Below are 576,716 nucleotides of genomic sequence, written 5' to 3'. Positions count from 1 at the left end.
AAATGGTGTCCGGGTGCCAGGGGTCTGTAGACAAGGGTTCCTCGAAGTGTGGCTTTTGGGGAGGTCTGGATCCTATGTGAATTTAGAGCTTTTCTGTTTGTATCTTTTATGTAACTCATGTACTCCTAAGTCTTTATGTAATGTAACTGGTCCTTTTGTAAAGCGCTCTGACACCTTCGGGTAAAGTTTGCGCTCTATAAAATCGCATTAAATAAATAAATACTCAGGTCTGATAGATCCGGAATAAATCCTGAGGGGGGGGCTCCTCTGTGCATCTTGCAGGGGGGCCCCTTCAACTTTCGTTACGCCACGTTCCAGTCGGGCTTTATTCAAAACTGCAGCACTGAAACAACCCTGCTGCAAGTGATGGATGATGCGCTGCATATTCTCGATTTGGGGGAATCGTGCCTTCTGATTCTTCTTGACTGCTCTGCAGCTTTTGACACTGTTAATCAGAACACCCTCCTTAACATTCTTCAACAGAGAATGGGCGTGGAAGGCACAGTACTCAAATGGTTTGCCTCTTTCCTCTCGGACAGATCAGAAATGATCAAGATTGCAAACAGTCTCTCGTTTCCACTGATGGTTGGTCAAGGCGTACCTCAAGGTAATATCCTTGCTCCCACTCGTTTCAATCTCTATCTGGAACCATTAGGGAACCTTCTGATCAAATCTGGAATCCTCTACCATCTCTCTGCGGAGGACACCCAAATCTACCTCAAGGTGTCTTCCCCTCATGATCTCTCACTACTCAGCTCTACTCTCAACGCTATTCACAACTGGATGTTAGTTCACCAACTCATTCTCAATCCCTCCAAAACGGAATTCCTCCTCTTATCTAGCCATCTCTCTCCGCCTCCTGTTCAGTTCTGGATGGATCAATCGAATGTCCTCAACAGTAAACCCATCATTGTGGACTGCGCTAAATCCTTAGGTGTCATACTTGACAAAAGACTCAACCTAACCTCACACATTAATTCCACGGCCAAGAGCGCACGTTATCAGCTGCACCTTTTATTGGGGATTCGTCGGTTCTTCCCGGAGAATGACCTAAAAACCTTGGTCCAATCGCTAGTTCTCTCTAGACTAGATTATTGTAATTCTCTTCTGACTGGCCTTCCCAAATCTCACCTCTCCCCCCTCAAATCCGTCCTTCATTCAGCAGCTCGCTTCATTTCAGGGTCCAAACGAAGTGATCACATCACTCCTATCCTGCCCTCTCTCTGATGGCGTCCCATCGAGGCTAGAGCTATTTACAAAACAGCGTGCATCACCCACAAAGCTTTGCACTCTTCCTCCCCTCGCTATCTGGCGAATAAACTGAAATTGTCTGGAGGCTCAAGACCTTCTCGGAATGCGGAAAAGTTCCTTCTTGAACCCCCCTCCTTCAAAAGGGAAAAATTGTTGGCACAATCGTTCTCAGGTAATGCGGTGAGAATATGGAACTCGCTTCCTCCTTCGCTCCGTGCCATCACCTCCATCCAGATCTTCAAGGCGGACCTCAAATCTCTTTTATTCCAAAGACACTTTCAGAACTAATTCCCTCCTTCTCAGACTCGGCCAGGAAGTTCTTTAGTCATTGTATATTTGTCACATATATTGTTTTGATTTTATGGCCTGTTTTTTTTCGCCAGGAAGTTCTTTAGTCATTGTAAAATGTGTCATATTTATTCTTATTTTTGCTTGTACAGTCTGTTCATGCTGTGCTTGAGATTGTGTGCTATTTTTGTTTGTTCCATTCCTGCAAAGGTTCTCTCATGTAACGTAACTGGTTCTATTGTACAGTGCTCTGACACCTTCGGGTAAAGTCCGCGCTTTATAAAAATGTATTAAATAAAATAAATAAATAAATAAATAAAAACTGCACAGTGGAAACGCCCGTCGCCCACTCCAGCCAATCCAGCCCTGCATGAAAGACCTGAAATTGTATCATAAATCGAAAGCTGTTCCGAACTGGGGCCCAAAAATACGTTTGGCCCGTGGCTCCCCAAATGTTTAAGATGGCCCTGTGGGCCGTACTATGAGTACCCCTGCCCTGTGGCAACGAAAACGGCGAGAGGCATCTTCTGACTTCTAGAACAGTTTGTGTAATTAATTTTCACGTCGTCCTCTAGATGTCGCTGTTTCCTTTCGCATTGGCCATTTGTGGCACCGAAGGCTATTCTTCAATCTCCTTTTGACTAGATTGTCTGTTCTGCTGCATCAGCTTGTCCAAGGCATTGGAGCATGGACTTTAAATCTGGAACACTTAAGCAGGGAAAGTCGCTTTGATATTGAGATAAGGACGAACAAATACGAGAGTAACTGCAGATAGGGCAGGGCAGGGCAGAAGCTCACTCCCCATCCAAAGAGGAGAGCGGGCAAAGTGGAATAAGTTCCTGAAGTGAAGAGAGATAGCCGTATCTCAGTGGGTGAGATCAGTCGAGTGACCAGTTCCCGAGCAAAAGAGATGTTCACAAAAGGTATTAAATACATGATTTACAAGAGCAGGCGGGAGGAACTTTGACATCTGCGTTCCTGCTTAATATTGCAAGATCAAGCCTCCAAAATGACCAGTGCCTCAGTAATTTCAAAATGGGCGAGGACTGTCTCAGGTCAGGAAAATCTGCCTTCGCCGCCACTTTTCTAACACCTATCTTCTTGGCTATCCAGTGGCGTCGTGAACCCCCCACTTTCACAGTTTAAGGGGGTTATGTTGAGAATTATAGTTATTTATGACCCTGTCTGGCTGTAGCTCTGCAGATAAAAGCTATTAAAAAATCAAAAGTAAAGGAAACTGATAAACAACACAGTGATGAGAAGTTAACCACAGCTGAAAAAATGAAGAGAAAACGAGAAGGAATGAAAGACAGAGTGGAAGAGAGGTTTGGAAGGAAGAGCAAAAGGGAGAACATAAAAAATAAGGAAGGATCTGTGGATGAAAGGATGAATGGAAGGATACAAGGATTGATGGATGGAAGAGGAAAGCAAGATTTACATGGTTGGGGGAAGAACGTGTCTGTAGTGATGAAAGGCTGGATGAATGAGTGGATAGATGAATAGACGGCTGGATGGAAGGGTGAAAGGATGCAATGGTGGATTGATAAAAGGAGGGTGAATTGATGGGTGGATGAATATGAGATGGATGGATGAACTGGTAAAAGTATGGAGAATGGTTGGAAACGTGAGTAGAAGGATGGATGGATTCAAGACTGTAATGATGAGAGGGTAGATGGATGGAATGGTGAAAGAATGGATGTATGAGTGGAAACATGAAATGATGGATAGATGGATGGATGCATGACAGGCTTAAAGCGTAGAGAAATAGATGGACAGAAGGCTGGATTAAGGGACCTCATCTAGGGTGGGTAGAGTTTACTCGCTTTGCTCACCTGATGACGTTCGAGGGATGGGTGGACTTCAATTTTCTGGCTACTCCCTTGTGGCTATGCCATCTCTTGTTCATCAAAATGGCGGAGGCAGGAGGGCAATAATCGTCAAAGGAATATATATATATATCTTTTTTTAAACTGTGGTATCCACTGGCAGCCCTCCGGGGCAGCACTTGCAGTACATGCGTCACCTTTTCGAAGGCAGGCCTTACCACAATGGTGCTGCATACGTTCCAGCTAAATCAAGCCAACGTTAGGTTGATGATGGGCTCAGGAAGGGGGGTGTCAGCACATTGTTTTAACTTTTTGAGTGTCTCTTAAGACACATTTGCATGCTACTCACGTTTGTTTTGGGTAAGTATTGTCTTTTTAAAATGCCGGTTTTTTTCCCACAGTGAATCAATCTCTGTGCTCACACTCTCTGGGCTGTTTACCCTTTAATTGCCTACAGGAAACAAGGCTGAAAGTCAGGACCTAAATGTTATTCTTCATTTCACAAGTCAGCCAAGTGGCACTATACACCATCAGCGATTCCTGGCTTTTTGGCCAACATCATGTTGCATTTTGGGGCTAATAGTTTAGCTTTTTGCACTACCATTATGGATTCAAAACCCCAGCATACACAGATCTGTTGACTTTAATGCCAGCATTGCTGTAGACGACATGGAGCTGCTTGCCAGCTGTATTTTCAAATGTTTACACATTTGTCAAGCCTACTTCAAAAAGTGCTTGTTTCAAACATTAAACCAAAAGTTAGGTGCGCACATATTTTGTAAGGGTTCATCCTTTTAATCATACTGTACATTAAAATAAGCATGAGCAATGCATATTGTTTTGTTGTTTGTGTAGTGAAAAGTTTTGTACTGAACTTCTCCACACAACAAAGATACAACATGGATAGCAGCAGTGCAACTATGCATAACTTAAAGAATAGTAAAGGAAAAGAGGCAGTAACCGGAGGATACCACATGATTCTGGTACATATACATGACATATACGACACAGGTAGATAACACATTAAACATGGAACAAGAGGAGTTGAGAGACTATTGTACACTCTCTGTAAATAGGCATAAATATATCAAAAGTGCAGGACTCCTGGAAGAAACAGCCAAACCTCTTAATCCCTTGAACGCTCATGACGAGCTGATCTTGTCATGAGCCACGATGCTCGTGTGCTCATGACGAGCTGAGCTCGTCATGACCGTTGGAACCCTCGCATGCTGGGCTAATTCCCCTGCTGTGCGAACGTTCTACACAAACGGGTGTGGTCATGACGAGCTCAGCTCGTCATGAGCACACGAGCACCGTGGCTCATGACGAGCTCAGCTCGTCATGAGCACCGGGGTGCTGTGCGCGTCCCCCCTCCCCCCAGCACAGGGGGGGAATGAGCCCCGCATGCAAGGGGTTAAAGAAGTACCATACACTCATGTACTCATGCAGGATGATAAACACGTTCCTACCTTGTTTGGTGTGCTTCTGCTGGAGCGGGAGTCAATATAAACAAAAAGATTTATCATCTCTGTCTCATACCAAACAGGGTTGATCCCCACTCTCCTTTCTGTGGGTTTCCTCTCACTTCTCTATGGCAGACCTTTGCCGTCGTGTATGAGATGATCAGGAGCTGCGCATCCCAAATATCAATATTCACCGTACTATTTCTACGTTCAGTCAATAATGAGAGTCTCAAGTAGAGGTTTAGTAAGATCGCTTTTTATTTATTCGATGAATTCAAAATGCATCAATCAGATTACAGAATTGATTGTAAAAAAAAATATTGGTTATAGTAAGTAATCAAATAAACAATACAGCACGTTCCATAAAGAAAAGAATCCCTGTTCTAAAGAAAGTGACAAAATGGGTGTTAGCAGCTTAGCATAAAGAATTCAAGGTAAAAATCAATCAGCATCAGCTGAACTTCCCATAAAGAAAGGTTCACAAAACTTCAAAAATAACAATGCAGCAGCAACGACTGCCATCAGCAATCAGGTCAGGGTAGGAGGGCAAATCAACATTCAGCCTTCAGCATAAAGCTGTTCGCATTCAGCTTCAGTGCAGACAAGTGGCAAGAGTGTAGGAAAGAACCAGGAAATGTGGGATTAGAAACGAAGCATGTGTCTGTAGTGGGGCTGGAAAAAGTGGGTAACCTTCTCTAGGAACTCGCCCTAATATAAACAGTTGAAAGAAAATGTTACTTTTTTTCTGTATCTTTTCCTTCCTCTCATCCAATAGGCTTTTGACTCTTCTTGAGAACAGTCTTGCCTCGTCCTTTCCCACGTTCTTTCACAATAGGCTTACAAAGAATTACGTTGAAGTAATAAAACCTTATTAAAACTATTTCTACATAGGAGGCCTTTCGACTCTTAGACATCCTTTCCCATGGGTATTAGCACATTCTAACCTTCTAATGACATACATTTTATGTTAGGGTAAACAATAAACATGTGAAATAGAAACAACTGAAACGAAAATTATTCAGCACTGCATTTCTTCATTATAAGTTAGAAAAGAAATAGGTTAAACTATTAACATTCTCTATTCATGCATTGTATTTAGTGTGTGAATCAATATGAAGGCATTCTATTCAATGATAAAATGTTTGGAACAAAACATTTCAAAAAAGTAATTCTTTAATGCAATGTGGTGTGAGGCTTTAAAAAAAAGTTAGGGTAGGTCAACTTTCAAGCATTTCATGCACATCTTGGCACATTTAACTTTTGCTGCAGTAATAATGAAGCTTGCTTTAACATTTCAAAACCTATTACTAATAGAAATGGTTATGTACTACAATTTGCACATTTTAAAATTGTGTTCGTTCATAATAAACTGCAAGTTAACATTGCAAAAGTGTCTTCAACTATACTAATTTTACATTTTAATAACACTTTTTATCACTTCATCAGTGTGATCCACATCTAGCACTGCGAAGAACAGAAGATTTTTACAGTTCTCTGGCTGCACAGTCTGTGTTTCCTTTTTTTGGGTGGGGCTATATTGTTACTTATGTCAACATTAATATTTTCTCTTTGTCAAACTGTCACTTGGTGGATGAGCTAAAATCGTTTGTTTTGGTGTCTCCCTACCACAAGATTAAAAACAGGAGGGTTAAGCAACAGGCCATATTCTTTTTTTTTGTGGAAATGTTTAGGAGCTCCATTATTGCTCCTACAGGGTTAAACGCCTTCTTTGAGACTATAAATATTGCAAATCAAATTTTATGGAGAAGTGCCTTGTTAATAGGGCATGTTATGTAAGTGCATTCAATATATCCTTTTTTCATACGACCTGCATTGGAAACACTCCTTCTTCATAGAACAGGTACACTGTGGACCAAAGTACTGCATGCTTCAATCTTTCAGAGGATGGGTTTCGCTGGGGCAGAAGCTTTGAAAGTTTCCCGCTCACAGAACATATGCAACGTAGGTAGCAGCAGTGTAAGCGTTACTTCCTCACAGAACATACAGCTTATGACAATAGCAAAGCAAGCTTCCATCCCTGATAGAAGGCAGTAAGTACAATATTCCATTCCCAGCAGAACAGATCCAACATGGCAGACTAGTGCAAGCTTTCATTGCTAAAAGACCATGGATAGTTAAGGTATGAGTGGCATGTATGTTACAGACAGATCTCTGCAGTGGATTCTTAAGTCACAGAAGTAAATGTCCCAGTCGATAACTGATTTCTCACACCATTTTCATTTAATAATAATAATAATCCACATTTGTAAAGCGCACAATACTTAGGTGATATTCCATGTCCGCGTTCTGAAAGTACCGCTCCTGTCACTTGGAGATCTGCTGTTTGTGCTGATTCTACGGTGTTCCACATATATGAGAGTCCACATGCAGGTTGGGCAGCTATGCTCTAGATAGATACACAGGTACCAACCTCTTCTGAATGTAAGCACACCAGGCGTTGTGTAATCTCAGTCCCAGGGCTACACCTGTTCGAAATGTAGATGGTCACCACTGCTTAATCCAATTGTGGTAGGAAATATTGAATCCCAAAAATCGAAGGCAGAGAATATTGGTACAACATTATCAAGAGACAAGATTATCGAAAGGTAAGTGCACAGAGGGGGGTAAGGATTTACTGTTCTTTACTCCACTTCTAATTACCTTGAAGCTATAGATATATATATATATATATCTATCTATCTATATATATATATATATATATATATATATATATATTATATATATATATATATATATATATATATATATATATATATATATATATATATATATATATATATCCATCAAAAGTGCAGGTACCCATTTGGAAGCAACAACATACACGGGCTCAGTGTCGAACTTAATTTATTTCACGCACTTGCCAGCAGGCTTTCAAAAGTAAGTCTCTTCATGCAATTCGAGTGCCAAATGCATTTCGAGAGCGAAGGCTCTCTTCCTCAGTGGCAAATTTCATCCAGGTGCTGGAGCGCTCCCATAAGTATACGTGACCCCGCCCTCTGAGCTTTGTAAAGAACAGCAGCGTTTCTGGGATTAGTAGTCCTTGGTAAGGAGGGGAGCTCATCAGCAAAATTGGTGCAAAATAAAATCCCAAGTGGGTTTGAAGGCACATTACCATTGTCTGCCTGCCCCGCTTTTCAGTCCGTGATTAAGTGTTCAAGGGGCACCCCTGCTGCGCCCAAAGACGTCCGTGTGTCCAAGCTCCTCTTTGCTCCTGAAGAGCTATCTCTGCACTGCAGCATGTTGCTCCCACGACCGGGCGGCCGTCATAAATCCATCAAAAGTGCAGGTACCCATTTGGAAGCAACAACATACACGGGCTCAGTGTCGAACTTAATTTATTTCACGCACTTGCCAGCAGGCTTTCAAAAGTAAGTCTCTTCATGCAATTCGAGTGCCAAATGCATTTCGAGAGCGAAGGCTCTCTTCCTCAGTGGCAAATTTCATCCAGGTGCTGGAGCGCTCCCATAAGTATACGTGACCCCGCCCTCTGAGCTTTGTAAAGAACAGCAGCGTTTCTGGGATTAGTAGTCCTTGGTAAGGAGGGGAGCTCATCAGCAAAATTGGTGCAAAATAAAATCCCAAGTGGGTTTGAAGGCACATTACCATTGTCTGCCTGCCCCGCTTTTCAGTCCGTGATTAAGTGTTCAAGGGGCACCCCTGCTGCGCCCAAAGACGTCCGTGTGTCCAAGCTCCTCTTTGCTCCTGAAGAGCTATCTCTGCACTGCAGCATGTTGCTCCCACGACCGGGCGGCCGTCATAAATCCATCAAAAGTGCAGGTACCCATTTGGAAGCAACAACATACACGGGCTCAGTGTCGAACTTAATTTATTTCACGCACTTGCCAGCAGGCTTTCAAAAGTAAGTCTCTTCATGCAATTCGAGTGCCAAATGCATTTCGAGAGCGAAGGCTCTCTTCCTCAGTGGCAAATTTCATCCAGGTGCTGGAGCGCTCCCATAAGTATACGTGACCCCGCCCTCTGAGCTTTGTAAAGAACAGCAGCGTTTCTGGGATTAGTAGTCCTTGGTAAGGAGGGGAGCTCATCAGCAAAATTGGTGCAAAATAAAATCCCAAGTGGGTTTGAAGGCACATTACCATTGTCTGCCTGCCCCGCTTTTCAGTCCGTGATTAAGTGTTCAAGGGGCACCCCTGCTGCGCCCAAAGACGTCCGTGTGTCCAAGCTCCTCTTTGCTCCTGAAGAGCTATCTCTGCACTGCAGCATGTTGCTCCCACGACCGGGCGGCCGTCATAAATCCATCAAAAGTGCAGGTACCCATTTGGAAGCAACAACATACACGGGCTCAGTGTCGAACTTAATTTATTTCACGCACTTGCCAGCAGGCTTTCAAAAGTAAGTCTCTTCATGCAATTCGAGTGCCAAATGCATTTCGAGAGCGAAGGCTCTCTTCGTCAGTGGCAAATTTCATCCAGGTGCTGGAGCGCTCCCATAAGTATACGTGACCCCGCCCTCTGAGCTTTGTAAAGAACAGCAGCGTTTCTGGGATTAGTAGTCCTTGGTAAGGAGGGGAGCTCATCAGCAAAATTGGTGCAAAATAAAATCCCAAGTGGGTTTGAAGGCACATTACCATTGTCTGCCTGCCCCGCTTTTCAGTCCGTGATTAAATGTTCAAGGGGCACCCCTGCTGCGCCCAAAGACGTCCGTGTGTCCAAGCTCCTCTTTGCTCCTGAAGAGCTATCTCTGCACTGCAGCATGTTGCTCCCACGACCGGGCGGCCGTCATAAATCCATCAAAAGTGCAGGTACCCATTTGGAAGCAACAACATACACGGGCTCAGTGTCGAACTTAATTTATTTCACGCACTTGCCAGCAGGCTTTCAAAAGTAAGTCTCTTCATGCAATTCGAGTGCCAAATGCATTTCGAGAGCGAAGGCTCTCTTCCTCAGTGGCAAATTTCATCCAGGTGCTGGAGCGCTCCCATAAGTATACGTGACCCCGCCCTCTGAGCTTTGTAAAGAACAGCAGCGTTTCTGGGATTAGTAGTCCTTGGTAAGGAGGGGAGCTCATCAGCAAAATTGGTGCAAAATAAAATCCCAAGTGGGTTTGAAGGCACATTACCATTGTCTGCCTGCCCCGCTTTTCAGTCCGTGATTAAGTGTTCAAGGGGCACCCCTGCTGCGCCCAAAGACGTCCGTGTGTCCAAGCTCCTCTTTGCTCCTGAAGAGCTATCTCTGCACTGCAGCATGTTGCTCCCACGACCGGGCGGCCGTCATAAATCCATCAAAAGTGCAGGTACCCATTTGGAAGCAACAACATACACGGGCTCAGTGTCGAACTTAATTTATTTCACGCACTTGCCAGCAGGCTTTCAAAAGTAAGTCTCTTCATGCAATTCGAGTGCCAAATGCATTTCGAGAGCGAAGGCTCTCTTCCTCAGTGGCAAATTTCATCCAGGTGCTGGAGCGCTCCCATAAGTATACGTGACCCCGCCCTCTGAGCTTTGTAAAGAACAGCAGCGTTTCTGGGATTAGTAGTCCTTGGTAAGGAGGGGAGCTCATCAGCAAAATTGGTGCAAAATAAAATCCCAAGTGGGTTTGAAGGCACATTACCATTGTCTGCCTGCCCCGCTTTTCAGTCCGTGATTAAGTGTTCAAGGGGCACCCCTGCTGCGCCCAAAGACGTCCGTGTGTCCAAGCTCCTCTTTGCTCCTGAAGAGCTATCTCTGCACTGCAGCATGTTGCTCCCACGACCGGGCGGCCGTCATAAATCCATCAAAAGTGCAGGTACCCATTTGGAAGCAACAACATACACGGGCTCAGTGTCGAACTTAATTTATTTCACGCACTTGCCAGCAGGCTTTCAAAAGTAAGTCTCTTCATGCAATTCGAGTGCCAAATGCATTTCGAGAGCGAAGGCTCTCTTCCTCAGTGGCAAATTTCATCCAGGTGCTGGAGCGCTCCCATAAGTATACGTGACCCCGCCCTCTGAGCTTTGTAAAGAACAGCAGCGTTTCTGGGATTAGTAGTCCTTGGTAAGGAGGGGAGCTCATCAGCAAAATTGGTGCAAAATAAAATCCCAAGTGGGTTTGAAGGCACATTACCATTGTCTGCCTGCCCCGCTTTTCAGTCCGTGATTAAGTGTTCAAGGGGCACCCCTGCTGCGCCCAAAGACGTCCGTGTGTCCAAGCTCCTCTTTGCTCCTGAAGAGCTATCTCTGCACTGCAGCATGTTGCTCCCACGACCGGGCGGCCGTCATAAATCCATCAAAAGTGCAGGTACCCATTTGGAAGCAACAACATACACGGGCTCAGTGTCGAACTTAATTTATTTCACGCACTTGCCAGCAGGCTTTCAAAAGTAAGTCTCTTCATGCAATTCGAGTGCCAAATGCATTTCGAGAGCGAAGGCTCTCTTCCTCAGTGGCAAATTTCATCCAGGTGCTGGAGCGCTCCCATAAGTATACGTGACCCCGCCCTCTGAGCTTTGTAAAGAACAGCAGCGTTTCTGGGATTAGTAGTCCTTGGTAAGGAGGGGAGCTCATCAGCAAAATTGGTGCAAAATAAAATCCCAAGTGGGTTTGAAGGCACATTACCATTGTCTGCCTGCCCCGCTTTTCAGTCCGTGATTAAGTGTTCAAGGGGCACCCCTGCTGCGGCCAAAGACGTCCGTGTGTCCAAGCTCCTCTTTGCTCCTGAAGAGCTATCTCTCCACTGCAGCATGTTGCTCCCACGACCGGGCGGCCGTCATAAATCCATCAAAAGTGCAGGTACCCATTTGGAAGCAACAACATACACGGGCTCAGTGTCGAACTTAATTTATTTCACGCACTTGCCAGCAGGCTTTCAAAAGTAAGTCTCTTCATGCAATTCGAGTGCCAAATGCATTTCGAGAGCGAAGGCTCTCTTCCTCAGTGGCAAATTTCATCCAGGTGCTGGAGCGCTCCCATAAGTATACGTGACCCCGCCCTCTGAGCTTTGTAAAGAACAGCAGCGTTTCTGGGATTAGTAGTCCTTGGTAAGGAGGGGAGCTCATCAGCAAAATTGGTGCAAAATAAAATCCCAAGTGGGTTTGAAGGCACATTACCATTGTCTGCCTGCCCCGCTTTTCAGTCCGTGATTAAGTGTTCAAGGGGCACCCCTGCTGCGCCCAAAGACGTCCGTGTGTCCAAGCTCCTCTTTGCTCCTGAAGAGCTATCTCTGCACTGCAGCATGTTGCTCCCACGACCGGGCGGCCGTCATAAATCCATCAAAAGTGCAGGTACCCATTTGGAAGCAACAACATACACGGGCTCAGTGTCGAACTTAATTTATTTCACGCACTTGCCAGCAGGCTTTCAAAAGTAAGTCTCTTCATGCAATTCGAGTGCCAAATGCATTTCGAGAGCGAAGGCTCTCTTCCTCAGTGGCAAATTTCATCCAGGTGCTGGAGCGCTCCCATAAGTATACGTGACCCCGCCCTCTGAGCTTTGTAAAGAACAGCAGCGTTTCTGGGATTAGTAGTCCTTGGTAAGGAGGGGAGCTCATCAGCAAAATTGGTGCAAAATAAAATCCCAAGTGGGTTTGAAGGCACATTACCATTGTCTGCCTGCCCCGCTTTTCAGTCCGTGATTAAGTGTTCAAGGGGCACCCCTGCTGCGCCCAAAGACGTCCGTGTGTCCAAGCTCCTCTTTGCTCCTGAAGAGCTATCTCTGCACTGCAGCATGTTGCTCCCACGACCGGGCGGCCGTCATAAATCCATCAAAAGTGCAGGTACCCATTTGGAAGCAACAACATACACGGGCTCAGTGTCGAACTTAATTTATTTCACGCACTTGCCAGCAGGCTTTCAAAAGTAAGTCTCTTCATGCAATTCGAGTGCCAAATGCATTTCGAGAGCGAAGGCTCTCTTCCTCAGTGGCAAATTTCATCCAGGTGCTGGAGCGCTCCCATAAGTATACGTGACCCCGCCCTCTGAGCTTTGTAAAGAACAGCAGCGTTTCTGGGATTAGTAGTCCTTGGTAAGGAGGGGAGCTCATCAGCAAAATTGGTGCAAAATAAAATCCCAAGTGGGTTTGAAGGCACATTACCATTGTCTGCCTGCCCCGCTTTTCAGTCCGTGATTAAGTGTTCAAGGGGCACCCCTGCTGCGCCCAAAGACGTCCGTGTGTCCAAGCTCCTCTTTGCTCCTGAAGAGCTATCTCTGCACTGCAGCATGTTGCTCCCACGACCGGGCGGCCGTCATAAATCCATCAAAAGTGCAGGTACCCATTTGGAAGCAACAACATACACGGGCTCAGTGTCGAACTTAATTTATTTCACGCACTTGCCAGCAGGCTTTCAAAAGTAAGTCTCTTCATGCAATTCGAGTGCCAAATGCATTTCGAGAGCGAAGGCTCTCTTCCTCAGTGGCAAATTTCATCCAGGTGCTGGAGCGCTCCCACAAGTATACGTGACCCCGCCCTCTGAGCTTTGTAAAGAACAGCAGCGTTTCTGGGATTAGTAGTCCTTGGTAAGGAGGGGAGCTCATCAGCAAAATTGGTGCAAAATAAAATCCCAAGTGGGTTTGAAGGCACATTACCATTGTCTGCCTGCCCCGCTTTTCAGTCCGTGATTAAGTGTTCAAGGGGCACCCCTGCTGCGCCCAAAGACGTCCGTGTGTCCAAGCTCCTCTTTGCTCCTGAAGAGCTATCTCTGCACTGCAGCATGTTGCTCCCACGACCGGGCGGCCGTCATAAATCCATCAAAAGTGCAGGTACCCATTTGGAAGCAACAACATACACGGGCTCAGTGTCGAACTTAATTTATTTCACGCACTTGCCAGCAGGCTTTCAAAAGTAAGTCTCTTCATGCAATTCGAGTGCCAAATGCATTTCGAGAGCGAAGGCTCTCTTCCTCAGTGGCAAATTTCATCCAGGTGCTGGAGCGCTCCCATAAGTATACGTGACCCCGCCCTCTGAGCTTTGTAAAGAACAGCAGCGTTTCTGGGATTAGTAGTCCTTGGTAAGGAGGGGAGCTCATCAGCAAAATTGGTGCAAAATAAAATCCCAAGTGGGTTTGAAGGCACATTACCATTGTCTGCCTGCCCCGCTTTTCAGTCCGTGATTAAGTGTTCAAGGGGCACCCCTGCTGCGCCCAAAGACGTCCGTGTGTCCAAGCTCCTCTTTGCTCCTGAAGAGCTATCTCTGCACTGCAGCATGTTGCTCCCACGACCGGGCGGCCGTCATAAATCCATCAAAAGTGCAGGTACCCATTTGGAAGCAACAACATACACGGGCTCAGTGTCGAACTTAATTTATTTCACGCACTTGCCAGCAGGCTTTCAAAAGTAAGTCTCTTCATGCAATTCGAGTGCCAAATGCATTTCGAGAGCGAAGGCTCTCTTCCTCAGTGGCAAATTTCATCCAGGTGCTGGAGCGCTCCCATAAGTATACGTGACCCCGCCCTCTGAGCTTTGTAAAGAACAGCAGCGTTTCTGGGATTAGTAGTCCTTGGTAAGGAGGGGAGCTCATCAGCAAAATTGGTGCAAAATAAAATCCCAAGTGGGTTTGAAGGCACATTACCATTGTCTGCCTGCCCCGCTTTTCAGTCCGTGATTAAGTGTTCAAGGGGCACCCCTGCTGCGCCCAAAGACGTCCGTGTGTCCAAGCTCCTCTTTGCTCCTGAAGAGCTATCTCTGCACTGCAGCATGTTGCTCCCACGACCGGGCGGCCGTCATAAATCCATCAAAAGTGCAGGTACCCATTTGGAAGCAACAACATACACGGGCTCAGTGTCGAACTTAATTTATTTCACGCACTTGCCAGCAGGCTTTCAAAAGTAAGTCTCTTCATGCAATTCGAGTGCCAAATGCATTTCGAGAGCGAAGGCTCTCTTCCTCAGTGGCAAATTTCATCCAGGTGCTGGAGCGCTCCCATAAGTATACGTGACCCCGCCCTCTGAGCTTTGTAAAGAACAGCAGCGTTTCTGGGATTAGTAGTCCTTGGTAAGGAGGGGAGCTCATCAGCAAAATTGGTGCAAAATAAAATCCCAAGTGGGTTTGAAGGCACATTACCATTGTCTGCCTGCCCCGCTTTTCAGTCCGTGATTAAGTGTTCAAGGGGCACCCCTGCTGCGCCCAAAGACGTCCGTGTGTCCAAGCTCCTCTTTGCTCCTGAAGAGCTATCTCTGCACTGCAGCATGTTGCTCCCACGACCGGGCGGCCGTCATAAATCCATCAAAAGTGCAGGTACCCATTTGGAAGCAACAACATACACGGGCTCAGTGTCGAACTTAATTTATTTCACGCACTTGCCAGCAGGCTTTCAAAAGTAAGTCTCTTCATGCAATTCGAGTGCCAAATGCATTTCGAGAGCGAAGGCTCTCTTCCTCAGTGGCAAATTTCATCCAGGTGCTGGAGCGCTCCCATAAGTATACGTGACCCCGCCCTCTGAGCTTTGTAAAGAACAGCAGCGTTTCTGGGATTAGTAGTCCTTGGTAAGGAGGGGAGCTCATCAGCAAAATTGGTGCAAAATAAAATCCCAAGTGGGTTTGAAGGCACATTACCATTGTCTGCCTGCCCCGCTTTTCAGTCCGTGATTAAGTGTTCAAGGGGCACCCCTGCTGCGCCCAAAGACGTCCGTGTGTCCAAGCTCCTCTTTGCTCCTGAAGAGCTATCTCTGCACTGCAGCATGTTGCTCCCACGACCGGGCGGCCGTCATAAATCCATCAAAAGTGCAGGTACCCATTTGGAAGCAACAACATACACGGGCTCAGTGTCGAACTTAATTTATTTCACGCACTTGCCAGCAGGCTTTCAAAAGTAAGTCTCTTCATGCAATTCGAGTGCCAAATGCATTTCGAGAGCGAAGGCTCTCTTCCTCAGTGGCAAATTTCATCCAGGTGCTGGAGCGCTCCCATAAGTATACGTGACCCCGCCCTCTGAGCTTTGTAAAGAACAGCAGCGTTTCTGGGATTAGTAGTCCTTGGTAAGGAGGGGAGCTCATCAGCAAAATTGGTGCAAAATAAAATCCCAAGTGGGTTTGAAGGCACATTACCATTGTCTGCCTGCCCCGCTTTTCAGTCCGTGATTAAGTGTTCAAGGGGCACCCCTGCTGCGCCCAAAGACGTCCGTGTGTCCAAGCTCCTCTTTGCTCCTGAAGAGCTATCTCTGCACTGCAGCATGTTGCTCCCACGACCGGGCGGCCGTCATAAATCCATCAAAAGTGCAGGTACCCATTTGGAAGCAACAACATACACGGGCTCAGTGTCGAACTTAATTTATTTCACGCACTTGCCAGCAGGCTTTCAAAAGTAAGTCTCTTCATGCAATTCGAGTGCCAAATGCATTTCGAGAGCGAAGGCTCTCTTCCTCAGTGGCAAATTTCATCCAGGTGCTGGAGCGCTCCCATAAGTATACGTGACCCCGCCCTCTGAGCTTTGTAAAGAACAGCAGCGTTTCTGGGATTAGTAGTCCTTGGTAAGGAGGGGAGCTCATCAGCAAAATTGGTGCAAAATAAAATCCCAAGTGGGTTTGAAGGCACATTACCATTGTCTGCCTGCCCCGCTTTTCAGTCCGTGATTAAGTGTTCAAGGGGCACCCCTGCTGCGCCCAAAGACGTCCGTGTGTCCAAGCTCCTCTTTGCTCCTGAAGAGCTATCTCTGCACTGCAGCATGTTGCTCCCACGACCGGGCGGCCGTCATAAATCCATCAAAAGTGCAGGTACCCATTTGGAAGCAACAACATACACGGGCTCAGTGTCGAACTTAATTTATTTCACGCACTTGCCAGCAGGCTTTCAAAAGTAAGTCTCTTCATGCAATTCGAGTGCCAAATGCATTTCGAGAGCGAAGGCTCTCTTCCTCAGTGGCAAATTTCATCCAGGTGCTGGAGCGCTCCCATAAGTATACGTGACCCCGCCCTCTGAGCTTTGTAAAGAACAGCAGCGTTTCTGGGATTAGTAGTCCTTGGTAAGGAGGGGAGCTCATCAGCAAAATTGGTGCAAAATAAAATCCCAAGTGGGTTTGAAGGCACATTACCATTGTCTGCCTGCCCCGCTTTTCAGTCCGTGATTAAGTGTTCAAGGGGCACCCCTGCTGCGCCCAAAGACGTCCGTGTGTCCAAGCTCCTCTTTGCTCCTGAAGAGCTATCTCTGCACTGCAGCATGTTGCTCCCACGACCGGGCGGCCGTCATAAATCCATCAAAAGTGCAGGTACCCATTTGGAAGCAACAACATACACGGGCTCAGTGTCGAACTTAATTTATTTCACGCACTTGCCAGCAGGCTTTCAAAAGTAAGTCTCTTCATGCAATTCGAGTGCCAAATGCATTTCGAGAGCGAAGGCTCTCTTCCTCAGTGGAAAATTTCATCCAGGTGCTGGAGCGCTCCCATAAGTATACGTGACCCCGCCCTCTGAGCTTTGTAAAGAACAGCAGCGTTTCTGGGATTAGTAGTCCTTGGTAAGGAGGGGAGCTCATCAGCAAAATTGGTGCAAAATAAAATCCCAAGTGGGTTTGAAGGCACATTACCATTGTCTGCCTGCCCCGCTTTTCAGTCCGTGATTAAGTGTTCAAGGGGCACCCCTGCTGCGCCCAAAGACGTCCGTGTGTCCAAGCTCCTCTTTGCTCCTGAAGAGCTATCTCTGCACTGCAGCATGTTGCTCCCACGACCGGGCGGCCGTCATAAATCCATCAAAAGTGCAGGTACCCATTTGGAAGCAACAACATACACGGGCTCAGTGTCGAACTTAATTTATTTCACGCACTTGCCAGCAGGCTTTCAAAAGTAAGTCTCTTCATGCAATTCGAGTGCCAAATGCATTTCGAGAGCGAAGGCTCTCTTCCTCAGTGGCAAATTTCATCCAGGTGCTGGAGCGCTCCCACAAGTATACGTGACCCCGCCCTCTGAGCTTTGTAAAGAACAGCAGCGTTTCTGGGATTAGTAGTCCTTGGTAAGGAGGGGAGCTCATCAGCAAAATTGGTGCAAAATAAAATCCCAAGTGGGTTTGAAGGCACATTACCATTGTCTGCCTGCCCCGCTTTTCAGTCCGTGATTAAGTGTTCAAGGGGCACCCCTGCTGCGCCCAAAGACGTCCGTGTGTCCAAGCTCCTCTTTGCTCCTGAAGAGCTATCTCTGCACTGCAGCATGTTGCTCCCACGACCGGGCGGCCGTCATAAATCCATCAAAAGTGCAGGTACCCATTTGGAAGCAACAACATACACGGGCTCAGTGTCGAACTTAATTTATTTCACGCACTTGCCAGCAGGCTTTCAAAAGTAAGTCTCTTCATGCAATTCGAGTGCCAAATGCATTTCGAGAGCGAAGGCTCTCTTCCTCAGTGGCAAATTTCATCCAGGTGCTGGAGCGCTCCCATAAGTATACGTGACCCCGCCCTCTGAGCTTTGTAAAGAACAGCAGCGTTTCTGGGATTAGTAGTCCTTGGTAAGGAGGGGAGCTCATCAGCAAAATTGGTGCAAAATAAAATCCCAAGTGGGTTTGAAGGCACATTACCATTGTCTGCCTGCCCCGCTTTTCAGTCCGTGATTAAGTGTTCAAGGGGCACCCCTGCTGCGCCCAAAGACGTCCGTGTGTCCAAGCTCCTCTTTGCTCCTGAAGAGCTATCTCTGCACTGCAGCATGTTGCTCCCACGACCGGGCGGCCGTCATAAATCCATCAAAAGTGCAGGTACCCATTTGGAAGCAACAACATACACGGGCTCAGTGTCGAACTTAATTTATTTCACGCACTTGCCAGCAGGCTTTCAAAAGTAAGTCTCTTCATGCAATTCGAGTGCCAAATGCATTTCGAGAGCGAAGGCTCTCTTCCTCAGTGGCAAATTTCATCCAGGTGCTGGAGCGCTCCCATAAGTATACGTGACCCCGCCCTCTGAGCTTTGTAAAGAACAGCAGCGTTTCTGGGATTAGTAGTCCTTGGTAAGGAGGGGAGCTCATCAGCAAAATTGGTGCAAAATAAAATCCCAAGTGGGTTTGAAGGCACATTACCATTGTCTGCCTGCCCCGCTTTTCAGTCCGTGATTAAGTGTTCAAGGGGCACCCCTGCTGCGCCCAAAGACGTCCGTGTGTCCAAGCTCCTCTTTGCTCCTGAAGAGCTATCTCTGCACTGCAGCATGTTGCTCCCACGACCGGGCGGCCGTCATAAATCCATCAAAAGTGCAGGTACCCATTTGGAAGCAACAACATACACGGGCTCAGTGTCGAACTTAATTTATTTCACGCACTTGCCAGCAGGCTTTCAAAAGTAAGTCTCTTCATGCAATTCGAGTGCCAAATGCATTTCGAGAGCGAAGGCTCTCTTCCTCAGTGGCAAATTTCATCCAGGTGCTGGAGCGCTCCCATAAGTATACGTGACCCCGCCCTCTGAGCTTTGTAAAGAACAGCAGCGTTTCTGGGATTAGTAGTCCTTGGTAAGGAGGGGAGCTCATCAGCAAAATTGGTGCAAAATAAAATCCCAAGTGGGTTTGAAGGCACATTACCATTGTCTGCCTGCCCCGCTTTTCAGTCCGTGATTAAGTGTTCAAGGGGCACCCCTGCTGCGCCCAAAGACGTCCGTGTGTCCAAGCTCCTCTTTGCTCCTGAAGAGCTATCTCTGCACTGCAGCATGTTGCTCCCACGACCGGGCGGCCGTCATAAATCCATCAAAAGTGCAGGTACCCATTTGGAAGCAACAACATACACGGGCTCAGTGTCGAACTTAATTTATTTCACGCACTTGCCACTGACGAAGAGAGCAGTGCCTCTCGAAATGCATTTGGCAGCTGATTATTGGAAGAGCGTCACCTTTGTAACCCTGCTGGCAGGCTGTTGAAATAAAGGAGTTCTAAATGGAGTTCGTGTGTGGCTGCATCCAAATGGGTCTCTGCAGTTTGTTGGATATATATATCTATATATATATATATAGATATATATATATTCACTGAAAAAACCATAGGTTTCACACCAGTTATAGTTATCATGTCATCAGTGATGTCATGAGTGATGTCACTGACCATGTCATGAGTGATGTAATATGTGACGTCATCAGCAGTGCATTGCACGCGCAAGTTATAGTGAGTCCAACTAACTATAACGTGGGAATTTCAATGGTTTTATGCGAGTACAAGACAATCAGTCTAACAGTCACGCTTCAAATCCAGCCTACAGATACACAGTAGGCAGGATTTAACACGCACGTGAGTTTCACGAGCGTTTTGGAAGCGAGAGATCCTGTAAAAATAGGCACGCTTCCATATGCAGTGACTTATATATTCCCCTTTGTTGTGCACAGCAAGCATTAAAATGCATGAAGCAATGCAACAGTGAAATCTTCTTAACTACAAAGACCAGCATGCCCCAGCAAACCAATGGTGTATGTAATGTTATAAATAAAAGTGAAAAGGGACTAATCACAATCACTACCGTGACCAGGAACTACGGTTCGAAACGCGTAGGTGTTATGCCACGTTTGAATAAATAACTGCACTCATCCAAGAAGTGTGCCGCGAGATTCTTTTTGTATTAAATCAACCAGAGACACTGCCCTGGTCTCTTCGCGGGCACCCATCGCAACAGAGCTCCCGTTGCGACAGGACAATTTGTTGTTTGTATACGCACACAACGGGGAGCCCGGCGAGCTACAGTTCGAAACCTCGTTACTCTTCTGAGCCCTGAAGCGACGCAAGAAGCCGCTGGGATTTCGAGGCAGAACCGAAGAAGCAACGTTGGAGCTATCAAACAACGTGGAGTGTCCAGCCCTGGTTGAGCGCCGGCGCGCGAAGTCGGAGGACCTAGCGCGCATACAGGAGTCTCCCAGGTAAGAGACACGCCGACTTGCTTCTATTTAAACTAAGCAGCCGCTGTGAAGTTACACTCCGTGTCAAACGCGAACAAAGCGCTTTAAACATACAGACTTTCTACTAAAATTGCACGGAGTATATGTAAACTTTTCTTGGCAGCAGTTCTCGACGTGCTCAGGGGTCATCAATAAATAACCCCTCCTCCTAACAAAGAACCATTAGTGAAAGTGAAATAAACGTCCACCACATTGTTGAATCACTCACGAACACCCTTGCTTTATATTCGGTGTCACGAAACGGCAACTGGTTCAACAGTAATGGAGGAAAGGAGAGCTAAACGACTAACCAAGGCAGAGAGCATTTTTGAACGCAATCCTACTATTGAAAATAGGGATGAAGTAATGGTGGTACCACAAGAGACAGCAACCACTACTAAGACATTATTTATCCAATTGGAAAAATTTATGCGCAAAGAAATTTCCAAAGAATGGGAGATTCTAACTTTGGAGAAATACGTTGAGTGCAAAATGGTACCGAGAGGACTTCGAATATTTACTTTACCAAATCACCCTGACACCAAGCCCGAAATGTTAGAAGAATGGGGCCAAAACAACATGGTCTGCTCGAACAACATGATGTTAATAATTATCAAATTTGCTAAAATAGAAGTGGACGAACTCCATGATAAAATTGCAGCAATAGAAACCAAGATATCTGCTACGAATGAGGAAATGAGTGTCCTCAAGAAACTAAGAACTGAAATGGAGAAAAATCTTGACAGACATGAGGAGGAGGTCCAAAATCGGAAGCAAAGAAAATTCTGCAGAGACCAAGATGATTACAAATATGGCACCATCCTAACCTTCGCTAGAAAATATGACATCCATAAACAACAGTGGGGAGCAAACACTCTAACCCCGGGCGATCAAACAAGTGGCTCTGAATCAGACCTCAGCGAGGGAGAACAAAGTAGACCAGGACTACGACGGTTCTCTTTTTTAGACGAGATGAAGTTGCTCTATCAGGAGCAACAAACACCGCGAGGCAACACAAGAGGCAGAGGACAAAACAGACGCAGACCAAGGGGAAGGGGCTATGCTCCCCAAACAAACCAAAGCGCAAAACAAGGCACAGCAAACGAAGAAGGGAACAGATACAACCTGAGGGCACGCACGGTGACAAAGAAATAACTGATAGGGGAACCCCTAATTTAGTGATAAACCTGTCTAGACACAACCTAACATTCAACGAACAGAGTTTATTAAACAAGGGACTCTCGTTTTGCCCTGAAACTCACCATGATCTAACTGATACAAAAATCGACATTTACAAATACACAAGAAAACTTAAATTGAAGAAATTCTTTGCTAAAAAAATTAAGAACGCAGACAGAACTCAAGTGGAACCAACACCAGCAGATCAAACGTTTGGGTACTCAACATCAGAAATTCCACATCTACGCATCGCCTATGAGTTGGCCAATGAGATTGAAGATACGCAAATACCAGACACCCAGGTGCTAGATGAAATGGGTATTATAACAGACGAATATTGCCATACAAACTTCAGACCTAAATCAAAATTTTGCCCAACCTTGTATCCGGGCAATACAATTGATACATTCCATGAACTGGTAATTAGTGACATTGAAGGTATACACAAAACTCACAACAAAAATAAAAAAGAGAATTTAACAAAAGCAGAACGGACGGCAATACAAAGTCTGAGGAACAACCATAAAATAGAGATCAAACCCGCTGACAAAGGCGGCAACATTGTTGTAATGGAAAAGGAGCATTATGTGAAGGAAGCAATCAGACAATTGAGTAACACCAACAACTACAAAGTACTAGCGAAGAATCCAATTGACAAGATGAAACAAGAACTTGAAATCAAACTAACCACTTGGCAATCGAATGGTCTACTAACGGAGAATGAAAAGAAATTTTTAATGGTCGAGAATCCAATTATCCCGACCATATATTTCCTGCCAAAAGTGCATAAGACTCTTAACAAACCTCCGGGACGCCCTATAATTTCGAGCTGCGGCAGTCTCTATGAAAATGTCTCCAGCTATGTGGATCATTTTATGGCTCCTATTGTGCCCACATTAAGTTCCTATATTAAGGACACAGGTGACTTGCGTACACTCATGGATATGGAATGGCAACCGAACTATCTGCTGGTAACGATCGATGTGATATCACTATATACATCCATCAACCATGACATTGGGCTAAAGGCAATCAGTTACTTTCTGGATCAACTACCTATCACGCGAAGGGAACATTCGAAAATGATCAAGGAAATGATCTCCATGTGTTTGCATAACAATGTGTTTCTGTTCAATAAAACTCTTTGTGAACAATGCTGCGGAACAGCGATGGGAGTGTCCTTCTCTCCAAGCTACGCGAATCTCGTGATGGGATGGTGGGAGAGGAGCGTGGCTTGGAGAGAGGAAAATGACCACCACATGGCCAAAGTGGCACTTTGGCTACGATTCATCGACGATCTCTTTCTCTTGTGGAAGGGAACTGAATCAGAATTCCTCATCTTCTTTGAAGTCTTAAACAACAACAACGTGGGATTAAAATTCACATACACAGTAAGCGCCAAAGAGATTGAATTTTTGGACACAAAAGTGTACATTTCCAACAACAAAATACAAACAACTGTTCACAGAAAGAAAACTGCAACAAACAGTCTCTTACATGGCTTGAGCTTCCATCCACATCAATTAAAAAAGAGCATTCCGTATGGAGAATTTTTAAGGATGAAAAGGAACTGCTCGGAAGACCACGAAATGGAAAAGAAATTCAAAGAAACCAAGGAACGATTCCTACAAAGAGGATATAAAAAACAGATCTAGAAATATGTGAAACAAGAGCACGTACCAAAACCAGAGCAGACACCCTCGTAAATAAAGATCAACAAAGCAACCAACCGACAAACATTGATTCACAGAATGCAGCACAAAAGGAGGATCAGCCGCGGCTGATAATAACATACAGCAAGGAGAGCTACAAAATACAAAAGATAATGATGAAATATTGGCATGTTTTGCGCAAAGATCCTGACATTGGTATGACCATTGGAGACCATCCATTGATAGCATACAAAAGAGCTCCCAACCTTGCTGATCAATTAACACAAAGTCACTTTGCAATGAACAAACCAGAATCCTGGTTGGACCAAAGGAAAAAAGGATTTACCAAATGTCCAACTTGCAAGACCTGTAAAATAGGAAAAAACACTAAGAACCTAAGAGATCCAGAAGGAAAAACCTTTATCATCAGGACCAGCATCACCTGCGAGTCGTCATTTGTTGTGTATATGCTACAATGTTTCTGTGGTAAAGCATATATAGGTAGCACGACATGTCCACTGAAAACTAGAATACTGCAACACATTTGTGCTATTCAAAACAGAGACTTTTCCTATGCAATAGCAAAACACATGGCCAGCCACGAATCAAAAACTTGGCTTGATGTGAAATTCTTTGGACTGGCAAGCGTTCCACAACATGAAAGAGGTGGGAACCGCAAGCAAACACTGAGACGTCTCGAATCAAAGTTAATAATCAGGTTCAAAACGAAACAGCCGGCTGGTCTCAATGGCGATGAAGAACTTTATGTCCACTTATAAAAATCAGACTCTCTATATTTTTGAACATTAGCAATCAGTTAATGGCAGTGACAGACCGAATATTCTGTATATTTTTGGTAATTCACTATTAGAATTCAATTTGTGATGCTTGACACAGGACAACAACGGGGACGTAGGGCACTCAGCCCTGTATTGTACAAGACAATCAGTCTAACAGTCATGCTTCAAATCCAGCCTACAGATACACAGTAGGCAGGATTTAACACGCACGTGAGTTTCACGAGCGTTTTGGAAGCGAGAGATCCTGTAAAAATAGGCACGCTTCCATATGCAGTGACTTATATATTCCCCTTTGTTGTGCACAGCAAGCATTAAAATGCATGAAGCAATGCAACAGTGAAATCTTCTTAACTACAAAGACCAGCATGCCCCAGCAAACCAATGGTGTATGTAATGTTATAAATAAAAGTGAAAAGGGACTAATCACAATCACTACCGTGACCAGGAACTACGGTTCGAAACGCGTAGGTGTTGTGCCACGTTTGAATAAATAACTGCATTCATCCAAGAAGTGTGCCGCGAGATTCTTTTTGTATTAAATATATATATATATATTCACTGAAAAAACCATAGGTTTCACACCAGTTATAGTTATCATGTCATCAGTGATGTCATGAGTGATGTCACTGACCATGTCATGAGTGATGTAATATGTGACGTCATCAGCAGTGCATTGCACGTGCAAGTTATAGTGAGTCCAACTAACTATAACGTGGGAATTTCTTTTTTTTTTTTTTTTTTTTTTTTTTTATTATTTGGCAAATTCAGACAAATAACATAGATAAATCAGAGCAAACAATGCAGGATACTTTTTAAATACCGATCATATGTTACAGTATATATAATATCTCGGATATAATCTTTCACCAATTATAGGTATTATAATTGAGTTAGAGTAGAGACAATCAAAAAAAAGAAGAAAAAAAAAATTATATACATTTCATCCAAGTCAATTTGGAGCATTATTTGAACCAGCAAAGCATAAAATCGTATAATCCGTAAAGGGGAAATGTATAGCGAAAGGAGGCACATTAAAACAAAACAGATCATACATTCAGATCGAGATTTACACTTTCAGCGACATACCATTTATTAATGGGCTCCCACAGCTGTTTGCCTATTGCCTTCATTTTCCTACCCCTTGTGGCATAGATTGCAATTTCCTGTTTATAAATAGCCATAAATCGACTAAGCCACATTTGAAAGGTAGGGGGCTCTACATCTTTCCATCTAGCTGCCAATATTATCCGAAGTACAGCATACCCGAGGAAGAGTACTGCCTGTTCTTCCCTATTGTGACCCAGGGATTCATCATGGCCTAATAAATGTAACGTTGTAGAGTCTCTTACCTGGTGCCCAAAAATTTGGGCCCAGTATTCTAATATCATAGTTTTAATTATTACCAATGACGGACATTCGGAAAACATATGCAAGAGATTTGCAAGCGGTTTTTTACATCTAGGACAGTTGTCGTTAATTCTTAGCCCCCAAGCGAATAGTTTTGCTGGTGTATAGTATAAATTGTATATGGTTTTATAATATTGGGCCTTTAAGTTAGAGGCTATGAAAAACTTTGCTGATAGAGCTAGTGAGAGATCAATATCTACATTAGGGTTTGCTAGTTTCGAGGCCCAGGATTGTTCCGTACGTTCGAGGTCGTCTGCAGTATTGGTCAAAAACATCTGATATAAGACCCCAATTCTTGTAGAATGTTTCCCTATATTATCCAATAAGGGTATATTATCTAGTAAGATTTTTGGGGTAGTATTGCAGATGGTGGATGATATTTGATAAAATTTCAAAAAATCGCAGACTGGAATATTGTATCTTTCTTGAAAGGAGTCAAAAGATGATGGAATGCTATGACCAAAAAAGTCACCTATTGTATTAATTCCAAGACGTTCCCACCTCTTGGATCTTGTGTCATTAAAAATGGGGGGAATAATCTTGCAGTGCCATAGTGGCGTATACTTCGTGAAAGTGGGAATTTCCATATGTTTACAAATAGATTTCCATACTGCTCGCGCATCCAATACTGTCTTTAGTTTAATTTTTTTGTAATATGATGGTTCCACCTGACTTAAAAATAGCCCTTTATATTTCTCCCCCAAACTAAGCTCATATATCGATGGAATATATAGAGCTAGAGTGGTTACCGGCCCGGATTTCGCGGTCAATAGTGGGTCCATATATTGCACTAATGTTGCCCAAAAATATAATCTTAAATTTGGTATAGCAAGACCGCCCCTGTCTTTAGGTAGCGCCAGCAGAGGGAGAGCCCGCCTTATTTTCCCATAGCTCCAAATAAACTTCGATATAAGGGAATTAATACTCTTAATAAAGTGTTCTCCCGGTAGTACCGGGATTGCTCTAAAAAAATATAGTACCCGTGGAAATAAGTTCATTTTAACATAGTTGGTCCTACCAATTATTGACAGATGTAGGTTATCTATCCTTCTAAGATCTAATTTAATTCTATCAATAAGAGGGGAGTAATTTAAATCGCTAATCTTGCTTACTTCCGTAGAGAGGCATACTCCTAGGTATGTAGCTTGTTTTACCCTGAGTACACTTTCGTAATGTGTATTATTAGTGGCTAGTACCATCGTTTTGTCTTTGTTCAAAGAGTACCCTGAATAAAGCCCAAATGCCTGAGTAATTGCCTCGATTTCGGGAATTGCCTCAGAGGGATTTGTAGTAATAACAGCGACATCATCAGCATATGCCATAATTTTCGTAGAAAAAGACCCGGTAATGACTGGTTGGATTGCAGGTGACATTAATAGCTTCTGAATAAGGGGATCGATATACAGGGCAAATAGAGCCGGGGAGCATGGGCACCCTTGCCTCGTACCTCTTTGGACCTTAATAAACTCCGACTCATTGCTACCTATGGTGATTTTGGCTATGGGGTTGGAGTATATAGCTTTAATGGCATTAATAAAGTTGTTACCAAAGTTCTTACTTTTCAGAATGTTCCAGAGGTACTGCCATGATACCCGATCAAATGCCTTCTCGGCGTCGAGGAGAATCATCGACATCTGCCCCCCCGTGGCACCCATAATGTCAAATAGGGTTATGGCTCTCCGCGTATGGTCTGTGGTGTCTTTGCCAGGGATAAAGCCGTGTTGCCAGGGGGACACAAGGTGCTCGATAACCCTACTCAGCCGATTTGCGAGTATTTTGGCATAGAGCTTTGAGTCGGAGTTGATCAAGGATATAGGCCTATATGAAGATGGTGATTGAGGTGGTTTGCCCTTTTTGTGAAAGATTATTATATTTGTTTGCTTCCATGACTCTGGAGTAATTGTATGATATTGCACTCCAAGAAAGAGATCAAGTAGAAGGGGGGTTATTTGATCCCCAAGAATTTTATATAGTTCCAGTGGGATTTTATCTGGTCCAGCCGCTTTGCCGTTAGCCAGCTCAGTTAAAGCGATCTCAACTTCAGTAAGCGTGATTTCTCTATCCAGATTGGACTTAGTCGCATCGTCAATAGTTTTATATGTTCCCTGATCTGGGAGCCAATTATTTAGAAAAGTTGTTATGTCACTGTTAGAGTGTGAAATATCGCTATCATAAAGCTTTTGGTAATATTTCTGAAAAACTCCTACAATCTCTTTAGGGGTTGTATGTTGATTACCCTCATATTCTATCATTTTAATATTGCCCAGTGATTGTTTTTGTCGGGTACGTAACGCTAACTGCTTTCCCACATTTTCTCCTGTTTCGTACAGCTTAGTCTTATTGGCCTGATAGGTTTCAGCAGCTTTTTGAATGAGCATACTATTAATCTCGTTTTTAAGTATCATTATTTTGTTTAAAGTTTTTCCAGGCTCTAAGGTAGAGTCTGCTTGACCTCTTTGAGCCTGATTTATTTGGGAGGCGTGATAAGTCTCGAGAATTGAGAGTTCTTTCATACGTTGTGTATTGATTTGTTTTTCATTCTTTCGTTTATTTGCCGTAAATGAAATGGTTTCTCCCCTCAATGCTGCTTTAAAACAATCCCATACAATTAAGCGGGACGTGCTAAACCGATTACAGTCGAAAAAAGATTGGGCCCATGATTTTATATGCGTTACATATTCCTGGTTGACCAGTAATTTCCTGTCAAAGGTCCATTGACTCTGTGGTTTGGCCATACTAGTAATATCTAAAGTAATGGTTAGCGCGTTGTGATCTGATATTGTTTTCGGGGATTTGGTTATTTCGATAATATCCGCCTTCTCTATAGATGTCATGATATAATCGATTCTAACGTATTTATTATGGGGAAAGGAGAAGTACGTAAAACCATCTATGTTTGGTCCCTGAAACAGCCCCCAGATATCAACTAAGTTATGGCTTTTCATCGTCTGCCTTAGTGCTCTGTATACCTTCGGTTTACGCCCTTTATACTTTACAGACGGGTCGTTTTCTGCGGGCAGCCCCATATCAATATTAAAGTCCCTGCAAAAAATCAAAGGCCCGACCCAGGAAGCCAGTTCGACTTCAAGTTCCTGAAAAATATCTGGGTCATCTAAGTTGGAACCATAGATTACGCAAATAGTAATACCGAGCTGCAGCTGAACTATGACCCATCTTCCATATTTATCGGCCAGTTTGCGAATTGGAGAGCCTATTATAGGTCTAGCTAGGATGGCTACCCCTCTGATTTTTGATGTCTGGGATGTAGTAGCCATAAGGTTATAGCCGGGTATTTTAAGTAGGTCTCTGTCTGCGTATGATATGTGTGTTTCTTGTAAACATATTATGTCGACTGGGTTCTGACGTGTCAATTGATATAGTTGGATCCTTTTATTTTTATTATTAAGGCCTGCAATATTCCATGTGCATAGACTTATTCTCCCCATTTGTCGTCATACCAGTCTGGCCCAGATTTAGAATATAGGAACCTAGCAGTACTAATATTCTCAAGCTGCTTAGTACAGTTCTGCTTATTACTTTGGTTTTGCTGGTTGTGGTGGTTATGTTGATTATACTGGATTACATTTACATTGAACAGCAGATTTAGTGCACATCTCGACTTGTGTCCATGTTTGCCAAATTTTTTTTTGCATTTTTTCACCCCCTGCACCCCCTTCCCCCCCACGATCACCACCCTGATCGTCCCCCCATCCCCCCATCCCCAACCCCCACCCCCAGACCACCACCCTTTGAGGCATATAGACTCTAGCTAGAGTCTGTAGTGATGGAGAGACATCTCTCGCGCTGTGCCATATTATAACTTCTTGTGTTTATCTGTTAGCACATATATGGGCTAGTGGAGAAATACTAGAAGAGGTTAAATACAGTAAAGGTTTACACTTCTGAGTCCTTATCATGCCCACTGAAGTAATATACAAGGCCCATAAGTGCCAACCAATAGATTACTAAAAGGGCCCTTATATTCCTGCCCTGGGTGATTAGTAAAAAAAAAAAACAACATTTTGTATATAAATAAATCTTATATGCGCCAATATTAGAGCCGGGAAGCCTCTATAACAATGCTATAACAATGCTTTCACTTTCTATGTAATAGGTCATAGCATTAGATCATACCCAGCCGGGAAATTAAGGGGGAAAAAAAAAAAAAAAGGGCCCATAGTAATCACTAATCACTAATCACTAATCACTAGTCATTAATCCTAAATCTTAATCATTATCTCATATTTTCTCATATTTCTCATATCTCCCATGTTAGGTCAGACTGTCTAAGAAGACTTTCGCTTTGATGAACGTGGGAATTTCAATGGTTTTATGCGAGTAAAATTTCCACCTAACTATAACTGGTGTGAAACCTATGGTTTTTTTCAGTGAATTTAATAGGTTTTTTAAATGCTAATTCCTAACTATAACTGGTGTGAAACCTATGGTTTTTTCAGTGAATATATATAAAATTTCTATGGCAAAATGAAACCCCTCATTGTGTTCCTTTTCAAATTAAATGTATTAAGTGTTAACACTTTATTCCAATCAAGATGACTTCAGGTGTGCCATACTTTTGTCATAAGTAAGAATGTTAGCGCTCTAGTTGTTCTTTAGAACACTCTGGGACATTCTGTCATTGGGCTATAGTTGGGCTACATCTGCCTGATATTTGGGCTACATTTGTTTTTTTTTGTCTCTGGTGGCCATCTTTGGGCTACATTGGGCTACATTGGGCTACATTTGGGCTCTAACATATATATAGCCCAATGTAGTCCAATATGTATTTTTTCAAAGTTAATTTTCGTAAAAACCAATGGAGCATATATCTTGAGACATAGCAAAGGCACATCGGGGTACCAGTTCCCTACAACTTTGCCAAGTTTGGTGGAAATCCATTCAGCCGTTCGGGCTAAAAGTGAGTCCAACTGCCCTATGGAAATGAACATGGGGAAAACACGTTTTGGGACCCCCATTTTATCTCGGCCCCTGCTTGACGGATCCCCCCGAAAATTTCAGGGAAGGAGCAGAGCGCAGCGAGGCAAAGTTAAGGAAAATTACAGGCAGATCCCTCATTCGGCGCCAAAGTTATTACCAATAGAATGTTGCGGATTTCCTATGGAAAACAATCCTAACTATAACTACCTACTGGCGACCGCCAGTAGGTAATATATATATATATATCAGCATGGTACTTATATGTGGAATTAGGTATATAAAATATACCTTTCAATATTTTGTCCCTCAATATTGTTGTAACAGTATTCTGTCCTGTCAAGATTTGGGGCTCGATATATCCATTCTACACAATTTATAACCACAAATTGAACCTCCCCTTTACCCAAAACTGAGAACCTGCTCTGTTCCTCTAGATAACCCACCTAGATGATAGAGCTGTAATCAATAAAACTATTTACCAAATTTGGCTATTGTTGACATGGATCGACCCTACTCTTCTGTCTCCTAAGGGTCATTCCGCAGTGGACCTGCCTAAAGATCAAATAGGTGCAGTCTCAGAGCTACTACTCCCTGCAAGGTCAGTGAAGGTGGGACTTACGACTTGAATACATCTATGGAGGGGAGAGGTGTGGCGCCGCGGCCAGGGCGACTGACGCTGGAATCTGGGGACCACGGTTCGATCCCCGGCTCCGGCGGCAGGTTAGCCCAGAACCATGTGACTCTGGGCAATAGCTCGCTTAATCTTCCCGACGGCCCCCAGCGCCTAGAGACCCTTACGGGTGATTGTGCGCTTTACAAATGTGGACTTTACTTTACTTTATTGTAATTTGTAATGTAAATATTGATGCTTGATTGAAAAGATTCTGTATGTATAGATCAATTTATATATTGCATACATTTAACTGCATCAATTGATAATTGCCCCAACAAAAATGAGGCACAAAATCTTTGATCTTGTTAATGAATGTATAAATCTCTTTCCCCTTTTTCTCAAATATTAATATTTATATTAATTGAATAAAAATGAATTTTGAATTATATAAATCTGTGGGTGTTTACATATTTATTTGTGTAACTAGACAGTCCACAATTTATTGTGTTTCCTATATGTTTCTTTCATATATACTTACGACTTGAATTACTGGGACCTTGGTCCCCGACAACTGGTGTTTGAATATAACTAGCTAAAAAGGTGCAGTACTGTTGTCCCATTGGGAAAATATCCTCAAATTAAGTGACTTGGAACATATACAGGGCCTGGTTTGCTCCCTCTTGCAGGCAATTACTCCCTTATTGAGTGCAACATGGAGTAATATTAAAACATTTATTTTAAATTGGGCAGGAGCAATTTGAGAATGCCTGTATGGTCAGCAATTAGACTGATAGACTGAAAGGGGCAGAATCAATGAGGAAAGATTTTAGAACTAATGCAGTGGTGATACATGTGATAAATGAGAGCCCCAGTAGACAAGTGGAGTGTCACATATCTAGGGTAGAGGTACCATGAAGAATATATTCAAGATGGAGCACATGGGTGTTAAGCATATTACAGGAAGTAGATTATCAGGTTATTAAATCTTGTGACCACAAAGTTTCCTAACAGTGTTAACAGTGAAAGATGAGGTGTAACCAATGACATAAGTTTAAATTGGAGGCGTATCTTGAGCATCCTGTCCAAATCTAAAACCTTATCTCAGTACTGTCTCAGTTCTGGTGACCTCGCCTCAGGTACTGTGCCCAGTTCTGGACGCTTCAACTCCAGCACTGTGCAGAGTTCCGGAGTCCACACTGGAAGTATTGACTCCTCCCACAGCAGCTTTGTGAATGCAGATTCTAAGACCACACCCCTTATGTCATGACTTGCTTCAGAGGACACTTCTGTTGCCCTGTGTCTGGTTGTAGAGGTCAGATCTGAGGTACGATGTCCAGTTCTAGAGGCCACTTATTAAAACAATAATAATAAATATAATAATATTTTGTCTTACATGGTGCTTCACGCTGTACGTCTGCCATTTCTTACCTCTATAAATAAAAGATGTCACTATGACTATATTTATGGTACGCAAATTACTGTTCCTCAGAAGATGGAAAGTTGAGTCTGCTTTGCTGGGACATAAACGTGTGACATGCAGATAACTGCAATTGAAAGCAAAAGTGTTCAGCTCACTGAGCCACCTCGCTGGCTCTCAGCTACTGTATCCAGGCTTACATGCTCTACTTACCGTATTGTTCCAAATACATGAGGCTACATTTTTCAAAATGATAGATAGTTTGGCAGCTCTGATGGTGTAATGTGTGCAGCGGATAGCCTATGAGATTTTACATCTTAAGGGCCTTATTTATGAAGGCCTTGCGCCGCCGGTGCGTCATTTTTAACATGGGAAAAAGTGACGGACCGGTGGCGCAAGGCTTTCATAAATGAGGCCCTAAATCTTTACAGTAGGGGCTAAATGAGGGTAAAGACAGAAACATGAATTACATTGAATTTGATTTATGTAGAACTTCATACCACCGAGGAGGCCCTGAAGCACATTTGCAAACATGTAGCAGCTACTACATGGAACTGATTGCAGTGTTTCTGCCATGTGGCTAATAGGAGTAGTGTTATGATGTCACGCATGAGGACCAGAACTGCACCCTTACCAGACGTGTTGCTGCCTCTATGCATACTGCCTTACGGGTATCAATCATAACCTCTATATATGTGACATCCAACTGACTCTGCTCCAGCCCTACTGACAATTCAGATGTTCTGTCCTAAACTATGTAACCTGATTTCCCTACAGGCCAGGCCGCATAGAGTTAAACGGGCCTCTCTATCTGCCTCCTTGTGACCTGAGCTGCAGAAGGGAAACGGTTTATCACTAATGGCTGCAAATAGCAGGCAATTTCCAGTTACCCTCAAATCTGGAAACGCTGGTAATTACAGCCTTGAATCTGACAAAGTCTCTCGACATGAAATCTATTCCTGGAGTAAAGGCCCTGTTGATTAAAGTGCGGCTTCGGAAACAGAAGCGGCGCTGGGGTAGGGAACTGAGTATACGTTCCCCAGTGCTGCTGTTAGATGCTGGGAGATGAACCTTTCAGTTGAGGAATAAATAAAGGTATTCGCTACTGTTCAATTTATGCTTTTAAAATGTATGCAACAAAAATGCTAAAAACATATGAAAAAAACAATATTTGAAAATTGATTAAAAATTTAAATCTCTACAATTAAATGAACGAAAGGCTTTGGGGACTAGGCACGTAACTGACAGCACAGAAAACCGAACAAAAAGCTAGCGGTCACAGTAATCCTTTTCACACTGTTCCTCAAATGGATCATTTTTCGTATCTAGTTGTACTTTTCCTACAAAGTTTATTCACCCCCTAAAATTTCATTGGGCATTCAGCAGACTAAATTTACACCCCACTAGATTATGCTTGTTCATAGGGTTAAACTCTTGGGATGTGCACTCTGAATATTGAAGCCACAATATTGAGGCCAAAATATTGAAAGAAAAATAGGCATATATTTTCTGGGGCTTATTTACAAGCCCCTTGCGCCGTCTGTGTGCCACGTTTTGTGACGCACTGGCAGCACACCCTGCTGCCCCTTATTTTCAAGAACATGTCAAGCCACCCTGCGTGGCTTTTCGTGTCCTTGTAAACATGGTCCTTTTACACGCCTCACTTTGCATGAAAGGGGCGTGCCATGGGTGTTGCTGTGGGTGTTCCCACGCAACGCCCATGGCTTCTGCAGCATTTCCAAATTTACAAGAAATTGTGAACCTGAAAATGCATCAGAATGTTACACCTTCCCAGGGGAGGCATAGGGAGGCGCAGCGAGAAGAAATGTTTTAATTTCTCCTCGTTTTTAGGTCTCGCCTGTCGATGCGCATGCGCATCGAGCAAGCGAGACTATGGGGGCTTATCCACTCTTTGTCCAACTTGCAAGGAATCGTGGCGATTCCTTGCAGTGCCCGTGACTTTTAAGCTCAATGCGCATGCGCATTGAGCTTAAAAGCGCGTGCACATGCCCCCAGCCGCCTGCCTTGCCTACTCTCCCGCCCCCTCACTTCTTGATTGCACGGCCGCTAGGCCGTGCCTCCCCTACTCTCCTCCTCCTACTCTCCTCCCCTCGCCGTCTGTTCCCGCACTCCTCCCACAGCCCCGCTCCGCCCCCTCCCCTGCCTGGTCGCGTCGCATTTCTCCTCCCCCCAGCCGCCTGCCTTGTTTATATTTGTATTTAGTCATTTGCATCCTCAGTTTCTTGAAGAGTAACAACTTGCTAGTATGTAAAAAAACAAAAAAACGCTGCATACAATATTACAAGCGAAAACATAAGTATTATTTTTGACCCAGGATCTGTGACTGCGTTATCTTGCTGACGGGACTGCAAAACATGCAGTCTCTTGCGTCACTTCTTAGCCTCCATATGTCCAGGTCTTCTTGAGGAATATCGTCCTATAAGCACACCAACTGCGAAACGTACTAAACATTAGGTTCGACAGTCCCACTTGTGAACAAGTGCTTCGAAAACCAGTCAAAGGAGCAGCTCGTCCCCACCAGTGCAAAGACTGGTAACCGGCGCAGGTCCACCCAAATGCACACAATATAGCCAGTCAGGGCTCCGAGTGCCACTGCCTTACCCACTACAAATTAACATGGAAGCCAAGCCGTTCCAAACGAACGCATACAAAAGCAGTATTTTCTTTCTGCCGCTCGCCAGTCAGACTGCAGGAGTACAGACCAGCCCCCTCCACCAAAGGCCACCCGAGAGGTATACATCTCATTAAGCGCCCGCAATCACTTTGGCGGCAACACTTTGATGACCTCAGTGAGCCTCTTGGTGTAAACATCCAGCCCTTCCATGAGCCCTCACAGAGTCCAGGTCTGCCCGCACATGCCTTTGAAATGTCTCTCAAGGACAGACAACTGCCTACTGGGGTGAGCTAACCCTTTCAATGCCTCTTTGATAAACACCTTTACCTCATCCTGCAGGGGCTCCTCGAGACCCCCTGACATTTCCGCCACTCTTTTAAAGGCAGCTACACAGACTGTTTGGCTTCTGTGTCTGCCTGCTCACTTCCTCTCCTCTTTCCCACATTGCTTTCAACCCCAAATTAAACACAGCAAATTAAGCTTTCAACATCGCCATGCAGACCCAGCCCACAAACATGGTTTATTCTGATCTTTTTTTAATCACACACGTAGGCCCCCGCTCCGCCCCCTCCCCTGCCCCGCCGTGTCGCATTTCTCCTCCCCCCTCCCCTTATCTGCCTTCCCTCCGTCTGTTCCCTCTCCCCGCTCCGCCCCCTCCCCTGCCCGCCGTGTCGCATTTCTTCTCCCCCCTCCCCTTATCTGCCTTCGCTCCGTCTGTTCCCTCTCCCCGCTCCGCCCCCTCCCCTGCCCACTCTCCCTTTCTATTCTCCTTTACCACTCCACTCTGGACTCCTTCATTTTGTGCTGTTTGACATATTTCTTCTCTCATCCAACTCTTCTGCGGGCTCCCCTCCTTCCCACTGTAGTTTGCAACAAATCCATCCTCCTTAAACCGTGTACACCATTTGCCTTTCACCCCTCCATTCCCTCTCCTGTCGCTCCCTTTAAATTCCCCCTCCTTCCTTTTACTACCACTTTCCCTCTTTGTCACAAAAAAACCCTTTTATTCACTCGCTTTTCGTCTCTTTCTCCCCTCCTCTCCTCCTATTCTTTTCCCTTACCCTGTCTTTTCTCCCCCTTTTGTCTTTCGAATCCCACTCTCTCTCCCTCCCCTCACCCCCTCTCATTCCCCAACCCATTTCAGAGCTCAGTTCCGGAAGTGCCTCTTGGCAGCCGTGAGCTGCTGGGTAATTGCGCGTTTTGTAGCATTCCCAAAATGCATCTTTGACAGCTTGTCCAATGCTTCAATCTCTCCCCCAAACCTAGTGGGGCAAGTGCTTCGCTGCGCGCCGCAGCGGCACTCCAGCGCGCCGGTAATGTTTCCAACCCACTGATATATCATAAGCGCCATGTGCTGTTTTGTGGCTGAATTTTTTTTTAAAAAGGGGAGCGGATATTAAACATCATACGGTATGTTAATGTCAAGTACGCCTGGATAAACATTGAAGACTTTGCTCTGACTCCAGCGTGTGGGCTACGAGATAATTAACCTTTTCCAACCATCCCTGTATTTTTTCTGGATGTCCACTTCTACAATGTTAACGGCGGTGCACTGTTCCGTTTGTTGATTCGACTCTGCTGAGATAACACAGCCCCCTCCCCTGCCCGCCGTGTCGCATTTCTCCTCCCCCTTCCCCTTCTCTCTCTTCTCTGACATGCAGTGTGCGGCCCTAACTGAAGTAGTGTAAACCCCGGCGCACAATAGCCAACACCCTCACTCACCCTCAACCCCTCACCCTCACTCACCCTCAACCCCTCACCCTCACTCACCCTCAACCCCTCACCCTCACCCTCACTCACCCTCACCCTCACTCACCCTCAACCCCTCACCCTCAATCCCTCACCCTCACTCACCCTCACTCACCCTCACCCTCACTCACCCTCACTCACCCTCACTCACCCACCCTCACTCACCCTCACTCACCCTCACCCACCCTCACTCACCCTCACTCACCCTCACTCACCCTCACTCACCCTCACCCTCACTCACCCTCAACCCCTCACCCTCAACCCCTCACCCTCACTCACCCTCAACCCCTCACCCTCACTCACCCTCAACCCCTCACCCTCAACCCCTCACTCACCCTCACTCACCCTCAACCCCTCAGCCTCACCCTCACTCTCACTCACCCTCACTCACCCTCAACCCCTCAGCCTCACCCTCACTCTCACTCACCCTCACTCACCCTCAACCCCTCAGCCTCACCCTCACTCACCCTCACTCACCCTCACCCTCACTCACCCTCAACCCCTCACCCTCACTCACCCTCACTCACCCTCAACCCCTCACCCTCCCTCACCCTCACCCACCCTCAACCCCTCACCCTCACCCTCACTCACCCTCAACCCCTCACCCTCACTCACCCTCAACACCTCACCCTCACTCACCCTCACCCTCACTCACCCTCAACACCTCACCCTCACTCACCCTCAACCCCTCACCCTCACCCTCACTCACCCTCAACACCTCACCCTCACTCACCCTCAACCCCTCACCCTCACCCTCACTCACCCTCAACCCCTCACCCCCTCACCCTCACTCACCCTCAACCCCTCACCCCCTCACCCTCACTCACTCACCCTCACCCACTCACCCTCACTCACTCACCCTCACTCACCCTCACTCACCCTCACTCACCCTCACTCACCCTCACTCACCCTCACTCACCCTCAACCCCTCAACCCCTCACTCACCCTCAACCCCTCACTCACCCTCACCCTCACTCACCCTCACCCTCACTCACCCTCACTCAGCGCAACCACAGCATCTTCACTAAATATATTTAATAAACTTTAAGCTATTGGCAATATAAAATAAAATCCATTTTATTTACGTATTAATTATTAATTGTTTTTTAAAGCCATTGATTTTTTTTATATCAATACATATAAGTCACATATAAGTCCCGTTAATACAAAACATGTTGCTTTACAAATGCTAGAGGTGTCACATTTACAAAAATTATAACTATTGGCTTTGGAAAGAAGAAAGCTATTAATTTAGCTATTTAGAAAAAACAACACATAAATAAAAAACAAAAAAATAAATAACACCTATAGCTCAAACTTTCCTACTGCGAGACCTATTGCATTTCCAATGCTTGTTTGTTTTCCTTTTTCTATGTGTGCTGCGTTGTGCAGCACACTAGGAAGACAAAATCACCTCCTGTGATTGCTTTTGTGCAGGAAGGTATCCCTTTCTGCACAAAAACAATCATCCCTGTGACGCAGGCACCCTTGTACCATAGTGCAAGGGTTCCTGCGTTGGCGCATGGCAGCTAATTGTGTGGCAGCGCTGAAGAGAGCAAAGGGATCCGTCATATCATTGTAGATATGACGCATCCACCTAAATGTGGAGTTAGAAATAGTAGATCTATACTTCCTCTATATGCACTTACCTCCTCGATATTTTGGTCTTTGATATATTGTCCACTATATTTTTGTGCCACTGTTTCATAACCTCGATATTTAGTTGTACAATCAGCTCTCTGGATTGCACAAAGGGGGTTATTTCATGTGAAGGCTGCCATGAGGAGTGTACCAACTTTTTATATGCCATTCTTCACCTTAAAATTGAAGCTGTTCAAAATTAGTCACCCTCTGGCCACATTACTCTCAAAGTACAAGATCCAGTGTGGACGAGTGGGTAAATCGATGGTGCTCCAACCATGCCAAACACAGGATTACCTGCTCCATTTAGGGGTGGGGAAAAGTAGTGTTTCTGATAGTTGGGTCTCAGCTGGCTTTTCTTTTAGAAACCTCTGACCTAATGGCCCATTCAGCATAGGGGAATAAGAGAGAACATCACTAGATATCAGTATCAGTGGCGGATGCTGCCACTAGAACTTGGTGAGCCAGCATGGGTGGGGAATAATAAAAAATAAAAGAACTTAACTTCCAATGCTGCTGCTGGATGCAGCTTCGGTGCTCCTCATTTCCCCTCCCTACCTAATCCAGACGCTGATCTCATGCTATTACTCAGCATGAGAGAAGTGCTGGGATTGGTCTGAGCAGTCTGGAATGACGCTCAGTTAGGGACAGGGAGCCTAAGCCTCTTCTCCCACCCGGCTGTGCATTACGGCTCGGTTGGAATGATGTAAGTGCGCATGTCTGTTATGCTGTCCTAAGATGACTGGCCAAACCAACAAGCACACTTACAGTGCACCTACCACTCATCCACCCCGGCTGCTGCTGATGCAGAGGATAGCCACGCCCCTCTCTAGACTCAGCAGACTCGGCTGAGCAAGTGAAAACTAAAATGATAATAAAATAGTTTTATTATCATTTTATTTTTCGTTTGCTACCTTTCAGCAGTGGGGCAACGCTCCTCCGCCATAATGTAGGATCTGCCACTGATCAATACCTGTGACTCCATGGAAAGAATGGTAGCCTTGAAAAAAGCTTTCACAATGACCCATGCATGCAAGGAGAAACCTCCCTGTATGTCAGAGCCATTGTTTTTTTGTTTTCTGAAAACAAACTCTTGTTTTGGCAGTATGTTTTCAGAAAACAGAAAACTTTGGTGGTGCATCAAGCAATATACCCGATAGGCAAAGTTTAGTGCCTTCAGTTAAGCTACATCTCTGATGCCTCTGCTGAAGAGACGCAAGCTCCTCCCACCTGCTGGGCATCTCAAAATTTGGCAGGTGGTCCTCCATCAAGGAAGAGGAGACCACAGCTTCTGCTGACCAAGTGGGCAGTGGGCTGCTTATCATGGTCGATATGTCTTTGCCAGTATTTAATATTCATAGCAGAGTAGGATGAATTTTCCATATTAGACATTTGAAAACATTTAGGTATTTCCTCAATTGAAAGTCTATAAAACTGACTGAAGACCTTCTCTTTATAATCCCTTCATCCGTCTTTGGGTAACTGTGTAAAAGGATTTGCAATAATTACAGAATAATTACATAGATTGTTAAAAAGGGGTTTTCATTGTCAATGACGGCAGCAGAATTTTAGAAAAAGTGAAACAAGGCAGACAATTTGGAGCTTCCAACAGGGTGCAGAAAGTATAATAGTTGGGATATCTACAAAGGGGGCAAAGATATATTGTAAAATGTTGAGGATTTTCTCAGTTGTTGCAGGGACAGTGCTAGAGAAGAGGAAGAGGTCGGGTATTACCCTATATCTGAAAACATCCACATTGTGTTGCCTGAAACGAGCTACCTCCTTGCTGCAGCATCAGGTTACATTACGGAGTGCATTGAGACCATACTGTTCTGCGAGCATACTGAGTATGTTCCTTGGCTGCATGATTAGCACTTTGAACATTGTACCCCCATGTACCATCACATGCATGTACATGGGCATCTAAGTTGATGCCGGCAAAATGGCAGCCAAGTGAGGTATGGAACCATGATTTCACTAGACAGGTTGCCTGAATTCTGTATCCTCATCCAGTTTTAAATGTACCCACTGATATTCAGATTCTCGTTAATTTGAGGGAAACCGGGCCTTGGTAGTTGACTTTGAAAATTGAACATCCTCTTTTTAGTTCTACCAGCTGAGCTGTTGGGTGCTACTTGTCACCCATGAGGGTATCCAGGCGCAGGCAGGGTTCATTGTCTTTGCTGCTAGGTAGGAGAGGAGTGATCTTCCCATCTGCTATGTCGGAAGTGTGCGGTGAGGCTTAGAGAAAGGGACATGGAGCAAGGTGTCTGATGGACTGATGGAAGTTCATGCTATGGTTAAAGTAGGAGGGTCTGTAGTTGTGTAGAGCCTTGTATGCATGGGTCAGGAGCTTGAATTGGCCTCTTTTCTGTATCTGGAGCCAGTGGAGTTCCCTTAATTAGGAGGTGACATGGGTTTGTCCAGAGAGATCCAGTACGAGTTTGGCTGTGGAGTTCTGTATGGTCTGTAGTTGTCGGAGGTGATGAACTGCGATCCCTGTGTAGACAGTGTTGCCGTAGTCCAGACGGCTGGAGAGTTGAGCTTGGGTGATGGTGCATCTTGAGTTTTGTGGAAGAAGCAGGAGGAGGAGACAGAGTCGACCCAAGTTGTCATGGTTGGTTACCTTGTTGTCCGGAATGATGCCTAGGTTTCTAGCATGGTCAGTGGGGATAGGAGTGCTGCGGGCCCCCAGGGTGCTTTCCATGGGGAGATTGGTGTTGGTGGTGTCTTCGGAGAGGAAGAGGATGAGTTGTGTGTCATCGGCATAAGATAGGATGTTGAGTCCATGGGTTTTAGCTATGCTGGCCAGACATGTCATATAAGTGTTGAAGAGGGTGGTACTGAGTGAGGATCCTTGGGGTACTCCACAGATGATTTCCTTTTGTGAAGGAGGTGAAGCAGGAAATGCAGATTTTCTGCATTCTTCTTGTATGGAAAGAGGCGATCCATCTGAGAGCAGCTCCTTGGATGCATATGCTGTTCAGGCTTGTGATGAGTGCGTGGCGGAAGACCGTACAGAAGGCTTCCGAGCTGCAGTCTCTCCTTGGTCAAGTTGGGCTCTGATGTCATTGGCAGCCACGATGACGGCTGTCTCGGTGCTGTGGTTGCTGTAGAATCCAGATCGGGAGGAGTTGAGTAGGAGGTTCTGTTTCAGATATGAGGAGAGTTGTTGGTTGATGACTTTTTCTAATAGTCTAATACTTTGTTAGGGAACTGCAGCAGGGAGATCGGTCGATAGTTGTTGAGTTTGCTGGGGTCTGCCAATGGTATCTTTAGTAAGACGTTGACTTCTGCATGTTTCCAGTTCTCGGGGAAGGTGGCTGTGGTAATTGAGGTGTTGAACAAGATGATGAGATTATGGCTGGTTCTGGTTTCAAATAGGATTGAGATGTGGTGCGTGAATGAGTCAGTTGGGGCCCCTAAATGGACCAAATTCATGATGGAGGCATTGTCCTATAAGGCAAACTGGCTCCATGTGTTATTCGTTTGTCTTTGGTGGTAGTAGGGTCCTTGTGTTGCTTGGAAAAGTCAGTGGCTTTAGGCTGGGGTTTGAAGTTTCTGTAGATGTAACGTGATCTTGTTGTAGAAGAAGTCTGCTAGGTTGGCACTAAGTTCCTTTGAAGGGGTAATGCTGTTTGTTGCAGCTGAGAGATTGGTGAATTTGCTTGGCAAAGGTGCACCTCATTAGAAACCACCTCAACGGATACTGATCTGCAATCAGCAACTGAAAGGCTACAATTTAAACTTTGCAAAGGTATGCAATATATTGAATTCCATATGGCAATGTTTTTGTAACTTGATTTGTATCACCTAGAAACATTTTATGGTGAAATATCTACATTGTGGCGCGGGTAGTGGGCTGTTTGACAAGTCCATAATCATGCAGAAAACTCTGCAGCTAAAGAAATGCATTATTCCGGTGGCCCTGGAAATGATTGAGAATTGAAACACAAATGAGCTAAGTCCATTGTTTTTAATTATGCACTTACTGTGGGAAATAAAAGGAGAACCACTTCCTTTTCCAGAGGAAGGTTCTATCCAAATTTGTTGTTTCTTCATTGAATTGTATAAAACATACTGTAGCATATCCGTGAATCTAACAGTATTTAGAGACACATTTGCACCTGAAAAATAAAAGGTAATCTTGAATATTTGGCATGTACATACTTAAAGACTAAAACAGTTATCACGTGGATATGTGTGGCTCACTGGTTAGAGGAGGCAGACCCTGAAGCAGAGGTCAGACCCGGGACCAGGGTTCAATCCCCGACGCGGCAGGGTCTTGAGCCCAAATGTCCACGGACTCGATAATTCTTGCTTCGGTGCCTACTCGAATCATGGGTTCACAGTCTGCAACTCTGGGCAATAGCTTGCTTAATCTCCACTACGCCCCCCCCCCCGCGCCGGGATGCCTGGCTTTCACCTTGGGGATGCCCAGTACGGGTTATCTCACAGGGGAAAAGCCAGGACGGGTTCCCAAAGCAAGCACCTTGAGACCTTGCGGTGATAAGAACATTTTACATGTTTATTTACTAGATCATACAGTAATAAACTGTATTTCTTAATGGTATTTGGAATGGTCTCCATTATATAAATAAGTGTCTTTATGTGTGAATAAAACATCTATAATCATATTTCAGTCTCTATTTGCCAATTATACTGGTGCTATGATGTCAATATATTGCTTCTTTCAAAATGATCAACCACTGATTTAAATTGTTACTTTGAATGTGAAACACAAATGAATTTCTGGTATCTACTAGTCTACAAGAACTAGTAAAAGGCATTAAGCTAATATTTTACAGACACATGTGTCTCAGCCAGTTTACCACTAAGGGCCTGATTACAATGCGGGTTGGAACGGCTCCAAATATCGGTCGGAGCCCTCCAGCCCGCTTCGTAATCGGTTGGTCGGATTCTTTTCCGACCGACCCATTTCTACGCAGTCGATCGAAAGGGAATCCAAATTGATTTTCTGAATGGCTTCTGACAGGCTAGGAGAGCCCGTCCGCCATTTGGAAAACCTGAGGTATTCCATCGGCTGGCTCTTTCCGGCCGAGGGATTACGATGGCAGCTTCCCACTGCCTTTCTGTGCCGGACTTTCCAACACAGAAAGACACTGGGAATCTGTCTTTCGGAGCCCCCAGTAGAGCCCCCATGTATACAAGGCCACCGAATTGCTGCCTATGGGGCACCTCTGGTGCCCCCCTGTTGATCCCTGCACCCGGTGGAAGGCACCTTGAGGTGCCTGCCACCGGGTGAAGGGATGAACCTCACCTCTGCTCTTTACCATGAGAGCATGCATTCCGCTTGGAATGCATGCTCCCATTGCAAAAAATAGGATGGCGACTGAACAGGGTTTGGTCGCATCCTAATTCCTGGGCTGGAACCGATGCCAGGAGGTCATTCAGTTCCAGTTCCAAACCGATGTAGTATGGACTATGCTCCATCTGATATCGGAATCGTGGCCTAAATATTCAAACTTGCAAAACCTGATAAGGAATATCCCATTACATGTGTTATGTAATTAAGAGCTAATGGATTCCAAAGAAGCACATTTACTGAAGATGTATTTAAAGTTAACAGACTTTGCTGAAATAGATCTGGATTCAGAAATTAGAGTGGTGACTAAAAGAGTAAAAGGAGACCCTTAACACCAGGAAAATAACTAAAACTTGATAGAGAAACTAATCTATTGAGATTTAGAACAGGATGTTCAGAACTACCACAAAAGGTACATTCAATTATCAGAAGAAATTAAGTAAAAGTTGAGTGCAAAACACCCCAAATTATTTTACTAAGCAATCAGTTTAATTAAAATGCTTAGCCAAAATATGAAGCAGAGTCTTGGTTGAAGTTTCTACATGGTTCCAATGTTACCCCTGAAGGTTCTGACACGTTAAAAAAAATGCAAATAAATTGCATTTCACGTAAACATGTAAATGTAAAACCTAAACACAGTTCACAGTGGTATGTGAGTGGAACCATGAAATAGCTATTTTTCTTAATAATTCTATTTATTTATGATGATTAATGTGATAACATATCACATTGAGTTTTAAATTCATATATTTAGGCCTTTGGATTTCCAGAGCAAATGGAAATAAGGGCACATTTATTAGAATTATCTATCAGATATTAAGGCTGATCACTAACATCTCCCCATCCATAGCCATGATACAAAGTAGCTACTATATACTGATACATGAAAAGGATAACTGTTCACAAAACATGATATAGGGAAACCATTAAAAGGCATTTACACGTTTAAATGAAAACCAATGAATTTTGTTTATGGGTTCAATTCTTCTGAAACATTTACTATACTTGCAGAATGCACATTGCCATATATTTGTGCAACCTTTGTAGGGAGCTAAAAGTCTTAAGGGGACATAAATTGTGTGCTTTACAAGAATATCAATTGCATAGCAAATGTTACAATTATGAAACTATTTTGCAAACAACTCGTATTTAGAATTTTGTATAAAGAAATAACAATGTTATTGCTTTAACTTTTAAAAAGGCATCTGCAATAAAGGTGTGTAAAATAAAAAAAAATAAAAAAACAATGTGCAAGACCTGGCAACGTAGACCACTAAACAGCTGTACAAACTCCACAGGGTGCGGTGTCCCTTGACTGGGGGACGGGGGCGCTCCCCATACATCCTAGAAGGTGGAAACTGGAGTCCGCATGATCCCAACTATGCAGCTTAAATATGAATTGAATGGAGAACGTGCTACTTCACCCCGAACTAACTTTATATGTGGCGGAAGACAAGTGCAGGAGACTGCTTGCCCACAAACTACAGAGCAAACGCTAGGAGGACAGAATTGAGGTCCCCTCATACTCCTAGCACTGCGGAAGCCAGCAATGACAAAGGCATAGCATCAGCCTTCAAGGACTTTTACACGTCCCTCTATGAAGCACAGAACTGACTTGCACAAACACCTACAGGGCTCTCCCACACCTTGGCTGACCCCACAACAAGCCTAGCCCCAAGACAAACCTATGCAAATTAAAGAGCTGATCTCCAATATATCATGCCTGAGAAATCCTCAGGGCCGGACTGGTTCTCCGCCCTTTTCTATAAAAGCTTTTGTCAGATGCTCAAGCAAGTCCTTACCTTAATTTCTTTGCATATATGGGATTGTCCCCATGCTGGACACCTTGATCTACGGGATTCCCAAACCCTGCCAAGATAAACCCAACTGAGTCTCCTCCCACCCCATCTCCTTGATAAACATAGATGCCAATTCTACACTAGTATACTGGAGGGCGAGACTTAATCCTCTTATGCCCGGGCTGGTAGATCCAGATCACTTCATGTTTATCCCCCTTCATCAATACAGAGGTAGCACAAAGAGAATCCTACACCTGGTAGACACAGTCAAGCGCTCTCGAGAGGTGATGCTGCTGGCAATAGATGCCAAAAAGGTGTTTGATAGAGTACATTGGCCCTACCTGGAAACTGCCCTGACGCACTTCGGTAATGGCCCAAGTTCCACAAATGGATATTCAGCCGCTATAGCTACGTTAACAGAAACCCTACAGCCCAATAAACTGTGGTTCTTAACTACTGCACCCTACTTAGACAGATCAGAGCAGATCTTGCCCAGTGGAAGCACTATCACCTCTCCTGGCTGGGACACATGGTGGCACTTAAAATGGAGATGCTCCCTAGAGCCCTATTCATATTTCAGGCCTTTCCACTGACTCCACCAGCAGGTGTGCTTAAATCACTGCAGATGGAATTTAACCAAGGCATGGGAGTCCCTAACCTTACGCTATACTGTCAAGAGGCTCAACTCCAATTTTTGGTGGAATGGAGCCCCCAGAAGACCAAACAATAATGGTGCTTTATGGACCGGCCAACAGCAGGAGAACACCGTTGGAAAATTCCACAGCTGCATCGGAAGCATGGAACTTGGGGTCTGTACTCCTCACCAGTCACCAGAGCTACCTTCGCAGTTTGGGACAGAGTGGGTGTTCGAAAGGGGTTACCCACCTTCCCCTTGCTGCTAAGGCCCTTAATAGGAAACCCGGAATTCGTGCAAGGCCTACAACACACAGCTTTGCCGAGTGGCAAACCAACATATGCATATCTGTTGGGCACCATTTTGTTGCAGGCGGACCCATCCCTTCTGAGCATTTCAAGGCCAATTACAGACTTCCTGACCCTGAACACCTCCATTATCTACAGCTTAGACACTGGGTCACTCACCCCAAAGTGCGAAAGGTATCTTGCTCCGTTCGAAAAATGGCTCCATTCCTAAGAAGGGGATAAATGTATTATCACTGAATAATACGCCTTCTTGCTCCAACCGAGATTCTAGGAGAAGTCAACAGAACAAAGCCAATGAAATTAGGAACTGGGAAAGTCCCTAGCACATAAAGAATGGGAAGATATTTATTACAGAACACAGTACACAGCATGTAACATCAAGTGTAGAAACAGTCACTAAATTAGTTACCTACTAATACCTCACCCTAGTCACACTACACAGAGGCAACTCCATAGTAGTGAGAACTGTTGGAGAGCCTGTGGAGCCCTAGGGACACTCTTACATTTTTTGTGGGACTGTCTGAAGCTGTTGCACTGAGACAAAGTTCTGACAGATACTGGGACACCCACTCTAGCTCTTTCCAGCCTACATTCTCATCAGACGCTCTAACTCACTGTCCTTTCCCCTGAAATCCAAACACTATAGGCATATAGGCCTAGCTCTCAACACAACACTCCAGACTATACTCTCTTACTGGTGCTCGGACAACATTCCTTACCATACAGTCTGGTTGCATAGATTATGGTGCATTCTGGGTATGGAACAGAAGACCATGATGACAATTCACAAACCTGAGACTTACCCAAAATTATGGGCTCCATACATTGCTCTGCTCTCTCCAGAATTCCACGAACTGACATGCCCTAGGTATGTTTGCTTACTTTGCCTGACCGCAGCGCCAAATGACACACATCCGGCAGCCAATGGCCAACTGGCTGGTGCCAAAGTCTAACGTAACTCAGGACACCTGAATGCAATACAGAAGAATGAGCAAGGGGAGGGGGAGTTTGGGAAAGAGGATACTAAGGGCCTCATTTATGAGGCTGTGCGTCACTTTTACGCCGCCAGTGCGTCACTTTTTGTGACGCACCAGTGGCGTAAAAAATGCACCTTGTTGCGCCAAATTTACAAAGTGGGGCATCTAGGTAGATGCGTCACTTTGTAAACCCCTGCGCCACATTATACCTGCGCCAGGAATATTGTATGCAAGGGGGGCATATTGACGCAAGAAAGGGTCGTAGAAGTGACGCAGTGAAATCTATAAGATTTCACTGCGCCACTTCTAGGATGCAAATGCATCAATATCTTACGCCTGCCTCACAGCATGCGTAAGACTGACGCAGGACCTTTCACATGGGGCTTACCCCATGTGAAAGAACGCATTGCTGGAGTTGCGTCACTTTTGTGACACACTCCAGCAATGCGTCACTTTTGCGCCATACAGATACGTCAGAAATACTGACGTATCTGTAACTCCTTGCGCAATGATGCGTCATACTGTAAATATGACGCATCATTGGTGTCGCAAGGAGGGCGCAATGAAAAGTGACGCATCACTGTTTTCACGCAGCGATGCGTCACTTTTCATAAATGAGGCCCTAAGTATTATGGGGCATATTTACTAGAAAGTAACGCAGCGCAGCAAGTCACCTTGTGTTGAATGACAGGGAAAGGGCAAGAATGTGTCGTATTTAAAAGAAGACAGCAAATTCTTGCATTTGTCTGTGTGCTGGTGCGATTTTGGCTTCCTAGCGCCTATGCAGGTACCCGTGCACCATGGTGCAAGGGTGCCTGTGTTGTAAGGAGGATTGTTTTTGTGCAGGAAGGGGCCCCCATGCAAAGCGCAGGGAATACCTTCCACGGGCAGAGTAACGCAACGCAGTGATTTACACTGCATTGATTTCCTCCTGAATTAAGAAGCCACTCAGGGCACGCAAGGTAGCCTTGCGTGGCTTCATAAATCACAATTTGGACTTGCTTTGCTCTTACACCACGTTGTGTGGTGCAAGAGCGATGCAATTCCTCTCATATATATGCCCCTTCGTGTTTGACTGTGTGCACTGGTGACCCTCAATGCTTGTCATTTCCGGGTGGGCCCTTGGACGCAGCATTTAACCACAGTACATTCTTACTACTTTTGTGGTTTTGTAAGCTCAATAAAACAGATTTGAACCCAAAAAAAATTTTTTTTAAATACTTTAAAAAGATAGTCTGACCGGTTTAAAGAGCTATCGCTTGATTTCCACATAACGAGTACAACGTTCCAGTTTAAGAATGCAAATTCGCGTTCAAGAGTGTTGCACAATGCTAGCTATTTTAATATGTACCAATTATCTCATTTCTGCTATGTAGCAATTTAAATTACCTTTGTACGGTATGCATCAGAGTAATTGGGTGCACACCTTTGACATGACCTGTTTACACTCACCAGTAAAACTATACTTCCCATTCCCTGTCTAACAATCTATCTGGTTTGGACTGGGAGTGCCTGTTGCAGACAATGACAGTGCGCTCTATTACATAATAACCAAAACAATTGCTGATCTCAGCGCAGGAGCCAAAGTGACAGGGTAAAAATGGAGAGCCTGATAGGGACCCATCTCGACACCTGTTTTTCGAAACTGCCGGTGCTGAGCACCGGCAGTACCCGGCCCACTTAAAGCCCTGGTGACAGCACAACATGTACTGGTGGAGTGCCGGTTTGAAGTGCGGCAGGACTGGCCGCACGCTGAGGGGTATGAAGGGCCCTGGATACCCCCATAGATGGGTGGAGTATGTGACTACACCCCCAACAGGGGCTACAGAGGGAGGGAGAGCCCTCAGCGCCTGGTACGCATATATCACCACCAGCCGCGGCCCGTGGAGGGAGTTGCGGTGGGGCAGAGAGGCGGGCAGGGGAGGGGCTGTATGGGGGTGCTAAAAACGTGCATATGGATAATTGGAGGTAAGTAAACAATTTAATTAATAAAATGAATTTCGTAGCGTGCCCTGCATCGCAAAATGCAATGCAGCGCGCACTACAAAATTCGTTTTATTAATTAAATTGTTTACTTACCTCCAATTATCCATATACCAGTTTTTAGCACCCCCCACCCTACCCTCCTCCGCCCCGCCTCTCTGCCCCACCACAACTCCCTCCACGGGCCGCGGCAGATCACCACCATCTGTAAAACTGCCCTTGAAATTCATCAATTCCCCCATCTCCTAATTCTGATGTGTAACGGTGAGAATTAGCGGACATGTAAGTAAAACAAGCATTTACAATGCAACGGTTTCGCCTTTGGAAAAGTTAGAGCTATTGGCAATGTAAATGACAATGCCATTTATTTATCTGTTTTCAAAACCAACACATAAATACAAATTTTGTCATTTACAATGCCAATAGCTCAAACTTTTCCAAAGGCGAAACCGTTGCATTGTAAACATCTCGAGATCTGAGTGTCACCGACCTCCCTCTCTAGAGATGTGAGTGTCACCGGATCAGCATGCTCTAAAATATTTTCTTTTAAAAACTATTTTTAAACATGTTTTAGAGTGGATTACCATTCAGTTTTTCGCTTTGGGCATACTGAATATGGATTATTAGGGAAAAATAGCACACAATATGTAGATTCCAAGGGTAATAAGATCCGCATTTTCGATGTTGTTATAGTCTGAATTACGCCTGAAGCTGAGTACACTGATGTATTGTACGCACTGTATTAGAACTGCACACTTGTCCCCACTGTATGTGGCATGTTGGTCAGGATTCGTCTCTGTCTCAAACATCCCTCCGCGCTCCTGCAGTTTCCAAGGGAAGAATCGCGATTATTGTGGCGGGGGTTTGAATCTAGACTATTACTGCTATCTGCGTTTCTTGTATCTAATCCCCCGTGAGACTCCTGTCACTGTGAGCCGTGGGGATGTGTTTCCTCCTTTCTATTAATGATTGGAGGCTTTGTTTGTATTTTTTGTATTTTGTATTTTTTGTGACACTCTCTGGAGTTCCCACTCATAGTAAACAGTGGCTTGTGTTAAAGGGTCCACGCTCCAGGGCACTGTGGGGTGAGTGGGGCTTTCTTCAGATTTGAGGGAAGGGGGCGCTAAAGATTGCTTTTGAGGCAACATTTTAACAGCCGAACTGACAAAGAATGTGAGGCATTTAACGTCCAAATATCGGCTTTCTGTAACTAACACATCATGTAAATGCCCGTATCAAGGGCATGTTACATTTGTTTCATCAAAATGATATCAGGGCTTGAAACTTAAAGTCAGAGCTACGGCGAGAGGCTGGCAGGGCTGCGAGAGACTGGCAGGGCTGCGAGAGGTTGGCAGGGCTGTGAGAGGCTGGCAGGGCTGGGGCAGAGTCATTATGAGTCATTATGGTCACACAGAGCAGGGTTTGTAATACACGACTCGGACAGAAGACCCGTTTAAAGGCACCGCCTAGCATGAAAGCCCCACATGTCCCCTGGCCTCTCCGGGTCTGTAGTGCTGAATTTTCAAATAAAACAATAAATAGATGAATAAGTTCCAAGGGTCAGAGTCAGGGCCCACTGCAGCTTGCGCCACACATGGCCCCTGCAGCGCTGCCAGTGACAGCACCAGTACAACACCCAACCGTGATGGCCGCTGCGAGGGGGAAAGGACGTCTTTCTAAACTGTTATCGGGATTAAACTGCGGGGTGCATCATGAACATATAGACATGCGTTTTACAAGGAAACCTCATCCTTAATCAGCCCAGTGATCGTGTTCGAATTAGGCGAAGTTGAAGCGAAAAAGCATGTGCCATCGGATAGATCGTGGTCTGTCCGTGATGGAGCAGAGTTAAATCGTCGACCGTGTAGTGCTCAAACAGAATCTCGCCGGGTATTATAGAGCGGGTTCGGGCTAGTGAAAAACCCGTTGTTGGTGTCCTGGGAATCGCAGATGTAACGGCGGACGCGACGCATGCGTGTTAAATCAAAGGGTAATAGAAACAAACGATGGGCAAATGTCCCTGGCAACCATCTTGGGCGTGTGTTGGGTGAAATGAGTTCACAAAAATGATGTGAACAAAAGGAATGGAAACCCGTGAATTAAAGCCAAATGTAACTACAAAAATCGCATGTGCATAAAATAGTAACCTAAGTGTTTTGCAGAGTAATGTGATATACATGAAATGTTGTTAAGGCAATTCAACACATTCATTAACTATGTACGATACAGTAAATGATAATATAAACCAACAAGCCTGGCCAACGACAAATCCTCCTGTTGTTGTTTTTTCCCCTCTCGGAACGCAGATAAGCTCCAGACGGCAACAAGTCAGGTCCCGGGCCGGCCAGCCAATCACAGGGCGGCCCGGGGAATGACATCACGGGGGTGTCCCGGGCCGGCAGCCAATGGCAGCGCGGCCCGGGACAAAGGGGCGGGGCTTAAAAAAAGCACCAGAAACGCCCCCGAATCGCGTTTTCGAGAGAAAACGCGATTGACAGCCTCTGCATCCCAATGGCTAGCCTCCATTTATGGAGCTAGCCAATTGGAAACAGAGGCTGTCCTAACCTCACTATTAGAAACAACAGATTTCGATCTGGGAGTGGCTTCGCCCCTCGCCAGGTTACGAAACCTAAAAACTGTCAAAGAGACAGCCATGAACAAGAAAGACACATGGAGAGAAGGAGGCGACACCTGATGGACAGAGAGGTGTCAGAGGGTTTTGTAGGGTAAAGTACCATCTTGCATTGGTTAGCATGAGGTCCTTGGGTTGTAGAGTGTCACTTTGAGCAGTGCTGGGAGAGAGTCGGATGCGGTCTCAGGGTGGACCCTTCTGCTGCAGTTGAGCTCCATCCAGTGTCCGGGCCGTGTACATCAACCCATCTGTGCCCACCGCAGTGAGCTGGATACAGGGCCACGACACGGTGCCACCACCAAGTCCCCGTGTGCTTCACTATACTAAGCATCAGCCCTCAACAGGACACAAAGGCCAATAACTCACTTAATGGACAATTCATTCCATTTGTCTGAGTCATGTCTGGGCTTGGAGCATCTGGAGGTCATCCCAAGCCCAGGTGGACCCTACCACCCTGTGCACGCGGTAAAGCAAGGTACACTCAGCATGTCACTTCACAAGATACTAAGGGGCACATTCACAAGAATATATCGGAGCCCGGAGCTGCGCCCAATTTGGCAGCCCAGCGTTCCGACATTTTCAAAACATAGGGATGCGCCATATTCACAAGTATATGGGGCACTCCTGTGTTTCCCCTAGCGCAGCCGCAAAAAACAGCCTAACGCCAGCGCAGGCACCCTTGCGCCATGTTGCAAGGGTGCCTGCGCTGCAGGGACAATTGTTTATGAGCAGGAAGGGGCACCTTCCTGCACATAAACAATTACTAATGGCAATTTGCACCTTCTATGTGTGCGCTGTTGAATGCAGCACACATGGAAAGAGCAAAAAACGAGGAGAAATTAATAATTTCTCCACGTTGGGCAATTCTAATGCCTGGGTTTCTATAGCGTTTGTTTTTAGCGCTGCCTCAGCCTTGCAAACCTGGGGCAGCTTCAAAAAGCAATGGGTGTTGCGATGGAACGCCAACAGCAGCACCCTTTGCCGCAGAGGACTGCAGCGGAATATGGGCAAATTTACAAGGTAGCGTGAAGTCACGCAAAGAGGCTTAGCCTACCTTGTAAATATGGAAATGGCACTGCGTCACCAGAGCATGAAAGAAAGTGACGCCCCGGTGGCGCTGGAGGCTTGTAAATGTGCCCCCAAGAGATAAACTGAAAACTTGAATATTTGATTTGAATTCCTCAAGCTCAGTACGTACATGCATTGCATAGGTCTCTGCAGTCTCTATGAGAATCTCAGGCATATCTGTTCAAGCATGTATGACCATTATCTTTTTTAATAGTGCTTTAATATTTTTTGTAATACAAAAGAAGGATATAGCAGGCATAAAGTGTTTGTCGTCAGATTTGTTACACATAGGCACCAAAATAAAACCCTGTTGTTGTACCACTTCAGAAGGCAAGCAAGGGCTAAAAGTTACAACGAACATATCAACTGCGAGACACCACATGTATACAGAGCTCCCATGTAGGAACACTCATAATAATTATGTAACACTCAACACAAACTGTAGATCTTAGCACTTCCCAACAAGTCCTTATTAGTCTCCAAGAGAAAATGTGTATCAACCATATAATTAGAAAGATTGAGTTACACCCAACAAGGTTTTCAAAATTAATTCTTGCAGGCGGCACTAAGATGCTTGACATAGCTGCATTAATCATTCAGACACTTTTCCAGGATTCGAACTTGTGACAGGCAGGTAACACAAGGATCATTAGCCCACTGAGCTATGTTACATAAAACAGAAATGTGTGAACTACAGACAATGTGCTCTGGTGTAGGGACATAAACCATCTGTGCTATTTGATGACATGCTCAACGATGACACACATATCTCCAGGGCCAAAAGGACCAATAGCAGGAGGATCAGTACCAGTCCTCTAAGGGCCTAGAGGAACACGTGACCAGGGATGTCAAGATCATGGCACCTGCACCAGGTGGGCTGGACTAAGAGAACCAAGCGGAGCAGAAATAGGACCAGACACAGGAGCCATGAGAACTGAGCCAGGACCTGGAGAATCAGGACTAGGAAGGCCATGATCAAGGGAGCAAAAATGTTCAGAAGAACCAGGACAGGAGGCCAAAGACCAGTGGGAGCCAAACATGAAAGTCTAAAAGGACCATGGGCAAGAGGATGGGGGGTGGGCTGATAACAGAGGACCAGGACGACCACAGCCAGGAAGACTAAGACCGGGTTGGCTGGTTCGGCACGCCCAGGAGCAGGAATAGAATTACTAGGAAAAGATCTTAGATACAGAGGAAAAACATGGTTCAATGGGGACCAGGACAAGCATAGTCAAGAAGGACAGGACCAAGAAGACCAAAATGAACAGAACCAGGAGGACTAGTTCAAGATTAGAAAGAAGAATAGGAGGCTGAGGACCAGAAAGAGAAGGACAAGGAATATGGACCAAAATGAGGATGAGTACCAGAGGTAAGGCCGTCAGATTGAGGAGGCACTGAGGAGGCCCTGGACCAGGAGAAGAAGGATCATGAGGAGGAGCATAAAGCGGAGGAGGACCAGAAGGACTAATAGGACCAGAATGGCCAGAACTATGAGACTGAGAATCAGCACCAGAAGGAATAGGGCCCAGAGCAGGGCCAGGGGTGTGAGTTGGGCCAGAAGGACTAGGACAAGGTGTACCAGAACAGGGTCAGGACCCAAAAGATGACTAGGAGGAGCAGCAGGAGAAAAACTAACAGAAGGGTGTGGAGTCGGAAGAGAACCAGGAGGAAGGAAGCAGGGGCTAGAAAAAGATGGGGAGGACCGGATGAAAAGAAGACGGACTAGGATGCTGAAGATGAGAAGAACCAGGAAGTGTAGGAGGAAGAGCAGGTCAGTGTGATCCTTGGCCACCTGTATAAGCACGTGCCCTTAGCTACAGAGTCCACATCTCTTATAAAGGATTCTTAGTTACTCTTTTTAGCCCGCAGCCAATAAAGTGAACTCCATCTTTTTATCCTTACGTAAATCACTGCTGAACACCCCCCCCCCCTATATATATTAAAATAATGTCTGTGTGTGGCTAATTAAATAAATCAGAACAAGTTTACTATTAAATTTCCTATATTACCAATTTCTGTGGGGGCAGATGTTGTCAAAAATAATGCACATGCTGAACGTCGTTTAATTTACTCCTTATGACGACACCCCTATTACTGCACCTCTCAGCACTACATCCTTTTTCAACCACACCAAAAGTGCTGGCTCTCTGAGTAAACATTTACACTTTTCAACGCTGGCTTTAAGGGTACAGAAGCATAAGGTGCCATATCATAGAAAGTTTGCACTAGTGCATAGAAAATAGAGTAGATCAAGTTGCACAATTTGTTAGGATTGTATAATACAGACTAGACCAAAGCATTTTGCACTGAATTTCTACTACCTATGTATAACTTCTTGTACAGGTCAATGTTGACCTGGGTACCAGACTAGAGTGCATGGTTCTTTCTGAATACGAAGTTTAACGTATATTTCTTATGCTGTTTACACGTGAAATATTGGTCTGTGCTTCATTCAAGCTCGGTCTATTGTTTTTTTCTGACACAAGTAGAAAAATAGTGCATTCTCTGTTGCTTTTATTTAAAAGCATTATTATTTACAGAATATGATTTCTTTGTAAAAATTCACATGACTCAGTTATACTAATGTGTAAGCACTACGTCTTTTACATATGATTTCACAATCACTTTCTGAATATTTATCCTGTTGTCAAAATCTTTCCGCCATTTAGACTGAAGAAAACATTGTTTGCCCTATTCAATATTACACACGAGGGGCAAAAATGGAACAAATGATTGTGCCCTCTTTTTGAAGCATTGCAAAGTTTCCCTGATATGGTGCATCCAGTAACTATGGAGAGCATGTGAGTACCAAAACAGAGTACACAGCTCATAAACAGTAGAAGAGTATCTTAAAGACACATACAGAACAGTAGAGGAAAGTATGTAGTTTGGGTTGCTGCAGGTGCAGAACACATAATTGTTAACACTATAGGCAGAGTATATTGATACACATGACATTGGCCTTTCCCGGCTACACAAACAAAATATATGTTTCCTAAACATGATTGCATTCAAATGATGACTTTTGGGTGAGACTTTATGAGGCTTTATAGCAAAGAATTGACAGAATTATTTGCAGGGACATTCTCCCTTGAGCATGCTCGAAGAAATGTGAAGTCTTATAAATGACAACACATTTTGGCCAAAATGAGATTTCTTCACCCAATCAATCAACAATGATCCGGAGAGGATTGGGACCAACACTGCCACACTTGAAATTGTAGGCAACATGCACTGCATACTAGATGAAGGATCTGTATTATTTCTTATTATTTTGGGTCTACCAGCAGCCTTCAACATTGTCGACCATCCAGAAGTGTAAGAAATTCTTAAGGGGTCCGCCCGCAAAGAATTGTGAGAAAGGCCCTACAGTGCCAATACCCTCGCAGTCACCAACCACCCTGTAGACGTACTTCACCTTTGCCGCCTGCATCCCCCACATCCGTAGGAGCTTCCATGATATGTTTAGCATCTAAGAGAAGAAAGGCATCCTTAAAATGGAGTCTTGTTATCATTATATTTATGAACATGTGAACTTCAGGGGCTAAATATATGTTCCCCTCACTGATGATTGAATAATGGAGGTCATTTGTAAGAGATGTGCTGATGCACATCAAATCTAGCCACCACAAGGTGAAGATTACGCGAATATTTTACATTTTGCACAGCAATTAATCTACCATAAATTTGTAGAGGTCCTAATCTATGATTCTGGCAGTTCCCCTTTCCATTTAACGCCTTATTTTGAGTGGCCAGGTGTAACACCTGGTAATTCCATATCCTGAATTTATTAATACAAGTCTTACCAGCAACTCTGGACGGCGGAGTCAGTGGGTGCATAAAAGTGAGCCCTAGTCTGCCTGCAATCTATCATAGGTGGTGCTCTAGCAACCACAGCATCCCCATCACCAGTACATCAGAGAGGTCTGCCCTATTTTAGGTGACTTTCCCTATGCAGATCCCTGTCATGGTTTGGCATACTAGGCACAGAAAATCAATACCGTCCTCTGATTACAGGGAAAAACTCCCTTTATGTAGAGGCCATTGTGCTTTCTGTTTTTTAGAAACAAGTGAACATCTATTCTGGTCATTGGCTGGGGTGGACTCGGCCAACACTGATGACATACCCATTCTGTACTCAGTGGACAAGGGCGGGGTTAAGGTTAAGGGATTGTTTATGGCTGATCTGGAGCTGGCAAGCTCCTCCTCCTTGGCAAAGAGACAGGAGCAACAGACCACACATCTTGTAGCTGGTGTCGGGGGCAAGATTTAAACCCCATCATTTAATCTATAAAAAAAAAATCTGTTTTTACATCATTATTCAATTATTTTTTAAATCAAGAAAAGAAGCAAAAATGTGTTCTGAGTAAATATCACTGGCACAACAAAGCTATTCTTACTATCTTCAGTAGGAATATGTAAATAGATGTTTCCATTGTTTCCATTCCTAAGCCAGGGAAGGACAAGAAACAATGCAGCTGGTACCATCAGAAATCCTTCTTAACGTGGATATTAAACTATTCACTAGCATCTTGGCATTATGGTTCGTCCTCCTTATGCGGGGTCTTATAGACCCAGAAAAGGCCGGATTTGTCCCCCACCTGCAATGTAGCAATAACACAAAGCAGATCCTTCATCTCATCGACAAGGCTAAACACTATCGAAGGGAGAAAATAATCTTGCTCATAGACACCGAGAAGACTTTTGACTGGGTGAATTGTCCCCATCTGCCATCATCTCTCGACCACTTTGGTTTTGGAACATGACTCAGCAACTATGGGATGCCTTGCGCGATGGTCCCTGTCAATGGACAGACCTTGGCACCTTTCCCTGTCCGCTGAAGCACTCGGCAGGGGTGCCCCGTCCATCACCGGGGTTTGCTTAGCAGAGAGAAACACACCGTCAGCCTTGCCAGCCTTCCTAGAACAGATAGAGGAGTTTGGAAGAGCTGTTGGGTTCCGTATTCATGTACAGAAGTCTCAGGCCCTCAACCTGTCCATACCCCCAGAAACTGAGACATTACTGATGTGTCAGTATAAGATCCAATGGGTTTCAACTAGCCTCAACAGTAAAGGTGACTGCATCTCTCAAATGAATGGTAAATGGGAGGAGCACTCGAGAATTTTCAAAAAGTATATATTTAAACTTATTTTTCGGATTATTATTCTTTTTCCTCCAAGCGTGCTGCCGGGGTGGCACGTTTGTCCTGTCCGTGCCTGAACTAGAGCACCTATCTTAAGTGCCTGTGACACTTAACCTCAGCGCACTGTGGCTATGCGCGGTTGTCTATGCGACACTCCGCTTAAAATTATTAACACATATAATACTCAACTTAGGACTTTCAAGATTCAAGTTTTATCAAATGGTAAACAAAAAATCATTCAAAACATTATACAGATTTGCTCTGAAACAGTATTATTCATTCAATACATTATTTTTCAAAATTCACAAATTTAAACATTCAAAATTCAAAATTCTTGTTGCATAGATGACTTTTCTTTAGTGCCCAATGCATTTCAAGCTCTTGGAGCTCTTCCTCAGGGGCCTGTGAACTGAATCGTAATTTTAAATTACTACCAACAGTATTTATGGAAACAGAAGACCAAAACATCATTATGTACAGGGTATATTTACAACATGTCACTCAAAAAACATGTTTGAGTAGTAAAACCACGAATAACCCACACCACTGTGAAGTGCAACATAATCACCAAAAATTGCGGAAAAACTAACTCACTGATGTCGCTGTCACCAAAGTATTCAATCTACACCGGAAATAAGCAGAAAACATATCGTTTGCACCTCACAACTATATTCAACTCGTTGTGCCTGAATGAAGCTGAACCCTCACAATGTTCTCCCTTACCTTACTGCAAAACTCTCAGGGCAAAAAGCGGAATGTTCTACTCATATGAGGCTCTTGTTGGTTCTGAAAAAATAATGATAAACAGCTCTCTCACTACCGGGTTCACAACCCTCCAAACCATGATTATTCTATCAAGCAGTTCTGTCTATCAGCCTCTTACCTTAACTCGGTACGCTGAACTTCCAAATTACAAACTCTGTCATCCGTCTCTGCTCTCTAGCTGCCACTCGGAACTCCGACCAGCTACACTAAACCGCCATTAATCACGCTCCATACTTAGCATGGCAACTTCGAATAGACACTAAAAAAGGACTCCAACAAGTGACTGTTGGTCCCGAAACTGCGGGCGCCATTTTAAAGGGGTAAAAAACGGCTCACTAAACAACACAAAACAACCTCAAAGTGAAATGTAAACACCCAAAAATCTTGTTTAAAAGGAGAATAACGGAAAAGAAAAATAGTGGAAAAGAAAAATAGTAAAAAAGAAAAATAGTGATGTGGTTTGTAACTGCTCCTACTCATACATTTTCAAGATGTTTCAAATATTCAAAACGTTGTTTATAGATGCAAGCATCTTGCTGATGCAGACTCAGCGGGCAAAAAGCCTTATATAAAACACGATAAATCTACCTTCTCGTTTAACCCTTTGGGTTCTTGTGTTGACAAAAGCCTGATCCAATGTATCTCTCTTTGGAGGAGGGATCTGGTGAGATCAACCCCCTCGTATGTCTTTACAACTTCCAATATGGAGTACCTGATTTGAGCTATGCTATGATTATTGTCATTCCAATGTTTTGCCAAATTGCTTTTTACATTTTTATTCCTAATTGTGCTCTTGTGTTCTGTTATTCTTTTTTTTATTTTTCTCTCTGTTTTCCCTACGTAAATTTTGCCGCAGGGACACTTGATGTAATAGATTAGATATTTTGAATTGCAATCTCCATTGTAATGAAGTTCAATTACTTTGCCAGTTTGTGGATGATGCAACTTGTTACCTACAATCACATTTGAACAATGCACACAATTCTGGCATTTCTTCATTCCTCTGTTGGACACTTCTGTCTCTCTTGTCGGGGTCATCAACAGTTCTTTTAGGTTCTTTGACCTAGTGTACGCAAATATTGGTTTATTGTCAAAAATTCCATTGAAATCGTCTTCATTCTTTAAAAGATCCCAATGTTTATTGATGATTGATTTCATTCTTTGTGAAGAAGTAGAAAATTTTGACACAAACACATGCCTATCCATAGTTTTTTTAGGCTTCTGAGTTAGTAAGTTGTCCCTGCTATATGTCTCAATCCTGTTTTTAGCTATGGATAGAATGTCATCAGGGTAACCTCGTTCTTTGTATCGTTGATGTTGAACTGTGAGATTCTCTTTTAGATCTTCCTCATGAGAACAAATCCTTTTAATTCGCATATATTGTGACACCGGTAGGTTATTTTTCAGGTTCTGGGGATGGAAACTTTGGAATAACAAAGAATTATTCACATCTGTATCTTTTCTGAAAACTTTCGTTTTAATCTGGGTATCTTCAATGTTAATCAAAACATCTAGAAATGGCAATTCCTTATCACTGATGACGTGAGTGAACTCAATGTTCTCTTCACAATGATTCAATCTGTCAATTTCGTATTCTAGACTTTCTTTTGTTCCAGACCATAATACAAATATATCGTCTATAAATCTGCGATATAAGATTGCATGTTCATTCCAAGAGTCATTCGTGTATATATGGTCAGCTTCAAATTTTGCCATAAAGGTGTTAGCATATGCCGGGGCCCCAGCAAATCCCATAGACGTTCCGTTCTGTTGGAGATAAAACTTTGATGCCCATTGAAAATAACTGTGATATAAACAGAAATGTAACAATTCCAAAATGAAAACTTTTTCAGCCTTTACAGAAGGTTGTTGTAGCAGAGCCCACTCCACAGCCTCCATACCAGATTGGTGGGGAATAGAGGTGTACAAAGACTTTACGTCGATAGTGCACACCAAAGTTGTGCATGTTAATTGGATCTCTTTTAATGTAAGTAGAAAATCATTAGTGTCTTTGATATAAGACGGCCATTTCTGGACGAATTGTTGGAGAAATTTGTCAATATATTGACCTAGTGGTTCAAACACTGTCCCACATCCAGTCACAATGGGACGCATGGGTGGATCGTGTAGATTTTTATGCACCTTGGGGAGCATATAGAGACGTGGTCTTCTGGGAAATTGCACGGTCAGATATTGTTTGGTCTTAGCAGAAATATACCCTAATTCAAGGGCATTGGTCAAGATGTCATTAAGAGTAATTTGTAGATCTTCAATAGGATCTTTATCCAACTCAAAGTAAATAGAGGTATCAGCCACATGTTCTTCCACCTTTTGATTGTACATTGTTCTGTCCATCACTATTATGGCTCCTCCTTTGTCTGCTTTCTGTATAAGAATGCTCTGATTTTCTTGAAGCCCTTTTAAAATAGTTCTATCATATACAGAAAGATTCTTTCTTTTGGATTTCCTCAAATTCAAACTTTCCAAATCCTTGATTACTGATTTTTCGAAAGCTTCCAGGATTTTGTGTGAAGATGGTGCTTGAAATTTTGATTTGGGTTTGAATTCCAAAAATTCAGGTTCTTCTTTGTCAGTTTGAGATGGCATTATGTTGGTAAAGAAATGTCTTAGTTTCAGAACACGCATGAATTTATAAAAAGCTACTTCAATTTCAAGCTTATTGGTGTCATACGTAGGTACAAACCCTAATCCTTTGTTGAGTACCCTCAGTTCATCTTTAGTAAGTTTAGTTTTGGAAATGTTTAAGACCAGATTTATCTCATGCTCCTTGTGCGAGCTCCTTCGCCCTCCTCTCCTTGTTTTTGAACTGATTGCTTTTTGGGTGGTTGTTTCCCTGGTGGTTGGCTGGAGTCTCCTCCCTGGGCTAAAAAAGACTTACTGGTACCTGCTGTTTTTGATGGATCAGTGGTGATCGTTGATGCTTGTGGATCCAATATTTGAGTTTGTGCTGTTGGTCTATTTGTATTTAGATCACTGTCAGAAACTAGGCTTTCTTCAGATGTTGGACTACTTTTTTCTTTTGATATGTTCTTCGTTGAGCATACACTTCAGCCCATGTATACACCTCGTTCAACTTGTAGTCCAAAGTATCTCGTTTGAACTTTCGTAGTTTGCCTTCCTGCAACTCTTTTGAATATTTCTCTAGTTTAGAAGTGATGTCTTCCAGTGATTTATCCCAGTCTGCCTTATCCATCCGTGACTCCAAGTTTTGTTTGATTTCTTCAATCTCATGGGCTAATTCATGAATAGCCTTTGCCAATTCCTCAACCAGTAACAGAATCAAGTCCAGAGAGCATTTATTTAGGATAGAATACCACCTCTCCATAAACTCCTTGTTAAGGTGAAATCTATTCAACATAGGTTTGATTGACATTCTTAGTCCTCGTGGAATTCTTTTTACCCTGTGATACTGTACCAGGGTCGATGCGTGCAATTTTTGGTTTATTTCGCGTTTTGCAAGAAATTCCAATTGTTTAAGTTGTTGCATGATGGTATTACCCTGTACATTAGAAGATTTGACATCCTGTATAAGTGCGTAAATGTCATCCGCTTGTTCAGGTGTATAAGCTAAAGTTTTAGCTCTGATGTCTGTGATACTCGAAATTTGCTCAAAGGCCATTGTTGGTGCTCTAACTCCTTGTGGACAAAGTCTCAAAATGAATGGTAAATGGGAGGAGCACTCGAGAATTTTCAAAAAGTATATATTTAAACTTATTTTTCGGATTATTATTCTTTTTCCTCCAAGCGTGCTGCCGGGGTGGCACGTTTGTCCTGTCCGTGCCTGAACTAGAGAACCTATCTTAAGTGCCTGTGACACTTAACCTCAGCGCACTGTGGCTATGCGCGGTTGTCTATGCGACACTCCGCTTAAAATTATTAACACATATAATACTCAACTTAGGACTTTCAAGATTCAAGTTTTATCAAATGGTAAACAAAAAATCAATCAAAACATTATACAGATTTGCTCTGAAACAGTATTATTCATTCAATACATTATTTTTCAAAATTCACAAATTTAAACATTCAAAATTCAAAATTCTTGTTGCATAGATTACTTTTCTTTAGTGCCCAATGCATTTCAAGCTCTTGTTTGTTGTTTAGTGAGCCGTTTTTTACCCCTTTAAAATGGCGCCCGCAGTTTCGGGACCAACAGTCACTTGTTGGAGTCCTTTTTTAGTGTCTATTCGAAGTTGCCATGCTAAGTATGGAGCGTGATTAATGGCGGTTTAGTGTAGCTGGTCGGAGTTCCGAGTGGCAGCTAGAGAGCAGAGACGGATGACAGAGTTTGGAATTTGGAAGTTCAGCGTACCGAGTTAAGGTAAGAGGCTGATAGACAGAACTGCTTGATAGAATAATCATGGTTTGGAGGGTTGTGAACCCGGTAGTGAGAGAGCTGTTTATCATTATTTTTTCAGAACCAACAAGAGCCTCATATGAGTAGAACATTCCGCTTTTTGCCCTGAGAGTTTTGCAGTAAGGTAAGGGAGAACATTGTGAGGGTTCAGCTTCATTCAGGCACAACGAGTTGAATATAGTTGTGAGGTGCAAACGATATGTTTTCTGCTTATTTCCGGTGTAGATTGAATACTTTGGTGACAGCGACATCAGTGAGTTAGTTTTTCCGCAATTTTTGGTGATTATGTTGCACTTCACAGTGGTGTGGGTTATTCGTGGTTTTACTACTCAAACATGTTTTTTGAGTGACATGTTGTAAATATACCCTGTACATAATGATGTTTTGGTCTTCTGTTTCCATAAATACTGTTGGTAGTAATTTAAAATTACGATTCAGTTCACAGGCCCCTGAGGAAGAGCTCCAAGAGCTTGAAATGCATTGGGCACTAAAGAAAAGTCATCTATGCAACAAGAATTTTGAATTTTGAATGTTTAAATTTGTGAATTTTGAAAAATAATGTATTGAATGAATAATACTGTTTCAGAGCAAATCTGTATAATGTTTTGAATGATTTTTTGTTTACCATTTGATAAAACTTGAATCTTGAAAGTCCTAAGTTGAGTATTATATGTGTTAATAATTTTAAGCGGAGTGTCGCATAGACAACCGCGCATAGCCACAGTGCGCTGAGGTTAAGTGTCACAGGCACTTAAGATAGGTTCTCTAGTTCAGGCACGGACAGGACAAACGTGCCACCCCGGCAGCACGCTTGGAGGAAAAAGAATAATAATCCGAAAAATAAGTTTAAATATATACTTTTTGAAAATTCTCGAGTGCTCCTCCCATTTACCATTCATTTTGAGACTTTGTCCACAAGGAGTTAGAGCACCAACAATGGCCTTTGAGCAAATTTCGAGTATCACAGACATCAGTGCTAAAACTTTAGCTTATACACCTGAACAAGCGGATTACATTTACGCACTTATACAGGATGTCAAATCTTCTAATGTACAGGGTAATACCATCATGCAACAACTTAAACAATTGGAATTTCTTGCAAAACGCGAAATAAACCAAAAATTGCACGCATCGACCCTGGTACAGTATCACAGGGTAAAAAGAATTCCACGAGGACTAAGAATGTCAATCAAACCTATGTTGAATAGATTTCACCTTAACAAGGAGTTTATGGAGAGGTGGTATTCTATCCTAAATAAATGCTCTCTGGACTTGATTCTGTTACTGGTTGAGGAATTGGCAAAGGCTATTCATGAATTAGCCCATGAGATTGAAGAAATCAAACAAAACTTGGAGTCACGGATGGATAAGGCAGACTGGGATAAATCACTGGAAGACATCACTTCTAAACTAGAGAAATATTCAAAAGAGTTGCAGGAAGGCAAACTACGAAAGTTCAAACGAGATACTTTGGACTACAAGTTGAACGAGGTGTATACATGGGCTGAAGTGTATGCTCAACAAAGAACATATCAAAAGAAAAAAGTAGTCACAACATCTGAAGAAAGCCTAGTTTCTGACAGTGATCTAAATACAAATAGACCAACAGCACAAACTCAAATATTGGATCCACAAGCATCAACGATCACCACTGATCCATCAAAAACAGCAGGTACCAGTAAGTCTTTTTTAGCCCAGGGAGGAGACTCCAGCCAACCACCAGGGAAACAACCACCCAAAAAGCAATCAGTTCAAAAACAAGGAGAGGAGGGCGAAGGAGCTCGCACAAGGAGCATGAGATAAATCTGGTCTTAAACATTTCCAAAACTAAACTTACTAAAGATGAACTGAGGGTACTCAACAAAGTATTAGGGTTTGTACCTACGTATGACACCAATAAGCTTGAAATTGAAGTAGCTTTTTATAAATTCATGCGTGTTCTGAAACTAAGACATTTCTTTACCAACATAATGCCATCTCAAACTGACAAAGAAGAACCTGAATTTTTGGAATTCAAACCCAAATCAAAATTTCAAGCACCATCTTCACACAAAATCCTGGAAGCTTTCGAAAAATCAGTAATCAACGATTTGGAAAGTTTGAATTTGAGGAAATCCAAAAGAAAGAATCTTTCTGTATATGATAGAACTATTTTAAAAGGGCTTCAAGAAAATCAGAGCATTCTTATACAGAAAGCAGACAAAGGAGGAGCCATAATAGTGATGGACAGAACAATGTACAATCAAAAGGTGGAAGAACATGTGGCTGATACCTCTATTTACTTTGAGTTGGATAAAGATCCTATTGAAGATCTACAAATTACTCTTAATGACATCTTGACCAATGCCCTTGAATTAGGGTATATTTCTGCTAAGACCAAACAATATCTGACCGTGCAATTTCCCAGAAGACCACGTCTCTATATGCTCCCCAAGGTGCATAAAAATCTACACGATCCACCCATGCGTCCCATTGTGACTGGATGTGGGACAGTGTTTGAACCACTAGGTCAATATATTGACAAATTTCTCCAACAATTCGTCCAGAAATGGCCGTCTTATATCAAAGACACTAATGATTTTCTACTTACATTAAAAGAGATCCAATTAACATGCTCAACTTTGGTGTGCACTATCGACGTAAAGTCTTTGTACACCTCTATTCCCCACCAATCTGGTATGGAGGCTGTGGAGTGGGCTCTGCTACAACAACCTTCTGTAAAGGCTGAAAAAGTTTTCATTTTGGAATTGTTACATTTCTGTTTATATCACAGTTATTTTCAATGGGCATCAAAGTTTTATCTCCAACAGAACGGAACGTCTATGGGATTTGCTGGGGCCCCGGCATATGCTAACACCTTTATGGCAAAATTTGAAGCTGACCATATATACACGAATGACTCTTGGAATGAACATGCAATCTTATATCGCAGATTTATAGACGATATATTTGTATTATGGTCTGGAACAAAAGAAAGTCTAGAATACGAAATTGACAGATTGAATCATTGTGAAGAGAACATTGAGTTCACTCACGTCATCAGTGATAAGGAATTGCCATTTCTAGATGTTTTGATTAACATTGAAGATACCCAGATTAAAACGAAAGTTTTCAGAAAAGATACAGATGTGAATAATTCTTTGTTATTCCAAAGTTTCCATCCCCAGAACCTGAAAAATAACCTACCGGTGTCACAATATATGCGAATTAAAAGGATTTGTTCTCATGAGGAAGATCTAAAAGAGAATCTCACAGTTCAACATCAACGATACAAAGAACGAGGTTACCCTGATGACATTCTATCCATAGCTAAAAACAGGATTGAGACATATAGCAGGGACAACTTACTAACTCAGAAGCCTAAAAAAACTATGGATAGGCATGTGTTTGTGTCAAAATTTTCTACTTCTTCACAAAGAATGAAATCAATCATCAATAAACATTGGGATCTTTTAAAGAATGAAGACGATTTCAATGGAATTTTTGACAATAAACCAATATTTGCGTACACTAGGTCAAAGAACCTAAAAGAACTGTTGATGACCCCGACAAGAGAGACAGAAGTGTCCAACAGAGGAATGAAGAAATGCCAGAATTGTGTGCATTGTTCAAATGTGATTGTAGGTAACAAGTTGCATCATCCACAAACTGGCAAAGTAATTGAACTTCATTACAATGGAGATTGCAATTCAAAAAATCTAATCTATTACATCAAGTGTCCCTGCGGCAAAATTTACGTAGGGAAAACAGAGAGAAAAATAAAAAAAAGAATAACAGAACACAAGAGCACAATTAGGAATAAAAATGTAAAAAGCAATTTGGCAAAACATTGGAATGACAATAATCATAGCATAGCTCAAATCAGGTACTCCATATTGGAAGTTGTAAAGACATACGAGGGGGTTGATCTCACCAGATCCCTCCTCCAAAGAGAGATACATTGGATCAGGCTTTTGTCAACACAAGAACCCAAAGGGTTAAACGAGAAGGTAGATTTATCGTGTTTTATATAAGGCTTTTTGCCCGCTGAGTCTGCATCAGCAAGATGCTTGCATCTATAAACAACGTTTTGAATATTTGAAACATCTTGAAAATGTATGAGTAGGAGCAGTTACAAACCACATCACTATTTTTCTTTTCTACTATTTTTCTTTTCCACTATTTTTCTTTTCCGTTATTCTCCTTTTAAACAAGATTTTTGGGTGTTTACATTTCACTTTGAGGTTGTTTTGTGTTGTTTAGTGAGCCGTTTTTTACCCCTTTAAAATGGCGCCCGCAGTTTCGGGACCAACAGTCACTTGTTGGAGTCCTTTTTTAGTGTCTATTCGAAGTTGCCATGCTAAGTATGGAGCGTGATTAATGGCGGTTTAGTGTAGCTGGTCGGAGTTCCGAGTGGCAGCTAGAGAGCAGAGACGGATGACAGAGTTTGGAATTTGGAAGTTCAGCGTACCGAGTTAAGGTAAGAGGCTGATAGACAGAACTGCTTGATAGAATAATCATGGTTTGGAGGGTTGTGAACCCGGTAGTGAGAGAGCTGTTTATCATTATTTTTTCAGAACCAACAAGAGCCTCATATGAGTAGAACATTCCGCTTTTTGCCCTGAGAGTTTTGCAGTAAGGTAAGGGAGAACATTGTGAGGGTTCAGCTTCATTCAGGCACAACGAGTTGAATATAGTTGTGAGGTGCAAACGATATGTTTTCTGCTTATTTCCGGTGTAGATTGAATACTTTGGTGACAGCGACATCAGTGAGTTAGTTTTTCCGCAATTTTTGGTGATTATGTTGCACTTCACAGTGGTGTGGGTTATTCGTGGTTTTACTACTCAAACATGTTTTTTGAGTGACATGTTGTAAATATACCCTGTACATAATGATGTTTTGGTCTTCTGTTTCCATAAATACTGTTGGTAGTAATTTAAAATTACGATTCAGTTCACAGGCCCCTGAGGAAGAGCTCCAAGAGCTTGAAATGCATTGGGCACTAAAGAAAAGTCATCTATGCAACAAGAATTTTGAATTTTGAATGTTTAAATTTGTGAATTTTGAAAAATAATGTATTGAATGAATAATACTGTTTCAGAGCAAATCTGTATAATGTTTTGAATGATTTTTTGTTTACCATTTGATAAAACTTGAATCTTGAAAGTCCTAAGTTGAGTATTATATGTGTTAATAATTTTAAGCGGAGTGTCGCATAGACAACCGCGCATAGCCACAGTGCGCTGAGGTTAAGTGTCACAGGCACTTAAGATAGGTTCTCTAGTTCAGGCACGGACAGGACAAACGTGCCACCCCGGCAGCACGCTTGGAGGAAAAAGAATAATAATCCGAAAAATAAGTTTAAATATATACTTTTTGAAAATTCTCGAGTGCTCCTCCCATTTACCATTCATTTTGAGACTTTGTCCACAAGGAGTTAGAGCACCAACAATGGCCTTTGAGCAAATTTCGAGTATCACAGACATCAGTGCTAAAACTTTAGCTTATACACCTGAACAAGCGGATTACATTTACGCACTTATACAGGATGTCAAATCTTCTAATGTACAGGGTAATACCATCATGCAACAACTTAAACAATTGGAATTTCTTGCAAAACGCGAAATAAACCAAAAATTGCACGCATCGACCCTGGTACAGTATCACAGGGTAAAAAGAATTCCACGAGGACTAAGAATGTCAATCAAACCTATGTTGAATAGATTTCACCTTAACAAGGAGTTTATGGAGAGGTGGTATTCTATCCTAAATAAATGCTCTCTGGACTTGATTCTGTTACTGGTTGAGGAATTGGCAAAGGCTATTCATGAATTAGCCCATGAGATTGAAGAAATCAAACAAAACTTGGAGTCACGGATGGATAAGGCAGACTGGGATAAATCACTGGAAGACATCACTTCTAAACTAGAGAAATATTCAAAAGAGTTGCAGGAAGGCAAACTACGAAAGTTCAAACGAGATACTTTGGACTACAAGTTGAACGAGGTGTATACATGGGCTGAAGTGTATGCTCAACAAAGAACATATCAAAAGAAAAAAGTAGTCACAACATCTGAAGAAAGCCTAGTTTCTGACAGTGATCTAAATACAAATAGACCAACAGCACAAACTCAAATATTGGATCCACAAGCATCAACGATCACCACTGATCCATCAAAAACAGCAGGTACCAGTAAGTCTTTTTTAGCCCAGGGAGGAGACTCCAGCCAACCACCAGGGAAACAACCACCCAAAAAGCAATCAGTTCAAAAACAAGGAGAGGAGGGCGAAGGAGCTCGCACAAGGAGCATGAGATAAATCTGGTCTTAAACATTTCCAAAACTAAACTTACTAAAGATGAACTGAGGGTACTCAACAAAGTATTAGGGTTTGTACCTACGTATGACACCAATAAGCTTGAAATTGAAGTAGCTTTTTATAAATTCATGCGTGTTCTGAAACTAAGACATTTCTTTACCAACATAATGCCATCTCAAACTGACAAAGAAGAACCTGAATTTTTGGAATTCAAACCCAAATCAAAATTTCAAGCACCATCTTCACACAAAATCCTGGAAGCTTTCGAAAAATCAGTAATCAACGATTTGGAAAGTTTGAATTTGAGGAAATCCAAAAGAAAGAATCTTTCTGTATATGATAGAACTATTTTAAAAGGGCTTCAAGAAAATCAGAGCATTCTTATACAGAAAGCAGACAAAGGAGGAGCCATAATAGTGATGGACAGAACAATGTACAATCAAAAGGTGGAAGAACATGTGGCTGATACCTCTATTTACTTTGAGTTGGATAAAGATCCTATTGAAGATCTACAAATTACTCTTAATGACATCTTGACCAATGCCCTTGAATTAGGGTATATTTCTGCTAAGACCAAACAATATCTGACCGTGCAATTTCCCAGAAGACCACGTCTCTATATGCTCCCCAAGGTGCATAAAAATCTACACGATCCACCCATGCGTCCCATTGTGACTGGATGTGGGACAGTGTTTGAACCACTAGGTCAATATATTGACAAATTTCTCCAACAATTCGTCCAGAAATGGCCGTCTTATATCAAAGACACTAATGATTTTCTACTTACATTAAAAGAGATCCAATTAACATGCTCAACTTTGGTGTGCACTATCGACGTAAAGTCTTTGTACACCTCTATTCCCCACCAATCTGGTATGGAGGCTGTGGAGTGGGCTCTGCTACAACAACCTTCTGTAAAGGCTGAAAAAGTTTTCATTTTGGAATTGTTACATTTCTGTTTATATCACAGTTATTTTCAATGGGCATCAAAGTTTTATCTCCAACAGAACGGAACGTCTATGGGATTTGCTGGGGCCCCGGCATATGCTAACACCTTTATGGCAAAATTTGAAGCTGACCATATATACACGAATGACTCTTGGAATGAACATGCAATCTTATATCGCAGATTTATAGACGATATATTTGTATTATGGTCTGGAACAAAAGAAAGTCTAGAATACGAAATTGACAGATTGAATCATTGTGAAGAGAACATTGAGTATACAGATTTGCTCTGAAACAGTATTATTCATTCAATACATTATTTTTCAAAATTCACAAATTTAAACATTCAAAATTCAAAATTCTTGTTGCATAGATTACTTTTCTTTAGTGCCCAATGCATTTCAAGCTCTTGTTTGTTGTTTAGTGAGCCGTTTTTTACCCCTTTAAAATGGCGCCCGCAGTTTCGGGACCAACAGTCACTTGTTGGAGTCCTTTTTTAGTGTCTATTCGAAGTTGCCATGCTAAGTATGGAGCGTGATTAATGGCGGTTTAGTGTAGCTGGTCGGAGTTCCGAGTGGCAGCTAGAGAGCAGAGACGGATGACAGAGTTTGGAATTTGGAAGTTCAGCGTACCGAGTTAAGGTAAGAGGCTGATAGACAGAACTGCTTGATAGAATAATCATGGTTTGGAGGGTTGTGAACCCGGTAGTGAGAGAGCTGTTTATCATTATTTTTTCAGAACCAACAAGAGCCTCATATGAGTAGAACATTCCGCTTTTTGCCCTGAGAGTTTTGCAGTAAGGTAAGGGAGAACATTGTGAGGGTTCAGCTTCATTCAGGCACAACGAGTTGAATATAGTTGTGAGGTGCAAACGATATGTTTTCTGCTTATTTCCGGTGTAGATTGAATACTTTGGTGACAGCGACATCAGTGAGTTAGTTTTTCCGCAATTTTTGGTGATTATGTTGCACTTCACAGTGGTGTGGGTTATTCGTGGTTTTACTACTCAAACATGTTTTTTGAGTGACATGTTGTAAATATACCCTGTACATAATGATGTTTTGGTCTTCTGTTTCCATAAATACTGTTGGTAGTAATTTAAAATTACGATTCAGTTCACAGGCCCCTGAGGAAGAGCTCCAAGAGCTTGAAATGCATTGGGCACTAAAGAAAAGTCATCTATGCAACAAGAATTTTGAATTTTGAATGTTTAAATTTGTGAATTTTGAAAAATAATGTATTGAATGAATAATACTGTTTCAGAGCAAATCTGTATAATGTTTTGAATGATTTTTTGTTTACCATTTGATAAAACTTGAATCTTGAAAGTCCTAAGTTGAGTATTATATGTGTTAATAATTTTAAGCGGAGTGTCGCATAGACAACCGCGCATAGCCACAGTGCGCTGAGGTTAAGTGTCACAGGCACTTAAGATTGCATCTCTCAAATACCACGCCCTGCTGTGGCAGCTCGGGAAAGACTTAGCACAATGGAAAGATTACTGCCTGTCCTGGCTCTGCCAAGTTGTGGCATTGAAGATGATCATCCTCCCAAAGATCCTGTTCTTGTTCCAGCCCCCCTGATTGAGCCCCAAGTGGGCATGATTCACCCCCTGCAAGGGAGATGTGTTGCTTTACCCGGGTGACGCCAAATGAGCCGGAAACAAGGGGGCCCATTAGGATGGCAGGCGGATCGCCCCCGCCAGGCCGGCGTGACCACCGCCGAGCTGGCGAGGGCAATCTGCCCGCCATCCGTCACGGAATGACCCCCCGCCATATTAGTATGGCTGGGGGGTCCGCGGCGGACGCAAAGACCATCCGCCGCTTTTCCGCCCCAGTTGCCTTGCGACCGGGGCGGAAAAGGGTTTCTATGGTGGCGGTGTCTATCAGATACCGCCAGCCATATTAGGATGGGCTTTCTTAAATGTCTTTCCGTGATGGCAATGCCGCCACGGAAAGGCATGCGGATTCTGCATTGGGGGCCCAAAGCGGGCCCCCATGGACTCCGGGGGGGTGGGTGGTGCACATGGGGGGTACCTATGGTACTCCCCAGCAGTTTCATGCACAACATGGCAGGCACCGCGTGGTGCCTGCCATGCTGTGCATGGAAGTGCACTGCAAGCCTTCCTGCGATTGTGCACCGCCCGCCACAATGGTAGGAATGCAGGATGCCCCCGCCACTGTGGCGGGCGCATCCTAAAGCCAGGCACGGGACCCCTGCCCTTATGGCGGGCGGTCCCTGGTACCGTGAGGATGACAGGCGGGCAAAGTCCGCCCGTCATCCTAATGGGGGACAAGGTTTCCAATCCCCGAATGAGAAAGCCTGGGGATTCCTAACCTTTTGCATTACTATCAAGCAGTACAACTCTACTACATGGTGGAAGGGACCCGGGAGGAGTCCGAGGAGCACTGGTTGTTTATGGACAGAGCGGTAGCTGGGTTCCACCTGTGGCGAGTTCTAATGTTGCAGCACGCATAGAGGGCATGGGACTTTTATTCTTCTACGGTCAACAGGACCACCTTTGAGTTATGGGACAGAGTGGTGATGTGCAAAACATTGTCATCATTCCCCTCTTGACAATCTAATCGTACGCAACGCATACTTTGCATCGGGCTTCACCCTGTTGCATTACGGTCATGGTAAACTGCAGGCTGTCGCTCTATAGGCCATCTTTTTTGATGAGGAAGGCCTTCACTCCTTTGAGCAACTGTGTATATCCTATGCCCTCCAAGAATCGGAGAGAGTATATTACCTGCAAGTTAGTCACTTTCTTACTCAACTTGAGGTGCAGGCTGGGGCCCACCACCCACTCACTCCCTTTGAAAAAATGGCTAGTGACCAAGTCTTCTGACAGTTGCATGATTATAGAACTCCAAGCAATCCTCCAGATTGCTATTCCAGTGACCAAGACTGCGGGGCAAAAATGGTTGGAGCCCGAACTTGAGAAGACGCTGATGCTCAAAGAATGGGAAGACATTTTCTATAGGGCATGACACCCAGTGCATAACACTGGTAACATAGAGATTGCTACTAAGGCAATTACTTATTGGTACCTCACCCCAGTGCGCTTGCTCATGGGTAACCCAGCACATAGTGTGGACTTCTGGTGGGTATGTGAATCTCGTGGTACGCTGCTTCATTTGCTGCGGGGTTTCCTAAAGCTCACAAGATACTGCGACACAATATTGAATGACATTGACACCCCCTTTGACACACAGCTGCCCTACTTCCCAGCCCAGCCTACACTATCCTGGGGCTTCTAAATACACAGACCTTCCCGCCTAAATCCTGTAGGGGATGACACATTGGCCTTGACATAGTGGAAGTCTTTGTAGAACGTCCTCTTTCAATGAGGTACTGACAATGCACCAACGCACCTTGGATGGCTGCATTGATTGTGGCACGGGATGGAGAAGCTAACCCTTACTCTAATGAACCAGAGTACTTCTCATAGAGACCTATGGAAGCCTTTACTAGCTCTCTTATCCTCAGAAATTCGAGTGCTGATATGCCCTAAATACCTGCCCTTACCACACCTGACTAACGTGGCCACATTAGTGAGATCAGACGAGGTGTCCGGTGACAGAGCCACCAACAATGATTAAGATGTAACTAATGTAACTAATTAACTAATTAGATGTGAGTACTCCGAAAGGTGGGTATGGGTGGGTTTGGAGGTTTTGTGGGACAATATTTCTGCATTCATTGATTTTACTTTGGAGCACCGTCCCACTTGCTGTTTATTGGTTGTACCATTTTTGAAATGCAATGAAAACGATTTGAACCATAGCGTGCTGGTAAGGCAGAGGTGGAATATGTTATATAAAGGAAGCAACTAGTATCAGTAAAAAAAGGGTGGGTGGGGAACAAGAAGCTGGATATAGGTCCAGGGGCTTGTGCTCCTGAATGTAAAGCTGTCACTATAGAGAGACACAGTTCCTCAGAAAGAAGTAAGACTAGAGAGAAACAGGGAAGGATTGGTCATTCCTGTGGGAAGGTTGGAGGGTAATAGGTAATTAATGTTTAATAAATAATATTTATTGGTATTTATATTTAGTTAATTATTAAATATGTTGTAATTGTTAATTCATTTTAATTGATTTTTAATTGGTAATAATAATTAATTTATTCTTATTTAAATATTAAATAATTACTTTCCCTACTGTTGCACTCTCTGGAGTGGGAATAGTAATTTTTACCCCGACGCTATCCAACGCTTTCCATACTGTTGCACTCTCTGGAGTGGAAATATTAATTTTTACCCTCCCGCTATCCAACGCTTTCCCTACTGTTGCACTCTCTGGAGTGGGAATAGTAATTTTTACCCTGACGCTATCCAACGCTATCCCTACTATTGCACTCTCTGGAGTGGGAATAGTAATTTTTACCCCAACGCTATCCAACGCTTTCCCTACTGTTGCACTCACTGGAGTGGGAATAGTAATTTTTACCCCTACGCTATCCAACGCTTTCCCTACTGTTGCACTCATTGGAGTGGGAATAGTAATTTTTACCCTCCCGCTATCCAACGCTTTCCCTACTGTTGCACTCACTGGAGTGGCAATAGTAATTTTTACCCACCCGCAATCCAACGCTTTCCCTACTGTTGCACTTACTAGAGTGGGAATAGTAATGTTTCCCCTCCCACTATCCAACAAATTCTCTACTTTTGCAATTGTTGAAGTATGAATACTAATGTTATTCCCTTAGCTATGTAATGTTTTTAATTTTGTTATATTTATTGTATTGTAAATTATTAAATAACATAAAAAGTATTACTTTAATTATTTAAATTATTATATATTATTTATTTTTATATTTAGATAATAGGTTTATTTTTATATATTTGCAATAAAGTTTTAAATATTTTATAATTAAGATTAATAATTATTTTATAATATTATTAAGCAAATCTGTATGTTAAAAAATATTTTTTTACATTGCATTTATTATTTTTAAATTTTAAGCTGTTTGACATTATTTTAACTATGTTTTATTTAATTGTGTTTATTATTTAATTACTTTTATATTCTTTTTATTACATTTAAAAAAATCGATATTTAAGTTAACTATATTTTAACTATCGATATTTTGTACTCAATATTTTAGTACTTACCTGTTTGTAGATAGGGATTTTATATTCTGTCCCTCGATATTTTTTGAGTCGATATTCTGGGTAGTCGATATTCTGTCCCTCGATATTTAGTTACTGAACCCGTCGTACCAGCAAGCACTCCGGTTGAGAAACTCTTTGTCCTGAGGATCAGTAGAACATTGTAGACATCCGAGCCTCCCTGAAGGTTGGGACTACAGTTCACAGAAGACACCTGCCAAAGGACTTTGCGTGACCATGCTAGAGGGATCGAGGAACAAGACCTCAAGGTTGTGGACTTAGCGGTTTGTGCCTGCTGATTGCAGGGGACCAGTTCCTCTAGTCCAAAGGAGTTCTTGTGATGTCTGAAGTTTGCATAGGGGTTCAACTTCCTTTTGGCACTGGTCTCTTGCCGTGGTCGACTCAAAATCCAGCAGGTGCAGGGTGGCTGCAACAGGTTCAGAGCTTACTGCCTCTCTTCGTGGAGTCCTGCCTTGTCGTGGAAAACGGTGTCTTCTTGGTATCACATTGAATCTAAGGTTCTGATGTCTGGGGTTCCCCTTGTTTCCTAGATTTATGGGTTGTTAGTGGGTGTGAGAACTGGTAGCCAATGGGTGAGGTTCTGTAATTCTCGAGTCTGACTCCATTTTGTTCTCTGCCACCATTTTGTGTTGCCCTCACGTAGGCCTGTGAAAGTAGCCTGGCGAACAAAGAGGCCTGGCCTTCTTAGTCCATGTAAACATTAACTAGGTTTCTTTCTGACTCTGGAATGAACTGTAAGAAACTGACCTCTTAACCTGAAACTGACCTCGCAAAGCCAATTTCCCTGATCGATCTTTGTCTGAGATTGTCAATCAATGTTCAGGACATCGTTAACTTTTAGTTTCCTTGCACATGCCTTATCTTGTTCAATATCTGTTACTGTTTCTTTTTTATGTTTCTTCATTACATGGGTTATGCTTTCAATTATAGGTTTGTCCGGCTTTTGGAGATTGAATTTGGGACATTCCTAAGGATTAACTTTTGGGTTGGGATACTGTACATGTAATCATGCCATAACCTGCAGTGCCATCTAAATCAGATTAACCTTTGTGAATTATTTAATTATAATGTTTTGCCCATATCCTGCTAAAACCCCAAAGGCTACTCATCTGCTGACCCTCCAGATTTTCCATTTGTTTAGGAATGTAATTGGTACAACTCCCTTATATGCCTGGGGCAGGATAAAGAGTATATAAGACGTGAAGTAAGACCATTCTAGCAGACTGCCTCATTCCGTTGCTAAGGCTTCTGTGTGACGTAGTCTCACTCATTTGAGGTTAATAAAGGTTGTGGAAGAGGTGTGGCGCCGCGGCCAGGGCGACTGACGCTGGAATCTGGGGATCAGGGTTCGATCCCCGGCTCCGGCGGCAGGTTAGCCCAGCACCATGTGACTCTGGGCAATAGCTTGCTTAATCTTCCAGATGGCCCCCAGCGCCTAGAGACCCTTACGGGTGATTGTGCGCTTTACAAATGTGGATTATTATTATTAATAAAAATGTACTTTTATATTCCAGCTTCTGTGTCAAGTTCTTCTTTGTGAGTTTAAAAGGACTAAGTATTAGTGGAACCCCTGAGAAGTGGATTTTTGATTTCTACAAATGGCGCGGCCAACGCGGGCCTCATCAGAAAAGTGGCTATCTGAGGGAGTGATCTTGTCAGAAGACAGAAATCTACTGAGGAGGACAGGACAGGACTCTACTAAGGAGGTACTCTGTGCACGGAGGTTCTGGGGATTCTTTGTCTCTGCAGCCCAGTATATTTCTGATCTTCCTGATTTTGATTCGCCACATGATGTCACTCCTGACTGAGAACCTTTTTGGCGTGAGTATTTTAAAAAAAGACCGTTAGGTCATTTAGAACTTGGCAGTTAGAATTTGGACAACCATTTGTTTGGTATAGCTTTGGAATTTTGGAATTTGTGTTGGCCAAATTTGGATTTGTATAGGTTTGTATATGCGAATTGCAATTTGTGTAGGCAGGTAATGGGGAGACTTTTCTCTACTTTGTATAAAATTTGAACGGTGCACGTACGAAGAGTACTTTAAGCACTACTTGGGGATTAATATTGTATATTCTGCAATATTTTTGGCATGCCTGTTTCAAGCTCACATCAAAGAATGTGTTGCTTGTTTGGAAGGTACCATAGTGAGATGTGAATTAAATTAGCCGGCTCCCTTAGAGGAAATACCTAAATAGGTTTAGGTATAAAAACATATTTCTTCCTTGGTGATTTTGTATCCCCAGGGAATTAAAATATGGACATAATACAAACAAGGATCCTTTGTTCTGCGCAATTTTATGAATGGAGATATGCAGGGCGATTTTTGGTGTTCTGACAGCCTAAGCTAGTGAATTGAGTGTATTTTGGCTTCTTGGACATACAGCAGTCTGTTGGACTGTTTTTGCAGTCTTTCAGAACACTATTGAGAAGCGTTTCTTGCAAATATGACTTACAACTAGTATTTACAAATGGTTTGGTTTCAGTACAGTCTGTGGGCTGTCCTTTGTTTCAGTCCTAAGTATTGATCTGTGGGTTAAATGTGTGTTTTAAATGTCTATGTGGTTTTCCCATTAGTGCAACTTCTGTACGTGAATAGCGATGGCGCTATTTATGAAATGTTGTTGTTAAGTGCGCTGTATTGTACGTCCTGAGTGTTTTCACCCCTTTCTGTATATGTCTGATAATGTGCTCAATATGTGTTTGTGGTCTTTCTTGTTGTCTTTAGTCTGTTATGCAAAATGTTAGTTAATTAATATTAATCAGAAATGAAATAAAAATCCAGAAATAAACCATGTGATATGCTAAAATAGCTATATGTTGATATTTAATTTATAGAGTAAGCAATTATGCACATGTACAATGCTTTAAAGATAAAATTAAAATTCACATTCACTAGGAATAAAAAAGCCCTCAAAAACGAAATTGTGTGTTTTGCAAAAAATAAACTTACAGCATTTTCCTTAGATACATTGTATTAGATATTAACAGGCTAACACATCATCTGAATACATTGGATTTTGCTGTATTGCACACGCATTTTGAAACTTGAAATGTCTTAGTTTTAGGTTTAAATAGACTGCCACCGTGCCCACGTTTTCAACACTAAGAAACAGCTGTTGCTGCCGCTAAGTAAGAAACATGAAGCAATAACGCATAGACAGGAATGTTTACTCAGTAAGGACTTTCCCAGTTAAACCTGGGTGAACCTTTGCATTTCAGAATGCTGTTTTGAAAAAGGTTACAAAAATAAGGTTCATTATTTTGTATCACAGGAAGACATTTCAATTGCGGTTTTCTTCTCTTTAAGCATTTTCTGTAAGCATATCCTCGGTTTTAATGTTAAAATAATTGTCCTTTTAAAAAAAAAAGTGGCTCAAAAATGTGTCATGTTTCAAGTTAGGCTTATATGCTTAGGCTTATAAATGAATGCGTCTAAAATGATAGGCAAGGGATGCAGCTTGCTTTTCATGTGGAATTATCAAAAATGATTGGTTTTATTGAAGAAGAGGAATTATTATTAATTATGAAAAAAATATTTTAAAAATAATAATAATAAGTGCTTCTAAAATCGTTTTTTAATATTCATGAAGCTTACTACTCATACTATGACCTCCTAGCATTAAAATTTAATTTAAGTTGTGTTGAACAGCAAAAATGAGAACATTTGCACATAGAATTTCACTTGGCACAGGCGTAAAAAACTCATTTTTCTAAGGATTCATATGAGAGATGTCCAATGTCCAATCTCTACAATGTGTAAAGAACATTCTGAGGATGATTAATATGTAACACAATTATAGGATATTAATTTTTAACTGCCCCAAATACCAAAGTCGAAAATGGGTAAAATAGACTATTTAATTAGTATTCTTGCCATTTTTAGTAGCTTTTAAGGTGCCTTAAGCTTCAGTAAATGCATACATTTAGGTATAATACAAGTTTCCAGGTTGTTCTTATTTGGGGTTGCTTTTAATGACTCAGTGAGCCAATATGCCCGGTGCGGAGGTTTGAGTTTGATATCAGGGTTGAAGGTTCTAACTCTAGCTGGACCTACTGAGACGTTTATCCATTTAAGGTTGAGGAAATGAGTACCATTGCATGGGGTGGTAACAAGCATTTATTCTAAAGCTGGTATGTTGTGTTGTTGTGCTCTGCAAATTCTTCACAGTAAATGTTTTAATAATCTAAGAATAAATAAATTGTGGCCCCTAAAAGGAGTAATATATATAACATGTGTTTTTAAATAGGGTTGATTACTGCAGGTTGGAAAGAGTTAGGAAGGCTTTTTGTCTTTGTCAACTTTAGAGTGAGGAAGAGAGAGGGGGGTTGAGGAGCGTGGAGCTCGCAAGGCAGATTTTTACCTTAAGGTCTGTACGGTGGGGGTTTAGGAGTACGTGAAAACAGATGTTCTGCTGAGGTGTTATTCCTAGCTCTTGGAAGACTGTGCTAGGCTTTCATGTATGTCGACATCTGCAGCCTATTAAATCAGGGCCTTGTCTCCGAGAAGTGCATTCCTCAGCGGCCTCGCTCAAAGCAGGGCCTAAAAGAGGGTGATACATTTGTATTTCTGTTTTTGAAAAATTATGTCCATGTAAGTTGCTTTCATTTAACAGAACAAGAAATGTTGCATTCGTTTTAGAAGATAGTTGGTTACAGTTGATATTTTGTGTGTTATGTGAAGTGTCAGCAGTATGTTGAAAACAGATGTGTTTTTATTATGACTTCTTTTAAAAGAAACGTTTGTGCGTTTCTCATGTTTTTGCATTTTATCCTTTATAAATAGTTCCTGCTGGTCCTGTGTGTCAGAAGCGACACAGTAAGTTGTATTTGACAGCCGATCTCCACTAACTGGTGATCTGCTGTCAAAAGGAGGGAAAGTAAAAGAAAGTGTAATTTTGGTGTAATTTTGATTTTAAGCCTGACAAATTAAGCAGGCCCAAATATTGGGTTTTGGGCTGCAGGTTCACAGTGCATTAAGTGCGTGCGTCACCGCTCATTTACATGTGCTATTGCAATTTGTCTATGCTTTTGTGCTTGGTATACAGCACGTATATCTGATGGCTTGACATGCGTGTTTTTTATTTTATGATGTTTTTGTTTTATGTTGCTGCTTTTGATACTATTACAAGTTTTCCTGTGTTGTGAAGGGTTCTACATGACGATGTATATCGCTGCACAACAGTTGGGTGAATTTGCTCTGACACTAAATTTCACAGATATGATATTTTCATGCTGTGAACAAGACAGACAACACTAAACCAGTGTATGTCAAATTTGGCTATAATAGTATTGAAGAAAAATAAAAGAGATATACAGGATCAAAGTGTGTCACCTGCAGTTAGTCACGTTACTCCCCCTTCCCTCAAGGAACAGGCAGCCCTAGATTTATGTTTCCTTGATTGGACCTAAGCATGAAATTATAGATCTGTGACTTTTGTACAAGGTGACCTAATTTCTATATTGCATTAGTCTGCGTCCTAAGTAGTGTATGGCTTTGTTCCTCAAAGGAAACCAGGTTTCATTTTTCCCTGAAGAAGGAACTGGAACATTAGCTGAGATTACCGTTTATGGTGTAGCGGCCAGCGGTAGAGTTAAAATTTGTGTACTATTTTGACTTTTATGTATCACCCATACTCTTGGTGTTGTGTCACAAACTTGACTATCACCTGAGTAATTTCTTGTTCTTCCTATAGATTTTTCTTTTCCCGCTTCTCCCCTTGATCGATGTCGCATTGTGCCTAGTTATTGGGGATTTTAGCTGTGTCCTAGTCCCATTTCCCTTTTCCGAATTCCTTTCACCAGTCAGCCCATTTATTATTATTGGTGTATTGTTCAGGTTCACACTTCCAGACTGCAGTAATGTACCAGGGACCCCCATATTATGTATAATTCCCTTTTGTATGACCAGACTGGTTTTCAAGAATTTTCTTTAAGCCTACTTCGATGTTTTCCAGTCTGACTGTCAGGGTAGTGATAGACTGGTTAACTGACTCAATACTATAGTAAGACAAGTTTTCCACCTCAATAGGAGACACCTTACGTTTTTTTTTAATATGACAGATTCAATGCCTATTCTAATTCGTTTTTTAGTTTCTTCAGATAGAATTCCCATGTAGCTATCTACCCTTAGATGGTAGAGGATATGCTCTCACATGGAAAGGCTGGACAGCGATCGCCATGGTGCCATCAGTGGTATCTTCAAAGTATTGTGCTTGCTTCATCAGAAGGCGTTGAACATCAGAAAAGAAGGAGGAGCTGATTTTGCAACAGAACCAGAGTTTCAGTGCAAAAGAGCGAAAGAATTGAGGCTTGAGTCTTCTACCTGTCATGTGCTGGTAACCTCTGGCAGTGTGCGGTCCTTTGAGCCCCTTGGCCTGAGTTTTTGGCTACCACCTCTTTTTCTTTGCTCCAACGGAAGGGCAGTGCACCGGAGGATCTACGGCACTACATTATGGTGTCCATGAAAGAGCAGCTTGAGCGTCCTCTGACACTGAATAATGAGTGTTGGAGCCTGAAAGGGATGCTGAGCTTGAAAGTCTGTTGCTCTTTTCAAATTGATAGTACTTGGGTCTGCACGAGATGATCTGTGCCCATGATCAATGAAGAGCACACTATCTGTAGTGCCTGCCACAGAGGAGAGATATTGGTGCACTGCTTTGAGACATTGAGACTTTCGAGTGAGCTGAGAGTGTTTGCCAAGAGGGCACTCCAACTAAGCAGTTCTATTTTCATGAAGAGGCCTGAATCGAGAGGCCCAATGCGGAAGAAAACAATGGAAGCAGATTTTATGGACGATAGAAGCCTGCCAGAGAGGCTTTGAACGGACTTTGGGCACAGTTGCACAAGCGATTCCAGTGCAATTGTATAAAGTAAATGTTAATTAAGTTCTCATTTGACTGAATTGCCATGGAAGAGGAAGTGGCTCCGCCTCTAGCATCCAAAAACGGTCCACCAGAAGTGAGTCTTTGTGCTACTATGTGTGTTCGGAGACCTGTCCCGAGAGAAGTAGCGAATAATAGGATGATGCTACAGCAACACTTAGATGACCTAATGAAGATTGATATGGACCTAGATTCAGATTAACATGAGTCCTAGGTTATTGCCTTCGTAATGGCAAAAGGAGGGTCTGAGGTTCTGTAATTCTCGAGTCTGACTCCATTTTGTTCTGTGCCACCATTTTGTGTTGCCCTCACATAGGCCTGTGAAGGTAGCCTGGCGAACAAAGAGGCCTGGCCTTCTTAGTCCATGTATACATTAACTAGGTTTCTTTCTGACTCTGGAATGAACTGTAAGAAACTGACCTCTTCACCTGAAACTGACCTCGCAAAGCCAATTTCCCTGTTCAGGACATCGTTAACTTTTAGTTTCCTTGCACGTGCCTTATCTTGTTCATTATCTGTTACTGTTTCTTTTTTATGTTTCTTCATTACATGGGTTATGCTTTCAATTATAGGTTTGTCCGGCTTTTGGAGATTGAATTTGGGACATTCCTAATGATTAACTTTTGGGTTGGGATACTGTACATGTAATCATGCCATAACCTGCAGTGCCATCTAAATCAGATTAACCTTTGTGAATTATGTAATTATAATGTTTTGCCCATATCCTGCTAAAACCCCAAAGGCTACTCACCTGCTGACCCTCCAGATTTTCCATTTGTTTAGGAATGTAATTGGTACAACTCCCTTATATGCCTGGGGCAGGATAAAGAGTATATAAGACGTGAAGTAAGACCATTCTAGCAGACTGCCTCATTCAGTTGCTAAGGCTTCTGTGTGACGTAGTCTCACTCATTTGAGGTTAATAAAAATGTACTTTTATATTCCAGCTTCTGTGTCAAGTTCTTCTTTGTGAGTTTAAAAGGACTAAGTATCAGTGGAACCCCTGAGAAGTGGATTTTTGATTTCTACATGGGCCTGTTTTATTCTGATTGATGGCTGCTCTGCCAGCTGCCAACCTGAACTTTGGGATCCAGATGTGTCAGCAGGTATGTATTTAGCACCAGGATTTTTGCCGTCCACCTGCTTCCAACTGAACTTTCCCATAAGCTGTAATGTTGTTGATCCTAGCATCCCCAAACACAACCAACACCCTCTCTCACAAGACAGGATAAGACCACCATAGGACACATATAGCCAAGGGCCCAGGAATGGAAAGTACAGTATTTGAATCACAAGCCTATAATATCCAAATAAGACACATATTAAAGCCCAGTAAACAAAAATCAAAATTGAGGGACAACACACCAACGCAAAATTGTACAGAGCTCCTTCCTTACCAAAAACATTAGTCATCTTGAAGAGAGTAGAACCAAGAGCCTTGATTATTGATCATTGCTTGCTTACTATTGTTAAAAATGTAATAAAGAATTGAAATTAAAACAAATTGTGCAGATAATTGATTTTTGATCACTGCTTGCTTACTATTGTTAGAAATGTAATAAAGAATTGAAATTAAACAAATTGTGCAGATAATTGTTTATTGATCATTGTTTGCTTACTATTGTTAAAAATGAAATAAAGAGGGGGCGTGGCTTACGTGCCGACGGGTGATGGCGTTCCCTCGGTGAGCTCCGCGATGCTGCGAGCCTTCAATGCTGTTTCCGGTCCTCAGACAACGTCATAGAGGTTCCCGTTTGCAGTTTCAGATGTCGGAAGGTCCCGGGAGAAGAATGCTTTCCATGCCGGTTGCCTGCCGATCCTCAATAACATATGTTCACTGCCGGTAATTTTTTTCCGATTTCGGACGCGGGCGGCCGCCATTTTGTGCCGCTGAGCCCGCGTCCTCTCTACAACCCACAAACTTTAATTGCTGGCTTCATAACTGTCATTACATTTATTAAATCGCGTGCTAACTCTCTTTTTGGCTACTGCTGTCTGGTGTGAAGCGCAACCTATGCTTTTGGGCAACTTTCTCCTCAACCGCCTCTACTTCTATACCTGAGGTAATGCTGCCGCCATTTTGTGTTCTGGCGTGGATGCTCGTTTTTTAATATTTGGTGACCCCTGCATCGTCGCTCAATGAAAAGCTTCAGAGTACATTATGATGGATAACTGTTCCTGGCTTATTTAATTTCTAGAGCATTTCACTTATCACGTGTCCACCTTTCCTCCATTGCTGTAGTGTGGTTTAAACCGTGATGTTCACAAGCTCTGCTTACTGGTGCAAATGCTTACTTCTGCTATTTTGTGTGCCTCCTGTTATTCTGTTCACCTTGCAAACGCCTTGGTGTATAATATGATTGGTGCTTACTTTGGGTTTTTACTCCACCTCGTTCTGGAAGTTCTGCCTCTCCTGTGACTGATCTATGCTTTTTTTTTCTTTTTGCTAGGCATTCAGTTATATGCTGCATGGTCTCTCAGTATTTCTGTATGCCTCTTGCTTTCTTTCTTGACGAGCATATATTTGCGCATCCTTACTCATTCTACATCGTTTTGAACGAGACTGTTTGTGCCTATTTTTTTTCGCACTTGAAATTTTAAATATGTCTCATGAGTCTGGCAATTCGAAGCATTCTCTCACTGGAACTAAGGTAAAGAGACCAAAGAATGACCCTCCATCTCCTACGTCATCGCCAAATCCTGTTCTGGATTCTATTTTAGAAGAGGTTCGCAGTCTTCAACCATTTATGACCGCTACCAATGTCAAACTCAATCAAATCTAAGCAGAACTGGCTGTTATGGATGGTAAAGTTCTAGATCTGGAACAACGTATCAGCGATATTCAAGATGTCTCCACCAAGGTCCCTCTATTAGAATAAGAGATTCACAAATTGAAACTTCACACTGAGGACCTTGAAAATCGTAATTGGAGGAACAACCTACGCCTTTACGGTCTTCCTGAAAATGTTGAGGGATCTGATATGGTGTCTTTTCTTCAGAAATTTCTGATGGATCTTCTAGAACTCCAAACTACAGCGCAACCTCTTAATATCCAGAGAGACCATTGTTTAGGTCGTCTTCAGCCTAATGCCTCTAAACCTCGTGGTATTATTATGCTTTTTCTCGAATTTACTGAGTTAATGACTGTGTTGAAGGCTGCTAAGCTCAAAAGGCGTCTTATTTGGTCTGGTCATAATATTTTTATTTCTCAAGACCTTTCTAATGCAACGAATGCTCGACGCAAATAATTTTTGAATCTTCGACCTCAGATGAGACAATTGAATATCCAGTATGGCATCCTTCATCCATGTTTTTGTAAAGTTACACATAATGGTCGTACTCGCTCATTTGATGATCCGCAGAAACTCCAGTCTTTTTTGCAGAACATTTCTCTTTCTGGCATGGATACTAATGATTGATTTTTCTTTTTCCTTTATGTCACCTTTCCGGTCTGAATTGCTCAGAGTTTTTTTCTTCGTTGTATTTTATATTTATCCTCTACAATTCTTTCTCCCTTTGTTGTTTCTGTAGTCCTGAGGTTTTTGTCTCCCTTTTATCATCTGTGTTGCTCGCTGGGGGTTTGTCTCCTCTTCGGCGTCTCTATGCTCCTGCTATCTCGGTTTCTCTTCTCCCCTCAGACCTGGCTCTCTTGCTTTGGTCTGTTTACTTCTTTCTATCTGTCCCTCTTTACCTGCCTGCTTTTTCCTCCTTTCTCTCTCTCTTTCCTCTTTTCCTCTCTTCCTGCTCATATTTTTATTATCTGGGCTTCTTCTCAATTGGCGTGTATCTCTACTGGTTGGTTTCTTCCTAAGTGTATTTTTTCTTGTTTTGCAATGTTATTCTTTTTTATATACATCGTGCAATTTTTGGATGTTCTGGGGCCTCATTTATGAAAAGTGACGCATCGCTGCGTGAAAACAGCGATGCGTCACTTTTCACTGCGCACTCCTTGCGACAATCCTGATGCGTCATATTTTAAAGTATGACGCATCATGTCGCAAGGAGTTACAGATACGTCAGTATTTCTGACGTATCTGTAAGTGCAAAAGTGACGCATTGCTGGAGTGTGTCACAAAAGTGACGCAACTCCAGCAATGCCTCCTTTCACATGGGGCAAGCCCCATGTCAAAGGGCCTGCATCAGTCTTACGCCTGCTGTGAGGCAGGTGCAAGATTTTGACGCAACGGCGTCCTAAAAGTGACGCAGTGAAATCTCATAGATTTCACTGCGTCACTTCTACGACCCTTCCTTGCGTCAATACGCCCCCCTTGCATACATTATACCTGGCGTAGGTATAATGTAGCGCAAGGGTTTACAAAGTGACGCATCACTTTGTAGATATGGTGCAACAAGGCACATTTTTTACGCTGCTGGTGCGTCACAAAAAGTGACGCACCGGCGGCGTAAAAGGCACGCACGGCCTCATAAATGAGGCCCCCGGTATTCTGTGTAAGATTATATGTTTATTTATTTTTTATGTGGTCTGTTTTTTCTTTCAGATGTTTCCCTGCAATGTTTCTCATCCCTTCGTGTACTACCTTCCTTACCCTTCATTATGTGTAAACTGGTTACGTGGAATGTCCGTGGTATCGGAAACCCGGTTAAGCGTCAAAAAGTACTGTCTCATCTATCCAAACTTAATTCTCACATTGCTTTTCTTCAAGAAACTCACTGTACTAAAGCTGAATCGCTTAAGGTAAAGAGACAATGGGTTGGTCAGGTTGTTCACTTCTCTACCTCCAACAAAAGAGATGGTGTTGCCATATTGTTTCATAAATCTCTTTCTGCACAAATTTTATCCACTCAAACTGATGAAGGTGGTCGTTGGGTGATGGCAAAGATTGTGGTCCACAATAAAACTTTTATTGAATGTTTATGGCCCGGTTAAACCTGACCCTCAATTTTGGAATAATATTAAAATTTGACTTTCCTCATTTGATTGTCCCAATGTGATTGTTGCTGGTGATTTTAATCATTGGTTGGACCCCTTTTCTGACAGATTATCGAAATCAAAATGTAACCCAGATAAAACGCACAAAGCTTTTCAATCTGCCATCACTTCTCGTCCTATGTATGATGTTTGGAAGACTTGTAACCCTGATTTGCTTGAATACACCTTTTTCTGTAATGTACATCAAACAAGATTTAGGATTGATTATATTCTTGTTAGTAAATCCCTGCTGCCATCTATTCAAGCCTCTGATATAGGCTCTATTTTTATTTCTGACCATTCTCCTGTACATGCCACATTAGATTTTTCCCTTACTTCCTCTCACTTTAGTCGATGGAAATTAAATACTTCTTTATTATCTGACCCTGTTTTTGTTAAAGAGGCTACTGCTTTTACTAATGAATTGTTTACTTTTAACAATCGAATAGATACTACCATTCCTAATAACTAGGATGCCTTCAAGGCCTCTTTCCATGCTTTTACCATCTCATATGTTTCTAGCAAGAAGAAGGTGTCACGGAAAAAATACGAGGATCAGCTAAGTCGAATTAAAGAGTTGGAACATACTTATTTCACCTCTAAAGCGGCATCTGCACTTCATCAGTTGATCAAAGCTAAGTCGGATCTTAATAAATTAGCTACGACTGAGGCTTGTAACATTCTCCTTAAAATAAAATCAAAATACCATGGGGGTCAAAATAAAGTCGGACGTATGTTAGCCAATTATCTAAAGATCAAGTCTGAACGTAAAACAATCGGTCCTATCCTAAATGAATCCTCTAATAAAAAGGTTTCATCGGATGAAGAAATTGCTGATGTTTTTCATTCGTATTATCAATCTCTTTATTCTGTTGATACCTTCCCCTCTTCTCAAAATTTACATACTTTTTTTCTGGCCTTCCTTCTCCACCTCCCCTACCTGACCAATGTAATGCTTTAGAACAAGATATCTCCTCTCAAGAGATAATTAATGCAATAAAATCACTGAAAAAGTCCAAGGCTCCGGGTCCTGATGGCCTTACCACTGAATTTTATACTACGTTTTCTTCCATTTTTGTCCCAAAGCTCTTTGCGCTTTTTAATTTTTTCATTTCCAATGCAAAAGCCTCTGGATCCTTCATGGATGCTTTGATTATTATCATTCCTAAACCGGATAAAGACCACTCCTACTGTAAGAATTACCGGCCCATTCCCCTCATAAATAATGATTGTAAAATGTTAGCAAAAATCCTTGCCTCCCGTCTTGAGAATGTGATTCCCTTATTAATTAAAACAGATCAGGTTGGATTTGTCAAAGGCAGATTGGCATCTGATAACGCACGAATGTTCGCTAATGTTATTTCTTATGCCAAAAAATGCAAATCTCCCCTCGCCGCCCTCTCTTTAGATGCAGAGAAGGCTTTTGACCATATTAATTGGCAATTCATGTTTGCAACTCTCCAATGGTTTGGTTTTGGGCCCTGCTTTATCTCTTTTGTTAAACTATTATACTCATGTCCCAGAGCTAGTATTTTTGTTAATAATCGCTTTTCCAAATCCTTCCCTCTATCAAGGGGTACCAGACAAGGTTGTCCTCTCTTCCCTTTACTTTTTATCCTTTGCCTTGAACCCTTTTTAGAACGTATCCGTGTTAATGCACAAATTCAAGGCTTTCAGCATAATTCCCTTGAAACGAAAATTTCTGCCTATGCTGATGATATATTAATTTATATGTCCAATCCCACTGACTCCCTGTCTCCTTTTTTGAATGAAGTACGATTATATTCTAGTATCCCTGGTTATAAATTGAATCTTTCCAAAACAGAGGTTCTACCCTTGAACTCATCCTGTTACCAGTTTATGTTTGATAATACGGAGGTTGCATGGTGTCCTTCCAAAATTAAATATCTTGGAATCTGGTTCGCCCCTTCCTTACATGATTCTCTTAAATTCACATTCAATGCCCTAATATCCAAACTCAAGTCACTTTTACTTACTTGGTCTCCCTTATTTTTATCTTGGTGGGGTAGGTTAGACATCATAAAAATGATGATTGCCCCGCATGTTTTATACACACTCTCTATGCTCCCTGTTAAAATTCCCCTTTCTTATTTTTCTCAACTCAATTCTATATGTTCAAAATTCCTGTGGAATAACAAACACCCACGTATTGCCATTGCCAAGCTTATTCGTCCTAAGGGAGAAGGTGGGGTTCGTTTTCCAAATTTCAAAATGTATCACTCTGCTTTTTTACTCAAACAATCTTTTGCTTTAGCTTATGCCTTTGGTGATACTCCTCTTCCAAACTGGATTCTTTATGAGCGCTCCCTCCTCAAGGATTTTCCCTTTTCGGATGTCATCTTCATGTCCAACAGTACTTTTTTATCTACAAACCCTATCCTAAAATTCTCCAGATACCTGTTATTTACTACCTTTTCTGTTGGTTTTACACCACTCCAATATTTCCTTTATTCCTCTTTATGGTTCAATACATTTCTTAAGTATAAGGCTAAATCTTTCTATTTCAAATATTGGAAAGAAAAGGGTTTCCTCTACGTACATCAACTGGTACGTCTTGGTTCTGTTCTCCCTTTTCTTACCCCACAGGCTACATTTCATTTACCAGACTCCTCCCTTGCTCAATATACCATTATTTCCACTGCTATACAATCACATCTAGCCACTTTTGTTATACCTGATGATACACCCTCTCTTACTCCTTCTTCTCCTTTATTCTCGCTTTTCCCCACTCATAGACCTAAAGCTGCCCTTGTTTATAAGTTACTGTTATCTAGTGTTGATGAAAGACCTAAATCCCATATTGAACTTGCTTGGGAAACTGACATATCGGTTTCGTTTTCTATTGCCACTTAGGATAAGTTATGGTCTAATTTGTTCAAAGTTTCTCCTGCTGCTCGTATTACGCAGTCCCTGTATTTCATTTATAAAAGAGCAGTTATTACTCCTGTTTGCATTTCTAAATTTTCTCCATCCTCTTCTCAGATGTGTTGGTCATGTCCTACTGTTAAGGGTACACTAATGCATCAATTATTTGAATGCTCTTTCAATTTACAGGCTTGTGTTCGATTATTACTATTTAGTTTATATTTGTCTTCCAGGTTCAGTTAGCTATTAGAGGTCATAAGGGTGTTAACAACTATGGCGAATACCCTAAATACCTCTATCTTACTGACTTCCGTGGGGGACGCTGAAACTGCGGTGATGGGGCCTCTAGATTCGTATTTTAAGCGTCTGCCCCAAGATATTGACAGGGAAATTGCCTTGGCGGAAAGACGCGCTGGTCGAAGGTTATCGATCGAATTGATGAAAAACCCCCTTGAAAAACATATAGGACAAAGTTTCCCTGCATTAGTCACCCCGTTATCGTCTACAGTATTGCCATTGACACAAGAAACACTGTATGATATATCTGTATGTAATGAGCTGTTGGGTGCCTCTCCTATAGACACAGTGGTTACTGCCCCTTCTTCAGAGCATTTAAAGGGTACTAATATTGCGTGTATAGGACAAAATGTGACACCTAAAGCAATTGTTCAAGTACACGCTGTTAAGCCCAAAGTATGCACAAAGAGGAAGAGGGTTACTACTCTAAAAAAATCTATAGTCCCTAATCCAGCAAGGAAGGTCAGGAAACTGGCAATTAAAGCGCCCTTAACCGATGTCCGAGTTGAACAACTGAGTGGGGTAATAAGGGGGGAGGAATCGGCTATTGTAATAGACTTAGAAAATCTTAAGATTCCGGCATCACCTACAACAGAAATAATCCCCCCTACCACAGCATCCCCAGGGCAAATGAGGATTTATCCGGATCAGTTATCGGATCTGGAAAAACTTATACGTTCCCTCTTAAGTCCGCTTAAGACTAAACTGGAGAAGTTAGCAAAACAACTTGACCACTTAGAACAAACCAGTTTGGATAACTTTTTCTCTGTAAAATCATTAATCAAGGCTCAGAATAAATCGGTTGAGAATGGGCGACATAATAATCCAGTTGAGCAAAGTTTGGGTGCCACAGGGGCCGAGTTGTCTTCCACTAAAGTAAGTGGGGTTTCTACTCAGCAGAAACAGGGTCTGAATAATAATAATAAAAAAAATCTTCCAGTACCCCGACCACCGGCAAAAAATAGTGGCCCTGAGTGCTCTAATACCAACTGTACTAGCATAATGGCAAATAGTATCAAGGATAGTATGAAAAACTGTGCCCCTGTGGTTCAGAAAAAGAGCTCACCCTTACCCCCTGCTATGGCCTGCGTCCAGGGGACACTGATAGACATAGATAAAAACCCCGCTATAATTGTTGATGGTTTAAAAGGGCCGCCTGCCCCCCAAGTAGCAAATAAGGGTGGTTATGTAGGAAATGGTAATCATAAAATCGGTGGAAATAACGCTAGTATGGCTATGGGAAATAGTGCTCCTGTGAGTGTTGTTGCGCCAGATCATTGCCCACCAAAACCTTATGCTAATAGACTTCCAACCCGGACTCCCCCAGTTCAACTTACCCCCGATTCTTATCCATATGTGGCCATTCTTACCAATGTTCCTCCCCTACCAGATGGCCAAAGGGAGACCTACGATATGTTAAAAAACAAAGCCATGCATTGGCTGCGGGTAAATAGACCCCTGCCAGGAGACGTGGATGGATTGATCATTGGGGTTAGAAGGGTCAATTGGATTGGGAACACTTTTAAAAAGCAGGGGGGTGAGTGTATTATAATTAATTTCCAAGATCCAAGGGTAGTAGGGATAATTACAAAACCTGGATGGAATATTAGCTTTGGTGGGATTGGCGTGGTGGACTTGACCTTTTTTTACCCAAGAACTCAGTCATATTACCAAGGGGGGATTGAGCCACTGAGATCTATTTTGCCTCCACGGGTGGAGGTTAGCTCTTTCCCTGTTCCATTTTTGCGTCCACATGATGGTTATAATCAGGTTTATGATCCTAATGGTGGCGCAGGGTACTTGAGACGGGGATATCCTCAAAATTTACCAACGCACTATAACTCAGGCCCTATTATGGATTTGGTTAACCGTTTTAATCCTTTATGTGATCTGAACACTAACGGTTGACTACCCATTCTCCTAACGGCACCTACAATAGCTATACCAGAGATGGTAAACTCTCTATCATGTTTATTTATGACCTGGAACGTTGCAGGAATAAGAGCTAAAAGGTCGGACCCTACCTGGATACAATATATTTCAAAACATAAGGTCATAGCTCTGCAAGAAACATGGGACACTTCACCTTCTTTTCCCTTAGATGGCTTCCTAAGTTTCACAGTACCCGCTAGCACTAGTAACGCGGGGAGAGCAAAAGGGGGGCTTATCACACTTTTTTCTTTAGATTTAGTAGGAACTTTTAATTTATTAAATTCAGGTTCCCCAAACATTTTAGCGATAGAATGGTTAGTCTCACCTAGCTGCATTATACTAGTAATTAATTTTTACAATGCCTGGGGTGGACCAAATGAATTGGAACATGTACATTGCTTGGAGAACCTGATAAATAAATACAGTCAAAATTCAAATACTCCTTTCGAAAAATTTTTAATGGGCGATTTTAATAGCCACAAATGTGATTTGCTTTGCCAATCACTAGATGCAGATACCCCGGCTGGAGCCTGCATCCCCCACTTTGAACACACCAAAGTGGGGGAGTTTCTTGATTTATTGTGTGCTAATTTTAATATATACGAACCATACAAAACTGTTTCTAATGAGAAGGTCCCCACTTTTAAAGGTACGACCAAGGGGACGATTATTGATTACATATTTATGTCTATAGGCTTAATCTCTAAGACAAGTGAATATAAGGTTACTGTCTCACCCCATAGTGATCACAACCCTCTGTCAACTGTAGTTCACTGGAGTGACTTATGGCGCAGACAGGTGGATCAGCCCCGGGTTTGTGCCTTGGCGGTGCCCAGTGATCAGGGCAGATGGCTTAGATGGGGTATGGCTATGGAGGAACGGTTTATGGAAACCTTACTCCCCAAAATTGAGCAACCGATAGAAACTTGTCTTGATCAGACTGCCTCGAATCTTCAGGTTATCACAGCTTTTAATAGTATCTGTGCACAAACCGTCAAGGATCTTTTAAAACCCAAATCAAAGTACCCTACAATGCCCCACAAATGGTTTGATAGCAAATGCTCAAGGTCATACAGAGAATTGAAATTGGCTCTTAAGGCTAAAGAAAGGGATAAAGAGCTAATCTCTCATCTGAGACGGGCTTATAAAGCCAACGTGAGGGCAAGGAAAGATGAGATTAAGAATAATGCTTGGAATGATTTACTCAATGTTGATGTCCTAAAAGACAGTAAACATTTCTGGGAAATTATTAACCACCCCTTTTTTATAGGGGAGAACAATCTGAATACAGACTGTGTAATTCCCGATGAGAGATGGGTACAGCATTTTAGCAATATTTATGGGGGTGAACCATCAGTTTGCCCAACTGCTACTGAAGCTGCCCATGGTGCAATCACAGTGGCATTTACGGAAGAGCGTGTCCTAAAAGCCATTATGGATACCACAAAAAATAAGGCTCCTGGCCCCGACGGTGTCCCGGCAGACTTTTTTAAATTCTGCCCAGTAATCTGGAGTAAAGTACTGTCCAGAGTGTTTAGAGCAGCAGCCGAAGGATTCCTACCTCAAACATGGGCAACATCCATAATAGTTCCCATCTTTAAGAAGGGAAATCGGGAGGACCCCGGGTGTTATCGCCCAATTTCCCTTATTGACTCTACTTTTAAAATCTTAGGTAGAGTCCTATTGGTTCAATTAAGGGAAAATTTAGAACTGAACGGGGGACTCTCGAATATTCAATACGGCTTTCGCGAGAATAGAGGGACATTGGAACAATGCTCCAATCTTCACCTTCTAGTCTCCAGGTATACGGTGGCCGGGGAGGGGTCAGTTTACCTGGCATTTATGGACCTTTCCTCGGCCTTCGACCTGGTGAATAGGAGTAAGTTATGGACTATTCTTTTGGAGCTAGGCATAGAGGAGTCCTTGGTGGCATTTATGGCAAGGTTACACCAAGATCTTGAGGCAAAAATAAGAGTCACCAGGGATGGAAGGTGCACGGAAAGTTTTAAATCTGAAAAAGGGGTGCGCCAGGGTTGTATCTTGGCCCCCCTTCTTTTTACTATTTATATAAATGGCCTGGGGAAACACTTAGAAACAGGATTGGCTGATGTCCCCCGTGTAGGAGGAGTGCAGATCCCAGCCCTCCTATACGCGGACGATGCCGTCCTGATAGCCCGCACAGGGATTAGTTTACAGATCCTTCTGGACCGTTTTGGTTCTTTTATGGAGAATCTAGACTTGAAAATTAATGTCTCCAAGTCCCATACTATGATTATTGGTCGCAAAGTGAATATGTGCCAGAAAAAATCTTTTATTTGCAAAGGGGAGATTCTTTCTAGGGTTCCAGTCTTTCCTTATCTGGGAGTCCTTTTTGACCAAAGAGGGTCCTGGGCCCCCCAGATTAAAGCAAAAAGTCTTAGTCTAGCACGATCCTCATCAGCCTTGTTGGCTTTTGCAAAAAGATTGGGAGCCAAACCAATGGAGGCGCTTATTAAAATATACAACAGTAAGTGCGTCCCAATTGCTATGTATGGATCTGTTATTTGGGGCTATGTAGAGACGGCAAAGTTACAGAGGATAGAAAATGGCATCATTAGGAATATTTTATCTGTCCCTGATTCCACACCCACTTTCTCTATTCATGAGGAAATAGGTTTACCATATATCTCTGACAAATTAAAATTAGCCCCCCTCCTTTTTTGGGTCAAAACATGGCTGAACCCCGAGCTAACGCTAAACCATGCCATCCTTAAGGACGTCATCGCAAGGGATAACGCCATGAGAATCCCCTGGCTAAAATATATTAAATCTACATTATTAATGCTGGGGAGGCCGGAACTTTTTAATGACCCAACTAGTATCAGGAGGGAGGATGTCAGTTTGATTAAGCAGATGTTTCTGGAGAGGGCTTGTATGGATAGAGAAGAATTGGAATTGAGGAAACCCATGGTGAGGGCACATATTGCTCTAACGACTTCGCCCACCATGGAACCCTATTTAAAAATTGTGACTAATCCTCTCCATAGACTTCTCTTAACTAAATTTAGGATGAACTTAATCCAGTACTCTCTAGGAAACTTTCCGGTGTGGTCAAAACCTGATGATGGTCCACCATGTGGATGTGACCAATTTTCAGTTCAAGACACCCTTCATTTTATATTCTTTTGTGACTTTTATAGTAGCGAAAGGAAAAAATATCTATTCCCTGTGCTGAAAGCGGCGGGCTTCTCTCAAGCTAGGCCAGCCTTAATCTTTCTCCAAATGCTAGCTGATACTTACACCATGTTTAGTGTTGCTTGTTTTTTAACTGCTGCATTTAGATCTAGGAAAAAAAGATTACCCCGGATAGACCTTTCTTAAACTTAAATTTGTTCTTAAAGAAAATTTTTTATCATTTGTAAATATATTTGTATTTTGGAGAAACAACCTGAGGAAATGTAATCACTAAGCAGAAAAATTTTTGTAATGAGATCGAGTAATGTTATAAAGAAATTGTATTTGTGTTTGTTTTATGTCTTTTATGATTTTAACAAAAATCGAATAAAGAGTATTTTGACTGACTGGCATCAATTATTTGAATGCTCTCATGTTTCCTCGTTCTGGAAATCAGTTTGGGATATATCTATGCAAATTTTTCAATGTGCTTTTCCAATGACTTTTCAAAATGTTTTTTTTAGGCTCTCTATCTTCTGATATTAATACCACATCCCCTATTTCATTGTTATTTGACCATTTTATTGCTCTTGCTTTTAAAGTTAATTTATCCTCTTAGAAAGATACTTCGAAAATTTCTTTAGTAACCTGGTGGAATTTTGTTTGTGATGAACATAGGATTTCTATTGTCTCTTCTATTTCCCTCTCTCGCAAAATTAAGTCTGACCTTCTCTGGTTACCTTTCACTGCGTATCTTTCTACATCTGCCCCTATGTTCTAGCTTCCTTTGTTCTCTTCAAGTTTCCCCCTCTTTTTTCCTTCCTTTTTGGGTTTCGCCTGCCGAAGGCTGCGCTCTGCGCAGCTTTTCGGCGCAGGCGAAATCCTTTGTGTACAATAAGGACTTCGGGACCGTCCCCCGGCTCCCATTGGTTAGCTCCATAAATGGAGGCTAGCCATTGGGTGCCGGATCTGTCCGTCAAGGCCGGACCAGATTCGGGGGCGTTCCCGAGATTTTTTCCCTGGGCGTTCCCTCTGTGTAGTCATCGGGCGGTGGGCGGAGTTTCGTTTTCTTTTTGGGGGATGAAGTCCAGGTGAGTGCGTTCCTTTCCCGCCCCCCCCTCCCGCTGTCCGTTTCGTTCCCGCCCCCCACCCCCCTGCTGTCCATGCGCCGTTCCCCTCCCGCTGTCCGTACCCGCCCCCCTCCTGTTTTTTCCGTTCCCTCCCCTTTCACTTAAAGTGATTTGTTTCTGGAGCTATTCCCGCCCCCTCCGTGTGGCTCCCCGCCCCCCTCCCGCTGTCCGTGTGCTTTCCCGCCCCCAGAGCCACGGAGACCAAACCGAAGGGGCAGCTAGCTTATTGGTGGCTGGCACGCAGGAGCCGTGCTCTGATAGGCTGCTGGCACGCGGGAGCCGCGCACCGATTGGTCAAGGAGCTCTGACGTCATCGGGGGGCTACATAAACAGGAGAGTGAGAAAACACTTGCAGGGGTAAACATCATATTTAGGTCCAAAAGCAACAAATGTAGGTTTAATTGTTGTTAGATGCAAAATTCATGTATAGGGGAGAAAATGTAGTAGACATATGTCACATTAGGTTTAAAAAATAGGTATAAAAAAACACTTTTAGATACATAATCACCCATTGTGCAAAGTCAGTAGCATAGTTGTATCATATTGAGGAGCAACATCACATTCCTATCACAGACATCTAATTAGTGAAATTAAATATGACTGCTAGTATTCATAATGTGTGGTCCTTACAGCATTCTCTCCATATATTCATTTGCTTTTCATCATTATTTGAACCTATAACCATGGTCACAGGTGATGTTTCCAGGCATGTAGACCTTTGTAAAGCCTGAATATACTTTGCAAAATGCATTCTTGCCGGTGGTCCAGAGCAACTCCGGGACCGGGTGCTGTCCTATCGGCTGGTGCGGTCTGCCCGGGTGTTGCTGACTGCGGTGGCTGGATTGGACGCTGTCCTGGCGGTGTGTAAGGTCTGTAAGAGGGGGTGTGCAGGGTGTCGTCCAAGCGCTGTGCGGGGTTTTCTGAGCTGTAGGCGGGGTGCGTATGGTGATGTGCCATCAGTAGCCGATTCATTCAGTGTGCAGTACCGGTGGTGGGGCGGGCCTGCAGGGTGCTGTGTGGTCTTCTGAGGGTGTAGGCGGGGTGCGTGTGGTGCTGCGCCACCGGTCGCCTAGTCTTTCAGTGTTGTAGCCGCGGTGGGACGGGCGTGCGGGGTCTGCTAGGGCCTTTGTAATCTGTTAATGTGTAATGTTTCTCATTATGTTTCATTTCTGTTCCTATTGTGAAGCGCTCTGACGCCTTCGGGTAAAGTCCGCGCTGTATAAAAATGCACAAATAAGAGGTGGGGTGCGTGTGGTGCTGCGCCACCGGTCGCCTAGTCTTTCAGTGTTTTAGCCACGGTGGGACCGGTGTGCGGGTTGCTGTGCGAGTCTTCTGGGGCTTTGGGAGGGGGTGCGTGGGGTGGGACCGGTGTGCGGGTCTCCAGGGTGCCCTCGCCCTGAGCCGCGCGTGCCGGGTGCCGCTCCGCGGTGGGTGTGGCGGTGGGCGGGCCCGGGAGGCCGCGGCCTGGGGGATCCTTCTCCCGGAGGGGGCGGCGCTCCTCAGTGTGCAGAGTCTGAGGGCAGCGGCGGGCGCGTCGGGTCGGTGCCGGGACGGGGTTTTGTGGAGAGAGACACCATGGAGCTCCCGCTGCTGCTGCTGGCCATCTGCGGGCTCCGCCTGCTGCCGCCCGCTCGGGCCGACTTCGACGGCAGGTGAGGGGCGCGGGGGTGCCGGGGGCTCTGCCGGGGTTGGTACTGCCAGGGGTGCACTCCCTCCTGGTGGTGGGTGGAGGGATGGTTGGCGCTGCTCGCCGGCAGGGGTGTCCACCCTGGCTCTGTGGGGCTGGGCGCGCTGCCTCGCGGCAGGTGTCTGGGGCCAGAGGCGCGAGGCACCTGCGCCCCGGGCGCGAGACCGGCGCGTGAGCGCTCCCAGCAGGTGTTTCTAAGGGTGGGCTCGGCACGAGACCAGAACAGGTGCTGCTAAGGGTGGGCTCGCGCTCGCTGCGGAGCGGGCTTTCTGTCATTACTGTCGGTACTTTTTTAGCAAAGATGCCCTGGGTGGAGGTGTCTACCGGGAGGGGCCCAGAGGTTCGCACCAAAGACCTCCCTCCAGCGCGCACCTGCTCCGAGCCCTCCTCCTCAGAGGTACCCCGCAGCCACCGACTAGTGGGTTACACACTTGCCTCGTCCCCTTCCCGAGGGCTCCAGTCTACCCCCGTGTGCCCCAGCGCTTCCCCTGCCCACCTCTAGCTCCTGGACATCACCTCCCCTGCCCACGGGTCCTCCCTGCCCCCCTCGTTCCCTCATGGCTCTTGAGTGACGAGTGACACTTTCCGTTACTTTTCTGACCCCCTTCTCCCACCTTTCACCTACCACTGCCGACTTGTTTTCTACGGACCGAGTTACTATTTTATTCACTCGCAAATCCCCCCCCCTTCACGCACCCCGATTTCTAAAACAATAAATACCTCTCTGCCAATGCGTTTTGTGCAGAGGTCAAATGATGTGCATCTCGCCTCACGCCTCGCCTGATGTGCGCGCTTCTTTGCGCCTTGACTCGACCTTGTGAGTCAGACCGTGAGAGAGTCAGTCACCTGCCTTTGATACCTACTTTTGCATCACCTTCCACCCCCTACAAGAGGCACGCAGCGCCCCTCTGCCAAGCGTCGCAACCCGATCTCGCTTCCGGGGACCCGGGCCGCAGATGCCACCGTTAGAGGGAGGGACTCCCCGATCCCTGCACCCCGGGCTGCTCTCATGTTTCGGGTCCCGCAGTTGTTCTCTGCACCACTCCATGTTACACAATCAACTGAACGCGCCACAGATCAGTAATCGGGATTAGCAACTAATGTGAATTTTTCGTCTCTGTCTTCCCTGATCTTGCTGTTGTTTTCTGAGGTCTACGAATCATTTAAGCGCTGCGGATATTGAGCACGCGGTACTAAGCGCTGTACAAGTGCATTTAGCATAACCATTCCCTACTCGCTCTCCAGGGCACCCGGGTGATCCCGGCTGCCAGCAATCCTAGGCGTTCTGCTTGTGTGGTGTTGAGGTGTGCGATAGTGAGGTAAACTCTTTTCCAAGATATGAGGCGGGGAGGACGTGCCCTCGTTCCATAGGACACCCCTGTGGGTGCAGCTTCCCCTGCCCCCCTCTCTTCTTGTTTCATTTGAGCTTTGCCATAATCTTGTGTTTTTATATATCTCCGCTGCCGGTTCTGCGGTTTGTTGTGTGCTAGTTTAGTGTCAGTGTGTACAAGACGCAGAGTGGCAGATAACCAATGCCTGGGGTGGGTCCAGAGTGATAAGGTTGTCTCGGTGGCCTCTAATTTTAATGACTGCTAGCTTCTTATACACTCGGCGCAGAGCTTTTAAATGCATGTGGAGAGATATGGCTGTGTTTGCTGGATTGTTGTGGAACATACGCCTTGTTGTGTGTGTCTGGCTCTGTGTGTGTGTGTCTGGCTCTGTGTGTGTGTGTCTGGCTCTGTGTGTGTGTGTCTGGCTCTGTGTGTGTGTGTCTGGCTCTGTGTGTGTGTGTCTGGCTCTGTGTGTGTGTGTGTCTGGCTCTGTGTGTGTGTGTCTGGCTCTGTGTGTGTGTGTGTCCGGCTCTGTGTGTGTGTGTCCGGCTCTGTGTGTGTGTGTGTGTGTATTTGTGTGTGGGGCTCTGTGTGTGAGCAATGCCAATAGCTCTAACTTTTCCAAAGGCGAAACCATTGCATTGTAAATGCTTGTTCTTTTTTCCTTTCTTCTTCCTTCTCTCTCTTTCCCTCTCTCTTCTCTTTTGAAATGTTTCTTTTTCTTTCATTTGATCATTATAGTACTCATTTTGTCCTATTTTGTACTTCCTTGATCTCTAAATATATTTTGTATCTTACGCCTACATCTAGTATTTGTATTTCAATGTACTGTATCTTGTAAAACTTTAATAAAAATCTCCTAAACAAAAAAAATGAAATAAAGAGTTGAAATTAAAACACATTGTGCAGATAATTGATTCTTGATCATTGTTTGCTTACTATTCTTAAAAATGTAATGAAGAATTGATATTAAAACAAATTGTGCAGATAATTGATTATTGATCATTGTTTGCTTACTATTGTTAAAAATGTATTAAAGATTTGAAATTAGAAACAAGAGACTGTTGCATCTTAATCATGTTTAACCCATTAAACATTCTCCTGCATCATTAAAAATTATCTAGAATCTAAATGAATCTTTGCAACATTAGTTACCAGGCTACAGTTCACCTGCGCTACAATCTATCAGCGGCACTAACACTTTATGATAACTCCAAGTTTCTGGTAGCCTCATGAAGTACCTCGTCGATTTCTGCAACATCGGATCAATCTTGACAGCCATCTTGAAGGCATGCAGCCTCCATGTGAAACATATGATCCCTCATTTGACCCATTCATTCTCTACCAAGTATAAACAAGGCATCACCCACTTTTAAGTAAAATATTTATTTTCCTTCACATATCTAGGTGTTGAATACACAAAAATGATCTATCAATTATTATCAATTGAACAAGGTAGCAGTAAGGTCAGTCCTTTAGATATTCAGCATTTCAGATACCTCAAATTTCTACACCTATGGACAAGACAAGTCTGTTTAAAACAACAAACTTGGCCATCCTCGACCTCTGGGAGGCATCAAATTAGTGCCATGCCTAAATAAGACCATGACAAGGTATGCAAATTAAAAGCAACCACACCCCGCACAAAACCACATAAATATGCATTAACCTAAAATACACCATGATAAATGTGAGGCATGCCCATGCACATGCTTGCATCATAAATAACCTCACCACTTCATTAACAAAATCTGCCTCTCTCACACCTCACCCACAACCTTTGACAACCTTCTACCTTATAGTTATTCCATGCTCCACAAAGACATTTCTACATAATAGAAGCATTATAATCATTTAAATAAAAAATAAAAAAATGAAACTGTGCTATTGCGGAATCACCATAATTCAACTCCTATTAACGTTGTATAGCCCAAACAAAGGTTCTGCAGCATCTACCTACTTCCAGGACACAATAAGACCTTCACAGAGCACTGAAATGAACTCATCACCTCAATGAAGATACTCTAATATACTACCATTTTATAAAGGGATTCCATTTCCAATGTAATCTACAGGAGTATAGCTTCCTCTAGTGAAACAGGTACAGTAGCATGCCTCTGAGAACTTAAAGTGGCCCACTGCGTCTCAGTTATGGCTGCTCCAAATCCCCCACCCCTAAATGAGTAATGTGGTAGCCCACCGTCCTGGTTTGCATCAGGTCACATTAAATTGTTGATGTTTCACCGATACTCTACAACACTGATAAAAAAAAATACCAAGCAGACTAAACTGTTAAAAATCATTGAGACAGATTTCTCTATCCAACGTATGTCCTACTTTTCTAACAACAAGCTGCTTGTTGTCTTTCAATATGTGTTCCAACTCAACCGTAGCCCAAAAATATCAACATTTCTTGTACCACATGACATTCTTCCAAACCCTCGATGAAGGAAAGGCTTATCTTCTTGTGTGCGAATTTAAACACAATTGATCACTGTATCCTGCTGAACACCCCTTCATCCAAACATACACAAAAGATAAGCAAAAGCAGCGTAGGCCCTACTGTTGCACAAGTGTATTGTACAAAATATTATCAGTGATCCCACGCTCAACTTTTCATGGCCCCACTGCCTAGAAGCCACAACTATTCAATTTACACCATAACAATTAGAGCGTCCACTATATTGTTTTGTTTCCGGCCCAAATTCAGGCAATCGAATGTTAACAAATATAACATTTATGAACAACAAATGAGATTCAGTTGTCAGGAGTCTTAAGAATACATCCAGTATCCAACTTTTATTGATTTTTCAATACATGAAGTTTTCAGTCACCAAGCCAATGCGTTTCGTCCTCTATGGACATAATTATGGTTGTGCTTTCCAAACATGTGTGACTTTTAAATAGCAAGAAGTATAGCCTCCTGTTTCAGTGTCTTCATGGGTAATAAATCCTTTTTCGGGTGGTGTAGTACACCCTAAATCATCTTCCTCCTTCGTGTGTCAGGGCACGAGTGCCCCTGAAAAATGCCTCTAGAGTAAAGGCATTTTTCTGCGACACTCGAGCTCTGACGCACGAAGGAGGAAGATGATTTAAGGGGTACCACACCACCCGAAAAGGGATTTATTACCCATGAAGACACTGAAACAGGAGGATATACTTCTTGCTATTTAAAAGCCACTCAAGTTTGGAAAGCACAACCTTGATGATCCCACCCTTCGTCCAAGATGAGATTTAAAGACAAAACCTTAAAATGATTCTGCTCCTTCCTAAAGTCAAGATCAGAAGTTGTAAAAATGGGTCCCAACTGATTAGAGCATCTATATCTCTCATCTGTGTGATATCATGGAGTCCAACTCTCTTGCCTCATCTATTCAATCTCTGCATCAACCACTGAGCAATATACCAGGGGTTAATGAACTCAGCATTCATAAATACACCGACAATACACAATCATACTCAAAAGAGTTATAACTATCTAATATGGTAATCCTAAAAAGAAAAGCTCCCAAAAAAATGTATTGGATGAGTTTTATCTTCCTATAACTGAAAGCAGCTAAGGCACAATTCCTTCCCATTTACTTAACACTTTTTTGACTGAAATACGAAGCCATCAGGAATACCGGTTCAGCTTGGTATCTCTCCCTCTCTGGTCCCCGACGCCAAATCACCATGATTCCTCATAGAGCAGAATTTAACTATGATTCCACATTGTTTGAAACTCATGAAAAGCACAACCTTCCAAATGCATGCTCAGCAGTAACTCAGGGAATCCATCCTTCCGTCAAACTTCAGAGCAACCGTACAAGCATTGGTGCTTTGACATCAAGACAACAGTAATGCAATGCTAGCCAGACTTTCCAAATCTGAGCTGGTTTCGCTCACACAAATCTGAATATCAGTAACTCGACTTGTCACAAGAACAATGAAATTGAACAACATCACCTGCCCGTTTCAGTTGGATTTAATGTGCTTATCCCTGAAGCAAGGAGTACCTTTAAAATTGCATGGATTGTACCCAAAATCTGCACATGTATCACCCATTCACCTGAAGAAGAGGCCCTGAACTCCTGGAAAGGAAAGCCACACAGTAGACAAATCCTTCTTCTGAACAAAATAACCAAAAAAAGCAAAACTGAAAATCTTACCTAAGCATGCTCCGTATAGTTCCAAGACACTGAAGCCAACTTTCTAGAAACAAAAATTAAATTGTAACCGTAACCTCTTCTAGAAAGGTTTATAACCTCACCTCTTCAGAATTCACATTATTTATTCTTCCTCTACACTGCTTCCTCTCTGGCTTTCTCATTTGAATTGTAAGGACTGTTCTTGAATATAAAAAGGTCCATTTTCAAAGATGGCAAGTCCAAGTTGTATAAATACACTTCTTAAATAAAGACATTAAAAAGTGGTATTTTAATTGTGGAGTTATCAGTGATGTCATCAATTATGTCATTTGTGATGTCATATCGGATGTAATTTGTGATGATTTAAACAATGCCATTGCGAAGTAAGATGGGATGGCATAAGTGATGCTACATCAAGTTATGAGCAGTGCACCGGGTGAATCAAAGATGCATGTCTTCCTTTAAGCTGACCTGTAAATTGATCGATATAGATCCAGGTCCCTGTACTGGGCTGAATGTTTGACATTGTTCAGCATTCTGTCCATCATTTCTTCTTTTTGCATTTGTCACTGTGAGTGGGATGGGAATATGCCAAGAAATGCGCCCGTGCTCTCCATGCCACTGGCGTCAAGCTAGCCTGGCTGATGAGGGGTGAAACCCCAAAACCGGTCCCAGGATTCTTGTTCTCAGTCGAGGGAGGACCTAGCATTACAGTTCCGGCTGGACTGTTCCCATGGGGAGCAGGGTCAAGACTGATTTGCATATGGTTGGGTAGGTTTATACTGGAATGGCATGGGGAGCAAGAAAACGATGGATTTAGCCCCTGATCTCTGTACTGGGGTGAATGTTTGACATTATTCAACATTCAGTAAATCAATTTTTTTTGCCTTTGAAATGGATTAAGTACTATGAAAAAAAAAACTAACATAGAATGGCACATAAACACACATTGTGAGTGGGTCCGTGTTTTCCGACCCCCTGCATAAATCTGTTTGCGATGGGATCGGAATTACCACTTGGATTGCATACGGCGATGACCAGGTGTGTTAAAGTATCTTTCTTACCCTTTGTTAAATTCCAGCAGATTAAACCTGCTAGAATTTAGCAGGGGGAAGAGTGTGGTATTTACGGTACCACTCGGATTTTGGCGCAGGAATCATTGAAATCTGCATGTAGCACCCGGAAACTCTTCACAGCTGCTACTTATCACACTTGAAAATTAACATACCCCTGAGTACCATTGTTCATCGAGTGTGATAAAAAAGCACCTGGATTCCGCCCAACTCGGAATCACAGACAGATAAATATTCTCCCACGCATGGGACGATAAAACAATAGGAGCGGAGCGTCGGTGATGCTGAACTCTTCCAGCAGGTGGCAGCAGCCAATGTCCTCTCTGCTCTTCTTCCCAGCACCAGAGTTAAGCCAATCGCGCTCTCCGTCACCAGGCGCTTCCCACCGTCATCTCCATATTCCTATTAAACCTCCTCACTGCCTGGCACCCTGAATGGTTGGGTGCAGGCGGCGCTCAGTCAAACAAGGTGTCTGAGGAGAGAAATAACAGGCACATAAAGCTGGGCGGAGGAGTATCGAGGCAGAGCCGGTGCTCCCTCTGGTGCAGGCCACTATCCCACATCATCCCAGCCCCTCCCATAGTGCACACCCCTGTCGCTCCCGCCCCTTCCCCGTGGCCACGCCCCCCTGTCAGAGGCCTGCCGGCGGCACAGCACCCTGTCAGATCCTGCCTAGCGCCTCCGGTGCACACCGCTCTTAGCACAGTGGAGGAGCAGGTGGCCGCCGCAGCGCATTGTGGGCCGTCGCTGGGGCACCAGGCATCGTTCACTACCACTCTCTGGTCACCAGCACTCTCGTGCTCCTGCGGATCTGCGCCTCTTCGGATATTTATCCCGGTCTTCTTGCCCCTCGCAGACTCCGCGCTGTCCTGGGTACCACAGCCATTGGTGGCATGTAGCGGCTAGAAGCCCCTGCGATGAATAGCGCTGCCTCCAAACGTGCTGGTGATCTCACGACTCACTTTTGAATAAGGTTCGATTCTTGAAGTGGAAATAGAACAAAACCCGCTGTGCACCTCTGGGGGATGAGCCGGGATTGGACGGAGACCGCGGGGGACAGTCGGTTCTGACGGCGGAGCAGCGGATCCAGGGCAGGACCGGCGCTCGGGGGACAGGAGGACGCCGCGGTCCCGGCGTGGATGTGAGGGCTTCTTGGCGCCTCCAATATGAGCACAAGCAGTAAGTGCGCTTCCCTGCGGGCGCTGTCAGGTGGGAGAAGGTGGTGGGGGGAGGGTCGGCATCCCTGCACACGAGTAAGGTCGACGCCGGGAATTTTTGCTGAATAATTGGTTGTGGGAAGCCGGCTGGGTCTATGAAGAATTTAGGTTTGGGGAAGGAGAGTGTTTTTCTGGGTGGGCGTGTATGAGTGGCTAGATATACATTTGTAAGTGATGTGTTTTTGGAAGTGTACTGGCAGGTGGTTGTATGGGTTTGGTGGGTTGCGTGTGTGCTGGAAGTAATATGTATTTACGGATGGGTTATTGTATATCTGTGGGTGTACATGTCCGTGTTTTTATGCATCGGTGGGTGTTTGTGGTTGGTTACATGGGTGCAGAGAATGGGTGTGTATTACCGGATCAATATGTATTTGTAGGTTGTGAGAGTTAGTTGTGGTGTATTTGTAAGTGGCTGCTTATTTGTGTTAGGTGCATATTTGTGTAGCTGTGGGTGAATATCCATGCATTTTTTAATGAGTGTATTCAAGAAGGTGCTTAGATAACTTATTGTATGACTGTATACGAGTATATATGTACCGGTAAGTGGGAGTGAGTTATTAGTTGAATGTTCCTTTGTGGGTGGGTGAGTGTATTTGGGAGTGGCTGACTGAGTAAGTGTGTTCTTAATTGTGGACATGTGATTGTGACTGTTGGTGTTAAGGGTACAATTTTGAGATGAGTTCATATTATTTAATGGACGAGTGATGTCTTTACAGTGGCAAACGGGCATGGGGCAGAGTAAGCGTGCTTCTGTGGGCGTGTTGTATTTGTGTATATGTTTGTGGGTGAGGAATGGATGTTTGGAGGTTGGTTGGCCAGTGTTCCAAGAATGGTATAAGTGTGGCCGTGCGTGGGTACTTACAGTGGGTTGGTTCCCTGCAGGGTTTGCGTGATGATAGGAGGGGGAGGGGGTGGCTGTGAGTGGATTTATGATAGGTTGATACTTTTATTCGGGTGCATGTTTTCGGCACAATAGTCCAGGACGCCGGCCCTCCCCTGTCTGCATCCCCCCCCCTGTTGTTTATTTTCATGTGATGTGATTGGTGCGCTCGCGCTCTCTGGCAGAGCACACACTTCTCACGCTGGCTCCAGAGAGGCCAGGCCGGCGGCGGGGCATTGTGTCCGAGCTCCTCTCTCGCTCTATCTCTCTCTGGCATGGCATGCTATAGATCATGTCTGTCTGCATTCCTCGCATGTCACTCATCTCTCTCGTATGTTTCCATTCGCCTGTCTCCTCTCACCTCTCTGTAAACACGGACGGACGTTTCCGCCCCCCTCTCATCTCTCGGCCTCTCCCCCCTCCCTGATACACCTTCTCTCATCACCATCCCGTCCCGTCTTTGTCTTTTATCGCCCCCGTTGGATTTTCCACCCGCTGCTGCGACGGCCCCCATTGTATAAACCCTTTCTTCCATTCTCCACCCTATCTCCCTATCTCTCTCCTCGAGCCTGCCACCGAGGCGCGGGGTTCTGTGTTAAAACAGGGAGACGCCCAGGGTCTGCCACCGACCCCCACCGGGCGCCGCTGCAGCCGGGAGCCCTCGCATTAAACCGGCTCTGTATTGGGGCGCTGTACCGGTGAGCCAAGCCTCACCCTTTTCCTAAACTGTCACTGTGGACACCTGGGATACTATACAATAAACACAATATCTGGGATACTTAGCTCCAAGCACCGACAGTGTGCTTTATTCACAGCCATGTCAATGAAATACTTCATTTAAATCGTATCTATGTACTCCAGTCAGGGTGATACACTCCTGTGTGGCCCACTGTGAGTGTCTGAATGAGAGCCACGTCCGAGGATTTCATTCAGAGCTCTCTCTGCGTACTTCATTCAGCTCCGTCTGTATATTACCATCAATGCTCCCCTGTATGCTTATCTGGGTGCGTCTGTCAGGAAGTCCTCTGTCTCTATAAGCCAATCACAGCAGAGTCTGTGTATTCCGCCCTGTCCCTGTCTGAATATTCCAGAGCCCGCCCTATCTTTATGGTGTAATCCTAGGTCCTTGCAGTACACCTCAGTCATAGGCCGGACTCATATCCCTCAATCCCTTTGTGGTGTGTATCATTCATAGCCCTGTCTGAAAGACTGCAATCGTGCCCTGTCTGGTACGTATCAATCTTCCCCTGTCTAATATACATGAACACCACCCTGTCTGATACACTTCAATCACTGGTACATATAACATGACATGTGTATTTGTAAAGCGCACATATCACCCAAGGGTCTCAAGGTGCTGCATAACAGATGTAAATTGTTACCCAACTCAATGGTACTCATTTTATCGACCTCAGATGGATGAAAGGCTGGGTGGACCCGCCGGGATTAGAAGCTGTGACCATGAGGTCGAACACAGGCCCCTGCAGTGGACGCATTAGTCCACTGAGCCACCAGACACAGCTATCATCATCCTCTGATTCATTTCGATCAGAGCCCTGTCTGATACATCAATCCAAGCCTTGTCTTTGGGCTCCAAACGCAGCCATGTCAAGCAACATCACTTGAGGCCATCCGTGCACTCTTCACTCAATGCCCTATTCATCAATCATGGTGCAGTCTAGGCGCTTGAATTAGAATAGTTCAGCGAGAGTATTGTCTGCATACCGGAGCTCCCCCGGTGGGATGTATGACATTACAACGCATACTTTTACAACGCATACCTTTACAATGCATTTTTTACAACGCAACATCCTTTACAACGCATTCCACTACAACGCATGCCCTTACAACAAATTTTCTGAAAACTACCTTTACAACGCATTCCATTACAACGCATACTACCTTTACAACGCATACCATTACAACGCATACCATTACATTGCATGTATGGTAAGTATTGGATAGTGTAGGGGTAAAAATTACTATTCTAACTCCATAGGGTGCAACAGTAGGGTAAGTGTTGCATAGTGTAGGGGTAAAAATTACTATTCTAACTCCAGGGGGTGCAACAGTAGGGTAAGTGTTGGATAGTGTTGCGGTAAAAATTACTATTCTAACTCCAGAGGGTGCAACAATAGGGTAAGTGTTGAATAGTGTAAGGGTACTATGCGTTGTAATGGTATGCGTTGTAATGACTGCGTTGTAATGACATGAGTTGTAATTGTATGCGTTGTAGTGTCATGCGTGGTAATGGTTGCGTTGTAATGGCATGCGTTGTAAGGGATGTTGCATTGTAATGACTGCGTTGTAATGGTAGTGCGTTGTAAAAGTTGTTCCCCCACCCCGGGGTGCCTAAAGGATAAGTTATTCTGTGTAACTCAACCATGACCTCTCTACTCCAATGCCTTTAAAGTATGTGTGTTAAAGCACTGCTCTGTGTACATATTTCATCACAGCCACCTCTTCATATAGGAAGAAGCCATCCTTCAATATTGGCCCAGTCCAATACACTTTAGTCATAGAGCTGTCCTGCTTCCGTCATAGCCCTGGCCATATTCCAATCATAGGCCTGTCCGATGCTGTGATAACAGCTGTGTCAGCTGAGCTATGCCTCTGTCGTCGTCCATTCTCTCTAGAATGCATTTTAAGCCCTTTCCTGTATGTCATGCATCTCCCTGCCTATAATGGTCCGCTTCTGTCATGGACTTTTCTATGTGTTCAATCATACTCTGGCTGGCAAGGTTCAGTCCTAGCCCTGTCTGGTATATTCCAATCTAAGCCATGGCTGTCATCTTTCTTTTATAGCTCTTTCTATATCATGGGTGCTCACAAGCATTTTCCCAGCGGCCAAAAAGTTTGGTGGATGTGATGTGCCCGACAGCCGCATTGATGCCAGCAGAGCAGTGATCGGGCAAGGGGGTTGGGGGTAGTAAGGTTGGTGTAGGCAAAGCGAAGACCATACATCGAGTGGGTGAATTGAACAATGTCAAATTTGAAAACCTGTGATTAATCCCGGCCTCCCAACTTTACCAAATTGTGTGATCCTAGACAATTGTTTAAGTTCACTTTCTCTCCTTTTTTCATGATCACATATAGGAGGACAACGAAATACATGATTTAACAGTGTGGGCTATACAAAATGTTCTCTTGTGTTTGATTAATAAACTATAATGTTGATCATGTGTAATGGAAACCCAGGCTACCCAAAGAGTGCATATAACAACTAACGTGCCTCTTTAGTTCACTATTCACTTGTTGTCAGGGTAGGGGGAAGGATGAATGTTTCTAAATTCATATTTGAAAACTATCACTTTTAAATTAATACTTCTCAATGCATGGATATAATCAAATGTACTAAGGTGAAAAGGTTCTGCATATTAATTAAATACACTTTTTGAATTTTAAAGAGACTGTCATGTTTTTACACTTTTGCTGCAGGATGTGTTTGAAAATGAAGGTTTTCCTAAAGTAAAGTGGTGTAGGACTCCCTAGTTACACCCTTTCTTCAACACCATGTAACCTTGAAATAAGTGCCTGCCTCTCTATTTAACATCTTTTTAATGTTAGTGCTTAGTTAAGTAAACAGCAGCACAGTGCTGCTGTTGGTCAGGGGGCAGCATGTAAAGATCAAGGGGGCTGCATGCGCCCCCAGGCCGTACTTTGAGTATCAATGTTCTATATCATGGGATGTTTGGTCTTTTGTGTTACCGAGAGCCGCACTGATGCCAACAGGGAGTTTGTGGGTGTAAAGTGGGTGTAGGGGAAGCGAAGCATGTATATCTACTCGCTGAACTCAATTGTTCAATGTGAAACCAGAAAACTTGGGATGAATCCCGGCTTGTCCACTTGACCAAATTGTGTGACCCTGGGTAATTGTTTTATTACAATTTCCCTCCTTTTTCTTCATTATCACATAAAATGACCTCAAAATACATGACATCAGAATGTGTGCTGTGCAAAACTATCTCCTGTGCTTGGATGTAATCACTAATGGCATTGTTGTCAGGGTGGGGGTGGTTAAGCATGAACGTTTCTAAATTCATGTTTGAAAACCATGACTTTAAAAAGATACTTCTGAATGCACTGCTATAAATTTGATTTAGTAAGGTGAAATGGTTCTACAGGTCAATGAAATACACTTTCTGAATTTTGAAAAGACTATCGTATTTTTACATGTTTGCTGTCTTTAAAAATGAAGGTGTTCCTAATAATAATAATAATCCACATTTGTATAGCGCACAATCACCCGTTAGGGTCTCTAGGCGCTGGGGGCCGTCGGGAAGATTAAGCGAGCTATTGCCCAGAGTCACATGGTGCTGGGCTAACCTGCCGCCGGAGCCGGGGATCGAACCCTGATCCCCAGATTCCAGCGTCAGTCGCCCTGGCCGCGGCGCCACACCTCTCTAAAGTTAAGGACCTAGTTACTTCCTTTTGTTTAACTGCAATTAACCTTTAAATAAGTGCTTGCTGTATATTTAACATTTGTTTTATGCTAGTGTTGTGTCGAGTAAACAGCAGCTCAGTGCTGCTGCTGCCATGGGGCTGCATGTAAAGGTCAGGAGGGCCACATGCGGCCCTCGGACAGTACTTTGAGTATCAATGTTCTATATGAACTGCAAACATAGCTGTCTAGTGTGCTTCAGTTATAGCCCTGTTTGTATATTGCGGACACAGATTGCCTGGTACCCTTAATGGTGCGATTCAATCTGTGCCCTCTCCGATTAGTTATACTTCAGTCATAGCTACCCTGTCTACATATAACAAGTATACACTGTCAGGCATAGCCCTGCACCCTTTGTTATACTTCCAGCATGCCCCATTCTCTATACACTGAACCACAGCCCTGTCTAAGACTCTTCAGTCATAGCCTTTTCTGTATATTGTCGTCAGAACTCTGCCTGACAAGCTCCAATCACAGCCCTCTCTGGTGTACTTCAGTCTCTTCCCTTTCGGTATATTAAAATCATAGCCTTGACTGGTATACATACCACAATACACAGGCCTGTCTGTGTATTGTGCTCATAGCCTATCGCGGCTATTGCCACTATGGAGTGGCAGGGCGGCAGGGTGGCAGGAGTGGGGGCTCTAATAAGCAAAAAAAGTACCTACGGTCGCCATCCACTTTGGTGCACCACCATTCTGCTGCTCCTGGTAGTCCGTGGGGCAACAGACTTCCCATCCAATCCAGATGCTTCTTTCATACTATGAGAGCAGCATGGGGGTTTGCCTGAGAGGGTTGGTTTTACGCTACGCTCAGGCACAAGGAGTCTGTTGAATACCGCCGGGTTAGAGAAACCTAAGTGCGCATGTCTGTTTGGCTGGTCTAAGACGGCCGGCGAAACAGAGATGCGTACTTAGAAGTGCACAACATTCTTCCTCCCCCTCCGAGGGCCTGGCTCAGCCCCTCCCTACACATGCAGGAGGAGTTGCCGCTGGTCATAGCGATGTCTTGTAAACTTCCATCATAGCCATTTCTGTGTGTTGTGGTTCTTGATATGGTTCAATCATAGCTCTGTCTGCGTGTCGTGCTCACAGTGCTGCCTGGTAAAGTTCAATCATAGCCTTGTCTGTGTGTCGTGGTCGCAGCGCTACCTGGTAAAGTTGAATCATCGTGCTCTCTGGTTGTCGCGGTCACAGCGCGGCCTGGTAGTCGCGGTCACAGCGCTGCCTGGTAAAGTTGAATCAAAGCGCTGTCTGTGTGTCTTGGTCACAGCGCTACCTGGTAAAGTTCAATCATCGCTCTGTCTGTGTGTTGTGTTCATAGTCCTGTCTGTGTGTCATGGTCATAGCGCTGTCTGGAAAAGTTCAACCACCGCGCTGTCTCTGTGCGTTGCAGTCACAGCTCTCTTCAGTATCTTGCAATCATTGTCCTCCCTGATCAGGAGCACTTCAATCATAACCCTGTCTGCTCATTGTGGACGTGCCCTTGGATGGCAGGTGTGAATCGTAACCATATTTACATGTATCAATCATACCTTGTATGCAGGCGCGGCCAGTGCAGGTAAGAGCAGTGGGGTGGGCGGGGGAGGGGCAGAGCGGGAAGTCAACGAGGCGACAGAATAGGGAAAAATAAATAAATAAAACCACTTACATTGCGCTCACTGCATCACCGAGTCGGCAAAGGAGGGAGCGCAAGGTAAGTGGTTTTAATTAATTTTATTCCCCCACCCTATTCCGTCGTCTGTGGACTTCACTCGCTGCCCCACTGCTCTTACCTGTACCAGCCGCGCCTGCTCATATAGTATTGTTCGATCAGAGCTCTCTCCACCTTCTTAGACTTCTACCATACACCAGTCTCTATACATATATACATCGCAATCACAGGCTCGTCTAATGTACTTCAGCGGTATCCCTTTCTTAAAATAGCAGCCATGGCACTGTCTGGTATATTTCAGTCACTGCCCCCTCTGACTAGGAATACTTCAATAACATCCCTGTTTCATATTGTGCTCATAGCCCTTTCTAGTAAATGTCGCTCATAGCCTTGTCTGCTGCACTTTCATAATATATAGACCTTTGAGTTGTGACATCTCGAGACACCTGTAATAAGAAAATTATGCAGCTGCTCAACTGTAATGATTTACTGCAGTTGAGTTGTCACGTCGTAATGCCTGCTGCCAGAGCCAGCTGCCAAGGTGAAAGCAGGTCACAGAGCATTATTACAGATGTAGTTTAAACAACAAAAATGAGAACTGGCATGTTGTTGCTTTTGATATTCGTTTCTAAAATGAACAGTGCTCTGCAGAAGGGGAGATTTATTGCAAGTTTATTTTTGCGCAAGATACTTCCAGGGAAGAAAGAATCTATCTGCATGTCAGTATTCATTGTAAGCTACAACTTATATTTTAATCAGACGTACATTAAACTAATTCTAATATGTTTTTGTAACAAATTACCAACTGATTTTGGAATGTTTAATTCCACACTAAGGGATGTTTTTAATTCCTTATCTCTGCAACTACAATGTCTCTTTTATATGAATCAGCCAGACACCAAGGATTTAATAAGTTTGCAGAAAAGGGTGATTGTGTGATCATGTATTATAAATAATAAAATGCACTCTGCCATATGTTAAAATATTACGAGTCACCTCTGAATTTCATGACATTCTAAAGAAGCTCAACGTTTTTTCCTTGTTGCTCTGTATGATCATGGAACCCCTCAGTGACTTGCACTATGATTATAAGGACAGAGAGTACTTTATCTCATATATCATAGCACTGTGTGTATATTGTGGTCATAGTCTTGTTTGGTAAATGTCAGTCGTAGACCTGCCTCTGTATATTGCAATCAATGCCCTCTCACCTCAGTCACAGCCCAGTCTGTTTATTTTGGTCTTAGCCTTACCTGTTACCTTCAGTTGTAGCCTCCTCTACATGTTACAGCCATACCCTGTCTGACACTGTTAGACCTCAGCTCTGTCTGCCTCGTTATACTTCTATTATAATATCGTGTCTATAAATTACAATCACGGTCTTTTCTAATGTACTTCAGTCATAGGCTCATCTGTATATTGCACTCATGCCCATCTTGGTGAACTTCAGTTATAACCCTGTCTGTGTATTACAACCAGACCCCTGCCTCGTGAACTTCAATCATGGCCATGTATGTATGTGTATTACAATCAGAGCCCTGCCTGGTGAACTTCAGTCCTAGCCCTGTCTGTGTATTACAGTCAGAGCCTTGCCTGGTGAACTTCAGTCCTAGCCCTGTCTGTGTATTACAATCAGAGCCCTGCCTGGTGAACTTCAGTCCTAGCCCTGTCTGTGTATTACAGTCAGAGCCTTGCCTGGTGAACTTCAGTCCTAGCCCTGTCTGTGTATTACAGTCAGAGCCTTGCCTGGTGAACTTCAGTCCTAGCCCTGTCTGTGTATTACAATCAGAGCCCTGCCTGGTGAACTTCAGTCCTAGCCCTGTCTGTGTATTACAATCAGAGCCCTGCCTGGTGAACTTCAGTCCTATCCCTGTCTGTGTATTACAGTCAGAGCCCTGACTGGTGAACTTCAGTCATAGTTCTGTCCAGAGGCGCAACTAGAGCCAAATTTCGGGGAGGAGGTGGGGGATACACATTTCGGGGGGCTAAGGCTTCCAGCAATAGGCGGAGTGGAGCTGCAGGGCCTCTAAGAGGGGGTGAAAACACAACAAAGCCTCTTTAACAAGTAAATGGTCTTTTAACCCATTTGCTGTTTCGAACGTTCAGTGCCAGTGCTGAACGTTAGAAGAAACGGGTGCGGCCGCGTCGGCCGTTGGACGTTCGCAGCACCAGGGAGGTAGCTTACGTGACGTCCAACGGCCGACGGCAGCAGCGAAGGGGTTAAAGGCCTGTGAAGTACTCGGGTTCAGCTGCAATAAGACGGTCGCCAGCCCGGGAAGATGTCTCAGCCCGGGCTGACCCACACAATTGGGGGGGGGGGCTGAAGCCCTTTGAGCCCAATGGGCGTTGCACGCCTGGCTCTGTCTTTATATTAAAATCAGAGCCCTGACTGGTGAGTTTCAGTCAACGCCCTGTCTGTATATTAGAACCAGAGCGCTGCTTGGCGAACTTGAATCATAGCCTTATCTATATGGTACAATCAGAGCCCTGCCTGGTGAACTTAAATAATAGCCCCGTCTGTATATTACGATTAGGGCTCCCACTTTTCCGTTTTTACAGATTTTTACAGATAAATACAGACAGAAAACAATGTGCTTACTGACTGTTTATATTTTAAAAAACAGAAAAATATATACAGTTCTTGTTATGTGAGAGACTCTTAATGCCGTTCTTTATGAATTCCAGTTCGACCGCTGAGCAGATAGACAGCATGGGGAGTTAAAAAGCAGGACGAGATTTCCTTAAATGTTGGCATTTGTTAATGCATATTATGCAAATATTTATCTGTGGGTGTCGTGTTTTGTTATATTTGTTGTTTAATTATCTAAAACCCAACAGACATCATAGTTTAAGTGCATTCTTATCAGCTAAATAAATATGGAAATATACCATTTCACAACTCCATTACTTCTGAAAACAGTAAATAAATATGGATAGCGGCAAATAAGATGGCCAAAAAAGAAATATTGCTAAATACAGACGGAAATGTTAAAAAAATACACACTATAAAACCGGGAGCCCTAATAACAATCGCAGACCCGTCTGCATATTACAATCAGAGCCCTGCTTGGTGAATTTCAATCATAGACGTTTGCCATATTTCAGCCAATGGCTTCTCCGCTTTACAAGTGCAATGTGTTGGCCTCATGTGGTCTGACACTAGGCTGATGGGACAGTGCAATGTGTGCACTGTCACATTGCCTCACTCCGAGCTTCCCTGAATGGACACTGTGCAGCGTCAGCAAGTCCTACGTCGGTTTTTACTGATGGCTCAGTTCAATGTGTTTTGCCAGGCGGTCTCACACCTGCTTCACACATTAATGCATCTGTGTTCTGTTTCTATTTAAAGATATTACCGTATTTCTTCAAGGACCCGTGACAACCCCGATCTAATGTGGGCCTAGAAAAGGTGAGATATTGATTTGGCCAAAGTCACACTGGGTGTCAAATGACGTGAACGGAAGTGATCTTCTGACCCAGTTGCTTGTGCGGTGAACACAGGAGCATACCCTTTCACCACACTGTGGGTTTGTGAAAAAATCCCGATTTGGAAATGCTGCTGGCAGCAGATAATAAACGGCATAATTTATCATTTTGGTTGCAATGATTCAGTTGTGACATAGGGTTGTATGACAGAACAACGCAGGGAAACACTCTGCATGCCTTTACCACGCATTTTTTACCCCACAGTTTTTTTTTGATTTTTAGATCGCATATGCGTTTACAACATATGCCTTTAAAACGCATTGTATGTGTTATATATAACGCAGAGTATGCACCACCCCGTTAACGTGGGGGTCACGGCAGTGAAGTAGCAGCCGTACATGGGATCGAGGACGGGCCCACTCGTGGAGTCCATACAGGACTTGATTGTGTGCTTTCCGTACTACACTTCGCAGAAGTCTCATTGGAGCCTCCCATTGGCGGGTGAGTTATATGAAATTGAAGAAGTGTAGCGGGTGCGCACACCGCTTCCGTTAAAGCCCCTGAAGAGAAGCAGATGGAGCTTCGAAACGCGTCGGGCAGATCCATTACGGAGCGGCGTCTACGAGCGGATCCCCGTCCTCACCTACACATAAATAAAGCTGCTGCTCGCGTGCTACTCACAAGGTGGACAACCTGGAGCGTGAATCTATATGCGGCAGTCCAGCCGCAGAGTATGCACCACCCCGTTAACGTGGCGGTCACGGCAGTGAAGTAGCAGCCGTACATGGGATCGAGGACGGGCCCACTCGTGGAGTCCATACAGGACTTGATTGTGTGCTTTCCGTACTACACTTCCCAGAAGTCTCATTGGAGCCTCCCATTGGCGGGTGAGTTATATGAAATTGAAGAAGTGTAGCGGGTGCGCACACCGCTTCCGTTAAAGCCCCTGAAGAGAAGCAGATGGAGCTTCGAAACGCGTCGGGCAGATCCATTACGGAGCGGCGTCTACGAGCGGATCCCCGTCCTCACCTACACATAAATAAAGCTGCTGCTCGCGTGCTACTCACAAGGTGGACAACCTGGAGCGTGAATCTATATGCGGCAGTCCAGCCGCAGAGTATGCACCACCCCGTTAACGTGGGGGTCACGGCAGTGAAGTAGCAGCCGTACATGGGATCGAGGACGGGCCCACTCGTGGAGTCCATACAGGACTTGATTGTGTGCTTTCCGTACTACACTTCCCAGAAGTCTCATTGGAGCCTCCCATTGGCGGGTGAGTTATATGAAATTGAAGAAGTGTAGCGGGTGCGCACACCGCTTCCGTTAAAGCCCCTGAAGAGAAGCAGATGGAGCTTCGAAACGCGTCGGGCAGATCCATTACGGAGCGGCGTCTACGAGCGGATCCCCGTCCTCACCTACACATAAATAAAGCTGCTGCTCGCGTGCTACTCACAAGGTGGACAACCTGGAGCGTGAATCTATATGCGGCAGTCCAGCCGCAGAGTATGCACCACCCCGTTAACGTGGGGGTCACGGCAGTGAAGTAGCAGCCGTACATGGGATCGAGGACGGGCCCACTCGTGGAGTCCATACAGGACTTGATTGTGTGCTTTCCGTACTACACTTCCCAGAAGTCTCATTGGAGCCTCCCATTGGCGGGTGAGTTATATGAAATTGAAGAAGTGTAGCGGGTGCGCACACCGCTTCCGTTAAAGCCCCTGAAGAGAAGCAGATGGAGCTTCGAAACGCGTCGGGCAGATCCATTACGGAGCGGCGTCTACGAGCGGATCCCCGTCCTCACCTACACATAAATAAAGCTGCTGCTCGCGTGCTACTCACAAGGTGGACAACCTGGAGCGTGAATATATATATATATATATATATATATATATATATATATATATATATATATATATATATATATATATATATATTTTGGTTAAGCTGTTGCTGTAATGGCATCAAAATAAACATGCATAAGAATTATATTCCTGGTGGTGTGCGAGTAATTTTTTGGTGAGAAATTGAAAAGCAGGGAAAGCCCGTCCCTGGAACTCGCACCGGCTGTTAAATGGTGTGCCTTTGGTAACAGAGCAACTCGGTGATTAATTAAAAAAAAAAAAAAAAATATATATATATATATATATATATATATATATATTACCTACTGGCGATAGCCAGTAGGTATATATAGATAGGATTGTTTTCCATAGGGAAATCGCAACATTCTATTGGGAATAACTTTGGCGCCGGTTGAGGAATCTTCCTGAAAGTTTCCTTAACTTTGCCTCGCGGCGCTCCGGTCCTTCCCTGAAAGTTTGGGGGGGATTCGGACTCACTTTTAGCCCGAACGGCTGAATGATTTTCCACCAAACTTGGCAAAATTGTAGGGACTGGTAGCCCGATGTGCCTTTGCTATGTCTCAAGATATGTGCTCCAGTGGTTTTTACGAAAATTAACTTCGAAAAAATATATATTGGGCTACATTGGGCTATATATATGTTAGAGCCCAAATGTAGCCCAATGTAGCCCAAAGATGGCCACCAGAGAAAAAAAAAACAAATGTAGCCCAAATATCAGCCAGATGTAGCCCAACTATAGCCCAATGACAGAATGTCCCAGAGTGTTCTAAAGAACAACTAGAGCGCTGACAGTCTTACTTATGACAAAAGTATGGCACACCTGAAGTCATCTTGATTGGAATAAAGTGTTAATACTTAAAACATTTAATTTGAAAAGGAACAAAATGAGGGGGCTCATTTTGCCATAGAAATTATGATTAGTGCTGAAGAAAGAAAAATTAGGGCACATTTTGAGTGACTTCTCAAATCCTCTTATATTTCATTAAAACAATTCTGATATGCAGTCTCCCAAGATGGCCACCAGAGACAAAAGAGCCTGTGCTTAAAAACTCTGTTAGCAAAGCAGGCATTTGAGATTTAAAAAACGTTTTAATATATAAAAACGTTATCCGCTAATAGAATTAGCATTTAAAAAACCTTGCGAATTCACTGAAAAAACATAGGTTTCAGGCCATATATAGTTAGGAATTAGCATTTAAAAAACCTTTGAAATTCACTGAAAAAACCATAGGTTTCGGGCCTTATATAGTTAGGAATTAGCATTTTAAAAAACACTGCAAATTCACTGAAAAAACCATAGGTTTCAGGCCTTATATAGTTAGGAATTAGCATTTAAAAAACCTTTGAAATTCACATGACCATGTCATGAATGATCTAATATGGGACATCATCAGCAGTGGATTGCGGGTGCGCGAAATATAGTTAGTACAACTAACTATATAGGAGCAATTTCAATGGTTTTGTATGAGTAAAATGTCCAGCTAACTATAACACCACTAAAACTTATAGTTTTTTGAGTCAATTTCAAAGGTTTTTTAAAAGCTAATTCCTAACTATATAACTCCTGAAACCTATGGTTTTTTCAGTGAATATATATATATATATATATATATATATATATATATATATATATATATATATATATATATATATACACACACACACACACATTGTATTTGTGGGGGGATGGGGGGAGACCCCGCACCCCAGAACTTACTTAAAATGCATAGTAAAGGCATACATTGTAAAAGCATATGCATTGTAAAAATATTTGATATAAAAAATGTGTGGTAAAAGTACAATGTGGTAAAAACCACTTTGTAAAGGCTGTTTCCCGTGACATAGCCTGAATCCACCCACTGTCTCACACATCCCTTTATATAAGCAAGCAGCCAAGTTTGATCAAAGGTTTCCTTGGTGATACACAACACCTCTACAAGTGAAGTGTGAAGTGTTTCCGGGTCCAGGAAGGCAAGGCTGTCTTCCAGTTTAGAGTTACATTTCTGTTGGTCCATTAAAATGCGGATATCTTGCAAGATGGTCACCCTTTATGCTCATGGTTAGTGGCTCCACATTCAGAGGGAATCATCCTAAATTCTGAAGGGAGCGGGCAGCAGTTTGACCCACTGGGACAATGGTATTGAAGCCCACAGCACCAAGGGCTCACTATGGCTTACTCAAGTCCTCCTTGATCAGGCAAAACTTCTTTCATGTTCTGATGTTGCCTATCATTACTGCAAAACCAATGGGCTCCATATTGCGATTATTTCATACAAAAAAAGCGTAAAGGAAAAAGGGTCCATATTCGCCTCAGCCCACTACACTATATTTAGAAAGAGAGGCCATTAGTCATCAAACTTGGGTGCAGCTGTTGTACCACAAATGTCTAAAAATGCTGCCACCGGCAAGGAGCTGCACCTAGTTGGGTCAGGTCAACTGTCCACTCCACACTACCTGATGGACTGGCCAGTGGAGGGCTTTTGCAGTTGAGGGCACCCCAAGGGTGTTACTGAGGAGTAGCAAATTTGACTTTTGAAGGGGCCTCTCAGGGTCAATAGACCCACAAACTTACTCCAAAAGAGAGGGTTGCTTAGAAGGAAAAATAAATTGACTTGGATGGTACAGTTCTGTCACCCTTACAGCCCTCTATCAGCCTTCCTCCCAGTAGATATATTTACATGCATGCCCCAACTCAAATAAAAAGATGGACGGAGAACACGGGGTTACCACATACCCTTAGATGTTTGGGCTTCTGGCTGGACTGGACCCGTCAACCTGAGGAGCAGCCCTTAAACTATACCTACCACTTGCGTAGTCCAGGGTGTCCAAGAGTGGATTTTCACCTCACGAGATCTCTGTCTAGAATACCTTTCTGAGAGCCAAGAAGCAAAACTTTTCCTTTGGGCTGTAGCTTGCGCTTCTGATGCACTTGTTGCACAAAAGGGTAAAGGTTATTTAAGATTGTCCGTTTAGCTCAGGGGTTTTCAGGGATTGGCAAGTAGGTAAAATAGCACGACCCAAAGCATATATCTAGCAGTCTGCTGCCACAATAGAAAGAGCTTTTAGCTTGCCAGCACAACACAATAAAACATGAAATACGTATATGGCATCACTACTCAAACAAGCCTTTAGGAAGTAGGCACCTGAAGTGGTGCATAAATGTCTATTTCATGCACTGCCCTTCACGACTGAGAAATATGTGCTTTGTATTTCTTCTACTCTGTGGTGATATACTGTTAATGCCCCACATGCCTGGCCTGTACCCCCACCCCAACACAGATTTATTTACACCTCTGCTCATTCAGACCCTCAAACTGGAGAGCTTACAATATATCTATGTAGCGTCCTCCCCAGCCGGGTAGCATGCAAATGGCTACACCACACATGCCCTTATTCTTCAGAGTGCAGCGGTTAGCTGTACACACTACGTCACAAACTTTATTAACGGCACCCAGACACACCCAAACAATAGCGTCATTCTCCTAAAGAGCCCACCAGGGACCAGAAGGGTCTTGCTGTTCATATCTACACGACACTATATTTCCCCTCTGTTAAATAAAAAAAGTACAAATATTACATATATAGATCATAGTTCCTCAATGGGTCATCAAAGTGCTAGGACCACTCTTCCAGACCTAGTAGTGTGAGGTTCATGGAGTCGAGGAGCGGGGCCTGCCTCAGGCACCAGGTATGCAGAGATAGGGGTAGGAGGTGAGCTCTCCAGACTTTCTGGTGGCCAGGTCTCACTTCTGACAGCTGGAGCTGACAAAAATCGAGGTAGGTGCTTGAAGTGTGACGAATCCCTTGTGATGGACTTTCCGAGACGTTGAGCAGTCACCATATGTTTTTTTGCTCGTCATAAACTTCAGGGATTCAGCTTTAGATGCGGCATCAGATGTGCCTTTCTGTTTTTCTTAACCGTGTCCCTGTCTACTTCCTTGAAAATTGTATCTCAGGCCCATTGTTGTTTATCAGCATAGGTCTTCATTCTAGACTTGTGCAAGGAATCCGTTGTACAGTTCTTGTCCATTGCAGCAATTTGGTTCTGATGGTTCTCCCAAACATCAAAGTCGGAGGGCTTTCACCTGTAGTGGAACAGGGAATTGATCCGTAAGCATCAAAAGATGAACATAGAGCCGATTTGAGATCACATCCTTCTGGCACAGCACGCTGAATTATTCTCTTTAGGGTGGCCATGAAGCGTTCGGAAACACCATTGGCCTGTGGCCAGAGAGTGGTACTTTCTGATGTTTAACATTCATGTTGGTGAGAAAATCTTTAGACTATTGGCTGTTGAACGGTGAGCCATTGTCGGACTTGAGAATGGATGGGGCACCCCATGTTGCAAAAATGTAATTTAATGTCCCAATGAATTTATTTTGTGTTGTAGACGACAGGTCTTCCACAGGGGGAAATCATGAGTTCTCATCAACAATTTCCATTTAGTGATGTCCTTTGTTAAGGGGTCCAAAGAAATCGACTGCAAAACTCTCCCGCACCTGCTTCGGAAGGTCAGACACCACTAATGAATGCTGTGTTGTTTTGGGAGGCAAGCAGTTGCACACATGCCAGGCCTTTAATTATCTTTGAACTCTTTCATCAATGCGAGGAAACCACATTCGGTTTCGGAGATCTCTCTTGGTGGCGACAATGCCACGATGACCTCCAGGGGCTAGTTCAATGACTTCAATGATAATTCTAGTACCTCTTAGTATAAAGCCTTCTTGAGTGACAGGGAGTGCTTCACTCACACTTTTTGAATTTTTGGTATTTAAAGTCATCCATAAGAAGTTGAGTGTGTTTCTTCCAGGATTGCTGGGGAACAATGTCTTTGAGAACATACAGATCTCAATCTGTATTTGTAACAGCAAGAATTTGTTCCACCAAAAGAGCTGCAGATATGCTTAACTAGACTCTAAAGTTAACATATGCCTCAGCTGCTTTAGACATTGTACTATGATACTGCACTGACACTCATTAAAAGTAGTCAGCGGGATTATGATCTTTCCCTGGCCTATGCACAATAGTGTAATCATACTCTTCAACTCCCACCTCTCGATATGAGGGGGCATCTTGGCTTATGGATTCCCAAAAATGGTGACTAGTGCCTGGTGGTCAGTAACAAGGGTGAAGTGATTTCCATAGAAAAATATATAGAAATGTTCACAAGCCCAAACTACAGCTAGACTTTCTTTCTCAGGTTGGGAATAAGAACGTTCGGTCTGTGACAGACTCCTGCTTGCATAAGCCGCAATGTGCCTTTGTGTGTTGTTGTGTCCACTGTGCTTGGCAAGGATCCCACCCAAATCCACTGGGTTGGCATCTACTACAATCTCAGTATGAAGTTTTAGAACAAAATAGGCCTTTTCAGTTGCATTCTCAATTACATGTTTAATTTTCTTAAATCTTATTTCATATTCAGGTGACCACTTGAACACAGCGTTCTTTTTTGTCAAGTCTCTCAAAGGGGCACTAACTTTGGCAAAAATCATGACTGTACCTGGAACAGTAACTGACCATGCCAAGGAAGTATCGTAGCATGGTCACATCTTGTGGTGGAGTAGTGGACGATAAGACTTGTACTTGAGCCGGATCTTTTGACATCCCTTTTTCAGAGAAAATATGCCCAAAGCATTGGGCTTTTATTTTGTTAAACTTACACTTTTCCACATTTAAAGTGAGACCAGCGTCAGCCAGCAAGTGGCATACTCGTGTAAGGACTTTGTCATTCTCCTTTCGAGTGGCCCCAAATTGAATTAGATTATCACTATAATTAAAAGTATGTGTGACACCCTGTATTATGTGGCAAATGATGTCCTGAAAAAGTTCTGCTTCTGACGACACCTCAAAACGTAGTCTTTTATATCTGAACAAACCAACGTGGGTTAAAAAAGTGTTCATGTGGCACCATCCAGCTGTGCAATCCTGTCTGCAATGTGCGGACATGGATGTCGTTCTCTGCCAATTTTCCTGTTAGCTTGGCACATGTCGACACAGATGGGCACCGCACCTCAACTTTCCTTTCTGGGCACTACTACTATGGGTGAAACTCATGGTGTCGGACCAGTAGAGCATTCAATTATGTCATGCATTAACAGCGTGTCCAGTTCTTTCTCAACTGCTTCCTGCAAGTGAAAAGCAATTTGACTATGTCGTTGAGCTACAGGCCGATTGTCCTCATTGATATGAAGTTGCACTTTCATGTTCTTAAGCTTTCCTAGTCCATGAGACAGTGATGGAAACTGACTTACTATGTCTGCATGTGCATTCATGTTGTACTTGATGAAAATCAGACGCATGTCAGCAGCTGTACTGAAACTGAGTAAACATGCACCTGATGAAGTACCTTTAAAGAACATGGATCGGTGTTTCTACTTTCGTCATCCTGTGTCACATGGTTGCCACAAATGATTCTTGAACTTGCAATGGTATGGAGGCAGCCCATATGTATACCTTTGTCTTTAAAGGGGTGAGACAGGGCACCGGCGATAGTTCATTGTACTTCTTTGATGGCATGATTTTTATTGATGATAAAAGGTATGGAGCAACCATTCTTCTTTAGAGTGATTTTGGTACAATGTCCAAAGGAACATGGTTGTTTCACATGACAATCCTGCTTTGACTTTTACTCTTCTCTGCATGAAACCAAACCCATGTTCTCACATTGTTCACCAGTCGACATCATCATTGCACATCCATCTTCTTTACTGTCGCTCGACCAGGAAGTGAAAGAACCTTTGGTAGGTGAATTCAATGACGATTGACCTTGTTCAGTTTCCAAGCGCTTTGTCTGATGGGCATGGCTAGAGGAGTTCATGAACTTTGTGGTGTCCATTTTCTCTTCTCGACGTGACATAATCAGTTTCTCTTTTGCATTGCAGACCATTACAAAATGGTATTCTTTCCCGCAACCTTTACATGTTTGTCCAGTGCTGGGACATTTGCCTTGTGCGGAAAGGAGAATCCGCACAGAAACACTATATGTTTCTCCTTGGAGACATCACTTTATGGCCCCCTGACCTTGTGTCTCTGCTTACTATTCATGCTTAAAGCAATTCATTCTGAGCTGCTCCATTTTTCACATCAGCAGCTTGTTGATGTGTACGTTCTTCTGCTCTTGCAGGCATGAGCACTCTCTCCAGACTAAGTGTCTCACGCAGCATACGTCGTTTGAATGAGTCGAAAAGGCAACCATTGATGACTCGGAGACAGATGGCTTCCTCATCATTGAATTCATTAAACTTGCAATGCTTGATGAGGGCCTCAAGTCTTTCAACAAACTCATCCATTGTTCCACCAGCTTGCGGTCTGGCGTGGTTGAAGATGTACCCTTTATAGTCGACATTCGGCTTTGGATTGAAATGATTCCTAATGCTGCCGTAATCTGATGGTAAGATATTTAATCAACTTGGGGTATTTTCTTTATGGCTTCCTTCAGTCTGTTACCTGCAAGGTGCTTTAGGTATTTGATGATCTTTTTGTCATCTGTTTTATCTAGTGCAGCAATGAAATCATGGAATGTTTCAATCCAGGCAGTACATCTGGCACTAATATTGTGCTTTCTGGCAGTATCAAATGGAAGAAGCAGTTCCAGCAAAACTACAGCATCATAGCCAGTTGTGGACCTCACTGACATTTTAGAATAGGGCCCTCTAGAGTGCTGTCTGCTCTGCTGCCCTCTAGGACCTGCTCCATTCCTACCATCTCTAAGCCCCTGCTGCATGCATCAGTGTTGTTGCGGCTGATCTGATGTTGTATGGCCCCTTTTCCATCATTGGTGGTGAGTGACTGCTTTTTCTCATGTGCATGGTCAGCACCGATCTCAATTTCCTGCATTGTACCTGGTTGTCACTGCCTTTAACATTTCTTAGGACCTGGAAGCTTCTGATTTTAGCACACATTTCCACTTGGCTATTGCAGCCATCTGTGCTTCTCCATACCTGGTTGTTCCTGCTTTTAGCGATATCGTACTGTATGTTTGCTGGCTCTGTGTTATGTTGCGATGCTGTACCTCTTCTTTCAGTCTTACCAGCAGGTTCCAGGCCGATTGTGCCTGAACTTTCCACAATGCCTTTGACTAGGTCGAAAGTCTTGAAGTGGCTGAAGTAGCACTTTGACTCCACATATGCCAATTGTTGACTGTTTCACTTTGACTTAAGCAAATGTGGCATGCACGAGCAGTCTGCTGGACATCAGAAAACTCTCAGGGAGAGCACTCTCATTATTTTGGGCTATACATCCCCCTAAAACTCTGCCATTTGTAGCATCCTCCCCAGCCTGGCAGCATCCAAATGACTCTGCTGCACACAGAGTTCTGTAGTGCACGTCTTTATTCTTCAGAGTGCAACCTTTACCTTAACCTCTGCATCATGAACTTTATTAACCACACCCAGACACACCCAAACGATGACATCATTCTCCTTGGCAGTTCATCAAGGACCACTAGGGTCCAACTATTCATATCTAGAAGACACTACAGTCATGTGGTACCTCTAGGCTTGGTCAAAAGAAGCAGGTCTCTGGGGAAAGGAATCAATATCAGCCCTCATTGGAGCCTTTTCCAGGCAGAGAGGGCACAGTTCAGTGCAAGTAGAACTGGCAGTGAAATTATGTGATTCTGTGGCCACTGCTTTTTTCACATAATTATGGATTTTCCCCATAATCTATGGTGTGCTGCATAATCTGCAGATTTTAACCAAAAAATTGTTTCTAGCTCAAATAGATCAAGAGTTACTAAAAAAATGCAACATGTCTTCACACGCAGGGGGTGGCCCTTCTCAAAGGTTAACTTTTCATCTTTCAGTTCCTTATTTCTGTATGTAGTTGTTAAACTGGTAATAATGAGGTGAAATCTTTTCTCAGACAGTATATTTATGTGTAAAAAAATTCGAAATAATGTAGTACCACTGTAAAAAAAAGTGCCGCATTATGCTACATAATTTACCTTTTCTTGCTGGCATAATTTAGTCCACCCTGCCCCATAATTCGATGTTCCCCTACCGCTTAATTCCAGTGGCCCTGTTTTAGGGTAACCAGATTTTGAGAAGGGAAACGGGAAACAGGCCAAACATAAAAGTGTGACTAAAGCCTTTAGCCTTACTTTTATGTCTGGCCTGTCCCAATTTTGTGTAGCCGTGTAAATGTGTATACACACACACACATGCACGCACCCTCCCCCCCATCAGGTATGCCAAATCCTCTACCCTGCTGGGAGGTCCTGCTCGGATTCGATCAGCTTGGTAACAGAAAGCCCTCTACCGAGACCTGTCACTCTACTCTATCATAGTGTGTTGTTCCTATCTGCACTTGGTGCATACCCAGCCTCTCTGTTTCCCTCACTTTCATTCCTCTAATGGTACTTGCCTTAGAATGTCGATATCTGGCAGCAGTCGCGGTTGGCATGGTTCGCGGGTGGGGGTGCGGATCGCACTGGGGTTCGCGGGGGGTTAATTTAAAAGCTAAATAAAAATAAACTTACCGTCCCGTGCCATCTCAGCTCCTGCCGGGTCCCCCGTTTTGCTGAACAGGAAGCAGGCAGCATTGTGATTGGCTGTGACACCGACCCCACAGGCATCTATGGGGAGGCCATTTTCTCCATGTAGGCTGAATGCAGCCTACATGGATAAAATGCAGAGTGCGTATGACTGGTTTGGTCGCCCCTAGGGCTGACCAAACAGTCAGTGCACTCAGACTGCAAGCCACTCCTCCCCTGAAGACCCACCCACCCACCCGCCCCCAACCAGGCATACCCTTCTGCTTTGTCGCAGTGCGAGAAGCAGAAACATAAAATGGTAATTTTACCATTTTATGTTTCTGCTATTCGCACTGCGAGAAAGCAATGGGACGATGCTCCTCCGTCCTAATGGAGGAGCTGCCCCTGTCTGGCAGTTGTGAGGGATTGAAAAGCTATGGTGACATTGACTGGACTAAAGCACGTACTTTAACTCGACAGTTGTGGAGAATGATTTAATTCCAACACGCTCCTTGTGAAGTTAGGTTTTTTGGTAGATGCTTTGCTTTCACAGCCGCTTGCCTCGCTTTAATGGGTGTTTTGCTTTTATGGGTGTATTTCATTTATGAGTGTCCCGTTTATATGAGTACCTGGCTGTAAGGCACACATAAGTAACACTTTGAGTGTGCTATGGTTTTCTACATAAATAACGCCGGCGGAGTACGACGATGTGAAATGTTACCTTGAGTTGCTGGACAGACGTTTATGGAAGGACCTTTACGTTTTACTGGTAACGATTCGGTATTTGTTCAGTCGTTAGAGGAAGTGATTTATTACCTCGAGATCGCCATACTAAAAGCATCAGCAAAACAGGATGTTGCATTTTCCCAGCAGCAAGGGACCAGATGAAGTGTCTTATGGGATAAAAGGTCTGCCAACAGAGGAGTAAAGTCTACAGTGAGTCCACCACAGCAGGAGCACGAGAAGGGGCCTTGGAAGAGACGGGGTCGGCAAAAAGGGCAGGACCACTGGAATTAGGCAAGAGGAAAGGACTGAATTATGCGGCAAAGTTGACTAAATAATGCAGCAAGAATTGACAAATCTGCTGTGGAGTATGGCACATTTCGTGATAGTCTTACTTCATTATTTTCTCATTTTAACACATTGAAACTGTGCAAATGTTACTACTCCTTAGCATCAGTGTAACACTCAAATACTGCAAAAAGCAACGGAAAGGTGATCGATCTGTCTTTGCAGAGAGCCTTCCTCTTCGTGGCATCAAATCTAGGGCTAGAGGTACAAAAGTTAGCAATAGCGATTTTCTAATTGCAATTTTTTGTGAATCAGTTAGGAAATCACTATTCCCAATGTATGAAACTCTTTTAAGTGTCATTAGCGATTGCAGGGGATCAAAAATAGACCTACCTTATGAATAATAATGATGTGGTTTGCAATTTTTGATCCACCACGATTTGCTGCTATCAAGGGGAAGGTACCCTGCTGGGGTCAGCAGACCACCATGTCAGTGATGACTTTTAAATAAAGCAATCTTTTTTGTAAATGCAGCCTTTTTTTCATACATACCATTCCAATTCGGTATTAGACTCCCTCAACACGCCCCTACCAAATACTGAATTGAAAAACCCAAATTGTGATTTGGTAACAAGTTACTGAATCACAAATTGGGCTTTGTACATCACAAAAAGCATTTTTGTGGTCGCAAACGTTCAGATTCGCAGAATTGGGCCATTTTCAAACACAAAAATGCTTCCTACATGTAAACCATAGTTGAGATTTTAATAAGTTTTGATCCGTTGAGCTAGAAACGTATTTTTTGTTAAAATCTGCAAAATATGAAGCCGATGAAGGATAACCTAGGAAGTGCAGCAGATCCACAGATATGCGGTAAATGCCAGAGTAGCAGAATCAGACGATTCTATAGTGGCCCTGAAAAAGGGGCAGGGCTTTGGTGCATTCAGTTACATGAGTGGTAGAGTCACATCTATCCTCCCCAAAATCACAAAAGCGCTTTCGAAGGCTGCCTCCCATGCCCAAGAGAAGTGAACAACCCCATATGGACTCAACTTGAACCACACACAAGCAGGACGCCCACTCTTTGCAACAGTTTTCAGCTGTTGTTAAAGTTCCACTGGGATGGCGATTCTTCACTGTGTGGCTGTTTGATTAGTGCTGGTACCGTGCAAAACATGGGAGTACCATTTGAGTTGGTAGGTCTGGGAGAAGTTTATACTAGATTGGAGGAGTTCTGGAAGATTGAGGAAGGGGATAATAACAACTAGTTTTTCCTCTAGTGCTTCATGCGGAAATTCTCCTGTTTCCGAGCTATTTAATTTGCTGATGTTGCTTTAACTCGATTTATGTTAACCCCTTCGACGCTCATGACGAGCTGGGCTCGTCATGGCGTAGCCTCCTCGCACGCTCATGACGAGCCCAGCTCGTCACGTAACATGCGGTTTTTAAAAACCCAGCGTACGGGCGGAATTCCGCCCGCACGCATGCGGTTAATCAGTTTACCGACCCTGGAAGAGTGGAAGGGTGAGTCTGCCTGGCCGCGATTCAGACTGGTCAATTTAAGAACATTGCATTTGTCAGAAGCCAATATTCCGTTCACTGAAGTCTGCCTGAAAGAAGTAGAAGGAGGGTGACAAGGTGTCCCGGATTTGCCCGGACAGTCCTGGTTTTTCACCAGCTGTCCCGGCAGATTTTGGCAATTTTGGATCTTTCCTGGTTTCTAGAGGGGGTCAACTGAAAGCAGTGAGAGGCACTTTTTTGGGTATTCGAAAGCTTAGCTAGTTAGCAGCTGTTATAAGTAAGCAATTTTATTAATAGGTATGATGTTGGTTGGAGAAATTACATTTTATTTATTTTCTTAATGCCTCTTTTGTTATCCTATGTTGATGAGAGCTGTCAATCTGCGCCATTCCATGGATGACAAATTGTAGTCCTTCTATTTTTCCGAACTGTCCCAGTTTTTGGTTCTCAAGATCTGGTCACCCTAAGTGGAAGGGGAAATTAAATGCCTTTCATAGAGCATCTCTGAGCCTTTCTTAGAGCATCTCCAAGCCTTTCATAGAGCATCTCTGAGCCTTTCTTAGAGCATTTCTGAGCCTTTCTTAGTGCATCTCTGAGCCTTTCTTAGTGCATCTCTGAGCCTTTCTTCGAGAATCTCTGAGCCTTTCTTAGAGAATCTCTGAGCCTTTCATAGAGCATCTCTGAGCCTTTCACAGAGCATCTCTGAGCCTTTCTTAGTGCATCTCTGAGCCTTTCTTAGAGCATCTCTGAGCCTTTCTTAAAGCATCTCTGAGCCTTTCTGAGAGCATCTCTAAGCCTTTCTTAGAGCATCTCCGAGCCTTTCTTAAAGCATCTCTGAGCCATTCTTAGAGCATCTCCGAGCCTTTCTTAGAGCATCTCCGAGCCTTTCTTAGAGCATCTCCGAGCCTTTCTTAGAGCATCTCCGAGCCTTTCTTAGAGCATCTCCGAGCCTTTCTTAGAGGATCGTACGAGTCTGAGAGAGTCGCTGCTTCTCCTTTCTCTAGGTACACACATAGCATAACATCCCCGCGTGTTTTCCTCGCTATGCTGTGTCTACTAAACCAGCTGGTGCCCGTCTGGCACTACTCTGCTTCGAGTGCCACTATGTGCATTAGCGATGCAGGCTCTTTTACTCTCTCGCCTGGTTACAAGGCCGCTAATTGGACTCTGCTTGGATTCCGAGCTATAAATAGCCAGCCCCCTGCTGCTCGGGCATTGATACCAAGCACCGATCCCTCCTGTAAACCGTGCCTGGGAAAGGATGTGCTGTGCCATGCCTTGTCTGAACAATCGTATGCCCTCCGGAGCACACCCCCCTGGAGCCTGTCACCCAAAACAGGCCCTTTCCATACAGTGTCTTTATCACATATCAACGAAACACCATCACAATGTTATTAATTACAGTACATTAGGAAAGTGCAAATGATGCATTTAAATCTGAGTAGTTAAATCGCAGTAAGAAAACGAAAGAGGAAATAATAAAATGTGAATCCGAGAGGAGACAGAATCCATCAAGTATTTATTTCTCCATTATTCGAAGGGGAAACGTTAACCTGTAATTTGAAAACAGTGCTTGGCTTTTCCATGAAAGAGGCGAAAAATGTAATTGAATCTACTTTCTACTTTCCCTGCGTCATCAAAATTGTGCGATCTGGGACATATCAGTCTTTCTGCATCGCCTCAATATCTTCCCTATTTTTGTATTCGTACAGTTCAGAATAAAAAAAGTAAAAAACTCTGTCAGGAGAAAAATCTTAGAAACACAGCATATGAATTGTGCTAAACAACTTAGTAATGCATTACCATATTGTTTACTCCTAAATGACTCAGCCTTTTCAGTCTAAGGTTCTCCCTATATAATGACAAAGCCCTGCCTCCTAAATATGCACAGAAAATGCAACGAATGATAGGTACCAAATGCTGATGGAACCTAGATGAGTGAAAAATGGTGGAGCGGTCAGTTTGAGCTACGACAAATGTTTTTGATGATTGCACTTGATAAAAGAGGAAAACGGAAACACATTTTTAAGTCTCGTCTGTGGCAGTGCATGTGCTAGCACATGTGCTCTCACTTCCGAGGGAGATTGTGTTCAACCGTTGCTTGGAGCCCGCTCATTGCTTACAATTTATAGGCTTCACTGCAACTCTCGTTCGCTACCTTCTAATTGAGCAGCGCAAGCAGGCTTCACTTCCTCTTCTTTCGGATGGAGCATGGACCAAGTACTGATTGCTTCATATGGATTAGGGTCATTCTGCTGCTGGCTCTGTGACTGAGGTACTATTTTTTCTTTTGTTTTCTTTGTTCTTCCCCTGCCGTCCTTGTCCGTCTTACTCCTTCCCACCCATCCGTCCATGTTGCTTCTTTCCTCTCCCAGCCCCTTTGGCTGTGTTGATCATTACCCCACCTCACTCTGTGTTGCTTCTTCCCTTCACATTCACCTGAATGTTGTGGATTCCCCTCCCACCACCCTGTCTATCTTGCTTTTTCCCCTCCCACCCCTGTCCATGTGGCTTATTCTCCTCCCATCCTCAGTCCATGCTCCTTCTTCCCTGCCCACCCATTTCCATGTTGCGTATTTTCCTCCCACCCCAGTCTTTGTTTTTAATCCCCACCCAGCCCAGTCATTGTTGCTTATTTCCCCATCCATGTTATCCATTCCCCCGCAAGCCATGTTGCTTTTTCCCTTCCCATACCCTTGTTGTCCTTGTTGCTTATTCCTCTGTCCCCCAACTACTGTAAGAAGCGAAATGAAGCCCCCAACCCTGCACGCTTCATAGTGCCTTTTTTTACCATCCCGTTCCCTATTGTCCTTCACTGCCTTATTGGCAAAGCCACTAGCTCTACCATAGGTTGGACCTATTGGTTTTGCCAATGCTGATTGGTTTTAGTAGCCCAAATTTGTCAACATCGAATTGTATACTCTTTGCAAACCTCTACAAGGAATTCAACAGTGGTGTCCATTCTTGTAGTAGCCCGCAGCTTCTTCGCATTCCATTGGTATTCTCAAAGTCCTGCTTCCCAATCCTCAGATGACTCCGAGAGAGCAAGCAATTAAATTCTTTTGGCAGGGTCTTGGTGATGTCTCCCATAAATGTCCCTTTATTTTGGGTAGCTCGTCGAGGCAAGACTAATTCGCATTTGACCAGAACCCAGGGTACGTACAAACATCAAAGCGGTGAGATCTTCACCTATCGGATAATGAACAGTGGGTTGAAAGTGACAGTTCCATAAGGGAATAAATACCACAGCAACTTCTACATCTATGCTCTCAAAATAGTGCCCGCAGCACAGTGGCTTCCTCGGAGTGATCACACAATATCGCTGCCCCAGGAGTCTTCGTCTGCGGATCCCTGTATAGCAGAACATGCTACCTGTGCGGGCAACTGCTTCAGCGCCTCATATAGTGGTACTAAATAAATATTTCAGTACTGATCGTCAGCCCAGGTCAGATCATGGGTGAGATCTTGCTTGACAGTGTCCAGATAGAATTGAGGAAGAAGGTCCTGGCAGGCAGGCAGACTCTTTCAGTCAGAAGCATGCCTACCACAGAGGTGGCTTATTCCATCCCATGGGCGTTTAAGTAAACGCCTCCTCAGTCATTCTTTAGAACAGTTTTGTGAGTGATATTTGTATTTCTTCATTAGCACGGGAAATAATCTTTAGATCCATTGTAGGCTCTAAAAGACACCTGCTCCAGGTAAAAAAAGAGAGCTGGAATCTATAAACAAGGCCCTGTCTTAAATAGGGCAATTTGTTTTCAAAGTTGGATGTAATCCTCGTGTCCGTTTCTGGCTTTCAAGCCAATCACAGCTCTCCGAAGTGCTGCTCAGCGTATTGGTCGTTATTGAGTGCATGGGCCGCACTTAGCAAACCAAAGAAATGTGCACCACGGCGGATAGTGAGGCTCTATATTTTTTGCCCTTCACTGGATGATTAAACACCAACAGACTATCATAGAAAAGTGCACACTTGCCAAACACAGTCCATAATGTTTTTCTTGGGAAATCAGGGAAAGATGTACCACATGCATGTCGTATGTGAAACAAGCATTGGCAAAGCCAGTATGTCTCGCCTATGAGCGCTAATGGCTTTGTCAATGTTTTTTAGCTATGTTATATATATTTTTGAGCTTGTAAAGCACACTGCTACCCGTCCATAGGTTTCCTGGCACTGTATAACTCTGGGGAACCCGTCCTGGCTTTCCCTGTGGGATGGTCCCTTGCTGGGAGTCCCCAAGGTGGAGCCAGGCATCCCTGGAATTGGTGGGGCCGTTGTGGAGATTAGGCAAGCTAATGCCCAGAGTTGCCGAGTGGAACCCCTTATTAGAGTAAGCACCGAAGCGAGAATTATCGAGTCCGCTGACCAAGGTCCACGACTCTGCCGCGTCGGGAATTGAACCCTGGTCCCGGGCCGACTTCTGCTCTCGGGCCTGCTGCCTCTAACCAGTGAGCCACACTACTCCACAGTACAGCATCACGGCTGCTGCGCGGCATGGATGAAAGAAAAAAGCCATATGACGTGGCCAGCGCTGGCCACATCATAGCTCCTTTGTTTTATTACTGGCGGGAAGGAGAGCGGAGTAGAATGTAACAACTAGGGAGGGAGGGAATGTGGGGGGGGGCAACATGTACAACAGTGGTTCTGTGAAAAAATCTCTATACACAATCCACCCCACACCAATCCAATCTACTCCACTACAACCCAATACAATCCACCTCCCACCATTTTAATCCACCACACTCCCTCCCCAATCCACCCCACTCCAATCCATTCCATCACAATCCACCACACTCCAATCTGCCCCACTCCAACCTACCCCACACCAATCCAAAACAATGTGCCCAACTCAATCCAAAACAATCTGACCCACTCCAATCCAAAACAATCCGCCCCACTCCAATCCAAAACAATCTGCCCCACTCCAATCCAAAACAATCAGCCCCACTCCAATCCAAAACAACCCGCCCCACTCCAATCCAAAACAATCCACCCTACTCCAATCCATCCCACTTCAATCTTCCTCACTCCAATCCAAAACAATCTGCCCCACTCCAATCCGCCCACTCCTATTTGCCCCACTCCAACTCAATCCACCTCACTACAATCCACCAACTCCAACCCAATTGACCCCACTCCAATCCAACACAATCTACCCCCTCCAATTCAACCCACCCCACGCCAATCCAATATACTCCACTTCAATCCAAAAAATCCACCTCACGCCATTTTAATCCACCACACTCCCTCCACAATCTGCCCCCCTCCAATCTATTCCATCACAATCCACCCCACTCCATTCTGCCCCACACCAATCTAAAACAATGTACCCAACTAAATCCAAAACAATCTGACCCACTCCAATCCAAAACAATCTGCCCTACTCCATTCCAAAACAATCCACCGCACTCCAATCTGCCCCACTCCAATCCAAAACAATCTGCCCCACTTCAATCCAAAACAATCTGCCCCACTCCAATTTGCTCCACTCTAATCCAAACAAGCTGCCCCTTCTCCGTTCTGTGCCACTCCAATCTAAAGCAATGTGCCCCTCTCAATTCTGCCCTGCTTCAATCCAAAACAATCGTCCCCTCTCCAATTTGCTCCACTCCAATCCAAAACAATCCGACCCACTCCAACCAGCCCCACTCCAATCCACCTGACTCTAATCCACTGACTCCAATCCAATCCACCTCACCCTAATCCAATCTACTGCACCCCAGTATAATCCACCCCGCTCAATTGCAATCCATCCCACACCACTTCAATTCAATCCACCTCAATCCATCCAAAACCAATGTACCCCACTCCAATCCACCCCACCCAATTCAATCAGCATCAATGAAATCCTTATCCAATCCACCTCAATCCAATCCACTCCAGTCCACCCCACCCCACTCAATTCAACTCACTCCAATCCAATCTACCCCACTGCAATCCAGTCTACTCCATTCCAATCTACCCCTCCTCATGCCACTCCAATCCAACCCATTCCAATTCACCCAACTCAATTCCACCGCACTCCATTCCACCTCACTCCAGTCCACCCCACTCCAGTCCACCCTACTCTTATCTACCCCCACTTCACTCCACCCCATCCAATCCACCCGACTCCAGCCCCCCCACTACAATCCAATTCACCTACCTCATTTCAATCTACTCCAATCTAATCCACCCCATCTAGTGCACCCCATTCCAATCCACCTCCCTCTACTCAAATCCACCCAACTCTTCCCCAATCCAGACCACATCACTGAAGTTTGGTCCATCCCACTCAATCCAATCCATCCAGCCCACAACAATCCAACCCACCCCAGTCCAATGCAATCCACCCCCTTCCAATCAAATCCACCCCACTCCAATCAAATCCACCTCCCTCCAGACTACCCCCTCCACTCCTCTAATTCACCCCACTCGAAACATCCTACTGTAATCCAATCCACCCTACCCCAAACAAATCTACTCCACCCCAATCTAATCCACCTCATTTTAATCCACCCATCCAGTCCACCCACTCCAATCCACCCCACCCCACTCAATCCAAACCACTCTATCCCGATCCAACCCAATACAACCCACCCCAATCTACTCTTATCCAATCCACCCCACTACCTGAATCCACTCCAACTCACTCCTCCCTATTCCACCCCACTCCATTCTACACCGCTGCATTAACCAGAGGGTGTCAAGGCTCGACTCCCCGTACTCGACTCTACTACACTCTACTCCAACAAATATAGTCTACGACACTCTAGTCCCCCCACTCCACTCTAGGACACTGCACACCACTAACTTTTAACCATGCTGCACAGCAGCCACAGTGGTGTACAACGTGGCAAAAACACATTGCCAAAGCCAATAGCTCTTGTATAGGTGAAACCTATCTGCCTTGCCAATGCTGGTTTTGTATTGCAGGGCTGAAGGCAACAGTATTGTAAAGCTTGAAGGGGTAATGGATCCTTTGTTCTGTACACAATTATCTTCATGTTTAATGTACTATATATCGGTTATGCTCTGTACATATAATTTCCTATTTGGTTTTTGGTAACATTAACCGGGCAGCCGTGAGGCAGCCCCAGGCTTATGGGCCGATATTGGGTGAAACATGTGTTGGCTATGTCACAATCAATTTGTTTCTGTCTCACTTTGTTTTGAATTTCTCTGATAGATAAAGAGTCTCCTTTCAAATAAATACTGGATTCAATACAAGGATTTTTCCTTATGATTACGAATATTCTTACTTGTCCTGGTACACCTCTCTGAAGGCAAAAGTAGGAGGGGGTGGGAGTCAACACCTACGCTGGGAGGGAGGCAACACAAAGGTGAGGATTAGAGGACAGGGGCAGCATGGAGAGATGGCGGAAGGCAGAGAGGCATGGGCGGCAGGAGACAACAAGGATCGGGGAGAAGTACACGAGGGAGACAGCTGAAAAACATGCACTCTTTAAAAGTGCATGACCACAAATAGAACAGTAGCTGGTTGAGGCAAGCAACAACAGGGCAGAAGGGAACAAACAACCACATGGACAATATGTAGGAGTCACAACACTAACAGGGGGTGGGGACAAGCAGAAAAACTGACAGTGGGTAGTGGCAAGCAACAACATGGACAGCTGTTGGGTTTAAGCAATAGCACAAACAACGGGAGGGGGCAGGAAGCAACACCGAACCTCACGACTGTGGGAGATGCAAGGAACAACATGGATAGGGTGGGGGAGAAAAAAGTTCATGAAGGAGCCAGCTCCCAATCACGTGCACTCTCACAAAGTTAGGGTGACCAGAATTTTAAAGCAAAAAATTGGGACATTTCACAAAAATAGAAGAAAGACTATAATTTTATGTCAAGCTAGAGCACAGAATGACAGCGCTCCTCAGCAGAGAATTACAAAAAAGGCAGTAAGAACATACATAAAATGCAATTTTAAACCCAGTAGCTTGCCTGTGAATTAAATTGCTTTCTTAGCACAACTGCTAACTATCCCCGCTTTGTAAAACATAAAAAACACACCTCCCCCGTTTTTAGTCGACCCTCTCCAAAAACCGGGACATTAGCTACATTTCTCGAAATATGCCCAGACAGCTTGTGAAAAAACGGGGATCGTCCTGGCAAATCCGGGATGCCTGGTCACCCTACACAAAGTGCTTCAACAAAAAGAAAAAACTAGGTCTCAAAATGTGAGCATTGGACACAAGTACTTTAGCAATGCTTCTGGGGAGGGTCAAACACAAGAAGAGGATGTGAAAGCTGCATGCAGTAACAAATGAGAAACAAGCAATTTAGAGTAATGATGAAGCCAAGCAATGATAATCACAGGGCGGCTCTAAGCCCACTGTAAGCTAGCAAACTGTCTCTCAAGTGACAACATAATGCATTGTCTCAGGCAAGATGTAAGAAAAGGTAGTATGAATCAAAACTTTGACTCTGTTCATTAGAGAAAACGAATAGTAAAATAAAAGACTGCTATCTGGCACAATTTGTATACCAGGCCCTAATTCTCAGTAGTGGTCGCAGGCATCTTGTTTATCCAGTCCTAGGACTTCATCGTAATTGAAGTGTTTTCCTGCCATAAGAGTAAATACACTGAATATTTGTAAATAAACCAAATTTTTTATATAATCCAAACAGATTTATATGCTCAATTGATGTATTCAAGCCTAGGAACCTGATTACAACTGTTACAGAATATTGCAATCCCTGCCCAAGCACCGTCCACTAAATCTCAGAATGTGAAGCTTGCAGGAATGTATCAGAGGGGAAAATGCCCGTTACTTAACGTGCAGTAACCACCGAAATGTGCATTTTATTCAACGAAAAGAATGCGGGCTATGTATCACACCTGCTGAATTTCAAATCCAGGGGTGTGGGACTTTACCAGGTGCGATAAATGCCAGCTGTGGGTGTGTGAGGCAAATCCATCCAACAAAATGGATGCCCTAGGGTGTTACACTTACACCTTTGGTCACGCCAGTTAATTCTTCCCTTAGTCACGCATAGGAACAGTCCAGCAACCCTTCCTTGTTGTAATAAATGCCAGCTACCCTTCAGGGAGACTCGCAGTCAAGCCTTAACAAGTTCCTACCATGTTATACTACATTCCTATGCTGCAAATCAGGTGTCATGCGTGAATAGAGTTAATTTCACACCTCACAGTTTCTGCACCACCGGAGTCTGCAAATAAAGTGCACTTGCACGTGCCTTTTTAATTTTACCTTTGGTTAATAGTGGAAAAATCCCTAATTGCAATATCTACAATTTCAGTGACTCAGTATTCGCAAGTTCTTCAAGGAATAGATGCATGCTTCATTGGGTAATTAAGAACGTATAAGAATTCCAACTACCATACTGTGCAAAACGAATATATTGTGCATAACTAATGCAAGTTAAAATTGTGCATAAGCATAACCAGTCCAGCGCCCATTACCAGCGCCCAGTGGTTGCATCGCGATCGCCCTCACAACCCGCGCTGCTGCTGATAATGGGATTCCTCGTCGCGCGCGCGGCTCGCCGGCGGGGAACATTCCTCGACAGACGGCATTTACCGCCGCACTTGCGGTCGGATTAGAGCATAAAAGCGCCGTTATCCATTTCAGTAAATGGCCGCGGATTCCACCCGTCCACGCACAAAGAGTGAGGGCTGCTCTCTGCCCGATCGAACACATTCCGCTTCCAAGAGGTTTACTGCTGCCGGCATGTCGCTGGCGTTCACGCGGCGCGGTCCCGCGCGCAGCCCTTTCCTCACAATGTCTGCTGTTTTCCCGCCTTTTGTACACAACTCAACTGATTAGAGCGTTTCCGCTCGATGCTTACTCCCGTCAGGCACCGCGCCGGTAAGTGTGCCAGCCTGGCCTTATCACCTCAATCGATAACAAATGTCAGCCATGTTGTGAGCATTGCCTTGATATTTTTTTCTGGAAGGGCACTGATATGACTATGAGGGCTAATGATGCATCTGAGCTGCATTATGTCTGTAGCTAGCCATGTCCCATTGCTTCTTCAGTCTAGAATTGTAAACCTACAGTTGGCTGGAATTCACTTGGTCAGAATGTAGGAGAACCGTCAACAGGTTGGTGGTTTTCCCGAAAGGCCAGTAGTCTGCTTGGAGTAATAATATATATTTTTCTTGTTGATGAATTTGGGCTTTGCAGAAACATTTGGAATCTGGTCATTTTATCAAAAATGTAGACGATGTATACTCACATGGGACAGCAGTAATGCTCTCTGGGTATCCTAATTAGGTGTTGACTGGCGGATAGAGAAAAAGGAAGCAAAAAGTATTTATTTATGTTTTTTCAAACACAAGAAGTGTATAGATAATAAAGTGTAAATGTGCCTTTGTCAAAAGATGGAGCGGGGAAAAAATGAACCATTCCAAGAAAGAAAATAAAAGGAAACCTGAAAGGAAAGATGTTATTGGTCTACCAAGCCTGACAATGAAGTGGACTACTTTTTAGGGAGATGTGTCCATGTACAAGAGCCAAATGCTGTTACAGTGAGGGGAGCCAATGGTTGAAATGAGCTGACTGAAAGCCCCATGGGGTGTGTGGTAGTGGACAGAAGAAAAGTTTAGATGACACTTCAACAGACCATGGATTGAAGAGAGCTGACCAGAAGCCTCTATGCATGTAAATAGATGGCTAACGTATATAGAAGGTTAAAGGGTGGCACGAGAGGAATCAACAATGGGTGCCATTGAAATAAGTTAGGGAGAGTGTGTTGAAGAGTAGTAAGTGCATGATTAAGAAGTAGAATAGAAGAGCTACTGTTCAAGACTTAACTGGACCAGCCAGAGAGAGCCAATGGGGGTCTGAAACGTTTCCCTTTCCAACCATGACTATGAATTCTGTCATAGTACACAGCATTCCCTTAACGCATTAACCGCAACGGTTTTTCCGCCGCGGTGCGGGCGTTCTAAAGGATGGGCGTGGCTGCGTCGGCCGATGGTCGTGCGCAGCACCAGCGAGGTAGCGCGTGCGACGTCCAACGGCCGACGGCAGCAGAGAAGGGGTTAAGAGATCCATGCACCCTTGCACCTGCGCTTGCGTTGGGGGGGAGGTGGGTGCACACTCATTTCAATAAAAGCTCCAATTTCTAGCAAGACTGAGTCCTCGGCGGCACAGCAGGAGCCCTCCACTGGGTGCTGAAGGCTTGGTGCTAGCACTCACCTAACCTAGTGTGCAATAGGCTAGGGTGCCACCGTTCCAGGACTTCACTATAGTTTCCATGTTTTTATTTATGAGCCCACATTAATAGTACCAGACTGGTCCTCCTAGTGATGATATGAAAATCTAATTGAGCCAAATACTTTTGAATGGAAGGCCCAGTTTGCTATGGGGACTGGATCCCAGCATGTTTGATGTGTTTCACAGTGAGTGCCCATTTGGACCTATGTTGTCTTTGAGCCTGGAGAATTCTTAGTTCTGGCTAACGGAAGCTTCCTCCTGGGAGTCTATTGTGTCATGGTGTGGGGGACTATATGTCATGTAGCTTTGAGTAGGTCTGCCCCTGGTATTGCCATGCAGCACGTTGTCATTTCGTGGAGGTGCATGTGTGCTTCCTGTTAGTGTGATGACACAGTTTCCTGAGGACAGGGGTAAGGCTGTGTAGACTCCCTCGGCCAAAGAGTGTGACCCAGTGTCCTTTCACTCCGTGCCCGTGTTTGTTAGCGACAATGCTTACCAGTGTTTTTCAACACATCTCCTTTTGCTGGTCTTTCTATACACATGCCCACCCATGTCTCTGACTTCCTGTGCAGGCCCAGGCATCTGTACAGGTGTAGATCTATATAGTGTTCTTGTGCAGGAAGTGGCGCACATGCTTGTGGAAGTGCGGAGGTCGAGCAGACTGGGTGGAGCCAAAGGTAAAGGTATGGGTACAGGTACTGCTCATTTTGGTATTTTTGTGCAGGTGGTTGGTGCAGTTCCTGGTGTACAGGCTGGCATATGTGTGATTGTGAGCACTGGTGATTTAATTGTTGCAACTACAAGGAATGCTGTAGCAGTTGGTGCTAAACGGGTACCCTTATTTTGACACCCAGACATATAGTAGAGACAACCCTCTTCTGCCCACAAGCCCTCAACTCCTAAAGATGAGTCTTCCCTCCAAAAGCCTACTCCTCAAGACGAGTCCTTCTTCTCTCCAAAAGTCCTGAGCTCCTAAAGATGTCTTTCTTCTCTCCAAAAGCCCTCAACTCTAAAGATGAATACTTCTTCCCTCCAAAAGCCCTCAACTCCTAAAGATGAGTCCTTCTTCCCTCCAAAAGCCCTCAGCTCCTAAAGATGAGTCCTTCTTCCCTCCAAAAGCCCTCAACTCCTAAAGATGAGTCCTTCTTCCCTCCAGAAGCCCTGAGCTCCTAAAGATGTCTTTCTTCTCTCCAAAAGCCCTCAGCTCTAAAGATGAGTCATTCTTCCATCCAAAATCCCTCAGCTCTTAAAGAGGAGTCTTTCTTCCATCCAAAAGCCCTCAACTCTTAAAGATGAGTCTTCCCTCCAAAAGCCTACTCCTCAAGACGAGTCCTTCTTCTCTCCAAAAGCCCTGAGCTCCTAAAGATGTCTTTCTTCTCTCCAAAAGCCCTCAACTCTAAAGATGAGTCCTTCTTCCCTCCAAAAGCCCTCAACTCCTAAAGATGAGTCCTTCTTCCCTCCAAAAGCCCTCAGCTCCTAAAGATGAGTCCTTCTTCTCTCCAAAAGCCCTCAACTCTAAAGACGAGTCCTTCTTCTCTCCAAAAGCCCTGAGCTCCTAAAGATGTCTTTCTTCTCTCCAAAAGCCTTCAACTCTAAAGATGAGTCCTTCTTCCCTCCAAAAGCCCTCAACTCCTAAAGATGAGTCCTTCTTCCCTCCAAAAGCCCTCAGCTCCTAAAGATCAGTCCTTCTTCCCTCCAAAAGCCCTCAACTCCTAAAGATGAGTCCTTTCTTCCCTCCAAAAGCCCTCAGCTCCTAAAGATGAGTCCTTCTTCTATCCAAAATCCCTCAGCTCTGAAAGAGGAGTCTTTCTTCCATCCAAAAGCCCTCAACTCTTAAAGAGGAGTCTTTCTTCCATCCAAAAGCCCTCAGCTCCTATAGATGAGTCCTTCTTCCCTCCAAAAGCCCCAACCCAACTCCTAAAGATGAGTCCTAGTTCCCTCCTAAAGCCCTGAGCGCCTAAAGATGAGTCTTCCCTCCAAAAGCCAACTCTTAAAGATGAGTCCTTCTTCCCTCCAAAAGCCCTCAGCTCCTAAAGACGAGTCCTTCTTCCCTCCAAAAGCCCTCAGCTCCTAAAGAGGAGTCCTTCTTCCCTCCAAAAGCCCTCAGCTCCTAAAGACGAGTCCTTCTTCCCTCCAAAAGCCCTCAGCTCCTAAAGAGGAGTCCTTCTTCCCTCCAAAAGCCCTCAGCTCCTAAAGACGAATCCTTCTTCCCTCCAAAAGCCCTCAGCTCCTAAAGACGAGTCCTTCTTCCCTCCAAAAGCCCTCAACTCCTAAAGAGGAGTCCTTCTTCCCTCCAAAAGCCCTCAGCTCCTAAAGACGAGTCCTTCTTCCCTCCAAAAGCCCTCAGCTCCTAAAGAGGAGTCCTTCTTCCCTCCAAAAGCCCTCCAAAAGCCCTCAGCTCCTAAAGAGGAGTCCTTCTTCCCTCCAAAAGCCCTCAGCTCCTAAAGACGAATCCTTCTTCCCTCCAAAAGCCCTCAGCTCCTAAAGACGAGTCCTTCTTCCCTCCAAAAGCCCTCAACTCCTAAAGACGAGCCCTTCTTCCTTCCAAAAGCCCTCAATACCTAAATATGAGTTCTTCTTCCATCCAAAAGCCTTGAGCTCCTAAAGAGGAGACCCTCTTCTGCACATCCTGACTTCTCAGCGAGAGAGTCCCTTCTTCGCGTGCTACTACAGGTCATGGCCACCCACTCTTATCCAGAAACGCAGCCCCAGCTCCATATCCACCCTTTTCAATGGGTAAACAAGGCACTCAAAGTCAAAAGGAGCAGCAAAATGATTGTAAACACCCGCCTCGCTGCCACAGAATAAATAGCAATTTCACTAATAACACAGCCAGGACCGATTTAGGCAGATAATTACATTTCTTAAGGCAGCTCTGGGGCCTAATGACACTGCCTGCTCATCACAGGCAGCTCCGGCCTATCACCGAGGCAACAGATCTGAGGGATGCTAAGGGTCGCGGGATAAAGCTCCTGGGGGATGTCCAGCTTGCCATGTGTTACCATGGCTGACTTGCTATGTCTTCTCATTGTGACAGCAGGGTTGGGACAGAGTCATTCATACGTCACATATCACTGTATGCATTTTCCATTTTCAGGGAGGCGGTATTAGGGTAAAAGCAAGGATGTGTGTGTAGCAGTTGCCTTCCCGTATTTTTATTTTCTTTGCATTTATTTCTTTGCTTTTTTGCCTAAAGGATTCTTGTTTGTTTTTTAAGCCTGTTTTGTGTTTTGGAGTGACAGCTATCGTCAGCATAGCTCCAGGTTCTGGAAAGTGGGGTACCCATAATACAAACCGATTTATTCACACAGCTTGGTGATGGTCAGCTGCCTGGTTGGTGGATGGGAGTTTATCATGTATGGAAGTTATTGTATTGTGTGGTAACATTTATATGACACAACTACCCATATTTGAGGTGCTGAAGCACTTACCTACATTGGTAGCCACACCATGTAGTCTGTGAGATTGGAAGGATGTCGCCTCTGTTTTGATCCTATATGGGAAGTGTTTCCATGTTGTGCGTAGTGACCATTAACCCCTTGTGTGTGCATGACGGCCAGGGAGCCGTCACGCGTCACAGTAGGCGTGTCCGGGAACCCTGCCCACTCATTAGTTCCCCAGCACCGCTGCGGAATTTGCGCCGCGGTCAAGGGGTTAAAGGTACAGCTTTTTGGTATTTCCAAGGGGTGATGACTATTGACCCCACACCTCCCTGTTTACAATCCATGTAGTCTCGCCTAACGTTAGTCAGTAGTAATATTACAATGGTGATCCTTCCTTGAAGGATGCACAACCAAATTCTGACCGCTCCTCAATGGAGAGTCAGCTACATGGAGCTTTTTTCGCTCTGTCCAACAGCAGGCTGACATAGGCAAACCTTCGCTCCAAAACTGCCCCTCACAAATTGGTCTGGGAAAGAGCCTGTGGACATTCTCTCTTCCCTCTTAAAGGTACAATACAACTAATGGCCCTATGCGAAATTGACCTGCTATGCAATATTTTGTTGTGTGTGACTTCGTTTTACCTCCTACTATGCAAACCTCAACTTCTGACTCCTTTTATAATATTCTTCTTTGAAGTTTCAGCTTACTTCTTCTGTTATGGTCTGCTGAGTAGAGTGGCCCTAATCCCAGCTTCCATTTTATTGTAGGCCAATATGATGCTTCATTATGAGATTTAAGTTTAGACCAACTAGGTGAAACACAAAGTCCCTTATTTCAAATACACCCACGAACAAAAATCCAGACCATTAGGCTTTGACAGTGCTTGTTTTCTAGCACTTCCAGTTAAGCTAAATAAAAATAATGGGCTCATCAGTGGCATCAACAACACTTGCCTTCCAGTGGCTTTGACCATCACTTCCAGTCAGGTTAAACTCCCAGAGTCCAGTCACTTCAGAAAAATCCTATGTCAATCTCAACAAATCCTAAAAACCTTGAAAGGAAGTATCTTTCCCCCAGCGGGAACAGCGTTTACAATGCAACTTTTACCACGCAGTGCCTTTACGACGCAACTTTTACAACGCAAACCATTACAACGCATTGTGCTGGGGGGCGCTCTAGGATAGGGAATAGGTTTAATTTACTATCCAACACCTTCCCTACTATCCACAGGGACTGGAGTTGGAATAGTAAATTAAACAATTCACTATCCAGCGCCCCAAAGCACTATGCGTTGTAAATGCTTGCGTTGTAAAAACCGCGTTGTAAAGGCATGCGTGGTAAAAGCATGCGTTGTAATGTTATACATCCTTCACCCAGTGCTGTTTTTAAGGGAACTTTGTACTACATCAGAAGTAACTTTATACAAATCCATTGAGTCACTGAGCGAACACATGCCCACTGATCTGCAAGTTCCCTAGGCTAGGGCGTCCCGAAGATTGTACATCAAAGATGTCTAGGGGAGCATGTAACCAGCCAATATTTTGACACTTACCCTTTAGTTTCCGTAGAGAGTAGACCTGGTGTCACACTTATTTGTGTTCATAAGCAAATTATGGATGTAAAGTTGCACCATTTACAACTTTCCACATGCATTATTCAGAATATCCTATGACATTTTGTGTTATTCCAATGTAGAGTTATGTGCATACAATTCCACACTGGGAAAAGGCAGCCTAATGTGTAAATGCATTTTTTTTCTTTTTCCATTGGGAAAACTTTTTTTTGACAATGAAGAAAGTCTCCCCACATCTATATATCTATGCATTTTGAGAGTGTTCCATTAACGTTCTGGGCTTGGATGGGAAGAGCACCCATCCGGTGGCGGCACGAGTTTTGGGGTAAGAGGTCTCCCCCCTCTTACCTGAGTCCTTTCGCGTGGAACAAAGGCAGGAATCACCAGCATCCCCCTGCTCATACAATTGACAAAATCAGGGGCTGTCATTGTCGGCATAAGGCCTATCTACGCCACTGCACCCATCTCTGTGCAGGGGTCAATCTCTGACCATTTCAGACATGGGACTGGGTTGGAAAGGAATTTGTAAACTCCACTGAACTCTCAAGTCTGTGGTCATTCACAAACTCTCAAGGGAAATCGCCCATTGAACCTTACTTTTCCCACCCCTTGGGTGCAGTTTACTACTATGTAATTGGAAGCAGTCATGACATCCAATTAGACTGCATTAAAAGTAAGGGAGTACAAAATGTGTTATTTGTTCTCATGACATTATGTAACATTTCTGCAAAAATTACACGAAAACGCAAATCCATCATTTAGTGCTATATTTTAGTGTGAAATGAGTCCTCACATAAATTTTTGAGGCAAAGATGTATCTTGCAATAAAGAAAAGTTCAGACAACGAAAAGCACCGCAAACAACAGCCGCTCGTGTTCTGCTGTTCTACTTTGTTCGAGGTATATTATTACTACAAATGGCACATAATTACGCCACATGGTATAATGGAGTCATTTTTGGAATTATGTGTAACAAGCCTAAAATGAAATTTACAAAGTTATGTTAATTACACTGGCATAATTTAAATGTCACTCAGGTCTAATTAAAATAATTTACATCCAACAAGAATACTTTTGTGGATAGCTGTCTGGCATTTATGGAGAAATTTTGAAACATAACTTAGATTTATGACGGTAAATGGCATTGTAAATTTGGCTCCTAGTTTTTTTTTTTAAAAACAACAATTGTTAAAACGGGAATGTTGCCTGCATGGCAAACTGATTTGTACCCCTACCCTCAGTGCCAGATTGCTTGTGAAACAGTGGAGTAACATAGGTCCCCGCAACCCCCACAGGGCCGGGGGAGGGCTGAGGTCCACGGTGGGGCCCCTCAGCACAGTACCCTGGCCTAAGATCTCCTGAGAGTCCAGAGGGGGGCCACTCCAAGTACTTTGCAGGGGGACCCCCTCAAGTTTCGTTACATCACTGTTGTGAAACTAGCACCTTGAATTTTACTTTGGCCCCGGCATCGCGCTATTTAGAGTTTTGTGATGGAAGGTCCAGAATGTGTTCTGTGACCTGGAGAGGCACATCAAGTGTGTCCAAATATTGGACACAAGTCAACTCTCCATGCCCTCAGTAAGTCACAGAAATGGATGGTGGCAGCATATACGTTTTATGGAAGAATTGTGTGATCAAAACTTTTTCAAAGAGAGACTGTTCTGCTGACATCGGCGGAATTGGAATCAGGAACCAACTCGAGAGTGACAGGGTTCCTGATTCCAATTCCGCTGATTTATTGGGCACACTTGGGGGCGTAACTAGATGCCACTTATTTGATTTGTATTTCCTGGAGACACCCGAGGGGACAATTGAGAGGTCTCAAAATTATATATTGGATTGCAGCTAGCAATCACCCTATCTAAGCTTAGATTTCTCGCCTAATTGCCAGTCCATTCATGATTGACTTGCCTTAGACTAAGCAATTGTACGCTCAAGTAACCTTCTGGTCCTGATGATGACCGCACAATAACCTAGCGGTTGAAACGCCGTCGACGCCTTCTGTGGCCTCAAATTTATGAAGGACACATTATTTTGTTTTTGTTGTTACTTTTGTATATATAATGTATGTTTGTTAGCCACTTGTTTGGCCTGTGAATTGTCTGTTCTTGTCTTTGCCAACGTTTCCCTTGAGCGTTACTGTTCCTTTGTGGAATTTTTTAAGAAATCACAACTTTAATAAATTATAATTGTGTTTTTTTGAAAACTGTTTCTGTGCATGTATAGGCTTCTTTTCCCAATTCTCTTTTCATTCTATGTATGTAGTTGATTTTTATGTCTTCACCTGAACCGTTTGTTAGGTGTCATAAATGAAAGAGAACCCAAGCAGACCCTCAAATCTTTGATGGTGTATCTATATGCACCGTTTGGAAAATGTGTATGAAATAGGGTGACCAACCGCCCGTAAATTTCACGGACAGTCCGTAAATTGGACCTCACGTCCGTTGTCCGTGAGGATCCTTTTAACGGACGCCGTTTGTCCGTAATTTTGGCCATCACAGGGAGCAGCACTGCTCCCTGTGAGAAGCCTCGAGCCCCTTGATGCTGACGCCTCACACTCCTCCTCGGAGCACTAGAGCAGCCCCAACAGCCCATTGTCATTCTGTATGGGGCTGATGATTGCCACATACAGAATGACAATGGGCGAGTCTGAAGTGTTACCACATGTGGTGGGCCTCCTCCTGCCTCGGTCTAGGGCAGAGCATTTTGTTGGATGGAAGGAATGTGCAAACACGCACAGGCTGCAGAATCCAGATCATTGAAAGAAGCTGGTAAAAAAAGTTGAAAAGAAGGGGCCGGGCTAGAGTTCTTTCAGTCTCATCATTTTAGCAAAGTGCAGTTTCAATATTATATTGAACAAAGCCATGATTGCTGCATTTTTATTTTATGCATCTAACAACCACTGACAAAGCCAATACTTCTGGCTTGTTGTAGGTGTAACGTTACTTGTGTTATATATCTGGATACAATGACAGAAGAGGCAAAATACCAGTCCGGTGGCACACTATGCTAAACACAGATTTTTAGCTTAGTTGTTTTAAGCCACCAGCCCTTAATTACATCAAAACCCCCTTTAGAGAGACGCCCCCCCCTTTTTTCATCCCGCTTAAAGACCTGGAAACAACACCATATCACAGTCGCCTCAAGTCCTAGCACTGCATCATGCATGACTCATGCCTTCCACTTTTTCAGGTTGCCTATGTGCAGGGGCATAGTGAACGCTCCGCCACCCCACCCCTTGCTTTAGGAACTACAGCACGGGTGACATTTTTGATGGGCCTCTTCTGTCTGGAACTCTGCAGATGAAGGCTCAGCTCATAATTAATATGAAATGGTTGGCGAGTAATTGAAGGGATGGATGGATTGGTGAATGGATGATTGAAAAGGTGAATAGATGGATAATGGGCCAAAGGATGGATGGATGAGTGAAAGGGTGGATGATCGGTGAGTGAATGGGTGGATGGATGAGTGAAACGATGGATGAGTGATAGGGTCAATGGATGGATTCACGAGTGGATGAGTAGATGGATAAGTGGATGGATGGATGGAAGGAAGGATGGCTAAGTGAAAGGGTCGAAGGAGAGAGAAAGGGAGGATGGATTGATGACTGAAAAGGTGAATGGGTGAAAGGATGAGTGACTGGATGGATGAGTAAGTGAAAGGATAGCTGGACAGGTGAAAGGGTAAATGGCTGGATGGAAGAGTGAATGGATTAGTGTACGGATGGATAGGGTGAAAAGGTGGAGGGATGGATGAGTGAAATGATGGCTGAAAGGATACACAATGGATAGGTTTGCAAATGGATGAATATGTTTGGATATAAATGGGATTACTTATATACTATTGCGCGACCTCCTTTGATGTGTCTGTAAAACCTACCTTTTGTCCCGAAGATTTGTCCTGAATTTTGACCCCCTGTCCTGAATTTTTGTCCTGAATTTTGACCCTTTGTCCTGAATTTTTACACTCACCGTCCTGAATTTGCACCCATGACAGTTGGTCACCCTAGTATGAAAGTGGAAGCAAAACCACTTCACTTCACTTTGTTCCAGTTCTGAGTTATTCGTAACAAAGGCTGGTCTGCATGACAATAAGTCTCCTAGAGGTGAGGAGAAATCCCCTGAAGGCTGCACTTTCTGCTGGAGCATGGAAGCCTGTCTATGGAGGGTGCCTCATCCTGCAGGAGGAGAGACAGACTGCCAAGGAGCAGAAGCCGGACATGTGCCAGGCATGGGGAATATCCAGAGAGAGCGAGCGACTACAAGGGGAATGAAGCCAAGAGCGGCCCATATGTGGAATAGGTACCCTGGTCTCCCTTAATGGTTCTTTTCATGAACTACATTAAGACATCTACAAGTACCAAGCATCATGTATGATCAGTAGTTTGCCATGGCTGAGAGACCAGTGATGCCGTTGCCGATGTTGGGGTTGATGTAAGTGAACTGCATCTTTGCAAAATCATTGCCTAGTACAAACTTACATGCCAGGGATTATAAATGCAAGGGATCTCTGTAAGCAGGTGGAGGGTGATGAAGTGCGCAACATCCCAAGAAAGATCGCAAACAAGAGCTTTGTCCTTTGTCCGAGTCTCCTACTTGCACTGTGTGAGATTACGGTATGCATCTTGATTAAAGAACTGTCTTATTTCAAAAGATAAGCACGGGGCTGGACAATATGTTAATGTGTATGTTTGGTTGCCTCTTAGGTTATGAGTTGTTGCCACCCATACTACCTCTTCTACCACCTGCCTTCACTACCCTGAGAGTTAAATGTGGAAAAGGTCACCTTGGCACAGTTTGCAGAGCCATAGTAAGATGGTCCCCAGTGGCCAATGACTGCATCGTCCATGGTTGGGGTCCAGTAGCTCCCGACTGCCCCTGAATATGGCTTCACGCCTGTTATATTAAATCTGGTACCAAACTGCCCCCAAACTATCATGGGTAAAGCCTTAGGAACTCTGCCACAGCTGCCAACAGTGAGTATAGTAAGCTTCTGAGTCCTCTCTGAAGACTTGATGCCCACAATACTACAACTGAAATGACTAGATGCTATGAACAGCCAATAATATAGGAAGCAAAGACATGGTGGCTCCTTGAAAGAACTGCATATCAGGAGTAGCCATATACTATTTTTTTAGGTCTGGCGCCAAGGGACAACTTTAGTTTTGCAGAAACCTCATTGATCAAAATAATTAATAAATAAAAAATACATGTATATAGCCATAAATGGAGTGGAACTGGTTCAGCCTTTTTCATGCATTGGTCTGTTCATGTGTCATTCACATTTTATTTTACCCAACACAGTGTGCAGTATGTGGCAGGGGGTCTTTCCCTGTCAGCGGTTTCCTCTCTTGCACTTTGAATGTTGTAATTTTGTCTAATCGCATGTGCATATCTGCCTAAAAAAAGTGCACTTCAGTGTCAGGACTTGTAGGTTTATACTTTACTTTGTCAATACCTTTTTCTGTCCCTCGCACCTACTTGCCAAGGCCAGACCTATAGGCTTTGACAAAGCTTGTTTTGTTAAAGGTAGAAAACCACTTCGGTGGAAAGGTCATTTCCAATGTATCCAATATATGATAGAGTTGTTAAACTTCATTGTAACAGCGCACCCTTTGCCAGTCTGACTTGAGGGAATACCTTGATGTTGTCTAGTTGTATTTCCAGTATTTTTGCTCATATTGCAAAACTGTGTGATGACGTCTGTGGACTTAGTGAGTTGAGGATGGAATTTCAACTTTTGATTTCAGTATCAATCTAACTGTTAGAGTTCCCTCTTCCCCTCCAGTGCCAAATTCTGTCCCCATGTGATAAGGTAGCAGGAATTTAATCATTAATGGAACAAAGTGAAAAATTAGCCAAAAGGTCCAGAGTAGTGTTTTTTTTTACAGAGTTTTATATAGATCTAACTTGACTCGAAGGTATTGGGCATCAGAGTGCATTACATGAGGACACATTCATTTTTGTTAGGCACGGCAAGGCTTACTTTGTAAGCTACCGTTAAAATGCACAAGTTGCCATGCCTATATGTTTATAAATCATTTCATTTTTGGAAGTTTAAGTAGTTTCCTGTTAGAGGTGGGTGACCAAAACAAATTAACAGGGAGAGCCGAGCAAGAGCCACAGCCAAAGGTCGACTCCGAAAACTGAAAATATTTGTCATTTAAATCAAGCAACAAATATTAAGTTAAAGATAAGGTGTCTTCAAAATACAACTAAGTGTATTTCTTACACACGTTGAAAGTGTTTCATCTTTGTACAACAGGTTATTTGAAAATGATTTATTAAAAGTCTGAGGGCCAGATGTATCAAAGGTTTTCCCCCATTCTGTGTCTATGGGAAAATCTGTTCATACATATGGCCCTGAGTTTTTAAACATTAACTGAGAAACATTCCTGCCTATAATGCTATTAGAGACCTAAAAGGAAAGTCAGTTGCCATGTATATCTTAAATGTTGCTTACATTCTTATTATAGATGGAACTACTTATTAGGCTAATAAATAAAACACAGCATACGTTTTTTGTACAGCTCATATCCCGAGGTCACATATTTAAAGGTGTTCTTATATGTGACAATGAAAAAAAATGTGGCTCTGTGAAATATGGTATTTCCCTAGGATTCCACAGTTTGGTCAAACTGAAAAGCCCGGATCCCATATGTTCTGCTTTCACATTGTGCAATTGAGCCAACAGACAGGTATCTCTGACATCAAAGGTTAATGCTTTGTTCTTAATTCTTGGAGGATGAGATTAGAATGTTGGTAAGTGGCAGAAGCCACATTTTATTTTTGTCAGCTCACATAGTGCGAATCTTGCCCATGAGATAACAGCTCTTCAAAAAAAGACACACAATGTCACACTTTTTGGGGAAGATTTGGTGGGATTCATGGGATGATGAGCAGAGGTGGTAATTCAGCCCGAATGATACAAGGTTGTCAGGTGTAGCGATCAGGCACACTGCCTCCACTAAAAGCTCGGCTCGTTTAGGACCAGAGGTTCCCAGAGGATCTCGAGCTGAGCGAGAGCCAGGCCTTTGGCTCGAGCCTCGCTTGAACTTTAGTGGCTCTCTTTCCTCCATTCCCTGTTACGTCATCAAAGGTTTCAAGTTCAAAAATGGCTTGAGGAACACTTTGTTGTTCTTTTGTCAGAACAAATGGAAGAAAGTAAGTGTAACTAATACGATTTGCAAGACTCCATACCTAACCATAATGAATAGAGGGGCTCAGGAAGTAATAAAATGCACATATGTGGCTCAAAAGCTGGAAGTCAGATTTTAAACCTTATGCAGTTTTTGGAATTTTCTGACTGCGTGGCCGAAATGTATGGCCTATCCGAAGTATGTGCCTTAAGGTTTTTTTTTTAATTTCAAAGTATTTTATTAAATTTTACAGACAGGTAAGCTCGCTTTACCGTAAGCATGTATCAACTGAAGGATACCAGTGCGAGAGGAAGCACTGAGGATGGCTGTGCTGTTGTCTCATTCACAATTATCCTCTGCTCAGTTCAGCACACAGCATGAGACAGTGGGACAGCTCACTTATACCACTGGTTAACTTCATTTTGAGTAACTGCAATTTGCCCTCTCACAATGAGAACATCTGCACACAAGGTAGTTCCAGTCAGTGCTAGTGTTTTTGTTTTTACTTTATAATTACTTTAGTTTTGCATGTGTCTTTAGTACCTGGTGTGATAGCAGGGTGCTTTTGATGTACAGGGAACATTCCAGCGGTATCAGTTACAGTCTCCTGCCAATATTGTTGTAAATTCCTTTTGAAGTGACCTTTGTTTGTCTAACTGCTGCTATTTCGATTGTCTAAAACATTTGTGGTGAATAAAGTCTTCTGAAAGACAACAGGTATACAAAAAGCAGCTCACACAGACTCTTAATATAAGCCAATGGGTGTGTTCCAGCTGTGTAACTCTTTATTTCTTTCCTTCCTTCATTTTATCTTTCTTTCTTTCTTCCTTCCTTCTCTTTCCTTGTTTTCTTCCTTCTTTATTTCCTTGTTTCCTTTTGTTCTTTCCTTCTCTTTTCTTTCTTTCTTTCTTTCTTTCTTTCGTTCTTTCTTTCTTTCTTTCTTTCTTTCTTTCTTTCTTTCTTTTCTTCCTTCCTTGCTTCCTTTCTTCCTTCCTCCCATCCTTCATTCTTCTTCAAAGGCAAAAGGCTGGCAGTCAATGCCAGACCCGTGGAATTTTTTAGGTGTGTGTTAACCAAGCCTATATGACTTTACTAAAACTATGTGTATAACATAATAATAAATTGGAGGGGATGAAGGCGAGATGGGGAGGGAGGGGGGCAGCCAGACTGTCTTCATTAGTCTGAGGTTGTGTAATTAAAAAAACAAATTTCAACCACTCAAGCATGCACCAAGGGGCAATGTATCAGACCACTTCAGCTATTAGCTGACTTGACTATGAGTTACGTCATGCTGACATTTCACAAGGAACACATCCACACACAAAGTAGTTCCCTTTTTTGAGAAAAATGATGGGGGCCAAAGCCAGACCTATTGGCTTTGCCAATGATTGTGTCATACTGTAGATTGTCTCTTTAATCCTTATTTGTTTGTTTTTCTATGTAAGTTTAGTTCATGATGTTTGCAGTTCCTCGTGACTGTTGTCATGTGTTTTCTCATTTTTTGGCTAATCAAAAATGTTACAACTGATAATTGGAAATAGATCTGCAATTTTCCATTGGATTTACTCTGCCTGTCACCCAGAAAATACTTGCAGGACTTTAGCGCAACAAAATATACAATGGAGGAGATCCCATTGGAGCTGATTCGCCGAAGACAGGTATTGGAGCAACTCTCTCTGGAAATAGAAGTTTTTTCTTCTTTTCACAGACCAAAAGGACAAATCTGCAAAAAAAAGATTGGAATCCAGAGTACTATGTGAGTTTAGTTTCATGACAAAATGCAAGATATCCTATTTATGTGCTGCCATAATTTATATAAATCTCACTACTGCAAATGGTTTAATATATCATAGACTTGACAGTCCTGGAACAGCCATAGAAAGAAATCATATTAGACACCCATTGTCAATACCAGAGCCTTTGACCACTTACATGCTGCCAACATGTCACACAATATCAGCTCCCCTCATGCGATCCCATAATAAAGGGCCGCTATCACACAGTGTGCACACAGTGGGACGGACACCCTTACAAAGCAGGTTTCCAGCTCATTCTGCTGAGGTTCTGCTCAGTCAACATCAACCAAGGGGTGTACACTCTCCTCAGGATGTCAGCGATAGTCTCTGAAGCCTTTAAAATTTGTCTTTGGGAGAGAGCCAGTCATTACTGGTCTCTAAGCCCTCCTCCCCCCCCCCCGAACGCCTCAACCCCCTGTGACCCACACCCACTCCATGGTTGTTCAGGTAGAGCCGGGCTCAAAGCCCCTCCCCACTCCAGACTACCCCAAGGGCCGTTCTAGGAACCCAAAGCAGCCCTGGCAATTTTGTTGGATTGGCCCACACCCCGGGGGAGAGGGGGGGACTAGTGTGAAGCACTGCAGCATAACGACACTGGCCCCAGCATTGCTGCTTTTGTAACTGGGGACCGATATTGCAGCACCGGTGCAAAACCGCCCCCAATGCTCCAAAACCGTCCCCCACCCAGCCTACCGGGTAAAAGCCTGATGCCCGCTACGGCCAGTCCGGTACTGACTCCACCCCTTCCTCTCACACAGTAAAACTAATTTTAAAATTGCAGGTATGAAACCTTTAGCACCATGTTTAAATGTAGGTTTGACAGTTCAGTGCTGTTCTTTCTGCAGTGTTTTAATACCTAAAATGTCTTCCTTCCTCTATATTGGAACTGATGGCATAGGAGAGTTCAAAACCGCTTTATTGTCTGTAGTCTGTACCCTTCCTGCACACAGGATGCTTGGCTGCTTCCCGCCTGGCTCTCTTCTCCAGACAAGATGGGTCCTGTAGGGAAAGGCTGTCTCCACCCAGGCTTGTACTCCTTGAGACAAAGTGCGCCTTTGAGGATTTGGCGCCCCCACGCTGACCCCTGCGAGTCTTCCATGTCCACATACTACATACGCACTGCTGACTCCGAAGCCGTCCTCTGGGGTTTGCTTGTGCTTAGAAAACAAAGCTCATTATGAAAATGCACTCTTATGAAGCAGGGCCTAGCTTCCCTGTGCTTTCTTTTTTCACAATGTGCAGTGATATTCTCCAGTAATCGCACTGGCCAGTGCACAGCATAATTATGGGTAGCAAGGCATTAAGACTCGCCTTCCTAACTCTCAGAGTGAAATGTGTGCAAAATGTAAAAGGCCTGGCTGCGAATTGCATGGGACTGGTGGGGTGCAAACTCTAGTTTGCACACAAAATGAACATTGCCATGCGGTAACACCGTACCAGCAGTGTCGGATTGGTAACGCAGGCATTCGGGCAATGCCCAACGGGCCGGGGTCCGAGTGCTGCTGTGGGGCCTCTTTTTTTAGCAGTCTGGGGGGCTAATTGGATGCTGTCTCTACTGTTCGAATACAGCCTGCGGCCAAGTGGGTGTCTGAGTGGCCTTTCTAGAGGCAGATGGGCGCTCATTACCTACGTTTAGCAAGAGGTGTCACTCCCTTTGTCTCGCGGGCCGGCCCATTAATGTGTGCACATACTGAGTGGTGGCAGGGGGCCTGAGTAGAAGTGACCTAACTTGTTTCACCACTGTGAACTAACACATGCATTTTTTTTAACCCCTCCTAAACTTTTTTTTATTTATAAGATTACTCCAAAGCAGTGATTTGCGGAGTGATTAAGCAAATGTGGGCCGATTTTTTTTTTGCATGCCCGGGCCGATTTTCAATCCCAATCCAACCCTGCGTACCAGTACCCTGCAAGTACAAATTAATCTCACTTGAATGGGAAATAACATGCAGACGCAGTTTTACCAAGGAGTAAATCAGCACGGTTGCCTGCTTCCGAGATGATTATCACCCACATTTACCACTTGCTCTGAGCAGTGGGAAATATGAACGGGTAGGATAGACGTCACTGCGACCCCTAGCTTCTCCCCATGACCCCTGACACTGCTTTTGTGACCCAAGGTCTCAATTGTTAATTTCTGCCGCTGTTTACTTTAAGGGATCAGGACTATGTGTTTCTTCCACTGGCCTTTTGTTGCCTGGCCTTTAAGAAGACCGCATATATTGCAGTAACTATCATCACTATAACTTTCGGCAGGGGCGGCTCTAGGCTCATGGCGGCCCTGGGCAGGGAGTGTAGGTAGGGGGGCCCAGAAGAGGGGGTCTGGGTGGGGCGGAGCACGGAGGCCAGTGAAGAGGGGGGGTCAGGGTGTTTGGAAGTGGAACAGAGCCGGAGGCCGCCAAATCCCTGCCAGGGGCCACAACGCAAATATGTATCCATCCTCCGAGGATTATTATATTAAGGATATATATTGGCGTGGTGGCCCCTGGGGTTTGGCGGCCCTGTGCAGGTGCACAGCTTGCACATGCCTAAGGCCGCCCCTGCTTTCGGAGATGCAAAATGACCTCAGCGCAAAGTGCAAAAGCGTTACTCAGCTTCTGCCGTGCAGGTCCGCCCTTACATGCCCACCTGCCACACATTTGCTTATTCAGCTAAGGCGGGCAATGCACAGCCACTGGTGTGTTCGGAAGTCTGGCTGTCACTGCTTGACCAGAGCTGCCACCTCCCCACGGTCTCTTCTCAAGAGTGATTTCTAGTCGCCTGTTGAATTTCTCAGGTGCCTGAACCAAATGCCCACCATTAGTCCCCCTGCTACCGCGTGCTTTCCAAGTCTGGAAAAATTAAGAAACAGCCTTGCAGAACAGTATTTTACATTACAAATTTATAATGTTAGTGCCACTGGATTCAAGCTAGCCAGCTGATGAGGGGTGTTACCCCAAAACCGGTCCCAGGATGCTTTTTCCATCCCAGGGAGACCTGGCTTGGCAGTTCGGGCTGGACTGTTCCCATTAGGAACAAGCTCAAGACTGATTTGCATATGGCTGGGTCCAAACTGGGGTGGCATGGTGAGCAAAAGAACGGTGATGGATTCAACCCAGATCTGTTACTTGGGGTGAGTGTCGGAAAGTTTCAGAACTCCGTCCATCATCTCCTTGTGTTTGCTTTGCCTTCTTAGGTGCCCATGCCCCATGTTTTAGTCACACACTCCTGAGCCTAGGAGTCCCACAGTTTCTGCCTCTGTAGTACTTTTTCGTAAAAATAGCTGGTGAAATGGATCCCTCAGCCGAGGGCCACAGCTTGCACGGAGTTCTGAAATTCTGTGTTTGTATGTGTAGGTATGTTTACATGTAGGTGGTTAAGCTGTCTGGAACAGAAGGCATTGTAGTTCACATAGATCTTGAAGGACACCCTTTGTTCTGTGGCAAGTCAGTGTAAGAACTGGATGGTTGGTGTGAGATTCCTGTTTGCTTTGGACTATCGCAGGTCTGACAGTTCAGTCTTAGAATAGTTGCTGTAGTTTTTTAGCTTTTTGGGGATGCTGATTTATTTGCTGGCGCAGTAGCATGAATTTGACAGCAGCAGCAAACAATCACAGTCAAGATGCTCCTTGTGTTGGAGTGTCTACAGAGGGAAAATGTATTTGGGTTGAGTTAGAAGTTGGAGCTCTTCATCATGACATTCATATTTGGGAGGAACTACATTGAAAAGAACCACAACAAATCCAGTCGGTGGAGGATAACAACATTGTGGTCAAAATATCGCCCGTCAACTATATTGAATCTACAATATCCACTGCCTTGAAATCAACAAAAGGTGCTGTCCTGGATTTATGAATGGTGGATCTATACTATCTTATATACACGTACTCTGACGGTATAGCAGTAGTCAATGCTCTGGGGTTGATACTGTAGGAGGCCGATATTGCTGACCTCGATATTTTGAAGGGGATGTCTGGGGGGGCCATGAGACCCATTTTCCCCCTACAGAGGGCTGCCATCAGGGGGTGCACTGACAGTGTGCCTCCTGAGAGCTTCTTTGCCTCTGCACCCACATCTGTAATACGGCACAGGCGCAAAGGGAAAGGGATTCCCTAATTTGCTTTGGGCACGCTCCCATGCAAATGAGGAAACGCCCCCTGAAGATAACGCTGGCGCTTTATGAAATGCCAAAGTGCCCCAGGGGCATGCAAAGCAGGTGCAAATGCCTGTTGCGCCCTCAAGGCACTTATGTAATATGGCCCCAGGTTAGCAGTTGTGACGGTCTCACATGCAGATGGATACAATTTCCAAAAGACAGCCAGCAGTGGTGTTTCTGGACGGCGCCGGTCAAATATCTCAATCTTATAGTTCTCTTATGGCCTCTCCTGGAGCTCTGACTGCCCACAAAACTCAATCCTGGGTCAATATGTTCACAATATTAGGAGGGCAACCTAATTTCCATGTTCACATTGAGCTCGTTCAATGTGAGCGTGGAAATTAGGTTGCCCTCCTGTGATAGATACAAAATGATGAAGTGCATGGGGGATACAGCCTCTACTCTTCAGGGCAGCCAGGAATATGATAGCTGCCTTCTGGCCCATCTTCAAGGCTTGGAGGCAGATCTTGGCAGGTCCATGAAGAGCTGATTAGAGTAGACAAGACGAGAGGTAAAGGTGACTTAGGTAGGAGTTTGGAAGTAATTTGAGCATGTAATTTTTTTTAGAAATTTAGCTCAGCCTGTCACCCTTGTCCCTACTTCAACCCCAAACTTTTGCATAGTGAACAAAGAGAATGTAGACCCTGAAAAGTTGTTATTTCGCACTTCTGTACACACAAAATCGGCTTGATGTCTCGCCACTGTCAGTAGTCTAGAGATGACTTTCCATTGGGCCAGCAATCCCGATTTGAGCTCAATGGTAAATTGCTTGAGATTCTACCCAAAGGCACATGTACTTTACTGCCAAAGTTGGTAGGTAAATAAAATCTTTTTATTTGCAAATGTTGTTTTTCATTCCATTTATTTCACTTTTAAAAATACATTCTAGTCTACATGTGAGTTTAAACTTTGTCTTCGGGCTGCAGTATTTCAAAGCTAAAAGTACATTTTCTTCATACAAACACACATTAGACTTCCCTCTAAAATGTGCATTAAAACTAAGAAGTGTTTCTGGTGTAGATATATGTTCCTGCTTGAAAGCATTCACTCTTCTATTTAATTATATGCAATGATATGTTGCTCTTAAATGTAACAATTTTATTGTATGCATAAGGCCGCCACGCATAGACAGCATCATGTTTTCTTTTTTTCCCCTTTTTTGTGGTATATGCTTTTTATGTGTATATTTTTTTGTTTTAAGTATCACACTAGCTTGACGAGGCCAGACGCATTGACTAGCTTGGCAAGGCCAGACGCACTGACTAGCTTGGCAAGGCCAGACGTATTGACTTTGCCAGTGGTTGATTCCCGTTGAAATTCTTGTCGTGACTTATTGCAACTGCCCCTAGTGTTTATTAAAACTATCCCTTCACCATTTCTCTTTGCAGTTCTTGTATATGTTGAAATAAGAACATTTCTTAACCTGAAGTGTTTTCCCTCCTCCTTCAGTTGGTTACGTCAGAATTGCTTGTTGTGGCGCAGTTTGTTTTCTTTTCCGGTACAGCTTCTTTGAGCCTCGCCGACTCTGTGCCCTGTGCCTTATTGGGGACCTCAGAGCAGTTGGCTGTTTATTTTTACTTTGTTCTTTTTGGTAACCATTAAACTATTTTGAAAGGCGTTATTCTGTGGCGGAGGTAGGGTGGACAGCTGGAAAAGGTGCAGCCCCTCGACGCCATACCCCCTCCAGCAGCAGCACCTGTGTGGACATGTCAGGCTAACGGCTGCAATGTGACGTCTCACAGCAGCTGATACAAGAAGCGTGTCATTACAACGTCTCACGGGAGGAAGGGGTTAATTACAGAGGGTAACAGGAGCAGAACAAAGGTGGGTGAGAGAGAGGAGACCCATGTCCAGTCACCAACTTGTTCAAAGTTTTTCCCACGACATTATGAGAGAGGCCTCAGTGACAGACCCGCCACACTTAACCTTTTGCCTCCGGGTCAAAGGTCTTAGAAGACCACTGTAGAGAGGGTTTGTGAAGGCAAACATCAATCAAGTGTTACAGGATCCAGGCATCTGACCCTCAAAGGAAGCAAAGCTTTCCTCTTGACTTCCATTGGCGGGCTATAGGCATGGCCACTGGAGCTATGCGAAAGAGGAGCACCAAATTATGTGGCAAGGTTTACTACATTGTACCGGAAGAAAGGCAAGTTATGCAGCATAATGCAGCATCATTTGTGAAATGTTTGACCTCATCATTTGAACATTTTAACACACATTTGGCCAATGTTTTCACCTCATTAGTTCCAGCTTGACAACCAAATAAGGCAACAAGCATAAAAAAAATGGCAAGTCAACCTTTGCAAAGGACCTTTCACTGTGCAGCAACCCATGTTACCACGTTTTTGGTAACTTTTGTTCCGTTTGAGCTAGAAACAATTAAAACAATTCTGCAGATTATGCAGGAGATGAACTGTGTGGCAAATGCAGCAAATCCCTAACTATGTGGAAAATGCCACAGCGGCAACATCATTAATTCCAGTGGCCCCAACTATATATAGGGGAAATGGAGAGGCTTTATGTTCAGCCTGCATCGACTCTTACCTTGTGGAAAGCCGCCTGGATTCATAAAACGACGATGTCGCCATGTTACCGTTTTCATGTTGGAATTATTGAATGTAATCCAGTGGGGAGCTGCCCCTTCGACATTCAGCTCACTCCCTTCGGTTCGTTAATAACTCCTCCATTAAGGAGTGAAGCAGATATTATGGACGTTATCAGACGAATATAATGAACTCATGCAGAGTTGTATTGAAGCCTCAAAAACAAGGGTGATAGTCAGCTAAATAAACTGGAAAAATGCCAACAACCTTGACGCGACAAGAGGAGTTATGAAACACACACAACAGGTGAAAAGAAACAGAACAGGAGTGGCACGCAAACATGTACTGACACTCAAAAACAGACTCAGACCAATTCAAACCACAAGAAGCATGCAACAAGCATGGTACATCGTACATACTTGACATATGAGAAGGTGATCAAGATTTAGAAACAAGGCAAATATTGATGCAAAAAGCACGACAGCTGTAGAGTATGAGAAGGGGATGCTTCGTTGGACAAGATTACCAAGCATGGCTGTTGAATGTGTAGACGCACCCGGGGCACAGTAGTCTTAGCACAAGATGACAGCAAGCCCCCACAAATGGCTTCTCGCCCCATTGGCTGTGAATGGACTGTCAACCACTTGACTTAAGTAATTTGGTTGCTAGTTGGGAAAAGGTGGTTCATCATCTAATTAACTTAAGGTGGTTGATCATCAAACTGACTGTGTTTGGTGGGTTTTCCATTTGACTATAAGGTTGATCACCTATTTGACTTTAGGTGGTTGCTCAACCAGGGAACAACAACTGTTTGTTGTAACTTTTGGCCTGAATGGTTTGTCATGCTTGATTGCTGGTGGCTCCTCGGTCACCCAAATGCGCAGCAGAGGTTGATCCCAAAGTTCCCTAGAGGTGGTTATTCACCCAGTTGTCTGAGGTTGACTGATCACCCAGTTGACTATAGATAGTTGGTCACCAAATTTACCAAATGTGTTTAATCACTCTGTTGACTGTGGGGTTGAGTACTCACTTCACTGTAGTTGGTCTTTTTTCTGGTTGATAGGAGACATGTTCACCAGCTGAAATCACAAGGGTCTAATAGTGCTGGTACTTCACTTTAGATAGTGGCGGGTGATACCCAGCCCCTTCTACCCACCGTGCAGCCGCAGCTGGTCTCCTAGCCTCGTCTTTGCTGCCATCCATCTGCTAACGAACAGATTGTCTGCTGGTCCGGCAGAGCAGCCTATTATATTTTATTTTTAGAAAGAGAGTTGGAATCAGTGCTCCTGGCAGTGAAGTGGGGTCTTTGACGTGCTCCAGGGCCCCATTTAAAAATAGCGCTGGTCTTTACTGTACTCCTGGAAAAGGTTCAAAAGGACGAACAATCTGGAGTCCAGAGGCAAGTCTTGTATAAATTAGCAGGGGTTTCTGAAGAGAACCTGGGCCCGCAATAGAACCAAGCAATACAAAATTCACAGCATCTTTTGAACCTTTCTGCGGATGTGAGGTGAAGGGCCAGCTCAGCTGATGCTGCGGAACACTGCTGCCAAGGCGGGAAACCCTCACTAACAGAAGTAGCTGTAGAGCTGCCTTCCGCTTTGTGAAAACAGCCACTATATAACCTATATGGTAAGAGAGCCAAAAAAGGTGTGATTGTACTTTTGAATAATGAGGATAGGAATATATTGATACAAGCAGTGGTGGCTCCTCCGCTAAGACGGAGGAGCGTTGCCTCACTGCTTTTAAGCAGTGTAAATAAAATTTAAATAAAATGATAATAAATCCATGTTATTATCATTTTGTTTGTTCCTGCTGCTTTGTGGCCAGGGCGGGCGGGGCTACTGTGCTCTCAGAGCAGGGTAGGGGAGGAGTGGTTTGCCCACTCCAAGTGCGCATGAATTACATTTATGCTCACCTTTCATGTTCTCCACACAGGCTGCAATACAGCCTGGGTGGAAAACATGCCCAGGCCCCCAGTTCCCATCTGAGGGCTGAACCACGATGCTCAGACCGATCACAATGCTGCATTGCAGTGTTGTGATTGGTCAGGAGAGACTGGGTACTTCCTGGGTGCTTCCTGCTTTCTGTTCCGGCCCAAATCTGACACGGAGGAGAGACGGAGAGATGCCGCGATAAGGTACTTTTTTTTTTTTTACATCCCGCCCCTTCACCGCCAACCTCGATCCATGCCAGCTGCCACTGGGCACAAAATATTGTGGACAAAATATTGAAGACCTAACTATTCGAAGGTAAGTGCATATAGAGAAAGTATAAATGTATTATTTGTAACTCCACATCTACGTACCATGAAGCTATATATATATCGCCAAGGTACATATCTGTGGAGTTCAGTATAGAAAACCTATAGTTATTTCCCTTTCAATATTTTGGTCTCGATATTTTGCCTTCGATATTCTTATACCACGATATTCCATCTTCGATATTCAGGGGGCGCACCCCTGGTGTTATTATAGGAATAGTGCATTTAGGATTTAAAAACAAAATAGATTGTGTAGGCAATTCCATCTGGCCCAGTCAACGCACGTGGGGCATTTAAGTCTCCCTCTGCCCTCACGGGTCACAGGGAAAGCTCATTCTCTATAAGTCAGTCCATTTAGGGTGTATGGCTCATTCTGTCTCTTGGGGGCCGATTATGATCGTGGTTTTCCCGCATCCTCCGGGCCGGCGGAAGCCACCGCCGACCCGGAGGATGCGGGAAAACCGCTGCGGAGCCTCCAAAGACCCACCGCCAAATTAGGATGGCTGGTGGGTCTTGAATTCTGTCCGCAGCTTTTCCGCCGCGGTCGCATTCCAACCGCGGCGGAAAAGCACTAACATGGCTGGCGGTGTCTATCAGACACCGCCAGCAATATTAGGATGGAGGGAATCACATGCTTTTCCGCGGCGGCTTTTCCGCCGTGGAAAAGCATACGGACATTCACTTCGGGGGCCCTTTGCGGGCCCCCTGGGTGAAGTGGGGATGGGGGGTGCACATGGGGGGTACCTATGGTACCCCCCTGCCTTTGCGTGCACAAAGCGGCAGGCACCGCGCAGTGCCTGCCGCTTTGTGCATGCAAATGCACTGCTTTCATATTTTACATTGCGGCGGGTGCTGCTTCAAGCAGCACCCGCCGCAATGTAAAAAATACAGGATGTGACCGCCAGGGTGGCGGTCACATCCTAATTGACATGGAGGGACCGCTGCTGCCCATGCGGACGGTCCCTCTTACTCAGGGGTGCATCCGTCCGCCATCATAATAGGGCCCTTGGTTGGGTCACAGGATTGCAGGGACGGTTCATTCAGCTCTAGACACTGAATGTGTGTTAAATGAACATTTGAGTCTTTGTCTGTCATCTTGGGTCGCATAGACAGTTTCATCTTCTCCTGTCATTATCTTTGTCTTCCATGGCCAGTTCATTCTTGCTCGATCGCTCCATTTGAGGTCATGGGCAGTTCATTCTCCCTCGGTCTGTCCTGTTGAGTTCACGGGCAGTTCAATCTCCCTCATTCTCTCCCATTTAATTGTATGAACAGCTCTTTCCCACTCACCTTTGGGTTATTTGTACAGGTGACTCTCTCTCCATTATTTATGATTACAATGCCAGCTGAATCGCCCACAATCTTCCTTGATTCCTCCATTTCATTTGGGTCACATGGGCAGTTTGGTGTTCTTCAATTCCATGGTGGAGGAGGGTACGGGCCGAGTACGTACAATGGTTGGGCCCGGCATATAACTTACTCTGGACCAACCCCAGGTTTTCAGTGGCACCAATCTACCTGAAACTGTCAGAGTCGCCCTACTGCCAGGTACACATTTAAGGGCACGGTGGATGTCAATGAATGGTTGTCGAGAGTAGCAGCTGCTGCACCTTGCATGGCATTGAATCTCAAGTTGCTGCCATTCCTAGCCCTGGTCTCATGTGGCAGCAGCTGTATTAACAAGTAGCAGCGTTCTCAAAGTTGTTTACTTTCTATAGTTTTCATTCCTTGCCCTTCCCACAGTCCCTCAGCAATAAAAATGGAGGCATTTGTGATGTAGTCCATGGGCCGAGGAGTCAACCCCTTGATGCTATTGAGTATTAAAGGGTGCTAGATGCCACTCCTGCTAACCCTGCCACCTTGGTGAATTCGCATCCATTGAGAGCACACCGGGGAGGGAAACAAGGAAACAATTGTACAAATGAGTAAGAAAACTCAAGAAAGTATCAATCCGTCCAGAAGCCTTCAAGTTGCAGTCCTACACAACCGGACTCCACCACTAGTGATGAACAGCTGATAGCAGCACATGAGAAGTCCAGAAGTCTATCCCTTACTTCAGACTCCCTACAGATAACACAGGCAACAGCCATTAATACATTGCCACAATCACTGTTTATATCACTCACACCACATGGAGGTTTGTTGATTGAAGGTTTTAACATGAGATGTTGTTATGCAACTCAGTGGTGTTGAATTTAACCGACCTCGAAACCATGAATCTCTGGATCACTCCTACCCAGACGCCTACGTGTGGCTTGTGGGTTGCACACAGACCCGTTTAACAGGCGCCATTGCATAGTTTGCAAAATAATAAGTACTGGTGCACAAAGTTTGTCCCAGAAGCTTGTAGGTGGTGCTGCTGAATGTCGGGGTTTCTGAATACCAAGGCTGTGTAGTCTTGATTCCACCTCTTTCTTCTTTTCTCCACCACCCTACGCTCCCAGTCCCTTTATTTCACTCCTGAAGGTACTATATTTATCCAACCTTGCTCCCTATGTTGCTGTCCTATTCTCCCTCCTCTTTCCTCCTTTTGTGTTTTTCTCTCTCTTGCCTGAGTCAAAGCCTGCTAAGGAAGAGGAAGTGCTGGTACCCAAAAATAAGTGCAGGTGAGCCCCACCTGCAACTACTGGATCAAATAAGCACTCACATGCACTCGTAACCAGCCACTAAAACTGTTATCTGCCCAAACTAGGAGAGTCTTCTTGTCACCCAATCCTGCCTGACCACACTATGCAACCACCTACGTATTGCGGCTTTGACCACTGTGTAAACATTTCTACCACTAATAATACGGCTTCAAAAACTAACCGAGGGAACCTATCAGAGAGGAGCTTCTACAGAGCCTCAAGGCCACAAAAGACCAAAATAAGACTCTCGTCAGACATACCGTGGCGGCTCCGCCATTGTGACGGAGAAGTATCAACCCCCTCCCCCAGCTGATGCAAAACTTGAAAAAGAAGATGATAATTAAACAGGTTAATTATATTTTATTTTGTGTCACAGGGCCAAGTCTTGGAGACGGGGCCATGTGATGAGAGCCAGGGAGGAGGCATGGTGGGTACATGCTGCAAGTGCGCATGTGGGTTTGACCGACCGTCTTAGGATGGCCAAACAGGCATGTGCACTGAGATGTCGCCAACCTGAGCTGCGTTCCAGGGCTGGAGACATCAGGCGCAGGCTCCTAGGCTCTCTAGGAGCACAAATCCACTCATGCCAATACCAACGCTTCTCTCATGCTGCCGGCAGCATGAGAGCAGCATCTGGGCTGGCCGTAGGAGAGTCTGGGAGCCTCAGCCTGTGCTGCAGTGGAGCAGAACAGCGACGATGCAGCGGGCGACATGTCAGTTCATTTTTCTGTTTTGTTTGTTTTTGTCGTCCCATCACCTGCCTCACCACTTTTCACTGACACCAACCGCTACAGCAGACATTCACATACTCGTGAGATCTTTCATGGAATATAGGAGATCTCCACTTTCCTAAAAGAGACATATTCCGAAAAATATGCAACAGGGATCAGAGAGCTGTCAGCTACAAGACAGCAATGGAATGGGGAAACCATCAACAGCTGCGTAAGAGGAAGGCTGAAGTTATTATTAGAAGTGAACATAAAATAACAAGGTCATGGGGTCACCGTGTCCAGTGACCAGGAGGTTTCTAAACAGAGGGGTCCAAGCCTGCAGGGAGCCGCCGAATGTTACTGCAACGACTCATCTCAGGAGTCAGGTCCAATTCTGGACTATTAATAATGGGGATTGTGTCTCTTCGTCCTCCCCCCCCCCCCCAACCTTGTGTCCTTCTGTACTTTGCGCCGACAAGCATGGGGTCCGGATTGATTCAAACATTCAACCCATCATTTTTAATACAATGTAAATCACTCTAAATTGGCCCAAAAAGTGTCAAATGGATGCCAAGTTCTCTCTGCTACAGGAGCTTAAGGTGCACCTCTCCGACGTCCGGTAAAGTAAAAACAAAAACTTGTTTTATGTTCCTGTTCAAAGGGGATGTGACCTAGCAGCTGAGTCCAGGCTGTCCTCTATGATGTGGGACAGTGTAGCCAAACCCTACAAAGTAGGATTCATATGGTGGCGCTCATGGGTAGTTGTGTTTCGTGGCTTTAATTCACAGTTAAAAGTTCGCTTAAAAACATATTAAATACACAAAATATGTACACATTTGATGCTATTACAAATCCATTATTTCGTGAATTAGTACCTCATCAGCACATTCATAACCATAGCAGCAATGCATTTTGAGGGATGCCCTTCATCAGGGAAAGTGGTAAGCAATTGTATCTGCAAGGTTTCGAAGGGCTAGAGTTACAGGTGCCGGGCAGTGATGATGAAGAATTAGGGATTGGGCGCAGGTGGGCGTCTCAATTGGGCCTCCGTGAAGTGACCAAAAAACTCTGCTGCGCTACAAGGTGTTTTGCAAGCGGTGGAGTGTGTTACGTTGCTCCGTTCACACTGATTTTTAGTGCTGCATGGTTATCCTGTACTGTAAAATCAGCATGAATGGCACCACGTGCAATGCAAGAGGGCGCTACTTCTTTCTGCTACACGAGTAGGAGTTCTACTCGAGCAGCAGCTTCCTCAATGTGAACGGAAGGTTTCTCAATGCGAGCGGTGGCGAACATCTGTGACCACTCGTGTTGGGAAATCTCGCCGGGAGGTGGTATGGAGTAAGATTTTCCCCGATCGCCAACTTAATGCTCCACAGAGTTTTTCGGAACTCTGCATGCTACACAAATTATTAAGCTGTGCACTAATGTCGTGAGGCATATCTAACCGTGCGCGACGAGAGACGCCTATGGTGTAGGGTTTGGTTGCACTGTCTTTCCAGATGTTCCCAGGCTAAAATGATCTTTTCTGCCTGCACGCAAGAGCTGATCTACACTGGAATTTGCCTTCATTTTAATACAGACTGTGCGTCTAATAGGGCTTCTAAAATCTCTGGTTCATGAGGTGGTCGCAAGGCTTTATTTGCTCGTTGTTAGTCCTGGCACAGAGAACATTGAAATAATGGAGTGGAATGTTCCCATCGCAAGCACCTATGCTTGATATTGTTTCAAGCCTTCTGTCCATCACTTGTGCTAAGTAATATCTCCTGAATGGCATTGGTAGATGCAGGTGTAGATCCCTTTGCCACTGGGACTCAAGCGATAATTTACCAATGAGGCCCAAGGGGCGGGGTCCTGTATTGTTTTAACAATGTTTGGGTACTTCACTTTTCGATTCTCTGCTTTGCAGTAATTCTACAAGTATTTTACAATATCGAATTATGTACTTTTAGTTAATCAGAATTCAATGTATTCCTCAATGTAACCAATCGATTTACAATTCATTGCGATGGCTCATAATTACTCATCCCAGCAGTCATCCAGTTTTGAAAAGCTATCTGTGTGCTTTGCTTTTCATGACTTTCATTGGCTGTGTAAAGCCCACTGACTCGAATGGGCAGAGGCAGTGGTGACTGTCTCATAGGCTGCCACCCACTCAAGCACACTCATGCAAACCCACTCACGCAAGGCAATAACTTAACAGGGAAAAGCAGCAAGAGCACTGGAGAAGTAGGGCTACCGTTTTTTTGGTATTTGCTTTTATGACATTTCCACCTGTATTTATCCATACTTAATTTTCACTTTTGCTTTATCTGCATTCATCCATATTTACTGTGTTCTGTCAAAGAATACAGTTGCAACTTAAATATAGTCTTGTTTATTTTACTGGCAATAATACACTTGAATATTTGTCAGGTTTTACCCCTATAAGCAGGGCCACTGGAGTTATGAGGCAGGGTTCAGTCAATTATGCAGCAAGAACAGGCAAATGATGCAGCAAAATGCGCCACATTTTGTAATAGTATTATTTCTTTATTTCATAATTTTTTAACTTAAGAAACATTTCTGGGTATTGGTGGCACCCCACTAGCACCTGTTTAACACCCGAATATACCAATAAGTAAGAGAAAGGGGACCATTCCAGCTTTGCAAAGGGCCTTCCACCGTGCGTCAACGTGTCATTGCATTTTTAGTAACTTTTTAACTGTTTGAACTAGAAACCACATTTTTTAAATTTGTGAAAATCTGCAGATTATGCGGCAGGTGATGGATTATGTGGCAAATGCGGCAATTCTACAATCATGCAAAACTCGCCATGGCCATACAATCGCATAATTCCAGTGGCCCGCCTAGCAGCAATCTTGCAACAATTCATTCTTATTAAATCACTAGTATTATATAGTGCAAATATGTGTGCACATTTGCATGTATTTTAAGAAAAGCTCTTCCGTTTTTTTACTCTTCTTACAGCCAATCCTTAAAGCTTTCGGAATGGCAGTCAATGCTTGATTGCATAGAGAACAACACAACAACGTTTTTAAAGTAAATATAGAGACAAAACACGTTGTTTTATGTCTGTAGGTATATGTAATATCAGTAAAAATGGAAAACCTGTGGCTTTTTGTACAGCCCACAACTACAAAGAGAGCCATGTCAATCTCAGTAACATGCAATGTTCCATTTTTTTTTAAATTAGATCATCAGATAGTTGATTAGGTAACTTAATATCCATGAAACATTTACAAATTTGTTCAGGATTCCAAAAAAAGCATATACAAGTTAATATGCATTTGAAATATTAATTGATCTGTTACTCCTATTAAAACAGTTCTACAGCAATTACTAGACCCATCTACATATTTGACCACCCTTTGATCACTCCAGTTGGTGTTCCCTTTGCTATTGGGACCCAAAAGTCTTATGCATGGTAAAGACTGGTAGCCCTGCCCTGAGAACCCAACTGTCCTGTGGTCTGGATCCCCAATGCTGATTTATTTTTTTAAATAGATGAAAACAGGTCATGCGTGTGCGCCATGACACAGGCCTGTCTCGCAGATTGCAGTCTTGTTGGATCGGGAGGGGCACCCAAATCACTGCCCTCATAGTGGTGGAAGGCTACTGGCTTCACCTGGTGTTAGGCAGCACAAGAGCGATGGTGGCACCATACAGTGTAGTGTTCAGTTGTGGTGAACAAGACAGTTTTACCCTGTGTCACTAGAGAGAGGCCTAAAGGCTCACTCACCTTTTTAATAATTCCACTTCTGTGTGCTTAACTCACCCTTAGCCTACATCAGGTACGTTGTGGAGTGCCGCAGAGCGTATGATTAGAGAAACTGCATTAACTGTATGTGTGCCTGGGAAGGGTACGGTACAAGGATGGATCAGTACTGTGCAGTACATTTGCGATTAGTACATGTATTGAGCGTATGTAGGCCTGAGAGGAATACATTACATGAGAGATGTAATGTGCAGTACATGTGTGGATAAAGCATGTGATCAGTGTATGTGTGCTTGTGTGGAGTACAACATGAAGGGTGAAGTATGGTGCAGGGCACACATAGTGAGTGTGTGTGCTGGCAGTGTGTATGGTTATCAAGAATACACCCTGGTTAAATATAGAAAAGCTTCAGTTATCAACAGTGCGCTCAGACCGAGTGTGTGTGCTTGATTCTTCGGTATGTGTAAAGGTACAATGCATCGAGGCACAGTGCTGAACTGGAAGTGTGCTGTGAAAGTATGCTGAGTGAGTGTGCCTGCAATGGTACGCTGCATGGAGGACTCTGGGTTCCAAATTTGGAAGCTCAGTCCTGCCTGCTAAAGACATGAGGAGGAGAGAATTCCCCCAGACAGATTTGTGTGCTGTTGCATTCAGTTGAGCTGGGTGGGGACACTCTGGAGGGAAAAGCTAAATTGTCCCTTTACATTTCAAAAGACTGTTCTTTGATTCAGTGATAGGTCACAAGGAAGGGGCCTGGATACATCCCAGGAAGGAAGATGGAGCTAATGAGAGAGTTGTAAAGAGAAGGGCTGGGGTCTTGGATTTACCTTGTGATGCACATATCACTGTGGCTGACATCTAAGTGTGAACTCTGGTCACTCCCATGAGACAATCAGCTTTGGAGTTGAGCCTGCTGTGGACGATCTCTTTCATGAAGGAAGATGAAAAAGAGAAGTGTCCACTGTAAAAGAAGCATAACCTCAAAATAAAACTTCAAAGACCCAGACCCTAAATCACTTTTGGTGTGTGGGAAAAGGTTTATAAGAAGGAGTCCCTAAATATTGGTCATCTACAAAGGAGCCAGACATCGTGTGTGAGAAGGGGATGTTCTGCAATACTACTGCCTGTGACCAGGACTGGGAGCCAAGACCTACTAGTCTCCCTGCTGGGTGAGGACACATCACCCACGGGGAACCAAGACCACCTGCCCTTGAGCCGGGAGCAGCAGCCTCTGCCTGTTTGCCACGACCAGTGGGCCCTGTGAGGAAGAAGAGAGCATGGGAGGGAACAAGGTCCAGTAGGGAGCCCTAGCGTGTGGACTCCCTGTGCGAATTGTGAGGTTTCAGCTGAGCACCGATCAGGCTGTTGCCCATGTTCAAGATTGTTTTTGGCTACTTCACCACTACGGACTGCCTGAGACACTGTGGGTGATGCCGCACCTTCGCTGGCTCCAGTTGGGAGCTGAAGACTGAAGAAATGTTTCTCCCCTCCCCCTTTGAAGAAAATCAGCTTACTGCACCTTTATGAACAAAGAGCTGCTTCAACATCTGGGAGACCTCCAGCAGCGCCACTCAGGAGAGGGAGCCTGTGCTGCCAGGTGCTGCCACGTGGGCCGCAAGCAGCCTGACCTCTCCGAACTGAGGACTCGCAGGTGTACGTTTGATGTCAGCCCGCTGTATCGTTGAACTCTTCTGTGCTGCGAGAGCAGGTAAGATGTGAACTTGGTCATTTGGGCCAGTTGGGCCCTTGGATGACTCGCTGCTAATGGTGCTGCAACACCATAGGCATTTTTGACTACGTTCCTAAAGGGTCAAAAGGAAGAGCTCTTGAGTACGGCCTAATAGTTTGCATTCCTCGATGCAGCCACCAGTGAATCGGGACTAACGCTGAATATGTAACATGAAGGGGGTTGGGCAGATATTTGCCTGACAACTACTAGAGACCTGACTGCAAATGTGTTGCATTTGAATGTTGCATTTTTTTCGCCTGTGTACTGTTAGAAATATAGTCCTGCTTTTTCTCATAAAAGTAAGTATTTGGCTGGACATTATTATTTGTGCTGGTTCCACTTTGCGAACATGACTCATAACTATGAGTCATGTTCGCTGACCTGTGTCTACAACCCCCTCGAGGGAGTCGTGACTGCTCGACCACAGCTATCACTCAGAGAAGGGGTACATGGCCCAGTTCAGTGGGATCCATAATAGGTCGGGCCTGGGACATCAGGAGTAAAAGGCTTCTACCAGCCCAGTTGGGCACAGTAGCCCCTGCGTGCCTCGTGGTTCTTTGAAAGGGGTTTTGACACGTGCATTAACAGCAGGGCCACTGGAATGATGAGATTTTGTGGCCCTGGCATTTTCCCCACAATTATAGATATGCCACACTTGGCACATATGCCATAATTTGCTGCATAATCTGCAGATTTTAATTAAAAAAAACAGTTTCCAGCTCAAGCAGGACGAAAGTTACTAAAACTTGGGAGACCTTCCCAAAGATTGACTGGTCATCTTTCTGTCACTTTTTGCTGTATTTTGGTGTTAAACTGGTACTAATGAGATGAACCCTTCGCCAAGACAGTGCTAACAGGTGCAAAAGTAATAAAATAATGAAGCAATGCTTTCACAAAATGTGCTGTGTTGCGCCTCATATTTTGCCTTTTCTTGCTGCATTATTTAGTCAACCCTGCCTAATAATGTGGTCCTTACCCGCAGTATTATTCCATTGGCCCTGATTAATAATGATTGCAAGGCAGGTGTGGATTAATGGATGTCCCCACGACATGAATGGTAAAAGGGAGTCAAGAAGTGATGTAGTTTATTGGAGAGTTAATGTCCCAAAGACAGCTAACTCACAATTTTTTTTTTTTATGTTCAAGCATGGTGCGTTTGAAGCTTGCAAAGTTTTTTTAAATCTCCACTGAGTTGTAAACCGATTCCACAGGGCAACACAGGGCAGTGGTTGGGTTGCTGCTGCCCAGCTAGTACTAGGCCTGAGCGGAGTTCCACAAGTTGCAGAATGCAGTTCGCACTGAGCTTCCTGCTGCTCGAGTAGAAATTCTCCCCGAGCTGCAGCTTGCGCTCGCCAATTTACCATTGTCGAGCGCAAGTGGGGGTAAAAACGTCGCTACACTACACGAGCGGAGTTTTCTGCACTCTGCGAGCTCCGTGTTGCGTGGAAAACTCTGCCAACGGAGCAGAGTTCACCACCCAGGCCTAGCTATTACCCACTCGACTCTGCCCTCTGCTCAGAACCCACTTCCCATCTCTGGCGACATCCCACTCTCGGAACCTCACTTTCCAAGTGAAGCACTTTCCAAGACCTTCTGGTGAGAGCCAGAGCCTGGGCCAGGGACCAACCGGTTCCCAGGCACAGAATGTGTAGTCCTCCTTCGATGAAAATCTATGAAATAGAGGAGTGGGAGCGAGTTAGTAAAACAATGACCCAGGTAAAGAGGGCGAAGGCAGGAAATTTCGCTCTTATTTGCAAAAACTGAAGTTTTTTCACTACTACTCCAGATTAAACCTTGGCACACCCCTAGAGGTGAATTCAACAGGCTTAATGGTTGCCATTCAAGAATTGCCTGCTGTTAGGGGAAACATGAAGGAAACAGTTCAAACTCTCAGGCATTTACAGTTGGTTGATCACGTGATCATGAGCCAGACGCATGGTATTCTATTATTGCGGTTACATGACGATTCATGTGTGCATGCGCATAGCACAGATCTAGCAGAACTGTTCAGTAAAATTAGATTTTGAGCAGGAGGGAAGGGTCAGTGGCTTAAGAACGTTTTTCACTGAAAGAACAAAGCACCAGGGGAGCCATCAACGAGTGACGTAGAAGGTTAAGAGGAGCAATAGAGGCAAAAGTCCCAAGGGTCCTTGACGGCAGCGGAGGCAGCAAAATAGTCCGGCTTTATGAGTCTGGCTGTACATGTCAACAGTGGTGTATAAATTAGAAACACATTCCAGCAGAGCAGGCCTTAACTCTGAGAGCGTTCTGGGCGAAACCAAATTTGGCGCTGCTCCACTTTCATCCTTTTTAACTGTCCGTATATTTTTCTTTTTTAAATGTGAGGGAGGGGGGCGAAACAAAGGATAGTCAGGAGAGGAAAGCCAATCAAAATGTAGACACTGACACAAGCAGCCTTCAGAAACAGCGGTTAAATTCATTTTTCGTTGGCGCCACGTCGGAAGAAGGTTGCTTCAGGCGGCTCCTGCGCCCCGCCAAAGCTGTGCGCCCTGGGCGTGGGCCCAGCTCCCACGCGCTAAAGCCGGTCCACAGCTTTCAGGCGTTGCCCTATGGACACCCGCCATAAGTTCTATGGACACGCGCCATAAGTTCTTTTTCCGCATTGAAGACCAAAGTGCATCACTATTTACCCATAAACAAAGCCTCCGTGCAGTAACACAACCAGTACTTCGCCTGATGCATGAAACGGTTATTTTTCTTCACATCTGCCTCCCGCGGGCTCTTTCATGCAAATCATTGTTGAAACCGCAAACATCGCCATGTTCGATTCAGTGTCAGCTTTACTCACACAGAGCAAGCACAGCAGTGACTGCAGCGGCGGAAGCTTACATTGCATACACAAAGTAGGTCCATCACGGCATTCAATTGTGTAAGCTTTCCCCACATAAACAAGATATGTATAGCAAGGACAGCCGTACGGCCTGCGTCCTTTACATTCAGAGGGGCAGATTTACAAGCCCCTTGCACCATTTTTGCGTCACTTTTCCCATGTTAAAAGTGGCGCAAGGGGCTTGTAAATCTGCTGCCCCTCTGAATTTAAAGGACGCAGGCCCTACGGCGTGCGCGCACTTTTGTACTCAGGTCACGTCTTTGCTGAATACCTCAGAGCACTAACCATCTTGTGAACACACATTTGCACCTTGTCCCCTCACCTCAGTCACTTATTCAGTTCCTAAACTGGACGTGAGAGTCCCTGGGAGGGGGCTGTTGGAAAAGGAAGGGGGGCTGTCGATCTGGAATAAAACATTTATTCAAGGCAGCTCAGGAGGTCAGCTACCTCTGCGCCCCCCCCCCCCAACTGTAGGCGCCCTGGGCAGGGGCCATGGTCGCCCAAAAGCCTGCCCTGTGTAGGCCTAGGTAACACAAATGCTAGCTCCCGCTACATGCAAAACAGAGTTTTGTATGCCAGCTTCTCTCACACTCATAAATTAGAACAGAGGGGGGCGCAATTGCCAGCTTCTTTCACATCCAGAGTATATTGGTCTGGGTAACACCAGTGTAAGTGTTCTATATGTGCAAAACAGAGTACAATAGTATTGCAAGCTTCTCTCTCGCTCTAAAGGTAGAATAGAGAGAGCTGCAGTGCAAGCTTCTTTCATATTCAGAATATATTGGTAAGGGTAACACCAGTGTAAGTGTTCTTTACATACAAAATAGCGTACAACTGCAGTGAAAGCTTCTCTCACACACTAAAGGTAGAATAGAGGGGGAAGCAGTGCAAGCTTCTTTTACATTCTGAATACATTGATCTGGGTAACACCAGTGTAAGTGTTCTTTACATACAAAATAGCGTACAACTGCAGTGAAAGCTTCTCTCACACACTAAAGGTAGAATAGAGGGGGAAGCAGTGCAAGCTTCTTTTACATTCTGAATACATTGATCTGGGTAACACCAGTGTCGGTGTTCTTTACATAAAAACAGTGTACAACAGCAGTGCAAGCTTTTCTCACACGCTTAAGGTAGAATACAGGGGTGCATTCCAAGCTTCTTTCACACTCAGAATATATTGGTCTTGGAAAAACCAGTGTAGGTGTTCTTTACATACAAAACAGAGTACAACGGCAGCGCAAGCTTCTCTCACACACGAAAGATAGAGCGGGCCACAGTGCAAGCTGCTTTCACATTCGGAATACATTTGTCTTGGTAATAGCAGTGTAAGTGTTCTTTACATGAAAAACAGAGTTAGAAAGTAGTAGTGCAAGCTTCTCTCTCACACTGATGGTAAAATAGAGGGGGCCAAGGGGCAAGGTTCTATAACATTCAGAATTTATTTGTCTGGGTAACAACAGTGCTATTGTCCCTTACACGCAAAATAGAGTATGATAGTAGTGCAAGCTTATCTCTCACGCTAAAGGTAGAATAGAAGGGGCAGCAGTGCAAGATTCTTTCACACTCAGAATATATTGGTCTGGGTAACACCAGTGTAAGTGTTTTTTACATACAAAACCAAGTACAACAGCAGTGCAAGCGTCTCTCTCTCTCTCTCTCTCTCTCTCTCACACACTTAAGGTAGAATAGAAGGGGCTGCAGTGCAAGCTTCTTTCACATCCATAATATATTGGTCTGGGTAACACGAATGTAATTATTATTGTCATAAAATCAGAGTAAAATAGTAGTGCAAGCTTCTCTCTCACACTAAATGTAGAATAGAGGGGGCCGCAGTGCAAGCTTCTTTCATATTCAGAATATATTGGTCAGGGTAACACCAGTGTGAGTGTTCTTTATATACAAAATAGAGTACGACTGCAGTGAAAGCTTCTCTCACACACCAAAGGTAGAATAGAGGGGGAAGCAGTGAAAGCTTCTTTTTACATTCTGAATATATTGATCTGGGTAACACCAGTGTAGGTGTTCTTTACATAAAACAGTGTATAACAGCAGTGCAAGCTTTTCTCACACACTTAAGGAAGAATACAGGGGCGCATTCCAAGCTTCTTTCACACTCAGAATATATTGGTCTTGGTAACACCAGTGTAGGTGTTCTTTACATACAAAACAGAGTACATCAGCAGTGCAAGCTTCTCTCACACACTAAAGATAGAGCGGGCCACAGTGCAAGCTTCTTTCACATTCTGAATATATTTGTCTTGGTAATAGCAGTGTAAGTGTTATTTACATGCAAAGCAGAGTTAGAGAGTAGTAGTGCAAGCTTCTCTCTCACACTGATGGTAAAATAGAGGGGGCCAAGGGGCAAGCTTCTTTCACATTCAGAATTTATTTGTCTGGGTAAACAGTGTTAGTGTTCCTTACATGCAAAATAGAATATGATAGTAGTGCAAGCTTATCTCTCACGCTAAAGGTAGAATAGAAGGGACAGCAGTGCAAGCTTCTTTCACACTATATTGGTCTGGGTAACACCAGTGTAAGTGTTCCTTACATACAAAACCGAGTACAACAGCAGTGCAAGCGTCTCTCTCTCTCTCTCTCTCTCACCCACTAAAGGTAGAATAGAAGGGGCCGCAGTGCAAGCTTCTTTTACATTCTGAATATATTGGTCTGGGTAATACCAGTGTAAGTGTTCTTTTCATAAAAACAGAGTGCCTCAGCAGTGCACGCTTCTCACACACACTAAAGATAGAATAGAGGGGCTCGTAGTGCAAGCTTTTTTCATATTCAGAATATATTGGTCTGGGTAACACGAATGTCAGTTTTCTCTACATATAAAACAGAGCACGCTAGTAGTGCAATCTTATCTCTCACACTAAAGGTAGAATAGAGGGGGCCTCAGTGCAAACTTCTTTCATATTCAAAATATATTGGTCTTGGTACACCCAGTGTAAGTGTTCCTTGCATACAAAACAGAGTAGGACTGCAGTGCAGGCTTCTCTCACACACTAAAGGTAGAATGGAGAGATCTGCAGTGAAATCTTCTTTTCCATTCAGAATATGTTGACTGGATAACACCAGTGTAGGTGTTCTTTACATAAAAACAGAGTGCAATAGCAGTGCAAGCTTTTTTCGCACACTAAAGGTAGACTAGAGGGGGCCTCAGTGCAAGCTTCTTTCACATTCAGATTATATTTGTCTGGTTAACACCAGTGTGAGTGTCCTTTACATAGAAATCCGAGTACAACAGCAGGACAAGCTTCTTTTGGATACAAAGGTTAGAGTAGAGGTGGCAGAAGTGCATGCTTCTCTTCCACACACAACTGAGAGTATGGGCAGCAATATAACAAGGTCTCTTCATTTGCACAGTGCAAGCTCACTTTGTTTATTTAGAAACCAAAGGTACAACACAATCAACAGTAGTTATTTTTTCCTACAACAAATCAACAGTGTTCTTTTCCCCCTGTTTATTTCCTCAAGCTCATTCCCTCTGCAGTTAATTGGTTGCATGATCCATGTTCTTCAATGCCATGCATCACCAGGCACATCTACTGTTAGCAACCTGCCCTTCATGAAATTCTTAATTTGACGTTTAGACCTAATGAGCCATAATCATATTTGCGTCAACATCTCTCATGGGCGGTAATGGCATCTTCTTTTGTTGTAACAGTTGTATTTCCCCCGCTGATAACAATTCAGAGTCAGCGGTGTAGTGTCTTGTGATGACAAATGCCAGACCAGGAGCACGACACAGGAGACATATAGAGTCAACCAACAGCACGCAGGGACCCACCTGATCATCACAACCCTGGACCAAGACGCTTATGTCTGGGAAGCTTTGAACATTAAATCTTCTTGTGGTCATCAGGGATAAATCATCCAAAGATCTGCCTGCTGTTCATCAGGCCAAGTTGGAGGTTCATAGTAAAGCTCGTGTACATATGACTATAAAACTCGCCCCGCAATGTGCACACTTAGGGCCCGATTAAGAGTTTAGCGGACGGCGACAGGTCCGCCTTGTCACGGTCAGTAACAGTCAATAACAGGTGATAACGACAACTGGTGATAGTAAGGTAACACATTAAATGGCTACTCAATAAATAGCCTCAGCATTTACTGTTCTTAACATTTAAAATAAACAAAATTATTTTTGACCTATCCGATGTCCAAAATAAAAGGTGTCAACAACAGCAAGAAATATAGGGTAGGGATTCGTACAGACTGATCTAATGACGTTGCAGGCATTATAAAGTGGAGCTACTATAGTTTGCACATTGTCAGCCAATTGTTATTGATAATACAATACCACACAAAAATATGTACTCAGGGTATGTTGCTGGTTTCTTAGGGGAAACACCCTTAACAAATCCCTCTTAAAAATATGCAAAGATATCATGGTAAATAATCTGTACATCCCTAATATCTGTATTACCAATCCTAATGCTATAAATAAGATTGTCTTTGGAAGAAAGAAAGACAAATTGGGTCTGGTGGAATTAGACATTTTGTCCCGCAGTTTGCACACAGATTCTGCCACAGATGAGCACACTATGTGCTTGGTTTAGACAGAGCATGGAAACAGAGCTCTTGACCACACGATGAAGCAAAGAAAGAGTAGTTCAGCACGAACCAATGAGTTCATTTATATTTCTACTGGGGTTCATTCATCATGACGTTCTCTTTTTGCCTGTTTTAGAAACATCTTTGCGTGTTGCTCAGCTGTCAACAGGATCCATTCCCCTCAAAAACATTTTCTGACTTGTTTCTTGTTTTTTTCTGATGTCAGGCGCCTGTACTTTAGGCACCTGTTGCACAGTCGTTCATCTGAGCAATCAGATCCGGTCGGAACAACCACATCCGGTCTGAACAACCACATCCGGTGCTAGTTCTCCCGGCACACTTCCCGAAGGCAGATGTGTATTGACTGTAATGTTTAATACTGATGAGATTGAAATGCATTTCCCTTTTTCCTTTTCTGTTTTCACGTCTTCTTTTCTTCTTTTTGATTTTATTAAAACGAGAGCAAGATAATTTCAAAGAGAGGCGATCAATGTGCACATAAGATAATTACAGTGATTTGTTTGGGAACATTTGGATCATGTTATAAAATATGAAGCGTGGTGGATGGGCCATGACTCACACAGTACAGCATGAATATAATAATATTTTAATATATTTACATTTGAGGGTCAGATGAGGATGTTGCGTTATAGCCTAGAACGGAGTCTTACTTGTTTTTTCTGGCTGTTTTCCCTGTAGGTCCTCAGAGCAAAGCAAATGAACTTTAAACGTGAAGGATGTTATGGGCAGCTAGGGTGTAGCGGGGAGGGCGATGCAGTGCTGGGCTCATGTTAAATGAAAGTATAGGGAGTGTGAAGCGGCTTAACTAGGCTTAGAGAGAATCAAGAGTTCTTGGTTGGTACAATGACAAGCTCTATTCAGTATGTAGTGGGGAGGAATGTCAGGGAGATGGAGGAGTATGGGTCTTGATGATGAGCAGTACATAAGTAACACCTCGGTTGGCATTTTTTTTTTGCTTATCAGCTTTCTTTATGTGCTCCTCTTTCCTTCTGTCTCCTGTTGTCACTTCAATTTTGATTCTTGTTTTTTACTCTTTTGTATTTCTTCGTAGTTTTTTTTTTTACTTTCTCCTTAGTTTTCTGTTCTCAGTTGTCAATTAAATTCTGGGAATACGTCATTAATTTTTTAGGTCCAAGGTTTTACAGCCCTGATGTCAAACAGCTCTATTGCTAACAATGTACACTGAGTGGGTTTTGGGCCCATCCTTTTCAACCACTGGCTTTCTTTGACCAGCTACTTTCTACCATATGCTAGATATGTTGTCAATCGAGGGGCGTATTCATATCTCACTTAAATTATGATATTGACAGTTTGGACACATTCTTCTTCCTCTTCTCAGGTGCTTGTATTGAACTGCTTGAGAGAATACTTTACAACTACAGCCCTCTGTCCACTAATGCAGGCTTCCTCCCTCGTGTCTTGGTCTAAGGTGTCAATGCTGCATGCGTTAGTTAGACTATTAAACCCAGGCCTATTGAATTTGCCAATGCTGGTTTTCCTTTGTGTTGCATCCTATGAATATTGTTTCCCTTTTCCCCTTGCTTTGTGTGTATTTTTTGTTTTCCACTGTCTAGTTGTTCCACTTCATTATTGCTCTTTCGTTCTTTCTTACCCTTCTTTACTTTAGTATCTTCCTTTCTTGTGTGCCTTTCTACTTTTTCTGTTTTACTTTCTGTGTAGTTTCTGCTTGTTATGATAGTTGTGTCTGCTTGTTGAGCATCCCTTTAATCAGTTTCTAAGAGCCAGGCATTTACTTCACTTCTGATTTCTAGGTGGTCATGGCTGTTTCTTGTCCCTGCCAGGAGAGAGCTACAAGGTTTTGTAGCCAACATAGAGAATGCGGTTCCATCAATGACCTTTTTGTAGGAAGTGACAGACATTCGAAGTGCCAGTCTGGAGTGCAGGGCTCTCTTCTGCGAGTATGTTCACAGGACGTACGTCGCGTCCTTGTGAGCGTCCCCATGATCAATGCAGGTCGCCTTGAAGGAACTTCTGGACAGGGGTAGACGTTGATGTGTTTGACTGGCAGGTGAGCTGTGGGCAAATAGGTGATTTGTACTAGTCATATATTTTGGATTCAGTGCGGTCCGCAGAGTGAATGGTACAACACACAAGGAAGGAGTAAGTGTAGGCTGATGACAAACGATGAAGTTGTAACCTGAATTGAAGTTTTCTAAATCTGTAGTCCAAACTGCACACATTCCCACCCTGAAACAAACACAGTGGAATTAATGAAAACCGGAAAGACGTGTTGATTTGCATTAAAGGTAGCAGGTAATTAGCTATTCTGGCTAAGCTGTTTTCACGCTGGAGGGATCAAATCCACCTGTATTAATCCATCAACTAAATAGGCAAGTCAGCCAATCATGCTGTCCTGAAGCGTGTACGCATTCTCGAGCACGCATGAACTGCGCAATCAGGGCGCCGCCCTCTTCCAGCAGGCCTGATCGCAGTGTATGATGGGTAGTTTCCAGACGAGCACCCCGCAGTTCATTTACAGCTGTCGGGTGATTTTGTCGCCATGTTGGCAGTCTCTGCTCTAAGTTGTTAAGTTTTAACAATTTCCAGTGCCACACTATTGGAAGAGACTGAAATCCAACCTCACGATCCTTTATTATCTAAAATACGAAGGGATCGGCGAATGTAGTCCTGAAAAACGTAGGTTCCATTTAGTTACAGCTACCTGTTTTTTTGTTTGAAGTTTCACATAGAACAAACTCAGTCAAAGAGCTTTGGAGATCGTTTTGAGGTATGGGGAGATTGTGATTTGCCCAAACTCACACGATGCTAAACCGACCCCAGGACTCGAACCTGGTATTGCAGGTCCAAATTCTGCAGCTTTGACCGTTAGGCCACATCCTCTCCTCAACCACGTCTGTTTCCACTTGACACTTTGGGGCAGATTTACAAGCCCCTTTGCGCCTAATTTATGCCGCCATTGCGTCACTTTTGTGACGCAGCGGCGGCGCAAATCCTACGCCATGGTGCGGGGTACTTACAACGTGACGCATCTGGGAGATGCGTCACGTTGTAAAACCCTGCGCCACATGTAGGCGTTCCTGGGCAGGGGGGGAGTTCCGGCACAGGAACGCCTCCTAAAAGTGGCTGAGTGAAATCTACAAGATTTCACTCAGTCACTTTTAGGCCCATGCTGCGTCAAAACCCTGCGCCTGCCTGAAGCAGGCGTATGGATTGATGCAGCATTAACTAGATAGGGCCCCCAGAGCATTGCTGGAGCTGCGTCGTGCTTGCGACGCAACTCCAGCAATGCGCCACTTTTACGGCACAGATGCGTCACGCATCTGTGCCGTTTTTGCACCATGGTGCGCCGCATTGTAAATGCGGCGCATCCATGATGGCGGAGCTGTGGCGCACAATAACTGGCGCATCCCTGCTGATTTGCGGGGATGCGCCCGTTATTGTAAATATGCCCCCTAGCTTACATCTAATTTAATCTGAAGAGTATGTTCAAAATCAAAGTCAATCAGTTTGGTTATTTTGCAGGTGGTCCACATTAGTGACAGGTGTCATACTTATCTCTTGACGCAGCTTGTCCATTAATGGACATACACTCCATCACATCATTCCTCCACTGTTCTACCTGCACAGGCTACCCTTTCAAGTCTGCATCTTCTTTGAGACCTGCCGTTGAGACCTGCCGTGTTACCTGAAACGTTTTGACGACTACAGAAACTGCCCATCACTGGTGGTCATCACAACTCTATGGTTGTGTAACGTTTTTAGGTCGAGCCTGTCCCATTCCGCAGGAATGGATAGGATCGAATTCATGTCGGCAAAATCCTCTTCAAACTAAGGGGTTTCAGCCCGGCGTTTTCTTGCAGTTCACGTGAACATGCACGAGCATTCACGGCCAGGGCTTCTCCTCCCCTAGCAGCACTCCTCCCACACCAGCAACTCCCCCCTCCCACACCAGCACCTCCCCTCTCTCTCCCCGCAAACACAGCCTTGCCGTAGCAGCACTCCTCCCACACCAGCACCTCCCCCCTCCCACACCAGCACCTCCCCTCTCTCTCCCCGCAAACACAGCCTTCCTTTCATTTCTCCTCCCCCTCTCCAGCCAGCTTCCCCCAGGCCGTGTTCCCTCAGATATGCTATTGCATATCGTTTGCTACCTCTTGTATTTTGTTGCTCTTGATACTTGCACAACTGTCACTATTGTCTCATGTAACGTAACGTTTGCTTTTGTAACATGCTCACTTGTAATTTTGGCTTCATGTATCTAAAAACGCCTCCCTCGCGCTCCTTTCTCCCTCTCTCCCGCTGCCTAGTCCTCCCACCCCCTCCCTCTCCAGCGCGCGCTCCACTCGCATCTGCCTGCTGCTCCCCCGCCCACCCCCCCCACTCCCCCAACCAGCAATTCACACACAGCAACGCCACTCACACACGCAACGCAACTCATCCACGCAACCCCACTCATCGACGCAACCCCACTCATCGACGCAACGCCACTCACACACGCAACGCCACTCACACACGCAACGCCACTCACACACGCAACGCCACTCACACACGCAACGCCACTCACACACGCAACGCCACTCACACACGCAACGCCACTCACCCACGCAACGCCACTCACCCACGCAACACCACTCACCCACGCAACGCCACTCATACACGCAACACCACTCACACACGCAACGCCACTCACACACGCAACGCCACTCACACACGCAACACCACTCACACACGCAATGCCACTCACACACGCAACGCCACTCACACACGCAACGCCACTCACACACGCAACACCACTCACACACGCAACACCACTCACACACGCAACGCCACTCACACACGCAACGCCACTCACACACGCAACGCCACTCACACACGCAACGCCACTCACACACGCAACCCCACTCACCCACGCAACGCCACTCACACACGCAACGCCACTCACACACGCAACGCCACTCACACACGCAACGCCACTCACACACGCAACTCATCCACGCAACCCCACTCATCCACGCAACCCCACTCATCGACGCAACGCCACTCATCGACGCAACGCCACTCACACACGCAACACCACTCACACACGCAACGCCACTCACACACGCAACGCCACTCACACACGCAACGCCACTCACACACGCAACGCCACTCACACACGCAACCCCACTCACCCACGCAACGCCACTCACCCACGCAACACCACTCACACACGCAACGCCACTCACACACGCAACGCCACTCACACACGCAACGCCACTCACACACGCAACTCATCCACGCAACCCCACTCATCCACGCAACCCCACTCATCGACGCAACGCCACTCATCGACGCAACGCCACTCACACACGCAACGCCACTCACACACGCAATGCCACTCACACACGCAACACCACTCACACACGCAACGCCACTCACACATGCAATGCCACTCACACACGCAAAGCCACTCACACACGCAACGCCACTCACACACGCAACGCCACTCACACACGCAACGCCACTCACACACGCAACGCCACTCACACACGCAACTCCACTCACACACGCAACGCCACTCACCCACGCAACGCCACTCACCCACGCAACGTCACTCACCCACGCAACGCCACTCACACACGCAACACCACTCACACACGCAACGCCACTCACACACGCAACGCCACTCACCCACGCAACGCCACTCACACACGCAACACCACTCACACACGCAACACCACTCACACACGCAACGCCACTCACACACGCAACGCCACTCACACACGCAACACCACTCACACACGCAACGCCACTCACACACGCAACGCCACTCACACACGCAACGCCACTCACACACGCAACCCCACTCACCCACGCAACGCCACTCACCCACGCAACGCCACTCACACACGCAACGCCACTCACACACGCAACGCCACTCACACACACAACGCCACTCACACACGCAACGCCACTCACACACGCAACGCCACTCACACACGCAACGCCACTCATCATATTGTGCTGCAAAACTAAATACTTATAAGGTCCCACAAGCGAGACCTATTGGCAATGCCAATGCTTGTTTCACCAGAGACGTTTTGCCCTTCTCAAAGATTGTGGAGCTTCACAGTTTAATCCCCCAAGCAAAGGTTTTTCAGCATTGTAAGATATTTTTTACTTCAGGGTAAAATCATTTTCATTCCAGTCAAAACCCGCCAAACCAGAAAGTGTATGGAGATTGTTTACTGCACCTTCAGCAGCCCGGGAGAGGTCACGAGAAAGAGTCAACTGTGGTTCACCTGGACCTTCTCTTACCATTCTGGGGCCGTATTATACCAATCGCCCGAGGGTGCAACGGGTGTTTGTGCCCACTTTGCGTGTCCCCGGGGCACTTTGGTATTACAGAAGGTGCCCCAGACCCTTGTGTGACCCCTTCTTTAACCCGAGATATTGCGCGCGTCCTCCGACGGCCGTCGCAAGCACTACCTGCCTAGTGCTGCGCACGTCCGCTGGCCGACGCGCCCCCCCCCACTCTTTAGAACTCCCGCACCGCGGCGGAATTTGCGCCGCTGTTCAGGAGATAATACAGATAACCCTGGAACATATATATCAGCAGCGCTATCATCAGAGGGTGTTACCTTATTTGCATGGGGGCGTGGCCCCATGCAAATGAGGGAATCCCTTTGACTTTATGTCCGCGCTGTGTTATAGATGCGTGTGCAAAGGGAAGGAAGCTGTCAGGAGTCACGCTGACAGTACATCGTCAGTGCGCTTCCTGATGGCAGCCTGAAGGACTGGACTTTTAACAGTACCAGCGGTGCCAGGGAACAACACCTATAACCTTCATGGGATACCTGTTTCGGCGCACAAATTACAGAGACACGGGACACTTCCTTCGGCGTCAAAGATCAGCTTTGATTACTGCAGGGAAACAGGAGTCATAAGAAGTACATGAACATGTAGGTTCTGCGAGTCTGCTTCAATTTGTATACGTTGGTCGCTCTCTTTTATACAGAATGTTGCTATTGCATAACATGTGGACAAAAGATTACAATCCGGTTCCCACAGTAAACTTCAAAAGGGTCGCTTTCATGTGTTCAGAATCCCGGAACATAATTACAATAGCCATGCCGGTTCCCAACTGTAAAAGTACATCTTCCCACCATTAAGCACACCCATTAGAGTTGTAAATGACAAAGAAGAAGAGACAAGAGCAGCTGCAAGGAAGTCAGACACGTGTAGAGAAAAGAGTGTGGGGGTAATATAGGAAGCATGATCGTAGGATCAAAGAGTTGGATCCCATCGCCTGCACGGCTGTCACAATAGGCCGGCACGGCCAGATTACCCTCAAGCTGAGCCATCTGCCTTTGCTGTGTCATTCCTCCGGCCATAAAGATGCATGAAAGGAATATGCGTCTTCCGCAAGGCTTGGGAACTAGAGGGTCAAGGGGCGAACAGTTACCTGCTCGCTGACTACGTGAGGGCAAGAAACAAAATGAATGCCGTATCTAAAATGGAACCCGAGGGTTCAGATGAAGAACACGTAATATTAGACGAACCCTGGCAGGTAGTGTAGCGAAAATACACACACTTGCCGAACTCGTCATTTGCGGTTCATAGATACCAAACTCGTCTATATTCGGCATTGCCCAGAACATCGTAATAATTTTTACGGAACCTCAGACGGTCCTTTTGCCCTCATGTAGGCAAGCACTAGTCGGAATCATAATCGATTTCGATACTCATCAGATCACTCAGATGTTGTTGATACATTATTCTATCCTTCAATGCCTCTTTGGTGACAACAGGCTGTCTTATACACGTCGTAGCACAAAGGCCACATAAGGCAGGACCACATTGCACACAAAGACAAAATGAGAACAGAAATGTCACAACAACCCCTATGATCATCAGAATCTTCCAACCCCAAGTCGATATCAGACCCCAAAACCATCCCAGAAGTGTCCAATTTCCTTCGTGCACGTGTATGGACTCCGAAATTTTGTGCAACTTAGAGATGGCTTGATAAACCGTTGGAGCGTTATCAGGTATGAATATGCAGCAGCTCGAATGGATGACTGTACAAACCCCACCTCTATCTGCTAGAATGATATCTAGAACCATTCGGTTCTGCAATGTCATCAATCTATCCGCTTGGAGCTCGGTTGTCAAATTACCAAGGGCATTTGCAGTTATGTTGGCAGTTGATTCTACTACACGAGTTAACTGCCTCAGGTTCCTGCTATTAACCATCGGTCCCCAAAACGGTAGGAAAACCCTTAAAGAAGTCTCCCGCTTCTTGTCCGGAAGTATCTTCTTTGCTAATCACACCTCTTACAATTCTAGTTCTGTGGTAATCAGAGGCCACAGTGAAAGTCGGAGGCAAAAGATTCGCAATATAACAGGTTCCCGAGAAGTCATGAGGTAACCACGTATAGGCTCGATCATAACATACAAAGTAAGTACCCTTGGCAGGCAGGAAGACAGGGGAAGAGAGCGTCGGTAAGACATACGTCTCGGTACAAGCACTCTCCCCAAACTGAGCTCTCGGATTTCGACCAAGACCTTTCAAGCAGAAATTACCAAGGTGAGGTACAATCCATATCGGTGGCGAGCTTTTAAGCTGCCTCTCACCCACTGATAAGCTGTACTCAGCTTCACTTAGTTCCTTATATGCTCGCACCTCTTCCTCTGGGATGAGCGATGCGTCAAAAATATCTCTATCTAAGTCTGCAATAGCTCTCGCCAGAGTCTTGTGGTACGGGCCAGGACCAGAGTTTGCTGAGCGTGGTTCTCGATGGGGGTAGGAATCTAGTGCGCTACGGAACATAGTTTGTAATGCTCGAGCTGACCCTTGTGCACTATAAGGCAGAACTAAGTACGGAATACCCCTATCCATGGTATGTGGCATTAACCCACACACCCAACAGTTGGTAGTGTTTACCACTAACTGATGCTGATGCAAGAGTTGGATAAAAGAGTTGTTTCTGAATTCCGCACGTCTGACTTGTTCGTGTTGAGGCAAAGGATAAAAGGAATGTGGAGAAACAGTAGAAACGAAATATTGATCATGAGATGGAAGAGTAGGTGTAGCAGAAGACAATAAGAACTGAGACCCATAATATATTCCTCCTACCAATAGCATAGATATGGTGAGAAACAGTATGATTATTTGTGAGAGAAACCATTTTGTATGACATATTTTCTGTAATGTAGATCTTTGCGCCAACATTTCTTCTCTTTTCGGCAGCTCAAATGATGATTCCATCCCCTAACGACCGTCCGCGACGTTCTTGACGCACTTCGTTCTGAGTAGCGGTTATCAATTCCCAGGAGTTCCCAGAAATTGATAATAGAAACCAACCTTGTGTCGATAGCTGCTAAACAGAAGGAAGTACCCGCACGGCCTTACGGTCAACCTGGATGGTAGGTTCTAACTAAATAATGTTCTTGGCTGTACAGAAAAGAAAAAGATACACAATATATAATGTCCACTATTTTCAGAGCAATGTAGAACCTAGAAACAAAAAAATCTTTTTATTTATGACTTGTTCGTGGACGAAGAAAATATCGGCTACTTCCAGGGCGAGTCTGATCTTCGAATAACGGATTGGACGGCAAAGGAGTGTTCGATTGTTCAGGCGATGGTTCAACAGTCAAGTTTTCCAAAGTTGACGTTGAGGAAATTGTTTGGGAGGAGTCAGCAACAGTGTCAGATACAAGCCGAGCTTCGCTGAATGGAACGAAATGTGGTGGAGTGTCGGTCTCAGAAGAAGAAAGACCTCTTCTCATCCAGATGTCCGACGGCAGAGGAAGTGGGACTCGCTTCGTGTGGGTAGCATGTACCCAGTTCCGACGTCCGTGTAATCGAACCGCCGTCCTTGTAGCCAGCTGTACTTGAAACGGGCCCACAAATCTTGGTTCTAGGTTTCGTTTTCGCCCGTAGTTTCTAACAAGGACCCAGTCCCCTGGTTGAAGTCGATGACCAGGACCCTCTGTTTGTGACGGCAGAGACTCAAAGACCTGTTGATGAATCAAACTCAATTTAGCAGTCAGATCATAGAGATAATCAATCAACATAGGGTATTCAATTCTGTCAAATTCCTTCGGTCTTGGAACTCCCCATACATTAGCAGGACGACCGAACACAATCTCATATGGGCTGAGCCCTACTCGAGAGTGTACGGTTGCCCTGGTCGACAGGAGAGCCAGAGGCAAAGCGTCGGGCCATGATAAACCAGTTGTTGCCTGAATTTTAGCCAATTTCAGTTTTAAAGTGCCATTATATCCTTCCACCAATCCTGCTGATTGTGGATGATTTGCACTATGAAATTTTTGTACAATCCCTAACCCGCGACACACACTCTTCATCACACTCCCAACAAACTCACTTCCGTTGTCCGACCATACGACCCGAGGCATTCCGTAGCGGGGAAAATATTCTTTGAGCAAAATTTTTGCCGTGGATAAAGCCGTACTGTCCTTAAGGGGGTAGGCCTCAATCCACCTAGAAAATGCACACACCACAACCAACACATACTTCAAATTATTACATCTCTCCATGTGGATAAAGTCCAACTGGATAACTTCGAAAGGGTACGTAGGAGGGGCAAAATGGCCAGGTGGAGTGGGGGTGCCCTTACCAGGATTGTGCATCAAACATACCATACAATTCTTGACCACTCTCTCGGCACACTTAGTAATCCCATCATTCTTCCATACATGAGACAACAACTTGCATATGCCTTTTGTGTTGATGTGTGCCATACCATGAGCCATTGTAACAACAGCGAGCACATACACATCCGGTAACATCCATCTCTGTTTCTCTGATAGATCAACCCAACATCCATTCTCATCCAATCTTCCCATGCTCTCTCTCCATTTTGTCCTTTCCGTCTCAGTGGCTTCATTCTGTATTGCTTTCACACTTTCAAATGTGTCTTCACACATACCAGTCTCTGTTGGCCATCTTACTGAGCTCGTAACATACATTCTGTTCGTCAAATCTTTAGCCGTCTCTTTAGCCGTTTCATCCGCAAACGCATTTCCATGACCCACATCATCCGTTACTTTCTGATGTGCGCTACATTTGACTATGGCCACCTGTTTAGGCAATGTGAGTGCATCTAAAAGATCATTTACAAGCTGACCATGTTGAATCTTCGTACCATGTGACGTAAGGAATCCTCTCTCTCTCCACAGTCGTCCAAAACTATGTGCCACACCAAACGCATACTGACTATCTGTAAACACATTCACCCGTTTATCTTTAGACAACACACACGCTCTCGTCAAAGCAATCAACTCGGCAGCCTGAGCCGATTTCTGACTTAATCTTGCGCTTTCTACAATCGTTTTCAATGTTACTACAGCATACGCAGTTGTCACATCACCGTTCGGCAACTTGAAACAAGAACCATCCACATACAAAGTACCATCGGGATCTGTCAATGGAGTATCTTTTAGGTCAATACGACCCTTAGTTTCCTCTTCAGTTCTGAGATAGCAGTCATGTACTGCTTCACCACTTGATTCTGTGTCGATCGGCAGCAATGTTGCTGGATTCAACACATTACATCGTTTTATCCGTATGTGACTGGCCAGCAACGTCAACTCATATCCAGACAATCTTGCGCTTGTCAGATGTTGAGTTTTCGTTCTATTTAATAGAGTGTCAACTGCATGCGGAACCATTACCGTGAGCATATTATCCATAACTAAACCTGCGGACTGTCGAATGGACGCTGCAGCTGCCGCTGTTGCCCTTAAACAACTTGGCAAGGCTCTTGCTACTGGGTCTAAAGTTGAAGAAAAATAGGCACATGGGCGTTGCTTACCACCAAAAGGTTGTGTCAGAACACTCAACGCGCAACCATCCCTCTCGTGAACGTATAGTGTAAACGGTTTACTGTAGTCAGGAGTGCCCAACACAGGAGCCGAACACAACGCATCACGTAATTCCGAAAAACTTTTTTGACATTCTTCAGACCAAGGTACTGGGGATGAAACATCCTTGCACGTAAGGGCTATCAATGGTTTTGCCAACAATGAAAAATTTGGAATCCATTGTCTGCAATAGGACGTAATACCTAAAAAGGCGCGAACATCTCTCTGAGTTCTTGGCACAGTCATTTGGGAAATTGCTGCAATTCTTTCTGGGGTCAACCTTCTCCCTTCTCTTGACAATAAGTGACCTAGATAGGTAACTTCTTGACAACAATACTGTAGCTTTGAAGGCGATACCTTGTGGTGTAAGTCATGTAAATAGTGTAACAATGATACTGTAGCCGTTTTGCAAATAGCTTCTGTATCAGCTGCCACTAAAAGATCGTCAACGTATTGAATCAAAGCTGCACCTCTAGGTAATAAAAAGGCATCAAGCTGACCTTTAAGTGCTTGGCTGTAGATTGACGGACTCTCACAGTAGCCCTGTGGAGCGCGTTTTAGCCTAAAACTGCGACCACCTAATGAGAATCCGAATAGGTCTCTGCTTTCCTCGGCAATCGGGATGCTAAAGAAAGCATTCTTTAGATCGATCACTGTGAACCAGGAGGCAGATGCCGGAATCATTGTTAGTAAAGCCGTAATGTCAGGGACCACAGGAAATTGTGGAACTACTATTTTATTTACCTCTCTCAAATCTATAACGAAACGATACACAGGAGGTTTAGTTGGGTCAGTTCGTTTCAGAATTGGCAATACAGGGCTATTACATACATTTCCACGAGTTTCTTCAACAACACCTTTTCCAATGAGATCATGAACTATTGCTAACAACGCTCGTTCGCCCTCAAGAGAAATACGATATTGAGGTAAACGCGGTAATCGCGCATTTGGTTTCAATTGAATCACATAAGGTGGAATGTCTAACAGGCCCACATCATTAGGACCTGTGGCCCATAAGGACGCAGGGAGGGAACTCAATTCCGGTGGGAATTTATCGACCGATAAATACATGGGAGAGATCACTCTCCGCCCCAATGTAAGCTCCACTCCTTCGGGGGAACAATACAATGTTGCATATAATCGTTTCAACAAATCCAGGCCCAAAAGATTTTCACCACAACCTGTAGATAGAATCAGTGGAGCCGTTAGCTCACGAGGTCCAATCATAAGAGGCAAAGGGTTAGAGACTGGGTGACTAACAGGGGCGCCAGAGAATCCAACGGAAACGTTCGTTAAGCCAGACAAAGGTGCGCCAGGGAGTTTTGAATGCATGATGGAACTTTTCGTCGCACCAGTGTCTAACAGAAAAGGCTCAACTACACCCGATGTAGCTACTGCAACGTAAGGCCCACTCTGATCGACCGGAACTGACACTACTCCCTCTCTTTGTCGGTGGCTGTCCTAATAATGGTCATTTACAACAGTCTCGTGCTCTACGTAATAATCATCAACATTATACTGTGCAGATCGAACAGACCCCGTATTTCGCTGATCAAAATAATTATTCGCATCCGATTGATTTTGATGACGATCAATCTGATTGTGGGATAAACCACGACCTCTACCACGTGGTGCCTGTTGAGGACCACCACCACGGTTTCCACGTGTCGACACACCATTCAGACGGTCCCGTAAGGCAAGACAATCATATTTTAGGTGTCCCTCTTTCCTACAATATGCGCACTGATTATACCCAAGTGAAGATCTATAATCAAAGTTGTCAGAGCGCGGCTGTGTCCTATCGGGCTGTGCTCGTGGTCGATACTGTTGTTGCGAATCATTTTGGTTTGATCGTGGAGGATATGCTTGCTGCAACAAAACCTTCGTTTTGAGCTCCTTCGTTTTCTTTTCTACACGATCACTTTCTTCCTTTTCCCTATTCTCATAATACTGGGCCGTTGCTAGTATTTGCGCAGGGGTTGAAACTGCCCACGCACTTTCTGAATTCTTCAATTTGTTGCTTAGTTCAGGCAACAAATTCGACACGAATTTGTCAACGAATAACCGCTGGCCTCCCTCAGCGCCCATGTCCTGGCCGCTGTGGTCGACAAACGCTTCCTCAAACCTTGTAAAGAAATCTGAGACACTCTCGTCTTTCTTTTGCTTACAAGCTGATAACTTATCCCAGTTCACCTTCATCGCTGGCATGAGAGTTTTCATGAGCGTAATTATTTTCTGAGGCAAATCCAAAATCAGCTGTTCAGGCTTGGCCCCACCAACTTGTAATGCATCAGCTGCTAGCAGTGCAGCCCAATCACCCCCTAATTCAACTGCGTGATTGGCTTGACGAATTTTAGCCCAAACTGGTTGCGGTACAACATTGCCAAACAACATGTCGATGTCGGCAAGGTTCATAATAGAAGCTTCCACCAGTTGTGATAACTCCTTATAATAACCAGCCGGGTTTTTACGTGGATCGGGCAAGGATTGCTTTACTTGCAAAACTTCCGATCGTTTCCATGGAAGATGTATCCACACTCTTCGAAAATGCGGTAGAACCACAGGGTTTGCATTAGGATCACCAGGCACCCACAGTGGCGGAACCTCTCTCATGGGATACTGACCAGGAACCGCTTTCCAATTCTCGGTGGTATCATCTGATGATGACACCCGAGAATGTGCTGTGGATCTCAATGCTAATAAGCGTTCCACGGCACGTCGTACATCGTCTCCTATAATCATACCGTTCGAAAAGTGGCTCTGAAGTTCAATTATGTCGGACGGTACATTATCTACATCATCATTATACCATTCTTCCCTCAAAAAGCTACACATCTCCTCAAACACGAATCTCTGCGTAGGCTCATTAAACTGAGAAAACGTATCAAAGACTACACGTGGAGTGTAATTAGCAGGATGTTTCCTCCACCTATGTGCCATGGTTATTAACGTCTCTTTCTCCCTACCACTAGGGATCTGACTCCGTCTCTGAGGAGTTTCAGATGAATCAGACGAAAATAATGGACCAGAAAGAGGTGAATAAAGGGTAGCAACAGAGTTAGGAACACGCTTACGAACAGAAGGAGAAAGAAAAACAGGGGCAACAACACTGGAGGTGAAGGAAGGCATAGTAGGAACGGACAAGATAGTTGGAGTAGCAGAAACAACAGTCTGTGAAGGTACAGGTACAGGAGCAGTAGGAACAAGGACAGGTGGTGGAACAAACGTAGGGTTAACAACGGGCTGGCCCGTAGCCGCTGGAGCAACAAGGGGTACAACAGGAGGAACTACAGGAGGAACTACAGGAGCAGTAGCACCCTGTACATAAGGAGGTGGTGATTTCATCAAGTATGACAGCAAGGAATCCTCCTTTAAATCTTCTTCTTTCGTTTCTAGTTTATTCGGTAAAACTGGGTAACATTTATCTATTTTCATGTGATGCAATCTAGTAGCGATTTCCATGTCCTTTTCTTCTTTGTCCTGTCTACATTCTTTTATAGCTTGCATTACAGGAACAAACCCTTGCTTTTGGTCCTTTTTAAGTTGTTTGATTTCTTTCTGCTTGGCCTCTTTACGCCATATCCGAAAGGAATCAAACATAGCTGGCCTAGCTTTCTTTAAAAATAATTTAGCCTCAAGATTATCTAAAATCGAAAGTTCAAAAGTTCCATGTGGTGGCCATCTAAGGTCACCGTCTTTCTTTGTATAGCGGACCCAGTAATCATTATATATTATAGGACCCACCCCATGTCGACTATAAAGATCATGTATCGGAGTTCCAACTGGAGGTATCGGACACGAGTCCTCCAACCGGGAATCCATTGCGCAACATTTGAAAATACGAAACAAACCACTATGGCTAGGCATCATGCACACTAACCTAGTATCAAACTTCAAGGATTACCGAAGCAATAAAACCTCGTGTAAATCAAAACCCTCGGTTTTTGGCAATTGCAACTGTCAAATAATACTAAGAACCAATACTAAGAACCACAAATGCAATGGAACCATGCAATACAACAAAGCCTTAAGGCTATTACAAAGCTCGAAGAGCTAACCACAAAGCCTGAGGAGGCTATTACAAAGCTCAGTGAGCTATTACAACAAAGCCTTAAAGGCTAACAACAAAGCTTTCAAAAAGCTAGAACAACCACTAAGAACTGGGAGCGACCCACAAATACTTAACTCGGAACTTCAATGGCGTCACCAGGAAGGCCCGTCTGTCGTCTCGCTTGTACGTAAGGTCTGCACCGGGCGTCGAAGACAGGTCGACAGTCAGGGCATCGGTCCGTCGCAGCCGTCAGGAGGCGGGAATCTTCGCAGGGAAAAACTTCGGGCCACTTATTTCGACAACAGGATCGATGAAGCGGGGTGCACCTTCCCTCGGAGATTTCACACGAAGTTCCTCACGATCATCAGGCTTTGGACCGGTACCGCTGAAGTCGCCCCACGTTGGGCGCCAACTGAAGGACTGGACTTTTAACAGTACCAGCGGTGCCAGGGAACAACACCTATAACCTTCATGGGATACCTGTTTCGGCGCACAAATTACAGAGACACGGGACACTTCCTTCGGCGTCAAAGATCAGCTTTTATTACTGCAGGGAAACAGGAGTCATAAGAAGTACATGAACATGTAGGTTCTGCGAGTCTGCTTCAATTTGTATACGTTGGTCGCTCTCTTTTATACAGAATGTTGCTATTGCATAACATGTGGACAAAAGATTACAATCCGGTTCCCACAGTAAACTTCAAAAGGGTCGCTTTCATGTGTTCAGAATCCCGGAACATAATTACAATAGCCATGCCGGTTCCCAACTGTAAAAGTACATCTTCCCACCATTAAGCACACCCATTAGAGTTGTAAATGACAAAGAAGAAGAGACAAGAGCAGCTGCAAGGAAGTCAGACACGTGTAGAGAAAAGAGTGTGGGGGTAATATAGGAAGCATGATCGTAGGATCAAAGAGTTGGATCCCATCGCCTGCACGGCTGTCACAATAGGCCGGCACGGCCAGATTACCCTCAAGCTGAGCCATCTGCCTTTGCTGTGTCATTCCTCCGGCCATAAAGATGCATGAAAGGAATATGCGTCTTCCGCAAGGCTTGGGAACTAGAGGGTCAAGGGGCGAACAGTTACCGGCTCGCTGACTACGTGAGGGCAAGAAACAAAATGAATGCCGTATCTAAAATGGAACCCGAGGGTTCAGATGAAGAACACGTAATATTAGACGAACCCTGGCAGGTAGTGTAGCGAAAATACACACACTTGCCGAACTCGTCATTTGCGGTTCATAGATACCAAACTCGTCTATATTCGGCATTGCCCAGAACATCGTAATAATTTTTACGGAACCTCAAGCCCTCTGGAGGGGCTGAAGGGGTCCTATGGACACCCAGACATCCCTTTGCAGGCTGATGCAGTCACTCGCTGCACCTGCCTTCAAGGGGTTCTCTCACCGTTCTTGAAAGTGCAGGCGGGTTGCCTCCTGCACAGTGAAACACATAGTGGCCGCTTCAAAGCCGCTCTGTATTTTATTTGAGTGCGCTGCCCCCAGGGCAGCACTAGTTTGCGGCTGCCTTGGGGGCAGTGCATTTAAATAATACGGCGCACTCTCCATGTTAGCGCCGAACGGACCTTTTGAAAGATGCACCCGACGCTAACAAGGAAATTGCACTGCATTGTATAGTATGACCCTAGTGGACACAACCAGTTTGCACTGGCTGTAAAACTCCCAAGGGAACTCAGCAGCATAGCAAAGACACTGGGTTTTCTGACAACTGCAGCTCACAATGTCTCTGTCCCAGCTCATGCTCTATCACCTAGTGTAGGTGTAGGTAGGATTGTGTATGGGTGAATATAAAAGGTTTCTGCGTAAGAGCTATCTGGCTCCTGTATCTGGCTAGAAGAAACCAAGTCTGCACTTCTTCTTTCTCTGTGGTCCTGGTAAAATGGGCCCATGCTCGTCCAGAGCAGGGATGGAGACCAGTCCTCCAGTGCCTGCATCAGGAGCGGTAGATCAAAATTGTACATGTGTGAGTGTTATGAAATTCTCTTCAATGCAGGATATGCTAACAATCATGCATCAAAGCTCTTCTGATGCTTTTGGTTGCCTTCCTTGGATTAATGGATATAGCAGCCATCTTGGGTGGCATTCTGGATGGATTGTGGCATAAATTTAAAAGCCCACAACTGAAGTCAGAGAACACAGACTAGTCCTCTTCCATATTCGGGGTGAAAGGAAAGAGACAGGTTTCTATGCTCTTAACAAAAAAACAGTCAGACCAAAAGCTAATATGGGACCTGAGTGCTGAAGATCTCCCTGTTGTGAAGTCAGTAGCCAGTGAATGAATATTTCCTTGTTCCTCAATGATTGGCCAGGTCCCTTTGTAGCTTTCTGAGGAGATAGGGGAATGAGACTGAGGGTCAGGGGCTTGTTTTCATTTTTGAGTCTGTTTCTGGGGGGCGAGGATACTGTCGCTGTGATCCTCTACTCTGTGCCTCTGGCCAGGGCATCTGAGGATGGATGAACAAGGTCTCACTGGTCAAGCCTGTCAGTCTTTGAAACCCCCTTTAGTCTGGGAGCCAGAGACTATCACTCTTCAGATCCAGTCTATGCCTACTTGGCCTAAAGTCCTGCTCAAGTATCCTTCTCATCACTGTTGCTACAAAGTCTGCTAGAATGTTTATGTTTTCCCCTATCTGCGCTAGATGAACCCAGAGAGAACCCCATTGCCATTCAAGGGTGGACAGTCCATCTACCCCGATGAAGGGACTAGTGAGCATGAACCTCAGAACTTAGAAGCTTTGCGTAACAATGGAGTTTACTTTGTGGCTGGAGAAATTCTACACCACAATTTGCCATTTCTGAATTCCTGCGGTTTTAAATAGCTCCATAAACCACCTGGCACCTGACTCTATGCCCCTTTATATACATGGCAGTGGTAGCTAGCCTTCCAAGGAATCCACTCTCGGCGCCCAAATAACATGAGGTGCTTTGCCTCCCCAGCAGCCATAGTGCAGCAGCTCAACTCGTCATGTTTTTGCTCTGTACCAGACCCAAGAGCTTTGATCCGGATTCCCACCTTGACTGCAACACAGGACCACAAACTGTTGTATTTGTGCACCATCTTTGTGCTTCAAAAGTCCTCGCTCTGTGGTTTGGATTTCAATTCTGGGTAGCTATTGCCAAGGTATTGCCTTTTTTTGCTTTAGACCTACAGCTGCACTCTTTTTTTTCTTGATGTAGAGAATTAACCTATGTTGCATTGCATTTTATTGTGCTGGGTTCTTTATTGCAGTTGAATATAGAGCATGCCAGTGATTTTCTGAAAGGGTCAGGTTCCATCTGTAGGTGTCTCAGGGATATGAGATGAACTTTAAAACTTTTAACGCCTCGAATGTGTGCTGTAAAGTGAAGCACACATTCGAAGTGGGAAAAGTTAGAAATATGAACATTTCTGCTTTTTTAACCCTGCTTCAAAGTGGCGTTATTTGTTGGTTCGAAGCCCTGCCTACAATTGTTATTAGATAGGGTATTGCATCAAAGTCCCTGGGGGCTAGCATGAGAATGCCCATATACCATCCATCGAATGCCCGCGTGACGCAGAGTAAAGTAAAGCAGCGTTTTCGTGGCTTTGCATTACTTTGAGGCAATTTTCCAATGCAAAACAGGGTTTGCTCTGGAAAGTAAACCCCCCCAAAAAACCAGTTTGTGCAGGTTTGCCTCACTTGTGTGTAATGCAAACCCCCGCACACAATGTTTGTAAATCTGGGCCTATGAGTGTTTTTCTCACACTCTTCTAACTCATGCTATACTTTTTCAGTTTACTTAGCGATATTAACATTTTACTGTCCTTCAGCGATAACTTGTGATGCATATTTCTCCCACTCTGCCGTAAGGGATATTACTTGCAAGTATGCACCTGTCTTTCCTCAGGGGAACATCGCAAAGTGAGAAAAGAAGCTTAACTTTTAGAATTTCCTACGACGTCAGCCTCAGGAGTCCCTCTCCTCCCTCCTTAATCCTACCTGTCCATCCCTCAAAACAAGCCGCACGCTCCCCCTCTCCCATAATCCTTTGCCCTGACATGCTCCCTGTCACCACACAACTGAACTGCCTTTCTTTGAAAGGGTCTGTTTGTAATTTGTTCCCACACGGGAGGGTTGGGGCGCACGTGCATGGAGTGTGAGGAGCTCGAGGCCAGGATGGGTTAGCAGCCTGGGACTTAAGGCGCATGCGTGTGGCTTGACAGGGTGAGGCGCTTCAGACACTTGAGACAGCACGAGGAACTGGGCCAAATTAACTGACAAGTTGAGGGACATAGGGGACGAGGAAAGACAGTAATAGTAACTTGTGGACTTTGAAAAGGCAGCATTAGGACCGGCATTGTGAATATGTCGGGGCACACGCTTAGACCATGCACCGAGATGGACAGTGAGAGGAGATTGGTCCAATTAGGCCAGTGGAGTCAGCCAATTTTATTTATTTATTTATTTATTTATTTATTTAATTATTTATTTATTTATGCATTTTTCTATGGCACAAACTTTACCCAAAGGTGCAAGACCACTTTACAATACATCCAGTTACATTGCATAAGGACTTCAGAGTACATGAATTACATAAAAGATATGCAGCAGGTAAACTCTAAACTCACATTAGAATGGTAATAAGTACAAACGCCTGCTATAGATTCTAGTGGTTAGAGTTACATATGTACAGGTTGTAAATTTGCACAAGATTACATTTTAGGGAAAGTTGAAGCATTTAGGGTTGGACACATATATATGACATATTTACACAGCAGATCTTCTTGCCATTGCTATGGTTCTTGCTTTCAGTCCAGCCCTCAGGGTGTTGTTGCACTCATAGGCGGAGATCTTGGGTCTGGAAGGATCCCCGAGCTGGTGATGGCCGTAGGGGGAGAAGGCCGGATGTTGGTGGGTGAAGGCGGCTGCAGTAGTCTGCAGGTAGATCATGCGCTGAACAGGGGGAGTCAACCCAGGCTTTAGACATCTTGCCCTGGCATGGGCCCAGCAGAACGGTCGGACCCCCGAAAGGGCCCCAGTTCTCTGCAGGTCTCAACCGCCTTAAGGGCTAGGGGTCGGCACCCATTTTGAAATGTTATACAGGCGTACGTGCACCCACTGCACTGTGGCAAGCCCTCTGGGGAAGCTTCAGCGCCCCGCCCATGGCCGATGTCGTTGCCACTCTCCGCAGCCCGGTCCCACCGCGCCTCAGCTTAAAGACTCACTAAAGGCGGTAGGGAGGACGGTGGCAGTGTCTCCCCGACCCGCTCGATACATCGTGCTCCGTGAGTGCTGAGAGCGCTCTGCGCTTCCATTCTGCCTGATACCTGTGTGCTGTGGCATTTTAATATTTTAATATTTTAAAATCGTATTTGCTCTTTACTTTCTATTGCTTTTACCGTGTTTGCTAAAATAACTTCTTGGAGCACCGGGGACACATTGGGGGTTCCTGTACTTAGAGGGGCTGTGCTCGATTCTTCCCCTGCCCCGCCCGGTCCGACTCGGCAACCAGTGCCGTTGAGCGGAGGGCGGGACAGGAAGAGCCAGTCACCCCACCCCAGCCTCTCGCGCGGTTAGCGCTCTAGTTCTGCAGCAGGCAGGGCATTTAAGCCCTCTCGTCGCCCAAGCGCGCAGCGATTGCGCGCAGGGGAGCGCCTTAGTCGCGCCTGAGATGAGCCAGAGAGGAGCCCGTCTGTGCCCGTCCATGACCGAACGGGGCCTGGGGCCATGGCCCCTACATCAGCTGTACATAACCGTAACTCAGTAGAAAGAATAAGGTACTCCTCTTATGACCTATGTAACATGTGGCCTACACCCCACATAGGTTGTGTACAGGATTTATGGCCACTCCCTGAAGGCCCGTTCTCGTGTAAAATCTGCAAATTCCAGTCTTACCCTAGTGAATACTTACTGGACAAGGTGTTACCAGGGAGCCATAGAACCAGGTCCCCTATAGGGAACAGTATCCTTTGCAATGTAAGATCTTTGCCGAAACACTACTCAGAGGTTTGGGACCTGATCCACTCTGCCCTCCCTGATTACTGTTTCTGTACTGAGACCTGGCTCAAACCCCATTTGGTCCCAGCGATTACTCTGGGGACCCCTCTAGGATACAAAATAATTAGACTAGACCGCCCTGTTAAGACCGGCGGGGGGGTAGCTATTATTTATAAGGATACCTCCACCGTCACCATCCTGGACCAATGCAGTACCAGTGATATCGAAATCCTGGTCTTTAAAATCAGCTCCTATTTGGAGACCAGTTGGAAGGGGGCACTGGTGTATCGTCCCCCGGGCCCTTGTACAGACGCCTCTACAAACCTTATGGAGACGCTGGCTCCCCATATTAGCATGGGGACTAACTTCCTACTCCTTTGAGACTTTAATATTCATAGCGAACTGGTGGACAATGCAGAAGCCCAAACCTTACTGGCAGATCTAGCAGCTCTGGGCTTCAAACAGTGCAATGAAGGCCCCACACATCGTGCCGGTCACACTCTTGACTTAATTTTGTCAAATTCCCACATGCTAACCTGTCATTCCCCTATACAGGTGGAGTGGACTGACCACTTTGTGATTGGTTTCTCCCTTCCCATTCAGACAGAGGTTCGCCCCCAACCTGCCCCTCTCCCTCTATGGCGCAGGCAGTGGCACAAGGTGTCCGTGGAGGCCTTTAGAGACATCTTTGTTCCCCCGGACATTTCTACTGCGGATACCCCGGACATGGCCCTGTCCAAATACAATGCTGCTCTGAATACTCCAGTTAATCTTATTGCCCCTTTAAGAATCTGTAACCAACGGTCTAATCGCAGGCAGGAATTATGGTACTCTGATCTACTGCGTGCAGAAAAGAAAGTATGCAGGAAGTTGGAGAAGACCTGGAGAAACTCCCATACTGTAGCAGATACATTTCGCTACCATTCTGCCATGAGATCTTATCACAGAAATATCAGAGCTGCTCGTAAAAACCATATTACCTTCCAACTATCTGAGGCAGGCAATGACCCTAAAAACTCTATCAGGTTCTCCGAACCTTCACTAACCCTGTAGCTTGTGAAAGTCCAGAGACGGTGTCCCAACAACTGTGTGATGACACTGCTGGGTTCTTCTCGAACAAAATCGACTCTATCTACCAAAAGATTGCTCAATCTACTATTTTGGTCGACACTAGTGATTCCTCCCTAAGCCCTCAGCTCGAGACTGTTGAATCTGGCCCCACTAAATTGTCCTGCATTCCTGAGATTAGTTTGGACGATGTTAACTCACTGACCGGCACCATTAAATCGGGTTGCCCGGCGGACCTTGTTCCTGCCCGAGTGATGCATCTTATAGGGAATATTCTTGGTCCCACTATTCAGATCCTGATTAACCGCTCGTTATCTGAAGGCTCAGTTCCATTGGAGTGGAAAAACGCCCTGGTTAAGCCCATTAGGAAAAACACCTCCGTCCCCTGGTCTGATATGTCCAACTTGAGGCCCATCTCCCTCTTGCCGTTTGTCAGCAAACTGATGGAGAAACATGTCAATCTTCACTTCTCCAGTTTTATTGAGCAGACCGGATGCCTGGACCATTCTCAATCAGGGTTCAGGCCTAAGTATAGCACCGAGACTGCTCTCCTTTCGGTCACGGACACCATACGCATGTCCCTGGACAGGGGTTTGTCTGTGGTGTTGGTGCTGTTGGACTTGTCCGCAGCATTCGACACCATATCAAATGCCATCCTGCTAAGAAGACTGGAGGAGATCGGCCTGGAAAAATCTGCCCTGGCGTGGTTCACCAGCTTCCTCACAGAACGTACCCAGCAGGTGAACATGGTCACTTTTAGTTCCAAACCTTCCAAAATCACCAGAGGAGTCCCGCAGGGCTCCTGTCTCAGCCCTACGCTATTCAATGTTTATGTTGCCTCTTTGGCTAATACTATGAGGTCTTACGGGTTTGTACCCATATCATACGCTGATGACACTCAGTTGTTGTTTACCTTTAAAACTTTCACCCCTGTGGTAAGACAGGCCTTCTCGAGTGGAATGACGGCGGTCGCCAGTTGGATGGCCAACAACTTTCTCCAGTGTAATGTGGGAAAGTCAGAAGTTATGCTGTTCGGGGAAGCTAAAATCCTGTGGACCCCTGACTGGTGGCCTACTAGCCTGGGACAGGCCCCCTCCCCTAAACAGGTGGTGAAAAATCTGGGGGTCCGTCTCGACCAAGACCTCACACTTGTACATCACGTCAACATCACTGTGGGGTCTTGCTTTCATGTCATCAGCCTCCTTCGGAAGGTGTTTCCTCTCCTCCCGACAGCTCGAGAAAGACCTTGGTTCAGGCTCTCGTGTTGAGTCGCCTGGACTACTGTAACAGTCTTCTCCTAGCGGCCAATGAGGGCGTTTTGAACAAACTCCAGGTAGTGCACAACACCGCAGCACGCCTGGTGACAAATGCCCCTCTCAGAACTCCATCCCGGCCCCTTCTTAAACGGCTCCACTGGTTGCCCATCCGGAAACGGGTGGAATTTAAGACCTGTTGTGTGGTGCACAAAAGTCTGCATAATCTAGGGCCGCCTTATCTAGCTGACAAATTTGTCCATCATCGTCCCCAACGAAACCTGCGCTCCAGTAACCAGCTGTTACTGCAGATTCCCCGATTCAGCAAGACCAGACAGGGAGGACGTGCCCTTTCAGTAATGGGTCCACGTCTGTGGAACAACCTTCCCTTCTCCCTTAGGCAGTGTACCAGCCACTCAATCTTCAGGAAGAGTCTTAAGACCACTCTGTTTCAGTACTAGAGCGTACCTCTCCTTCACCCGCCGTCAGCACTGCACGGAGATACACCTTCGGGTGTGATTCCGGCGCGTTACAAACCCACAAATAAATAAATAAATAAATAAAGGTCTCAGTGCGGTGCAGCAAGAGCCCATGGCCCGCCGCACCGGGGCAAGTGCAGGTCCGCACTGCTATCTTGCTTTCACAAATACCTTGTACAGCCTGAATGCATGTACAGCTGTCAATTTACGCCTGGTCATTACTTTTAGGACTAAGCTGCGAAGCTTGGGGCACATAAACAATGTGAAGTTTTAGGGCACTCTTGAGGGTATGAGCCAATTTGGACTGGTAGATAGAGTCTCTGAGTAAACAGTGGGAGGATGTTGTGGCCCAGGATCATTTAGTGTGTGATGTGTGGGGCACAGAGACCCTGTGAGAAGCTCCTAATGCCATCTTGACCTCAGCACATTCAGACTACAATCAATCAAAGGCACTAAGGATCAAGCGCCTAGGCGCGCACCGGCTTGCATCATAACAGAGGTATTTTTTCACCCTTGCTGAAGATGGACTCTGGTGTGCTGTGTATACTGGTGAAGCAATTAGTGGTAAAAGTGGTATATAACCGAAAAAAATAATAAACTATGGGCCTATACTGTCCGGATGTGGCACTTTTGACAAATACTAAACACTCATTTCCATACTGAGTGTTAATCTCCAGCTGTCGACATTCCTTCACATTTAACATGAGCTGCAATTGGAATTCCATAGAGCATATTATCAAGCCCATTATCGCCATTCTAGCGACAGTTTTCTTCCGCTAAAATGGCGATAATTTTATCGCCTGTCTTGATAATATGCCCCTTGGTGTTGGGGAGTTGTTGCTAAGAAGTAGCTGAGAAAATGCAGGTTGACACCCATGGGCATAGGATGTATAATAGCAATTAAAATGCTGATGAGACTGGATTTCCATACTAAAGCTGGTCTAAGTTCTTGCAAGAATTGTGGCATTATAATACAAGATCTTTTTCTTAAAATGGGCAATTGGTCACCTAACTTTTTTTCCTACGTAAAACACTCACATATTAAAATCATATATATCACAGCCCCTACCGAACCAGGAATTCTTTCATTATCCACAGACCGTTCGCAAGCTGTTTAGCAGTGCATTGAGGTCGCGCGAAATGGCTTGCCGTCATTTCCAGGGAGAAGCTAGCCTCAGGAAGACTCTACGCTATGTACAAAAGGTGCTCATGTGTTTGATTAATAATAATATTTGTACAAAATGGAACAGTTTGTTTCTTTCTATTGAGACATGGTTTTGCCCGCCTGTGGCTCTATACGTTTCAATTTAATTATAGACCTGTGGAAACCCGTTCTGCAGCCACTGTTCTCTGGAACCTTTTTCTAGGAATTTTCTTTAGTCAATAGAATTCTCCATGCTGTCATATCTAGCGTGGAGAATGCTGTTGATGATAAAAATGTATTCACAAGTCCTTGCCCTGTGGTGTGCACTACGGTCTCAACCCGTGTCTTATTTCTTTTATACAAAGACTTCTTCCACCATTTGGTCACAGTATTATAATTTGTGCTGCACTTTCCAAATAGACAATGAGACTTCTGTAGCATTATGATCCACAGAGCAGGTCAATAGCGTTAGTTGTTGCATGTTACCGGACTTGTGGCTCTAAGCTAGAACTGAAGACCCACAAAGGGGTAAGACACTGTAACTAGTGTTTTTAACTTCTGGGAGGATTGCCTGCCTTCAATAAAGACCAAGACCTCCAGCGAACAGCGGACCTGTTCGAAGCAAGGAGACTCTAAGTCCTCCAGAACCACCAAAGACTCGATACCCGAAGTCACATCTGATGACTCTTTCGGTCTCCTGTTCTGTACCCGATGCCATTCCTCAATGCATCCTTGTGTTAGACTTGTGTGACTTTATAACCACTTAATGCTGTATTGTTGAACTGCGACTCTTAGGAATCTCCTCATGTACCTCTTGTAAACGTTATCTCATATCATGTAAAGTGCTCTGATACCAGCGGGTCTAGCTAGCCCTATATAAAACTCAAACTTCCTCCAATAAGGTTGCAAACAAAGGAATGTGCCTGACTCCTTTCTGTCGCTATAGACAGCCAGATACTTGTTGTGAGAGGGATGGTGCGGAAGCCTTGGGCTGGTTATAGCCGGCTGCACTTTCAGCATTGCACGCCACCTGAGTCAGTGTATCCAGGTGTCACATTCCAAAACTAACTAACAGTGAAGAATAAATACCCATAAATATGAGTGCAGTCCTCGAGACAAGGGGCCAGTTAAATACCCTTCAGTCACAAATATTTAATAATGTTTAAGTGCAAGCCGAATACATCTCTTAGGGGAGGTTTTCCAGGTCAGGTGTCTTTTTGTTAGAAAGGGACGCACAATGTCTGGAAAGAACTTGGATGTCGGTATACAAAGGTTGTTTTAGCTAAAGTGTTTTATTGTACTCTGCTGTCATCTCAAGAACAATACCTCTCAGAGTGTTTAAGAGTTTATGGAACTGATCATTAAGTAAAATCTTGAGTGCAGTGTTTTACAATTGCAATGATTGCAGGTCTAAAATATGACTTTTGTGACATTTGCAAGCGTGAGACCATTTCATAATATATGCTATTTTTGTTATGATATGTTATGTTAGGTAGGTTATGCTATGTTATGTTATGCAATGCTATGCTCTGGTATGTTATGTCATGTTATTTTACGTTGTGCTATGCTATTATCTTACATGATGACGCTTGTAGAGCACTCTATACAGCCGGACAGTTGTAATAAAAGCATTGATCTATACTGGGAAGCTTGCCTAAGCATGTAAAAGGGTTGTATGACGTTACAACGCATGTTTTTGCCCTGCATGCCATTACAACGCAAGTTTTTACAACGACATGCTGTCTGGGATGGGCTGGTGTTTGGAATAGTATAATTTACCATTCCAACTCCAGTCTGTGTAACAGTAGGGAAGGTGTTTGAGTTAAATCCAACACCTTAAACCACATACAGCAAGCCACTTTGTTGTAATGGCACGTGGTGTAAAAGCATGTGTTGTAAAGCATTTGGTATAATGGTTGTTTCCCATGTAAAAGAGATGAGTTTTCGTTGGCATTTAAAATGAAAGAAGCTTGTTTCCATGCACAGAGAATCTGGCTGGACATTGAAAAATTGGCATTGAACCATAGGCATCCATACAACCCTTGACACAGTCCACCCTCAATAAAAAGCTTAAATACTACAGAAGATTGCAGACCACGATTGGTCTGGAATATCCATTTGGAAGAAGGATGGCGATTATATCCTCCAGATATTTAGGTGTTCAACCATGTAGGAACTTAAACAGAATACAAGTACACGTAAGATGATTCCTTACCTCCGCTGAAGGCACTGAAGGAAGCCTAGCCCCACTTCCACAGTTGCCTGGCCAGCCAGATTCTTGCATTCTGTGTCCTTTGCAGTTAGTTGAGCAAGCCTCAAGGCACTGAATGAAGCCTAGCCTCACTTCCACAGTTGCCTGGCCAGCCAGATTCTTGCATTCTGTGTCCTTTGCAGTTAGTTGAGCAAGCCTCAAGGCACTGAATGAAGCCTAGCCTCACTTCCACAGTTGCCTGGCCAGCCAGATTCTTGCATTCTGTGTCCTTTGCAGTTAGTTGAGCAAGCCTCAAGGCACTGAATGAAGCCTAGCCTCACTTCCACAGTTGCCTGGCCAGCCAGATTCTTGGATTCTGTGTCCTTTGCAGTTAGTTGAGCAAGCCTGAATAAAATAAAGGCCATTGTTGTTGTAGTCCACCTGCAGCCTCTCTATAGCCTCAATCAATTGCCCTCCTTGGAAACAAAATTAGTGACCTTGTCCAGCAATCCCAGATTAAATTACAAATGTCACTGGTGACATATTAACCCTCGGAACCCAAGGAAAGAGCATGTCAAGGGCAACCTCAAGATTTTGACTGTGGCATGGAAGGTGCCAATGAGATGACAGATGACTGGAGGAGAGATGGAGTGTAAAAGCATATTTTGTCTTGCTGCAGATGGAAGATAATACCTTCATTGTTGGGGCCTAAAAATTGAATCAAACTTTGAGCCCTATGAGACGGTATGTCAATCTTTTGAGTTTTTCAGGCATAACTTATGTCTTTGAATATTGTGGGCAAAAACGATCCCAGATTTAAGGTACAAAATCTCCCTATTTTGAGGCCAGCATTGCACTCGTGTGGCATTTTAAAGCACAAGCAGTCCTGCCTGTGAGGATTTCAGGTGCAAAGTTTCCGCTCCTATCATTGTGACCGCTATCACAATGGGGATCTTTACTGGAAGTGCCTTGAGTAGAAGTTGGGAAATAGAGCAAATATGACATTCTTTTGTCATAGACAATGTCCAGTATTTGTATTTTTTTTTACAGTATTGGTTTTATAAATGCACTAACAAAAGGGGACTACTGTTAAGGGGAATAATTTCAAGCATGAGATATCATGATGGTGTGGTAGAAAGTAGTATCTGCGGTTCACTTCTTGGCATCACAGGCCGCCATTCTGAGACTTACCATATTTCATGAAAGCGAGAATATAAGTTAAAAAAAGCAATGTTTACAGTATGTGTTTTGCAATTTTCAAGAGCTTTTTTTTTTAACTCACCCTGGTTAGATTTCCAACATGCAGACATAGATGTGCTACAGGCTGACAATTTAATTAACTTTAATTATTTGCTTCAATTTAAAGGGGGATCAATGTACATCAATTTACGTGTTCTCATTTTATTAGGAATGTTTTGATACACTGGCATTGTCTTCTTCCAGCCTGTGCTAGTATTTTATTTTCTTGAAAGCAATCCCACAGTCTTTCTTAATTATAAAACGTTACTATTTGTAACCTGCTCAGCCACAAGGTGACAGCCATGTGACAAGTGTGGCTTTAAGAATGAATACATATTCTCATAAATGAATAATTGGAGTAGGAGGGCACGCTGAGCAGGAGATCCTCTATTCAAGGACCACCAAACAAACTGACCCGAGACCATGACTTTTGATTTTGCGAGTAATTCTCAGGCCATATTTACTATATTTAACAAATTATAAAAAAAACTAAAATTTGCAAATTTACATCAGAATAATAATATTGTGTGTATTGCATACTTACAGTGCAAGCAAGATATTAATTAGCACTTCCAATCAGAATCACCACTTTGCAATAACAATTTTGAAGGTTCATGTCCTCTATCAGTTACTCTCTGCCATGAGATGTAGCACCTCGAGCAAAGAACAGGCCCCTTCTGAGATAAAGGAAACACTAAGCTCCCCTACCGGAGAGCAAGGACAGTTCTGATGGACCTGACACCATAACAGGGGCCACCATATTGGATCTCACACTAACACCCTTCTGAGAGATGTGATCATTGGGCAAACAGGCAATAATTTGGTCACCTGACGCAAGACCATCTCTCCCTGTCCTGAGGCTTTAAACTGAAGTTCCAGTCAAGGACCTAGGAACTGTCACATAAGTGCCGCTTCCTGCCCCCACCGTCACCACTAAAGCTCCAAATCCCACTCTTCTAGGGCTAAAACAGCAAATGTAGAAAAACAGTGATATAGGATTCCACAGGTGTATGTCTGCATCCTCTGCAAAGCTTGAGCCTTCAAAACCAAAAACACAACCTCAGTTAGGCACCCAATGTCCTTCAAAGCAGCAATTGTAATTGTATTTATATAGAGCTTACTACCCCTGATGAGGCATCAAGCACTTTTCTGCGAGTAGCATACTTCTCCTGAACCCAAAAATATTAGTGGTGGTTTACTATAGGGAAATATAGGTATTGCATTATTATTAGTATCGTGAGATACGAGTTATTTTGAGCGGAATTTGAGTCTGTTAGTTGTGATGAATAGAGTAATGGAGCAACAGAAGAGGGAAGAAGACCAGAAGTGTTAATTGGGAGATCATAGTAGTAAGTTGAGTTCTGGGATGAGTAAAGGAGAGATGGAGGAGAATTAGAGTATAACATAAACATACACACTCCTCTGTGGACTCAGCAGAGATGGGAAACGCATAACATCCAGGTGGGGCACATTGTGGGCAAAAGCATCTAAGGGCCACAGCAAAGATGTTGTCTGACTCTTTGACTGAAATTTAAATCCATCGTTGGACCTTCCTTCTCCCCCTGCTCACCCCAGCCGCCTCCAGACTCCATTGAACCAATACTTATACAGGAGGAGGAAGCCTGCTTTTGTGGTCTTCTGTGCTCCCAACCCCCGGAAGACTGCCAGTAGCCGTGATGTGACCGCCACCATGCTGCTGTGCACTCTTCTAATGGAAGAGCCCATGCTTCACGGGTTCTCCTTTTGCAGGAGTCCAGTAGTTGGAGATTTTGGATGTAAGGCCAGCGGAAGAGTGACAAAGACGAGAGCTGGACGGAAGTAGGAGAATAACGAACCAGATAAAATAAGGGGAGGCATAAGACTGCTAAAATAGGCAAAAAGACAAAAAGGGATGAGCAAGCATTGAAAATGGGGGGTTAAAGACAGAGAGGCAAGAGCAAGAAAGAGTGACCAAAGTATAGACAGGTAGACATAAAGAGACAGGTGGAAGAAAGACTGTTGAGACAGACAGTTATAGGGGGAAAGAAAGAGTGAAAATAAGAAAGATGTGGAAAAAATAGGAATAAAGACAGAGAACTAGATGCAAGAGGAAGAGAGAGGGAAAGAGAAAGAGAAAAATAAAGATATTTTTCTTCTTTATGTCACGTTTAAATCTAGTAATTATGTCCAGAGAATGCAAATAGTGTAACATATATTAAGTTGAGGCTAAAGAAACGAGAGGGATAGATAGATAGAGAGAGAGAGAGAGAGAGAGAGAGAGAGAGAATAACAGATAGATAGATAGATAGATAGATAGATAGATAGATAGATAGATAGATAGATAGATAGATAGATAGATAGATAGATAGATAGATAGATAGATAGATAGATAGATAGATAGATAGATAGATAGATAGATAGATAGATAGATAGATAGATAGATAGATAGAGTTGGTGGATGGATGGATGGATGGATGGATGGATAGATGGATGGATGGATGGATGGACGGACAGACAGACAGTTCGATCAAGGGTTAGAGAAACCTAGTGAAATAGAAAGAAAGATGCACAACCTGAGTGACGTAGACAGAGAGAGTAAACTACATGGCTTACCACACCGAATGATTGAGGGGAAAGAGAAGATAAAGATAGGACCATGTTGTATGTGTTTGTGAAGTAAGGGAAAGCTCAGAAGAAGGAGAGGGTATAGAAGAAATGGCTGAGAGAGGGAAGAAGGAGGGAAATTAGAGCGAGGTCGACTAACATAGAATGAGAGACGTTTCATAAGAGAATGAGGGACAGTGCAAAATACTTTTGAGAATAAGTACGTCCAGAAAGGGGAAGAAAAGGGAGAACGCTGACGCGTAGAGAGAAAAGTGAGACAGAACAAAGAAATACAGGAAAAGACGGAAGCAGACTCCTGTAAATGCCGCTGCACTTGACCTCTGCTGACCTCCAGTGTGCGCCATTCTCCTTGCTCCATCGGTCGGCGCACTCAGGCTGTGTACTTGGTTGCCATGGAGACGTTGCATCCCCCATGCTCTGGGAGGATTTCAAAAGACAGGCTCTTGTTGCTGCAAGTGAAGCAATTTACCAAGAAAGAGGAGATTTCCCTGGGGCTGTGCGAGGGCAAAGGGGGGCTTGAGAACAAGAACCTCTTCAGAGCAGGACATACCGCCTCTGGCCCACCAGGACAGCTCTGGGTACCAGCCGCAGGGGTTAATGTTAATGATACCCCCTACATCCCCTCACACCCTCTGTGAGCCATGAGAATCAGTGCAGTACTTCCCAGGGCGCAACAGCCAGGGCGGCTCTAGGCTCATGGCGGCCCTGGGCAGGGAGCATAGATAGGGGGCCCCGGAAGAGGCAGTCCGGGCGGGGCGGAGCGAGGAGGCCAGTGAAGAGGGGAAGGGGGGGGGGGGGGGGGGGGGTCAGGGTGTTTGGAAGCCAAATCCCTGCCAGGGGCCGCCACGCGAATATGTATCCATCCTCAGAGGATTATTATATTAAGGATATATATTGGTGTGGTGGCCCCTAGGGTTTGGTGGCCCTGTGCAGGTGCACAGCTTGCACATGCCTAAGGCCGCCCCTGAGCCAGCATACAACAACAGCAAAGTTGTGGAGAACAACAAAATGGAGAAAGTTAAATAAATCCCGCTTCAATACCAAACCACTCAAACATATTGACAAAGCCAGTAGATCCACCTCTGAGTTTATCGTGAAAAGCGTTCGTGACTTGGGACAGATAATGTCCTCTCTGTATCCCCACGCAAGTTAATTTCGAAAGATGGACAATGCACTTGCAACCTGCGTGATGGTTGCTGAACTGGGGTTGTGTCCTCACCATCAGTGTTATACGTGTCTGGCAAAGAGGAGTTGTGTGTTTGTAAAGGAAGTGATGTTTGGGTGACGAACAGGGCCACTTGCTGTGCTTGTGATATGTATCTGGTGTCTATTATTTGTGGATTTCTATGAAGCTCAAAAGTAACTGTAAGAAATTGTGAATATGTATGGTGGAGAAGAGTGTGAATGGTATGAGTGTATACGTGCCCGGGAAGAGAATGGTTGTGGGCTTGCCAGTATTGTGATATATGGTGAAGGGGGCCTGTGAACTTGCTTCGAGTGTGGTATTTGTCCGGTGAAGAGGAAGTGTGCATGGTAGGAGTGTATACACCAGGTCTGCTCCATCTCTACGGATGTACAGAAAACTCCTGAAAAACTGGCCATTTAATAACTAACATTCTCACAGTCTCTCCCTTGTTTTTCTGCTGAGCTAGTGCCAAGACACCTTAGGGTATATGAGCGCTTTAGACATTTCTCAACATAACATAACATATGTTGTAACATAACGTATGCCTGTGAAGAGAATGGCTGTGGGCTTGCCAATAGTGGGATATACGGTGAAGAGGGCTTGTGAACTTACCTCCAGTATGGTATTTGTCTGGTGAAGACTAGCACTGCACTTGCTATGCGTGTTGTATTTGTTGAAGGGGAATTGTTTGTGTTATGAGTGTACTACGTGTACCTGTGAAAAAATGTCTGTGCACTTGCTATGTGTGTAATATATGTGGTGAAGGGGGCTTGTGCGTCTAGTGCACTTGCCACGATTAGGGTATTTGGTCAAGTGTGGCCATGCACTTGCTATAAGTGTGATATTTATACGGTTGAGGGTGGAGGATGCACTTGCTGTTAGTGTGATACTTATGTGGTGGTAGGGTTCTTTTTTAAAATGTCCAATTGGTGAAGGATGGTCGGTGCTTAATTTGAGCTGGTGCTTTCTGGTGCTGAGCACCGGCACTTAATTAGTTTCCGGTGCTCGGCACCTAATTGTCAACACCACACTTAGGGCAGTCTGCCACATGGTGGCACTGCTCATGTAATTTAGAGATGAGGTGTATAACAGTTGTTTAGGAAAACAACATACATTAAAAAATTGCTAATACCTGCCTCCCCAGCCATTCCTTTAGCTTTGGGGACCTGGAATAATCTGAACTGTCGCACTGCTAGAGAGATGGTTAGTAGTTGTTTTGGCAGCAATGAGAAGGACGATGGGTGGTGCAAGCTGCAGTGGCCTCCTGGTCAGAGCCCTGGCACTTATATTTCACAAATTAAGCACTGAGGATGGTGTGTTTTTGTTGTGCTTGGGATACTTGCCTGATAAAGAGAAATTGTGAATGGTATGAGTGTAGTACGTGCCTGAGAAGGGAATGATACTTACCAGAAGTTTGATATGTGGTTAAGAGGACTTGTGGACTTGCCATGAGTATGGTATTTGTCAGGTGAAAGGTGGCAGTGCACTTGCTATGAGGGTGATATTTGTCAACTGAAGAGGACGTTTCACTTGCTATACTATGAGGGATATGTTGGTGATGAGGGGTTTTGTGCTTAACTGGTGAAGCGTAGTGTGCTCTTGTTATGTTATGCAGATTTGTAGTGTGCACTGTCATACGTGACAGTGTCCTGGGACTGAGCAGGTGTGAGTCTAACCAAAACTAGGGCCTAGTGGAACTACTTGAATAAAAAAGTCTTTAACTTCTAGTGGAATTCAAGAAGTGAGGAGGAGGCTCTTTTGTGTATCAGCAGGTGGTTGCATGCTTTAGGAACGATATGGGAGAAAGCTCGACAATCGGATCTGTTTTTTGTCTGCGTAGGACACATACAAGTAGGAGTCTGGATGAGCAAAGGTGTATCAAGGTTTGTGAAAAGAGATGCGCTTGCTGAGGTATTCTCTGCCAGTGTTTATAAGTGCCTTGGAAGTGTGAGTGAGAAGTCTGAATTGTGTTTGTTTGTGTATGGGGAGCAGGTGGCGCTCCTCCAGGTGTGGTGTGATGTGGGAGTAAAATGGAGGTTTGAGAGTGACTCTGGCTGCTGTGTTCTTAGTTGTTTATAGCTTTTTGGTGAATTTTGTTAATCCCGGCATTGATGGTGTTCCCATAATCCATTCTTTGAAGAGGGTTGGGCTCAGGAAGGATCCTCGGAGAACTCTGCACATGAGATTGAGGGCATCATAGTTGTAAAGTGCCAAGCTGCCTTACTTGGGCCTTCCAGTCAGAAAGGAGTAGATTATTCAGAGTGTGTGTCCTTGGATTCAGATCTCATGTAGGCGTTGAATGAGGATGGGGTGGGAGACCGTGTCAAAAGCTGCGCAGAGAACTCGGAGGATGAGGACTGATGTGACTCCTCCGTCTAGGGTCATTCAGATGTCATCTGCAGCAGTGATTTGGGAAGTTTCCATGCTGTGGTTGGGTCTAAGAGTAGACTGAATAATATTAAGGAGTTGGTGGTAATTGAGGGTTTTGGCAGGAGTCTGTTGATGATTTTCTGATGAGGATCTTGGCCGAGAATGGTAGCAAGGAGATTGGTCTCTAGTTGGTGAACATTGAAGCATCTGTAAAGGGTTTCTTCAGCAATGGGAGGACATTTGCATGTTTATAAGTGTACAGGAACGTTGTGTAAGAGGTGAAGACATTTAGAAGGGGTGTGAGCATGACGCTGATGGGTTGCATTCTTCTAGAATAGGCATGGTGGGGGCAGAGGTCCGATTGGGCCCCTAAGAGGATGGACATCATAGTGGCAATGGTTTCTTCTGGGGTGATGACAGGCCTTTGGTTAGCATTGGTTATTTGGATAAGATCGAGAGGCATTAGGGATGTGTGTCAGATCAAGTTTTGTGTTGAAGTTGCTGTAAATTGTGGTGGTTTTGTTGTTGAACAATTGGGAGAAATTGTTGCAGTGGTCCTGTGAGAGGGTGCTTGAGTTGGAAACAAACAACGGCGAGGTTAAATCCTTCACAATGGTGAAGATATTTGCCTCTTGCTGGTGCTGGCATCAATGTTGTCCACCACAGTGGTGCGTTTGGTGGTCTGAAATATTTGGGGGTAGCGTCTCAGTACAGAATTGAACGTGCTTCTGCCTGGATTTTCCTGGCTCATTCTCCATTTGCTCTTCAGTTGTGTGCTGTGGTGTTTCATCTGTCTGAGTTCCTCTGTGTACCAACTGGCCTGGCATATCAGACTTGTTGTATTGCTGTGTCTTGCGGGGGGGAAAGAGTTGGCATAGAAGATGATCCAATTGTTGAAATACTTGATGGTTTTGGGGAAGCTGTTGCTATGTTCAGGTGGGTGGGTGTTGAGAGCGGTGTTCCAGTCTTTGTCAGTGATGCTGTTTCAGTTGCAGGGGGTTGGTCTGGCGGTGGTGCATATAAGGTGGACAAGGAATGGGATGCGGAACTTAATGAGAGCATAATCTATCCAGGAGACTGGAGTGGGGTTGTCAACTTGATGGTGCTGAAAATAGGGTCCAGGAGGTGTCCGGTGATATGAATAGGTCCCTTTTCCCATTGTGTGAGGCCATGCTTCCAATTTTTCTGATTAGTACTTTTGAGTTGAGGTCGGCGTGGTTTTGCAGGTGGAAGTTCAGGTCTCGGAGTAGGATGTAATTGCTTGTATCGAGAGTGATTAGTACTAAAAAGTCCCTGATGGTGTCAGTGAAGTTGATGTGCAGTCCCAGTGGTTCTGTAGATTAGAATGCTGCATAAGGTGAAGTTGACTGGGACTTGAAGCCTGAACAGCAGGTGTCCCATCTTTTAAGATTACATGTCTTATGAGGTAGTGATGCTGATGGCGTTCTTGTGGATGATGGTGATTACCACTTCGGGCTTGTGAAGTTTATCTTACCTAGCGATCTTGTTACCGGGGGCATAGGTGTGGTGATGCCAGGAGCTGATGTGAGGTTAAACCTGGTTTCCCTGAGGAAAAGTAGGTCCCGGATGTTGTCATCCAGCAGGTTCCAGTTCTCTGTAGTGTGTTTGGTTAGTGAGCAGGTGTTGAGGAGCATACATATGAGTATAGAGTGTTGTATGGGTGGTTGCAGAACTGAGTGAGTGTGAGAGATTGGGGTGTTGTCGCTGCTGGTGGGGTGAATGTTGGATTGGGTAACTATAGTGAGTAGGGTTCACATTTGTGTTATGAGTGTGATATGTGTCTGAGTAAGAGAGGTTGTGTGTTTGCTATGATTGTGTTATTTGCCTGGCAGAGAAAGGTTGTACTACTGAATGAATGTAATTATATATATATTGTTGAGATGTGATGAGTGTTTGTTATCAGTGCAATATATGCCTGGTGAAGAGAGGTTTTACACATTTTATAAGCGTGATATTTGTCTGGAGAAGAAGGGTTTTGTACTAGCTTTGTGATATATATATCTGGTGAAGAGGAGATGTGCATTTGGAATTAGTGTAATATATGGCTAGTAGAGAGGGTCTGCATGTTATGAGTCTCATATTTATCTGGTCAAGAGGGCTGTCTGCTTATTTGTGTGATAGTTATCTGGTCAAGTTGGTTGTTTGTTTGTTATAAGCATGATCTTTACCCAGCAAAGAAGAGATGTACACAAGTTGTGAGTGTATATGTGTGTTGCTCAGGGGGTGGGTGTTTGCATAGAGTGTTACATTTGGCAAAGAGGGTTTGTGCACTTGCTATGCATGTGATCTTTGTCTGGAGAAGAGAGGGTGTACAAATTTTGTGGGAGTGATACATTTCTGATGGAGCAAGGATGTGTGTTATGAGTGGGATGTATTTCTGGTGAAGAGATGTGCACATGCTTAGATGGTGATATACGTATGGTGGAGGGGTGAGTGTGGCATACGTTTGGGGAGGGTGGTGGTGCATTTCCTATGAATGTGATATTGGTTTATGGCGAGAGGTTGTTGTGTTTTTATTACAAGTGTGATATATGTTTGGGGAAGAATTGTTGTGCGTTTTCCTAGGGCATTATATGTGTTTGTTTCGGAAGTGTTGTGCCCTAGCTGTTCCTGTGCCCCCGTTCACTTGCTACAAATGTGATAGGCAATGTTTGTGTGCTAAATCTGTATGACAGCTATTTCTTTTAATACGAATATTAAGCCATCCAATATCCCATTTTGTAATTTGTTAGAAGCATAGCAAATTAAGTGTCTTTCAATTTGAACTCATTTTCTTCAAATGGCATCCATGCTTTCAGCAGCCAGATGAGCCACAGACATGCACATGCATTGAATTATAGTGGAAAAGGACACAGTCCAGTGAGGGGGTGTAAGCGATTTTTAAGAATTTATATTTTTGTGAATTATTAACAATAAGCAGAATGCATGTTCACTCTTGGTTTCACATGTGCATACTTATACAGTACTGTTGCATTTGAAACACATTTTCTGTGATATGTAGAAATGTGTTTTCCTAATATGTATTAACTAGGCCTCAAATTAGACAGCCAACCCTGTCACTTATGTTTCTTCCCCCTTGCCCAGCTTCTCTCCTTGCTAGTTCTGCAGCACATAGTCAAGCTAGGATTTAGGATTATTTCCATTGTTATTGTGGTCCTGTTCTCAATGAGCGTTCAGTCACGACCTGATACATTACATAGCACCTTCTGCTGATTCACAGTGCCCATTCATTCACATACCGCATTATTATTCATGTATGTTCTAGCATCTCCGAATAATATTAGCGTAGGGGTGCTAAATAATTATCCATGTAGTGGGATAGTGCTTAGGTGTTAAGGCAGTGACACGTTTATTTTTCGTGTGCTGTGACGTGCTGATGAAATAGTATTTATGCTCACGCCACAATAGGACTGCAGATTATGTAATTATGTATGCAAAAATTACGTATAAAAACCCTTTGAATTAGGGATGAACCAGGTTCCTTTCGCTTTCTTCTAGGGATTCTGTCCTTTTCTTTCTTGATTTTGCTGCCCACTTGGGACTTAGAATAATTTCTGATTTTTGCATTCTCTCTATAACTCTGAACTGATATCAATCATGACATTGACTCCGTACATCATATTTTTGAAGTCTTTTAATAAAGCCCTTTAGCTTTTCATTGATATCAAACTCATTAATTGAGTTGGCCCACCCGATCCCAAATTATTTATTTAATTGATTATATTTTCTGATGTTGATGTTTGGATGGTGCCTTAAGGCAGTGACACATTGCCTCATGAAATTGAGGTTTAACGCCATCTCTCATACAGTGACATGTGGGAAATCTGATTGAGGTACATTTTGTGGTGTCTAAATGTCAGAGTCCGTTTTTGCTCACACTTGGATGCTGCTATGTCAAGTTTTCATTGGATGAAGGATTTATAATAGTAAGCTGCCAGTACTACACACAGATGTGTAATGGGAAAAAGGGAGCCAAGCTTCTCATCTAAGGCACCACCAACTGTAGGACCTCATGTCTGTGTCACATTTACCTGTGTTGGCCCGATTACAAGGTGCAGAGGGAGCTTCTATTGTTACCACGCGTACGTTTGGAAAGTCATTGCTCCATCCCTAATATGTTGGATTGCTCTTGCATAGGTTTTACAAGAGGTGTCAAGAACAGCCACAGGCTCACCCATTCTTGCTTGAAGGGTGGGAGGCCAGCTGTGGGCATTGATTTTTAATATTTCAGGCAACAGGAGAAACATAAGGTCATTACCTTTCAGTATGGAATGGCCCTGTTCTTGTCCTGCTCTGCCAGGCACAGCTGCGTTGAGCCAGGTTTGTGGTGTTCCACAACCTTTCAATGAAGGATTATTGGTCTGGAGTGCAACGGTTGAGTAAATGTTGTATCAACATAGTATTACTGAGTCTAATATCCATCTGGTGTAACAACAGACAGGAATTGGTGATTGGGCGGGAGGCTACTATTTTAGGGGTTTCGATTAAAGAAGGGCTGGGGGCTAGGGGTAGTGTTTTAGGATTTAGGGTAAAGGAAGCGCTGGGGGCCGGATGTGGATGGGAGTCCTGGGGTAATGCTTTAGGGTTTAAAGTAGGGGAAGAGCTGGGAGCCGGGGGTGGGGGGAGCGCAGGGGTAGGGTTTTAGGGTTTAGCCCAGGGGAAGGTCTGGGAGGAAGGTCGTGCAGGGGTAGGTTTTTAGGGTTTATGGCAGTCGAAAGTTTTTTTTTTTTTTTTTAGAAGGGTTGTGGGCCAGGAGGTGGGGTACTCCAGGGATGGGGATTATGGTTTAAGGTAGGGGTCAGGAAAGCCTTTGCCATGATATGCCTTTGATATACATGCTTTATCAACGAAATTTGTTGTAAAGGCATAAGTGGTAAATTCTTATTTGTCAAAATAAAATATGTGGTAGAGGTTTGTGTTTTAATGGCAGTCGTGTTGTAAAGCGTGCGTGGTAAAGGCATGCATTGCAACAGAATGCAATGTAAAGTCATACATCCATACACCATCTTTACAGTGAAAAGCTCATTCCATAGTAGGGTCCCATAAATATTCAAAAGGTAATTGGTAATGCGTTGGTCTGCTGGCCAGGACTTCAAGGGCATACGTCCGATGTATAAAGGATGTATGAGAGCAGTGCTTTTCTTGGTATTCTAAATTAGATTTGTTAATCATAATATTACTGCCTTGATAGGCTGATGACAGCTATAACAAAGAAATCTATGTACCAAGAAATACAAAGTCTGTACAATTCAGTTTTGAACTATACACACTTGATACTATGTAAGTAGAAAATGCTTATGTTGTGCTGGCTTGTTTTATCACTTGAAATGTTGAAACGTGTCACATAAAATTAAACCATTGATGTCTGATTCTACTACATGCACGAGTCTTTTTCAAAAAGGTGATTTCGTTGCTTTTTATGTTTGATTGTTTACATCTTTGTTTCTTGCAAACACATCACCTCATGGCATAATCCGGAAGTGATGTCACAGGAGCGTATTGGCTGCGCTTCCTCCAAGCCAGTCTGAGACTTCAATATGTGGTTTTGTAAATTGTTTGCAAGCCCCAGAAAAGAAGAAAGCGAAGGCATTAATCCAAGCCTGCAACAACCCATGTGACGGGTGTTTACTGTTGTTGTCGCATGGTTCCTCAAATCCTGGTAGCAAACAGAACACAGGAGGTGGCCCCTGCGGCTCTATGTAAACTCCCTATTGGTCCACAGCTGACCTATGGTAGGACTTGTCACGCAATCACAGGCCTCAACTCAGTGGCGTAGCTAGACTTTCGGCCGCCCATGGCGGCCGCCGCGTTTGCCGCCCCATGGTGGCTGCATGAAAGAGCGGGGTTGCTGGTGTTTCCTGCGGTAGCTGCCCCACAATGGCTGCAGGTAAGAGTGGGGGATTGGAGAGAGACCGCCACCACCAAAACTCCCCCCTGCTACGCCACTGCTTCAGCTCTCTAGGCTATAACTCGAGGTTCTGTACCAGTTCCACTATAACACAGACCCAAATGAAGGCAAATAAATATAGATATCCTGTCAAACCAATCAGTTAAAAAGAAATGTATTTTTATTAGACAACATCATTAATGAAAAGTTTTAAAAAACCAGCAGCCTTTTCCCCCGACTACTGTAAAGAACTCATCTAAACAGGGTGTTACCGGCGTCGTAAGTACCATATTGTCTCTCTTTTGTTTTTTTATTTCTTGGTTTGCATAATGCTAGTGTGACCAGAAAGATGCTTCACGACACTTTACGAGGGGATGGAGATATAGGGCAACTAATAGCAAGAAGCTCTGCACCCTTGATGATAGAATCAATTGTGTACGGCAGGGTGGGAGTTGTCAGCTGTGGAGCAAGCCAAAAGCCTTGAGGAGCAAGTGTATCTGCGGCCACTTCCTGAATTTAGGAAAATTGTCTTCAATGCAGAGGACTAAAAGCAAAGGTATCATTGTCATACATGTGGTACCCATGGTACTGCTGACAGAGATACTTGCAAATAGCGCAATGTAGTCATTGAGGAGAATAGGAGAAGTGGTGAGGGCGTGGGCAAGAAGAAGCCCAGTTTTACCATGTGAGACCTGTTGAACATAATGTGAGTAAACCAGCAGGGGCAGTCTATAAGTGTCACAGTTAGTGCCAGGACAGTTCAATAGTGCACCATACCCGATAGCATCAAATGCAGGCGTGGGGCCAGGGATTTCATATACAGTCAATGTTAGTCAATGGGGTAATTTTATTCTTTGCCAAGTCAGCACCAGGGACAACTCAATCTCAGAAAATGCATCTTTCAGATTTCTACCGCCAATTGCTTTGTGAAGATGGGGACATTGTTGTACTTGTCTTGGCATCCTGACATGTTCTTAATAAAAATGTTTGCTGCTGAGAGAACAAGGGGAAGGGGAAGGGAAAGAGAGCAGGGATGAATCTCAACTTCCATTGCTAAACAACGACTCTTGTTCTAGCATGGTCGATGGTCATGTTTCTCCTAGGCCACGGGTGGCCAAAGAGAGTATACTATACGCAGGGCCACTGGAAATATGCGGCAGAGGAGGGCCGAATTATGCAGCAGGGTTGAGTAAATTAGGAGGCAAGAAAGGCAAATTATGCTGCATTATGCGGCACATTTTGTTACTGTATTACTTCATTATTTACACTTTTTAGCACTATCTGGGCATCAGTTGCACCTCATTAATAACAGTTTAATACACAAATATAGCAATAAGCTACAAAAAGATGACTGGTCAACCTTTCCATAGAGCCTTCCACTGTGTGGCAACATGTTACACTGGATTTTTACTAACTTTTGATGCATTTGAGCTAGAAATAAAAAAGAAATGAGTTCAAATCTGCAGATTATGCGTTGGATGATGGATTATGTGGCAAATGCGTCAAATCTCGATTATGCGCAAATCGCTGCAGCCTTCCATCGCATATTTCCAGTGGCCCTGACTATCCGTATTCGGGAGCACAAAATGGACAATGACTCCACAGGATGATGCGCGCATTGCTTGGAAATGGTTTTGAACCCAAATAATGGAACCGAGTTCAATGGGATTAGTGAGGGGACACTCAAGACTGCGTGGCTGCCCATGTAATGATTGCTCGGGAGTCGCATCCTGTAGAGCAAGGTAGTTTGTATTTTTGTATTTCATAAAGAATTTTGAATAAAGAACACATTTTAAACTTGAAGAGCGTTGATTGACTTCTCTTGGGAAAACAACTGAATATTTGTGAATTATTTACTATGAGAATCTTGTTAAAAGCTCTGCATAAAAAGTAACTTTAAGATGAATACCTGTGTTGATAGTATTTGAAGGGTGCGGGGCTACTTTGTGCATGCATTTTTGAGAAATCAGGGTATTTGTCTCCTTCTTCTCATTTATGGGACATAGGGGATTGTGTCCCAAGCTATTTGCACCTTCATTGTGTTGAGCATCACTTCTGGGATGTTAGGACTGGTAACAACAAGAGAGCGCCTACTGCTGTGAATTTCTAAGCGACATGATATCTTGGTAAGGAAACACACAGTGACTAGACTAAATTGAAGGTGCGGTCAAAAAACTAGAAAAAGGAAAAAAAGAAAAACTATTTTCTAAAAGAACCCTCACTCACCCTAGTGGTGACATGCTTCATCATGGGGTTCGTCACAGGAGGGGCCGACTATCCCCCCTGTGTGCTACAACGCCTGCAATTGCAGCGGAGCAGGTGTTAACAAAGTGTGATATGTGTGAACAGTGAAAAATGAATAGTGTGGTAAAAGATCCCAGCTGGACCCTAACAAATTTATTACAGGGCCAGTTGTTCACGATAAAAACAGTGAGATCACTTGGAGGTTTAAATTAGAACCCCAGTGACCCGGTGTGAGTGGTCAACATGTTTCTGCTGTTTACTGCTTACTAAGCTCAGCTTTCTTCAGGACCAATATAACAATAGAAAAAAACATTCCACGGGGGTCCACGCACGCTAAGGCGTGCCCACACCGTTAAGATGAAAGAGAAAAGACCAAAAATCAGTACTCTCCTCAGTTAACTCACGGTTTCACCCGCAGTCTCTGCTCCTGCTATTTGCCTGGATGCAGTCTGTGAAACAATTGAAAGAAATACATGCATATTAGATGTATCCATATCAGCTCATCGACCTGTTATTCAAAAACTTGTTTCAAGATGAGATTTTCTAACCCATATTAGTTTTTTTTTACTTGGTATATAAGCTTTAATTCAGCTAGATAGCTGCACATCTCATTAAGAGGCATATAGTTCTTTGGAGTTAATTCACACGTTTAAAAACACCGGATTTCTACCCATAAAATTCCAGTCCCTGTAACCCCCTGTCAGAGGCCCACGAGACGGAAAAACAGACAGGACAGACCAAACTTCGGAGGAACAACGGTCAATTATAATGCACTTACTCTGTTGCAAAAGTTAACGTGCCACATGGACTCTCAGTGTAGCCCTTTCTTCACATCCCGTTCTGTCTGTCAAGGAACAAACAAAACAAAACGGAGCGGGTTGCCACACATCAGTACATTCATGATCTTACACATTTTTCATAGCCATACTATTTAACGCATGTTAAAGAGAGGCTCACTTACTTCGTACAGGACGACTCGCCACCTGGAACCTAACAATTCGTTCCACTGATGTCCGGATCTTACTTTCAATGGCGTTTCTGTTGTATTTGAAGTTATGTTGTTAGTACGCGGCCACGTCATCAATCACGTGACCGGAAGATAAACATTGCCCACAGCGTAAAGCTTAGGCTTTTATATTGATTTTAATAATTCCCAGTCATTATGCCTTTAATTATCAGATCGTCCGATCTGTTTACAGTATTTTATCTTCGCGCCTTGATCAATAAGAGAAGCACTACTGCGATAAATCACTACACTGCAAAGGTACACTTCCGGTGATGTTATCAGCAAGACTAGACCGCTAACCTTTAATCATATTAGATCCTGATCATATCTATAATAATTCTGGGACGCCAAATGGATGTACTGATATCATGGAGTGAGTGACACAGAATTGCGACCAAGATATAGAATTAAAAATTGAAAATTGAAAATTAAGTTATGATCGCACTCAGGACTCAGACCTCCAAATTAAGCGTCCTGTGAAAAAGGGTGATAACACAATTGTGCATAGATCAAAAGACTCTACAGGTATACAGGCATAAATGTGAGGCAAAGAAAAGAAAGCAAGAAACACGGGATATATATGTAGATATTATTTCAGTACACTACCCCACGGAATGTCGTCATTGAGTCCCACCTGATGAGACGATAGACGATATATCCATCTCTGTTCTTGCTCAAATAATCTTTGCTCATTGCCATGTTGTAGGTGTTCAATCACTGTCCAGTGGATATTGTCGGGGAAGTGTTTATGTTCTAAAAAGTGTGTGGTCATTTTGGTATTGCTTTTGCCACACCTTATACTGCTCCTATGTTCACATATGCGGAGTTTGACCATCCTTTTCGTCATCCCCACATATTTCAAACCACAGGGGCAGGTTATCAGATAAACAACGTTGTTTGTGTTGCAATTCGTATGGCTTCTCTGTTCCCAGTTCTTATTGGGTTCCAATTCTAAGGTCTTTGAGCTTGTGGTGAAAGGACACACGCTGCAGCTACCACAAGGGTAGTGACCCACTACAGGTGGTAAACCTCAGGCATTCAGGACGCTTCTGACAGATTCCTGTGCCTTACGGGGGCGAGTGTGGACCAAAGCATCTTTAAGACTTTTCGCTCTCTTGTACGAGAACAAGGGTTTCTCCCAGTTACAATTGTTGGATGTGAGGATCCTCCAATGCTTATTAATACTGCGGCTTACTACATTTGATGCTGTATTATATGTAGTGACGCACGTCAGTGGTGCCTCACTGTCCTCATTACGTGTGACCTCTTCTAAAAGGGAATCGCGATTCTGATTGCGAGCCCTTTTGTAACTTCTTGTTCAAAGATTTTCAGGATAACCCCGGTTATGCATTTTGACAGTCAGATTCTTGGATTGCTCTTTGTAATCTTTTACATCGGAGCAGTTCCTCCGAATACGGAGGTACTGCCCAAATGGTAGATTCTCCCTTAATGGTTGGGGTTGGAAGCTGGTATAGTGTAAAAGATTATTTTTACTCGATGGTTTGTAGTAGGTTTTGGTTTTCAACTCGTTTCCTACCCGTGTGATGGTAACATCCAAAAACACTACAGTTGACTCATTAAATTCATGAGTGAATTTAAGATTCACATCACGACCATTAATCCAGCTAAAAAAGGAACCTAGTGTCTCTTCATTCCCTTTCCAGACCAACAGCACATCGTCTATGTACCTTTGCCATAGTATGATGTTATCAAAGAACGGATTATCAGGTGGTAAGATGTGCATTTTCTCAAAATTAAAGACATACAAACCAGCCACACTGGGGGCAAAAGTACTGCCCATTGAAGTACCCGTGGCTTGTAAGTATAACTGGGCCTCATACTGGAAAAAGGTCTTAAGAAAAAATCACAGTATTTTGACAGAGGTTCAAGCAAAATCAGAAATAATTGAACTGGTGACGTCCGCAGAGCAGGAAGGCTGGGTTACCAAACAGGAGGCTGATTTCTTGACAGTTTCAGAAGGTAAAATCCCTTACTTTTACACCCTCCCGAAAACACACAAAGGAATCTTACCGCCACCAGGGAGACCCATTGTTTCGGGGTTGGGCTCCTTGCTTGAACCTCTGTCAAAATACTGTGATTTTTTCTTAAGACCTATAGTTGAGGCTACAAGTACCTACATAAAGGATACCAAAAGCCTACTCGCTTTACTGCAAACAGTTATCTTACCTGAGGGTCAATGTTTCTTGGCAACATTAGACATTGAGAGCCTTTACACTTGCATTCCGCAAGATGCGACTATTGAAGTAATTGCTCAAACTTTAGAAAACAGCGAGTGGGATTACAAGACATCAAAATCCTTTGTGGTTGATTTTGCTACTTTAGCTCTTCAAAGGAATTTTTTCCAGTATGAGGACCAGTTATACTTACAAGCCACGGGTACTTCAATGGGCAGTACTTTTGCCCCCAGTGTGGCTGGTTTGTATGTCTTTAATTTTGAGAAAATGCACATCTTACCACCTGATAATCCGTTTTTTGATAACATCATACTATGGCAAAGGTACATAGACGATGTGCTGTTGGTCTGGAAAGGGAATGAAGAGACACTAGGTTCCTTTTTTACCTGGATTAATGGTCGTGATGTAAATCTTAAATTCACTCATGAATCTAATGAGTCAACTGTAGTGTTTTTGGATGTTACCATCACACGGGTAGGAATCGAGTTGAAAACCAAAACCTACTACAAACCATCCAGTAAAAATAATCTTTTACACTATACCAGCTTCCACCCCCAACCATTAAGGGAGAATCTACCATTTGGGCAGTACCTCCGTATTCGGAGGAACTGCTCCGATGTAAAAGATTACAAAGAGCAATCCAAGAATCTGACTGTCAAAATGCATAACCGGGGTTATCCTGAACATCTTTTAACAAGAATTTACAAAAGGGCTCGCAATCAGAATCGCGATTCCCTTTTAGAAGAGGTCACACGTAATGAGGACAGTGAGGCACCACTGACATGCGTCACTACATATAATACAGCATCAAATGTAGTAAGCCGCAGTATTAATAAGCATTGGAGGATCCTCATATCCAACAATTGTAACTGGGAGAAACCCTTGTTCTCGTACAAGAGAGCGAAAAGTCTTAAAGATGCTTTGGTCCACACTCGCCCCCGTAAGGCACAGGAATCTGTCAGAAGCGTCCTGAATGCCTGGGGTTTACCACCTGTAGTGGGTCACTACCCTTGTGGTAGCTGCAGCGTGTGTCCTTTCACCACAAGCTCAAAGACCTTAGAATTGGAACCCAATAAGACCTGGGAACAGAGAAGCCATACGAATTGCAACACAAACAACGTTGTTTATCTGATAACCTGCCCCTGTGGTTTGAAATATGTGGGGATGACGAAAAGGATGGTCAAACTCCGCATATGTGAACATAGGAGCAGTATAAGGTGTGGCAAAAGCAATACCAAAATGACCACACACTTTTTAGAACATAAACACTCCCCCGACAATATCCACTGGACAGTGATTGAACACCTACAACATGGCAATGAGCAAAGATTATTTGAGCAAGAACAGAGATGGATATATTGTCTATCGTCTCATCAGGTGGGACTCAATGACGACATTCCGTGGGGTAGTGTACTGAAAGAATATCTACATATATATCCCGTGTTTCTTGCTTTCTTTTCTTTGCCTCACAGTTATGCCTGTATACCTGTAGAGTCTTTTGATCTATGCACAATTGTGGTATCACCCTTTTTCATAGGACGCTCAATTTGGAGGTCTGAGTCCTGAGTGAGATCATAACTTAATTTTCAGTTTTTTATTTTTTATTCTAAATCTTGGTCGCAATTCTGTGTCACTCACTCCATGATATCGGTACATCCATTTGGCGTCCCAGAATTATTATAGATATGATCATGATCTAATATGATTAAAGGTTAGCGGTCTAGTCTTGCTGATAACATCACCGGAAGTGTACCTTTGCCGTGTAGTGATTTATCGCAGTAGTGCTTCTCTTATTGATCAAGGCGCGAAGATAAAATACTGTAAACAGATCGGACGATCTGATAGTTAAAGGCATAATGACTGGGAATTATTAAAATCAATATAAAAGCCTAAGCTTTACGCTGTGGGCAATGTTTATCTTCCGGTCACGTGATTGATGACGTGGCCGCGTACTAACAACGTAACTTCAAATACAACAGAAACGCCATTGAAAGTAAGATCCGGACATCAGTGGAACGAATTGTTAGGTTCCAGGTGGCGAGTCGTCCTCTACGAAGTAAGTGAGCCTCTCTTTAACATGCGTTAAATAGTATGGCTATGAGAAATGTGTAAGAACATGAATGTACTGATGTGTGGCAACCCGCTCCGTTTTGTTTTGTTTGTTCCTTGACAGACAGAACGGGACGTGAAGAAAGGGCTACACTGAGAGTCCATGTGGCACGTTAACTTTTGCAACAGAGTAAGTGCATTATAATTGACCGTTGTTCCTCCGAAGTTTGGTCTGTCCTGTCTGTTTTTCCGTCTCGTGGGCCTCTGACAGGGGGTTACAGGGCCTGGAATTTTATGGGTAGAAATCCGGTGTTTTTAAACGTGTGAATTAACTCCAAAGAACTATATGCCTCTTAATGAGATGTGCAGCTATCTAGCTGAATTAAAGCTTATATACCAAGTAAAAAAAAACTAATATGGGTTAGAAAATCTCAACTTGAAACAAGTTTTTGAATAACAGGTCGATGAGCTGATATGGATACATCTAATATGCATGTATTTCTTTCAATTGTTTCACAGACTGCATCCAGGCAAATAGCAGGAGCAGAGACTGCGGGTAAAACCGTGAGTTAACTGAGGAGAGTACTAATTTTTTGTCTTTACTCTTTCGTCTTAACGGTGTGGGAACGCCTTAGCGTGCGTGGACCGCCGTGGGATGTTTTTTTCTATTGTTATATTGGTCCTGAAGAAAGCTGAGCTTAGTAAGCAGTAAACAGCAGAAACATGTTGACCACTCACACCGGGTCACTGGGGTTCTAATTTAAACCTCCAAGTGATCTCACTGTTTTTATCGTGAACAACTGGCCCTGTAATAAAATTGTTAGGGTCCAGCTGGGATCTTTTACCACACTATTCTTTTTTCACTGTTCACACATATCACACTTTGGTAACACCTGCTCCGCTGCAATTGCAGGCGTTGTAGCACACAGGGGGGATAGTCGGCCCCTCCTGTGACGAACCCCATGATGAAGCATGTCACCACTAGGGTGAGTGAGGGTTCTTTTAGAAAATAGTTTTTCTTTTTTTCCTTTTTCTAGTTTTTTGACCGCACCTTCAATTTAGTCTAGTCACTGTGTGTTTCCTTACCAAGATATCATGTCGCTTAGAAATTCACAGCAGTAGGCGCTCTCTTTGTTGTTATAAATGGTGATCCAGGGGTAGGAGAGTAGCCTGTTATACCCTTCCTCTCTAGTTGTATATGTATGTTAGGACTGATGCAGGCACTAAAGCTATGATTTGATCCTCATTCTTGTTGCCGTAGTTTGTATTTTGAGGCCTGGTAGCAGCGCTTTACCTGGCACCCAACAACTTGGTTTCACAGTCTGGTTGTAGGGTGCAGCCGGGTAGTGCATGAGCATTGTAAAGTTGGTTTAGTAACGCCAAGTAAGGATGTCCACACTCTGCTCACTGCACTTCATTGAGGTCACTGTTTTTGCCTTGTTTTACTCCTTGGTGGACTCAACTGGGCTCCATCCCTCGACAGTGGGACATCACTAGGCCTTCGGTGAACAGAGAGTACCGGAGGACATGCACCGCTCTTGACCAGCACTATGCAAATTTTTTATTACTCTAGCATGGTATTCACATAGTTCCCATTATTCACCTGAATGGACTCACAGAATTTAATGCTCGTCCTCCGCATGTACACTTGCAGTGTTTACTCGCACAAGTGTTTATTGAGGCTGATAACTTGTAAGCATTTTGCATATTTTTCTTATTTTTTCCTTGAGAATGTTTCCGCACAAATAGCAAAAAATTCAAAAGTCCCAAATTTCAATCGAAAGCACCCTGTGAGCTGCACTAGTGCAATAATATGCACTTGTATTTAGGATGCTGGTGGTACAAACAGCCTGACTTTTGGCTTCCTTAGAGTGCTTTGTGACTGAGCCGGTTTACAGAGACATCATAAAGACCAGGGGCCTCATTTATGAGGCCGAGCGTCACTTTTATGCCGCCGGTGCGTCACTTTTTGTGACGCATCGGCGGCGTAAAACATGCCTCCTGTTGCGCACTATTTACAAAGTGACGCATCTAAGCAGATGTGTCACTTTGTAAACCCCTGCGCTACATTATACCTGCGTCAGGTATAATGTATGCAGAGGGGGCGTTCCCCCGCAAAAAGCCTCGTAATAGTGACGCAGTGAAATCTATGAGATTTCACTGCGTCACTTTTAGGACGCTGTTGCGTCAAAATCTTGCGCCTGCCTCACAGCATGTGAAAGGACGCATTGGTGGAGTTGCGTCACTTTTGTGACACACTCCAGCAATGCGTCACTTTTGCACTTACAGATACGTCAGAAATACTGACGTATCTGTAACTCCTTGCGCCATGATGCCTCATACTGTAAATATGACGCATCATTGGTCTCACAAGGAGGGCGCAGTGAAAAGTGACGCATCGCTGTTTTCACGCAGCGATGCATCACTTTTCATAAATGAGGCCCTAGGGTTCTAAGAAGAGGCAGCCGTGGCACCCAGTGTGGGCATCTTGCAACGGAGCGTGGACCTCTGGCCACATGCAGCCTCCCCATCTTCAACATCACTTGAGGCAGGTTGAGGCACAATTTGATGTCCAGCTTTACTGTGTGTCCCCAGTCATTCTGACCTTTGTGTGGACTAATTATTATGGTAAACGTCACCATGTGTTATGTTGTGTTATTAGATGTTATAATCTTGGCATTTATATAGAAAACGTTCTGCCAATTACCTGCCTCTTAACACTGTTGCACTCTGAAGTCTTACCACATGGCTCTGTTCTTCTAATCACAAATCAGATATCAGCTTGTGAAGAAGCATTATGTGTATTGTGGTTTCGTCCAATTCGCTGGAAGGTATATTTGTATGCATTATTTGAGTTTAACGGACGGAAGGCCTAAATTGAACTAGAAAAACAAAGAACGTGCTTCACAGGCCGGCCCTATACAAATTACACAACAACAGGAAATATACACACATTCACATGAGCTAAATTCAAGCTGCCTGTGCATTTAGGTCAGCTTAGAGTTTTCATGCTGTGCGTGGGCCTCGATTGCGGGAATGTTCTGGAGTTGTGGCGCTGTGGTAAGTGTGACGTCTGTGAAATGTGAACGTTCACCCGTGGCTGAAGTTATTTGCTGTCAGGTCCAAAATGTTTTTGTCAGTTAACCCTTTGAGCGCCTTTATTGGCTGTAGAATATTGACACAGAGGAGGCCCAGAGACCCCCCGGCTGGGATTGCTGGTGATTGGTCGACAGGTCGGGGCCTGGTAGGCCGGTAGGCTGTCGCAGAGGGGTCACGTGGCAGCTGCTGCTGATTTCCCAATAGGCCTGACTGCTTTTAGCCAGAACCTGCGATTGATGGGGCTTGCCAGCGCGCCCTGCGCTGGCAGGAGTAGACGTTTGATCGGATTCCTGGCAATTAGGAGAGGTGGCGGTATTCCAAGGAGCGGGCGTGGCCACATATTTAACTTTGCACAAATATATGAGTGGGGTGTGGGCCAGGATGTTATTCTCCACCCCGGGAAAGCAGCCTAATAGAGAGGTGTGCTCTGGGATGCATCCATGGTCTAATTTTGGAAGGAATGGGCACTGCCCACTGATGACACATATGGTGCTGTTGAGCTGTTATTTAATAGTAAAATGTGAGCAGAAGGAGTAAGCTCTGAGTAATAAGATGAGATCTCTCTGCTCAAAGGTGTGTGACGTCGTGTGGAAATGGACCGAGAGAGGAGTTAAAGATGCCAGGACTTTCTGTGGAGCTGATGGCTGTGAAGACACACTGACAGGGGGGATCTGTGGGAAATGCCAGCCCGACTCGCCTTTGAGAGTGTCCATCCAGCCATGGATTCTCAGAGATTTCTATGACTGCAAGCTTTCAACCCTGTACCCGCTGTGTGTGAGGTGGGCTACTCTGCATCGCCCAGTTGACTGGTAGCATTTGGGCTAGAGGAGCGCATGTAGCATGTGCATGTTCCCTGAAGCTCTCCAGGGTAGATTTCAGGGGGCTCAATACAGTTAGATATATAGCTTTAGGATATTGGGTGTGGCAGGCAGTGGCGTGCTAGCCAGGTGAGTGATCCTCCTTGGATTTTGGGATGCTGTTGGTGCAGTGGTAGTCTAGCTTACTTGGGCTGGCACCAGCACTTGTGTGTTAGTTGTGGGAAGAGACTCAAGCAGCTCTTCTGCCCATTGTCAGCTGTCTGGCTGTATTTTGAGTATTCACCTCCACCGCTGGGAAGGGCCGACAATCCAACCGTCCACTTCTGGCTGAGCAGCAAGATGGAGCAGATCCCTTGTGGTCATGCGAGGACTAAACACAGCGCTGGGATGTCACAGGAATGAGCCCTTTATTTATTTTTATTTGATTAGTTTTATATAGCGCTGGCTAGACCCGGAGGTATCAGAGCGCTTTACATGAGGTTCCACAATGTTACAAAATTACATCACTTACAAGTTACATCAGTTACTAGTAAAACATTTAAGGGCATAGAAGACGAGATAAATTGAGTGTAGACGGGTAAGGGGGTAGGGTAAAGGGGCAGGAGGGAGATACGATGGAGAGATGAAGGAAAGTCTGTCCAAAGTCCGGCTGGGTAGGTGACGGCCGGGGGGGAAAACCACAGCCCAACTCCTCTATAGCTATCAGGTAGGTCCACCGGGCATTGGCCAAATAGCTAGGTCTCAATTGAAAAACATTCAAAGAGTATAGAAGGTGAGATAGATGGAGCGTAGAAGGGTAGGGGGTAGGGTAAGGGGTTGGGTGGATGGACGACAGAGAGACGAAGGAAAGTCCGTCCAAAGTCCGGCTGAGTAGATGACGGCCGAGGGGGAAGTCCACAACCCATCTCCTCTTTTGCCAACAGGTAGCTCCACCGGGCATCGGCCAAATAGCTAGGTCTCTACGGTCGCAGGTAATTTCACATATTCAATGGCCTGATGGGTACGCCGGGTGGGGGGATAGGTTTGAGTTCTGGTTGATGTCCGTTTTTTGTCCCAGAGTAGTAGTTCAATGTGCTAGCGACCACTGTGACAGCCATCTTGGTGTTATAAGGCCATAACTCTGAATTGAGAGTGCTAAGAACAAAGTCACAGGTGCAATTTTGGGGACAGGCACCGCTCTCATAAAGAGCGCAGTGGAGAAGAAATCAGACACTCAAACAGCAGTGTCTTGTGGTTGAGTGAGCCAAGCGCTGGGATCCACATATGATGTGGGTTGTGTGTCTTCCGCAGGACGGGTGCCATGTTATGTGTCAGCTGTGCGTGCCCTCCGACGCAGTTGTTCCAATTTCTTCTGGTTGTCCCTCTTGGCTCGTGGGTGTGCTTCTACATCATATTGCGCAGGTGTAAGTGGAGTCTTAAAGTCACGCACAGGGTCAGGCAGCTCCCTCCTGGGCCTCCAAAACCTCTGTTGTGTCCCCGTTTCCAGCAGGTACCCTTCTGAAAGTCAGGCAGCTTGTTGTGGCCACTAAAGTGGTAACTTTTCTAGCCTGCTGCGGAGGGGGATATTGTAGTGCCATGGGGGGTGTGAGGGGGGAGTGAGAGGGAGCTGCCGCTTTCTCCCGGGCTCGAGGCGGTAAAATTACTCACACAAGTTTTTCTGTGATGCCCGTTCTCATCGGGACTCAGTTGCTCATTCCACTGGTATGTTCAGGAGATGTGTGCTCTCCACTCCACGGGGGGGGGAGGAACCATCAACTCCGGTCCCGCATCCCAGAGGTGGCCGCCATTTTGCTGCAGGGTAAGGGCAGTCCGTGATATCCGGGTGGGCTCTGGCAACGCCACATGTACTTCGGCGTCATCTCGCAGCTACTTTGCCATATGGGGGGCTCCCTTGCTCTCAGGCCCCCCTTTTTGGCTTTCAGCGTCATTCCGGGGCCTTGTCTATATTAGGCTCATGGGGCAGGCACCGCCATTTTGAGGTCAGGAAGCCGTCTCTCCCCCAGAGTCTCACTCAGCTGTTTCTTCGCCGGTGTAGTCCTGTCGTCTCCCGCTTCTCGATTCTGAGACCGGCACTTACTGGGAGGAGTACAGGGCCATGCATCCAAGCACTGGAAGCGTTGGCGAATGGCGCGGCTTACGCTTGGTGGATGGGGAATGCATGCGGGTCGAAATTAAAAATAAATAAACACCTTGCCACTGGGTCATGCGTCTCTACTCCTTAGCTCCAGGAACAGAAAGCACCCAGCACACAGGCTTCCCTGACCAATCAAAACTCTGCAATGCAGCGTTGTGAGTGGTCTGAGAGCCGTGACATTGCTCTCAGCCAAGGGTTGGAGGGGTGGGCATGCAGCCTGCATGGAGAACAGGGAAAGGGTGCATGACTGTTTTAGGCAGCACAAGACGGCCGGCCAAACAGTCATTGTGCACTTAGGAGGGTTCGGGGTTCCACCACTCATCCCCTGCTCCTCAGCCCCACCCGCCCCCTCATGCAAAGCTGCCGCAGCAGGAGGACAAAATAAAATGATAGCATTACGTTATATTATCATTTTATTTTTTCCCTTTCTTTTTCTGCTTCAAGGGAGTGGGGCGATGCCACTGAGAAAGGCATCTTCCAAAGGGTCCGCGGGCCAGCAGGGCAGGTCCGTTTTGGTGAAAGGGTCTGTGTATTCAGTCGGGCATCCCAGGAACTCTCAAGCAGTGAGATTTTCTCCTAACTTGGGACGGTCCAGTACAGCTTCTCCTGGCTGGAGGGCGTATTCTGACTTCTCCTGACCTTTCAGAGCAGTGTTTTCACACAGTTGGGCTGGGCCGGACAGTAAAGGACATGCCAAGCAGCGCCCTGAGTGTGACTCAGCCTGTCCCAGCCCTAGCAGCTTTACAGAAGCTGTGCCCTGCTGAGACATCCACTGACGGGCCAGCCTGTCCCTGAACATCTGGTCTGCCCCCCTACTTCCAGTGCCCACCTCAGCGACATCCCCATGGGATCATTTCACAGCCCTGTAATCAGTGCGCATTCGTTAAAGTGTCTCATTTAAATTTCAAAGGCAATCCTGGCATTCTGCGCCCAATTAAAAGCTTTGTTTCCTGTCTTTAACTTAATGAGAAATGGGATTATGATAGATTGTGAGGCACATAAACAGCACCTTCCGCTGCGCGGGTCCCGCCTCCTGTCTGCCTCCGTCACAACCGGTCACAGCGGTACAGAGGGGCGCGCATGCATGAGCAGAACTGAACCCACACACAAACTCCCTCCGGCCCACACACACACTCATAGGAATACACTGACGCGTACAGCCCCCTCACACTGAACATACGGACAGTGACACACCTCTAGCTCACTTCATATACTGAAATACAATCAATGATAAGAGCACATTCACACATAAATGTATTCACTGCCCCCCAAACACGTTTGCAAAGCACCACACACAGTGCCAGATTCAACCATGTGGAGGCCCCTGGGCAGTCGAAATTTCGTATCCCTCCTTGAAAATGACCCCCTAATGCGTTACTAATTTAACCAGACAACAATTTTAGTAAACCAATTTTATTACACAAAACTAAACATTAACAATTATTAATCTTAATAGACAAAAACGAATTGGAAACAATCTGAGAAAGCTTAATTGGAATTTTCTTTCAAGATCAAAACAATATTATTTTGATCCTCTGTCGTGGGGCCCCTAATTGGAGTGGGGCCCATAGGCCGGTGCCAAATTGGTAATCCGGAACTGCCCACACAGTCATACTCAAACACTGCCCACACCTTATACACAAGCCTAACTATAAATGATGGTACACCTGGCATATTGTCTGAGAAAACTCACCTGCGCCATAAAGCACATGAACACAACCACCTTCATGCTTGGGGATAGGAAGACACATGCATAAACCTCAGATCACAAGTACACACACACGTGCACAATGACCCACTCAAATAAGAGCATAGAGATTGATCCAGCAGTAACTCCATGACCTGACACTGCACAGAAAAAAGCCATTCTTTGGCACAAACACACAACCATAACTAAAAAAAATGATATGCCCCCAGAAGAAAACATGGGTATGACACAACCATAATATAAGCCTGTATACACTAACAAGCCCCCCGAAAAGAACACTATCTCTTCCACAAACACAACTATGACTAGATACAGAGATAACTCTGAGACACACAATAGGAACTGAGTAAGTCCGGGTACAGTAATAGCTATGAATTTATACACGCCATGCACCTTAGTATACACGCTAACTTAACTACTTACAAACATACATCTGACACTCACAAAAAGTTCTAATACACGAGTCTCTGTTAAAACATCCCAGACAAATAAAGCATACATGAAATTGTAACATGTAAAAATATAGAAAAAGAACTTCATTTGAAGCACTGACTACAGCAAGTGGATTCATGTACTGATTCGGAAGGTACGCTCACACCCAAAGTTCACTTCAGTACGAGATTGGGATGAGGAATAAAGACAACTAAAATTGGCAGAGCTTCCTCTGTCATATTTTATACATTGAAGCAATTAGTAATTTTGAAAAGGAAGATTGATTTGTAAATTTCATCACAAAATTGGCCCCAAGCCTTCCCCACTCCACTCCTCTCTTCAGGATGCTATTCCCCGCCCCTCTTGAGCTTTTCTGATAAATGGGGCTAGATGAACAGGGAGCTGGGGGGACTTGGAATTGAGGCATAGTGACAGGGAGACGAAAAGAGACACACAGACTTTGTGACAAATGGAGAAAGAGCACAGAGAAGGGAGACAGGGTCACTGAGGGGCCAGGTGGCCCAAGGACAGGGAGTCACGAAGACAGTAGAACAGGGAAGTTGCTGCTTGTGTGGCAGTGTTCATCAATTCCCCGGCTCCTTGGTGCTTTGCCTTCGCATTGGAAGAATCGCCCGTGATTGTGGGATTGGTAAATCAGAGGGTCTCCTTTGGGGAGTCATTCAAGCTTGCCTGAGTAATTGTGGGTTGTAAGATGATTGTGTTTTGTGAGGTGGAACACATCTTGCAAACCTCCAACCCAACCAGTGTGAATCAGAGTTACCTGCTCAGCAAGGGGAGGTTCAGTTCTTATAACTCTCTCTCTCTAAACTGATTGGTTTGTGGCAGTTGTTGCTTTTTTGTTAATGGATCTTGTGCCCTTCCTAACAGCTTAGCAGTATCTTCCTGGTTCCTAATTCAATATTTCTAGCTCTTCTGTCTGTTTGATATCTTGGGTGTATTGTTCATGGTTTACAGCCAATTGATATTATGTTAGCCTGAGTTATTTTCCCATATCTCCTTTTAGTTGCTCCATATTCTTCAATGTTTTGTAGTGCATCTGATGTGCTTTGATCCATCGTCCCTGTTGTGTTTAATGTCTCACAGCGCGACGTCTCTCATTCTGAGAGCCCTTCATCCTCAATATCTCCTATGACCATTTCTCCCTGTCCCTTTGTTTTCCTAATCCAATAAGATCCCCATTCCCCAAGGCCTTTGTCTCCTGAACTTCTCATTTCTTGAGCTTCTGTGTCTCAGGGCTCACAAGGATAGATGGATAGATGTGGACAAACTGGTATAAAAACAGACTTTTAGGCAAACAGATACATAGTCAAATAAACTGGTACTCACCTTTCAAGGATGGATCAGAAGAGCAAGACATAACTACATGAAAAGTGGGGGAGAGAGGCAGATTAGTCAACCGAGTAAGGCATTGCTTTGCCAAAGGTGAGGGATAGCTCTGCTGTCAGTGGCATCTGACAGATATTTCTGATGTCTGTGACAGATAAGAGGTAGAGTAAGGGATCCATTAGCTGAGCAAGAAATGGATCTGCTGTCAGTGACAAGGGAGCATGGTTCTTCTGCTGTTCTCTCTGGCCAGTCTATTTCTTGTTTCGGTGCTTCCAAGGAGGCCAGTACGCAATGACGGACATTCCTGCCGTCTTTCACTAATCCATACATGTACCTGCAGGTGCAGGCAGGCCGTGGCATTTAAAAACCAAGAGAGCGTGTTTTGTCTTCATTTCCAAGTTTCATGCAGACTGCTTCACTCCTAGTGTTAAACTGGTTCTAAGTATGACTTCATATTGCGTTGCTAGCGGATGACTTAAACTTTGACTTATGCTTTTGCGTAAACCGGCCTTTCAGAGTCTGCAGCCTGTAAAGACATCTCTAGAACTCCCCAAAGTCCAATTAGACCCTACACCTACAGAAGGGTGTGGCTAATATTGGTGCCGCAGTATGGCGTGAGTGGTGCACTGCACCCTTATTTTGTTGGCCTTTTAGTGCTCAATGGAGGACATTTTCCTTGTTTGCATTAGGATGCATTGAACACCTTGTCACGCCACTGTCCCACAGAACACTCTAACTATATACAGGGCTACCGGAAATATGTGATTTTGTGTCTGCTGCGTATCCACATGATTATGAATTTTCTACATTTGCCACATAATCCATCATCTGCTGCATAACCTGCAGGATTATTTTAAAAATGTGTTTTAAGCTCACATGGACCAAATGTTCCTAAAAGTGCGGCAACATGTGTTGCGGTGCAGTGGAAGGTCCTTCGCAAAGACTGACTAGTCACTTTTCTCTTCGCAGAGACTGACTAGTCACTTTTCTCTTGCTTACTTCTGTATTTGGGTGTGAAAGTGGTTCTAATAAGGTTAAACCTTTACCCACATAGTGTTAACATTTCTAAAAATTCCAAAATAATGAGATAATACAAGCATTAAATGTGTTGCATTGAGCTGCATAATTTTCTTGCCGCATAACTTAATTAACCTTCCTGTAAAAATGTGGTCCTCCCAGTCACAAAATTCCAGCAGCCCTGCCTATATATTTTCCTAAGTGTGTTGCAATTGTTCAGCCATTCCCCTTATTTGATCAACATCTGTGATGCCTGGGATCCCTAACCCCATGCAGAGGAGGTGCAGCCAGGGGTGGGACCGACACGAGTTAAGAAAATACATCTTCCATATGAACTCCACATGGTGGGCCGAGGCCCAAGTTAGGCTGGGCCTCTAACCACCTACGTGGTGCCATGACCTCGAGACTAGGGGATGGGCGCTCAAACTTTTGGACAAGTGTTTGAAGAGAACCAAACCGAATGCCATATAAGGTAATAACAGCTGCGTAGGAGCCAGCAGGAGCTATCATCTCGTCAAGGATGGCTTCCAACCGAGCGCTTAATAAAACACACTGAGCGCGCGCAGGCCCACGCGCCGCAGCTGGTCTCGCGGGCCCGAGGAGGAGCCTTAACCGCACGAGCCGGCGCGGGCTAAACTGTCATTATTTCCTGATAGAATCGCTGCCAGCTGTCTCCAACGCCCCATTCTCTGCTCTTGGAACCCAGTCCCCGTCTATCCCCTCCGCCTCGCCCTTTCTAGAACACTGCAGTCTCCCTGCTTTACTTTTCCCTGCTGCGCACAGAATTTGAGTATACCTCTCGCCAGGGCCTGCTTTAGGCAGTGAGACTGGTGCAGCCGCACTGGGCGCTGACCTGTGGAGGGGGCGCTGACCTCAGGGGGGCGCTGTGTTTAGCAATAACTTATCATTGCAGAGATGACGGGCACTTTTGCCCGGTGGTAGTGAAGAATCCGAGGAGGTTGTCATGCGGTGTGGGGGCGCCGAAAATGATTATCGCACCGGGCGCCACCAGTGCTAAGGCCGGCTTTGCCTCTCCTCTTGGAGACGCACCATAGCCAAATCTGACAGACATTGCATATTGAACGACTTTCTGACAAACACAGTCTGGATTGTAACAGAGTTTGCCCAAGCCTTTCAGCTCTACTGGTAGTCTGAAAATATACTTTTCTTACTCTCCAGTACACATATTCAAAGACATTCTATGTAATAACGACATTCCTTTATGTTTGTAATACCATATAGAAACATTACCAAGAGAGAGCGTGACCTCATGTGATGTATGGCAGCGTCCATAAACGGATTTTCTAATTCAAAATTACTCTGGCATACTTCGTAAGCAGGGGGATTTCCGTTACTGCATGAGCTGGAGACATCATAGATCCGAAACAGAATGTTAACTCGGAATCTCTGTGAGTTAGTGCAAGAGCTGAAGGCAGCATAGCTGGTAAACAATGATTTTCTAACTCTGAATTAAGCCTGAGCAGAGTTTGCGGAGTTCCAGTGATAAAAAAACTCTGCCATGCTTCTCAGAGTTCCGCGAGCAGCTGAGTGGGTTACCTCGCGCCTTTCACACTGATTTTTAGTGCCAGTTGTTTGTCCTGTGCTGTAAAATCAGCGCAAACGGCATCTCGCAGAGTGGAAGAGGGCACTGCTTCTTTCTGCTGCTCAAGTAGAAGTTCTACTCGAGCAGCAGCTTCCTCAATGCGAATGGAAAGTTTTTCAACATGAGCGGTGACAATCATCCACGACCGACAAAGTTGTGAACTCTTGCAGGGAAGAGGTCTAGCATTGGATTTTCCTCACTCACGCTCGCCAATTTACAATAGGCAAGCGCGAGCGAGGAAAAAACTCCGGAACTCTGCGGAGTGCAAAAGCTCTGCAAACTCCTCAAATGGAGTGGAGTTCACCGCCCAGGCTTAATCGGAATCTCTCTGAGTTAGTGCATGAGCTGAAGGCAGCTTAGCTTGGAAACACAATGTTAACTCAGCATCTCTCAGAGTTACTGCATGAGCTGAAGGCAGCATAACTTGGAAACAGTGATTTTCGAACTGAAATCTCTCTGAGTTAGTGCATGAGCTGAAGGCAGTATAGCTCGGAAACAGAATGTTAACTCATCATCTACCTGAGTAAGTGCATGAGCTGAAGGCAGCATAGCTTGGAAACAGAATGTTAGCTCGACATCTCTCTGAGTTAGTGCATGAGCTGAAGGCAGCGTAGCTTAGAATCAAAGTTATTCAGAATCTCTATGAGTTAGCTCAGGAGCTGAAGGCAGCACAGCTCGGAAACAGTAATTTTCTAGCTCAAAATCGCTCTGAAATAGTGCAGGAGCTGAAGACAGCAAAGCTTGGAAACAGAGATAGGCAACCTCTGCTAACTGTTTGTGGGCTGTGCTGTCTGCAGCTCATGCACTAACTCCGAGAAACTCCGAGTTAAAAGCATGTTCTTTTGACATTGCAATCACATAAAAAGAGATGCACAACTGTTCCCTGTGTGAAGGCAGACATTTATGATACAGCTGCTGAATGTTTTTAACAAGGAACACAAGTTCTCACACAGTTTATGCATATAATGTGCTTCACGGCAGTGTGATGTAATAGATATGCCTACTGCCAATCAAGGGGTGAAATCCCGAAACCAGTCCTTGGATGCTAGTTTCTGGTCCAGGGGGGACCTGGCTTGGCAGTTCGGGCTGGACTGTTCCCATGAGGCAGAGGGTCAAGACTGATTTGCATATAGCTGTGTCTGAACTGGGGTGGCATGGTGAGCAAAAGAATGATGGATTTAACCCAGATCTTTTGACTGAAGGTGAATGTTTTGATTAGTTCTGCATTCCGTCCATCAAATGTTTGACTTTTGCTACTGCCAATCAAGGGCATAGCGCAGGAGCCAGCAGCCCCTGCAGCGTGGGTGGGGTGTGGGGCAGTACTCCAAGGGGCCCCCATCGCTTCAAGTGGGCCTCCTTCAAGCGAAGGTCAATGAATAACTGTGAGGTATGGGAGACATAGGAGCCCCTCATTACATTCTGTGGGGGGCATCATTGTGTGTTGCCCGCCATTGTCAGTCACTATACTTTTGATCAAAGGCTGCTTTTCCTCTGAGCGCCTCATACTGTCTCTGAAGGCGGCAGAGAGGTCCCCGCCACCCCTCGTCCTCCGGCAGGGCCGTTATCAAAGGGTGTTTTGCAGCTCGCGCACAGACCTGGGGGATATGACGTCAGTGTGGCCTAGATATGCTTCTTGCCACCTGATCATCGCTTAGGGCGCAGATGAGTGCACCGCGCCCGGTGGACGCGCCCCTGGCAAATCGACCAGGACCCTCTAGCGCCACCAGCCAGGCGGTTTCCATGGAGACTGGAAGTCACATGGACCGGTGGAGCAGGCGAGACCCCTGTCACCGGGATGAACGAGCCCCTGCTCTCTATGTGCCTGGTGTAGCGCTGATAAGAAGCTCCCTGTCTCACCATAAATATGTATTAAATAATGAATTTCATCAGGGGACCCAGCCATGCAGACAGGAAGAGGGTGAGTGGGCAGGGAGGGGGAAAAGGCGGAAGAGACGACAACAATGAAAGAATATTTCTCTGGGGAGAGCAGTTTCTGTTTGACTCGGGGTTAAGCTACTGGTAAGGTAGCTCAAGGGGTTGCACATGTGCTGTTGAGATTTGTGTGTAAGCCTTATGCCGCAGTTTTGAACCCTAGTGGGCCGAAGTGAGCTTTTATTGATTCTGATTTAAATAAAATGAACACCTATGTGGTACGTATTTAAATGTTGGAAATATTTAGGCCCTTATTGCAATGTGTACTGAGTTTGACGTGAGATTGATAGCCTCTGATAACAATTCTATATCATGGTGATTGTATTTACCAAAATCCATATGCGTAGATAATCAGCACCAGTAAACATTCTGAAAGAAGTGACCTGAGAGAAACTGAGAGGGTGAGTACTTTATGCTGCCTTGTCCATATTACTTGCACTTTCAATATACGTAGTGAATTACACATATCTCAATGCACCAGGACACTCACATTGATCGCCTGAGAATCCTCTTCAGACAGCAACTGCAAAGTCGAATTTTTCCAAATGCTTATCATTTGGATTACTAAATGTACTATTTTGGCTTCCACTGCAATTTTGATTTCCGAAGACCTATTTCGAACACTGAATCCCAATTTCTAAAATGATTAAGAAATTTGATTATATATGCATGAGCCGACTTTCATTTAATTTTGCTTTAAAATACTATAAAAGCTTGCTTTTTTATAGTGCAGAAAAAAAAGTTTGGGCGCCTAATCATAGTCTGTAACAACAAGCAAAGCCTCTGGCCTTCAGGTTACATATGGATCTTTGCAGCGAGCAGATTAACCCAGAAAGATATCCAAAAGGCTACACCGCCACATTCATGAAAACCCTCTTTTTTAAATGACTTTGCAAGAAATCATCAGAAATAATTTTAGTTTTTGGAAAAAACAGGTAAGAAGGCTTGGGGCTATAGGTAAGAATGGAGGATGAAGGGGTGACTATATTTAGTAAATCGGCAAAAAGCAGATCAATAGCACTCAAATTCCTCAAATTCAGTCTTTCGTCAAAAATCCAGTGAATTTTGAAATAAGAAAATTTGCTAAGACCGGTCACTGTTTTGAACCCTGTTGCCTAAAAATATGAAAAAAACAGATGCATCAAATTTGGAATCTGATTAAAATTTTTGTCTGGGACAACATGTAGGTTGTATTTATTGTTAGGCTTGAAGTCGATATCTCTTCTTCCCAGATAATGTCCTATTCAGCCTTTTTCCTCCGTTACTCTGGCCTTCTTTTGCCTTAAATAAAAAAGATGTGGATTTAAATTAATTGCTCGGATAGCCTGGGTTGGGTATGTCTGGTTGTTAGGCTCAGAAAAGCTTGTTCTGCTCCCAGTATGCTGTATGGGCTCCAACAGGTATATGCAGCCAGGGTTGGTTTCACTGGTTTAATTCAGATTGGCTGCTCTGACCAAGGCTTGTGTGACTTTTCCCCAGACAGTAAGGGTCAGATTTATTTCATGAATATTTTATGCAACTTAACGCAGCAAGAAAACTTGCTTCACTGCATGAATGGGTGATGGCAGGACAGCCGTGGCCTGTGCAGGTAAGAGTGGAAGGGCAATTGGGCCGGTCGGCGGGGGATTTCGACAGACAACCACGAGGGGAAATTAAATAAATAATTACGACCACAAGGGAAAATTAAATAAATAAAATATTTCTGTCACCCACCTGTTCCCCACAAATGACGAAGCCTGAAATGTGTTTGAGCAATTAGTAGGTAAAATGCCCAATAGCATATTATGTGGCGTCTTGTCATACGTACCTTCTAGCCACTTAGGGAGGAAGGTGGCAGGTCTTCAGTTTTAAGACCACTAGCTTTCATGGTATCTGCAACATTGAGTTGCAAAGAGGTTTCTTATATTAGGTGTGACTTACTCTTGAATTGCTGTACTCGGTTAGGTCACAAACCCTCAACCATAGAGCTCCTGAAATCTTTAGATCGAATATGTGCTGGCAGCAAATCTAAGATCAATGAGAGTTAATTTACAAGAACTTAAAAGTTACGAAGTCTGTGGTTGATTGTGATCACTTGGAAGTATGGGCACAAGGGTTATGCAAAGCTGAGATAACTTGCAGTTAGAGGATATTAGGACTGTTTTTAAAACTCTAAGGTGCATATTTACAAAGAAATGGTGCAGTGTAGCGCTGCAAGCATCTAAAAAATGAAGGGATGCCAAGTAGTCACAAGAATACAGCGCACCCTTGTGTTTTCCCTTGCTGCCAGCGCAGACACCCTTGCACCATGGAGCAAGGGTGCCTGCATTGCATTGGTGATTGTTTATGTGCAGAAAGGTGTCCCTTCCTGCACATAAACAATCATTAAAGGTGATTTGCTCCTTCTGCAGCACACATAACAAGAGCAAAAATGGGGGAAAATAAAAGTATTTCTCCTTGTTGCACCACTCAAACACCTGCTTTTCAATGGTGTTAGTTTTGGGCGTTATCTCAGATTTACGGATCCTTGTAAATCTGGGGCAGTGGAAAAAAGCAATGGGTGTTGCAGTGAAACACCCACAGCAACACCCAATGCACACTACTTTGACACAGAAAACTGTGTGAAAGTGTACAATATGTTTTAAATGACATAAAGTAGCTTAGCGCGCATTGTACATATGGAACAGGGCACTGCGCCACCGGAACATCATAAAAAGTGATACTCTGATAGTGCAATGCCCTTCTAAATATGCCTCCTAAGTATTGCATTGTATTGTATTGCAGACAATCACTAATGTCACACTTGCTTTGCAGCAGTAGTCGCCCTGTACGCAGAGTGGAAACATTACTCAGAATAGGAGGCATAGAGAAATAAAGCTGCTGTATGATCTATTTACACCTAACATGTGTCAAAGGGATTCTGGCTACGAGGATGTCTTTAATGAAAAGGAAAGCATTAAATCAAGGCTAAGTTTAAAAACTAGCACTTACAAAGCCAATCATTTCAATTATATTGTGTAGTGAATAGTTACCTGAGGTTTATTAAAGTTCAATGAAGAGACACGTTTTCAGCATCATCTTGTATGGAAGCATTTTATCTTTGTGATGTTGGGAATCGTGATTTTGTAAATTACCCATCAAGCAATGTGGTGAACCCATCTAAAAATGGTGTTTCCTGTAGAGGTGCTGGTGGTGCTATGATGAAAAGTAGACAGAACAACAGGTTTTGCTAGCATTACCTTGAACCCAGTAGCGGTCGGCATAGTTCGCGAGTGACGGGGGGCGTTACGGGGGACGCACAGGGTGTGTGCTCAGTATTATAAAAGAAATGTAAAAAAATATACATACCTTGCCGCCGGGTCCCGTGTCTCTGCTCCTGCTCTTCTCGCCGAACTCGAGGAACGGGAAGCACAGCCAGGCCCCCCTGAACAATCACAACACTGCAATATAGAATGGTGATTGGTCAGAATGTCCTGGTTCGACACTCAGCCAGGAAAGGGGGGCATAGGCAAGTTCTCCATTCAGGCTCTAATGCAGCCTGCGTGGAGAACAGAGAAAGTGCGCATTACTGTGTTAGGTGGCCCCAGAGGACTGGCTAAACAGTCACAATGCACTTAGTAGTGGGCAAAGCAAGCCCACCCACCCACCCGCCCGCAAAGCAGCACAAGCATAAACGGATAATAACTCAAAGTTATTATCATTTTGTTTCTACATCACACTGCTTAAAAGCAGTGGGGCGACACTCTCCACCATAGCAGAGGAGTCACCACTGCTTGAACCATAACCACAGCATAAGTAAACTCTGGACTCAGAATGTTACATTTGCAATTGTATATTGTGATTTTAAAAATGGTGAAAGTTTCATCTGCTTTGAAAAAAGAATTCGCATTTGAAACATGTTACAGTATATCCATAGTCAGCTTCTACCAGGTTCTAACTTCATAACTTAGATTCTCTACATATATTCACAAACAGCTCCTATTTTGTCTTGCATAATACACTGATGTCTCAATATTGAGACATTCTCGGAGCACTCAGAACACTTGTGATCTGTAAGTGTTATATAAAATCAAGAGTTCCCATAATGCACATCAATTCTGGCTAACTTTCTGACTATCTCCATATGTTGTCATCCAAGTAGTGACATAATTCTCACGATGCACAGCTATTTTAACTAGCAATCTGCACGGATATCCCGCTGGTAAGATATTGAGGGGTGAATTTACTAAAATGTTATGCTACGAAACTTAGCAAGACAACTTGCTGCATTGTGTTGCATGAAAAAGAGACAGTAGAAATGCACCGTATTTACTAAGATATGGCACATTTCTGTGCCTCCCAGTGTTGGAGCACTGTGTGCTGCCTAGAGCTGGCGCAGGCTACCCTACAACATGTTGCAAGGGTGTCTGTGTTACAGGTAGGATTGATTTATGTGTAGGAAGAGACACCTTTCTTCACAGAAAGAATCCATAGAGGCATTTTCCTCTTTCTATGGGTGATGCAGAATGCAGCACACTTAAAAAGAGGAAACAACAAGGAGAAATAAAGATATTTCTCCCCATTACGCCTCGGTCCGGGAGGCACAGCAATTTGGGGCAATCCCAGGTTTAATGACCTTGGTAAATCAGGGAAAAACCATGGGTGTATGTGTGGGAACACCCCCACACTCCATTCATGGGACACCTCCTTGCCGGAAGGTAAGACAAGCCAGCAAAATGATCTGCCTTGTGTTACCTTGAATTTACTAAACCATGCAGATCCAAGCAAGGTTTCTTTGCGTGGCTTAGAAAATCTCACTTAAGAGCTTGCATTGCCTTGCGTGCCGCAAGGATAGAGATGGGTGAGCTGCGGAGAGCTCGAGCCTGAAGTTTGGCTCTGGCTCAGGTAAAAGTCGTATTAGAACCTCAAGCTCATAACTAGCCGAGCTTTCAAGTAGCTTCTGCCTGCCTCCCTTCTACCACAATCTGGCATTATGGTTAGATATGTTCACTGTGGAACTGGGGATCCCGGATCGAGTCTTGGCATTGGCTCAACATCCTGTGATTCTGTGAAAATCACTTATTCTCCCTGTGCCTATAAAAATGCAAGTGATCTAGTATAATGTGATTGGTAATTATGTAAAGCACTCAGCCATCGGGTTGAGTTTGCTGCAGAAAATGTACTAGAAGGTAAAAACAAAGCCTTAACATATGGAAAGACAAAGAGATATGATTTGCCTGCTAATTTGTACAGTGAAACTAGAAAATGTGGGTAAATTGCAGCTTCCCGCACTTAAATTGTGTGATCTTAGTCAAATATTTTATTTCACCATATCTCTTTTTTCTTCATTATCACGCATGAAAGAACTTTCAAATATGTGAGATCAGACTACCAGTTGTACAGAACTATCACTTTTCATAAGCACTTCTCACTGCAGCGCGCCATAATGTGCCTTATTAATGTCACAAGTTCCACTTGTTAAAGAAATGCACTTTTTTGAATGTTGAAGAGACTTTATCATATTTTACTTGATGTTTGTTGCATGGTTTACATAGCAAATATTTTCAGGTCTTGGCTCGTGCACAGGCTCTGAGATCTAAGCCAGACCCTTGGCTGGGCTCTGGCTCAGCCCTGCCCGTTAACTTGTTGGCCCACCCATCTCTGTGCAAGGATAACGCAAGCCCTTAGTAAATCTGACCCTGAGTGCGCACACAATGTACCTCCATTCAGACATCCATCAAGCACTGATTTGCCAATACTGAGACTTTTACAGGGCATGGCCTAACCCCTATTGTATTGTATTGTATTGTAATTGCATTTATATAGCGCTTACTACCCTTGATGAGGCGTAGAAGCACTTTTTCGGCGAGTAGCACGCTACTCCGGGACCCATAGACGATTAGTGTTGAATTAATATAGTGAAGCATGCAAGTACATTTTAAGTGGTGGATAGTTTATTCAGTTATTTGGATTTGGAATTATAGCAGAAGGATAGAGGAGGAAAAAGGCTTGTATTTATATAGCGCTTGTTACCCCTGATGGGGTGTTGAAGCACGCTACTCCGGAAGCCCATAAAGGATTGGTGGTGAATTAGTATGGTGAAATATGAAAGTAATCTCAGTGGTGGATATTAGTCAGTTATTTGGAGTGAGAAGGAGAGCTGTATGTCTAATGGGCCTCTCAACCATTCTTGGACCCCGTTGTGCCCAAGGCCAATGAATGTTTGTGAGACATGGGAGAATGCAGCCCTCTCATCACTTTCTGCAGGGGGGGGGGGGTATTATTTTGCGTTAGCCACACACCCGCTCATGTTGGGTCCTGCAACCTTGGGCCTATGTTAGTGCTGCAGAATGGTATCCCCTCAGTGGATACCGCTTCGCCATACTCTGAATGAAGGCTATAGTTTAAAGTAAAATCAAGTTGTGCTATTTTTTCCAATATATAAAAAACAAAAAATCTGCAATGCGTAAATGGTTAGGCATAGAGGACACGTGGTCGTGATTTGTTCCTAGAGTTTCCCCCCATAAATCTGTACTTTCTGGCGGTGTTGGTGCAGAGAATAAACATCCTGAACGCATTTGCACACACTGTGTGAGCCACATCGTCAGGCTGCCGTGTAACCCTGCGCCCGGAGTTCATACAAAACCCCATAACAGAACAAGTGAGAACTTCCTCATGGAAAGCTATTTCCAAACACCCAGCCAGAAAGCAAGCGACTTGTCCAAGCTCTTACGTCGCCTTCCCGCCCTTTCGCACGCTCTCTCTCAGGTCTTATCGGATGTCGTTTCTCGCACCTTCTTCATGTGACATTTTTCTGTTTGATCTCTATCTTTGTTCAGTTTTTCTACTCTGCTTGGTTTCCCACACTCTTTCACATTGATTTCCATATTTGTGTTTCTCTTTTTTAAGTGCTTAATTTGTGAAAGAAAAAGTGCTGGGCCCAAAGTTTTATTCAGAACCCCACCGCCTGCACTACCGAATGTTGGGCTTGTCGAATACCAACGCGGTCTTGTCTTGATTCTCCTAACACCTATTCACCCACCACAATGCCATCCCTTCCCCTTGATTTCACCCTTTTAGGTTCTTTTCATATCGCTGCTATCTCTTTGTCACTTTCTTCCGTGTTCCTCTTCCTCCTCCTTTCCCCTTTGTTCCTCTCTCTCTAGTTCTGGGTCAAAATCTGATGATAAAACAGAAGTCCAGACCACAATAATGAGAGCCAATGACCCTCACCTTCAACCACTGGCTGAAATAAAGCACTGTTCTGGAATCTACTCACTTTCTTTCTCATCCATACAAATTCACACAAAACCCCCAAAAATTGAACTGGTCCAAATTTGACAGCAGATTTAGCAGTCTCAACATAGTGGATTAGAAGGGTATAGACTAGAGTCAGAAACCACTTCACAAACTCCCAGGCGGGGTTATTGTGCACTTGTTGTCAATTTTCAGCACATGCACTGGTGAGTAGTGTGAGAAACTCTTACCAGAGGTGACTGCCTCTGTACGGGATTGGGGGGGGGGGAGGCATTAATAAAAGAAAGTACCGTGTTGGCCGCCTCGCGTCTCTCCTTTGTTCTCGCTCTCTGCTACCGGAAGCACCCAATCTCCCAGAGTCTCCCAGCCAATCATAAAGCTGCACGAGCAGCATTGGGATTGGTCTGAGCAGCCTGTTTGGCCACTCAGACAGTACTTAGGAGGCTGGGCATGTTCTCCACGAGGCTGTGCAACACAGCCCAGTGGAGAACATGCCAAGTGCGCATGACGGTTTGGCCAGCCCAAGAGGGCCAGATAAGCCGTCCTGCGCACCTAGGGAGCTAGTGGAAATCACTTCTGCTCCCTCTGATGGCGAGCCAAGCCCCGCCCACCCGGCCTGGCTGGAGTCCCGCAAAGAAAAATACAATTATAATAACTTCTTGTTATTACCATTTTCTTTTTGTTTTGCCCTGCTCAATGAGCAGTGAGGCGACGCTCCTCCGCCTTAGCGGAGGAGCCGCCACTGGCTCTTACTAGAGGGCAATGTGAAAGGATGGCATAGTTGGACCGTTTGAGAAACTGACAATGGTGGGTAATGTGCGATGCAGGAACCTGTGGAAAGTGTGAGAAGCTGGCACTGGGTGGCACTGTACAAAGCTACCATTGATGAGCAGTGTGAGGAACTGGTACTGGGTGTCAGTGAGAAGAGCCGACACAAGGGCTTGATTTGAGGAGCTGGAGTGCAGAGTTTCCGCTGTGTTGACTGTGGCTCTCTGAGGGCTTCTGGTGTCATGGACCCACATTACATGTCAGATGTGGGTCTTTTCAGATCCACCACTGAGGAAGAGAGGGTTGAAGGGGGTGCCAGAGTGCCACCCAGGGCCGGACTGATAACAGCAACCAGCCTTGGCAGGTTGCTTCTCGACTAGCCGTGGGTGCGGGGCAGGCAGCGGCGGGGGGGGGGGGGTGTTACCAAAAAGCACCTCTCCCGCTTTTCTTACTGGGGGCCGATATTGCTGTAAAACCGGCCCCAGTAAGAAAAGTGGCCCCAGTGAGCGCAAAAATGGCCCCCACCCCTCTGACTCACCGGGGAAATGCCTGGGGCCAGCCATGGCCAGTCCGGCCCTGCTGCCACCTGCATGTGTCTATCGATACCTGAAAAGGGCAGACAAGACAGTGGACACTCATCTACCGTTCCACTGCTTCGCTCAGGTTTCTTGAGATCCCAGGGAGGTCGAGAAGACCCGGTAAGGAACAGATGTCAGGGACACTCAGCAGTGTAAATCAACTTTTCTTTTTCATTTCTGTGATGTAATAGCTAGATTGACAAGCCAGTACAATAATTGCTACTAGGGAAAGCCCTACACATTCTCAATGAACAATGCCCAGGGCTACTGGAATTATGAGATTGTGCGGCTGCTGCGATATTTGCATAAATATAGATTTGCCGCATTTGCCACATAATCCATCATCTGCCGCATAATCTGCAGATTTAAAAAAAAAATGCATTCTAGCTCAAACGGTTCAAAAGTTAATAAAAACGCAGTGTTGTATGTCACGCGCATTGGCAGGCCATTTGCAAAGGTTGACTGGTCAACTTTCTGTAGCTCAGCCGCAGCCGGTAGTGGGAGTACCGGCCGGGCGGTGATGTGGGGAGGGGGAGGGGCAGGGTGGGGGGTAGTAATGTATGGATTACGGACTTTAAAAGGTAAGTAAACATAAAAATAAATCAAACAAATTTCGTTACACACACTGCATCGCATTTGGTGATGCAGTGTGTGCAACGAAATTCGTTTTATTTATTTTTATGTTTACTTACCTTTTAAAGTCCGTAATCCATACATTACTGCCCCCCACCCTGCCCCTCCCCCTCCCCACGTCACCGCACGGCCAGTACTCCCACTATTGGCCGCGGCTGCTGTCGCTTATTGCTATATTTGGGTGTTAAACAGGTACTAATAAGGTACAATTAATGCCCAGACAGGGTTAACAAGCTTACAAATATCAAAACAATGAAGCAATACTATCACAAAATGTGCCGCAGTATGCTGCGAAGTGTGTCTTTTCTTGCGGCAGAATTTACTCAACCTTTCGGCATAAATGTACCCTCCCGCAGCATAAATCAGGTGGCCCTGATACCCCAAGCCCTACCACATTTCTACGGCTTCCTTCACTTTATGCATTCACAAGCCACCCACCAATAATATCTTACGAGGGCCGGGTTGATCCAGTTCAGGAAAAGGAACGGGGCGTGGGAATAAGAAGGAAGAAGTCAGGCATGTCTCTGGGATGATTCCTCTGCAGGGTCAACAGGGTCAAGGATGCACTTCCGCTTGATACATGGACTTCTTCTCCATAAGAAGTAATTGACGCTCATGCATTGTCCTCCTAACGACACTTCCCGGCATCATGGCCGACCTGCACATTTTTGGCGGGAAGATGATTTAGAGGACAATTACAGTGGGAAATGGGTGTGTAAATGAGAGCTATCTGTCATCCTTAAACACCGCCGTTTTGAGGAGCGTCTACTCATCCTGCAATCTGCTGGGCCCAGATTAAATGCTGACATCAAATGTTAATAAGAAAATAGGTTTATACCTCGTGGCTGCCATTCTCCAAACCCACACGGTTCTAGCTGGTGAGATAGCTCAGGTGGCTGATCGCCCACTAAAGAGATTTTCATGCAACATGTAGGTCACGTGCTACAACCTCATCGGGTCCACTCAGTCTTCTCCGATTACTCGGATTGCCCTGTTGCTCCATGTAAGAATGTCCATTCCTGAGTTCTTCTTAGACGTGATGCATTCTGGGATTTGTAGTCATTGTATTTCTTCATTTGTCCCCACTGAACTAACACACCAGATAGGAATGATTTATTAAATGAAAGCCCTAAACTAAATGGACAGTGACACGGAGAAACATGTAAAAGCCCCACATTGTTTGCATCATAAAATGAGTCTGACCGAGCTTTGGATAATATATTATTATTGATAATGATTCTTAGCTGCAAAGCTCTGCAAATGAGTGTTATATGTTTGCTGCATTCTTCAGATTATTGTATGCGGTTTGGCTAGTGCTAGGTAAATTATGGAAGTATGAGGTGCAGCTCATATGAATGGGCAATAACATTTTCGCCGCTTTAGCGGCTTTAGTAGCAGGAAACTGCAGCTAAAGCGGCGATAAGGGGCTTGATAATATGCCCTAGAGAATTCCAAGAGAAGTCCCGTCTTCACATACCATTCAGGCCCCGCACGGTCCTTGGTGTGCTAGAGCGAGGTGGAGCCGTTGCTGAGCACTTCTCTTCCTACCACCCCGAGCCTAATACTTCTTAGAGTATTAGCAGATTACGCTACCTAATGAGCTGGGCTAGCCAGGCTCCGGCAGCCCAGAGCATTATGGTTTAGCGGTGTAATGCTGCCCTGGGCCCTGAGCCAGAGACAGCCGTGGAGGACCGCAGAATAAAAAGGGTGCATCTTCATGGAAGGCAAAACACTACACTTTGTGATCAGGAAATCCGGCGGGGTCAGGATGATCTGAAAGACAGTAGAGAAAGGCACACTATTGGGGATAATAGAGAGACCCCTTTGTCAGGAGTAATCCCTAATGCACAACAAGCGCTGCATTCCACAGTGCCTAATCTCATCCGTGCACAGTGGAGCTAAACCCTTGTACAGACAAAGAGCTACACTCACACAGACCCAGAATCAACTAAACTCACACACATGCACACACGCGTACACACAAGCACACACAAACACATGCACGCACATGAGCACACACTAGGGTGACCAGAATTTTAAAACCAAAAACCGGGACATTTCAAGATAATAGAAGAAGGACTACAGTTTTATTTCAAGCGAGCGCACAGAATGACAGCGCTCCCAGCAGAGAATTACAGAACAGGCAGTTCGAACATACATAAAATGCATTTTTTAAACCCAGTAGTTTGCCTGTTAATTAAATTGTTTTCTTGAAACAACTGCTAATTATCCCTGCTTTGTATAGTAAAAAAAGCACCTCCCACAGTTCAGTCGCCCTCTCTGAAAACCTGAACAGAAGCTACATTTCCTGAAATCTGCCAGGACAGCAGGTGAAAAACCGGGACCGTCGGGGCAAATCCAGGACGCCTGGTCGCCCTACCACACACACACACACACACACACACACACACACACACAGTAACAAACAAGGGAAACAGCCCTTACAACGTGAGCAGAGCCACGCATGCCGTTTCCCTGCAGGCTCAACCATGCATGCCTTGACCACACATATGCGTGGTTAAGTCAGTGTGCGGTCTTCATGCTGGGATGGGCGGGTCCAAGAACAGGAAGGATCAGGAATGGAGGGAATGAGCTAAGTGAGGCTGGTGCCAGCTTTTGGAGGAGGGGGAGGGTATTTTTTAAGGGTTGGGAGTATATTTTAGGGCTCAGGGGGTCAGGGTAGTGTTTAGGGCTCAGGGGTTGGGGTCGAAGTAAAGTTTAGGGCACTGGGTGTCGGGGAGTGTTTAGGGCTCAGGGGAGGTCGGTGTAGGGTTTAGGGCTCAGGGAAGGTGGGGGTAGTGTTTAGGGTCAGGAGAGTTGGGGTAGTTTTTAGGGGTCAGACGGTTGGGTAGTGTTTAGGGCTCAGGGTCGGGGTAGAGTTTAGGGCTCAGTGGGGGTCAGGTAGCGTTTAGGGCTCTGGGGGGTCGGGTAGTTTTTAGGGATTGGGGTCAGGGTAGTGTTTAGGGCTCAGGAGGGTCAGGGTAGCTTTTAGAGCTTGGGGGGTTCAAGGTAGTGTTTAGGGCTCTGGAGGGTCAGGGTAGTGTTAAAGACTCAGGGGTGGGATAGTGTTAATGGCTCTGTAGTGTTTAGGGCTCGGGGGTTGGGTAGTATTTAGGGGTCGGGGTCAGGATAGTGTTTAAGGCTCAGGGTAGTTTTTAGAGCTCAGTGCGGGGGAGATGGGGTTTAATCCTTACCACACAACCCTTTACAAGTTATGCCTTTATGATGAAATTACATGGTAAAGGCATGCGTGGTAAAGGAATGCATTGTTTAGACGCATTTGTTGTTGGGGCCGCGTAGTAGAGGCACGCATGGTTAACCCATGCGTGCCTCTGAAATACAACCAACAGAAAAGCACAAAACAAGCAGGATCAGATCATACCATTTTAGAAAGCTGCCAGCCGAGCATTCAACCTGGGGAAATGCCAGAAAGACAGAATGCCCAGCCATTGCGATTGTTGTAGTTGTAGGCGTCACCTTCCAATACCAGCAAGGACATTGACATTTTGTAAGTGAAACGCACATGAGACTGGTAGTCCACTGTACATCTTATTCACATCAGAGGATCCTAGTGAATCAGCAACCTATAGTACTTTATCATCAGTAGAAAAAGAAATAATCAGATTTATGTCAAACGTTGTTGTAACTTAAGTGAGTTTTATTTTATGAAAAAGCAGAAATAAAGAGTTTACATTTATGTGCAATGCTCAGTAGTTGGAACTTTGCTACTGGAACTTGGACAGAAAGGCTAGCTCTGAGAAACACACACAAATGGAATGCTCATACAAACACAGAAATAAAATTCACTTACTATTATTTTCAGAAATTGCACACCCACATGCATGCAAAAACAGAATTGTAGGTACAAATATGTACACACACAAGCATGCACACTCAATTATGGGTGCAGCTATACACATACACAAAGGCATACATACCCAGCTCGTCAAATCCCCGCGCCTCTTACTTTTCAGCATTTGCCCCGTAGCATGACAACAGGTTTCTATGGACACCCGGGTTCCTTAGCAACCGACATCTTGAGCATTTGATGGGTGAATATGTTCAAGTTTTATTAAATGTGGATTTAAGTGGTGATTAAGTCCTCAAATAAATCCGGCGTGCGGGAGGGCATAGGGTGGAAAACACAGAACCTGCAGGGTGGCAACATCAGGCTATCAAATTTTCTGGAGATGGCTAGCAAGGAAATGGGTATGTGGATGGCATAGTGGGTCAGGACTAAGCGGAAAAAACCCAATGTGCCGAAAGATGTGTGCAAGGGCATTGACAAGGTCAAGGGTTTGACTTCTGCCGCCAGTCTTGACCAACATTTCTAAGCGTAAATGTAATGGTGCAAGTTTACATGATTGTGGGTGATGTAATATTGTTCACGTTGCTTTACATTTATTTATTTATTTTATTTATGCATTTTTATATAGCGCGGACTTTACCCGAAGGTGTCAGAGCGCTTCACAATAGGAACAGAACTGATACATGAGAACATTACAAGTGAACAAATTACAAAAGCAAACGTTACATTACATGAGGCAAAAGTGACAATCGTGAGCCGACAAAATACAAGAGGTAGCAAAAGGTGCATTACAGGAGGAAAAAGTGACATGTGTGCAGGTTACAAAAGCGTACAAAGTACAATTAGAGGTATAATACTGCAATAAATGGAGGACACTCAAACACAAAACAAACGTTACGTAGGCAATGGTGGCACTTGTGCAAGAATCGAAAGCAAACAAAATGTAAGAGGAAGCAAACAGTGTGATACAAGAGAAAAGTGACGTGTGCATGTTATAAACAAGTACCAAACATAGGTAGAAGGATAATACTGCAATAAATGGCAGACTCCCAAACCACAAGAACACACTGGGAAGGCACTCTCATAGTCATGGAAAGAAGAATTTTCTATAATGGAAGGTCTTCCTTCAGGTAATAGAGAGGGCGTGAATTGAGTTTGGAAGTGTCTTTGAAGGAGGAGAACTTTGAGGTCACTTTTGAAGGCCTGGGAGGAGGTGGTGGTCCGGAGCTGGGGCGGAAGTGAGTTCCAGATTCTCACTGTGCTGCCTGAAAAGGATTGGGCCATCGATCTTTCCTTCTTGAAAGTGGGAGGTTCAAGCAGTAGATTTTCCGCATTTTGTGATGGTCTAGAGCCTCCCGAGAGTTTCAGTTTATTCGCCAGGTAGCGAGGAGAGGAGGAGTGCAAGGCTTTGTGGGTAATGCAGGCAGTCTTGTAGATAGATCTTGCCTCGATGGGTAGCCAGTGGAGGGTGGATAACATGGGTGTGATGTGGTCGCTTCTTTTGGCCCCATAAATTAAACGAGCTGCTGAATGGAGAACAGACTTGAGGGGGGACAGGTGGGATTTGGGGAGGTCAGTGAGAAGAGGATTGTAGTAGTACAGTCTGGAGAGGACCAGCGATTGGACCAGAGTTTTAAGGTCATGCTCCGGGAAGAAGCGACAAATCCCCCAAAGAAGGCGCAGTTGGTATCGAGCAGACTTTGAAATTGAATATACGGAGACCTCGATTCAATGACCCCCACTGGGTTATTACATTTCAGAACTGCCGCATTAAAGGAATAGCCACAAACGCTGGCAGTGCACTCGAGTAACCAATGTGTAACTCTTAACCCCCCAATGTTCAAAATAACCGTATTCTAATACTAAACACTAAGACAAGTCTGGAGCAGTGACACTACATTTATGACGGTTTGTTAATCTCACCTGATTTATGTCTTGCACCTATTATAAACGTACTCTCAAAACATGTAAAGCGCTCTGATACCCCTGGGTTTCCGCACTATATAAAACTTAAATTAAATAAATAAAATTAATTATATATATTAGTTTTTGGGGAAAACATAGATTAATTGTAAGGTACGGTGTCACAAAATGATATCACTAGCATACGTCGGCGTGGCGCATAGGTTAGGACTCTTGCTGCATTAGACTGTATGCGTGCCCAGATGTTGGCTGTTGCTCGCTGTGCCTTGGGGATTCAAGCCTCACCTCACAGATGCGATGAAGTGAGTCTGAAAATGGTCTGGGGTTGCTCGGTTTTCCATTCGGAGGAGCCTGACCTGACAGTTTGCTGGATTATTTCTATAAGAACCAGACCAGCGCTGAGTTGCACACCATTGATCTACATCTGTAAAATCACAGGCAAGGTAAAAAAGCATTGGCTAAAGCAATACGTCTGTTTTTTACGCACTAACACATGCAGCGTGATCATATTAAAGCCAGAACATTAAGTAGAAGGGAGTCTGTGTTAAAGGCTCTCTTGCTTTCAATACAGTCATGTTTTTGCTTCTATATCAACAAAGGCCTCATGGGAATGGAACTCTTTATATTCCTCTAATTTCTATTACATAGAGAGAAAGGAAGGACTAAATTGAAGACTCCCTTGGCACCAGAGATTCCATTGATGAAAAACCCCAAAAAGAGGATCGTTTTTTTACAATATATTTTATTTGTTTATTTCCAAAACAGAATGTTCAGCAACAATTCAGCAGTGGTTCCAGCACCCTGTTACAAGATAAGCGTGAAGCGCCCACAGAACACGACAATGTGTACATCGATCCATGTCCACACATTATATCATTAACAGATGGCAGAGAACAAAGTAAAAATGTAACAGTAAGAAAAAGCAAAAATAAACTAAAAAGAGTTTGTACTGCTTTGGATGTATCTTAAGATCAGAGGGTACCGCAGAAGGAAAGAAGTGGGAGGTTGAAAAGATAAAGAAGAGGAGTATTGTGCAAGAAGCACCATACATAGAAATGTAGGAGACACTGTCAGAGAAGGACACTCCAAATTGTGTATCTAATATGTTCTAGCCAACACACATCAACCATGGAGATTATCGTCAGAATTGTGGTTCAATTTTCAAGTACCAAAGTGCAATTAGTTAAATCCATCTCCACCAGGGACAGCGGGACTCACAACCAAAATTCCATAAGATCCATAGTGCTGGAGCCCTAGTTGTTGCTAAGGCTTGTAGTAAGTTTCCAGAAGGAGTGTTGATTCTGTCTTGGTACCCATGAAATCCCAGGTATTTAAAGGTGTGTATCTTCAAATCGAGGCCATCAGTATGGTGCGGGTGCGTGCAACCCTGCCAGTGGATGCACACACTTTCCGGACACATTAAACGTAAGTTCAGACATATGACTGAAGTCTTCAAGCTTCGAAACTTCTACAGGCGAGCCTTGGCATGTCCTTTAGAACATCATAGACATATAAAAGGATGATTTGATATGGCCCATATACGTGTGCAGACCATATTGTGTGCCCAATTCTTGCATGTACATAGCAAGCTATGGGTTGCATAGTGAAGGAAAAGAGCAATGGGCACAATGAGTATCCCTGTCTTGTCTCTCGATGTATAGTTAGTTGGGAGGAGAGCACTGCACCCATTTTAGTTCTTGCAACTGGGCATGTCAATAATTTACAAACACAGTTATGAATCTGTGGTCGATCCCCATTGTAGCGAGAGTCTGAGTTCGTATAACCAATTTTCAATATCTATGGATCATTGCACGGAACACATCATCAGGTAAGGCATCTTTCGTGTGAAATGGTCTGCTGACACTGGCAGCAGTATTATGCCTAGGGGCAAAGCCACACTGATCCAGGTGCACCAGACTTGGAAGAAGAGGGCTCAACCTACTGGTGAATATCTAAGCAAGAATCCTATAATCCCAATTCAAGATTACTAACACACAGTAGAACCTCGGCTCAAGAAGGCCTCATTTCTCTTACAGAAGGACAGCTATTAAAACAAAAAAGGCCATAATGAAAGAAAGGGAGACTTCAATAGAGACCGGTGTTTGTTTCTAGGAATGAAAAAAGGAATATATACCTTGTCACAGGGCACCAAGGAGAATCTGCTGGGAGGAAAGATCAGGTAAGAAGAGTGATGGGGGTGGGAGGCGGGGGATAGAGGAGCACACAGAGGAAAGAGGAAGGGAGATAAGGTGGAACAAGATATGGTGACCAGAATGGGGAATACATGTTGAACAAAGCAGAGGAGAGGCAAAGGAAGGAATGAGAGAAGGTGGGTGATGGGAGAATCAAAAACATGCAGGGGAAAGAGAATAAGGGGTTGGCGGGCAGGGTAAACATGGCTCATGAAGTTACACCATTAAGCAATGGGAGGAAGGAACGAGCGGGGTGGCAAATAGGAGAAACGAAGATCAAAACCCACTGGAAAGAGTCAGGAGGAGAGGACAGAGTATCCCATATTTTTAAAGAAGTCCCTCATGCATTTCAATGCAAGCACTACATTGGAGGTGGAAGGACACATATAAACAGCCAATAGTGTCAGAGAAAATGAGAGATACTCCTCTGTACAGAGCCAAGTTGTGAATCTGTGGTCGATCCCCATTGTAGCGAGAGTCTGAGTTCGTATAACCAATTTTCAATATCTATGGATCATTGCATGGAACACATCATCAGGTAAGGCATCTTTCGTGTGAAATGGTCTGCTGACACTGGCAGCAGCATTATGCCTAGGGGCAAAGCCACACTGATCCAGGTGCACCAGACTTGGAAGAAGAGGGCTCAACCTACTGGTGAATATCTAAGCAAGAATCCTATAATCCCAATTCAAGATTACTAACATACAGTAGAACCTCGGCTCAAGAAGGCCTCATTTCTCTTACAGAAGGACAGCTATTAAAACAAAAAAGGCCATAATGAAAGAAAGGGAGACTTCAATAGAGACCGGTGTTTGTTTCTAGAAATGAAAAAAGGAATATATACCTTGTCACAGGGCACCAAGGAGAATCTGCTGGGAGGAAAGATCAGGTAAGAAGAGTGATGGGGATGGGAGGCGGGGGATAGAGGAGCACACAGAGGAAAGAGGAAGGGAGATAAGGTGGAACAAGATATGGTGACCAGAATGGGGAATACATGTTGAACAAAGCAGAGGAGAGGCAAAGGAAGGAATGAGAGAAGGTGGGTGATGGGAGAATCAAAAACATGCAGGGGAAAGAGATTAAGGGGTTGGCGGGCTCATGAAGTTACACCATTAAGCAATGGGAGGAAGGAACGAGCGGGGTGGCAAATAGGAGAAACGAAGATCAAAACCCACTGGAAAGAGTCAGGAGGAGAGGACAGAGTATCCCATATTTTTAAAGAAGTCCCTCATGCATTTCAATGCAAGCACTACATTGGAGGTGGAAGGACACATATAAACAGCCAATAGTGTCAGAGAAAAGAGAGATACTCCTCTGTACAGAGCCAAGTTGTGATTGATGAAGTCTCACTCTCAATTTCATGGCTGACAGGAACCTGGTCAATAAAGCAGCGGTAGAAGATGTCTGAGCCTAACCACAATCTAAATATATTGTAAGCAAAAGGTCTGTGTGACAGCTGTGCTCTCAGCCAAGACTAAAACGATGGTATGGAATGAGCTAAGAGTAGATATCAGTGGTTCAGCTGCATAGCATTCCCATCAGTCACTTTTGTTTGCTGCTAATGAGACTGTCACTGTATGTGAAGTGAGCTGGAGAGCTCTGGTGTATGATTGGAGGTGCTGCTTGTCTGATCATGTTCTCAAGGGAGAGCTTGAAGTTCATGTCGTTGCTACAGAAAGTTTTATGCAGTGATGAGTTGAGCTGCTGAGTGTCAGAAGGAATTTAACCCTCTCTGGTTAACTGGGGCTCTGTTTAGGGTGGTCCAGCCGAGATCCAGAATCAAGTGGGCGGGCGCAACCATGAGAGAGAGAAATATAACCACAGCAGGGGTGCCTTTCAGATCTGTTGATAAATTAAAGCATTTTTTCCAGTCATGGTAAGAGGCATAACTGAGCCCGAAATCATCACACAATTCTGTTATTTATATTGGTGGTTTTAAATGTTTACAGAATTGGTGGTTTCTTGGGTGGTCTTCCAGCAGTAATCTTTAGGTCTCGCCTGTCGATGCGCATGCGCATCGAGCAAGCGAGACTATGGGGGCTTATCCACTCTTTGTCCAACTTGCAAGGAATCGTGGCGATTCCTTGCAGTGCCCGTGACTTTTAAGCTCAATGCGCATGCGCATTGAGCTTAAAAGCGCGTGCACATGCCCCCAGCCGCCTGCCTTGCCTACTCTCCCAGCTGGTGCCGCTCCACCCCCTGCGGCATCAAAGGCTTTCACGGCCGGCCGGCCATGCTTTCAGTTTCACGACCGGCCGGCCGTGTGAAGTGCATTTCAAAGCCCGCACTCCCTGCTCCGCCCCCTGCTCCGGCCGAGACGCATTTCTCCTCCCTCCTCCCCCCTCCTGGGTCAGGTTACCCTGCTTTCTCTTTCGCTTTTTTTTCACTAGTGATTAACTTTTCCTTCGCCTTGACGCCGGTGGATGCAGCGTTTCCTCGCTCCTAGGTAGGTGTCTGGCTTTTGTGCAGTTGGAAGAGCTTCTCTGCAGCAGTTTTCTTTCGTTTCCTGTGTTTCTGTTGGCTCCTTTGAAGTTGGAATGTCATTGGAGTTGGGTGTTTGTGACTTTCTTCTCGGCTGGGCGGTGTTTTAATGCGGGAAAGGAATTGCGTGTTGTTTATTTTTATTTGTATAGCCCCATACTCTTTTCATGTTCGGTATGGTTACTTCTTGTTGGTCTCAAACTTAAACTTTCGCACAGAAGTGTCTGTAAAGTGAAGTAGTTGTTCTAATGTAGCTGTTTGGATGGCATCGCGGTGCTAGGCGCAGGTGAATTCAAATCAAACCAAGTAATTAACCCAGTCGAAAAACATTTAGGGTACTTTGTATTTAAATGATTTATCAATGCGTTTTCTTTCAGATAACTGAAAGGTGCAACACAGCATTTTAATGATGTTTACATAATCAGAACTGCATGTATTACGAACAGTAAATGCTGTGTGTTGAAATTCAAGTTCCGCTAACAAAGGTGTGCTATATGCTTTAACAAGTACCGCGCTACATGAAAAGCTAACACAGCATGTGAAAATAACTTTACTTTTCAGGAGCACAGAGCTCAGCGCGCGTGGTCGGTGCGATAAAAACTTCACTTGTTCATGCACACTAATTGCCTGCCAGCGCCGAGTTATTTGCAGACAGACTGTACACCGCACCGCAGCCGGGTGCTTCATGCCAAAGTGTGCTCTGCAGAGTTTAACATGCTCATTCTCGCGTGGTAGCATGTAGAGAAGGTGCTTCTTGTGTATGTTGTCATGTATTAACATTAATAATAAATCGTATTTCGGAGACTCCAGCATACCTGGTACACAGGTGATTTGCAAGACACGTTTTATTTCTCTCCCAAACACAAACGCATGCAGACAGACATGCTGTTGCTGCAGAGGTCGATGAAATCTCCATAAAATTATCGAAATTAAATATAATTCACTGTTCCTTTGGTTTATCAACTCCTTTACACTTTTGAGTTGCGAATGTGTACCATTAAAGAAAAGAAAATACATTTAAAAAAAGTTCAGAGTGCCTACTTTCTGAGAGGTGTGAGGGCTCCAACAAATAACTTGAAGTAGAAGCTGGTTTTCTGTGTGATCTTGTTTTTTCAAGTCGTTTTTAGGTCTCACCCTCACCCACACTCACCCTCACTCTCACTCATCCTCACTCACCCTCAACCCCTCACCCTCACACTCACTCACCCTCAACACCTCACCCTAACTCACCCTCACCCTCACTCAACCCCTCACTCACCCTCACTCACCCTCAACTCCTCACCCTCACTCACCCTCAACACCTCACCCTCACTCACCCTCACCCTCACCACCCTCAACCCCTCACCCTCACCCTCACTCACCCTCACTCACCCTCACCCTCACTCACCCTCACTCAACCTCAACACCTCACTCACCCTCACCCTCACTCACCCTCAACCCCTCACCCTAACTCACCCTCACCCTCACTCAACCTCAACACCTCACTCACCCTCACTCACCCTCAACCCCTCACTCACCCTCAACCCCTCTCCCTCAACCCTCACTCACCCTCACCCTCACTCAACCTCAACCCCTCACTCACCCTCACCCTCACTCATCCTCAATCACCCTCAACACCTCACCCTCACTCACCCTGAACGCCTCACCCTAACTCACCCTCACCCTCACTCACCCTCAACCCCTCACTCACCCTCACTCACCCTCACCCTCACCCTCAACACCTCACCCTCAACCTCAACCCCTCACCCTCACTCACCCTCACCCTCACTCACCCACACTCACCCTCACCCACCCTCACTCTCACTCACCCTCAACCCCTCACCCTCACTCACCCTCAACCCCTCACCCTCACTCACCCTCACCCACCCTCACCCTCACCCTCACTCACCCTCAACCCCTCACCCTCACACAGTGCAATAGGTCTCAGACCATTTCAGTTAGAGCTTTTAGAAAGGTTTATGGCTTTTTTTATTTGTAATTCTTTAGCATAGGCTACAGGAAACAAAAATGCTAAACATTTACAAAAAAAACCCATAAATAATTCTAAAAGCACTAACTCTAATGGTGCGAGACCTATTGCATTTCCAATGCTTGTTTTTAGATGTGGTCGTAATGGCGCTCTAGCATCATTCATGCCAAATCTTTTGGGGGATGTATACTAACAGACTGTGATGTGGAATTATGGATTCTAGGCTTTTTGATTGGTGCTAGGTTAGGAGTGTGATTTTTATGCACGACATATGGAGAATTAGCTATTGCACCATTAGCGTATGCCATTTTCTCTTGTCGCTGGTGCATTCTTTTGAAGTGTACACAGTTCTCATTCGCCCATGCTGTGGAGAGACACTGCTGTACCCGACTTTATATGAATCACAGCAAAGCCTGGCTCAAGTCAGAAAGCACAGGTATTGCATTTGTTGTCAAGTCAGTCTTTGAACCATGTTATCATTTTATTTGTAGATGTCACTTTTGTTAATTTCTTCTAGTATTCTTTTTATTATTTCAGTTGGAATCTCACGTTGAAGAATACACGTCTATAGGGTGGTATGCCATTCCTCTTATTCATCTATTAATCCAGTGTTTCAAAGCAGGGAATTTTCAGGAGTTTTTTTTGTCATCCTCCAGGGTGCATATGTTTTTGTTAGATATTATTTCAGCGTCTGAAGATGTGTGTGTGTGTGTACTTTGATTGCAATAATTGTTCTATTTAATTTTAGACATTATGAATGAAATAGCGAATGGTGCAGTGTTTCATTGTGCAGTCATTGCTGTATTTTGCAAGGTTAGGGAACACCAAAAGCCCCCCAGGTAGCTTTTTGTTTGGTAGCCTAAGTCTCTTAGCTTCGCCTCAAAGAAAGTTTTGATGAGTTCTATTAGTCAATGACTTAATGATGTTGACAGGGCATTTAATAAGCAGTACGTTATTCACAGGATTTTATTTTTATTATGTTTTATTTTATTTTTACCTCATAATCTGAACTACTTTAATTTGAGAATGTCCCATGCTTCTGTATGCCCAACCGCAGTATTCCTTGTGGTTACAGTTTCAAATTGTCAATGTAGGTTCTTTATTCAAAAGACTTTGAGTAAAACCACTTCTATGTGAAAAAAATGGACAGAACCTCAGATCAAAACTGCTTTGCAGGAATGACAATGTCTTTCCAAACAAAAGTATGAGAATAAAAGACTGATCCACAATTGCGTGTAGTTTTCCAGGGAGTTATTTGAAACACCACCCTGCTCTGTTAGTATTTTTACATCCTAATTACTGGGAGAATCATACATTGCTGCCTACTTGTCTAACCTGATGCTCTACCTATTCGGCTACCAAGCACTTCATGTAGAAAGGCATGCCTTTTGTATACTTACTGTATATAGTGCCGCCATTTATATGTGAACAGGTGTAGAAGACAATGGGCCTTATTATGACTTTGGCAGTCTCAGAACAGAGCCGCCACGCTGTCGCCCCGCTCCGAGACACCAAAGGCCCTTATTTTAGTTCAGCAGTCCAATGGATCGCCGAACCCATGGTGGCAGTCCGCGGACTGTCAGACTGGCGGTCTGCCTACTACTTTAGGCTTGTGGCAGTTGGACCGCCACAGGACTGCTGCTGCCACCAGGGATCCATGATCCCCGGTGGTGGCACAGCAGTCTCAGGCCCCTAATATGCTGGTGGTGCTGCTGCGGTACCACCAAGCATATTAGGAGTTTTCTCTCCACCGCACTTTCCATGGCAGTGCGCCCACCATGAAAATTGTGGCAGTGAGGGAATGAAGTGCCCCCTGTTGGCTCTGCGCCAAGTGGTGCATGCAGGGGGGCACATGTTGTGCCCTCGTGTGTGCATGCACCCCAAGTTCCTGCAGGGCTTGGACATGACTGTCTATGCCCTGCAGGAACTACCTCTGGTGCTCCCTTTGCGGTGCCTTTATCTAAGGCACCACAGTAGAACCACCAAAGAACCGCCCAACCGAGTAAATATAAGTCGTACTCCGGCGGGCAGTCTTTAATTGCTTTGACAGCCTCAGAGCGGAGCAGCAGCATGACGGCTGTGCTCTGAGGCTCCCAAAGTCATAATATGGCCCATTGCCATTACAGACCGTCTATTTTTACTCTAGATGGTGGTTCTTTGGCGGTCCCACTGTGGTCCCTTTGATAGAGTGTCAAAGGCAGTTCCTGCAGGGCATGGACTGTCAAGTCAATACCCTACAGGAACTGGGGGTGCATGCACACAGGGGGGGCACAACATATGCCCCCCTGCATGCACCCCATGGCACAAAGGCAACAGGCGGCCTTTGTTTCCTCACACCACATTTTTCATGACGGTCGTACAAGTGAGGAAACTCCCAATATGCTTGGCAGTGCCACAGCAGCACCGCCAGCATACTAGGGGCCTTAGACTGCTACGCTACCACCAGGGATCATCGATCCCTGGCAGCAGCAGTGGTCCCATGGTGGTCCAACCACCACAGTCCTAATGGGGCAGGCGGTCTTTGGACGGCCACCATGGTTTCGGGGGTCCATTGGACTGCGAAACTAGTAATGAGGGCCAATGATTGAAGAGGACGACAATAAAAAAAATCCAGCTTATAATCAAGGTTAATTAAATAATTAAATGAGGAGAGCTTTCTACAAATGTGATGTACACCTGATATGAACTGGGTAGTGTTTCTACAATGTTGGCACTAGAAGAAAAATGAGCAAAAACAGGATGAAGCACATGGTGGTTGTGAGAAAGATAAGAGATAAGTCAGCGGAGCAAAGAGTTTGGGAGAGAGTCTGTAAGGAGGCAAGGAACACAGATAAGGTGATGTAGTAGCAGACAGATTTGAAGACATAACAGAGGAAGTGGAAGTTAAATTGAAAATTTAAAGGAAGCAGGCTTAGATTAAAAAGACAGAGAGATTGTGCATCATAGGGCCGTTGAACGAGCGTTTCGCTTTTTTAGGATTTAGTTTAAAAAGGTGAGAGAGCAATCATGGCTCAGCTACAAAGAGGAAGGCAGAGCCCAAAGCTTGGAGAGATGTATAGAAAGAAAAGAAAGTTAAATATATTTGGAGACCTCCAAGCAAAATTGGGATACAAATCGAAAAGCAGATTATAATAGAAGGTAATTTTATAGCAAAGAGGGAAATATTGAATGATCCATAATAAAACGCCAGGGAACACAAAATGAACAGGGTGAGGTGCAGAAATAGAAACCTTTGAAGAGTACAAGAATGTTCTTATCAGTGATGCATAGTGAAGAAAGAGAATTCAACTGAATAAAATTATACACCATGTTAAAAGCAGCAGGCACACCTGAATGGTGGACAGCTTATTGTGAAGCGCATAATGAAAGAGGTTAGAAATGAATAGTAGAGCAGTGTATGTAGAATTAACAGTGTGCAAGCCTAAATGTGCATTTGAAAACAGCTAGTTTCTTCCTTAAAAGGAGGTCAGTGTGGATAAAAGCAAAACCCTCATTCAAAGAGTGTTAATAAAAAATGAGATAAGATGAAATTTAGAAATAACTTTATAATAATTTAGAAATAACAGCCGAATCAGCCTGGGATTCCTTAAGCATAGAAAGAACTACAGCTGGATTGAAGTATCCAATTTTCCGGTTTCCAGGTTTGTGCTAAATGTGGTGAGGAGAAACAATACATCCTTCTTTGAGGCCATGGAAGCCTTTGTCCATGCCTTCATCTCCTTTGTGTGGCACTAACCCCACACGTAATCTGGACATTTCCTCAGCCTGCATTCGGATATCTTAAGTGAAGGTCCAAGTTGTTCACTAACCATTACTTTTGGATCTCTTCGGAGACAACCTTTTTGTCTGCCTTACACTTTCCTGTGCCCTACAGAACTCCCAAGGCAACAAGTATATCTAGCTTTTGCAGGTTAATCTTTACAGGGATCTACGGTTGGGTCCTATGACCAGCCCAGACCGTAATAGACTTGGAATTAAAATACAATTTTGGCCCATCTGACAGAAATTAATATATTAATATGGAAAGGAGCATGTCTTTAGGTCAAAGAGAACTACATACATGTTCCCTACACAAGTTGTTCTAAATTGGAGCACGATCCATATGAGTTTCACTGACAATGGTGGAAGGAATAATACATTTTTCATTATTTTCATCCAAATACGTGTCATCCTTTGGATTTCTGTTCTTCTAAAGCTTTTTGAAATATTAGACTTCATACCCATAAAGTGATGCATGAAATATGTCATTAATTTAAGAAGATTCCAGTAATAGTTCCTTGTGTCTCAAGAATGTCTGTTTGGTACTAAGCAGATTGGCCACAATTGTTTTTATTTGAATTCAAAATTAGGGCATGAATAAACATTGCTCTAGATGTTGAAATAGTTAGATGTTAATCAGTGTTTTCCTTAGAACCACAATTGTGGCATGCCAAACCATGAACAGTGCGTCAGCGGAGAGCCAATGGAAAGGGGGAGTCAGATTCTGTTTTTTCAGGGAATTAGTTATTTTTTAAGGATAGGTCGTTGCACCTTGATCCATTCTTAATAACAAAGGGTAAATGTTTATGTTTCCTCTGGTATTTTGCATTGTTCTCATACTACTTCTAAAGCCAACACTTTGGTTCTGATCACAAGTGGTTGTAACATTCTGAGTACTGCACTTGCACTATTTTCCCCAGGTAATTTTCAGCAGATGAAATTTGCTGAAATTCAGCTGAGAGGAATGCTCCTTAAGTTCTGGTAAATGCAGAATGTGCTGTAATAAGTACTAAATCCCACTTGTTATTCCTCAATTTTCCGAGTGAGAGCTTGAAATTAGATTTTTTGGCTCGTCTGGTAGGTACCTCACCATGTGGTGTAGCATGTACCCTGTGCGGTATATAGCTCATCACCTTCTACCTCACTTTTGATAAAAGCCCATGTCTGCAAATTTGCTGCTGCTATGATTACGAAACAAATTTGATACTTTACACTTTTTAACTTTCAAACTGTGGTTCTGGTGTCTTCTGTTTCGAGTTCTGATTCAGGTGGTGTTGCCCTAAAGCACCTTAGATATGTTCAAGTGTCCAGCCCAGTTCCTGAGGAGCCTAGGCCAACTGCCATTGAAAGCTGGGTTGGGAAGGCCCCATGTCAGTTGCTGTGCTAACTCACTTATCCATTACATTGAGCCTGTAAAGCGGGACATAGTCGGAATTTGAAAAAGCCAAACCTGGAAACACGCAGTCCCAGACTCGGCAATGAACTCTTATTGTAGCTCCCATCAGTAATAACTATTAAGTCATGTATTTTACCATTTTGAGAAGAGGTGATAGCTTTTTTTAATGCTTATTTGAAAGTTTTTTGTTTTATATAGCAAGGAACTCCCCCCAAGAGTATCAGAGCGCTTTACATGAGCACCAGTTGCATTACAGACGGACACATTCATTTAGGCACAGGGAGATTAAGTGATTTGCCAGAATCACAGGATGTTGAGCGTCCCTGCGGAGCCTCGATAACGGTTCCCTAGCTTTGAGGTCGACCGCTCTAGCCATTAGGCCACATCCTCCCCTGATGTGAGAGCTCTAAGATATGCCAATGAATATACAATGCTGCATTTTATGTAAATGAAAAGCAGAAGGAATAGGTGCTTTGAGCGATTACTCTCCCTCCAAATGGTAAGGCGTGAAGATGTCCATCGTGCTACATTTTACATCTTAAAATGTGTAAATTTCACCCTTTGTTGACATAGGAATAATAACATGTGTATCCTCTCAACCAGTTTAGCAGAGATGCCCATTTATTTCTGCCATATTTGTGTAGTATCTCTACGTTGTCCCTGACAGGACATAACTTATCTGATATCTGGAAAAAGATAAGTCTAAGAGCTGACAGGTGTTGTTTATATGGTGTGGGAAGCCAACAAGAACTAGTGGTGGCTGAATCCAGATCCCCCACAATGCACATAGTTAGCCTGTCCGACCCTGATTGTAATCAGCACTCCAGAACTGTTTGGGTGAGATTTTTGAAAAAGGCTACTTTTGTTCATTTTTAAAACTCAATAGATTGAATTTAAACATAAGGAAAGCGGAAGTGAAAGACTCTCTCGCCATGTTACTTAGCAGAACCTGGTATGTGACATTTGATATTGGAATATTGTTGGCACCATTTCCATCAGTGCCTCTAGTTTTGGAACACATTTGCCGATAATGCATTTTATTTTTGCATGCTGAGCACTGAGTTAAAACACTAACATTTGAAAATATATTGCAAACCGAGGATGCTTTGTCCATGCTCTCATGGAACCTGGCATGAATATCTTAGAAAACCCTTCTTCTTGAAAATCGTTTTTCATTCTTCCGTAGTAACATGATTAGGGTGACTCTCAATACAAGTTTTGAATATAATAAGCACACAGACATAGTATAGGTAGGTTCAAGATCACTACACGGCTGCCAATAATGCTACAAAAATGTTCTCTATTTCTTTGGTGGCCATTTATCATGAATGCTTGCAATATAACCCCCTACAGCACATTAGGAAAGTGGATTGGAATGCTTTAGTGGCCATTTATTGATCGATGCTTGCTACAAATCTCACCACAGCACATTGTGAACGTGAACTGGAGTACTCCTATAAATGTTTGGTGGCCAATTATTAATTGATGCTTGCCACATACCCCCCTGCATATTATGAATGTTGACTGAGATTATATATCACTGAATCATTAGAATAGGAGGATTAAGGTAAATCCCATGTAATGTTTTTCAAGGAGAGATTTTAAGAATGAAACAAAAAAGTATGTCTAACTAGAAAACGAACATTAAGAACAAACAGCGACTGTGGTTGGACATTAGGCCCATGCCTGCCTTCTCTTGATGATGTCACTGCCACAGAATCACGGGAACAGATGTGGCCTAGGGGCTAGAGCTGCTGACTTTGGAAATGGGAACATGGTTCAAATCTCTGTCTCATCTCACCATCGTGTGATGTTGAGCAAATCATTTAATCTCTCCCCCCACTGCCCTCCCTTGTGCGTCAAAAAGTAAGAGTGGCAAAGGCAATAAGTATAACCTTGGCTGCCAGCTTTTTCGCTTTGTCTATGTTTGTTTTATTTTGGCATGTTTTTTGTGAAATTTGATGTGGTTGGTACTGCCACTCTTGCCAATCTAAAACAAGCATTGGCATTGCCAATAGGTCTCGCTTGTGGGACCTTATAAGTATTTAGTTTTGCAGCACAATATCCGATTATGCAACAAGGATATTGTGCTGCAAAACTAAATACTTATAAGGTCCCACAAGCGAGACCTATTGGCAATGCCAATGCTTGTTTAGGAATATTTGTGGGTCGGTGCCAAAGGGTTTTACTGTCGTTTTTTTATAATGATAATTTCATTATGAAATCCATAAGCTTTCTCGCTTTAACATTTGTTTAACCTATGGTCTGCGCGCATATTTTGAAGGCATTGCTGTTTCCTAACTTGGTGATGTAAATCACTAAGAAATTATGAACATCTATTTTCATACAACAGTGTATTCTTATTACAAGTTCCTATAAGTATAATTAACAGACGGGATCAATAATTATGTAAAGACTACCTTTCACAACAGGATAGCTTTTACAGAGCTTCCTTCTTAAATGTTCATATGTAACAGCAGCCGCATCTACGTACGCTGATGTTCGCTGTGCTCTGGAGAAAACGGGTCATAGTTACCAGAAGTGTGTTTTCTGTAATTGCAGTTAAACAAATGCAATTGTCCCGTTTCCAAGAGTTGATTTCAGCGAGCCACAAATAAAATAAACGAAGGCGCTGCCGCCATTATTTCAGCTGAGTGTGCCGTGCATGAAAAAAAAATAAAAGCTTGGGGAAGAAGTGTCCTGCCTGCAACAGAAATCCCTCTCATTGCTATCTCCTGCCATCATCTCATCAGTGCCGGGCTGCTTGGCTGTGCTTCACGAACTATGAAGCGCGGACGATGGGGGAGGGGTTATGGGAAGGAACGGAGCATATTAAAAAGTTGTATCGTGACATCCATAAAGCAGGCTTCACTTGAGGGAGCGGCAAATAGTTTGGCAAGCTGCGCAGCCACCATTGTTACTGCTGAAAGTAAAGACGTATGAAAAAATAAAGACGTGTGGCTGATTTCAGCGAGCCACAAATAAAATAAACGAAGGCGCTGCCGCCATTATTTCAGCTGAGTGTGCCGTGCATGAAAAAAAAATAAAAGCTTGGGGGAGAAGTGTCCTGCCTGCAACAGCTTGCAGGAGAAAGCAGTTTAAGAAAATGGTGCTTGGAGGCTGTAATAACAAGCACGGCCTGGGGGAAGCTGGCTGGGGAGGGGGAGGAGAAATGCAAGGAAGGCTGTGGGCGTAATTAGGGGAGGAGAAGCCGAGAAGCCGCAGAGCGCATGCTGGGCGAAGCCCTTTGATGTGCTGTGCGGCAAATGGAGGGAGGCTGATGCGCGTTCATGTTTGAACACGTGGTTCACATGAACTTCATGAAAACGCCAGCAAAAAGCTGGTGGTTTCATGATGTTTTCGCCACTTGAATTCTCGCTCCGCTCGATGCGCATGCGCGCATCGATAGGTCGCGAGACCTAAAAACGATAGCGAAAAGGCCTTTTGGTTTAAAAAGCACATCTTTCTACAGAGGTCCCTCTCACTGAAGGGAACTACTTTGTGTGAGAGTATGCTTCTTGTGATAGCGTGAAATACTGTGGCTGTGAGTGATGGCATTCACAAGGAGGACTTCTCACAGTGAAGTTATCCAGTGGCTGAAATGGGCTGTCCTACGGGCCCTTCCTGCATGTTGTGGATGATATAAGAGCGAGGATGTGGCCTAACGGGCTAAAGCATTTGATCTCAAATTTGGGGAGCTCGAGTCTCGGCAATGACGCTCAACATCCAGTGATTCTGGGAAAATCACTTAATCTCCCCGTGCCCAACAGAAATAAATGCGTCCTTGTGTAAAGTAACTGGAGCTCATGTAGAGCGCTCTGATACCTTCGGGTCAAGTTCGCGTTATATAAAACTCTGGAAAAAAGAGAAATGTGAACGACATCGCTACAGAACAGTGGAGGAGGAGAGCAGGCTGAAAGCTCATTTAAGTATATTTTATTCCTTTAGTAAACTCAAAAGGTCTTGTATAAATTTAGACATAACAATGTCTAAAGTAATCTGGTTCCTCTGTAAATCACTCTCAATCCTTAGGACTACGTTTGTGCTAAATGAAAACGCTGAAAAACCAACTTACTCAAAATTAGCCTTTTTTAGGGAATTCAATAAATAGCGCTGGGTGTAATAATGGCAATGAAAATGCTCATTACGTCAAATTATTGACCGGGCATAAAAGCTATATTCATTCACTCTTCAGCCTGATACTGGATGTAGTGAATGCAGTGGCACTGGAAGCCAGTTTATGGAAGAGGGAAATACACATTTAGACAGGAGCATGTACACCTCGACTAGGAATACAGAGTCTATCTCAGGGAGATATTTACATTGGGACACTTGAGACTCTGACGCTGAGTAAGGGAACACAATGACACTAGAGCATGAAATACTGACACTGGCAGCAGCATAACAGATGCTTTCTTTCTTGGCAGGAGGGAACGCTTGTACTTGAACTAGAGAACTTGTACACTGGGTAGGAAAGACACATATTTATGAAATCATTCAGTACAGCACAGCATGTCACCTTGCTGCTCTGCATGACAGGGAAAGGCAGAATTGCGCCGTTTTTAAGGCAACCCAGCAAATTCCTGCTTTTTCCTCTGCTCTGGCGCCCTTATGGCAGCCTAGCTCCAACACAGACACCCTTGCACCAAGGTTCAAGGGTGCCTGCATTGCATGCAGGATTGTTTTTGTGCAGGATGGGACACCTTCCTGCAGTGGAGTAACAAAACTTGAGACGGCCCACTGCAAAGTGCATGGAAGAGCCCCCCCCCCCCACGCTCTGGGCCCTGTTAGGAGCTCTCAGGCACGCCCGTGTACAGTGCCTGAGGGGGCCACCTGGAGCTCAGGGCTCCCCCACATCACAGGGACTGAGGGCGCTGTTGTTACGCCATTGCCTTCCTGCGCAAAAACAATCCTGAGAGGCATATTGCTCTATGCAGAATGCAGCACACATAGAAAGAGGAAGTAACAAGGAGAAATATATTTGTCCTTCTTACACCTCTCCTGGGAAGGCGCATCTTTTTGGTGCATTCTCAGGTTTACCAGTTCTGGTAAATCTGGGAATGCGTCAAAAACCATGGGAGTTACTCAATGGTCATGGAACGCCTTCCCAGGGCAGTTTGCGCTGCGTTGCCTTACTCCAGATTTATGGAACCACTCCGGGCCAGTATTATTAAGGGCCAGATGAAGAGACAGTGAGCGTTGAAAATATAGAGTGTGTACATCCTTTACAATGCAACTTTTACAACGCACTACCATTACGACACAACTTTTACAACGCAAGTTTTTACGACGCATTGCGCTGGGGGGCCATCTAGGATAGGGAATAGTTTAATTACTATCCAACACCTTCCCTACTATCCACGGGGACTGGAGTTGGAATAGTAAATTAAACTATTCACTATCCAGCGCCCCCCAACGCAAGTCGTTGTAACGACTTGCGTTGTAAAACCTGCGTCGTAATGGCATGCGTTGTAAAAGCATGCGTTGAAACGTCATACATCCATCCGCATCCAATAGAGGGGTTTGAGATGGTTAGAAATTGGGGAGGTCAGAAGATATGAAAATGCGGTGGCCCGATGCATTCTGGACCATCTAATAGTGATAGAACAGATAGCGGGGGGAAACAAGATAGACCTAGCTCCCGTAATCAAGACAGGAAAGGATGAACATTTGAAGAGCAGTTTTCTGAGAAGAAGTGAGAAGAGGAATTGTTACCCAGACCATGCAGAGATAGTAGAAAGAGGAGGAAGACATCTGACCAGGCCAACGAAGGATAAGGAAGAGTCAAAAGAATACCAAGATTCCCGGCTGAGGTACGAGGGACCACCATGGGGTGAAGGTCTGAAGGCCACCAGAGGGATGAAAACACAGAAGAGCATCCACGGCCCATGGAGGGAGTTTCGTTGGGGTGGAGAGGCGGGGCTGGGGAGGGGCAGGGTGGGGGGTGCTAAAAACCGGAGTATGGATAATTGAAGGTAAGTGCCCATGAAGACAGCCACTGTTTTATCCCCATTTATCTCAAGCAAATTGCTACTTATACAGCTAATGACTGCAGATATACAGGAAAAATATCTTACTTAAGTTCAGATGATATTATCATGATGATGTGGGTGTCATCAGTTTGAGACATTCTATTTAGAGGCTCAAAGTTCTAATTAGAGAGGCCGGAGGGATAATGTAAGCATTGAAAAGAGTGGGTTTCAGAGAGGAACTTTGAGGGACCTCACAAGCAAAGAAAACAAACAGGAGCAAGATGGCGGAAGATGGACTGCATGTTAGAGAAGAAAGAGCACAGTCAGCCGAAGGCTCGATTTTGAATGCTGATGGAGAAGATGGGGGACATACGTGTAGTAGGTAGACGCTGATTGGCATACTGGGACAGAGACACATACTGGTACGCAGAGACAGGATGAAGACGACACCAGACAGGGAGACCTCCGGCTAAGATACTAGGGCAGGTAGATGTGCATACTCAGCTGAGACAGGGCAGCAGTGCATAGCATTGTATTTCCATCTGTAGGCTTCACAGGTTTACGCATTAGTTATGAGGATTTCACATTTGTGGAGGGATAGTGGAAAATGACTCGCACACTGGGGCAGGAGACGGTGACACACACACTGGGGCAGGAGACAGTGACACACACATACACACACACTGGCGCAGGAGACAGTTACACACACACTGGGGCAGGAGACAGTGACACACACACACACTGGCGCAGGAGACAGTGACACACACACACATTGGGGCAGGTGACAGTGACACACACACACACTGGGGCAGGTGACAGTGACACACACACTGGGGGAGGAGAAAGTGGTACACAGTGGGGTAGGAGACAGGTGCACACACTGGGGCAGGAGACAGTGACACACACACACTGGGACAGGAGACAGTGACACACACATACACACACACTGGGGCAGGAGACAGTGACACACACACACTGGGACAGGAGACAGTGACACACATACACACACACTGGGGCAGGAGACAGTGACACACACACACTGGGGGAGGAGAAAGTGGTACACAGTGGGGTAGGAGACAGGTGCACACACTGGGGCAGGAGACAGTGACACACACTGGGGCAGGAGACAGTGACACACACACACACTGGGGCAGGAGACAGTGACACACACACACACTGGGGCAGGTGACAGTGACACACACACACTGGGACAGGAGACAGTGACACACACATACACACACACTGGGGCAGGAGACAGTGACACACACATACACACACACTGGGGCAGGAGACGGTGACACACACACACTGGGACAGGAGACAGTGACACACACATACACACACACTGGGGCAGGAGACAGTGACACACACACACTGGGGGAGGAGAAAGTGGTACACAGTGGGGTAGGAGACAGGTGCACACACTGGGGCAGGAGACAGTGACACACACTGGGGCAGGAGACAGTGACACACACACACAGTGGGGCAGGAGACAGTGACACACACACACACTGGGGCAGGTGACAGTGACACACACACTGGGGGAGGAGAAAGTGGTACACAGTGGGGTAGGAGACAGAGGTCAAACAACCGCAAAGGTGCACCACAAAAAGCAAGAAACAGACTCAAATGTTATTAATGAACAAAAAAGAATGTTTTTCGTTAGCGAGATGTTGTTAATCTTCAAGTAGTCTTTATTTTCAATTATTCAATACAATGTAGGCTGTACATTGTATTGAATAATTGAAAATAAAGACTACTTGAAGATTAACAACATCTCGCTAACGAAAAACATTCTTTTTTGTTCATTAATAACATTTGAGTCTGTTTCTTGCTTTTTGTGGTGCACCTTTGCGGTTGTTTGACTTGTATTTGGATTCCATAAGGAATAGGCACAGTAACGATGGGTGCCAGTCAGTGTGCACACAATTCCCTTTAGTTATTTTAGGGTTATTTATTATTTTGGGGTGAAAGGTAGTCAGGTGCTGGCACTAGGAAGGGTCCATCGTTATACCTTTGGTGTTTATTTATAGGAGACAGAGGTGCACACACTGGGGCAGGAGACAGTGACACACACTGGGGCAGGAGACAGTGACACACACACACACACTGGGGCAGGAGACAGTGACACACACACACACTGGGGCAGGATACAGTGACACACACACACACACACACTGTGGCAGAAGACAGTGACACACACACACACACACTGGGGCAGGAGACAGAGGTACACACACTGGGGCAGGAGACAGTGACACACACACACACACACACACTGGGGCAGGAGACAGTGACACACACTGGGGCAGGAGACAGTGACACACACACACACGGGGGCAGGAGACAGTGACACACACACACACACACTGGGGCAGGAGACAGTGACACACACACACACACTGGGGCAGGAGACAGTGACACACACACTGGGGCAGGAGACAGTGACACACACACACACACACTGGGGCAGGAGACAGTGACACACACACACACACACACACACACTGGGGCAGGAGACAGTGACACACACACTGGGGCAGGAGACAGTGACACACACACACACACACACGGGGGCAGGAGACAGTGACACACACACACACACACACACTGGGGCAGGAGACAGTGACACCCACACACACATACTGGGGCAGGAGACAGTGACACACACACATACTGGGGCAGGAGACAGTGACACACACACACACAGGGGCAGGAGACAGTGACACACACACACACGGGGGCAGGAGACAGTGACACACACACACACACACTGGGGCAGGAGACAGTGACACACACACACACACACACTGGGGCAGGAGTCAGTGACACACACACACACTGGGGCAAGAGACAGTGACACACACACACACTGGGGCAGGAGACAGTGACATACACACACACACACACTGGGGCAGGAGACAGTGGCACACACACACACACTGGGGCAGGAGTCAGTGACACACACACACACACACTGGGGCAGGAGACAGTGACACACACACATACTGGGGCAGGAGACAGTGACACACACACACACGGGGGCAGGAGACAGTGACACACACACACACACTGGGGCAGGAGACAGTGACACACACACACACACACACACTGGGGCAGGAGTCAGTGACACACACACACACTGGGGCAAGAGACAGTGACACACACACTGGGGCAGGAGACAGTGACACACACAAACACACTGGGGCAGGAGACAGTGACACACACACACACACACACTGGGGCAGGAGTCAGTGACACACACACACACACTGGGGCAGGAGACAGTAACACACACACACACACTGGGGCAGGAGACAGTGACACACACACACACACTGGGGCAGGAGACAGTGACACACCCACACACACACTGGGGCAGGAGACAGTGACACACACACACACTGGGGCAGGAGACAGTGACACACACACTGGGGCAGGAGAAAGTGGCACACAGTGGGGCAGGAGTCAGTGACACACACACACACTGGGGCAGGAGACAGTGACACACACACACACTGGGGCAGGAGACAGTGACACACACACACACACACACACACACACACACACTGGGGCAGGAGACAGTGACACACACACACACTGGGGCAGGAGACAGTGACACACACACACACTGGGGCAGGAGACAGTGACACACACACTGGGGCAGGAGAAAGTGGCACACAGTGGGGCAGGAGTCAGTGACACACACACACACTGGGGCAGGAGACAGTGACACACACACACACTGGGGCAGGAGACAGTGACACACACACACACTGGGGCAGGAGACAGTGACACACACACACACACACACACACACACTGGGGCAGGAGACAGTGACACACACACACACTGGGGCAGGAGACAGTGACACACACACACACACTGGGGCAGGAGACAGTGACACACACACACACACACACACACACACTGGGGCAGGAGACAGTGACACACACACACACACTGGGGCAGGAGATAGTGACACACACACATACTGGGGCAGGAGACAGTGACACACACACACACTGGGGCAGGAGACAGTGACACACACACACACACACACTGGGGCAGGAGACAGTGACACACACAAACACACACACACTGGGGCAGGAGTCAGTGACACACACACACACTGGGGCAAGAGACAGTGACACACACACACACTGGGGCAGGAGACAGTGACACACACACACACACACACTGGGGCAGGAGACAGTGACACACACTGGGGCAGGAGTCAGTGACACACACACACTGGGGCAGGAGACAGTAACACACACACACACACTGGGGCAGGAGACAGTGACACACCCACACACACACTGGGGCAGGAGACAGTGACACACACACACACTGGGGCAGGAGACAGTGACACACACACACTGGGGCAGGAGAAAGTGGCACACAGTGGGGCAGGAGTCAGTGACACACACACACACTGGGGCAGGAGACAGTGACACACACACACACTGGGGCAGGAGACAGTGACACACACACACACTGGGGCAGGAGACAGTGACACACCCACACACACACTGGGGCAGGAGACAGTGACACACACACACACTGGGGCAGGAGACAGTGACACACACACTGGGGCAGGAGAAAGTGGCACACAGTGGGGCAGGAGTCAGTGACACACACACACACTGGGGCAGGAGACAGTGACACACACACACACTGGGGCAGGAGACAGTGACACACACACACACTGGGGCAGGAGACAGTGACACACACACACACACACACACACTGGGGCAGGAGACAGTGACACACACACACACTGGGGCAGGAGACAGTGACACACACACACACACTGGGGCAGTAAACAGTGACACACACACACACACACACACACACTGGGGCAGGAGACAGTGACTCACACACACACACACTGGGGCAGGAGACAGTGACACACACACATACTGGGGCAGGAGACAGTGACACACACACACACACACACACTGGGGCAGGAGACAGTGACACACACACACACACACACACTGGGGCAGGAGTCAGTTTCACACACACACACTGGGGCAAGAGACAGTGACACACACACACACTGGGGCAGGAGACAGTGACACACACACACACACACACTGGGGCAGGAGACAGTGGCACACACACACACACACACACTGGGGCAGGAGACAGTGACACACACTGGGGCAGGAGACAGTGACACACACACACACGGGGGCAGGAGACAGTGACACACACACACACACACTGGGGCAGGAGACAGTGACACACACACACACACACTGGGGCAGGAGACAGTGACACACACACTGGGGCAGGAGACAGTGACACACACACACACACACTGGGGCAGGAGACAGTGACACACACACACACACACACACACACTGGGGCAGGAGACAGTGACACACACACTGGGGCAGGAGACAGTGACACACACACACACACACACGGGGGCAGGAGACAGTGACACACACACACACACACACACTGGGGCAGGAGACAGTGACACCCACACACACACACTGGGGCAGGAGACAGTGACACACACACATACTGGGGCAGGAGACAGTGACACACACACACACAGGGGCAGGAGACAGTGACACACACACACACGGGGGCAGGAGACAGTGACACACACACACACACACTGGGGCAGGAGACAGTGACACACACACACACACACACTGGGGCAGGAGTCAGTGACACACACACACACTGGGGCAAGAGACAGTGACACACACACACACTGGGGCAGGAGACAGTGACATACACACACACACACACTGGGGCAGGAGACAGTGGCACACACACACACACTGGGGCAGGAGTCAGTGACACACACACACACACACTGGGGCAGGAGACAGTGACACACACACATACTGGGGCAGGAGACAGTGACACACACACACACGGGGGCAGGAGACAGTGACACACACACACACACACTGGGGCAGGAGACAGTGACACACACACACACACACACTGGGGCAGGAGTCAGTGACACACACACACACTGGGGCAAGAGACAGTGACACACACACTGGGGCAGGAGACAGTGACACACACACACACACTGGGGCAGGAGACAGTGACACACACACACACACACACTGGGGCAGGAGTCAGTGACACACACACACACACTGGGGCAGGAGACAGTAACACACACACACACACTGGGGCAGGAGACAGTGACACACACACACACACTGGGGCAGGAGACAGTGACACACCCACACACACACTGGGGCAGGAGACAGTGACACACACACACACTGGGGCAGGAGACAGTGACACACACACTGGGGCAGGAGAAAGTGGCACACAGTGGGGCAGGAGTCAGTGACACACACACACACTGGGGCAGGAGACAGTGACACACACACACACTGGGGCAGGAGACAGTGACACACACACACACACACACACACTGGGGCAGGAGACAGTGACACACACACACACTGGGGCAGGAGACAGTGACACACACACACACACTGGGGCAGGAGACAGTGACACACACACTGGGGCAGGAGAAAGTGGCACACAGTGGGGCAGGAGTCAGTGACACACACACACACTGGGGCAGGAGACAGTGACACACACACACACTGGGGCAGGAGACAGTGACACACACACACACTGGGGCAGGAGACAGTGACACACACACACACACACACACACACACACTGGGGCAGGAGACAGTGACACACACACACACTGGGGCAGGAGACAGTGACACACACACACACACTGGGGCAGGAGACAGTGACACACACACACACACACACACACACACTGGGGCAGGAGACAGTGACACACACACACACACTGGGGCAGGAGATAGTGACACACACACATACTGGGGCAGGAGACAGTGACACACACACACACTGGGGCAGGAGACAGTGACACACACACACACACTGGGGCAGGAGACAGTGACACACACAAACACACACACACTGGGGCAGGAGTCAGTGACACACACACACACTGGGGCAAGAGACAGTGACACACACACACACTGGGGCAGGAGACAGTGACACACACACACACACACACTGGGGCAGGAGACAGTGACACACACTGGGGCAGGAGTCAGTGACACACACACACTGGGGCAGGAGACAGTAACACACACACACACACTGGGGCAGGAGACAGTGACACACCCACACACACACTGGGGCAGGAGACAGTGACACACACACACACTGGGGCAGGAGACAGTGACACACACACACTGGGGCAGGAGAAAGTGGCACACAGTGGGGCAGGAGTCAGTGACACACACACACACTGGGGCAGGAGACAGTGACACACACACACACTGGGGCAGGAGACAGTGACACACACACACACTGGGGCAGGAGACAGTGACACACCCACACACACACTGGGGCAGGAGACAGTGACACACACACACACTGGGGCAGGAGACAGTGACACACACACTGGGGCAGGAGAAAGTGGCACACACACTGGGGCAGGAGAAAGTGGCACACAGTGGGGCAGGAGTCAGTGACACACACACACACTGGGGCAGGAGACAGTGACACACACACACACTGGGGCAGGAGACAGTGACACACACACACACTGGGGCAGGAGACAGTGACACACACACACACACACACACACTGGGGCAGGAGACAGTGACACACACACACACTGGGGCAGGAGACAGTGACACACACACACACACTGGGGCAGTAAACAGTGACACACACACACACACACACACACACTGGGGCAGGAGACAGTGACTCACACACACACACACTGGGGCAGGAGACAGTGACACACACACATACTGGGGCAGGAGACAGTGACACACACACACACACACACACTGGGGCAGGAGACAGTGACACACACACACACACACACACTGGGGCAGGAGTCAGTTTCACACACACACACTGGGGCAAGAGACAGTGACACACACACACACTGGGGCAGGAGACAGTGACACACACACACACACTGGGGCAGGAGACAGTGGCACACACACACACTGGGGCAGGAGTCAGTGACACACACACACACACACTGGGGCAGGAGACAGTAACACACACACACACACTGGGGCAGGAGACAGTGACACACACACACACACTGGGGCAGGAGACAGTGACACACCCACACACACACTGGGGCAGGAGACAGTGACCCACACACACACTGGGGCAGGAGACAGTGACACACACACTGGGGCAGGAGAAAGTGGCACACAGTGGGGCAGGAGTCAGTGACACACACACACACTGGGGCAGGAGACAGTGACACACACACACACTGGGGCAGGAGACAGTGACACACCCACACACACACTGGGGCAGGAGACAGTGACACACACACACACTGGGGCAGGAGACAGTGACACACACACTGGGGCAGGAGACAGTGGCACACACACACACACACACACTGGGGCAGGAGACAGTGACACACACTGGGGCAGGAGACAGTGACACACACACACACGGGGGCAGGAGACAGTGACACACACACACACACACTGGGGCAGGAGACAGTGACACACACACACACACACTGGGGCAGGAGACAGTGACACACACACTGGGGCAGGAGACAGTGACACACACACACACACACTGGGGCAGGAGACAGTGACACACACACACACACACACACACACTGGGGCAGGAGACAGTGACACACACACTGGGGCAGGAGACAGTGACACACACACACACACACACGGGGGCAGGAGACAGTGACACACACACACACACACACACTGGGGCAGGAGACAGTGACACCCACACACACACACTGGGGCAGGAGACAGTGACACACACACATACTGGGGCAGGAGACAGTGACACACACACTGGGGCAGGAGAAAGTGGCACACAGTGGGGCAGGAGTCAGTGACACACACACACACTGGGGCAGGAGACAGTGACACACACACACACTGGGGCAGGAGACAGTGACACACACACACACACACTGGGGCAGGAGACAGTGACACACACACACACTGGGGCAGGAGACAGTGACACACACTCACACACACTGGGGCAGGGAGACACTGACACACAACCCGTACTATTAAACCCACCCTATAGCACTCGTGGTGATACATCCCAAAATGTGACCTCTCAGGAGCCCTCCCACGAGCCACAACTGTACAATGGGACAGATCAACTTTTTAGTCTGAACGGCGGCCGCAGGGCTCTGCGTGTCACGTGATTGAATACCAGCATTTCATAAATATGTTTTAAGTGGTGAAAGAATATTCCGTTTGTCGTTGCAATGTATAAACGGTGAATAGTTTCCTCTGCATTTTATCCTTTTACAAAGGCATTTTTGGGATTTCTGCCTACCACAAATAGGCTGTGATTAAAATGAAATCAGATTTTACCACTTCTGCTCAAATAAACTGAAGTCTATATAATGTAGAGTTTATTCTTCTTCAAAGAGCTTTCAAAGGAGGGGCGGGGGTGGATGTGGCCGCGGCGGAAACCAGCTCAATTCACAATGATCACTCCTGACCCTCGGGGCTGCTGCAGATTACTGTACTCATTCATTTAACTCTTTAGGGCAATAAGGAAGTTATTTCTAGAAAGGAAGGAGGTGTTCAGACTCTGCTTCAGGGACTAAACGGCTTGTCTTGCCAATAACAATTGCAATTGATAAATCAGGATTCCTCATCCATCGGGAATCTAAAACATTCATCAATTATCAATAATCAAGTTGCTGTTTCTCTTATGTTTGCCTTAAAGCTCTACAGATTTGAACGTAAGACACTCCTTGTGCAGAAAAAAGGATATTTAATGCCATTACTGGCCAATTTGATTGGCTAACGCAGGCATGACTTATTTTTAGGTCTGGCTTGGCAGTGACAGCGCAGCACAGAACTATTGATACCAATTGTTTAAAATGTCTTTAGAGGGACCTTTGGCCCCTCCCAGAGGGGTGTTTTTCTCACTTCTCATGCTATTGGCTGTTTGGTGCTGCGGTCTGGCTCCTATGGACTGTTTCCATTGCAATGCATGAAGGAATGAATATTTTACATCTCAAAAGTGATCTGTATCATTGCATATTAAGGGTCTTATTTACAAGTCTCTTGCACTGCCGGTATGTCACATTTTCCAATGTTAACCCGTCCCGTGCGCATGAGGCACGGTTGCGCTGTGCTGCTGACGAGCTGAGCTTGTCAAGACAAGTGCGGCGCTCACACGTGGGGCTAATTCCCCCGCTGTGCTGAGCGTTCTGAAAAACAGGCATGGTCATGACGAGCTCAGCTTGTCATGGGCACAGCGCCACCGTTCAGCGTGACGAGCGGAGCTCGTCACAAGCACCATGGCGCTGTGCACACCCCCCCTCCCTCCAGCGCTGCGGGGGAATTAGCCCCGCGGCGCAGGGGTTAAAAGTGACGCAACGGCAGTGCAAGGGGCTTGTAAATAAGCCCCTAAATACTTCAAATCCTAGCTGCACTTTATTCCAGAAGCAACCTTTTTGTTGTGTGTTTTTCACTGCAGTAGGCTTTTTCTGTTTTAATCAGGTTTCAAGTCAGACCTTTGCCAAAGCTTGCTCCACCTCAAGCCAAGTTAAGCGTAGCAATAATGGGCCTTGGAGTATTGTTCTACTCTCCACAGAAGCATACTTTCTCAGCGGGAGTAGCCGTTAGATAAATGCCAATACAATACGACATAACACAAATGTTACGTGGTCTGGTTGCTCACTTGTACCGCCCATCCAATTCGCCACCTGCTTGCTTAACTGCTGCGTTTACCCCTGAGCTCTTAATGTTGTGGCATTATTAGAGAGCTCCAGTTTAAACTTTCTGGTGTTTGTATCTCTTTCTGTTCTTGCTTGTAATTTTCATTTTGATACTTCTACTCAGTGCTTAATTTGTCAAAGTAAAAGTGCCAGGCACAAAGTTTTTCTCAGAAATCTGCTGCCAGCCTTGCTGAATTTTGAAATTGTCAAATACCAAGGCTGCCTGGTTTAGGGTCCACCTCATGCCTCTTTCATCCACCACCATACTCTATGAGTCCCTCACTTTAACTCATGCAGGTTCTTTTTCACCAACGGCAGCCGGCACAGGTAAATGTGGTGGGAGGTGGGGTGAAAGGGGTGTAAGGGGGAAGCTGACAGACGATGGAATAGGTATAGTTAAATAAATATTTAACACCTATTCCGTCATCTGTCGGCTTCTCCCCCTTCTGCGCCCTGCCCCGCCCCACGGTGCTTACCTGTGCCAGCCACCGCTATTCTTCACCCTTGCTTTTTCCCTTTCTCGCTGATACCCCATCTTTCTCCTCCTCTTACAGCCCTCTTTTGTTCCTGATGGTAAAAAATAAATCCTGGTGCTCAAAAATAGGGGTGATATCCCATATTGGCAAGATTTCAGTAGCAGAGCAGAGTCTGGGTAGGTTTCTGGAGATGTTGTCTCAGTAGGCATAAGAAGGCAGAGCAAACCCTGAACTCGGTGAGCTACTCATGCACAAAGATTGGGAAACTCTAGAGCTTTACGTCATTCTGGAGTGCCGGCTTATTAAAAGATTTAGGGCCTGATGTAGGACACCAAATACCGGTCAGTAATGGCCGATTTCGGCCGTTACTGACCGGTATTTGTCTTTTGAAATGTAGGGGGCCTAAAATTTACAGATTCGGTAAATTTACAGATTCGGTAAAATACCGAATCGGTATATTTACCGAATCGGTAAATCTAGATGTAGGTGGCACTGAAAACAGCGCCACAGGCCCTTAAGAATTTGTTATTTACCATGAAATACTATTTCATGGTAAATAACGAATTCCTGTATACATGCACATCTGTGCATCTGTGCATGTACACCTGTGCCATGTGACACACATACATGCCCATACATGGCACACAACCCAGAATAAGGGGTGCAACAGGGTGTCAATGTGACGCCCTGTACCCCTTGACAATTCGGTAATTTTACCGAATCGGTATTTAACGATTTGGTAATTGACATTGATTCCTATGGGCCTCAAGGCCCATAGGAATCAATGGCAATTACCGAATCGGTAAATACAGATTCGGTAATTACCGAATCATACCGATTCGGTAAAAATTACCGAATTTTTTCCTACATCTGATTTACCGAATCGGTAAAATTCTGTATAAATAAATCAGATTTACCTACATCGGGCTCATAGCTGCATCGGGCCCATAGCTGCATAATTAGAGATGGCAGATATGGACCGTACGACCCATCTAACTAGTCCATTGATCCACCTGTTGAGTCTACATCGCGTAGACTCAAGCTATTGCTATGCTCTTACACAATGATTCATCTCCTCTCCATGCCTCAGTGCTGTTTGAATTCTGACTCTGACTTTCAGGAACCACACCTGCTGGAAGACTGTGCTACATACTACTTCATCAGGCTACTCGTATAGAGCGGTTTGATAAATTCTATATGTAAACACACAAAGTTGAACATTTTGCAACTTCACATATATTTATTTTTTTACTTTGCCAACTTTGGATAGTACAAAGCTGTCATAGTTTCAATAGAGAACAAGCATTTGCCAAGCCAAAATGTCGGTCTTGCACTTTCAGTTCTAAGCCAGACCTATTTGCTTTGCTAGAATATCTGAATGCAGTGAATATATATATTTCATGAGAAGTCCAATGGTAGGAGCAGGGGAAATTCCAAGCGCACTAAATCTTATCAGAGGTGCAGTAGCTGAATGTGGCTGAGAAGGACACCTAAGGCCTGTTCCTCTAATGCACAACATTGAAGGAACAGCTCTCTGGAGTCCCTGGTGATTCGTTTGTTTGGCCATAAAGTGAAACAATGTGTCCTTCAGTGGAAAGAAAAAAAGTTTTTTAAAAACTTTACTTTTTGTATGCAATGCATGCATTAGATATAGAATTGAATGTGACTGACGTGTGATGATTGAGTGTACTTTAAGATGTAAAATAGTCCCAAATGAGGTTAAATTGAAGCAGTTTCTAGAAGGCAGGCGTATACATACACCCAAATACCCAATAACATTACAGTTAGATTAAAATACTCCTCTGTGCTGATCTAATGTGTGCTTGGCACTTTCTCAAGCCAATGAGTGAGTGGATCCCATCCAAGAGTGGCTGGCCCTAAGCCCACTCTCTGTGTACTGAATGCAAGAGGTTGGATACACCAGACTAAAAACAGTGGGAAAAAGTGGGCCAGTGATGAAAGTGGTAAAAATTTCTGAAGTTGCTCACAGCTGGCGCTGTATGACAGTTCCACCTTGCCCATTCCCCCCACTGGAAGACCCCTGTTTTTGACAAAGTTGTGCAAGTGTGCCCATCTTAACATAGAGATGCATCATGTGTCCCAATTTCCCTTGGCTTCACAGGAAATGTTAACCTTCCCTCATCCCTAGATTTCAAACGACTTTTAGAGCATCTGAACTTTTAGATGGTCCTTGGATTGTTACACTACTTGTTATTCATTGCCTTGTCCTACCCTTGCCAGTATTATGGCAGCTGGGATTTGATTTATTGCTTTTTCCTACTGAGCCAGTCCCAAAATGACACATTTATGTTGGATTTGTCATCTATATGTTTAACAACAACACTTTCTGAGTGCAGTGAAATAGACTTTGGAAATGAATGTTTTCTTTTGAAGCAAAGTTATTTTCTGAGCTTGTTTCACTTGTGTGAGGAGCAGAGGTCTACTGTGGGAGCTTGGTTTCTGAAGATAGGGGGATGGATAGTAGTGCCTTTTTGGCAGCTGGGGCTTATTTTTTAATGTTGGACTTTAAACAAGAGGAAGAAAGACAAAAAGATGTGAAGGGAGAGTAAATGAAAGAAGGGAAACGGGGACAAGGGGAAAAGGGATATAAAAGAACCTGCAAGAGTGAAATAAAGAGGCAGCAAGTGTAGAATGCTGGATGAAAGGGCCATGAGGTGGAATCAACACTACACACCCTTTGGATTTGCAGTCCCAGAATTCAGAAGCACCGGCTGCGCACTTGTACAAAAAACATTTTGGCCACGGGGCTTCCTTTTCTTTTTTTGTTTGTTTTACATGTTAAGCTTTGTTCTACCACTGAAGACCTCTAGAAATCAGAACGAAGTAATATTGGTGGTTTATGCAAATATCGAAAAAGGACAGAGAAAGAGTCTGGTGGTTTAGTGGACTAATGCGTTCACTGAAGGGTGCTTGTGTTTGACCTCATGGTCACAGGTTCTAATCCCAACAGGTCCACTCAGCCTTCCGAGGTCGATAAATTGAGTACCATTGAGTTGGGTAACACCTGTTATTCAGGACCAAGGTACCCTTGGGTGAACCTATACACTTTATGAATGGAGGCCTAGAGAAAAGAGACAACGAGGATAAGATGAACAGAGAGAGTGGAGAGACAGAGTAAGTGGTGAATGGGGGGAAAAGGATTAGAGAGCAGGCCGGACTGGCTGTAGTGGGCATCGGGTGTTTCCCTGGGAGGCAGGGTAGGACCGGTTTTGGGGAAACATCCTTTACGACGCAACTTTTACCACGCAGTACCTTTACAACGCAGGATTTACAACGCAAGTCATTACAATGACTTGCGCTGGAGGGCACTGTAGGATAGGTAATAGTTTAATTTACTATCCAAAACCTTCCCTACTATCCACGGGGACTGGAGTTGGAATAGTAAATTAAACTATTCACTATCCAGCGCCCCCAACGCAAGTCGTTGTCACGAATTGCGTTGTACAACCTGCGTTGTAAAGGCATGCGTGGTAAAAGCATGCGTTGTAACGACATACATCCCCGGTTTTGCAGTGGTGGTGTAATATCGGTCCCCTGTAACAAAAGCAGTAAGCAAGCGTTTCCAGCCATGCGGGGACAGGCAGTGCTTCCCCAGGGTGCTGGTCTGAACAAATTGCCAGGGTTGCTTTAGGTTCCCAGTCCAGCCCTGGATTGGAGGGAAAAGGTGGAGCAGAAACAGAGCCTATAAAGGATAGAACAGCGTGAGGCTGTGAGGTCATGCAGAGGGCTCGTTCGGGGTGGAGGGAGGCCAGGAGGGCGCGAGTAAGGCACAGTGAACCTGGGGCTAATCTATTCATGTCGAGGTTTTCCATATGGCGCATCACTGCAGGGGACCATGTATCACAGCGTGTGACAACATGACATTTCAAAGCAGCACATGGTGCAGGTCAGGTTAGCCCGTAACAGCGTGCAGTAATACAGCGTCATGCCGACATGTCCACTTCAAACTAAACACGCTGCAGACACGTGCGGCCATGTATTTATTGTATTTAATGCCTGCTGAGCACGCCTTGGGGCCGCCTGCGGCACGAGATCTGGGTGGCTGAGTATCCTGTTTCCGAGATCCGGGGCACAGAAGGGGTACATAACGGTGCTGCCTAAGGATTGTGTGCATATGATTTACAAAAAAAGCAAAACAAAAAAAAGTATTGAAAATATAAATAAATAAAACACTGCAAATATTATTATTAAAGAAAACATAAAAGCAGACCTAGGCCCACCAGCCACGACTCTGATCTGGACTACTTTCTAGGTGGACGTGCACATGTCTAAGAGCAAAATGCTGTCACTCTCGGTGAAGAAAGCAAATGACCAAAAGGGGCTGACATGTTGCCCGATGATGTGACTAAGCTGGCCAGAAGCCAAATGTGAATGACGCTTGAATTCAGCAGTGGCCCTAGAGAGCTCTGTGTGTATGTACATGTGTGTTTTTTAAAAATGTATTTTGAAAAATATAAGGCTGGTTACACAGGTACAGCCGACTCTGTGCCAAATAAAAGAGGGGGACAAATGGCACAAAGAACAAAGAGAAGGGGAAACAAGGTAAATAAAGGAGTGAAGGGCAGTGAAACAAGCCTAGGCAAAGCCAATAGTTGTGCAGTTGGACGCCATCTTTTTGGCATTCTCAATGCTTGTTTGTTTTGTCATGGTTTTTGTAAAACTGTATTTTTGGAGGACCTGTAGGCCCTCAGTGTTATAAACAAAAACAAAGGTAAAAGTAAAATATTTTTGGGGATCTAAAATAGCATGCAGTCTGATAGTCTCTGGCATTGAATTGAATGACTTGGCATGTGGATGCGCTCTTTGTGATAAAGAAGAACGCCCATCATTCACAGCGAAGTTAGCCTATGGCTGAAGTGGGCTCACACTCTGCCCTCCGCTGATATGGGCAGAGGAAAAAATGTGAATGGCACGACAACAGGCCAATGGGTGAAGAGAACTGAAGGAAAAATGTGAATGGCATGACAACAGGCCAATGGATGAAGAGAGCTGAAGAAAGACATGAATGACACAACAGCGCAACATTAAACATTAAAACCCATATTAGGAATGGAATAAATTGAAGGGATAAGGAACACAAAACAAGAAGTATAAAAATAGAACAGAAATATTTCAGAGTTAAAAAACGAGTTAATGGGGTACGTTTGAGTGAGAGCTTAATGACGAAAATACACTCAAAATTCACTTTTAGAAGCGCTCTATCACTCCTGAGTTTAACTGTTTTAGTGTAGGGGATGCAGTGGCATCCAGCCCTGGCATGTGAGTGTTTCACTGCGCCCAGTAAAGGTTGTCTTTTAATGTTCAGCCATGTGGCAGCTTATATTCCTTTCTTGCACAAGGGACCATCGTAAACTTGCTAAAACACTGGCTTCAGTATTGATAAAGGGGTTTAAGAGATGCTGTTTCAGTATGCCACTGACCACCTCTTATTGATTATTATTAATAATCCCTTATTATATCTGTAAATTTGAACCATCTATGTGGTCAGGCACCACATTGTGCAGAAAGGGGCCAGCATTGTATACCACTGTTCTGATGAGTCCATTTAATGTATTGCTGCTGCCAGATTGACTTTAACCAGTGGCGGCACAAAAATGTTCAACTAGTGGCGAGGGTCGCGGTAGGTACATATGTGCACATGCATATCAACTCACACACATACATGCACCCACCGATCCACAAGCAAACTCACTCACCCCATTCATTCACAAGAGCACATCTTCAGACTCACCATTCACAAGTACGTGCATGCACACACTTACCCACACCCATCCACATGTGTTCAAATGCACATACATTCATACACAAGCACCCAAACATTCAAAAAGAACTCCCCAGGCCCATGGCAGTGATGGCGCAGGACTAGCAGATGACGAGAGCGGATGCACAAAGGCACCAAAAGGAACTAGAGGGGTTGGGGAGGGAAGGCAAAAAGAGAAGATCCTGCCACCTTCTTTCATTGGCTAACCTTGTCATGGGTCCGCCAATGAGAGGGGGACCTTCAGAGTGAGGTGGGGTTAGTGAGATGCGCTGACCCCCACCCGGCCTCATTGTTTGACAGTCAGCCTTGGGCTTTTCAGGGCCTAAACCTGAAGCCCCCAGCACTGATTGTTGATGATACTTCTTCTTGGTATGAGGTGGAGGAGCTCATGAAGTCACTGCCCTCAGGGCTGTGTAATCTTCCGCCCAACAATGCTTGGTTCATGCTGCCAGGTGCCTGCGCGTTAAGCATGTATAGCGCCAGGCAGCCTGACCCTGACATGGTCAGAGTCTGTCAGGCTGAGATTTGCTCATCCTGAGAGACCCTCATAATGCTTTGGAAAACTGAGGGGTGCAGAGCCTCACCACTCGTAATGTGAGGCTGCGGCTCAAAGAACACAGGGCCATATTTTCAAGAAAGGGCGATACATTATCGCCGCTTTTATCGGCAGGAAACTGCCGCTAAAGCGGCGATAATGGGTTTGATAATATGCCCTTGTGAATTCCCATAGAAGCCCAGGTTAACACCAGAACCTGCCTTCTATGGGAATTCACAAGGACATATTATCAAGCCCATTATCGCCGATTTAACGGCAGTTTCCTGCCGATAAAATCGGCGATAAGGTATCGCCCTTTCTTGATAATATGGCCCCCATTCTTGGTGTTGTCTGTTCTTGTACAACGGATTTCTCTCTAATGGCCCAAAACATGGTGTAATTGAAACAATGCTGCTCATTTCAATGTATGAACATGCGTTTCATTTGTGAGCCCCTCCTCATTATTCTCCCTTTCCCAATGAAATATGAATGTCTGTGTTCTCTGTGAACTGTGAAGCAAAGTGTTTATGTCCCTGCATTGGCCTTGTTCCAAAGGATGTGGCGAAATGGCTGGCAGGTGGCCCATGCATGAGAAATTGATTTTGTGCCGACAGCTGTGAAGCATCCCAGAATGCATCAGTACCATTGATAAGTTCAGCAGGGAGTGCAACTGAGCATTTGTGTTTATTTCAGATAAGATTTGGGGGTTCCGGCTTGATTCTAGGAACATTTAAGAGCGTCACTGTATACAGATGAAGTAACGGCCTATGTGTGTTAAGTGAAAGAGTAGAAAAGCTGTTCCCGAGTCTCTCTTTGCACACAGACACACAGAGCAGTGAGGATCTGGGTACAAGATGAACTGATATAAAGTAGTACACATCTGGGAAATAAAGGAAAGGAGGGGTCTATTGACTTTGCGACAGAGTTGAGCCATGCTGCATCTGGGACAGGGACATGGGCACATTGGCTTGCTTACTCTGGGACTAGGACAGCAATGCGATGGGACACTGGGACGGAGGCAGTGACTGTGGAACAGGAACACACTGTGACTGAGACAGAGACACACACAACTTAGGAGTAGGGATCCGCTGTGAAAAAGTCACTGATTCTGGGGTTGGGAACCGTTGGGTCAAAGATGCAGATTTTGGGTTGGAAACTCACATAAACATGTGCCCCAGCAGTCCAGGGTCGCCTGTGAGGTACGCAAGTGCGGTCCTGTACAAACAGGAGTGCACCAGTGATCAGGCAAAATGGCGTCACTCACAGTCAATGAATGAAATGGGCTGACCCATTGCCCAATGCAGTGCGTATGTTTTGGTTGGTGTAAGCAAAATTGGAACGATAATTGAAGAGATGAATGGATGAAGATCGCTGGTCAAACGCCCCTGCATGCATGTCTATATGCATATATTGTATTATGATTTTGGGTGAAAAATAGGCTTGTGTGACAGCTAAGGTGTCTCTTGGTCATACCTATGAATTGGAGGATTTACTTACAGTCCAGTGTTGTTGAAATACCAATATGACCATGGCAGAGTCAATCATATGTCAGTAGCCCGTGACACATGGCTAACTCTGCCGTGGCAACACCTTGATTTTAGATGGACGGACCACTCAGGAAATCTCCAACAATCCTGTAGGTCATCTGCCCCTGCATGGAAGTGTTATTTATTTTTCTAATTAATGCAACCAGCAACGTTTTTGAAGTTGGACAGTAAATTGTATCTTGCTGCCTTCATTGCTAACCTCAAGTCTCCCCTTCTTGCCAGCAGTGCCCTACCAGCAGAACTCGTACGGCCCCAGCAGCGGCTCCTCCAGCGCCATCCAGTGCTTCCGATGTCACGACACCTGCAAGGGCGAGGTGGTGCGCGTGCAAACCAACCACTTCCACATCAAGTGCTTCACCTGCCAAGGTAAGAGGACGCAAGCTGATGACACTCCACTGCTCTTACATCAACGCCTACTGAGATGCTCTAATGTGACCAACCATGGTTCTTGTGTCACTCAGGATTTCTTTATTGTTCTGCACTGAGTGCTGTCAGATCCTCTGTTCATAGACACATATGCTAAATCTAAATCCAGTGTTTGTAAAGTGTGAACTACTGAACTACTCATCCCTAAGGGTCTCAAGGTGCTGGGGGGCGTTGGGGGGATTAAGTGAGCTATTGCCCAGAGTGACATGCTGCTGAGCTGAGCTGCTGCCGACAATCAAACCATAAACCCTGTGCTCCGGAGTCAGCTGCCCTGGCCGCTGCGCCACACCTATCCCATGCCATGGTCCCCTCACCCAATGGTTTCTCGTCATCTCTTTGGCTCTAGTTAAGGGATGGTCAGCGCTACACAAATCCTGAAATGAATATAAGTAAAAATCACAGCTCCTTCTTAAAAGGTGTGGTGGTGGCATGTTACAGTTGGGTACCAGCGATGCTGGTGTACTGATTTGTTGATACAAAAGGGAATGATGGACGGAGCGTTTGAGCAAATCAAACACTCACCCCCAGTCAACTGATCTGGGTTTAATCCATCACCATTCTTTAGCCCACTCAGCCACCCCAGTTCAAACATGGCCATATGCAAATCAGTCTGACCCTGTACCTCATGGGAACAGTCCAGCCCGAACTGCCAAGCCATGTCTTCCCTGGACCGGAAACAAGCATCCTGGGACCGGTTTCGGATTCATAATCCTCATCAGCCAGACTATCTTGAATCCAGTGGCCAAGTGAGCAAGGGACTCACGTCTGAGCATACCCTGCCACACCTAGGGCGAACAAAGCGATACAAAAGGGGATGATGGACGGAGCGTTTGAGCAAATCAAACACTCACCCCCAGTCAACTGATCTGGGTTTAATCCATCACCATTCTTTAGCCCACTCAGCCACCCCAGTTCAAACATGGCCATATGCAAATCAGTCTGACCCTGTGCCTCATGGGAACAGTCCAGCCCGAACTGCCAAGCCATGTCTTCCCTGGACCGGAAACAAGCATCCTGGGACCGGTTTCGGATTCATAATCCTCATCAGCCAGGCTATCTTGAATCCAGTGGCCAAGTGAGCAAGGGACTCACGTCTGAGCATACCCTGCCACACCTAGGGCGAACAAAGCGATACAAAAGGGGATGATGGACGGAGCGTTTGAGCAAATCAAACACTCACCCCCAGTCAACTGATCTGGGTTTAATCCATCACCATTCTTTAGCCCACTCAGCCACCCCAGTTCAAACATGGCCTTATGCAAATCAGTCTGACCCTGTGCCTCATGGGAACAGTCCAGCCCGAACTGCCAAGCCATGTCTTCCCTGGACCGGAAACAAGCATCCTGGGACCGGTTTCGGATTCATAATCCTCATCAGCCAGGCTATCTTGAATCCAGTGGCCAAGTGAGCAAGGGACTAGGCCCAGATCCTTGTACTGGGGTGAATGGAAGAGGTGTGGCGCCGCGGCCAGGGCGACTGACGCTGGAATCTGGGGACCACGGTTCGATCCCCGGCTCCGGCGGCAGGTCAGCCCAGCACCATGTGACTCTGGGCAATAGCTCGCTTAATCTTCCCGACGGCCCCCCAGCGCCTAGAGACCCTTACGGGTGATTGTGCGCTTTACAAATGTGGACTTTAATGTATGACATTGTTCTACATTCTGTCCATCACCTGTGTTTTTTGCAATTTCACCCCGAGTGTGCTGGGGATGCTCAGACGTGAGTCCCAGGCTCTCCACACCACTGGAGTCAAGCTATCCAGGCTGAAGAAGGCTGATAGCCAGAAACCGGTCCTTGGATGCTTGATTCCGGTCTGGGAAAGACATGGCTTGGTAGTTCGGACTGGACTGTTCCCATGAGGCACAGGGTCAGAGCTGATTTGCATATAGCCAGTGTCTAACCCAGGGTGGTGTGGAGTGCAAAAAAACGATGGATTTAGGCCCAGATCCTTGTACTGGGTTGAATGTATGACATTGTTCTACATTCTGTCCATCACCTGTGTTTTTTGCAATTTCGTACTGATTTGTTGAGCATGGCACGAGTATGCACGGGAAAAGTGGAGAGAAATCTAGGCAAAGGGATCCAAATAACCATAATATAGCAAGGCCCTTATGGTACCACAGATTGCAGATTACGCTCTCTACTGGCTGCAAGGTGTCTGTTTTTTATTGGTTTATGTAGTAACCTGAGCGTAGGGTGATGCGAGGTGTGGAAGCTGTGTTATCGTGATACAATGTTTTTAATTGTAGCCGGTAAATCGCGGCTGATGGCATCCTCTGTTTCTGGAGATATATAGAGTGACTGACTGGAAAAGGCATTGGCAAAGCCAAAAGTCTAGACTCGGCAATCAAACGAGTTCGAAAACATAAGTAATGTTGTGGGCATCTGATCCCTTCTTTTTATCTCTCTTTCCCCCATCTGCCCTCTTCCTCCCTGTTGGTGCACGGCACACCCGTATTTCCCTTTCCTACTACACTCAGCCATCTTCTCCTTTCTAAAATGCTTAATCCTTCTCTGTTTTTTTGCTCTTTGTATTTTGTTCTATTTTCTTTCTCTCCCCACTCCCCACAACATCTATGCCTCTCCTTTTTCCGATGTAATCTCAGACCTCAGCCACAGCCTCTCCCCGTTCCCTTCTCATCCGTTTCTCTTTTCACCCCTTTCCGTCCACCCCCGCCTCTCTCTTTAGTCTCTCCTGCCCATTCTCTTTTTGCCCTGTCTCCGCGCCTCTCTTTGGTCTAACTGCTGCCTTCCTTCTCTCTCCCCCCCCCCCCCCCCTCTGCCCGGCATGGTTCCTCCCGTTCACACATGAGCCCCATTGGTCCGTGGGTGGGCTGGCGGCCTCCTTCATGTACTGCCGCACATCCACACGGGTGCTAATTAAATTAGCGCGGGAGTCGGTTTATCGCCATATAAATAATGTGCAGCGCGTCCTCGGAGCGCGAGGCCAAACCATAAAGCCTTTTATGATGTTAATCTCGTTTGCTTTTTACCGTGTGTTCGATGAGATTAACCGAGCTGGGGGGGCTACCTGGCGGCGCGCCATGGCAGGAGCCGCCCTCCGAGCGGGGTTCAGGCTCGGCAGAGCACGGCCGATACTTCACCAACTCTCGGCCCACTTAGAGCCTGAAAGGGCGAGATTTTGATCGATACCTTATATCTATTGATCCAAACCTCGATCTGGTCGACTGAACCTTTATTGCCTGTCTTGGAAGGAAACAGTACACCTATCTACAAATTAGTTCACCCAAGAAAGGACTCTACTCTCAAAGATCACGGACAACTTCTAGGTTTCAAAAGTTTATTGTAAAGATATAATGAGCTGCAAATACAAGCATCTCAGAATGAGATTCACGAGATACACAGGTCCAATTACATACATGTGCTCTCGAAAAGCCCTCAGACGAGCAACAGAAATCACTAACACAAGTTCTAAAAATAGCAAAGCTATCAGCATAGACGCATATCTCTCCTTCATTTAGGTTGGAGGAAAACAAACACAGGTTAGGCGTCCCTACCCTGTTCTAGATGGTATCCCTACTTAACCAAATCCCAACCTAACAAAGGTGTCAGCAATGAATGACCCCCAAGGGAAGTCACCCACTCTAAGTCTCTTGGTGAAAACCTAAAGTTCTCCAGTCATGACCCCTCACTGCCTACCCATCCGCTCTCTAAAGGGTCCTCAGGTCTCTGCTCTCTCTCCACCCAGGGGTGCTGTGCCTAATACAAAACAGTCAACAACATTTGAGACGCCCCTTGCGAAACGCCTCTCACGTGGTGCAACTTCAGGCTTTTTCCATGATGCTTTGTATTGGGCCTCAGACGTTAGAGTTGACCTTGCTTCTCAGTCTCTTCTCCGGCCCGCTGATACCCCTTAAACATTCCAGAACCCTCCTCCATGTCTGGGCCGTCTACTGAACAGGCCTCTATTCATTCACTTATAATTGGATCCCCCCTTTCCTGTTGCAGACAGATATCTGCCGCCAAGAACCCAACTCTCATAGACTTCTAAAAAAGGCTTGCAACATTTCTCAGCCCAGACATGTACGTGTAAATCAATGCTAAAACATTTCAGGCCTACAATATTTCACATTATGATTATAGCATTCAATTTCTTCATTTAATTAAAGCATGTTAAAACTCTTATTCTATTATTTAAAAAACATTACTCTAAATCATGGCCCATTAATGCAATGACCAAAAACGTTAAACAATCTGTGTCGTGAAAAGAAACACCTTCCCTTTTAGCTCCAGCTCTGGCCCTGAGGCCTACCACGTTCTGCGTTTTACCACAGACCATCTTATATGTTAACAGCTACACGACATAGATTCAAAATAATCACGTCTAATAAAATCATATAATGTCACACATTTCTGTATTAGTTCCACTTCTACTTAAATCTCTATATTAGCTATACATTTAGAATATAATTTCAGATACTATTAGCACTCATGGCATTTCTCTTCATGAATTATGCTCTCTATAGGTAAGTGTGATGTACTCATATATTTATATCAGTTTGCGCTCTCTCAGTTCCCCCCTTTGATGACCTCTCGGGGTCATCACTAACATTTAAACTGCAGTTATTGCTGGCATTCTCTGCGCTTCCAGAGCTCTCAGGCTCCTGTACTGATTATCTTGTATGGCAGCCAATCTCTGCAACTGTTCTCTTTGGGCCCTTTCTGACCTTCTTGCTCTGTACCATTTGAATACCCTCACCAATCCCCACAATATTATCCCACAGATCAATATTATGATGATAGGCTTTAGGATATACCAAATAAAGCTTTTGCCTAAGGTGGAAAACCACCCTCCAACTGTACTCATTCCGTGGCCCACCTTTTCCCAGACATTTTCTCTACTCAAGTCTTCGATCTCTTTGTGTATATTAGTTATGTTCTTAATAACTTTCTCAAGGGGCTTTGAAAGGTCTGGAATGTAAGTGCAACATTCCTGAACCTTCAAAGCCTTACAGACTCCGCCCTCTTTTGCTAATAAGACATCTAATGCAAGCCGATTTTGAAGAACCATAGCCCTTATCGATTGCATCTCTCCTTCTACCAGCATTAAGGACTGAGCAGTGCTGGCAGACAACCTGTCGACAACTGTTGCCAGTCGTCTAATTTTAACATCATTAAGGATTATTCCCAAAAGAGGGAACATAGCTCCAAAGACATCTCCAACCATTTCTGCATCGCCTAAATCCCTCCTTCCCCTCGATGATGTCTGGCCCTCAATGATCAATAAGTCTTGTGCATGATATATTTTGGGGAAGACAATTGCCAAGTAACATGATCCATACCAGTGGTCAGGTAGTCTCACGTAAGCATTTCTTCCACATACAAAATACACATTTGGAATCACTTGCATTCCCTTCAGGAAATCCTTAGTGTAGTACTCTAAATTAAAAGCATGTTCACAGTCAACTTCACCCACGTATACATTTTCATAATACGTTTTGGCTCGGTGAAGACATAACTTTCCTTTCTGCGCTTTATCTAAAGCTATTGGACCACTACTACCCTTTCTCTTGTGTGACTTCTCTTCCTCGGTCCAATCTAATTTCCCTTGTCCTGATTTTTTCAAAATCTTTTGTCTCCTGTAACGATCATCCACCTGCCCTATGAACTTTTTCTCGACTTCGGACACCTTACATGTCAGGTTATTTCTACGGGCATGTGAAGTATCTAAGGTAATCCAAGGAATGAAGAATTTGGCCAATCTGTCTGCACTCTTCCAGTAATCCCATTTATTCATCTGCTTATAATTCGGGACTTCTGGCAACACAGAATCATAATTGGAGAAATAGTATTCAAAACTATCTCTCTCATAAAATATACTAAGCAATAAGCTACATGTAATGCCATATGTCAGAGGGAGGTGATGATATCGAATTCCTTCATCTACAGACGCAGGCAACTGCATGCAGACGTAGCAATCCTTAACCTCCATGGCATCCACGTATTCATACAAAAGTTTAGCATAAGCATTTGACCTAAAGTCTCCTTGGGACTCGTCTACATGTAACCTGCGGGCTTCTGCAGCCAATAACGCTTTCTCTTGAGTGTTTTCCCTATTCTCACCTGCAACAGTGGGTGTAAGTGTTACTACAGAATTCGCATCAGTTACCTTTACCTCTTCCTCATGTCCCTTTACATAAGAAATTGTTACCACTAAAGCTATTAATATTATCACTCCTACTATTAGTGTACCTATTATACATTTAGCTCTGCGGTTCGGGGTGCCGGCCTCCATTTCGTCAGACAATCTAGCTTTTCCCTTTCTCTTTGCAAAAAAAAGTTCTTTTCCTCTCGTTCCTTTACAGTCTCTTTCAATCCTTTTTTGTCTTTAGAATCCACACAGCTGGAGGCTGACAGCCTTTTTTGCAAAAAGTCCTTTCACAGTTCAAAAAGACAACCCTAGCCCTTCTCCATCCACTCAAGGGGTTCCCTAAAATTCTCTGCTTCCTGGGCGCTAGGTAATCTTCTTTTCTTCTGCTTGCTTTATTTACAAAGTCCTTTAACAATCGACTATTAGATTTGTGGTTGCAGCTTCAATAGCATAGTTCAATATTTCCATGCGAAGAGTATGCTCTTCATGTGCTGTTATCGTGGTACCAAAGTCGGGGAATTTCAATTCTGTAAGAAACATGTGTTTTAACTTGCTGAGGCGGGGAGGTCTGGGGAGCACGAATGTTAGTGACCCTTCTTGTTCGACACCGGGTACCAACAGTTGTATTTCCACGGTGATAATGGGCTCAGAACTGGACACCACCACCGCTCGGATCCTCCCTGTCTCCGGTTTCACAGACATTTGTCGCCAGATATGTCCACTCAGGTGTGGAGTATCTTCTGTTAGGCACACGCACTCTTCTTGACCTTCTTCGGTCTGGTGCTTCAGCGCCCTGAGCACCTTCTTCTGGGTCTGAGTCTTCTGATATCGGAGGAAGGGTTGCTTCTGGAGTTGACCTCAGGCTAGAACTTCTTCTTTGCGGCCAAATTGCTTCTCCACGTGCCCTTCTACTCCTTCTCCTTCTGGTCTGTTCTCGCTCTCTTTCAGACCTGTCAGGGTCAGACTCGTACTCCCAGCTGTCTTCTCCTTCTGTAGCGTCTTCTGTTTCGCTGTTGTACTGACCGTCCTCAGCTTGGTCAGACTCGTTCCCTGCTTCCACTGGCACCTCTACAGCTTGGCTAGCCCCCTCTATGGCTTCTTGGTCCTCAGCTGGACGTCCATCCGAGAGAGGAGCTGTTTCCAGAGGTGCTGGAACCCTTTTCGTATGCGACGCGTGTATCCAGTTGGGCAGGCCTCCCACCTTTACAGCTGTACTTGTGATCAGGATGACCTGGTAGGGCCCACGCCAACGAATATCCAAACAGCTTCTTCTCACATGTTTCTTCACCAGGACCCAGTCCCCAGGATACAGGTCATGGCAAGGGCCCTGGCACGCTGGAACCTCTGCAGCCTGCACCTGAAGGGACACAGAACGCATGGCGTCAGACAGCCCCTTACAATAGTCCAGGATCATATCATCTGTGATATTTAACAGTGCAGTAGCTGGAATAGATGGCAGCCTCATTGCTCTCCCCATTAACACCTCATGTGGTGACAACCCTGTTCTTCTGTCTGGGGTACTACGAAGGCTCATGAGTACCAATGGCAGGGCATCAGGCCAACTCAGGGTCGTTGAGGAGCAAACTTTCGCTATTCTGGACTTGATCGTGCCATTAATTTGTTCCACAATTCCTGAAGCTTCTGGTCGGTAACTGCAATGGAGCTTTTGGTCTATATTCAGTGCAACACAAATCATCTTCACAAGCTCGCTGTTAAAATGTGTTCCCCTATCTGATTCCAAAAAGGCCGGCACCCCAAAACGAGGGATAAGTTCTCTAAGCAGTAACTTAGCCACTGTGAGGGTGTCGCACCTACGTGTAGGGTATGCCTCAACCCATCTGGAGAACACACAAACAACCACCAGGACATAGCGGAGGCGGTTGCATCTTGGCATTTCAATGAAATCTATCTGCATTCTGTTGAATGGACCTCCAGACCTTCCTATGTGACTTAGTGCAACTGGTGTTCTCTTCCCTACATTCAGCTGCTGGCAGGTCACACAACGCTGGCACACTGCTTCTGCTGCTATTCTAAACTTAGGATTGTACCAAGTCTGTCTAAACACTCTCAGCATAGCATCTCTCCCTAAGTGTACGGGACCATGTATGAGTCTAGCCATTGGACTCACCATCTCATTGGGCAACACTGCTCTGCCGTCTGCTGAGACCCAAAAATGAGTCTCACCCATTACACATCCTGCCTTTACCCATGTTTCCTTTTCTGAATCAGGAGCATTTTCTTGCATGGTTGACAGTTCATCCCAAGTATCAACAGTTTCCAGTATCATGGCTAATTCAGTTCTTACATTTATTCCACCCACATCCACCTCTGTGAAAGAGTAACCTTGTTCTGCGCAATACCGCGCAACTTCATCAGCATATCTATTGCCTTTCGAAACAAAGTCCTCATTTTTGGTATGTGCGATGCACTTTACAACTGCGATACTTGCTGGACATTGCAATGCTTCTAACAACAAGCGCACAAACTCTCCATTGCGAATGGGAGAGCCTGAAGAAGTCATGAACCCTCTTTGAGACCATAACTGCCCGTAATCATGAACTACCCCAAACCCGTATTGGCTGTCGGTGTAGATGGTGACTCGAATTTGATTGCCTGCTAAGCAAGCACGTGTTAGGGCAATAATCTCGGCTACCTGAGCGGAGTTTACTCCTTCCAGGCACCCTGCTTCCACAACTCCTTCAATTGTACAAACAGCATAAGCTGCTCTCAACTGCCCAACTTCGTCTCTTACACATGAGCCATCGACAAAGAAAACTTCGTCTGGGTCGGTCAGTGGCTCATCTACGATGTCGGGTCTGGGTTTGGTGCATAGTTCAGTCACATCGAGACAGTCATGGTCTGTATATTCATCATCATCATCAATATCATTTGGAAGTGGCATTAAGGTAGCAGGGTTCAAAACAGAGCATCTCTTGAGGGTCACGTTCTCTGCAGCAAGAATAACTTGCTCATAGCGCGTGAGCCTGCTATTGGTCAGATGCTGTGTTTTGGTCCTGGTCATCAACAGTTCAACAGAATGTGGCACGCACACCTCTAACGGGTGCCCCATGACGATATTTTCACATCTCTCAATGCTGACACCCGTTGCAGCAACGGATTTGAGACATCCGGGCAACGCTGCGGCTACTGGGTCTAAAGTAGCTGAGAAATAAGCAACTGGTCTACGGGCATTCCCATGGATTTGGACCAACACAGACAACGCACAACCTTCTCTCTCACAACAGTAAAGAAAGAATTGTTTATTGTAATCAGGCATTCCCAATGCCGGAGCACGACACAGGTCCTCTCTCAGCTGTAAGAATGCCATCAAACAGTCTTTGTCCCATGGTACCGGATCACTCACCTCTTTGTGCGTCAGTTTTTGCAAGGGCTTTGCTTTCAGTGAAAAGTTCACGATCCACTGTCGGCAATAACCCACCATCCCTAGGAACATCCTGACCTCTCTCTGTGTCTGAGGCGCGTTCATTTTCATGATCGCCTCTATCCTGTCTGGTGACACCTTTCGTTTGCCTTTCTCAATTCTGTGTCCCAAGTACTGTACTTCTGTCAGGCAGTACTGCAATTTTCCCGGGGACACCTTGTGCCCATTGGCAGCTAGGTGATTTAACAAAGCAATGGAATCTTCCCTGCAAGCTTCTTCTGTTTCTGACGCCACAAGGAGGTCGTCTATGTACTGGACCAGAACTGACTTCTGGGGCAGCACTAGACTTTCAAGATTTTTCTTCAGAAGCTGGTTAAAGATCGATGGACTCTCTGTATACCCCTGAGGGATACGACACCATGTTAGGACACGATTTTCCAGCTTAAATGCGAAAAGAAAATGGCTATCTTCGTCCAAAGGGATCGAAAAGAAAGCCTGACAAAGATCTATCACAGTGAACCACTCAGCTTGGAATGGAATCTGAAACAGTATCACTGATGGATTCGGTACCACTGGACAACATGAAACGACTATGTTATTAATCTTTCGAAGGTCCTGCACTATCCGGAATTTCCCATTTGGTTTCTGCAGACCCATAATCGGGGAGTTACATGGACTACCCACGATTTCTTTCAGTATTCCCTGTTTAATCATGGACTCGATCACGGGTTTTATGCCTGCAATCGTTTCTGGAGTCAGTTTATACTGGGGTGTTCTTGGGAACTCAGCATGCGGTTTCACTACAATTTTCACTGGGTCCACCCCTTTGACCAATCCAATCTCTTCCCCAGTGAAATCCCATACCTCTGATGCCACTGTCTCTCTCAAATCCCAGGGAAGCTCGTCTACTGTCAAAGTAGGGTACAGCTCCACACATATTCTTGAGTTTGCAACTTTGAAATCTGCATCATCATCATTAGTCAATACCTCCACTCCCTGGGGTGTACAATATATAGTACAATTCAATTTGCACAACAGGTCTCTTCCTAGCAGACACACAGGGCTTGAATCGCAAACTACAAATTGGTGCTCATCGCTGTACTTCCCTATTTTCACCTGTACCGGTTCTGTCAATTGGCTGGTTATTCTCCTGTTTGCGACCCCTACCACCTGTATGGTCTCTCCAGACATGGGCAGGTCTGGAACTGCAGCTGATCTGATCGTGGATCTAGTGGCTCCTGTGTCCACCAGAAATGTCGTAGGGCACCCTGCTACTTCTGCTTCCACATAGGGTCCCCTCTGATCTACCTCTAAGGCTGCCCCAAGGGTGCAGTCTTCTCTTTCCACTCTCTGTCCGGTTAATGGGTCCACATAATAGCATTCTTCACCTTCCACAAACAGGGGCATTTGTCTATAGGTCTTACCCATACTCCCTACTCGAGGAGGTTGCGGGAACTGGGCTCGGGGAGGAGCCCCCCCCCCTTTGAGCACCTTTCCTTGGTATGGCGTCGCCCCTCTCATAGGTGCGCTCTGGACCTCTTCCTCCTCTATCTCTTGCTCTCCGATCTCTACATTGTAAGGGCACTCGCGTTTCCAATGCCCCAACTCGTTGCACTGGTGGCACCTAGTCGTTTTCTTCAAGGTAGCTATGTCTACTCTGGGTCTAAAGGTAGTACTCTCCTCATTACCCTTGTTCTGACTGTACTGCTTCTTACCTCCTGTACCTGTCCCTTGCTGCTGTTGTTGCGGTCCCCCCTTTCCGGCTGTCTGCAATTGTACCACCATCAGCTTCTCTTTTAGTTTCTTAGCCTTGGAGTCTACCTCATCACAGCAGTACCTGGCATATCTCAGTATTTCATCTAGGGGTTTACTTTGCCAACAAATCGAGTGTTGCTGAATCATTAAACTAATATCCGGTCTCAGTCCCAGGACGAACTTGGACACGAATTGCCCTATATCCTTTGGATCCATTACATCCAAACCGCTATACTGTTTAAACGCTTTCAGCAATCTCTCGTAATATTCGTGAACTGTCTCTTTGGGTTCCTGTCTCGTTCTGTCTATTCTGACCCAATCTATGTCTTGCATTGGCACTTTTTCTTTCAGCCAAGTCATCACTCTCTCGAATTTTGCCATCACGATCTCGGACGGCCCATTAGTCCTAGCATCTCTCTCTGGCTCCGTTGTGGGCCACTCAGCGCTAACCTTGCATGCTGTCCACAGATCTCCTGGTACTACAATGTCAAACAGCGTGTTCAGATCTATCCATAGGACTTTTGAGATCTTTACAAACCTCTCGACTTGCTTGTACCACTCCACGGGGCTCTCTCGTAACTTGGGGAAAGATGTGGTAAAAGCAGCTAAATCTCCCCTACTCCAAGGGACATGTACATAGCTTCCATTGGCAACTTCACGCAAAGGGTAAGCTTCTATTCCCTGCTGTCCTGGTGTTATACCAATCATGCTTCTTCTGCCGGTCCCTTTCTTGGACCACCTCTCTTCCCATTTATCTAGTGCCCTCCATGTCCTTATTCCAGTAATCAATTCCCTTATGTGTGTTTTCAGCCCAATCGTTCTCCTCTCATCTAGATCTCGATCTGAGTAATGTAGCCTGTGGTTACCCTGTAATGCTTTGGTTCTTGACAAGTCCACCATATATTTGCCTGCTAGTTCGACTAACTTCTCATGGACTGCTCTCGCCTTTCGTGTGATGTCCTTTGCCATATACAGTATTTCATCCTGTTCATACATTTCCATTCTTTCCAAAGGCAGGGTACCATCTACCATGTCATCCAGATCTGACCTTAAGCTGGAGACATCAAGTCTCTTGGCTTTTATCTCAGCTCGCAATATGTCTTTTGAAGGGGGCTCACTGGTCTCCCTCCCATCCCAACTTCGAGCTCTGCGTTTGGGCTCAGGAGAATTAATGGGTGGCCTCCCTTGCTCCCATCTCTCCAGGTCCCATGCTCGGCCATCCGATCTTGGAAGGTGATGGAACACGGGCCTGTTATCCCTACTCTCTCTCTGCCCACTCTCGTCTTCTTCTCTCCTCTCACCGCACATCTCTCTATTATTTTCCCTCTGGTCGCTACACTCCCTTTGCCTCGTATCGCTCAGTATCCGATACGATCCTTCCTGGTTCCCCATATTCCCTGGGCTGCGCTCATTTCTGTCATCACAGGGACTATGGTGCGACCTCTCACAACTCCCATTCAGTTCTCTGGTGCCGGGCACACAGTGTGGACATTTAAAGCTGTTCCTGTACTCTTGCGCCCTCCTCTCCCCTTCACTGAGTATTGGGCCCGCCACCCCTCCACTCCCGGGGCCCCCGTTTTCCAGGTCTGTTCTACCTCCATTCCGGGCCCAATGGGTGACTCCCCTACTCCCTCTACAGTCCCACTCCGGGCTACTCTCCCCAGCCCCGCAGTGAGTTCGTGCTCTGCTGTCCTGACTTTCCCTTTCTGCTTCTGCAGCATTGATGCACTTTTGAGCCTTCACTGCCTCATCCCACTGCTTCATGTACTCATTTAGCTCTTGAAAGGATTTTCGTCCAGATCCCCTCAGATCCATTGGCCATCTAGGGCCCCCAGGATCTCCTCCTGGGTCCCCTGCTGTGTGCATCGGGGTGCTCCACTCTCTGGGTATCGGCATCTGACTTGGGGAATTAGTGGTATCGTTCCTCCTTGCCTGCTCTGCTCTTTCTCTGTCTTTCCGTTTCCGTTCTTCCCCTTTTGCTCTCTCTTGGTCATATATCGATATTATAGGACCTATGGTAACAGGTACCTGTAGTGCATCTGGTAATGGGTAGGATGTGGCGCTTTCCGTTTCCGGCGCTCTTTGTACCACAAACCTACCGACTACCTGTTGCACCTGACTAGGCTGGAGCAACTCTTTCTTTGGCTCAGGATCCCACTCTGAACTGGGAAGCGGTCTATGCTCTCCTGCATTGCCCCCCTTTTCTCCTTCAGTATTCTCGACCTCTCCCCCTGCTCTATTATACGGGGGTGGCCTGTCTGTCAGTAATCTGTTTATCAGGCTGTCCTCTGTTTCGCTCTCATCATCTTCTTCTAGGGGGCTTTTATTTACTGGCGCCTCTAACACTGGGTACAGTTTATTTATTTCCAAATTATGCACTCTCCATCTTTTAGCATCCGCATCCCACCTGGCATCCTGTACTGCCCTTACCGAGCGTTTCACCCTTTCTTGTCGTCTGTTCATATTCCTTTCATGCGCTGCCCTAAGCCATGCATCAAGGGCTTCAAACTGGGTTGGTCTAGGCAAGGGTCTCTTTGAGGTCATGATTGATTTCAATCGATGTAACACCTCTAATCTGAACGTCCCGTACTTCGGGAACGTCAGTTCCTCGTTTCCTTCGGTAATCTTACTCCACTCTGATATCCAAAGGATCGTATGCAACCCAACATTTACTGCCATATAACGAGCTGGCGTACCCTCCGGCGGGGCTTCTTCCCCTTCATACGATCCTCGCCTCTCTTTCTTAAACAGCGCTTTCAACCATTTAAAACACTTCATAATTATGCGCACAAAATTCAGCCTCGCTACTCTGTTTACTTCCTGATGACAATCCACCAATCCTGTCGCGGCTTTGCTAGCTTGGCCTATCACAGCGCAGTCTTTCTCCTGTTGGCCAATCACGTCGCGACCCTGTATGACGTGTTCGCTAGCTGGCCTATCACAGCGCGGTCTTTCTCCGGTCAACCAATCTCTGCGCGACACCACCTGACGTCTCTTTTCTCCGCTTCGCAGCAGCACCCCTCCTTTCTCAACTCGTCTCCCGGTTATGCATGCGTCTCATTCATACACTGAAAAATGACTACTTCCGACCAAGCGGTCACTTCTCTCGACTGTACGTCCACAGTCTATCTGTAATTGTCAACACAACTGACGAGATGTCTATCGTCTTTCTGATAGGTTACTTACACACACAGTAACTTCCGACCAGCGTCCGTTACTCACGCACTCACTCTTACGTTCCCCCTATCTCGGTCTCTCGGGTGATCAATGGTACCTCATGACCCCCTTCACACTAGTTGACAATTACTCTGGGTGTCCGATACACCCGAACCACTTAAGCTCTCCTTGAACTTAAGATTTCCACCGGTTGCGCGCGCTCACAACCTGTTCCACAGTCACTCTACAGACATTCAACTCCGCCAGACATTACAACATAGACACAATACAAAAACACCGCAATCTAACACGCATAACCCTTTATACTCACTCTCGACCGATACTGCTGCTTTTTCTGTCTCACGTCATCCGGATCTTCATCTGCGGGCTGTTCTTCCGATCATCGATTTCTAGGGGCCTTGGGGTAAGCTAACCTGGCCTAGGTCACCGTCCTCAAGAAGGCAACCATCCTCTGCTACCAACTGAAAGGGCGAGATTTTGATCGATACCTTATATCTATTGATCCAAACCTCGATCTGGTCGACTGAACCTTTATTGCCTGTCTTGGAAGGAAACAGTACACCTATCTACAAATTAGTTCACCCAAGAAAGGACTCTACTCTCAAAGATCACGGACAACTTCTAGGTTTCAAAAGTTTATTGTAAAGATATAATGAGCTGCAAATACAAGCATCTCAGAATGAGATTCACGAGATACACAGGTCCAATTACATACATGTGCTCTCGAAAAGCCCTCAGACGAGCAACAGAAATCACTAACACAAGTTCTAAAAATAGCAAAGCTATCAGCATAGACGCATATCTCTCCTTCATTTAGGTTGGAGGAAAACAAACACAGGTTAGGCGTCCCTACCCTGTTCTAGATGGTATCCCTACTTAACCAAATCCCAACCTAACAAAGGTGTCAGCAATGAATGACCCCCAAGGGAAGTCACCCACTCTAAGTCTCTTGGTGAAAACCTAAAGTTCTCCAGTCATGACCCCTCACTGCCTACCCATCCGCTCTCTAAAGGGTCCTCAGGTCTCTGCTCTCTCTCCACCCAGGGGTGCTGTGCCTAATACAAAACAGTCAACAACATTTGAGACGCCCCTTGCGAAACGCCTCTCACGTGGTGCAACTTCAGGCTTTTTCCATGATGCTTTGTATTGGGCCTCAGACGTTAGAGTTGACCTTGCTTCTCAGTCTCTTCTCCGGCCCGCTGATACCCCTTAAACATTCCAGAACCCTCCTCCATGTCTGGGCCGTCTACTGAACAGGCCTCTATTCATTCACTTATAATTGGATCCCCCCTTTCCTGTTGCAGACAGATATCTGCCGCCAAGAACCCAACTCTCATAGACTTCTAAAAAAGGCTTGCAACATTTCTCAGCCCAGACATGTACGTGTAAATCAATGCTAAAACATTTCAGGCCTACAATATTTCACATTATGATTATAGCATTCAATTTCTTCATTTAATTAAAGCATGTTAAAACTCTTATTCTATTATTTAAAAAACATTACTCTAAATCATGGCCCATTAATGCAATGACCAAAAACGTTAAACAATCTGTGTCGTGAAAAGAAACACCTTCCCTTTTAGCTCCAGCTCTGGCCCTGAGGCCTACCACGTTCTGCGTTTTACCACAGACCATCTTATATGTTAACAGCTACACGACATAGATTCAAAATAATCACGTCTAATAAAATCATATAATGTCACACATTTCTGTATTAGTTCCACTTCTACTTAAATCTCTATATTAGCTATACATTTAGAATATAATTTCAGATACTATTAGCACTCATGGCATTTCTCTTCATGAATTATGCTCTCTATAGGTAAGTGTGATGTACTCATATATTTATATCAGTTTGCGCTCTCTCAAGCCGGTGCCTGGAGCTGCCAGCCTGGACCCGAAGAACCGCGGCTTCACCCCGCGATGGCCCAGCCCCGGGGAGGCTGCAGCTGGAGGTGTTCACACTGTTGACGACCTCCTGAGCTGCCTTGGATGAATCTTTCATTCCAGGCGCCTGTTCGGGTTATTTCCTTGAATCTGTGTGGAAATCATGTTTTCGTTCATTTTCTTAGCCTGCTTCAATTACCTCTCTCCGACGCCCCCTTCCTTCTCCCACAGCTCCTTCCCAGGGACTCTCGCCTCCAGTTTAGCATCAGAGGAGCCGACTGAGGTGAGGGGACACGGTGCAAATGCCAGTTCACAGCAGGTCAGTGCTTGAGGTAGTCAGTCAGGTGACCCGTGAGCACAAAAGGCCCACCCACTGGTATCACCAATGGGAATGGGCAGATATGGAGGATTAGGACTGGCACCAAATATAGATAGTTTCTGCTGGGGAGCTGTCCAGGCCCGGCTCCAGGAGTTTTGATGTGGATGGGCCACAGGTTTGTTTGGGTGGGCCAATGTGGCTCCAATTTTTGTCAATTCTGTAATCCCAAGTTTTACATCATATCTTCCTCCAAACAGGCATAGCATGTTGAGAGTTATTTTAGAGTAGCAGCTGATGCCTATGCTCAACAGCTCATCTCTTATAATTTCCAGCAGGCTAGGCTTTAGCACCAGCAGCACCAGGATTCCAAGCAGATTGTAATAGCAGTTCAACGTTAAGGACGTACCTGTAACCACACCCGAGCCTTGACATTTCGCACTAGGAAGACAGGCTCTGAAAGCTTCATCCGGGTTCGAGCCTGAAGCCTGGCTCTGGCTCAGCTTGAGATCTTGTTGGAAATTCGAGCCCATAATGAGCCAAACTATTATGTACCTTCTGCCTGCCACCCTCAATCTCATCAGGATGTGGCGTTACAGCGAGAGCTTCCAACTTTGAAACTGAACAAGCTAGGTTTGAGTCATGGTGTTGGCTCAACATCCTGTGATTTTGGGCAAATCTCAAGTGCCTAAAATAAAAGAATGTGACCATGTACATTGTAACTGGTAATAAGAAAATAGAGAGGCAACAAAAAAAGAATGTTTGTACAATCTTCACACAAAATGAGTAATGGTCCTTCAATAGTATACACACTTCACTTTTATTTCATCCTCGGACATTTTCTTTGTACAAGATGATCAGACAAACAGCCAACACGTTAGACACAATATATTGAATTATCACAGCAATAAACGCAAAATACCTTTCATGGGTTCATAGTCTTCTCGGTAACTTCATTCGATTCAAGATAGCAGTGTACACTGTGATATGTGTCACTGTCGATATGGGATAGTGTTTCTAACCACGTTCCACATCAAACGCCAAGTCTATCATCCTGCCGTTGGCCAAAAGTTTGAAAACCACGTGGGATGAGAGACTTGGCGTTCTAATGAAGTTACTGAGAAGACTATGAACCCATCAAAGGCATTTTGCGTTTATTGCTGTGATAATTCAATATATCGTGTCTACACAACGCTATTCAATTGGAAATGCTGGAGATTTCGAATTTTACAAGCATTTCAGATTGCTTTTGAACTTTAGACTTAACGCTGCTAGACTAGGGCATTCTGAGCATCTGCCCTGAGGAAGCCCAACTTGGGCGAAACGCGTTGGCTGTTTGTCTGATCATCTTGTACAAAGAATATGTCCGAGGATGAAATAAAAGTGAACTGTGTATACTATTGAAGGACCATTACTCATTTTGTGAAAGATTGTCCAAACATTCTTTTTTTGTTGCCTCTCTATTTTCTTATATGTTTATGGTTCTTGGGTGGTGGACCTAAGAGGTGGGCAACACTTGTTAAAATCATTCGTATTGACATTGGTGTATAGAGTGGTTTGTGCAACTAGTTATTCCTTACTGCCTTTTTGCTGGTTTCTGCTACATTGTAACTGGTGTTCATGTGAAGCGCTTCAAAATCTCCAGGTAGAGTTCACACTATATAAAAATCTTAGAAAACCTGGAAGGTAAAAAACAAATCACTAACATAAGAAGGAGAGACAATTAGCAATTTAGCATCTGATTTGTACAAAGTGAAAACATAAAACCTGGATAAATTGCAGCATTTCCACTTAAATTGTGTGAGCTTGGGCAAATATTTAATTTCACCAAAACTCGATTTTCTTCACATTTTCACATTCAGATACATGAATTAGAAAACCAACTATTCAAAACCTATTGCGCTTCATTCAATAGACTAATGTTGCTCGTTAATTATCAGGGCCACATACAGGGTCCACGTGACAACTGTTTTGCCTGTTGATTCACTAATAGCACTGTCACCAGTGTGAGGTCCGGGGCAGGAATGACTGTAAGCTCATGTTTAAAAACTATCACTTTTAACAAATGTGTCAGTGCAGCACTGTATTGTCACATATTTATGTCAAAGCTTCCTTGTGTTAAAGAAATACAGTCTCATCAACATTTTAAAAAGTGTATCATATTTTACATGATGTTTATTGTTATATGTTTTACATAGCAAACATTTTCAGAGCTCGGATTGTGCATGGCTCTAAGAGCCAAGCCAGAGCCTGAGCTCGTCTCTCCCTGTTAACTTGTTTCCTCTCCCACCTCTAACCCCAAATCCCAATTTCAATTTTAAAGACCGTGAAAACAACATTTCGACATTCTGGCATGGAGATTGATGGAGCACTTAACAGGTGCCTTCTCCGTGGCCTCTTCTGCCGTGATTGGGTAGGCCAAAGTTCATATTTGGGTCGGCCTGGCCCATCCGGCCCCTCTGCTAGAACCAGGCCTGGAGCTGTCTCAGGAAAGGCCGGTCCTGCCTGCTAGTCTCTGTACCCTAAAAGCTGCAGTGCAGCTTGCCCGCTGCTTGTCAGGTTCTCACCCGGAGCCTGGGCTGGTAGGAACCCATCAGCACCTTTGGAACTAGATGTTGGCCTGCAAGAAGCTCTCTGTGTCCCACCCCTAGCTCAGGAGCTTGGTTCAGCTCTGGAGGAGAGATGATGGTGAGCTTGGTTCAGCACTGGAGGAGAGATGATGGTGAGCTTGGTTCAGCTCAGGAGGAGAGATGATGGTGAGCTTGGTTCAGCACTGGAGGAGAGATGATGGTGAGCTTGGTTCAGCTCAGGAGGAGAGATGATGGTGAGCTGGGGTCAGCTCTGGAGGAGAGATGATGGTGAGCTTGGTTCAGCACTGGAGGAGAGATGATGGTGAGCTTGGTTCAGCTCAGGAGGAGAGATGATGGTGAGCTTGGTTCAGCTCTGGAGGAGAGATGATGGTGAGCTTGGTTCAGCTCTGGAGGAGAGATGATGGTGAGCTGGGGTCAGCTCTGGAGGAGAGATGATGGTGAGTTGGGGTCAGCTCAGGAGGAGAGATGATGGTGAGCTTGGTTCAGCTCTGGAGGAGAGATGATGGTGAGCTAGGGTCAGCTCTGGAGGAGAGATGATGGTAAGTTGGGGTCAGCTCTGGAGGAGAGATGATGGTGAGTTGGGGTCAGCTCTGGAGGAGAGATGATGGTGAGCTGGGGTCAGCTCTGGAGGAGAGATGATGGTGAGCTAGGGTCAGCTCTGGAGGAGAGATGATGGTGCCCTCACAGCCACAGCATGGCCTGGCCAGGATCAGCCGGTGCCTTCAGGGCAGCAGCAGGGCCTGTCACAGACATGTTTGTATGCAGTGCTTTTAATAGGCCGGTACTGTCACTTATTTTGAGAGGGAGAGTAACTGCACTTCTCAAGAGAAATGCTACACTTTTAATTAGAGTGTACTGGCACTTCTCAGAAACAAGCAGGCTCTCTGGTACAGAGTGCCTGCACTTCTATTTTTCCATTTCAAGCACTGTTCTTACCCTTAAAGCTGAAGCGTGAGGTAGCAGGAAGGGATGGGCCCCACCGGACTAGGGCATATTCTAAGGGAGCTTACAGTGCCATCGGAGCCGCAGCTGATCCTGGCACAGAGGTGGCCCTGGCACAGAGGTGCCAGGGGCTCCTAGCTGGGCATGGCATGCGAGTGAGCGAGCTGACAGCCAACACCAATGATTCCTCCCAAGGACGTCAGAAGTAATGTCATGCACAGTCCTATGACCATTATCCGTCCCGCCATAATGAGGGCAATTAGTACCCTGTATTGGACTTTGGGAATTGTTAATGCACGCAAAGGAGGGTAAAGGATACTTGGTAAATTGCTTGGTCATCATCAGTGCCCGCATGACTGAAATAGAAATGTTTCCATGCAGGGCGACTTTTAGCAGTACCCAGAGTGCTGGGGCAAGGCATGCCAGGGACCGTGCCAGAGGCTTTACGAGTGTTTACAGAGCAGTTCCAAGAGATGCCATTCACAGGCCCTCTGCTACCTGTGCCAGGTGCCTCAATTGCTGAATACCAATGGTGCCCAGTCCATGCCACTCGATGCCTCCCCCTTTCAGCAGCATGCACTGCCTGTCTCCTAGGCTCGCTCTTGCAAGTTCTTTTTCATTACTTTTTTCTCCCTTTGATAATATCTTCATTTTCTCGCTTCCTACTGCTTTCTCCACCTTCTGCATTTCTTTCCCTTCTCTTGGCCAATGCCTGACAATTAAAAATAAGTGCCAGTCCACATAAATCAGTGCTTCTGGCCACCACATACAGCCATCAGCACCAATTAATTACTTGGCTACATTTGGCACAATATTTTGGACTTTATCGGTACCCACGGAGGTTGGCCATGCTATTGCTAGATGGATGTATACATGAATCATTAATAGAGCGCCAACATGCATCAGAAGGCTTTTTGGAGCTTCTGACACTATTTGTACACTCAAAACTGGCAGAAGAAGGTCAGGCAGAAATATTGCTGCATTCTCACTTCTCATAGATTTGAAACTAAATGGCCCTCTTATGATGGCCCCTTCGTTAATTCTGAAGTGCCCAATAACTCATCAAGCATGGAAGAAGGTTCATTGCTTTTACTGCACTGCAATATATGCGCCTTGTTCATTCCATTTTAAAACTTCTAAACGAAATAAAATGTCTTGCTGGTTGCTGGCTCAATAGCAATGTACATCAAGACAACATTGTACCGATAACACACCAGCAAACTGCTGAAGAGAGGAGTGTTCAGCTCCTGGGACAGATCCCCACCGGAAGTGATTCACTCCTATATGTTTCGATGTGAAACAAATCCCAGTATACCTTTACCATTGTTACACGCTCGTCTATAAACAAATCACTAACTGTGCATCAATAGAAGATATCATTTGGTCAAGTCTCCAGCATCTGTCTTCTGATTGGCCAAGAGGGATGCTTGTTTCACTGTAAGCATGTTTTGACCATACCCCCTAATCTAAGCATCATGTTATACATTGGCTCTGCTCTTTAAGTACTTTTCTTTGGACAACGGAGATGAAGTGTACTTACACGAGAGATGAAAATTTTAATTCTGTGACCACCACAAAAATAGCAAAAAGCAAGAAAAAGTACAAAGGATGAGGGGTATGCTAACAATTTTTTACGCTTCTGCTGATGCATGCACATGTCCACGTCATAATGCATGTGCGTGCCTAAATATTGACAACTTCGTCAAAGCAGCAGCGCCAGTATGGCCTTTTTTGGGATGTTCTTTACCACCCTATCAGTACAACACATTGTGGGGCATATTATCAAGGCGGGCGATATGGGATTATTGCAGCTTTTGCAGCCATTTTCGGCCGCAAAGCGGCGATAATTTTATTGCCCAATTAGCAAGCTGTCGCTAACTGCAGTTAGCGGTAGCTTGTAGGTGATAGTGAGCGGTTTGGGGCCCGCTTTGCATGTCAGCGATATTTATCGCTAATGACATGCAAAGTGGGTATGCGCTAACATCGCTATCGCCTATTATCAACGCAGGCGTAGCGACAAGAAAATTTGCGCTAAGCGCGAATATCGCTAAAAACGAACGCCTGCTCAGACCAGTTCTTAGCCTGTATATCCAATCGGAGGTGGATATTCAGGCTAAGTCCCTATTAGCGATAATGCCTGAATATCGCTGGATTTCCAGCGATATTCACGCATTTCGCCGCTATCGCCGGTTATTTTATCGCTTTGGAGATAAACGTTGCTAATAGCACGTTATCTCAGCAATAAAATCCGGCGATCGCAGCGGTAAAAAAAATGTCGCTAAGCTTATTTAGCGATAAATATCGCTAGTTGTTGATAATATGCCCCTTAGTTTTTTACTGGTGCTTTTCAGCATCGTCAAAATGCATTGCAAAACCAATAGATCCCAAAGGCGAGGCCTACTATTAGGCTTTGCAATGCTTGTTCTGTTATGATATTAAAGAAGGCTTCTCCCGTACCCCTGCTGCTGTTCTTCTCTTATTCAATAGTGCTGCAGTCCCACATCCCTCTTTGTCTTAATCCTCCCACATGCAGCATCACTGCATGCTGCTCACTCATCAGCACCCTGACATGTGATGAGCAGATGCCCATGAGCTATGCACGAGTTTCCCAGCGGCACAATGCAAGCAGTATGAGCTTGTTCAAAGTGATGCACTGAACAGCACGCCAGGGGAGTGGCCTGGAACAAGCTTTTTACATTAAGAAAAGAAAAAATACTTCTATACACAAACAGCACATGCAATAAAGATAAACACAATGAAAATCAAAGCTCTATGTCACAGTCACTTCCTTTCTTAAGGTCTTGTATTAGCCCATTTTTTAGCATTCATCAAATGAAATGCATTGTGGTATTGTGATCAAACGTGGCTGGAAATATCTACTAAAGACTCATGAACGGCATCAAAGTGCTTATGAGAGGATTGGGGCATGATTGTGGAGCCCATAAATAATTGGCCAGTAAGAAGCCAATAAGACCGAAGCAGCCTCGGTTCAAAAGAACACAGCGAGAAAGTGATTTTATGTGATGGCATTGATAAAGAGAAGGTGTCCTCGAAACGCGTCTGCCGATCACAATTGAATGTAAATTTTGACACGCTGAGTGCTCCTGGTTCCTACCTTAGGGACATTGTTGAGAAATATATATGTATATTCCACTGAAAAAAACGAAGGTTACAGGGACATTATAGTTAAAAGATGGAAAACAAAAAAACCTAAGAAAATTCATACAAAAAACAACGGTTACAAAGATGTTATAGTTAGGCTCAGGTTTCCCTTGTACAAAACCAGAGTAATTCAGCAGTTATCATTAGCTGAGCTAACTATAACTCGCACCCCCACAATACACTGCTTATGACCTCACATATTACATCACTCATGATATGGTCAGTGACATCACTGATGACACCTCAACTGACATCACTGATGATGTGAAACCTGAGCCTAACTATAACATTTCTGTAACCTTTGTTTTTCTCAGTGAATTTCAAAGTTTTTTAATTTTTTTTAATTCCATTTCCTAACTATAATGTCCCTGAAGAGCCCACTCATGGATTATTCCTTGGCATGCAAAGTGGATGCAGTCATTGGAGTCTGCACATAAAGGGTGGCAACTGTGGGCCTTGTATATTGCTGTGTACTTTTTCCACTCTGATGGGTTTCTACAGCTCCAGGGACATGGATAAGGATAAACAGAGGTCGAAGGCGGCGTGATCGGAGGGGCACACTTTCCCTACTTTAATTCTGACAGCTGAAATGTGTCAGATGAAGTGTAGTGGCGGCTCCTCCACTAAGGCAGATGAGGGTTGCCCCACTGCTCTATGAGCAGTTCAAAAAGTTGAAAAAATTATAATACAATGTTATTATCATTGTATTATTCCATATTGGCTCAGTTCCAGGTGGGAGTGGGGTGGGGCTGGGCTGTCCAGAGCAGAGGGAGGAGGGGTGGGCACTCTCTTAGGTGCACATGACGGTTTGTCCTTTGTTCTTGGGCCTGCCAAACAGTCATGCACACTTAGCATGTTCTCCACCGGCTGTATTGCACAGTCTGGGCAAAGAACATGCACAGGCTCCCAGTCCCTGCCTGAGCGACGAACAATGGCGCTCAGACCAATCACACTACTGTTGTCATGCTGGTGACAGCAGTGTCGTGATTGGCTAGGAGAGCCTGGGAGCCTGTGTGCTTCCTGCTTCTGGAGTCAGTCGACCAAAGAGGACTGAGAGGCGGCAGCTGGCCTGCAGTTAAGTGATTTTTTTTATTTTTCATCCCTCTCTACGCCACCCTCTTTAAGTAGCTGCCACCATTGATGAAGTGTAAGACAGGCAGTCTCCTGTGCTGTGAATCCAAAGGTAGGAAGGCACCTAAATAAGATAACAAGCCTTCTTGCCAGGATGCCTGCTTGCCTGAAAGAACCGTAAAATGTGCACAACTGATTAATCTGCAAATGTAAAGGGGGCTTGGAGGCCAGAATTGGCTTTTATTGGTGGAATCACCTGAAGCTTCCTTATAACACAGATTTATTATTTTTCAGTGGCAATGCAAGGGAGTTACCAGCTGAGCTGCGAAATTCGTGCTTTAAAGGGACAGTTATATAAATAGAATTGCACTACATATGGTCAGGTATTACTAAAATCTGAGTTTTGGAGACACCTTTTTATCCTAAACATTTTTGCGCATTTTATAGTTGCCTATCTTATACTGTGTGTGATGCAAGTTTAAAATAATGACTTACATATTCACAGTGTTCCTGTTGCAGGCTTGGACCATGTAGGACTAGAAATTCACATCGCTGTTCTCCGTTGCACCAACCAGGATTCAATTCTGTGGTTCTCTGGTTACATACGGAGATATCTGCAGTGCATTAACTAATAGATGTTTCATAATGTACTATTGTTCTTTCCCCACTGATTAGCTTAACTTGCATTTAGCAGTAGCTGATCTCTAGCAGGTGGCTCCACTTTGGGATAGCCCCAATCTCAGAGCCCCACTCTCGATCTCAGCTCTTGTAAATGGAGGCTCCCTAAGCACATACATGTGGGATCAACCAAGATAGAAATGGAAACCTAGAGAATGCTCATTCAAAAATAACATACATCAACAACTCATCGTGCTTTTGAGTCATGCAGGAGTCATTACCGCTCCCGTTTTATGTAGCACCGATTTGGCAGAAAGGCATTAGCACACGTTACATGAGCACCACATTACATTACACAGGGTCAGTTTTTTTGGTTTTTTTTAAGACAGGAGGAGATTAAGGCGATTAAGTGATTTGTCCCGAATCACAGGCTGGTGATCTGACGCCAGGACTCGGATCTGGGGTTTCAGCTCCAAAGTCGGAAGCTCCTCCTCCCTAGATGATGTTTATGGTAACAATGGTATGGAAACCCATTCACTACAGTTATGTGGGCAATCATTTTACAGCAAAAGACCCTAGTGTAAATTCTGCAGAAAGTGCAGTAAGCCTATTTAATGAATCAATTAATCAGCATCTGTAAAGCGCAACACAGTCACCACTAGGGGTATGTGGGTGCTGTGCCTCCGTCGAAGAGCCAGGTCTTGAGTCTCTTTTTGTAGTCTGCCAGTGAGGAGGCTGAGCGGGGCTGGAGGGGAGGATCATTCCAGGTCTTGGCAGCGATGTAGGAGAAGGAGTGGCCACTGCTGCGGCTGCGACAGATGCAAGGTGTGTGCACGAGGGCGAGTGAAGAGGAGAGCAGGAGTCTGGAGGGTTGGTGGAAGTTCAGTCGATGGTTGATGTAACTAATCGAGGCAGGATTTTCTGGATGTGTGCAGATAGAAAAAAAGAATGTAACTTTAGAGGTGGAATATATTCCTTACAACAGCCATCATAGCTATATGTATAGCACATGTTAAAAATGTGTGATATTAGAAAATAGGTCTAAATTGCAATTATGCACGAGCGGAATTCACAGGCAATTACGCAATATGTGTGTTGTGTTTGAGGTGCACACTCATTGACGTGAAACAGCAAGACGTGGTAACTTAAACATGGAATGCCCTAACATTCCATATGGCTTACACGTGTTGCTTTTTTTGCCCAGTCTTTTGTGCATCGCCCGCTTTGAACCTGCTCTGATCTGACACAGTCAGAAACTGACAGGTATGCTGGGCTTTCCTGCCAGCTTCTTGTTCTCTCAGCAGTCCTTGGACCTTGTGATCATCTCTTGGCTCTGAGACATCAGTGATCCTCTGTGAGAAGTGGCAGCTTTGTGTTTGTTCATCCTTGAGGCAGCATTCGGAGGAGAATCTTGTTAACCACAAATCCAGGGGGTAACACAGGCCCCTGCGGTGCAGGAGGGGAGGGGGGGGGCAGCGGCGTAGCGTGGGTTGCCAGCAGTTATTGCGCCACCTAACCCGTGGACCGTTAGCACTTACTGGCGCAAAATTTTAAAAGAGAAAAAAATTAGTAGTATGATTTTTTTTGTATGAACATTTTGAGCAACCGCCCATTTGCCCCTGTGCGACCACGCTATGCCACTGGGGGGCAGTCCTTCATGGGGCACCCAACGCATCAGGGGGTCAATTCTGGGTGTGATATAGAAGACTCAGGCCCCCCTCATCACATTCTGCGGAGGGGTGGGGGCATCATTTTTTGTTACAACACCACAAAAATTCTAGGTTACTCTACACACAGAAGCAACCTTACTCTACTTTCCATGCCCAAGAGCCTGTTTTAATCTCCATTCTGTAGCCACTGACCCTGACCGTGATTGCTCGCTGCCCTCGTTTATTATCCTGTGGAGAAGCTGTGGGGCAGCCCCTGCTACGAAATCTGGGGCAGTTCATTAAAAAATTAAGAGTTGGAAATGTGCAGCTGGAATCATAGAATGCTTCTTTGTTTTGTAATTTCCTGCTGAATTGGAATAGTTGTCAATGCATCATTTTGTAAATGAATGCACACGATTATGATATTATGAATAGGGTTAATTTGTAATCTGAGCAGAATTATTTGACCCAAAGTGCGCAGCATTCTTCAGAATAAACACAATGAATTAATTCAAACAATATGTGGTATATTTAACGTGCACATGCAGAAAGAGAATTAAATAAAAAGTCTGTTAACAATGCGAACTCCATTTTTCAGGACAAACAACACCCTGCAGCATACATTTGTATATTTATGCGTCGAGGTGCAGGGCTCTCCAGTGCTTAATTTGAGCCAGTGGTTTCCAGTGCTAAGCACTGGAAACCACCCACGCTTCTCACAATGTGCCACATGGTGACACTGACTGTCTAATTTACAGATGAGCGCAAGGAAATGTGTTTATTAATTAAATATGCATTAAAAATTACCAGCTGCCCAAGCCGTTCTTATAACTTTGGGAGCCTGGAATTGTCGGAATCGTCACATTTGAAGAAGTGTGATGCTTAGTAGTTGTGCTGGTACTGTCATTGACAGAGAAAACAGGTGCAATGGGTAGTGCAAGTTGCAGAGGGCTCCTGATAATAGCCCTGGCACTTGTTTTTTTACAAATCAAGCTCTCTGAACAGGGGAACTCTAGGCTCATGGTGGCCCAGGGCAGGGAGCGTAGGTAAGGGGCCCCGGAAGAGGGGGCGGGGCGGAGCCCCCCGGAGCTCAGGCACCAAGAGGAACGTAGGCGCGTAGGACAGTGCAGGGGGGGGGGGGGACCGGGGTCAGGGTGTTTGGAAGTGGAACAGAGCCGGAGGACCACGCAAATGTGTATCCATCCTCAGAGGATTATTATATTAAAGATATATATTGGCGTGGAGGCCCCTGGGGTTTGGTGGCCCTGTGCAGGTGCACAGCTTGCACATGCCTAGGGCCGCCCTTGCTCTGAACAATCAGTGCAGCCAGTTGCGGCTCCTCTGCTAAGGAGGAAGCACGTCGCCCCACTGCTTTGCAGCAGTGAAATAAAGGAAAAACAAAATAATAATAACTCGTGGTTGTTATTTAATTTTTTCCTGCTGTGGCAGTTTTGCGGGCAGGACGGGGTTAATCTGATAACAGAGGAGCAGTGGGAGGAGTGGTGGTACACTTTAAGTGCGCATGACTGTTTGGCCGGCCGTCTGGGGCCATCTAAACAGTCATGCGCACTTTGCATGTTCTCCACCCAGGCTGCATGACAGCCTGAGTGGAGAACATGTCCAGGCTCCCAATGCCTGTCTGAGCGCCGAACCACGTTGTTCAGACCAATCACAATGCTGCATTGCAGGATTGTGATTTGCTTAGGAGAGCCTAGATGATTTCTGTTCTGTTCCGGGCAGAAGAGATGACGGAGGGACGACGGAGGAGAGACGCAGCGAGATGTTTTTTCCCCGTTTTTACACCTCCTAACCCTCCACCCCGCCACCCCATCTCACCACCCCCAATCTTGACTGGCCGCCACTTAGTGCAGCGTTTAAAAAAAGAAAAAACACTACCCCTTTATTTAATACACCAATGTAAAGCATTTGTTTAAGAAAATATTACTGTTTTATGAATTAGCAGAGACAGCATTCAAAGAGGAGCAATCACTGTCTGAAACAAGCGCCTGTTCTTTGAATGGAATATGAGGTATTGCAACACCGGCCAGTATTACCTTCATTTGGCCTCATATGTGAGGTGCAGCTGGAGTCCACATAGTACAGCAAGCCCGGGACAAAGGGAGCTGAAAGATTTTTGTTTCCAGCCTCGAAAATCGGAAACTTAGCAAAAATGTCACAGTTAAAACTCACAAACTGCACACACTTATCCAGAAGTCACTTATGGGCATACGTGTGTCCCCTGCAGTGGCTCACTCAGACAGCACAAAAGTGATGGATGGGAATGTTTGAATCTAAATTAATCAATGCCAGTCTGTATTTCATTCCATTGGTTTTTAGCTTGTCTATGTATTTCGGAAAGGGGCAAATTAAATGCAAAAAAGTCTTTGTACGAACTCCAAAGTTACTATCTAGCCCTAACTGCCAGGCCAACACAAGCAACCTCAATCACATTTTGGGCTGGTAGCCTTTGATAGTCTGACTGAATGTTGTGCTTACATATTGTGGTGTAGTATGAGACACTGAGTTACTAGTTTTTTTCAACTTTTTTCCAAAAACCAGACATAGCAAAACCCTTGCTTGCTTCTGTCGGCCGTTGGCCGCCGGGAGCACTACCTCCCTAGTGTTGCCGTCGGGCAACGGCCGACGCGGCCCCACCCATTTTGCAGAAGTGCCGCACTGCCACAAAATCGCGGCCGCAGGAAATGGGTTAAGTCAAGTATAAGCATAAGAAATTAACTTGAACATCTAACTACTTTCTACACTTTTCTTCCAATATCCATTTAATTATTCATTCACATTCATAATCATGCTTCATGAGAGGAAACGCTACTGAACAAGAAATAATTCATGCCTTCCTTTTGTTTAATGCAAGCATACAGTTAGCAGGTTGGGCTTTTAGTGCAGGAGTTTGAGGAGCCTCTTCCATGTGTGGCAGCTGCTAGAAGGGCCATGATGACAAGATGCCATCTTTCATAGGATTTCACAAAGAGCTTCTTGCAGTGATAGAAGTTGAACACCTGAACATCCTCATGAGGATCTAAGTCAGTTTTCAGTGGAGGTAGAGGTAGGATTGTACTAGGTTCAGACTCTACCACCAGCAGGGGTCCATAGCAGGGGTTCATAGCAGTAACTCAGCACCCTTGCGCCCTGAGAGCAACCTTTCATCAAGGCTCCTCACTGAAGTTGATGGGCAGGGGCAACAAAACAAAGCGATACAGTGAACATAATAAAATAAGTAGTATATCTTGTCCATACCAACCACCTTAAAATGAAGAACGTAAGACAGCTAGAAGTCTGAAGTCAATTGGTGGATTATCCAGGATTCTCTGAAAACACTTTACCACTATGAAAATGTTTCGCCCTTAAGCGACAGAGTTTGGTATTTGGCGAAGCTGTGTAGGAATGACCTGGAAAATTGTGGAAAATGTCAAGGAAATCACTTAGCTCTAATGCAGAGAGTTGGTAAGGACAATGTGGGGATAAGTTCTGTTAAAAGTGGGTGCCGTCAGTGGAGGATTCTCTCAAAACATGAGTGAAATGCCCTGACCCACAGCGGGCTCCTTCAAGATGGTTAGATCTGCACATAGCTTCTTGCAAAGAGCGTTTCCCATCTAGAGTCTAAGTGTTACCACATACCTGTTATATCAGCTTTCTTAACAGACACTCATTGTTGTGGTGTTTGTAAAAAACCTCTCAGCACCTTGTTATTTGATCCATGTTCCCGTTTATGCTAAAGCACTGGTACACACAATAAGGCTTTTCTAAGTAAATATCTTCTTTGGTTCTCAGTTCTCAAGGGCCTCAGTTCAAGAAGCATAGATCAGCTCAGGAAGGCCTCCTTCTAAGTCTGATGATCACTCCATTCAATGCTATGGGGGATCTCTGCAGTTATGTTTCCCTACTCTTCTCAAGATGGTTGACAGCGCTGACAACCCGGTATCATGCCAGATCTTCAAACATGGTAAACCATGAAGTCAATCCAGAGTAACCTTATATAGCATGGTAGAATATCGTTGAGGGTAAATATGCTTAGATCTTGGCGCACGCCTTACAACTCTGGAACACAGATGGCATTTCTATGAGGCGGTCTCCCTGGTAGAACAGTTTTCTTGGCTCACAAGTGTTCATCGGAATTGGAGTGGGCACATCAGAACATTTCTCTCGAGCACTCTGCTTACTGTGGCCCTCCTTCAGGCTTGAATGAGGTGTTTTACAAAGAAGCAGATCCTGGTGGAAAAAGTGACCTGTTTGTATGGTCCACTTTGATATTCCTGCCAACCCTCGGAAATGGGACAGATAGCTTCTAGAATACCGGTCATTTTGCCAAATAACCGCTAACAACAAAAGTGCAGGTGGTGGCACTGGTCCTAAGTATGTTGTTTTAGGCCTACCTCCAGCTCAAGAATCTCTTCTCTCCTAGAACAAAGCTCTCCTTGTCCACAGATGGCCGTAATAGCTATCCTGGCATCACCTTATCTAGACCTCCCAAGAACTTGAACCCATTAAGCTTTAAACGAATATGCCATGGCCTAAGAGGAATGCGGAGGAGTTACTCATCCGACTCCTTCCCCTAAAATAAACATATATATTGATACACAACAAAACCGGCGACACAGGTAGAGAAAGGAAAATGCACTTAATAGCGTAAAACCCAAGAGAACAATGTGTCATTAGTAACTACTTGCCGTGTGACCTTGTGGTAGGTTTCTGGTACCTGTGTGTTCTGGCACCATGGTAGTTGGTTCCATGGAAGTCTGTGCCAATCAAATGAACGGTGCTGTGTGGTTAGGAATCATTTTGTGCCAAATTAAAGTAAAACCTCTGGGTACTGCACAGACTTAATGGATTTCCTTTATTTGCCTTCTATTGGCCAGGATCTATTTTATGTTTTTTATACCGACTTTGTCTCTTCCTTTTCACAAGCTTTCATAGATGAGGGTTCATGACATATAGCCTTTATACCTTTGCTATTGTGGGTATTTGTGTGGGTGAAAAGAGTGGGACTGCATGGTCTACTGTATCTGGTTTTTTTTCTCAGATGAGATAAGTAAAGGTGCCTAGAGTATACACAGGTTAGAGAGACCGCTGAGCACTCCTGTGGTCATTGCCCCAGACAGTGAAGACCCTCATGGTAAGCTCATAGTGGGAGAACAAGAAGACCCTCCGGAGAGTGCCATGGCATATGAGTCCAAAGTAGGCCCAGGAAAAGTATGCCAGCATAATCTAGTGTTAATGTTGGTCATTTCACTCTACTCCTGTTATGCAAAATTATGCTTTTACGCCACACCCCATAATTATGCCTCATTGAACGCCTGAAAATTACAGAATATATGCGATTTTGGATTTACATAAATTCAAATACTAACTACACCCTAACCAAATGCCTCTTCTGTAAGCATTTTTAATTATGAAACAGAAACTTTATAGGCTCCACACTGCTTCCTCCTCTTTTATGTCAATTGATTCACAAGTGGTGCACGCAGCCAGCCTCCATGTTCAATTAGTTTCGAGCAAAAACAAACAACAGATACATATGGTTACTTCACTTGGTACACACTAAACTCCCATAGGATCCCAATATCTCATTGTAAGTGCTATATTACGAGGCTGTCGTGCCTTTCTGTGAAAACAAAGATGGCAATCAAAATGTCATCCTTATTAATGGTCTCTTTATTCTTATATTCATTTATTCGAAAGGTTATCACTAAGCTTTATCTTGAGAAAAGGAGTCTGTCACACCAACTGTTTAATGGCAGTAAGGGATAAGCAAAGTGGTGAAACTGAAAAGAATTTGGCAAGTAATAGACATTGCTTAGTTACTCAACATTTCTAGTAATTAATCTAATGAATTGCATATTATTTCTTGCATTTCACAAAAGCTGAAGAAAAAGAGCCACAGTCCCCGAATATAAAAAAGTTGTATCAACATAATTTGCTTTTAAAACATGGGGCAAGGAAATACAATTCAAGAAGAGCAACGCTATTACTGCTTTTTAGTACTTGGTTTGCCCTATCTGAGTAAATAGCTATGGTGCACATTACTCTGCTGGACCATCTTTCACTACAGTCCTTAACAACTGATTCAACACACCCAGCTCTATTGATGAAATATCATTGGGTAAACACAATTGAAGGTCCAATGAACGCCTAATTGACAGACCAGCACTTTCACATATTGCATTTAAATACATGATATAAGTCTATCATGAAGTACTGCAGAAAAAGCATATTGCTTATTTATTTTGATGTAAAAATAGCACTTTTTTAACAGTGATAAGCAAAACAATATCAACTATATAGCATCCAACAATACTTCTAGTAGTAAAAATAAGTCATCTAAGTTGTACCACAACCATAATAAATTCATAGCCACATACAAATCCGGGAACTGTGAACCATAAAAATATAGAAAAATAGAAAAGTCACTGGTCGACTGGTATTTTGACAGAATTTTCATCTCACTGATAAATCAATTGTAGAAGCAGTGCGTCTTCTCATACTAGTTATGACATTCGGGTTCCTCAGAAAATGATCTACAGTAATTCAGTTTACCTCAACAATAGTTCTTCGGTAGTTGTTCGGGTAGTCCCTCTGGATGTTGTTCTCAATTTATGTTTTCAACAATTCGGTTTGCTACTACCTTTCCTTATAATTGTGTGACTGTAGGGTATTTATACATGTATTGTTGATTAACCTGTGTGATATAATAATCATAAAATATAAATCACACAGTGTAATCAACAATATATGTCTTATTGCAAAGAATAGATAACTAAACAATGCTGATTATCAAAACGTAGTAGTCTTTTTTTTTTCACCATGGCATTTATTAATTTCTGTTAGTAGCAGTTGTTTACCACAGTCTTTTATCTAACATGAACATTGGGGGTTCAAGTGAAACATAAATCTCATTTTAATTAAATTATGTCTAAAATGACTGTAAGAAACTGGATTATTATTTGCAAAGGACACGAGTCCTTCACAAGCAAGAACAACAATGAAATGTGGGGAACCTCTATTATGACCTATCTATCTTAATATAATAGCATTTAAGTCTATTCACAATTACATAAGGGATGCAACAGGGTACATGAAATCATTCACTTAGACATAGTATTTGTTATTTTCCATTTATTCTTCTTTGTATCAAAAATATTTTTTCATTTTTTAGTAAATATATAGTCAAAATTGTGATGCAAAAACATAATAGCGTTTATACAACTATATAAAATACAGATCTAAGACATTGTCAACAGGAACCCCTGAACAATCTGTAAACAAAAAATGTCACTCATACCTTCATTCATATAAACTCAAACTTTCATATCTAGTGTGCATTCTATTAAAACCTGTGGCAGAGATACTGGCCAAAGGCGCCCCCCGGAGACGACAAACTTCGCGTTTAAAGGACATCAGAGCAGCACCAGCCACTCTTGGTGCCTGCCCGATATACCAATTCATGTGAATAGCAATACAGACACACACCGTGGACCAAAATAACTTGGAATCAACATCTGCACAGAGATTCAGAACATAATAGACCTATCCTTGTACATTCTCATGAATGGAACAGGAATGCTAAAGATTAAGAGAACCCCCGGGTTTTAATAGAATGCATGTATATGTCCTTTGTTTAGTTTCATGTTGGCCCTGAAGAAGGTGAATTAAAGAAATGATACCACCGAAACGTACGTAGGCCGCACGCACCGTAGACCCTCACACAAAATAGAAACAAACCCTGAAGTAATAAAGGAAAGGATTACAAAAGACTACCAACCCTTGCAAATAATTAAAAAAAAGGAAGATGTGAATTACGAGTTGTACTATACCTTGAGGAGTCTAATACAGGACATTTTTGTTTCACTGTGTATGTTGTATTAGTTTTGTCAGCACACTAGTTATGAAAGTTTGAGTTTGTATGAATGAAGGTATGAGTGACATTTTTTGTTTACAGATTGTTCAGGGGTTCCTGTTGACAATGTCTTAGATCTGTATTTTATATAGTTGTATAAACGCTATTATGTTTTTGCATCACAATTTTGACTATATATTTACTAAAAAATGAAAAAATATTTTTGATACAAAGAAGAATAAATGGAAAATAACAAATACTATGTCTAAGTGAATGATTTCATGTACCCTGTTGCATCCCTTATGTAATTGTGAATAGACTTAAATGCTATTATATTAAGATAGATAGGTCATAATAGAGGTTCCCCACATTTTATTGTTGTTCTATTGTCACTCCCCCCTCTAGACCTGAAATTACTGTAGGGAGTACCCTTGTTACCTATGTTTCTTCACAAGCAAGAACTCCACACCTTTCTCTTTACTGGGAACCAAGTACCCATTGTAGCTCTTGACTCTCTCTGGGGAGCAAAGCAAATCTGTCCAAGACCTTCTCGGGGAAGGTGGTGTGGACTAGTAACCCAGCTCATTAATATTCAACAACAGCACTCAATAAATCATTGTCCAGTCAGTACATTTTTTTCTTACAAAAAGGAAAAGTACTTTATTACACACATACTGCTAAAAATATGCATTCGTTTACAAATATCTACAATTAGGCAGATCATAACACGTATGGTGACACCCTCTTATCACATTACACCACTAGTAGGTCCTGAACCCTATAACCCCATAACATACTACCTATACTAGAGACAATATGAGGGGGTGTCATTATCAAAGAGACAGGGCTACTTACTTTGTCACGGTGTCACCACTTAAATAAAAGCAGAAAAATTTTATAATACATCATTACAACACCATTGGAATCAATAAAGATGATATCACCCTACAATGACACATTTCAAAATAGGTCAATGACCATGATTAAAACATGTAATGCATGACTCTTAACTTTATGTTTATCACTAAAGCATGTTCATGACCTTGAATAAATGATATACATCTGCCTTGTCAATATTTTCAGGGTTAATGAAGCATTGTCAATTCAATTCAAAATGAGCATTATAATAGTAATTTCAAATTGTAATTATATAGCACTTACTATCACTGATGAGCCACTGAAGCAATTTGTGGCAAGTAGCATGCGGCTATGGAACCCAAGATTAGAGTTAAATATTTAGTAGATTAGTAGTATGTGTTTTTTTCCTGTGCTTAGGTGTGCTATGTTTGCGTTCTATACACAAGCCACTTTGTAAAGTTTGAGGAGCCTGCATATATTCCACCTTATGTCAATCAATGAATGTATCAGTGGTTAGTAAAGTGCACTACTCACCGGTTAGGGTTTTACGGTGCTAATGGGGGGGAAGGGGGAGTGTGCAGCTCCGTTGGGGTCATCTGAAGAGCCAGGTCTTAATGTCTTTCCTGAACTGGAGCAGGGTGGGGCTTTGCCGGAGGTGCAGGGGGAGGTTGTTCATTGTCTTGGCTGCGAGGTAGGAGAAGGGTTTTCCACCTGCTCTGTTCCTGTAGATGCGTGGGACGGAGGCCAGGGAGAGATCGGCTGAACTGAGATTTCTCTTGGGGGTGTGGAAAGAGAGTTGGTTGTTGAGATATTGTGGTCTTATGTTGAGGAGGGCCTTGTAAGCTTGCGCGAGCGGCTTGAAAGTTATTCTTCTTTCGACGGGGAGCCAGTGGAGATCGCAGAGGTGTTGGGTGATGTGGTTGTGCCGGGGATGTCGAGGATTAGTCAGGCTGTGGCGTTCTGGAGGGTTTGGAGTTTGCAGAGGAGTTTTTTGTTAATTCCGTCATAGAGTGCATTTCCGTAGTCCAGTCTGCTGGTGATGAGGGCACGTGTAACCGTTTTTCTGGATTTGGAGGGGATCCATCTGAATGTTTTACGGAGAACGCGGAGGGTTTTGAACCAGGCCGAGGATACGGCATTGATCTGGTGTTTCATAGTGAGTGAATAGTCCCATATGATGCAAAGGTTGGGTGCACAGTCTGTTGGGGTGGATCTGGTTTCCGAGGGTGGGGGGCCACAAGGTATCATCCCAAGCAGAGGGAGTGGAGCCGAGGATAAGGACTTCTGTTTTCTCAGAGTTGAGTTTCAGGCAGGTGTCCTTTATCCAGGAGACGAAGGCTTTCATCATTTCTTGGAAGTTGTGACTAGTGATGTTGGGTTCCTTGGTGAGGGAGAGGATGAGCTGGGTGTCATCGGTGTAGGAGACAATGCTGAGCCCGTGATTTCTGATGATGTTTTTGAGGGGGACCATGTAGATGTTGAAGAGGGTGAGGCTGAGGGAGGATCCCTGAGGTACTCCGCACCTGGTCTCTGCCGGTTCTGAGAGGTAGGGTGAGAGTCTGACTCTCCGTGTTCTGCCCATGAAGAATGAGCGTATCCAGTCTAGGGCCTTTCCTTAGATACCGGTGTTGTGCAGTCTTGTGGCTAGTGTACGGTGGGAGATGGTATCGAAGACTGCCGAAGGTCCAGGAGGATGAGGGCTGCCATTTTGCCCTGGTCAAGGAGGGCGCAGAAGTCATCAGTGGTGGCGAGGAGGGCGGTCTTGGTGCTGTGGTTGCTGCAGAATCCGGATTGGGAGTTGTCTAGGACGTTGTTGGATTTGATGAAGTTTGCTAGCTGGGTGTTGACGGCCTTTTTGATGACCTTGGCTGTGAATGAAAGCAGCGGGATGGACCTGAAGTTCTTAAGGTCAGTCGGGTCTGCAGAGAGTTTCTTAAGGAGAGGATTGACTTTGACGTGATTCCAGTTGTCGGGAAATGTGATGGTAGCTCAGGTGCGATGGCAGTGGCGGCCCTGTGGAAGATGTGGGGCGGATAGGGGTATAAGGGTGCTCCGGAGTGGATGCTCTACATGGTCCTTAAGGTGTCTTCTGCATTGAGCAGGTCCACATGAGTAGGGTCTATTGTGTGGCATCACTGGGGGTGGGAGTTGAGGCGGTGCTGAGGTCTTGGTCATCGAAGTTGTCGTAGAGCATCTTGATCTTGAGGTGAAAGAAGGAGCTGGGTCTGTTGCAGAGGTCTTTGGAGGGTGGGACGTCTGTTGTTTCACAGTTGGGTTTGGAAAATTACTGTATGATGGAGAAGAGTATCTTGGAGTTGTGGGTTATGGAGAGGATTCTGTCTTGGAGTTCTTTTTAGTGGATTTGATGAGTTGCTGGTGTGCTGTAGTGGCTGTTTTGTAGGTGGTGCGTGCTTCACTGGTTTTGCTGTTTCTTCATTTCGTCTCAAGTCAATGGTAGGAATGCTTGGATTCTTGCAGTGCCGTGTTGAGCCAGCTTGCATTCTTGTTTTGTCGTCCTGTAGCCTTCTGGAGGGGGGCGAGTGTGTTGGCGCAGTTGGTGATCCATTGGTGGAGGTTGCTTGCCACAGTGTTGGCGTCTGGTGTTGTTGGGGGTAGGGTGCATGTGAGGGTGAAGGTGAGGTGATCTTCGGTGACCTTGTTCCAGCTTCTGCGTGGGAGGCGGCGCATGTGATCGTGTATGGTGGGTTTTGGATGCAGTAGTGGTCCGTCCAGAGCAATTCCGTGGTGTGGCTGAAGAGAACGCTGTTTTCTCCTGAGAAGATGGGGTCGAGAGTGTGTCCTGCTGTGTGAATCGGGGTGGAGACAAGTTGCTTCAGTCCTATGATGGTGAGGTTCTCTGCGAGTGCAGTGGTATTGGGGTTGTTCAAGTGGAAATTTAAGTCCCCGAGTAGTATATAGTCTGTGGAGGCGAGGGCGTGGGTGTGATGAGGTCAATGATGATGTTGTTGAAAGGAGCACGGGGCCAGGCGGTCTGTAGACGAGTGTTCTGCGGAGCATTGTTTTGGGGTAGTTCTAGATCTGGAAGTGGAGATGTTCCATGGAGGGCAAGGCATCGTCCGGGTCAGTGTTTGTCATTTGGAGGGAGCTTTTGTGGATGATGGCGATGCCTCCTCTAGGGCGGGTGGGGCGGTCTTTTCTCAGGATCTTCTATTTATCTGGGACGGTAGTCGCGATGTCAGGTGCGGAGTTGGCATTGGTCCAGGTCTCTGTGAGGAAGGCAACGTCAGGCGTGTGAGTGTTGAGGAGGTCCCAGATTTCTATGGAGTGTCTGTGCAGTGAGCACATGTTGAGGAGAATGCAGTTCAGTGACTTGAGTGCACTGGGGTCCAGTGGGTTGGGGGCTGCTGCCGGGGTCTGGAGGTGGGTGAAGGTGCGGCGATAGTGTCGGCAGGAGATCGGGCCTTGGATGTTGCTCGGAGTCGAGAGATGGCAGTTGTAGACCCAAATACTCCGGAACCAATGTTGGTATTGCCCCAGAAAAGCTAAATATGCTAATTTAAGATCCCTTGCAAGAGTTTATAGGGCACTCCTTGCCCTAGGGTATGAATATTATACTAGCGACTTCTCGCTTTCCCAATGCAGGAAGACATGACCTTTTTTTTCATGTGCCTATTTAAACTACATAATGCAATTTTTTCTGATCCAGGTACTCTTGCCTGATTGGATACCAAGTGTTGCCTTTGTTGGGGCAGTGCAGGCAACCCACTCCTGCACTGCCCAACTGGCTCCCCATCCAGCGACATTACTCTGTGGCAGTGAGGGAGCCAGCATGATTTGTTTCTCCCACCCACAGGGAACACATGTGGGAACCGCTATAGGGTGCATATGCAAACCTCCAGAAAAGAGCACAGGGGTGCGGGAGAGCATGTGCCTTGCTCTTCAGGCCCTGAGGGATGGGACTCCCTGGGATAGTTCTCCATGTGCCGAGCCCTCGGGTTTGTGGTCCATAGGGCCCAAAGTGGTTCTAGTGAGGGGACTTCATGAACGCCCACTCCCTATAAAGCTAAATGTGATGAGAGGTTGCGGAGACAACTGGTGGCTTGGCTTCCCTGGGAGGGTTTAAAGATTTTGCTGCAGGTCCAGTCCCCCTATTGTTGCTCAGGAGGCATACGGGGACCAAGGCCACTGACCCAGGAGAGACCCTTCCTAGTGCAGGGTGCCCACTGAAGTTTCAGAGTCCCAAAATCCATGCTTGCCGAGGCTCAGGGGTTACCTGGGAATTATTCAGACACCACAGCCCAAGTCCTCTGTCTATTCAAGTGTTTCTCTTTTGTGAAATGGTTTTTAAGCGGGGGTGGAAAGTTCTGGATGGTTGGCCCATCTGCCCAATCTCAGGGTGCCACATCATCACTCCATCCCTGCCGCAACCCTGTTGCATAGCACAGTAGAACATTTAAAGATGAAGACTTAAAGTGGTATATGAAAAGACCTCAACTCCTCCCATAAATGAGGACAAAGGCGTGGAATCTGGTAATGGCTGATCCAGGGAAATATGGTAATTCCTTAAGTACCACAAAGAGTACGGATATCATAAAAGTGACAGTGGACCTCAATGCAGTGTATATGTTTACCCAACAATTCTAACTGCCTAAGAATGTGCAAACTGTGTGGTGGCACAGACTTTGCAGATAATGCAGTGAGCACACATCCATTTTAATGAAGTGCTACAGACCTGCAATATGTTTGCCCATTCTTATCATAAGGCCTACAGCATGGCAGCATCAATCTCTGAAGGGTCCCTTCTGCAACAGTCAAACTGTGGACAGATATCTGCCCACAGGCAGTCAGTGTCACACACTCAGTTCACATATGTGTGCACAAGTGTGTTTACGTGCTTGTATGTAATCAGTCTAGGTCCACTTACCCTAGCTGCTCAGAAGCTCCTTGTCTTAAAAGACGGACACTCGCTATATGTGTTGTGCTGGTGGCAACATTCCCTTGTAAATAAGCCCCCTTGTTTTTCAAAATGTTACATTCCTCCGGTTTCCTACATCACTGTGGGGCATACTTACAAGGGGATATCACCACAAGAACGTCACTTTTAGCTAGCCGTGGCTCCTCCACTAAGGCAGAGGAGCGTCGCCCCACCGTTCAATAGGAAAAATAAAATTATAAAAATGCAACGTTATTATCATTTTATTTTTTTACTGCAGTGGCTCAGTTTCATGCAGTCCAGGGCTGGCAAGAGCAGGGGGGAGGATTGGTGGCACTCTCTAAGTGTGCATGATGGTTTGGCTGGCTGTCTTGGGCCGACCAAACAGTCATGCGCACTTTGTGTGTTCCCCACCAGGCTGTAATTCAAAGTCTTGTGGGGAACATGCACAGGCTTCCAGTCTTCGCTTAAGCACCGAATCACGGTGCTCAGACCAATAATGACACTGCTGTCATGGTGACAGCAGAGTCGTGATTGGCTTAGGGGAGCCTGGTTACACGAGTGCTTTCTGTAGGACAGGAAGATGAAGAGGACGAAGGAAAGGTGGCGGCAGGCTTTAAACAGGTAAGTGCCTTTTTTTTCTTTTCAGAAGTAACAAATTGCCATTAGTAGACCTTCCTGCACATAAACAATCATTCCCTGCAATGCAGGCACCCTTGTACTACTGTGCAAGATGTCCGCGTTAGCGCTAAGCAGCTAAATTTAGTCCCAGCGCTAGGGAAAACGCTGTGGTGCACTGTTTGCTTGTGAATACGGCGCATCCCTGCGTTTTGAAAATGTAAGAGCACGGGGCTTCCAAATTTGGCACAGTTCCGCTCTCTGGCATTTTCTCGTAAATATGCCCCTGTGTACTTTAAATGAATATTACCTGCCAGTAGTCCAAAGACGAATGAAAGCAACCATGGCATGTCTTGCTTGCAGTTGGTGTTGAATCCGGCCCTGTCGGTAATGTAATCGAGCCAGTTCCGCTCTGTTGCAGCACTGTTTGTGTGCTGTGTCAATAACTGCTAGATCATATGCAGTGAATACCGGATGTCCTGCAAATTGTAAGCATATAAATAATGCCCTTGCGGAGGGTAGTTCTAAAGCCAGGGTGGCTTAGATGGCCGGGCTGGAACAAATGTTCAACCCATCGCCACAGTGCAGGTGGCAGTGATGAGAATGGAGCCGTGTGAGCAGGGTTAGGTCCTGGTAGCCCACTCTGCGTGAAAACAGTCCATTAGCCATCAGCCTACAGCGGAAATATCACTGACAGGATCACCAGTCTGGCCGCGGTGACTTGCTATAGTCACCAGAACTCATAGAAAGGACAGTGGATCAGGGGCGGCTGGCGACATTTGAAAGTGGTGAGGCGTAAATACTCCACTGTGGCGAGCGCGCGCAGCGAGCGAGACCCAACCACCTATGGGGGATTCGGGGGTTCTCCCACGAGAACAATTTGATAAAAGAGTGGGCAAATGGTGCATTCTTAAGTACCCTGGACTCACACAGGCACACTGCTCACCCTGCGCTCACACAGACATCACCGACCCTGCACTGCTGGATATAGAGTCAGATTGTGATATTATAGCCTGAGTGATATCACAGTATGCCTATTCACTGGCGAGTCAGACTATGATATCACCAAATCCATACAATGCTCATCCTTTAGAGATGCCACAGTCTGCTCAACATCTCGGCATTTTGCTCAAGTTGCCACTCCACACTGTTTGTGAGGACTGTTTGCATGAAACGCTGGAGCCAGTAGGTTTCCATTTTGAAAACATAATGCAATGCCCCATAGAAGCGACAGTAGCAAAACTCTACTAAAGCACTGCCGCATGACAAAATGAACAATGCACACATTCTGAACTGAAAACTGGCTAGCCCATCAATATACATACAACTGTGATGAGCAAAAAACACGGAGCATGTATATGTTTCACTTTTTAACAATCATTGTTGCTTAGATTTAGGTGACTGTTTTGACCAATAATTGGTAATTGTCTGTCCACGGTTACACAACGTTGTGTTTCATCTATCCCTTAAAGAGAATAATATTCATAATGTGTATAGAACCGTTCTCAAAGCGACTCGTCAAATGGATGGTGATGTTTACGTCAGAGTGGATGACGTAGGACTGCTAGGGTTCGAACCTGGGATTGCTGCAGCAAAGGCTTAACCCATGGAACTATCCTACCAGTTGGAAGTAATCTAGAATAGACACTCACGCTCTGTTCTGCTACTGATGACAATTGTTTGACATGCATCAACTTCAAGGTCGGAAACAGAGCAATGATGTTATAGCTATACATTATCTCGGTGAAGAGGTCAAGCGATGAACGCATGAACACTTTAACAAACTGACAAATCAATGCAGTACTCGCGAGGGGGGGTGGCGGGGGGGTTGCGGGGGGGAGGGGGTCCCGGTGGGGGGTGCACCAAGGGAGATAACATTAAGAAAACTTACCTGACCGCCTCTGCTCCTGGTCCGCGTTGGCGCCTCATCTCCAAACAGGAACCGAAACAGGAACAGCAGCACCGAGTGGCAACCCCTAAGCCAATCTGCAGCGCCAGGGCACAGTTAATCCTCGCCCGCAGCACGCCCATTAGGAGACCTAATGGGCATGCGCTAACAAGTTAAAACACAAGTGCGCATGCGTGGGCACGGTGCAAAAATTCGCCCTCCGTCCCCACTCATGCGCACTTGTGTTGTGCTGCTGCCCCCATGTTTGACAATGCATGTTAGTCAACATGACGCGCGGTCTGACGTCATGCTGGCTGCCATGCATTGTCAGTTCTCCCTCGGCGTCGGTCTTTGAACTTAAGTAAACTATTCAGTTTACTTAAGTTCAGAAACGTCGGAGCTGCGGGCGGCTGCGGGCGGGGGGGCTACGCCCCCACGCCCTAATGGACGCACCGCGCCTGCAGTGGATATATAATTCACTTATTTTTTTCTTTTTTATCGAATAGTTCAATGCGGCATACAAAATGATCATTCTGTTTCAACACGGAACATGTTAACTGATCTGATTTCCGTATGAAAAATAAGCAATAGTCTAGTTCATAAGTCTTCAAACTGTGGGGCGCGTATCCCCTGGGGGGGGGGGGGAGGGGGAGGGGAGCACACTCCACCTCACCACTTCACTTTGATTGTTGCTTTCAGCGTGAAACGCCACGTTAGGCTGAAAGTGCTTCACCCCCTGCCGTCGTGTGTCTCAGCTCGAGCGAGCTGCTGGGGGCTCGGTTGGGCAGTGCCTGGAGTCTTATCTCCAGCATGCCTAGGCTGTGCCTGCCTGGCTGGCTTTTCACAGCCCTCCCAATAAAGAGAGTGTGGAAATACACGTTTTCCAGGGAGGAAACATTCCTAGCAGAAAACTGTACCAGGAAGGCGATCAAAGGCAGGATTCAGACAAGGTGGGCTGGAATCTTGCATACTATTCAAGAATTGTTAGTCTTATCTTCTTGGCAAGTTATCATCCGCACCGTTTGATTCTCTAGAAGGGAGAATCTTATAAGGAGACATCAATAATTTCACCAGGTTCCCCTCGATCTGGGAACTAGCACAATCTTGTACTACAGAGGAAACACTGTCAGTGTGTACGGAATTATGATAGCCGTCCAGCTGCATGTGGCATTTAGCACACAACACACATTTACTTGAGTTGAGGCGTTTATATACCTACATAACTATAATTTAGAGATCAAGCTGTATGACCACTATCTTTTTATCTTTGGCTTCTGAGCACACCTGTCTGGCAGAGCTTTTTTGACCACTGTTATAAAAACATTTAATTAAAGTTCCCCAGCGGAGTAAACATATTACTCCTCATTCTCGTAACAGTTTATTGTATCATTTAGCCTACTAGACAGCGCATCCCTAGTAGTGCATTAGATGCATTGTTTTCAGCACATGGTAAGGACTCTTTGGTGTAGCTAGGTGCCTTCTTGGAAATAAGGCTTTCCCTTCTAAGAGCAACTTGTTTTGCATTATGAGCAAATGTTAAATTTGTAAATGCTCAATATTATTGGGCATGTGCCCTTTTAAAAGAAAATGTTTTTTGGTGTGGAAAAGGCACACATAATATCAGAGACATTATCTAGCGTTCACACACTAGTAGATCAGCTGTGCCATTACTTCTCTTAGACTCCCACTTAAATCCTCAAACTGAATTGTGTGACTTTGTTTCATTGTGAGCATGTCAATAACAAAGTCTATTTTCGGCATTGTAGTTCTTCTTCTATGTCACTGACAGTATGTGCCATTGTGCTCTTTCCTCAATGTTGCTGGTTGAACATGCCACTGCTGTCCATCTATATCACTTGTGCTATCCCCCTTTATTCTACTTCTTTTACGCTGCTGGGTCTGTGTGACTCTCTGGCCCTTCTTAAAGTTGCTGTTTGTATGTGCCACTGTAGCCTTTCTTCTATGTTTCTGATTGTTGTGCTTCTTAAATATATTACTTTTTTAGAAACAGTAAGTCCAGTCTTGCCATTAAGTACTGACATATTTATTATTATTTTTGTTATTTACATCACAGGTACTTTACAGTTGCCATAGGTGCTGACTTTGGTTCTGGGGACCTGGGTCCGAGTCCTGGCATTGACTCAACATCATGTGAGCCTGGTCAAAAGCACTTAATTTACCAGTGACTTACGAAAAATGAATTTGACCTTGATTAAAGTTGCTGGTGCTTGTTTAACATGTTCCAATCCATAATGCTGAGTCCACCAGCTGAGTCCAAAAGCGTAATATAACAAATATTGTGAAGTATGCCAACCATCTGTCCTCACTTCCTTCGTAGACCAAATTTAAATGCTTTCTTGTGCAGCTATCACTGAAGCTTTGGAAGGCGATCTTCTTTATAAGCCAACTATGCTAACACATTGACTCTTGATGCCGCTAGAGAATAAAGCTGTACATATCCTCTTGAATCACTTATATCACATGTGTATGTAAATGTCCCATAGGCTTTCTTGGAAAACTGTGGCTGGCCTCCTACTAACATGGCAACACTTGGCCGGCTATACTCCACATGATCACATATTTTTCAATTGTGTCTGAAACATGTTTTGTGGAACCCCTTTTTCTGATATCTTGTCCAGGGGCAAGGATGTGCTGCAACAGCCAGAGCCGATGACATTGGAGTTGGTGAACCAATTCTTGGTGTTTGCTCAACATCCTGTGATTCTGGGCAAATCACTTAATATCCCTGTGCTTACAATAAATGAATGTGTGTCTGTGTAATGTAAAAGATGCACCTGTGCATTGTTGTAGCTGCTCAGTGGACCCATGCCAGGTGCAGCACCTCCGCAAGTCCTGGCTTTGTAGCTACCAGGACATTGCATTCTGGGTTTGTAGTCCCATTATTTCGGCGAACACAGCGATCTAGGTGGAGTTGAGGTAACTTGCAGCACTATATAAAACGTATAAATAAATAAATAAGAAAAATACAGCTAAACGTCCCAGAATGCAAAGTGCTGTCAGCTGAACAGCTAGCACTGACTGAAGGTGTGATACATGATATGGAGTTATTTGGGAGTGGCACTAGAGCCAGTCTTTGCTAGGGCCACTGGAATTATGAGATCGTGCGACCGAGGTGATTTTTGCATAATTATAGATTTGCCGCGCTTGCCACATAACTCATCATTTGCCACATAATCTGCAGATGCTAATAAAAATAATCTGTTTCTAGCTCAAACGGTACAAAAGTTGCTAAAAATGCGACAGCACGTTGCTGAACAGGGGAAGGTCCTTTCCAAAGCTGGACTGGGCACTTTCATGTTGCTTATTGATATACTTGGTTGTTAAACTGGTACTAATGAGGAGCAACCAATGGCCAGAGCATGTTACCAAGTTTAAAAATTATGGAATAACGAAGCAAAAAGTATTACACAGAGGTGCCGCATTTTGCCAAATAATTTGCCTTTTCGTGCTGCAGAATTTACTCGACCCAGGTGCATCATTTGGTCCTCTCCTGCTGCATAATTCCAGTGGAACATCTGTTTTCAGATTATCCGAGGGTACATGTAGCGTTTATTTTCACGAGTTGACTTTAGCATCTCTCTGTGCATGGGAAGGGGCCGCTTGGCTGCTTTTAAGTTCCTTTCTGGGTCGTGAGGTTTCTGGCGCATTTTTACTACAAATGGCGGTTTTTTACCCAGTAGACTGTATTGGCAGCCGTGGTAATTAGGTGCAGCTGAGTTCCCGCTATATAAGACATTGCGATGTTTGTAGTTCAAGAGGAATGCTGGGGCGATGTTTTACCGTCAGCCACAGACTGTGCTGGTGAGATTAGCCTCGGATATTTGATATGTGAAAGTATAAAAAAAAGTTTGCTAAATATAGGGTACTTAACTGAAAACTGTAATAAGCCGGCTAGTAATATAAAGGGCTCTAGTGACAAAGTAATCAGTCGTGAGGGTGATTCTCGCGTGACTAGTAAATGTGGCTAGAAGACAGATGGCGTCGTTAGGCCACCATGCAGTACTGCACGTTAACATAATTCGACTGGCATGAAAAAGAAAATAATAGGAAATAAATAAAAAAAAATCATTAGCATGGTACTCTACGTTTTGGTTGTTTATAGTAAAACAGATAAAAGCATGTTCGTTTATGTATGCCTGACTATGGGGTTTTTCGCGAAGACATTATTTGCAGTTCCAGTAGAGCAACCAGCTTCAGATGCTAGCAAAGGGACCTTCCATCCCAACCTGTAAGGTCTTCCTCTTTGAATCATACTCTTAAAAGCAGATCTGGATGGCTCTGAAAATGTTTTGCACTATTTAGATACACTTACATACGTACATAGGGAAGAAGCACATTTTGGACCTCATTCGCTTAGTCATCCAAGCCATTAACCCGTGCTTATCATTTACAGCAAGAATTTTATGCAATATGCCAGTGCCAGAATGTTGCCTTTCACTGCATCCATTTAGCATTGGTGACCCATATGTCGAAAAGTACCTCTTTTAGGTCGTGGCCAGCATTTTGTCGTGGTTCTCTGCCCCATCCCCTCCCCTGAATGCCTTGGGTGCCCTCCCTAATGCCAAGATTTATAGTGAGCATGTTTGAACCAGAATTTTGCCATGGGTGTTCCATTTGACAATAACCACATCTAGTGTACCAGCACCAGCGTTTTGTCATGGATGCCCATTTTGCCAAGATCTAAGTCCAGTGTGCCAGTACCAGCATTTTGCCACAAGCGCGACCATGCCAAGAAAACGTCCAGTATGCTACTGTCAGCATTTTACCGTATCCCCCTATACCAAGAGTTACATCTAGTATGCCTCGTATGCACAGTGGCAGCTGCTGCCATATAAAGTGGGGTAGGAGGGCAGGGGAGAATAATATAAATTAAAAAAAATCAGACTTACCTGACTACCGGCTGCCACGGTGTTCCTCTGCCGCCCGCTTCAGTGCTCCTCTGCCACCCAGCACGCAGCACACAGAACAGGCTCCCAGACTCCTTCAGGAAATCCTGATGCTCCTCTCATACTATACCAAGCAGGAGAGAAGCAATGGGATTGGCCTGAGCAGCTGGTCTGATGCTCGCTCAGGCACATGGAGTCTGTGACGTTTCTCCACCCGGCTGTGGATGCAGCTGGGTTGGAGAAACCTAAGGCTGCACGTCAGTTTGCCCGGCCTATGATGGCCGGCCAAACCGACATGTGCACTTACAGTGCTCACCATTCCTCCTCCCTGCCATGGCCCAGCCCCGCCCTAGACTGGCATTGGCTCAGTAAAATAAAATTATAATAAAAGTCTTTTATTATCATTGTATTTTTGCTGGCTCATAGTGAGGCGATGCTCCTCCACCACTACGAAGGAGCAGCCGCTGAGTATGCACACACAATAGATTTGTCACGGGTGATCCATATCCCAGGAAATACATCTAGCGTGCTAGCACTAACATTTTGATCTGGGTGCACTTATTCCAAACATATCTCTAATATGTCTATGTAAGCCAAGAATAAACTGTACTATGGCAGAGCCAGAGGCAGGCCCAGAAGAATAACACTAAGACAGACACTCTCACTTCCTTATGTTCCCTTAAATTCACTCATTCACACTATCACTATCCCTCACACACTCTCTTTTCATGCTCTCACACTCCTTTATTCTCACTCTTTCATATGTTCTCGCACTCATTCTCACTGTCACTTTCACACACATTCACACTCCCATTTAATCTCACTCTCATAGTCTCACTAGTTCATTTTCACTTACTCACACTCACTCATTCTCACTCAAAACCTGTCACCCACTTTCGCTCACTGACTTTCATTCACACACATGCACACACTCTCTTTTACACCCACTCACTCATTTATCCTCACTTACTTTCACTCACTCATTTATTGTCAATATCACTCACTTGGACTCCTTCTTACTCACCCTCACGCTTACTCTCTCATCCTTAGTGTCACCTATTTTCTCTCTGGCTCACCCATTCCCGCTCATAGTTTCTGTTTCTCACCGCCACTTATTCCTGTTCATTCCCCCATCACTCACTCACTCTCAGACACATAGACACATAGACACATATACTGACAACAGATTCCCACGTACATTCACTTTCTCTCTCTCTCTCACACACACACATGATGTAATCTTGTGTACAACATTTGAGAGTTTTAATTGTTTTACGCTGAGCTGCCTTACTGGTCCGCTTCTGCTGCCAGTGCCGCGTTGACCCTCAGAACAGAAACATAGCTCCCTTCTGCCCCAAGCTCCAAAGCAGGAAGCTGAAAGTCAGAGTCTGTGTCATGATGCCTAAACTCCAACTTTCAGTTTTGTGCTTAATCACCGCACCCTCTCCCATCTTGTCAAAGGGTGAGGTGGGGTCAGTGAAGCTCCTGGCCAAACCTCACCCTGTGATAAGATGGGAGACACTGAAGTGACAGCCTCATTGATGTGTACATTGAACCATCAGCTTTGGCAAGACCTGTGCAGCTGCTCCAAAATGCCAGGGGAAAAAATACTTGGAGGAGTCCTTGATTGTTACAGGATTGAAAGAACTATGGGAAATCCCACTACCGCATGCGCAATTCAAACGTGTAGCAAATAAGAGTATAAAGAGACTCCCGCACATAGAGGACAAAGCTACCTTTTCCCATAGGCGTCACGTCTGGATGACTCTGTGTACATATAAATCACCCGGGTTGCAACCGTATTTTGGACTGGGGTACTGCAGGAAATCAAAAGAAGCCTTTTTAAAACATAGGCTAGGAATCCTACCAGCTATACCACATTTACAACCATGGTTGAGAAGGAACTGTGGGACAAAATGTAGGCTATGTGGTGCAGGGAATGAAGATATTGAACATTTGCTATGTACCTGCTTGAGGTTGAAAGAGGAAAGAGCAGCTCTGCTAAAAATGTCTTTTAATGAACATAGAATACGCACATGCAGACAAGCAGTTCTTGCATGTTTCGATCCAGGATCTCCGTCATTAAATGGGAAGTTGGTGGAATTCCTGAAACTAGTGGAGCTGAAATTACCAAGCCAAGACGTCGGCCCAGACAAGATATAACAAACTATGGTCACTTCCCAAACCCCATTGTTTTTACTACTATAACTATTAATAATCATGATTTCTCTTTTTAAGACTTTTTAATGATGACACGTGCACTCAAATGTATTTTTGTAATGGTTTTAATTAATCAGATACAATAAACCTTTTACTTACTTACTTGCTCTCTCTCTCACACACACACATGATGTAATCTTGTATACAACATTTGAGAGTTTTAATTGTTTTACGCTGAGCTGCCTTACTGGTCCTCTTCTGCTGCCAGTGCCGCGTTGACCCTCAGAACAGAAACATAGCTCCCTTCTGCCCCAAGCTCCATAGCAGGAAGCTGAAAGTCGGAGTCTGTGTCATGATGCCTAAACTCCAACTTTCAGTGTTGTGCCTTTTCACCACACCCTCTCCCATCTTGTCAAAGTGTGAGGTGGGGTCAGTGGAGCTCCTGACCCAACCACACCATGTGACAAGATGGGAGACACAGAAGTGACAGCCTCATTGATGTGTAGCCTGGACACTAGAGGGCTGAAGCCTAAATCTGAGGCTATCTCTGCTGGTGACACTTCAACTTCAACGTGCCACAGATGGGAAGGCCGTGAAGCGTGACAAGCCCTGAGGACAGGGCTGAGACTTCGCCAGCCCCAGACAATCTGTCTGATGTCTGGTGCAGGCGCCTTCATGTACCAGTGCCAGCCATAAGACAGATGTCACTGCCTCAGGCTGCAGCGAGGGCAAGCATTTTCTATTATACCAGTAGTGAATGAATAATAGATAATATTGCTGGTATAATATAAATGGGACAGAAACTAGAAGGGCTGAGCCCGATACCCATAAGGGCAAGAAACTACAGGCTAGCTGGCGTAGATGGTTTTACTACTGCACAATTGAATGCTGCAAATGCATACACTCTCACGGTAGTAAAGTCAGGCAAGGGATGGAGAGTGGAATGATAAGTGAATGGTTTGCAAGGAAAGATTAAGACATGAATTTGTTGTCCATGAAAAACTCCTATCTGCCACTTTCCAGCCCGTGAAATGGATGGATATTTGATCCAGCAAAGGGTTGGATACATTTCCTGTCCATGGTAGCAAGAGGAATATAACCCTCTGGCGTTTCATGGGGTTTGGGGACAGGGTTTCTTTAATTGAATTCCTCTTGGAGAACAAAAAGAAAAAGAAAAAATATGCATTTGCACAGTGGGTTACCTTAATCAAATGAGGGGTGATAGTGTGCATAAATCACTACTGGGAAATTCACATCTCATTCCCAATAGTATGTTTGGAAATCTACAACTGGCACAGCTTTCCAGGCACACTACCAGGAATGTCTATGTATTCAAAAACTCGAAAATGTAAAGCCCTGTAGATGTAGGTGCATGGTTATATATGCACAAGAGTTGTGTGAGAGTTGGGCCCTTCAGCTATGGATTTGAAAAATCCTACACAACTGCAGCTAATAAGAAACGCATTATTAGAATCAATAGTCTTGGATGACGAAGAGCTGCTTAAAGCTCAACACTAATAAAGCGGACATTCTGATAGTTGGCAAGACTCCTCCTTCCATATGGTCAACGGCGTGGTGGTCGGATTCCCGGGGCCGGATCCCTGAACCTAAGCCGAAGGTTTAAAATTTGGGAGTTGGACTCGGTACTAATCTTTTCTTTTGAACCTCAAATCAGCTATGTGGCTGGCAAGTGCTTCGGCACTCTGAAAATGTTAATAAAGACGCTGGACCTCCTCTCTAGAATACTGCAATGTGCTCTATTTGGGAGCTACTAAAGGAAGCCTATAAAAACTCCAAAGAGTGTAAAATGTAGCAGCCCACCTGGTCCTTAATCTCTCCAAAAGTGCTTCTGCTACAGCATTAGTTTTTACATCGCAACATTCTTTACAACATATACTTTTACATCGCATGCCATTACAAAATCTTTTTGAAAACTACATTTACAACGCATTGCATTACATTGCATTATATCTTTACAACGCACACCATTACAACGCATACCATTACATTGCATTTAAGGTAAGTATTGGATAGTGTATGGGTAAAAATTAATATTCTAACTCCAGTGGCTGCAACAGTAGGGTAAGTGTTGGATACTATAGGGATACAAATTAATATTCTAACTCCAGGGGGTGCAACAGTAGGGTAAGTGTTGGATACTATAGGGATAAAAATTAATATTCTAACTCCAGTGGCTGCAACAGTAGGGTAAGTGTTGGATACTATAGGGATACAAATTAATATTCTAACTCCAGTGGCTGCAACAGTAGGGTAAGTGTTGGATACTATAGGGATAAAAATTAATATTCTAACTCCAGTGGCTGCAACAGTAGGGTAAGTGTTGGATACTATAGGGATACAAATTAATATTCTAACTCCAGTGGCTGCAACAGTAGGGTAAGTGTTGGATACGAAGCCACATCTCCGGACACCTGAGAGACCTGCACTGGCTCCCGGTCAACAAGAGAATCACCTTCCGGCTCCTCACCCACGCACACAAAGCCCTACACAACCAAGGACCAGGATACCTCAACAGCCGCCTCAACTTCTACGCTCCCACGCGCCAGCTTCGATCGACCAGCCACGCCCTCGCCGCCGTCCCCCGCATCCGAAGAGCCACCACAGGAGGAAGGTCCTTCTCCTACCTGGCCGCCAAGACTTGGAACTCCCTGCCGACCCACCTCCGCCTGACCCAGGACCACCTCGCCTTCAGGAAGCAGCTCAAGACCTGGCTATTCGAGCAGTAGCGGACCCCCCCCCCCCCCAGCGCCTTGAGACCCTCCGGGTGAGTAGTGCGCTATACAAATGCTCTGATTGATTGATTGATTGATTGATTGATACTATAGGGATAAAAATTAATATTCTAACTCCAGTGGCTGCAACAGTAGGGTAAGTGTTGGATAGTGTATGGGTAAAAATTACTGTTCCTACTCCAGGGGTGCAACAGTAGAGTATGTTTTGGATAGTGTAGGGGTACTATGCGTTGTAATGGTATGCTTTGTCATGACGTGTGATGTAATGCCTGCATTGTAGTGACATGCGTTGTAGTGTCATGCGCTGTAGTGACATGCAATGTAATGATTGCGTTGTAGTGAAATGCATTGTAAAGGATGTTGTGATGTAATGACTGCGTTGTAAATGTAGTGCGATGCAATGATTGCGTTGTAAAGGTTGTTTCCCTGTCCCTTACTTCATCTTCTTCACTTTCGTGTTTTCAACAATCTCTGTTTCTGATGTCCTTTTCTGTCTTCCTCTGGTTAATCCCATGCTGCTTCTTTTAATCTCCTTCCCTAATCTCTTACTCCTTCACACAACCTGTCCAATGTTTTATCTGTTCCCATTTTAGTGACTTTGAGGTGGTATCTTTCCTCCCCTGTATAGGCACGCACCATTCCTCCTATCTTTAAAAAAATGTCACTTGCCCCAGATTCTGCAGCTAAACTGTTCCTTGTCTCTCTGCTACCTTTTCTCTCTGAGCCTCTTGAGTACGTAGCCCACAATCAACGTTCCTTCTACCTTGACACCAACATTCTTCTTACTTCTTTCCAGTTTGGGTTTTAATCCACCCTTTCCATAGGAGCGGCCCTTCTGTCTTTCAACAACTCTTTCAATTACGAGTGAAGATGCCATTTATCGTACCTCATAAATAGCGATACCTCAAAGTACATTATTTATTGGGTGCATTAAATATAATTTACAATTACACGTTTTTGGGGAGTAGCATGTGGATTTTGGTGTTTAACGCAGACAATTCTGCATAATATGGTGATTACCGTATACTGTTCACTTGTAAATTTCAGCAAGTTTGACCTGCGGAAATTTAAAAGAGGTTGAGGTATTTAACACATCCGATAATTATTGAAAATGTTAAAAACAACCAAACTCATAATTCTGACCCCTGAGCAAACAGGGGTTTACATAGGAGTGAGAAAATAATGACCCACTTGAAATCAGGCTTTAGTCTTCTATGTGTCCCCGCTGAGTTGACAGCTGTGAGACTGCTGACGTAATATGTTTATGTCACTCAGACTGTGAGCAGTAGGGAGACCACTTGCACATGGAGGATGACTGAAAACTACCTTGCTTCTGGTGGGGCATCCTTTACGTAATCTCCTTCAATGCCACAAGTATTTTCTCGGCCATGAAAATAAAACAGCTCTTTTATTCTAGGTAAGTCCAAAGTTTTTTCTGCACCCACTGGTCTTCTATGGGACACATTTCTTAATGGATACTTGGCTGTTCCTGCTGCTTTCAAAACAGTTACTGAGTCTGTTTTATCTCTGATTTACACTAACAATGAAGTATCTGGATTTGGAATTTCTTGACTTTATCTCATTTCTCTGATCATTTTAGTATGCTATGTCCTGGTCCGGTTGATGCTGCATTCTTTTTTCTCTTCTCTCTGATGTTCCACAAGGTTTTGTTTTTGCTAATTTTCGTTTTCCCATGTGCAGCCATTTCCTTAGTTTATTCCTTTATTTATTTATTCAACACGATTTTCATATAGCGCAAACTTTACCCGAAGGGGTCAGAGCGCTTTATAAAAGGACCAGTTACATTACATAAGGACTTTAGTGTACATGAGTTACATAAAAGATACAAACATAAAAACTCTAAATTCACATAAGAATGGTAGTAAGTACAAAAGTCTACTACAGATACTAGGGGTTAGAGTTACATATATACAAGTTGAAAATTAACTCAAGGCAAAGATACAAACAGATAACATCTAAATTCACATAAAAATGGTAGTAAGTACATAAGACTACGGCAGATACTAGTGGTTAGAGTTACATATGTACAAGTTGCAAATTAACTAAACGAAAAGACACAAACAGATGAACTCTAAATTCATCTAAGAATGGCAGAAAGTAGATAAATCTACTACAGATACTAGTGTATTCCTAACGTTTTTACTGAGATAGCTAACTCGTCCATTAATAAAGGTGCCTCCAATAAATCCGCCACTAATGGATCTAGGTTAGCGAATGTTTCTAGTACAGTAAGGTCTAGCTCCTCCAAGTTACTTTGTTCAGTCTTATACAGTGCTGAGTAAAAGTCATGAAGAATGGCCAGTATATCTTTGGGTTCAGTCTTTAAAATCCCAGCCTTGTCTTTCATAGATGGTATATTGCGAATCGCATCTTTCATGCGCAGCTTTAAGGCAAGGGGTCTTCCTACTGTTTCCCCATACTCATGACAGATCTTCCGTTGTGCCAAATATTTTCTTGCATTTTCGCTGTCCCATACTCCCAAGATTTTTGCCCTTTTCTTTGCAACCTCAGCCTCTAGTGCTTTCACTTCCCCCTGAATAGCTATCGCAGTAAAAACGTTAGCAATGGGGAAAGCAGCGGGATCGGACCAATTACCAGGGGAAATATACAACTTGTTTTTTGAGGAACTTAAAGAGATAATGCTAGATACATTTAGGGCTGCTCAAACTAGGGTAGCACCAAAATCATGGGATGAGGCTATTATAGTTGTCTTTAGTAAGAAGGGAAAAGAGATCGATCTCCCGGGGTCATAACACTTTTAAATTGTGATGGGAAGATTTATTCTAAAATTTTGGCAAACCGCATATCAAAAGTCATCATCCCATTAGTATCTGATGATCAACATGGCTTTATTCCAGGTCGAGGAACAGTGGCACATATAAACAAAGTTATTACTTTGTTCGATATAGCCGAGGTAGAGAAACGCAGCTTGGGGCTGATATTACTTGACGCTGAAAAAGCGTTTGATCGCATGGAATGGAAGTATTTATGGTTACTAATGGAAAATATGGGATTTCCTAGGAAATTTATGACAGCATTGCAAATTATATATGAGGCACCAACAGCTAGAATAGCGTCTATGGGTATGACTTCTGACATAGTTCAGATTACTAGAGGCACGAGGCAGGGATGCCCTGCTCTCCCCTGCTTTTTGCATTGTACATAAACCCCTTCATTGCTATGCTCTATAGTAGTGAGGCCATTAAACCTTTTTGGGTACGTAACATCCCTCATAAAGTTTTAGCTTTTTCAGATGATATTGCGGTGACTACAGAAGATCCGGCCCTGGCTCTAATAGAAATTGAGCGTCTAGCCAAGATTTTTGGTCAATTGTCTGGCTACAAGTTAAATGCTTCGAAAACACAGTTGGTCTGTTCTCCAATAGTGAAAGTCAATGACTCTAGAGTAGTTGTAGAAGCAACTTATTTGGGGGTTAAGATAAGGGCAGCAATGTCTGAGGTAGCTGAGGCTAATTGGGGTTTACTTTATAGAAACATTGCAGAATCCTTGGAGAAGTGGGGGAGGCTACATTTCACTTTAATTGGTCGAACCAACATATTAAAAATGAATATCTTACCAAGGGTATTATACCTCTTTAGATCATTACCAGTAGAAATATTGCCAGCTCAAATTCAGCAACTACAGGCTTTGTGTGCTAGATTCTTATGGACCCCGGGAAAGCCGCGAAGAGCAATGAGGCTTATGACGATATCAAGGGACAGGGGGGGACTATCGGTCCCTGATTTTGTGTTGTATTATTATGTTTGTTTTTTGCAAAGGATGCGCATTTTATTGTTGGGAGGTGAAGAGGATAATAATACAATAACATCAAAATCTAACATTTCTATATACCAATTAACCTTAGGAATGGAAGCTAATCGGAGTCTATTCAGAGAGATAGAATGGAGTTATTACAAAAGAACTCGGTTCAAGACGGTAGCAGCAGCCAGTAAAATTTGGAAGAAAGTACGCAAATTAATTAATTTAGGAATCTTGACTCATTATACCCCACTAAATGCAGCAAAATTGCTCCCAACTATCTGTGGTGACAGTGTGGCAAGGGCCTGGCAGGCTAAAGGGATTAAGACACTAGGGGCCAGATGTAGGTCGCCGAATACCGGTCGGTAACGGCCGATTTCGGCCGTTACCGACCGGTATTTGGCTTTTGAGATGTAGGTGGGTCTGAATTTACAGAATCGGTATATTTACCAATTTGGTAAATTTACCACTTCGGTATTTTACCGAATTGGTAAATATACCGAATCTGTAAATCCATATGTAGGTGACAATCTTAAGAGTGCCACAGGCCCTTAAGAGTCGGTATTTTACCACCCAATCCTATTGGGTGGTAAAATACCGAATTCAGGTGTGCATGCACATCTGTGCATGCACACCTGTGCCATGTGACACACAGACATGCCCTTAAGGCATGTATGTGTGCCACATGGCACACATGCCTGTACTTGGGGTGCTAGAGGGTGTCAAAGTGACAACCCCTGCACCCTTGCAGGATTCGGTATTTACCGAATCTGTAAATACCGAATCGGTATTTCACATTGATTCCTATGGGCTTCAAGACCCATAGGAATCAATGTGAAATACCGAATCGGTATTTACAGATTCGGTAAATACCGACTCTTACAGATTCGGTAATATTTTACCTACATCTGCCTCCTTCCTATTTACCGACTCTTAAATACCGATTCGGTATGAGTCGGTATTTAAGAGTCGGTAAATAGGAATTACCTACATCTGGCCCTAGGCGACTTATATGACCAAAGTGGAACACTCAAACAGTTCTTAGTATTAGCACAGGCTCATGGCTTACCACAAGCACAGTTTTTTAAGTTCTTGCAAATATGGGACTTTTTACTCAAACAGAATTTGAAATTGATATCTAACCCTTGGATGGAGGCTCTAAAGGCACATAGTAGAATTGGTGGGTTGTATAAAATTCTAAGTTCAGGTAAGAATGATGATTTGGAAAAACATAAGGTATATTGGGTGGAGACTCTAGGTGAAAATGAGTTACATATTTCACTGGAGGAAGCGATTACAAGAGCTAGGGATGTCCTTATGTCAGCAAATTTACAAATACAATTTTTCAAAACTTTATTCAGGTTATACTATACACCTGCGCGGAAGAAAAAATGGGGTAGCTAGCCGCTATGATGGTAAATGTTTTCGATGCGCTTCATCCGATGCGGATATAGATCATATTTTTTATACCTGTGTTAAATTGCAACCCTTTATACTAGATATGGAACGATTCTTATCTGACATATTAGGGAGACCTGTTCGTATAACTCCTGCCTTGATGCTTTTAGGGGTGGGGCAGGAAGTTTCAAAGGGGGGGAAGGTTATACAAGTATAGACGCTTTTTATTTGTAGCAATGACTATAGCCCGTTTATATATAGCGGGGGATTGGCTTTGTCCTGAGCCTCCAAGATTCGAGGTTTGGAGGGCTAAGCTATATAGAATAGCTAGACTGGAATTTAGTTTATATTCGTTAAAGGGGGCAAGGAAACGGAAATTGGGTCTTATGATTTGGGAACTTTTTTGGGCCCATATGAATGACTGAGAGTAACAGTATGCAAATAGTAAGGAGTTATGGAATATAACATTAGACTAATAGAAGTTGTAAACATAATAAGGCAGACACACTGTTTAAGCCAAAGCTCAAATGGCGATATTTGAAATTTTAAGTTAACTTTATTATTATTTATTTTTTTCTCAGGCTGTGGTCATTTATGTTTGTGCAGCGTGTTATTTTGATTAATTATACTGAGAAGGCTCAATTATATAATGTACGAATTGCATAGAAGGATTATATTGTAAAATTGTTATTACTATGAAATGTCTATCATGTCTTGGAAGTGTGGGATTAATAAAATTAAAAAATGTAAAAAAAAAAAAAAAAAAGATACTAGGCTATTCCTTGTATCATATGTGCAGAAGCACACTCCCCTTTTCACCCACTCAGGAAGCTACGATCAGCAAGCATGCACATCCAATTCAAAGCTGGAAGCGGGCCTCCCTTCTGAAGTATAACGCCAAGTCTTTATAATGTTCTCCTCCTAAATATATGAGAAGAACCACATGAGAAATCCTAAAACCTAAACCATGAAAGCAAGCATTCTCTAAGGATAACCATTTGGGGATGTCATAGCCTCAGAACACTTTTTAGTGGTTAACTCACACATCAGGCGAGTCACTTACAGTCCTTAGCTGCTTAACCACGGCGCAAATTCTGCTGCGGTGCAGCGCTTTGATGAAGTGGGTGGGGCCGCGTCAACCAACGGACGTGCCCAGCACTACGGAGGTAGTGCTCGTGATGGCCGTTGGCCGACAGAAGCAGCGAAGGGGTTAGGAGACAAAATGCTACTTTGATGCTTGTCTCACTGCATAAGCTGGATTGGCCTGACTTAGGGTGACCAGAATTTTAAAGCCAAAAACCGGGGCATTTACCAAAAATAGAAGAAGGATTACAATATTACTTCAACCCAGCACAAAGAATGTCAGTGCTCCTTAGCAGTGAATTACAGAAGAGGCAGTAAAAACGTATATAAAATGCAATTTTTAAAGTCAGTAGCATGGCTGTGAAGTAAATTGGCTTCTTATAACAGCTGCTAACTATTCCTGCTTTGCAAAACTTAAAAAGATACATCCCACCGTCTTCAGCTGACCCTCTCTAAAAACCGGGACATGAGCTTAATTTCTTGAAATTTGCCAGGTCAGCTGTTGGAAAACCAGGACTGTCCGGGCAAATCAAGGAAACCGGGTCACCCTAGCCTGACTGTGTCATAGTACAGTATGAAGACACTAAGACAACTTGAGGGGTTCAAGCACATTTGGTGCAATATGTCATTCAGAGCAGTAGCCCCCAGGGAGACAGTGGCTTCCACCCTCTCAATCGCAGCTAAGAAGCAAAAGCCTCACTTCATGAACAATCAGCAGTTTCTTCTGTTTAAGCTCTTTACCCTGGCTGCAAGTGGTGGGTGCAAGTGGACCGCAGATGATACACAAAGGCCTCACTTCACAAGTTTTCAAGAGAAAAGGTGATATTTGGAATTGTTTTTTATTTAAGTTCTATATGTATATAAGATCATAGCTCTATGTGCGCTCTGTACGAATGCCAGATATGTCTAGCTACGTGTGTGTGTGTGTGTGTGTGTGTGAGTAAGCACACTAAGAAACATTTTATGGCATACAATCCAAGTTTAATTCTTTAAGAACATAACTATTTATTACAGCAGGACTGTGGGGTATTTGCATAAGCGTGCTCTTCATCTGATATGGTAAAGTGGGCAAAAAATGATGCGTTAGAATGTGACCCGAGTAACTAACTACCTGTAGCTGAGATTAATTCAAGAACTCCACCCATCGCTTTTTTGTTTTCACTGTTTGCAGGTGGTGTGTGAGTCAGTTGTGACAGTGGCCTGCAGTTTAAACTAGGGTCACGGCAAGACAAACATTAACCACAGATCTATGCTAAATAGATCAGAAATATGTGATTTTCATGTTAAGTGAAATTCTCAGTCCAGCCTAAAACTCTGAGCAATTTATGAATTGAAACACTGCACACTACATACAGGACTCTCCTGAAAATGCATTACCTCAGTTTTTATTAGCAGTATTGTACTCTGCAACATAGATTGTGGCTGTAGGTGTTTTGAGCCCAATAAGATGTGGTTTGTTTGTGACCAATGAAGAGATCCAGGTGTGCTTGAGGAGCGCTTCAATGGGACCATAGGGGCGCATTTACTAGCCCCTTCCGCCGCAGGTGTTCACATTTAATATGGGGAAAAGTGACGTACTGGTGGAGCAAGGGACTTGTAAATAAGCCCCATAGTGTGTAACAAGAAATGCACAGGCCGGATGTCATTGACTCCGCTCCTCCTGGCTCTGCCCCTCATGGACGTCCTGCCCATTCTTTGTGGCTTCCCAGAATACACAGCATCTATTTCCAGCCCTAAACTCAACAACCATGGCTGCCAGTCTGAGTTCAGCCAACATGCGTAGCCACTTTCAGTCATATACTTCACCTGAGGTACGCCTTGTTCGACGGAGCAGCGGATAGACGCAGCGACATACACTGGATAAAAGCACGCAGCAACTGCCAGGCCCCGCCCACACTGCCACGGTGACTGGGAAATGTTGGTGAGGTTTTGAAAATAATTTTGCCACCTCGTACTGCTTAAAAGAAGGGGGCATTAACGACACGGATATAGGTCTGAAAAACCAAACAGACCTCATCACTCCAGGGTCACCTTAAGGATTTTGGGGGAAAGTCATATTTTGGGGTTCCCCTGTATGAAACAAATTTGAATTGTATTACTCATTTGCTGCTAATTCAATCTTGTATGATGCCAAATAAAACTACATTATATGTTAAACGTCACCAGGATCACAGAAAACTGTTGAAATATGTCTTGCTCAGAACCCCAAACACCCTTAAAATTATATAGGAAAGAGTCAGAGGTAAGGGTAGGCAGAGAGAGATTTAGCAAGGGAAATAGGTTAAAAAGAGACGGAATAGAGCGAATATTCACTTCTCCAGGGGCCCTTCGGAGGTGGGGGCCCTGGGCAGTTGCCCACTTTGCACAAGCCCTAAAACGTCTCTGCATCAAGGGGATTCTGGAATTATTGTTGCTAGTGCGTGAAAGGGTAAACATAACTGCATCCTTTGTTTGTTATAGGCTTCCTTTAGAGGGGGATGGCCCGCCTCTCCCCGACACACGGAAGCATCTCCGAGGCTGCTGGCTTCCTGCCTCGTCCTGTCCTTGGAGACAATTCACCGTCTCGTTTATTGATCGGGACTTGGCACCAGGCCGTGCCGGAGGATGTGACCTACTGTCCTCTAAACTGCACAGACCCAGAACATTTACATTAAGAGAGAGACGGATGGGTCAATTCTGCTGAGTCAGCTGAGCAGAGAGGATGTTATCCCCGTCGTGTTCCGGCGGTTCCGCGTCTCACCTTCCCAGAACACGCTCAGGAGACTTGGCATCTCCCCACTGAAAGGAAACTTGGAGCATCTGAAAGGCAGGTGGAGCAGAGCCAATGAGCGTCAAGCAGCGCATGACATCACCGCCATCACTAGCCATATCTTTATGAGCCTTTCAGAGGCATTAGCAGCTCAGCATTCTTATTGCCTCAGCGGCTCGACGTTCTCAGGGTCTCAGTACAGTTCCCATCAGCAACTCAGTACTGTCATTCTCTCAGAGCAATGCCCATCATGGGATCAAGGTTCTCGCTGTCTCACTGTCTCAGTACAGTGTCCATCAGCCACTCGGTACTCTTATTGTCTCAATGCAAGTCCACCAGTGACTCATTATAACTACTGTCCTAGTACGATGCCCATCACCAGATCAACATTCTCATTGACTCTTGTCCCGGTACAGTGCCCATCAGCGACACAGCAGTCTCATTCAGCAGCTGAGAGTTTTTTGTTTTGCAGCAGCTCAATATGCTCATTGTCTAAAACAATAACAATCAGTTTCTCATTACTCCCAGTGACTCTGCGTCATCGGAGCTCCCTCTCATCAGTGGCTCATTATTAACAGAGGCTCATTATGACTCAGTACCAATATTCGTGTATCATTGTCTCTGTCTCATCAATACCTCTGCATCATCAGTGGCTCAGAACTCCCAGCGACTCCATATCATCCCCTGCTCTGTATTACCAGTGGTTCGGTCCAGTATCTCCAAGGCTCTTTATCAGTGGCACATTTTCAACTGTGGCTCATTACGACTCAGTATGAATAGTGCTGTGTCAGTGTCCCTGTGTCATCAATAGCTCTATCACCAGTCGCTCAGTATTCCCAGTCGCTCCATAGCATCCCTTGTTACCTATCCTCAGTGGCTCAGTATCTTCAAGGGTTCTTTATCTGAGGAACAATATCAACAGCAGCTCATTATGACTCAGTGTCAATAGTGGCTCAGTGTCATCAATAGCTCTATCACCAGTGGCTCAGTATTCCCAGTCGCTCCATAGCATCCCTTGTTACCTATCCTCAGTGGCTCAGTATCTTCAAGGGTTCTTTATCTGAGGAACAATATCAACAGCAGCTCATTATGACTCAGTGTCAATAGTGGCTCAGTGTCATCAATAGCTCTATCACCAGTGGCTCAGTATTCCCAATCGCTCCATAGCATCCCTTGTTACCTATCCTCAGTGGCTCAGTATTCCCAGTCGCTCCATAGCATCCCTTGTTACCTATCCTCAGTGGCTCAGTATCTTCAAGGGTTCTTTATCTGAGGAACAATATCAACAGCAGCTCATTATGACTCAGTGTCAATAGTGGCTCAGTGTCATCAATAGCTCTATCACCAGTGGCTCAGTATTCCCAGTCGCTCCATAGCATCCCTTGTTACCTATCCTCAGTGGCTCAGTATCTTCAAGGGTTCTTTATCTGAGGAACAATATCAACAGCAGCTCATTATGACTCAGTGTCAATAGTGGCTCAGTGTCATCAATAGCTCTATCACCAGTGGCTCAGTATTCCCAATCGCTCCATAGCATCCCTTGTTACCTATCCTCAGTGGCTCAGTATCTTCAAGGGTTCTTTATCTGAGGAACAATATCAACAGCAGCTCATTATGACTCAGTGTCAATAGTGGCTCAGTGTCATCAATAGCTCCGCATCATCAGTGGCTCAGTATTCCCAGTGATTCTGCGTCATCGGAGATCCCTATCATCAGCGGCTTAGTATCTTCAAGGGCTCTTTATCAGTGGCACATTGTCAGCAATGGCTCATCGTGACTCAGTATCAATAGTGGCTCAGTGAGTCTGTGTCCTCAATAGCTCTGTATCCTCAGTGACTCAGTATTATGTGAATCTCAGGATGGATAGCGTCTCCGCACCAAGAGTGGCTCAGTGGTGATACTCCCTCAAGTGTAATCAGTGGCTCACAGGTAGGAACAGCCGCGGCCCGTGGAGGGTGTTTCGGTGGGGCAGGGAGGCGGGGTGGGGGAGGGGCAGGGTGGGGAGTGCTACAAACCGGAGTATGGATAATTGAAGGTAAGTAAACAATTTAATTAATAAGACGAATTTCGTAGCGCGCCCTACATCGCAAAATGTGATGCGGGGTGCGCTACGAAATTACCTAGTACTGTTACATAGTACCAGAACCGTAAAAAGTGCACAACTGATTAATCTGCAAATGTAAAGGGTGCTTGGAAGCCAGAATTGGCTTAAATTGGTGGAATCACCTGATGCTTCCTTATAACACAGATTTATTATTTTTCAGTGGCAGTGCAAGGGTGTTACCAGCTGAGCTGTGAAATCTGTGCTTTTAAGGGACAGTTATATAAATAAAATTGCACTCCAAATGGTCAGGTATTACTAAAATCTGAGTTTTGGAGACACCTTTTTATCCTGAACCTGGACCTCAAGTAGTCACCCCCATCGCTCTACAACTGACCAGGTCTTGCAGAAAGGATTTTGGGCATTGACTAAGAAGAGAAAATAAAAATAAAAGTTGGGTGGGATTTTGGTTCCAGTTATTTGTGCCCGATGTGTTTCACCTCTGCATTCCTTGAACTATTTCCATAAGAAAGGATTTCTTTGCTGATACTGACATTTTTAAAGGGTAATTACTGTCACAGGAAGGATGATAACAAGTTTGTTAATTATCACTGTTTTGAAAAATGTTGTTATTTAATGTGCACAGGACATACTATGTTTTTTGTTTCCTTGGGTGCACACTTGTTTTTTTATAATAACATTTGTATTTTTTTTATATAGCGCTTCATACTGCAATTTTGTTCTGACTTATACATGCAATAAGTAATTAGTGTAAACTATTCATCTCTGTAATGAGATTCATTTCATGGACTTTGGTCTGGTGAAGAGGTACATTTTAACTCGCTGGATTTAACAAACCAGATGCCAGCAGCATTGACTCAACCCTCTGAGACCATTGGCCAGAATATATATTATCTAGCCTTTTATTGGCACAGGTATCGGGTGCACCTTTCTCGGTTTGGTATACGTGATGTAGTATATGCATGTGTATATTGGTATGTATATAGTGCATGACACACTAGGGAGAAAAGATAGTGGGGAGAAAATCATATACATATTTGGCGTGAGAGAGACGTTCCTGGCCTGCTGTCATGGCGTACGCGAAGCAGTAGCGTCGCAAGGAAGCCATGGTCCCTGGTGCAAGGAAAGAAAAAAGGCCCATTTCACAGTTGTTGGAATATTGAAACACAACAATTATCAGGGCTGTGGGCCCCGGTGCACTGCACCCACTGCACCAATGGTAGCTACGCCCCTGACGAGCAGCCAATTGGTCCTTACCGTTGGCCAACAAGGTGCTCTTTAAAGACTTGCTTTTTCAGCAGCTTTCTGAGGAGATTCAGGGAATGTCTCTCCTAATAGCTGTCTTCACAGCAGAAGGGGAGTAATGCTCTTAAAGCGCTGCAATATTTCACGAGTCCTTTTCAACAGCGTTTGTGAAAAGTGCGGCTTGTCAGCCAATGTTTACTGAAGATGTGCTGTAAAATAACACACTGTCCCTTTCTTTCAAACGGTTCTTAGGGAGGTTTTTTTTATTTTCTCTAGTGTATGCTAGCCCACTGTGCTTGCTGGGTCACTTGTGGCCTGTCTGAAAATTCCATATTTTATTGCAAATTTCACATGTGACTGTGGAGGGCCTATTCAGAGAAAATCTCGGCCAGGTAATATCTCAATAAGTTTGTCCTCAAATTTGTTTTTTTCGAGGTGGTTTTCATCAGATGTTTTAGGATTCTCGGCTCTGTGTATACAGTCTGACTGTACTGTCCCAGGTCCAGAGATGTAATGTTCCCAGGCCTGAGTACCTTGTAGCCTTGCATTTATACCAGAAAGTAACCCCCGAAGTGCCAGACTACAAAGAAAAACATAGAGCTGGAAGGACTGCTTTAGATCTTAAGATCCCTCCTGCCACCTCCCAAGGCCTACTGCAACCTATGAGCTCAATTTACTCAAAAGAGTGGCTTGGTGGGATCTGGTACTTGTAGGGTTAGTTAGAGGTCTACGCGTGTTCCTTTGTTTTCTATCACTGCTGAGACTCATAACTGTTTATTGCAGGTAGGGGAGAGCTCAACAGTGGCTCATCAGTAAGTGCATTTCCCAACATAATATTTCCAAAGGGACTCTGCCGGGCCTCCTGTCTTACCACTGCGATTGAATGAATGGATAAGTAAATGAAGGAAAGAATGAAGGAATGAATGAAAAATGAATTAGATTTGCAAGCTAAATGTTCTCAAGGCGGAGTTACTTCTCTGACGCGGCTCTCTATGTTCTTTCCTCACCAGTGTGCAGCTGTGACCTGGCCCAGTCTGGCTTTTTCTTCAAGAATGGCGAGTACATCTGCACCAAGGACTACCAGGAGATGTACGGAACCCGCTGCAACAGCTGCAGGGACTTCATCACAGGCGAGGTCATCTCCGCCCTGGGAAGGACCTACCACCCCAAGTGCTTTGTCTGCAGCATGTGCAGGTGCGTGGGCCATGAGGGGGTACCATAGCACCCAGAAGACAAGATCAGTTGCATGCATGGAAGGGATATGAGTTTCCTTTGTCTTAGGCTAAGCTTTATCGTGAGAAAACACTGATTTTAGGGAGATGGCTGAGAAGGTATATGAATTAATTTATTTCACTTATTTATCCACGATATTTCAATTAATTTTTTGCAAACGTGGAATTGAGTTTTTGGTTTCACCTTTTTTTTTCTTTTTTTTTTTAAAGATATTTTTATTGGTATTTGCATATTACATATTGCAAAAGACACAATAACGAATAACATATATCTTGTTTCATCGTTGTTCGTATCGGGCCGCAATGGTTGTTTTATCAGTCTTTTGCTTGTCAGCCCCACGTGGTCTAGCTCACATATATCATAGAACACTTAGTTTGTTGCAATCGGGCACGTATCTGGTTGGTACCTAAAACATAGAAGGTAGTGGTGGTTGTTTGGTTTTATCAATCTTTTGCTTGTAAAGAGGGTGGGAGAGAAACAGAAAAAGTAAACATCAAGCGAAAAATGAATTGATCAGAAAAATCTGAAATATTGATATAGAAACCATACTCTAAGGGTAATGGAACAAAAATTAAGCAAATAAATGGTACACTTCAAATAACTTTTAGGTGGCCCAGACCAATAGTGAATTGCAGGCTTCCTTAAGCCTAGTGTGCACTGGTTAGATACAGAGGGAGGAGACTGAATGTGACGGAAGGGACAGTTCATCAGATTTTTAACAGAACCAATAGACACGCTCTTCATGTTGGAGATTTTAGACATATCGGGGGATTTGAGATAACCCTTCTCTTTTTAAAGAAACTCACAGAAAACCTTCATCAATAACTAGTGCACCTTGCTGGTGATTTCTACACCAAACCATAGGCCAGCATGAAGTCCTGGAGGCAGAGTCCCCTCAGCACAGACACACAGTCATTTTGGCATTTTCCACTGCCTCACTTCTTAATGGATGTATTAGGGATCTGCCTTTCGCATCCCTCCCAAGGGAAGTGAGAATCTTTCTTGGTTGTGTTTTGCAGAGGACATGGTTTTATTAGATGCCACTATTTCAGGGCTACAAGGAGGAATTGATTAGCTTGGAATTTATACAACTTGTTTAAAACCAAGATCTTGTATTTCAGGAAAGAAAGTACCATTGACAAATTAATGTTACACTCTAACCAAATAGATGTTGTTTCTATGTATGTAAGCCAACATTTCAGGAACATACGTGCTTCATAACCTTTGTTGCAGATGACACAGCCTGCTTTAATAGGAAATGTGGTAGTCCTCAGGTCTATCACTTATAAAGGCGTATTTGGCGATGGCCTCCCCTGCGATGACATCCCACCTGGCTTATGGAATGCAGCCGTGCTTATGACAGATGAGGAAACTCATATGTAAGCACATGTGAGTGCGTCTTGACATTGACGCACTCTCCAATCAAGACAATCCCGTCATAATCATTATGCAACGTCAGCGTGTGTTATCTAGAGCACACCTCATCTTCTGAGCTTCAGAATGATGGGCTTTCTAGATGATGGAAGGTGAAATTACATCATGAGGATTCTGCCAGCTCATGTTTTATGGAACCTTAATAATGTTGTGCTGAGTCACCCATTATCTGGTAGGCTACAGAGGATTGATGAAACAAAACTGCTTCAGCAAGTGTTTCCCCTTGCATGCCGCTGTGTCATCTTTACGTTTCAATACAGTGGCCATGTTACATGAGGGAGGACCCCTTGGGAGTGAACAGGACTGACAGGGATTTTTTTTGGCAGAGCCATGTAAGAGTAATCAACATGTGGGCAGAGACACAGGCCCCCTCTCATTAGTGCCTGTTAATGCTCTTTTTTTGTGGATCACATAAGGTCTGGCAACAGCTGCATTGTCAAGCCAGACCTAAAATGGTTGGGGGTATGGGGTGTCTCAGCTGTGCCTGCTGCTATTTCCAGCCTTTTACTGAGCAGCTGTGTGCTCTGTGCAGGAGTGTCAAAGAAAAGGCCACTCAGCTCAGGTCAGCTGTCCTGACCCCCAGGGGTTAGGGTTAGGCACACAAAGCAGGAAGGAGAAAACAGCTGATATAACAAGGGGTGTAGAGTAGTGAACCAAGAAGGGTGAGACGTCAGCGCGCGTACTTTCCACAGGTGAGGTGAGGAGATACGATTTACGCTGGGGAGGAAGGGGACAGGAAAGTCTTCCTCGATGGGTGTGCAGACTAGACCCCTAGCCTAGATTATATAGGAGTAGAGACAGCCTTTACTGAGGTAGGCAGCAGGAGGAAGTGGTAATCACCTTCTGTAGGCATGCTGGAGGGAGTGTGCTTACCATGAGTAGAAGAGTGTGGAACGCATACTTTCTTTCACTGCGTATCCCACCCTGTGAGTCTGACAAATTTGCATGTAGGAGATAATGAGATGCCCAACCCTGCCTTAGTAGAAGAAGAGACCGTCAAAATGCATTGTTGGTAAGCTCCAGGGGCAGTTCTGTTCCTGTTCATGTTAGCTGCAAAGTCAGTGGTTACCCTACAAAGGGAGAGAGCCATTTATCCTGCATGGTTAGTTGTAGGGGCAATCTTTACCCCTAGTATGTAGGCTACATTGACAGTCTTTGCCATGTGTAGTTAGGTAGGCAGACATGAGTGCCCACATTGCGACCTGTCTATTTAATACTCATTAGACAGGTTTTTTTGCAACCCTCTGCGAATATATGAAGCTTGCATCACAAATGTTATTCCCATTTGCAAACCAGTCGGTGTGCAAATTGCACAGCACTGATTTTCGAGTAGGAATGGTACACCAGGGCCCTGATTGTTAAATTTGGTTTTCTGGGCATTGATGCTCAAAGATTGAAGTTACATCCATGTAGAACTTGCCATGAGCATGAATTTTCCCCAGTCTTACGATCTGGGTTATGGGCTGTATGTAGCAAGGGTATTACTCAAGGCAGAGGGCGGCCATTAGGAATGTGATTATATCTACTAAATTATAACTTTTATGATAATTTGCAGAAAAGACAATTATAACCTCCACACATAATTGTATTTGTCTATCTGATCGCTTCATTGTATTGTCAACACGGCTGGATCTTGAAGCACGCCCATTTCTTATTGAAAGGCAGGAAATGAGATATTTCCATATGGAAAAATATATCCCATGTGGAGGAGAAAAAAACATTATGATGGCTTGTGTGTTGGAACAGTAACTGGAAAAATACATAGTTTCTGACAGCAGACAAACCACTAATTTATTGTTAGCATATGGAAGAAAATGGGCATTCTTCCTAGCTATGAATGAGTAGTTTTTAGATGTTTGTGAATCCTAATGAATGAGTAACTTTATAAAATAAAACACCGGTGCAAGTCTGTGGCTTGAACAGTTACTTGTTTTCTTTATAGAATACTGCCCAGAGAGTGGATGGGCCAAAGATGTCCCAGCACACAACGTAATTAAGTATTAAATATGGCTGGTTTTTATAACGTATAAAGTGCTGCTAGTTCCCAAAATAGCCCCCGATGGCGGAGTAAGACAGTATCTAAAACTGAACCAATCTTGTGCTCATTTCTTGGTGGATTGGTCAACTGCTAACTATGATGTCTCACTACCCAATCTTTTAATTTGTTGCTGATTAGAGAATATTTGCTCAGCCAGGACACAGCAGCACCCTAACATATTCTATCCTGGTGGATTTTGCGATTAAGGTCGAGCCACACTAGCCCACAATGTTCAATCTTGCTGAAAAAAATTGCATAAAAAAACAGCATGGTGAAACAATAAAAAGATACACTTCAAAAAGTATATTAAAAGTAATAATATTAAAACTTCTAACTTCTAAAAAATGAAACAGGTCCGCTGATTGGAAAGGATCACACAATGGTCTTGGTATGGACATGTTTAAAATTGAACAGCCATTCATTGTTTTTCTGGACAAGCTAATTCCTATACTAAATTACTTTACAAAGCCTACTACCTCGTATCGTCAAAGCACATAAAAAATGTCAGGTAGAGACAAAATGGCAACAAAACAACCACCAGTCAGTCAAAAAGACAAGTTAATTCACAAACAATAATATAAAATGCCAACAAAAATTCCAAAGAGTAATTCTAAATCACAAAAAAAAAATATTTTAGTGGTCTTAAAGCAGAACATTTTAGGTCATCCAAACTTAAGGTACCTATTTGCTGTATAATCTAGCTTTCACCTTCCCATGTGTTCTGCTATGATTATATTTCTTAGAAAAATCTAATCTACCAACGTCAGAATTTAAGGGAATCACTCGACTCAAATGAGATGGTGGTCTGATGTATTGCTATGTGATTCACTCCCTCCAGTCACTTTAATAACTCTGAGTCACTGTGCACATCACACATCTGAATCACAAATAATATTGGATCTTGGTGAGCAATATTCAATTCTGAGTCACCTCCTTATCCCATCCTCCACACTCTTTAAAAGTCTTAACCTAGCACCAGTGTAGCCTACTTCATCATTCATTCCTTTCTTTCCTGTACAAATCCAGCAAAGCTTAAAGCATGGCCCTCTTAAAGAAATAGAATATGTGTTCATCTGATCTTGAAAAATTGCCTAGTTTTAAACTTCCTGTTCAATCAAAACTATTCTTAGATACAGCACTTGAAGAACTCCAGGGGTAGCTGTGATAATATAATATTGTATGAGCCTGTCTGACAGTTTTTCAACTGTACAGAGGGACAGAATCAGTCTTGATACCACAGGATGATCTGAAGGCCGCAACGGGCAAGAACAGCATCAAAGCTCTGATTATAGTCGGTCTGTCAGTGGCCCTTGAACTCCACCATTTAGTGGGCTTCCAAACACAGATTAGTCTTGTTTTGGATTGGAAATACTGCCCTCAAAGATAATGAATCATTTATTGGGAATTAAGCACAGGCCACGTCTATGGCACCTTGGACTGCATCACCCAAGGATATAAAAAACTAGGGGTTCCCAGAGGTCTCTGCCCTCTCTCCTTTATTGTTCAAAGTTTACTTGATCCAACGACTTTCACATTGAAGGATCCATTCACTTTGTTCTTAATATTTATGCATCCAGCATGTAGGACCGGATCAAATGGGACCATTAAATTGCAATCAATGTTCAAATACCAGGTTGCGCAGGGATCGCAATCAGATGTAGTATGTTGTTTATCGCCCCCAGTAATTATCGGACATCATAAAGATCGAACCCTTCATTACATTTTGGCAGCCCAAATCTACCGGATTTTCTCACAGGGAAAAAGCCCAGTATTTGTGGTGGGCGTGCAGATTCATAGTTAAAGACCACTCTAAAAAATGTTTCGAGTTGCCAACTAGCTGTCGACAAGGATTATGGAGAAATAAGATCACTTTAAAGTTATCCAAAAATATAAGACCTCCTTATATACCCAGTAATTGCATCAACAATCCTTTAATGGAGCATATTCTAAGCAGCAACATAAGAACAACATGATAGCATCGCATAACCATTTGAGTATCAGTAGATGGCAGATAAAGCCTAACAACATTTCTTGATTCTTTTTTTGGGAACTTCAACCACGCAGTCCAAATGTACAACCCAGATAGACTTTTTAGTGTCTAGCCTCATTAACAAGATGATGGAGAAAAAAGACTAGCCATACCTGCCTTTTGTAAAGTCCTCTGATTTCTGTTGACAGAGAGACATATTCACCTCCTAATTTTTTATTTAAAAGGCGTGTTTGTTTCCTTTAGTGAATGTCATATTTTATCCTGCTTGAGAATTGTGCATTATTGCTGGTTTTGTAAAATTTTAGCTTTTCCATGCAAAAAAATCACAATATGTATTTGATTGTCCTGTGCTTTGCTGAAAGGTGTGTGTTAAATATGAATGGAAAGAGGCAGGAATATCATTGTTATTGATCGGTATATTGGTGCATTCCTAAGAATGCAGGAGCGTACTCCTCTGGAGGGCAGCTGAAAGTTTGGTAAAAAGCCCTTTCATCACTCTGGCAAGAAGGTGGGAAAAAGCGGTGTGGCGCAGCTGAGAGAACCTTAAATTGCCTTTTTGTCTGGGTAGGAAGACACATATTAGACCTAAGGGGACATATTTGCAATAAAATGTCAGAACGCTGCACTGTGCCAAATTTGGCAGCACCGCACTCCGACATTTTCAAAACGCAGGGATGCGCCATATTCATAAGAATACAGTGCGCCCCTGTGTTTCCCCTAGCGCTGGTGCAAATAAAAAGCTGCCTAGCGCCGGCGCAGGCACAATGCTGCCATGTTGCAAGGGTGTCTGCGTTGCAGGGACGATTATTTATGTGCCAGAAGGGACACCTTCCTGCACATAAGCAATTAATAATGGCGATTTTAACCTTCTATATGGAAAGAGCAAAAAATGAGGAGAAATTTTTCTCCTCGTTGCAACATTCTAACACCTGGTATTCCATGGCATTGATTTTTGGCGTTGCCTTAGCCTTGTAAAAAAGCAATGGGTATTGTGGCAGAACGCCCACAGCAACACCCATTGCAGTCCCCTTTGCCGCAGAGGACTGCAGCGGTGAGGGGCATATTTACAAGGTGGTTTAGCGCCACCTTGTAAATATGGAAAATGGTGCTGCGCCACCGGATAATCAAAAAAAGTGACGCTCTGGTGGCGGTGAGGGCTTGCAAATTTGCCCCCAAGTGTTCAATAACAATCTTAACGTTTGCTGATTATGGAATAAATCAAATGGTGAGTGTATAAGAGGGTGTAAAAAACTGCCTGGTCAGATCAGAGGCTAGAAACTTGATCTAGCCAGGTATCAAGTTTAATTCAGTTTCTGGGAACCAGCAAGCTTTGCAAATTGTACCTTCTTGAGGAAACCCTTCCTCCAGCTGAAATAACCTTTTCCTGATTGCTGACTTATGCCAAAACTGAGCGACATCTCTGTGACCATGCTTTTGAAAATGAGGATGTTCATTTGAGTGTGTAAGACGTGAGCTTACCTTATTTGTCGTGCGCTTCCTTCAAGAAAATATGTGACAGAGCCGGGTAGCTTATTATGTCTGCTCCCATACGAAAGGGAATAGAAGGAGGATGCTGGTCCCTTGATAAGGTCTCTCGGTGAACCCAGCCGAGGAGCTGCATGCAACCAGGAAACCACATTTCAAGGCACTGAGCCTAGAAAGATCAATAAAAGTTAAATATTCGACCAATGGATTTGGCAAAGTATTCCGCTGTATATCTTGGCCATTTGGTGACTGGTTGTGATGTACATGTGCTACTTCCCTTTGGAAAGAGTTTTGAGTTTGATCTGATGGGGCATTGAGTGACCAACATGTGTATTTGGTTAAGGGGCTCTCTCCCATCCTTATACATCACAATATGGTCAGAAAAACACAACTCTACAAAGGCTGTTGAAGGTGAGCTTTTGCCCAGCTGATCTGATGCTACTGACCCAGTGCTAAGAGACTACCGCAAGAAACTTAGAATGAAGAGAGCGTAGCTCAATTAACTTTAAAAGAAAATAAGTAAGGCTAGAAACCAGAGTATAGGCGGTGACCTTGCATCCGTCATCAATCTCCAAATAAGCTTTCTCTTCTCTAGAGCTTTTCCACAGCATCAAGTGTGCATCACCAAGGGCTAAAACAGAGCCTAGGGAGCTCGGTCCAAACTCTGCACATGATTAGCTGAAACTGGAAAGTTTTTGCTAAAGTACATTACAAAGTTCTCATTTTATATACAGGGGTCAAATGTCATCCTAATGCTGATCGTGTCCAGCCTGAGCTGACTAATCTTCCCCACCGACAATAACAAATATGGAGACCTTGAATCATTTTAAATCTCTATATACTTTAAAAGACTTCATTTTATGTTTCTATTTATAAAAATGTCAATTGATTTTAATCAATGTTAAAGGCTGCTTTTACTATTTATCTACCGTTTTCCTTTTTCAATTTTGTTTGCTTTTGAGTTCATACATTTTCTTCTTTCTTCATAAATACCCACGTTTGGAGCACAAGGATTTAGTTTACAGTTGAATTGTAAAGGAAATGCTCTAATTTCTTTAAGTAGTGAATCGGATGAGACACCACTGGTGCAATTCCTTTCACAATATGATTAGGCCCCAAGTTCCTAATATTTTACATGCATTGCAATTGTACATGCCAATTTCTGCACTCCATAAAACCTCTGGCAAAGTTAAGCCTCGAGTCTGGCCAGCATTACCAAGAGTTGAACCACGGGCACTACATAGGAGCTTGGTTACTTGTGTCTTACTGAATTCTGCTGAACAAAGAAATAATTTGATGGATTATAAACTGCATTAAACAGTGGTGTGCGAAGTTTTTACTATGCAATTAAAGAGATTCATACATCCTTATTTTTGGCCTGCCTGCGTTATAAGGATCTATTCCAATAAATATTTTTTTCCGCACACACTGACACATTATCCTTGCGAATGCTGATTGGCAAAACAACAATGAATGTGCTATTTTATCTTGATTTAATTGTAAAGATATCCTTCAGTAAATGATGTTAAAATACATCTCAGACCCCGGTTGACATCCTCAACCAAACATTCTAGAATGCCTATTATTGGTGACTGTTAAAGATAGAGGAGAGGCGCCTTTGAAAGGGAATGGATGCTGGCAATCTTTTATTTTCTATTTAAAAAACTCACAACACACATGACATGAAAGTCCCAGTTTTAACATGGAAGACCACGTGCAGAGAGTGGCACAAACAATGGGTACTAACGCTTTATTTGCAAAAATTACTGAAAGCTTACAAAAGAAAAGTGTTGTAACTTCACACACACCTTTTATTAAGTCTCTAGTCTCTCTCTCACATCCCTTTTCTGTCAGTTCTTAAAAATGTCCAACAACATAACTGTTTAATGGGATTATATGGGTGTATATATCTATATCTACATATTTATCTATAATTACATATTTGTTTTATAGGTGTCTTTTTATTTCCATCTATACATTTTTTAGATTAAATTTGTTTGACTCTTTTGAACTTCTAGATAGAGTCCCTGATTTGCTCAGATGTTTTAGGTTTCTATTCAGATGCTTACATTAAATGTTGTACATGTTTTATGTGTTCTTTCGCCGTGCTTTTGTTGCAGTTCTGAACGTGCCTTATTTGAGTAAATTTTTCTTTCAAAGTACTAACCCTTTCTAGGACATAGTACTTTCAGTGTGCTGGGCCATTCATAGTGGTATTCATCTTTTTCTGACAAACTGCATTGTGTAAGACATTCTTTCAGTCTTTGCTTCTTAGGAATCTAGTGTTGGGGTTATTGGGAGGTGTCTGTTATATGTGTTGACGGTATTCACAAAGATCTGTTTTCAATGTAATATTTTTAATTCTTGCTGTAGAGAAATATTGAGGAATTCGGTATTTAATGGGACTGTCTTTGTGCCCCTGGATAACCATGGGCAAAATATTTATTTAAATACTTTAAAAAAAATAGCAAACATTCCTATTTTAAGACATACCAGAGCATGTCGAAAGCATCTCTAGGCATGTTTTTTAAAGCTTCTCGGAAAAAACATAAGCTGTATTGGTAGTTGCAGCTGAAGAATAGATGGCTGAGCGAGGGGGTGGGGTTGAGGCTCTTCACATTCCCAGGACACCACGCAATAGAAACGTTTGGTGGTTTGACAACAACTTGTAAGAGTGAACCAAGTATAGAAACTAGCACCACTGTCCAAAATGGCTTCTCCATGTATATGTCAATTCCTGTGTCAGCATATTCAAATGCTCATCCCTGTCTGTGATTCACTTCTGCTGTGGGACCTTTGGGAAAGTGGCAGCTCAGTACACCAACTTTTGAGTTTACGTAAACAAGTATCTTGCTGCAGACAGGCCTGTAGGACTGGGGCCAAGTCAGTTGGAGTCTGTAGCCTTCTCTGCTGGTGCAACGCTGTAGTGTCCGGCTCTTCTCAGGTCATCGGGAATCTGATTCCAGGGTCTGGGGGATCCACCTGGGTCTCTCTACCCAGGGGTCCAGAAACATGTCTGTTGGTGGCAGGCTGCCTAAAGTTAGTCAGAGACCACACCAGGGTTAGTAGGTTTTCAGGGGGCACCTCTTGGGTGGAGTAGTGTGGCTCAATGGTTAGAGCGGCAGACCCTGATGCAGAGGTCTAGCCCGGGACCAGGGTTCAATTCCCCACCTCGGCGGGTCTTGGGCTCAAAATTCCACGGACCTGATAATTCTCGCCTCGGTGCCTATTCCAATCATGGAGTCCCACTCTGCAACTCTGGGCAATAGCTTGCTTAATCTCCAAAACGGCCCCCACAACGCTAAGGATGCCTGGCCTCCACCTTGGGGGTGCCCAGGAGTGGACACCTCACAGGGAAAGCCTTGATGGGTTCCACAGCGGTATTCGTACAAGCGCCTTGAGACCCTTGCGGGTGAGTAGTGCGCTATACAAGTATCAATTTACATTACAATTTACATTACACCTAAGTGTTAGATTAAGGGGCATTACAGGGGAGTGCCAGGTAGGGACCAATGGGTCTCTCACCTGGGGTGTCTACACCCACTATTGTGCCACCATCTTGTGGGAGGGTGGCTTAGCCCTAGCCCTGATTTGATAAATCCCACCATCTTCAAGATGGTGGCCACCAAAAAGGTGCTTTACTCACCTCCAGCACCAGGGGGATGGAGTTGGCGAAGGGGAACCACCTCCTGTTTCCACTTAGGTTTTCCTGCTGGCTCTCCCAGCAAATGCAGGGGTTTTGAACCGGGGCTGCCATCTGCTACTAGCAGCAGAGGTTGGGGTTGTATAAAAAGACGGCCAGGCCTTTGAATCTTCGTTCTCGAGCACAGTGCTCATCATGGGGGAGGAGGTGTGACACCTCCGCCCAGGATGGGCTTTATTTCTGTCTCAGAGCTGGGGCTCTCTACCCAGGGGTCCAGAAACATGTCTGTTGGTGGCAGGCTGCCTAAAGTTAGTCAGAGACCACACCAGGGTTAGTAGGTTTTCAGGGGGCACCTCTTGGGTGCCTTCTGGGTATATGTTTCAATAAATTCCACACTGGTATCAGTGTGGGTTTATTGAGAGGAGTTAGGTGCTGGGGAACCCGTGTTGCGGCATTTCCAGCCCATGTACTCTATGGCTTCACTGCACGTAAATCATAGAGCTATAGACCCTAATACTGTAGGGGCATATCTGCTCATGCAGATATGCCCGCACCTAACATATAGTGCACCCTGCCTTAGGGCTTGTAAGGCCTACTATAGAGGTGGCGTACACCTTAGGTGGTGCTGCTTGGCATGGCACACAGACAGTGTGCCATGTCGACGTTGTCGTTTTTCTCTGCACCAAGGCATGCAGGCTTCAGTAGCAGTTTGCTTGGCCTTGGTGAGGGATACCTTGGGGACATCTCACCATCATAACATCTTCACAATCTAAACCACTTCACTACATGTTACTCTATGACCCTCCACTCTACGCCACTCTATGCCACTCCACATCACTACTCCACTATACACCACTCTACTACAATCTGCTTCACTCTACGTCACTCCACAACACTCTATGGCCTTCCACTTATGACACTGTACAATCCTCCAACCTACGAACCTCCACTCTATGACACTACACTCTACACCACTACACTCTATGTCACTCAACTTTAGGTCACCCTACTCCACTCTATGCCACTTCACTCTACATCACTCCACTATACACCACTATACTCCACTCTGCAACACTCCACTCTACAACAGTGTATTCCAATTTACAACACTCTTCTCCTCTGTATTCCACTCCACTCTAAGACTCTATACTTCACTCTACGTCCCTCCACACTATGCCCTTCCATTCTAAGCCCCTCCACTCTATGCCTCTCCACTCTACAACACTCTACTCCACTTTACTTCTGTCTATTTCACAACAATCTATGCCACTCTACTACACTCTATGTCTGTGCACTATGTCTCCCCACTCTGTTCCCCTCTACTCTACAACACTCCACTCTTCAACACTACATGAAAGTCCACTCTACGGGACTCTTTGACTCTCTGCAACACTTGTTTATTTGACTACTGTTGTCGCCTGTCTTATAGGTACTAGGGAGTTGTGTACAAATATGGTTCTCTTAGTGATTTATAACAGCTACAGGTGTTATTTTATCTATTTTCAGAAAAACGTTTCCGATTGGAGACAAAGTGACCTTCAGTGGGAAGGACTGTGTGTGCCAGAGCTGCTCCCACTCGCTGAGTACAGGCAAGCCCATCAAGATCCATGGACCAAGCCGTAAGTCTGGGAACTAAAGGATTCTAGATCTGTCTGTCTAACAAACTGCTTGGCTAGCTTGTTTTCCAGTATGCACAGGGCTTTAAGTGGGCCAGGTCCTGCCGGTGCTCATCACCAGCAGTTCTAAAAAGAAGGTGCTGGCACGAGTCTCCATTTTTTCCCTCACCCTCAGGGTGAAAAAAAATCTTACGTCTGCAGTAGTACCACCCTTCACTACCTTTGATGTAATTTCAAAGAGGCTCTTTATAGTTCTTTCACACTCTTATCATTTCAGAACTGAAGCATTTTCAATATTCTATACAACAAAGTCATAGTTGTTGCTTATTTATCTTATGCAACTAACAACCACTGGCTTGTTGTAGGTGCAATGTTACTTTTTGTCAGGGTTGGACTGCGAACGGAAACCGGCCCTGGCAAACTGCTCAGCTGGGCCCCCATGGGGCGAGGGGAAGTGCAGCTGAGCAGTTTGCGAGGGACGGTTTCAGCGTATTTTGTTACAGGGGGCAATGTTGCCGCCCCGGTAACAAAAACGGCCCCCAGGGGCCCAAATCCGGCCCCCACCCTAGCGGCCTACCGGGGAAACGCCCGGTGCCCGCTCTGGCCAGTCCGGCCCTGCTTGTTGTATTACACTTCTGAATGCAATGACAGAAGCAGTAAATTACCAGTTGCTAAGCAGAGTTTTTTACCTTACTTGTTTTAAGCTACGCCCTAATTACATCGGCCACGCCCCGTTGAGAGACGTCCCCCTATTTTTTTTTATCCCACGTAAAGCCCTGGGGGTATGACTACATACTTGACTCCTCCACTTCGAACCCTTCACCCACTGTCCTATCTATGTCCTTCCAACTTATCGCTACCTACGCTTTCCTTTCTACCTGCTTGTAGCTGCCTCGCTGCCCTTTTCCACTTTCCTCTGTGCCAGCTTTACATGTTCCTACCTAGCCATCTTCTGTTAAGTCCGTTTTCTATTGCCATGATCTGAGAAGCGCAAACATATTTGCATGAATGAATGCAGTTGAGACAAAAGAATAATTGATGGCGCTCTTCTCCCGAGGATGTTTTGATATGAATAAAACATGCCAACCTCCTGGGATCCGCCCTCAAGGCAGAAGCGAAAAGATCAATTCTAGCGCCACCAAATGCTCAAATGTTGCAAGACGGAAAGAAAAGTACTGCCCTCAGCAACTCATATCAGCGAGCCTACGCTGGATCAATTTCAGCTTCCCTATAATACAACCTCGATTGCATTTGCCGCTCTGCGAGTGCTTCGCGGCCCTCTGCTTTAGACGACCATCAAAATGGCCCGACAAGCCGCTGGCGAATTAATAATTGCACGCGAAATGACTTCTAGGAACTGTGCTCTTGGTGGGGTGATAGAGAAATCCAGTCTGGGGTCCACAAACTGGACAGATGACGCCAATGTGCTATTTGCCGCTATACGAAATAATGTAAACGTACTTCATTTTTTGCAGCAGTCAGTACAGTCTGGAATGTTTGCATGTTGCCTATATGAGATTAGCAACCCCATATGGTGGTGGCACGAAATTGTCACAAGATTTGCATGAAGATGGATGACTGCAAATTGCACGGAACGGAAACAGCGATTAATTGTAACCGTTGTGCTTTTACTAAATCACAAACAATGGGGAGCCAAGGTAAAGTGTGCTACCCCTTCGCGAAGCGCTACACGCCTCGTCAGGGGCAATAAGCGCTGTATATGCACCAACATCAATACAATATGCACACACAATATTAATATTGTTTTTTGGGTAGTACATTTCGCACAGTGTTCTGTACACAAATACTACTTTGATAGAACTGGCACTTGTCCATATATCCAAGGCACGGAAATGTAGGTTGGGTGATATACAGGCAGCTAACCCCCAGATTCATCATTGTAATGTTTTGCGAGTCCTTAATAGCGATTATTAAGGAATCGCTATTATAGACTCGCGAAACGGCATTCATGTAGAAATCGCAATATTTATTGCGATTTCTACTGCCTCCTTATTTGCGATTCGCTAATTGCAAATCGCAAATAAGGAATGGCTTTCCCATTCATTCCTATGGGCCCATAGGAATTAATGGGGAGTCATTCCTTATTTGCGATTCGTAATTAGCGAATCGCAAATAAGGAAGCGATTTCAAGGGTGCCAGGGTGTCCAAAGGACACTCTGTAGCACCCCTGAAATGCTAATGTACACTGGTGTTGCGCACACACATGTCCAAAGGACATGTGTGTGTGTAACATACAACTTAGAAAAATGCACTAAAGTGCATTTTTCTAAGTTTTCGCTATTTACCACGAAGTCAGACTTCGTGGTAAATAGCGTCCCCAGAAAGCGATTTCGCAAATTTTAAATGGTTCATGAATTGCATTTAAGGAATCTCAAATTGAGATTCCTTAAATGCAATTCATCACAATTTAGCGATTTCATAATTTGCGATTTTTGCATTTGGGATGATGAATCCCAAATTCAAAAAAAGCGCTCGCACTGGCCCTTTGTGAGCCGATTTTCCTTTGATGAATCTGGCTGAGAGTACTTCGGGTCAGCAGACTGAGTATGGAAAGAACAGTGTGCAGAGCAGAGCTGGGGAGAGAATGGTACTACAGTGTCGCTGACAGGAGCCTAACAAATAAAAAATGGAAATAAAATCAACATTTAATTAGTTTTGAAGAATACGGGAAAGGCAGTGGGGGAGAAGGAAGAAGGGTACATTCAATTACTGGAAGCGGAACCCAGCCGCAGCCGACTTCCGGTGCAGAGGTAACCGCGCGGACGCTGAGGCAGCAGAGAAGCCCTCGCTCAAGGTTCCATTAGCGCGCGCCCTGTGGAAGACGAGCAAGAGGGAGTGTCTGAGGCCTGCTGGGTATCCGCCCGGAGCTTCTCCCCCTCATCTCAGAAGCGGCCAGACAATTGCAGAAATGTGGAATTTTCCCATCAGGGTGGTCCCAGGGAGAGGCCAATTCATTGGAAGTAGATATAGCCAAATGTTGAGTCTACAAGCGTAGCCAATCCTATTCATTTAATGTATTTCCAGTTACGTTTTATTATATGGCTGCATCAAAGTGCTTCGGGATGCAATGAAGGCCGGCAGGCTGCCCAGCTGTTTGGAACTTCTCTTAGCATTTCAGGTTAGATCACCTTTTAAAAGGACAGTAGGGTTGGGCAGAGTCAGTCATACCTTGGGCTAAGCTCTGAAAGTGCAGAATGCTGGGCAGAGTTAGTCATGGTAGACCAGAGATTCTGAAGGGATGTTAGGATTGGAGCAGAATCAGCCCAATAGTATTCCTTACTTAGAAAAGCTATTAGTGTTAGGAAAAAGTAAAGGAAACGGCAAGTCAAGCTCTGGAAGGCTGGTCGTGTTGGGGAAGAGTCAGTGATACATCTAACTTAGAATCAGAAAGGCCAGGAGGCCTAGAGAAGAGCCTGTCACATGTCAGATCTACCTTATTAAATATGAGAGCTAATGGAGATCAGTCACACCGCAGGCTCACAAATTAAAGGCCGGTTGGTCGGGGGGAAGGTAGCCCCATGACAGCAATTAGAGAACTGCCTCTTTTGATCAATGCTAGTGTTCCACAGGGACACATTTTTCCCTGAAGGGTAAAAGTGCAAAGAAGTAATGGTGTGGATGAGAAAGCATCTTAATTCTGTCAGAGGAAAAGCAATGTTGTAAATATAGCAATCTAAAGTTTATCAAATAAAGATTGCAGCTTGGCCCTAGGAAGCTATGTTAATAATATCATACAGAATTATAGTATATTTATAAATCACGAAAGTGATGGAAGGGTGAGTCAGTCAGGTCAGGATTTAAACTTTTGACCTTGCAGGCTCTGCATAAATCTCTTGGCTCGGTATAACTCTCTTAAGAAGTGACAGTGGCTGACTGAGCTGTCTCGATGGCTACGGATTCAAGGTTTTGTCTCCAAACACAGACCCAGCTTTGTGGGCCTAGACGGTTCGGGCCTCTGGAGGTGAAACACTTTGTCCCCGTCTGACCCTGTGCCTTGTTTTTAGATAGCTCTTGCTGGCGCAGGTACATGATGGCTTTATCGAAGCATTCCAGCAAAACAAGAAGCTTGTGTTCCGAGGAATACTGGAGTTACAGGTTTCTGTGTGGTTCTGGTAATGGGCAAGGGCGGAAGAATGCCCAGAGAGCTGTCTATTCACTCCGTGCCCTGCCCGTGACCCACAGTGAAAGAAGAACTGGTGCTCTTGAGATCCAGGTCCACAAATGAATGTGGGTTCAGGTTATATGATGCCCTGTGCCCGCTAGTATTCCGCTTCTCAGGATCGACCAAGGATAAATGGGCATGCCCTAAGACCCCCCCTAACCAGTCACTGCCGCACACCCATGCTGTCCTTCCTTAACCCCTTGGCCGCGGTGGTAATACCGCCGTGGTGCTGGGGAGGAGTGGGGGGCGCGCGGCGCTGCCATGCTGGTGACGGAACCACTCCGTCACCAGCCACGAGCGCGCTGTGCTTGTGACGGAGAGGTTCCGTCACGGCCCCGCCCGCTTAACAGAATGCGCCGCGCAGGTGTGAAATTAATGCCGGTGCCACTCCGTCATTAGCACAGCCCACCCGTGGCTGGTGACGGAGTTGTTCCGTCACCAGCATCCAAGGGGTTAAAGCAAATAAGGAACTCTTTCCAAGTTACCAATTGACGGCCGACTGCTGCTGCCCTCCTGCCTGGAGCTAAGCCTGAAGTGCCCTGAGCCACAGAGCCCACTTCTGCTTTACGAACTGGCCAACTCTAATCTGTTGATTCGTACCAGTCAAGGCACCTGTTGTGGTTCACACCTGCAAAGCAAAGGTGTCATGAGCATAGGTTGTTTGCCCCTCCCTTTCATTCAAGTGACACCGCCCAAACAGGAAGTGAGTTGGCCTTGCCAACTCTGCCCATCAGCATGGCAGGCGCAGAAGAGTCACTGCAGACACAGTGGCGGCTGCCTAGTAACGGGGTGGTAGGTCGGGGTGGATGAAAAAAATAAATACAACGTACCTTCTCCGCCATGCCTCCTATCCCGCCACCGAAAGTCTCTCCTCTATCCTTGAAGGAAGGTCTGCTGGAAGCACTGGAAGCACCCAGGCTTCCGGACTCTCCCAACCATTCATGACTCTGCAAAAGCAGCGTTGTGGTTGGTCTTAGCATCCTGTTTGGACGCTTGGGCAGTGCATGGGAGTCTGGGAATATTCTACATGGGGCTGTGCATTACAGCCCAATGGAGAACATGCCAAATGTGCATGACGGTTTGGCCTGCCAAACCGTCATGTACACTTAGAGGAGTGCAAACCACTCCTTCCCTGCTCTGGGTTCAGAGCCCAGCCCCGCCCCGACTCCCGCAATAGAAAAATAAAATGATAATAACATCCTGTGATTATAATTTTATTTTTATTTTTTGCACTACTGAAATAGCAGTGGGGCGACGCTTCTCCGCCTTAGCGGAGGAGCTGCCACTGCGCAGATAGCCGGCAGGGATTTTTCTAAAGTTGCAGAGTTCACCTTCTCTTTAAGGATGTACCAGTGAGCCTTCAAGGGTTTCCTAAGGGGATGAGAGAAAAACTGTCCCCCTGAATCTGAGCACCTCGAAACTGCACCAGCCTGTTGTGTCTCTCCAGAGAAGCCTTGAGTACTGTTGTACCGGTTAACCTGCTTTATTCATTTACAATCTTTGTTACCAACTTGTCAGGAGAGAGACGCCTACGGGGTGGTGGTCACTGACCTAACCCTATCATGCCTCACTATGCAGCCAGCTCTGACCATCAACAAATACCACTTCATCCATGCCAATACCAATGTCAGCACAAAAATCAGAAATTCCGCAAACTGTGATATACAGTAGCTTGGTGATCACTGCGGACATAGAAAGTCGAGCACTTTGAAGGAGAAAGGACATCACGACAAAGTTCCCTAAAGCTTCATTCCAAAAATAAGATCATACATTGAAAGAGAATTTGGAGCTGAGAGTTTGTATCCTTGCCATTCCATTTACTTTGTGAGCAGCTTTTGGGTTTTTATCCAAATGGAAAATCTTTTGTGATTGTATTTTTTCTACTTTTAATGGATTGTCATCTCCCAAAGACTATTCACATTTCCTTTATATTGGCATCCTTTAAAGGCTTTTTTAAAGGTTATGCATGAGAAGTTCCAGTTCCCAAACAGGAAAGAAGGGTTTCAATGTAATAATCATATTCATCATAATCTTGTCTGTACATTAATTTATTTATACCATGTGTTGGAGTATTATACCATGTGTTGGAGTATTGTGCCACTCTGTGCCCAGCATCCTAACAAAATACTCCAGAGATGTGCCTTGCATTCAGTCTACCTGACAAAGAGTAAACCAATGGTGCTTTTAGATGCTTTCTGACTCTAGGTTTGAAAGACACCACATTTAGAAGTGTTGGACATACAAGAGACAATACTTTTGAGTTCTAGCCATCAAAAAGGTCAGGGCATACAGGAAGCTGCACCTATACAGCAATTCCCGTAATGTTTCTTAGCCTGGTAGGCAGCAATGGGACTGAATGAATAAATGAGGCAGCCTCTGCTCTAGGCCACTGGTGGTTTAGAAAATTGTAATTGTATTTATACAGCTCTTACTATCATCGCTTAACAAGGCATTGAAACACTTTTCAGCGAGTAGAACGCTACTCCACAATCCAAAGGATTTGTGGTGTATTAGTTTAGGGAAATATAAGTTGTTAATTTGAGCGTAGGACATGTTAGCCTGTTAGTTGAATTGAATAGGATAAAGGAGGGATAGAGAAGGGAAGAGTCTAGAAAGGATCTTAGGGAGATCATGGTAATAGAAAGAGATTCGGGATGCGTCAGAGAGTGGAAGCAGAAGATATATTGAGAGAGGTATAGGGTGAGACGTAGAGTAGTGCACTGGAGAGTGTTGAGGGTTTATCTTGATTTCTTTCTTTCTTTCTTTCTTAGTAATAAAATATATAGATACATAATTTCATAGATAGGGTATACATGTATTAAAGGGATTATAAAGACATATAAAATTGTATTGCATGAAGTTCCATATGTGCAAGTATATATATACATGGTTAGAAATTCAGGGGCCTATTTACAAGCCCCTTGCGCTACCAATACATCACTTTTTGCCTTGTCAAATGTGATGCACCGGCGGTGCTAGGGGCTTATAAATAAGCCCCTCAGTCTTTCAGGTGTCGCTGTACGTAAAAGTTGTTTATTCTCGTTTTTTATTTTATTTTTATTTTTTAAGTTGCTCGTATGAATGATAAAGCTAGTGGGTGTGCTGGCATGGCTCCTGGGGCAGAGCAGTCAGCAGTCAGTTGTAACTGCAAGCCAAACATCCAGGCTGAGCTCCAGAGTCGGTATTCAGAGCTATGATTCCCGCACACCACGATTTGCGATTTTGAAGGCTGGATGGAGCCAAAAGCAGCTCTCACAAAAATGATCAAACCAGCCCCACTCCATTCCTCTTCTCTATTTTCTCTCTCTTTTTATTTTTCCTCCCACTCTTTTTCTATTACCCCTAAAGCCCCCACTGTTCCAGGTGCAATGATTCTGAGGGAACTGGCAAAAGTAGGTAAGGATCCGGTAACGGACCCTGCCTTTCAAAAAACCAGCTTCCAAACACTCCAGCCCACTGGGGAAATGCCCGATGGAATAAATGGACAGTCCGGCGCTGGTGATTGCATCTTGTTTCATCAGGTCACTCTCTTCCTGTGCCGCTTTCTGTCTCACTGGAAGAGTTATCATCAGAGGTCGCAGTAGATGGCTGTATAAATTCTGTCCTCCCCTCGGGGAGGTGCAGTGAAGACCATTTACAGGCAGATTGCTGCAGCCTGTGACTTGTTTATGGGATGTTTGGGACCTCGGTGCTGAAGGGAAGTGCTTAACTGGAGGCCTAGTTATTATTTTACGTGCTCGTGTTCCCTTGTCTTTCAGATTGCGCCGGCTGCAAGGAGGAGATCAAACACGGGCAGTCGCTGCTAGCCCTGGAGAAGCAGTGGCACGTCAGCTGTTTCAAGTGCCAGACCTGTGGCGTCATCTTGACGGGGGACTACATCAGCAAGTGAGTGACTTCCGGTGCATGCAGGAACCATAGGTACTGCGGGAAGGCAGACTGGCCAATGGGGGATCATCTCTTACTCTGAAAGACTTGGGAAGGGAGGCAGACTGGCCAATGGGGGACCATCTCTTACTCTGAAAGACTTGGGAAGGGAGGCAGACTGGCCAATGGGGGAACATCTCTTACTCTGAAAGACTTGGGAAGGGAGGCAGACTGGCCAATGGGGGACCATCTCTTACTCTGAAAGACTTGGGAAGGGAGGCAGACTGGCCAATGGGGGAACATCTCTTACTCTGAAAGCCGTGGGAAGGGAGGCAGACTGGCCAATGGGGGACCATCTCTTACCCTAAAAGAGGGGGGCCGGAGGAAGAGCCACACACATCTTAGGGCAAAGGGATTTGTCCCTATTGAAGGCAATCTCACTGCCGGCATGTTCGAGATCCCCTATAGACGTTAATTGAGTGGCACCCCCAGTGTCATCTTAAGGAATTTTGGGCCCCTGGGCAAGACATAAGTGAGGGGGCCCTGTTCAGAACAACGTCAAATGTTATTACCCATTTCCTACTAATTCAAGCCCCATGATGACACACTATATCGAGTTTGACTAGTGTCACACAAAAACAGACACAATATGTCTAAACTTGGAATCCCAAAACACCCTTAAAATGACACTGGGTAGAGAAAGACAAAGGAAGAGGAAGATAATGAGAGGGAGAGAGGTTTGGAAAGTTCATAGACAGAGAAGAAAGATGTCCAGTAGTGAGAATGTTCACTACCCATGGGGCCTCTCGGAAAGTGTGGGCCCTGGGTAATTGCCCACTCTGCCATTGCTTTAATATGTCTCTTGTGTTCTTTGAGCGTAGCCTCACACTCCAATCAGGCCACATGGAGCAAATGTATACACGTCTATCTTTGGGTGGTATATTTACCCTGAACCCTTAAAAATTTGCAGATATCTCTGTTGCCACCTCATAGGTCATTGATCTTTTTCCAGTGTATAGCTGTCATTATTGCTGCAAGTGCAGTGGAGCCTAGGAGCGTGATAGGCCCGCTGGTCCCCAATCAAAGCCATATTTTACTACACATCAAAGAATCAGAGGGCATTTTCCTGGCTTGCAAGCGGGCCAATTCCACTTCTGCTAAGCAGTGAAACCGTTCATTAACATGGCAGTCGTTTGCATTCAAATATTTGTTGATGCACATATATGTATGTATAAATTAGGGTTTAGGGGATAGGTTGTTAAGGGTTTTTTAAGTGTTTAGGTGTGGGTAGGAGTATAGGGAGATAAGGGTATTTTTAGGGTTTAAGGGTGGGTGGGGGTATAGGATAGTGAGAGTATTTTTTAGGGTTTAGGGGTAGGTCGGTGTATATAGTGATAAGTGAATTTTTAGGGTTTAGGGGTAGGTCGGTGTATATAGTGATAAGTGAATTTTTAGGGTTTAGGGCTGGGTGGCGTTATAGGGTGGTAAGGGACCTTTAGGGTTTAGGGGCGGGTAGGGTTATAAGGTGGTAAGGGTACTTTTACAGTTATGGGGCGGGTAGAGGTATAGGTTAGTAAGGATAAAAAGGGAAAATACAAATAATTTTAAAATAGAGGGACTTGAGGGGTCTGTCCCAATAAAGAAAAAAGGTCAAATTACATTAATTTAAAAAAAAAGAGGGGATACAATTACTAACAATATAAATATATATATATATATATATATATATATATATATATATATATATATATATATATATATATATATATATATATATATATATATATATATATATATATATATATATATATATATATATATATATATATATATATATATGGATATTGGTTTAACTTACATTCCCATATAATTACCTTGCATTGTAAAGGAATGCATGGTAAAGGTATATGCGTGGTGAAGGCACTGCATTGTAAATGATGCATAGTAAAGGCAAACGTTGTATTGTCATATATTCCTTGTTGTGTGTCAAATGTCTTGCTTTCCTGCTCATCCCTGGCCTCTGTGCTCTCTGCAGGGACGGCGTGCCCTACTGTGAATCGGATTATCACTCGCAGTTTGGGATTAAGTGTGAGACCTGCGACCGATACATCAGTGGACGCGTCTTAGAGGTACTGTATAGCACATACCACACAATGTAGGCATAATATACTGTAATGTCAGATTGAAACCAGTCCATTGTGGACTACATCTCTACCAAGCTTACATAAACCTTGGATAATGCTGCGAGGACCATTGCACAGTATGAATTGGAAAACCAGAGCAGTCGACATTTCTTTTTGTATTGGAGATGTAGACACAGCCTATTAAAATGAAGTAAAATGATTGGTTCAACTTGACAGTGTATGTAACACAGTCCACTGGTTCAGTTCTGTGATGACTTGGTGATTCCCAAAGCCTTTGTGACACTTTCATCAGGTTAGAGATGCTCTACCCCGAGGAATGCCTGATGGTAATTCCTTGTGCATTTCTTGTGACAATAGGATGCCTGTAATAAGGCACGCTGGAAAATTTCATTCCGCTCATGGAACCGGTGGAATTTGGTGACCCTGTGTTACTCTTGTAGATTGGAATTCCGGACAAATTCTGCTAATCCCTACCTGCAATACTCATGGGCTAAAATTGTAATTTGGATTAGCAATTTGGTTTACAAGGGATGGAATACGTGACCTCTCATTCTGCCTGTGCTTAATCAGTAGAAGGAGAACATCTGGTGTGAATCTTAGCTCCCCTTTGTCCTGGGATGGGTAATCCACTGCTCATGCTGGAAACACTAAGGGTTGGCAGCGCCATTTTCCACTTGTGCTTTGAAACGTTCCTAATATCCTACACACTTAAGAGATTAATTTGCATCACAGGTTGCCCTCCCCTTTGTTTCCTGCATTGTCTCCTTAGGGCTGAACTTTGAGCATGGATGCCAGGAGCAACACAAACTCAACAACATACAAAAGGTAGGGCTATAACCTCTTAGCTGAGGATGTAGGTGGTCCACCTACATCCTCAGCTAAGAGGTTCTAGCCCTACCTTTTGTATTGATGTCCATGGACACAGAGGTCACTCAACACACTTTCTGAAGTATTACCCGTAGGTCTGTTTGACCGCTGCATCCTCTGTATATTGTTGAGTTTGTTTTGCTCCTGGCATCCATGCCATTGACCTCGATTATTGGGGTAGTGCCACAGAAAAAGGGGCTCTTTGTTCAGAAATCCCTTCGGATCATCCCTTGGATAGCAGTTTCAAAGCACGGTGTGTAGCGCTTGAAAAAAGAAGCAGACTGCTGCCCTGTGCCTGCTGTCTAACAATTCATTATGGGGTAAACCTGTATTCCTGAGAACCTCGGCAACTAGTAATTTTAGACAACAACAACAATGGTTCACTTTGAGGAAACTATAAGCATATTCTTCCTTGGTACCAAAAATTGTCTCAACATACATGACCACACACACAGTGATATTTATTCAATCTATACCGTTTCTCCAGATTGAATCAACCATGAAAGAAATGCTCCAAAAATGGTGCAGTGATTGAAAGGGGTGAATAATAGTTCACTGGTTACAAAGGAGAGAAACCATCACTATAGACTGATTAGTAGTGACAATTGTTTGGAGAGAAACAAAAATAACTCACCAGTACGCTCTTCAGACACTACAGTGATGGCCAGTCAACAGATAATTGCCAATCCTGCTGGACATGTTTCTGGATTAAGCCAATGCAAGAAGAGCAGCAAGGTTCACATGGCACTTATTGTGAACAAAACATGCTTTTCCTCAAAAGTTCTGAAGAAAGTATTTGAATGCCCGAAATATTCTATTGTGCTTGTGCAGTAAAGAATGAATTCATAGACACAACACGTATGCCAAGATCAGTTGGACATTTGTGCAGGTGCGTATATAAACATAAATATAGACATAGCATAAACAGGCGCAAACAGCAAAATCAAGCATTTTTCTGACACCAAGGTTTTTTTTATGCCAAACTTTGCTCCTCGCAATGTTCCAAAACTGTATCAGGTGCAGCTACACTGGTCACACTGCTCTAGAGCTGGCCCTCAGCGAGTGACTGCATCCACCTGTGAGGCAATGTCTTGGATGATCCATGGGGCTCTGTTTCCCCCCTTGCACGATTCACCCTCGGGGCACACTGACTGTACACCACCTCATTGTAGGGCATAGTCAATTCACCTCCTGGTTGTCTCTTTGCCTTGTTGCCCACGTCTACAATGCTGTTTCGAAAGACAATGGTCCCAACCATTAACAGAGATGGAAAAAAATAAATACAGACCATGAATCAAATCTATATTAACTGTCCAGCCGGACAGGTTTTAATAACAAGTATAATTATATGTAACAAAGGTGTTAGACGATTTACAAGTGAGACACAACCTGTGTCCAACTACAACATATGTAAAAACATATGACGTACATATAAATGGGAGGCAAGGGGGAGGGCAGTCTGCAGGTTATTCAAGTTAAAACAGACAATTGGTATTATGGTACACTTTAGGTGATTTTACATTGTCATTTAAATCATCAAGCTTACATTGTCGACAACGTTTCAATCCCTATTTAATATGGGATCATCATCAGGACATATTGATTCATGCCTCGATATATAACAAGAGGACAATGTCGTCAGTTAAGGCATGGTACAAGGGCCTATGCATGCGGTGACCACTGAGGAGTTCCGAGGGGGAAAGGAACACGCATGGGGCAGGGAAAATCCTGCATTCTGGTCTGGAACCGGTTGGAGCAACAGATGGTTCCAGTGGAACGGCAAAGTAGCTCCTCAATGGTAGTCTGCAGTAGCCAGCGAGTCAATACTCGCTGGCTACTGCAGACTCCCATTGAGGATCATGTGTTGTGTCATCACTTGTCCTATTGCAGCATGACAATGTAAAACATCTTGCGTCATGCAGTGTAGCAGCCATTTTGTAGAGTAAGCAAAGTTTTAATTCTTTTCTAGGCTTTTAGCATAGCCAGTCTCAGACTTGGACCATCAGCAGTGTTGGAGGGTAGATGCAAGGGATCACAAAGTCACCATCTGGCTAGCCGACAGTGGGCATAGAACGGGCAGGAGGGGAGGCCGAAGAGGGAGGAAGAAGAGAACATTAAAATGTAGCTTGTGAGCACACTCTCATATAGAGAGACACACTCCAATAGATGGATGATTAAAAAATAAAGCACATGAACTAGTTCCATGACATCAACAGTGGAAGGCTATAGCTCAGCAACCAATCACAAACATACCTAAAGAGCAATGCTTCAGGAGAAGGACAAGAACAGCAGAGACCAAAAACCAACAAAAGACAAGTACAAGATTCAAATTGACATCATAGCCATCCAACTGGAAGGGAAACGTAGCTGGTAAAGTATGGAATGCAACGCTGCCTGCTATGTAAAGCAAAATCTGTCCATAGCGAGATTGCAAAACCAGGGATAGAAAAGAACCGACAAGAGTGGACTAAAGAGACTGGAAGTTGAGGGAGTTAGAAGAAAGTGTCATGGGGGCATCGAGAATAAGCAGCCTTGTTATTCGTCCGCCCTGACTCCTGACTGCCGGCAGTGTGCTCATGTTTTAGCATACCTCTTGTATATATCACAGGCGTTACTTTAATTTGTATTAGCGTAATTTGATTATACTTTTTATTGTGGTCCTAACTTGAACCAATGCCTTTGCTTCTCCTGACAATGGCCACGCCCCTCAGCCCTGTTTCCCCTGATGTCCACAGCTGATTCCTCCCAGCCCTGCTTCCTGGATAAGCCCACGCCTCAGTAACCTTGGCTTTGGCAGCAGCCTGCCTGCGCTTTGGGCGCATGCCCCTGGGGGCGCCCTCTCCCAGAGTGCCTGGAAAGCTGTCTGTTGTCTTGGAAACGCATGGAGCTCTGCTGCTAGGCATATGCCTCCGCGCGCCAGGGCCTTGTGTCTTGGCTCGCGTCAGTCGCGTAGCAACTTTGCGTGCAATGATGAGCCCTGTTTGTGGGCGAAGGCGCCGGTGAGGGCTTTCAGGGCGCTGTGTGGGTCACGGGCAGTGTCAGAGACGGGCACATGTTTCATTCCCACACTTCCTGCCATCCCCAAACAAGAAGACATTCTGGGGCTTATTTACAAGCCCCCTGCGCCGCCGGTGCGTCACTTTTTCCCATGTTAAGAGTGACGCACCGGCTGCGGCTTGTAAATAAGCCCCTCTATTTTCATTTGTGGAAGGTGCGTTTTGCATCGCATTGTAACTTGCTACTCGAGCTGAAAGGATTTCATTTACACAATCTAAGACTACAACTCCCACAATGCACTAGATTGTTCAGTAGAGGACCAGCACTGGAATATGTCGCCCCAGTGAAATACAGATAGTCATCTTATAAACCTGCATCATAGCCTTCTGGAAAACTCATTTCCTGTTCTCCATTGTGCAAGCCATCACTTTTGATTGGTATGATCGTATCCGCGTGTGTGTGGTGCACAAGTTCTACTGATTCATTCATTCATTCATTCAGTGAAGCTCAAAGCCTGTTGCACGCACGCACCTCTCAATCTATCAAAGAAGTATGCTGGAGTGAGCATACACTGTAAAATTTCGAATTTTAAGTTAAGGGAACAGAATTTGCCCAGAGCACTGCCCCGTTTGCCCCTTGAAGCACCTTCAAATTGGTGTACCAGGCGTAAAACAGGGCAGTGTGCCATGTTACTGATAATGAGCAGCCCAAAAAGGTACTCACGATTGCCCATTAATGGAAAGCAGGGAGGTTGCATGAAGTTGACACTTCATCTGTCTCTGTGCTGGCAGCAACCACTTGCAGTTCTTAGGGGGTACAGAGGTACCCTGAACGCAGGTGCTGTAAGCGACTGCACCCATCTGCAGGAGTATGTGAGAGGGTCCAGGTGACCCCCTTAATCTCATCCAGAGGGCTGCAATCAGGGGACGCCCTAGCTGTGTATCACATTTATCTGACACACAGTCTGTGCACCTTCCAAAAGCCTCTTTGCCCCTGCGCCCATGTCCATAATATGGCGCGGGCACAGAGGCATAGTGTTTGACCATGTACATGGGGTCATGCCCCAATGCAAAGGAGGCAATGCCCATTTGAGGCAGTGCTAGCTCAATATGTGTGCCGGTGGTACATGTAGACAGGTGTCTATGGCCCCTTCTGTAATACATCCCTGCTCCAGGGTGCTAAAAATTGGCCATGCCCATTGCGCCGTGGGGGCACACTCAGTAAAATGGACTCTGGTCCCAAGTTCAAACAAGCACTGGCAGGCCGATAGGTCTGTCTGGCTTGCTCTTTGAGTTCTGATCAAGCAATTAAGAGAGCATGCTGTGAAAAAAACCTAAAATAAACAATTATCTGATGTATACAATCATCTATGAAATACACGTTTTGAATCAAAAATGAAATATACATTGTGATGCCTGAGTCTATTGTTGAGTTGTAAAGTAGTCCTTTGGGCCTCACAATGCAGCACCCCAGAGGAGGCGAAGTGAAACAGCCAATAGACTGAGGTGAGAGAGATTACTCCCCCGGATCGAAATAAACCCCACTCTGTGTATATTTAAAGCATTGCTAATAATAGGTCCAGCAGACAGATGCGCTGACAGGCCAGACTTAAAAATCCCAGTTAATACAGACCACCCTGAGGCTGATTCAGCCAGGGAGCACGGCTGTGAGGTGTAGATTTAGTAAATACAAGCGATGCCAGGTTTCAGTGTAATGGATTAACGCAAGAGTAACTCTTAGAACAAGTGTGAAAATGACAACTTTACAAATTATTCCTTGTGAACATAATGTGAGAGGCTGGCAGTGCATGTGAGAGCTGGGATTCCCTGAGATCCGAGGTTATCCTGTGTCAGGCGCATTATTTTCCTTTTAATTCTAATTTTATTCCTCTGTTTGGGGAAAGCAAAAGCATCACACAAGTACAAGCAATAGTATCGCACACGTACAAAAAATAGCATCACACAATTATAAGCAACAGCATCACACAAGTACAAGCAATAGTATCACACAATTATAAGCAATAGCATTACACAAGTACAAGCAATAACATCACACAAGTGCAAGAAACAGTATCACACAAGCAACAGCATCACACAAGTACAAGCAATTGTATGACACAAGTACAAGCAATAGTATAATCCACATTTGTAAAGCGCACAATCACCCGTAAGGGTCTCTAGGCGCTGGGGGCCGTCGGGAAGATTAAGCAAGCTATTGCCCAGAGTCACATGGTGCTGGGCTAACCTGCCGCCGGTGCCGGGGATCGAACCGTGGTCCCCAGATTCCAGCGTCAGTCGCCCTGGCCGCGACGCCACACCTCTTCCTCGTATCACACAAGTACAAGCAATAGTATCACACAATTATAAGCAATAGCATTACACAAGTACAAGCAATAACATCACACAAGTGCAAGGAACAGTATCACACAAGCAACAGCATCACACAAGGTCAAGCAATACTATCACACAATTATAAGCAACAGCATCACACAAGTTCAAGCAGTGGCATCACACAAGTACAAACAACAGCATCACACAAGTACAAACAACAGTATCACACAAGTACAAACAACAGTATCACACAAGTACAAACAACAGTATCACACAGCCGCGGGCCGTGGAGGGAGTTACGGTGGGGCAGGGAGGCGGGGAGGGGGAGGGGCGGGGTGGAGGGTGCTAAAAACAGGCATATGGATCATTGCAGGTAAGTACACAATTTAATTAATAAAACGAAATTCGTAGCGCGCACAGCATTGCTTTTTGCCATGCAGTGCGCGCTACGAATTTCGTTTCGTCTCAGTCCATGATGTCCCAATCCCTACTCTTTCCACCAATGGCGTAAAGTTGAGGGGCCCCCTGCAAGGGACAAAGAGGAGCACCCGCTCTGGATTGAATCCTGAGCTCTCAGACCTGAGTATGGTGCTGAGGGGGCCCCCTGCAGCTCGGGCCTTCCACCCGCACTGCGGGGGCCTGTGTTATGCCGCTGCTTTCCACCTCTGGAATGAGTCGTGCTCCGCCACACTTCCTGTCCAGCTCTTGGGGCAGGAAGTGTTTTGCAGTTTCCTGGACCAGGGACTCAGTGGTGGCCGGTACAGAATGGGGGTGGTGGGGCATGGGAGGAGGGTGGAGGGGAAAAAAATAAGAAAAATGAAAATTAACTTACCTCAGTGCGCCATCTCTCCCACATCGTCTCTCCTCTGTCCTCTTCCTGGCTTCTGTGTGAGCAGGAAGCACCCAGGCTCTCCTACGCCAATGACAGTGCTGCAATGAAGCGTTGTGATTGGTCTGAGTGCCGCAGTTCGACGCTTAGGCAGGCATAGGGAGCCTGTGCATATTCCCCACCAGGCTGTGCATTGCAGCCTGGTGGGGAACATGCGAATTGCGCATGACTGTTTGGCCGGGCAGTCATGCACACTTTAGAGAGCAGCAACCACCCCTCTGCCCCGACGTCAGGGGAGCACAGCCCCGCCCAGCCCTAACCTGACTGATACTAAAAATAAAATGATAATAACTTGTGTTATTACATCATTTTATTTTTCCTTTTACACAGGGCCGGATTGGGAACCAAAACCGGCCCTGGCAAAGTGCTCGGCCGGCCCACCAGGGGGAGGTTGGGGGTGCGACCGAGCTTTTTCCAGGGCCGGTTTTGGCCGATTTTGTGAAAGGGCCCACTTTGCAGCTATGCTGCATAAACGGCCCTGTAACAAAATTGGCCCCCAAGGGCCCACAACCGGCCCCCACCCTTGCGGCGCACCAGGCGATTGCCCGGTGCCCGCAACGGCCAGTCCGGCCCTGCTTTTACACTGCTCAGAGAACAGTGGGGCTATGCTCCCCCGCCTAAGCGGAGGAGGCGCCTCTGCTGGGACTGTGCTTCAGGGTCCTTGTATCCTCGCGACATGACATGACCCCCTTCTTAGAACAGGTGTATTTTATAGAGGCGACAGGGGCGTAACGCAGGCCCCTGCAGTGCAGAGGGCCCCCAACCATCCTTCGGACCCCCAACAAGTCAGGGGGCCCAGGTTCAGCCCCCATCATGTCGTGTTATGCCACTACGAGCCAAAGCTGGACACGTGTGACGTCACTGTATACAGAGGGTGGTAGACGTTTGTAGATACTCTCTGCACAGGACATGCGGCACATAGCATAGAGGAGGACCACCGTGTAGGAATTACAATTTAGGGGCACTATAAGAATGGGATGGCAGCATACAGACAGAAGTAATCAGTAGATCTCAGGGTGACTAAAAATACATTATGATTGTGTTCATTCATATGTTTCTCGAAGCCCATTTCAGGTCAAGTGAGGTTGCAACAGGGCGCCACCGTGTGGTGCGCTTCTGCAACTATCGGCTGATCAGGACAAGTACTGGAGTAGTTCAGGAAAATCAGTTAACCGACATATTGTTTATTTTGCGATGTACCAACCCAAAACTAGAGAGTAATGGTACATTTACAACACCCTGAAGCCCAGTCGTGCGTAGAGAGTTTCCACAGCCAGTGTGTTCGCGTGGGCTGCCCCCCCCCCCCCTCCAGCTAATAGACCAAAGCTCACAGGAATGCAGCTCACAGGACCGGGCTACGTGTCAATTACTTAACTTACTGGATTCATTATTTCCCTGGAACAGGATCAGTACCTAATTACAAATTATGACTTTCCTCATTGTGTGCTGTGTAAAATTAGAGCAAAAATAGAAGCTATTGCAAAATGATGCTTCTGCCGAAACCCTCCCACAGATGTGCCGACGGTGAGCTGTAAAGTAATTTGTTAAATGAAGAAGCGGTGCAGCTAGCAGGAGAGGATGACGTGCCCCTGCCCCACAGCGCCTGGAAGACCTAAACCAATCCTATGGGTCTATTAGTGAATCAAGAGCAGTGGTGTGCAAGTCTACTATTAGGGTGTTTAAATTTAGCCACACAGATCCAACACAGAAAGTTAGGATATGAACTCTTGATTTGCTTCGGTTAGAAGCACACTGACGCACACTAGGCGCTATCTCAACCAGGTAGTATTTGGACCAGGCATGCCCTTCTTTTAGGGAGCTAATATAAGCCTTTACTATAGGTCAAAAGCTGAAGAGCTGCATCGTTGAACTGTAGCTTTGCATGCCATAGAGTACCTGTAATGTGCCATACCATAACCCTAAAACACCATGGTAACATGACACCCTTTGCACTCTTCTCATTACCCATAGGGGTTCTCTATGGGCATGTGATGCACAAAACCTATGGGCATGTTGATTTTCCACAGGAGCCTGTGAGGATGTATCTGAGGACCCCTTTTGAGTCATCCGCATGCTCGTGGAGAGATGACTTGGAGCCATGTATTGTCCTGATCTGCACAGAATTAGAAATTCACTCACTGTTACATTTTAATCATCTACTTCTGGGGAGCATGTCTTCATCCATGCTGCAGTATGCAAAAATATGGCCTCACCCTCGAAACACTAATTATCTGTTCTTGTTGTGGCAGAAGGATGGGTTTGTTCAATTCTTACAATACCCAACTCATATGTAGTCCACTTATGTGTCATTTCTAAAATGTGTCAAACTACATTCACTACCATCTGAAGAGCCCACCATACATGAAAATGAAAATATGTGGGAAACGAGAGGGAGTCCCTCACGGTAGAACCGCCAATAGGGTTGCTGGTTGACAATTTCCATTGTACCCAATTATCATCATCGGCAACTCTCTCTCGTGTAGTGGAAAAGAAAAGACAGGAGAAGAAAAAAGAACAAGCATTTACAATGCAACAGTCTCGCCTTTGCAAAAGTTCGCGCTTTTGGTATTGTAAATGACAAATGTTTTATTTATGTGTTGGTTTTTGAAAGAAAGATCAAGTGACAGTTTAGAGCTCCAAGTGAGTCTTAATAAAATCAGTGTCTGGAACGCATAGCATCAAAGACGAGCGGGGCATCAAACTGCAGTGTCATTCAATCAAAGCTTCAAGGCTTCTGAGCGCTAGCCGAGAATTATTTTTTGTGAAGCACTAATCACTGTGGAAGGTGCCCCTGCTATCCCAGATGTGAGAAGTCAGTCTGATATAAAAATAAGCAGTATTTGGAATGAATGTATTTGGCAGGGGGAAGGTGGGGCGACGCAAGACCGTACTGACGAGTGAACAGGAGCCATTTTGTACCGAGTGATTCTGCCTGTGTGCATGTAGACAAACCAGTCAGCAGCATGAGCATGTGATTCGGTAAATAACGAGAGTTCGTCAAAATATGACGGCCTCTTTAAAAAAGGTGTCGTTCTTTAAAATGTGAAGGCTTGGTGTTAATGCTGCACGTTATCGCTCTGCACTGAGAAGGTTTTCTACAACTGGTAGCGCACATATTTCAAAGTGTTTTCATACACAAAAAAGAAAAAAAAACACTTTGCGTTGTTGTAGCTGCTGCTTGCTACATGTTGGAATGTGTGTTCCAGCGGAGTTTCTTCAAGTTCCCGCTTCCCGCCGGGCCGCCGCGCTGCCTGCGACGACCCGGAAGCGGTTGGGCAGCCGGCCAATAGCAGCGCGGCCCCAACCGGAAGTCCCGCCCCCATCGCGGCGCGAGAGAGAAGCCACTGTCCGAGGAGCCCCGAGGGCTCCTGATCGAGTCCCGGTCCCGAGATGGGGGACCGGGTGAAGAGCGGCCGGGCGCATGAAGAAGGCGGGGCTCTCATGAGGTGAGAGTGCCCCGCAAAGCGCAACCGCCGCCCGAGAGGCACGCCGAGCACCGCCAGAACAGGTGAGTGTGTTGCGGAGGAGGAGGGGTGAGTGGGGGTGGGGTGTGCGCGTGTGTCTGTTGTAGTGTGTCTGTGCGTGCGTGTGTCTGTCTGCGCGTGTGTCTGTTAAAGGGGGGGGTGCGTGTGTGTGTGTGCGTGCGGGAGCCTTTCTGTGCATGGGAATAGCAGGCACGGCGACGCGACGTGCGCGCTCACGAGCTACAATCTCCAGGAGGACAAGCTCGTCACAGTCTGCAGTCTACATTCCCCGGAAAGTGGCGAAAGTGGCGACATAAGTAGTCTCCCTAGACAGCAAAAGCTTCGCTTTTGCTTTCGTCTAGGCGAGACCTAAAAAGACTAGACAACAAATAATAGTGCTGGGAAATTTGCATGTTGACTCCCTTGACCACAGCTTGGTGTTGGCAAATGAAGGGAAGCTTAGCCGAATTTACTCACTGGACTTTCTCATCCATAGACCTATCGGCGCAAAACAAATATCTGCCTTCAAGCACTGCAACCTACGGATAATGGCTCCATGTTTCACTCAGTATCCAACCTCCACTTCAGGAGCCTCCCAACAACACAGTACCCAACTACAGTCTTGGACATGCTGTGCTCTCAGGACACATTCATTCCTCTCCGACTTTGTAACCAGTAAACAGTTATCTCACTGCCGACCGTTGCTCCCAGCACACAACTCACTACTCACTAATTAAACATCCGCATCACTTACACTCCTACATGCTCAGAGCATTGTTGCCATTGGCAAGGTTCACACTTCATGAATACTGAATAGTCAGTGCTTAATTTGAACCAGTGGTTTCCGGTGATCGGCACCAGCACTTACATTTCAGGACTGGCACTTATAACAGTCTGCCACATGGTGGCACTGTCTGCCTAATTAGGGATGAACACAACAACAGCTGCTTATTCATTGAATATGCTTTAACAATGACTAATGCCTGCCACCCAAGCCATTCTCATAGCTTTTGGGGCAGGAATAGTATGAATTGTCACACTTGTTAGAGTGTGATAATAGTAGTGGTGGTTGTATTGCCATTGGCAGTACTCGCAAGGGACATGGATGCTGCCAGCTGCAGGGGCCGCCGAACGACGGGCTTGGCAATTCTTTCTTTTTACAAATCAAGCACTGCTGCATATGTTACTGTTGTCTGCATCTCTCACGTTACATCACAAGATTCAGCAACCCTAGCAGGCATTGAGTGTGTCCAGATTTATTCCTTCATGAAACAGCCAAGATCATGCATGGTCAGTCAGTTAGTGCATCTTTATTTCAGGAAGTTGCCATAAAAGGCATATAACACATAACACAAATACATTTCAATATAAAAGACAATAATGGTCATTAAAACACTTAAAATCTTACATTTGATATCTCTAAAATTCAGAAAAGAGGATAATTCTCGTTTAAAACAAAGCCTCACTTAAAATTTCCAAGCTCATAGTGGTTTCTAATCCGGATCGCACTCCTAATAAAATTTACCACTCCATGCCACGTGTCTATCGTAATTCGTTTTTGCAAAAATTCCATTGCTGACTGTTATTGTCTAATCTCTACCTGGCGCAACAAAGGAATTATGCATTGTCTTACTTCACACTCCATCAATAATGCCTTTCTAACTAATGACTCCCTCGATAAAACATCTGCTGGGCTACTAGGACATGAAAACCTTTGCCAAACTGACAGATCATTAAAATACTAGCCATTCACCAAAGCACAATGATGAGCTTTTCCTGTTGTGCACAGTGCACTTCAACAGGTGTGTCACCCGCCCTAATGTGAACACCGTCAGTGGAAGTTGGTCTTCAACAGTATTTTTGTGTGGCATGATAACAGACACAACTTGCCAGCCCCTGCCAGCTCTGAAATGAATTTGCCACTGAGTTCCTTTTTGTCGTGAGGAAATGGGATGTATGACGTTACAACGCATGCTTTTACAACGCATGCCATTACGACGCAGGTTTTACAACGCAAGTCGTTACGACTTACCTTGGGGGCGCTGGATAGTGAATAGTTTAATTTACTATTCCAAATCCAGTCCCCATGGATAGTAGAGAAGGTGTTGGATAGTAATTAAACTATTCCCTATCCTAGAGCGCCCTCCAGCGCAATTCGTTGTAATGACTTGCGTTGTAAAAGTTGCGTCGTAATGGTAGTGCGTTGTAAAAGTTGCGTTGTAAAGGATGTTTCTAGAGGAAATGTTGCCCCGTTAAGGAGAGGTACGACCTGAGTCCGTTTCTGATTTTGTTTTTCAGGCTGGCGGGAAGCATTACCATCCAACGTGCGCCCGGTGTGTTCGGTGCCAGCAGATGTTCACGGAAGGAGAAGAAATGTACTTGACAGGTATGTGGTAGCAGAGTCTGAATAAGCTAGGAACATGATATGTAATAAACAGTGGTGCCTTATGAGTGTGTTTGGCACCAGGGATTCCAATGACATTAATGTAAGCCTAATGAGTAGCCTGGTCACATGAGAGTGAAACAGTAAACATTTGTTTCCCTAAAGAAGTCTGCCAATAGTAGTGGTGTATTTGTTGGCCACATCTCCCCATAAACATGTTTTTTTCCCTTCTAATTGCCCTACAAGACATTGATGATTGCTTTGGTCCCAGTGGTGGTCCTTTATATGAGCGCCAGGGATCTGCCTCACCTCCTATTTCTTACCTTTCCTGTTTTAATTAAATAACTCAGGAATACATACATTATGTGATAACTCGGCTCCTCACTCTAAGCGAGGGTCAGACAATCAAGACAGTTTTTAAGGCGCTGGCACTGGTACGCATATGCCAGACCTCGCAGGTTTCCTTGGCAAACCTGCTTTGAGCCCTGGCTTCTGAGGCCTGTCCAGCTGTAAAGCTCTGGTTGCTTGTGCAAGCACTGGATCCAGGAAGGTGGACGAGGAGGAAATGCCACACTCAGGGCATTAAATGGGATGAATAAACTGGAGGGTCTCTCATAGGAGCGTGGTAGGTATAATGAAGTTCCTGGCTTAAAACACTTAAGCTAAAAATCTGCACCTAGTCTAGTGTGCTGCCCCCAATGGTATGTTGTTGCTTGTCATTCATCCAGATATATAACACAACAAGTAACATTGCACCTACAACAACCCTGGACTATTGGCTTTATCAATGGTTGTAAATTGCATAAGATAAATAATCGTCAACTATGACTGTGTTGTATATCGTTGTGAAAATGTTTCCGTTCTTGATCGCGAGGTTGTAGCGTAAGGCTAGAGCTGCTGACTTTCGAGCTGAGAAAGCAGGTTCGAGCATCACGTCGGCTCAACATCCTGTGATTCAAAACATGAATATGTCCTTGTGTGGTGGAGATCATGTAAAGCGCTCCAAGTTTAAAAAATTGGTTTCTTTCAAGTTACATCAAAAGCAGTGATGGCTGCAGAGTTACGTTTTTTCCCCACCCTGAGAGTAAAAATGGAGAGCCCGACAGCGACCCGTCTCGGCACCTGCTTTTAAGAACTGCCGGTGTTAAGCACCGGCCAGACCAGGCCCTCTTAAAGCCCTGGCCACACTCCCCCACTGACCTAGGAACACTCCAGAAATATGATGCAGCTGACCCTTAAGCCTTAAGCCCTTTGCTGCCTATTAGTGCAAGTCAATCAACGAAGGGACATCCTTTCCCTATGCGTCCCACGAGATTGCATTGTGAATGCCTGGAGACCGGAGGGTGGGCAAAAGTGTATGTAATTAGCATCATCGTCAGTGACTCTAATCACTCTCTGTAAACAGAGGGGCATATTACCTAGAAGTGCGTTAATAAATGCACATCGCACATCTTCATATCGCCGGATATTTTCGCTGTGATAGCACGCAATTATCAATGCGCATCACGTAGGGGAAATGAAATCCGGCGACGGTCGGCGATATGGCATATTAGCGCATGAAAACAAACGTTGTTTTCATGCATTAATGTGTGCATTGATAATATGGGGGGTGGATTCAGCTTTATGATCCACACCCCCATGTTATCAATGCCCTAACACCTGGTCAGAGCAGGCGTTGGGAGACCTGCGATAAACGAGTTTATCGCAGGTCTGCCTCTCCCAACGCCTGCCTTGGTAATAGGGTGTTCCCACCTCCAACCACATTTTACATGTGGTTTGACGTGGGAACGCCCACTTTGCATGTCATTAGCGATGTTTGTCGCCGGCATGCAAAGTGGGCTTGAGCCAGGCGTTAAAATGCCCTTGTGGATAGGGCTCTAGAAGTATTGCCGCTTTCTCGGCACAATTCGCCGAAAAAGCGGCGATACTTCCCCTTGCTAATATGCCCCACATTCAATGTGCAAGTTTTAGCTAAACTGAAACATGCACAGTGTGTCTGTTTGACTTTGTGATAAGTGCGTGATCAGTACTACTGGCAGCGTTGACATTAAAAGTAAAGTGCAGGGTGTCCCAGGCTGGCAGCACGCAGGATGCTTGCAAGGAGGGCTGCTGAGAGGTTGGCGACCAGAGCCTTGGGATTCATAGGCTCAGCTGCCTCAGCTTTATTAGCCCGCCCTATGTGTCTTCTTGACGTTCTGCACTGCTACAGTGCCGTCCAAGAAAACGTGTCCATTGTTGGTCCCTTCTTAACCAGCCCAGAGGAAATGAAGTAAGTTTTCCATTGTTGTGACTGGCTGGCTGTCCTCTGTGAAATCCTCTGTGCGCTTTCCGTGATACCTCATTTCAACTTTATTCTGTATGAAGGGTTGCCTTGCAGTTCAAAGCTTAGAGGCCTCCATTTCTGAAATTAACAGAGGCGGGCAAGCCACTAAATGGATAGGGAGAGCCAAGCTAAAGGTATGGTTTGGCACTCACATCTAAAGCACGAGCCCAGCCTTCAACATATGTAGCGTGTGAAATGTGCAATAAACGTAGAAAAGTATGGAAAAGACTTTAACATTCAAAAAGTTGTCTCGTTAATATCTGGAACTGTTTCAATTGAATACGTTATAGTTTATTAAGTGATATGCACAAGCGGGAGTAAAGGGCCCACCACACTGAAATACTCAAGTAAAACAATTTGCAGTGAACTACAGTGCTATGATCACAGAGTTTGGTCAAGTGGGTAACCTGTGACTGGACACCGGGTTTCTGAGTCACTCATTTCAGAACTTAGGGCTAGATGTAGGTAATTGAAATTTAGCGATTCTAAAATACCGAATTTTACCGATTCGGTATTTTAGAATCGGTAAATGCTATGTAGGGAAAAATTCGGTAAGTATTACCGAATCGTTAAGATTCGGTATTTACCTGGAGGCCCATAGGAATGAATGTGAATTACTGAATCGGTAAATACCGATTTGGTAAAATAGGGAAAGAGTCAAGGGTGGCAGGGTGTCACATTGACACCCTGTTGTACCCCTGGATAGTGCTTGTGTGCACATGTGGCACACATACACGCCCTAAGGGCATGTATGTCTACCACATGGCACTGGTGTAAATGTACAGATTTGCATTTACAGAGGTATTCGTTATTTACTACTAGTTGGTGGTAAATAACGAATCCTTAAAGCACAGAAGCACTCTTCAAAGTGCTTCCTACATGTCATTTACCGATTCGGTAAATACCAAATCGGTAAATGATGATTCGGTAAATATAGAATCATAGCAAATGGCTCAATACCGGTTGGTAAACCTGAAATGTACCGAATTTCGGGTTTAACGACCGGTAATGGGCCACCTACATCTGGGCCTTAGTCACTGGACATATCTTCTCGATCTATTTTTTGTGAGGATGGGTGTTTGCATGTATGTGTGTCCGTGTGTATATGTGGTTCAACTATAGAACCCATAAGGTGTGGCTGCAGTTACGGGTATGCTAGCGACTGTTGGAGATAATCTGGGCTAAAAAGCCAGACAGTTTGCAGCGCAGTTCACTAAACATCTTTAGCTTCTTAAAGTGCAAAGCTTTCAAAAAAGAGCTGCAAAACAGTCCTCTTGGCAGTGGAAAATTGTTCCTGCAGCTACCTAGGGCCATTAGCTAGGTAGTCATGGTCAGGCCAGGATTTAACGTTGGTTACCGTGCTAGTTGACATTTTTGCCCAAAATGGCAAATTTGTCGGTGACAGCAGGTCTCTTACCCTCATTATGAACCTGTCGTCACTTGCTTTATTCCCCAAACTTTACATGATGAACAGGACCAGATGGAAGGGCAGGCAGGACAACCTCATTTTTAGAGGATGTCCCCTTGCCATCTTCCTCTAAATTAGGCCCTTAATTCTCTGAAGTAATGTGCATGCTCTGAAGGCCTGGACTGGAGTCTTAAGGAGTTATGGGCACTTATTTTATTCCAAGAAAATACTTCCCCAAGAAAGGTGCAATGGGCTTTGTTAGATTCACACGGTTTTAAAAAGATTGTGCAAAATGGTGCATTCTACAGCACTCGGAGGTGAGGAAATAGTACACCACGTCAGCGTCTTCCAGAGAGCCAAGGAGAAACTAATGTACCCTTCATTAAAAGCATAACTGGTACAGCAAATATGTGTTTATGCCAAAAGAGAACTGCTGCCTGGAACACTGTGTCCCAGCAGAGAGAATCACCATCATAAACCCTGTGCCGAGAGAAGTTAGGCGCCATTGTATGCTGTGCCAGGAGATAAAATTCCTGTCATAGCTCATGAGGTGGTGAACATTCCGGCAGTGTGAGTGTGTCTGAAAATAAAACACAGTCCGAACCGGTGCAATGAAATGACACAGTGCAGTCCTACCTGCCTTACTCAGATACAGCCATTTTTAGTGCTTTTCTGCACTTTGAGTCGTCCTTTAGAAGCAAGAACTTGTATGTAAAGATGACTGAGAACAATGTTCACTGGTGTGGCTTACAGGGCCAGGGCATGCTGTCTGGGTGATTGCATGATAGTTGTTCCAGTTGAATTGCCGAGCCACTGCATAGTGTGATAAATGCAGGCTTAGGACATGCTGCATAGTGGTTTGGGCTAGAAAGTCCTACCTTAGACAAGGGGGGAGTTTTGTGAAGCTAGTGTACGTGGTTTTGGGAGGTGGTCTGTCTGCATGTGTCATGTGATATGCATGAGCGCTAGTGATGTGCTCTAATAATGCAGAAAGAATGATACATGCGGCTAATTAGAGGGCATGGTTAGCCAAGGTTTGGGAAGCTGCACACAGGCTAGGTGTGGGTGTTTGCAGCATTGCAGAGAAATGACTATGTCTTTACATTGGAGATGTATGCAAGATCTGAGGTGTGTTCTATTAGTATAACAAAAACCAATAAATATACCTTAGTGGAGAGGAGGAGGATTCAGATGAATATCCTTTGGTTTACCGGAGGTCAGGTTGACTTGTCAAAGGGCTGCCATGTTGAAGGATCAGGGTAATACTATACCGTTTTTGGATTACAGACATAAATGTGTGGGTAGATGCAGATAGCAAGATGGCGGACAGATGGCAACAACAAACAAGGAGCCAGCCAGTCATGCATGGTGTTTATGTGGTATCAAGGTGTGCAGGGTGGCTTTTCATTGGATGCGCCCTGGAGCAGACAAGCGTATGCCAGGGTCAGGCTGGCAGGTCAGTTTTGGAATGTATTGGAGAAAGGTTAAGTTGTGTGCTGGGAATAGTTTTTGATCCCCACAGCAGATTATGTAAAAGTGTTGGTGAAGCAGAACTTTTGACTTTAGGTCCTTCAAGGCCAGAAGAGAGAATGGGGGAATCCCAGTAAGGGCAGTTGCCCCAATCTCTTTTGAACTTTTCCTGAAAGAGCAAGCAAGACAACACGGTGCTGACAATAACACCAGCTTGCTGCTCACTCATGAAAAGAAGCAGATTGTTTGTGTCAGTGCATTGCATCAAACGCCAAAATGATAGCAATATACATATATATAACTGGGTGATGCTCAGATATTACAGAATATTGCTGGCTTTAGCAGGATGCTGTTACATATGCAGGGCACTGCCAGTAATGCAAAAACAAATGGGTTTTAAGGTCCAAAAAACCTATTTGCCCCTAGAGGGTAGAGAGGTCCTCTGGAGTGAGGATAAAGGGATACACCCTCCGTGTCAAATACTGCTAACCTTAGAGTACCCCTTTTTGGAGCGACAACCCCTCCTTAAAGGACTGTGCAGGATCTGTGATGTGCCACACCTTTACACCCCTCTTATTAGAGTGGGAAAGGGAAAATACCCTTTTCTTTATGCAACCCTCACCCACTCTAGTAGTGGCATGCTTCATCATTGGGTTCAACCTGATTCCTAAAGGTCAGGGTAGGAGCTCTTATGAAGACTGTAGGGTGTAACTTTAAAGAAAAACTTCCTCACCCAATCCCAAGGTATCCGTTTGTTGGTGGATGGGGGGGTTACAATGTACGCAATAAGGGTGTAAGGATGTGATGGACCTATGACCCTAAAACACCAACATGTTTCAGCCTTGTTCTATCTGCCTACCTAACATCCTGGCCTTTCATCAGGGTGGGTTCATAAGTTACACCCTCAATGATGTGTCTAATGTGTTGTTCTTTTTATGTGGCATGCAATTAGTCAAGGCATGCAAGTAGCATGTAATACTTGCCAATATTGGGATATTACCCAAAGCGTTTGAGAAAACTGTTCCCAGGGGGGCTTGAGTGAGCGGCCCTGTAGTCAGACGTTCATCAAGGATCCCGTCCCATTCAAATACCTATTTGGCACAGTTATCCTGCTTGCAACCTTCCCACCCACTCCACCAATAAAGGGATACCTTGGGAGTGGGTGAGGAATGTTATCTTTAATGTTACGCACCCCCTTAACAGCCTTCTTCATAAGAGCTCCCTGAAATATGGTCGAGCCCACCCTGACCTTCACGAGTCAGAGTGAACCAGATGATAAAGCATGCCACTACTAGAGTGGTTGAGGGTTGCATAAAGAAAGGGGTCTTTCCCTTTCCCACTCTAAAAAGAGTGGTGTATAGGTGTGGCACAACACAGATCCCACAGGGTCCTTTATGGTGGTGAGGCAGCGCTCCAAAAAGGGGTACTCTTAGGTTAGCAATGCCAGTAATACCAGTGTATTGTTCTATTAGGCCAGGAGGTGACTCGCTTGTGTCCCTGGGGCAGTTCCATTATGCTCCAGGTGCTGCACAGCAATTCCCCTCCTGCTGCAATCTTCCAGCTGTTTTGCTGCCTTCTTCTGGAACTATTTCCTCTGGGAAACAACCATTACAACGCAGTCTTTATAATGCACTACCTTTACAATGCAGCTGTTACAACGCAACTGCCTTTACATCGCATGCCGTTACAACGCATGCTATTACAATGCATGTCATTAAAGCGCATGCCATAACAACGCATACCATTACAACGTATGCCATTACAGCGCATTATAAGGTAAGTAATAGGGATTATTTTATTTTAGGATGGGTATGGGTTTTGGGGTACATGGGCGTAGTATTTTTACCCCCACACTATCCAAAACGTACTCTATTGTTGCACTCACTGGAGTGGGAATAGTAATATTTTTACCCCTACACTATCCAACACTTACCCAACTGTTGCCCCAAAAGTATTATGCGTTGTAACAGTATGCGTTGTAATAGTATGCGTTGTAATGGTAGTTTCTAAAAATACGTTGTAAAGGCATGCATTGTAAAATCATGCGTTGTAATGGTAGTTGCATTGTAAAAACTGCGTTGTGAAGGCATGCATTGTAATTGTTTGCATTGTAACATTAGATATTCATTTCCTATAGTACTGCTTTCCTATTTCCTTTATTATGCCAAAAATATTTCTAGTGGTGCTACTGAATAATGTCCCCTGTTCAACATAGACTATCCTGTGGTGCAGCTCAGTGGTGCCTCGTGGTGCTACTCAGTCATGGCCCTGGTGTAGCCCATCTGTGCCTTAAATGTAACCATTCCATCTGGAGCAGCTCAATTTATTCCAGTTGTAGTGTTACCTTATGCACTGGAAATTTGACCGCTTGTGCCTTTCGTTGACGCCGAGAGATGCATCTACTATGAATGCAGCCTTCTAACTTTTCAGTGTGTGCATGGTAATTCAATCACATTGCTTAGTTTTCAGTCCATTAGTTCTCTTCCTTTGCAGTCTAATTTATAACGTTTATTTTTTTCATTCACTTGCACACAGACTCAACATACGTTCAAGTTCAGAAAACATACGCTGCTAGTCCAGCTTGCTGCTCACTCATGAAAAGAAGCAGATTGTTTGTGTCAGAGCATTGCATCGAACACCAAAATGTTAGCAATATACATATATTTAACTGGGTGCTGCTCAGATATTACAGAATGTTGCTAGCTTTATCAGGATGCTGTTACATATGCAGGGCACTGCCAGTAATGCAAAAACAAATGGTCTTGAAACTTTTCTTGGACTAACAAAAGAGGCACATTTCAGTTTTATACACAAGGTTCCACATTCTGTAAGACTCTTCCTTCAGATCACATGTGCTCTCCATCTGGTATTCAAGCATGTACTGAAAGCACGTATTGTTCCAGTGCTTAACTTGAGACAGTGGTTGACGGTGGTGGGTGTTTTTCCCATCTGAGATATTTATGCAGCACTAAAAAGAGAAAACACACAGATTGGAAAGACTGAGGAAGAAAAAAACAGCAAAACTAACATAAACCAAAAGCAAGAACCTGCAAGTGTGAATAAAGAGCAACGGAGCGTCTGGAAGTGGATTAAAGACTCCTGGCCTAGGCCTTCTGCACAATGACGTTTAATTCCACTGGCCGCCGGTTTCGAGCAGAGCTTAGGGCACTGGCACTCTTTCTTTCACAAATTAAGCACTGATCCCGTACTTATGGCAGGGTAGTTCCTGTACATTACAGGCATTTGCAAAAACTATGGGTCTCGCCTTCATGTGGTAACAACTAAAAACAGAGCAACACATACATTGCTTGCATGAGCAATTAGCATGAGCCAGTTGGGCCCATGCCCAGGGCGCCGACCTGCAAAGGGGCATTGGAACTCCCTGCAGTCGTCTCCATACGGCTTAGATCCAGAAAACAGTGGTTTTAAACACTTTTTTCTAAAGACTGCAGATGCTCTTCTCTGCTTTTTACCTGTTTTTTTCACGGCGGCCCTTAATATTACCGCTTCACCTTCCTCCTATTCCCCCCAGATTTTCGTTACATAAACAGTTAAAGGGGACGAGTGGGAGGGGCGCCAAATATAGCCTCGACCAGAGTGCTCTCTGAGCAAAGGCCAATTCTGCATGATGAGCATAGCAAATTAAGCCGAGACCTATTGACTTTGCCAATTATTACCCTAGCTAGCTGCAGAATCTGCACAAACAAACGGATTAAAAACACTGTTCCGGGCGGCCCAATCCTCCAGATCTGTCACCGGACCAGGAATCCAGGCCCCCAAAGGGCTTCTTATCTGCCTGTAATGTTCGTATGTTATGTTATAAATTCTAAATTTCATCAACTACCTTCAACGCGCTCTGCAGAGGGTCCTTCGGTTACGAAGACGCTCTGCCCCTCCCGCCTCTATTTCTTTCCATGGTTGGTGAGCGCGGGAGATGGAGAAAAAGCTATTAACCTGGGCCCCACGAGGGCGCTGCAGACAGACTTTACTCAAGGTCACCTTCAGGACACAACAAATAAGGGCCTGAAATAAAGGCAATTACAACGCGCGCTCCTCTATTGTAATTATGAGGGACGCCGGGGGAGCTCTCAGGAGGCGCTGGAAGACAACATTGTCTGCAGGATGCCCGGCTGCCATTTCATGAACCTGCGCGCGGCTCCCCACGGCGCGTAACCAGCTCCATCTGTTGTAATAACAGAATCTTCCGACGTGTCGACGTACCAAGCGCATGACGTACCAGACGCATGACTGCCCATGACGTACTACACGCATTGCCAAGGCAAAAACTTTTCAAGTGGCTTTTGCCATGGAGAGCTGCCTAGCTGCCATTTTCAGCCCCACAATACAGAAAGGGAGCGCTGGTGAACAGAACACAGGATGGGACCAAGATCACAAGAATTCTGCGTCATAGTCGCAGCTTCAACACACTTTTAAGCTGGCGTGTTAGGCAGCTACGTCAAACGCCTCTAAAGTAGTTTTCCACAATAGAGCTTTCTTGATTTGCGCTTTTTGTGTCAGACAGCTGGAGGAGATATCTAACTGCGTCATAATGCTCTCTTACCTCAGAGGCTTGCCCTTCTGCTAGTCATGGCCATCTCCAAAATGTACTTTTGCATTGCTATCTGCGCAGACCTATGTTACTAAGACAGGGCCAATCAGATCCTTTTACTACTGGTGTCATGGTGCTTAACCTTACTATTTACCCAAACCTGACCTCCAAGGGCACCCCTTTAGCACTTGACCTTTGGGGCAGCGAATTCAAATAGTCCAGGGCTTACTCAGGGAGATGGTGTGGTGTTAGAGAGTCGGAACTTAGCACACCACCGAAGAAAAATCAATTAACACCGAATAAAAATCAATAAACCCAGGTCCAGACAGTGAGTTTATTTAAGAAACAGTAGTTTACTTTTGCACACAACACAATGCCGTGCCTTACACTCAGAGGGCAAACTGCATGTTGCACTGGTACCAGGATTATGGGTCATGGTGTAATTAGGTAAACCGCTCTGTCTCTTCGACTCCAGGCTTATACCACTCTGTAAGTGGGCAATAATAGACTTTGCCCTCTTAAGGGAACCCTGGCCGATATTGTTCTGATGAGTTTCTCTGTCTCTTGTTTGTGTTGAACCCCCTTACCCGGACCTGGTAAAGTTCAAGTTTAGTGAAAATACATACCCCCCGTTCTTTCTGGGGTCACAGGTTGGCACAGTACCTCCTCGGTCTTGTTGACATGTGTGCGGGCCTCTCAGCTGTAGTCAGTGGTGGATGGGCCTTGCCTCTTGCTGTGCTGTGTCCAGCGCACGGCCCATCGCGCGGGGATCGCCTGCTCCAAGCCCTGACCCAGCCATCCTAATAAAACATGCATTTTATCAGGTGAGTGTTGGCAGTGCCAGTACTTACTTATACCTAATCCGCCTCCTGGGGTATAGGCCATCAACCAGGACTCTCCAGCCATCTCTGTCCTATGCAGTGCCAGTACCAGTTGGTGAAATAGATGTAATTAGGTTGCTCTCCTCACAGTGTGAGTTGAGTCTTTGCTTAGTAGGCACTCCCTAAGGCCAAAACACATGCCCCCCCCCTCCACCCCCAGACAAAGCTAGGAGTCCACCCAAGTCTTCTTGATTAGCTTGGGGCATCCATCGCATGACAAGGGATTTCTTCCTCCTGGGCACATGCCAGTCACATGGAAGCAAAATGCAGTCATGAGTTACCCAGCACCTCGCACTTCTAGGAGCTAGCTTTTCCCTGCTAGTCAGCCAGAAATTGCACTGGCAATCTTCAGACTGGGCAAGGCAGTTCCACAGGTCAGCACTCAGGGACATGCGGGACACCGAACTATTTTAGATTAATGCAAATTAAATGAAGTACTGAAATGCTGTAATATTATATTAAATATATTCTTTTATATAAATATATTGGAAAGCACTCTGAGGCATCTGTAAAATAGAATGAAGCACTTTACTAAAAAAAATAATAATAATAAATCTGTTAGCTCTTGTTTTTTTGGGTTCTGGCAGACCTCTGTTTTACTGTGTCTGAATTAAAGAGTTGTTTTCCTTCCATAGGTTCTAACAATACCAATTTTGTGACTCCGATCAATAGTTTCAACACTTCTATTTTTATTTTTTTACATTTTTTAAATGTTTTTTTTAACATAAGTAAACAACAGAATATGCATTACTATAGGCTTCACATCTCAGGGCGTCCACTATCGCAGGATCATATTGTAGGTACACTTTACCACACCCCCTTTACAGATGGTAGCCAAATAATTAAAGATTTCCTCCGTACTTGGTCAGATCTCGACATTTATTTAGTATTGGATGTGGCCTCTCTCTCCCTGCACACCTTCTTGCAGTTCACCGATTCCATAGAACTGCCTCCACCACTGTCTTAATTTCAGAATTTCTTGGGGCAGTCCCAACTTTAATAAGTTCGTCTTTCAGCCTCCATATGCAGGTCTAGACCTGCTCCCCACTCACTCATCAACACTTGTAATTCTACAGTTTTTGGGCTGGAGTAACAGGCTTTGCCAACATATCTTCCTGAAGACCCTGCATCATCAGCCCACTTCCTACTGCCACACCAGCCACACAAGCTGGGATTCCACGGAGTCTGCATAGGCAGGTATTGAAGCACGATGGATATAAGAGGTAAGTCGGACTCATTAGACAGCGCTGAAGTTGGAGGAGGTAAAATGCCCATGGAGTGGGGTCATAGGGGGTACGCTGCCTTAAAAAAAACGGCAATCACAGCGGGTCAAAAACCAGCAGTGACAATTGGTCCGTATCTCCCCAGGCGATGAAATGTCCGCAAATCAATATAAACGTCAAATAGTGGTAGCCAGGCATAGGATCTGCTACCCCTGACTTGCAGTTGGCCACATAGACTGCTCTTGCTACACCCGGTCTTGGATTATGAAGGCACGGGTATGAAGACAATGAAAAGAGGACTCTAAAAGCTGTGTTTACATCCAGGAGTTTCCACTGTGTGCTCCCCCACCCCCCAACTCCATTAGCCCTTTGCAGCCAATGGCAGGAAGTTGGAAAACAAAGTGTCGACCATGGGGTCATCCATGTGATGCTAGCAGGTGTGCAAGGATGTGTGACGTCACTTCCGCTATCCATGGAATGGAGGTGAATCGACGTAATTTGGTGTAGGTAACAGACAGACCACGATAGTGAGTACATTCTCCAAGTCACAAACATGCAGGGGACAGACACTGGGGTTAGAAACAGTCACACACACACTACAGTGCCTATGGAATATGGTGTGTGTGCGCACAGCGACGCACACGCGGTCATTTCCCAGTTCTCTCGCGGCTGACGTGTGCAGTGAGGCTTGGCGAGCTGGGTGGCAGACAGAGCTTCACACCCCCTCTAAGCAGCCATGCTATATTTCTGCTGCCAAGTGCCTGCTGAGCTGCAGGACGCGTCCCTGCAGGAGCGCTGTAATTACACATGTCCCCTGAACATCCTGACGCACGGCCAGCACTGCGCTCTGCTACGCTGCAACGGGCTCATAAATCAAGCATTGCGCGCTGTAAAATATACAGCACCATAAGAGCTCCTGAAATTAAAGATCTGAGCCGAACGACGTTCCCCTTCCCGTAGTTTTATGTACTGTATTGTGTCATGGCCCCTCAGCCTCATAGCTCTTAAAATGTCACTGCATGCACTTCAGTACCAGTGACGTAAAGCAAAATGAAGCCCCCCTACTCCCCGCAAAATGTGATAAGGGTCCCCCAGGCTCCGATATCTCACAGATACTCATTGACCTTAGGCTGAGTGGATCCCCCTTGAAGGGTTTGGGGCCCTCTAGAGCGTTGCCCCCCACCCACCCCAGTACACACAGCAGGGCTACATGGCCTTATGCCCCCTCTTCAGCACCTGCAGGTATCTTAAGCACAGAAAATGTCAATGCTCTGTACAGGAACACACCAAGGGGCATATTATCAAGCAGGGCGATTTGCAATTATCGCCGCTTTAGCGGCCGTTTTCGTCCGCTAAGCGGCGATAATTCTATCGCCCTATTAGCAAGCTGTCGCTAACTGATGTTAGCGACAGCTTTTAGGCGATAGACAACGGTTTGGGGCCTGCTTTGCATGTCAGCGATGTTTATCGCTAATGACATGCAAAGTGGACGTACCCGACCAGTTAGCGACTGAAAGCAGTCGCTAACGTCGCTATCGCCTATTAGCAAGGCAGGCGTAGCGATGGAAATATTCACGCTAAGCACGAATATCTCCAAATACTAACACCTGCCCAGACCAGTTCTTAGCCATGTTATCCAATGGGAGGTGGATAACATGGCTAAGAGCATTTTGTCGCTAATTCGTGAATATCGTTGTATTCTCAGCGATATTCACGCATTTCGCCGCTATCACTGGGTATTTTAGCACAATGGAGAAAAACGTTGCTAATAGCATGTTTTCTCTGCTAACATATCCAGCGATAGGCAGCGATAAAAACAATGCGTTAAGCGCATTTTGCGATAAATATCGCTATTCCTTGGTAATATGTCCCCAAGTTCCATATAGCTCCTGAAGAGTTGTTAGTAGGAGTTTTACTATTCTCTGTCCCCTCTGCAGCTGAGAGAACACTCCTGAGTTCCTGTTCCCTTATAGCTCCTGAGATGCCAATGCCCTCTGCTGTCATGGGCCCAGTTCTTATAGCGCATGAGGAGACAGTGCTCCTTGCTGAAGATGCCCTGTTCTCCTAGCTCCTGAAGTGAAAGTTCTATGTGCTTTGAGTAGGCTATTTACTATATTTCCTGGAATGCTAGTGTGAAGTAACACGTTTTGTCTAAGCACACAGGTGTCCTGCAAACACCAGAGTTCCTGTTAACGGATCTGCCTCTTACTAACTGTCCTAGGTATTTACTGACCAAGTGATGAGCGTTTCATGGTGAAGTGACTGGAGGTCAAGTCCCAGCTAATCAAGTTAATGCTCTTGGACCTTGGACCTTTCAAAGAGGAAAGAAACGACTAAAAACAAAAATAACAACTGGGAACAGCTTGGACACTGACTCCATTCCTCCGCAGCACCCGCTGAAAGAGGAAAAGCCACAAAACACACCTTGATTTTCCTTGATAATTTCGAGGTCTACACCACGCATAAGAAGATGTTGCTGACATATTTGTAATTGATTTGTGTATGATCAGGGTTCCATCGTTTCGTGGCTCTGTCTAGCTAGCTCTATTCAAAAGCCAAACAATTTGTGACTTCCTGGCGACAATAAATTGAGGCCTCTACAGGAAGTGTTTCCTGGACATCAGACTGTGTGCTGCATACGTCCCTTGGGCTAGGAACGGATGCGTATGGATCTTCTGGTCTGCCTGTCTGTCTCGAGGTCTGTCTGTAAAACACCCTCATCCAATGAAAGTAAGGCGTCCAGATGTGCCCATAGCTCTCCAGTGGCATTTATCCCAAGGCAGAGGAGACCTGCCAAGTGGTAACACATGCAGGTGGCTAACCTGGGAGTGGACCACCACTGGCCTTTCTAAGAGTGGAAACCACTACTTTTTGTCAGCCTCAGCACCCACCTGGCCTCTGCATGCTGTGGCTTTTGGCTGCTGCCATAACTCTCGTGAACCTCTGTGGACTCGCAAATTCGAAAGTGTGATATCGCGGCATAGTTTTTGCGCTGTCCATGGTGCTGAACTTACATATGATAACATTAATTCATAATATCGATACCCTCTAAAATTAGGCTGCAATGAAAGGCCAAATTACGTGGCCAGGTTGACTAAATCATGCAGGAGAAAGGCAAATTATGCCGCAGTGATGTGCACCCTTTTCGATTAAAAAACAACTCTGCAGAACGACATGGTGCACTTTATATTTAGTGCTCACGTATCTCACTAGGAGGTACGTTAGGATTCAAGCTATTGGACAGAAACATTAAATGCAATTTGTTTATCATTGTGAAATAACTGCAGCTTCGAGAACAGTATATTATGAGTTACTTGTGAAACAAACACGATTCCTTGTTCACCCTCTTTGAACTCCTTCTACATATTTTTGATTTGTGTTTCCAGCTGAAGGCTAAAGCCCATGTCCATTAAACGGTAGATGTTTACACTATATGGGCAATATTGGCACATCACTAAATGCATAATTACAGCAAACAACAACTGGGAAAGTGTGTTGCGCTGCATTTTACCAATGTGAACCACTTTTAGTTTCTTTGTATCCATTTAGGCTAGAATAAAACTTTTTCTTAAAATCTACAAATGATGGATTATGTGCGAAGTGGCATAAAATAATATTGAAATGGAACATGGCCCAGTTGCACCATCATATATTGGGAATGGTTCTGATAATTCCAATAGGAGAGTGAACTGTCCACGTACTAATGAATAGGCCTGTTACTAAAAAGGTGTTTTCCTTAAAATCTTTTGAATCACTAAAGTTAAATACTTGCTATTCATTCTAATTTTTTCAGCAACATATTCCTAATTTGTAAAATTAAAATGTTATTTCTTCTTTTAGGTTGACATTTAATCTCTACATCGACATTCTTTGCAAACATTTTGTGTTCCATACAGGGCTTTAAATGGGCCGGGTCCTGCTGGTGCTCAGCACCGGCAGTTCTAAAAAGCAGGTACTGAGACGGGTCCCTATAGGGCTCTCCATTTCTGCCCTTAGCCTCAGGGTGGAAAAGAAAACTTAGGGACATATTAGCAAGGGCAATATCGACGCTTTAGCGGGACTTTTTCCTGCAAAAGCGGCAATATTTTTATCACCCTATTAGCAAGCTGTCGCTAATAGCAGTTAGCGACAGCTTTTAGGCGATAGCTACAGGTTTGGGGTCCGCTTTGCATGTCAGCGATATTTATCGCTAATGAAATGAAATGATTCGTACTTGTATAGCGCACTTATACCCAGAGGCGTCTTGGCACTGTACGCATACCACTGTGGAACCCTTCCTGACCTTTCCCTGTGAAATGCCCACTCCTGGGCACCCCCAAGGTGAAGTCAGGCATCCCAGCGCTGTTGAGGACGTTGTGGAGATTAGGCAAGCTAGATTTCCAGAGATATTCTCGCATTTCGCCGCTATCACTGGATATTTAAGCACAATGGAGAAAAACGTTGCTAATAGCATGTTTTCTCCGCTAAAATATCCAGCGATAGCCAGCGATAAAAAAAAAAGTCGCTAACCACGTTTAGCGATAAATATCGCTATTTCATGCTAATAGACCCCTTAATTCTGCAGCAGTACCACCCGTCACTGCCTTTGATGTATCAACAAAGAGATTTACTATAGTTCTTTCACAGTCTCATCATTTCAGCACTAAAGGATATTCAATATTCTATGCAATGAAGCCATTGTTGTTGCTTAATTATCTTATGCAACTAACAACTATTGACAAAGCCAATAGTCCTGGCTTGCTGTAGGTGTTCTGTTACTTGTATTATATATCTGGATGAAATGACGGAAAGAGGTAGCCACATACCAGTTGGGCTGCACACAAATTTTTACCTTCCATGTTTTTAAGCCACACCCATAATAACATTGTCCACGCCCCTTTGAGTGCCCACCCTACCAGTTTTTTCATCCCACTTAAAGCCCTAGTTCTATAGATACACTAAGGGACTTTGGTTAGGCATCCTTCAGCCTTTGGCTTCTTCGGCTCTGAAACCCTCAGTAAATAGCTTGAGACATTGTCAATTGCCTATTATAACATCCCACAGGAGGGGTTTAGTCTCACCTTCCTTCTATTGACTTTTTGGTCTCTTCTGTATATGCTAACATCCCCACTGGAGATGATGGACTATTTAACTTCTGAAAAGTATATTCTGTTATCACACATTTATTTCTCATCTCATCAATGCATTGTATACAGAAAAGCCATCCTGTTTTGCACTGCAGCTGGCATTTCTTTCAGCAGTTGTCAGGCTCAGTTGTGAACATCAAACCTATTGGCTTTGCCAATGCTTGATAAAGTAACATCCCTGACTGAGGAGTCAATGAGGTTGTGCAGTAATATAAGGCCTAATTTTCCAAGAGGTTTAGTGTTCACAAACCTTCTGATTCTATAAATCAGAGGTTTTGTGAACGCTAAAACTCTTCGAAGCGCAATAAACCAATTTATAGATTTAAAAAACATTTTCAGATCTCTAAATAGGTTCACTGTTTCAAACGGGTGTGTTTAGCATTACTTTCCAAATTTCAATTCAGTGTCCTATATATCAATGATTTGCTACTGGCATTCCAGTCGCAAACCATTGATTTGTTACAGACTCCCAAGTTGGGATGATAACTGATTTGAAAATGTGACGAGGTCCTTCTTTAGAACCCTTTCCTTTTGGAAATCGATGTGGCACCTTCAGTGAGATTACGCAGTGGTCCATGGGGCTACTACCTGTGCTCACTGAAGTTTTCCAAAATTGATTATTTTTTTAACCCGTTGCGTGCGCGCGTCAGCCAACGGCCGTTGCGAGCACTACCTCGGTAGTGCTGCGCACGTTGTTTGGCTGACGCAGCCCCGCCCACTCAATAAAACTCCATCACCGCGGTGGAATTTGCGCCACGGTTAAGGAGTTAAAGCTGACCCAGTTGCTTTCAGGATCTCATCTGCTTTAAACAGGAAGACATTTCTATTTCAGAAAGCAACTACAGGGGCGGTGGACTGCTGTCCTTGGCACACCACCATCCCTGTAAATCTAGTCAGATCACAGGGGAACACAAATTGAGACCAGCCTAATGAATATCAATTAGGAAGGTTGTTCTGTGAACCTCAGACCATCCAGTATTTTTTCAATTGGGCTATCTCCATGTGGGTCAACTCACAGCCAGTCACTCACCCATACAGCTGGTGACACACACACAATCAGCCTCTCGTACAGGCACTGACACACCATACAGCTTTTAACATACATACTGACTCACCCATACAGCAACTCACACACCCATTCACTTACCTATACACTCATTGACACACCCGCTCACTTGCCCATACAGGCACTCACACATACACTCACTCACTCATGCACTTAAAATCCACTCACAGACCGATACACTCACTCATCCATACAGTTACTGATACACCCACTCACTCACCCTTTCAGTCACTGACACGCCCACACAGTCACAGGCACACCCATGCACTCACCCATACAGCCACTCACACACCCATACAGTCGCTGACACATCCACTCATTCACCCATACAGTTACTAACACACACACTCACTCAATCATACAGCCTGTCACACATCCACATACCCTTACAATGAGTGATACACCTACTCACTCACCCACACAGTCACTGACACGGGCACTCACTCACCCATACATTCACTGACACATCACTCACTCAGCCATACAGTCACTAACACAGCCACTCTCACACATATACAGCCACTCACTCAGTCATACAGGCACTTAACATCCATTCACAGACCCATACACTCACTCACCCACCCATAGAGTTACTGATATACCCACTCACTCACCCATTCAGTCATTGACACACCCACTCCCCCACTCAGTCACTGGTACACCCATGCACTCACCCATACAGCCACTCACACACCCATACAGTCACTGATACACTCATTCACCCATACAGTTACTAACACACACTCACTCAAGCATACAGCCTGTCAAACACCCACATACTCACCCTTACAGTCAGTGACACACCTACTCACTCACCCAAACAGTCACTGACACAGGCACTCACAAACCCATACATTCACTGACACATCACTCACTCAGCCATACAGTTACTAGCATAACAACTCTCTCACCTATACAGCCACTCACACCCCTCACACACCTATACAGTCACGGACACACCCACTCACTCACCTATACAAATACTAGCACAGGCATTTACTCAATCATACAGCCTATCATGCACCCACTCACTCACCCATACAGTTGCTGACACATGCACTCACTCGACAATGCAGCCACCCACTCGCCCACACATACATCTCACATATACAACCACTAACTTTCCTATACAGCTACCAACACACATACTCTCTCATCCATACAGACACTCATGCTTCCACTCACTCACCCAAACAGCTACTCATGCACCTATTCACACATCTCTACACTCACTCACACACCAATTCACTCACCAATACAGCCACTGATGCACCCACTCACATGCCCATACAAACACTTAAACAGTCATTGAGAACCCATACAGCTACTGTCACACCCACTCACTCACCCACGTACCCATTCACTCAAACACTTACACATCCACTTACTCACTCATGCACACCCACTCATTCACTAACACACAAACTCACTCACCCATATTCTTCCCTATACATGCACACACATACAGTTTATGTTTTTTAAACCAAGAAAGGTGGTTCTAATGAGATCCTTTTTTGTGATTTGTCAGAACTTTTATTTTGAGGATTTTATTATTTTGTGTGCTTGTTTTTTCTTACAAATAAAATGGCAACTGGAACATGTTTTAAAAGATTGTTCCTCTGCAGTTAAAACATTTTTGCAGTCCAAACAAAAAGTACCAATTCTTTGGCATTCTGGTGAGTTTTTTGGGACTGTTGCTGGACCTCAGATTGTAGAGGGTCTCCAGGAGCAATTGGTGTTGCAGTTGCGGTAGAGGGATGCCCTGCACTTCATTCCTCTGGGCTCTGGTCAACCTCTTAGAGTGGTATATCTTTAGGTGATACAACATACTGGTTGTGCCACATGAATACTTCTTGGACTTACCCCTGAAAAGGGTCTGCTCACATTTTGAGCACTTTACATGCTTACCAACCACTTTCTTCTCCCGGACGGGATTGTAAAAAACTCCCAAGCAATTGATTGTCGCTTTGCACGGGGTTCGTCCTTCCAAGAACTGTCTTCATCAAGGTGTGGATCCTGATCTTCACTGCCACCAGATTGCATTTTATTTTTTTTATAATTCTTTTTATTGAAACAAGCATTGGTTCATATAGACAATACAGAGGGCACCATAAATAAAATAAACAATAATGACATGTGGAAGACAAGGATTACATTACAGCATAAGAAGGGAACATCACGGGGTAGAGGGGGCCTACGGTTCAGGGTATTCAGGCGGCGTACAGATCTCTCCCCGATAACTATTCCAAGGGCTTCAGATATGCGCCCATTTTTTGGGGCAGCCCCTAGCGACATATGCCGTCTTCTCCTCAAACATACACCAATCGAGATCTCTCTCCCAGGCCTCTAACGTAGATGGTTTAGCCGCACCCCACAGTTGAGAAATGTTCCTTTTCGCTATCATGAATCCCAGAATGGCCCATTGTGTCTGATGAGTGTTAAGATCTGGGGGTTCCCAAATGTTGAGGAGGAAGTGTCTCGCCTCCGGTGAAAGATGGGTAGGTAGTACTGTGAATATGACCTCATGTACCTTATGCCAAAAAACACTAACAAATTTGCATTGCCATATGATGTGTAAAAAAGTTCCATGCTGGTCGCACCCTCTCCTGCAGTCCTCCTTGATAGTGACTCCCGTATGGACCAAGCGTGGCCCACTGATGTACACACGGTGGAGGATTTTCAATTGTACCAGTCTGAGGCGCGCCGGAATGTTGACTACTCTAGAAGATGACACCACCACCTGCCAATCTTCGGCATCGACCTCAATTCCATCCCCCGTACACTTCTCCCTCAACACCTGAAGGGGGTCGGTCATGTTGTTTATTAGTTTTTTATATATTAGGGAAATCGTCTTTTCGGGGAGGTGGCCATCCAGGATTCTGTCCTTTAAGGGTGAGGCCTCAGGAGGGGTTATGCCCACCAGAAGGAGCATTCAAAGTGAATGAAGGATTTGGGCATAGCGGAGGTATTCCGCAGCTGCTAGTTCATATTCAACCTGTAGTGTGTTGAAGGATTTGACTCCCCCTTCCCCCCAGAGGTCTTTAATTTGTGCAATGCCGATGAGGTCCCATCTGTCAAAACCTTTTGTTCTCCATTGGCTGCCCGACGTTTCAGAATCCCAAAGGGGGGTCGCCAAAGTTCGTGTACATGCCCACACAAAAGAGTTGGTAGCATCATGCCAAACCTGAAACAAGTGTCTGGTGGGGCCCGTCAACATATATCTGTTGGGTCACGAGTAGAGCGCCTGGTTATAGTTCCCTCCGGGGAGGAGTCATTTGTCCATGGTGGGTTGTCGCCCCGTTCGTAAGTGCCATGGTTTATGGTGGCTAAATGCACAGCCCAATAATATATTTTTTATATCCGGAAGGCTTATGCCTCCATCATACCAATTCAGGGTCAATTTATTTAAGGCGATACGTGGTTTACCATCCCAGAGTAATTCTCTCTGAAGGCCCTCTATTTCTTTAAAGTATTGTGGGGGTAACGGGTCAAGAGCATTTTGCAGGACATAGAGAAAACAGGGCAGAGACATCATTTTAAACACTGCAACTCTACCCAATAAGGAGAGGGAAAGCGATTTACAGCTTCTGTTGTCTCTTTTGGGTCTGTGCAGTGGTGGAAGGAGATTTTGGGCATATCGGACTGATGAATCATGAGAGATAAAGATGCTGAGATATGTGAACCCTGTCCAGATTCCATTTTATTTGGAAATAATTGCCCAAAAATAAACCAAATCAATATTTAAATTGAAAAGAGCAGGTGCTTAAATGTGACCCTCCTATCTCAGCACTGGAAGTCTGAAGAAAAGAAAAGTGGGTGAGGACCTCCTTTCTAGAATAATCAAAAGTATTTTGTCCAACAAAATCACTTTCATGTGAGGTTTGCCGGCATGTTCACAGATACAGGAAATAGAAAATAACAGTTTTCAACCATAAAATTGTTTAGGAAAATCTCACTTTATATGTTATATTAGGAAACTACTGATCACAATTATTAATTACTATGTGTGTATATTTGTTTTTTTTACACTTTCTAAAAATCACACCGATTTCGTGTATAAGTACGGTAGCCGAATATACATATTGGGACTGTTTGCGGTGAATTTACAAATATATTTAAAAAAAGAAAAACCTTTTGAGGAAATCTATTTCTTGATCCTAAAGAAAATGATTCTGTATTCTTAATGGCCTAACAAAATTAGGACATCTCCACCAAATAAAGAAGCATTTGCTTCATATAGTTAGTATAAGGTACACTTGTTTGGTGGAGATTCACCTCTTTGGAGTCTTGTTGTCTTCAGTATAGCAGGATTAATGTTGTCACACATTTCTGGATAAAGACACATGAGGAACAATAACATTGCCAAAACGCAGGGAAGGTTACTGGAGACATTTCGTTGTAAACCATTATGCAGCTATACTGAAGAATACACACCTGGCATTTAGCAAACGAGGCAGCACTTACTAATTTACCAGTATAAACTTCTCCAGCTGGGTAGACATTTTATGCAATTCTGTGGATGTTTGTTGGATAAACGAGCAGGTGATGTTCTTTTCTGGCACTGATGCTCATTTCACAGGAATGAACAGAAAGCGCTTACAAAAATAAACATTTCAGATGCCCCAGTTGAAGCTCCACTTCTGTAAATGACAAATCATCCTAACCTCCTGGGATTCACAAAGGCAAACAACGTGTATTTTCTCTGCAATTCCACATTGAAAAATAATATGATATCCTTGGTAAAGGCAAAGGCATGATTCATTTATCAGAGCGCAATCTGTAGTGACTGTGGCAATTGGATTCTTTCTTGACCTCTCCTGGTGAGAACAGAGTCCATTCTTCTCCCTTTCAATTACTACAAATATGCAAAAGTCCAAAATCATCTCGAGGCATAGCCCATTTGGGGTCGCACTATCCACCATAGCAGTATGAAAATCAAAAAACCATACACCCACTAACACACCAACTGACACACACAAAACAACTTACACACCCATTCACACATACATACAGTACTTACACACCAAGTCACAAAGCTTCTCAACCACCCACTCACAGATGTATACAGTTATTCACACATCCACACAGCCACTCATACACCCACTCTCTGACTTATACAGCTACTCACAAACACACTGTCAAAGGTTACAGGTTACATTTCGGAAATAAAATGTAAAAAAATGTAGAAATTCACTGAAAAAAACAAAGGTTAAAGGGAGGTTATAGTTAGGAAATAGAATAAAATAAACTTAGAAATCCACTAAAAAAGCCAAAGATCAAAGGGAAGGTATAGTTAATTAATACAATTTGAAAAAAAACGTAGAAATTCACTGAAAAAAACAAAGGTTAAAATTACATTATAGTTAGGCTCACATTCACTCATACAACACTATGGGAATTACCTGTGATCACTATAACTTACAACCCCATAATGCACTGCTTATGACCTCACAAGACTCATCTGTTCCTGACCATGTAGACATTTTTCCTTCCTGTCCTGATTGTCTTTATTTGGATATAGATTTGGTAAGAACACAAGCGCGGAGATACCCCTTCGGGGGTCAAATTCCTGCGCTATACAAGCAAATAAATAAATAAATATTACATCACTCATGACATAGTCAGTGACATCACTGATGATATCACTCATGACATCTCAAATGACATTACTGATGACATCACTTATGATATCATCCACAGAATCAATCACACCCCATACAGACTTTTAAACACCCACTCACATACCCACCCTCACATAGCCATTCTCAGACCCCATACAACTAGTCACTCACCCACTCACTCATACATCCACTCACACACCCACAGACTTCCCCATACTCACACTGCTACTCACTCACTGATACAGTTACTCACACACCCACTTATTTACCCATGCAGCCACTCAGACACCAACTCACCCATACAGCCATCAACACAGCCATTCACTCATCCAAACAACAACTCATACACCAATGAACACCCACAGAACCACTTACATACATGCATACAAGCACTCATACACCCACTGACTCACCCTTGCAGCCAATCACAAACACACACACACTTTCCAATACAGCCACTGACCCCCACTCACTTACCTATACACACACTTAAAGAGCTACTCACTCATCAATACATACACTTTCACACCTACTCCCTCACCTACACAGCCACTCAAACAGACACTCAGAGACCCACTCACACACCTATGCAACGAGTCACCCCCCCACTAAGTTACACATTCAGCTACTCTCACACTCACTCACTCCCCAATACAGCCAGTCACACAGCCACTCATACAGCTACTCACACACCCACTATCACATCCATACAACCACTAACACAGCCACTCACAGACTTATACAGTCACTCAGACACCGACTCACACACTGATACAGACAGTCATACACTCATGCAGCCCCTTCTGTATAACCAAGTTCCATGGGGTTGGTTCTGTAATACGGCACCTGCACTAACTATAACTTATGCCCCACAACGCACTGCTTATCACCTCACATATTACATCACTCATAACATCGCAAATGACATCATTCATGACATCACTGATGACATTATCAAGTGAGTGCAAGTGTTTTTAAGAGTTTATGGGTGTTAAACATATATACTAACCTAGTACAAAAGTTAAATTACTATTCTAGGTGCACTACTACTGACTGATACTACTTCTAACATATATTATGTGAGTGGCTGTGTGACTGTATGTATCCTTGTGTGTATGGGTGTGTGAGTGGCTATATGGGTGTATACGTGGGTGTGTGAGTAGCTGTGCAGGTGAGTTAATGCTGTGTGAGTGGCTGTATTGGTGAGTGGGTGTGTAAGTGACTGTATGGGTGAGTGAGTGGCGGTGTGAGGTGCTCTATGGGTGGGTAAGTGGGTGTATAGAGACTGTATGGGTCAGTGAATGCCTGAATGCTATATACGTGAGTGACTGAGTGTGTAAATGGCCGCATGGGTGAGAGAGTGGCTGTTTGAGTGGGTGCTTGGTTAAGCGGGTTGGTGTGTGACTGGCTATATTGAGAGTAAGTGTCTTTGTAAATGGCTGCATGGGTGAGTGAGCAGATGTGTGAGTGCTATTTTCACTTATGAATGGGTATGCAAGTGGTTGTGTAGGTGTGTGAGTGAGTGCTTGTATGGGTGAAAGAGTGGCTGCACTGAGAGACTGTATGGGTGAGTGAGTGACTGTAGGTAAAAAAGTGGGTGTGTGAGTAGCTGTATGGGTGAGTGTGTGGTTCTGTGACTGACTGTCCAAGTGAGTGACTGGTTGTATGGGTGGCTTCATGGGTGAGTGAATGGCTGTGTGAGTGGCTGTAAAAGTGAGTGGTTGGGTGTGTGAGTGGCTCTATAGATGAGTGAGTGGGTGTGTAAGTACTGTTATGTGTCTGTGAATGGGTATGTGAATGGTTGTGTAAGTGGACATACTGGAGGTTGCATGCGTGTGTGAGTGAGTGTGTGAGTGGTTCTGTGGATAATATCATCAGTGAAGTGATTTGTGATGTCTTAAGTGATGTCACTGACCATTTATTTATTCAAGAGTTTTATATAGCACTGGCTAGACCCGGAGGTATCAGAGCGCTTTACATGAGGTTCCACAAAAATTACAATTACAAGATTACATCAGTTCCAAATTACATCAGTTCTAGACAAACAATTGCAAGAGCGTAGAAGACGAGATAATTGAAGTGTATAGGGGAAGTAGTGGGGGGGGGTAAGGGAGGTGAGAAAGTGAAGATAGGGGAAGAGAACAAACAGTAGAGACAAAAGGAAGTCTGTATAAAGACCAACTGGGTAGGTGACGACCAAAGAAGGTTATCCATGGCCCATCTCCCCTATAGCTAAACCAGGAAGCTCCATTGGGCTTCAGACAGAATAGGCCAGTCTCACTACATTGAGAGAGGAGAGAAGGAGAGAAATAGAAAGAGGGAGGAAGCGAGCGGAGACGACAAGAGAGATGAAAGGAAGTCTGTCAAAAAACCGACTGGGTAGGTAACGTCCAGGGAGTGAAACCCCGGCCTGTCTCCCCTATAGCTAAACCAGGCAGCTCCATCGGGCGTCGGACAAAATAGCTAGATCTCAAATGACGAGGGAAAAATTCACAGATAGAACGGGGGGACTAAAGGGCCAGGACAGGTGAGGGCAAAGGTCAGAAGCAGGAAAGTGGAGAAGAGTAGAGTGGGAAGAGTAGAGTAGAGTCAATGCGAAGTTCCTTTTTGGAATTTTTTAAACATAGCCACCTAATCCGCTTTTGTGATCGCCATTGCAGTGGCTCCTGCGTCATCTCACAGCGTCGGGCGTTTGTCTGAAGGAATGAAAAAAAACTGAGACTTTACCCGTCTGCTTGCTCATCGTCTTCTTTGCCGGCATAGGGTGTGGACCAGGCTGGCCTCTGAGTAGCTGTCTGGGATGAGGCTGCTGCACTCCCAGTTGTATGTGACTGAGTGGGGGGATTAAGGCAAAGTGAGGGCTGTCAGACCCCCAGGCGCAAATTCTGTGGGGGATATGCGGCTTCAAATTTAGGAAAGCCTCATGGGGAGGGCATCGTGGCTAGTCGGTGCCAGCAATGCCATATAGGAGGACGACCAGCAAGTAAGGACCGATGGGGGGTGGTATGGACTGTGGCCCTTCTGGTCATGCCGGAGTGCATAGGCAGCATGTCAAGAGTCATTGGTGTGGGCTTGGTCCAGCCTTCAGGCGTTGGTGGCCACTGGCAACGTGGTGTGTGGAGGCCACAGACCCCCAGGGCGCATTCACTATCGCGGAATGTGCTGTCTGGGACTTATGAGAGGTAATAGGAGAAGTTCTTGGCCCTCTAAACCCTCACTAGGCATGGGGACTTCATCCCCCAATCAGTAGTGCACTAGGAGGAGCGTTTGTAGAGTGAAGGTGAAAGGGAATGTGACCTCTGAAAACCTCTCAATAATTTCGCTGTGTGAGACTTACTGGAGGAAACAGGAGGGGTTCTTGGAACCCAAGGACCCTCAGCAGCCATGTGGATTTCATCCCCCAACCAGTAGTGCACCAGGTGGTGCGTTTGCAGAGTTGTGGAGAAAGAAGGCGTGGCCTATGTAGACCTCTGCTCAATCCTGCTGTGTGGAACTTACTGGGTGTAACAGGAGGGCTTGTTGGGCCCCAAGGCCCTTCAGCAGCCAAGTGGACTTCATCCCCAACCAGTAGTGCGCCAGGGGGTGTGCTTGCTGAGTGGTGGAGAAAGAGTACGTGGCCTCTGGCAACCTCTCAGGAATCCCACTCCACTCTACACTCCTCCACTCCAGTGTACTCCACTCCACTATATTCCACTCTACTACAGTTTATTCCTTTGTACGTCATTGTACTATACTCTACGCCACTCCACTGTATGCAACTCCACTCTATAACACTGTCCTACAGTCAATGCCACTCTACTCCACACTATGCCGATCCATTCCACGCCACTGTACTACACTATATAACACTCAATGAAACACCACTCAACTTATCTCTACAATACACCACTCCATTTTATGACACAGCACTCTACGACACTCTCCTTTACTGTACTCTATGACACTCCAATAGACGATACCCTTCTCTATGACATTCTACTTCACCCTACTCCACTCTAAAACACTCTACTCCACTCTATGACAGTCTACAACAACCTGCCCTACTGCTTGGCACACTATTCCACTGTACAACTCACTGCTCCAATCTACGATACTTGACTCCACTATATGAGACACCATGCCACTACACTATGTAACACTTTACTGCAGTGTAGGATACGCTACTACACTCTACTCTATCCACTGTATTCCGATCTACAGTACTCCAGTCTATGACAATAAACTGTAGAACACTCTCCTTGACTATACTGAACGACACTCCACATAACAAGTCTTCACTTGCGACATTGGACTTTAAACAAATAAAAATTGTAAATAACCTTTGAAATTCAATGACAAAACCATTATTAAAGCCTCATTATTCTTAGGAAAACGTATTGTCCCTATACAAACCAAATTTAAACTGCACAAACTTAAACAATTCAAAAGTTATAGTTATAAGTTTCATTTGCAATTTATCCACCACCTTCCAATTATTATAAGCATTGGACCTCGTTCCACACTCTTTTCAGGTTGCTAACCAGATAACACTCACTATAACTCACCACTCTACCGTGCACTGTGTTCTTACAAATAATAATACTCCAATGTAGAATACTACACTGTATGAGACTCTCCGCTACTCTACTGTACAACGCTACACTCAACAACACTAATCTATACGGCACTCTACTCCACTGAACACCACTCTATGCCACTACAAACTACAACACTCTGCCACACTCTATGCCACTCTATGCCCCTCTACACAATGACAATCCACTCTGCCTCACTCTATTTCATGACCTTCCAGTCAACAACACTCTACTGTGCAACACTCAGCTCCACTGTTCGACATGCCACTACACTGTTCTAGATGCCGCTCCACTCTACAATACTTCACTCCACGATACTACACACCACACCATACCACTGTAAAACACTGTAAGTTACATCATTCTACTCTCCTTGACTCCACTGTATTCCACTATAAAATACTTCACTCTATGATACTCTCCTTCACTGTAGTGTACTACCCTCCAATCAATGCCAATCCACACTGCGATTCGAAACACATTTTTATTAAAAAATGAAAACCATTAAACACACTATGAAAAAAACCCAAAGGTTAGGGATAATTTTAGTTAGAAATACCTTATGTAGTCTTACTATGCAAACCCAACTTAAAATACACATACATTAAAAAGTGTAAAGTTATAAGTATAACTTCAATTTATAATTTAGGCACCACCTTCAAATTACTATAAATCGCACACCTCCAAACAGTCTTGTTACCTCACTCACCACACTACACGAACTATAACTCATGCCTTTTCCATGCTCTGTTTATACCCTTGCATACTACCTCACTTATAGCATGTGAAATCATAACATTCACAACAATACTTTTAACTTCTCAAATGACATTGTTTGTCACAACACGGTGCCTGGTAGAGTGGCGAGCTATAGTTAGTGTTATCTGGTTAGTGAACTAAAAAGAGTGTGTAAAGAGGTCCGCTACGTTTAATAATTTGCAGGTGGTGGATAAATTGTAAATGAAAGTTAGAACACTGACATAATTGTCTGCATGAATCATCACTATGTAGTTTTGTACTGATGTACACTTATAGTATACAATGCTTTTTTGACCTTTACACGTGGCACTTTAATTTAGCATATACTGTCAATTTAAATTATTATACTTGTTTTCTTAGAATATGAGATGCCTTCATTCAGATCAGTGAATTTTGCACTTTAATATGTTTCCTTTGAGAAAAATATGTTCGTAAAATTAATGGGATCGTGATTGCACAATAGCACTATTTGAACTTTGTTACCTTTTGATTTTAATGAACTACCAACATTGTTCCTTCAAATGTACTCTGTCATTAGATTCATGCATAGGTATTCTTTGTATTAGCACAGCAACGAGCCTAGTAGAGTTTTAGAGGGTATTATTTGCACTTGCATACATGTTGTAATATCAGTTTATTTATTCAATGATGGATGGCACTTGGGAGCGGCAAAAGGAATTTTTTAAAACATTTTTTTTTGTGTTTTAAAGATAAATGATAAGATAAATTATGAGCATTTATGTTCAACATATCTTTTGTAGCAATCAATTTTATCATATAATTTTCAAAGGTTTTTATGGCATCATCTATCTATGTTTCTGAGGTGCACACGTGAAAGGTTTCTTATTTTGCATCAGAACAATTGTTTATTTTGCATCGTGTTTGGCACCTTACGTTCTTTTAAAAGGTCTCATGCAGTCTTTTGTCAGTGATTATCACAGGGTGGTGAGTCACTTGGTTTTGTGTAATGTATATATAATCACTTTGTTGGCTCCCGCATGGAAAGTTTAGAACTGATCCAACAAGAAAAGGAGGTACACATCTGCAATTACCCATTTTAATTCCAATAGGAAAGTTTGCTTTCAATATAGAAAAGCAGCTGAATGAATTGCATCATATTTGGCAGAGTTAGAACTTACTCATAAAGAGTGCTTTGTATGATTTGGTGTAAATACGTATTTTGGGCATGAAGGGGTTAACCCATTGAAAAAATACATAAATAGCTAGACCATTTGGTACAGGAGGAGTAAAAAGAAAAATGTTAAAACAATACTAGCTTCTGATTAGCTGTGAGAGCTTTTACTCCTGTTGGCAATTTCAGTACTGTGGATCCAGAGATGAAACCTCTGTACTGAAACACTGGCTAGCCACAACCTTCAAGAAAATATGTCAGGATCCATTATAGGACATAGGAACTCCATCCCCGACTCCTGAAAATATTTTTTTAAAGGGCACATAAGAGGGCAAGGTGAGCACACCCTGCCCCCTTATTGAGTAGAGAGTCCCAAATGGACCCTCCCTTAAATAAAACTATACACAAACAAAAGAAGAATTTGCAAAGCCAAGGTGATCATCCAATGGCAGAAGATTAACTTGTAATGTATGGGTCTTCGTTTTTACAGTTATTTTTTGGTGTGAGGAAGTAGTCCATAAACAAGTGACATGCCCTTTGCAGAGGTTGAGGAACCTTGGTCTGTGGGAGATTTGGTGATATTTTGATTGGTGCCTCTAAAAGGTGTGACATTTGGGTGAGTCTTTTTTAGCCCCACTGGCCGTTGAAAGTCACCAGCTTGTCAGAAAGATCCCAACATCCCTATAGTCCTGTATGCCTTTGACCTATTGCATTTCAGAGGGCTTAGTACATGTAACCAGACCTGCTAGCAGTACTGAAAATAGAGACCTACTCAGGGCGGACTGGGAACCAAAACCAGCCCTGGCAAAGTGCTCGCCCACCCCCCTCCCCGTGGGGTGGGAGGGAAGCAGGGGGTGAGGGGGGTTTGGGGTGCCGCCGAGCTCTTTGCCAGGGCCGGTTTTCTGCCGATTTTGTTACAGGGACGATTTTGCAGCTTTGCTGCAAAAACGGCCCTGTAAGAAAATACGGCCCCCAGGTGTCCAAAACCGGCCCCCGCCCGTGCAGCGCACGGGGGATTGCCCTGTGCCCGCTACGGCCAGTCCGGGCCTGGACCTACTCTGGAAGAATGTCTGTGGTTCCTCTCTCTCTTCCTTTGGGACTGTATTGATTTGTGAAATGGGTCTACATTGTTGCCATCATCTACACTGATGGAAATGAGGTGACATTTCTCATTGTGTGAATAAATCCCCAATTTCCCCTGTGGTTTCAGGCTCTGAAGTGTGGCATCCCATCTGCAAGCAAGCCGCCCGGGCAGAGAAGAAACTCAAGGTAAGATATGAAGGTTCGACTCTCCGTCCCAACCTTGAGTGAGAGGTTCTGTGCCTAGATGTACAAAGAGAGACCAATGACTTTCCACTGTCTCTCATGCTCACTTTTGGTTAGCAGTCCAACCAATATGGCTTCTCTTCAGAAGAGCAGCAACAGTTTTATCAAGAGTGCAAGACAGCCTAGCAAGAGTGTTAACCAAGTCTTGTTCAAACATAAAAAAATAGATTTTTTTCTATGCGGAAGATTTTAATAAGGGATTCACTTATATACATGCTAAGTGAAACATTTTCCCAGGAAATAAACAAATCAAAATGTCATACCCAATGGCTCATAGCCTAATTACCTCAACAATCCACACATATGCACTTGTAATATAGAATAACAAATGAGGCATTATAGAAATGATAATACAGCTCTGTTCCAAACAACGTAACGGTAGTTGTGCATTACGTAACTAACCAGGGTTTTCCGAGCATGCTTGTACCTACTTGCAGTTTGAAGAACCATTAAAGAGTTGCCACTTTAGGCATTTCGGCTAACCAAAATTCAACTTTAACATAAGTCAAGCAAAAGAAGAATTTGCATCAAGCACAAATAAAAAATAAATGTGTCCCTAAATATTCACCTCTTTATCTATCCTATGTGAAAAAACAACTGAGTTTTGCAGGATGGGACTACACATATGCTATGGATGACTGATCAAAAATGGTCTCAAAATAACTATGTATGAATGCACCAGATGGACATTGTCACCATAAGCGCTTGGGTGGCTTGTATTGTACCTTTAGTTGAGAGAGTGGGTAACTTGTAACTGTTGGACCTTCTGTAACAATGTGTAACTTGTAACCTATGTTACTCTCCTCATGTAAAGCGCTCTGATACCTCCGGGTCTAGTCAGCGCTATATAAAACTCAAGTAAATAAATAAATAAACAAAGGGGTCTCCATTCTCACTCAGAGATGGGTATTTGGGTTACTTTCTCAAATTTGTTCTCCAGTAAGTTGTTTCTCACAAAAAGAAGAAATGTTCTCAAAACCTCTGTTTTTGTTTTCTTACCTTTATTGGGAACACCTGCCAAATCTTGAGTACTTGTGAGAAACCCTATATGTGTTGCACCAGTGGTAGTAATGAATAAACCACTTTTCCAAATGTCTCAATATAGCGTCTAGAGTCATCTTCCACTGTCCTTTGATACCAGACATGGATCCCATTTCTTGGTCTCACGGTTCAAGAATGGCACAAGACCCTTTCCTGCAGCAAACACGTTCATGGCATGGATGTCAGGAGCGGTCTTCAAGAAGATGCTCACACTTTAAATGATGTGCTGGTTCTGATAGGTAGCCAGGGGGCATTATTTAGAGTATGACAGCCGGCCAACCATGTAGCCTGGTGAGCGGATAGTAAAAGATCCCCACCTGGCAGACAGACGTCTTCCTGCATTTGGTGGACTTGCCTCTGCAGCAGCTGCATTGAAGGCAGTGAAGCTTTCCTCAATGGCCGCCATGTTTGATGCACCCACTCTACAAAGATTTTTATTTTTCAGGCATAAACTCTCAAAGGTGATATTTATTTTTGAGAAGCAAAAAATCAATGCCCCTGACGCACAGGGAGTTTCCTTCCAGCCCGTCAATGCCATTGCATCGCATGGCAGCCTCGGGCAAGGAAATCTAATGGCAGCTGTGGCAACTCCTGTACAGGGTCTTCAGGGCAAGGCCCTGCCACCTCTGAGGCACCACATAATGCCCTGAGTGTAGGCCCACACAATTACTTAACTTAGCAGTGTTCACAAAAACAAGAATTTTGGGCCAGATGTATGTAGCTAGAATTTTGCGATTCCCTTTTTTGTGAATCTCAAGGATTCTCAATTAGGAAAGCGCAAAATGCAATGTATGAAGGTGTACAGTACACCTTTTGCGATTCCTAGGGGGACGCAAATGACCTACCTTATGAATATTAGTGATGTAGGTCGCAGTTTGCCACCACCAAGGAATCGCCAAAATCACGGGATGGTGGCCTGCTGAGATCAGCAGACAACCACGTCCATGATTGCTTTTCAATAAAGCAATCTATTTCTTTTGTAAAGCAGCCCGTTTTACTTGAAGGAAAACGAGATGCTTTACAAAACGAAAAATGAAAAGTTCTGTGGGACCACTGCCTGCTCTTAAAAATGGTTTTTACAAACATTCACAAAGGGGAAGGGGTCCCTCGGAGACCCTTTTCCATCTGCAAATGGGTTATCACCTACTTTAAGTAGGTAGTAAATTTATGCGACCGCAATTGCAGTCACAAAACATTCACACATACCGATGCGATTCTGTATTAGGAAGGGACGCCCTAAACACGCCCCTTCCTAATACCGAATCGCAAACCCATTGTGCGATTTATTAACAGGTTACCAAATCACAAAATTAGGTTTGCTGGATCGAGAAAGCAATTTGCCCGATTGCGAACGCAAAAATGCTTGATACATCTGCCCCATAGTATTTTCATGAATACTACCAGTTCACAGGTCAGCCCTCTCATCCTCATTTCAGGCACTTGATGACAGGAGAAGGAGGGGGCTGACCATTGATCAATATACAGAGTGTTTTTTAAAAAGACGGCACTCTGTAGGTGGATGTCTGGATTGTGCATGTGAGGGGTGTAGTTCAACACACAGGCACAATCTATTTTATTAAACAGACATATTCCACATGCCGCCGGTGGCCGCCCATCTTGGGGTGATAAATTTAAATAAATACAATGTGATTGAAGAATATTTTAAGAAAGGAGGGGCCCAGCAGCAAATTACAGCTAAAGCTATTTTTAGCCAAGACCTAATGAAACTGTGCTAGTGGAGAATGTAATCAGCTTCCCTTCACACTCTGCTCTGTTGCTCATGAGCCGTCTTTCCATATAGCACGTTTGTCTGGTCTTCCTTACTGTGAGCTTCTGGCACTGACTGGAACACTCTCAGGAGTAGCAGTGCACTCTACAAATTCCCTCATTTATTCATTCATTCATTCAATCAAGCTGGTACAATCATTCTTCACTGATGCACTCTTTCCTGTGCAAGTGCAGAACTGTAGGGGTTCGCACCTTCACTAGGGCTAGCATTTTATTTTCTGTACTTGGGCATACTGTGCTGTCGTGCACCAGTTGCACCCAGCTGAGGGTATCTGGAAGCCTGGCGTGTGCTGCACAAGTGAAATGGTCTCAAGATTGTCTTTCATAATTTGTAAAGTCTCTAGCTGAAGCAATCATTTAAATAATGTTCTAATACACACCTCTTTTAGAGATAAACGCACTCAGTCAGTCCACCATTAAAGTCGGCATATGGTAGAAAAAGAAGCAAAGAAATTGAAAAATGTCCAACCCTTTCCTAAGAAACTAATCTGAAATCATTTTCCCTCTTAAGTTAAATCAATTTTTGTGGAGAAGTGAGAGAAAACACAAACCTCACCCAAAAGTCCCAATTCTGCTCTGGGGAATACCATTTAGAGATGAGCATTTCTGGCTCTTGATTGTTAGAACCCATGTCATCTTCTCCAAACCCATCTCCAGTTGTGATAGCAAAACAAAGAAAGCCTGTAAACAAAATGTCAGCTTAGGACCCATCCACTCTGTTACCAGTTTCCGCAGTATCAGGATACCAGTCTCGAGCACAAAGGGCTGACCAATGTCAGGCAGGGAAAAAAGGAGTAGAGCAAGTGCGCCAATTTAGCGCCAGCATAGGATTCTGGAGATAGCAAAGCGAGCAAATTCTCCTCTCTTAGCCTTCTCTGCTGACAGAGGCCCTGGCAAAGACAGAGGAAGGAGGGTCTACAAGCAGCCTTGAGAAAAAAACACCCACCCCACTCCCCACAAGCAACAAATTAGCAGGCGAGCTCTGGATATTTTCTGCATAAAAATCGTTCAACAAACATCATGTAAAAATACCTCTTCAAAATTCAAAAAAGTGTATTTCTATAAAATGCATAAGGGTTTTACCTCAGTACATGAGACTATATCATAGCATTCAGGAATTTATTTTAAGTGATCATTTTAAAACATGAACTTGGAAACATTCATCCTCCAGCCCTGATCCCACTGCCATCAGTGAGCGGAGAAGGAAATTGATTGCCATGTGCATGCTATATGTGGCTTAGAATCAATTCATAGAGCTACAGTGTAGTCTATTAAATCCAACACAAGAGAGGCTTTTGTAAAGGTCACATCCTGAACTCATACATTACAAGGTGCTCTCATGCATGATAATGAAGAAAAAGTGGGCATTGTCAAATAATAAAAAACCTTGGCCAGATTCACACAGTTTGATCAAACGGGGAAAACAGGACTCATCCCAGGTTTTCTGGTTTCACATTATGCTATCCACCCAATAGATGAGTGTCTCTTTCTCTCTCCTGTTTTACATCGAAAGTTAGTGCTTTGTCTTCTTGGCACATGAGGTTAGACCTATGGTCGTAGGCAGATGCCACACAATATCTCAGCTCGTTTTGGCTTGATGATTCTCGAGTACCTTGAGCTGAGCCAGACATATGTCTTGAGCCTTCAGTGAGGTGTATGTATGTATATATATATATATATATATATATACAACACGAAAAAGCGGCGTGCTTCTGCCGCTTGCACGGCGGGCGCTCGACAGGATCGCCGATCCTTTAAATAAGTCAAAACCTGGTATTATCCTTTTTGAAGAAACCAGAGTCGAGGCCCAAATATATTCTCAGTGCTCAACCTTGAGCACTGAGAATATATTTGGGCCTCGACTCTGGTTTCTTCAAAAAGGATAATACCAGGTTTTGACTTACATATATATATATATATACATACACACATATATATATATATATATATTTTTTTTTTCTCCTCTCCTCTTCTCCCCTGGGAGGAATATTGCGCCCCCAGGGCACTTTGTATAATATGGCCCCCGAATTGTGCTTAAATCAGCAATTTATCAAGGGTGGACATTGTCTTGTCACAAATGTCCCCGGTTTATCAGGAATCACCACCAATAACAAATAAGAACAGCTAGCACTTTACTAGGCGTTGGCATCATCATGCCACGGGCGTCCGTAATGTTCCAACAGAAGTGTCCACCACATGCATTGGATGCCACCAATTACGCCAGGGATTACTATCATCGTCATCATCATGCCTTGAACGAGCACAGTTTGCCAATAAATGCAACCTTTATACTAGGGCTGTCATTATATCTAGAGCGGCTATTGAGAACCATCATACCATAGATGCCAACAATGTGCCAAGAACTAGCACAATGATGCTTGGGTCAGCATCACAGCATGGTGGACGCAATGGATAATGTTAGTTTCCCACTGACACCTTTCTCTGGCTGCCTCACTTCTCCGCAAGCTTTATGTTCCTCAGATCCCTTATGTCATGATTCATTAATCCAACATGATGGACCCAAGGTCACATGTGCAATCTGACTGGCGAGCCAGGGTCTGCTTGGACCCTGAAGGCATGATGTTGGGTTAGACACACTATACTGGAGAGTTGTGGGCTGTGTTTCTAGGCCACACCTATATAAAGTGTGTTGTATTAGTCTTGCGGTTTGTATTTCTCCCCTGTGGCCCTCCAGGCTTAACTCAGGAGCTCTGTGACAGAAGCAAGGTTGCACAGCTTCAGACCCTGGGTGTAAGAGGAGGGATGTCCCTCAAACATCCTGATGTCTTTGTTACTAAACTTTTCCAAGATCACATTTCATGTTCTGAAATCTCGCTACTGACTCAGGAGAGGTGAACCGCTCCCCCCGCCTGTTCCTCTCTCAAATTAACTTCTCTTGCTTCCCTGTGTCCACACAGCACAGAAGAATGTCGGAAACGTCCATCTCGCCTCCAGGATCCAGCATCGGTTCCCCCAACAGAGTCATCTGTGTGAGTAAAGAAACCTGTGCGCTTGCTGAAGACATGCATGTGTTTGAGAAACATTAAGAGATGCACTCTCCAGACCCAACAAAGAGGTTCATGTGGATAAAGAGGGTGCTCTATATAAAAGGAGATGTATACATGGCTTGTTGTGTTATTGTTGTGCAGTGCAGCCCTTTATTTGTGGACTCGGAGGCAGATCATGTTATAAATTGGTGTGCCCTGTGGCCTCTTCATGGGTTTGAAGGGTTATATAAGGGCAGCAGTGCATGACACTGCATGTCCACCTGCTAAGGCTGGCATTATGCTGGCTTCGCTTGCAGTGAGGTTTAACTCCATTGAACCGAATTGCTCGAATGGTACAAAATTCTTGTTATGAATATGAAGAAGGGCGGCTAAGGGGTTGTGTGATGGTACAACGCATGCCTCAACAACGCATGCCTGAACCACGTGGTCTCAACCATGACCGCATCTTTACCACGTATGCCTTTACCACACACGCCATTACAACAGAATTTCATGGTAAAGACAGGATTGGTAAAGAGACATGTGTGGTAAAGTTCAAATCCCTGCCCGCAGCCCTGAAAAACTGTCTCTTTTACCCCGCCCTGAGTCCTAAAAACTGTCCCCACACACTTATATCTACCCCGACCCCTGTCCCGCCACCCTGAGCCGTATAAACTGATCACCTACCCCTGTAAACCACCCTGACCAGCCCCCGCCCTTAGGCCTAAAAGTGCCCCAGCCCTGAAAACTGTCCCTTCCTTCCACCCTGAGCCTTAAAAACAGCCCCCACACCCTAAACACTATCCCAACCAGAGACCCCCGCACTGAGCCCTAAAAACTGACCCCTACCCGTGTACACTACCCCGATTCAGCCCTCCCCGTCCTCAGGCCTAAAACTGCCCCCAACCCTGAAAACTGTCCGTTGCCCCATGACGTCCTAAAAACTGACTCTGAGCCCTAAAACGGACCCCTACCCCTGAAAACTTCCCCGATCCCCCTGCTCTGAGCCCTTAAACCCAACCCTCTGACCTATAAACAACCCGACCCCCAGAGCCCTAAAAACTACCCTACCCCGAAAAACTACCCTCCCCCCAAATCCCGACCCCAGCCCCTCTTACCTGACAGCGCCTCTCCCAATCCTTCCTCTTCCTGCCGCCCGTTCCAGCATCTAGACTGAGCACTGCCTTAACCACGCATATGCGTGGTTAAGACATATGCGTGGTTAAGACATATGCGTGGTTAAGACATATGCGTGGTTAAGACATATGCGTGGTTAAGACATATGCGTGGTTAAGGCAAGTGTGGTTCGGCTTGCGGGGAAACGGCACCTGTGACTCAGCCCGCATTGTTAAGGCCGATTCCCCTGCTAGGGAAGTGTCCTGTCCACGGCCGGACTAGAAACAGTAAGGAGCCCTGGCTATTTGTTCAACCAGCCCCCGTAGCAGGGGTGCTGTGTGGGTGCCAGTGATGTGCACCGCTCCCGCTTTTGTTAAAGGGGGGCTCTAATAAAACAGTGCTGCAAAACCGGACCCCAGTAACAAAATCAGCCCCCACCCTTCCGGCTGACCGGGAAAACGCCAGGTGCCCGCTACGGTCAGTCCGGCCCTGGTCCTGTCTAGGAGGCCTGAGCACATCAGGGACCGCTACGTGGTCTCCTCCTTCGTTCGAAGCAATGCAGATTGCCCGCGAATATACTGAAGTGTTAGTTTTTAAGACAGGCCGATGGATCCTCAGCAGAATGTTTCTGCCAATTGGAAGAAAGTGAAACTCAGTTGTTGGTGTTTTTATTTAGCCACAGACAAGCATCTGTGTAACTATGCCCAGGGAGGCGCTGCTTGGTTTGTTTATAAGCAGTGAAGGTGGGTGGTGTCAGGGGGGTAGATTGAGAGGACAGGTGCTGTTGACTGGAAGCAGAGAGGGCAGCCTCATCTCAGGATGCATTCAGTGGGGTTGGATGCTGTTCGGGATATCGGCAGAGAGGCAGGTACTGCTCATGAAGGCAGCACAGAGGGCAAGGGCTACTCAGAATAAGCAGAGAGGGCAGGCACTGCTCATGAAGGCAGCACAGAGGGCAAGGGCTACTCAGAATAAGCAGAGAGGGCAGGCACTGCTCAGGACGGCAGCACAGAGGGCAGGCACCGCTCAGGATGTCAGCACAGAGGGCAAGGGCTACTCAGAATAAGCAGAGAGGGCAGGCACTGCTCAGGAAGGCAGCACAGAGGGCAGGCACTGCTCAGGATGTCAGCACAGAGGGCAAGGGCTTCTCAGAATAAGCAGGGAGGGCAGGCACTGCTCAGGAAGTCAGCACAGAGGGCAAGGGCTTCTCAGAATAAGCAGGGAGGGCAGGCACTGCTCAGGATGTCAGCACAGAGGGCAAGGGCTTCCCAGAATAAGCAGGGAGGGCAGGCACTGCTCAGGATGTCAGCACAGAGGACAAGGGCTTCTCAGAATAAGCAGGGAGGGCAGGCACTGCTCAGGATGTCAGCACAGAGGGCAAGGGCTTCTCAGAATAAGCAGGGAGGGCAGGCACTGCTCAGGATGTCAGCACAGAGGACAAGGGCTTCTCAGAATAAGCAGGGAGGGCAGGCACTGCTCAGGAAGGCAGCACAGAGGGCAGGCACTGCTCAGGATGTCAGCACAGAGGGCAAGGGCTTCTCAGAATAAGCAGGGAGGGCAGGTACTGCTCAGGATGTCAGCACAGAGGGCAGGCACTACTCAGGATGTCAGCACAGAGGGCAAGGGCTTCTCAGAATAAGCAGGGAGGGCAGGCACTGCTCAGGATGTCAGCACAGAGGGCAAGGGCTTCTCAGAATAAACAGGGAGTGCAGGCACCACTCAGGAAGGCAGCAGAGAGGTGAGTGCTTCTCAGTAAGGAAGCAGTGAGGGCAGGTCATCACTGGATGCAAACTCTGGGGCAAGTGCTGTCAGGATGCAAGCAGACAGGTGGGTGCAGCTCACTAAGCAAGTTGGAGGCAGGTGCAGCTCAGGATGTAGGTGGAGGGGAAAGGCGCAGCTCAGGGGCAGGGATATAGGCAGCTCAGGCTGCCTGACTGTAGCACTGACTGGACTCTGAAATTGTCTTTTCTTTATAATTCTTACTGTGACTTATATTCTAAACTTGTCTTTTCTTTATTGTTTGTTTCGTCCACACTCCTCCTCCACCACACTCCATGTTTCCCATCCGTCCTTCCTTCCTTCTTTCTTTGTTCTCTCATTCCTTCTACTCTCTTTTCTTGCTCCCTCCCTTTCTCTCTTCTTTGCCTCTCCCTCTCATACTCCATTCACCTACCCCTCCTTCTCTCTCTCTCTCTCTCTCTCTCTCCATCTCTTTCTCCCTCCCTTTCTCTCTCCTCTCCCTGTCATCTTTCATTCACCTTGCTCTCTCTCTGTCTCTCTCGCTCTCTCTTTCTCTCTCTCTCTCCACACTTCTCTCACTCATCAACCCTTCCTTCCTGCCCTTCTCTCCTGTCCCTCCTACCCTTCCATTCTGCTGTCTCTCTCCAGGCCAAGGTTGACAATCAGATCTTTAATTACAAGGACCTGGCCGCTCTGCCCAAGGTCAAGGCCATCTATGATGTCCAGCGGCCGGACCTTATGTCCTACGAGTCCTACCACAGGTACACCTCGGATGAGATGCTGGACAGATACGGCTATGGGGAGGTAGGCGTCCCTTCCGGATATCTGGGCGGGCCCGTGCTCTGTGGCACCCTGTGCATGGCCGTGTGCATGGCAGCGTCTGTGCATGAACACTTTGTGGGCTGGCTTATGTGCGCGAATTCTGGGAAGTTCTTTGGGCGTCATCGGTGTTTTGGGGTCTGCTCGACATGACTCCGGCAAGGCAAAAGGTATATACTAATCATATGGGACAACATGTTTCAAACAATTTTGTATTCTCAAACGGTGGAAATGGAAATTTCTGCCTTTTGCGAATGCAAAATAGACCTTCAAGATGTATGAAAGGCTTTGTAGTCGCAAATTAAGGTAATTGCAAAAAATTAGTCCCTGGGGACCCTTGGCTTTGCATACCTAATTTGCGATTACCAATTAGGTAATCGCAAATTATCTAATGCAAAACTATTCGTACCTATGGGCCCATAGGAACAAATGGAGTAATATTACCTAATAATAAATGTAAATGTGTTGGACTTGTAAAGCGCACAGCTGCCCGTAAGCGTCCCGGCGCTGGAGAACCCGTCCTGGCTTTCCCTGTGAGATGGTCCCTTCTGGGTATCTCCAAGGTGAAACCAGGCATCCCCGGCATCTGTGGGGGACCGTTGTAGAGATGAGGCAAGCTTAATGCCCAGAGTTGCCGAGTGTGATCCCTGGTTAGAGTAGGCACCGAGGCGAGAATTGTCGAGTCCGTTGACCCTGGTCCACGACCCTGCCGCGTCGGGAATTGAACCCTGGTCCCGGGCCGTTCTCTGCTTCCGGGTCTGCCGCCTCTAACCAGTGAGCCACACCACTCCACACCTATTTACCAAATCTCTATTTGGTAATATTAAAGAATCACTAAATCTTTGGCGATTCCTTACATACATAGCATTTTGCGATGACCAAATATCTTTTCAGTAAACATCGCTATTTGGTAATCGCAAAATGCTTTTTTGATACATGTAGCCCATGGTGTGTAAACGATGCTGGTACAGTAAATGCATAAGGCTGCAATGTGAGGGAGCGCCTCTGTACATGCAACTGGGATCAGTTTCCTGTGCGACCAGATCTCTAAGGCCACAGTCTCAGAAACACCCTCAGTCTCATTGACCTTATTCCTCCCTAGTCTAGATAAAATGAAGGTATTCGTGTTAGAAAAAAGCATACATTTCCCAAGCAATGTAACAAGACATGTTCATATACGCTGAATGTCGTTCTGTAATGTTCAAAACAAGCGGGTCTCCTTCCAGCACCTTAGTAGTCCTATTAATGTCAGTTAATGTCAGTTAAAGGGGTTGTTAAATAGCAAAACTCACTTGTATGTGTTGCTGTCTTTTGTGTGTGTGTTTTGTGCTGTGTGTTTGCACATGCATGCCATGTAGATGAACAAACCCTCCATCTTTCGCTCTTTTAGTAAGTAAAAACAAGCATTGGCAATTCCAATAGGTCTCGCAATGGTTTTGCTGTTGAACACCGAGCCTGGAGAAATGTGAGCCCCTCTCAGTGAGTTCAAATTCAATATGTGAAAAGGAAGCCCTCATGCAAGTGGTGCATGTTTTTCTTTAAAAAATATACAGGTGAACCAATTGGGTGCAAAGTGGGGTTCCCGTACCTCACCGGTTATGATGCCATGCTGATTGATAAACAAGGGCATGCTTGATCTAAATAGTGTAACATATATTATATTGTTTGACAGTGTGTATCCATGTGAAAGCTCTTGTCTTTGTCCTATTGTTAAAGGAAACTGGGTTAGGCACACTGCATCAGACCTACTCTATACAGCATTAATGAGAACATTATAGCATGATAGAACTCTCCGGTGTGATTTCACGTCTGATTGGTTTGCATTTTGCCAGGAGTTACAAAGATGTTGCAATGGTGTCAGCTCTGGCGTTCCATTTGGAAACTAAGGGGCATATTATCAAGGGATTTATCTCCACTTTTTTTGGCTTTAAAAGCCAAGAAAGCTGAGATAAAATGATCTCCCTATTACCTAGCTGTCGCTAACACCAGTTAGCGACAGCTAGTAGGAGATAGCGACCATCTTGGGCCCCGCTTTGCATGTCAGAGATATTTATCACTAATGACATTCAAAGTGGGTGTGCCAAGATGTTAGCGACTGGAAACAGTCGCTAACATCGCTATCTCCAAAAGCTAACACCTGTCCTGAGCAGTTCTTAGCCATGTTATCCAATGGGAGGTGGATAACATGGCTAAGAGCATTAGCTCGGTAATGCATGAATATCGCTGACTTTACAGCGATATTCGTGCATTTCGGCTGATTTTTATCGCTTAGGAGATAAACCTTGATAATAGCAAGGCTCCTAAGCGATAATTATCGCTAGTTGTTGGTAATATGCCCCTAATTCCCCAACATGTGGGGCGGTGTTCCATGTTGTTAGGAGCCGGATGTGTACAGAGGCAGAGAGCTCCTCTGAGCAATAGCCTAATCCCCTAGGTATCACAGAAATATCGAATCTGTACTCCTCTCTTTCCCCCATTGAGTCTCCTGGAGTGTATTGGTTTAAACGTGTGTGGTCAGTTTATTTTACGTTGTTGGGGAAACAGCAATTACAACACAGACGGAATCACTTGTTCCATTACCATGCTTGCTGTTACCACACATATTCCAATAACGCACATGCCTTTACAACAATTTCTGTTGTAAAGGCATATGTGTGGTAAAGGCAGTCAGAGTCAGCACTCTAGACGAAAGAGGAATGGACGGGGTGGGAGGTGTTGCAGAAGGATTTCTGCCCAGACGAGATTGGGTGGAATGGTAAGGATCGGGTCGTGGCTTGGTGAGTAGTTTTCTGTTTTTAGGGCTGGGGTCGGGGTAGATTCCAGGGCTGGGGGCCGATTTTAGGGCTAAGGGTGGGAGAGGTGGGGGGGGTTTAGGACTGGTGTTGGGGTTGTTTTTAAGGCTGTGGGATGATTTTAGGGCTCATGGCAGAGGGCTGGGGGATATTTAGGACTGGGTTTGGGTCGTTTTTAGGGCTGTGAGATGATTTTAGGGCTCAGGGCAGGGGGCTGTGGTGTTTTTAGGGCTGGGGTTAGGGTAATTTTCAGGGCAGGGGGGCAGGTTTTAGGGCTCAGGGCGGGGACCTGGGGGTGTAACCTTTACCTCGCATATCCCTTTACCAATCATGCCCTTACAGCGAAATTTGTTGTAAAGGCCTGCGTGGTAAAGGCATGAAAGGTAAATGCAAAGTAATCCCATGCGTGGTTCTGTCATACAACCACGCTGTAGGCGTACAAAAAATGAACGTTTGTCCAAATACTCTCTAAAGCTATAAAATGAGGTGCCGCAATGTTGGAATGGTGACTAAGGAATAGAACCCTTGCTCGTGTCAGAAAATCTATAAGTTAATTAAAAACAACTATGTTGCAGTTATCATGAAACGCCAGTACTCAGGGAAACCTTATGTTGACCTCTTTTTAAAGCCTCACCCCCAAACAATTTTCAACAAATTTTGGAGGAAACAGTGTTCCAACTTCAAACATTGAGCAATCCAGATTTGATGCAGATTGGTCAAATGATCCAAAAATCCTAAAGGACTTTTAAGTTCCCCCACGAGAAACAGCGCTCCCTTCTGGCAGCCACAGGGAATAATAATATTAGTGCTAAAGAAATGAAAGTTGAGACAAAATTCCAGGCGGTTTCATTGTATCATCTGTTTGCAGCCCAGCAATGTGCGATGCAAACTGTGTGTGTGGTGCCAGCAGTGTTGAAGACATCAGAGGGGCACCGGTGTGCAGACACTGTCCACAGTAGGCAACCTGTCTGAGAGACAGACTGAGCACAGCACAAGCCATGCACGAGACATCTTTTGATTCTCAGGGCACCCTCTTCAATGGAATGTACAATGCTTTATTTGATCAATTTAGAGTAATCCTTTTTATTCTGCATCTGAAGTGTGAAGATTGCGGTCTGTGCCCGGGTACCTTTGGGGTCCACATGCACCACGCGGGGGACAGTATCCAGGGGAGACAGATGAAGGGCCACTGATTCTTGAAGCGTGTTAGATAAATGAGCTCCTGGCCTCCTCATGCCTGTTGGTGCCAGGCTAGAGCCATGGTGCCAGCAGCAGTGCCAATGGAATGGGCTCAGTCTGTACTTGGCCAAGGGCTGGATCCCTCCGCTACAAAGGTTAGGTGAGGTGGGGGTCCGCGCACTGTGCATGGATGCCCTTTGTGCTTAGTCCTCGTTGCGGTGCTGTTGCTAACTGTCCTGTGATCAGGGCTTTAAGTGGGATGAAACAGACTGGGAGTCTCTCAAGAGGGCGTGGCCTATGAAGCTTAACTTAGACCTTTAATAGAGGCATGCCCTGTGTAACCAAGGGCCTGATGGTACATGTGCACTACAATCCCAAGCTTGACAACCTCACAAAATGAAGCCTTCCTGTACAGAAGGAATGAGTGAAATCAGACAACAACAAGAGCTGTACTCATTAGATGCCCCATTATTCAGGGCCATTAGCAGGAATATATTTGTCAAGGAACATATCAATTCCCAACAGATTTAACACGCAGGGTAACAATAGTTCACCTGCCCAGCAAACGCGTGGCAGAAACTGCTCATGTGCCCAGGGCCACTATGAGGCTATTATTCACAGCCAACATACACCTGTGTTCTACTGGAGCCCAACAAGTGACCTGTTACGCACTTACACAGCACTCCGCACATACCGAGAAATCATACTATTACCCATAAATGTTTAGGGTATATTACTGGAAAATCATGCACGAAATATTGTTCTAGAAAAATATAAAGTATTTACTACTGAAATGTGTTGAAGGTAAGTATATATGTATATACATACATATACATATATATATATATATATATATATATATACACATATATTTGGACTCAAGAAGAGTAGATCTATACTTACATATATAATCTTAACCTTACAATAATTTGGTTCTCAATATTTAGTCTAGAATTTTTTTGTAGGTCAATATTCCTGTCCTCGAATTTTTTACATAAAGCTGGGAAGGGTGCACAAATATTATCCTACACAATATAAAGAATAAAATATCGTATACATAAATATAGGTATGCTACATTAAATCCAGATCTACAAACGGTGAATATATCTATATCTTCAAGGTATGTAAATGTGGATCTAAAAAGAGTAATTTTATAGTTATCTATATATTCTTACCATCACAATATTTTAGTTAGCGATATTTAGGCTAGGATATTTTTGTAGGACGATATTTCTATGCTTGACAACCACTGGGAAGCCATTGGTAGTTAGAATATTGAGTAGGCGTTGCCAACCTGCCCAGCACACTACTGAAAGGGTGCTTCCTGTGATCTCACTTCCTCTTCCTGTACTTTGCCTGAAGAAGAACCAGTGCGGATATACCCAGGACTCCTTCATATAAACACTTGCGAAGAAGATAAGCGATGAAATGTTGCTCGGGCCATTGCAGCGCCGTACTCTTGCAAATTTATAGGATGTTGATACACCTTTAGGGTTTTATCAAGCGCAGAAAGCTTTAAGGACAATTGTTTTCCCTAAATGGACTATAACAGTGGGATGAACTGTTACTGTTAACCAAGTCTCTCTCTTTTTTCCTTCCTGCCTTCCTACATCATGCCTCCGCCTCCCGGTGCAGTCCCTTGGGATACTCTCGCCCTACTCCCAGGTATTTATAATACTGCGCTGACCTGGTCGTCAAAGATTAAAAAGTGCTCCGTGCAACCAGGCAAAGATGGGCTCTTAACGACCTAATCTTTGGCTGGGAAACCAGGGGCTCAATTTGCAAAGCTTAGCTACGACTTACTCCTAGAAATCCAGGAGTAAGTCAAGAGTAAGTCACACCTATTCGTGTTAAGTCTTTGTGAAAGGGTCTTGGGTTTACTCATAACATGTCCAGATAAGCAGCTGTGTGATCTTCGGCATTGCATTCACCCCTGTTACAGTCGTGTATCAACTAAAATCGATAGCAGCATGATGTGACTGCTCACCTCTCCTCTGAACTATGTTGATAGCGGTATGTTTACATGTATGTCACATTCGCAGAAGAGTTTCTTGTCAAGGGCCCTCTTCTCAATTCTTCTGGTTTTATTGCATGTTTCTTGTTAATTTAAAAGGTACTAGGGATCTCTTAAAGAAGGGGGTCATCGTTTTAGTGGCCTTAATGTACTCAGCAAGCACTACGTCACTCCATGTCTACTTTAAGTGACCCTAGAGGAGTATGGAAGCATGGACCTTGGAGGAAAGGCCTGCTCTAGTGTGTGAAGATGACATCCAATGGGGAGCATATAGGAAACATAATGACACACAAGCACACATTAACATAGTAAAGAACCTGCAGTTGAATATCTTCAATTAAGGACTCATTTGCAATTGTAAATTGTATTTATGGAACAGACCTGAGGAGTTGTTGAAGTGATTTGTGGTGTGTAGCACTCTACTCTACAGATTATGATTGCCACCGTCTTGTCACATCTGGATTATGCCAACTCGGTGTATCTAGGTACGCCACTTTACTTGTTTAAACAACTGCAGCTATTTCAAAATCATGCTGCCCGGTTGTTCTTTCAACAACGGAGATGGCAACCAGCTACGCCTCTCTTGAGGAAACTACACTGGCTCCCCATCTTCCAGCGATGTGCTTTTAAAACAGGATGTCGTCTTTTTTAAAGCCTTTTATGGCAATAGCCCTGCTTGTATCAACAGCCTGATACTTAGGCATACTCCTTCACGCAATCTTCGTTCTACCCACCTCTCTCTCCTAACCATTCCAATATTTAAGCGAGTACGTCAAGGAGGCTGAAGATTTGCGGTCCTTGCTCCTAAATTATGAAATTCCCTTCCATTGGAAATACGGTCCTGCACTGACCTTCTGCAATTTAGGAATTTTCTTAAGACCTTGCTATTCCTGCAAGCGTGCAATTAAACAAATGAACAAATTCTGGTTAGCATACTGAGCCTGTTAGCGCCATGAAGCCACCCAGTGTAAGTGCACTCTATAAATAACTATTAACATTAACATTGACATTACTCTAGAACCCAGGGGTAATTGTAAATAGGTAGCTGATTAGTAATATGTGATTCCTTTTCCCTTGTGTAATTAACTGAGTCATGGCTGGAGTAAAATTCAAGTTAAAACAATGAAAACAAAATATAGCTGTAGTGAAGGGTGCCTTCTAAAGCTTTAATAAGGTTATCATTTGAAAACGTTTCTGGAAGGGAGAGAAAATAAGATGAAAGTTTAAAAATGTAATGTAGACCGACGCAGCATAAAGTTGATCATCGAAATATATGACAAATCCACATTTCAAAGTATAATTTGGGGGTAAAAAACCCTCTTAAAAGTAAAGTTCTGGCAATGTTATGTTTAACTTTGAGGAGAGAAGCAGATCTCTGCATGCACGATATAGTTTTTGGGGGGCTGTAACTGTTGGATGAAAGAAACCTGATGAACCTTGTTGTGGCGCACCAATGAACCGAGCTGGAGCAGAGGAAGTTAGTTTGGTCAACAAAAGGAGCTATGGACTGTGAAGAGCTCTGAGTGCTGAAGGTTGGTCTGCTTCCAGCTGCATGGTCCTGTCGCAAAATACATTTTGCAGCTCTTAGGTCTTAGAAACTTACAACAGAGCACATTTGTTCAACTTGATGTTGATAAGAGTGGTGTCTCCCACAGATTTGCCTTTAAGTCAGTACAGGCAATTAATTGGTCGGCCTAGGCCTAGAAGCAGTGCTTAATTTGAGCTGGTGATTTCCAGTGCTCAGCATTGGCACTTAATTGTCAACACCGGCGCTAGTGACAATCTGCTGTAATGTGGCACTGTCTGGCTAATTTAGAGTTGACCACAAAAAACAGTTAATTATTAATTCAATATACATTAAAAATGACTATTACCTGCCACCCAAGCAATTATTATAACTTTGGGGGGCTGAAGTTGTCCGGATTGTCACACTTGTAGGTGTGAGATGGTTAGAAGTTGTGTGCTTACTAGCATTGGCAACATAGCAGGGCCAATGTGCGGTGCAAGCTGCAGTGGCCTCCTGACGAGAGCCCTGGAACTTATTTTTATACAAATTAAGCACTGTACTAGAATATGTCTCCTTCCAGCAAGCGCTGCACCCAGTGCCTAGACTCTTGAAGCACAGCAGTGACTCAGTAGTCCCTCAGAGACTATGACCTGCATTAAACTAAAATTGTTGCTAAGCCCGTCAAAGTTATTTTATGGCTATTTCCAACTCTCCTCTAGGAAGGGGCAACCGCAGAAATTCTCAGGTCAGAGGCACGGCAGTTGAGTAACCTCTTTTGTCCCTTTAGGGCGGTCAGAAGATGCTGCCTGTATTTCCATAGGCTACAGGCACAACGAGCAATTGGCTGAGGTTTGAGGATTCTCACAGGTAAAGAGAACAGTCATTGGCAAACATGAGCCCCGCAAAGGTACCTCCTCAGATGCAATGGTATCAAATACCTGGCCTAAAGTTTGGGTTTACAAGGCCAGAATTGATTGGGCACCCTGTAGCCATTGGACTAGCCTATCACTGTCACCCTCTCTCTTTGATAAGTGGAATGTGTGACCAGGTTCAGGCTGGCCTATATGGTTATCGGGCGAAGCCTGAAGGACTGATCTGATTGGTCAGAGTGTGGGTCAGTTTATTGACTGTTGATGGGTCTGTTTTATGGTCTGGTGCACTATTTTTTACTGTAAAGTTCTCTGATGTTACCACAAACATAGCCTGCAGCAAGCTCAAATCCAGGTGGTTTTCCACACCTTGCAAAACAAATAAACAGCTTGTTTTACAAGTTCAAAACAGCTTCTGTTTGCAAACATGGGTCACTTTTTTAGATATCTAATTTACTAATGGGAACCACTTTTATTTTGCTGCCCCAGCCTATTTTCTGTCCCAGTGCGACATTGCGTGTAACAAAGGTAAGCTGACCCAGAGGACAGGAAATGGACAATACGGCAGACCCACAAAATCAGTTAGTCTCATCTTTGTGCTAACTGGAGGGCACCTGATATTTTCCTGCCAATCTAGTCATGTAGGCAAGGACATGTAACAGACATGAAGAATCACCTTCAGAGAAAAGTTGAATGCTCTTATTGGGCCCCTGTATGGCCCATCTAAATAACCTGAGTTATTTAGTTGAAAAGCCCCATAAGGAGACTTGCAAATGTTGCCTAGCCTGTAACTTTGAATCTGTTTCAGGTGAAGCTTCCATGGTTTGCACCCACAAGCTCTTCTACCCATCTGTTATCCTGAGATTCGCCAGCGGCACATCATCCACACACAGACCTAGCATGGTAAAGCTGGAGGTCACACACACTGTTGTCAACTCTTAGAGAGCCCTTGCCAGGGTTATGGAGGGCCACAGTTAGTACTTTCCATTCTTTGACTTCATTGCTCTTTTAAAGCTTAGTCTCTTACAAGCCTTGATTTTGCCTTGGCTTCATACATAGCTGGTGCCTGGCAGACTTGCACATGTGGCCATAGTGAATAATGCTTTGTATGCTTCATTTTAAAATAGCATAAATCTTCAAGTTTTTTGTGGTAAGCGGTGCAGCGCCTTGGAGTGGTTGGATTGGTATACATAGATGTTAACAGCAGATGCACCGGCAGCGGCACCCTGACTAAGGAGGGTGAGTCGCTTTTGGGAATAGCGAGTATCCAATACAGATCTAAAACTGTCGGAGGCTATTATTAGATTTTAACTGATTGTAGATACATTTTTTTAAACAATATTATTGATCTTTGTTTGCACTTTTTGCCGCAATTATCGACTGTATGATTTATTTTTAAAAAAAATTGCACTGCCCACAATAGTCACTGACTTACTAGTGATTCATTTGTAAACTCTGCCCGACCCCGGTCCGCCGCGGTGTATGCCGTTTGATGTGGAGGGTCATCTTGGCAGCACATTCACTTCCGCTTACCCGGACGGAAGCTAAGGTAGCGCACTAGTCGATCTGGCCTCCTCTCCCTATTTAACATCGTGGGAGGCGCGGAGGCGCGGACGCGTGCAGCGGCACCCTGACTAAGGAGGGTGAGTCGCTTTTGGGAATAGCGAGTATCCAATACAGATCTAAAACTGTCGGAGGCTATTATTAGATTTTAACTGATTGTAGATACATTTTTTTAAACAATATGATTGATCATTGTTTGCACTTTTTGTCGCAATTATCGACTGTATGATTTCTTTTTAAAAAAAATTGCACTGCCCACAATAGTCACTGACTTACTAGTGATTCATTTGTAAACTCTGCCCGACCCCGGTCCGCCGCGGCGTATGCCGTTTGATGCGGAGGGTCATCTTGGCAGCACATTCACTTCCGCCTACCCGGACGGAAGCTAAGGTAGCGCACTAGTCGATCTGGCCTCCTCTCCCTATTTAACATTGTGGGAGGCGCGGACGCGCGCAGCGGCACCCTGACTAAGGAGGGTGAGTCGCTTTTGGGAATAGCGAGTATCCAATACAGATCTAAAACTGTGGGAGGCTATTATTAGATTTTAACTGATTGTAGATACATTTTTGTAAACAATATTATTGATCATTGTTTGCACTTTTTGCCGCAATTATCGACTGTATGATTTCTTTTTAAAAAAATTGCACTGCCCACAATAGTCACTGACTTACTAGTGATTCATTTGTAAACTCTGCCCGACCCCGGTCCGCCGCGGCGTATGCCGTTTGATGCGGAGGGTCATCTTGGCAGCACATTCACTTCCGCTTACCCGGACGGAAGCTAAGGTAGCGCACTAGTCGATCTGGCCTCCTCTCCCTATTTAACATCGTGGGAGGCGCGAACGCCGCCAGCTGCCTTGCCACTATTCTCTGCTCAATCTGGTCCCTCTACCGTACCCCCATCTTCGAGAATGGCTACAACTACTCCACCCCTTATCAGGTATGAACGAAAAGATCTATTAGATTTAAATCGCCTCCCTTTTAATGTATCAGAAGAATTATTAACTGACCTTGGGAAGGCTCCCTGCGCCTGCATTAGGATGGATAACGCCCAAACCAAACCTACTAGTCCCCTATCGGGAAAATACACAGCCATATATTTTAACGCCAGATCCATCCCAAGACATGCTCTTGAGATATGGAGTCTTCTTAACTCTGAAGAACCAGATTTATGTTTCATATCTGAAACATGGCTCCACGAGCACGCCATCCCCGATCTTCATATAGCCTTTCCCCAGGAGTACTCCATGATTAGACATGATAGAACAGGGGGAAAAGGTGGTGGAGTACTCATAGCAGCCAAAGAGAACATTAATGTTCAAATTACAGAAAGCCCTGTGGTAAATGACTCCGAAATTATAATTTTCAAAGCGAACACACTAGGGAAAAAAGAAATATGAAAAGGGGCACTACTATACCGTCCACCTGGGAATAAAGGAGATTTTGTTAACATTCTCTTAGAAATTATAGCCCCTCACGTATTGACATCAGACTATTTTTTATTATTAGGTGATTTTAATTACCATGCCGATGACCTGTCTAACTCCGATACAGAAAAACTAATCGCTGCTATGAACACCCTCAATTTGACACAAAGGATTACTGGCCCTACCCATCAAGCAGGTCATACGCTTGATGTCTTATTTACTAACTCCTCCAATGTTTCATTAACTACTCCTACTCCATTAATATGGACTGACCATTTTCTTGTGAAATTTTTCATAAATAGCTATAGACCAGAAATCGCGTGGAATAAAAATAAAAAATTATGCAGACATACGAAAAAAATAACTTTAGCCGCCTTTTCTGAGAATTTTGCGATAGACCAAACTAATGTGAAAGAAAATGTCAATCTTGGAGCTATGTATTTGGAGTCCGCTGTCCAAAAGACACTGGACAAGATAGCCCCTTTTCGAAAGGTGTACTGTAGGGAAAAAATGTCGCCTTGGTTTAATGACCAACTAAAGCATCTCAAAACCTTAACAAGGAATGCTGAAAAAACCTGGCGCAAACATAAAGATCCTGATAGTCGTAAAATCTATAAAACCCTACACACTAAATACATGAGGGAAATAAAATCAGCAAAAAGAACACACATAGCTGAACGAATAAACAAAGCCGAGAATTCATCTAAAGAGCTCTATCATATCCTAAAAGAATTCACTTCCTTTAAAAGTCCGCAAGAAACGTTAAAAACAAATGAATGGACGGAAGACCTTTGTACGTTTCTAGACGATATAAAAATATGTACATCTTTCGAAACTGAGAAAACATCCCTCCAATATTTGGAACTGGAGTTACACGCGAATCAAGCTGTATATTCAAAAGACTCATCCCCGAGCTGGTCCATTTTCGATCCGCTGGATAATGAAAAAACCATGCTATTGGGACGTAAAATCAAATCAGGTTCGGCTAGTGATCAGCTTACCTCAAAACTATTTGCCACTCTTGCCCCAGTGTTGGTAGATTCTCTTTCCTGCCTCCTAAATACATCCTTGACAGAGGCGGAATTTCCTGAAATCTGGAAGGCAGCAAGAGTCAGACCTATATTAAAAAAACTCGGTGCTGATGCAAACATTTTCTCAAACTACCGCCCCATTTCCCTGCTGCCCTATCCAGGGAAAATATTGGAGGCATTTGAAAATGAACAACTAGTGAGCTATCTTGAGAGGAATAATCTACTCGATTCCTCACAGTCGGGTTTCCGTGCTGCCCACAGCATGGAAACTGCTCTGATTGAGGTCACTGACAATATTAGACTTGCTCTTGATAGACGCCAATCTTGCTTTCTGGTACTTTTGGATCTGTCAGCTGCCTTTGACACCATCTCTCACCAGATCTTGATCAAAAGGTTGTGGGAGTATGGTGTCAAAGGGCAGGTTTTAAAATGGTTCATCAGTTATCTGTCAAAACGAACAACCACATTGCAAATAGGCGAGACCCTGGCCAGTACTCGGCCTGTTACAAGAGGTGTGCCCCAGAGTTCTATTCTCAGCCCTTCTCTTTTTAATGTTTATGTGGCCCCTCTGGCCAAACTGATTAGGGCATACGGATTTGACGTGTTATCATACGCGGATGACACGCAAATACTGGTTACCCTTGGTCCCGATGTAAATGATACCAAAAAACGTTTTAAAATGTGCTTGACAGAGGTAAATAACTGGAAGAGTCTAAACCATCTCCAGTTGAATGGCACCAAATCTGAAATTATGACATTTGGGCGAGCAATCGAACATTGGACCCATGACTGGTGGCCCCCGGAACTGGGGGAATGCCCCGTCCCAAAAGAATCAGTCCGTAACCTAGGGTTCCGCATGGACAACAAATTATCCATGAAGGACCATGTAAATCATACCGTAGGCATTTGCTTCAGAATCATGCGGAGCCTTCGTAAGGTCTTCAAATGGTTACCAACTGAAGCACGCAGAACTTTGGTTCAGGGCCTCATAGTAAATAGGCTAGACTATGTTAACTCCCTTCTTCTTGCCATAAATGAGTGCCATATTAAGAAATTGCAGGTTGTGCAAAATACTGCGGCTCGTCTAATCCTCGGTCTACCCAGACGATCCCCCTCTATGCCATGCCTAAAAAGCCTACACTGGCTCCCTGTTAAAAAAAGAGCCATTTTTAAAACCATGTGTCTGGTTCATAAACACATGTACGGCCCAGGACCAAAATACTGGAATCAAAAACTGACATGGTACCAGCCTGGTCGACAACTGAGATCAAGTTCTAAGTCCCAACTTACACCTCTGAGAGTTCTAACTGTTCGAAATGGCGCCATCCCTATGGAACAAACTTTCCCTACACATACGCACAATTACTGAACTTATGAGTTTTCGCAAAAAACTGAAGACATGGCTCTTTAGTTAAAATTTTCCATCCAGACTCATTTTCTTTTTTTCAGGACTGTCCGCATGCGCCATGAGACTCCCTCAGGATGTGATATGTTGCGCAATACAAATATCCAGACTAGACTAAACTAGACTACATGAGAACTGCTAGTGCCATCTGGCCAATTGATTTCTTAGCCTGCTACAATACCTTATGCTCAGCATTGCTCCAGGTCTGCCTATGCCCTCACACCAAGATTACAACTCTTAATCTGTTTCTGGCTGATTAGAAATGTCTTTGATTTGTTGTCACTGCTGCTTCAGGAGGTTAAGTCAATGAATATCCCACCAATATAGCAAGGGAGTTCTTTATGTCAATCCTGCCCCTCCAAAAAGTCGAATATGTCCAGGTAAGCACGCTGGTTTAGTGGGTTCAGCAATCACTGCTGGCATCAGTGTAATATGAATGTCACACTTTTGAATTCCGACTCAGACTTTCATCCTTCAAAGATCAATCAGCAGTGTATAGTAATAGGGAAAAAGAAAAACTTTTGTTAACAGTATCATCTACAGTAATGACTGTTGTAAAATAAAATAAGGATTATAAGAACTCCATTTACACAGCTGCTGGCAAAAGTTCAACTCTTCTATTGTGTTTATGCCACTGGATAGTTTGGAACCACTTCTGCAGATCATGCAGGAGATTGCTTATATTCCCAATATTTCTTGTGGAGGCAAATCACATTAATGAGTGTGCTTAGTTGAAAAGTTCATTTTCTTTGCAACCTTCACGCAAATCTGTCGAAAACCTATCAACTTCCCAAAGGGTGCAATGTTTTTAACTTTGCCACATTTGCATACAAATTCTAACTTTTGTGCCAATGTATGTTGCATATATATTCATTCGACACTAACAACATTGTTTTGCATAAGATACACATTGAAGATACCTTCCTGCACAACATGATTGTGCATTTACACACTCATTCTCAAAGTACAGAATGATTGTGCATGACAAATAAGGTAAACAAATACACTTTGCAAGCTTTAGGAATAGCAAAATTGAAACTTCTCAAGACCACACCAGCAAGTAAGGAATCATTACAAAGCCTCATATTATAGAAACATGATCACAGCTGTGTGAAGGGCAACCACTTTTTGTAGAACCACACACCTTCTGCCCAATCAAAACATGCACCCCTGGCTCCCAACATGTGGGCAGAGGCAAAGCCCCTCTCCTGGTGGTTCTCACATAATTGTCATACGAAAGCTGCGCTGACAATATAGCAAACAATCCAGACTATGATAAAAAAAAAACGCTACAACTCAGAAAATACATCCTTCATCTTTCCCATAGATCTCGAACAAGTTAAAATTAATTATGGTTTAGGTGTTCAGAAGTTAAAACTAGGGACATTATACGTGTTGAAATAAAGGGCCATATATACAAAACTTTCTTGGGGCTTGCAAACGTCCAGATTCACAGAAGCCGGCTGTTTGCAACTGCAAAAAAAAGCATTCGTAATGTACAAAAGCCAATTTGCAAGTTGATCTCTTGTTACCGAATCACAATTTGGCTTTCCGAATCAGTATTTGGAAAGGGCATGTTTATGGCACTCTTTCCAAATACCCATTTGCTGTGGCAGTGGCTGCTGGCATGGATTGGGGGTGGCGGGCGGAGGGCGGGGGGGATAAAGAAAAAATACATAGCCCCTTGCCGCATCTTGTCTCTCCTCCATTGTCTCTTGCGTCGTACCTCCGTTGGGCTGGAACAGGAAGCACCCACACTCCCCTGACCAATCACAACACTGCAATGCAGAGTTGTGATTGGTCTGAGCGCTGTGGTTCGGTGCTCAGCCAGGGAATGGGAGCTTGTGCATGGTCTCCACAACCTGCAAAGGGCACATAACTGTATGGCCGGCCAAACACTCATTTTGCACTTAAAGAGTGCCTACCACTCCTTCCCCCTGTTCTGAAAGCAGAGCAGCCCCACCCCGCAAAGACGCCTCAGCAGGAGCAAATACAATGATAATAACTACGAGTTATAATCATTTTATATTTCCTTTACTTACACTGCTGAAAGCAGTGGGGAGCGACGCTTCTCCGCCTTAGCGGAAGAGCCACCACTTTGCTGTGGTATGTACTATTGTTTTGCAACCGAATTCTGTTTGCATAACATTAACATCTTACCAACACCTCAAGGGAGGTGGTAACCTATTTGCGAATGGGAAGTGGTCCCCAAAGGACCTCTTCCCCTTTGAGAATGTAAAAAAAAGATATATTTGTAAGAGTAAGCAGTGGTCCCACGGACCACAGCCAGCTCTTAAAATATTAAACTGAAAAGTTGAATTTTCAAATTTTTTTTAAGCACATCCCATTTGCCTTTTAAAATAAAAATAAAATGTTTTATGTAAAGTCAATCACAAACATGGTGGTCTGCTGACCCCAGCAAGCAGCCATCACTGTGATTACAGCGATTCCTAGTCAGTCATAAACAGAGACCCGCCTCATTAATGTTCATTAGGTAGTTTGATTTGCGACCCCACTAGGAACTGCTGTTTTAAAAACATTCTTCAGTAACAAATTGCAATTTCTAATTTTTGTACACGTGGCGACAAGTCACTGTTAAAGAATCCCTACTCTCCAGTAAAATTGACAAACTCAAATATTGAAAGTGATAATGCAGCTGTGAAGTGCCAAAATAAATAATTAGCGTCATGCGCAGTAATAAATCTGTAAATGGCATGATCGTAGTGCCAGAAGAGCGCTGCCTCTCCCTTTCGGGAGACTGCTCTCCTTGCACCTTTATGTCCCTTTGAAATGGTCCGCGGCTCGCTTCAAATGGCACGTGTCTCTGGTGCCATCTTATGGTGACTGTAATGTACTACAGGACACAAAATAAGAACGATCAGCAGAGAATATTTCAATTAATATTTTCGGCATGTTGACGTCATTGATTTCGATGTCAAATGAGATGTGTGTGAATTGTGTCTTGCGCACAATGTTCAGAGGCCTGAAAACGGCAGCGCCGATCCACGTCCACCTGCAAGGGATATTTTGAGCTGAAAGTTGATGAGAGCGAAGCAACACTTTGTGTTACAAAATTCCACCTCTCGCGCGACCGCCACCCCCCAAACCCCAACCCCGTCGTAACTGGACATGAACAGCACCACAAGCACACGGTTTTTCACGCAAGGCCAAATCTCCCAATACAAATTCTACCGCCAAATTAAAGAGGGCGCAAACAATGGGCAAGTAGAATATAGTGTGATGATCCGACCTACGCATAACGTAATTTCTGCAAATCTCTCTCTCTCTCTCTCTCTCTCTCTCTCTCTCTCTCTCTCTATATATATATATATATATATATATATATATATATATATATATATATATATATATATATATATATATATATATACACATCTTTAGATTGGACGGTTGGCCTCGGTTTGAAATTTGTGCTGGAGGGTGTTTCCTGAGTATAAGGGTCAAGCACCTGTTCATTGGCTCATCATTGTGCCCTAGCACAACACTTTGGCCCACTTTTACTAGTATTTTGCGCAACATGTTGTGGAAGGATTTACTTTCCAACATTTTGCACATGAAGCTTGCCTGAAGTAACTCAGATCAGCGTTATGCGCTGCTTTATGCTACTTTGCCTCGAGGGGTTCATACCAAGGATGGAGCATGGGTGTTTCAATGCAACCACCCATGGGTTCTCACGCAAATCCCTATCTACTGACACGTCTTTGTGACAATGACCACCATCAGTACCAACATTAACTATACCTATCACCACAACTAACAGTCCAGCAATTGTGGCAATCTTGACCACGGCCATCAACCCCTTCAGCTTACAATCATGTATGTCAACTCTAAACATGGTAAATCACAAAGCCAACTGCCAGGCATTCTGACAACTATAACCCTGCTTATCACCGCTGTCACCAGTGTAGAACCTGTTCCAAGGCTAACCATGTGTACCACTCACCCAAACAGACCACACCGTGTAGATTCCAATCCTGAACACCACTGTGCCATTTCTCCTTATGCCTCCACTTGCATAATACTTCCACCTCAACAGACGCTTACCGCACCTTCCCTCACGCCTAATCGACTAGCGACTATACCACCTTAGGACCTGAGAGTAGCATCCCAGATGATGTCTATCCCTCCAACCCGCACAAGCTTCTTGAGCAAATATTTAAATACTATATTACTCTAGCTTCCAGTATGTTTACTCTCAGTTTACTGCTTTTTCCCACTTCTCAGGAGATGTACGAAGGGTTGGACTTGAGACAACGAAGAGCTTCCAGTCCAGGCTACATTGACTCCCCAACCTACAGCCGCCAGGGCATGTCACCAACCATGTCTCGCTCCCCGCAGCTCTACTACAGGTCAGGTAAGCGGCTTCACCTGTGTTTGAATGCTCGCTTAAAGGAAGCCGCATACAGGGAGTACTGTGGGTCTGCTTACAGTCACTGCAGACATTAATGGTAAAATAATCCCTGATACCCTATGGAGAGTGGGAAGGAACAGATGATCACTGCTTGGGCTTGGGATTTCTCTCTCCTGCGTATTTTTCAGACTGTCATTTTGGTCGGCCTTTACTGTCAAAGTGAATGATGAGCTAAACTCGCCCGTCCCTGCACAGAGGCAGCCAGTCAGTGGGACTGAAACACTTTTGTGTAAGTTTACTCTTGTTTGCTATTCACAAACAAATGATTTAACCCATTGACCGCGGCGCGAATTCCGCCGTGGTACGGGCGAAATAATGAGTGGGCGGGTTTCGGACAGCCCCCAGCCGTCCTCCGCACATGCCCACTGTGACGTCAGATGCCCGGGGGCCGCCCAACGCATGGAAAGGGTTAAAAGTAAGTTTACGGGTGCAGAGACTGCACAGTTGGGGCAGAGACCTCAGCATATAAAAATATACGACATGCCTGTCTTTTTATGTGCGTACGTCTCTGCCATGACTGCGGAGTCTCCGCTGTCGTAAACTTACTTTTAATTCATTGGTTTGTGAATAGCAAAAAAGAGTAAACGTACACAAAAGTCTAAATATACTTTAGTGAATCGGGCCCTTCAGTAAATGTACACAAAAGTCTAAATATACTTTTGTTAATCGGGCCCTCCATCTGTGGTTTGAGATCCCTCTTAGACATACTCTCACTAAAGACAGTAATAGAGGTAGGGGTGCGTGTTCGCTGACAGGTCCATGGTAAAATGAATGTTAAATACGGGGCATGTCCTGTGTGTGCGCGTAGTCACTAGTGCTGAACGTCAGGTGTTACCAAGCATGTTTGGTTGAAGTATCTGCTTCAGTAAAGATGCAGTGCATAGGTGGAGGGCACAGTGTGGAGTTGTGTTGCCATAATGGAGCTGCAGTAGTGTTATGGCCATCCCTGTGCTCTGGGAGAGGTTGCCCCTGATGGGATGTGGATGTGGGCGAAGAAACAGTCACTCATTTTTTTAGATAACAATCAATGACGACAGTTACGTAACGCAGGCCCCAGCAGCACCCGCAGTGCGGGGGCACCCAAGCTCCAGGGGACCCCCTCAGCACAGTACTCTGGCCGGAGATCGCCCGATTGTGTCAGGAGGGGGGCCCTCCACATACCTTGCAGGGGGGCCCGTAAGGTTTTGTTACGCAAGTGGACAACGAATGCTTAAATCAGGAGGCATCAGAGAGGCACAAGTCGGTCATCAGCCTATCATTCCTCACACGCTGCCTCCTCCCTCGTATCACAGACTCCAGCACACTCTAAGCCATGAGGGTCCCAGGGTTAGTTCTTCTCTTCTTAAAGGCCTCCCTTTGAAATGTGTGACTTGTACAATTGTACGCAAGATTGTGTACCAGAGGTGGCGGTCAAGCGTTGAACGCAGCCACTGCAGAGACATCTCTGTGGGCTTATTTACAAGCCCCTTGTGCCACCGGTGCGTCACTTTTAACATGGAAAAAGTTACATCCCGGTGGCGCAAAGGGCTTGTAAATAAGCCCCCTGGACTCTTGCAAACGCCCCATATGTCCCTGTGTCACACTGTACAATAATACTGCTAATACTACAGATAGTAATAATTCTAATGCTAACATGGCTATTGCTGCTAATACAATGCTAATGATTGTTTTAATGATAACAACAACACTAATACAAATAATAACAAAAACAGCAATGATAATAATAATAATAATAATAACAATAACAACAATCATAATAATGCTGCTAATTATAATGATAATAATAACAACAACAATAATAATAATAATACTGGTAATTATATTAGGAATACTGCTACTACTACTACTAATAATAATAATATTAACAATACTGGTGGTTGTTTGAAATATATTATCAGTCTTGTTATTATTATTATTAGTAGTAGTAATATTATCTTCATTAGTAGAAGTAGCAGTATTGGTAGTATTGGTATTGTTATTATGGTTGCTATTATTGTTATTAAACTATCAGCAGTAATAATAATAACTATAATAATGACAATGAAATTAATACACATAATTTCATAAGATGCCATAAACGTAATTATTTCACGAAAGCTGGTCAAGCTGAAGATAATACAGCATATACCCCTCCGCATCTGTGGTTGGGGCGCCCTCTTTATGGGCTTTTAATGCTGCACAGTGACCAGCGATGGACATGGGGCATGGGAGCAGATTTACAAACATTTTGTGCTGGGTTTGCATGACGAAAGTGACGCAAACCTGCCCAAAATGTTTTTTTATTAGTTGCTCTCCAGCGCAAAACTTTTCACTGCTTTGTGTTACTCTGCATCAAGGAGGTATTTCATTAGTGGGACATGGGCGTTCCTAGGCAACCACCCGCGGCTTTTGATGCAAAACCCTATCTACTAACACAGTAGACAGGGTTTCGCACCAAAAGCACAACATTGCTTTGAAGCAGGTGTTAAAAGGAGAAATTCTTTTATTTCTCATAGCTTTTGCTACTTTAAGTGTGTGCTGCATTGTAATGCACACATGTGAGTGTGGCGGTCAGCACCATAATTGTGTACCATCACTAGGAATAGTGCAGCATAGTGCCATATCTCTGCAGACTTCTCACGCTATGCAGTGACTTTGGGAGTCGTGCTGCATTCTGTGACATGTTTCTAAATTTGGGCAATGGGAAAATGGCCAGTGACAGGGCATATAGGCTAAGGATGCTAGTCAGATGGGCTATGACACTACACAGTAACCAAAGGCGCTGTAAATGAACCATTAACACCTTGCGTGCGGCGCCGATTTCCCTCCAGTGCTGGACATTCCAGAACAGGGTGTGGCCGTGACGGAACCATTCCGTCATCAGCACAACTCAACCGTGACTGAAGACGGAATGGTTCCGTCACAAGCATCGAAGGGGTTAGCATTGCTTGTGGACCAATTGCATTGTACCATGTGCATCATTACTTAACATGAACCAACCACACTAGACATTTACCAACGACACTGCAGGCAGATCACACCTGGAAAATGGCTTAATGCATGGACTAAAAACATTACACATGGACAAACAAAAAACAAGCATCATCAAAACTCATGTGGCCCGAAGATATTGCAAGGGCATTATTCACGCTGCACGTAGGCCAGTGACACAACACATGAGCTAAAAATGTTGATTTATGACTGCCAACTCACTAAAGTATTACTTGGATAAAATGGCCCTCATGGCTTAGACAATGTGCGAATTCATCTCAAACCCCTTCCCAGCATGGAAATCTTCTCACGAGTAATAACTGACTTGTGTAGCTCAGTGGTGTGACTCTATGTCTAAAGCCCGGACACACAGGCGTTGCCTCCTTCACCCCACTGCCTATGCTTCTAACCACTGCTCCTTATGCTGACCAATGTTGTCCTGCCTTTGTTCTTTCTTGGTCACTCTTGCTTCTTGCTTTCTTTACTTTGCACTATTCAAGGCACTGAGAGTGGGCGGAGCTCCCCATACTATAGCCAGTTAGATGTCAGGTCCTCGACGCCAACCATTTACCATCCTCCAAGGCATTTCCACATTCCAGGTAGGCCCCAGAGACCTTCAGAGTAGCACGTAGTGTTGTGGCCAATTCTGTTTGCATGTGTACTTTGTGGCCTGTGCCAAGCAATTCCCTCCTGTTTGTTTGTTGCCCCCATAACATCTAGTCAAGCCAACACCACAAGCTCTTTTCACATTCCCCGACCCCCACTGCACATGCACAGTCCAGCTAGGTACCACTTTACATTCAATGGTGGAGTGTCACAGTATCAAAGTTTTATATCACCTGAACTTATACTGATGCCGCATAATGCAATACCAACATATCATTGAGTTAAGCACGCGTGCAGTTACAATAGTAAATCAGTACTTCCCTATGTACTCTTGCATTTATGATCTAATGGCAGTCGATAGTGTGGAGTCAGTTTATGTGCAGGTCGATATTAGTGACTTTGATATTGTGACACAGCACCCATCCAACGCAATCCTACAGTTGTAATTCTTGGGTAGGGTGGAAGACTGATAGTCCATGTCTGAAGGACTAGTGCTCACTTACTAGCAACTTCATCCCACAGCCTGGTTTCAGACACAGTGAATTATCTTGTTTTTGTTGCCTGGCATTGATTTTTTGGCAAAATGATTAGGAGACCATTGTACAGGTTCAGAAGCTAAGCCTTATTAAAGCTTAGATGTTTAAATTTTTATTTTTCCTTAAATAGATTAAGATTTCACCCAGAAAACAAGAGTTAGGTTTGGCATCCAGAAGGCCATCCCATATTTAAAAAATAGTGGTATTAAGCACTCAAAATCCTTAATCTATTAAGTAAATAACAATATCTGATTGCTGCGTGTATGCATCCTAACTGGTCCTGTGTAGGATCCCCATATCCCAGTAATTTGTAAACATGAATAGAGGGAATTTTCAGCGTCGGGTGTTTGTCCCGCGCTGTGAAATCAGCATGAACGGCACCATGTACAGCGCTAGAAGGGCGCCGCCTCTTCTCTGCTACTCAAGTTGATTTTCTATTCGAGTGACAGCTTTCTCAATGCAAACGGAAGTCTCCTCAATGCGAGTAGTCGCCACCATCCGCGACCGCCCGCATTGAGAAATCCAATCGTCCGCGTTGAAAAATCCCCCAGGGAGGTGGCTTTTCATCGCTTAACGTTGGCGAATGTGAGTGAGGTAAAAACTCTGCTCTGCTACTCGAAGGGAGCAGAGTTCACCACACTGACCTACAGAAGATGTGCTCTTGTGTACAATTTTCACAAAAACTGGTAAATTTAATTTTGTGCAATAACATTTTCACAAAAATGATGCATATTTTACGAGGGAAAGCATTTGCAATTTCACCCACTTGTAACAATAATCAGAGCTCAGTGCAAAAAGCAGACCTCAATGTTGCGAACCTTCGTTTTAGTCCTGTTTCTTCGCTACATTACAGAGATGGTGGGATGAAACTCTATGGTACCTGTGGCATTGGGTCATCGCCAGCTGATCTCCTGCAGCAGGTGTAGTCTGGCATTACTGACATTATGGATATTTCCTAACATGGTTGGCCTCAGGCTTGAAGGCGAGGCTGGGATGGAGTCAGTGATCTCTTATGCCACCAGCTGACTGTATGCCCCTCCCCTTTCTGGTTGTAGATTCTTCCACAGACTGTGTTGAAAATAACCCCATCTATGATATAGGCCTTGCCCCCAAATACCTGGGTGCTCTGACAAAGATGGTTTTATCTGGAATATTTTAAACTTGTGGTATTTGAATTTAAAATTTGGCTCGCCCCTCATAGGAAATCATCAATGCAAATTAAAGTTCTAATCACTTTTACCTCACGAGAAGAGCTCTTTTTTGCATAAAAATGTAAATTAAAAACATTATGTAATTTGTTGCCCCACAGCAAACGCTGGCACTAAGCAATCAGGCTTTAGTAACTCATTTAAACCATTGAACTTCCCATTCATTATAAGTATTTTTTGAAGGAAAACTTTCTAATATTGGTCCAATATATTAGAAAGGGGGAGGAAGGAAGATATCCTTTTGCATATGAAAATTCGATGTGGAAATCCTTTGTATACATCCTTTTCCTACACGTTGGGATTAATATACATACAGAAACATAAATATGTACATGCATATATATCACAAAATATATAACAGACTATAGGTTTACAGGTTAGGACAAGTCACCGATATCCCATATAGATCCAGTAATTATTCATCCGTCACAAATGAATAACCACAGACAAATCTTAGGAACTTTTCAACTGACTCCAATATCATGATACTCCAAGCTGACATTGTTATATATATGTGTGTGTGTGTGTACATGCATTTATAACAAAGGTTAAAGTAACATTATAGTTAGGTGTAATACAAAAAGATCGTTTTTTGTTAAAAAACATTAGAAATTCACTGCTGAAAAAACCAAAATAACTTATAGTTAAGTGAATATGTCAGTTACAAATTTAGCATTTTGAGCTAAAAAGAAAACACAGAAATTCACAAGTTATAATTAGCAGAGCTGACTATAAGTTGCTCTCCGCCATGCACTGCTTATGACCTCATATATTACATCACTCATGACATGTTCTCTGACATTATTTATGACATCACTGATGACATCTCAAATGACATCACTGATGACATCATTGATAGCCTCATCCAATGAGTGTGTTGGTTTCTTTTTATAGTTTTCAAAGTGTCAGGTAACTACCATAGTACTTCTCGACCTAACTTTGTACAGCATGTGTCCAGCTAATGGGTGTAAGTGTTTACAAAACGCATGTGCTCTTAATTCATCATAGATGTGTAGAGGTACTGAACACGTTATAAACCTTTGCATTGAAGAGTGAACCTGTGTGCAAGTGACAGTTAACAACTTATGTTCGGCATGTTCCACACAAGTGTTTTGGTTCTGCAGAAAACATTTCTAACAGGGCAAAGATTCTATGTAGTAAATGCTAAGTATTGTAAGCAGCCTTTAGTTATTCGACAGAATAATCTCAACATAACAATTTCTACATAACATAGAAGACTGTGTGCACCAGGTACTAATCTATGTGCATGTGATTCTTTTGCATCAGAAGATGGGCTATCTGTAAAGTTTTCACCACAGGTAGAAAGATCTTTAGCACCTTCAGACTTTGGTTATATTAAGCAAATAGTATCTTTTTTCACAAGTGTTACATAGAGTGTACACTGTTCTTAGTAGATACTTTTTAATACTCTGTGGTGTATTTCTCATGAGAGTTTCACTGTCTGCAAATAGTGTGGTGTAGAGGAAGCTCCCTCCATAGAGTGAACACGGTTTACAGTACCTACTTTTCTACTCATATCAACTTTATTTCTCAATGTAGGTGAGGTGACTGTCAGGGGTTTGATACAGATGAAAACTGTCCATAGTAAGGCATTCATTTTGGAACAGGCGCTGAGCATCTTGGGGAACTTGGCTTTTTCTGAACAGTTGTATGCATATTGAACACTGTGTGCAATGAGGGCTTTCCCATTTATCTATGGTTGATTGTTAATGTGAACTAGGCTACCTGTGAAGTGTATGGTATTGGGTCAATAGTGCACATAACACATGCTTGCTGCACCTAAGGGAGTTGTATCTGTGATGGCATTAATGATGATTCATATTATTTCAGGCCTCTAATGCCGTACTAGCTTATAAAGCAATGTGTGCAAAAAAGATTGAATGATATCATAAGTGATGTGATCGATGATGTTGTTTGAGATGTCATCAGTAAAGTCATAAATGATGTCACAGAACATGTCATGAGCGATGTAACATGTGAGGTCATAAGCTGTGCATGGAAGGGGGCATATCATAGTCAGCTCTACTAACTATAACTTGTGAATTTCTGTGTTTTTTTGTTCAAAATGTTAATGTTGTCACTGATATATTCACCTGACTATAACGCAACTTTAACTTTAGTTTTTCAGTGAATTTGTAAGGTTTTTTTTTTTAAACAAAGCAGGTATTTTTCTCACACCTAACTATAATTTTAACCGTTGTTTTTTCAGTAAATTTCTATTTTCTATTCTATTATTTCTACGTTGTTTTTTAACGTAAAGTAATATTTTATTACCATACGAAAAGCCACTTCCCTGCTGCGCAAGGTGGGGGTTGGCCACAAAGCTTGCCCTGTGGCCAGGCCTTGTGGTCAAATCCTCAGAAGGCAGCCATACCCACGCTGCTCATGGCCTATGCCGTGTGCAACATAAGTTTAGCCTTCGGGCCCCAGGGACCAAATACAACAAAAAGGGGAGAAAGCCATTTTGGCCCCCCTCTCCGAGCCATATCAGGCCATCGGGTTACCATCCCCCGGGTCAATACCAATAAAAAGGGGGAGGGGGCATGTTGCCCCTCCCTCCACGAGCCTCATTAGGCCTTGGAGGCCCCAACCCCAGAGCTTTATTAGGCCCTGGGGGATGTATGATAGTACAACGCGATCATTTTGATCGCAGTACTTTACATCGCGGATTTTACAACGCAAGTCGTTACAACGACTTACGTTGGAGGGAGCGGATTGAGGATTATTATAATTTTCTATTCCAACACCAGCCCACGTAACAGTAGAGAAGGTGTTGGAATATAAAATTACAATATTCCTTAACCAAGAGCGCCATCCAGCGCAAGTCGTAGTAACGAGCGTTGTAATGGCAGCGTGGTAAAGGTTGTGCGGTGTAAACACCGCGTTGTAACCGACGTTTACCGGCCCTGGGGACAACATTCCCCAAGGTATTTTTTTTAAGCTGAGAGGGGAACAGCGCATCCCCTGTCCTTGAGCATTTTAGGGCCCTGAGGACCCCAAGGCTATATATATAAACATGTTAAAGGGGGAGGGGCCCATAGGCCCCCTCCTTGTGCCTATTATGGCCCTGGGGGCCCCATTTCCCAGGACCCTATATATTTTAAAGGGAGGGAGGCCATGTGGCCCCCCTCCTAAGCCTCTTTAGAGCCTGGGGAACCTCATACCCCAGGGCAATTGATTTATTTTAAAGGGAAGAGGGGACACGTGGCCTCCTCCCCGAGCATATTATGGCCCTGGGAAACCACCCCCCAGGGCCATATATATTTTAATGAGGAGGGGAGCTACATGTTATGCCCTGAGGATCACCTGCCCGAAGGGCTTTTTTTTAAAGATCAGGGGGCCATAGGTCCCCCTCTCGAGCCATTATAGGCCCTGAGGAGCCCACCCCACAGGCCAAAACTTACAAAAAAAGGGAGTGAGCCACCGCCCCTTTTTTGGCATTTTGGCTCCAGAACTGGGCCCCACAGGGACTATACTGGCTAGGGAGGGTGTCCTCGTGCCCTCCACCCCTTATATATCCAGCCCAGGGGTGGCCTCCCAGGTGATTAAAATTGAGGAATGCCGCTCCGACTGTCGTTTTCTTTTTTTTTATACCGCAGGGGGGTTCCATGGGATCGCAGCGAAAGACTGCTGATTTTCTTTTAATTTTGGCCCCGGGAGGGGGTTACTGCTGGGTCCCCCTATTTTTTTTTTACTTACTTCAGGTTGGAGACTAAGGGCCCCATTAGGATGGCGGGCGGATCGCTACCGCCGGCCCAGCAGGGGGGAGCCGCCCGCCATCCATGCAGAAATGACTCCCCGCCATATTACAATGGCTGGGGGGACTGCAGCGGACGGAAAGACCATCCACCGATTTTCTGCCCAGTCGACATGTCGACCGGGGGGAAAATGCTTCAATATGGTGGCGGTGTCTGAAATACACTGCCAGCCATATTAGAATGTGGGTGTTGAAATGCCTTTCTGGGATGCAGAATCTGCTTGGGGCCCGTTGCGGGCCCCCAGGGACTCCGGGGGATGTGGGGTGCACATGGGGGGTACCCTGCAGTTCCATGCACAACATGGCAGGCACCGCGCGGTGCCTGCCATGTTGTGCATGGAACTGCACAACAAGCCTTCTTGGCATTGTGGTGGGCGGTGCTGAGTGCACCGCCCGCCACAATGTTAGGAATGCAGGATGTGTCCGCCACTGTGGTGGGCGCATCCTAATGGCACCCACGGGACCCCCGCCCTTATGGGGGTGGTCCTTTTGTACAACCTAATGTGCCCCTCCATGTCCTGTAATGTCTGGCGGCAAAGTTTTTCTCATGTTGCTGGCAGCCAATCAGAGGATTTGCACCGCTGAAGTTTGAATCCAGCGGAAGTGAATTGGCCCAAGGGAAATAAAGCTCCCTGAGCCAATCAGAATCCTCTGTTTTCTAACTGGGGCTCGAGCGAGAATGTCTCGAGCCTCTCGCGGACCCAACCATCCAGATATACAAATATTTTTTACCCTTTATTTCTTAAAAAGCTAATGAATGGATTTAGACCAAATCCCAAAAAGAACAATCTGCTGACTAAGATCTAGCTTCCTGCTACATTTGGTGTAATTCAAATTCTGCAGTTTTTTGCTGTAGCCCTTCTTAAATAAATCTATTGAAAATGCATGGGGATTTTGTGTTTTGGGACCCCCCTCCTTTTTTTAATCCCGTTTGATGGATCACCTGGAAACATTCCATTTACAAAGTAGTCTAAAGAGAGCAGTGTTTTGGAAAGTTTCATGGAGATTTTTCTCACGGGGCCAAAGTACTTATATATATATATATATGTATGTCTCCCGTTGATGTTCCTCCTCTTGGACACCCAATCCGGTGGCACCCGCCCAACAATTGAAGTTTATTTGGCTTCCATATGGCACGATTGCACATTCCTTATCTCCACACTCTCGGATATATAAAACCTGAATTTGTTGATTTTGCAATTTGCCCACTTATTCTTGCCTTTGGTTGTCCCAGTACACTCTGAGTACAGTAGTCTGCCTTTTTTACCTAATGGACAATCTGCTGACCCCACCATATATTTTACTGGGTATATATTAGGATCGCCTGTTCCTGGGTGATAAAGATTTCCAGAGAGCTGATAATCCCTAAACATAAAGTGAAGTCCTTTCCCTCACAATCCACTCTTCGCCATCTCACTACCCCACACTCACCCACCTCCTACAGGATACCTCACATGACACCTCATGACACATACATACCTACATCTGACTCTCAGGCTTCGCTCGTCTTTGACTGTGAACTCTGAAGACCAGACTGCCTTTGTGTTCATGCCCCTCTGTCCTGGCTTTGTTTGTCTTGGTGTCTTTCTTTGTTAGTATGCTGTGTTGTGAAGTTTGCATGATAGGTGGTCCATTGTTGTCTTTTGAGTACTCAGGTCATAGATTGCAATGCAAACAGTTATGTAAGCCCTTCATCCTTCCAACCTGAATGTCATGACACAATTTTGACTGTCTAATAAACAATACTTATATGCATATCAGAAGGATGTGTGTAGAACAGTTTTGCTCAAGGCTCTATGTACAGGTGAAAGCACTCAACTATACAGAATTCCCAAGACGCCTACTAAGCAGATTATATATGTGCATGAGTACAGGAGAGTCTACCTAAATATATCAGAGCAGGGGTCCATTTGGTGTGCTGTCTACACTACTGTGGGTTTAAAGTTAGGAGTAAGGAACTGGTGGCATGCAGGCAGTGTATGCCCTGTGACTTCTGTACTAAACTTTCTGTCTACTCCCTGCCCCCACTCCTTTCTTTTTCTTTCTCTTTGCAGCGGTAGGAGAGAGTAATATCTACAGGAAGCCACCCATCTATAAGCGGCACGGTACTGACAACTAATGGGACGAAGGGGTTCACTGGCAGCCATATCTAGGAGAAGAGCGGAAAGCGCATGCGCATGTCGCCGCTCAAACAGAGACGTTTTAAGGCATGGGCAAAGTGGGCTCTGGCCCAGGGCCCCAGCCTTCCAGGGGGCCCCTGATAGAGCCAACTCTGTTCTGCAGAGTCTTGCTCTGATGACCTTGAATAATTATTAAACAGATTGTTTTAAATAACATTTTCCTTTCATTTATTTTGTATGTGGGTGATGCATAAGGGTCTCTTACATATTACAGACATTTTGTATAGAAATATTTTATTTATGTTTCATGCAACATCTTTAAAACAAGTTCTTTGAGATCAAAGCAGGACTTCATATATGAGAAATGGAATGTTGTTATTCAGATTATTGCAGTACTATTAAGGAGGTACTGCTATGTTACTATATTGAAAACACACCTTACTTTCTATGAATATTAGACGTGAACACATTTAGAATTTGGACCAGTGTGCCTGTGCACTGTCAGTGACCTGACCAAAAAGGGCATGAAAGAGCTGACATTGGATCATAAATTCAAAGCTGTTCTGAACAGGGGACCCCTAAATGCGTTTGGCCCACGGCCTCCAGTCCTTAAGATGTCCTTGCGCTCGAAGGCGCTGTGTGTGTTGAATTGGGGATTTGCTCAAGGGGGTTTATGACACCAGTCTTGCAAAAGTAAGGCCCTGTTAGATATATTCAAAAGGTCATCCACTGCCGAGACAAGCAATGACACAACCATTAAGTCTTGCCCATAATTGAAAGTGCCTTTCACTCATTGAAGGCGTTTAGGTACTCAATAAATCATCTTACATACACTCTGGCACACATCCATGCCCTCCACTCATACATCTATTCATCCACCCACTGACTCACTCTTGCATTCACCATCTTACGTTACTTAGTAAAAGAAACTCTTACCTACTAAGGGATGAGATTCTATTGAACAAAATACATGTCTGCAAGAATTAACATGGCACATAACAATCCACCATTAAAGGCCTACAGACTTTAACATATGAGTTTATTAATACATTAGGCCTTCTGCTTCTGTCATAACTTTTCATTATAAATAGATCAGACCTATTGCAACTGACATAACTTTTCTCAATGAAACAATCAGGTCTATAGCATTTATCACTGGCTTGTCGCAATAACCGACTTGGGTTTACTGTAATAAGCTTTCCCACAAGGCAGCCATGAAGTATACAAAATAAAATGACAATGATGTACAAAGGAACAGTTGCCCGAATAATAAAAATAATCCATCCTAAGAGGCCCTATTGAAGATTACTGTAGTGTGCATCTTATATTCTCATGGTTTCTTACAGTGAGTCATCAACACTAAAACCCTTTCCGACTACAGTAAACTGTGAGATTCCATGCACCAAAATACCTGCCTGCAAGCTTTAGCACAGTGTAAGAGCAATCTACAATCAAAGCCTATTGCCTTTAACACATGCTTTTCTTAATATATTATTCGGACCTTCTGGTTTTGTCATTTAATATATAAAACAGATCAAACCTATGTAATCTGACATACTTTTTCCCATCTAACCAATAAGGCATATATATAGCCGTTACTATTGGTTTGTCACCATAATCGGCACTACCTACTGAGTTGTACATAGGCTGATAACCATCATTCAAATAGTCATAATCTTGCAAATATGTATACAATTACAGATGGGAAAGCAATGTACTTTCTCTCCCAAGAGTTCCTAACAAGACTTAGCAGTGTGTAAGCTTTCTACTTCATGGTTTGTCAGAGGAAGGAACCAACATTAAAATATTTTCCTATTACAGCAATCTGTGTGATTAAACTTAACATAATACCTGTCTACATGCTTGCACAAGGTCTAAAAACAATCCACCTTTTAAGGCCTATAAGCTTTTCACAATAAATACATCACGCCTACTGCTTTTTCATAACTTTACATAATAAATCGATCAGGTCTATAGCCTTGGTTATTGGCTTGTCATCATAACTAATTCCGCCCTACTGTATGGAGAGTAAGTGTTCCCAAAAGGCAAAAAGTGCAAGACAAATACTCTTTTTTAGGGGCAGCCCACAACTTCTGCTGTAGTTCAGAATATCATCATATAGGAGGAGCCAAAATCCCCCCCCCTCTCCTAGTTGTGCTTATCAAAACCTTTATCTGTTGATCACATAAGGTCTGGCAACAGCTGCACTGTCTGTACTGTCAAGTCAGACTTAAAAAACTGTTCTCTTTACCCAGTTCTTCTTCTATAGCAATCACCATCATTAGGTGTAGCAGAATGTTCTTTCTTTGACGATGCCAGCTTGGGTTTTGAGACATATTGTGGCATCATTTTGCCGAATCCCTTGCTCTTTTAAGGGACTTGATAAATTGGGTCCAGTCAATAATGAAGAGCTTTTTATGCTCAAAAGGGCCACTGGTGTGCGTCTTTCTGACCCTTGAAACAAAGTTCTAGCCTCTCTTGCACAAATCCTGCATTGGAAGATTTCAGCCGCGGTCGGTAGTGGGATGACCTGCAGGGCGGTGACGTGGGGAGCCGGAGGGGCAGGGTGGGGGGTGGTCATGTGTTGGATTACGGAGTTTTACAGGTAAGTAAACATATAAATAAATATAACGAATTTCGTTGCGTGCATTGCATCACCAAATGTGATGCAGTGCGCGCAACAAAATTCATTTTATTTATTTATATGTTTACTTACCTGTTAAACTCCATAATCCATACATTACTACCCCCCACCCTCCCCTCCCCCTCCCCCTGTCACCGCCCTGCAGGTCAATACCGTGGCTCTCTGGTTACAGACACAGACCTACGCAGTTCAATAACTAATGGAGGTTTCATAAAGTACGAAAGTGTATTTCCCACCGATTAACTTAACTTGCATTTATTTTACCTTCAAACCATTATTTTATATGCACATACCAGAAGGTGAAAGACCATAAAAAGTTACAGAATATTTTGGTTATTTAGCCACACCTTTCACCCCTGCCCCCATTGTGCACAACATCACAGTTCCCTTACTTTTTTTTAATGCACTTCAACCGCTGGTTGCATAACATATAGAATAGAATTTGATCAGGACCGGGGGATTCTGCCTGGCAGTCATCATTGGGGTTTTCTGGTTCAGGAGGGTGCAGTGGTAGGGCTGCGGAGGGATCCCATTGTGTTCGTCCTGGAGGTTATGGCTACGGAATCTTTACAGAGACTTTTGGAGATCACGTTGCCGTTCCAGCAGGTGACCGTGATTTAAAGTGTCTGAAGAGCGGGGAGGTTGCACTACATTAACTTCTGAAAATATGTTAGCTTGAGGAACATGGGCAAAGACTTTAAGGGGTCCTATTGCTTTTAGGGGGTCTCATTGTAGGGACGGTTAGGGGTCCGGAAAGAGGCACGCATCACAGGCGCATGGGGTGACCGTAGTATTTGATGTTTGGGAGCGAGAGCTTCAGGGCCACCGTTGGAGTTTTGTGGCGAGTGGATTTTCTTCAGCAGAACTCACTGTGAATGAAGTTACCTATAATCACTTGGGAGAGTGGGAGGGTCTGTGTCAGTGCCAGGACAGCCAAGGCACCCTGTGTGTGGTGTGGTCCGACGAGGTGCCTTGAGAGACCTCAGAGGTGCGTGCCATGAATGGAGCACATCTTGAAATTCTGTAGGCCATGAACGGGGATTAGTCGTGGACAATCAGAACATTTTACTCTGATAAATTCAGATAAGGGCCACTGGCAGTGACGGCTGGCATGGATTGGGGATGGTGGGGTGGTCAAACAAAAAAATTACACTTACCTCTTCACGGCCACCGTCTTGCCTCTGTCGTCTCTCCTCTGCTTCGCTTCCTGATGAGTCCCGGGAGCAGGAAGCACACAGGCTCCCTTAAGCCAATCAAGATGCTGCTTTCACCAGCATGACAGCAGCTTCGCGATTGGTCTGAGCACCGTGGTTCAGTCTTTAGACAGGAAGTGGGAGCCTGTGCATGTTCTCCGCCCAGGCTTTGCAATACAGTTGGGTGGAGAACAGGATAAGTGCACATAACAGTTTGGCCAGACCAAGATAGTTGGCCAAACCGTCATGCGCACTTAGAGACTGCTCAGCACTTCTATCCCTGCTCTGAACTGCCCTGGCCACTATGGAAAAATAAAATGATAATAACATTGCATAGGTATCATTTTATTTTTCCTTTTATGCACTGCTAAAAAGCGGTGGGGCGAAGCTCCTCCGCCTTAGTGGAGGAGACGCCGCTGGCCACGGGAGGTAGACAGGGTCCACCATCAGTGGCCGGGTGGGGAGCAGAGGTCAGACCCTGATACGAAGGAACGGGTGAGACCCTGGAACAGGGTGGGAGGCAGAGATCAGACCCTGGACAGATGTGCTTTGTCAGCGCCATATGTTCAGTCCATCGTCGAAGTCCATTACGTCAATGGCGCAGCTAGTCATGTTGGGCACAGTTTATGCACTACGAGGTGGGCATGGACACACTACATTTTAAGGTTGTTTCAGGATGTCTGCTTTTCTGTTCACTTGCTCATCACTCCTTTTCTCCTCTCTCTGTGCTACGCTGCCTCCTTACTGGCTGGATCTGTGTTTCTGCAGTAAGTAAAGGGATTCTGCGTCTACTGGTCTTCTGAGGAGGGGTGGGAGTGCCAGGCACTCTGAGAGAGTAACAGCAGCATGTGGGCGGGGATGGGTTGGGCACCTTCTCATTGGACATGCAGATAAACGTTGCCAAATTTGAACATTTCTAAAACTGCATTAACGTTTCTTGGGGTTTGATCAGCAGAACATATTAAAAAGCCTGAGATGGGGGGGGGGGGGGGTGAGTTGACTCTATCCTGACAGAATTTGTGCTGCCAGTATACATTTGGCATCCTTATGTGTGGCGAGTAAACATGGAATGCAGCACTCACTTTGTGTGAGGATCTGGCTATCCGAAGATTAGTTCTAAACGGGTGTGTACAAAGCGGAAGTTTTTTCTCGGAAAACTTCTTGAAGTTTTCGCAAAATTGACTCAGCCCCCTCTCTACAATGCACTCTCCACTCCACCGTTCAAGTGAAGGGAGCAGTATGCCTCACTGTAAGGGGGGCCAAGGACACCAATCCCTTCCTGCCTTGCTGCATCAGCATAACCTCTGACCCGGAAATGCCATTATCTTTCATGTTTGCAGATGATCCATTTGAAGCAACAAAAAGCAAAACGAGTGAAGACATCGCCCAGGCATCCCGATACCTCCCAGCCTACTCGCCAGACTCCTACTACCATTCAGAGTCGGACTACTGGACTTGTCGGAGCTCACCGAAGGGTAAGCAAAGCGAGATCGTAACTACTAGCCGGTACCACAGCCAGGAGAGTGCAGTAGTGGCTCCTCAAGGGAGTGCTGCGGGCGATGGGTCGGGGCATGGCAGGGGCAGGGTGGGGGTAGTAAACTCCAGAATGCGGCCAAACTGAGTTGTGTATATAAATAAATAAATAAAACAAATTACATTGTGCTCTGCATCCGCGTTGCAGTGCGCAGCCGCTACTGGGCGAGGGGCAGAAGGCAAATTTACTCAATTCAACATCCTGTGTCTCGGCGATAGAAAGAGGTGATACTTGAGTAAATCCAATAGTAATAAATTTGAGGGAAGAGGCTTTTGAGCAATGAGGAAAGATGGCCACCGCCCATTGTGTCCCCTCACCTCTGATCAACGACCATTAGCATACACTGCACATCACACAAAATATGCTTTAAATTATCTTAATAAGGACTGCAATTGGTCCTTATTATTGAAACAAGAGGAACCAGATTTGTTTGTATAAAAAGGCCCATGTTAAATACACCTCCTTTGTCTTACGAGAATTATTTGCTCTGAATTGAAATACTCCAACTACCATGATACTAGGTATATGCTAAGTCAAATCACACTACAACATTATGCCCAAAGAGATGGGCACAGGGATAGGAGGATCCCAGGTATGTAAGCGTGTAGTCCACATATGGTTAACCGAAAAAGCCAGGTTTTCAGCTTCTTGCGGAACTCAAGAACTGAGGAGGATCTCTAATGTGCTGTGGGAGTTCGTTTAAGTGCAATGTAGGACAATAAGCGCCCTCCTGCTTTGCCTCTATGGATGCGGGGAGTGTGTGCGAATGAGAGTGAGACTGAGCGTAAGTACATGGCTGGCTGATGAAAGTGTATTCAGCTGTTAATCTATGCTGGTCCAGTGTTGTGCAAGGCTTTCTATTTGTGCATGAAGAGTTTGAATTGGCTGCGTTTTTGAATGGGGTGCCAGTGAATCTCTCTAAGGTGAAACAAGATGTGGGTGCGGAGTGCGAGGTTGAGTCTTGCAGTGCCATTCTGGATGGTCTGGGCCTGAGTAACAGCTAATCCGGTGTTCTGTTGCACCCATTTAAAGATTTTTCAGAGCATGCGTAGGATATGGAAGCAAGCAGTGTGCACTGTGTTGACGTGCCGTCATGTTGATGCCTAGGTTTCTTGTGTGGTCGGTGGGTATAGGTGGTGGTGCTAGCTCATTCAGCCACCAGGTGGTGTCCCATGTGGCGGTCTTGCTTCTGAACACTAGTACTTCTTTCTTATCTGAGTTGAGTTTCAGGCAGTTGGCTCTCATCCATTCTGCTACCATTATCATGCAGTTGGTGAAGTTGGTTCTGGTGGTGTTAGTGTTGTACTTCAGGGAGAGAAGGAGGTGGGTGTTGTCAGCGTAGGAGAGGATATTGATGCCTTGGGACCCGATGGGGTGACCGTGTGGTGTCATGTAGACATTGAACAGGGTCGGGCTGGGGGCGATCCCTGGGGGACTCCACAGATCAGTTTCTTAAACTCCGATGTGAAGAGTGGCTCTCTGCCTTTTTGGGTTCTTCTTGTGAAGAAAAAGTAGATCCATTTGAGTGCAGGTCCTTGAGGTCCTTGATCTCATGGAGTTTTCTGATGACTATGTTGTGGTATTGCTGCAGAGAGGTCAAGCACAACGTGCTCTTTAAAATTAATTTTGAACAGTTAAACACATGCAAAGTGTGCTTTAAATACAAAGGCCGCCCTGTTTTTTGTCTGACCTGGGGGATGGTACAGCCAAAGAGAGTCTCCAGGGAAATCCAAGGCTATGCCAAGGCCAATGTAAAAATAATTAATATATATCATGGGTGCTTACAATGTTATGCAAAATATGCTGACCTTTCTGCACAGTGCATGCATGTATTAATGTAACAGCATTGATAACTACAATCACACTACAGCTAAGTCCTTGTGTTCCAAAGTGATTTCTAGTTCTCAGTCCCAGTAAATACTGGCATAAATTAAGCACTGCAATTAGCTGTGGCCAGTTGATGAGCAAAGAATACTCCCTAGAACAGCCCAATGCAGCTACATGACATGGAAGTGGTCAAGCCTTGTTACAGATTGCGGCATCCCACTGTCTGGGAAGATGTTAGATAATAATGCAGACCTTATGTAATAATACAGACCTTATGTAATAATACAGCCATCTTCTGCCTGGCCGTGTATCGGGGGATTCTGACAGAATACCACCCAGTGCAGTCTACTAGGGGGCTGCGTTCAGGCCCTTGTACACCCTTTTGCATTTGTATCTTAGTACATCCAGCTTTAGCCAGGTAAAGTGTGACGATTAGCTCAATCTTGTCTCCTATGGACCACCCCTCTCCACCTCTGCACCTTCTCATACTCACCCAGCCGTCATTGTCTTCACCCCAAGGAAGAGCCCCTTGCAAGAGCTGATGGTGATCAAACACTTTCTTCCATTTCGTAGCACACTGGATATTGACTATATTTTAAAATGCTGTTTGGGAGACCATTTATATTTATCTGAGTTTGATGACTGATCTAAGATTCTGTTTCTATGATGACTGGCAGTTTTTCTCTGGTTTGAGCACCGTTACTTCAGGCTCAAATGATACATTTTTATTTGTAGATTTGATTATTTGTTAAACTGTTTTGTATTGTCTCAGGTGAATTGTTTCTTGGGGCCAGCTCATTGAAGAGCCTGGGGTACCAGTCAGATGGGCTTGCAATGTGTCTGATTAGTGGGTTTCTATTGATCTAGTTATCTGTAGAATTTGTTGTTGAGCTCCCAGAATTGTTTCCCCCATATTTCAACACCCCCGTCGTCACTCTGGAGATCTGAGGCCGTATTGCCCATAGTGCACCGGAGACGCAACAGGCGTGTGTGCCTGCTTTGCGCATTCCTGGGGCACGATAGCATTACAGAAGGGGCTGCAGATGCTTGTGCTCCCCCTTCTGTAATAATGATAGCGCTTGCGCACTATAGTGCCAGTGCTATCTTCGGATGGTGTTCCCATCTTCGTATTGGGTGTGGCCCCCCATGCAAATGAGGGTATCACTTTGAGTCTTGTCTGGTGCTGTATTATCAATGTAGGACAATGTAATAGACGCAGTGAGAATTAGTCACAAAGAGGTGGTACAGTGTGCATACACCTCATGAGGGCAGCCCGCTGGAATATGGAAAAGGGGTCCCATGGTCAGCCCAGTAATCCTGCTGGAGGCAGGTGGTGTCACTCATTGCATCTGCCTTCTAGGAGGGTTGTATGTCAATACAACGCGGTGTTTACACCGCACTACCATTACAACGCTGGCTTTACAACGCAAGTCATTACCACGACTTGCACTGTAGGGTGCTGGACTTAGGAATAGTAAGATTTACTATTCCAACTCCAGCCTACGTACAGTAGGGAAAGGTGTTGGAATAGTAAATCTACTATTCCTTAGCCTAGAGCGCCCTCCAGCGCAAGTCGTGGTAACGACTTGCGTTGTAAAACCAGCGTTGTAATGGTAGTGTGGTGTAAACACCACGTCGTAATGGATGTTCCCCTCTAGGGGATCTCTTGCTGCTCTTAAAGTACAGGCCACATGCCGTCTGCACTGCGAAACAAGGAGCACCTAGTAAGCAGCTGCTCCGCATTTCACTGATTGTGATGTCCCCAGGGTAGGTTTGGTTTTGCAGCTGCCCTGGGTGCAGTGCACTAATTGTAATAGGGCACACTGTTCCTGATTATACCCAATGCATCTGTGTCCCCTTTTTGTAATACAGCCGTGATGTTCATATAAATTATGAAAAAACAATCATAATCCTGAAGACTTTATTTTGTGTTTTATGGAGCGATATGCAGGGTGGTGCTTAAAGTGTGAAAAAATAGGGGTACCCCTGAAATAAGTTCCTAAATCAGGGAAATTATCTAGTGTGTGAATATCACCATTTAGGAACAATGAAAATATAGGTGGACCTAGTCATAAATAGTATACATCATGAACATGCCATCCAGTACAATTATATCAAAAATATTTTAATTATTTGTTTTAGATTCATAAATATATATTGAGAACAGTAAATACAAAACAATTGAATAAAACAATTACATCCTTGTATGGAGAAGCGTGGCTCAGTGGTTAGAGGCGGCAGACCCGGAAGCTGAGATCGACCGTGGACCAGGGTTCGATTCCATGCCTCGGCGGGTCTCGGGCTCAAAATTCCACAGACTCGACAATTCTCGCTCTGGTGCCTACTCAACTCATGGGGTCACACTCTGCGACTCTGGGCAATAGCTTGCTTAATCTCCTCTACGGCCCCTCGCGGCGGGATGCCTGGCTTTCACCTTGTGGACACCTTGCTGGGGTTTCTCGCAGGGGAATACCAGGACGGGTTCCCTAAGCAAGCGCCGGGACGCTTACGGGCAGCTGTGCGCTTTACAAGTCCTTTACATTTACACATTTAGATATCAGTCATTGATTTTGACAATCACATTGGTGCTATTTGACATCATTATGTTAAAAAAATTCAATTATTCAAATTATCAGAAGACAAAGTGATCATGTCATAAATACAAATGGCTGTCATAATTCAACATGGCTAATGGAAATCTGTTTCCTACACGCGTTTCGGCTGGGTGCCTTCATCAGGAAGCCATGTGTATTAAAATATAACCTAAGAAAAATGGATGCATGTACAAGAGCCATTATTCAAAATCACAACAAGCAGTCCTACGTTGAATGCTTGATCCCATATAAGTCAATAATTTATCCAGTACATAGAATGAGTCAAAACACTAATTGCAAGCCACTTAAGAAAATTTAAACTAAACATCTTACTAAGAATGTGCTACGTGTCTTATGAGGAGAGCCAAATGGTGGGAAAGATGTTAGCAGGGCAAACTAATGCCAAACAGGAGAAAGCCACTATAATTGAGATCATCGATCCTATATCGCAAAATATTGTTAGAGATAAAAGTGACATAGCGCGGGTATTTTTGGACTATTACTCTAAGTTATGTTCTACAACATACAAGGTAGGGTCAGATTGTATCTCTATAAGTATTTTGATGAAGTTAATCTTCCCAAGTTACCTGGACCGTCATCGGTTCAATTAGAAAGAGAGAAATTTTAGCTTCGGAAGTTTTAGATATAGTGAGATTAATTGGCGGGGCAAAAGCGTGTGGCTCAGATGGGCTCCCAATCGAATTTTACAAGACTTTTGTTAAAGAACTGACCCCTTTTTTGGTTAAGTTATTTAATTTTGTTCGATTGGGAGGAGCGATTCCTTCGAGTTTTAAAGAGTCCATTATTGTTAGTTTTGTTTAAAAAGGGGAAAAATGAGAAGGATGTCAACTCATATAGACCGATCAGTCTTCTTAATGCTGATTTTAAGATTCGAATGAAAATATGGGCCCAGCGGTTCACACCAATTGCTCAGGCGTTAATTCACTCTGACCAGTCAGGTTTCGTTTCAGGAAGGTCTATGTCATCAAACACCGGGTTTTTAATTCAGGCGTTAGATTTTGTTTTGGTCAATAAAATTCCAACTTTAATTTCAATGGTTGACGCAGAAAAAGTCTTCGACCTGGTGAATTGGGAGGCACTTTTTATTGGCTTGCTAAAATTTGGGTTTCCGGCAATGATAATTAGTATGTTAAAAAACATATATCAGGATGCACAGGCAAAAGTGGTAGTCAATGCTAACTCGATAGGAGCGATTAATATCAACCGTGGCACCAGGCAAGGCTGTCCGATGTCCCCTATCTTGTTTAACTTTTTTTATTGAGCCTCTGGCAATAAGAATACGCAGTAATCCTATTATCAAGCCACCCATAGAAGGAATGTCAAAAGTTAAATTATTCGCAGATGATATCATCTTATACCTTCATCCCGATAAATTTAATTTTGATAAAGCTCTTCAAGAGTTTAACCAGTTTGAACGGATTGGTGGTTACAAGATTAACCAGAAGGAAAACTGAGGTGTTGGTACTGAATTCGGACTGCAACTTTTTAACATCAAATTTAAGATCGCAAGCATTAAATAACGAACCGATCAGATACCTAGGTATTTATGTCTCCAATCAATTCGATCAACTATTTACCTTGAACTATCTAACAACTCGGAATAAAATTAGAACTTAGATGGACTTTACTGCCTCTAACTTTGATTGGCCGGGTCGAACTTATTAAAATGTCGATCCTTCCTTTGTTGGTTTTTCTTTTTTATAATGTCCCACTAAAAATCAATTTGCGCTATTTTAGGGAGATTGATTCGATGGCCAGGGACTTTGTCTGGCACAAGAAGGTTTCAAGAGTGAAATTAAGAACACTACAGCTGGGAACTACACAAGGGGGCCTAACTTTACCAAATATAAGAACATACTACATGGCCGCAATAATGGATCTTGCAGCTCGCTTACTGGCACCTAATAGACAGCTTGACATGTTTTTTTACGAAAAAATGGTGCATGAGGCAGGCTCGCAAGTTCCGATATTTTTAAAAACAGCAAAATTACCAAAGAAGACCAGATATAAGACCATTCGAGATATAACATATAGATTACAGTCTTTTTTTAAACAGGAAGTGGGGGGTGGTTTCCACTATTTGAGAATAGAGGAGTGCAAGAGCCTCGGGCTTCAAATCCACTCAAGAAAACTTCAAAAATTGATGAAGACAGGCTTTGGGGATTTGGGGTCCTTCTTTGTTTCAGGGAGGCTCACTACTTGGCAAGAGGTTCTGGCCAGGTTCGATAATAAACTAATAACGGGGTTTCTGGAATTTTTTCAAATTATAAATTTTATACATAAATATAATGTGTCGGCAGGGGAAATGCCCCTGGCTATTGCCCTGTACAAAGCAAAATTAACAGGATTAGGGAATTGGTATAAATTCCTTAGGAAGGAGGAAGCTTCTCCTTTAGTCGATGGAATCTTGGCTAAAATATCCCAGGAAACCAACTGTTCCTTCTCGTGGCAGGAGTCGGAGCGGATCACTGAAGTGGGTCGTAAGTCTCTCAGAGCGGCCAATTTTAAAAGAATGTCGTTCCTATCCCGTGTGCTGGGGTACCTCACTCCTAAAGCATTAAGCAAACGCTTTTTGGGAGTAGAAAACAAATGCTTTAGATGTCAGCTACATGAGGGGGGTGATTGGTGCACATTTTTCATACATGCCCGAAGCTGTTGGATTTCTGGTGTAAGATCTTTTCTTCAATAAGCCGGGCCATAAACAAAGTAATTGAACCTGAAGCCGAAATAGCCCTGTTTGGCATCTCAACAAAGCGAAAGGATTTGCCTAGTCTAGAAGTAACTTTCACTGCAATCTGCACTTTAGTCGTCCGTTCTCTAATCCTTCAAAATTGGAGGTCAGAGGAGGTACATCTTAATTTAAATGGGTGAATAAAATGAGACGGATGAAAAAGTTTGAAGAGGCGTATGCTAAAAGAGTTGGGTCAACGAGAAAATGTATAAATATTTGGAAATATTTTCCCATTAGTGCATCCACCACTACCACATAGCTCTTCACATAAGAATATACTAAGAACACACGAGGTCTGAGGTATAGAAATGAATACTATTTACCGAAAAAGCAGCACTTTAGTAAAAATTTTAAGGCACGATTGCACTTTAAAAATGTCAGCACTTTAGCACTTGAGGACTTTAATTTAAAGACTCAATTGGAATAGAGTATTCAGTTTTTTTGCACTAGCCATGTGTTAACTATTGAAGCTGCTAAACTGTTAAACAGTAATTGAAAAATTGAATGCTTTTGGTTCTTTGGTTTTAGCTGTTTTTTTTTGTATTTCCATTTTAGTGGCACCTAAATGTATATTAATGATTGTTGCTGAATGATATGAATTATTGGATTGCGCTTGATTTCATTCTGATGTGTATAATTATCCCTGGTGAAGTATTTTTGTTATAAAGGTACTTTTTTGTATTTCTTGTATTGACCTCTGCTCTGCTCAATAAAAATGTTATACAAAAAAAAAAAAGAATGTGCTAAGTGCTTAAAGCCCACTCTAAAATAGCGAGCAGCATTTTAGTGTAGGTATGATTGTCTGCTTCATGACATTGATATGTCATGCTCTTGGCAACTATTTGCTCTTCAGGAATGGCCCCAGTGTCCAGAATTTGGCAATTTTCCTTTGATGTGTCTTCTAGATGGGGTTGTCCTGTTGAGCTGAGAGTGTAATGTTACTCATGTCAATTTCACTAGACTAATCCACCACTAATCCTTTTTGGGTTCCGGAGTAGCGTGTTACTCACAGAAAAGTGCTTTGAAGCCTTGTCAGGGGTAGTAACCACTATATAAATTCAAACACTTCCCTCTTCTATCCCTCAACTATCCTTTTCCAATCCAAATAACAGACTCACATGTCCACCGCTCAAATTAATTTCATATTTCCTTAAACTAATCCACCACTAATCCTTTTTGAGTTCTGGAGTAGAGTGCTACTCGCAGAAAGTGCTTGACATCTCGTCAGGGGTAGTAAGCGCTTTATAAATACAATTACAATACAGTATAACAACTGTTTTCACTTTCCATATCCTCCCTATTCAAGTAGATATCAGGGGTCTGCTTCTGGTTTTTTTTTCCTGTTAAGCAGTATTTCCGAAGCCGTTTGATATCAGAATGGCACAGGCGCCTGCGTTTTGAGCTTTGTATAAAAATCATTAATAAGTATAAAAAATTCTCAGGGCCTTTAAATGACAGTACAGCTCTAAGTAGTCAACGGAATCCAATTCATATCATCCTGCAAGCTCCAAGTTGGCCATCTTTATGAGGGTTTTTAAAGTCATAATTATTGTATCAATAAAATCCGACACTGTGTTCAGAGTTCATCAGATGCTCTAGTATAGCCTATTATGATATTTGCCCGTAAAATGTGGCATCACGCGAATTGTGGTGCTTAGCACATCAAAATCTGTATAATTCGGAAATCACCAGGTATTTTTCTCCCTTTCAATTCCCACAGGTTTCCTTTGCAAAATGTAACTGGGAGTGCGTTGTTATGGCACCTGGTATGTACTGGGTACGACAAGAAATGCCAAATGAATAGTTCCAAGTTCCCAGGAGTTTCCACTCATGTTGGAAATTATAGTCACACTTGTAATGAGGGCCAAAGTGTGTTGTGGAAATTTCCCTGAATTTCTTTCATGGAAATCCAGGAAATAGTGACCTTCCTGCAAATTGAGAACCTCTAACAAACTGAAGCATGTAATAAACAAAACGGGTTAAAAAAAATTGGGAGGTCGATTCACGGCTCTTGAGAATGGGATACCCTAAATCTTCTTAAATTCAGAATATACCTCAAAATGAGGCTTATTACACAATAGGCTTTCTTTGTTTAGCCTCTGTTTAGTATTTCTATTAAGCATCAAGAGACTTTACAGAATAATGGGTGATAGAGCGCTATAGAAGTAAATCTCAATTAAATATAACATATGAGATAAAATACCCTCCTTCTGTACATTATGAGGATATTGGAAGTCAGCAAGGAGTTCCATGACAATGGAGAGGCACAAGGCCGCAGGCAATAGTGTCTTTACTTGTCACAGTACTCCAAAGTGACTTGCAATACTCTCGACAATGTAAAGTACAGAAGCATTTTATTTCATACAAGTGGGATCTGCCCCTACCCCATGTCTTAAAACAAATCTTAGCTCACAGCTGTTTCCGAGTTGGGAGTTTCAATTTTTAAAACACAACCACATGTCCCAGAATGCACCTTGCTAAAGGATACAAAAGCAGGATTTGCTGATGGTGTGACATATGATGTGGTTCCACTTAAAAGTTTATGCTTAGGCAGCCTCCAGGAATTATCAGTCCTGGCCTAAACAAGAAAGAACATATATTGGTAAAGCCAATAGGTCTCATCTCTGCAACCTAATTGCGTGTCAGTGGCTTTTAGTGGTAATGTACTGCATCCCGATGCTTCGCAGCATGGGGAAACAGGGGGGAAAAGCATGTGACGTGGCCAGCCATGCCATTTTGTAGGTACATGCATCAAGCATGCACACCTTCAAAGTGATGCAGCATTTTTGTTTTCCTTTTTATTGACCTATCCAATTGGTAAAAAGAAAGAAAGAAAGAAAAGGAGGAATAAAGCACTTTTTTAGGTGGGTGGGTCGGCGGGAGCAAGGTTGGAGAGGCTGGACAACACTGAGGACGTACAGTGCTTAATTTGTAAAATATTAAGTGCAGGTGCTCAATATTTTTAGGAGGCCACACCCACTCCACCGGCTCCTCCACTTCCTCCAGTGGCTCCACCCACTTAATTTATTGGCTCCACCCATACCCATAAGCCTCAAAACATCAGCGCTAACTCCTTACTTCTTGAGTTCTGCAAGAAGCTTCAGCCCTGGCTCAACACATAAGCACCTCGGGGGCCTCACACCTACATACCTGCCCAAGCACCTGGATACCCTCTTGAGTGATTAGTTCACTATACAAATCAATATTACATAACATAATATAACATATAGGAAATCTATTACAACAACTTAAAAATGAACTCAAAATTGAGAATGTGTTTAAATCTCAAAATGCAGCTTTAGGAAAGGTCATTTGAGTACTTGAAGCAGTTTTGCAAACTAAAGAGAATGTGCTTGCACTGCACTGTTCAAAAGAATGGAAGGGATGAAGGAAGGAATACATTAAACAAGGCAGCAACAAATGCAGGCGCGAAGGGGAGTACTGGAGTGAGGAAACAAATAAGCCATGGATGAAAGAAGGAGAAAATAAGAAAAGAAAGTGAAAGCAAGAAATTAAGGAATAGTGTGAGAAAAGAAGTGAACTATGTGTAATGGATAAATAGAAAGAAGAAAGGAAAGAGGAAGAACAGCAGAAGGAAGGTTTGGGGATAGGAAAGGAAGAAATTAAAGAATGAGGTGAAGGAAGGAAAAGGGAAAAAAAGAAAGTAAGGAATAAATGGAGGAAAAGTGCACCAAGCAAGAATGGAAAGAAGAAAGGAGGTATGGCTGGAGGGGGGGAGTAAGAGAAAAAGGAAAAAGATGGGACGAAGGAAAGAAAGGAGGTCAAGGGAATGTATGCAAGTTTGAAAGGTACTGGATGAAGCAGGGACAGAGGGAATAATGACAGTATAATATTGCAAAGAAATTGATAAACAAAAGATTAAAATACATTTGTGTCCTTAACACACCATGTATGTTTGTAAAGCACATATGCACCAGATAGGGCCTGGACACCAAATTCAAAATGTTGCTATCCAGATCAATGCCACTCATTTTATCGACCCCAGAAAGATGAAAGACTGAGTGACCACACCAAGATTGAAATGTATGACCCTGAGATCAAACACAGATTCCTGGAGTGGATATAAAGATATGTACAAGAAGGAAAAACATAAAAGGGAAGGGGAGGAAGAACGAGAGGTCTGAAGGCAAGGATAAATACAAAGATACAAAGGTAGACAAAGAATGTGAAAAGAAGTGGGGAAAGCAGAGATTGGGAATGCAAGATTGGAGTGAAAATGATCAGAGTGAAAAGTGGAAAGAGGAGAAAAGCAAGGGAAGAAGAGCAGACAGCAGGGAGCGCATGAAAGGAGAGTGTAAATAAAAGATGGAAAGGTGTCAAATGAAAATCAGTTAATGAGGGGAGCCGGCCATTAAGAGGAAACGTGGACATAGGGCAGAAAGTGAAGGTAAAATGGAGAGAAGCAAAGGAGTGAGTTATGAATGGGGGAAGAAAAGCAGATACTGAGGGACAGCCCCTTCTTCCCTTGCCCCCTCCACAGTTCTGGTGTAGCTTTCCTGTGACTCTGCTCCGACCACTAGGAGAGGACTAAAGGGATATGGAGTTATGTGCTTCTCGCATTTTGGATTGAACCTTAAAGAAGGAGCAGAGAGAGTGGGTGATGTTTATACGTTCTGTTGATTTACTTAATTCATTTCCTCCCGAAATCCCTAGATTTATAATTATCACCATCCTCGTTGGGAGGGGGCAGTTACCAAAACCTGCGGGGTATGAGATGGAATCGCTGTAAGCTTTTCCTTTCAGAGTTTGCCTTACTCTGTTCCACAAATGTTTTGAAAAGAAAGGAGGACCTGGGTTGGCTCTACCCAACTCGAGACCCTAGGCTTTCTTGTGAGACACCACCGGCAAAAATTAAGCACTGGGAAGGTCGCAAGTAAATTGGCAGTGCTCTTGGGAGGGGCAGACACAGGATGGACAAGGAAACCCTTTGAATAAGAAGCAGGCAAAAGAGAATGGCAGGAGATCCGATCAGTTGCAATCAATGGGAGGGCTCTAAGCTAATGTATGTTCTTAGAAACCCCACAATATGCCATACATCAGCGCATGCACTGTCTTCGAGGCTCTACCTACCACGGAGCAGGACACAGACCTGGAGGCATAGAAACATACAAAGAAGCTGACACATGGTCTGATAGATAAGAAGACAGGCTAACACATATACAGAGAGACCACTGGATGTACGGAGAGCTAATATGGGCCCTTACTGATTAATACATTTTTGGAAATTATTATTATTAAGCAAACTCTAAAAGAATGACAGGCCAGCCCACTTAGTAAAGAGTGTGGAGGAATTCAATCACAGATGTCTTAACCTCAAAATTATAAACTGTGGTCCTTGTTCTGGCAGCCTCTGCTCTCCTTAATTAAGTGAAGTGCATTAATTTAGTGTTGCTCGCTGAATCTCTAAAAAGGGTATTCTCTCAGGTGTGCCACGCTATAAAAAGTCATATGCAATTGCTGAGTCATGCCATACATTGCAGAGTAGTTAGTTAATACCCTTTACCATGCAAATTTATGGGTGTGTACAGCCTCATGGGGAATTTCGTACCAGGAAGTAGCGCTTCCTGCCTACTTCTAGTCGCTGTATGCAGTGCTGTGGAAAGGTGGCAAAGTGAGAAACTTCCAGCGTCAGCAGGGCCTCGAAGGTGGTTCAGCTTGGACAGGCCGCGACAGCGTCAGCAGGGCCTCGAAGATAGTTCAGCTTGGACAGGCCGCGACAGCGTCAGCAGGGCCTCGGAGATAGTTCAGCTTGGTCAGGCCGCGACAGCGTCAGCAGGGCCTCGGAGATAGTTCAGCTTGGTCAGGCCGCGACAGCGTCAGCAGGGCCTCGGAGATAGTTCAGCTTGGTCAGGCCGAGACAGCGTCAGCAGGGCCTCGAAGGTTCCAGGTGCAGGAGTTAAGATCAGGATCAGCCGCGACGAGGTCAGCAGGGCTTCGACTCCAGATACAACTGCCGTCTGGATCCGGGGCTGGCCCAGATATAGGACTGGAGGGCTTTGATGTCCGGACCCTCGCGCCTGGGGGCCAGAGGGGCCGGGATGAAGGTGTCCAGACACCCAGCAGGGGGGCGGAGCCAGCGCCCAGGGAGCTGGGAGAGCGATCGATACCAGGCGTCCGGGGGCGGTAGAAGGCCCATCGAGACTCCCCTCCTCCGGGGTCTGGTCGAGTGGCCACTTTACCACCTGGGAGGATCCTGGTGCCTCAATGTCTGGGCTTAGCTGGGGCCGGGCCCGGGATGGCTGCGGCCACGTGTTCGGGGCGTGAGGGTCCCAAGATGGAGTCGGGCCGGAAGGGTGGCCTGGTCAGGGTGCCAGGCTGGCAGCGTTGGCGAGCAGGTCCTGCCGGGGTACCAGGGAGGGGGAGCTGTAGGTGGCCCGGGAGGCTGCTCGTGCCGATGGTTCGTGAATGTGCGTGTCAGGGGGATCGATAGTAGGTAAAGGGAGGGCCGATGTCGTTCCGGGCCTTCCAGGCGGACTGGGTCGGACCACGCCACAAGGCCGTGTCCAACACAGACCCAGATATAACAGGAGCCACAGCATAATGAAAGAGGCTGTTAAACTGATATAATGGGAACGATGCCCTAATCGGTCTACTCACTGCATGGCACTAAAAGAGTAAAGTAATTTGGAAGCATCTTATTCCTTGCACAAGAAGATATTGTATACGACTCCCCATCCCTGAAACATTTGGTTAAAAGTGGGAAGGGGGGTGGGGATTGTTTAAATTCCATCTGGTTACTGCCTTGATTGGGCAGAATGTCCTCTACCTGGTATTCTTTGCTTAGTAACGCCATGTTATTAATTAGTCAAAATATTATGAGTTAGACAGAACTCTGGGCAAACAAATACCAGGTCAGATATACATATGTCATAGAGTCACGGGTGTCAGTGTGCCCACAACAGCTCTAAATAGCACAGAGCATCATAAAATATTAGATGGAACACCTAACATACTTCCAGCACTGCACAGATGTACCACGTAGATGTATATTACTGTGCCCACAACAGCGCTTGCACGCACCATCAGGACCCACCAACATACAACAGAATGTGTGTAAACAGAGCCCTTAACTCCACACAACACAGCCCACGAAAGCCATCAGTTGGCTATCCAAGTTCACAAACAGCACCCACCACATCAAGTTAATACACACATATGCGAACTTGTATGATAATAAACGAAACAGATCAACAGTTGGCGCATAAGCCTGGTAGATAGACCTCCGGCCACACCCAGGAAACGGACCACACATATCATTATCAACAATCAAACATTGTCACACTGCCTGCACAAATCACTTGGCATGAGCATTGAAAATTCCAGTCTGCCATGAAATCCTTTAAAAGACGGTGACAAGACACCGTTTGCAGTGGGGTTTTTAAGGCAATACCCCTAACAGCCCAATGCAAAATAATTAATTGTAACATAAAATAACAAACAGATAACTTGATTATGACTTATTTGGAATTTTAAACAAGCATTGAAAATGCAATAGGTCTCGCAATAGAAGAGCTTTACATTTCTCGTTTTGCAAATGGATGAGTGGCGTTGCGTGGATGAGTGGCGTTGCGTGGATGAGTGGCGTTGCGTGGATGAGTGGCGTTGCGTGGATGAGTGGCGTTGCGTGGATGAGTGGCGTGTGTGAGTGGCTTTGCGTGTGTGAGTGGTGTTGCGTGTGTGAGTGGCGTTGCGTGTGTGAGTGGCGTTGCGTGTGTGAGTGGCGTTGCGTGTGTGAGTGGCGTTGCGTGTGTGAGTGGCGTTGCGTGTGTGAGTGGCGTTGCGTGGATGAGTGGGGTTGGAATGCAATAGGTCTCGCATTAGAAAACCACCAACTGGAATAAACTTTTTTTGGGTGTTGCATTATTTAGCAATGGCAGCTGTTTTAGATGTTGCTAATTTCTTGTAGTAAATAAGTATGCAAAACAATGTATAATTTGTATATTAAATTTTAATGTTTAATACAGCATTTTTGAAAAAGTTGTATGTAATAAAGTATTGTGAGAGTACTTGGTGCTTGGTGATGTGAGAGTGCTTAAAGGGTGGTGAACTGAGAGTGCTTGGAACATGAGTATGTGACAGTGCTTGAAGGCTGGTAATGTGAGAGTGCTACGAGAGGGAAAAGGTGTTTTTTTTTATTGGGGGTTGTGCGCCTCTCGAAAGAGGTGCAGTAACCCTATGTTTCTGCAAAGTTATTTTGGTGAATGCTCCTTTTAAAGCGTTGTTGTTTTAAATGTAATGCATGAGAAGTAAAGGGGGTAGCAAGCACATGAGCTACAGCTTCATTATAGTGGTATGCTTTTCCACGTTAAATGGGATGTACTTAAAAGTTGAAGTTTTTTTTCATATTTTTCTTTTGTATTTTTTGGCAGTAGGGAATGTGAGAATGTGTGGACGCTGTGAATGTGAGACTAATTTAATATTGGTGATGTCAGAGTGCTTGTAGCCTGGTGATGTGAAAGTGGAAAAAGTGTGGAAGCGGACAGTGGTTAGAGTAAGGCGATATGATAGTGCATGAAGCATGGTGATGTGGCATTGTTTGGAGGCTGGTGATGTGAGACTGGTTGGAGCCTGTTGATGTAAGAGTGCTGTCCGCATATTTGCTATTTGGAAAAGCATGTTGCAAAACGCAAGGGGTGTTAGGCGCCTGTCGACAAAGAGGGGTTTCAGGAATTTTTTTACCGATTTCATTGAAGTAAAAAGCAATTTCTGGGGCCGGCGAGATGCCACTTTACATCAGCTTGGAGCAAACGTATTTGGCATGCACCTCTTATTGAAAAAAGCGATTACATTCACTCCGCATGCACGCCCTTGAATTGTTTAAACGTAGAGTGCAAAAAACGACACGGGAGGCCTAAAAGTCTTTGTTGTATTGGGGAATGTGGCCCTCTGGAGAAAGAGGTGCAGTAAACCGGGCAAAAGCGAGACGGCAGTTTACCGACAGTCAGACGCCACTTCATTGCAGGTCACGGCTGGAGTGCTAAGGGAGACTGATTACTTTGGAAAATAAAGACGTGTGCACGGCCTGGGCCTACTTGTGACTATCTTTGCGTTTCAGGGTTTCAGGAATTTTTTTACCAATTTCATTGAAGTTAAAAGCTATTTCTGGTGCCGGCGAGACGCCACTTCACATCACCTTGTAGCAAACGTATTTAGCATGCAAAAGGCGATTACATTCACTCGCATGCACGCTTTAGAAATGTTTAAACGTCTTATTGTAACAAGCTTCTGTGATCTGCGACACGGCGGGCAGGGGAGGGGGCAGAGCGGGGAGAGGGGAGAGGTGCGACACGGCAGGCAGGGGAGGAGAGTAGGAGGAGGAGGGGGGAGGAGAGGAGGGGAGGCACGGCCTAGCGGCCGTGCGCTTGAAAGTAGATAAACAAGCTTCTGTGATCTGCGACACGGCGGGGAGGGGGCGGAGCGGGGAGCGGGTGTGAAAACAGCAGGGGCCTGGAGTGCGGCTGAGGGAACTGATGTGCACGCGCTTTTAAGCTCAATGCACATGCGCATTGAGCTTAAAAGTCACGGGCACTGCAAGGAATCGCCACGATTCCTTGCAAGTTAATTAAAGAGTGGTTAAGCCGCAATAGTCTCGCAAGCTCGATGCGCATGCGCATCGACAGGCGAGACCTAAAAAGCAAAAATCGAACACAACAGTCCTTACACAAACAAACCTACACGGAGTACTTCACAGATGATATTTACACATAAACGTTATCAAATCGATACATTAAGTTAAATATAAATATGCGCGCACTCATACCTTTCCTCCGGCTCTGTCGCCGCCTGCCTCTCGCTTCCCCTGCCCCTTCTCTTACTAGGTGTCTGTACGTTTCTGTTACAGCTAGTGTTCTTTCCTCACACTCTCTCGCTCTCTGTGCTTCACTTTCCTCCGATTTTCTTTGCGCTTCTTTTCTCTTCTCTCTCGTCCCCATTTTTCTCCTAATTTTCATTATCGTCTCCACTCCCGCCACCTCTTCTTCCCTTCCCTCCTCGCACCCCATCCCTTCTTGGAAGGTCTCTGCACCTCGCTCAGCTGTGCTAGCATGTCCCGTTACTCTGCCAGCCCTTCCCAAAGTTATGGCCTAGAAACAGGAACAAGTAAGATTCCCCCGTGCCCCTCTCACCCCACTCCCTGTTACACAAACCCCAGCACACACCCCCCCCACACACACACCGAGAACACAGGGGACTGACACAACCACGTCCTGCCCAGAGAGAGCCGGGGTGGAGGCTTGAGGAGGCAGGATCTCGCTCCTGTTATCCCAGAACACGGTGAGCGCTCTGAGTTTGTCTTAAGGAAAGTTTTGCATCTAAAGTATGCGAGGTGTCAGGGAGCACAGGAAACCCGAGCTGTGTCAAGCGTAGCCCTCCTTTGTGGCCGGGGGCTCGGATGGGACAATCAACCAACCAGCTCTCGCGCTGCCAGGAGTGCCCCGGAAGTCAATTGTTTTGTGCTGAAATCTGCCTGTTCCGTTCGCGCCGAGGCCTGCCTGTTCTGTTTCGCGCCGAGGCCTGCCTGTTCTGTTTCGCGCCGAGGCCTGCCTGTCCCTGCAGAGCCTTGAAGGTGCCTCGGACCACAGCCCTGCTCACAACTTCGCTCCGCAGCTGACCGACTCCAATCAAGCCTCAAGCAATGAAATAAACTTTACCCCACCCGGAAAAAGTCGGCACCTGAAACACACTCCTCTGGAGCATACTTATGCTCATTAATTCTATAGACCCGGTGCTGAGAAATAGGTGCCGGTGCTTAGCACCAGAAAGCACGGCACAAATTAAGCACAGAGGACGTAGCAACCCGAAGGGCAGGTGGGAGATGTTCAGAGCACCAGGACAAAGTGCAGCATGGGGATAAGAAGCACAGGAGTGAGAAAACCAAGGGGGAATGAGGCGCACTATGCCGAGCATAACGTGGAGGGTCAAGGAGAACTATGTAATTGAGACAGAAACATGGTGTGCAGCAGAGGACGGAGAGTAGTACACAGGGGAGACAGCTAGAAAACACATGCATTCCCATGTGGTGCTTAATGAAAGAAAACAATAGTATCTGAAAAGTAAGCAAAGGACGGTCACAAGTAATAAGACCATGTTCCATGGGAGGGACAATCGCAAGATGAGGAAGGTAAGCCTTCACATGTTAATGAATAAAAAGCAAGCTAATGAGAGTGATGTTGTAGATGGATGTAGATGGATCACAGGATACTTCTGGATAAGTTACAGGATAGGTTTATTAAGAGACAGCAGAGCAGTACACCTCACCAGCTGACCAGACCATCAACTGACAAGTGTGGAACCTTCAAGTACAAAGTAGAATGCACATAGGTATACTGGGAGGCATAAGAGGTGTGAACATAGAGAAAGGTCTAATGACCGAAGGTGGCCATGTTGCAAGGAGTATAAGTTTACTAGGCATCTTCCTCCTGTACATAGAAAAGAAAAGAAACAAACAAAACACAAGCAGAAAGCATGAGAGACAACAACAATAAAAATCAAGACAAATAGGATGTCAGCGACCTCCTGGACTTCCAGATGATGAAGGCGAATAATCATTTTGTTTCGGGTCAAGGGTGAAGAAAGAAACAGGATTATCATCATGACCACCTACTCCTCTTCGATTGACAAAAAGGAAGAGACAGTCTACTCTCTGCAATCCGTCGTTGACCAGCAAAAACAGGAAGAGAAAAAGCTCATAGTTGAAGATTGAACAGTTCAACAAGTGCCTACATGCTCAAAAAGTTCTGGAAGAATGTTCCCGAAGAAAAAGTTGAAGCCAGATATCTCACAGTCCAAGGTGAAGTTCTGTACCAGGTGTCTCGGTTCTGGTTCTCTTTCTTGGGTTATGGGCCTCTTGCTGTGGTTCGGGCCTCTAAGTTCTTTTATTTTTTCTTCTTTTGCTTTTCTGTGGACTAACTGTCTCAGTACTGTGGGCTATAAAGCCCGGTTCTAGTCGCGGAACATTCGTCCCGGTTCAGGGAACCACCTTCTCACGATTTTCTGTCGTGGTACTGAAACTTTTGTCCGTCACGAATCTCGGTCATTAACTCTCCCAGTCCTGGGACCTCCTTTGTCCCCTCCCGGTATTGATTCTGGGGCCTTTGTCCCCTTCTGGTCCTGGGACATCCTTTGTCCACTCCCGGTACTAAGTCTGGGACCTTTGTCCCCTTCCGGTCCTGGGACGTCCTTTGTCCCATCCCAGTTCTGATTCTGGGGCCTTTGTCCTCTTCGGTCCTGGGAATTCCTTTGTCCTCTCCCGGTTCTGATTCTGGGGCCTTTGTCTGCTTCTGGTTCTGGGGCTTTGATCCCCTTAGTGGGCTTTCTATTCCGGCTCTGCTTCATTGTTCTGGGACTTTGCATACGGCCCCCTTCGCCCACTGCCCGTTCTGGGCCCCTTGCTCCCTTTGACCACAGGACTCTCCATCTAGGTCTTGGGACAAAGTTACTGATAATTTTATGAGTAATACTTGCGGCTGAATCGATTTCTTCATATTAGTTAAGATTCATCCACGGTTGGTTTCTTCTTATTGTCTGGCATTTGACAAGTTTATGGATAATTTACATTTCGTTTTATCCAAGTTTTCTCGTGTTACTCAGGTTACTAGTTGCTAGTATTCTTGTTTCTTACTGCAGGTGGGTGGCACACAGTCTAGGGTTCTTGGTGGGAGGAGTTGCTGGTGCTGCGTTGTTCTTCTTGGTCTTCTTCTCTGGTCTGGTCAGCTAAATCGTCGCCAAATTGTTGTAGATGGATGTAGATGGATCACAGGATATTTCTGGATAAGTTACAGGATAGGTTTATTAAGACACAGCAGAGCAGTACACCTCGCCAGACGACCAGACCATCAACTGACATGTGTGGAACCTTCAAGTACAAAGTAGAATACACATAGGTATACTGGGAGGCTTAAGAGGTGTGAACATAGAGAAAGGTCTAGTGACCAAAGGTGGCCATGTTGCGAGGAGTATAAGTTTACCACAATTGACAAGAAAGCCAACCCATGTTAAGCATTGGGCGGGCTCTGGGCCCACTGCAAGGCCTTTTCACAATTCCGACTGCTTGCAGGTGAAAGACAGAGGATTAAACATAACGATTTCTCCACTTTTCACCTGTGAAATAAATGATTTTCATTTCTAGGATGTACCAGTGCTGCACAATGATGCAGATTGGCTACGACATCCTGACTTCCTTCTCACAGATAATGAGGGAAGGTAGAAAGCAGCCCCAAGCACTGTCTTGGTGAAATGACAGTCTATTTTTAAAAACTGCTACCACACACAAACAGTGTTTGGGCTGTGCACACCAACTTTCTTTTCAATTAGATGGTCGCTATGCCCCTTGAGCACTGTGAAGTCATGAATGGCTTGTAATTCACTTGTAATAACATTTTAGAAGCTAGTACCACACCTAGTATAAGAAAATATAATACAATATATTTCAATATATTTTAGAGAGATTACATTTTATAAGTAAATAAAATAATACATTATAAAATTTTCAATCCATTCCACTAATCCTGACAATTTCATGGACAGCTTTTTGCATTCCATGACTTGTAGTTTGGTCTTTCCACTTGTAATTATTCTCCTACTTTCCTTGCCTTCAAGATACTGCTTATAATATTATTGCTGAAGAAGTCACAGATGACAATTGGCCACTTGTTAGCTTTGTTAATGAATATACTCTAGCCAAGTACTGAGGAAGAGTGGGGTTAGAAATAGAAATAGGTAATTTCCCATGAAAGGCAGTGATGTAATCTCTCTGGGTTTCTCTTGCAGCCCCTCGAGCGCGCAGATTTTCTTCTGGCGGTGAAGAAGATGGATTCGACCGAAGCTTGCACAAAGTAAGTCAACTTTACCAAACATTGCACATGACCTCCCAAGGGCCCTTGAAGAAAAGACAGTGAGGTGCTGAGGTAGGACATTGTTGGGATTAATTCCTCCTGTCTACTAAGAGGCTGGCTGGATTATGGTTGTAATTGTAGATAGCACTAAACACAGAATTAATCTTCTTGTGGAGAAGTGAAAGCTTGGCACAAGGAAGTATGTCCCTGAAACATTTCTGTATACTCAGACAATGCTTGTGGTAACTAGGGGTGGGTGAAAGTCTCATAATTCTGCGTAGCAAAATCATGCTGAATTACTTAAGAATTCCAAACGATTACACTTGAATTGCACAAGAAGAGTAATTCTGTGTTTAGCGCTAGTTCTTTTCACAGAAATGTTCCCTGCCATCCAAAAATGTCCCCTTCCATCCAAAATATATGCAAGGATGCATTATGAGTTAAGAAAGGGCACTAAATGCAGTGGACCACGAATACTGTGCACGAGCATCCAGTTGCGCTCGCTAAATGTGATCTTAGAGAAGGAATATACCTCAAATTTACTACTAGCATTTCGCTCTATTTTCTACTCGCAAATGCACCTTTGCATCCAAAATGGACACTGGGATGCATTTTACCCTAAGAACCAGCGCTAAATGCAGCAGAACATTAACGGAGAGAACTGTGGCCAATCATGCTCGCTAAATGTGCTCTCACAGTAGCATTTTCCCCCCCAAATTACTCTTAATTACGCAAGCATGAGTAATCACTAATTCCATGACAAAGAGCATCATGGATTTACCTAAATTACCCTGATTACTCCAGCATAACTGAAATTCTGCTCAGGCCTAAGGGTAACTAGATAGTAGTGCAGACGGCTGGATTCCTGATGCTTACTACAGATCCTCCCTTCACTGGCTTGCCTGCTTCATTCAAGAGTGAAGCCTATAAAAAGGACATCTCGAGAACCAAAACATTCATACTTTGTGTACATGAATTAAAAAGCAGACCATGCCAACAAAATAGCAATACTTTTTTGTCTGCCTCATTCCCACCTAGTGCCAAACTATGGCCCTTCTTAGCTCCCCACTTCCTAAGAACTCAAGAAGCACAATGCATTTGTCTCTAAAAGCAAAATCGTCAATTCACTTTATTAGCAGCAGTCACTGGACTACTGTCAAATTTGTTGGCTGTGAGAATTGTGAGAATGAGTTTAAGAATTTAAAATCATACATGGCCACAGGACCAGCACTTAAACCTTTTGACACAAATGATCCCATTTTTGTCGCCATTGAAAAGACCACGGATGGAATATTAATATATTTCCATGTAAATGTATTTCTTGTGCCCGGGAGAGAGCATCGACCCTCAACTACCCGTGTTAATTGTGTTCTGGAGCCTGGGCGCAGCCACGCTCCAGAACCATTGGAAATGCCTGGATCCTGATAGTGCTTATGTCAAGTCCATTAATAATTTTCAGTGAATCAGCAAAATCAAGGGAGACTGGATTGGATGCATCTGCAGATTTGGCACAGGTATCATATGCTTTTTTATAATCACTTTTCAAAATTCAGACAATTCCACTGTATTGAGGCGGCCTTTCTTGACATCAGAGAGCATCCTCCTGAGGCAGTGTACCAGGACATACCAACCATCCTCATATTTGTAAACGTATTGGCAGCATTTCAATATCTTCAGCTACAATCGGCTGATTACCTCCTCCTAAGGTTTCCTGGGTATGGTGGGCCTTTCTTTTCTGTTACTTGAGATTGCTTCCCATCAAGAGCACCAAGCAGGAGAACTTTGATGCCTTCCTCTCGCATTCTGCTTCAGTCATAAATCTCATAATCGCAAAACTTTGATCTACCCACGAGGCCAAATTAAAAGATGCTTCCCAAACAGAGAATCAGGATCATCACCCTCTACTTATCTTGTAATGCCCAAATAGGGTAAACAGACATAATATCGACTACAAAATATCGAATGGACATAATATCGAGTACAAAATATAGTCTGGACAAAATATCGAATGAACAGAATATAGTCATCAAAAATATCGTTTTGAAGGTAAGTAATGTAATATCGAATGTTAAAAATATAGAAAGTTAAAATATCGAAGTATATAACATAGGTTATTAAAATTATCGAATTTTTAATAATATCGAATTTTTTATAGTGTTTGTTATGTTATTATATGTGTGAAAAGTGTGTATTTATGTTATAATTAATTTTAATTAATGAGTTTAGTTTATTTATTTTTTGCGTAATTTAATTCTATAGCGGGTTGTGGGTTTATAGGGGAATAGGGTGGGAAGTAATTTAATTATAATTAATTAAATATGTAAATTTATATATTGGTATTCATTTTTAATTAATTGTTAATTAATTTATATTTGGTAATTAATTACATTTTAATTGGCAATTCATTTTAATTAATTGATTAATTGCTAATTATGTTAATTTTGCTAATTTATTTTCTGTAGCGGGATGTGGGTTTATAGGGGAATTGGGTGGGAAGTAATTTATTTATAATTAATCAAATATGTAAAAATATTTATTGGTATTTTTTTAGAATTAATTGTTAATTAATTTGTTATGGGTAATTAATTAAATTGTAATTGCCAATAAATTATATTTAATTGATTAATTGCTAATTATGTTAATTTTACTACATTTTTTCCTCTAGTGGGTTGTGAGTTTATAGGGGAATAGGGTGGGAAGTAATTTATTCATAATTAATAAATAATTCAATTTATTTAATTGTATTTAATTTTAATTAATTGTTAATTAATTTTAATTGTTAATTAATTCATTGTTAATTTGTAATTAATTTGAATAGGTAACTAATAGTAAAAATTAATTGTAATTTGTAATTTTAATTGATTAATTATTATATTATATTAAATTGGTAATTACTTTTAATACATTTTTTATAGATATTAATTTATATTTATTTAAATAATATGGGAAATATTTACTTTCCATACTGTTGCACTCTCTGGAGTGGGACTAGTAATTTTAACCCCTACGCTATCCAATGCTTTCCCTACTGTTGCACTCTTTGGAGTGGGAATAGTAATTTTAACCCCTACGCTATCCAACGCTTTCCCTACTGTTGCACTCTTTGGAGTGGGAATAATAATTTTTACCCCTACGCTATCCAACGCTTTCCCTACTGTTGCACCCACTGGAGTGGGAATAGTAATTTTTACCCCTACGCTATCCAACGCTTTCCCTACTGTTACACTCACTGGAGTGGGAATAGTAATTTTTACCCTATGCTATCCAACGCTTTCCCTACTGTTGCACTCTTTGGAGTGGGAATAGTAATTTTTACCTCTACGCTATCCAACGCTTTCCCTACTGTTGCACTCTTTGGAGTGGGAATAGTAATTTTCACCCCTACGCTATCCAACGCTTTCCCTACTGTTGCACTGTTTGGAGTGGGAATAGTAATTTTTACCCCTACGCTATCCATCGCTTTCCCTACTGTTGCACTCTTTGGAGTTGGAATAGTAATTTTTACCCCTACGCTATCCAACGCTTTCCCTACTGTTGCACCCACTGGAGTGGGAATAGTAATTTTTACCCCTACGCTATCCAACGCTTTCCCTACTGTTGCACTCTTTGGAGTGGGAATAGTAATTTTTACCCCTACGCTATCCAACGCTTTCCCTACTGCTGCACTCTTTGGAGTTGGAATAGTAATTTTTACCTCTACGCTATCCAACCCTTTCCCTACTGTTGCACCCACTGGAGTGGAAATAGTAATTTTTACCCCTACGCTATCCAACGCTTTACCTACTGTTGCACTCACTGGAGTGGGAATAGTAATTTTTACCTCTATGCTATCCAACGCTTTCCCTACTGTTGCACTCTCTGGAGTGGGAATAGTAATTTTTACACTTCCGCTATCCTACGGTAATAATATTGATTATTACTTAATTATATTATGTTACTATATATATATGTTTTAACAAATATGATTGTAAAAGTATTTTTTTATAACTTTCATTAATTATTTAAATATTATAAGGTAATTTAAGTATTTTTAAGTATATTTTAGTAATTAATTTTTAATATTAATTTAATTTAACATTGTTTTTAATAAAGTCGATATTTTTATAAACTATATTTTTGTAAACGATATTTTAACTCGATATTTTTGTACTTACCTGTTTGTAGATACAAAGTGATTTTCTGTCTGTCGATATTTTGTCAACGATATTTTTGATAGTCGATATTATGTCCCTCGATATTATGTCAGTGATCCCCCAAATAGATCACGCATCTTCTATTCAACCAATGATTCAGTAAATGCCCTGTCTCTGAAACTCCCATCGTCTGGAAAAAAAACAAGACAACCCGTTGCTGTGAGGGAAGCCAAGAAGACAACTGTTACTCTAAGACTCAACCCTTCCGTACCCAGCCATACTTCCAGTTTTTAGTTAACTTGCCTTTCCCTCTCACCTGCCATTTTTTTACTTTTCATCTCCCCATTCCTTTCTCTAACTCCACCCTTTCCTCAGCACATTGCATTATTAAGCCCAGGTCTCAGTGTGAGCACTTTGCAAATATTTGAGCAATACACGGTTTTGTGAATGCAATCATAGAACTTAATTCCAGCATGAGTGACAAGTGCAAAATCACAAAACAAAATGTAAATGTCTAAATAGACACAGGTTGCAAACAGAAGTTGTGAATGGGTCTTCCAGCCCGTTTTCCCAGAATCCTGGTATTCATAGTCCTGCAAAACTGCATTCGTAAGAATGCAAAGAGGAGTGAATGAACAGCTCAAGCCTAACAGCTCCGTGGAACAATCATGGTGTGATATAAAAAAAAGAGCTGGAGACTCATTAGTGTCTGTGGTGTCATGCATTCAGGGAAATTGGCATCTTGGGTTTCTTGGTACATGTCACTCGTACATGCCAATGTGAATTAGCCCCAAAAATGGGATCAAAATGGAATTATCATATACAATTAGTACAAATAGACATTGCTATGCCCTCTTTGCGCTTTTACTAATAAGGAGTTGGTTGTTTAGAGGCCGAGTCACAAAGTCAGATAATAGTATTTGAACTAGTTCTCTTTCTGACCAGACCAGATTCGGAAACTTTTATTTGCCATTGTTCCAATGCACTGCTAGGTGATGCCATGTGGCTCCATGATGACTCTGTATCCTCCCGGAAGTGAGAGAGCAGAGCCCCATATAAGCTCCACCCCTGCACGCTGACATAAATTCCTTTCTTTCGGCGTCTTCCAACATGGATCCGGAGCTCCTCCAATTTTGTCGGTCTTCTAATACCTTTTAATAAAGTGAAATCCAGTGCATAGGGAATTATGTCACCACACACACCTACATGTTTCAAACCATGCCTCCAGTGCAGAAAACGGATGTCAGTCACAGACCCACATGAGGTGCGTTTCTGGTGTCTGGGCTCGGGTCATGACTTGAAGTAGTGCAATACCTGCATTTATGCACCCAAAAGTATTCCAGGAGAAGGAGGTGAAAGTTTACATTGCCGAACATAAGAAGACATCTCAGCCTTTGCATATGGCCCACCTTCACTCCATGTCATGGCTGCAGACATGGTCCCACCCCAGGCACCATTTCTGCGAGCAGTCAATGTCTCTCTCAAAGTCCACCTGTAAGTCAAAATCAAAGTCCAAACACAAACAAAAAAAAGTTCCGCGGGACTCAATGCCACCTAGCCACTCTGAACCCCAAAAAAAGACATGAGGGTGGCATGATGCGAGTTGTTCATCTTCCTGGTCTCTAGTCACAGACCCAATTTCTCAGTGGATCATTGTGTTCCCTGAGTTTCCCGAGCCATTAGCAACACCACAGCAGATTGAAGCCTTCAAGGAGGCCATGCTGCAGGTTTTTGGTGTGCTTCCAGTTCCCTCTGGTGTGCCATTGGGCTCCTTGGGGCCTAAGAAACTGCAGGGGGTCCCAGTTAGGTTGACACCAGCATATTCATCCTCTGTGCTGTCTAACCCCTTAGGCCTGCTTTGAGCCCTTCATTCACATTGGTACAGGCTTCTACTCTGGCTCCAAGACCCGTATCAGCCCCTTCCACTTCAATGCCAGTGCCAACATCACGGCTCCAAAAGAGGATCCAGTTTTGATATCAATGTTGGACGCCAAACAGACTTTGGCTTCATCTTGATCGATGTCGCTCATCAAAATTACAAAAGCACAGCCGGTCGTTATACACCCTGACTCTGACTCAGTGCCTGACTATGTGCTAACTGATGCTCCATTATATTGTTGGCTCTGTTTCAGAGCAAGGGACACCCCAGGATGTAGATGATGATGATGGTGGGAATTGGGATCCCTTTTCACCTTCACTCTTCGGATAAGGCCTTTCACATGGTTTTTCAAAAGCGAGTGGGCTAGATACTTCTCCTGAGGCAGAGTTTGACTTGCCTCTTAGCCCACCAACTAAAGAGAGTGCCTCCTCTGCACTGGTGATGCGGAGGGCAGATAAAGTTCTGAATTTACAGCTACCTTCGGTTGAGACCAAAACGAAAGACCTGATGGAAATTTACAGTAAGGGCTTGCAACTTCTGAGCCCTTGATCCCTTTTAACGAGTCCTCCACCAATACCAAGATGGCCACTTGGTAAAATCCCTTTTGCTGCCCACCGGTAAATAGTCAGGTGGCCACGCATCACATACCATCTCAAGATGATCATCCATTTCGTACCAAACATCCTACTCCGGAGAGCCTTGTGGTTCTGCCTCAAGTAGTAAAGTTAATCCAAATTCATTCCCACAACTCGTTCAGATAGGGAGTCCAAGAGGAGTGAGGCTATAGGTATGTTTGCCTCCATCAGTCTGGTATTGCGTTCTCTTAATGCTGTTTGCTTACAGGGTCGATGTACACATGTCCTTTGGAAAATGTCCAGCAAGATCTTGCTGGCTGCCTTGGAAGACCTAAGGGCCTCTTTGGCTCAAACAATTCAAGATATGGTAACTCACTGGCCTAGATACTACTCATTGCCTAGCAGGCAGTTGACACCAGTGTGGCACTTTATTGACATGCGTGAATGCATTCCACAGCGTGATTCTGCCGATTTGCAGGCGCCACCATGGATATGCCCTTTGATGGGTTATGTCTGTTTAGTGAGAAGACGGGCTCTGGCTTGGAGCACTTAAAGGAAAGTAGAGCAGCGGCATGCTCTATGGGTCTGTTGAACCCTTCCAGTTTCAACACCAATTCTAAACATTCAGAGGCTAATCCAGAGAGCTGGCCTATAGGCAGAGACAGTCTCTCTAACTGGTTAAGCAGTCGCACCAGTCCTTTCTAGCCCATGAACATGGGTCTGGCATGCAGTGCATGAGCTAGGAAAGGCATTCATCCTCCAATTTCTCTTCCCCTGTTGCAATAGCCACCAAACCAATGTAGTTTGCCATGCGTGGCGCATGCCAATCCAGTGCAGGGCAGGATCAATCCTTTCCTCCCAGAGTGGCAGTCCATAACGTCCAACACATGGGTCTTTCAAATTGTTCAACATGGCTATACCCTGCCTCTTTATTTTGCCCCACCAACTTTTCCATATCAGAGTGAATTTCAGAACACCTGTCCATTTTTCTGAAAGAGGTGCAAGTGCTGCTCTTCAGTGGTGCTATCGAGAGGACTCAGAAAGATGTGAGGGCTGTTACTCTCACTTTTCCTTGTGCCAACGAAGAACAAAGGGATTTGGCCTAATTTGGACCTTTGGTCTCCAAATTCCTTCCCGTGGGAGGACAAACTCAAAATGCTTATGCTGGCGCAGATATGGTCTTCTCTGGACCCAGGCAACTAGATGGTGTCCTTCGACATTCAGGATGAATATTTTCATAAACATGTACTGCAGTACTAAAGAATTAAAATGTGGTTCAAGATAGGCCAGGAGCAGTTTCAAGTTGCCGTGCTCTCCTTTAGACACACCAGTGCCCCTCAGGTGTTCACAAAAGTGATGGCTGTGGTCTCTGCCATTCTTTGGACACTAGGAGTGCCTGTATTCCCGCACGTAAACAAGTAACTGTTGATGGTAGGCTCACTATAGTCAGTCAAAGACCACCTCCAGATGACTGAAAATCTCCAAACAGCATTGAGGTTCCCTATCAACAAGCTAAAGTCACACCTGACTGTTTTACAGAGACTTCCATTAATTTGTGCAATACTGGACACAGTGCAGTACAGGGTCTTCCCTCTGCTGCCACAGGATCAGGAGCATAACTCTAATGATTCAGCCTTGGTCTTGGTCCACGGTGAGAGCAGCTGTGAGGCTTCATGACCTCCTAGCTGCTTGCATTCTCCTTGTCGGTATACCAGGTAGCACATGCAGGCTCTGAAATGGAATCTGATGTTCCAAGGGGACTAGCATCAAGGAAATCTGGCAGGTGTCACCCAGATCTCAGAAGTGGCTGCTCAAACCTAATTGCTCCAGCAGGAAGTGCTTCTCCCTTCCCCACTTTGGACTGACTGTGCTGATAGGTGTGTCTGTCTGCTGGGCTGGGGAGGCCATCATGGAAATATGGAGATCATAAGTCTCTGGCTTTCAATAGAAGCCCATCTCCACATCAATCTGTTGGAGTTGTGGCCCATTCATCTGTCTCTGAATACCTTCCTGCTATCCATCAATTAAAAAAAGCCTGGTGCAGGTTGCCCCAGACAACACCACTGCCATGTAGCATTAAAACAAGGTGGAGTGGGATCCTATGCCAAGAGGCTCTACCCCTCTGGAGTTGGTTGAAGTGCCAGGACATTTACCTGATTGCAAACCACCTGGCAGGGTACCTTATTTTCAGAGCAAATGAGCTGAGCTGGCAGTGTCTGACTGATCACAAGTGGTGTCTACATCCCGAGGTGGTACTGGGCATCTTCCAGCAATGGGAAGAACCCTGGCTAGATCTTTTGCCACAGTCAAGATCATGCAAAGTCAACATGTTTTGCATACTGGAATTTCCACAAGAACACTTGTTAGTGTATGCATCCTCTCTGGTATGGAACACGGGTCACCTGTATGCCGTTTAGCCTCTTCCTGTCTTACTGCAACACTTTTCACCTTCTCCTTTGGTTTGATTTTGAATGGGGAATATTTTCCTCAACATTCTTGCGAACTTGTTCCTATCCGCTTGAACTCTGTTTTATCATCTTTCAAGGTCATCCAGGTCTTATCCATCCATCTCTTAATTTACAAAATAAATCCCCTCACCATTTTTAAATTGTTGAGCATTCTACTAGATAGTTGAAACCCAAGGCCCTTGCTGTCTGCAAATTGTAAAACGTGCCTTCTTATTTGGGGATGGGCTAGGCCAAGGCTGAGGATCAGGGGGCTGCTTTTAGGATTGGATATACAGGAAGGGATCATAAGCTATCCAGCCTGGAAAACAGCAGGGCCTGATTCACAAAGCTACTTAAATGTAGTAAGTTTACAAGTGTGGAATGTCAGCACTCAGGGAAGAATCTTCGCACTGCAGAGAGTGCGCAGTGCAGAGATTCCGCCCTGAGTATGGATATTCTGCACTTGTACCTTTACTACAAGTATGCAGCAGTAGCAGCTGCTACAGGGCACTAGTGGTAGGGGTATTATTTTATTTTTTTTAAAAAGAAGGAAAAAATAAATTTCACTTACCTTCCCAGCGGCTGTCTCTCCTCCTTCCTCTTCGCTCACAGAACACGGGAAGCGCACAGGCTCCCAGACTCCCCTAACCAAACACAATGCTGCATTATCTCAGGGCTGTGATTGGTCTGAGCATCGTGGTTTGGCGCTCAGAGAGGGATTGGGAAACTGTACATGTTCTCCACCCAGGCTGTGCAGTACAGCCCGGTGGAGAACATGCTAAATGCGCATGACTGTTTGGCCAGCCCAAGGTGGCCGCCCAAATCATCATGCACACATAGAAAGTACCTACCACTATTCCCCCTGCTCTGTGGACAGACCAGCCCTGCCGTGCCTTGCACCTTCAGAGACACTAGAGAAAAATAAAATGATAATAACATGGTGTTATTATCATTGAATTTTTCCTGTGGGGTGTAGCTCCTCCGCCTTAGCAGAGCAGCCACCACTGGTATGTAGCTTTGTGAATATGGCCTACAGAATCAACACTCCCACTTTTCATGTACATTATATATATGCAGAGCCACTGGAATTATGCAATTTTGTATCGGCAGCTTTTTGTGCATAATGGTGGATTTGCCACATTTGCTACATAATCCGTTATCTTCTGCATAATCTGCAGATTTTTGCCCCCCAAAATTGTTTCTAACTCAAATGGATGAAAAGTTATAAAAAATGTGGAGACGTGTTCCCGTTCAGTGGAAGACTCTTTGCAAAGGTTGACCGATCACCTTTCAGTTGCTTATTGCTGTGTTTGGTTGTTAAACTTGCACTATTGAGGTGACATCTTTACCCAGACAGTTTTACCATGAGTAAAAAATAAAAAATAACACAAAATGTGTCATATTACGCCACATAATTTGACTTTTCTTGATGCATAATTTAGTCTACCTGCCGCATAATTTGGTCCTCCACTACCCCATTATTCCAGCGGCCCTGCGTATAAATAAATAACACACCCTACCTAATGCTGAAGGTGGTTTTGCTAACGTGCTACACTTACACGTTCACCAGGGGGCAGTAGAAACACATTTTCCGGCACTTCTTTGACATATCACTGCTTTCATTTCTCTCAACGTCTCAATGTAGCAGCTGTTTATGGACATCAAACAGCAAGGTGGCAATGCAAGAGCCCTGAGAGGACTAAAAAAATACTTTTAGAGAGCAACTTTTAAAGAGCAACTTTTAAAGAGCAAGCATGCTATGCCCATAGATAATCTGGCGAGTCAATTCCCTATAAACGGAAAAACCAAACTCTCCTTATTTTTAACGATAAAACTATTTATTGAAATGAAATAATATTCAAACACAAAGGTTATATTAATGTTTAATGTGATGCTTGTTTCTTGCTTGAGCTCTTTGGCAAGAATCATTTTCAGAATTTGTAGAACTGTTTCCGGAGCCGCCTGTCCAGAAATGTTTTAAAGAACTCCCTGCCAAGAAGTTCCGCTGTGGCATGGACTAGAGACAGGTGGTTCTTCCTGGCCAATGCTCACATGGCCCTATCTTCTTCCTCTCACTCCACCAGCTCCAGGGCAGTATTGGACGATTGATCCTGAAGGAGGAGATGAAGGCCCGCGCCAGTGCCTACAGCGACCCGTGGACCCCGCCGCGCAGCTCCACTGGGAGCAGAGAAGCCCTGCACAACGCCGGCTACGAGTCCTCTCTGAATGGATGTAAGTAGCTAGAGTTAGATGAATCAGGACCAGTGGAACATTGAACACCCATGTTACATTAAGGATTGAGGTTTGGGTTGGAGGACATCAGCGGTGGACATCGGCGGCGGACATCGGCGGTGGCTATGGCGGAGGAGCGTCGCTTTCTTCTACCAGCTGCCTCAAAAACATCAGAAAAGCGTTAGAAAAAGGAAAAATAAAAAGCATGTTTTATTATCATTTTATATTTTCTTTCCTGCTGAGTCTTTGGGGGCGGGACCATGGAGGATGACAACCCAAGCTGCGGTGCTGGGTTGGAGAGAGCAGGCACAGGCTCCCAGTCTGTCTGGGAGCGCAAATTGAGGGCGCTCAGTCCAATCCTGTAACTGCTGTCATGCATGAGAGCAGCTTCAGGATTGGCCGCGGGGCAGTATGGGAGCCTGTTCCTGCGAGGAGAGGGTCAGAAGAGCGCAACGTAGCCTGCTGCATGTAAGTTGTAATCAATTTTATATTTCCGTCCGCAACCCCTATGTCACCCCTCCCTGCCCGCCTGCCCCGCCACTCGTCCCCAACACCCACCGCTACTGTTGGAGGATATTATTCAGTTGGTGCACCACCATATCCTGTTTTTGGGTGAACCCCTCCAACCCCTTCCAGGTAGCTTGGAAACCCAGCTTCTTGACTCACAAGGGATGCCCTGGTGTGCCTCGGTCCACCCATGTTTGTCTGCATCGGTGAGAGTTTGGGGTGTTACTGTTGGCTTTAACTACCCAAGACCTGAAAGAAATGTCTAAAAATATGTTTTGAAGAGTGATGTGTGTTAGAAGGAATAGAGACTCACTCCTGGACAAATTCCTGCTTACCAACTACACTTACCAGAGGTGTCCAGAGCAGCAGTCATTTAAGAGGTTGTGCAATGAGAGTGATAGTGCAAGGTAAGCAACAGTGTGGTCTTATAAATGGAGGGCTGTAGGTGTACCTGTCGTCTGCTGTTTGTGAACAGCTGTGAACAATATCCATGAGCTCACACTCACTCTTCTGTGCTCCACTAGTCATGTTTCGAGCATACGAATACCCTACATAGATACACGTGTGCAGTCTTAGAGGCCTTGAAGAGAGGTAGGAAGAGTGACTCAGAAAGAAATGTAGTAGGTGGGAGTAGTGTGGGCGGAATTCTGGCAATTAGAGAAATGTGACCCAGTATGTTGAAGAAAAGATGTTAGTGAAGAATTTAATATGTGCATTGATAACATTGTTGAACAATGACTTACCTTCCTATGCAGCATGCAAAAGAAATCACTCGCCGTCCAGGGGGGCGAGGGTAGGAGTGCGGAGCAAGTGCTCTCTAATGGTGCCCCCTGGGAGAAGCACCATGGGTTGTGACACTTGCAGAAAGTTCTACACAAAGTATTTTTGTCAGTCACCTGCCAATTGTTACATCAAATGTTATCAGGCGGGAGATGCATTTTAGCTTTTTAAGTGGGACTGTAGTGTCAAGCTGGGGTTGATTTGTCAAAATATGACCAGAGTCTTCTTCAAGGCTTGTGAAACTGGGCCCCTGTGGACTGTCATCGGAGATCCACTGGTCTGAAAGAAGACCTCCCAAATTTTGAGTCTCCGAAGAGGGCGGGATTAGGTGATTTTGGAGTTTGACCCCAATGACACACCATTGAACCCACTGAAGTCTACAGGAGTTATTTTACTTGTTTGAGGGTTGATCTGAGTCCATGGAGGGTGAGACCCTCTAAACAAGGGTGATTTGAGTGGTGTGCTTATCTTGACTCTGGGGATCTGCATGGAGCCCATATCCTGCAATTTGACAGAATTCAATAACTGGCTATTGCATTAAAAACGGGATCAATAATACATTCCAGTCTATATGAGGGGAAAGCAAGAACGTCCAAAGTGAGGAAAGCCATCAAACTTGAGTGGTTCACTTGGAGAAACAGAGCAGGTAAAGTTGGACCTAGGTCTTAAGTTGTGGTAAATGTATTGGTTACATTGATATTTGTTTGTATCTGCTGTGATCTGCAGGGTTGCAAAGGGTCTGGAAAGAATAGGTTTGAGAAGAGGCGGTGTGTATTTTGAAGATGATATTTCAAAATCTCCCAAGTACAGCTTCCTGTATAAGTACATTTTCCATTGTCACAAAACTAGCAGAGAACATTATGTATTATACGTGAATAAATGAATTGTTTTATTTCAGTAAAAAACACATACATAAAACATAGTAAAACAACACTGAATCAAGTGCATTTTTTGTTGTTGTAAAAAGGGCTTTCTGCGAAAGTGCATAATAAAATAGAGCTTGACAGGTTGTACTATTCAAGACCAGACTAGATATTGGAACAGATAATTAAAATTGGTGAACATTCTTGGGGCCGCAGGGTGCTGACACTTAAGGGGGATTGGATGGAGTTCAACCCTTGGGTGACTGTCGGGGGCGATTTGGCCATGTGCACTTTATATATGTGGATGCCATATGTACACATGTATTTTACATGATGTTACTCGAGGAAAACAGGGGAGCAATACATAGGAATTCAAATATGAAAACTAAGGATGCAGAAAGTTGCAAAATATTTCTCTTATGAACTGCCAATAATTCATTCTAATACTACAGTGAGGACCTATAGATCGCAAAGTTCCCTGCATGTGGGTTTCCATATGTAAATTGGGAGTGTTGTCTCCCTTCTAAGTAGTTTGTGAGAAAAAAGAGATTGTCAACATCCATTCAGTTTCAAAGTTGTAAGGAAACAGGTTTTATAATTAACTGGCAAGCAAAGCACACACCTATTTGAAGTACCATCTGGCATTGTGGGGAAACATTACAAGCTTGTGGGAATAAACACATGAGGGCCTTACGAATAGGGCAAGCTGAAAACATTTGTGCCATCGACAACTCAATAGTCGTGAGCTACACAAGACTTTGCATAAAATACTTTGCACACTCAGGCCATATTTATCAACATTTCACACAACGCAGCCAGCCACCTTTTCGGGTTGTGCTGCGTGAAAGGGCAGGATGGGGCTGTATTTAACAATATATGGCGCAATCCTGCTATCTGCCTGTATTGGCGCACAAACTGGCACCTACGCAGAACCCTTGCACCATGCTTTAGTATTCTTTTTGTGCAGAAAGTGACACCTTCCTGCACAAAAACAATCCTCAGACTAACTTTACTCTATCTCTATGTGCTACAGAATGAAGCACATGTAGAAAGAGCAAAAAACTAGGAAAAAGAAAGACATTTTCCCTCATTACGCCTCTCCTTGGGAGGCATAGCATTCTGACGCATTACCTGGTCTATCATTATTGGTAAATCTGGGAATGCTTCTGTATCCATGAATGGATGCATCGGAACACCCACGCTCCACCCATGGAACCCCTCCCGGGTCAGAGTCGCGCCAGAAAGCAACTTGCGCTGCTTTGCATAACTCCACATTTACCCAAGCCACACAGAGCCAGGCACGCTGGCCTTACATGGATTTATAAATCTCTAGGTTTTGTGTCGCCCTTGCGCCCTCTTGTGGCGCAAGGGCGACACGACAAAACATTGATAAGTATGGCCCTCAGTGTCTGGGAGTTAACCAATAACTATGATGGATTCAACGGTCAGTTAAATGGCACTGCAACACAAAAGGATATTGCTTTATTAACATAACTGTTCACATTTAAGTTGTCTATAGTAATTCGTCATTTATTCATATGGCAACATTTACACATGACTCAGTAGAGGTGTTATGATAGCCTATATCGTTTTAAACACTGTCCGTTCATGCAGTGCTTGAAATGGAAAAATAGAAGTGCAGGTACTCTGTATCAGAGTACCTGCTTGTTTCTAAGAAGTGCCGGTACTCTCCAATTGAAAGTATTACATTTCTCTTGAGAAGTACAGTTACTCTCCCTCTCAAAATAAAAAAGTGCTGGTCCTCAGTAGCCAACAGTACCGGCCTATTTAAAGCACTGCGTTTATGCATGTTAAACCTGATGATGAGATCAAAAATGTAATCCAATAGATAACACACAGTCCAACGCTTACATATGTTTGGCTTACTCCTGTAAGGTCTGCCCATGTAATCCAGGAGACATGAGAGGGTATTGGTCAGTGTGCGTGGTGGAGACTGTTGATTGGTGGAGACCCAGGGCCACGGCTTTACCCAGCCGATCGGGAAACCAAGTAGCTCCCTGTAGGTACTTAATTCTAGAGGGAGCGACAATGAGTAGTTGAGGATTTCACTCTACGAAGCACTAGTGAGTTACTAACTCAGATACATGATGGCAAGGAAATGACAAGAAACAAATGTAATGTCGAGTTAGAGTTCACTTATTTCACTAGAGGGCTTCCTATTAGCCATATTGATTTTTTTGTACTTTTTCGTAAAACCTGTAAAATATGTTAATAGTTAGGCCTAGTTAGGGGATTGGTGTCACTATATCGCGGATTATTACAACGCATTCCGTTACATCGGAATTTTTACAACGCAGGATCTATTACATCGGATGCCATTACAACGCATGGCATTACATCGCAGATGCTATTACAACGCATGGCATTACATCGTAAGTATAGGTAAGTATACTTTTTAAAAAAAATGTAATTAATTTAATTTAATTAATTTAATTTATTTAATTTAATTAAAATACATTTGAAAATAGTAATTAATTTAATTTAATACATTTAAATCTATTTATTTAATTTAATTTTAATAAAAATTGTAATTAATTTTAATTAATTAATATAATGAAATTATTTTAATTTAAATATGTTTAAAATTGTAATGAAATTAAATTAATTAAAATAATTTTTTTAATTTAATTAATTTAATTAAAAATGTAATTAATATAATATAATTAATTTAATTTAATAAATATATTTTAATTAATTTATAAATGGTAAATATAATTTATTTAGCCCTAATCACAAACCCAACCCTGAATCCTAAAAACACCCCTGTACCCCAAAACCCAAACCCTACCCTGAAACCTAAAAACACCCCTGTACCCCAAAACCCAAACCCTACCCTGAAACCTAAAAACACCCCTGTACCCCAAACCCAAACCCTACCCTGAAACCTAAAAACACCCCTGTACCCCAAACCCAAACCCTACCCTGAAACCTAAAAACACCCCTGTACCCCAAACCCAAACCCTACCCTGAAACCTAAAAACACCCCTGTACCCCAAAACCCAAACCCTACCCTGAAACCTAAAAACACACCTGTACCCCAAAACCCAAACCCTACCCTGAAACCTAAAAACACCCCTGTACCTCAAAACCCAAACCCTACCCTGAAACCTAAAAACACCCCTGTACCCCAAAACCCAAACCCTACCCTGAAACCTAAAAACACCCCTGTATCCCAAAACCCAAACCCTACCCTGAAACCTAAAAACACCCCTGTACCCCAAAACCCAAACCCTACCCTGAAACCTAAAAACACCCCTGTACCCCAAAACCCAAACCCTACCCTGAAACCTAAAAACACCCCTGTACCTCAAAACCCAAACCCTACCCTGAAACCTAAAAACACCCTTGTACCCCAAAACCCAAACCCTACCCTGTAACCTAAAAACACCCCTGTACCCCAAAACCCAAACCTAGCCCTGAAACCTAAAAACACCCCTGTACCCCAAAACCCAAACCCTGCCCTAAAACCAAAAAATACCCAAACACCCCAAAACATATACCTCAGTACACCAAAACATATACTCCTATACTCATACTTATTTAAAAAATTACTTAAATTAATAAATTTAATTTATAATATTTAAAAACATAAATAAATATTTTTATTTATTTTTATTTATAATTAATAATAATTAAATCAATTATATAATATTAAATAAAATAAAAAAAAATTATATACTTACCAATACTTACGATGTAATGGTATGCGTTGTAATAGCATATGCGATGTAATGCCATGCGTTGTAATGGCATCCGATGTAATGGATCCTGCGTTGTAATAGCTGCGTTGTAACAGCATTACGACGTAAAAGTTGCGTTGTAAGTGTGCATCACCCTAGTTAGGCCTACGATCACGTGTACACAATTGTTGCACGTGTATTGATTGACATTAGTGGAATATACATTAATTCATTGTGCCACAATAAACATTAATCCAGGTGCAGAAAAGTGCAATATGTCTTCTTTGTCGACACTACTCTCACTCTAAAGCGAAAAAAAAGTACTTTTGTTCTACAGAGAAATATTATTGTGGTAGATGAAACCCGACAGCGAAAAGCATATAAACGGAGGCTTCCCTTTTGGGGATAGTGCGGGATGAAATGAAGTACAGGGGACCTCCAGATGAGAGCCATGAAATATCTACACCCCAATATCCTTCCCATCTTCGGTTGGTACCCGTGCCCCTCCCCCCTCCCACACACACCCTGCGGCGCTTTGTTTGCGGCTAGCGCCCTGACTGACTGTGCACTTTGTCTCCCCTCAGCTCCCAGGATGCAGTTCTTGGCAGACAGTGGTGAGTGTGTCTTGCTCTTTGGCCGCGCGCCCGCCGAGCCGTGCACGGGCTTGTCGTGGCCCGGGGCCGTGTCAGCGGATCCCAGCATTGTTGGGCCGCCAGGATCCGTGTCTGTCAGCGGCTGTCTAAGAGCGCTGCGTTTATTTACCGAGACAGAGTCTGGAGTGCGGTCAGCACCTCTGCAGGACTCCGGGTGGGCGGGCCATATCGCTGGCAAAACAGACTCCTTGCGCAAATGGAAGGCCGTGTTTGTTTAAGTTGACGAGGAATTATCTTGAACCTCTGTGTCGAGGTGTGTAGGCGGTATGAAGAGGGAGGGAGCACAAAAGGAGTTATGTGCACTAGAGGGTCACCATAGTAGAGCGTAAACGCTACACTGTTGAGGCCACAGTTCTGTGAGTCAAAATGACACTTTTCCACATTGAACCACATGCTACTATTTGCTTTTAAGGCGAACGACATTCCTGTGTTAATGACCTTATTCACCAATATCTCACTATTTATGGTGAACACCATTCTAGAATTCAAAACTGCCAACGTTCCACTGTTTATGAGAACCAATATCCCACTATTGACGAAGGCCGTAACATTCTACTGTTTACGGCAGCCAATGTCCCACTATTGACGAAGGCAGTAACATTCCACTGTTTACGGCAGCCAATATCCCACTATTGACGAAGGCCAACATTCCACTGTTTACGGCACCCAATATACCACTATTCATGACGGCCAAGATTCGATGGCTTATGATAGCCAATATCCACTAGTCATGAAATACAATGTGACACTATTTGAAAGTGCCAATATCCTACTTTTCATGACTGTCAACGTTCTCCCATTCACAACATCCATTGTTTCCCTGATTATGAAAGCAAATATCCCACTTTTCAAGATGGCCGTTCCACTGTTTGCGAAAGCCAATATGCCATTATTCATCACACCCAATGTTCCACTGTTTTTCGAGAGTCAATATTCCACAAAGCATTACAGCCAACATTTAAATGTTCATTACTCCTAACATTCCATTTTTAAAAAAAGGCAGCATTCCTCTATGTATGACAGAAAACACCCAACTATTGTGAATACCAACATCCACTATTTATGCTGAGCAGTATCCTACAGATTATTCAGCAACCCACATTCCACTATTCATCATGTTGAACATTCCAGTATTAATGAGGCCACCATTCCAATATTTCTGGATGTCAACATTAATTGTTAATGCTGCTAATACTCAGTACGTTAATGCTCAAAAAGTTCTAATTTTTGTGTGCAAACATTGTATGTATAAATTCAAGAGATTCAGAGCATCGAACATTCCACTGTCTAGAACTCGGCAAACCACTATTCAAGGCTCGCAAGGGTCATTTCATTAACACTACATGCACCAATGATCAGGGCTCCAAAAACTTCTCATGTGGACTCACAATGCACCACTCTTCAAAGCTCCCAATACTGCACCGTTTAGGATCTTTACACACAGTGCACCAATCTTCAAAGCTCCCAATACTGCACCGTTCAGGATCATTACACACTATGCACCACTCTTCAAAACCCCCAATACTGCACCATTCAGGAGCATTACACACAATGCACCACTCTTCAAACCCCCCAATACTGCACCGTTCAGGATCATTACACACAATGCACCAATCTTTAAAGCTCCCAATACTGCACCGTTCAGGGTCATTACACACAATGCACCGCTCTTCAAAGCCACCAATACTGCACCGTTCAGGTTCATTACACACAATGCACCACTCTTCAAATCTTCCAATACTGCACCGTTCAGGATCATTACACACAATGCACCACTCTTCAAATCTTCCAATACTGCACCGTTCAGGATCATTACACACAATGCACCACTCTTCAAATCTTCTAATACTGCACCGTTCAGGATCATTACACACAATGCACCAATCTTTAAAGCCTCCAATACTGCACCGTTCAGGATCATTACACACAATGCACCACTCTTCAAAGCTCCCAGTACTGCACCGTTCAGGAACATTACACACAATGCACCAATCTTCAAAGCTCCCAATACTGCACTGTTCAGGATCATTACACACAATGCACCAATCTTCACAGCCCCCAATACTGCACCGTTCAGGAGCATTACACACAATGCACCAATCTTCAAAGCCCCCAATACTGCACTATTCAGGAGCATTGCACACAATGCACCACTCTTCAAATCTTCTAATACTGCACCGTTCAGGATCATTACACACAATGCACCACTCTTCAAAGCCACCAATACTGCACCGTTCAGGTTCATTACACACAATGCACCACTCTACAAATCTTCCAATACTGCACCGTTCAGGATCATTACACACAATGCACCACTCTTCAAAGCCCCCAATTCTGCACCATTCAGGATCATTACACACAATGCACCACTCTTCAAAGCTCCCAATACTGCACCGTTCAGGATCATTACACACAATGCACCAATCTTTAAAGCTCCCAATACTGCACCGTTCAGAGTCATTACACACAATGCACCGCTCTTCAAAGCCACCAATACTGCACCGTTCAGGTTCATTACACACAATGCACCACTCTTCAAATCTTCCAATACTGCACCGTTCAGGATCATTACACACAATGCACCATTCTTCAAATCTTCTAATACTGCACCGTTCAGGATCATTACACACAATGCACCAATCTTTAAAGCCTCCAATACTGCACCGTTCAGGATCATTACACACAATGCACCACTCTTCAAAGCTCCCAGTACTGCACCATTCAGGAACATTACACACAATGCACCAATCTTCAAAGCTCCCAATACTGCACTGTTCAGGATCATTACACACAATGCACCAATCTTCACAGGCCCCAATACTGCACCGTTCAGGAGCATTACACACAATGCACCAATCTTCAAAGCCCCCAATACTGCACTATTCAGGAGCATTGCACACAATGCATTAATCTTCAAAGCCCCCAATACTGCACTATTCAGGAGCATTGCACACAATGCATTAATCTTCAAAGCCCCCAATACTGCACTGTTCAGGAGCATTACACACAATGCACCAATCTTCAAAGCCCCAATACTGCACTATTCAGGATCATTGCTCACAATGCACCACTGTCCAAAGCTCGTAATACTGCACCATTAGGGATCATTACACACAATGCACCAATCTTCAGAGCTCCAAATACTGCACCATTTAGGATCATTACCCACAATGCATCACTCTTCAAAGCTCCAATATTCAAAGCTCCCAATACTGCACCATTCAGGATCATTACCCACAATGCACCACTCTTCAAAGCTCCCAATGCTGCACTATTCAGGATCATTACCCACAATGCACCACTCTTCAAAGCTCCCAATACTGCACTATTCAGGATCATTACACACAATGCACCAATCTTCAAAGCTCCCAATACTGCACCATTAAGGATCATTACACAATGCACCAATCTTCAAAGCTCCCAATACTGCACCATTCAGGATCATTACCCACAATGCACCACTCTTCAAAGCTCCCAATGCTGCACTATTGCACCATTCAGGATCATTACCCGCAATGCACCAATCTGCAAAGCTCCCAATACTGCACCATTCAGGATCATTACCCACAATGCACCACTCTTCAAAGCTCCCAATGCTGCACCATTCAGGATCATTACCCACAATGCACCAATCTCCAAAGCTCCCAATACTGCACTATTCAGGATCATTACCCACAATGCACCACTTTTCAAAGCTCCCAATACTGCACCATTCAGGATCATTACCCACAATGCACCAATCTCCAAAGCTCCCAATACTGCACCATTCAGGATCATTACCCACAATGCACCAATCTCCAAAGCTCCCAATACTGCACTATTCAGGATCATTACTCACAATGCACCAGTAGTCAGGAGTCCTACTGCTACACTCTTGTGGACTACTCCTAACGCTCCCTTATTCAGAGCTTCATGGCTTTAGTATTCAGGAGCCGGCACTTGACCAATAACAGAGCGTGTTACACCATTCGGGGCAGTACCCCACTCATAAACTCCATGGAACCACTTGTAAAGAAGGTCAATTTTTAACAAGTAGACATTTGCCTAGTCAAAGTTTCCAGTCTTAAGCCAATGCAGAAGAGCAGCTCTGCTCTCCCTCAAAGGTGTAATGCGGTGGAAGTGATGCAGGTAGTGATTGCCCTGCACCATATCACAGAACGATTAATCTTTGCTTTCTCTGGCCGCTTATCAAGTTAATTAATTGAGAATTTGTTTTAAATCTTGTTTCAGATCCCCTGATTTCTAAGTCGGCTTCTCTCCCAGCCTACCGGCGGAATGGGCTTCATAGGGTAAGAGTTACAGGGGCCCGTGTGTTGGTGGTGTCAGAGTGGGTGTGTCTGTATGTGATTGCTGCTTAACTAGTCAGGCGGGGTGGGCAACAGAGAAATTGGGTAGTTTCGAAATAGGATCTAGGGCAGTACTCCTTCGAGACACCACTAAGCATCTCCCAAGGGCACAATCAAGTAAGGAAGTTTCAAATATGGGAGGCTGCGTTTACAACACAGTCGTTACATAGCAGTTCCTCTACAACGTGGTCGTTACAACGACCGAATCGTTAGAACGCAATGCCTTTACAACGCAAGTCATTAGATTGACTTCCTGTAGGGGGCGCTCAAACCTAAAGAACAGTAGAATTTACTATTCCAACACCTTCCCTACTGTTGCGCAGGCTGGAGTTGGAATAGTAAATTATACTATTCCTAAGTCCAGGGCCGCCCTTACAGCAAGTCGATCTAATGACTTGCGTTGTAAAGGTATCGTGTTCTACCAACACAGTCGTTGTAACGACTGCGTTGCAAAGGAATGCGATGTAATAGCATGCGATGTAACTTGCTATATTAATCAAATATGGCTCCATTGCCGCATGAGGGGGTAGCGACATTTTACTTCTCATAAGACACCAGCCCTAACAAGATTTGAGTCAGCCAAAGTCCTGCGTGACTTTCACAAACGCCAACCTGTTGGCAAAATAGAATATGTCAGTATAGCCAGCAGCTGCGGCCGGCAGTGGGAGTAAATGCAGGGCGGTGACGTGGGGAGGGGGAGGGGCAGGATGGGGGGTAGTAATGTATGGATTACAGAGTTTTACAGGTAAGTAAACATTTAAATAAATAAAACTAATATCGTTGAGTACACTGTATCCGAAAATGCGATGCAGTGCGCGCAACGAAATTCGTTTTATATATTTATATGTTTACTTACCTATAAAACTCTGTATTCCATACATTACTACCTCCCACCTACCTCTTTAAATCGCTCCAGAAACTAGGACCCAGATTTCTTAGAGAGCAATTGATCCCGTATAATCCCCCAAGAATGCTCAGATCTACCTCTCTAGGTCAACTGGTGATACAACGCAGTCGTACAGCTTCCTGGGGAGATCGCCGCTTCTCAACTGCGGCCCCTAGACTCTGGAACACTCTGCCCATTCACATAAGAACAAGTCCCACTCTTCTTCAGTTCAGAAAAAAACTGAAGACTTGGTTGTTCAATCAGTGATTGTATTCCGTATTACCGCTCCAGGGTGAAACCTAAATGCAATTTCAGCGCCGAGACGCCTAAGGGTAATTGTATGCGCTTTATAAATAGCATCAAATAAATAAATAAATCCTGCCCCTCCCCCTCCCCACGTCACCGCCCTGCATTTACTCCCACTGCCGGCCGTGACTGATAGTCAGACTTCAGAGGGAAGGCAGTCAGAGGAGGTGGTGATGTCTCTTGCTCGAACTGCACATTGAAGAAGATTTAAAGGGGTTGCTGGTTTAGGGGAAGAGACTTCTCTCAGAGATTTTGTCTAGGGAAACCTCTGCCATGATCTTCATTCTATGTTGTGCTTTTTCCGGCAGCATCCGAGTGCAGAACTATTCCACTACGACAGCACGAATGCAGTCAACTGGGGAATGCGAGGTAAGACTCAATGTGGGCAGTTCGTATCCATCTGGGGCTAATATGCTGTGCTGGGGGGTTGGTAGTCCTCAAAGCACCACACCCCAAGCCTGTTAGAGCAAAGCTCTTCAAACTGGTAGGTAGACCCCCCCGCCTCCCCGGGAGGCTGAATGGATCTCAGTGGGGGCACCAGGCACTGGCCAAGTGGAGCATCATGCTGAAAACAGTGCTGTATTTTTAGTGGAGACAAATAGAGTGGCATTGGCACGCTCTGTACTGTGCCAGGGTGTGGGCAGGCCCGGACTGGCCGTTGCAGGCACCGGGCAATCCCCCGGTCGGCCGCATAGGTGGGGGCCGGTTTTTGGCCCCTGGGGGCCGTTTTTGTTACAGGGCCTTTTTTTGCCGCATAGCTGAAAAAACGGCCCTGTAACAAAATCGGCCGAAAAACGGCCCTGGCAAAGAGTGCGGTCGCACCCCCAGGGTAGAGGGGGGGCCGGCTGAGCACTTTGCCAGGGCCGATTTCGGGTCCCAGTCCGGCCCTGGGTGTGGGAAGTGCAAATAACTGAATAAGTATTATCCCTTTGCACTCGCTTAATACATTCAATGTATGGTTTCTCTTTTTGGGTTGGCGCCACCTATGTCGCGCGGCGTCCTTCCGCGCCTTCAATAACAGTGAAATCTCACAAGTAGACAAACTCCTTGTAAATAGGTGCGCGTGATTTATACATGAACCACAATGGGATTCTTCACATTTGTAGAATATCTTTTATTGTTCAATATTCCTTTGTATTACGTTTATTGTTTCTGAATAAACTTCGATTATTTCATTTCATAATCATGTGATTCCAAATGTCAAAAATGAAATTACATCATGTTGTTCACAATCTTCATACCCAATGCATTTCGGGTCATAAACAAATTGACCCTTCGTCAGGGGTCTGAAACGAAATGAAAACAGGACCATTAAGTTCATTGTTCTGTTTTTCTCATCAGTTCCCTCTAATCTGCATTCAACATAAAACATTAATGGAAATGACGGTTTTCAAACGAAGTCGCTACACAAAATGAATCTAGCCCGTGTGTAGACATGGCTCAATACACTCTGCTAACTAAATGGAACTACGAATCATATGCAGTGTACAATTCAACAACCTAACTTCCCCATAACCGCTTAATGTATCACACTGTGGCTAACAGTTATCACAAAACAGAAGTCTACATGCTTAACAAAACGCGCTCACGCTTATCACGCTGCTAACTGCGCAGTGCTTACGTTTGGGATCAGCCGATCTCCTTCAGTAATGGTGAACGCTCGAATGGTGTAGTTTACCGCGCCCTGTTCAACTGAATGTTAAAACGAGGCTGCATAAACATGTGACTAGGGAATGACCAATCGCCAGTGTCTGACTTCAAAATACCTTAATCACGTGTCGGGGGAGTCGGTGCGCTGTTGTTTGTCATTTACGCTGCAGTTAAATAAAGATACATTTGTATGTACAAGTGTTACTTACAAAATAAAAAATGAAATCGCACACTAAAACGGTATTTCGGCACAAATTACATCCAATCTGAAAACTAGATACGATCCATACATATTATCAGAAATTCTTGTTCATAATACAAGACCCACAATGCCTTAAACTCACAGTGTTATTTTAGATTCACATTATAAAAAACATGAGTGTTCAATACGGTCATTGAGCCCGGATGGGAGCTCAGTCTGTAATTTTTTGATCCAGAAAAACTCTTTCTTCAACCTTTGTTTAGTGGGATCCTGGTCACTGCGTATGGAGAGCTTTTCCAGAACTACAAACCTCAATTGAGAAATTTGGTGTTTATGTTCTGCCCAATGTGTGGCAATGGGTGATTTGGCATTCTGTAGACGAATGTTACTTTTATGTTCTGTTATTCGAATTTTTACTTTCCTTTCGGTTTGGCCAACATACGCTCTGCCACATGGACACTTAATCATATATATACAGTTTGTAGTATCACATGTACTCGTATGTTTCAATGGAATGGAAAATCCTTTCGTGGGGTGTGAAATTGAAGTACATTCAATGACATTTCCACAGTGTATACAATTGTGGCATTTAAGCATCCCTCGATATTGTGTGACGATTGCCTTGGTGCTGCTTAATATTTCTTTCAGGTTTTTTGATCGTTGAAAAGCATATGTAACTCTCTCATTATACAATCCAGTGAGATCAGGTTCTAGCTGGATTAATTTCCAATGTTTGTTGATTATTGATTTAATTCTAGAAGCATCACTTGAATATTTCAAAACACACACAGTTTTCTTATTCGATGTTTTAGTTTTGGATTCAAGCAGTTTCACTCGAGACTGATTCGCAACTGTCTTTAATGCTGTGTCCAGCACATCTTTAGGATATCCTCTTGCATGATATTTTTCGGTTTGAGTTTTCAAGGCATCTCTGAGATCATTCTCATTGGAAGTTATTCGTTTTATCCTAATGAATTGGGATGTCGGCAAGTGTTTTTTAAGGGAATCCGGATGAAAACTTTGGAACAATAAAGCTGAATTCTTATCGGTGGGTTTGGTGAAGACTCTAGTGGTGATTTGATTCTCATGAATATTGATCTGTACATCAAGGAATGATATGGTCTTTGCATCGATCATGTGGGTAAATTGAATCCTTGGATTACGAGTGTTCAAATCACTGATATTCTGTTCCAATAGTTGAGGGGTACCTTTCCAGATTATAAATAAATCATCAATGTACCTTCTGTACATTATCAAACCAATATTTGCATACGAGGGGGCACCCCCAAATCCCATTGATGTCCCGCTGCTCTGGTTGTAGAATTTACCGTCCCATTCAAAATAACTACTGTACAACGAAAATTGCATCAGTTCTAAAATCAACATTTTTTGGTGATCTTCAAGAGAACTTTTTAGTAGAACCCATTCTAACGCTTCTATCCCTTCGTTGTGGGGGATTGAGGTGTATAGTGCCGTGACATCAATAGTGCATAGCAAATAGGATTGATCTTTCTCCAATACAATTTTCTCCAAGAGGTTCAAAAATGCAGTAGTGTCTTTCAGATATGTGCTGAAACCTTGTACAATCGGTTGCAAAAAAGTATCTATGAAATTGCCAATTGGTTCTGAAATAGATCCACACGCTGAGACTATGGGTCTAAATGGAGGGTTGGTGAGGCTCTTATGAATTTTTTTTTTTTTTTTTTTTTTTTTTTTTAATAAATTTGAAACAGACTACATACTTGAGGACACTTCATGGATTGAAGGTTTGATAATGTACAGAAGGTACATTGATGATTTATTTATAATCTGGAAAGGTACCCCTCAACTATTGGAACAGAATATCAGTGATTTGAACACTCGTAATCCAAGGATTCAATTTACCCACATGATCGATGCAAAGACCATATCATTCCTTGATGTACAGATCAATATTCATGAGAATCAAATCACCACTAGAGTCTTCACCAAACCCACCGATAAGAATTCAGCTTTATTGTTCCAAAGTTTTCATCCGGATTCCCTTAAAAAACACTTGCCGACATCCCAATTCATTAGGATAAAACGAATAACTTCCAATGAGAATGATCGCAGAGATGCCTTGAAAACTCAAACCGAAAAATATCATGCAAGAGGATATCCTAAAGATGTGCTGGACACAGCATTAAAGACAGTTGCGAATCAGTCTCGAGTGAAACTGCTTGAATCCAAAACTAAAACATCGAATAAGAAAACTGTGTGTGTTTTGAAATATTCAAGTGATGCTTCTAGAATTAAATCAATAATCAACAAACATTGGAAATTAATCCAGCTAGAACCTGATCTCACTGGATTGTATAATGAGAGAGTTACATATGCTTTTCAACGATCAAAAAACCTGAAAGAAATATTAAGCAGCACCAAGGCAATCGTCACACAATATCGAGGGATGCTTAAATGCCACAATTGTATACACTGTGGAAATGTCATTGAATGTACTTCAATTTCACACCCCACGAAAGGATTTTCCATTCCATTGAAACATACGAGTACATGTGATACTACAAACTGTATATATATGATTAAGTGTCCATGTGGCAGAGCGTATGTTGGCCAAACCGAAAGGAAAGTAAAAATTCGAATAACAGAACATAAAAGTAACATTCGTCTACAGAATGCCAAATCACCCATTGCCACACATTGGGCAGAACATAAACACCAAATTTCTCAATTGAGGTTTGTAGTTCTGGAAAAGCTCTCCATACGCAGTGACCAGGATCCCACTAAACAAAGGTTGAAGAAAGAGTTTTTCTGGATCAAAAAATTACAGACTGAGCTCCCATCCGGGCTCAATGACCGTATTGAACACTCATGTTTTTTATAATGTGAATCTAAAATAACACTGTGAGTTTAAGGCATTGTGGGTCTTGTATTATGAACAAGAATTTCTGATAATATGTATGGATCGTATCTAGTTTTCAGATTGGATGTAATTTGTGCCGAAATACCGTTTTAGTGTGCGATTTCATTTTTTATTTTGTAAGTAACACTTGTACATACAAATGTATCTTTATTTAACTGCAGCGTAAATGACAAACAACAGCGCACCGACTCCCCCGACACGTGATTAAGGTATTTTGAAGTCAGACACTGGCGATTGGTCATTCCCTAGTCACATGTTTATGCAGCCTCGTTTTAACATTCAGTTGAACAGGGCGCGGTAAACTACACCATTCGAGCGTTCACCATTACTGAAGGAGATCGGCTGATCCCAAACGTAAGCACTGCGCAGTTAGCAGCGTGATAAGCGTGAGCGCGTTTTGTTAAGCATGTAGACTTCTGTTTTGTGATAACTGTTAGCCACAGTGTGATACATTAAGCGGTTATGGGGAAGTTAGGTTGTTGAATTGTACACTGCATATGATTCGTAGTTCCATTTAGTTAGCAGAGTGTATTGAGCCATGTCTACACACGGGCTAGATTCATTTTGTGTAGCGACTTCGTTTGAAAACCGTCATTTCCATTAATGTTTTATGTTGAATGCAGATTAGAGGGAACTGATGAGAAAAACAGAACAATGAACTTAATGGTCCTGTTTTCATTTCGTTTCAGACCCCTGACGAAGGGTCAATTTGTTTATGACCCGAAATGCATTGGGTATGAAGATTGTGAACAACATGATGTAATTTCATTTTTGACATTTGGAATCACATGATTATGAAATGAAATAATCGAAGTTTATTCAGAAACAATGAACGTAATACAAAGGAATATTGAACAATAAAAGATATTCTACAAATGTGAAGAATCCCATTGTGGTTCATGTATAAATCACGCGCACCTATTTACAAGGAGTTTGTCTACTTGTGAGATTTCACTGGAAGTGCAAATAACCCTCAAACTACATGCCCCTTTCTAATAAAGGTCACACTGTGTACACATTAGGGAGACCAGAATGCCCATAGTACGTTGGCAATCACATATTTGCCTAAACATAACTGTAATGCTTAAATTGTTAAATATATTTAGAGCTGCTAATTTTATATAGTACTATTGTGAAAACAAAATGTTTGCTATTGTGGCCCCTGAGGAAATATTTTTTGCATGAGTGGGACGCGACATTACAAAGCTTGACGACCACTGTGTTAGCAGGATAGCATGTATGTAGGTCCACTACTGCAGGGTGGCATACCCAGGGCCACTGGAATTATGCGGTTTGGGAAGGTCACATTTTGTGGTAGGGTTGGGTAAATGATATGGCAGGAAGTGGCAAATTATGCAGCATGTGTGCAGCATATTTTGTGATAGAATTACTACCTTATATTGTCATTGTTATGCTTGTTAACAGTGTCTGGGCATTAGTTGTACCTCATTGGTACCAGTTTGACATCCAAATATAGCAATAAGTTAAATAAAGGTGCTCAGTCAACCTTTGCAAATGGCCTGCCACTGAGCTGCAGCACGTGTTGCTACGTTTTTACTAACTTTTGAACCATTTGAGCTAGAAACAAATGGTCTTTTGTTGTTAAAATATGTAGATTCTACAGCAGGTGATAGATTATATGTCAAATGCGGCAAATCTACAATAATGCAAACATCGCCTGGTCGCCCAATCACATAATTCCACCGGCCCTGGGCATACCTAATATTACCCTCTGCATTAGTATAAGCGTCCAAAGAGCAGCATGAAATTCAAGGGACAGCATCATTGAGTGCACATTCTTAGAGCATTAGCATTCTTGCCCTATACTTAGAGAGTCAGTAGGCTTCTGCATTCCTATCCTGGATGGACAGCATTCCTGACAGCACCATCTGTTGTAGGGTTGGTATCCATTCTTTAGCATTAATAGGGAAATTGCATCCTCTTTTATATATACTTTTATTAGAGGTTTGCTATTCATATAAGCGACTCTCTAACAAAAGATTAACATTACCAAGAGACCCAGTCCTGGAAGATTCGCACTCCTAATATTGCCCTCTGAAGCAGGGTTAAGATACCAGAGAGCCACCCAGCTCTAGTGTGACACTTCTTAAAACTTACCTCTGCTAAGAGTATCCCCTCCTGGAGAGGCAGAAAGATCTGCCATTGTTGGAGGTTTAGGTCCTGATTTAGAGCTTGGTGGGCGGGGGATCCATCACAAACAATATGGATATCCCACCTGCCTTATTTACATATATAGTAGGATATAATGAACTTTTAAGAACACAGACGGGATATCTGTCACATTTGTGATGGAGTACCCGCCGCCAAGTCCGGCCATGAGTATTTCCACAAGCTCCTCTGTTGAGGAGTGCCATTCATTGTTGAAGTGGTGGGTCAGGTTCCCAAGACCACCCCTCTTTCAGAACTTTGGAAATGTCAAGAGAACCTCCTGCTCAAGGGTTACATCTCCATGGACGCTCCCTCTATAGAGGGGACATAAAAACAACACCCATTGCCGACTTCGGAAAGAATAAAAGTAGGAGTGGGCATAACTTGTGTAATTCCATGTAGGGTAATCACCCAGAATTACCTAAGAATTACACAAAATTATGCTTGAATTATACAAAAAGAATAATTCAGCATATAATGCTGTTTCTTAGCATAAAAATGCCCCCTCGTGACACGGGGTGCATTTTGCTCTCAGAAATACTTTTAACCGCATGCGTGCGGGCGGAATTCCGCCCGTACGCTGAGATTTACTCATTCCCATGTTTCATGACGAGCTGGGCTCGTCATGAGCGTGCGAGGAGGCTACCTCATGACGAGCCCAGCTCGTCATCAGCGTCGAAGGGGTTAACTGAAACAGTACACAAAGAGCGAGTGCTAGCAGCTGCTCACGTTCACTAAACGTGCTCTTGGAATAGGATTTTCCCCAACTTACTTCTGGCATTTAGTGCTATCTTCTTAGCACAAAAGGCAGCCTCACGGTCAAACGTGAGGATGAATTTTGTGTTAAGAAGCACAAAAGGCACTCTCACGTTCAGACGTGAGGATGAATTTTGTGTTAAGAAACCGCGCCAGTTGCAGCAGAATATGCATAGCGCCCATGAGCAGTCACTCGTGCTCGCCAAATGTGCTCTCTCTGTAGGATTTGTATGCCAAAATGACTTTTAGTTACACGAGGAGGAGTAATTGCATAATTATCGGTAATTCCACATCAAAGAGTAACATGGAGTTACCGAAATTACTCCAATTTCTCTGGCGTGATCGAAATTCTGCCCAGGCCTAATTACAAGTGCACTGCATGGTGGGAGTCCACAGAGCCATGAGCTCCCACTGCTGCAGTGTAATGTTCACTGAAGACATCCACTGTAGGAAAAACTGGTTTCCGGGCCTGGTCAGTGTCCTGGGAGAGGTCAGATCCACAGAGACAAAATGCCACCCAAACTTCAGCCACTGGAAAGGTCCTGTGTTAATGAACCCCAGTCAGAGTCCTTCATTAGAAGTGTATGGATCTAGGAACAGCCATCAGAGGAACTGCACATCTGTGAGAGATCTGGACCTGCACAACCCCAAGATCACCCATCTCAATGAGTGGAAACCCATCACTTATAGTGCAGATCCTAAAAAACACCCCTCATTGGATTTGTCGATCTCTACGAACCAACTCACAGATATTGCAGAGCCCCAATATAACCTTTCACAGTTATGTAAATCTCCAGGGGGTTAAACACTACTGTTGCTGGCCCCCTAGACCGTCCATCACAGGAAGTGTAGATCTCCCAGAGTTCATCCACTGCTTGTTCAGATCCCTTATTAAACAGAAGACAACACTGCATTTATTGAATCCAGGTAACTGCTGTTAAAAATTCACCCATCATTCTGTCCTGTGCTATCTAACATGACATGATCTGGTTTCCTTTGCCCTGCAAACAAAAAGGTAAAAGTGAATTTCTCCCTTTTGTAGTTGTTGTTAAGGTTTTCTTGTGGTCTCTCGTGTGTTCAGTAAGGGGCTTGTTTTCTCTCTTTGCTGCATGGCATCGGAGTTGATATGTTCACTTTTCAGGAAAGGTTTGAGCTAGAATTGATAAACTCGTCTGTGTGATTTGGGGCAGTGACTGAACTGATCTTTCCCTCCTTGTCTTGATTTGTCTTTGCAGAGTACAAGGTAAGAGGCTTCACTGGTTCCGGGAGCAGGCGCCGACCCCCTTCTTCATGCTGAGTATAGTGAATGAGATGGATGCTGGAGCCTTGAATCCCAGTCCGTCAATAAGGTTGTAAATTGATGATAGGGTCAGGGTTTTACTTGATGGCGTAAACCATATGATTTACACACTTTGACAATATACCAGCCCAAGTTCCTTGGTCATTGCAGATGATACCAAGGTGAGCTAATACTAGTGGTGATTCTCTAAAGGACCAATGAATCCCTCCTTCTGCTATTTATGAGCAAAGAAATTGAAATGCAGAAGTCATTGAGCAACTGGTTTGCTCGATCAGAATCCGTATTGAAGTGAATGACCAATGCTTGTTTCCAGCCTCTCTGCCTTGCACTACACCCTGCATGAGATGGAAGGTTCCTGACAATTTTGAGTTCCTATTGCTTTTTTTTAATTCTAGATAAAACTGCAATGAGAGTCTGCAAATATTTATAAGCGCATATGGCCATTCAAAATTAGAAATGATCAATTAATTTTGTGAATATCCTCTCAGAATTTACCTTATCAGTTATAAGGTAAAGAGAGTTTCAGATTTTGGGGGGCACTGTGGTTTAAATTCTGGGTGTTCCTCTCATAACCTGCTTCTAGTTGGCAGTTCAGTTGTAATCCGAAACATAGAATGAGACACCATGAGATGTGACAGCCAACCTACACTTTTATCTTTTAGACGACGACTTATGACTTAATGTAATGTCTATACTGTCTTTTGCTATTATTTCATTTTATCTGCTCTAGCCAGGGGCGTAACCAGGCCCCTGCTCCACAGTGCGCCCACCAACCCTTCAAGGGACCTCCATTCAGCCCAAGGCCAATGAATATCTATGAGATATGGGAGACTCATTGGCCCCTCATCACATTCCAAAGGGGGGCCCTATCATTTTGCGTTACGCTGCTGGATCTAGCTGCAGTGCATAGATGTGGACTGGCTTATCAGAAAGGTTTCCAACATGTAGGGCCCTGCAAGCCTGGTGGGCTGGACAGAGCCACGCGCTTGACATGTTACTGACTCTGCCTCAGTTCTTCTGGGCCTACAAAGAACCTGGTGTGTCAAGAATTACCTTCATTTGCGGAACCAGTCCACCTCTGGTAAATAGATCTCTGTTCTTATTTAGCAAAGGGTGATACCAAAGGCATCTTAACCTTTTATGGAAGAACATGGTCTACTGGGGCATGCTCGATGCAGCCAAAGGCCATGTCATCTGCCCAAGCAGCAGCAGCTCCACCACTAGGGCGGAGGAGCTCCTCACCCCTGGCACCAACCGCAAATAAAATGATATAAAACCTGTTTTATTATCATTTTATTTTAATCCCTCTGGACCCGCCCCTAGGACTCTGACGAGCCTTGCGGGTGGGTCCAGGGGGATGACGCTGTGGTAGTGCACTGCCTTCTCTCCGCATCAGGGTTTGGCCAGCCGTCGCAGGCCGGCCAAACCCTCATGCGCAGTGAAGCTTTCTCCAGCCCCAGCTGCAGGCCCGGACTGGCCATAGCGGGCACCGGGCAATCCCCCGGTGCGCCGCAAGGGTGGGGGCCGGTTTTGGGCCCCTGGGGGCCGATTTTGTTACAGGGCCGATTATCGGCCCTGCAACAAAAGCGGCCGAAAACCGGTCCTAGCAAAGCGCTCGGCGGCACCTCCAACCACCCCGAGTGGGGAGGAAGGGCCGGCTGAGCACTTTGCCAGGGCCGGTTTTGGTTCCCAGTCCGGCCCTGCCCAGCTGCCTAGCTGGGGCAGGAGAAAGCAGGCTCAGGCTCCCCGTCTGCCTGGGAGCACACAGTCCCAGCGCTCAGGTCAAACCTGACTGTTTTCATGCAGCTTCAGGATTGGCTGCAGTGCATTCTGGGAGCCTGTGCCCAGACGACGGAAGAGCGGGATGCAGTGGACGGCGGCAATCAGGTAAGTTATTTTATTTTCCCATCTTCTCCATCTTTCTCCTCTGGCCGGCCCCACCACTTTGGCAGGGGATGAGCTGCTACTGTGCCCAAGGCACACTCAGGTGCCGTATTGGAATTTGACCAGCACCTACTTTGCATGGTCAAAGGGTGTACCCGTTATTTGGTGGGGTGATATTGAGAGTGGAGGCGGGGTTCTGCCAAAGTTCTGGTGGGTGGGGTTGCTTGCTGCGGTGTACTCTGAGGGAAAGAGATGTGAGCACAAGAAAAGACCAGATGCCCTGTCATGCGTTGAGTGTCTTCCACACACAGCCATAGGCAGGGTTTGGAAGCTGGCGACTCACATCATTGCATTTAAGGTTGGCACCTCAGCCCACATGAGATCCGGTTGTGTTACCCTGATTAACTTTGTTATTTTTTTAACAATTTTTTTCTGCACATAGGGAGATAACATTCAAAATAGTAGCAGGAACCAAATGGATCGAAAGTGGACACTTTTTAATTGGATTTGGGTTTTCCATTGCAAGTTTACTACTTTCAGCAAAACTCGGAAAACAGGGATTTTACAAAAATTGTGCGGCATAACAGCCTTTACATCATCCGCATTTACTTAATTTTGTGGATTTTCATGTAGACATTCCTGTGCTTTGGTGTGAAATGTGAATGTGTAAAGAGAACGGCCAACTCTTTGTACCTCATTTGTTTCTCATGATCTCCGGATAAAAAACAAATAATATTTTGGGGGAAAAAAAAGAAATTGTGCACTGGCTCCTTCTCACCCCATGTCCATGAACATAAGAAATTAAAGGAAAAAATAATAAAATGCAGCACAGTGGGATAGTCGGTGGTGAATGATGCATTAGTGTGCGGCCATGCTCCACCACATTATCCAGATCCTGCTGGACTAATATGCAGGTTGCGGAGAGATGTAAAGAGAAAGAGTCTTCATCCTATCCATGGACTAGGACCAGGAGGGATTATGCGCATGCCCCACACCTTGCCTAAATGTGGGGCACAAAATGTCTTCCCTTTCCGGACTTGTCTGTGGGCCAGGTGGTTGTACTGTGCCATGCCCTCATGCCTTGCCCAAGGGTGGGAGGGCAGCTTAATCTTGCCCCAGTGTCATTCTACTCTTTTGTCCTTGGTTTATGGCTGAGAAGAGATTGTAGCGGGACAAGTACCCCTCCATTGCCGTAGTGTCGGAGAGCTTTCTTACTACGCCTTACCCTTGGGCAGGGGACATACAGGCACATGCATCATCCATTGCATACAGGCACGTGCATCCTCCATTTTTGCGAGCGCAAACGGTGCGATTCGCAAAAATCGACCGTTTGCGCATGCAAAAAGGGAATTTGCGATGCATCAAGGTTCAAGGCGGATGTATGACGTTACAACGCATACTTTTACTCCGCGTACCATTACAACGCGGTATTTACAACGAATACCGTTACAACGCATAGCGCTTTGGGGTGCTGGATAGTGGTAAGTATAATTTACTATTCTAACTCCAGTCCCCGTGGACCCTAGGGAAGGTGTTGGATAGTAAATTAAACTTACCTCTTATCCTAGAGCGCCCCCCAGCGCAATGCGTTGTAATGTCATGCGTTGTAATGCCCGCGTTGTAATGGTAGTGCGGAGTAAAAGTTGCGTCGTAACGGGTGTATACCTTCAAGGCACTCACAATTTGAGAATTCACAAATAATTGCAGTTTCTCAAATTGTGATTGCATTTAAGGAATCGCAATTTGTGATTCCTTTAATGCAATGCAAGAACCACTTTAAAATAGCGATTTCGCTATTAGGGGGCGCAAATTACCATGAGGTTTAACTTGATGGTAATTTGCAAAAACTTAGAAAAATGCACTAAAGTGCATTTTTCAAAGTTGTAGGTTACACACACACACACACATGCCCTTGGGGCATGTGTGTGCGCAACATGTATGCACAGAGCAATTTCAGGGGTACAACAGGGTCCTTAGGACACCCTTGAATTGACATGCTACATTTGTGAGTACCTATTGGTACTCGCAAATTGCGCATGCAATCTCCCATTCATTCCTATGGGCCTGTAGGCCCGTAGGAATAAATGGGAAGGCATTCCTTAATTGCGAGTCGCAATTTGCGAGTCGAAAATAAGGAATGTTTAGGAATTGCTGTTTTAATAGTGATTCCTACATGCATAGGCTTTTAAGAGTCCTTAATTGTGATTCCTTAATCTTCGCAATTAAGAACTCGCAAAAGCTTTTCTTGATGCATGTGCCTGTTAATGTTATATTGTAACCTTGCGTTAAGTTGGGGTTGTACTAGTCTTCCACCCCTGCACCTCCCACATGGCCAAAGTATGGGTCGGTCATTTTGTGCCAGCAAACTCACACTTTGCCGAAGGCTGAGGGGCTTCCTCAACACCCACCACTTTGCTTAAGGATGTTGGGAATACTTCTTACTAGGCATACCTCCCTATCTTGTCTGCTCCTCCATGGCCTGAAGTATCGGGTGGTCTGAAGAGAAAGAGGGGAGACCACAGCTGACCATGAGCCCTCTTCTGTACCTAGATCCTCATGGTTCAGACCAGGGAGCAGTGGGTCACCTCACAGCTCACCTAGATTTCAGTTCCAGATTCATAACATGGAAGCACCCATGAGCCACCCCGCTTCTCCATAGCCTGCAGAGTGGGGGAACGAGGCAACTTGTAGATGCACCTCCTAGTGATATCATGTTTTTAAACCCACATCTCACATGTAGGCGGAGGTAATTATAAAACTACGGTCCCTTCTACTGGTAAGGGTTGGAAAATTAAAAGTCACACCCCCCTTTGGTATTGTGAGGAGAAGGGAGCATACCCTATCGCTGTCCTTAGAGAAGGTCGGGGGATAAATATGTTCTCCACCCTTGGCTATGATGGGAGCACACACTACTTCTTCCTTTGGGTGCAGCATGTGTAGTTGCCTTTCCTTGTAGTAGAAGTGAGGCCATCGGCCCATTATATCCTAAACTGCGATAGATTTGAATAAAAAGCCTCCGAACCTTGGGTATCACTCCTCGCTGTCCCACAAAATGCAACAAGCCACATAGTTTGGGCCACTTGCTGATCTTCCACGGTTCAGTTCAGAACTGAGGGCTGGAAGAGCTGTGATCTGCCTTGAGGAGCAGAGCTCATGAAGATCTGCAAGCATTATTCACTCCTCCATGGCCCTCAGCATTTCATGGTTACTGGAGGATGGGGAAAGCTGGCAGACGCCCCCTACTCTATTGTAAAAGTATTCCTCTGAATTTTTAATCTATCTGCTTCGTCTTTTTTCTTTTTTACTTTTAGCCATTTTGCATAAATGTCTCTCCTGTACACATGGCTAAAAAAAATTAACAAAGCCAATAGCTCCCATGGGTGAGACAGGTTGCCTTTGCCAAGGCTTGTTTTTAAACAGGAATCCCATGAACGTCTGTTCTCTGTGCATCTTTGGAGCATCATATGAACCTGGGAGCTTGAACAGATTGGGCAATCCTTGTCTTGTATAGGTCCTCTTCCGAGATCCAGCATTGACAGTGTTTTATTGTTTTTGCTCCAAATGCCAAGTGTTTAATGTTCGTTCACCTTCCACTAAAGAAGACCTAGAGAACAGAGTCGGACTGGCTGGTCTGACAGGTGTGGGCCGTTTTTTGTCATTTGTGGGCGTATGTTAAGGTCTGCGGGACCGGTTTCTACTGTTGATTTCCCTGATATTAAAAGAAACGTTGTTGAAGCAAATTAAAATCCATGCAGACTTCCATTCCTTGTAAAACACTTACACAGCGCGTCTTTACAAGTTCAAAACTGTCCTTATTTGCAAACATGGGCCACTTTTTTATCTACCTAAGTCACTAATGGGAACACTTTTATTTGGGAGCCTAGGCCTATTTTCTGTCCCAGTTCGACGCTGCTAGAGAGCACTCAGCGCACTTTGAACTGGCTTACATGCCATGCTTTATTTTTCACATATTTCACATTAGGCATACGTATGTGCCGACTGAAGCAACTATATCTCTCATCTGTTTCCCGAGGACTTGATCTTCAATGTAAGAAAGTAGATGTCTTCCAGACCTAATTCTTAGGATTGAAGAGGGTATTTGCTACTCTTTCCTGTGTTAAGTTAAACGCAGTGGCAGCCGACACCAGGGCCGGACTGGGAACCACAACCGGCTGTGGCAAATTGCTCGGCTGCCCCCCCACAGGGGATTGGGGGTACCACCGAGCTCTATGTCAGGGCCAGTTTTCGGCCAATTTTGTTACAAGGCCGATTTTGCAGTAATGCTGCAAAAACGGCCCGTAACAAAACGGCCCCCAGGGGCCCAAAACCGGCCCCCACCCATGCGGCGCACCAGGGGATTGCCCGGTGCCCGCTACGGCCAATCCGGCCCTGGCCGACACAGATAAGGAGTGGTGGGGTAGGCGGAGGGGGCCAAGGGGAGTGCGCGGCTGGGGGTTTAAAATAAATATAAAAAAATAAAAGACTTACCTGCTGATGCCAGCCGCCTCACGCTCCTCTGTTCCTAGTCCCAGCAGTCCCTGGGACAGCATCCCGGACTCCCCCTCCAATCCCCGCACTGCTCTCAAGCATGAGAGCAGTGCGGGGATTGGAGGGGGAGTCCGGGATGCTGTCCCAGGGACTGCGGATTGGACTGAGTGGGCTGGAATAACGCTCGCTCAGGCACAGGGAGTCTGTGATGTTTCTCTAACCCAGCTATAGAATACAGCTGGGTCGGATGAAACCTAAATGTGCATGTCAGTTTCGCCAGCCAGATATGGCCGGCCATACTGACATGCACACTTAAAAGTGCACCAACCACTCCTCTTTCCCCATCCCTCCCTGCGCACGCTGGCTCAGCCAGCAGCTGAAAAGTAAATCGATAATAAAATATCCTTGTATTTTTCAGCTGCTGGCTCTGAGCCTGTGGGGCAACGCTTCTCGCCGCCATTGCGGTGGAGCCACCTCTGGTTCAAAGGCCCCTAGGATTTGAAAGCAAAACTGTAAGAAGAGTTTGATGATTTCTTTAGAACCCGAGAGCGGAGTAGGAGTCACTTCTAGTAGCCATAAAAAGATATATATGTTTAAATCACATTCCCATATTTCAGTATCTGAAGTCAGTTCTTTTTCTTTTTTTTTTAGTTCTCTTTATTTAACTTATTATCACATGATACAAGGCATAGGCCTCTCAAAAAAAGCATATGCTCGAATTATAACTAAATGCACTATGGTAACTAGAGCATCCACCCACAGCCCTGACTGGCCCTAGCATTCAAAGAATGACCACGACACATGTAGGGAAAGGAAAAGGAAGAAAGCGAATGAAACTCAGGCAAGAGAAACAATAATGCGGGAGAGGTGGGGGGGAAAGGGGAAAGCTACAAAGAGGGAAGTGAGAGTGTAAGTAAAAGAAAGAGAAACTACCTCTGAATGCACGACTAGTGAAAACATCTGAGCAGTAAGATTAAAATATAATTGAAAAGGCCTTTATAAATATTAAGAGTGCTGTTTTCCTGTATAAAGGCATCGCAACTTCCATTTTCTGAGGAAGTAAGCAGAGGTTCTGCATGCCAATTTCACTGTAATATTTATTCAAATGGAATTTGGCGTTTGCATTGTAGTAATACATTTATGAATGAGTGTTCACTAGTACTGTGGCTCTTCATAATTTATGTTAGGAATGTGGAGTGAGGGCCTGCTGCAAATTGCGGGGAGGATGTCTGTGGTCAGCGGAGGCTACTGCAGGCGAGTAGGGGTGTGCAAGGTTTGCACGCTGACTCTACTCAGACTTAGGTGTCTCTGCCTGGTAAAATCAAGCCCGCGAGCAGGAACTCTGGGCCACCTGTGACCAGGCGGATCCCACTCTACCCGACTTGTAACCAGGACTTTATTATGAATCATACCAATGACATTTTTGGCTTTCATCCATTTTCCAAGGGTGACCCTACTCTCGGCCCATGAGATGTTGCCCAGATGAGACCCTATATTGAAGTATATCAGGATTCCCCCAATTTGTGTATGTATATGTGGAAGAGCCCTGGAACTGGAGTTTTCTTATCTTCTATCTGTAAATGACCTCTCTCCCCTTCCCTCTGCAGATTTACCCCTATGAACTTCTCATGGTGACTACGAGAGGGAGGACTCGATTGCCAAAAGATGCAGACCGAACTCGATTAGAGGTAAGTGGACACCAAGACCAGTCTGGAGCGATGTGCTATCACTATTCAAAACATATGACTGGTGTACCTAAACTTAAGAATACCTGATGAACACACTATCACAAATGTGGCAATCTAGTCTCAGACCTGTACTTGAAGGTATTTTCTGCCGGATAACATTAAATATAGGCTGACCTCTGGCTCAAAGGTAGGGATCGTGTATCTCTTAATTTCATCATTTACTCCATATGTTTAATTAGTGCAAATCAACCCTGGCGGAGTGTCAGTGCACTTTTCAAGTAAAACAACATCGTAGAGGCAGAGACTACTTTACAATGAATTTAAAGAAACACTAAACAAATAGATGCTACCAAATAACACACAGTGTTCCAAAAGGGAGCAAAGAGGTAGAGCAGAGGAGTGCAAGAGAACAAGCAGATGGGTTCAAAGTGGAAACGTGAAAATGCAGGATCTCACAGTAGAAAAAAGGGGAGAAGTTTGAGAGGTCTGGAGGACAGAGGAGAGGAAGTAAAAGACCAAAGAAGGGACAAAACAGGAGAGGATACAGCACACGACAGAAATAAAATGTAAGGATAGTGAATAGTGGGACAGGTGCAGGCAAGGTGAGGGATGATCATAAAGAGAAGATGGAAATGAGGGGTTGAGGGGGATTGGCCTATAGGAGGAAATGTGAAAAAGAGGTTGATGAGGAAGGTGGTGAGGCACGAAAAGAATAAAGGATACAGGACGGGGATAGAGTATGCACAAGATAAAAAAAATATACAGGATAGCATTTACATTGCAAGGGTTTTTATTTTTTGCAGAAAGTCCATGTTTTAACAGAGTCTTTGTGTAACTTCTTGCATTCAAGGGTGAAAACCCTTTCTGCACCTGAGGTTTTTAAAGGAGAGTATATATAGAAAGTCTAGATTTTGATGGCAGGTGGCATTGAACATGATGCAGATAATATTGAATTTCATTCTTGCATTGGTGAGGATTAAGTGTAATTCAGGATAGATTGGGCTGATGTGGTCAAACCTCTTTCTACCAGAGACTAGTCTGGAAGCGGGGTCCATCAAGGCGTGAAGGGCGCTAGGGTAGGTTTGTTGATACATGTCAGAATGGAATTTCCCTGGTCAGGTTGTGATAAGAGATGGGATGACCAGACGGAAGTCTTTGTTTTGGAGCAGGGGTATTATTTTTTCCAAGAATAGAGAAAAGCTCTTACAGATTTTATCATGTACTCAATGTGTGAGGACATGGAGAGATGTTGGTCTAACCAGATGTCAAAGGTTTTAACTTCAGAGGCAAGAGAAGGTATGACGTTAATCTTTTAAAGTTCAGAGAGCCATTTGTGATCAAATTTAGTATGGTGCAGAGGGCAAAGCAGAAATAATTCAGTCTTGTCAGGGTAAACTTTGAGGACTTTGCTCAATATCAATTTACAAAGGTTATTCTGTATCTGGGTGACCCAGCTGACACTTTCACACAGGCTCAAGAGGCATTAAATATAAGGGGGCAAAATATGCCACCAAGAAATGTAGGGGCAGAATTATGATGACTGGCGCATCCCTGCAAATCAGTAGAGATGCACCAAATAAGATGCGTCATGCAAGTTTACCCTTGCACCACCACAGATGCGCCGCATTTACAATGCGTTGCAGCATGGCGCAAGGATAGACAGATGCGTGATGCATCTCCCGTCGGAAGGGTGGCGCATTGCTGGAGTCGTGTCGCAAGTGCGACGCAACTCCAGCAATGCTCGTGGCCTGCCCATACACAAGGTGGTGCGTCAACCCTTATGCCTGCTTAAAGCAGGCGCAAGGTTTTGACGTAGCAGTGTCAGAAAAGTGACTGAGTGAAATCTTGTAGATTTCACTCAGGCACTTTTCTGAGGCATTCCTGCGCCGGAACGCCCACCCTGCGCTGGAACGCCCACATGTAACCTGACGCAGGTTTCATGTGGCGCAGGGCTTTACAACGTGACACATCTCCCTAGATGCGTCACGTTGTAAATCCATCACAGCATGGCGCTAGCTTTATGCCACCGCTGCGTCACAGAAGTGATGCAAGGGAGGCGCAAAAGTTGCGCACAGGGTTTGTAAATCTGCCCTGTAAAGTTTTGACCACTTTTTGGCACAGTAATAATGGGTGTATTTATGATAAATGTTAATTTCCTACATTAGGGATTTCTGCAGCTTTTTCTACTAAAGATTTAATTTATGTACAAATGTGGCATTTTTCATTTTTGATCAGAATATGCCAAAAATCCTGAATTGCTTTTATAACCTTTCAATTGACGATGATGCATTTTTAACTCCTAAATGTTCCTTAGAACATATGCAAATGTTGTGCTAGCTGGTATAACAGTTTGACAATTTCATTATTTATAGTGACCTTTGCTTATAACCAAGTTAAATAAACTTTCCTAACTTTTACAAGTTGATATTACTGGTTAAAAAAGTATAGTTTTCACGATTTACTCTCACCTTTTTAAAAGTTATCAACAATGTAATTTAGGAGGTTTCAAAATGTTTGGATTGTTTGTGTAAATATAGACATTTTCACAAAATTGTCAACTTTCAGAAAATTATAAACATTTTCTTAACCTATGTTAAAGAAAGAACCAGACTCCTAAACGACCTTTTTAATTTGACACCAGATCCATAATTGTCATATAGATAGAAAATTGCCTGTCAGTGATGAAAGATATTGATATTTCTTTTTATCACTGCTGTGTTGCAGGATACTGTATTTGTGCAATGTTTGTGCAACTACAATTGGGAATGTAGTTTTTCTGTAGTCGAGGAGTCCATCCTTGCTGCAAATTTTGTTACCGAGATCACGCGCTAAGGCCATACAATGATAAGGCTTCTAAGTACTTCAAACATGCATTATAGGTAATTCTCACATATAAATCGTTTTGCTTAAGTTCACACAGAATGTCAGGTGGGAAAAAAGCGAGGCTTATATGTGAAGCTGTTTAACAGTCTTTATTAATAGACAGGAATGTAAGCAAACTACTGCAGTAAAAAAACAAAAAAGCCAGCTGTCTGATTTAACACTTGTCCTGTTCACTTTCAAGCGGCACTTGTCTGCAGAAGAGTTTTATCAAGTCTTTGGAATGACCATCACAGATTTCGACAGGCTGGCCCTCTGGAAACGGAATGAAATGAAGAAGCAAGCACGTCTGTTTTAGGAAGCAAATCACCTAACCAGAAGTCTACACATCGCTTTATAAATATATATATTATATATATATATAAATATTGAACCACTGTACAACTATCTCTATATATATTGTATCATATCAAATTTGATCTGGCCTTGAGAAGATGCTGTTTTGAGCAGTGCAGGCTATATTTGAGCCTTAATGGTATTTTTATGATATTCTTTTTCTAAATGCTTTTGTTTTTTTCTTTTCATTTTTGGCGGGCACAAAGTTGTGTCTTGGTGCACCTACTTCTGACAAATTGCCTTGATTGTACCCAAAATCAGCTGGATTGACGACTGCAGTAGCAACATGTTCCGACCACTCTGGTTTTGTCATGATCTGCCTGAGGACATTATCCTTCAATAATGTACAACAGGAGCTTGATAAAAGTAAAATCTACTGTCATATAGATAGCACTGACACCAAAGTTGTTGTACATTTATCATGCTCAGTATCAGAAAAAGAGTGTTAATAAGTATGCTGATTGTTTTTGTGAGGTTAGTAGAAAGATTATTGCATAGTTTTAAAGGTTATTCCTGAAGAGGTTCACTGACTATTGCGTCAGTTTTAGACATACGAGCTTATATTACAATCTGTGGATCTAAATAAAGTTTGGGCATGTGATATGCAGCAAGGTGGGTGAGGGAGTTTGCCTGGATATTACATTAAAGGTTTTTTCTGCTCATTGTCTGGTTTCCTCTAAAAAATTTAATTAATTTCACTTGCATACATTTACAGTGTTTATGAACCATAGATTTTCGTAGATTTTCAGCAGTGTGGAAAGGAATGTGTGGCTGCTGAGCACCGCCTCTTCTAATCCCTACTTCCAATCAGAGCTTGTGTAGCCATGAGTGACACAAGGGGGTAACATTCCTTGCAGCTTGAAGTCCTGTAAATCTTGAGTGAAACACTCAGCTGCAACCAAAAGTGTGTGAAGTGAAACTTCGCATTCCAAAGATATGATACAAGCGCTTGGGGTAGCGTTGAAATGATACTAGTTCCAGAGCTCCCAGAAAAGGAGCATCCATTGTGGAGAAGCAGGAACAGGACGAGAATGCCGCAAATTAGGAATGACAGCAACGGGAATTCTCTGAATACACTAGAGAAAATGGAGTGGATAAAAGCCGGGATTACTCCAAAGACGGTCTGCACATCTCTGTGAAGTGAAACTTCGTCTATGGTAAAGTTTGGGATACATTTACCAGCTTTGTAAAGGGAGGAGTTGTTCAAATTCGCCGACTTGAGAGGGCCTTCATCTGACCATAGATGAACTGTCTGGCAATTGGGTTACTAGACATTTTTTCCTTTTAGTATCCATATAAATATTTCTGGAAATTATTTGTTTGCAGGTAAGATTACAGACCTGTTAAATTCCAAAATTCCAAAAAGAAGTCTGGTGTCTCTGGGGAATTTGGTCACAATAAACTACACAACAAAGTTTCCCATATAATGCCCCAAAACTCTGGGACAAGTTTATAGTGATGTGAAAGTAACAACTAGAAATGTTGTCGGAGATGTTTGCCATGATGGGCAGATGGCTGGTGCTGTGAAGTAACCAATTGAATTGTTTTAGGGAACCAGGAGTGTTCCCATTACTGCTCCTATCTGTGCCCAGCTGACCTTGGGAGGTCTCTGCATCCCCTAAATCAATTGCTAGATCTTTAATGTCTTCCGATTGAGTTTGAAAGGCTATAGGGATCCTCAAAATAAGGTAAATGCAGCCAGGCCTAAAAGAGAACAGAGCAAGTGGGCAGCAGTTTGGGCAGAAACTTGCAGAAAGGAATGAGCGGGGACATCCTTTACTACGCAACTTTTACAACGCACTACCATTACGACGCAACTTTTATAACGCAAGTTATTACAATGCATTGCGCTGGGGGGCGCTCTAGGATAGGGAATAGTTTAATTACTATCCAACACCTTCCCTACTATTCACGGGGACTGGAGTTGGAATAGTAAATTAAACTATTCACTATCCAGCGCCCCCCAACGCAAGTCGTTGTAACGACTTGCGTTGTAAAACCTGCGTCGTAATGGCATGCGTTGTAAAAGCATGCGTTGAAACGTCATACATCCGGAATGAGCACCCCTTAACCTAAAACAATAAATTATATGAGCACTGCAATACATTATAGCAAGCCACAATGCCTGCAAAACATAACGATACTCCCCGTATTGTGTAGAAGACACCAAACATTAACTTCACCAACTATGGGTTGGAAAAGCCAGTTAGACGTATACAAGCTAAAGTGTACACAATAGTCTATATACAGTATGTATATGCAATAATTATAAACATTCATGTCGATTGTACATTATTGAATTGTAACCTGATGAAAATAAACTGGCAAAGTGCTAGTCCATAGAATGCAACCTGAAAAGGTACCCTGAATTGTGGAGCCTCCGAGCGTGCATGGTATTTGATGGCGAGGTCTGCTGCATGTATATATAGTCAGTAACATGAACAGTGCCACTAATGAAGGTTGGATGCACAGTAGGGTGCAACAACGATGCAAAACTGTGCCCCACCTGTACTGGAAAATGTGGGCAATTGTCTGTTGGATGGGCTGACAAACAAATGAGACCATCACGCAGGCGGAGGTGGTAACCACTGTTATCTTTAGCACACTACCCAGTTACCTTGGCAGATAATGCTTAGAGAGTAGGAGCCAGGATGGTAACAATAATGAGCAATGCCAATAGGTCTCGCCTTTTGGTTTGCCTATACCGACTTATTGGCTTTGTTAATGTTTTTTACAGATGAAGTCCGCATTGGCAAAAGAAAAAAGCATGAGTACCAATGATGAAAAGCACTGGCAAAACAAATAAAAATAAAAATATCCCAATGATGTGTATGCATGCATGCGTATTTCGCTTTGTTCATGTGCATCATGGCACTACTGATCCACAAACTAGAGGCATAGTAGATAAACAACTTCCCTACTGACTCCACAACGGACAATATACTCAAACCCGGTATGGTAGCTAGTCATTTGGCTCACCTTCGACCAAAGGGTATTCCTTTCCCCTGTAAACAAAGAACCCCAAGTTTTGTGGATGGAAAGGCCTTACTTATTCGTGACATGCTTCACCATCGACTGGTCTGCCATACTGTGTTAGGATAGTGGCAATACGGTGGTCTCAAACTTTGTATAAAAGAGCTCAGTATAAAGTAATTCTGGTTAATCAATGGGTCCAGATATCATATTAAAATCTCCTCTGTGTAAACCCAGAGCATTCCCTTTTTTCAGAGGGTACACAGAGCAGGGTTAAAAAGTGTTGAACCTGGGTGTTTTTACGATTCAATGTCACAACAGATCCATTTTCCTCCATTGATAAAAAACCCGGAGGGAGGGTCCACGTCCTTCTTCAGGGCATTGAACAGTACCTCTACAGTCCACCCTGCATGCGTAATCATGCACTAAGGTAGGAATAGGTCTTACCTCTAATTGTCCCATCAACGTCTCCGGTACCACTCCTGTAGTCACACATTCATCAAGGTACAGGTCCCACCTTGGACCCTTGAGGCGACAGGGTATGAGACGTGAATGTGACGGTTAGAAGTAAGACCTGGTCTTACCATAGTACATGATTACACACTCAGGATGGACTTAACCAGAATAACTTTATTCTGGGTTCCCTTGTACAAAGGCACTGTTCTAACACGGTGGGGCTGACCAGCCAATGATGAAGAGCTCCACAAATAAGCTGGTGAGGCCTTTCCATCCATAAAACTCGAGTTTCCTTGTTCACAGGGAAGGATAAACCCTTTGGGCGAAGGTGAGCCGTCATGACACTGCAGCAGCCGAGTGTGATGATATATGTGCACCTGCATCACCACACATATGCTCGCGAACCGCATAACACAGCCAATATTTTTTTAATGTGTATTTATTGTTCTAAGAGGGTGAATGCCTATCTTGGAGAAGTAATGGGGTTGATTATGATGGCGGGCAGATCGATCCGCCCGCCATCACAACCACATTTACCCCTCGCCATATTACCACAGTGGGGGGGTACCGTGGCAGAGGGAAAGTCCGTCTGACGCTTTTCCGCTGGTCGGCAATCGTCACGATTGCCGGCCGGGTGGAACTCGGGTACAATATGGTGGCGGTGCCTGGAAGCCACATCCATCCTAATTATGATGCCTGGCGGTTCAGGCCTTCCCATGGCGGTGATGCCTATGGTACCCCCCCTACATTGCCATGCTCAAGGTGGCAGGCACCGCGCAGTGCCTGTCACGTTGTGCATGGCAATGCACAACATGCCTCTTTGGCAGTGCAGCGGGTGCTGCTTACAGCAGCACCCGCTGCAATGTAAAAGATGTGGGATGCGACCGCCAGGGTGGCATCGCATCCTAATTGGCGGTGCGGGACCGCTGCCCCCCTGGCAGCACTGAAGTCTGCCCGCAATCCTAATGGGGCCCTAAATAAAAAAAAAAAAGGATTAAAACATCAATGAAAGCACATTTTAAGAAAGAGCCAGCCCAGCACAGAATTACCATTGCTAGGCTCTACAAGATAAAACATTTAAAAGGACGCTACTATGAAGAGCAGGAAAGGAAGGGTAGAGCAAGCATGGGGAATGTAAGCGCTATCGAACAGCAAGAGCAAAGGGGAGGAGCAACTAAGAAACTGAGTGGGTAGGGAAGGTGGTTAGAGAAAGAACGCAAAAACTGGGCTTGGAGAAGAGTGGGAAGCAAATGACAAGTGTACGTGGGGGGCTGGGCAACATGGGGTGGAGATTTGAGGCGGAAATGTAACAAACCATGGAGGAAGAAAACACATGCACTCCTAACCCATGGTGTGCTGTCAGATAAAGACAAAAATAGTTTTCTGAATGGGAGCTGTGGAAGGATACAAGTCATCCATTCAAAAAGATGGTAAGGTAGCCATGCTTCAAGTGAGGGACAAATCCATGAAAATGAAGACATTACATCTAATGAGAAGTATGCATTTAAGATCGTCAAGAACGCAGCATATGGTAAGCATTGCGCTAGCCGAAAGTCCACTGTAATTATTGATACTGTCCACAATAAATCTGCCAGCATGCAAGATCACAAAATGTTAACAGTTCCCATGCTATCCCATTCATGGAACAAAGAAGTGTGTGGTCTTGGTGATAATAGGTAGACTTGGGCATTGTGAATTCTTCTACAAAAAGAAAATTGGTTTCAACAATGAAGCACATTTCACTTCAATGGCCGCAAAAGGGGAGTGGAGTGCTTTAGCCCGGCTTTACGCCTGCCAAAAAATATCACAGTTGTGTTTCCTGCTTCCTGTCCCATTGTGTTAGTCGCATTTAATTCCGGTGCTGATTTCCTGCTCCTGATACGTGCGAACAGCTGCTGCTTTAATTTAGAAGTAATGGCCATGGATAACAGAGAGGCCCTCCCACATCAAGTGCTGCCCCACAGACGGGTAGTGGATGGTGCTCTGAGAGCACAAAGGAGTGTGTGTCTCTGTGTGTGGGGGTAACTGAAGGATATATGTATTTACTTCAAAAGTGGTATAGATTGTAACAAACACTGTAAATCGAATACTGGCAGAATAGCAGAAGTCTTTCTAGCACATGTATGTGGGGATCTATGAAAATATGTTGTGCAACACCAGTGAGCTATGTTGTGCAACACCAGTGAGCCCTGATTTTAATGTAGGGATGGTTATTGATTGAAAAATAGAAACAAAAGGCTACATTTTGGCAAAATCAAGGAACACTTCTGACAACTTTTAACCATCTGCAGAGTTAGAGTCTTCATCATTTTAAGTTTAAAAGAGACCAATGGCGGTGGCGTAAAATCGCACCGCATGAAATGGACGTCAACTAGGATACCGGGGGTAGTGAATGCTACTCCTACCTTGCACTTTGGTACCCCATGCACTGTTCGTCCTAGCCCTGGTCTCAAGGGTCATGAAGGATGTAAAATTAAAAGGACTGCAAGAGTCCAGTTTGCGTCTGTAGCTGAAAGTCCTTGCCCTTCTGAAACCCCGAAGAAGGAAATAGGAGGATGCTCCGGAGATAAAAGTGGTACCAGGAGGTCTGCACTGTGATGTCATCACTGATCAAAGGGCTTAATGAAGAGTCTACTGTCCCTGGCTCTTTTGAGAATCAGCGTCGAGGCCGCCTGGCAGATGCTCATTTCTTGAGGCGAGAGCTATGCGTCTCTAGGGCAGTTGGGGACGGCAGATTCATAAGGCAAACAGCATCATCGTTGGTGGCCTTGTTGGCAAGGTCAGGCGAGAGGTCAAACCTTTATGGCCATTACTTTTTCACCCATTTGTTGACCTCTAGAGAGGTTTGAAGTACTCTAGAAGAGAATCTTAGGAGGGCACAGATAAATGTGCTAGGGCCACCAACAAAGGATATATATACACACACACAAACACAACATAACATACCTATTATTATGAGGACCGGCCATTGACTGTAATGAAGTGTGTAATTACTATTCGAACTCCACGTGTGCTTTGATAGTGGGGTAGGTTATAAAGTGGACCGAAGCAAATCTAACTGTGCTTTTAGTTTTTCCATCCACTTGCTCAAAAGTACTGAAACACACTTCGGAGACTGGTCCTAACAATGCGCTGATCCTCACAGAGATGGTGTTTGGGTCGGACAAGGTTAACCCATGCTATGAGGACCGATCGGTCCCCGCAGCATAGGTTATGTGCAATCCCACATATGTGTATATGTGCATATCTAAATATATGTATATGTGTGTGTGTATACATACACAAACATGCACATAAACAACTTATCAAGGAACTTCACCAAAAAGCATGACAGAAGAATAGGGACAGTATTTTATTTTGTGGAATTGTGAGTCAAGAGAGCAAAAACAAGCAAAATAAAAAATAATAAAAAATATTCATAAACATTTAATAAAAATATAAACAACTTAGATACAAGGAGGAAAATATTTGCAATGCAATGCTTGCCCTTACAATTCTAATTGCAACCAAATAAACCTTAAATAATACGTATAAAAACTTAGCATTAATACTCCATTCAAACAAACATTTAAAAAAACACATGCTTGAAAGAAAATCAAATGTATTATCCTCACTCCCACCTGAGCAAAAGAAGAGAATGTGTCGGACTTTCTATGGGTCAGATTTACTATTTGCAGTCCAACCTGAGCAGCAGTAGGGATGGCGTTAAACTTTGGAGGGGTCAGATCTGCTATTCCCACTCCAAACCAAGCAACAGTAGGGAAAGCATTTACTAATATAAAAAAGTATATCAATAAAATGTTTTTAAAACATATAAATGATTGTGCAAAACATAAAAATATAAATACATTAAAATCTGTAACATAATTAACAAAACTATATGACTGCAATAAAATATATTTAAACACATAATTCATTAAATCAATAAAAGTTTCACCAATTAATAATTAATGAATACATTTTAAAATGAATACAAATATATTCATAAAAACTATGAATTGCAACTTCCATACAAACAGAGCACACCAAAAAAATAATAAGAATTATAAACAGAAATTAATCATTTGTGAGGTCGTCAGTGATATCACTGACCATGTCATGAGCGATGTAATATGTGAGGTCATAAGCAGTGCATTGCAGGTGAGTAAGTTACAGTTATAGCTCAGGTAACTATAACTGCTGAATTTCACTGGTTTTGTACAAGTGAAATCTGAGCCTAACTATAACGTCCCTGCAACCTTTGGTTTTTTTTCAGCCCCGGCTGCTTTTGGCCCTGAGAGCCCCACCCCAGGGGTCAGGCCTTTTCCTTTTCTTATAAATAAATAATGGGAGGGGACCACCGACCCTTTCCTGGGCCAATTTCAGCCCCGGGGACCACCATCACCAGGGGGCCAGCCTCTAGTGTGGGGGCACACTCTTTTCTTGATTTTGCACTGGGAAGGTTGTGGCCCTGGGGCTACCTGGGGTGTATGTACCCCGCACTCAAATTAAAGCCCAGCGAGGTGGCGGACCCTGGGTCTGCGGAAGGTCTATGCTGCCCCCCCATTTTTTTCAAATTAAAGCCCAGGTAGGTGGCAGTCCTCAGGGCTGGGGGGGCCAAGTGGCCCCCATTATTAAATAAATAAGCCCCGGGGAGGTGGTTGTCCATGGGGCATAATAAGACCCAGGAGGGGATGCTTGTGTGCCTCCCCTTCTTTATTTATACAATACCCTAGGGACCTGGACCACACGGAGACCAATTAATAACAAAGCGCAGGAGCCCAAACTTTATTTTTTTTCCTTGTGATTTAAGGATCCCGCACGACTCCCGCCTATTTTTTTTTTTTTTTATTCTTTCTTGGCCCTGGTGGCTGGGTCCCTGTGGGACCACCCCAAGAGGCCTAGGGGATCAGGGTATTTCTACTGTGCCCTACTTTCTTTTTTTTTTGCCTGCCAACATTTCCCAGTTTGTTGGCAACCAATCAGATCTCAGCGTGAGATCGGGAGCGGTCACAGACCCTGCGCATACCCAGATATACAACTGGAAATTTCTTTAGAGTTCTCCATAGCTACTGAATAGATTTACACCAAATCACAAAAAGGTATTTCCCTTAACCAACATCTACCTTCCTGCCCAATTTGGTGTCATTCCTTTCAGCAGTTCGAGCTGTAGCTGTGTCTAAAGTTCCTATGGAAATTAACATGGGGATCAAGCATTTTGCCCTCCCCCCCCCGCCCCTTTCCTTGGCCACCGCTGGAAGGATCACCACAAATCTTTCAAGGAAGCAGATGAATTGGGCATCAAATTAGTTTTGAACAGTTCATGAGGATTTGTCAAACAACGCCATAGTTCATGTCAAGACAAAAAATGCTCATCCTATGGAAGCTACATCCTAACTATAACTACTACTGGCAACCGCCAGCAGGTAATATGTAAATATATATATATTCACTGAAAAAAACACAGGTTACAGGAACGTTATAGTTAGGCTGTCATTTCACTTGTATAAAACCAGAGAAATTCAGCTGTTATAGTTAGTTGAGCTAATGCACGGCTGATGATGTCACATATTACATCATTAATACCATGGTCAGTGACATCTCTGATGACATCACTGATGACACTGATTTTATTTAAGGGAGGGAGGCCCTGGGGAGCCCGGGGCAAGGGTATTCCTTTAAAAAAAGAAATTTTTAAGGAGGGGGCTAAGCAACCCCTTTCCCGGGCCATTTTCGGCCTTGGGGATCCCATCCCTGGGGGATGGCCAGATGGTCAGGGACGGCAGGGGGGAGCCTGAAGGCCCCCTTTGCTTTTTACCCACAGGGAGCTGCTGACATGCAAACTGCAACGTTACAGGGGTGGGCACCCTGGGAAATTCCTGGAGCCGGCCCTAGGGGATGGGGGACCCACCTCCACTTTTGAAGAAGCCCCCAGGGAGATGGTGGTCCCCGGGGCTGTGTGGGGGGCAGGAGCTCCCCCATGCATAATTATCTTAAAAGCCCTGGGGAGGTGGCTGTCCCCAGGGCTGCGGTGCCCGTGCTGCCTATCCGCCTTTAGCATACATAAGCCTGGGGAAATGGCATTCCCCGGGGCTGTGTGGCGGGGCAGGACTCCCCATGCACCTTTTTTTACAATAAAACCCAGGGAAGGTGGCGGTCCCCGGGGATTGGTGTGTAAATATAATTTACACACCAGCACACATCCTATTCACTTATGCAGTCATCCTACTCACTTATGCAAACAATGGACCGTACTTGCATTTACTCAGCTACACACTTATACAAACACCACTTCATTTATTCATATAGATAGTAACTCATATTTAGTGTGTTATAAAATCACTATTACAAATATACAGTTATCCATACAGTCACTCATACAATCACCGAGTCTTATGTATACTTATTTATATACAACAAATGTCACATACACTGCCTTTTATTTTTCTAGTATGTTGGACATGTACCATTGAGAGATATATTTACTCATCACCATACCCATAAAGATATTCAGTCACCCAAACAACTGTTATAACATGTAGTCTTAACCTCATATAGCTACTGAATCAACTATTCACACATCTTTGAGCAGTCACACACCCCTTACCGAACCACACACACATTCACTCCCCCATACAAATATTCAGGTAACTAATCAATAACTAATATAGACTTTCACATAGCTAGTAACCAACAGGTGCAGCAGTTTACATAACAACTGAAAAAGTAATACAGATATTCACACAGTTTAGTCACTATCCAAAGTTTTTAGTGAGACGCTATAAATTAGTCAAGTAAACAATCAGTCACACTGCTTCTAAATCCTCCATTCAGATATTTATATATCAACTCATTCTTCAATGCAGATTGCTATACATAAAAGACAAATTTAAATAACTAACCAAACCACATTCGCTGGATGATGTCATCCGTGATGTCATTTGAGATGTCATTAGTGATGTCATCAGTGATGTCACTGTCCATGTCATGAATGATGTAATATGTGACATCATCAGCAGTGGATTGCGGGCGCGCGAGTTACAGTTAGTACAACTAACTATAACGGAGGAATTTCAATGATTTTGTATGAGTGAAATGTCCAGCTAACTATAACACCTCTGAAACCTATGTTTTTTCAATTAATTTCTGAGGTTTTTTAAATGATAATTCCTAACTATAACCTGCCTGAAACCTAAGTTTTTTTCAGTGAATTTCAAAGGTTTATTAAACGATAACTCTTAATTATAATGTTCAATAACAATATCTGTTTTTTCCTATCTTTTTTAATTATCATCCCAATCTCAACCTAGTAAAAACTGCAAATATCACCACTTTTCAATTGATTCCTTCCGCCAACAAAATCGCCACAAACCACTAAAAAAAACAGACGATAGCTCCACTTACCAGTAATAAATTAACATCAACATTTATCTGGTGTAAGAAGGTCGACTATCTACTGCGTAAATTACACCCAACTCACACTCATATTTAAAGACAAATATGTGATAGAGGTACTAATCATGCACCTCTGACACCCAACAAAATCACAACACCCAGCGCCACCACCACCACAAACACCCCCCCGGATCCCTCCCCCCTACTACCTCAGAGGCACCACAAAACCGGACAAAAGACCTTCCCAAGATACCATATACTCTCAAATGCACAATAGCGGAATGCTCAGAGATGTGGCAACCAACTATGTATAAGGGAGTAAATTCACACATCAACAATAATTTACAGAATCTCAAGTGTACCAGTGATATGCTATACACAACTCACTATAGAAACAAAAAACTTTTCACATGTGAAAATATAGTATTGATACCTGTAGTGTACTGCACAGTGGACGCAACCATATTATCTGAGACTCTGGGGAATATCTCGGTCATGTAGCTGTGTTGTCCCCCCCCTTGAAGCAGAAGCGGAGTGGGCTGGTCCAACATACGCAACTCCAGCGTAAGAGTATAAATAAATAGCCTACGCTTTGGGCGTGGTTCACTTCTGCAAAGAGAAAAGTCTCTGCCATAGCGAAGGTCCTCACCCTACCACATGGCTGCAGCCATGACCACATGCCTCCTCTAAGCATGGGCGGATTTAGCGAATCTGGGGTACGCGAACTTACGTATTTACGGATTCACAATCCGCAAGATCCGCGAACTCTCGCGAATTTGTGGATTTTTGTGTTTTTTGTGTTCACAAGGGTTCGCGAGGATTTGTGTACCAGTTCGCAATTGCGAACTTACTTGTCGGCTCGCAACGGCCGCGACTATGTTGTTTCTACGTCTGGTTCATCATCACAGGTTCACAGCACCCTCTGTTTCACCACTGCCACCCTCTGGTACACCCATGCCACCCTCTGGTACATCCTCACTGCCACCCTCTGGTTGGTTTATCACTGTAAATTATGGGGTTGAAAAAAAGCAAGCACACCTGCCCTGCTTCAACTGCCATGAATTAATTTGGGGTTGATTAATGTGTCAGTGATTTTGAAACTTCCAGTCTGGCTGGCACCTGCTTCCTTCCTTATCTGTAATTTGCTTTCTGTTGCAGTGCAATTTTTTTTCACAGGACCTTTATGGCCTATTTGTAGCTATTCTATGAGCCTGCTGTTTGGGTCAGAGCAGGGTCATAGAATAGTTGCAAATAGGCAACTGAACTCTGGAGGGGTCCCTCAGGAAGCACTAGAGTGAATGGTTACTAATTTTAAGATTGAACTTTTGCACCTGCTGATTGCTTTCAGTTCTGCAAAAATCGTTTTTCTGCAATTTCGAGCGATGTGCGGGGCGCGAATCCGAGCGAGATCGAATTCGGAAGCCGCGAATTCGTGCGAATACACGATTTGTTTTTTTTGCGGCATGTATGTTCGCGTGATTTTGTGCGTGTTCGCAAGGCGCTTGTAGCGCTACGTTTGTGAAGTTACCCTAGCGGTCGTACATGGGCGCGGCCATCTTGTTTGCGTGACGTAATTCCATTTCCGGCCGCTATGTGTAATCTCGCAAAGTGTGCGGCTCGCTAGTACAATTTCGCGCGTGATCGCGAGGAAAATCTCGCGCGAACTTACCCACGCGGTCGTGTACGGGCGCGGCCATCTTGTTTCTCATTCAATGCTATGGTTCTGGGCATGCTCTCTGTATCCTTTCTTAATCTCTCCCATCCTTTGCTTTTTTGAAGTTTTTTTTAATCTATTTTACTTATTATCTATCCCTCTATTTTTTTAGCTGTATATTTTTGTGTTTTCTGCTACTTTTTGTTAATTTTGAACTACTTTTTTAAACGCTTTTCTTTTCTTCTTCCCTGTTCTATTTCTTCTTTCTTATTTTGCTTCCTTTCTGCCCAGACCATGGCAAAGGGAGCCGGGAAGAAGCCCGCATAGGGGAAGGGTCCCGCACCCCGTGCCCGGCTCCTGTGCGGGCGTTTGAGGGGGGAGACAGTGATAGCTCGGGAGATTTTTAGTGCGGAGGAGGTGGCCGCACTAATATTTCACGTCCAGCGCCGCCTCCCCAAGACCATCATGGGAGGCGGCAAGATCGCAACCGGCTACGGCATCCAGAAGCGCTGGAAGCGGTGGGAGAGGTGTGCCGGGCCATGTTTAAACTCTCTGGGGTCCGGCGCACTTATAACCAGGCCACCCACCGCTGGACGGATGTCATGGACGGGGAACGCGACTTGCTGGACGTGCTTGGCGTAGAGATTCCCGGGCTTGGTGAGTAGTAGTAGCTATTTCTAGCTATTTCATCACTACTCTGTTTTATCCGGCTCTGTTATTTGCAAATGTTTGTTTTTTACCAAGAGCAATAATGCTGCAGATTACATTGTAGGTAAATTATATTTCAAAATCTTCTATGCATTTCAGGTGCACTGCTCTCCTTCTCAGTAGCCTTGCTACTATGCTTATTTGTTTTGTATTTTGTGTTCATTTCATTGGCCTGAGAAATTATGTATGAGTGTAGTGTAAAGAACTGCGTAATGCTAGACACTAAGGGTCATATTTTCAATTACCGGCGCATCCCTGCAAAGTAGCAGGGATGCGCCAGTAATTGTGCACCATGCCACCACCACCCATGGGCCCAAAACGTCACAGAAGCCTTACGCATCTGTGCCGTAAAGGCGGCGCATTGCTGGAGTTGCGTGCCAACGATGGCACAGCTCCAGCAATGCTCTGGGGTGCCCTATCTCCCCAATGCTGCATCAAGCCGTACGTCGGCTTCAAGCAGGCGCAGGGTTTGAGTCACGCATCATTGTCCTAAAAGTGACTGATTGACATCTTGTAGATTTCCCTCAGCCACTTTTAGGATTCGTTCCTGCGCAGGAACGCCCTCCCTTGCGCCGGAACGCCCCCTGATGGCGCAGGGCTTTACAACGTGATGCATCTCCCATATGCGTCACTTTGTTAATATACGCCGCACCATGGCGCCTCTTTTGTTCTGCCGCTGCGTCACAAAAGTCACGCAACAATGGAGCAAAAGAGCCGCAAGGGGCTTCAAAATCAGCCCCTACAGACTCAAGTCCAGTCCTTCCTTTAGACACATGGCTATAAGAAGAAATAGTGGTGGTGGTCGGTGGATTTATAGTTTGAGTATTCACTGATCTGCAAGCACGATGGACTTTGTCTGTCACTTCGCGTGCTGCGGACTGCTGCCTGCCAGGCCAAGGTAAACCTTTTTAGTAGTCTGTTTAGTGAGTTACATAGGAACTTTCAAAGTCAACGGTCCGCAAATCAAGCAATACTAATAACGTAGTATACCACATGAGATCGGTCAATATATCCCGTGGAATAGTTGTCTATCTATTTGCTATTTCGCCAAAATATTTTGTATTGTTATTTTGAAATGTTTGATTTGGTTGACAAATATCATCCATGTTTTCTGGTCTTTCTTTCTTTCATGTTTTACATCAGCTCCCCCCAGGGGCAAGAGGACACAGGAGGAGGAGGAGGGTGCTGTTCAGGAGGCAGGCCAGGATCGGGCAGGCGAGGGCTCCTTTGCTGGCCCCAGTAAGTTTTAATTTTAATATAGAGTACCTATTTTTTCCTAGCGTTCCTCATTCGATTTTTTCTAAATCGTCTTTGATCTTCTTGTAGACTGGATCTAAATTCTTATCCTGCCTCGACTATGACTCCCTGTGGTATTACTAGATTATTCTTATTAGTCTGTCTGTGTAGCTAACTAAGATTGCACATTTGGCAATTCCATTGGACTCCCATTCTAGTCAGCAATAGCTCTATGCACTGAGTGCAGTCCTCTGGGATTGTCCATAATGTATTTTCAAGTCTTCGAAATGTTTATGCTTTTACAATTGCCAACAATAAAAAGGTGAATGACCACCAATAAAGAATAAGATACTACTTTACTTTTGGTTTGGATACTAGGACAATCCATTCTACAACTGTTGCAGGGACAAATCTGCACAAACAGAACTATGGACACGACATAATGCAATAAATTATTACATTGTATTTACTTTTTTTCACATTTCTTTATTCCTCCTAGACCAAATATTATATAGTAGTGAGTGGTGTATTCTAACATTCTTAAATGTACTTTGTAGGTGGAACATCTGGTGGCGGGGCCAGCGCGGAGGTGGTGGTGTTGGACGAGGACTCTGGGGAGGAGGCGGTGCAAGTGCCGGACGTTCCTGTGAGGGTTCACACGGTGGTGGCGGAAAAAGGTAAGCTATATATTCCTTACTTATTGAGATTGAAGACTGCATAGTGTGCTTTCTGCATGGGTGTATTATAAATCAACCAGGTAGTAGCCTCCTCTAAATGTACTTCGACTTAGCTGTGAAGTTTTTGGCGAGAAGAATCCCAATAAGATCTGAGATGAACTTGATGGATGGGATGAACGAAAAGCGAAAGAAGGGTGTAAGTAAGTGTGGAAGGACGAGAAATTTAATGATGGCTGGCAAAGAAGAATGATATGTGTTTCTTGGTCCCCGAGGTGGCTGGGAAGGAAAGAAAATGGTATGGTGCATGGCTGGGTGAATGATGAAGCAAGGATGGGTGGAAGGAGAACAGCCTAGGTGGGTGAAACAGAAACTGTATGTGTGCATATAATTTGAATGGATGGATGCCTGGATCATGGTATTATCTGACTCTTAGATAGCATATGTGTATCTAGAGAGAGTAGACGGTCACTGGATGAACTAAGTGTTACCTTGAAGAGCATGTAACACCGCACCCGCACGTCCGTTCCAGTGTAGGAAAGGCAAGGAAAAGAAGTTTTAATTTTGTCCAAATACTACCATGAATAGTAGCAGTAGTTTGTATTGCAACTGCAAGCACAGCATATATCCGGTTCTTACGGTGGACACTCCCTACCTCTCTTAATAACTTTAGTTTAGTAGTAGTACGTCATTCATGTGTGGGTGTATCACTGTTCACTCAATAATAAGCAAAGCACCTAAAGTCATCCCATATGTCATCAAATACATCCCATGTGAAGTGATAGATAATCAAATTATTTAGCTTCTTCATTTTCCTTTTCTAGTACTCATTTGCACTGTAGGGTGAAAGCTAAATTAATTAAGCAGTAGCCCTTGTAACAGAGTATTCTTAGTGCCACCCGTAATAGAAAAGGAAGAGCTTCACCAGCTGCATGTACTGGACCGGTACAGTAACGCAAGTCTGTCTCACTCATCATGGTGTGCGTCTGTTTTTCTCGGGTGCAAGTTCACTGCGCTGGCATTATGCCGGCTTGCATAAGATAACGTACCAATTTTCCTAAACAAGAGAGAAGAAGAAGAAGAAGACTGGTGGACTGTCATAGTCGACTGTAAGGGAAGTCCATAGTGCTCGTAGAATTAGTTCCTTAAACTCCCACTAATGTTAGAGCAAGGATGAAGAAGTGGGAGGTTAGATAGATACTGTCCTCAATAGTTATGTACTGTGCTTTCAATTTGCTACTTGTACTGTGTGACACAACTTTGTGCTCAATCACTTTGTGCTATTAATCTTAAGGAGCATTGGTTACAGACTATGTCTTTCTTTCTTCATATAGTTGCTCCTTCCAAATCAACTAGACCATCACGGAGGGAGCAGGCTCGAATGGCCCGGCAACGGAGGCTGGATGCCACTGTCGTCGAATAGCGGCGGCTGGTGGCCCTGGAGGAGGAGGACACGCAGTCAACCGGTACGACAACAACAACATCTACTGGGACAGCTGCATCCTCCTCCGTGCCCCACGGGCTGCCAGCCAGCGCAGTGCTCCAGCGGTACGGAGCTGGGCTACCAAAGCCAACCGCCACCGCCGAGCAGCAAAGACACCAGCTGCCCCCCCCCCAGGAGTTGCAAGGCACGCCAGCGCCGCTTAGGACTCAGAGTGTCCTACCTGGAGAAGGAGGTCCTTAGCTACAAGAACTTGGTGGAGGGCCTTCCCTTCGACCATGCCACCCTCCGCAAGGAGTATGATGCCCTGGCTGCTAAAATCAACAGCACCCTCCCGTAGTGTAGTAGTGTCCCTTGCCCCTTTTTTAGAGACTTTTGGGGGGTGGGAATTGGGAGTTGGGTTGTGGGACTTTTGAAGGACAATCGTTGGGGTTAGGGAGGGTCTTGCGGGAGATTATTTTGTTAGGGCTACTACAATATACTTTTTGAAACTTTATCTGACCATACCTGTTTTTTACTGCTTTTGTGTCTGGTGGGTGGGGGTTTAACAGTAAGTTTGTTTTCCTGAGGAGTCCTAGGACTTTAGTAGTACTACCGTCAATCTCTCGTCTATTCCTAATACTCCATTATACTACCTCCCACCAAACGCTTATCTTACCTGTAATTTGTGTTTGAAAGTAGGGCTAGTCCCAGGGCTGGCTCCACAGGAAATGGCGATTAAGGTTGGCAATCCTGGGCGGATGAAATGTCCTCATTGCGGTGGTACTAGTGGTGTGACACAGTGGCAGTTGCATGCATATGGAAAAAAAGAAAATGAAACCTGGTTTGTCCTTACTATAGCATTACAACGGTACGATAGAGAATAGAGGAGGTGACAGTTCACTAGAACAGTGCCACACAGAGCCTAACAAAAGGTAAAGTAGAAAGTATAACTAGTACTTGTGTTGAATTTCTTTGACATTGGCTACTACTACAAGAAATAGTACTGAAGCTAGCTGAGTAAGTCTAGAATATATCCTCGGATTCCTTCACCAGCCTGTTGCTATGACCTTATCCTCCCCAGCAAGTGTGTGGAATTATTGATGTCATTTAGTCACACATCAAGCAAAACCACACAGCCCGGGGGGAGACGGTTAGGGTTTGGAAAATGGATGGGAATGAGAAAAAAAAAAGCTCAGCATTGATAAACAAGAATTGAAGATAAAGAAATCTTTGGGTACAAAAAGCTAACTATAAATCTTTTAAGTGACATAAATGAAGTGCATGCCCTACTGCATGCATTGTTACTGAAAAGTAAGTAGTACTAGAATGCGACAGTACAGGGCTGCAGCGTTTTCACTTGCCTATCTCTGCACTCAGAGAAACACTTCTTACATTAAATGAGGTTTAAAAATTAGACGAAGTAAAACCTATAGAATGGCTGTAGGGATCAATTTAGAAGCAGAGAGAGATCAAAGAAATGCAGTCACACTCAGAGAAGAAAACAATGGATACTGTATCTGTATGTTGTTGTAGTTGTCCTGTTGAATTTGGTAAGTAAGTTGCATGCAGCAAACAATTCCTCTTATTAGCAGCACTCCTCCATTCCAGCTGACGCTGCGTCCAGCAATGTTGGTGACCAGAAGACACCCTGTCCACTGCCTGCCTGGCGGATGCTGAATTGCGGCTCGCTAATGTGAAGCCTGACTCCATCCTTTTTTCCCCATTGCACAGACTGAAACCCGGCCTAACGAGCCCTAAGTTAAGAATAGTGGCAAAGGCTTTCTTTAACTGTGCCAAATCCCCCCTTTCCCACCATACTACTGCTTTTGAATCTGGTGGGTGGTGGTTTAACAGTAAGTTTGTTTCCCTAAAACTTAAGTCTGTGTCATTTTCTTCCTTTAAGTGTAAATGGCTAAATCTTTTCAACACTAAGTGCCTCTCACAGAGTAAGTGATCCCCCCTTTCCCACCATGGATTTTCTTCAAGTCGCTTGCAACAAAAATTACACATTCCCACGAGTGCTCTAAAACCCCAGAACTCAGTTGCAAAAACCAAGAACACCCCTAAACACATGCAATCCTGCTGCTAGGGCTAACCCTAACGAACCCTAAGTTTCAAAAAGTACCAAAACCTTTTTCATCATGGATGTTATTAAAAGCAGTTTTATCCGGTATTAGACCTTCCCAGCAATGGCCCCATAGCCGTCAACCCAGGCGAAAACAAGTAGAAGACCCCCAAACAGCCACAAAGCAAAAGTACAAAAATGTGGACTTAGTCACTTTTCTGAAAATTTGCCAAATCACTCCGCGCGCGCTCTGCAGCTAGGCCCTAACTCCCCTCTGCCTCCATGGATTTCCTTCAAACCTCTTGCTATCTAAACTATCCATACCCAGTAGTGCTCCCAGGCCCCGAAACCCACCCACAAACACCAGGAAGGCCCCCAAACAGGCCCCCGAAAACGCTACATTGAGCAAAATGTCAGAAAATGAAAACCTTTTTCATCATGGATGTTGTTAAAAGCAGTTTTATCCGGTATTAGACCTTCCCAGCAATGGCCCCAGAGCCGTCAACCCAGGCGAAAACAAGTAGAAGAAGAAGACCCCCAAACAGCCAAAAAGCAAAAGTACAGGTGATTAAAGTTTTAATTATATTAACTTGTGCAAAACAAAGAAAGACAGAAACACAAGAATAAAAGTCAATAAGTACGAAAAAGAAAATGTCTGAATTCATTGGCTCATTTTCAGGCCTCGGTGTCAGGGAAGAAGAGTTCGTCCTGATACTCTGCGAAATGATCAGGCAGGAATAGGTCAGTGTCACCTAACGCAGAAGAAATTCCCTCATCTAAGTTGCTGTCCTCCTCGTCTTCTTGCGTCGTGCGATCTGGTACTTTGAAATCTGGTGGTATGAGGTGCTCATTCATCTTGATCATTGTCAATATCTCCACATTTTTGGGCGAGAATCGGGTCCGTTTGCAAGTTACAATACCACCAGCAGCACTGAAAACACGTTCAGAAGACACACTTGCGAGTGGGCAAGACAAGTAATGTATAGCCAGGCGGGAGATCTCTGGCCACAATTTTTTTTTCCCATGCCAATACGCCAATGGGTCAGCATTAACATAGACCTCTGTTGAGTCATTCAGATAGTCCTGCACCATCGACTCAAAGTTCTCCACGTTTCCTCCACTTTGCTGAATTTTCGCTCGGACCTTTTCAGAACCATAACCAATCTCTGCTAGCCAATCGTCTTCATCACCCGATATTTCTATTGTGTCTGGTGCAGATGATGCGGTTGCCGGTGTCTTTAACGGCTGAGAGGTCACTTGTGCCACAGCCACAGGTGCAGAAGTGGAGTCTTCTGACTGGGGATGGCCTGCTGATGCTGATGTACTGCCTTTTCCTTTAATTTGCTTCCGTTCTTTTTCAAACCTGATGGCTGACCAGGCTACCCAACGTTTGTACTTTGTAGCATCTTCATCACTAAAAGGAAATAATGCAGAGCCTGCCAGCGCCTTTTTGTCGCGTGGATGCAGAATAGTAGCACAAATGTAATGCTGTTCTGAGTGGATCTTTTGAAGACGTTCATCGCCACGTAGACGCTCTAATAATTTCTCCGCCAAAAGAAAAGCGTCTTGCTTTTCTTCATCGTTTTGAAACTTTGAAGACACCGCCTTCAGTTTGTGCTCCAGCATGCGCAACAATGGGATAGCTTTTCCCAAATTACAGTCCTCCCTGCTGACTGCACGCGTGAAGAACTCAAAAGGACGAAGCATGTCTGTCAGGCTTTTAACTAGCTCCCATTGCGCCGCATTTAACCTCAGGTCCTCCTTCACAGCTGTACCCATTGTTAAGAAATACTGATCGAGTACCGTAAACAGCTCATACAGACGCTCAAGCATGTAGAAGGTTGAGTTCCAACGTGTTGGCACCTCCTGGATGAGTGCTTTCACTGGCATTCGACGTACATGTAGCAGGCTCCTCAGATGCTTCCGGGCCTTAAAAGAATGGCTGAAATGGTTGCACATTTTTCGGCAGGTGACCACTAACTGGCATGCTGGACTTTCTTTCTCCAAGAATTTTTAACAACCAGGTTTATACAGTGCGCCAAACACGGCACTCTGAAATAGTCACCCAGTTCCATGGCCTTAACTATATTGGCGCCATTATCCGTGGAAACATAACCAATGCCGCGTTTTTTTGGGACAGCCAGTGAAAGACCTTTGTGTTAAACTCATTCAAAATATTTTCTGCTGTATGACGTATCTCCAAGCCAAACATGGCTAGTGTTGCATGTTTCCGAGCAGCTTTAAAAACTTGGTCCAGGTCAGCACCTGCGTTTAGCTTTGCTTTAACCCCTGAAAAAGAGACCCAGTGTGCAGTGATGCACATGTAATCAGTGCCTGCGCCACTGGTCCACATGTCTGTTGTGAGATGTATAGTGTGAACAGCACTCTTCTGCAAAGCTGCCCCAATCACCTCCAGCACATCTTCATGTAGTGCTGGAACCGCAACTCGGGCAAAATAGTACCGGCTAGGAACCTTCCATTTAGGGCAGAGCGCTGCCACTAATTCGAGAAAACCAACCCCTTTGACAAAAGAAAAAGGGAGAAGATCCAGTGCTAGCATTTAAGACAGCTTAGTGTTATACAGACGCACCATTGGGTGGTTGCGGTCATATGGCGCGTCTGAAAACAACATTGTTTTAACGTTGCCCTGGACCATTTTATGGGACGATGATAACTTCTTCGACCCAGTTACGCTCGCTGATGAACTTTTTCGCATTGGTTTGGATTGCCATCCAGGATGTTTACATTAAAGAGAGTGAGACCCCACAAGCAGAGAGAGCCGGGAAGAAGCCCGCAAAGGGGAAGGGTCCCGCACCCCGTGCCCGGCTCCCGTGCGGGTGTTTGAGGGAGGAGACAGTGATAGCTCGGGAGATTTTTAGTGCGGAGGAGGTGGCCGCACTATTATTTCACGTCCAGCGCCGCCTCCCCAAGACCATCATGGGAGGCGGCAAGATCGCAACCGGCTACGGCATCCGGGAGCGCCGGAAGCGGTGGGAGAAGGTGTGCCGGGCCATATTTAAACTCTCTGGGGTCCGGCGCACTTATAACCAGGCCACCCACCGCTGGACGGATGTCATGGACGGGGAACGCGAGTTGCTGGACGTGCTTGGCGTAGAGATCCCCGGGCTTGGTGAGTAGTAGTAGCTATTTCTAGCTATTTCATCACTACTCTGTTTTATCCGGCTCTGTTATTTGCAAATGTTTGTTTTTTACCAAGAGCAATAATGCTGCAGATTACATTGTAGGTAAATTATATTTCAAAATCTTCTATGCATTTCAGGTGCACTGCTCTCCTTCTCAGTAGCCTTGCTACTATGCTTATTTGTTTTGTATTTTGTGTTCATTTCATTGGCCTGAGAAATTATGTATGAGTGTAGTGTAAAGAACTGCGTAATGCTAGACACTAAGGGTCATATTTTCAATTACCGGCGCATCCCTGCAAAGTAGCAGGGATGCGCCAGTAATTGTGCGCCATGCCACCACCACCCATGGGCCCAAAACGTCACTGAAGCCTTACGCATCTGTGCCGTAAAGGCGGCGCATTGCTGGAGTTGCGTGCCAACGATGGCGCAGCTCCAGCAATGCTCTGGGGTGCCCTATCTCCCCAATGCTGCATCAAGCCGTATGTCGGCTTCAAGCAGGCGCAGGGTTTGAGTCACGCATCATTGTCCTAAAAGTGACTGATTGACATCTTGTAGATTTCCCTCAGCCACTTTTAGGATTCGTTCCTGCGCAGGAACGCCCTCCCTTGCGCCGGAACGCCCCCTGATGGCGCAGGGCTTTACAACGTGATGCATCTCCCATATGCGTCACTTTGTTAATATACGCCGCACCATGGCACCTCTTTTGTTCTGCCGCTGTGTCACAAAAGTCACGCAACAATGGAGCAAAAGAGCCGCAAGGGGCTTCAAAATCAGCCCCTACAGACTCAAGTCCAGTCCTTCCTTTAGACACATGGCTATAAGAAGAAATAGTGGTGGTGGTCGGTGGATTTCTAGTTTGAGTATTCACTGATCTGCAAGCACGATGGACTTTGTCTGTCACTTCGCGTGCTGCGGACTGCTGCCTGCCAGGCCAAGGTAAACCTTTTTAGTAGTCTGTTTAGTGAGTTACATAGGAACTTTCAAAGTCAACGTTCCGCAAATCAAGCAATACTAATAACCTAGTATACCACATGAGATCGGTCAATATATCCCGTGGAATAGTTGTCTATCTATTTGCTATTTCGCCAAAATATTTTGTATTGTTATTTTGAAATGTTTGATTTGGTTGACAAATATCATCCATGTTTTCTGGTCTTTCTTTCTTTCATGTTGTACATCAGCTCCCCCCAGGGGCAAGAGGACACAGGAGGAGGAGGAGGGTGCTGTTCAGGAGGCAGGCCAGGATCGGGCAGGCGAGGGCTCCTTTGCTGGCCCCAGTAAGTTTTAATTTTAATATAGAGTACCTATTTTTTCCTAGCGTTCCTCATTCGATTTTTTCTAAATCGTCTTTGATCTTCTTGTAGACTGGATCTAAATTCTTATCCTGCCTCGACTTTGACTCCCTATGGTATTACTAGATTATTCTTATTAGTCTGTCTGTGTAGCTAACTAAGATTGCACATTTGGCAATTCCATTGGACTCCAATTCTAGTCAGCAATAGCTCTATGCACTGAGTGCAGTCCTCTGGGATTATCCATAATGTATTTTCAAGTCTTCGAAATGTTTATGCTTTTACAATTGCCAACAATAAAAAGGTGAATGACCACCAATAAAGAATAAGATACTACTTTACTTTTGGTTTGGATACTAGGACAATCCATTCTACTACTGTTGCAGGGACAAATCTGCACAAACAGAACTATGGACACGAAATAATGCAATAAATTATTACATTTTATTTACTTTTTTTCACATTTCTTTATTCCTCCTAGACCAAATATTATATAGTAGTGAGTGGTGTATTCTAACATTCTTAAATGTACTTTGTAGGTGGAACATCTGGTGGCGGGGCCAGCGTGGAGGTGGTGGTGTTGGACGAGGACTCTGGGGAGGACGCGGTGCAAGTGCCGGACGTTCCTGTGAGGGTTCACACGGTGGTGGCGGGAAAAGGTAAGCTATATATTCCTTACTTATTGAGATTGAAGACTGCATAGTGTGCTTTCTGCACGGGTGTATTATAAATCAACCAGGTAGTAGCCTCCTCTAAATGTACTTCGACTTAGCTGTGAAGTTTTTGGTGAGAAGAATCCCAATAAGATCTGAGATGAACTTGATGGATGGGATGAACGAAAAGCGAAAGAAGGGTGTAAGTAAGTGTGGAAGGACGAGAAATTTAATGATGGCTGGCAAAGAAGAATGATATGTGTTTGCTTGGTCCCCGAGGTGGCTGGGAAGGAAAGAAAATGGTATGGTGCATGGCTGGGTGAATGATGAAGCAAGGATGGGTTTAAGGAGAACAGCCTAGGTGGGTGAAACAGAAACTGTATGTGTGCATATACTTTGAATGGATGGATGCCTGAATCATGGTATTATCTGACTCTTAGATAGCATATGTGTATCTAGAGAGAGTAGACTATCACTGGATGAACTAAGTGTTACCTTGAAGAGCATGTAACACCGCACCCGCACGTCCGTTCCAGTGTAGGAAAGGCAAGGAAAAGAAGTTGTAATTTTGTCCAAATACTACCATGAACAGTAGCAGTAGTTTGTATTGCACCTGCAAGCACAGCATATATCCGGTTCTTACGGTGGACACTCCCTACCTCTCTTAATAACTTTAGTTTAGTAGTAGTACGTCATTCATGTGTGGGTGTATCACTGTTCACTCAATAATAAGCAAAGCACCTAAAGTCATCCCATATGTCATCAAATACATCCCATGTGAAGTGATAGATAATCAAATTATTTAGCTTCTTCATTTTCCTTTTCTAGTACTCATTTGCACTGTAGGGTGAAAGCTAAATTAATTAAGCTGTAGCCCTTGTAACAGAGTATTCTTAGTGCCACCCGTAATAGAAAAGGAAGAGCTTCACCAGCTGCATGTACTGGACCGGTACAGTAACGCAAGTCTGTCTCACTCATCATGGTGTGCGTCTGTTTTTCTCGGGTGCAAGTTCACTGCGCTGGCATTATGCCGGCTTGCATAAGATAACGTACCAATTTTCCTAAACAAGAGAGAAGAAGAAGAATAAGACTGGTGGACTGTCATAGTCGACTGTAATGGAAGTCCATAGTGCTCGTAGAATTAGTTCCTTAAACTCCCACTAATGTTAGAGCAAGGATGAAGAAGTGGGAGGTTAGATAGATACTGTCCTCAATAGTTATGTACTGTGCTTTCAATTTGCTACTTGTACTGTGTGACACAACTTTGTGCTCAATCACTTTGTGCTATTAATCTTAAGGAGCATTGGTTACAGACTATGTCTTTCTTTCTTCATATAGTTGCTCCTTCCAAATCAACTAAACCATCACGGAGGGAGCAGGCTCGAATGGCCCGGCAACGGAGGCTGGATGCCACTGTCGCCGAATATCGGTGGCTGGTGGCCCTGGAGGAGGAGGACACGCAGTCAACCGGTATGACAACAACAACATCTACTGGGACAGCTGCATCCTCCTCCGTGCCCCACGGGCTGCCAGCCAGCGCAGTGCTCCAGCGGTACGGAGCCGGGCTACCAAAGCCAACCGCCACCGCCGAGCAGCAAAGACACCAGCTGCCCCCCCCAGGAGTTGCAAGGCACGCCAGCGCGGCTTAGGACTCAGAGTGTCCTACCTGGAGCAGGAGGTCCTTAGCTACAAGAACTTGGTGGAGGGCCTCCGCTTCGACCATGCCACCCTCCGCAAGGAGTATGATGCCCTGGCCGCTAAAGTCAACAGCACCCTCCCGTAGTGTAGTAGTGTCCCTTGCCCCTTTTTTAGAGACTTTTGGGGGGTGGGAATTGGGAGTTGGGTTGTGGGACTTTTGAAGGACAATCGTTGGGGTTAGGGAGGGTCTTGCAGGAGATTATTTTGTTAGGGCTACTAAAATATACTTTTTGAAACTTTATCCGACCATACCTGTTTTTTACTGCTTTTGTGTCTGGTGGGTGGGGGTTTAACAGTAAGTTTGTTTTCCTGAGGAGTCCTAGGACTTTAGTAGTACTACCGTCAATCTCTTGTCTATTCCTAATACTCCATTATACTACCTCCCACCAAACGCTTATCTTACCTGTAATTTGTGTTTGAAAGTAGGGCTAGTCCCAGGGCTGGCTCCACAGGAAATGGCGATTAAGGTTGGCAATCCTGGGCGGATGAAATGTCCTCATTGCGGTGGTACTAGTGGTGTGACACAGTGGCAGTTGCATGCATATGGAAAAAAAGAAAATGAAACCTGGTTTGTCCTTACTATAGCATTACAACGGTACGATAGAGAATATAGGAGGTGACAGTTCACTAGAACAGTGCCACACAGAGCCTAACAAATGGTAAAGTAGAAAGTATAACTAGTACTTGTGTTGAATTTCTTTGACATTGGCTACTACTACAAGAAATAGTACTGAAGCTAGCTGAGTAAGTCTAGAATATATCCTCGGATTCCTTCACCAGCCTGTTGCTATGACCTTATCGTCCCCAGCAAGTGTGTGGAATTATTGATGTCATTTAGTCACACATCAAGCAAAACCACACAGCTCGGGGGGAGACGGTTAGGGTTTGGAAAATGGATGGGAATGGGGGTTTCTTTTTGGGTAGGTTTTGTTGAGAGAAAAAAAAGCACAGCATTGATGAACAAGAATTGAAGATAAAGAAATCTTTGGGTACAAAAAGCTAACTATAAATCTTTTAAGTGACATAAATGAAGTACATGCCCTACTGCATGCATTGTTACTGAAAAGTAAGTAGTACTAGAATGCGACAGTACAGGGCTGCAGCGTTTTCACTTGCCTATCTCTGCACTCAGAGAAACACTTCTTACATTAAATGAGGTTTAAAAATTAGACGAAGTAAAACCTATACAATGGCTGTAGGGATCAATTTAGAAGCAGAGAGAGATCAAAGAAATGCAGTCACACTCAGAGAAGAAAACAATGGATACTGTATCTGTATGTTGTTGTAGTTGTCCTGTTGAATTTGGTAAGTAAGTTGCATGCAGCAAACAATTCCTCTTATTAGCGGCACTCCTCCATTCCAGCTGACGCTGCGTCCAGCAATGTTGGTGACCAGAAGACACCCTGTCCACTGCCTGCCTGGCGGATGCTGAATTGCGGCTCGCTAATGTGAAGCCTGACTCCATCCTTTTTTCCCCATTGCACAGACTGAAACCCGGCCTAACGAGCCCTAAGTTAAGAATAGTGGCAAAGGCTTTCTTTAACTATGCCAAATCCCCCCTTTCCCACCATACTACTGCTTTTGAATCTGGTGGGTGGTGGTTTAACAGTAAGTTTGTTTCCCTGAAACTTAAGTCTGTGTCATTTTCTTCCTTTAAGTGTAAATGGCTAAATCTTTTCAACACTAAGTGCCTCTCACAGAGTAAGTGATCCCCCCTTTCCCACCATGGATTTTCTTCAAGTCGCTTGCAACAAAAATTACACATTCCCACGAGTGCTCTAAAACCCCAGAACTCAGTTGCAAAAACCAAGAACACCCCTAAACACATGCAATCCTGCTGCTAGGGCTAACCCTAACGAACCCTAAGTTACAAAAAGTACCAAAACCTTTTTCATCATGGATGTTGTTAAAAGCAGTTTTATCCGGTATTAGACCTTCCCAGCAATGGCCCCAGAGCCGTCAACCCAGGCGAAAACAAGTAGAAGACCCCCAAACAGCCAAAAAGCAAAAGTACAAAAATGTGGACTTAGTCACTTTTCTGAACATTTGCCAAATCACTCCGCGTGCGCTCTGCAGCTAGGCCCTAACTCCCCTCTGCCTCCATGGATTTCCTTCAAACCTCTTGCTATCTAAACTATCCATACCCAGTAGTGCTCCCAGGCCCCGAAACCCACCCACAAACACCAGGAAGGCCCCCAAACAGGCCCCCGAAAACGCTACATTGAGCAAAATGTCAGAAAATGCAAAACCTTTTTCATCATGGATGTTGTTAAAAGGAGTTTTATCCGGTATTAGACCTTCCCAGCAATGGCCCCAGAGCCGTCAACCCAGGCGAAAACAAGTAGAAGACCCCCAAACAGCCAAAAAGCAAAAGTACAAAAATGTGGACTTAGTCACTTTTCTGAAAATTTGCCAAATCACTCCGCGCGCGCTCTGCAGCTAGGCCCTAACTCCCCTCTGCCTCATGGATTTCCTTCAAACCTCTTGCTATCTAAACTATCCATACCCAGTAGTGCTCCCAGGCCCCGAAACCCACCCACAAACACCAGGAAGGCCCCCAAACAGGCCCCCGAAAACGCTACATTGAGCAAAATGTCAGAAAATGCAAAACCTTTTTCATCATGGATGTTGTTAAAAGCAGTTTTATCCGGTATTAGACCTTCCCAGCAATGGCCCCAGAGCCGTCAACCCAGGCGAAAACAAGTAGAAGAAGAAGACCCCCAAACAGCCAAAAAGCAAAAGTACAGGTGATTAAAGTTTTAATTATATTAACTTGTGCAAAACAAAGAAAGACAGAAACACTGGAATAAAAGTCAATAAGTACGAAAAAGAAAATGTCTGAATTCATTGGCTCATTTTCAGGCCTCGGTGTCAGGGAAGAAGAGTTCGTCCTGATACTCTGCGAAATGATCAGGCAGGAATAGGTCAGTGTCACCTAACGCAGAAGAAATTCCCTCATCTAAGTTGCTGTCCTCCTCGTCTTCTTGCGTCGTGCGATCTGGTACTTTGAAATCTGGTGGTATGAGGTGCTCATTCATCTTGATCATTGTCAATATCTCCACATTTTTGGGCGAGAATCGGGTCCGTTTGCAAGTTACAATGCCACCAGCAGCACTGAAAACACGTTCAGAAGACACACTTGCGAGTGGGCAAGACAAGTAAAGTATAGCCAGGCGGGAGATCTCTGGCCACAATTTTTTTTTCCCATGCCAATACGCCAATGGGTCAGCATTAACATAGACCTCTGTTGAGTCATTCAGATAGTCCTGCACCATCGACTCAAAGTTCTCCACGTTTCCTCCACTTTGCTGAATTTTCGCTCGGACCTTTTCAGAACCATAACCAATCTCAGCTAGCCAATCGTCTTCATCACCCGATATTTCTGTTGTGTCTGGTGCAGATGATGCGGTTGCCGGTGTCTTTAACGGCTGAGAGGTCACTTGTGCCACAGCCACAGGTGCAGAAGTGGAGTCTTCTGACTGGGGATGGCCTGCTGATGCTGATGTACTGCCTTTTCCTTCAATTTGCTTCCGTCCTTTTTCAAACCTGATGGCTGACCAGGCTACCCAACGTTTGTACTTTGTAGCATCTTCATCACTAAAAGGAAATAATGCAGAGCCTGCCAGCGCCTTTTTGTAGCGTGGATGCAGAATAGTAGCACAAATGTAATGCTGTTCTGAGTGGATCTTTTGAAGACGTTCATCGCCACGTAGACGCTCTAATAATTTCTCCGCCAAAGAAAAGCGTCTTGCTTTTCTTCATCGTTTTGAAACTTTGAAGACACCGCCTTCAGTTTGTGCTCCAGCATGCGCAACAATGGGATAGCTTTTCCCAAATTACAGTCCTCCCTGCTGACTGCACGCGTGAAGAACTCAAAAGGACGAAGCATGTCTGTCAGGCTTTTAACTAGCTCCCATTGCGCCGCATTTAACCTCAGGTCCTCCTTCACAGCTGTACCCATTGTTAAGAAATACTGATCGAGTACCGTAAACAGCTCATACAGACGCTCAAGCATGTAGAAGGTTGAGTTCCAACGTGTTGGCACCTCCTGGATGAGTGCTTTCACTGGCATTCGACGTACATGTAGCAGGCTCCTCAGATGCTTCCGGGCCTTAAAAGAATGGCTGAAATGGTTGCACATTTTTCGGCAGGTGACCACTAACTGGCATGCTGGACTTTCTTTCTCCAAAAATTTTTAACAACCAGGTTTATACAGTGCGCCAAACACGGCACTCTGAAATAGTCACCCAGTTCCATGGCCTTAACTATATTGGCGCCATTATCCGTGGAAACATAACCAATGCCGCGTTTTTTTGGAGACAGCCAGTGAAAGACCTTTGTGTTAAACTCATTCAAAATGTTTTCTGCTGTATGACGTTTCTCCAAGCCAAACATGGCTAGTGTTGCATGTTTCCAAGCAGCTTTAAAAACTTGGTCCAGGTCAGCACCTGCGTTTAGCTTTGCTTTAACCCCTGAAAAAGAGACCCAGTGTGCAGTGATGCACATGTAATCAGTGCCTGCGCCACTGGTCCACATGTCTGTTGTGAGATGTATAGTGTGAACAGCACTCTTCTGCAAAGCTGCCCCAATCACCTCCAGCACATCTTCATGTAGTGCTGGAACCGCAACTCGGGCAAAATAGTACCGGCTAGGAACCTTCCATTTAGGGCAGAGCGCTGCCACTAATTCGAGAAAACCAACCCCTTCGACAAAAGAAAAAGGGAGAAGATCCAGTGCTAGCATTTAAGACAGCTTAGTGTTATACAGACGCACCATTGGGTGGTTGCGGTCATATGGCGCGTCTGAAAACAACATTGTTTTAACGTTGCCCTGGACCATTTTATGGGACGATGATAACTTCTTCGACCCAGTTACGCTCGCTGATGAACTTTTTCGCATTGGTTTGGATTGCCATCCAGGATGTTTACATTAAAGAGAGTGAGACCCCACAAGCAGAGAGAGCCGGGAAGAAGCCCGCAAAGGGGAAGGGTCCCGCACCCCGTGCCCGGCTCCCGTGCGGGTGTTTGAGGGAGGAGACAGTGATAGGTCGGGAGATTTTTAGTGCGGAGGAGGTGGCCGCACTATTATTTCACGTCCAGCGCCGCCTCCCCAAGACCATCATGGGAGGCGGCAAGATCGCAACCGGCTACGGCATCCGGAAGCGCCGGAAGCGGTGGGAGAAGGTGTGCCGGGCCATGTTTAAACTCTCTGGGGTCCGGCGCACTTATAACCAGGCCACCCACCGCTGGACGGATGTCATGGACGGGGAACGCGAGTTGCTGGACGTGCTTGGCGTAGAGATCCCCGGGCTTGGTGAGTAGTAGTAGCTATTTCTAGCTATTTCATCACTACTCTGTTTTATCCGGCTCTGTTATTTGCAAATGTTTGTTTTTTACCAAGAGCAATAATGCTGCAGATTACATTGTAGGTAAATTATATTTCAAAATCTTCTATGCATTTCAGGTGCACTGCTCTCCTTCTCAGTAGCCTTGCTACTATGCTTATTTGTTTTGTATTTTGTGTTCATTTCATTGGCCTGAGAAATTATGTATGAGTGTAGTGTAAAGAACTGCGTAATGCTAGACACTAAGGGTCATATTTTCAATTACCGGCGCATCCCTGCAAAGTAGCAGGGATGCGCCAGTAATTGTGCGCCATGCCACCACCACCCATGGGCCCAAAACGTCACTGAAGCCTTACGCATCTGTGCCGTAAAGGCGGCGCATTGCTGGAGTTGCGTGCCAACGATGGCGCAGCTCCAGCAATGCTCTGGGGTGCCCTATCTCCCCAATGCTGCATCAAGCCGTATGTCGGCTTCAAGCAGGCGCAGGGTTTGAGTCACGCATCATTGTCCTAAAAGTGACTGATTGACATCTTGTAGATTTCCCTCAGCCACTTTTAGGATTCGTTCCTGCGCAAGAACGCCCTCCCTTGCGCCGGAACGCCCCCTGATGGCGCAGGGCTTTACAACGTGATGCATCTCCCATATGCGTCACTTTGTTAATATACGCCGCACCATGGCACCTCTTTTGTTCTGCCGCTGTGTCACAAAAGTCACGCAACAATGGAGCAAAAGAGCCGCAAGGGGCTTCAAAATCAGCCCCTACAGACTCAAGTCCAGTCCTTCCTTTAGACACATGGCTATAAGAAGAAATAGTGGTGGTGGTCGGTGGATTTCTAGTTTGAGTATTCACTGATCTGCAAGCACGATGGACTTTGTCTGTCACTTCGCGTGCTGCGGACTGCTGCCTGCCAGGCCAAGGTAAACCTTTTTAGTAGTCTGTTTAGTGAGTTACATAGGAACTTTCAAAGTCAACGGTCCGCAAATCAAGCAATACTAATAACCTAGTATACCACATGAGATCGGTCAATATATCCCGTGGAATAGTTGTCTATCTATTTGCTATTTCGCCAAAATATTTTGTATTGTTATTTTGAAATGTTTGATTTGGTTGACAAATATCATCCATGTTTTCTGGTCTTTCTTTCTTTCATGTTGTACATCAGCTCCCCCCAGGGGCAAGAGGACACAGGAGGAGGAGGAGGGTGCTGTTCAGGAGGCAGGCCAGGATCGGGCAGGCGAGGGCTCCTTTGCTGGCCCCAGTAAGTTTTAATTTTAATATAGAGTACCTATTTTTTCCTAGCGTTCCTCATTCGATTTTTTCTAAATCGTCTTTGATCTTCTTGTAGACTGGATCTAAATTCTTATCCTGCCTCGACTTTGACTCCCTATGGTATTACTAGATTATTCTTATTAGTCTGTCTGTGTAGCTAACTAAGATTGCACATTTGGCAATTCCATTGGACTCCAATTCTAGTCAGCAATAGCTCTATGCACTGAGTGCAGTCCTCTGGGATTATCCATAATGTATTTTCAAGTCTTCGAAATGTTTATGCTTTTACAATTGCCAACAATAAAAAGGTGAATGACCACCAATAAAGAATAAGATACTACTTTACTTTTGGTTTGGATACTAGGACAATCCATTCTACTACTGTTGCAGGGACAAATCTGCACAAACAGAACTATGGACACGAAATAATGCAATAAATTATTACATTTTATTTACTTTTTTTCACATTTCTTTATTCCTCCTAGACCAAATATTATATAGTAGTGAGTGGTGTATTCTAACATTCTTAAATGTACTTTGTAGGTGGAACATCTGGTGGCGGGGCCAGCGTGGAGGTGGTGGTGTTGGACGAGGACTCTGGGGAGGAGGCGGTGCAAGTGCCGGACGTTCCTGTGAGGGTTCACACGGTGGTGGCGGGAAAAGGTAAGCTATATATTCCTTACTTATTGAGATTGAAGACTGCATAGTGTGCTTTCTGCACGGGTGTATTATAAATCAACCAGGTAGTAGCCTCCTCTAAATGTACTTCGACTTAGCTGTGAAGTTTTTGGTGAGAAGAATCCCAATAAGATCTGAGATGAACTTGATGGATGGGATGAACGAAAAGCGAAAGAAGGGTGTAAGTAAGTGTGGAAGGACGAGAAATTTAATGATGGCTGGCAAAGAAGAATGATATGTGTTTGCTTGGTCCCCGAGGTGGCTGGGAAGGAAAGAAAATGGTATGGTGCATGGCTTGGTGAATGATGAAGCAAGGATGGGTTTAAGGAGAACAGCCTAGGTGGGTGAAACAGAAACTGTATGTGTGCATATACTTTGAATGGATGGATGCCTGGATCATGGTATTATCTGACTCTTAGATAGCATATGTGTATCTAGAGAGAGTAGACTATCACTGGATGAACTAAGTGTTACCTTGAAGAGCATGTAACACCGCACCCGCACGTCCGTTCCAGTGTAGGAAAGGCAAGGAAAAGAAGTTGTAATTTTGTCCAAATACTACCATGAACAGTAGCAGTAGTTTGTATTGCACCTGCAAGCACAGCATATATCCGGTTCTTACGGTGGACACTCCCTACCTCTCTTAATAACTTTAGTTTAGTAGTAGTACGTCATTCATGTGTGGGTGTATCACTGTTCACTCAATAATAAGCAAAGCACCTAAAGTCATCCCATATGTCATCAAATACATCCCATGTGAAGTGATAGATAATCAAATTATTTAGCTTCTTCATTTTCCTTTTCTAGTACTCATTTGCACTGTAGGGTGAAAGCTAAATTAATTAAGCTGTAGCCCTTGTAACAGAGTATTCTTAGTGCCACCCGTAATAGAAAAGGAAGAGCTTCACCAGCTGCATGTACTGGACCGGTACAGTAACGCAAGTCTGTCTCACTCATCATGGTGTGCGTCTGTTTTTCTCGGGTGCAAGTTCACTGCGCTGGCATTATGCCGGCTTGCATAAGATAACGTACCAATTTTCCTAAACAAGAGAGAAGAAGAAGAATAAGACTGGTGGACTGTCATAGTCGACTGTAATGGAAGTCCATAGTGCTCGTAGAATTAGTTCCTTAAACTCCCACTAATGTTAGAGCAAGGATGAAGAAGTGGGAGGTTAGATAGATACTGTCCTCAATAGTTATGTACTGTGCTTTCAATTTGCTACTTGTACTGTGTGACACAACTTTGTGCTCAATCACTTTGTGCTATTAATCTTAAGGAGCATTGGTTACAGACTATGTCTTTCTTTCTTCATATAGTTGCTCCTTCCAAATCAACTAGACCATCACGGAGGGAGCAGGCTCGAATGGTCCGGCAACGGAGGCTGGATGCCACTGTCGCCGAATATCGGCGGCTGGTGGCCCTGGAGGAGGAGGACACGCAGTCAACCGGTACGACAACAACAACATCTACTGGGACAGCTGCATCCTCCTCCGTGCCCCACGGGCTGCCAGCCAGCGCAGTGCTCCAGCGGTACGGAGCCGGGCTACCAAAGCCAACCGCCACCGCCGAGCAGCAAAGACACCAGCTGCCCCCCCCAGGAGTTGCAAGGCACGCCAGCGCCGCTTAGGACTCAGAGTGTCCTACCTGGAGCAGGAGGTCCTTAGCTACAAGAACTTGGTGGAGGGCCTCCGCTTCGACCATGCCACCCTCCGCAAGGAGTATGATGCCCTGGCCGCTAAAGTCAACAGCACCCTCCCGTAGTGTAGTAGTGTCCCTTGCCCCTTTTTTAGAGACTTTTGGGGGGTGGGAATTGGGAGTTGGGTTGTGGGACTTTTGAAGGACAATCGTTGGGGTTAGGGAGGGTCTTGCAGGAGATTATTTTGTTAGGGCTACTAAAATATACTTTTTGAAACTTTATCCGACCATACCTGTTTTTTACTGCTTTTGTGTCTGGTGGGTGGGGGTTTAACAGTAAGTTTGTTTTCCTGAGGAGTCCTAGGACTTTAGTAGTACTACCGTCAATCTCTTGTCTATTCCTAATACTCCATTATACTACCTCCCACCAAACGCTTATCTTACCTGTAATTTGTGTTTGAAAGTAGGGCTAGTCCCAGGGCTGGCTCCACAGGAAATGGCGATTAAGGTTGGCAATCCTGGGCGGATGAAATGTCCTCATTGCGGTGGTACTAGTGGTGTGACACAGTGGCAGTTGCATGCATATGGAAAAAAAGAAAATGAAACCTGGTTTGTCCTTACTATAGCATTACAACGGTACGATAGAGAATATAGGAGGTGACAGTTCACTAGAACAGTGCCACACAGAGCCTAACAAATGGTAAAGTAGAAAGTATAACTAGTACTTGTGTTGAATTTCTTTGACATTGGCTACTACTACAAGAAATAGTACTGAAGCTAGCTGAGTAAGTCTAGAATATATCCTCGGATTCCTTCACCAGCCTGTTGCTATGACCTTATCGTCCCCAGCAAGTGTGTGGAATTATTGATGTCATTTAGTCACACATCAAGCAAAACCACACAGCTCGGGGGGAGACGGTTAGGGTTTGGAAAATGGATGGGAATGGGGGTTTCTTTTTGGGTAGGTTTTGTTGAGAGAAAAAAAAGCACAGCATTGATAAACAAGAATTGAAGATAAAGAAATCTTTGGGTACAAAAAGCTAACTATAAATCTTTTAAGTGACATAAATGAAGTACATGCCCTACTGCATGCATTGTTACTGAAAAGTAAGTAGTACTAGAATGCGACAGTACAGGGCTGCAGCGTTTTCACTTGCCTATCTCTGCACTCAGAGAAACACTTCTTACATTAAATGAGGTTTAAAAATTAGACGAAGTAAAACCTATACAATGGCTGTAGGGATCAATTTAGAAGCAGAGAGAGATCAAAGAAATGCAGTCACACTCAGAGAAGAAAACAATGGATACTGTATCTGTATGTTGTTGTAGTTGTCCTGTTGAATTTGGTAAGTAAGTTGCATGCAGCAAACAATTCCTCTTATTAGCGGCACTCCTCCATTCCAGCTGACGCTGCGTCCAGCAATGTTGGTGACCAGAAGACACCCTGTCCACTGCCTGCCTGGCGGATGCTGAATTGCGGCTCGCTAATGTAAAGCCTGACTCCATCCTTTTTTCCCCATTGCACAGACTGAAACCCGGCCTAACGAGCCCTAAGTTAAGAATAGTGGCAAAGGCTTTCTTTAACTATGCCAAATCCCCCCTTTCCCACCATACTACTGCTTTTGAATCTGGTGGGTGGTGGTTTAACAGTAAGTTTGTTTCCCTGAAACTTAAGTCTGTGTCATTTTCTTCCTTTAAGTGTAAATGGCTAAATCTTTTCAACACTAAGTGCCTCTCACAGAGTAAGTGATCCCCCCTTTCCCACCATGGATTTTCTTCAAGTCGCTTGCAACATAAATTACACATTCCCACGAGTGCTCTAAAACCCCAGAACTCAGTTGCAAAAACCAAGAACACCCCTAAACACATGCAATCCTGCTGCTAGGGCTAACCCTAACGAACCCTAAGTTACAAAAAGTACCAAAACCTTTTTCATCATGGATGTTGTTAAAAGCAGTTTTATCCGGTATTAGACCTTCCCAGCAATGGCCCCAGAGCCGTCAACCCAGGCGAAAACAAGTAGAAGACCCCCAAACAGCCAAAAAGCAAAAGTACAAAAATGTGGACTTAGTCACTTTTCTGAACATTTGCCAAATCACTCCGCGTGCGCTCTGCAGCTAGGCCCTAACTCCCCTCTGCCTCCATGGATTTCCTTCAAACCTCTTGCTATCTAAACTATCCATACCCAGTAGTGCTCCCAGGCCCCGAAACCCACCCACAAACACCAGGAAGGCCCCCAAACAGGCCCCCGAAAACGCTACATTGAGCAAAATGTCAGAAAATGCAAAACCTTTTTCATCATGGATGTTGTTAAAAGGAGTTTTATCCGGTATTAGACCTTCCCAGCAATGGCCCCAGAGCCGTCAACCCAGGCGAAAACAAGTAGAAGACCCCCAAACAGCCAAAAAGCAAAAGTACAAAAATGTGGACTTAGTCACTTTTCTGAAAATTTGCCAAATCACTCCGCGCGCGCTCTGCAGCTAGGCCCTAACTCCCCTCTGCCTCATGGATTTCCTTCAAACCTCTTTCTATCTAAACTATCCATACCCAGTAGTGCTCCCAGGCCCCGAAACCCACCCACAAACACCAGGAAGGCCCCCAAACAGGCCCCCGAAAACGCTACATTGAGCAAAATGTCAGAAAATGCAAAACCTTTTTCATCATGGATGTTGTTAAAAGCAGTTTTATCCGGTATTAGACCTTCCCAGCAATGGCCCCAGAGCCGTCAACCCAGGCGAAAACAAGTAGAAGAAGAAGACCCCCAAACAGCCAAAAAGCAAAAGTACAGGTGATTAAAGTTTTAATTATATTAACTTGTGCAAAACAAAGAAAGACAGAAACACTGGAATAAAAGTCAATAAGTACGAAAAAGAAAATGTCTGAATTCATTGGCTCATTTTCAGGCCTCGGTGTCAGGGAAGAAGAGTTCGTCCTGATACTCTGCGAAATGATCAGGCAGGAATAGGTCAGTGTCACCTAACGCAGAAGAAATTCCCTCATCTAAGTTGCTGTCCTCCTCGTCTTCTTGCGTCGTGCGATCTGGTACTTTGAAATCTGGTGGTATGAGGTGCTCATTCATCTTGATCATTGTCAATATCTCCACATTTTTGGGCGAGAATCGGGTCCGTTTGCAAGTTACAATGCCACCAGCAGCACTGAAAACACGTTCAGAAGACACACTTGCGAGTGGGCAAGACAAGTAATGTATAGCCAGGCGGGAGATCTCTGGCCACAATTTTTTTTTCCCATGCCAATACGCCAATGGGTCAGCATTAACATAGACCTCTGTTGAGTCATTCAGATAGTCCTGCACTCTCGACTCAAAGTTCTCCACGTTTCCTCCACTTTGCTGAATTTTCGCTCGGACCTTTTCAGAACCATAACCAATCTCAGCTAGCCAATCGTCTTCATCACCCGATATTTCTGTTGTGTCTGGTGCAGATGATGCGGTTGCCGGTGTCTTTAACGGCTGAGAGGTCACTTGTGCCACAGCCACAGGTGCAGAAGTGGAGTCTTCTGACTGGGGATGGCCTGCTGATGCTGATGTACTGCCTTTTCCTTCAATTTGCTTCCGTCCTTTTTCAAACCTGATGGCTGACCAGGCTACCCAACGTTTGTACTTTGTAGCATCTTCATCACTAAAAGGAAATAATGCAGAGCCTGCCAGCGCCTTTTTGTAGCGTGGATGCAGAATAGTAGCACAAATGTAATGCTGTTCTGAGTGGATCTTTTGAAGACGTTCATCGCCACGTAGACGCTCTAATAATTTCTCCGCCAAAGAAAAGCGTCTTGCTTTTCTTCATCGTTTTGAAACTTTGAAGACACCGCCTTCAGTTTGTGCTCCAGCATGCGCAACAATGGGATAGCTTTTCCCAAATTACAGTCCTCCCTGCTGACTGCACGCGTGAAGAACTCAAAAGGACGAAGCATGTCTGTCAGGCTTTTAACTAGCTCCCATTGCGCCGCATTTAACCTCAGGTCCTCCTTCACAGCTGTACCCATTGTTAAGAAATACTGATCGAGTACCGTAAACAGCTCATACAGACGCTCAAGCATGTAGAAGGTTGTGTTCCAACGTGTTGGCACCTCCTGGATGAGTGCTTTCACTGGCATTCGACGTACATGTAGCAGGCTCCTCAGATGCTTCCGGGCCTTAAAAGAATGGCTGAAATGGTTGCACATTTTTCGGCAGGTGACCACTAACTGGCATGCTGGACTTTCTTTCTCCAAAAATTTTTAACAACCAGGTTTATACAGTGCGCCAAACACGGCACTCTGAAATAGTCACCCAGTTCCATGGCCTTAACTATATTGGCGCCATTATCCGTGGAAACATAACCAATGCCGCGTTTTTTTGGAGACAGCCA

At 44.5% G+C, this 576,716-nt stretch overlaps 1 protein-coding gene across 6 annotated transcripts; it reads left to right on the top strand.

Annotated features, from left to right (window-relative positions):
• The first annotated feature begins 105,940 nt into the window (after positions 1-105,940).
• Positions 105,941-538,735, top strand: ABLIM3 (actin binding LIM protein family member 3). 6 transcript variants are annotated; one of them, XM_078652993.1, is made up of 23 exons: positions 105,941-106,619; positions 296,055-296,198; positions 362,177-362,360; positions 374,496-374,608; positions 382,547-382,673; positions 384,688-384,781; positions 397,642-397,729; positions 429,069-429,127; positions 434,932-435,003; positions 438,505-438,660; positions 444,283-444,312; positions 456,708-456,837; positions 460,365-460,463; positions 468,047-468,097; positions 473,290-473,424; positions 494,445-494,509; positions 505,628-505,775; positions 512,211-512,240; positions 516,510-516,568; positions 518,126-518,186; positions 526,732-526,739; positions 534,776-534,856; positions 537,921-538,735. In XM_078652993.1, the coding sequence occupies exons 1-23, from the start codon at positions 106,607-106,609 to the stop codon at positions 538,032-538,034; spliced, it is 2,061 nt and encodes a 686-aa protein (XP_078509119.1). In that variant the 5' UTR covers positions 105,941-106,606; the 3' UTR covers positions 538,035-538,735. The 6 variants fall into 6 exon arrangements, with proteins under 6 accessions (XP_078509119.1, XP_078509116.1, XP_078509114.1 ...); XM_078652988.1 differs by lacking the exons at positions 460,365-460,463; positions 534,776-534,856; positions 537,921-538,735 and having other exon boundaries at positions 105,943-106,619; positions 296,058-296,198; positions 526,732-526,893; XM_078652990.1 differs by lacking the exons at positions 460,365-460,463; positions 512,211-512,240; positions 534,776-534,856; positions 537,921-538,735 and having other exon boundaries at positions 105,942-106,619; positions 526,732-526,896.
• The last annotated feature ends 37,981 nt before the right edge of the window (positions 538,736-576,716 follow it).

Source organism: Lissotriton helveticus, chromosome 7, assembly GCF_964261635.1.
Source record: "Lissotriton helveticus chromosome 7, aLisHel1.1, whole genome shotgun sequence".
Lineage (NCBI taxonomy): Eukaryota > Metazoa > Chordata > Amphibia > Caudata > Salamandridae > Lissotriton > Lissotriton helveticus.
This window is presented reverse-complemented; position numbering and strand designations above follow the sequence as displayed.

Coding starts and splice junctions, on each gene's coding strand:
- ABLIM3 (XM_078652993.1), top strand. Junction 438,661..444,282: donor ACAGATACGGCTATGGGGAG/GTAGGCGTCCCT, acceptor CTCCCGGTGCAG/TCCCTTGGGATACTCTCGCC. Junction 516,569..518,125: donor GGCGGAATGGGCTTCATAGG/GTAAGAGTTACA, acceptor TTTTTCCGGCAG/CATCCGAGTGCAGAACTATT.